General features: G+C 62.5%; 27 protein-coding genes, 2 long non-coding RNA genes and 1 other non-coding gene across 91 annotated transcripts in view; 16 read left to right on the forward strand and 14 right to left on the reverse strand.

The window, feature by feature from the left end:
* Window positions 1-2847: 2847 nt before the first annotated feature.
* Window positions 2848-15603, reverse strand: LDLR (low density lipoprotein receptor). Its single transcript, NM_001278865.1, is given in 18 exon segments — window positions 2848-3417; window positions 4096-4253; window positions 4449-4526; window positions 5696-5836; window positions 6449-6601; window positions 6685-6826; window positions 7296-7435; window positions 7626-7744; window positions 7831-8058; window positions 8150-8321; window positions 8612-8737; window positions 8941-9060; window positions 9301-9423; window positions 9757-9879; window positions 10354-10734; window positions 10822-10944; window positions 11183-11305; window positions 15455-15603. Coding segments are annotated over 18 exon segments (2544 nt in total). The 5' UTR covers window positions 15513-15603; the 3' UTR covers window positions 2848-3381.
* Window positions 15604-24365: 8762 nt separating this feature from the next.
* On the reverse strand, window positions 24366-134324 carry SMARCA4 (SWI/SNF related BAF chromatin remodeling complex subunit ATPase 4). Of its 13 annotated transcripts, none has more exons than XM_070059122.1 (35): window positions 134157-134324; window positions 97855-98104; window positions 96241-96373; window positions 95289-95693; window positions 95092-95190; window positions 94001-94259; window positions 92532-92658; window positions 90658-90831; window positions 90024-90197; window positions 89011-89178; window positions 88884-88934; window positions 81610-81740; window positions 81416-81473; window positions 67861-67982; window positions 66431-66581; window positions 65461-65624; window positions 56994-57060; window positions 56265-56375; window positions 52213-52455; window positions 50861-50974; window positions 50298-50405; window positions 49382-49468; window positions 48618-48664; window positions 46223-46389; window positions 43699-43862; window positions 41552-41779; window positions 41187-41285; window positions 40880-40957; window positions 40056-40274; window positions 31615-31877; window positions 25805-25913; window positions 25612-25713; window positions 25394-25526; window positions 25154-25296; window positions 24366-24636 (listed from the first exon to the last, which is right to left on the reverse strand). In XM_070059122.1, exons 1-35 carry the CDS (start codon window positions 134294-134296, stop codon window positions 24604-24606), a joined length of 5121 nt encoding a protein of 1706 aa, XP_069915223.1. In that variant the 5' UTR covers window positions 134297-134324; the 3' UTR covers window positions 24366-24603. The 13 variants fall into 13 exon arrangements, with proteins under 13 accessions (XP_069915223.1, XP_069915220.1, XP_069915216.1 ...); XM_070059119.1 differs by having other exon boundaries at window positions 97855-98107; XM_070059115.1 differs by lacking the exon at window positions 134157-134324 and adding an exon at window positions 112915-113066.
* Window positions 134325-134420: 96 nt separating this feature from the next.
* YIPF2 (Yip1 domain family member 2) lies at window positions 134421-137360 on the forward strand. Its single transcript, XM_002723273.5, has 9 exons — window positions 134421-134672; window positions 134995-135164; window positions 135240-135317; window positions 135740-135827; window positions 135948-136064; window positions 136154-136320; window positions 136402-136584; window positions 136670-136803; window positions 136891-137360. Exons 1-8 carry the CDS (start codon window positions 134642-134644, stop codon window positions 136784-136786), a joined length of 951 nt encoding a protein of 316 aa, XP_002723319.3. The 5' UTR covers window positions 134421-134641; the 3' UTR covers window positions 136787-136803; window positions 136891-137360.
* A 559-nt stretch (window positions 137361-137919) lies between these two features.
* On the reverse strand, window positions 137920-168915 carry CARM1 (coactivator associated arginine methyltransferase 1). 3 transcript variants are annotated; one of them, XM_070059129.1, is made up of 16 exons: window positions 168599-168915; window positions 152623-152748; window positions 152016-152122; window positions 151073-151177; window positions 146165-146275; window positions 145889-146066; window positions 144829-144919; window positions 144651-144732; window positions 140089-140174; window positions 139791-139880; window positions 139126-139263; window positions 138954-139043; window positions 138754-138866; window positions 138586-138663; window positions 138397-138465; window positions 137920-138238 (listed from the first exon to the last, which is right to left on the reverse strand). In XM_070059129.1, the coding sequence occupies exons 1-16, from the start codon at window positions 168816-168818 to the stop codon at window positions 138099-138101; spliced, it is 1824 nt and encodes a 607-aa protein (XP_069915230.1). In that variant the 5' UTR covers window positions 168819-168915; the 3' UTR covers window positions 137920-138098. The 3 variants fall into 3 exon arrangements, with proteins under 3 accessions (XP_069915230.1, XP_069915229.1, XP_069915231.1); XM_070059128.1 differs by having other exon boundaries at window positions 137949-138259; XM_070059130.1 differs by lacking the exon at window positions 138397-138465 and having other exon boundaries at window positions 137949-138238.
* Window positions 168916-169617: 702 nt separating this feature from the next.
* Window positions 169618-182231, reverse strand: C16H19orf38 (chromosome 16 C19orf38 homolog). Its single transcript, XM_070059131.1, has 7 exons — window positions 182004-182231; window positions 180640-180953; window positions 178259-178352; window positions 177336-177363; window positions 176697-176740; window positions 175652-175689; window positions 169618-170973 (listed from the first exon to the last, which is right to left on the reverse strand). Exons 1-7 carry the CDS (start codon window positions 182035-182037, stop codon window positions 170836-170838), a joined length of 690 nt encoding a protein of 229 aa, XP_069915232.1. The 5' UTR covers window positions 182038-182231; the 3' UTR covers window positions 169618-170835.
* Window positions 170143-173506, forward strand: LOC103346068 (uncharacterized). Its single transcript, XR_011382900.1, has 4 exons — window positions 170143-170271; window positions 171111-171287; window positions 171741-171882; window positions 172247-173506. It is a non-coding gene; the product is annotated as an uncharacterized lncRNA (long non-coding RNA).
* Window positions 182232-189641: 7410 nt separating the features above from the next.
* Window positions 189642-192363, forward strand: TMED1 (transmembrane p24 trafficking protein 1). Its single transcript, XM_002723274.5, has 4 exons — window positions 189642-189877; window positions 190374-190471; window positions 190578-190761; window positions 191572-192363. Exons 1-4 carry the CDS (start codon window positions 189695-189697, stop codon window positions 191788-191790), a joined length of 684 nt encoding a protein of 227 aa, XP_002723320.1. The 5' UTR covers window positions 189642-189694; the 3' UTR covers window positions 191791-192363.
* DNM2 (dynamin 2) lies at window positions 192166-259864 on the reverse strand. 10 transcript variants are annotated; one of them, XM_051838117.2, is made up of 21 exons: window positions 259541-259864; window positions 235932-236005; window positions 224759-224908; window positions 223842-224045; window positions 221871-221969; window positions 221231-221391; window positions 220123-220265; window positions 219128-219263; window positions 216541-216608; window positions 215963-216101; window positions 214143-214229; window positions 208308-208378; window positions 206751-206802; window positions 205868-205879; window positions 202665-202778; window positions 197754-197863; window positions 195850-195961; window positions 195494-195658; window positions 193742-193974; window positions 193400-193651; window positions 192166-192481 (listed from the first exon to the last, which is right to left on the reverse strand). In XM_051838117.2, the coding sequence occupies exons 1-21, from the start codon at window positions 259699-259701 to the stop codon at window positions 192442-192444; spliced, it is 2583 nt and encodes an 860-aa protein (XP_051694077.1). In that variant the 5' UTR covers window positions 259702-259864; the 3' UTR covers window positions 192166-192441. The 10 variants fall into 10 exon arrangements, with proteins under 10 accessions (XP_051694077.1, XP_051694080.1, XP_051694079.1 ...); XM_051838113.2 differs by lacking the exons at window positions 192166-192481; window positions 215963-216101 and adding exons at window positions 192686-193207; window positions 214903-215041; XM_051838110.2 differs by lacking the exons at window positions 192166-192481; window positions 215963-216101 and adding exons at window positions 192686-193210; window positions 214903-215041.
* Window positions 199504-202136, forward strand: LOC138845713 (uncharacterized). Its single transcript, XR_011382902.1, has 2 exons — window positions 199504-199739; window positions 201544-202136. It is a non-coding gene; the product is annotated as an uncharacterized lncRNA (long non-coding RNA).
* MIR199A-1 (microRNA mir-199a-1) lies at window positions 199627-199689 on the forward strand. The gene has a single exon (NR_162574.1). It is a non-coding gene; the product is annotated as a microRNA mir-199a-1 (primary transcript).
* Window positions 259865-262734: 2870 nt separating the features above from the next.
* Window positions 262735-270093, reverse strand: QTRT1 (queuine tRNA-ribosyltransferase catalytic subunit 1). Of its 3 annotated transcripts, XM_070059137.1 has the most exons (10): window positions 269810-270091; window positions 269602-269670; window positions 269377-269515; window positions 265801-265879; window positions 265610-265725; window positions 263667-263805; window positions 263455-263530; window positions 263234-263343; window positions 263070-263157; window positions 262735-262984 (listed from the first exon to the last, which is right to left on the reverse strand). In XM_070059137.1, exons 1-10 carry the CDS (start codon window positions 270050-270052, stop codon window positions 262832-262834), a joined length of 1212 nt encoding a protein of 403 aa, XP_069915238.1. In that variant the 5' UTR covers window positions 270053-270091; the 3' UTR covers window positions 262735-262831. The 3 variants fall into 3 exon arrangements, with proteins under 3 accessions (XP_069915238.1, XP_069915236.1, XP_069915237.1); XM_070059135.1 differs by lacking the exon at window positions 269602-269670 and having other exon boundaries at window positions 269810-270092; XM_070059136.1 differs by lacking the exons at window positions 265610-265725; window positions 265801-265879 and having other exon boundaries at window positions 269810-270093.
* A 5952-nt stretch (window positions 270094-276045) lies between these two features.
* On the reverse strand, window positions 276046-305356 carry ILF3 (interleukin enhancer binding factor 3). 7 transcript variants are annotated; one of them, XM_070059138.1, is made up of 20 exons: window positions 305112-305356; window positions 290069-290158; window positions 289207-289436; window positions 288896-289073; window positions 286827-286974; window positions 285585-285676; window positions 285119-285214; window positions 284501-284612; window positions 283979-284076; window positions 283310-283421; window positions 283109-283219; window positions 282453-282652; window positions 281990-282157; window positions 281485-281610; window positions 281220-281396; window positions 280971-281121; window positions 280821-280874; window positions 277629-277994; window positions 277047-277175; window positions 276046-276707 (listed from the first exon to the last, which is right to left on the reverse strand). In XM_070059138.1, the coding sequence occupies exons 2-20, from the start codon at window positions 290069-290071 to the stop codon at window positions 276571-276573; spliced, it is 2688 nt and encodes an 895-aa protein (XP_069915239.1). In that variant the 5' UTR covers window positions 290072-290158; window positions 305112-305356; the 3' UTR covers window positions 276046-276570. The 7 variants fall into 7 exon arrangements, with proteins under 7 accessions (XP_069915239.1, XP_002723321.2, XP_051694062.1 ...); XM_002723275.5 differs by having other exon boundaries at window positions 281485-281622; XM_051838102.2 differs by having other exon boundaries at window positions 281485-281607; window positions 289207-289451; window positions 305112-305325.
* A 5585-nt stretch (window positions 305357-310941) lies between these two features.
* Window positions 310942-333453, reverse strand: SLC44A2 (solute carrier family 44 member 2 (CTL2 blood group)). Of its 4 annotated transcripts, none has more exons than XM_070059140.1 (22): window positions 333313-333453; window positions 320696-320744; window positions 319132-319205; window positions 318919-319003; window positions 318257-318341; window positions 317839-317949; window positions 317691-317751; window positions 317465-317588; window positions 317279-317362; window positions 317076-317188; window positions 315486-315617; window positions 315305-315404; window positions 315132-315224; window positions 314867-314957; window positions 314369-314631; window positions 314206-314300; window positions 313582-313685; window positions 313429-313502; window positions 313151-313221; window positions 312927-313015; window positions 312252-312336; window positions 310942-311662 (listed from the first exon to the last, which is right to left on the reverse strand). In XM_070059140.1, the coding sequence occupies exons 1-22, from the start codon at window positions 333341-333343 to the stop codon at window positions 311556-311558; spliced, it is 2121 nt and encodes a 706-aa protein (XP_069915241.1). In that variant the 5' UTR covers window positions 333344-333453; the 3' UTR covers window positions 310942-311555. The 4 variants fall into 4 exon arrangements, with proteins under 4 accessions (XP_069915241.1, XP_051694061.2, XP_051694060.2 ...); XM_051838101.2 differs by lacking the exon at window positions 333313-333453 and adding an exon at window positions 321193-321336; XM_051838100.2 differs by lacking the exon at window positions 310942-311662 and adding an exon at window positions 311724-311981.
* Window positions 333454-342429: 8976 nt separating this feature from the next.
* On the forward strand, window positions 342430-350999 carry AP1M2 (adaptor related protein complex 1 subunit mu 2). Of its 2 annotated transcripts, none has more exons than XM_070059144.1 (11): window positions 342430-342588; window positions 344424-344580; window positions 344747-344814; window positions 346655-346785; window positions 346887-347161; window positions 347574-347722; window positions 347829-347900; window positions 348724-348882; window positions 349172-349297; window positions 349644-349719; window positions 350177-350999. In XM_070059144.1, the coding sequence occupies exons 1-11, from the start codon at window positions 342547-342549 to the stop codon at window positions 350197-350199; spliced, it is 1278 nt and encodes a 425-aa protein (XP_069915245.1). In that variant the 5' UTR covers window positions 342430-342546; the 3' UTR covers window positions 350200-350999. The 2 variants fall into 2 exon arrangements, with proteins under 2 accessions (XP_069915245.1, XP_069915247.1); XM_070059146.1 differs by having other exon boundaries at window positions 342431-342588; window positions 347580-347722.
* Window positions 351000-351496: 497 nt separating this feature from the next.
* CDKN2D (cyclin dependent kinase inhibitor 2D) lies at window positions 351497-354192 on the forward strand. Its single transcript, XM_070059147.1, has 3 exons — window positions 351497-351646; window positions 351898-352052; window positions 353299-354192. The coding sequence occupies exons 2-3, from the start codon at window positions 351912-351914 to the stop codon at window positions 353656-353658; spliced, it is 501 nt and encodes a 166-aa protein (XP_069915248.1). The 5' UTR covers window positions 351497-351646; window positions 351898-351911; the 3' UTR covers window positions 353659-354192.
* A 374-nt stretch (window positions 354193-354566) lies between these two features.
* On the forward strand, window positions 354567-363031 carry KRI1 (KRI1 homolog). Its single transcript, XM_070059141.1, has 19 exons — window positions 354567-354723; window positions 354826-354899; window positions 355244-355349; window positions 356434-356539; window positions 356730-356784; window positions 356866-356915; window positions 357052-357148; window positions 357254-357331; window positions 357528-357664; window positions 358381-358507; window positions 358595-358690; window positions 358785-358955; window positions 360185-360260; window positions 360346-360434; window positions 360514-360640; window positions 360723-360853; window positions 361854-361918; window positions 362017-362115; window positions 362327-363031. The coding sequence occupies exons 1-19, from the start codon at window positions 354630-354632 to the stop codon at window positions 362664-362666; spliced, it is 2118 nt and encodes a 705-aa protein (XP_069915242.1). The 5' UTR covers window positions 354567-354629; the 3' UTR covers window positions 362667-363031.
* ATG4D (autophagy related 4D cysteine peptidase) lies at window positions 362790-367345 on the reverse strand. 2 transcript variants are annotated; one of them, XM_070059142.1, is made up of 10 exons: window positions 366761-367344; window positions 366269-366352; window positions 365981-366154; window positions 365565-365835; window positions 365417-365481; window positions 365022-365152; window positions 364127-364205; window positions 363984-364060; window positions 363778-363897; window positions 362790-363233 (listed from the first exon to the last, which is right to left on the reverse strand). In XM_070059142.1, the coding sequence occupies exons 1-10, from the start codon at window positions 366990-366992 to the stop codon at window positions 363051-363053; spliced, it is 1416 nt and encodes a 471-aa protein (XP_069915243.1). In that variant the 5' UTR covers window positions 366993-367344; the 3' UTR covers window positions 362790-363050. The 2 variants fall into 2 exon arrangements, with proteins under 2 accessions (XP_069915243.1, XP_069915244.1); XM_070059143.1 differs by lacking the exon at window positions 366269-366352 and having other exon boundaries at window positions 366761-367345.
* A 6158-nt stretch (window positions 367346-373503) lies between these two features.
* Window positions 373504-384965, forward strand: S1PR5 (sphingosine-1-phosphate receptor 5). Of its 5 annotated transcripts, none has more exons than XM_070059150.1 (3): window positions 373504-373654; window positions 382540-382716; window positions 382903-384965. In XM_070059150.1, the coding sequence occupies exon 3, from the start codon at window positions 382973-382975 to the stop codon at window positions 384170-384172; it is 1200 nt and encodes a 399-aa protein (XP_069915251.1). In that variant the 5' UTR covers window positions 373504-373654; window positions 382540-382716; window positions 382903-382972; the 3' UTR covers window positions 384173-384965. The 5 variants fall into 5 exon arrangements, with proteins under 5 accessions (XP_069915251.1, XP_051694051.1, XP_069915250.1 ...); XM_051838091.2 differs by lacking the exon at window positions 373504-373654 and adding an exon at window positions 376760-378898; XM_070059149.1 differs by lacking the exon at window positions 373504-373654 and adding an exon at window positions 378910-379832.
* Window positions 384966-388670: 3705 nt separating this feature from the next.
* Window positions 388671-397970, forward strand: KEAP1 (kelch like ECH associated protein 1). Of its 5 annotated transcripts, none has more exons than XM_008251549.4 (6): window positions 388671-388911; window positions 390538-391223; window positions 394061-394746; window positions 396460-396665; window positions 396926-397102; window positions 397216-397970. In XM_008251549.4, exons 2-6 carry the CDS (start codon window positions 390585-390587, stop codon window positions 397380-397382), a joined length of 1875 nt encoding a protein of 624 aa, XP_008249771.1. In that variant the 5' UTR covers window positions 388671-388911; window positions 390538-390584; the 3' UTR covers window positions 397383-397970. The 5 variants fall into 5 exon arrangements, 4 of the variants coding, with proteins under 4 accessions (XP_008249771.1, XP_008249770.1, XP_008249772.1 ...); XM_008251548.4 differs by lacking the exon at window positions 388671-388911 and adding an exon at window positions 389090-389309; XR_001792646.3 differs by lacking the exon at window positions 388671-388911 and adding an exon at window positions 389093-389309 and having other exon boundaries at window positions 396460-396745.
* Window positions 397971-412154: 14184 nt separating this feature from the next.
* Window positions 412155-451496, reverse strand: PDE4A (phosphodiesterase 4A). Of its 9 annotated transcripts, none has more exons than XM_051838135.2 (17): window positions 451396-451496; window positions 444637-444744; window positions 443909-444114; window positions 424755-424946; window positions 424168-424204; window positions 423966-424036; window positions 423227-423276; window positions 422976-423088; window positions 419438-419531; window positions 417460-417671; window positions 416403-416501; window positions 416135-416299; window positions 415791-415890; window positions 414946-415100; window positions 414724-414846; window positions 414408-414590; window positions 412155-413701 (listed from the first exon to the last, which is right to left on the reverse strand). In XM_051838135.2, the coding sequence occupies exons 2-17, from the start codon at window positions 444682-444684 to the stop codon at window positions 413069-413071; spliced, it is 2481 nt and encodes an 826-aa protein (XP_051694095.1). In that variant the 5' UTR covers window positions 444685-444744; window positions 451396-451496; the 3' UTR covers window positions 412155-413068. The 9 variants fall into 9 exon arrangements, with proteins under 9 accessions (XP_051694095.1, XP_069915273.1, XP_069915272.1 ...); XM_070059172.1 differs by lacking the exon at window positions 451396-451496 and adding an exon at window positions 450245-450259; XM_070059171.1 differs by lacking the exon at window positions 451396-451496 and adding an exon at window positions 445719-445734.
* A 401-nt stretch (window positions 451497-451897) lies between these two features.
* Window positions 451898-459475, forward strand: CDC37 (cell division cycle 37, HSP90 cochaperone). Its single transcript, XM_051838140.2, has 8 exons — window positions 451898-452098; window positions 457066-457350; window positions 457609-457717; window positions 457823-457938; window positions 458040-458162; window positions 458514-458696; window positions 458806-458877; window positions 458972-459475. Exons 1-8 carry the CDS (start codon window positions 451997-451999, stop codon window positions 459125-459127), a joined length of 1146 nt encoding a protein of 381 aa, XP_051694100.2. The 5' UTR covers window positions 451898-451996; the 3' UTR covers window positions 459128-459475.
* Window positions 459476-465089: 5614 nt separating this feature from the next.
* On the forward strand, window positions 465090-484540 carry TYK2 (tyrosine kinase 2). Of its 3 annotated transcripts, none has more exons than XM_070059155.1 (26): window positions 465090-465222; window positions 465730-465889; window positions 466031-466289; window positions 466386-466592; window positions 471312-471435; window positions 471661-471808; window positions 472129-472292; window positions 472392-472758; window positions 472889-473083; window positions 473264-473421; window positions 475916-476024; window positions 476118-476307; window positions 476408-476511; window positions 476614-476784; window positions 476891-476978; window positions 477598-477725; window positions 479072-479207; window positions 479292-479446; window positions 479688-479838; window positions 480108-480205; window positions 480439-480631; window positions 481380-481498; window positions 481769-481941; window positions 482385-482502; window positions 483015-483125; window positions 483881-484540. In XM_070059155.1, the coding sequence occupies exons 3-26, from the start codon at window positions 466142-466144 to the stop codon at window positions 484415-484417; spliced, it is 4092 nt and encodes a 1363-aa protein (XP_069915256.1). In that variant the 5' UTR covers window positions 465090-465222; window positions 465730-465889; window positions 466031-466141; the 3' UTR covers window positions 484418-484540. The 3 variants fall into 3 exon arrangements, with proteins under 3 accessions (XP_069915256.1, XP_051694039.2, XP_051694040.2); XM_051838079.2 differs by lacking the exon at window positions 483881-484540 and adding an exon at window positions 483212-483774; XM_051838080.2 differs by lacking the exon at window positions 466031-466289 and having other exon boundaries at window positions 483881-484539.
* A 429-nt stretch (window positions 484541-484969) lies between these two features.
* ICAM3 (intercellular adhesion molecule 3) lies at window positions 484970-489778 on the forward strand. 2 transcript variants are annotated; one of them, XM_002722843.5, is made up of 7 exons: window positions 484970-485163; window positions 486015-486281; window positions 487744-488049; window positions 488310-488597; window positions 488836-489090; window positions 489179-489427; window positions 489511-489778. In XM_002722843.5, the coding sequence occupies exons 1-7, from the start codon at window positions 485106-485108 to the stop codon at window positions 489702-489704; spliced, it is 1617 nt and encodes a 538-aa protein (XP_002722889.2). In that variant the 5' UTR covers window positions 484970-485105; the 3' UTR covers window positions 489705-489778. The 2 variants fall into 2 exon arrangements, with proteins under 2 accessions (XP_002722889.2, XP_008248962.2); XM_008250740.4 differs by having other exon boundaries at window positions 489214-489427.
* A 203-nt stretch (window positions 489779-489981) lies between these two features.
* RAVER1 (ribonucleoprotein, PTB binding 1) lies at window positions 489982-504180 on the forward strand. Of its 3 annotated transcripts, none has more exons than XM_051838083.2 (13): window positions 489982-490261; window positions 491496-491562; window positions 494282-494751; window positions 498395-498586; window positions 498666-498795; window positions 498892-498986; window positions 499961-500033; window positions 500372-500430; window positions 500526-500816; window positions 502089-502265; window positions 502422-502562; window positions 502763-502846; window positions 502936-504180. In XM_051838083.2, the coding sequence occupies exons 1-13, from the start codon at window positions 489992-489994 to the stop codon at window positions 503080-503082; spliced, it is 2196 nt and encodes a 731-aa protein (XP_051694043.1). In that variant the 5' UTR covers window positions 489982-489991; the 3' UTR covers window positions 503083-504180. The 3 variants fall into 3 exon arrangements, with proteins under 3 accessions (XP_051694043.1, XP_051694042.1, XP_051694041.1); XM_051838082.2 differs by having other exon boundaries at window positions 502191-502265; window positions 502936-503323; XM_051838081.2 differs by lacking the exon at window positions 502763-502846 and having other exon boundaries at window positions 502936-503323.
* Window positions 504181-504321: 141 nt separating this feature from the next.
* FDX2 (ferredoxin 2) lies at window positions 504322-507572 on the forward strand. The gene is made up of 5 exons (XM_051838089.2): window positions 504322-504527; window positions 504606-504660; window positions 504830-504936; window positions 507007-507094; window positions 507174-507572. Exons 1-5 carry the CDS (start codon window positions 504389-504391, stop codon window positions 507328-507330), a joined length of 546 nt encoding a protein of 181 aa, XP_051694049.1. The 5' UTR covers window positions 504322-504388; the 3' UTR covers window positions 507331-507572.
* Window positions 507573-507826: 254 nt separating this feature from the next.
* Window positions 507827-511258, forward strand: ZGLP1 (zinc finger GATA like protein 1). Of its 2 annotated transcripts, none has more exons than XM_051838086.2 (5): window positions 507827-508098; window positions 508637-509014; window positions 510228-510325; window positions 510657-510750; window positions 510920-511258. In XM_051838086.2, the coding sequence occupies exons 1-5, from the start codon at window positions 507965-507967 to the stop codon at window positions 511047-511049; spliced, it is 834 nt and encodes a 277-aa protein (XP_051694046.1). In that variant the 5' UTR covers window positions 507827-507964; the 3' UTR covers window positions 511050-511258. The 2 variants fall into 2 exon arrangements, with proteins under 2 accessions (XP_051694046.1, XP_069915313.1); XM_070059212.1 differs by having other exon boundaries at window positions 510657-510743.
* Window positions 511259-513740: 2482 nt separating this feature from the next.
* ICAM5 (intercellular adhesion molecule 5) lies at window positions 513741-519977 on the reverse strand. Its single transcript, NM_001171150.1, is given in 15 exon segments — window positions 513741-514009; window positions 514748-515014; window positions 515644-515808; window positions 515810-515816; window positions 515819-515883; window positions 515978-516256; window positions 516373-516615; window positions 516868-517116; window positions 517252-517506; window positions 517738-518019; window positions 518207-518527; window positions 518734-518848; window positions 518850-518858; window positions 518861-519003; window positions 519896-519977. Coding segments are annotated over 15 exon segments (2751 nt in total).
* Window positions 519978-521464: 1487 nt separating this feature from the next.
* Window positions 521465-522813, reverse strand: ICAM4 (intercellular adhesion molecule 4 (Landsteiner-Wiener blood group)). 3 transcript variants are annotated; one of them, XM_051838088.2, is made up of 3 exons: window positions 522314-522808; window positions 521897-522202; window positions 521465-521729 (listed from the first exon to the last, which is right to left on the reverse strand). In XM_051838088.2, exons 1-3 carry the CDS (start codon window positions 522693-522695, stop codon window positions 521611-521613), a joined length of 807 nt encoding a protein of 268 aa, XP_051694048.1. In that variant the 5' UTR covers window positions 522696-522808; the 3' UTR covers window positions 521465-521610. The 3 variants fall into 3 exon arrangements, with proteins under 3 accessions (XP_051694048.1, XP_069915312.1, XP_051694047.1); XM_070059211.1 differs by having other exon boundaries at window positions 521897-522813; XM_051838087.2 differs by having other exon boundaries at window positions 521636-522202; window positions 522314-522813.
* Window positions 522814-523601: 788 nt separating this feature from the next.
* On the reverse strand, window positions 523602-531610 carry ICAM1 (intercellular adhesion molecule 1). Of its 2 annotated transcripts, none has more exons than XM_008250743.4 (7): window positions 531453-531610; window positions 529772-530029; window positions 526121-526426; window positions 525544-525834; window positions 525196-525450; window positions 524822-525073; window positions 523602-524153 (listed from the first exon to the last, which is right to left on the reverse strand). In XM_008250743.4, the coding sequence occupies exons 1-7, from the start codon at window positions 531517-531519 to the stop codon at window positions 523978-523980; spliced, it is 1605 nt and encodes a 534-aa protein (XP_008248965.4). In that variant the 5' UTR covers window positions 531520-531610; the 3' UTR covers window positions 523602-523977. The 2 variants fall into 2 exon arrangements, with proteins under 2 accessions (XP_008248965.4, XP_017194269.3); XM_017338780.3 differs by lacking the exon at window positions 523602-524153 and adding an exon at window positions 524179-524391.
* A 4916-nt stretch (window positions 531611-536526) lies between these two features.
* Window positions 536527-540458, reverse strand: part of MRPL4 (mitochondrial ribosomal protein L4) — a 4020-nt gene continuing 88 nt past the window's right edge. The window contains exons 1-9 of the mRNA XM_051838085.2: window positions 540253-540458; window positions 540101-540167; window positions 539861-540011; window positions 538611-538662; window positions 537876-537993; window positions 537433-537539; window positions 537211-537320; window positions 537021-537097; window positions 536527-536736 (exon numbers count right to left, since the gene is read on the reverse strand). The exon at window positions 540253-540458 is cut by the window's right edge and continues 88 nt beyond it. Coding sequence (XP_051694045.2) covers window positions 536591-536736; window positions 537021-537097; window positions 537211-537320; window positions 537433-537539; window positions 537876-537993; window positions 538611-538662; window positions 539861-540011; window positions 540101-540167; window positions 540253-540309 — 885 coding nt within the window. The 5' untranslated portion in view covers window positions 540310-540458 and the 3' untranslated portion in view covers window positions 536527-536590. The remainder of the gene's footprint in view (window positions 536737-537020; window positions 537098-537210; window positions 537321-537432; window positions 537540-537875; window positions 537994-538610; window positions 538663-539860; window positions 540012-540100; window positions 540168-540252) is intronic.

Raw genomic sequence — 540458 nt, forward strand, 5'->3', positions numbered from 1 at the left:
GCCGGCGGCACCGCGGGTGGGGGCTGAGCCTGCGGACTGAGGACCTCTGTCCCTGCCTTTTGAATGCATTTTTCAGCAAATTTAAAAACAGCCCAGGACTGGCCCTGCTGCGGCCTCGGCTAAGCCTGGCCAGGGCCAGGGCGAGGCGGGGCCTTGATGGGGCAGCTGCTCGTCCCCCCCCCCCAGCTGGGGCCGAGGTGTGGCCAGGCTGTCCCCGGCGGGGGGCTCCTCAGGGACCTGGGGGTGGAGGCACCTGTGCGAGGCTGGGTTTGAACCTGGGGCTGTCAGGTCATGGCCAATCCCTGCGGGGAAACTGAGGCACAGAGGGTCAGCATGCAGCTGGCCAGGGGGCCCCCGGGGACAGCAGGTGTGCGCCCACACACCTGGCCCGGGGTCTGGGTCACACGGAGCCACAGTCCACGCCGGGACCATCCCAAGAGTGACCCCGGCACGGGGGCCTGAGAAGAGAGCTGGACCCTGCCCGTGCCGAGGCCCCGGTCTAGGGGCGCCGCAGGGTCTTCCGCATCCACCCCAGGCACAGGGCCCTCACAGAGGCTGCCCCTCCCCCAGGGCAGGGAGCGGACAGACGGGGGAGACACAAGGGCGCACACAGGCTCGCCTGCCTGCCCCATGGGCGAGGTGACCCGGGACTCACGCCCGCCACCCTCCACCCCTTCATCATCGTGGAAAATCACTGCCCGCTGGGGGCGGGGCTGCTGACCCCTGGCGTTGGGGGTGCCCTGGCCAGCTGCAGGGCGCGGCGGCCGCCCCTCCCCTCCCCTCCCGGCCCCCGCCCCCTTCCCCCAGGCTCAGCCCCGCAGGCTCCAGGCTGACTCACCGCAGACAGCTGAGGTTTGGTGGGGGCAGCAGGGGACACCCGCGGGGCCTCCTCCCTCCCCGACGCCCAGCCTCGCCCTTGCCGTCCGTGAAACGGGCGCGCTCACCGCCCTCCAGCAGGGGACCGTCCAGGGGCCGGCACTGCCCCCTCCCCACCACGCAGGGGCTCCCGGACCTTGCGCCTCCCTCGCCCAGCCCAGCCCAGCCCAGCCCGCCTGGGGCCGCCTCCCGTATCATAGCCCGGGCCGTGCAGACCCGGTTCATCCTGTTTGCCACACGGTTGAACATCCATTTATTCAATCGAGCGATCATCGACTGCCCGCGCGCAGGCCCCGGGCCGCCCCCCACGTGGGCCGCGGCACTGGCCGCTCCCGGAGGCCTCCTGGATCCTTCCCAAAACCAGAGGCGGACGGAAGGGAGGAGGCGCCCCCCTGTGGACGCAGGGAGAACTGCGCCGCCCGTGCGCTCAGGCTCGGCGGGCAGGGACGGGCTGGGGTCCAGGGTCAGCCTGCAGAGCAGCCGCAGGCCGGGATCTGTGTTCCAGGCGCCCGTGCGGACTGTGGGTTCAGAAAGAGGGGCTCCTGGTGGGAGATGGGGTCATGGACAGCAGCCCCCAGAGTCGGCCGTCTCCCTCCGGGACAGGGCCCGCAGGCTCCCCACCGTCGGATAGGGGGCTTGGGGTCTCGCCCCTCTTGCTGGCTTCCCGACCGCCTCAGTGGCGCCCGCTGTGGCTTTCAGAAGTCGTTACACTCAGATGCGGCCCAGGACCCCTGCACCGCTCCGTCGTCCCGCTGAGACACCCATTCCCACTCCCATCTGCTCGCTCACTCCCCAAATGCCAGCAACAGCTGGGGCCGGGCCGGGCCGGACCGGACGGGAGCCAGGCGCTCCATCCGGGCCGCCCGCGTGGGCGGCAGGGGCCTGGCACTTGCAGCATCGGCTGCCTCCCGGGGTGGGCACGCGCAGGGAGGGGGTTCAGGACCCGGATTCTGGCTGGGCCCCTTAACCGGCGTCTTCACCACTCACAGCGCAGGGGTCCCGTAGCAGGTGTCAGAACCCCTTCCTCTAAGGGGAGAGGGCACATCCACCCGCCCGCCACCTGCTGTGGGTCACACGGCTGAGGACCTGGGCGTCCAGGTGCCTACTGGAGTGGGAGTGTGGGAGACCCGGCACCTGTCCGTCTGTCCGTCCAGGGGGAGGTGTGCCCCCGCCCCCACGCCCCTGTCCTCACTGGCCTCCTGGGGCTCCCACGCCACTGAGTGGGACGTGGGAGCGCTGTGGCATAGCAGGTAGCCCACCCCATAGGGGCGCGGGTTCAAGTCCCAGCTGCTCACTTCCGATCCAGCTCTCTGCTGTGGCCTGGGAAAGCAGGAGGAGATGGCCCAAGTGCTTGGGCCCCTGCACCTGCGTGGGAGACCCGGATGGAGCCCCTGGCTCCTGGCCCAGCCCTGGTCTCCCCCTCTCTGACTCTGATTTTCAAATAAATAAAAAAATAAATCTTTTTTTTTAAAAAGAATGTATAATTTGAAAATAAGAAAAAAAAAGAGAGACAGACAGACCTTGGTTCACTCCCCAAACTCCCACAATAGGGCTGGGCCAGGTTCCAGCCAGGAGCAGGGCGTGGAACTTCATCCGGGTCTCCCACGCACTGGGCCGTCCACGGCTCTCCCAGGCGCACTAGCAGGGAGCTGGACCGGAAGCAGAGCCGGGACTCCAGGCTCTCTGAAGGACGCCGGGGTTGGAGGCAGCAGCCTGGCCCGCTGTCCACCCGTGGGCAGCCAGGGGACCTGCATTCCTGGTGGACCGTCTGGCCATGTCGGATGGATGAGCAGAGCAGGGGACGGGCAAAGCCCAAGTCACAGACCCAAGCAAGAAGCCCCTGGCCAGGGCTGTGGGCCCCGCAGCCCGCCTGGTCCCGGCCAGGGCCCTCTCCCTGGGCCTGGGGCGGGGGGCGGTCTGTGTAGCCTCAGCTGACCCAGCCGGTGAGCAAGCAGCCGCTTCAGCCACATAACTCGTTAAAGAAGTTTAATCAACCACAGGGACCCCTTCAGGCTATAAAAACTCTCTATACAGTGGTTCAAAGGCGGCACGGAGCCCTCCCCCACCCCCCCACGGGCGGCCCCGCGCCGCTGCACACAGCAGCCAGCGTTAGCAAAAATAAATAATTTCTATACATGTGCTCAGCGTCTCCAGAAACGCACAAAGTGCAAATGTCGTCACAGACTCGCGCGGCTTGCGAGGTGCAAAGCTAAAACGCCATGCACGCCCGGGCCGCGCTCCGCCCAGCCCCCGCCCCACGCTGCCGGGGACCAGGGACCTGGCGTGGGCGGGCGCAGGCACTTCTCGGACAGTTAAGGGCAACCGGCGAGGTAAACACGGAGCTCCTGAGATGAGCGCGGGCGCAGTGCAGGGAGGCCCGGGCCCCCCTCTGTCCAGAGAGCAGCCGGCCCCATCCCGGGCGAATAAATATATAAAACACGGCCCGGGCAGGCGGCGGCGGCGGCGGCTCAGGCCCGCGGGTGGCGGCGAGATCCAGGCGGCGGCTCAGGCCACGTCGTCCTCCAGGCTGACCATCTGTCTCTGTGGGCAGGGGCAGCCACCGGGACAGGGCATCAGCTGGGCGGTGGGGCCCTGAGTGCCCGGCCCCGCGCTCCCCGAGGGGTAGGTGTAGACACCTGCGTTCCCCAGGGGCAGGTGTAGACGCCCCCCCCCACGCATGCTCCCCCAGGGGTAGGTGTAGACGCCGGGCACCTCCCCTGCACCCCCAGCCCCACATGCTCCCCCAGGGCTGGTGTTGCCGCCCCGTGTGTTCCCCGAGGGGCAGGGGCAGGTGTAGACGCCCCCCACCACGAGCGGGCTCCCCCAGGGCTGGTGTAGCCGCCCTGTGCGCTCACCAAGGGGCAGGTGTAGCCGCTCCCGGAGGAGTAGGTATAGACACCAGTGCTCCCCAGGGCTGGTGTAGCTGCCCGCGCTCACCGAGGGGCAGGTGTAGACGCCCCCCCCACGCGCGCTCCCCCAGGGGCAGGTGTAGACGCTCCCCCAGGGCTGGTGCAGCCGGCCGTGCTCCCCCAGGGCTGGTGTAGCCGCCCCGCGCATTCACCGAGAGGTAGGTGTAACCGCTCCCAGAGGGGTAGGTATAGACACCAGTGCTCCCCAGGGGCAGGTGTAGCCGCCCCCCCCACGCGCGCTCCCCCGGGGCAGGTGTAGCAGCCCCCCCACGCGCGCTCCCCCGGGGCTGGTGTAGCCGCCCGCGCTCACCGAGGGGTAGGTGTAGCCGTCCTGGCTCCTGCAGATGTGCACCTCGTCCTCCGTGGTCTTCTGGTAGACCGGGTTGTCGAAGTTGATGCTGTGGACGCTGCGGAGCCGCCAGTTCTTCCACAGGACCAGGGCGCCGAGGCAGAGCAGGCCCAGCAGCGCTGCGGGACGGCGGGAGGGAGGGGCGGTCAGGCGGGGTGAGAGAGGGGAAGGGCAAGCAGGCGGGGCCCTGGGGGGGGCGGGGCGGGGCAGGCAGGAGGGGCCCACGGGGGCGGGGGGAGGGGCGGTCCGGCGGGGCCCCCACAGGGAACCGGGCAACCGGGGCACGGGGGCGGCGATGCCACGCCGGCACTCACCGATGGGCAGGACGACGGACAGGGCCCCCACGCTCCTGGGCGTCCCCTCGCTGCCTCGGCCGTCGGCGTTGTGCAGGGCTGCGGGGGGGACAGGCGCTGGGATCTCAGGCAGGGCGGAGCTCGGGGCCCCGGGCTGTGGGAGGGGCCTGGCCCTTGGTGCCCGCAGAACCTCCCAGGAGACCAGAACGGGGCTCAGGGTCCCAGGCGCGGCACCCACACAACCCCCGTGGACTTGGCGTCTGACCAGAGTCCTTCGTTTATTTGAAAGACCGATGACGACAGCTCTTCCACCCACGGGCTCACCCCCAAATGTCCACCACAGCCGGGCTGAGCCCGCCGGGAGCCAGGAGCCCCATCCGGGTCCCCCACGCAGGTGCAGGGGCCGAGCACTTGGGCCATCCTCCTCTGCCCTCCCAGGCCACAGCAGGGAGCAGGGCTGGACGCTCCCGTGGGATGCTGGCGGGGTGGTGGCGGCCCATCCTGTCCATGGCACAGTGCATCACTGTCCCAGGAGACCTCGGAAAGCCCGTGGGAACTGGGATTGAAAGTTTGGAAGACTTCAAAGACAAAACCAAAACCCTTGGGCCAGCGCTGTGGCACAGGGGGTAAAGCTGCCACCTGTGGTACCAGCATCCCATATGGGCGCCGGTTCAAGTCCCGGCTGCTCCACTTCCGGTCCAGCTCTCTGCTGGGGCCCCTGCACCCATGTGGGAGACCCAGATGGAGCTCCTGGCTCCTGGCTTGGCCTGCCCAGCCCTAACTGCTGCTGGCAGTGGGTGGAAGACCTTTCTCTCTGTCTCTCCCTCTCCCTCTCTACCTCTCCAATAAATAAAAATCTTTAATAAAAAAAAAGTTGAGGGCAGCAGTGGGTCCTGGAAGGGTTTTCCCTGCCTGAGGCCCCGTCAGCTCCAAGAAGCCGGGGACCCAGGACGGGGTTGTCCGGGGCGTGGCTTTTCCAGAAGTTTCCGGGTCATCTTTTTTAAGGGTAAACAAAGGCTTCAGCTACCCTGTGGGGGACAGTAAGAGGTCCCGTGCTGCCTGTGCGGGGCGCGCCCTCTAGTGGACAAGTGGACGAAGCACAGGTGGATTCCCCACAAGCCAGACTGGGCGACCTCGGCCACAGTGCCACACAGGTGGCCGCTGGAGCCCCTAGCCCCTGGCACCCACCATGGTGGTCAGAGCTGACCTGCAAGGGAGCCCAGGCTGCACCCCGAAGGGGCCCTGCAGGGGAGCGGCCCAGGCCGTACCTTGCTGGGACGTGGTCGCCGTCTCCAAGGTGCTGAGCGTGGGCTCGGTCAGGGGCTCCTGTGTGGTACCGGCAGGGCTGCCCGTGAGCTGCGGCCGAGCGGCCGTCGACGCCCTCTGGGTGCTCAGGATCACATCGGCCTCTGAAAGGGACAGGAGGACACTTCCCCAGTGCTGCAGGCCCCAGGCCGGCGCCAGGAGGTCACGCGACAGACGCTGCGAAGGGGACACCTGCTAGTGCCTGCCCCGCGCGGCCGGCGCTGGGGGCGGGGAGGGCTGAGCTGGGGAGAACTCCCAGCATCCAACACCTCCAGCCCCGTCGCTGTCTGACCTTTGCAGCTGCCCTGAACTGCGGTACGGGGGGCCGGGGAGGAAGCAGCCAGGTCCAAGTCCCCGGCCAGGCACTCAGGAGTGCGCGTGGTGGCGCAGCGGGGGAAGCCGCTGCCTGGGCTGCCCGCACCCTGGCTGCTCTGCTTCCGATCCCGCTCCCTGCTGTGGCCAAGTCCCTGGGCCCCTGCCCCCGCGTGGGAGACCCGGATGGAGCTCCTGGCTCCTGGCTTTGGATCGGCCCAGCTCTGGCCGTTGCGGCCACGTGGGGGGTGAACCAGCGGATGGGGGACCTCTCTCCCTGCCTCCGCCTCTCTCGTCCCTAAATCTTAGTTACAGGCATTCCTGGTAACAGCCTCATGCTCCCGCTACACACACAGGCTAAGCGGGGCCCAGCGGTGCGGACCGAGCGAGGCCCGGGCCCTGACCTGTGCGGCAGCTTCGCATGTCCGCGGCCAGCAGCGTGCCGTCGGGGCAGGCGCAGGTGAACTTGGGCGAGTGGCTGTTGATCTGTGGGGCCGGCAGGCACAGGTACTGGCAGCCTCCGTTGGGGAGGGCCGTCTTCTCACACCAGTTCACCCCTGCGGAGGAAGAGCACATTCTAGAACATTCCAGGGCACCGGCAAGGGGGGGCGGGGGGGTGGTACGGCCGACCCGTCCTCACCTCTGGGCTGCGTGAGGTTGTGGAACAGGACTATGTCCTCCGGGGACAGCAGGTTCTCGGCCACCAGGTGGACGTCGGAGCCGGTGAGGCGGTTGGCACTGAAGATGGCTTCGTTGATGACGTCTGTCCAGAACACTTTGTCCTACACGGGCGCGAGGGGAGTGCAGTCCCGTGAGATGTGGCCCCAGGACACAGCTGCCACCTCCGGACGTCCACACTGGCTGCCCGCCTGGGCTCCGGCTCAAGCCCTGCCCGGCCCCCTGCTGACGCGCCTGGGACAGCAGTGGACGGTGGCCCGAGTGCGTGGCCCCCGCAGCCCCTGGGGGAGACCCGGATGGAGCTCCTGGCTCCTGGCTCTGGCCGGGCCCTGGCACTTGGCAGGACTGAACCAGTAGGAGAACCTCTCTCTGACGCTCTTACCCCCAGGGCGCGTCAGCAGGACAGGATGGGAGGCAGAGCGGCCGGGGCTGGAAGCGGGCACCCCGATGGGGGACGCCTGCCCCGGGACCCACCCAGCGGGTCGCTGTGCACCGTCTCTCTGGAAGCTGCGTGCGCCCAGCAGCGCCCCCTGGTGGTTCTGCCTGGGGCTGACAACCCCGCACCGGACTCACCTCAAAGATGGCCAGAGAGAAGGGGTGCGCCAGCCGCTGCTCGTCCTCCAGCACCGTCTTCCGGTTGCCCCCGTTGACGTCGATGCTGGAGATGGAGTGCAGCTTGGAGTCCACCCAGTAGAGGCGGCCGCTGGAAAGATCTAGAACACACAGGCGCACACGCAGTCACCCAGGGCTGCCAGAGGCCAGAGGCGCGAGCGAGCCAAGCCTCCTGCGAGAGAAGAGGGACCGGCAGAGAAGTTGCCAGAAAAGCTCCGCCCACCCTGCCTAGAGGAGCCGCAGGGGCGGGGCCCGGAGCTGCCCGGCCTCTGCCTGCTCCCGCACACGCACCCAGGGTGATGCCATTGGGCCACTGGATGTCCTCGGTCACCAGGGAGTAGACGTCCACGCCGTTCAGGCCCCCTTTCTCGATCTTGGCGGGGACGCCCCAGTCGGTCCAGTACATGAAGCTGGGGGGCAGAAGAGGCGGTGCCCGTGAGGCCTGCGCTCTGCCCCGGCCGCAGCGCGAACCCCGGCACGCCCCGGCGCCGCCTACCCGTGCGCGGGGTCCACCACGATGGCCCTGGGCTTGGAGCCTTCCTGCCGGAACAGTGTCTTCCTCCTGAACCCCCTGGTGTCGGCCACGGACACGGTGCCCAGCACGGAGTCTGTCCAGTAGATGTGGCCGTGGATCCAGTCCACAGCCAGCCCATCGGGGGCCTGCAGGTCGCTGCTGATGACAGTGTCGTAGGCGGGGAAGCCGTGCGCCCCGTCGATCTGTGCGCTGGGGAAGCAGGCACGGGGCTCAGGCCCAGGCCCCGGGGCGTCGTCCCCCCCCCCCGGGGTGGCCAGGAGGCGGCGGGGCGGGGCGTCACCTGTAGATCTTGCGCTGGGACAGGTCCGACCAGTAGATGCGGTTGCTGGCCACCTCCGCGTCCAGGGCCACCACGTTCTTGAGGTTGGCGATGAGGCTTGTGTACTCGCTACGGTCCAGGGTCATCTTGCGCACCTCGTGCCGGTTGGTGAAGAAGAGGTAGGCGATGGAGTCTGGGGGAGGGCGCGCAGAGGGTCAGGGAGGGCCCCGGCGGCCAGGCGCGCCCGAACCCCGGGGCACACGCCCCGCCGCATCAGCCTGGGCTGCACGCCGAGCCCCAGAGCCAGGGGCTCACTCGCTGGCCCGCAGGCACTGAGCCGACCTGGCCAGCCCGCGGCTTGCTTATGGCCCTGGCCCACAGGTTCTCCCAGCCCCGGCCTCCCCGCAGACCCCAGGGCTCACCCACGGCCACCCCGGCCTGCCCGAGCCCCGCGCTCACCCATGGCCCGAGCCCCGCGCTCACCCACGGCCTTGCAGGCCTGGCTGTGGGGGTCCAGCTGGAAGCCGGCCCGGCACTCGCACTTGTAGCTGCCCGCCAGGTTCACACACAGCTGGCTGCAGATGTCGGGGTCCTCACACTCATTGATATCTGTGTGCGCAGACAGAGGAAGAGGCTGGGGGAGGGGGGCTTCTGGGGCGGGGAGCTGGCAGGGACCCAGCCCAAACAGCCAAGGGCATCTGGCAACAGTGACCCTGGCTGTGCCCTTCCCCGCCCCTTGCAGCCACCGGGGCCGGTGCTCCGTGTGCCCCCCCCAACGCAAACAGCCGGGCAAGCTGGAGACTGGAAGTCACCTTCGCAGCGTCGCTGGTCCACCAGCCGGTAGCCTTTGGGACAATGACACTCGTGGCCGATTCTGAGGTCGAAGCAGGTGTGGGAGCAGCCTCCATTGCCCCGCATGCACTCGTTGGTCGCTGCACCGGGTGGGGGGGACACATAGCGGTCACTCCCTCCTGCCCCTCTGTGGTGCGGCGCGGTGGGCGGAGCCACTGCGTGGGACACCCACACCCCCCAGCACAGCGGCGGTTCCAGGCCCGCGGCTCTGCTACCGGTCCCAGGAGGCTGCACCCCCGTGCTCTGGCTTTGCGTGGGGTGGGAGTGGGGGGCTGGTGTCTCCGTCACGCCCCAGGCCCCGCCCGTGCTCTAGGGCTCACCACACTCTTTGATGGGCTCGTCCGACCAATCCTGGCAGTCCCTGGCGGAGTTGCACACTTTGTCCAGGGAGATGCACTCTCCGCTGTTGCACTTGAACTTGTCGGGCCCCTCGCACAGTGTCACTGCGGGAGACAGCGGGCAGGAGGGTGAGTGCTCCATTCACGCCAGGACGTACACCGGCACGTTCGCTGATAAAACACAGTAATTAAGGAACCCACACCCATCACCCGGAGCGGGGCCAGCCAATCGCGGCCCGCTGCTGGTGGGTTTCAATAAAGTTTTATTGGCACATGGCTGTGCCTCGCTGTCAACTCTGCCTTCCAAATAAATAATTTCTTTTTTTTTTTTAAACAAAAACTTTCCTACCCTCCGCCCCTACGCCACAGCGGGGGGCTGTTTCCGAAGCCCAGCCGGGTTTGCACCTGCAGCCCTGGTGGGGCCCGGGGTGCACTCACCGTTGACGCAGCCCACCTCGTCGCTCATGTCCCCGCAGTCCTGCTTCTGGTCACACTGCCGGCTGCCATGGATGCACGTCCCGTCCGAGCACTGGAACTCGTCCGGGCGGCACGTGGCCGCGGCTGGAGGCGACAAAGGGGTGGGTTAGCTCAGCTGGAGAGAGAGCGCCACAGCCCACCCCTGATCCTGGGGTCCGCTACCCACGGGCAGGGGCCCGCGACAGCTAGTGCAGGGCCGGGCCGGGCACCTACACCCGGGATCCAGGGTGGTCCCAAAGCCCGTAGCACCAGCCAGGTCCAAGGCCGTCTTCCAGGCCAGCCCGTCACCACCCAGTCCCACGCTGCCACGCGTTAAAAGTCAGAAAATTGTAAAACTGTCGCCCAGTAGCGCTGGTGAGGCTTCAAGCACCGAATGGCCACATGGGCCAGCGCCGGTGGACGGCACAGCCTGGGGACAGTCCCGCCACGGCAGGCCCTACTGGGTGGCGCTGGACTTGAACTTGAGCAGCCGGGCCCGGCGGCCAGGGTGGGGGTCGGGGGCCGGAGAGCGCCAGGACGGCCTGTGGGGGGCGGCCCGCTTCCTGGGAGCCCCCTTACCGCAGTCGCGCTCGTCCGAGCCGTCCCGGCAGTCGGCGTCGCCGTCGCAGCGCCAGCTCGCGTGCACGCACTCGCCGCTGCCACAGTGGAACTCGTGGCGGGAGCAGGGCCCGCGGCCGGGCTGCGGGCTGGGGCGGGCGCCGCAGCGCGCCGGCCACTCGTCGGAGCCATCGTCGCAGTCCGGCTCGCCGTCGCAGGCCCACAGCGCGGGGACGCAGGAGGAGCTGTTGCACCGGAAGTGGGCGGGGCCGCAGGTGGACGGCGCGCACGAGGCCTCGTCCGAGCCGTCGGGGCAGTCCGGCTCCCCGTCGCAGGCGAACAGCCGGGAGATGCACGCGCCCTCGGTGCAGCGGAACTCGTCCTGGGAGCACGTCTTGGGCGCTGTGGGGGCGGGCGAGGGGTCAGCGCGGGGCGGGCCGGGGTCACGGCCCCCCCCGGCCCCCCACGCGGGCGGCCCCGGGCGCTCACCACAGCCCAGCTCGTCGGAGCCGTCCTCGCAGTCCTGCTGGCCGTCGCATTTCCAGTGCCCGGGGATGCAGCGGTTCAGGCGGCCGCCGCAGCTAAAGTCGTCGGACTTGCAGGTGAGAGACACTGCGGGGGGGGGGGGTGCACAGGGCGCGGCTCAGCCCCCCAGGCAAGGGGGGGACCCCAGAACCTCCCAGGAGGAGGGGCCCAGTCCCGCCAGGGGCCCAGTGGGTCCGACGCCCGCATCCCGCAGCAGAGAGCCCGGGTTCGAGCCCCGGCTGCTCCACTTCTGGTCCCGCTCCCTGCTGTGGCCTGGGAGAGCGGCGGAGGACCAGTCCCTGCGCCCACGCGTGGGAGGACTCACTGCAGGTCTGCTCCCACTCGTCCGAGCCGTCCTGACACTCGGAGCTGCCGTCACACACCCACTTGTAGGAGATACACTTCCCGTTCCGGCATTGGAACTCATTCCGGCCACACTTGTCCCCTGCTGCGGGAGAGACGATGGGGAGGGAGGGGTTCAGCACCACGCATGTGCCCTGGGCACACAGGGGCCGGCGCCGCCCCCAGAGGGGCGCCGGTTCGAGTCCTGGCTGCTCCACTTCCCACCCAGTTCCCTGCTGTGGCCTGGGAAAGCAGTGGACGACGGCCCCAGTGCCTGGGCCCCTGCACCTGCGCGGGAGACCCGGATGGAGCTCCTGGCTTTTTCCCAGCCCAGCCCTGGCCGTTGTGGGCATTTGGGGAGGACCCTCGCCACTCTGCCTGTCGGATACATAAGTCTTGGAATGCTTATTCCTTTGGGACAGAGGAAGACACACCACCCCCCAACGCCCAATCTGCTGGTTCTCACGCCCCCCTAACAACCCGGGCTGGGCCAAGGCTAACGCCAGGGCTCAATCCAGGCCTCCCACGTGGGGGGCAGGGACCCCGACACCCCCGCGCCGACTTCCTGTCTCCCGCGGCTGCAGGTGCGGCCCTTAGAGGCTAAGAGGTTGTTAAGACGGCTGGGCGCGGGCCCTGGGAATGGTCAGAACCCGCGCCACACAGCGGGGCCGCCCGCCCGAGGCCTGCAGCCCGCCACGGCCCTGGCTCCGCGCGTCGGCACACGGCCGGGTCCGAGTTCAGCCCTCGGCACTGTGAGTTCAGTAAGCTTTGGGGGTCCCCACCGAACACCTCAGAGCCCGCGGCAGAGGGGAGGCGCATGCGCACACCCAACATCGGGGTCTGGCTGGGGGAGCCGGCGCCGGCCGGTGTGTCCCCGTGGTGTCGGCTCTGGGTGGGTGGGTGGGGGTCCCGGAGGGGTGGTCTTTGAGAGGGAACGCGGGGCCGGAGGGTTTCTGCGGTTCGCTTCTGGGTGTCGGAGTTTGAGAACCCAGCCTCTACCTTCGGCTCTCACGCCGCGGCTTGGGGCGCAGTCCCCGGATGATGGATGACGTCAGGGATGATGGATGACGTCAGGGAGAGGCCCAGGGTGCTCCGGGCCTGTCCCCGAGCCCTGGCCTTGGCCTTGAACCTGCGCTGAGCGCGCAGGGATCCTGTCTGAGAAGCACCCCTGCCTAGATCAGCCCCTACGTTAGACTTGATTAGCCGCCTCTGGTTTACTTCCTTAACTGTCGCCACCTGCAGCTGTCCCGCATGGCGCCTGATGGCCATTTGACGGATTTGCGCGTGCGTGGGCCAGGGAGCCCTGGGGGTGGCGTTTCTGGGAGAGGGGGCCGCTCCCGGGCCCATCTGTCCGCCGATGGTTCGTTCTCCTGGCACCTGGCCGGAGGCTCGGCCCAGGTGTGGTCGGCGGGTGACATGGCCAGCCCCGGGATTCCGCCACTAACCGGAGCACTTGGCAGGTGGCTAAATCCACGGGCGCCTCGGTTTGTAAAATGGAGAGCGGTTTGTAAAATGGAGAGCGTGGCGAACGTGGAAAGGAAATGGAGCCCCGCCCACGACCTAGGTCTCACAGCCAGACAGGTGGGCGCTGGCCACGCCCGGGACGCCCGGGTCCGAGCCTGGCTAACTTCCGGCCAGTGCAGACCCTGGGAGGCCCGAGTGCCTGGGCCCCTGCCGCCCCTGTGGGAGCGGGGGGGCTGTTGGAAGCATTTGGGGGAGTGAACCAGCAATGGCAAAGCTCTCGCCGGCTGATGCTCGGAGTAAATCTGCCTTAATTAAGCAAGAACACAGGACGGAAGAGAAGCGGGTTTCGAAGTGGCCTGCGGTCAGCCGCAGGGGCGGATGTGCTCCCCAGCTCCCACCTGGGGGCCCCGCCCCGCCCCCTCGGGGTGACTCACAGCTGCCCAGACCAGAGGAGGAAGCGGCTGGGGTTCCCGGGCTCCCCCCAGTAAACAGGGAAGTTCAAGCAAGGGGACATGGGCAGTAAATCCTGGGGTGTCCCCAGCCTTGGGGGGCCATGCACCCGCAGCTGACCCCACGGAGAAGCACACGTGTTACTGCCAAGAGGGGGTGAGAGAGCGAGAGCAAGAGTGAGAGAGAGAAAGGTCATTCTCTGGTTCACTCCCCAAGGTGCCCGCAACAGCCAGGGCTGGGCCAGACCAAAGCCAGGAGCCCGGAGCTCCATCCGGGTCTCCCCCGTGGGTGGCGGGGGCCCAGGCACCCGGATGTGAGAGGTGGGTGTCCCCGGGCAGTGTCCTAACGCCTGCGCCTGGGGAGAATTCTCAAGCATTGCCTTGGCAGTGATGGGGGGGGGGGGCAGCCGCTCAGCTTGCGAACGGTGAGACACAGGGGTGGGGTGGGAGTGGGGGACGCCCCCTGCTGCTGTGGGCTGCCCGCCTGTGGCTAGCCTTGATGTCCCGGGCGGCGTCCCACTGCGCTGTCGCGGCCTTTGAGGGCCGGCAGGTGCTGTCAATATTTCTGGGAGCAGGTGTTTCGCTTGGGCCCCTGCCACCCACGGGGAGACCCGGATGGAGGTTCCTTGGTTCGACCTGGCCCAGCTGGGGCAGGGGTGGGCATTTGGGGAGTGAACAGATAGTGGAAGATCTCTCTCCCTCTCCCCCTCCCCTTTGCAAGTTATTACAGTAAATAAACTCAAGAAAACTTGCGTAAGCACTGTGCCTCCTCCCTTTAAGAAAACAAAACCAACAAAATGAAAAAAAAAAAATGACCTCGGGGAAGCTGCGCCCTTGGGTCCCTGCGGCCATGCGTGAGTGCCCCCAACAAGGTCATCGAAACACAAGCGGAAGCCTCGCTTCTGCTTCCCCCCACCACACGCAAATGAGGTGGTGAGCGCTGTCCAAGTTCTCTCTCCCAGGCTGCCCAGGGGAAGCGAACCATTTCCTGGAATGTGGACCCCTCCTCGCTACAGAAAGGGGGATGGGGGTGGGGGTGGCCCCCTCTCCCTGGCCCCCTCGGGTCCCCTGCTCTTGGGGGCAGGGGATGGCCACCATCTTGAGCTCATTGGATGATGGGAGGGTCCCAGAGGAAGGAAGCTGAGCCCCCCCCCCCCCACAGGATGGGCTCAAGTCCTCATCCCCCAAAGGAAGAAGTGGAGCAGGCAGTGGAAGACAAGTGACTGCGGGGTCCCTGCAGCCATCTGACGGACCCCAGTGCGGTCCCCAGTGGCTCCAAGCCCGGCGTCCGAGCTGGCCTCTAAGTAGCGAAAGGGACCATTGCGCCTCTGTCTGTCCACCAAGGGCTGGCCGCTCATGGAAGTCCGCAAAAACAAGCAGCAACCGAGGCGCGTCCCTAACACCAGCGATCGCCAGGGAGCGGCCCAAGCCGGGCCGAGCCTCTGAAGGGCAAGGCCACCGCGGGGAGCTGGGCCCGGTCCCCGCCTCGCCACGGCAGACCAAGGACGCGCGGGGCTGTTCCCGAGGCAACCGTGCAGCCTCCCAGGGCCGGGGCGACCTTGGCTTGGGGCGCGGCCGCGTGCTCGCGGGGCCGTTCGCCCACGCTTGCGAAAGCGGCCCTGGGAGCCCAGGCCCCGGCGCCTCCTTTGTGACAGGAGCCCTGGCCGGACAAGAGGCCGCCCCGGATTAGGCGCGGCCCGGCTTCCCGCACGCCCCGCCTCCCTCGCGCCTCTGCTTTCGTATTGGTCGAGGGGAGTGGCTCGAGGCTCGCCTGTTCGGACGGAGGCCAATGGGATCCTGGGGGCGGGGCCGAGGGGCGGGGCGGGAGGCAGTGGCCTTGGGCATGGTTGCACGCGAGGGGCGCCCAGCCCCTGGGAGGTGTCGGTGTCCCCCGAGCGCACAAAGCCGCAGTGGCGCACAAAGCCGCAGTGGCCACGGTGGTAGCCCCTGCTTTTGGGGGGGAGGCCCCAGAGAAAGCCCGCGGGGACCTCCAAGCTGTGCATCGGGCCCTCGAGTCGCTTTTACTCCCATGATGACTGATGGTGGGGTTGGGGGGGAGTGGAGGTCCCCGCATCCCGCCCCAAGGGAGACCTGGAAGCCCGCACCCCGCGGGGTCCGGGAGGGCGAGCTGTCCCTGTTTGCTGTCAAGTCCGCAGACTCCGCCAAACCCTCGCACCCTTGGCCGCGCGCTCTGCAGCCCGTGGGGAAGGGCCTCCGGCCACCTTCCCCCGAGTGGTCCCCACCCACCCACAGAGAACTCAGCCCTCATCCCTCGCTGTCCGCGCCCCCATGAGTGACCAGGGCGGCTCCGGTGGGCCGGCAGAGCCCGGAGCAAGCCTTACCTGCAGCCCCGGCAGCGGCGGCCAGGAGCAGGCCGAGGACCCAGCGCGCCGTCCTCATCGTGGGAACCGCCTCCGTCAGTGCCGCTCCGGGACCCGCAGCCTAGCCGTAGCGTGCGTGCGTGCGGGCGGTCGGGCTTCGAGGAGTGCACGCGGGGCCGGAGGCATTGCCAGCCTTTCTAGGCGAGCCGGCTAGGGGCGGGGCTCGCGGTGGGGTGATGTTCAAAAACCTTCACCTCACTGCCCGGGGAGGAGCTTGGCAGTTTAACCCCTGCCGGCCCGGGGTCCAGCCCTGGAATTTGGATCCATTCCCAGCCCCAGTGAAACTCGCCCGGAATCCCACCCCCCCCAATGGACAGCTTTCCCCTAAGGGACTCCTGTCTATTTGACTTCCTAAGGTCTGTGTGTAGTTATTTTCCCCCTGCAGGCTTACTTGGATACAGTTTTTAAATCATTCTAAACCACCTTCAAAACAGTGGCGGGAGAGAGAATTGTGCACAGCCCCCACCCCGCCCCCCGATTATTTTGTTTTGTGCGACTCCAAGCAAAAACATTTCCAAAATCGATTCAGCCACTCCCCGAAGTCCGGCCAGACTGACCCCGCGAGGTCGGGAGCCGACAGAGGCTTGGCCAAGCCAAGTCAAAACAAAACAGGACTCCAGCAGGCGGCCAGGTGGTCGGGAGTCCCGGAGCCCATCCCCAGCCCGGAGTGGCTTTAGGGGGCCCACGGGGTGGCCAGGGGCCCCCCGTGTCAAAAAGACACGAGTGAGAAAGGCGCCTGCACCCCGGGAGGGGTCTGGCTGTCTCAGGGCAGGGGGGGGGGTCCCCAGGAGTGGACTGAAGCCCCCTGGGAGTTTGCAAACCCCCAGGGGCGGGGCGGGGGAGGAGTCCCCTGGGACCCTGGGAAGGGGGCGGCTCCTGACCTGCAGGAGGCTAATTGTCCATGAGGGGGCTACCAGGACCACCCAGGATGGGGAAGGTTCCCCAGCCTTGTCACTCAGGTGAGCTCCCGCCAGCTCCAGGGCCAGGGCCCACCGAGGCGATAGCAAGCGCCCGGCAAGGTTTGGTGTTCTTGTTCCTTTTAAAGATTGATTTAAGAGGTAGAGGGGAGAGACACAGTGCTCTGGTTCACTCCCCAGATGGACGCAATGGCCGGGGTGGGACCAGGTCGAAGCCAGGAGCCTGGAGCTCCATCCGGGTCTCCCGGGTGGGTGGCGGGGGCCCAGGCACTTGGGCGGTCACTGCCGCCTCCCAGCCGCATCAGCAGGGGGCTGGAGCAGGACAGCTGGGACTGCAACAGTCCAGGGCACCAGCAGCAGGCTGGAACTGGAGCCAGAGCCGGGACTCGAACCCAGGCCCTCTGGGAGGGGATACGGGTGTCGCAAGCCGCACCAGAGGCGCCGTGCCAGGTGTGCGCCCTCCACTGCTCGCCTCCCCCGCCCACCTGGCAACAGGGAGGGACCTGGCCTAGACTGTCCCCAGAGCTGGAGGCAGGGCAGGCGGCGACAAGGCCACAGTCAAAGCGGCTCTTGTCCCTACACCTGGGCAGGCGTGGCCACCAGGAGGGCAAGTCGCCAACTTCCTGGACCTGGGTGTGGGGGGGGGGGGAGAGAAGGAGAGAGAGAGATCGGTCTCTTGGTCTCCCATCTGCTGGTTCACTCCCCACCTGGCCTCAACAGCCGGAGCTGGGCCAAGCCAAAACCAGGAGCCAGGAGCTCCATCCGGGTCTCCCACACAGGTGCAGGGACTCAAGCACGTGGGCCATCCTCCACTGCTTTCCCAGGCCACAGCAGGGAGCTGGATGGGAAGTGGAGCAGCCGAACTGGTGTCCGTGGGATGCCGGCTTCACCTGCCACAGCGCCGGCCCCGCCTCCACCTCTGATCCAGCTCCCAGCTAAGGCCAGGGAAGCAGCAGAGGACAGTCTCCCCGCCCCCCACGCGGGAGCCCCCCAAGGAGCTCCCGGCTCCTGGCTTCCGCCCGGCCCAGCCCTGGCCATTGTGGCCATCTGGGGAGAGAACCAACAGCGGATGGATTTTTCTGAATGTCTCCCTCTTCCCTCAGGAACTCTGCCTTTCAAAGAAATGTCTTTAAAGAGTGTTTATTTTCCTTTGGTGCCACATGTTGAAACCCGTGCATAGGTTTTTTTTTTTTTTTTTTAAACATTTATTTATTTATTTGAAAGAGTTACAGAGAGAGAGTTCCCATCCCCGTGGCATGCCCTTTGTCCTGGCCCGGGGGCGGTTCTGAGGATTCGCTGTCACCACTCCCAGCCGCGCAGTCCTGGGGGGCTCCCTGGAAGCGTCCTGAACACCTCATCCGGCTTCGCCGGGGGCTTCCCTCCCGCCTGACCATCACAGCTTTTTTTCCCTCCTTTTTCTTTTTTAACTTTTTAATTTATTTATTTCAAAGAGTTACACAGAGAGAGGGGAGGCAGAGAGAAAGCGTTAGAGAATTAGAGAAAGAGAGGTCTTCCATCCGCTGGTTCAGTCCCCAGATGGCCTCAACGGCCGGAGCTGCGCCGATCCGAAGCCAGGAGCCAGGAGCTTCTTCTGGGTCTCTCACACTGGTGCAGGGCCCCAAGCACGTGGGCCATCCTCCACTGCTTTCCCAGGCCACAGCAGAGAGCTGGATGGGAAGTGGAGCAGGCGGGACTGCGCCCGCGTGGAATGCTGGCGCTGCAGGCGGCGGCCCTCTGAGGTCTTTATTTGAATAATGCACCTGGTGGGCGCCTCCCCCCCCCTCCTCCTCGCCTGCAGCTGCCTCCCTGCCTCACCAGACACGCTCACCTCAGAACCGGTCTGGCCCCCAGGAGCTTGGCTTTGGACAGAGGCCAGCGCGGCAGCTGGGGCCCGGCCTTTGGCCCTGGCGTCAGCGGCGGCGGGCAGGGAGATGCAGGGCTGCCAGGCCCTCCACGGGAGGGCGGGTGAGGACACGCTCTGAGCAAGGGCGGCCAGCGGCCGGGTGCGGGCAGCCCTCCTGGCTTGGATCTCCTGCACCGGCTGCGGTACAGCCTGCGAGGGGTTCATTAAGCGAAAGAGAAATGGGGCGGGGAGCGGGGGGACAGGCGTTAAGACGCCCAAGTCCAACATCAGAGAGCCCAAGTTTGCCGCCCGGCGCTGGCTCCTGACCCCAGCCTCTGGCCAACGCAGGCTCTGGGAGGCAGTGGGCCAAGGCCTTGGGTCCCTGTTACCCATGCGGAGACCCGGATGGAGCTCCCGGCTCCTGGCTTCAGCCCCGGCCACCCCCTGGCCACCGTGGGTACTGCAGGAAGCAGGGGTGGGCGTTCTCTCTCTACCTCACCAGTCAATGAATACATTTGTTAGAAAAAGTTCCTGGAAAGATGGAATGATTTTTTAAAGATCAGAGTTAGAGAGATTTTTTAAAGTCAGAGTTAGAGAGAGAGAGAGAGGTCGGTCTTCCATCCGCTGGTTCACTCCCCAAATGGCCGCAATGGCTGGAGCTGCACTGATCTGAAGCCAGGAGCCAGGAGCTCCATCCGGGTCTCCCATGCAGGTGCAGGGGCCCAAGGACTTGTGCCATCTTCTACTGCTTTCCCAGGCTACAGCCGAGAGCTGGATGGGAAGTGGAGCAGCCGGGACTCAAACCGGCGTCCCTGTAGGATGTCGGCCCTGCAGGCAGTGGCTTTACCTGCTTCACCACAGTGCCGGCCCCCTTCCTTTTATTTTTTTTAATATATGTAATTGTACATATGATAATATTTGACAAAGTAAAAATTAATGAAGGGGCTGATGCCATGGCATAGTGGGTAAAACCACCACCTTCAATGTTGCCATCCCATATGCGGAAATAATAAATTTAAAGAAAAAAACTTTGGGGAAATAAAAATTAGATGGGATCATAAAAAGACAAAGACTGGGGCCAGCGCCGTGGCTCACTTGGCTAATCCTCTGCCTGCGGCGCCAGCATCCCATAAGGGCACCAGTTCTAGTTCTGGCTGCTCCTTTTCCAGTCCAGCTCCCTGCTGGTGGCCCGGGAGGGCAGTGGAGGATGGCCCAGGTGCTTGGGCCCTGCACCCGCGTGGGGGACCCGGATGGAGCTCCTGGCTTCAACTTGGTTTAGCCCTGGGCAGGGAACCAGCAGATGGAAGACACCCCCACCCCCCGTAATGCTTTCAATAAATGAATGGATCTTTAAAGAGACAGCGGGCTGGGTCATGGCACTGACTGCTGAACTCTCGGGGCCGCGTATTTGGCTACGACGAGAAAGCGAGAAGGGAGGGCGTGGAAAAGTCGAGCCTGGGAGCCCCTCCCAGTCACCTGGTCGGCCTCGGCTCCTGCCGCTTGCCTGCGTCAGCAGTGACGAGGGCGCGAGCCCCAGGACCTCGGGGTCAGTGCCAAGGGCATCAGGGCCTTCCTCTCGCTGTCCAGCCGACCTCCCCTGGCTGCCAGGAACCCACAGGAATCCAAGGAGAAAGGCCCGTCAGAGGCCCCTGTGGGCGCCAGCCCTCTGCCGCTGCCCCCACACACAGCCCTGGCCTTGGCCTTGGTCTTGGCGGGGCTGTCCCGGCCACCTGCATGCATGCACTGGAGGTTTTCATCTTCTTGATTTAAAATCAAGATTAATGTTTATTTATTTGAAAGGCAGAGTTAGAGAGAGAGAGAGAGAGAGAGGTCTTGTGTCTGCTGGTTCACTCCCCAAGTGGCCACAGCAGCCAGGGCTGGGCCAGACCAAAGTCAGGAGCCAAGAGCTTCTTCCGGGTGTCGCCCATGAGTGGCAGGGGCCGGAGCAGTTGGGCCGTCTTCTGCTGCTTTCCCAGGCGCATCAGCAGGGAGCTGGATCGGAAGCGGAGCCGCCGAGGTCGGTAGGGGGCACCAGTGCCGCAGGAGGCAGCTTCACCCACTGTGTCCCTGCCCTTTGAAACATTTACGCATTTGAAAGACAGAGAGGGATCTCCCATCCGCGGGTGGGTCCACTCCCCAGATGCCCACAACAGCTGGAGCAGGGCCAGGCAGGGTGAAGCCAGGAGCCTGGCGCCCGGCCCGGGTCTCCCCGAAGGCGGTGGCAGGGGCCCGGGCGTGGCCTTCCCAGGGTGCGCGGGAGCAGAGCTGGGACTGGCCCGGTCTGCAGCAGCAGGGCTCCCGACTGGCTTCCCCGCCAGGCCCCGGGGGTCCGGGCCCTGGGGCGCAGGCGCACACCTGACTCCAGGCGCGCTGTCTGAGGAGTGGCCGCCAGGTCATGTGAGAATTCTCTGCTTCGTGTTTTTGAAGACCTGCACTATCTCCTGTTCTTGTTCTTTTTTTTCTTTTTTTTTTTTTAAATTACTTTATTTGAAAGCGTTAGAGAGGTAGAGAGACAGAGAGGTCTTCCATCTGCTGGTTCACTCCCCAAATGACCGCAATGGCTGGAGCTGGGCAGACCCGAAGCCAGGAGCCAGGAGCTCCATCCGGGTCTCCCACGCGGGTGCAGGGGCCCTGGGACTTGGGCTGTCCTCCACTGCTTTCCCAGGCCACAGCAGGGAGCTGGACTGGAGTGGAGCCCCCGGGGCTGGAAGCCTCACAGGTGTGTTGGCTGCGCCCCGGCAGGCCCTGGTCTTGTTTGTGGAATCCTGGGCTTCGTGGCCTTCTTTCCTGGAGCTGGCCCTCGGCCTGTGGTCTAGACGTCAAGGCAGCTGTGTCCCACGCCCGGCTCCCTGCCTACGCGCACCTGGGAGGCAGCAGGTGGTGGCTGGGTCGCTGGGCCCCTGGCACCCACCTGGGGGACCCAGCTGGAGCTCCCGGCTCGCTGCGCAGCCCTGGCCCTGGTGGCCCCTGGGGGATGGGCCATGGGTGGGAACACTGGCTCTCAAATAAATCTAGAATGTTCCCGGGCGCCCTGCTCACTTCTCAGCAATGAATCCTCGCAGGAGCCGTGCCGTGGGCCCCTGCGCTGGCTGAGGGCCCCACTCCAGGCGTGGCAAGGCGGCCTGCGTTTCTGGGGCCCCTGGGAGGCCAGGCGCTGCGTCCCAGCACCCAGGTCCTCTTCCTGTCACCTGCAGGCTGGGCCTCCCACTCCTGGGACCCCTCCTAGCCCCCAACCCGGGACTGGGACCAGGCCTCCCACCCTCTCTCCCTTCTGGCCAATCGCAAGGGGCTGGCCACATGACCCAGGACTGGCCCATTAGACTGGGCCACACCCAGTCTTTGTGATTGGTTCAGGGGTGGGCATGTGACTCAAGCCAGCCAATGAAATTGCGCGCTCTGCGGTTCGGGTAATGTAGTCCCAGGATGGAGAAGTCGTCCAGGGGGCTGTGAGCGGGTGCGTGGGAGCCCCCTGTGACCGCGCAGCACGCGGGTACAGCCCTGGGGGGCAGGGCCCGGGTCTCCTCCGCCTTGGCTTCCCCAGGGCTCAGTGACCCGCAGGTGAACGAGTGAATGAGTGAATGAATGAATGGCTTATGCAGCCCTTCCTTGAGTGAACCAAATAAACCTGAAAGTCGATAAAAATGCCAAAGCTGGGGCGGCAGGGGAGGCTCCGAGGCGCCGCCTCCCTGGGCGGCCGCCGCCTGGGCCACCGGCATCAGCATCGCGGAGCAGCAACCACTCCCGATGCAGCTCCCTGCTGTGGCCTGGGAGGGCAGTGGAGGATGCCCAAGTCCTTGGGCCCTGCACCCATGTGGGAGACCCGGATGGAGCTCCTGATTGGCGCAGCTCCGGCTGTTGCGGCCAATTGGGGCGTGAACCAGCGGATGGAAGTCTCTATGTCACTCTTTCAAATAAATAATCTTGAAAATTTTTTGACAGACAGAGCCAGCTCTCCCAGCTGCTGGTCACTCCCCAAATGGCTGGAGCAGCCTGGGCTGGACCTGGCACAGCCGGGAGCCGGGAGCTCCACCCAGGCCTCCTCTGTGTGACAGGAGCCCTAGCAGTCCTCCGCTGTCTCCAGACCACAGCAGGGAGCTGGGTTGGAAGTGGAGCAGCCAGGACTCGAACCAGCGACCCTATGGAATGCCGGTATGCAGGCGCAGGCCCCAGCAAACCTTTTGAGGGAGACCCGCGGTTGCCTCCAGGCTCAGCTTGTGGGGGCGGGGGCAGGGTGGAGCACGTGCCGTGGCCGGGCTTGTGGCTCCTTGAGCCGCAGTTTCCTGTGGGGTGTGGGAAGGCTGAGGTCCCTGCCCCGCCCTCCCACCGTGGGTGTCACGTGAGTGACGGGCCGAGCGGAGCTGCAGTGCCCAGGCGTGTGCGGGGCGGGGCTGGAGGCCGGGAGAGCCTGGGGGGGCCGGGGGTGACCGGTGACTTGTGCTGTGGGCCAGGGCCAGCTGTGGGGAGGACCCAGGGGTGCTCATCCTGTCGCTCTCGTGAGCTGGGCGGTGCCTTTCAGTGTGAATTCTCTGGACACTATCGGGGACATCAGAAGCCAGAAGCCAGCTCTTGCGGGGACAGGCACGGGTGCGGAGCGGGGAAGCGGCCCCTGGCCCCTCCCTGCCTGCTGGACCCTCTGCTGCAGTCGGGTGTGGTGTGCCTGGAGCACACGCTGCCGGAGCTCTCTCTAAACATCTGCCACGGGACGAGCTACAGAGCAGCTTCTGGACTCCCGTGCGCGCCGAAGCCCCCTTCTCGCTGGCTGGGTCAGGGCGGCCAGGGCTTCTGCCCACCTCGTGTTCTGAGGGGCTTCTCCCCTACTTGGGTCTTGGCTCTCGTGGTTTCCACAGCCAGAACACCGCGGGAGGGGCTTGGCTGGGTGCTCCTGGCGTGGGGTGGGTGTGGTGGGTGCCTGAGGCCCTCCCCGCTGTCCCCCCCCCGCACCCGGCACCCCTTCACTGGGGGCTCCGGGCCCTCCCCGCTGTCCCCCCCCCGCACCCGGCACCCCTGCACTGCGGGCTCCGTCTGCGGGCTCCGTCTGGGGGCTCTGGGCCCTCAGAAACGGCTGTGATCTTGGGGGGCTGCCCCCCAAGATGGCGGCCTCGAGTGAAGCTGTGGGCCAGCGCCACTGTCGCCTCTCCGCACTGTGTTCCTGGCGCGCCCAGCCCCGCCCAAACTCAGCGCCTTGACTTGGGGAGAAGGTTCTAGAAGACCACGTGGGCTGAGCGATGCAGGACCCGGTTCCAGTCTAAGCCGCCCTGCTGAGGCCCCACTGCCCCCACACTCGGCTCGGCTCCGTCTCTGGGCCCCCTTGTGACGCCTGTGAGACGGGAATGAGCCCCCCGCCCAGGCCCCAGGCCCGAGGGCTGGGCATCGGCAGCAGGGCAGCGAGCCAGGGGAAGTGGGACCCGGCCGCCCAGCCGGCCCGGCGCCGGAGCAAAGGCCGGGAGAGCAGCCGGCATCCACCCGAGAGCCCAGCTGCTGCTCCGGGCCCTGGGGTTAAGGTCAGTGCCCGAAGCCCGATCTCTGCCCCTGCCCGCGTGTCCCCGCGTCCCCGTGGACGCCCGTCGGACCGGGCATCCGCCTTAGCGGTCACGTGGGAAGAAAGGTGACGCTGCCCTCAGGCCACCCAGCCTCCAAGGGGCAGGGCAAGGCTGAGGCCCCGACAGCCAATGGGGCAGGGAGGCCTGCGCCACGCCCGTCCCCACAGTGGCGTGTGGCCAGTGGGTGAGGTGAGGCTAGGCTGGGCTGGGCCCTCCTCCCGCCTTGTCTCCTTGCCAACAGCTGGGAAGTGCACTGGACACAAGGGGCCACGGCAGCCATGTTGGCCCATGAGGCACAGGGGGATGGAGGTGTGGTGTGTGGTGCTGCTAGCCGAACCGGCGGCACCGGCTCCAGGCCTGAGAGGGGACAGAGCTGGCCCAGCGCCGGCATGGGCGCTGTACACGCCCGGAACCACGGGGCTGCCAGTCCCCGCTACGGCAGGGCAAACACGTCCTGAATGAAGGCCCGGCTCTGTGCACGGAGACCAGGGCCCGGCGCCGGGCGTGGGGCAGCCAGGGAGTCCCAGGCAGGGGCGGGCCCCCGAGGCCGGCGGGCGGACAGAGGCGGCGGCTGTGGTTGGTTTAATTTATTACCGTCTGACATCCAGTGACACCGACATGGCCCCCGGGCGGGCGAGAGTGACCTGTCCGTGAGTACAGTGCGAGGCGCGGGGCGGGCATGCATCCACGCCTGCGCAGGCGCCCCGCGGCGGCTCCGCGTGCACACGTCTACCAGGGCGGGGTCTACGTCTGCTGCTACCCGACTGCTAAGGGCTACTCCGGCTCGCTCGGCCGGCCTGGAATGTGGGCTCAGTCCTCCTCGCTGCCACTTCCCGAGCGGTCCTGCGGGAGAGCGCGGGGGAGGAGTCATGTGGGCCGGGTCCCCGCTGTCCCCCACCCCGGACCCGGCACCCCTGCACTGCGGGCTCCGTCTGGGGGCTCTGGGCCCTCCATGTAGTACCCTCCACACCCCTGCACTGGGGCTCTGGGCCCTCCTGTGGTGCCCCCACCCCTGCACTGGGGGCTCCGGGCCCTCCCTGTAGTACCCTCCACACCCCTGCACTGGGGCTCTGGGCCCTCCTGTGGTGTCCCCACCCCTGCACTGGGGGCTCCGTCTGGGGGCTCTGGGCCCTCCCTGTAGTACCCTCCACACCCCTGCACTGGGGCTCTGGGCCCTCCTGTGGTGTCCCCACCCCTGCACTGGGGGCTCCGTCTGGGGGCTCCTGGGGGAAGCGGTGCGGACCCCGCCCCCGGCCTGGCAGCGCTCCCCGAGCAGCCGCAAACCCCCGCCCCCAGGCAGCTGCCCCGCACCCCCAGGGCCCAGAGGGCGCCCCGGCGGAGGGCAGGTGGCCCCACTCACCTCCTCCTGCTCCTCCTCACTGTCGTCGTCGCTGACGACCGGCTTGGCCCGGGACCCGCGGCTGGGGCGCCGACGCCCCCCCTTCAGCCGGTCCTGCGCCTTCTCCTTGCGGCCGAGCTTGATCTTCACCTTGACCGAGCGGGCTGCGGGCGGCCGGAAACGGCGCTGAGCGTGGGCCCCCGCCCGCCCCACCCCGCCCGCGAGGCTGCGCGCAGGCCCCTCGACTCCCCGGGGACTCACACTCGGACTCGGAGCCTTCCTCCTCGCCCTCCTCCTCCTCCTCGCTCTCCTCGCCCTCACTGTCGTCTTCCTTCTCAATTTTCTGCCGCACGCTCGTGAAGACGGACTGCAGGACGATGGAGTCCTCGTAGATCTGGGGGCGGAGGGGGCGTCAGGGGGCGGGGCTTCCTGTGCAGCCCCCCCCCCCCCCCGCCCGGGGAGCAGGGCGGCCGCCTCACCAGGGAGCCCTCGAGGTTGAAGGTCTGCGCGTTCTGGCAGAGCAACAGCACGTCCTTCTCCAGGTCGCCCAGGCTGCGGTACTTGTGGCTGCGGATGCGCTCCTGCGGGAGGGGCGGGGCCGGGCGGCTCAGCAAGGCCCCGCCCCACCTGGTCCATGACCCCGCCCAGCCCCGCCCCCGCCGCCTGCGTTACCTTTATCTTCTTGAAGTCCACGGGCTTGCGGATGAGCTCATAGTACTCCGGCAGCTCCTTCCGGGAGGGCAGCTGGATGAAGACCTCGCTGAGCTGCCGTCCACTGCTACTGCAAGGCAAGGACACGGCCGTCACTCCCGGGCCCCGCCGGCCCAGGGGTCCAGTAGACCCGGCTTCCTTCTGGGAGCTTCCCGGGAGGGAACCGCGCAGGGCTCCCCGCACGGCTGAGGCCGGGGGCCGGCGGCACCGGGAGCCCGTGACCCCGCTTCAGGAACCAGGCGCCGGCTGCGGCCGCCCTCGCTGGGAGGCCGCCCTCGCCGGGAGGCCGCCCTCGCCGGGGCCCCGGGGGCCCCGGTTCCCTCTGCCGTCTCAAGGGACAGGCGCTCCCACTCCTCACGGCTCCACACGCCCTGGCTGTGGCTCCCCCGGTCGGGCCCCGGAGACGGCGGCTGCACACACCAGCCAGGCCGTGTCACCTGCACCTGCTTCCCTGTCTCTTCTAGAAGGTTCCAGAGGACAGACCCGCTGCAGGCCTGCGTGCCCCCGTTCTCACAGCCATCCTGGAGAACGCTGCGAGGACACAAGGGCGTCAGCCTGGCCCCGGGGCGCCGACATCGCGTCAGGAAGCAGCGATGCACCTGCCGGCCGTCTTGGCAGGACCCCAGGTGTTTCTGTAATTCCTGGAGACCTTGACCAAAGTCCTCCATGGGAGGGATCCTTGGCCTCCGCCACAGCGCCAGCGTCCTGCTGGGCCAGGTGCAACGTCGCTCCCCTGTGCACGTGGGACCGCGCCAGCCCACCAGGCCTCTCCAGCTATGGCTTTGGTCCCTGTGGGGGCCACCAGGCACAGGCAGGAGCAGACATGGGCTGTGGGGGACTCGACGCTCCTCTACCTGGGGACACCCCACCCGCAGCGCCGGGAGCCCATCGCGTGCTGCCCAAGCACGGACCCGTAGTCGTGCCCTGGTGCCACAGCTCCGTCCCACATGCCCTCACGGCTGTGTAGCCTGTCTTGTGCCTCCACTTCAGGCCGCCTCGGTGAACAGAGGCGCCCGCTGTGCTCTCAACGGCGTCCCGAGAAGCCCAGAGCAGGCCTGGCTCCAGACCCACGGCAGGAGCCCTCCCCCGGCGGCTGGCACACGCGTGTGTGGGTGTGCGGTAGAGAACACGCTGACTCTCACAGGAAGTGAATGGAAACTTCCCCAGGAACCTCGATGCCACCGCCAGCAGCCGTCACCGGCGCCCTGCAGCCTCCACACGCCTGGGACACACTACTGCAGCCGCCCCAGCCTAACACGCCCGCCTCACACCACGGCCCAAGACACAGTTCCCTGTCGCTGGTTCATCCCCAAGTGCCACAGCGGCTGGGGCCGAAGCCAGGAACTCAAAATGGAGTTCCTCTTTGAGTGCTGGGGACCCAACAACCAAGAGCCATCCCACAGCCTCCCAGGGTGCACACGGTCAGGAAGCTGGAGTCTGAGCGGGGAGGGGAACCCCGGCTCACCACCGTGGGGGGGCCTCACCTCCAGGCCCCGTGTCCGCCCCCACAGGGCTCACTGTGGGGTTTCATGAAGGCAAACCAGGAAGTGAGCGTGACGCTGTCACCAAAGGTTTAGGAAACCCGGTGCTGGCGCCGGCCTCCCCTCCCCACTGCTGTGGGACGTGGGATTTTTTTTTTTTTTTTTTTTTTTGACAGGCAGAGTGGACAGTGAGAGAGAGAGAGAGAGAGAGAGAGAAAGGTCTTCCTTTTGCCGTTGGTTCACCCTCCACTGGCTGCCGCGGCCGGCACGCTGCGGCCAGTGCACCGCGCTGATCCGAACAGGAGCCAGGTACTTCTCCTGGTCTCCCATGGGGTGCAGGGCCCAAGCACCTGGGCCATCCTCCACTGTACTCCCTGGCCACAGCAGAGAGCTGGCCTGGAAGAAAAGCAACCGGGACAGAATCCGGCGCCCCGACCGGGACTAGAACCCGGTGTGCCGGCGCTGCAAGGCGGAGGATTAGCCTAGTGAGCCGCAGCGCCGGCCGGGACGTGGGATTCTGAGCACAGGTCATGGCCGGGGTGTGGCAGTGGGGACAATGCCTGTCCACGATGGAGACCTGAGTATGTGACAAGGCCACGGCCGGTCTTCAGGGCCAGGGAGGGCCCAGACTTCAGGTGGCACGGCCGGGGCGGGGGCCCAGCAGCCTGCAGACTGCTTCCTGGGGGGAATGGGTCAGGCCGGGCCCTGCTGTCACCACCACAGCTCTCCCCTCCCCCCTCTCTGGCGAGGTGCGTCTACTCCATGTGGGCCCACCGAGGATCTGTGCCGTGTTGGAGCACAGGGTGGACAAGCTTCCCCGCAGCGGTGTGGCCATGTCCCCGGGGCGGTAACTGTACGCGGATCCTCCCCGGCTCTCCTGAGTCTTGCGGTGTGACTCCTGCTACCGCCTGACGCCGTCTGCCACCGCCAGGGACGTTTCTTTGCCGTCCCCTTGGCAGACAAATGCGTGGCCTCACCAGGGCGCTGGCCTCCCCCGGGGCCTGGAGGCAGAGTGCAAGGCGGGCAGTGAAGGCCACGCCCACGCTGTGCGGGGCCCACAGATGAGGGGCGCTGCGGCCAGGGACGGACGGAGTCCGTGTCACAGGGAGCGCAGCATCGGCCAGCCAGCCGCAGGGGGGCTCGGGCCCTCAGCCGCTGGACCAGGGCGGGCCCTTCCTGCTGCAGGCACAGCTCATGGCTGGGGCTCCAGGGGAGGTCCCGGGCCGGCTTCCAGGGCCTCCCGCCTGCCCCCTTCCCCGGGACCCGTCCCCTGGAGAGCGCTGCTGCTCACGTCTCAGCGGGGAGGCTGTGACGCCCCGCAAACACGCCTCTCCCCACGCAGGCTGCAGCCTGGGGCAGAGGCCCGCAGGCCCAGCTAACCCCGCTGGTTCTGAGGGGCAGCTCTGTCCCCTGGCTGCCAGCAGCCTGTTCCACACCCGGGCCCGGGCTGGGCCCGAGCACAGGGGCAGAGCGTCCCCGGGGCAGTCCCCCTGGCCGACGTCCACCCTGTCCCCCTGTCCCCTGTCCCTTCCGGCGGTCACGCTGCTCTTGCACCCTCCGGGACACACCGGGGACATGGTCCAGGACACGCAGGTGCTGCCTTGGCTTCTCGCGGCCCAGGGACCAAGAGGCCACCTGGCAGCACAGACAGCCCTGGCCCAGAGCCCGAGCTGACCTCTGACCTCTGGGAAAGGAGCCCCTCCTCCCAGCTCAACGCCCGGACGCCAAGCCCCCCCCCCCCCCCCGGCTGGCAGAACACTGAGCCAGCGCTGCCCGCGGTTCCGACGGCGGAGGAACCAGGCGCTGTCGCCATGACCTGGGTCACTCGGCCGTGACACTGGGGTGACTGGGGCAAGGTTGGGGGGGTCGTGGGGACAGGCTCCAGCACGGCCTCGTTTCCCTTCAGTCTCCAGTCAGCCGAGCTCCCAGGGCCCTCGCAGCCCTGCAGGAATGATCGGGTCCCCGCCGCAGCTTCCCGGCGTCACGGCGCACACACACACGGCAACAGTCGGACCTGCCCACCACTCTCCAGGCCAGGCCACATCCCACACTGGAGCGCCCGCCTGGGTCCGATTTCTGACTCCAGCCTCCACACTCTCCAGGCCAGGCCACATCCCACACTGGAGCCCCCGCCTGGGTCAGATTTCTGACTCCAGCCTCCACACTCTCCAGGCCAGGCCACATCCCACACTGGAGCGCCCGCCTGGGTCCAATTTCTGACTCCAGCCTCCACACTCTCCAGGCCAGGCCACATCCCACACTGGAGCGCCCGCCTGGGTCCGATTTCTGACTCCTGCTCCTGCTCGCGCGCCCTGGGAGGCAGCAGTGACGGCTCGGGTGCTGGGTCCCTGCCACCCACGGGGGAGACCCGGATGGAGCTCTGGGCTCCTGGCTTCGGCTGTTGCGGGTATCTGGAGGGCTGCCTGCCGCACTCGTGTGCAGCGTGCCTGGCGCGCCTGGTCTCGGCTCCCACGGCACAGGTGGGTCTGACTCTGAGGGTGCTTCTGCAGCCAGTCTCAGGATGATGGAGACAAGGGACAGATGGCGTGGCTCCCCCCGAGAATCCTGAGGGCCGCATGCAGTACTCCCAGGTGTCCCTGGTCAGGAAGCGCAGCGTGGCGTCACGCAGGCGCGCCTCAGGTCAGCACGCGGTGCCCTCGCTGGAGGGAACTGGAGCACACAGGAGGTGGGTGCGTGCCGGCAGCCGCCGCCTTTCGGATGTAAGGTCCGTCAGCTGTAGGAGTCCACTTCCACGGGGCTGAACGGCACAGAGAGGCCACCATGGACAGACGCTTCGGGTCATTACGGCCGGAGCCGCCGTGGAGGTGCTGGTGCGGGTCTTGTGCAGGGTGGGCGTGTTACACACTCGCTGGGGTGGACGAGAGGCCTCCAGAGATGTTCAAAGGAGGGGCCAGCAACGTGGCCTAGCGGGGTAATGGGCGCCGGCCGGAGTCCCGGCGGCTCCACTGCCAATCCGGCTCAGACCCGGATGGAGTTCTGGGCTCCTGGCTGTTGTGGCTGTCTGGGGAGGGGACCAGGGGAAGGAAGATCTGTCTCCCCACCTCTGACTCTCTCATCAAAAAGCACGAGAAGTTTATTCTGGCGCAAACACACGCTGACAGCGCTGCAGTTTTTGATAACACACGTTTTCCATGACGCTTTGGAAGATCTTCTGTAAGCTCGGATTTCACAACTTTTGCACCAAATAATCTTCTGATTTCGCTTTCTGCGAGCCCTTGTCTGTCTGGTCTTGGGGCACCGAGGAGCCGCTAGGAGGCCGGGCACCCCAACAAGCAGGTGGGGCCGCCTGCCCCCTGTCCCTGCAGCGCCTGCGCTGGCTTCAGCGGGCACTTCCTGGCGCTCCTCCCACACGGACTGGCCCTGCCTGGGCTGTGGCAGGAGCCGCCCACGAACAGGGCCCTGGTCTCTGGTGGACACACGTGACTACGTTGCCTCACCCACCCTTCACGAGTGGTCAGTGGCTTCCCTGTCCAGTTGAGGAGACTGCTGCTGCCAAGGCTGGGGGGGCTCGCGCCCACGCCCCTGCAGAAGCCGAGGCCGGGGAGGCTCGCGCCCACGCCCACGCCCCTGCACTCTGGCCGTCCATGTTTGCCAGCGGCGACTCCTGAGCTCCCGCACGCAGAGCTCACAGCCACACAGGCTCCCTGAAGGCCACCCTCACCCCTCCTCACCACAGTCATTTTTAAAATGTACTTATTTGAAAGGCAGGGAGAGAGAGAACTCTCCATTCTCTGGTTCACTCTCCAGATGCCCGCAACGGCAGGGCTGAGCCAGGCTGAGGCCAGGCCTCCATCCAGGTCTCCCGCAGGGTGCGGGCTATCTGCTGCCTCCCGGAGTGCGCATGCGCAGGGTGCAGGGCGGGCCCTCTGACCGTGCCGCGGCCCCCAGCGGGCACAGGCACCCCTCTCCTCAGCCGGTTAAGCCTGGGAGGGGGCTGTTTCCACTGCACACGCCCTGCACGTTTCAATCCTGCACTTATCTCCCAGCACAGGCACTGTCGCAACAGCCAGTGAGGCTGGGCGGAGGACGCCTGGGCGGTCAGGGCCGGGCCTCGCACGACCTGCCCGAGCACGGGCACACGAGGTGCACACTGGGCCGTGGCCACTGCACCCCAGCTCGTATCTGACCCTGTGGCTTAACGAGGCCCACAGCTGGGGAGCGGGGCCGCATTTCCCCCAGCGAACCTGACCCAGGCCCGCCAGGAGGGCCGGGAAGCCACCCGCCCTGCGCCGGCACAGGCCCTCCCCGGCGGGGTCCCCCTCGGCTTACCTGTCCTTGTACTTGATCACGGCGTCCACGATCTTCTTCATCTTCTTGGTGAGGTTGGGCGGGTTGGGGGACAGCTTCTCGGCCGGCGGCCGCCCGCGCTTCTTCTGCTTCTTGCTCTCGTCGTCCTTGTCGCGGCTGCGGGTGCTGGTGGTCGGCGTGGAGGAGCCGGCGTCGCCGTCCCGCTTGCGCTTGCGCGACGACTTCTTCTGCCGGACCTCCTCTTCGATCTCCTCCAGCGTGCCCTCCTCGATGGCCTTCAGGGTCAATAGTGGTAGAATAGGACAGCCAGCACCCGGGTCGACCAGCGGAGGCCGCCGCGCACAGCCGGGGGCCCGGCTGCCCCGGGAGGCTGGCTCGGGGCGCAGCGGCCAGCGCCCCGCGCGTGCCTGTCCTTCAGAGACGAGGGCGAAGCCTCCCTAACAAGACACGCAGGCCTGGCACCGGGCCACCCAGAGGTGACACCGAGGACGCTGCTGTTTTAGGTGGTCCCCACACATTGCAGAAAAGTCTGATAAATTACAAAATTCTGCCAATTTTTTAATGGCTTTAAAAAAAAAAAAAGATTTACTTATTTACTTGAAAGAGTTACAGAGAGGCAGAGAGAGAGAGGGAGGTCTCTCATTCACCGGTCCACTCCCCAGATGGCCACAATGACAGGACCTACGCCGATCCGAAGCCAGGAGCCAGGAGCAGCCTCCTCCAGGTCTCCCACGTGGGTGCAGGGGCCCAAGGACCCGAGCCATCTTCTGCTCTCGCAGGCCATAGCAGAGAGCTGGATCGGAAGTGGAGCAGCGAGGACTTGAACCAGCGCCCACATGGGATGCCGGCACTCAGTGGTAGCTTTTACCTGCTACACCACAGCGTCAGCGCCCTCCCCACCCCCGCCGCCAATTTTACATAAGAGGGCTTGGGACTGGCACTTCGGCATAGCAGGTACAGCCGACGCCTGCAGTGCTGGCATCACAAATGGGCGCCGGTTCGAGTCCCGGCTGCTGTAATTCCGGTCCAGTGCTCTGCTATGGCCTGGGAAAGCAGTAGAGGATGGCCCAAGGACTGCACCCGTGGGGGAAGAAGCTCCTGGCTTCAGATCGGCACAGCTCTGACTGTTGTGGCCGACAGGAGTGACCCAGCGGATGGAAGACATCTTTCTCTCTGCCTCTCCTTCCTTCCCTGCAACTCTGACTTTCAAAGAAAGACAAATTAAAAAAAAAAAAAAAAAAAAAAGGCCGGTGGCACGGCTCACTTGGCTAAATCCTCTACCTTGCGGCGCCAGCACACCGGGTTCTAGTCCCGGTCGGGGTGCCAGATTCTGTCCCTGTTGCCCCTCTTCCAGGCCAGCTCTCTGCTGTGGCCCGGGAGTGCAGTGGAGGATGGCCCAAGTGCTTGGGTCCTGCACCCCATGGGAGACCAGGAGAGGCACCTGGCTCCTGGCTTCGGATCGGCGCAGCGGTGTCAGCTGTAGTGGCCATTTTGGGGGTGAACCAACGGAAGGAAGACCTTTCTCTCTGTCTCTCTCTCACTGTCTAACCCTGCCTGTCAAAAAAAAAAAGGGGGTGGGGGGGCTTGGGGCTGGCGCTGTGGTACAGCAGGTTAACACCCTGGGCTGAAGCGCCAGAATCCCATATGGGCACTGGTTCGAGACCCAGCTGCTCCACTTCCCATCCAGCTCTCTGCTGTGGCCTGGGAAAGCAGTGAAAGATGGCCCAAGTCCTTGGGCCCCTGCACCCAGTGGGAGACTGGAAGAAGCTTCTGGCTCCAGATCGGCGCAGCTCCGGCTGCTGCGGCCAATTGGGGAGTGAACCGGTGGATGGAAGACCTCTCTCTCTCTCTGCCTCTCCTCTCTCTTTCAAGTTAAAAAATCTTAAAAAAAGGGCTTGAGAAAGTTCATGGAAAACCCATGTTCTCACTTCACGTGTCTGTGAGCTTACGCAGCACCCGCGGGGCTCAGGGAATCGGGTGCACTGGGTGCCGTGCATGCCTGCCAGCCAGGCCCCGTCAGGCACACGCACGGGCGTCACTCTTCTCCCTGTCGGGGGCTGGGCGGGGGCAGTGTCCCTTGCTCGGACATCTCCGGCCATGCTCTGCCCTGGGCACTGAGGGGCAGACAGGAACAGGGACAGCACGCATCCCTGCCGGGGAACAGGAACCTGCCTGTCTCACCCCTAAACCAAAAGGAAGCCAAACCAGCTCAGGTTGAGGGAATCTGCAGTCAGAAGAGGGAGGGGCCTGGATCCCAGGAACTGCCTGGTCTTTCTCATGTGAAAGGCCCACAGAGTGAGGCAGAGACAGAGAGGTCTTCCAAACACTGGTTCACTCACCAGACAGCCAAGACGGCCAGAGCTGAGCCGCTCGGCAGCCAGGAGCTTCCTCCAGGGCTCCCACGCAAGTGCAGGGCCCAAGCACTGAGGCCATCGTCTGCTGCTCTCCCAGGGGCACGAGCAGGGAGCTGGGTCGGAAGTGGAGCCGCCAGGACTCGAACTGGCGCCCGCATGGGATGCCGGCACTGCAGGCCGGAGCTTTAACCCACAGCACCAGCCCCTGGCTGGCCATTCGAGGGACAGCCCTGGTCAGGACAGTGACGCACGCAACAGGCCTTGCCACGGAGGCCAGGGCAGCAAACAGAGCCCGAGGGGCCCTCCCCCCCAGAAGGGAGTCTCTCGTCAGACATGACAGCCACGGCCGTGGTGGCCAGTGTCGGGCCAGCCCGGAGGGTTAGCGGGGCTCTGAGGACAGGGCAGGAAATGCGTCCTGTCAGGGATGGGGCTGAGCTTAGCCGAGAGCTGACGGGACGGCAGGGAGGACGCACGGCGGGCAAGAGGGAGGAGGGGACTTTCCCCTCCAGCAGCCTCGATGTGGCTTCTCTGGAAGCCGTCACACAGGGCTGGAGATGGGCGCCCAGCAAGTGTCCTCGTGAGAGACACAGGGAGGTGGGGCTGTGGGTGCCGGCGAGGTTCCAGGGACGTGCTCACAACCAACGGCTCCTGCAGCCAAAGATGTGGCTGTGGCTGTGCAGTGGCCATACCACCCAGGCCCTGCGGAGACCGCGCGCCGAGACTGCCGGCCATCTGTACACAGCTGGAGTGCTGCGGCGGCTCACGATGGCAGCCTAGACACAGCACACGGCAGTCCAGCGGGGCCCGCAGCAGCTCAGAGGCTTCTGGTGCACCTGACACCAGCGCGGCTGCCAGGCGGCGGCCCAAAGGGGGCACAGCCTGAGAGACAGCTGGGTATTTTTATTACGTGTAAAAGTGAGTGCTCAGTGCTCAACAAACGGTGCGGGGCCACTGGGCGCTCCCACAGAGTGGGGTCAGAACCCCCATATACAATACTTAACTCAAAGTGGTTTCCAGGGGCCTGCTCGGTGGCACAGTGGGCTAAGCTGTCACCTGCAGTGCCGGCATCCCATACAAGTGCTGGTTTGAGTCCCGGCTGCTACACTCCCATCCAGCTCCCTGCCAATGTGCCCGGGCAGCAGCAGAAGATGCCCAAGTGCTTGGGACGCTGCAACCCCGTGGGAGACCTGGATGGAGCTCCTGGCTCAGCCCTGGCCGTTGCAGCTGTTTGGGGAACGAATCAGCGGAGAGAAGATCTCTGTCTCTCTGCCAATAACTCTCATCTCCTACCTCCCTTTCAAATAAATAAGCCTTACTAAGCAGAATAAAACAAACACAGGGCTCCCAGACCTAAATGCAGTGCCCAAAGTATAAACCTCTTAGAGGAAAACCGAGGGTCGCGCTCCCGTGTGACACTGGGTTTGGCAAAGGTTCCTCACGTGACACCAAGGCACACGCAGAGAAGCAAACAGATCGCCTGCACGAGGGCCCGCCATGCTCCAGGGGACACCGTCCAAGGGAGAGGGGCCGGCGCACTGGTGCAGCAGGTACAGGTGCTGCCTCTGATGCCGGCATCCCATGTGGGCGCTGGTTCGAGTCTCTGCTGCTCCACCCCCCATCCAGCTCCCTGCTATGGCCTGGGAAAAGCAGCGGAAAATGGCCCAAGTGCTTGGGTCCCCGCGCCCAAGTGGGAGACCCAGATGAAGCTCCTGGCTTTGGCCTGGCCCAGCTCCAGCCGTTGTAGCCACCTGGGGGGTGAACCAGCAGATGGAAGATCTGGCTGCCTCTCACTCTCTAACTCTGCCTTTCAAGTAAATAAAAGAACCCTTAAATAAACTTTTTTTTTTTTTTTTTAGACATGCAGAGTGGACAGTGAGAGAGAGAGACAGAGAGAAAGGTCTTCCTTTGCCGTTGGTTCACCCTCCAATGGCCGCCACAGCCGGCGCACCGCACTGATCCGATGGCAGGAGCCAGGTGCTTCTCCTGGTCTCCCATGGGGTGCAGGGCCCAAGCACTTGGGCCATCCTCCACTGCACTCCCGGGCCACAGCAGAGAGCTGGCCTGGAAGAGGGGCAACCGGGACAAATCCGGAGCCCTGACCGGGACTAGAACCCAGTGTGCCGGCACCGCAAGGCGGAGGATTAGCCCAGTGAGCCGCGGCGCCGGCCCCTAAATAAACTATGTTAGCTGAGTGTTCTGGGGCAGCAGTGATGGCCCATGTGCTCGAGCCCCTGCTCCCCACACGGGAGACGCAGACACAGTCCTGGCTGCTGTGCCCACCTGGGGAGTGAACCAGTAGATGGAGCATCTCCCTCTCTCGGTCATTTTGCCTTTCAAATCAATCAATCAATCTTAGAAAAAGCAAGACACCATTGCACACCCCAAGGGCGGCTGGAGTCCAAAGGTGAGACCGCGAGTCGGGAGGATGTATGGAAAGGAGACCTTCGTGACCACTGGTGGGAACGAGACGTGGTGCAGCCACTCCCGAAAAGATTAGACACAAGATGACCCTTTGTTCTAGCAAGTTCCCGCGTAGGTATGCACCCAAGAGACGGCAGAACACAGCAGGCGTCCTCAGAAAGTCCATGCACAATGTACATTTAGGAAGATGTGCAGGAGTGAAGCCACCGCCTCCGCCGCGGGCCTCCCACACGAGCGCCACGCCAGTCCGCGCATCCCGGCTGCTCCACTTCCGATCCAGCCTGGGCCCCGCCACCCAAGGGCAGACCCAGATGAACCTCCTGGCTCCTGGCTGGAGGCCGTCGAGGAGTGAAACAGCACATAGACTTCTCCCTCTAACTGCCTTTCAAATACACAAATATATCTTTAAAAAAGTAAAAATTGAAAAAAGATGTGCAGAGCTCAACGTATTTTTGCACCAAAATAAACCTGAATTTTAATTTCATCTTGGATGAACTTTCTGAAGCCCTTCACGCCCACACGACAGCTGGATACAGCGTGCCCGCTCGCCCTGGACAGGTGCCAACGCCACGCTGCCAGGCGACTGCTCTGCCTCCCCGCGTCCACACAGGCAAGCCACAGAGACAGAGGGCGAGTGCCTCCCGGGCCAGGATGACGCACACACCAGGGCGGGGCTCCTTTCTGACCCAACATCGGCCTGCGGAGGCCGTGTGGGCTCCAAGTGCCTGAGTGTGACACCTGCCTGGACGCCTGATTCCAGGTCCCTGCGTGGGCAGCCTCTGGGCACAGCGGTGGCGCTCAAGCCCTCGGGTCCCTGAACCCACACGGAGGACCTGGCTGGAGTGCAGCCTCCCAGCGTCGGCCTGAGCCCTTGCTTTGCCGTTGTGGGTGTCAGACAATGAACCACAGGCTGCAGCTGGCTCTTCTCCCCCCCCTTTTTTTGACAGGCAGAGTTAGACAGTGAGAGAGAGACAGAGAGAAAGGTCTTCCTTCCGTTGGTTCACCCCCAAATGGCTGCTACAGCCAGTGCTGCACAGATCCGAAGCCAGGAGCCAGGTGCTTCCTCCTGGTCTCCCATGGGGTGCAGGGCCCAAGCACTTGGGCCATCCTCCACTGCACTCCCTGGCCACAGCAGAGAGCTGGCCTGGAAGAGGGGCAACCGGGACAGAATCCAGGACTAGAACCCGGTGTGCTGGCGCCGCAGGCGGAGGATTAGCCTAGTGAGCCGCGGCGCCAGCTAATAAATACATCTTTTTAAAAAATTATTTTAAAGAAGGCTGTTTTCAGCAAAGCTGTCTACATTGGTAGACAGAATCCGGCGCCCCGACTGGGACTAGAACCCGGGGTGCCGGCGCCTCAGGTGGAAGATTAGCCCAGTGAGCCGCGGCACCGGCCTCTGCCTTTTTTTTTAAGGTTGAATTTGTGAGCCAATAGGACCTGTGACTTCTGGTTGTTTTTTTTTTTTTTTTTTTTTTTAAAGATCTATCTATTTATGGGCCGGCGCTGTTGGGCAGCGGGTTAAAGCCCTGGCTCGCAGTGCCAGCATCCCATATGGGCGTCGGTTCTAGTCCTGGCTGCTCCACTTCTGATCCAGCTCCCTGCTATGGCCTGGGAAAGCAGTGGAAGATGGCCCAAGTCCTTGGGCCCCTGCACCCGTGTGGGAGACCTGGAAGAAGCTCCTGGCTCCTGGCTCCTGGCTTCAGATCAGCTGAGCTCTGGCTGTTGCAGCTATCTGGGAGTGAACCAGTGGATGGAAGACCACCCCCCCTTCTGTAACTCTTTCAAATAAATAAAATAAATCTTTTTTTTTTTTTTTTTTTAAGATTTATCTATTTATTTGAAAGGCAGAGTTAAAGAGAGGCAGAGGTAGAGAGAGGGAGAGTGTCTGTCTGTCATCTGCTGGCTCTAATGACTGGAGCTGTGCCGATCCGAAGCCAGGAGCCAGGAGCTTCTTCCAGGTCTCCCACACGGGTTCAGGGGCCCAAGCACTTGGGCCATCTTCCACTGCTTTCCCAGGCCACAGCAGAGAGCTGGATCGTTAGTGGAGCAGCCGGGACTGGAACTGGCCCCATATGGGATGGCGGCGCTGCCCCTTTCTCTGCCTCTCAGTGGAAGCTCCAGGCACTGGCGTTGTGGCGCAGAGCGTTAAGCTGCTGCCTGCAAGGCCAGCATCCCCTGTGGATGCCACTTCCCATGCAGCTCCCTGCTGATGTGCCTGGGAAGGCAGCGGACAGCAGCGGATGACGGTTCAAGTACTCAAGCCCCTGCCACACACGTAGGAGAAGAACATGGAGTTCCCAGCCCCGGCCATCGTGGCATTTGGGGAGTGAACACCAGCAGATGGAAAATCCGTTTCTAATTCTGCCTTTCAAATGAATAAATGAATCTTAATATAAAACTGACTGTGGTGCACAATTCTAAGCATACTAAAACCACTGAACTGTATACCTTAAACAGGAATTGCACGAAATGTAAGTCATACCCAACAAAACGGAGCACAAGACATCAGCGCATAGTCAGACAGCAAGTGGGAGAGGCACCCAGAGCCTCGAAACAGGGGGCTGTACACCCGAGAGCTGACGCCCTGTTGTCCTACAGCCCGGGACTGGTGAACACCGGAGAGCTGACGCCCTGCTGTGCTACAGGCCTGGGGCTGGGCTGACCCGAGAGCTGACGGCCCTGCTGTCCTACAGGCCTGGGACTGGTGAACACCGGAGAGCTGACACCCTGCTGTGCTACAGGCCTGGGGCTGGCCTCACTGGAGAGCTGACACCCTGCTGTCCTACAGGCCCGGGGCTGGGCTGACCCAAGAGCTGACGGCTCTGCTGTCCTACAGGCCTGGGCCTAGGCTCGTGCCCTTGTCTCAAAGGCTCCCTTCTTGGCCCTGGAGCATTCTGGGGGGCAGGGGAGAGGAGACGCTAGATGTGCACCCACGTCTCACTTGCGGCCCTGGCGCACAGCACGGCGGGCGAGCTCTGGTTGGGAGCCCCGAGCAGGGCTGTGTGGCTCCTTTTTATAGCCTTTCCGGCAGTGCTGTTCAGGGCCAGACAACGACTGCCAGGCAGGACTCTGCGGACAGCCCCCAAGGCGGGGAGGGGGCTGAGTGGTCGCTCAGTGCTGCTGCCTGGAAGGCCGAGTCAGGAGGGCCCACAGGCGCTGCCCACTGCCCAGCCACCTGCAGCTGCTGGGCCCAAGCTCGCAGGGCCGCTGGCTCGGGCCTGCAGGAGCCTACACCCTTCTTCAGCTCCCCGGCCAGGGAGGAGTCCCACTCGCAGAGTGGACTGCCCATATGGGGCTACAGGCCCCCTGCCGAGTTAGCACCCTCCTCCCCCGACCCTGAGGGCCCCGGATGCTGTGCCGCTTGTCATCACCTCTTGTGGACTGACAGGTGCCTGGCCAGCCCCTAGCTGAGGTGGGTAGTACACTCCTGAGCCCGGGAACAGGTGGACCCTGGCGCTGACTGCACCACACGTCCCCATAGCAGGGGTCTTCCCACATCAGCAGGGAGGTGGAGGACCCGAGCATCCCTGGCCCACACCAGAGGCCTCAAAGGCCATCACGCAGCACGGCCAAGATCGGCGGAAGGAACCTCTCAGGTCTGGGGCTGAGGCACGCACCTGGGCAGCCGGGCCCAGCTCTGTGCAGCCCGGCCGAGCGGCGCGGGCTGCAGCCCTCTCCAGCATGTACCTTGAGCCACTGCTTCTCGGTGAGAGAGTCGCTGTAGTCCACCTCCTTGCGGTGGCGGGAGCCGCGGCCGAACATCTTCTCCTCCTCCTCCTCGCAGGTCAGCCGCTCCACCTCGGCGTCGTCCTTGATGATCCAGGACGGCAGCTCGTCCTCCTCCATGAGCCGCGGCTTCCGCTTGGGGTTGCGGGCTTCCTCCCGCCTGCGGTCCAGGTCCATGCGCTGCAGAGCCGGGCGGCGGGGCAGACAGGGTGGCGTCAGCACGGGAGCCCTGGCCACATTCCAGGGTGCGCTCACTGGGCAGTGGGGGGCACTGGAGGCTCACGGGGGCCACTTCCCTGCCCTCAAGGCCACGGCTGCCATGGGCTAAGTTAAGCAGCAGCTCAGGTCTGGTGGTGGCTGGCCCGGCCTGATGGCTCTGACAGACCCTGGCTTGGGGCTCTGCCTTGGGCACAAAGACGCTGGAGAAGGTGGGAAGGCCGCAGGGGCGGGGCAGGACGGGTTGGGGACGGCACAAGCCGCGGGGGCCGAGAGGCCTGCTCCAGCTGCGAGCCGTCGCCAGGGCCGGGGTGGTTCTGAGCCCAGGTCCTGCAGCCCTGGACCGCGGGCGGTGCTAACCTAGAGCAGAGGCCCTGGGTGCTGCCAGCGGGTGGGCTCTGGGGGATGGGCACTTGGTGGAGCCAAGGGGCTCCATGAACACAGGAGAGCATGTGCCTCCCTGTCCCTGTGGCCTACGAGTCCAGGCACCAACGCGTGGGCCACCCCGCCAGAGGCCCCGTCACTAGGCCTGCAGGCTGCGCCTGTCACCAGCCCCGCGGGGCACTCACCATGAACAGGTCGAACTCCTCCTCGTGCCGGGCGATCATCTGGTTGACTGTCTCGTCGTCGGGCACCTCGTCTTCTTCCTACAAGACGGCAAACCTTTAGTCTGGGTGTGGAGGGGCCGGGCTGGGCGGCATCCGTGGGCGACGAGCTGGAGGTCCTAGAGTGGCTGCGGTGGATGGGGACCCACGCGGCAGCGAGAGGCACACACGCACACGCACACGCACGCTCCGTGGGGTCAGGGCCCTTGCTGGCCTCTCCGCCGGCGAGCCGAGGATTGAATGGGCGTGGAGACTGAACTACCCCTCTCACCTTTAGAGGTGGCTCCTCCAAGTCGGGGTTGACGCCCGCTGGCGGAGGGGCAGTGTGGGCGAAGCTGGCACTGCCGCTGCCCGTGCTGCAGTGTCTGCTCTGTGGATAAATAGAGGACTTCAGTCTCCAGGGCTGCCAGTCCGGCGTCTGTCACCAGCAGTTCAGAAAAAAAAACCACTTCAAAGAAAAAGCAAGTACTCATCCTCTTTCCGTTCAGCCCACACTCCCTTTACTCCAAAGGGATGCAAAAAAATAAAAAAATAAAAAAATAAAAAAAAAATAAAAAATGCAAAAAAGGTGGAAAAACGAAACTGCGAGCCGCTCACGCGTCCACACTCACGCGGGGAGGGGGGCGTGGGGCTCACCTCGTCCTGCTCCTCGTGCTCCAGGATGGCCTGCAGGAAGGCGCGGCGCTCGTGGCTCGAGGACTTCTGGTCAAACATGCCGGCCTGGATCACCTTCTGGTCCACGTTGAGCTTGTACTTGGCCGCGGCCAGGATCTTCTCCTCCACGCTGTTCACCGTGCAGAGGCGCAGCACGCGCACCTCGTTCTGCTGCCCGATGCGGTGCGCCCGGTCCTGCGCTTGCAGGTCCTGCGGGAGCGGGCGCCCATCAGTCGGATGCACAGCGGGGCCTTCGCGTTCCGGGGGCTGCCCCCGCCTGGCCCAAGCCCCACCCCTGAGCAGCGGCTGCGTGAGCTGGGGGCTCACAATGGAAGGCAGCCTGCCCGCCGTCCTGGGGGGCGAGAGGCCCGAGTTCTTCCACAACTGTCACGTTCACCCTTCCCGGCTGGTGCCATTCCAGGGGACACACCGAGTTGTGTCCTCAGGCACACAAGTCCTCAGCGTGGCCACGCACCAGGACAGGGCAGTGCCACACAGCACCCTAGTGGGGCCTGGCTTGGTGTGGGCCCTGCCGCCTCCTTACTGTGCAAGCCGGCTCCGAGCCCAGGCTTTCTTTTTTTGGACAGGCAGAGTTATAGACAGTGAGAGAGAGACAGAGAAAGGTCTTCCTTCTGCTGGTTCACCCCCTAAATGGCCACCATGGCCAGCGCTGCACCAAGCCGGGAGCCAGGTGCTTCTCCTGGTCTCCCATGCGGGTGCAGGGTCCAAGCACTTGGGCCATTCTCCACTGCACACAGCAGTGGCCACAGCAGAGAGCTGGACTGGAAGAGGGGGACTGGGACTAGAACCAGAGCCCATTTGGGATGCTGGCGCCACAGGTGGAGGATTAACCAGGTGAGCCGTGGCGCCAGCCCCGCCCAAGCTTTCTGAGACTCAGAACACAGTGCAGATGGAGGCCCCTCAGGCAGACACTGTGCCGGTGACCCGAGTGAAGGGGTTTCTGCCCAGCACAGTGGTTGGTGGGCCAGCCCCCGTGGAGGGGCAGCCGTGACGGAGACACGTCCATCACTATCTGAAGTTCAGTGAGCAGGCTCTCTCACAGTCCCGCCTCTGGGCCAGGCTATGGACCGGGGCAGCAGCTGGTGGGGACGGCCATGACCCTGGCCTGCGGGGGCCTCTGTGCCCGACAGTGGTGGCAGGCTCCACAGGGTCCACGCCTGCGGCAGGGAGGCACAGCCCAGTCCCCTGCTCGCAGGCATCCATCTGACCATGAGGCCGGGGCTGCCAGGCGACGGGTGGGAAGTGCACACTCTCGCCTGTCAGTGGGCGTGGCACAAACAACCAGGATGTGTAGACGATGCCGCAGGCACAGCAACGCCCTCCCTGGGCCTGGGCACTGAGTGCGCTGGGCTCCAGCGAGGGAGCCAGGCCTGGTGGTCACGCCGAGAAAGAGAACCAGAGCCAGGCAATTGGCGTGAGCGGAGCCGGCACTGACCAGCTGGGGACAGCCATCAACGGGCGTGAGCGGAGCCGGCACTGACCGGCTGGGGACAGCCATCAATGGGCGTGAGCGGAGCCGGCACTGACCGGCTGGGGACAGCCAGGCAATGGGCGTGAGGGGAGCCGGCACTGACCGGCTGGGAGAGCCCTGTGTGCTCCATCAGGGGCTGCCAGGGGCCAGGACGCGAGGCGCCGGGGTGGCGGGCGGCACCTCTGCGCGTGCAGTCAGGCACGGGCAGAGGCTCAGAGAGTGCAGGACGGCTGAGCAAGGCCAGCAGTGCCCTTCCCCTCGCGCTCCCATGTTGAGTAAAACGTGTTACAGTGGAATCCGGGGCAAGACGGCCCCTCCTTATAAACAGGCGGTGCTGGCTCTGCGGACCCAAGGCCAGGGACATGGTGAAGGAGACGAGCAGGCGGGGAGCACAGCTCGCGGGTGCACTCTCAGAGCGAGCCCACTTCTGTCTCAGTGACGCAGCCCCAGACATTTTTAGGATTACAAGGGCACACACCACTTGCCTCTTCGAGGCAAAAGGGGGCTCTAGAGGATAGCGGCCGCCTTCAGGAAGTGTGCGGCGGCTCTCACAGAGGACACCCTGGGCGCCAGGGCAGCCCACAGGTGGCGACGTGGACGTGGACGCTGTTCCCTGCCCCCGGCCCCGCGCCCGCACCTGGTGGGGGTTCCAGTCGCTGTCGAAGATGATCACAGTGTCCGCCGACTGCAGGTTGAGCCCCAGGCCCCCGGCGCGGGTGCTGAGCAGGAAGATGAAGTACTCGGAGCCGGGCTCATTGAAGGTCTTCAGCAGCATGCCCCGGTCCTCCGCCTTGGTGGTTCCTGCCGGCACAGGACCACAGCTCAGCAGGCAGGAGAGACACACAGCCCCGGCTACACCCGCTCTGTGTGGGCCACCAGCGAGTGCCCACCTCCTTCCCCCAGGGCAGGAGAGACACACAGCCCTGGCGACGCCCTCTCCGTGTGGCCACCAGCGGGTGCCCACCTCCTTACCCCAGGGCAGGGAGAGACACACAGCCCCGGCTATGCCCTTTCTGTGGGCCACCAGTGGGTGCCCCCCTCCTTCCCCCAGGGCAGGAGAGACACACAGCCCCGGCTACGCCCTCTCTGTGTGGGCCACCAGCAGGTGCCCACCTCCTTCCCCCAGGGCAGGAGAGACACACAGCCCCGGCTACGCCCTGTGGGCCACCAGTGGGTGCCCACCTCCTTCCCCCAGGGCAGGAGAGAGACACAGCCCCGGCTACGCCCTCTCTGTGGGCCACCAGTGGGTGCCCACCTCCTTCCCCCAGGGCAGGAGAGACACACAGCCCCAGCTACGCCCTCTCCATGTGGCCACCAGCGGGTGCCCACCTCCTTCCCCCAGGCCCTGGCTGACACCATGTAACACAGAGAACTAAAGGAAGGGCTGCAGCACAGGCCACGGCCGCCATCGGCCTGATACCTCCTGTGGCACCAGCTTAGGTGCCAACACCACTGTCCCCCAAGACACAGGAGGGCCCCTGGGGCGGGCAGACAGTGACAGAGGACTGCACTGCAGGCCAGGGGCTGGCAGATTCCACCACATCACGGAGAGAAGCCTTTTGAGCAGGACTGGGGAGCCATTTCAGTGCGAGGGCCATTTGCACACACATCACTCGCGGGCCACACAAAATGAGCAGCTGGAAAGTCAGCCTGCGTGAATGTGCTGAATTTCAAGTCCTGCCTGCGGTGGCCCTGGCAGGGCCAGACCGAACGATCTCACAGGCCGCAGAGCCAGGATCCCAGGAGCCTTACAGGGGACTCTCGTCCCAGGGCGAGGAGGGCAGCGCAGGCAGAGGAGCCAGTGAGGGCCCCTACGGGAGGGGCTGCAATGCTGAGAGGAAGAGCAATGCCATCCTGGCCTGCAGGCCCACCCCTCCCCAGCCCCTCCCACTCGCCCCACAATCACCGAGCTCCCCCCACCTCCCTGGCTCTTTGAACAGACCTTCAGTGCCTGTGGCCACGACCCCCAGGCACTCCAGGTGCAGGCTGAGCCCTCAGCCTCCCGGAGCGCGCGGGGAGAACACTGGGCCAGGAGGGGTGCCTTGGCTGAGGGGGTGTGGTTTCAGCTTAAGGAGCAGGAGCCCCAGGAGGACAGACACGTGCTCTGTGCAGGTGGCCCTGCAGCGAGTCCCAGGAAGGGCTGAGAGCTGGGCGCACACACGGGGCACACTCTTGGTGGGCGCCTGCGGAGGTGGGCGGCCTGGCCAGCCCAGCCCATGAAATAACGCCACTGCCCACACAAGACACAGCACAGCGAGCAGAGGGAGCCGGGAGGTCTGGGCTTCCTCGGCCTTGCTGGTCCCCGCAGGTCCCAAGCTCCGTCTCTGGGTCACCTCACTTAACCCCTCTGGCTGACACAGGGTGGGGAATGCACTCCATAGCCTTCCTGACCGGCGTGGTGCTGACCACATGGCCCAGGTGCCCACTGGGCCCCTCACCAGGCCTCCTACCCAAAGTCCCGTGTGCTCAGGCCATAGGGCCAGAAACACGCACTGATTTGTCCTGTGAAGGGACACGGCACATGGGGCTAGGCGACAGCAAGTGCAGGGCTGACTCCAGCTCCCGGGCTGGCCTGAGGCAGGGCCACGGCCCCCCCGGCTGCTGTAAAGACCACAGAGGTGGGCACACGGCTCAGAGCCCCAGACCACAGCAGGAAAGAGGGCAGGGCGGCCTCTGCTGCGCTCCCTGAGCAGGTGCGGGGGGCTGGGAAGGCAGCTGCAGGGTCAGGCCACGATGGAGGATTGTGGGCGCCTGCTGCAGGTCGAGCTGCACTTGGGACACCTGCCTCGCACACCACAGTGCCAGAGTTCAAGTCCCAGCTCGGCTCCTGGGCCGCTTCCCACTAACACACAACGGGGGAGAGCTGGACTCAGTTCCCAGCTTTGGCCTGGCCCAGACTCAGCTGTGATGGGCATCTGGAGAGCGAACCAGCGATGACAGCTCCTAGGCTGTGTCTGCCTCTCAAATAAAAAAGGGCGTGTGTGTGTGTGTGTGGGAAGCCCCTCCCACGTGACCTGCACCCCTGGGCACAGCTGTGCCGGAGCAAGTGCACCCCACCCCGGGGTCTCCGTCCTGAGTGTACCCATGCATCTGGGCCCATGGCGCCTGGCCTGCAGGCCTGCCTGCCGCTGCGCTCGGCCCCGCCCAGCCCCGGGCCGCACCGTCGAGCCTGAGGTACTTGAAGCCGCGGTAGGCGAAGTAGTCCTCCATGATGGTCATGAGGGACGTCATCTGGCAGAAGAGCAGCACCTTATGGCTGGTGGCGCGCAGCTTCGGGAGGATCCTGTCCAGCAGCTCGAACTTCCCCGAGGCGCGGTACAGGTCCAGCCTGGCACGCGGGGAAGACACGGTGAGCGACCGACGGCCCCAGCGCCCAGCAGCCTGTCTGCCCAAAGGGCACAGGGCAGCTTCCTCGGCCCAAGTAAACAAGGTCAGGCCACCAGGGGCCGAGGGCACACCGCCAGGGCGACCACACACGTGGCACCCGCCCTGACACCTCTAGGGACACCAGGGGAAGCAAGGCGGGACAGCAGCTGTCTACACCCCGGGAAGGCGGGCCCAGTCTGCCTTGTCCTCGGAGCAGCCCAGGCGCGAAGGTGCACACCTGGTGCGTGCCACAACTTGCCAGCCTGGGGGCCCGGGGCCCCCGGCCCCTCTCAGTCACTGCGGCCCAGCAGCCCTGGCTCACAGATCCGGAAGCTGAGGCGGGCAGAGGGGCCAGGACCGAGTGGGAAGTGGGGTCTTGTGATGCCCTGTGGTGCGGGGAACACATCCAGGGACAGCCCTGCCCCGTGTGAGGTGACGATGGCTTTAGGTAGGACGTTTCGAGGGGCAGGTATCTGGAGCCACACCCACATGGGAGTGCCTGAGTCCAAGCCCAGGCCCTACTCCCGATCCCAGCTCCCCACGCACCCCACCCTGGGAGGCAGCAGCGATGGCTCAAGAGGCCGGGTCCCTGCCGCCCACAAAGACCAGGATGGAGTTTCCGGTCTTTACCTGGCCAAGCCCCAGGTGTTGTGCGTGCTTGGAAAATAAACCAACAGATGGGAAATCTGGCTCTCTGGCTTTAAAAATAAATTTAAATAAAATGGCCGGCGCCGCAGCTCACTAGGCTAATCCTCCGCCTAGCGGCGCCGGCACACCAGGTTCTAGTCCCGGTCGGGGCGCCGGATTCTGTCCCGGTTGCCCCTCTTCCAGGCCAGCTCTCTGCTGTGGCCAGGGAGTGCAGTGGAGGATGGCCCAAGTGCTTGGGCCCTGCACCCCATGGGAGACCAGGAAAAGCACCTGGCTCCTGCCATAGGATCAGCGCGGTGCGCCGCCCGCAACGCGCTGGCCGCGGCGGCCATTGGAGGGTGAACCAACGGCAAAGGAAGACCTTTCTCTCTGTCTCTCTCACTGTCCACTCTGCCTGTCCAAAAAAAAAAAAAAAAAATTTAAATAAAATGTTTTGAGGCCAGTGTTGTGGCACAGAGGGTTAAGCCACCACCTGCCAGGCTGGCATCCCTGTTGGGGACTGGTCCAGCTCCCTGCTGTGGCCTGGGAAAGCAGGGAAGGTGGCTCAAGCGCCCGGGCCCCTGCCCCCGCGTGGGAGACCTGGGTGGAGCTCCTGGCTCCTGGCTTCAGCCTGGCTCTGCCCTGTCCTTTGTGGATATTTGAGGAGGAAACCAGTGGGTGGAAGACATTTCTCTCTCTGTTTAACTCTGCCATTCAAAGAAACACATCTTTTTTTTTTGGGGGGGGGGGGGGACAGAGTTAGATGGAGAGAGAGAGAGAGAGAGAGAGAGAAAGAAAGGTCTTCCTTCCATTGGTTCACCCCCCAAATGGCCGCTACGGCTGGCACACACTGCGCTGATCCGAAGCCAGGAACCAGGTGCTTCCTCCTGGTCTCCCATGGGGTGCAGGGTCCAAGCACTTGGGCCATCCTCCACTGCACTCCCACAGTGGGCCACAGCAGAGAGCTGGCCTGGAAGAGGAGCAACCGGGACAGAATCCAGGACTAGAACCCGGGGTGCCGGCGCCGCAGGCGGAGGATTAGCCTAGTGAGCCGTGGCGCCAGCCAATAAATACATCTTTTAAAAAATTATCTTAAAGAAGGCTGTTTTCAGCAAAGCTGTCTACATTGGTGAACTTGCAGAGACACGAGCCACATCCCATCCCCAGGGCTGACAGAAGGCTGGGCCGCACACCACCCAAGACGCTGAGAAAAACCCTGCCATGGGTGAATGGGTGCCTGTGCCAGCGCCAGCACCCAGGCTCAGAGCAGTGGAGAGGGCTGCCCAGGGTCACGGGGCTGGGAGGGGCAGAGCGGTGGAGCTGGCTGCCCAGGGTCACAGGGCTGGGAGGGGCGGAGCAGTGGAGCTGGCTGCCCAGGGTCACGGGGCTGGGAGGGGCAGAGGCAGGGACCCGCCTCCGGGGGCAGGCAGAGGGTCTCATTCCCTTCCATGGGTTCTTTAACTGAAGTCAGGCACAGGCAACAGCCGTGGAGCCACAGCAGCTGGAGGGAAGCCCCACCCCGGGGACACCTGCCCACGCCGCCCAGCGGGGGACGCCTCTCACCCTTGGACGATGCCGCCGGTAAACCCCAAGTGCTCAGAAAAGGATTCCTGCAACACGAGGAGAGACGGTCAGTGCCGGCAGGGCCCAGCCCTGGAGCCAGAACCCAGTGCCCTCACCCGCCCTCTCGGCTCCGCCGCGTGGCGCCGATGCCACGCACAGCCGCTCCGGCCCTCAACACCCTTCCTCACGCCCCTCCATGAAGGAGAGGAAGTCACACGCTCACCCTCGGCACCCAGGGGAGCACACGGGACAGGGCGCGCCCACAACCTCCACAGTGGGCAAAACAGAACCCCAGGGCGGGCAGCGGGGGTCTGGAACACCCCCAGGCGTGGCCGTGAAAGCGAGGCGTGTGCCTGCTTTTCAGAGACCAAGTCACTCTCAGGTTGTGCCGCCCACTCCTCACTACAGAGGGAGGCTGCTCTGAGCGCCCCACACGGCAAAGCCAGACCGCCAGGGCCAGGCCGGGGGCTCAGCTTCCACTGTGCACTTCCCCGCGCTCGTGGTGCCAGGCCGCTTGCCGGGCTCGCCCACGGGGCCGCTTGCCGGGCTCACCCACGGGGTCGCCCACGGGGCCGCCCACGGGGCTGCTTGCAGGGCTCGCCCACGGGGTCGCCCACGGGGCCGCTTGCCGGGCTCACCCACGGGGCCGCTTGCTGGGCTCGCCCACGGGGCCGCTTGCCGGGCTCGCCCACGGGGTCGCCCACGGGGCCGCTTGCCGGGCTCGCCCACGGGGTCGCCCACGGGGCCGCACGGGAAGCGCTCACCTCGATGTGCTGGAACATGTACGGGTGGTTGCAGATCTTCCTCAGCTGCATGATGGTGTTCATCAGGGTCTTGGTGCCGCCTTTGCCCTGGGGGCAGAGCACAGGGTCGCAAGTGGGGTCCTGCCCCGGGCAGACGAGGGTGGAGGTAGCACGGCCAGGGCAGGTGCAGGGCGGGAGAAGGGCCGTGGGGAAGCTCCCGGGGAGGGGCGGCTGTGGCATAGCCGTCAGAGCCAGGAAGGTCTGGGGAGCACACAGAGCCCCAGGGCCCCTGCAGGGTGGTGGGGGCTGGGGTGCCCGGGGACAGCAGTGCGACTGGAGAGGCACTGAGGTGGGTCACACACTCTGTGACGCCGGCTCTCCCCAGTCCCTGGTGGACTGCAGCCAGGTGAGCCGGATGCCCGAGAGGACGGCGGTGGGGGGACCCTGGGCAGCCCAGGACACTGGGTCACCTGCGGCTGCTGTGGCCCGGATAAGGGCCTGCGTGAAACCTCTGTGGGAGGGGGTGCTGAGGCAGGGCCGAGGCTGTGGCTCTGGGCACAGAACGGAGGGGACAGTGCAACCCCTGGGAGGGTAATTTCGGTCTGGATGAGGGCAACTGAGACGAGCAGAGCCTGAAACCCCAAAAGCAGGCCCAGAAGACAGCCCACCTAGGCCACGCCCCCTGCAGCCTACCGTCATTAGCGAGGGTGGGGCGGGGCTGTGAATGTTGGGGCAGCTCTTCCCTAGCTGGGAAGGTGGGCTCTCTAGCACATTCCAGCCCTGCTGGGTTGCAACAGGGCCCCACACCACTGACTGAAGAGCCCCTGAGACGGGCATTGCGCTGCTGTAACCATGGCTACCCGCGTGCCCTGGGGCCCAGGGCCAGGCTGCACCCACCCCTGAGGGCACCGGGAGGGGAGGGCGGCCTGGGGCCCACCTTCTTGTCCTTCTCGGAGCCGTCGGTCAGCAGCACGCCCTTGGCCTGCATGTGGCGGTAGAGGACCCGCTGCAGGGCAGACATGTCGCACTTGATGACGTACTCCACCTGCAGGGAAAGGTGCTGCTCAGGGGGGCGCCTGCAGTCCGGGCCCAGCCCCCCAGGGGACGGGCTCAGGTTGGCGCACACGGGGCTGGTGGCAAGGAGGGAACCACCAGGGACAAGGGGAGACTTGGGCCCCGGGAGAGGCTCAGAGGCAGAGATACATGGGGACGCTGGGCCAGAAAGCACGGGGCCCCCTTCCAGGGAAACAACGGGCAAGGATGACCACAGGCTGACTGTGCTAGGGGCCTGCGAGCCACCGGCCGCCGAGGGGACCAGGACGCCAGAATCTAACCCCAAGGCCACCGCAGCCACGGCCTCTGGCCCTGCTTCCAAGTGAGGCTGAGGGCCACTCCACACACACCTGCCTGGGGCCTCACAGGCCCAGCGGGGGTACCCCGCCCCCAGCTGGAGCCACCTGGCCAGGACCTGGCCGCGGGGAGCTCGGCTCCAGTCCTTACCTTCTCGGGCAGCTGGGCCTCCACCTCCTTCTTGAGCCGCCGCAGCAGGAAGGGCCGCAGCACCTTGTGCAGGCGGCGGATGATGAGGATGGTCTCCTCCTCGTTCAGGTCCACCTGGAGCCCCGAGACACAGAACCCAACGTCACCGCCACGGCGGGGAGACGGGCCCCAGCAGGGAGCAGCGACAGGGCGGCGGGGACCTGGTGCCCTCACGGCCCTAACCTCTCAGGGGCTTGCCAGGGCCTTGCTCCGGGAAACAGCAAGCACCTGAAGGGCCTGGTGTCCTCCGAGGAATTCCACGGACACGGAATGTAAGGGCGCGGCGCGCCTGCAGCACATGTCCCGGCTGAAGCCGCCGGCACGGCAGGGCCCCGAGCGCAAGCGGCTGCACTGTCTGCGGAGGCCCCCCACCTGCAGCACCAGGCCTGGCCGCCACTGAGTACAGGAAACCCTGCCGCGTGGCTCAGGGACTACTTTCTGAAGTTACATTTCGGGCCGGTGCCGGGGTGTAGCGCCACCTGTTGTGCCAGCCACCCGGCTGCTCCACTTCCGATCCAGCTCTCTGCCGTGGCCTAGGAAAGCAGCAGAAGGTGGCCCAAGTGCTTGGGCCCCTGCACCCGCATGGGAGACCCGGATGGAGCTCCTGGCGGCCATTTGGGGAGTGGGCCAGGGAATGGAAGATCATGGTCTCTCTGAAACTCTGCCTTTCAAATCAATCAATCAATCTTATGGCCACAACAGCTAAGGCTGGGTTAGGCTGACACCAGGAACTCCATCCGGGTCTCATAAGTGAGCCACCCCTGCTGCCTCCCAGGCCCATTAGCAGGGAGTGGGGTCAGAAGCAGAGCACCTGGCACTCTGCTATGGGTGCTGGTGTCGGGGAAAAGAAGCCAAAGCAGGCCCGGCCTGCCCCTTCGGCCCATGGCTCTGGAGACTGGGACCCTGGGGTAGGGAACCAAGGGCTCCTGACTGCCCTACCCCCGAGGGAGGGGCTCTGCCGCGGGTGCCGGGAGTGTGGCACCCGTGTCCTCAAGGTTTCCCTGTGCCGCGTCCATCTGGGGAGTGCTCACAGGGGGACAAAGCCCCCTCCGCAGCTCCGCCCACACCTGCACGGCAGCCCACGGCCTGACGGCACAAGGGGCTGCGGACACGGCGCTGGGTGGCTCGGGGAGGGTCATCAACAAGGAGACCCGGCCCAACAGCTGCTCCGACAGGACCCCCACGGCCACCTGGGCACTCTACGACAGACGCCGATCCTGAGGCTCCTTAGCTGAGACCCGGGGTGGGCCCACGGCACGCCGGAGCCTCCCCTGCCCGCACGGCACCCGCGGGGCCGCAGCCCGCCCGCCCACCTTCTCGCCCGTCATGGCGAAGGGCGCGTTGAACCACTGCTCGAAGGTGCTGCAGCTCTTGAAGATGGTGGGCAGCAGGAAGTTGAGCAGCGCCCAGAGCTCGGGCAGCTTGTTCTGCAGCGGCGTGCCCGTGAGCAGCAGCCGCCGCGGCGCCACGTAGTGCGTGTTCAGCACCTGCGTCAGCTTGCAGTGGTGGTTCTTCATGCGGTGGCCTTCGTCCACGATCATGTACTTCCAGCGGATCTGCGGGCCCAAGAGCAGCGGTCAGAGAGGGGCAGGCGCAGGGCCAGCATCGGCCAGGACAGCCCTGGGGACAAGGGCTCGTCGGGGAGAGCGCAGGCGCCTCGTCACCCTGCCCCGGCCGCCCCGGCCTGTACACAGCACACGGATGGCAGACAGGCCGGGGACGCGCCCCAGCGCACAGAGCGAGATGGAGAAGCACTCCAGTTTCCCAAAACACCAAGTGTGCTGGCACACAGCAGCAGCGGGGGCAGCGACGGGGCAACTGCTGAGCAGTGAGCGGCCGCACGTCTGAAGCCGGTGGACACGCTCCCGGGCAGGTTTCAGGGTGAACTCTGGGGGGTGGGGCTGCCCGCGAGAGCCTGCTGGGGGGCACTTAGCAGACACCCAGGGTGCCAGTCCACAGGGGAGCCTCGGTCTAAGTCTCCACATGACCGGCACAGGGACACCATGAAGCCTAATGGGGAAGCCAACAGCAGGCTCCAGGCACAGCAGGAGCAATGTGCCCATGAGCCGCAGCCGCCGCGGGCCACGCAGTGCGTGCTGAGCCCCTGCGTCAGCAGGCGGGCGCAGCAGCCGCCTCTCATGGGGCGGGGTGGGTGTCTGTGTTCACCGGAGCCACAAGACAACCTGGGGTTCTGGGAGTCTCGCTGTGGGGTTTGGGTCAGGCACGGCTTTGCACCAAATCAACATCAGGCTGGGGCAGAGCCCGCGCCCTGGCCACCCAGCTCCCTGGACCAGTTTCGTCCTCTGTCAGCTCTAAGACGCCCAGGCAGCCCCTGACGTCATCGCCGCTGCGTGCTGAGGGGCAGTGACGCACGCAGACCTCCCCAACACAAAGGCACTGGCCGTGCCCTCAACCTCTACACAAACAGGAAGGGAGGTGTTCTTTGGTTGTTAATTTGAGAGGCACAGAGAGAGAAACAGAGACTTTCCTTCCACTGGTTCACTCCCCAGATGCCTGCAACGGTGGGGGCTGTGCCAAGACACAGCCAGGATCCAGAAACTCAACCCAGGTCTCCCACGCGGCTGCAGGGACCCTGCTACTCGGGCCTCCCTGGCTGCCACCCACAGTGCCCATTAGCATGAAGCTGGTTCTCTTTGACCACCAGGCCAAACACTTGCTCCTGGAAAAGCAGCGTTGTGCAGGCACAGGGCCGTGAGATTTCTCTCTGCCAGCAGACACTGGAGAACGCTCCCTCCAGCGGCTCAGGGCCCCAGCCCTCAGCCGACCCCTGACGCCGAATGCCACCCTCTGCTCTGAGGCAGGGGAGGTACAGGCCTCGGGGAGGGAAGGCCGAGGCCACCAGGAATGAGGGAGCCGAGGCTGGCTCTGGCCCGGCACCCTGGGACGTCGCAGGCAGGCACGGTGGTGGCAGGGCTATGTGGCCAGAAGCCCCAATAAGGGAGACGGCAGAAACATCCGGCCTCTCCCACCGCTGGTGCCGGGACAACCGGGCATCCACACGCAGCAGAACAAACCCGACCGCCTCCCTACAGACAAGCATCGACTCGAAGTGCATCAGAGACTCCGACCTGAGACCCGAGACTCCCGAAGTCCTAGAAGCAAGCAGGGGAAAGCCTCAGGACCCGGGTCTGGCAAAGATTGCCCTGGAAACGGCCCCAGAAGCACAGGCGACAAAAGCTGAGGTTGACAAGTGGATCTCGTCCAGCTAGAAACAGCGGGGAGTGCACGGACGGCCGACACTCCGGGAGACGACACGCGAGAGCCGTTCTCCTCCCAGAAGGGCTCAGCTCCGGGACACGTGAGGAGCTCACACCGCAAATACAAAACACACACGGCGCGGAGGGGTAAGCGGCGGCCCGCAGCACTGGCATCCCATGTAGGTGACAGTTCAAGTCCCAGCTGCTCTACCTCTGATCCAGCTCCCTCTCGATGCGCCTGGGGAAGCAGAAGACGGCCCCAGTCCCTGGGCCCCTGCACCCACGTGGGAGACCCAGAAGGAGCTGCTGGTGTCAGCCTGGCACAGCCCTGGCCACTGCGGCTACTTGCAGAGTGACCCAGCAGATCTCTCTCTCTAAGTCTGCCTTTCAAATACATAAATCTTTAAAAAGACAATGCTCGCCACCACTCAACGGGAAAGCGCACGCCCCGAGACGGGTGGAGAAGGGCGGCAGGGCAGCGCGGAGGCTCCAGACAGTCAGAACAAGAGCGTGATGGCCCCAGCACGGCCGCGCTGGGCGACAGAGCAAAGGCCCCGGAGCCCGCGTTCACCACACAGACGGCCGCTCTCACGGCAGCCAGGCAGAACCGCTCGAGGCGTCCGTCACCAGCAGAGAACGCGGTACACCATCAGCACATACAGGGCATTCAGCCACGGGAGAGGGCATCCCGCCACCAGGCACAGCAAGACAGCAGCACACGGGCTCAGGTGTGTGCGGCAGCTGGAGCCGACCTCCAAGAACAGAGCACCATGGGGCGACAAGTGCCCGGAGAGGGTGCGGGCGGAGGGACAGAGCGCAGGGGCTCACGGGTGCTGGGATGCATGTGACCTCAGGACAACTGGGCGTCCTGCACCACAGCACGGTGCCGCGAAGGCAGGGCAGCCAGCGCCACGTTCCCGACACAGGAGCGCTCCATGTCTGGGTGATGGATTTGCCAGTGACCCTGACCTGACCATGAGACGTGGATGAGGGACCTTCAGAAACTTTCTGGGAAAAAAATGAATTAAAAGATTTCAATTTTAGAGCAAAAATAATTTTCTGAAGCCCAGACATGGATTTTTCACAGTATTTCTATGGGTTTTTTTCAAGATTTATTTGAAAGGCAGAGTTATGGGGGCAGGGGGAAGACAGATCTTCCACCTGCTGGTTTATTCTCCAAATGGCTGCAAAGACCAGGGCAGGGCCCGGTCAGAGCCAGGAGCCTCGCACTCCACTTGGCCACGCGAGTGGCAGGGCCCCACGCCCTTGGGTCACCTTCCGTCGCCCTCCCAGGGGTGAGCAGGGAGCTGGATGAGGAGCAGGGAAGCTTAGTCCACCGTGGCACGAGGCGCGCGTTCCTGAAGTCTGGGAAGACTGCTTGCATGTGTGGGTTTCACGTTATTTTTGCACCAGAATAGACTTATCTTTAATTCTACTTTTGATGAATTATCTAAAGAAATATGTTTACTTCAGAGGCACAGAGACAGAGACCTCCTGTCTACTGATGCAATCACCATGTGCCACCGGCAGCTCCAGCCAGGTCCCCCACGTGGGGGGCAGGGAGCCCAGCACCTGAGCCGCGCAGGGAGCTGGGCCTGGAACCCAGGTGCAGCGTCACGAACCCGTGTGCTGTCCACACCCATGTGCGCTGTCCACACCCGCGTGCGCTGTCCACACCCGCGTGCGCTGTCCACACCCGCGTGCACTGTCCACACCCGCGTGCACTGTCCACACCCGCGTGCGCTGCACCGCCCCCCGCGGGCCCTGTCCACACCCGCGTGCGCTGTCCACATCCACGTGCGCTGTCCACACCCGCGGGCACTGTCCACACCCGCGTGCGCTGTCCACACCCACGTGTGCTGTCCACACCCATGTGCGCTGTCCACACCCGTGTGCGCTGTCCACACCCGCGTGCACTGTCCACACCCGCGTGCGCTGTCCACACCCGCGTGCGCTGTCCACACCCGCGTGCGCTGTCCACACCCACAGCACCCGTGTGCGCTGTCCACACCCGCGTGCGCTGTCCACACCCGCGTGCGCTGCACCGCCCCCCGCGGGCCCTGTCCACACCCGCGTGCGCTGTCCACACCCGCGTGCGCTGTCCACACCCGCGTGCGCTGCACCGCCCCCCGCAGGCCCCGGGCTACCTTGGCGAGGATGTGCTTGTCCTTGATGATGTACTCATACGTCGTCAGCAGGACATTGAACTTGCCGCTTCGGAGCTGGGGGACGAAAGCTCGCCTCGCCGCCGGAGAGCCCTGCCGGGAACGGGACACACATGCCTCAGCCTGGGCCCCCGGGCGGCCAGGGGACAAAGGAGGGGCACACGGGGCTCATCGCCCCAGAGGTGACGGGACCGGGGCTGGGCAGGGCTGCATGGCCCGTCCTGAACCAGGATATCCACAGCACCAACTGCAGGGAGGAGGAAGGGCAGGGCCTGCAGCAGGGCCACCGCTGGCCACAGGCCTGGGGCGATCAGCTGCCCTGTTTCTCTATCTCAAAGCCCCAGACGGAGGCTGGGACCAACCCTCGATGCCCCACCAGGATCACTCTGGCCTCCTCCCCAATCCCCAGCAAACGTGACTGTGCCCTCTCCAGGCTCACGGGGCCCAAGGCAACACCTGCAGCCAGAGCCAGGGCACCCCACACCCACCCGGCGCTCCCCGCTCTCTGGGGCCCTCCTGCCTGACCCCAGAGGGGTGTGAGGAGCCTGCATGGGCCCCTGGCACGCTCAGGACCACCTCACACAGGAACAGGTCTGTAGCCAAGCCCAGGGTGGGACAGCGGACCCCCCCCCCACCGCGGGCCACAGCTGAGTGCGTGTTCAGCGTCTGGCGCCTCCTGCTAGTCCCCAAACCCGCCCAGCTGCGACCTACCTTGTAGGACACCTTCACCACGGAGGGAGCCCACTTGTCAAATTCGTACGCCCAGTTTGACAGAGTCCTGAGGGGACAGGAAAGGGACAGTCAGGTTCCAGTCTGCGCCTGGACAGCTCGCTGCTCAGAGCCGGGCTGTCAGGGGAGTGAGGTCGCATGGCCGCGGCCCCTAGACCTGGTGGGAAACAGGGCATGCCCGAATGCAGCTGCAAGAGGGAAGGGGGTGGGCGACTGAGGGAGGGGTGATTCGGTGCCAAGGGCACAAGGGGGCAGGTCCTGGGAGGAGGGCCCGGTGGCTGCAGGTCTAAGAGCCCGAGAGGCAGTGTCCACTCTTGGTTCTCCCAGCTCCTCGGAGTGTGATGCTGAGGCCCCCTTCAACTCAGCCAACCAGGTAAGCACAGTTCAGCGAACGAGACAGACGCTCCGATCGCTGGGGGCATCGCTGGGGAAGGCTCTTGAGGGCAGACTTGGCTGCCTTACATTACTGCTGCCCTTGAGAACCTGGATGAAATGACTGAGACGCTGCAGCCATCCTGCTACCACGAGGCAGGGAGGCTGTGGGCGGGTCATCTGCTAAGAAAGCAGAAAGCAGCCCAGGTCCCTGCTAGGCTGACCCAGCTGAGCTCTGCGCTGCCCCTCAAGGTCAGCGAGACGTGCCTGGGGCAGCGGCTGAGGCCCAGCTTCCACGAAGGAGCTGCTGGGGGATGGCCAGGACGCCGAGAGGCGCTGAGGAGTCCTGAGCTGCGGGGAGGACGCGGCGGGCGGGCTCGGGCACAGCAGTTGGGGTGCCACCGGGGACGCCGCACCACACCAGAGTGCCTGGCTGCGCTTCTCAGCTCGCAGCCACTGGGCACCCTGAGTGGCAGCAGGTGCCGGCCGTGTGGTGCCACCCACGCGGGAGCTTGGGTGTGGCCCAGCCCTGGCTGTTGTGGGCACCAGGAGAGTGAACCAGTGGGCGGACCATGTCTGCCTCTTTGTCTTTAAAATACTTTAATATACGGAGCCAGGACAAGCAGCTCAAAGTAGAAAGCATCAAGCCCCAGAGGGTAGGCCTGGACCGTGGGATGGCTGAACGCTGAAACCTTCCCCCGGGCACGGGGAGCCATGGCGCCCAGAGACAACACTGGACAAAGTGGGCGCCGCCTGCAGGGAGGCGGGGCGCGGGCTGCGGGCTGACCCGCGCACACACACCCTCACTTGGGGGGACAACCTGAGCCGAACACTGCACTCTAGCAAAGTCTGAAACAACCACCCACACACACTGGGGAAGGCCCTGCGCTGCGGGTGCCGAGAGGGAGCCCAGGCGCACGCTCACACAGCCCAGTCGTGACACACGCATGGCCTGCAAGAAATGACGTCCCTGCCGTCACGGGCGCCTGGGCTGAGGAGCCCCTGTCTACAATGCTTGGGACTCAGGGTCCCGGAGATGGGGCCATGGAGCACCTGCACACAGGCGACTTGCTGCGCTGGGGGCAGGACCCAGGGCTGCACGTGAACTTCATCGAGGACTTGTAGGCACCCCGCAGGGCAGCCGGGAGGCAGCTGTGTGCGGGATTCCGCACATCTGCTTGGACTTCCACCTGCGACCCCTCCAGGACAGGTGTGGAGTTTCCCACCGTGGCATCAGGTCGGTGCTCAGCAAGTTTGGAATCGTGTAGCATTTCAGGTTTTCGAATTAAGATCGTGAACCCTCTAAACGGCTCCCTCTCTAGTACGGGGTGCTGGGGCTCCCCGGACAAGCGGCTGATTCCAGGGCAGAGGCAGGACACAGCGGACAAAGCCGGAGCAGGCGTGCCCAGAACCCCCGGACTCTGAGGGCCCATGGAAGGCCCGGGGGGCGCAGCTCCGGCAGCTGTGGGGCTTGGAGCTGGCAGGACTGGGCAGCCAAACACACTGGTGCCCCCTGCGGGTGGAGCAGGGGCCTACGGCAGAAAGGCAGCTTCTGGGACAGGGGGGACCCTTCGGGGAGAACTGGAGACGAGCAGAGCCCTGCACCCGCTCTGGGCGCAGGGACTTCTAACTCCTGGCATAGGGGCGGCTTTGGCACGCAGGGTAAGACGCTGCCTGCGATGCCTGCCTCTCACGTTGAAGAGACGGGGTTCCAGTCTTGACCACTACCACGCATGACATGAGTGAGTTCCACGTTCCAGGCACTTGGAGACTGAACCAGGGCATGGAACACACCTCTGTGTCTTTCAAAGTACATGTGCTAATGAATTAAAAGGGGCAGGGGCAGCACTGTGGCGTAGCAGGTTGAGCTGCTGCCCGCGACACCGGCATCCCACATGGGCATCACTGCTGCATTTCTGATCCAGCTCCTCGCTAATGACCTGGGACAGCAATGGAAGATGGCCCAAGTGCTTCAGCCCCCACATCCGCATGGGCGACCCAGTGAAGCTCCTGGCTTCTGGCTTTGGCCTGCAGTGACTCAATGGACAGCAGATTTCCCTCTCTGGGGGGCAGCACTGTGCCACAGTGAGTAGAGCCACTGCCTGTGGTGCTGGCATTCCATACTGGCGCTGGTTTGAGTCCTGTATCTGACCCCTGCTGATGCACCTGGGAAAGCAGCAGAAGATGGCCTGAGTGCTTGGGCCCCTGCACCCCCGTGGGAGACCCAAAAGCTTCTGGCTCCCGGCTTCAATTGGCCCAGCTCTGGCTCTTGCAGCAACCTGGGGAGTGAACCAGTGGATGGAAGACCTCTCTCTCTGTATCTCCCTCTCTCTAACTCCACCTTTCAAATGAAAAATAAATCCTCAAAAATAAACAAAAAAACCTCAGTCACTATATCTTTCAAATAAATATATAAATCTTCCAGCGGGCGGGGGCGGGGGTGGCTTTGTGGCAGAGATTAAGCCTCCGCCCGCAGCTCAGCATCATTCGTGGGTGCTGCTTTGAATCCTGGCTCCTCCACTTCCAATCCAAATCCTGCTACTGTGCTTGGGGAAGCACAAGATGACCCAAGAGCCTGGGCCCCTGTCACCCATGTGGGAGACCTGGATGAAGCTCCTGGCTCCTGGCTACCGCAGCCACGTGCGGAGTGAACCAGGGGTGGACACCCGCTCTCTCCCTCCCTCCCTTTCTGTAACTCTGGCTTTCTGACAGATGTCTTTAAATAAAACATTAAATGAAACTGCAAGGCAAGGCGACGACAGGCGAGATGGGGGAGGGATCCACTGAAGGACCCCCAGGCCCAGGGTGCGACAGCTGGGGCAGCAAAGCGACGCTCCCGTCTGCGTGCGTGCCCACGCTGACATAAATAACCCAACAGACAAGCAAACAAGGCGGGTGGGGACAGCCCTCCCCAGCAGTGGAGTCCCAGGTAAGACGTGAGGACCACAGCCCAGGCAGGCGTGCACTTGGCTCCTCCCACGGAGCACACAATCCAGGCAAAACTAGGCTGAGAGACGCTGGAGTGACGGGAGAGCGGGGAAGGGGGAGGAGGAAGAGGAGACGGGGACTCCCCTGGTGACACGGGCCCCACAGCACACCAGCTACCTGCAGAGGGAGGTCCCTCAGGTGTGGCAGGGCGGGCCAGCACGCACCAGGCGGCTGCGAGCAGAGCTCCCCGCCCTGCTGAGCGCCCCCACCCCACCTCTCCCGCCTCCTGCTGCATGGCACCAAGGAGGGGAAGCTCCCGGGCAGCATACACAGTCCCAGACACGGACCGTCTGCAGATGCCCAGAGGAGCCTGCCAGACACGGCGGCCTGGGGCACTGTCAGGCCTGGCTGCCCAGGCAGTGCAGGAAATAGCCACTTGCGGGAAAATGGACAAGATCTGTAAAAGGTCGGCCAGCACTGCAGCTCACTGGGCTAATCCTCTGCCTGCGGCACCAGCACCCCAGGTTCTAGTCCTGGTCGGGGCGCCGGATTCTGTCCCAGTTGTTCCTCTTCCAGGCCAGCTCTCTGCTGTGGCCAGGGAAGGCAGTGGAGGATGGCCCAAGTGCTTGGGCCCTGCACCCGCTTGGGAGACCAGGAGGAAGCACCTGGCTCCTGGCTTTGGATTGGCGCAGCACCAGCTGTAGCGGCCATTTGGGGAGTGAACCAACGGAAGGAAGACCTTTCTCTCTGTCTCTCTCATTGTCTAACTCTGCCTGTCCAAAAAAAAAAAATTGTAAAAGGTCTCTGGCTTGTTAATGGTGTTAAATCACTTCTTGGTTTCTGTAACGCCATGGGTGATATAAGACAGGGGTAGCTGGGGGCTAGCGCAGTGGCAGAGTGGGCTAAGCTTCTGCCTGCGGCGCCAGTTTGAGTCCTGGATGCTCCTCTTCCAATCCAGCCCCCCGCTGATGGCCTGGAAAAGCAGCGGAAAATGGCCCAAGCGCTTGGGCTCCCGCACCCGTGTGGGAGACCTGCAAGAAGCTGTTGGCTTTACATTGGCCCAGCTCTGGCTACTGAGGCCATCTGGGGAGTGAACCAGTGGATAGAAGACCTCTCAGTCTCTCCCTCTCCCTGTAACTCTGCCTCTCCACTAAGTTAAAAATCTTAAAAAAAAAAAAAAAAAAAAAAAAAAAAAAAGACAGGGGAGTTGGAAGAGGGTACACGCAGCCCTCCAACACCTGGAGCATTTTTTGTCTAGAACCACCCAGAAACACAATAAGTAAATGGGAGCTGGCGCTGGCACAGCCGAGTCGCCTGGCCTGGCAGATGGTCAGCAGCCATCTACCCAGGAGCGTCAGCGGCGGCACCAGGGCCACCAGGGCCCGCAGGGCAGCCTCTACACGCGGAGCAGACTTGACACTCTGGAGGCCCGGGGGACGGAAGCGGCTGGGGCAGGCGGGGTGGGAAGGGAGCAGCAGCCGCGAGGGTCTGGTGAGAGGTGGCGAGGCTACAGGGGGCGCTGTGGCTCTCACGCTTGGACTCCAGGCAGCCTGTCCGCCTTCCCCTCCCCCTCCCACCATCAGGAAAGAAGGGGCCTGGGAGAAAGCGGCTTCTCCATGGCAAATTCAGCCGAGTTCAGGCCCGGCCACAGGATAGGCAGACGCCAGGGCTGCAGGCTCACGGGCTCCTGGCTGAGGTCTGACGGGGGCTGGGGACCGTGCTCCAGTGCTCCTCACAGGCCTGGCCAATGGGAGCCAACGCCAGGCCAGTCGTGAGTCTTGTGACATCGACATTCGGACTGAGCCAGGGCCACGTGAGCTGGACCACGGGCTTCTGGGAAAGCCTGTGGCAGGGAAATGTCTTTATGTCAGATGCTAAGCTAGGCCAGGAGAGCCAGGAGGCAGTGAGGATGCCTCCTCGGGACACTGAGGTTGTCACACCGCCATGCCTGGTGGACGGGCTGTGTGCCAAGCTGAGCCATGGCTGGCAAAACGCCAGGGCACTGGCAAGGTCCCATGCAGGAGGGCCTGGTACGAGCACCTGCCCAGGCAGCCGCAAACGCCTCCCCGTTCTTCCAGAGGGAGGCACTTGTCTCCGGCCAAGCCCACGGGCACAACTCCTCGGCTGTGGAGCTGAAGAGGCTGCCAAGGACACACCGCAAAGAGCTGCCCGGGGGAACGACGGACAAGCGCCCCGCCAGAGGCTGGAATGGGCTGAAGGTCCCCAGCAACCAGGAAGTGACCACTGAAACAAGGCCGGCAGGTCAGGCACTTGGCCGAGCGGTTCAGACGCCGTGTCCTGTGTCAGAGCGCTGGGCTGGGACTGGGTTCCAAGCCCAGCTGCTGACTCCACCCGCTCGCCGATGCTGCCCTGGGAGGTAACAGCAATGGCCCAACTGGTTTGGCTCCTGCCACCCACACAGGGGACCTGGATTGAGTCCCCAGCTCCAGGCTTTGGTCTGGCCTAGCTGTTGAGGGCATTTCTGGATTGAACCAGTGGACGGGAGATCAATCTCTGTCCATCTCTCTGCTTTTCAAAAAGCAAGGGGAGGGGGCGCCTGAGCTGTGGCGCGGCAGGTGAAGCTGCCTCCTTGTGATGTCCAGGTCCACCGGAACGCCACGCTCCCACTGCAGCTACGCCACTTCTGCCCCGGCTGCTTGCGACACGCCTGGGACGCCAGGGGAAGACGGCCAAGTACTTGGTCCTTGCCACCCACATGGGAGACCCAGAGGGAGCTCCTGGCTCTGGTCTGGCCCAGCCTTGGCTGTTGTAGGTATCTGGGAGTGAACCAGTGGATGTGGGAGATCTCTCTCTCTCTCTCTCTCTCTCTCTCTCTGTCAAGCAAATAGATGGATAAAAGATTTTGTCGGGGCCCGCGCTGTGGCGTATTAGGTTGATCCTCCCCCTGCCATACCAGCATCCCATATGGGTGCTGGTTTGAGTCCCAGCTGCTCTTCTTCCGATCCAGCTCTCTGGTGTGGACAGGAAAGCAGTGGAGGATGGCCCAAGGGCTTGACCCTACACCCATGTGGGAGACCTGGAAGAAGCTCCTGGCTCCTGGCTCCAGATCAGGCCAGCTCCAGCCCAGCTCCTGCCGTTGTGGCCATTTAGGGGAGTGAACCAGTATATGGAACACCCCATTCTCTCTCTGTGACTCTGCCCGCAAATAAATAATCTTTCAAAAAAAAGGTTTTGCCTTTCCCTCTCTGTCACTCTTTCAAATAAGCGCTGGCTGAGACGCGGCGTGTGAGGGTGAGGGTGAGAGTGAGGGCAAGGGTGAGGGTGAGGAGGGGCCTGCGCTGGGTGGTGAGGGTGAGAGTGAGGGTGAGGGCGAGGGCGAGGGTGAGGAGGGGCCTGCGCTGGCTGGTGAGGGTGAGAGTGAGGGTGAGGGCGAGGGCGAGGGCGAGGGCGAGGGTGAGGGTGAGGGTGAGGGTGAGGGCGAGGGCCAGGGCCAGGGCGAGGGTGAGGAGGGGCCTGCGCTGGCTGGTGAGGGTGAGGGTGAGGGCGAGGGCGAGGGTGAGGGTGAGGGCGAGGGCGAGGGCGAGGGCGAGGGCGAGGGCGAGGGCGAGGGTGAGGGTGAGGGTGAGGGCGAGGGCCAGGGCGAGGGCCAGGGCGAGGGTGAGGAGGGGCCTGCGCTGGCTGGCGAGGGTGAGGGCGAGGGCGAGGGCGAGGGCGAGGGTGAGGGTGAGGGCGAGGGCGAGGGCGAGGGCGAGGGTGAGGGTGAGGAGGGGCCTGCGCTGGCTGGTGAGGGTGAGAGTGAGGGTGAGGGCGAGGGTGAGGAGGGGCCTGCACTGGCTGGTGAGGGTGAGGGTGAGGGTGAGGGTGAGGAGGGGCCTGTGCTGGCTGGTGAGGGTGAGGGTGAGGGCGAGGGTGAGGGCGAGGGCGAGGGTGAGGAGGGGCCTGCGCTGGCTGGTGAGGGTGAGAGTGAGGGTGAGGGCGAGGGCGAGGGCGAGGGTGAGGGTGAGGGTGAGGGTGAGGGCGAGGGCGAGGGCCAGGGCGAGGGTGAGGAGGGGCCTGCGCTGGCTGGTGAGGGTGAGAGTGAGGGTGAGGGCGAGGGCGAGGGTGAGGGTGAGGGCGAGGGCGAGGGTGAGGGTGAGAGTGAGGGTGAGGGCGAGGGCGAGGGCGAGGGCGAGGAGGGGCCTGCGCTGGCTGGTGAGGGTGAGGGTGAGGGTGAGGGTGAGGAGGGGCCTGCGCTGGCTGGTGAGGGTAAGGGTGAGGGTGAGGGTGAGGGTGAGGGTGAGGAGGGGCCTGCGCTGGCTGGTGAGGGTGAGAGTGAGGGTGAGGGCGAGGGCGAGGGCGAGGGCGAGGGCGAGGGCGAGGGCGAGGGCGAGGCGAGGGCGAGGGCGAGGAGGGGCCTGCGCTGGCTGGTGAGGGTGAGGGTGAGGGTGAGGGTGAGGAGGGGCCTGCGCTGGCTGGTGAGGGTGAGGGTGAGGGTGAGAGTGAGGGTGAGGGCGAGGGCGAGGGCGAGGGCGAGGGCGAGGAGGGGCCTGTGCTGGCTGGTGAGGGTGAGGGTGAGGGTGAGAGTGAGGGTGAGGGTGAGGGCGAGGGCGAGGGTGAGGGTGAGGAGGGGCCTGCGCTGTCTGGTGAGGGTGAGGGTGAGGGTGAGGGTGAGGGTGAGAGTGAGGGTGAGGGTGAGGGCGAGGGCGAGGGCGAGGGTGAGGGTGAGGAGGGGCCTGCGCTGGCTGGTGAGGGTGAGGGTGAGGGTGAGAGTGAGGGTGAGGGTGAGGGTGAGGGCGAGGGCGAGGGTGAGGGTGAGGAGGGGCCTGTGCTGGCTGGTGAGGGTGAGGGCGAGGGCGAGGGCGAGGGCGAGGGCGAGGGCGAGGGCGAGGCCGAGGCCGAGGCCGAGGGCGAGGGCGAGGGCGAGGGCGAGGGCGAGGAGGGGCCTGCGCTGGCTGGTGAGGGTGAGGGTGAGGGTGAGGGTGAGGGTGAGGGCGAGGGCGAGGGCGAGGGTGAGGAGGGGCCTGCGCTGGCTGGTGAGGGTGAGGGCAAGGGTGAGGGCGAGGGCGAGGGTGAGGGCGAGGGCGAGGGCGAGGAGGGGCCTGCGCTGGCTGGTAAGGGTGAGAGTGAGAGTGAGGGTGAGGGCGAGGGCGAGGGCGAGGCGAGGGCGAGGAGGGGCCTGTGCTGGCTGGCGCCGCGCGGGGGCACTCACGAGAGAGGCACGATGATGAGGAAGGGCCCGTTGATGCGCTTGTGCTCCATGAGGTACGTGATGAGCGCGATGGTCTGGATGGTCTTGCCCAGCCCCATCTCGTCGGCCAGGATGCCGTTCAGGTTGTTGTTGTACAGCGACACCAGCCACTCCAGGCCCTTGATCTGCAACGACAGCGGCAGCTGGGGCACGGGGCCGCCTGTCCCTGCGTTCCCTCTCGGTGACCCCTCTCCGCCGAGGCCGGCCACAAGCACACCTGCAGATACCTGCCTGCCAGGAAGCGCCGGGGTTGCCGGAGCGGCCAGGAGCCACTGCATGGCGGCCCAGACAGCTCGTCAGGACTGCCCGGGGCCTGCAAGGCTGGGAGCCCCTGGACAAGCAGCCGGAGCAGGAGGCCGGGTGTGCTACCACCGTGTCCTGCCGGATGGCGGACGCAGGTGGGCCCAGTCTAACCGTATGGCTGAGCTGGCCCCTGCCACGTCCCCCTGCTCACTGCATTAGCCTCTGGAGGTGAAGCAAAGCTGGGGACGAGGCTCACGGCCGAACGGAAAACCGGGTGTGTTGCTCAGCTGGGGTTCCTCTTCCAGACCCGGGGATGAGGTGGGGGTGCAGGCCACGGAGAACGGCAGCAGTGGCTCTGCCCCCGAACGTGCCAGACCAGGCCTGCAGGTGTCAGAGCCGTCGCCTTCCCGCCCTCACAGGAGTCCCGCAGGGAGAGGCTGCAGACCAGGGCTGCCAGGTCCCCCCCCCACACCCAGCCCAGACGCGGGCTCCGGCCAGTGCCGTGCGGGACTCACAGGCAGGGCGCACACACTGCCCTGCCTGGCCCGTGTCGAGTCCCCGGCAGACGCCGAGTCACGGGCGCGTCCTTCCCCCCAGCACTCAACCTCAGGGATCCCAAATCTGCTGGCCAGGGAAACTGAGGCTCCAGGAGAGGAGCAAGCCGGCGCCCGCGGAGGCCGAGTCTCACCTGGTACTGCTTGAGGACGCCGTTGACCATGAGCGCCGACTGCTTGTCCACCCTCTCTGTGACAGCGTGGGCCACAGCATAGTAGGACTGCAGGCCGCGGGCGAGGGCCTGGGACACGCCGTACTCGTCGTCGACGTCCTGCTTGGCGTTCCTGGGAGCGAGACGGAAGCACCACATAAGGACAACGCTCCCCACTGCCACAAGGCACCCTGGCACAAGCCCTGTGGCCTTTTGGGTCCTAGTGACCTGGGCCTGTGCTGTAGACATGCGCAGGTGCAGCTGGGCGGTCTGTGGCCAGGCCCGGCAGTCAGTGCCAACCTGCGAGGCCTGACAACGGGGTCCTGGGGCTGTGGGTCCCCAGCCCAGCTGGAAGGACGGAGGCTGTCCCCTGTCAGGCTCAGACATGTGGCTGCCCAGCAGAGGCCCATCCCGAGGGACACTCACCCTCCCCACTCACAGTTCAGACGGACAGCAAACAGTTCACGCATAACCAGAATTATTTACAGTCCGACACTTTGGGGGCCTAACTGAATTCTTTAAGAAGTGACTCTGTGGGGCCGGCACTATGGTGCGGCGAGTAAAAGCCGCCATCTGCAGCGCCAGCACCCCATGTGGGCGCCGGTTCCAGTCCTAGCTACTTCACTTCCAATCCAGCTCAAGCACTGGAAGAGGGCCCAAGTCCTTGGCCCCCTGCCCCCGTGTGGGAGACCAGGAAGAGGCTCCTGGCTCCTGGCTGCGGACTGACGCAGCTCCTGCCACTGAGGCCAGCTGAGGAGTGAACCAGCAGATGGAGACCTCTCTCTGCCTCTCCTTCTCTCTCTGCATAACTCTTTCAAATAAATAAATCCTAAATAAATAAAAGTACGGGTAGAGTGGCCCTGGTCTGAAGTGCTTCACAGGCTGAGCATTCCGACACTGAAGACGCGCAGCGCTCTGACGCCCAGAGGGTTCCGAGCTCCCGGCATCGTGGACACTGCACTCTCAGATTAGGGACAGCTCGGCTGCGTCTCCTTCTGTTCGAGCGCTGCCTTTACGTCCGCCGTACTGGTGTCCTCCATCTTCTACACTCTCTAGTGGCCTCTGTTAACGCCACCCCAAGCAGAGGAAGGGAGCGTGGGCGCCGTGACGGCGCTTCCCACAGCAAACACGAGGGCGGCCTGCCACGGCCGCCCCGGCGCTCTGAGTGTGAAAGCAAACACACAGGTCTGCTTGGTAACGCAGCCGGAGCTCGGGAGAGGACCCCGGCACTGGACAGTCTCGCCGGGAGGCACAGGGTTCCGAGCTGTCCGTCCACGTGTGCCTCTTAAGCAGGCGTGGAACAAGGTGAATGAAAGCATCCCCCACGTTAAATCCCTAAAAAGGAAAGGCTCCGGGTATGGGTGGCCCCACGGCGGCCGCGGCAGCAGAGGGGAGTGGGTCGGGAGCCTTACTCGATGATGTGCCGGGCGTCCACCTCAGAGACGTCATCGCTGTCTGGGTCCGGAATCTTCTTCTTCTCCTCCACGGGCAGGGTGGGAGGCTGAGCCGGCTGCGGCTGCTCCTCCTCCTCCTCCTGCGAGAAACAAGGCCACGTGACCCCGGGTCCCCAGAGGTGGGCCCAGGGCGCCCCCGGTGAGACACTGCAGAGGGCGCTGCTGTCCCGAGACAAGGCCACGTGACCTCGGGTCCCCAGAGGTGGGCCCAGGGCGCCCCCGGTGAGACGCTGCTGTCCCGAGAGACAAGGCCACGTGACCTCGGGTCCCCAGAGGTGGGCCCAGGGTGCCCCCGTGAGCCGCTGCAGAGGGCGCTACTGTTGCGCAGACCCCCTTCCTGTCGGAATGTGTCAGCCTCTCCTGCATCCTTCTTTAACGGCTCCGTCTATGACGTTCAGTTTTCCCAGCACAAGCTCTGTGCACTTTTCTTAGGGTGTCCTGGGGGGAGGGTCCAGCACTGTGGCACAGCAGGTTAAGCATCTGCCTGCAGCACCAACATCCCGTATGGCTGCTGGTTCAAGTCCCAGCTGTTCTGATGCAGCTGATGGCCTGGGAAAGCACAAGATGGCCCAAGTACGTGGGCCCCTGCACTCACATGCGAGACCCAGAAGAAGCTTCTGGCTCCTGGCTTCAGCCTGGCCCAGTCCTGGCTGTTGCGGCCATTCGGGGAATGAACCAGTGGACAGAAGAGGTTTTTGTCTGTCTCTCCCTCTCCAACACCGCCTTTTAAATAAATAAAATAAACCTATTAATTTGATCCAGTTCTCTGCTATGGCCTAGGAAAGCAGAGGAAGATGGTCCAAGTGCTTGGGCCCCTATATCCACGTGCGAGACCTGGAAGAAGCTCCTGGTGTCGGATCGGCCCAGTGCCAGCTGTTGTGGCCATTTGGGGAGTGAACCAGCGGAGGGAAGGCCTCTCTGTCTCTCCTCTGTCTGTAACTATGCCTCTCAAGTAATAATTTTTTTTTCAAAAATGGGTATCTTGGGGGTACTCTGTGCTCTCTCATAGCTATCTGAAGTCGAGTCCCTGCCTGTCTGAGCCCGTTAGGTAATGGACTTACAGAATCCGTGCCTGACTACTGATGCCGTGGCACCATTTTTCACTTCATTCACTTGGATATTTAACACTTTGCAGCCAACTGTCAAAATTTACTACTCACAATTTAACATCCAGCTTCACGGACATGGCCCAACATGTGAAATGTACGTAACAGTGGAGACAACAGGACTTGTAAGTTACATACGAGCACTGTCACTCATCAGAAGACTTCCGAACTGACCGAGCACATGACACTAGCACTTCCCATGACAGGGTGATAAATTATACGTGAACGTGGGACGGCGCTGTGCAGCAGGTCAAGCCGCTGGCTACAACAGCACGCCATATGCGTTAAAGTCCCGGCTGCTCCACGTCCAACCCAGCTCCCTGCTATGGCCTGGGAAAGCAGCAGCAGATGGGCCACGTGCTTGGGCCCCTGCACCCCCACAGCAGACCCCCACGCCCAGCCCAGGATGCTACAGCCATTTAGGGGAAGAACCAGCAGACCCCCACGCCCAGCCCAGGATGCTACAGCCATTTAGGGGAAGAACCAGCAGACGGGAGATTTTTCCTCTCTCTCCCTCCTTCCTAACTCAGCCTTTCAAATAAATAAGTCTTTAAAAAATAGAATGAAATACGTATGAACACATTTCTCAATACCAAACCATTTTTGAATTCCTGTATAAAGCAGACAACAGCACACGGAATTATTTTTCTTGCTGATAAAGGAACTGCCACAAAGCCTAAAAGAAAATCTCTAATCAGTTAAGTAATTCCAATCAAATTCCAATGAGATTTCTCCTGAATCACCAACTGATTTTCTAGATCACCCGGAATAAACAAAAGATAATGATAACATTTCAGGCAGAAAAAAAGAAGTTACTAATACAAACTTCCAACTAAGAATAACACTATCTGCAATTGAAATAGGGGAGGCACTGTGAGGTCAGAGGTCAGCAAATGCTCTCCTCCCAAAGCGACATGGGGGTGGGGTGTCAGGCACAACGGTTAGGTGGCGACTCGGGACCTCTGCGTTCCCTATCAGAGCGCCTGGTTCAAGTCCCGGCCCCCCTTTTTTATTTATGTAAGGTAAACAAACGTCACGTATCTCATATATATAGATTCAGGAGCACAATGGCCCTCATGCCTACCCCCCAACCCCGCCGTCTCCTTCCTATTTAATCTTTATAATGACACACTCTCGGTTTATTTTATGATCGCAAACCTAACCCCTCACTAAGTAAAGAATGCCACAACTGGCAAGAAGAAAAATCTGCTGTTCCTCCACAGTACGGGCACGGGCTGTAAACAATAACCGAATCTCAGAACGTTAATTCTGCCCACATACACTGCATTTGCTGTACTGTTAGTTACCACAAATCAGGGAGAACACATGATAGCTGTCTTTGGTTATATTCTAACCTGAGCATTGTCCACACTCCAGAATGTTCCAGCAGGAGCCATGACCTTCTCTTCTGCAATTAACCAGTGACAGTCCCCACAACTTCAGAAGCAAAAATGTCCCTTTGTGCATAGATCTTTGTTTCTTTCCGTGTAAGAGTTGGCAGGGCTTGAAGGAACAGAAGGTTGCTGGATCCTCGAATCAATGACACTCCTTGATGGTCACTCACTCTCTACCTTGCCTGTGTCGGGCAAAGAGCTGCAGCCAGAGATGCAGCAATGAGCCACACAGTCGCTGTCTTCACAGGACTTTGCAGCAGATGCCGTAAAGCCCAGGTAAACGATTTCTGCCCGTGGAGTAGGGACTGAGCAACACGGAAGGAAAACGCTCAGTACACAATACTTGGAGCAAAGGCAACCTTCAGGTAACAGCTGTGACAACAACTACCATTACGATCTGTAGGATCAAGAACTTACTGATCTCCTACTTCCCAGCCCTGGCTGCTTCCATCAGCAGCTCCACACTTCCAGGGGAGTTTAAGTCTCAAATCCTGGCTCCACCTGGACCAGCGGGCCCATTTTAAGCAAGTAAGTGTATTTCACTCACTTGTGACATACGCTGAGGAGTTTCCATCTCATGTGATTTTGTGAAGATTAAATATGAAAACTACAAGGCCGGCGCCGCGGCTCACTAGGCTAATCCTCCGCCTAGCGGCGCCGGCACACCGGGTTCTAGTCCCGGTCGGGGCGCCGGATTCTGTCCCGGTTGCCGCTCTTCCAGGCCAGCCCTCTGCTGTGGCCAGGGAGTGCAGTGGAGGATGGCCCAAGTGCTTGGGCCCTGCACCCGCTTGGGAGACCAGGAAAAGCACCTGGCTCCTGGCTCCTGCCATCGGATCAGCGCGGTGCGCCGGCCGCAGCGCGCCGGCCGCGGCGGCCATTGGAGGGTGAACCAACGGCAAAGGAAGACCTTTCTCTCTGTCTCTCTCTCTCACTGTCCACTCTGCCTGTCAAAAAAAAAAAAAAAAAAAAAAGAAAACTACAATCAGCAGCACAGTGGTATCTACTAGTGCCTCGTAAGTATTAGTCACAAATCGGTGACTCTCAATTCTCATTGCCCAGGAGCCTGGGACTTGGTGGGGGGCACTGTTATAAAGCTCCATCAAACAGATGCACGACTTTGCCTGTTCTTCAGAAATGTGAGCTGCCCAGCTCTTCTGATCCAGGTTCCTGCTCACGCGCACCCTGGAAGGCAGCAAGTGACAGCTCAAATCCCCGCACCCTGCCACCAACAGGGAGACCTGGATGGAACTCCTGGCTTCTGGCTTCAGCCTGGCCTAATGTTGGCTGTTGTGGGCATTTAGGGAGTGAACCAACAGCTGGAAGATCTTTCAAATAACGGAAATAGTATCTTTGTAACAAAGCTGTCGCCCCTCAGAGTGCCTGGGTTCAATTCCCAGCTCTGCCCCTGACTCCAGCTCCCTGCTAATGCACACACAGGGAGGCAGCCGTGATGGCCCAGCACTTAGGCCCTGCCACTCACGTGGGAGATCCAGATGCAGCTCCCAGCTCCTGCCTCTGGCCTTGGCCCACAGGGCCCAGTGGGAGAGAGCTGCCTCTTTCTGTAAAAAAAAATTCTCTAAAAGTGACCTTAAGGCCAGCGCCACAACTCACTAGGCTAATCCTCCGCCTGCAGCGCCGGCACACCGGGTTCTAGTCCCGGTCGGGGCGCCGGATTCTGTCCCGGTTGCCCCTCTTCCAGGCCAGCTCTCTGCTGTGGCCCGGAAGAGCAGTGGAGGATGGCCCAAGTGCTTGGGCCCTGCACCCGCTTGGGAGACCAGGATAAGTACCTGGCTCCTGGCTTTAGATCGGCGCTGCGCCGGCTGTAGTGGCCATTTGGGGAGTGAACCAACAGAAGGAAGACCTTTCTCTCTATCACTGTCTAACTCTGCCTGTCAAAAATAAATAAATAAATAAATAAATGTGACCTTAAAACTGGTCAAGAGCCAGCATTGTGGCTTAGCGGGTAAAGCCACTGCTTACAATGCTGGCATCCCAGATGGGGCCTGGCAGGAGTCCTGGCTGCTTCACTTCCGATCCAGCTCTCTGCTGTGGCCTGGGGAAGCAGTGGAAGATGGCCCAAGTCCTTGGGCCCCTGCACCCACATGGGAGACATGGAGGAAGCTCCTGGCTCCTGGTTTCTGATTAGTGTAGCTCCAGCTGTTGTGGCCAGCTGGGGAGTGAACCAGGGGATAGAAGACCTCTGCCTCTCTATAACACTCCCTTTCAAATAAATAAATCTAAAAGAAGAACTGGTCCAAATTGGCAAACATGACCAGCTCAGAGCCCTGGGAGTCAACCGAAGGCGGCTACGGCGGGAGAAGCGTCAAATCCCGACGCCGGTCCAAGTGTAAATGAGACGAGGAGGAGGAGTCTGGGGCGTCTTTGCTGGGGCCCCCTCGGCTGCGGCTGCGGCTGCGGCTGCAGGGCAGGCCTTGCTGGAGGGCAGGGCGGGAAGCCAGGGCTCAGCTGTCTGACAGCACTGTAGGTGAGGCCCTCGGCACATGGTGCCTGCACACACTCAGCAGACGAGGCCCAGCACAAAGTGCTTACCGGGCAGATGTGAAAGTGGCACAGCGCGGAGTGGGAGCCCTGTGCGTGCCGGCCCGTCTGCGGGACAGGGAGGACTGACAGGCTCAGAGCCTTGGGCACAGCCTCAGCCCCATCACCAGGTGAACACCGAACTATGAAGAAACGCAGCCTGCTCCCAGAGAGACGAGATTTAAAAAAATTAACAGAGAACACAAAACAGCAACAACATTTGAGCTGTTGTTGAGACACAGAGGTGGCACACACTGAGGGAAACAGGTTTCCCAGCACCGACCCAGGAGTCCCTAACCAGACAAATACGCATCCCGTCCCTCCCCGCCCCGCCAGACTTCGGCCCCAGCATGGACGTCAGGTTCCAGAGAGGCTAGAACAGGTTTCAGCACGACATGGAAAGACCAGTCCAAAAACCAACCAACCAACCAACCCACCAATCCACCGGGCAGTGAGGGCCAGCACTATGACGGAGCAAGTTAAAGCCCCAGCCTGCCCCACCGGCATCCCATATGGGTATCGTTCAAGTCCCGGCTGCTCCACTTCCGACCCAGCTCCATGGTAGTGTGCCTGGGAGGGCAGTGGAGGATGGCCCAAGTCCTTGGGCTCCTGCACCCACGTAGGAGGCCTGGGGAAAGCTCCTGGCTCCTGGCACAGGATCGGCTCAGCTCCGGTCACTGCAGCCATCTGGGGAGTGAACCAACAGATGGAAGACCTCTCTGTCTCTGTCTACCTCTCTCTGTAGTTCTGTCTGTAGTTTCTGTCTTGACAAACTCATGAACAGAACCTGCCCCTGGCCCAGACGCCGGCGCTGGCACACAGAGCTCACACGTGTGTTCAAGGTGACCGTAAGTGCATTTGAAGCACTGAAGTCAGGCGTGAGGTAACAATCCAGAATCCCAAGAGAAGGCAGAAAATTGAAACTTGCCAAATCGGGGGGAAACACAGCCAAGGGAGAATAAATCCAGGGTGGGTGTTTGGCAAAGCAGCTAGACACCACTTGGGCTACCATGCCCCACGCTGGACGCCTGGTTCACGTCCTCACTCCGCTCCGACTCTGGCTTCCTGACAAACACATGAGAGACCAGAACTGAGGTCCTGGCTCCTGGCTGGCCCAGGCAGGGTGCTGGGAAAACCTGAGGGGTGAAGTGACGAGTGCGAGCTCTCTATCTCTCTGTGTCTGATTTTCAAACAAATAATACAAAGTATCTTCTCAAACCACAAGATAATTAAATTAGAAAGCAACAGCGAAACAAAAACCTGGGAAACATGTAAATATTTAAAATCGAGCAACACACTTCTAAATAACTCGCTGAGTCAAAAAATCAACCACAGGGGGCCAGCACTGTGGCACGGCAGGTTAAGCCGCTGCCAGCTAAGTCAGCAACCAAGCATCCCACAGAAGTACCGTTCACAGTACTAGATACTCCACTTCTTTTCTCTCTCTCTCTTCTTTTTTTTTTTTAAAGATTTTATTTATTTATTTGAAAGAGTTACAGAAAGATGTGTGTGTACGGGGGAGAAGTGTCTTCCATCTGCTGGTTCACTCCTCAAATGGCTGCAACAGCTAGAGCTTGGCTGGTCTGAAGCCAGGAGCCAGGAGCCTCTTCTGGGTCTCCCACGTGGGTGCAGGGGCCCAAGGACTTGGCCATCTTTCACTGCTTTCCCAGGCCACAGCAGAGAACTGGATCAGAAGTGGAGCAACCAGGACTCAAACTGGCGCCCATATGGGATGCTGGCGCTGCAGGCGGCGGCTTTACCCGCTAGGCCACAGGGCAGTCCCCTGCTCCATTTCTGAGCCACCTCCTCCCTAACGTGCCTGGGAAGGCAGCAGAAGATGGCCAAGCGCTTGGGGCACTGTCACCCACGTGGGAGACCTGGAAGGAGTCCAGGCTCCGAGATGCTGCAGTCATTTGGGAAGTGGACCAGCAGCTGGAAGATGTCTAACTCTACCTTTCAGATAAATAAATACATCTTTAAAGATAAAACGAAAATAAACCCAAGTGGAATTGGAAAATGTTTTGGGGGATGGCAATGTTACACAGCCGGTTAAGCCACTGCTGGCAACATCAGTCCATTAGAGAGCTGGTTCAAGTCCAGCAGCTCTGCTTCTAATCCAGCTCCCTGCAAATGTGCCAGGGAGGGCAGCAGGTGATGGTCCAAGAACCTGGGTCTCTGCCACCCATGTGGGAGACCCGGATGGTGTCCCTGGCTACTGGCTTAGGCCTGGTCCAGTCCTGGCTGTTGCAAGCATCTGGGGAGTAACCCAGTAGATGGAAGATCTCTGCCTCGTCCTACGTGGATCTGCCTTGCAAATACATAAATAAATCTTCCAAAAAAGGTTTAGGATCCCTTCATGAGCAAAAATTCTCAACCAACTAGAAGCAGATAACAATTTAACCTGATAAAGAGCAGCTATGAAAAAACCACCCATGACGTCAACGGAGACAGACTGGCCACCGCCCCTCAGACGGCAAACAAGGACACCGGCTCTCAGCGCCTTCGCTCAGCATCACCCAGCCAGAGCGACAGGGCTGACAGTAAACACACGGAGACGGGAAGATCAGCATCACCAGCCAGAGCGACAGGACTGACAGTAAACACACGGAGACGGGAAGATCAGCATCACCAGCCAGAGCGACAGGGCTGACAGTAAACACACGGAGACGGGAAGAAGGCAAACTCCTTACTCACACAAGGCAGGATTCTGAACGCAAAAATATTAAAGAATCCACAGAAAACCCTATCAGGGTTTATAGCTGGATCCCAGGATACAAGACAAAATATAAAACTCAGTTTCCTTACCAAGTAACAGCAAGAGACAACCCAGAAATGAAAGTAAGAGAAACAATTACATTCACACAGTGTGAGGAAGAGTAAACTACGGGCTGGCGTGGCACACTGGCCGAGCCTCTGTTACGAGCTGCCGGCACCGTACGAGTGCCAGTCAGCTCCAGCTGTTCCACTTGCAGTCCTGCCTGGGAGGCAGCAGAAGATGGTCCAGGTGCTTGGGCCCCTGCCACCCATGTGGAGACTCAGATGCAGCTTCAGGCTCCTGGCTTTGGACTGGCACAGCCCTGACTCTTGTGGGCATTTGGGGAGTGAACTATCTGATGTAAGATCTCTCTTTCTCGCTCCCAACTGTTAGTCTGTCTTTCAAATAAATAAAAAATAAATCTTCAAAGGGGCGGGGGCAGCACCAAGGTTCCGCTGCTGCCTGGGACAGTAGCATGCCATGTGGGCGCCAGCGCACGACCCACTGCTGCACTTCTCATCCAGTCCCCTGCTAACAAGCCTGGTAAAGCAGCCAGGGTGGCCTGAGTGTTTGGGCCCCTGCTACCCACGTGGGAGACACAGGTGAAGCTCTGTCACTCTGCCTTTCAAATAAACAAATGAACCTCTACAAATGAAAAAGACACGTGTGAAAAGCAGCAACAATGCTGGAGAGACAACACTCTCTGATTTCGAGACTTACTATGAAGCTGCAGGAATCAAGACAGTAAGGGGGGGGCGGGGACTAGTGATGTGGCGGGTTAAGTTGCTGCCTACAATGGTGGCAGCCCACGTGGGCGCCAGGTTATGACCCGGCTAGTCCACTTCTGATCCAGCTCCCTGCTAATGGGCCTTGGAAAGCAGCTGAAGATGCCAGTGAGAGACCTGGATGGAGTTTCTTGTTTCTGGCTTCGCTTGGTCCACCCCAGCCATTGAGACATCTGGAGGAGCAAACCAAAAGATGGACGATCTCTTTACCTCTGTCTGCCTCTCAAACAAGTAAAACAAAATCCTAAAAAAAGTTCAGATGAGTCTGGGAGTGGCCCAAAGACAAATCTAGACATCAGTGGAACAGAACTGAGAAATCAGAGATAAAATCTGACATTTGTAGCCAAGGGACTTTCAGCAAAAGTGTCCACACTAGTCCACGGGAAGAAAACAGCCATTTTATTAAATATGCTGAGTAAACTGATAACCATACCCGAAATATACACTTACAGACCTTTACCTCAGACCATACACAGAGATGGACCCAGAGATGGCCCTGAGTCTAGGAGCTTACTCTGTCAAGGAAAACTCCTGAACCAAAACACTGCAGAACACCTTTTGAGACTCTGGGTTAGGCAAACAATTCTTGAGATAAAACACCAAAGGCACAGGCATAAAAGAAAACAACAACAAGTTAGACTTCATGAAACTTAAACTGTAGCATTTCAAAATATAGTATTAAGAAAACAAAACCGTGGGGCCCGGGGTCCAGCACAGTGGCGTTGTCAGTAAAGCTACCACCTGCGATGCCAGGATCCCATATGGGTGCCAGTTCAAGACCCAGCTGCTCCTCTTCTGATCCAGCTCTCTGCCATGGCCTGGGAAAGCAGTGGAAGATGGCCCAAGTCCTTGGGCCCCTGGACCCGCATGGGAGACATGGAGAAGGCTCACGGCTTTGGATCAGCCCAGTTCCAGCCATTGCAGCTATTTGAGGAATGACCAGTGTATGGAAGATCTCTCTCTCTCTCTGTGTCTCTGCCTCTCTGTAACACGGCCTTCTAAATACATGAATCTTTTAAAAAAAAAAAAAAAAAAATTTGCAGGGGTCACCGCTGTGGCGTAGCGGGTAAAGATGCCGCCTGCAGTGCTGGCATCCAATATGGGAACCGGTTCAAGTCCCAGCTGCTACGTTTCTGATCCAGCTCTCTGCTGTGGCCTGGGAAAGCAGTGGAAGACGGCCCAAGTTCTTGGGTCCCTGTACCTGTGTGGGAGACCTGGAAGAAGCTCCTGGCTCCTGGCTTCAGATCGGCCCAGCTCCAGCCATTGCAGTCATTTGCAGAGTGAACCAGTGGATGAAGACTGACCTCCCTCCCTCCCTCCCTCTCTCTCTGCCTCTCTGTAACTCTCCATTTCAAATAATAAATAAATAAATCTTTATGTGTATCTTTGTCTCTACCTTCCAAAATAAAGTTTTTAAAAAAGACAAGTATCTAAACCATAGAGAACTCCTACAATGCAGTAAGAAATAACCCAATTAACATGGGCAAAACACTTGAACAATTTTAATCAAAGATCTAGGAATAGGGCCTATGTGTGTATGGAAAGATGATCATGGGGCCAGCACTGTAGCACAGGTTAACCCTCCGCCTGCTTGCTGGCATCCCATATGGGGGCCGGCTCCAGTCCCGGCTGCTCCACTTCCGATCCAGCTCTCTGCTATGGCCCGGGAAAGCAGTGGAGGATGGCCCAAGTCTTTGGGCCCCTGCACCCGCGTGGGAGACCAGGAGGAAGCACCTGGCTTTAGATCAGCTCTGCTCCAGCCGTTGCAGCCATTTTGCGACTGAACCAGCAGATGGAAGACCTTACTCTCTGCCTCTCCCTCGCACTGACTATAACTCTACCTCTCAAAGAAATAATAAATAAAATATTAAAAAAAAAAAAAAAGGCCAGCGCCGCGGCTCAATAGGCTAATCCTCCGCCTGCGGCGTCAGCACCCCGGGTTCTAGTCCCGGTTGCGGTGCTGGATTCTGTCCCGGTTGCCCCTCTTCCAGTCCAGCTCTCTGCTGTGGCCCGGGAAGGCAGTGGAGAATGGCCCAAGTGCTTGGGTCCTGCACCCACATGGGAGACCAGGAGAGGCACCTGGCTCATGGCTTTGGATCAGCACAACACCGGCCACAGCTGCCATAGGGGGGTGAACCAATGGCAAAAGGAAGACCTTTCTCTCTGTCTCTCTCACTGTCCACTCTGCCTGTCAAAAAAAAAAAAAAAAAAAAAAAAAAGAGAGATGGCCAGCACCTCCAATTACAGGAAAATGCAAATGGAGGCCACAGTGAGAGGGAGGCCACCCCACTAAAGGAGTGATGACGGGCTGGGGAGCACGGAAAAACTGGAGCCCGGGAAACAGTACAGCCCCCCGGAAAACAGCTGGGCGGTTTCGTAGAAAGACAAACGTACGACCCAGCCACTGCACTCCAGGCATCCCCCCGAGACAAATGAACACCTAAGTCCACACCTAGACACGCCTGCCAATGCTCACAGAAGCAGGACTCGCGACAGCACGAGACGGGGACACAAACGCATGAGCATCCGTCACCTGGAAGGGATCAAGAAAGCGGCTGCTCCCCAGCAGAGGGACAAATTCCTGACACGCAGCAACAGGGGTGACCTCAGACACAGGAGAAACACCAGACGTCTGATGTGACTCCACCTGTAGCAAACCCCACAACGTGGGGAAAGCTGTCGCCTGCAGTGCCCACATCCCATACGGGCGCCGGTTCGAGTCCCAGCTGCTCAACTTCCGATCTCTGCTGTGGCCAGGGAGCGCAGTGGATGATGGCGCAAGTGCTTGGGCCTCTGAACCCGCATGGGAGACCCGGAAGAAGCTCCTGGCTCCTGTCATCGGATCGGCTCAGCTCTGGCCACTGCAGCCATCTAGAGAGTGAACCAGTGGACAGAAGGCCTCTCTCTGCCTCTTCCTCTCTGTAACTCTGTTTTTCAAATAAGGAAACGAATCTTCTAAAGAAGCCCACAAACAGAAGCCCTACATAGACTAGTCACCAGCTATCAGGACAGCACACTCCCAGTAGTGTATTTCACAGCGTGCAAGTCAGGCTTCAATAAAGCTAGTGAAAACACATCACAACAGGGCAGGCGTTCGGCCTCGCGATCCCTGCGCCCTCTACTAGAATAAGACTCAAGTCCTGCCTCCACTCCTGTCTCCAGCTCCTGCTCATGCGGACCCTGGGAGGCAGCAGGTGACAGCTCAAGTCCTGGGCCCTGCCACCCATGTCGGAGACACAGACTGAGTTTCTGGCTCCCAGCATCAGCGTGGACCAGCCCAACCTTGACCACTGTGGCCATCTGTGGAGGGAACCAGTAGAATGGAGCTTTCTCTGACTCTCTAATACCAAAAAAAAAAAAAAAAAAAAAAAAAAGTGTTAGTGGTCTACAAATAAGTAGCAACTGAACAGTGGCCCTCAGTCAACTGCACTGGATGTGAAAATTGGACGCTGGAGCCAGCGCCGTGGCTCACTTGGTTAATCCTCCACCTGTGGCACCGGCATCCCATATGAGCACCAGGTTCCAGTCCTGGCTGCTCCTCTTCCAGTCCAGCTCTCTGCTATGGCCTGAGAGGGCAGTGGAGGATGGCCCAAGTGCTTGGGCCCCGCACCTGCATGGGAGACCAGGAAGAAGCTCCTGGCTTTGGATCGGCGCAGCGCCGGCCATGGCAGCCATTTGGGGGGTGAACCAACGGAAGGAAGACTTCTCTCTCTCTCTCTGTCTATAACTCTACTTGTCAAATAAAATTAAAAAACAAAAAACAAAACAAAACAAAAAAAACCAAACAAACAAACAAAAAAACTGGATGCTTTGATCAGTGTTATGGCCCAGTGGGTTAAACCCCGACCTGGGATGCCAGCACCCCATACCGGTGTGTCAGTTCGAGTCCTGGCTGCCGTTTCAGATTCCCACTCCCTGCTGTTGTGCCCGGGAAAGCAGCGGGAAGATGGTCCAACTACTTGGGCCCTGCCAGCCAGAAGAGAGACCTGGATGGAGTTCTAGGTTCCTGGCTTCAGCCTGGCCCAGCCCTGGCTGTTGTGGCCATTTGGGGAGTGGACCAGCAGATGGAAGATCTTTGTCTCCTCCTGTCTGTCAATCTGCATTTCAAATAGCATTTTAAAATGAAAGTAAATAAATGGAGTGTAGTTTCTTTTTTTTTTTTTTTTTTTTGACAGGCAGAGTGGACAGTGAGAGAGACAGAGAGAGAAAGGTCTTCCTTTTGCCGTTGGTTCACCCTCCAATGGCCGCCGCTGCAGCCGGCGCACCGCGCTGATCCGATGGCAGGAGCCAGGATCCAGGTGCTTCTCCTGGTCTCCCATGGGGTGCAGGGCCCAAGCACCTGGGCCATCCTCCACTGCACTCCCTGGCCATAGCAGAGAGCTGGCCTGGAAGAGGGGCAACCGGGACAGAATCCGGCGCCCCGACCGGGACTAGAACCCGGTGTGCCGGCGCCGCAAGGTGGAGGATTAGCCTATTGAGCCACGGCGCCGGCCATGGAGTGTAGTTTCTTAAGCAGCACACTAGCGAGTGCTATAGGAATTGGGGTGTCCCATCTGCCCCCATCAGAATCTCAGCACGGAGTACACGGATACGCCTGTACACTGCAGACGGCCAGAGAGGAAAACGCTGAAACCGCAGGAGCCCAGGGGACCCCCAAGGAAACCAAGACAGCTCCACGGCACAGCACGCTGCCATCAGACAGGCTCTCGCAGCTGACCAGAGGCATCAAGGCACTGACACTGGCGGGGAGCCCAGCCCTGAAATGTGGCTGACGGCCCAGGATGGCCCAGGATGCACACGTCCCGTCTCACTTCACTTGTGACAGACAGTCACACGCGAGAGGTGGCGTCTGGGACGGTCCCGCCCCCAGCCCCAGCCCCCAGCAGAGGGGTGAGAGCGACACAGTGACGGACACACACGGGGAGGGACCCTTACCTCCTCCTCCTCCTCCTCTGAGCTTTCCTCACTGTCAGACCTCGGAGCGACTTCGTACCTGGGGAAACATTCGCGATTTAGCAGAGAGCTCCTGGCGCCGGCCGGACGCCTCCCCCCAGCAATCAGCCTGACGTCCGAACGGCGGGGAAACCACAGCGGGGCACCCCGCACCCGACAACGCAGCAGACGCTCACCCTGGGTTCATCTCGAGCCAGGCTTCCAGCTGCCCGGCCTTGGGGGCGTCGGTGCCCGTGAGGATCTTCCCGCTCTCCACGTGGATCACCTTGACCGGGAGGTCGCTCATCTGGCTGGTCTCGTCCAGAGGCTGGAAAACAGTTACTCCAGTGAGGTGCCGTGCTGTCCTGTGGCCCCCACACCTCGGGCCCCCAGGAGACAGTCAGCAACGGGCAGGACACGTGGCTGGCGATGCCGAGTGCGGTGGAGCGCGGTCAGCCCGGGCCCTCCCTCCCCCCGCAAACCCAGCACTGCATCGGCAGCATCAGTCGCCTAGGGAGGCCATGTGCAGATGCCAGGCCCGATCCAGAAAAGGCTGCAGCACCCACAGTTGTGGGACCCATGCTCGCCGACACCGGCGGACTCTGGGTGTCAACAATTTGGTAAAACCACACGCCCACTTATCCGAGCCACAGACGCTGCTCTGGCCTGACAGGAGCAGTTTAACTTCCAAACAGGTGACACGCAGAGCATGAAGTGCGCCCCCCGCCCCCGCCCCCGAGCCGGAAGGCTGCTCTCTCCACAGGCGTGCCCGGGCACTCTCCCTGATCAACCACGCTAAGCGGCGAGGACTAAAGGCACCTGCGCTGCCTCCCTCGTTCCTGCACACGCGACCCACAGTTCACTCTGCCCCCAGCATTCCTCCTGGTGCCGTGCTTGGGGGCTTCACTGAGGGTCCTCATTCTCCCATAAGCAGCTCACAGAGACATCGCACACAAAACATGGTCTGCTGGGTGACCAGTACCGAATTCCTCGTAAGACCAACTGAGGACAGGCGTCTCCCTCTCATTTCCGGGACTGGGGAGGGCTTTTGACACAGTGGTTCTGACACAACAACGTGGGGCACAGGCAGTCCACAATGCAGAGCCTGAGGCCGAGTCCAGCTCTGCTTCAGTCCCACTTCCTGCTCACACACACCCTGGGAGGCAGCAGGCCATGGCTCAAGTGCGTGGTGCCTGCCACCCGCCAGGGGGATCCATTTTGGGTTCCCTATTATGGCTTCATTTGGCCTGGCCAGCGCCTGCTACTGCAAGCATCTGAGGCGCGAACCAGCAGATGGGAGCTGTCTCCATCTCTACCTTCCAGATATACAAAAACAAACACAGGGCGGCGCTGTGGCGTAGCAGGTAGAGCCGCCGCCTGCAGTGCCCACATCCCATATGGGTGTTGGTTCGAGACCCAGCTGCTCCACTTCCCATCCAGCTCTCTGCTGTGGCCTGGGAGAGCAATGGAAGATGGCCCAGGTCCTTGGGCCCCTGCACACTCGTGGGAGGACCTGGGGAGGCTCTTGGCTCCTGGCTTTGGATCTGTGCAGCTCCAGCCGTTGTGGCCAGTTGGGGCGTGAACCAGCGGATGGAAGACCTCTCTCTCTCTGCCTCTCCTTCTCTCTCTGTGTAGCTCTAACTTTCAAGTGAATGAATAAATCTTTGAAAAAAAAAAAAAATAAAAACACTAAGAAAATAAAATTTACTGGCGAAGACTTCTGGTTTAAGCCTTGGTGTCTGTGTGCTCCCCGTCAGCAGGGCTGGGAGCCGCGAGGTCGCCTCCACGCAGCCGACAGCTCACTGCAGTGCTGCCCACCTGCGGGCTGCTGCCGTCCCTGGCCCATCCATGGGCCCCTCAGCTTCCTCAGTCAGGGGCTTCCAGCAGCCCAGGATTCTGGGAACGGCTACAGAGTGAGGTTCAGGCATTGCCGATTCCAGAAAGCGCCCAAGGAGATTCGAAAGTAGAGCCAAGCCCAAGACAGCAGCAGGCGAGCGACGCGGCCGGCGCACACAGCTGCACCACCTCCTCCAGAGCCCTGAACGACGCTCCGGGAGTGGCCGGCCCCAGCTCTCCCAAGTGGCTTTGGAGTAGTTCCATGCCAGCCACAACCTTCCGCAAGGATTCAACGGAACATTTCCAATAAAATTTCTTGTCACGGGCCAGCATTGCGGCAAAGCAAGTAAAGCCACGTGCCAACATCCCACACGGGTGCCGGTTTGAGCCCCGGCTGCTCCTCTTCCGATCCATTGGTGCTAAGGCGCCTGGGAAGACAGCGGAGGATGGCCGAAGTGCTTGGGCCCCTGCATCCACGTGGAAGACCAAGAAGACTCTGGCTCCTGGCTTCGACCTGGTTGGTCCAGTCCTGGTTGTTGCGGCCATATGGGGAGCGAGCCAGCAGATGGAAGACCTCTGTCTCTCCCTCTCTCTTACTCTACCTTTCAGGTACATGAAACAAATGTTTTTAAAAAATTACTTGACGCAGACGGAACGAGGATGGCCACAGCAGGGCCATGCAGTCGGTTTAATGTTGGGCAGCACAGCGGCTCCACCATGGGTGACAACTCCCTGCACCCTTCACCGCACACGGCTGGGGTACAGTGCCCAGCATTCCCCCGACAGAGACGCCCCACGCCTGGGGTGATGGAAACGCACGTTCCCTGATCGGATCACCACGCCCGCACACGTGCACCTGAGCGCCACTGGCCCTCATAGAGGGGCACTCGCAAGGTTCCCTGATGGGGCCAGCGCTGTGCTGCAGCAGCTAAAGCCGCCGCCTGTGTGCAGTGGTTCGTGAGCCGGCTGCTCCACTTCCAGCTCAGCTCCCTGCTCATGTACCCAGGGAAGCAGCGGAGAATGACAAAAGTCCTTGGGCCCCTGCAACCATGTGGGAGACCCGGATGGAGCTCCTGGCTGCAGCCTGGCCCAGCCCTGGCTGTTGTGGCCATTTGGGGAGTGACCCAGCGGCTAGAAGACACCTCTCTGTCTCTCCCTCTCTCCTTCCCTCCCTCTCACTCTGCTTCTGCCTCTCCTTCTCTGTAAGTTCTTTCAAATCTTTTTTTAAAAAATTCTAGTATCCACATATAACAAGGATCTTTAAAGAGTTCACAAAAACTGCGCATTATGAAGAAACTATGCATGGAATTCGCGATTCTTCATGCCACAAAAAACTTACCTTCTCTGCATTTTCCCACGTGATTTCTGGAGCCCCCTCAGGTGTAAAATCGCTACATCAATGAAAAGGCTGCTGCAGATACAGATGTGTCCGGGTTACCTGGCCCAGCCATTCCCCCTGGGACTCTGGCCCCCCGGGAACCTGTGCATCTGCTACGGACCGAATTCTGCATCCCCAAATCTATACACTGAGGCCCTGACCTCCAACATGACGCCCCTCGGAGGGGCCCGACCACTAACAGGTTAGAGGCCCTGACCTCCAACGCGACGCCCTTAAGAGGGGCCCGACCACTAACAGGTTAGAGGCCCTGACCTCCAACGCGACGCCCCTCGGAGGGGCCCGGCCACTAACAGGTTAGAGGCCCTGACCTCCAACACGACGCCCCTCAGAGGGGCCCGACCACTAACAGGTTAGAGGCCCTGACCTCCAACACGAAGCCCCTCGCCCCTCGGAGGGGCCCGGCCAGTAACAGGTTAGAGGCCCTGACCTCCAACACGACGCCCCCCGGAGGGGCCCGGCCAGTAACAGGTTAGAGGCCCTGACCTCCAACACGAAGCCCCCCGGAGGGGCCCGGCCACTAACAGGTTAGAGGCCCTGACCTCCAACACGACGCCCCTCGGAGGGGTCAGAGGAGGGCCTGAGGGTGGGCTCCTCGTGATGACAACAGTGCTCCAGTGTGGAGGACGCCCCTGTTGCCAGGAACTGACCCTGCTGCCAGCTCCCTTGGGCCCCCGGACCCCAGGCCCCAGCAGGGCAGAAGGGAAGTCTGGGACACCCTGGGACACGGCAGCAGCAGAACGTGAGGTCCTCGGATGCTTCCCACAGCAGGTGCGCCAGCGGAGGACACCAGCTCCACGGCCACGGACGGAATGGCGCGCTCACTCCACGCCTGTCAGCATGCCACGGGAAGAGAGGACGCCCGGCCTGGCGGGGGAAGCACCCGGTGGGGGCCTCACTGGGTCAGGTGGGCCCGGACGGCTCCAGCAAACCAGGAGGTGAAGCCCAGCCAGGGACCTGTGCAGGCCACGAGGGAGCCGGTTTCATGGCTGGCGACGAAGCCTTCCTTCAGGATTATCACATTCAATACGCTAGCGGCAGCCACCCTACGGCAGCGATGTTACAAAACAGAGGGCACGGGGCAGGCGCAGGGGTGCAGTGGGCTAAAGCCGCCTGCAGCGCCAAGCATCCCACAGGGGCGCCGGTTCGAATCCCAGCTGCTCTTTTTCCAATCCAGCTCCTTGCTAATGGCCTAGGAAAGCAGCTGAAGATGGCCCAAGTACTTGGGAGATCTGGATGAAGCTCCTGGCTTCAGATCGGCCCAACTCCAGCTGTTGTGGCCATTTGGGGATTGAGCCAGCAGATAGATGGAAGACTTTCTCTCTGCCTCTGTAACTCTACAACTCAAATAAATAATCTTACAAAAAAAAAAAAAAAAAAAAAAAAGCAGGCCAAGGAGCTCAGGGGGACAGACCCTGCTGCCACCTCGCCTGGCCAGCACACGCGCGGGAGACACCTCCTCCTTCCACATCTCACACCTTCCCTCCCACAGGGGCGGGCAGGAACGATGGGGAAGACAGGCCGGCAGCACAGAGCCCCTCTCGGGTGGCCCACACTGCACAGTTCTGAGTTTTGGAACCAGGCTTGTGTCTCAATCTAAATCCGTGATGAGTGAATACATAAAACCCATCGGCATGGGGGTGGGGGTGGGGGGCCCGGGCTGCACCGAGCGGAGCACGGAGGCAGGTAGGAAGGGAGACCCCTTCCGGAGCCTCCTGAGCTCAGAACCAGGAGCACCCAGCCTCGGCGGGAGGAGCTATCAACCAACAGTGGCTGAGCTGTGCGGCCCCAAAGGCACTTCCTGTGTCCAGGACTAAGCGCACAAGCAAACCAATCCTGGACCCCGGCTGATGGTGCAGGCTCCTGATGTGAGAGACATGCAGAGGGAGACGAGAAATGACCCTGAGGAGACGGACTCTACTGTGAGAGCCGTGCGACCTCCAGATCTCTAACGCGGCCGCCACCACGCTGCCGGGTTCTACGTTCACAGACAAGCAACCGTACATCAGTCGATCTGAGAAACAGCCGCGTCCGCCCGCACACGCACGACCTGCATTCTGGCCAGCGGTCCCTCGACTGTGCAGCACGGCCAGTATTCCACGTAGCATTCACGCATTAGGCGTCATGAGCGACAGCTACGCAGACGGCCCCACATACTGGAGGATGTAGGTGGGTTCTCTGTGAATACCGCACAGGGTACCTGGGTGAGGGTGGGGCCGGCGCGGGCACAGGTCCTGGGGGACAGCGGCACACGTCACTGGCAACGCGGGCGCAAGGTGCCATAACCTACTTCCTAGACCCACTGGCTTGGAGCGCCTGGAAGCAGCGATGTCCCCCAGCCGTGGTCACACCCAGCCACATCTTGGTTTCTAAATGTTCTTCTCCAATAAAAGAAACCAGGACTCCCCGAGGCAATGGCGGCCCAGGGCTTGGGCAAGGAAAGCAGTGAGGAGCTGGAGAGGGAGGCAGTGCTCAAGGGCGGCCGAGGAGCTGGCACCCCCACCCTGGGAAGGGGCCAGAGGAGAAGTAGCATTCAATGCAAAAAGGAAGGGAGAGAGAGGGAAAGGGAGAGAGAGGGAGGGAGGGAATAGGGCTGACCTCACGGCAGCACAGCAGGTAAAGCCACCGCCGGGGAAGCTGGCACCCTGAGTGGGCACCGGCTCAAGTCCTGGCTGCTCCACTTCCGATCCAGCTCTCTGCTGAGGCATTTAGGAAAGCAGTGAAAGACGCCCCAAGTGCTTGGGGCCCTGCACCCACAGCGGGGACCCAGATGGAGCTCCAGGCTCCTGGCTTTGGCCTGGCCCAGCCCCAGCTGTTGCTGTCATCTGGGGAGTGAACCAGCAGATGGAAGATACCTCTCTCCCTCCTTCTCTGTAACTCTTTCAAAATAAATAAATCCTAAAATAAATAAATAAAATAAAGGAAGCAAGAACCCATTAGCTGGGTGTGCGCTCGGCCCAGCAGTTGAGGTGGAAGTGCAGATGCCGCACACCACGCTGGCCTGAGTGCGAGTTCCAGCTCCAGCTCCCGACTCCCAGCTTGGCGCTAACGTCGGTCTTGGGAGACAGACTGATGGCTCGCGGCTGGGCTCCTACCACCCACGCGGGAGACCTGCACTGAGTTCCAGGGTCCTGGCTTTGGCCACTCCCCTGCCCTCAGCCATCACAGGCACTGGGGGAGTGAATCGACGGACGGGAGTCCTCTGTGCCTCTGCTTCTCACAGAAATACACTCAGAGGGGCCAGCACGTGGCACAGTATCCCATACAAACTCCAGTTCGAGTCCCAGCTGCTCCACTTCCAGTCCACCTCCCTGCTAATGCGCCTGGAGAGCAGAAGACGGCCCCAGTTCCTGGGCCCCGCACCCACGAGGGAGACCAGGAAGGAGATCCTGGCTCCTGGCTCTTTGGTCTGGCCCAGCCCTGGCTGTTGTGACCATTTTGGGGAGTGAACCAATGGGTGGAAGACTTCTCTCTCTCTGCATCTGTCTCTCTAACTGCCTTTCAAATAAATAAATACATCTTGAAAAAAAAAAAAAAAAGGATTAGCAGCCTATGACCCCCGACCAATCGGGGAGAAGAGACAGCAAGAGGGAAGTGCAGAAGGCTGACGGGAGTGAGGGCCACCACTGCGCTCAGGACGGAGGCTGAGTGGGCAGGCGCATGAGGAGCCACCACGCGCGGGCCTCCAGCCCGGCCTGCAGGGCTCCTGACCACTGCAACAGGAAACGCCTTCGGCAGGCACTGAGGGCCAAGGACGCCATCAGCAGTGACCTCACGACCTGCATCATGCACCCCCCACGTGAAGGACACGGGGTCACTCTGAGGTCTCCTGCCCAAAAACGTGTGCACGAGGGAACGGTCAGACGCCTGCACATCCAAACGCCAAGGTCAACACGGACAAGAAAAAGCGAGGGGCCACTGGACCCACGCGGCCTGAGGGCCCCAGCAGCTGCAAGCCGGCTCTCTGCTGCAGTGGGGGAGTTGGGGGACACCTGGCAAAGCCTCAGCATGAGGTCTGCGCGTCACGGAACTGCATGGGCTCCACTCTGGGACACGGGTGCAGGTGACCGTGGGAACCTGGGCAAGGCCACACAGCAAGCCTCCAGGCTGCTCCCGACCTCCCGCCCAGGCCTGCGACCAAGCGCCGGCACCGCGAGGCAGCATGCGCACAGCAGCAGGTCTGCAGGGTGGCACAGACCTGATCGAGCAGCCGGGGGCCCACGGGACACCCCTCCTCACCTCGCCATCCGGACCAATGGCCGCCGTCTGCCCCTCTGCGTTCTCTGCCTTCTGCAAGTAGAAGCAGACAGTCAGGCCCTGTCCTGGCCTGCAGCGGGGGGCACCGCCCGCCCGGGTCCTGGCGTACCTTCTTCTTCTTCTTCTTCTTCTTCTCTTTGGCCACCTGGGCGGCCTTGTGCTGGCGCACCAGCTCTGTGAGGTTGGCCACGTACTCGTCCGTCTGCTGCAGGAGGTAGGCCAGGCGCTTGTCCTTTTTCTGGTCGATGAGCTTGCGGTACCCCTCCTCGTCCTCGGCCTGCGAGAGCGAGGCGGTGAGCAGTGGGCACGCGGCCCCCCCACCCCGGCAGGCACACCCAGAGCCAGAGCCCCTCCCGGGCTGTCCCGAGCCAGGGCTGGGCCGGGTGCACCGCTAGACTCGCCTCACGATCACCTCAATGCCAGCACCTGAGGGCCCTGCAAGGAGCCACCGCAAAGGCCCCAAGTCCCGCCTTCTCCGTCCATGAGACACACCCCCAAATCCAGCCCTTCCTCCAGCTGGTCCACACGACAGCACTGCCACACCTCGGCAGGGGCGCCCTCGGGCCCAGAGCCCTCCTGGCAGGCCGTGGGGATCCACCTGCCCCACACGAGGTGCTCGGACCTCCCATCTCGGGGGCCTGGGACCCGAGGCACTTGCTGGACGCCACATGCAGCATGCTGCCACCCTCCTGTCCCCAGACCGTGCACCCTGGGTCACGCCTGCCCTGCAGGCCTCTGGTGGTGAGGCCTCCTGTCCACCCCACGCCCTTGCCTGAGTCCTGCCCTTCCCTGCACTCATCTTCACATAAAACCCCCTCCTGTGTTTCACCCGGGCTATCTGAAGCCCAGGAGGGCAGGGGCCGAGTTCCGTCTCCTGCAGCGCCCTCTTCCCCCACGGCCCAACAGACTACTGGGGGGTCTCCACTGCTCCCCCTGTGCCCCCTGACCCAATGTGCAGGGCAGCCGACGGGCCTGGGTCCCGTGGCCCCTTCGTGGTCAGGTCTGAGGCAGGGGTCTCTGCCCCCAACCCACGCCTGTTTTCCCCTTTGCCCACCTCTCACCCAGCCCCTACTGGACCGGGCGCGAGCCAGCTGAGCGGGCCGGGCTGGGGCCGGGACGCACCATGAGCCTGCGCATGCGCTCCTTCTCGATCCGCTCGTTCTCCTTCTTCTGCTCCCGCTCCGTGTTGGCGTGGTACGTGGCCACCGCCTTGGTGAGCTTCTGGATCTTGCCCGTGACGGATCTGTGGTACTCCTTGAAGTCCTTGGCGTGCTGCAGGATGCTGTTGAGGTACTCCTGTGGGTGACGCCAAGGGGGCGCTGACCGCTCGGGGGACGCCACTGGCAAGGGCGCTCCCCCGAGGAGGACCACGCGCTCATCGAGACGTAAGCGCAGCGAGACTGTGCCGCTGCCTGCTAGGAGGCCCGGCCCCGTGTCCTGACAAAACCCAGTGCATATTGTAAGAATATGTCCAAGATCAGTCCAGAAAACCTGGAGGGCCAAGAACGCCTGTTCTAGCGGGATTTTTTTTTTTAAATTCTGAGAGCTGTAAAATATGCTATGTGTGCCCAAACAGGGGAACGGGGGACAGGCTGAGATGGAATACAAGGTTGACATCTGCCGTGTTTCAGCAGTACCTAAACACACACCAACGTGCGGTAATTTTTACCAACACAAAGCTAACTCGGCAGACAGGGGCGACCGTCACAGCCGAGACGAGGCCGCGCGCGGCGCGGGGGCGCCGGCCGGGACGCACCTGGTGCTTCTGGCGCCGCTTGCGCTCCTGCTCGATCTTCTGCTGCTTCTCCAGCTTCTCGGTGATGCGCGCCTCGCGCAGGGACTGGCGCTTGCTGCGCTTGTAGGCCTTGGCGTTCAGCGCCGTCTCCAGCGCTGTGTCCCTCCGCATGCACACCACCACCTCCTGGCGCAGCTTCGGGAGGAACAGGAGACGCTGGCACCGTGCACGCCACACCACGCCACGCCACGCCACGCCGGTGCTGCCGCCTCCGAGACCAACAGCCCCACCCCGCCGGCTCACTCCCAGAACGACGGCACCTGAGACCGGACTGTGAGTCCGTCACTGATGCCCCTCGGGGCCCGCATCAGCAGGACGTGGGAGAAGGAACCCCAGCACCCGACGTGGGAGGTGCTGGGCTCAACGCCCATTCCGGGTCATCTCTAAAAAGATGCTCAGGCACCGATCTGTATGCAGAGAGCGGATGGCAGGAGCCACCGGCAGGCGGCACGGAGCAATGACCATCTGGAGCCCAGCAGAGGGCCCTGGCGTGCCTCAAGCCTGCAGTGGGCCTCCCACAACACACAGAGGTCCTTACGGACCCCCAGAAGACAGCACCCCTTGGAGAGGGGCCGCTCGAGTCTCATCCCCCACCGGGCAACCGTGCCAGAGGGAAGCCCCCGCTTAGGGAAAGCCTCAAGGGCAACCCCTCCCACCACCCACTGGGCCGCAGGGCAGGCACAGGGGACCAACAGCGCCCTTGCGTGAGTGTGAGTGTGCGCACACGTGCGAATGGCCAGGGAGCAGCGCCCCAGCGCCCAGGGAGCAGCGCCCCAGCGCCCAGGGAGCAGCGGCCCAGCACTCAGGGAGCAGCCCCCAGCACTCAGGGAGCAGCCCCAGCACTCAGGGAGCAGCCCCAGCCCCCAGGGAGCAGCCCCAGCCCCCAGGGAGCAGCCCCCAGCCCCCAGGGAGCAGCCCCGGCCCCCAGGGAGCAGCCCCGGCCCCCAGGGAGCAGCACCCAGCACTCAGGGAGCAGCACCCCAGCACTCAGGGAGCAGCCCCAGCACTCAGGGAGCAGCACCCAGCACTCAGGGAGCAGCCCCCAGCCCCCAGGGAGCAGCACCCAGCACCCAGGGAGCAGCACCCAGCACTCAGGGAGCAGCACCCCAGCCCTCAGGGAGCAGCCCCAGCCCCCAGGGAGCAGCCCCAGCACTCAGGGAGCAGCCCCAGCGCTCAGGGAGCAGCACCCCAGCGCCCAGGGAGCAGCCCCAGCCCCCAGGGAGCAGCCCCAGCCCCCAGGGAGCAGCCCCAGCACTCAGGGAGCAGCCCCCCAGCACTCAGGGAGCAGCCCCGGCCCCCAGGGAGCAGCCCCAGCACTCAGGGAGCAGCCCCAGCGCTCAGGGAGCAGCACCCCAGCCCTCAGGGAGCAGCCCCCAGCCCCCAGGGAGCAGCCCCAGCCCCCAGGGAGCAGCCCCAGCGCTCAGGGAGCAGCCCCAGCCCCCAGGGAGCAGCCCCAGCCCCCAGGGAGCAGCCCCAGCGCTCAGGGAGCAGCACCCCAGCCCTCAGGGAGCAGCCCCCAGCCCCCAGGGAGCAGCCCCAGCCCCCAGGGAGCAGCCCCAGTGCTCAGGGAGCAGCCCCAGCCCCCAGGGAGCAGCCCCAGCCCCCAGGGAGCAGCACCCCAGCCCTCAGGGAGCAGCCCCAGCCCCCAGGGAGCAGCCCCAGCCCCCAGGGAGCAGCCCCAGTGCTCAGGGAGCAGCCCCAGCCCCCAGGGAGCAGCCCCCAGCACTCAGGGAGCAGCCCCAGCACTCAGGGAGCAGCCCCAGCCCCCAGGGAGCAGCCCCAGCACTCAGGGAGCAGCCCCAGCCCCCAGGGAGCAGCCCCAGCACTCAGCCCACCTGTCTCTGGAAGTTCAGCAGCCTGAGGGCCTTGAGCTCAATGGTCGCTTTGGTTCGCAGATCCCCGGCCAAGGACCCGGGGAGGTTTTCAAGTTCCTGGATTCGGTGTGCGATGCGAGCCTGCAGCCTGGGGCGGGGAGAGGCAGTGAGAAGGCGGCCCCTCTGCAGGGCCCTGCCTAGGAAGCCCTGGGCAGCCTCCCAAGGACGCATCCTAGGCCGCAGCCCTGAGCCCTGGAGTCTCAGCAGTGGGAGCCAACCTCCGGTCAGGAGGCCCGAGGCCCCGCCCCCGCAGGCCGGGAGGAGTGGCCGTGGGCCTCAGGGGCCCCATCTGTTCACCCCAGGCCCTGGGTGCCACCGTCCCGGGCTCACTGGAGGTCAACAGGGGGGTCCTCTTCCTCTGTCTCACCCTTGACTGAGCACCTACTGTGCACCAGCTACTGTTTCAGATGCGAAGCCTCATAGGACACTGGGCCCTAGAGGGGGCTGAAAATCCAAGCAGCCACCAAGCTGCAGGGCTGTGGGGAGAGGTCTCCAGGAGGTGAGCTCAGGTGTGGCCCAAGTGGCCACAAGGAGGGCCAGGGCTGCACTGGGCCAGGACCCTGGGGCAGGAAGGAGTCTGACAAGTTAATCAAATGCAAAGAGCAAGAGCGGGCTGGGCGAGGTCAGTGTTGGGCGAGGGCTAAAGAGAAAAAGCATTCCCAGAGCAGACAGGGCAGTCAGGCCTGTGGCTGCTGGCAGGGCTGCAGGGGCAGGTGGGGCGGTGGGGAGGTGGGCAGGTGAGCAGTGCTCCAGGGGCTGCCAGGTCTGGTGGGGGCAGGTGCAGGGGACAGGTCAGGCCCCGAAGGCGCGGGCAGACTCAACAAGCAGGGCTGGAGGTAAACAGTGAAGGAGGCCCAGGCCTACCCTGGGGAGCTCATGCTTCTACACCAGGGAGGAAGTGCACCATAAACACCCGGAACGAGACGGGGAGGTGGGGGACCCTCGGGGAGGGATCCAGGCCCCCGCGGTGCAGAGTGGGTATTTCCGACCTGCGTGTGCCAGTGCCGAGGGGGCTTGCTGTGGAAAGTTGAGAGGGGCCAGCGCACAGCTTGCCAGGCTACTGCTCGGAGGGCAGGTAACAGCACGGCTCCGCCCCTCCTACAGCAGGGCCCCCAGCACTCCAGGACTATCGGGGACTGACACTGACACGCATGTGCATGACACGCGACCTACGCAAGTGCCTATCATGACACTGACCTAACAGGAAGAGGAAGCCACCCTGTCCAGTCGGCCAGGGGCCCGGCCCCACAGATGGCGGCAGAGCCCGAGCCGGAACACTGCACATCCAGGACAAAGGACGGAGAGGGAGCGAGGCCGCAGGCCGGGGACGGTGGGCACAGCCCCCGCTGCACAGCCCGCACCTGCCCGCGGCAGACACAGCACACCCGGGGGACGCGGCGCCATGCCCATGGCCTTCAGCCGCACCTCACCTGTACTCCCGCTCCTGCAGGATCTCCACGGGGTCCAGGCCCCTGGGCTTCTGGATGGGGGTGATGCGGCTCTGCTTCTGGTGCAGCGGCACCATGGGGGCCGGCTGCGCCGGCTGCCCCGGCGACTGCGTCTGGGGCGGCATCACGGGCGAGGCGGCGGGCGGGACGGCGGGGGGCGCGGGTGAGGGGCGGCCCGTGGGCTGCGGGGGGATCAGCTTCTGAGGGGTGCTTGTGGGGGCAGCAGCATTCGCCATGGGTCCTGGGGAAGGCAGGTGTGGGCTCAGCGTCCGGTGCGGGGGAAACGCCAAGTCCACAGGGCACCGCACCGCCCGGGGGACAGAGACTCCTGCCTGTGCGCACACACGGGATGTCAGCTCCAGAGACACAGCAGCCCAGCTCTGACTGAGACAGCAGCCGGAGCAGCCCGGGCACGGCCGCCCCGTGCAGTGCGGGCAGGGGGCTGTGCTGCCCGTCCCTGTGGTCGCCTCGCCCTGGCCTCCTCTGCTTTCAGCTTCATGACAGGAGTGGGTGCGTGGGAAGAGGCTGTCCTAAGGGCTGTGGCACTACCCACAGCTCCCCAGATGCCCTGGGAGCAGGCCCCCCGCAGACCCACGCTGAGGCCCCGCACCCCAGTCCCAGGTGAGCCCCAGGTGAGCTCCAGCCGCGCGGCAGGCTCTCCATGCCCATTGATGAGCCTCAGGCTCCGAGACGGCAGGGACAAGTCCACACAGCCCCACCCCCAGTCTCAACCCTGAAATACGGCCCAGGTGCACCACACGGGGCTGGAGGGGGTAATCAGCAGAGGCCACAGTCACCCTGTCTGCCTCCCACAGGCAGGGCTTCGGGGGGGGGGGCTCCCCCACCGCGCACTCACTCTGCTCTTCTTACTGGTTTAAGACCCCAGGATATTCTGGAATCGTGGAGTGGACCCAAACCGCAGCCTCCGGGACTGACCAGGGACGGGTGAGCCAGAGGAGAGCAGAGGGCACGGGTCCCATTTGGGTTGACTATCCTGGGCCCTCCCCCCTCACCAGGCTCATGACAGGGAGGCAGAGCACAGACAGGGCACAGAGAGAGAGAAGCAGACTCACCTTCAGGCCAGGGCTTGGGGGGCCCTCCGGGGGGCTGCCCTGGCATCCCAGGAGGCACGCCTGAGGGGCCTGGGGGGGGCATGTTGGGCCCTCCCATACCTAACACAGAAAGAAACAAGCAAGAGTTAGACTACACCCACGGATGGCGCCCAGGGCCACCTCCCCACCCCCGAGCCTGGAGGGCAGGCCTTCTTTACCGTGGGGCCTGCTGTAATTTGGAGGTGCTGGTCCCGGGCCGGGGCCGGGGCCGGGGCCAGGGCCGGGCCCGGGGCCTGTGGCGGACACAGAGGGTGGAGGTAGTGTCGGCATCTGCTGCTGCATCCCGGGCATCGGCCGCTTCCCCTGCACAGCCATCTGCAGGTGGTCGGGGAGCGGCTGCCCCCTGGCCAGCATCTTGTAGGCCATGATCTGGGCCCGCAGTTGGTGCAGCTGGTTCTGGTTGAACGGAGTTGGGCCCCGGTTCTGCTGCCCCAAAGCCTGGGGGTCAGCACCATCCAGCGGGGCTCCTCCTGGTCCAGAGGACAGCTGGGGGCCTGAGGACGGGCCACTGGCTGGAACCGGGCTGGAGGCGTGCTCGGAGCCACCCAGAGGTGAGGGATAACCTGTGGGGAAAGGCCAGACCACGGTCACCTGGCGGCCCGCGTGCACAGTTGCATGGCTCGTACCCGGAGAAGGAAGTGGACCCAGGACCTCCTTCTCGTGAGACACGCAAGAGGCAGCCAGGGAGCACACGACCCCGTCACGGCCTCAGCCGGGCAGCCTGCAGGGCCGGCGTGGCTGGCTCAGGTTTCCATGGGCGTGAGGACAGTGCTGGGCCCGCAGCCGGGTGGGGCGCAGGTCTTCAGGTGGGCCAGACGCACAACCCTCACCTCGCCACGGTGGGCTCGGCACCCCTCACCTCTGCGGCCCACCTGCCCCATCGCTTCTCAGAGGGTCGGGAGCCTGCCTCTCCCCCCAGCCCCACCCTGCGGGTCGGCCCCCCAGAGCCCGTCCTCCTAGGGCTGCTCCAGGGTAGGAGGGCCAAGGTGAGCTGCAGGAGGGATCCTTGGAGGGACCCCTCTGGCCTTTCCCGAGTCCAGTGAGAAGCACCCCGATGAGGAAAACCAACTTGGGGCTCCAACCCAAGGCACGAAAGACGCCCAGAGGTACCTTGGGAGTGCTGGTCCATGGGGCTGGGCGGGGGCCCCATCCCTGCGTGGCCGCCCGACCGCATCCCCATTCCTTTCATCTGGTTGTAGCGCGGGTCGTCCGACATGCCCTTCTCGTGCATGGACTCCATCGGCTGTGAGAGGTGGCAACGAGACAGGATCAGCACGGAGGACAGGAAGAGGTGGCAAAGCTCCGCCCAGGCTAGTTCAACATCACCCAAACGCCCACCCACCGCCGGCAGTCAGCGTGAGCAGCGGCGTCACTCCAGGCTCATCTGAAACCTATTTAAGCATCGAGGCAGATGGGCAGAATGGACGCCAGTGGTGAGGCGGCCCCCTGGGAGACAGGCCTGAAGCATCCGGGCCAGGGAGACGAGTCGGCAGACGGGCAGAATGGCACGGACCACGGACACACGGTCAGTGGCAACAGGCCCTGGCCAGGGGGCAGCATCAGCCAGCAGAGCGGGCTCCCCACTCAACGTCCCGAGGAGGCTGCTCGCGCCTGGGGACCCAGGCCCTCCCACCCAGGACGACGACACTGCACTGGGGATCCTGACCTCCGTGGGACAGGGACGCACGCGCTGCCTCCAGTGCACAGTGGCAAGTACTGCCCCAGGGGAAGCCCTGGCCACAGGGACTGTGATGGAGACCCTTCTGCAGCTCCTGCTAGGCCCAGTTAATACAAGTGCCAGCAAGCGATCAAAGTCAAACCAGCTCAGTGTGTGCCCAGGACATGGGGGCAGGGAGGAGGCCGGGGGTGGGGGGCAGCTTCACGCAGGGCACGAGGTGGATCTGACCACGAGGCAAGGGCCTGCTCTGCCCATTCCCCAGAAGCCACAAGTACTGCCGGCCGGCTTTCCATCCAACAGGCTGGCACCCTGCACAGGAGGGGAGCGTTCTCGGGGGTGGGTGCTGGGCACACGGCAGGCTCTGACAGGCTCCGGCTGAAGGGGCATGGAGTGAGTGCGTGCCTGTCTGTCCCCCCCAGCAGGGAGAAGCAAGATGGGCAGAGGGAAGGTGGGGTCTGTGCTGGAGGAGGCGTGGCCTGCAAATCGGGAAGCAGCAGGTGCAGGCTGTCACCAGCAGCGTCCAGGAGTGAGGGCGCTGCTCGGGTACTGCGCCACAGTGGACCTGGGTCCGGGGACGGGGAGGGCAGGAAGGGGAACCCCTAGATGTTTGGAGCTCCGTGAGCAACACACACCTGGGCACAGGGAGACGGGGAGGGAGGGAGGGAGGGAGGGAGGGAGGGAGGGAGGGAGGGAGGGGCTCACTGAGACCCTGCTTGCTCACTGTGAACTGGGCAGGGAGGAGCTGGCAGGGTGTCTCTGGTCATCCAGGGGCCCCACTGGGAAGAGGATCTTTCACCTCACTGGCCACAGCACCCACTCCTGCAGTCTCGGGCAAGGTCAGGGGGTGGCGCTGGGTGTATAAAGGCGCCCGCGCCCCTGCTGCAGGAGCTGGCCTGACGCCCTCAGCCTTCTTTCAGGGAGCTGGACATTTTCCCCATTCATGAAGGAAACCTCAGAGTGGTGTACCCCAGCGTCCCACACAGCACGAGGGGTACGGGTGGGTGAGGCTGGGTGCAGAGACGGCCTGCCGCCCCAGGGGTCCCTACCTTGTGCATCTGATGCATGTTGTCCTGAGGGTACCCTCCAGGCCCCTGGGTCCCGATGGGGTGTCCAGCCGAAGGCGGCCCTGGGCTGGGCCCCATCATGCTGTGTGCGGAGCCTGGCGAGGGCCCTGGGCTAGGGCCCAGCATGGCTCCAGGCGAGGGCCCTGGGCCTGGGGAAGGGCCTGGCCTCGGAGTCCCACCCAGGGGTGGGTCTGGAGTGGACATCTTCCCGGAAGCTGCAGACGGCGACCTCCTGCTGGAAAGAAGCACCCGTGAGGCCTGGGGTGTGGGGGTGGCAGGGGCAGGCCACACCGGGGCCATGAGAATCCCAAGCACATCCCTCCCGAGACTCGCCACAGAGCAAGCGCCGTGGGGGCCAGGAGACGGAATTAAAGCTCCGGTTCCCTTTGCTGCGCTGGACTGAGCACCTGTGAGCTCTTCTTCACAACTCCGTTGTCGGGAACTTTCTGAAGACCCCTCACACGCACGGCCGTCATCTTTGCATGAAAATACAAGTGTGTTTGCACCCTGCATCTTCCACAAACATCGTGAAGGACCTGCACACCTCTCGGCACACAAATCAGCGGGACGCAGACAAGGCTCGGGCCCGCCCACTGCTCTGGCCCTGTCTGCCCCTGCGGCCCAGGGAGCGTCCGGGAGGGCAGCGGGCTCAGCTGCCCTGCCCACCACCCCAGGACTCCCCAGCTCCCCTATTTAACAGAGAGGAGAGCAAGACCCGGGCTCAAGCAGGCCTGACTGCGACCTCGCAATCCCAGCGAGCACGCTCCTGGCACGTGACGGTGGCTTCCACTGAGGGCAGAGGCCAAGCCCCTCGCAAAACAAACACAGGCCTGAAGCCTGAAAGCCAGCCCGCTGACAGGAACACACCACACACAGCGGCACCACGCAGTCGCCCACACTGCAAGAGGGATGTTCACACGCTGCTGACAACCGAAACCCAGCAGCGCTGGCGGAACACGCCAGCTCCAGCATTCACAGACATCCCCCGGGGCGAGGGGTCGCTGCTCGGGCAGCTCAGTCTGCCGCAGCTGCATGGCTGTGGCCCCGAATCCCTACTGGGACGCCGTCAGGAAGTGGGGCCTTGGGGAGGGCTCCGGCAGAGCTCAGGGACAAGGCCCGACCACGCAGACAGCGGCCCTGGAGAGGCAGCCCTGCCCCCGCGCGGAGCGCGCACTCGCCAGGCCTTGTCCCTGCGCTGCGCGGCCTCCAGAAGCGAGACGCGGGTTTCTGTGGTTTACACACCTCCGGGTCCAGGTACATCGTGAACAGCGGCCCTGGTGGACCAACGCGCAGCCTTGCACACACCTCTGGTTAGCTACCTCCCTCCTGCGGGGGGTGGGGGCACCCACTCCCATCGTGGGTGTCTGGGAACACAAAGAACAGAAACTCCAACCTACCAGGGCCCACTCTCGACAGAGTGCAAGATCTTGCTGCGCCTGCAGGGGGCAGCAAGAAGCCACCAAGGTCCCCTCGAGGAGCAGGGCCAGGACTCCACACCCTGGCTACACAGCATCCAGGTGGGCCTCCCAGGTGTCGCCACCAGGACCCATCTCCCTTTTAGGCTGTTCCACCACACTCACTGGGATTTCTCGGTCTGTCCTGGGCAAAGCTGCCCTCAGCTGATCTTCCCTTTGACCATTTTACTGTCTAACAGTCTTCAGAGCGCAAATTCCAACCTTGTCTGGAGGCATCCTGAGCTTTTAACAGCCCATCTCTATAACCAGGCGTGTCACAAACCTGGGTCTGGTTTCTGTTGCCCCCCTCCCCGTTTTTGTTTTACTTTGAAACACACACACACACACACACACCGGGAGAGATCTCCATCTGCTGGTTCACTCCCCAGACGCCTGCAACAGCTAAGGCTGGGCCAGTTTGAAACCAAGAGCCAGGAGCTCCATCTGGGTTTCCACGTGGGTAAGGGCACCTTCCCTTGGGCCAGCACCTGCTGCTTTCCCAGGGGCACTAGCCGGGACCTGCGGCAGTGCTCACATGGGATGGCAGCGTCACAGGACACTGGCCCCGGATGCAGGCTCGCCTCTGGGCCCTCCGTCCCCCAAGTCCCTCAGGTGGGAAAGGGACAACAGTCCTGCCAATGCTTCCCCAACCCTGCACCACGCGGCTGCTTTCTCACTGGAAGGTCTTTATCCTAATTCAGGAAAACCGAAGCCAACGGCCAGGACCATCAGGCCCTCCGGAGAAAACGTTTCTTCTAACGGTGCACGTGCCACGGGCAGGCACTGGAAGTGACCCCCAGGCTAAAGCTCTTCCAAAGGCAGCCTGCGCGTCGCGTCCCAACTTCTCCATCGTGTCGTGTGATGCCGTCGCAGCCCTAGCTTCAGCGCCACGCACAGGTGCACTGAGGACTGCCTCAGTACGGCGAAGCCCGCACAGGTTTAACGACAGGCGTGTGACACGACATCTGTCTCTGCAGTGCCACCGTCAGCACTCGCCTTCCTGGTCCGGAAGGCAGACGCCTCGTGAGACCGAGCGTCCCGAGCAGCACAACCGGCAGGGCTCGGCCGACCTGAGCGAGTGCTGGCACACGCAGCGTGGCAGTGGGGGCGGGGCCCCTCCTTGTACTGTCTTACCTTGCTGCCTGTTTGCACACACGAGGCGCCCTGCTCACAGGTGTGCAGCTGCAGGGATCGTGGGTGGATGAGGCCGGCCAACCCAGCCTCGGGGGAGGGGCTCTTTGGCAGCCACCGTGAGGAGTCCCGCCAGTCACCGGCTCCAGACAGGAAGCGAGGCAGGTGGCATCGGTGCACCTGTCGCCCTGCTGCTGGGCACGGGCTTTGCGAGCTGTCCACTCCCATCTTCACGACGCTGGCTGGCAGCGCGAGCAGAGCTGCTTCGGCCCGGGCGGCGGGCACGGCACTCCCTCCTGGGCGCCCGGGCAGCTCCCTCCTCTGCACTCTCTGTGCAGTCTGTTCATGAAGATTTCCAACGTGCGTGATGCTCGAGCAACCAGGTTGCTCCTGATGGTTAACGTCTTGGGGGTTGGGGTCCTATCCAGAACAACAGGTGGCTACCCCGAGATCAGGAGGACACAGGAGGGAAGGGGACACCCAGGGGCATGTGACAGAACTGCAGAGCTGGGGCCAGCCCTGTGGCGCAGCGGGTTGACGCCCTGGCCTGCAGCACCAGCATCCCAAATGGGCGCCGGTTCCGGTCCCGGCTGCTCCTCTTCCTATCCACCTCTCTGCTCGGCCTGGAAAAGCAGCAGAAGGTGGCCCAAGTCCTTGGGTCCCTGCGCTGCGTGGGAGACCCAGAGGAAGCTCCTGGCTTTGGATCAAGGCAGCTCTGGCCACTGCAGCCAACTGGGGAGTGACCCATCGGATGGAAGACCTCTCTCTCTCTCTCTGCCTCTCCTCTCTGTGTAACTCTGAGTTTCAAATAAATAAATAAATAAATAAATCTTAAAAAAAAAAAAAAAAAACTGCATATCTGTCCAAGTCCCAAAGAAATCACAGAGAAAGCAGACCTAGCTGAGGGGGCAGCGGGGCCTTGGGCCACTTGGTGGTGACAACCGAATTTGTTCACAAGCCCTCACTGCCACGCTCGTGCCAGGACCCTCAAGGGTTCCTGAGGCCCAGAGGCCACACTGGGGGTCAGCGGGAGGCCATGGAGCTGTCCAGGTGACAGACGCTGGGATTGGGCTGCTCTGCCACGACACTGTGTCCTAGGCCCTCAGCCAGCTCCTCCTGGCCAGCAGACCCTTCCTGAGGGGCTGGGTTGGGCCCCGTGCTGCTGAGAGCTGCAAAGCTACAAGCTACAGCTTCAGTGTGGCCCCAGGTTCACCTGCTGTGGCCCAGGAGGGGCCTGCGCCATGCGGGCTGGACGACATCATGCTTCTAAAGGCCCAGGCGTGCTTTACAGGAGCGAGGCCGCCCCGTGGGCCGAATCCTCTACACACACTTCTGCTTCCTCCGGGAGACCACACACCGTGACAGCCCTCGCCAGACCTGCTGCATTCCCCACCTCTAGTCCTGAGCCTCGTGAACTTCAGTCTGTGTGTTGCTACAGTGGCTCTGCAGGAGCTGCGGGGAGGTGGGGTCGGAGGGCCGGGAACACCCCTGCTCCTTCAGATTGAAGAACTCATGTCCTCAGCGAATGCCTGGATCGACAAGGTCCTCCCTAAGGCCGCTGCACGCGCTCCTGCCGCGAGTCCCCGTGTGACTGTCACTGGGAAGGGAACTGGGCTCGGCACCTAGGTGGACCGCACACCTGGGCGACCCACCCAGCGGGGGCAGAACGACCGCACCTGTGCACCTGTGTCTGGGAACCCATCCCGATACGCGTGGCCCGGGTACATCTGGGGCAGAGCCCCGGGCTTCGGGCAGGCAGCCAGGAGTGCGATCGGGCGTCAGAGCACTGGGGCAGGGATCCAGAAGGTGAACGCTAACGCATTCGGTCAAACGGTCAGGAGGCCGTGAGACCAAAAGAGGGTCCCAGGGAGCCAGCGCCGGAGGACCTAGAAGCTAACGGCCCCATCGTGCCACCTTGTCTGAGAAACACCTCCATTTCCTGGCACTCAGAACACAACCACAAACCGGGGTGCTGCCGCCTTGACACCATTAAAAAAGCACAGTGGGGGCCGGTGCTGCGGCACAGCAGGTTACGCTGCCATCTGCGATGCCAGCATCCCATGTGGGCGCCACTTCGCATCCTGGCTGCTCCACTTCCAATCCCACTCCCTGCTAACGCGCCTGGGAAAGCAGTGGAAGATGGACCAAGTGCCCCTGCACCTGCATGGGAGACCTGGCTCCTGAATTCAGTCTGGCCCAGCCCAGGCCAGAGGCCATTTAGAGAATGAACCAGCAGGCAGAAGATCTCTCCCCCTCTCTAACTCTTTCAAACAAATAAATAAATCTTTAAACAAAGGCCCCCATTCCGTATCAGACACCCAGATTGGAGTCAACTCCAGCTACCCGCTAGGCACACCATGGGGGCAGCAGTGACGGCACATGGAGGTGGGAGAACCAGACATCGTGGACATCTGGGGAGTGAACGAGCAGATGGGAGATCTCAATAAGCACACATTTTCCTCCTTCCTTTTTGTTTTTGTTAAAGCATGAGCCAGCCCTTGTGCACAGATGTGTGGAGGAGGAACCAGAAGGAACCCAGGTGGTGTAGTATACAGGGTCACGGCGCGCACACCCACACACGCACACACACCAGCCCCAGTCCAAGGAAACACACACTGAGGGCCACAAGCAGTGGTCAGTGGCTCGCAGAAGGCCGGGGAGGGGGGTCTTAACCTTTTCACATCACCCAAGTCTGCAGTTTCTGCTTCTGCTGTTCATGTTTCAGAACAAACATTAAACACATCTTTACACAGAATTTTAAAAAAATATTTAAGAAAGGCCGGCGCCGCGGCTCACTAGGCTAATCCTCTGCCTGTGGCGCCGGCACCCCTGGTTCTAGTCCCAGTTGGGGCACCGGTTCTGTCCCGGTTTCCCCTCTTCCAGTCCAGCTCTCTGCTGTGGCCCGGGAAGGCAGTAGAGGATGGCCCAAGTGCTTGGGCCCCTGCACCCACGTGGGAGACCTGGAGGAAGCTCCTGGCTCCTGGCTTGGGATCAACGCAGCTCAGGCCGTTGCTGTCATTTCGGGGAATAAACCAGCGGATGGAAGACCTCTGTCTTTCAAATAAATAAAATAATTCTTAAAAAAAAAAAAAAAAAAAAGGGAGTCATGCTAGTCACTGAGGAGGAAGGCGGGCGGGCTGCTGTCAGGCCCATGCAGCCAGAGAGCCAGCGCTGGACTTAAGTTTGGCCCGAGGGTATCTGTTTTAGAGAAATTTGTTCACATACACGCTTCATCAGCAGGTCCGAGGGCACTTTCAAATTCATGGGAAATAGAATGAAAACATAAGCTTGAGGCAGGCGCTTGGCGCACTGGCTGACACACTACTTGGGATGCCTGTAGCCCACGTAGGAGAGCACGGATTGAACACCAGCTCGGCTTCTGATCCAGCTCCCTGCTAATGCACGCCCTGGGAAGACAGCAGGTAACAGCTCAAGTCCTAGGGTCCCTGCCACCCACAGGAGAAACCAGACTGCGCCAGCTCCTGGCTCCTGGCTTTGGCCTGGCCCAACACTGGCTAAGCAGGCATTTGGAGAATGAAACAGCAGATTGAAGATCTTTGTTTCTCCAGAAAAGGAAAACAGAGAAAAGTAATTTAGGTGCCAAACAAACAAACAAACAAAAACTGAAGCCCCCTACATAGTTCTCTAAGTTCTTGAAGACCCTGTCTGGATAATCATGGGCTCCAAAATCTGCTGCACCAAAATAAACTAATTTTTTAATTCCACTCTCCATGAACTTTCAAGTTTTTAAATTTAATTACTTCTTTATTTAAGAAGCAGGGAGGGGTGTGGCCCACAGGTAAGACTGCCACCTGCAGTGCTGGCATCCCATATGGGCGCCAGCTCGAGTCCCGGCTGCTCCACTCTAATCCAGCTCTCTGCTATGGCCTGGAAAAGCAGCAGAGGATGGCCCAAGTCCTTGGGCCCCTGCACCCGCGTGGGAGACCCAGAAGAAGCTCCTGGCTCCTGGCTTTGGATCAGCACAGCTCTGGTCATTGAGGTCATTTGGGGAGTGAACCAGCACAATGGAAGACCTCTCTCTCCCTCTCTCTCTCCAACTCTTTCAAATAAATAAAATAATTCTTGGGGAAAAAAAAAAAAACCTGCCCTACATTTAGCTGAGAATACATGTCAGAAACCAAAAGATCATGTCACACTGACAAGCTACAGTGGCTTCTCAGTTCCACCTGTAAGGCAGTACCGAAGTGTCACCAAGCCGTACTTTTGCCACTGGCAATAATATATTTTATTCACTGGATTCTCTCCCCTTTTTCATTCACTTAAAAGCCACTTAAGAACACCTGTCCATTTACGTGTACCCAAGACAGCCAGGACCCTGTCTGCCAGTGGGAGTCCCCTGCGCCAGATCCTATTTATATACAAGACGTAAGTTTTCTAATCTCCTAACCACCTCCCAGCAATGAAACGTGACTCAGAGGCAGGTGTTGTGGTGCCACAGGTTAAACCGCCCCTGCGGTGTCCACAGTGCACTGCTACTGGCCACTCCACCTCCTGACCCAGCACCCTGGGAGGCAGCATGTGAAGGCCAAGTACTTGAGCACCTGCTACCCAGGAGGGAGATGTGCGTGGAGCTGCCCAGCCTGGGCTGCAGTGGGCATGTGTGGGGGAGTGAACCAGCGGTGACAAGTTCTCTTCCCCACACACCCCCCCCACCTCCCCCCACCCTGCTTTTCAAATCAATGTGTCTTTGTACAAAGACACACTGTTACAGGGTGGGAGTGCTGAAGAGAGGTGAGGCAGCAACCCCACAGCTAAGGGCTGCAGATGGGAGGCTGCCGGCGCTCTTTCAACCCCAGGGGCCTGGGAAATCCTCAGTAGCAGCCAGGGTCTGCACAGAGACCTAGTGAAGCGACACCGCCGGCAGGCAGATGGCCAGCACGGGCAGAGGCACGCTCCACAGCACAGCCAGCAGTGGGCCAGGGCACGCAGGCGTGAAGACACCCCGCACACCAACTCCCGCACCGCACCGTTCCCCTCCCATCCTCTCACAACACAAGACACTCCTGTGACCGGATCCGTGCGGTTTCCACACCAAACACTTCTCGACTTTCCCAGCACCAGCCGGGTATCCCACAGTTCAATTCCGACTCTGTCTGCCTGGAGCGAGCATCAGATCCCACAAGCTCACGGCTCAGCCCACCGGCCTGCGCTCTCTTCAGATGCCAGCCACATCCCAAACAGCTACAAACCAGGGTCCCCAGCAAGCTCTCCGCAGGTGCAATTCACTGGCTGCAGCATTCCCAGAACTGAGGCAGGCACCTTACTGACCCTACTGGCTCCATGTAAACGCTACAACTCAGGAACGAGCAGACGGAGACAGACACAGGCAGGGGCAGGGCACTGGGGTGGGCACCCCCCATGCCTTCCAACCACTGGGTCTTCCTGGTGCCCAGCCCCATTCTAGATTATCTAGAGGCCCCACCCCAAGCCTCTTCAGTAGCAGAAACTCAAGCATGATCAAAAATGGGCTCGTGAGGGGGTGGCACAATAGACTAAGCCTCCACCAGCAGCACAACCATCCCACATGTGGGCACTGGTTCGAGACCCGGCTGCTCCACTTCCCATCCAGCTCTCTGTTGTGGCTTGGGAAAGCAGTGGAGGATGGCCCAAGTCCTTGGGGCCATGCACCCGCGTGGGAGACCCGGAAGAAGCTCCTGGGGCCATTTGGGGGGTGAACCAGCAGAGGGAAGACTGCTCTTATCTTTCCCTCTGTAATTCTGCCTCTCACATAAATAAAAAAAAAAAAAAGAAGAAGAAGTGACAATGAGTAACAGGCCGCTCCTCTTGCTCCGAAAGCAGTGAACTGCACAAAGGTCAAATGCATTGCATATTGGGGGGGGGGGGGGGTCGTGTCGTGGCAGCAGAGGGGAGGTGGGGCCCGAGGGCCACAGTGTGGGGCAAGCACTCTGCTCTCCTAGTTGTACAGGACTTCCCTGGACGCTCTGATGGGATGGACAAGGGGAAGAGAGAGAGAGGAGATAAGGATGAAGGCGGTGACCAGCAGGGCCTCAAAAACATACCAGGAGCCCCTCCCTCCAGGCCACGCCACCTGGGGCTGAAGCCCCTGGGTTCTCCCATCGCCACAGGTGAGGCAGCAACTGTCACACAGCCACCTGCTTCCTGGCGCAGCCAGGCATGACCCCACTGGCAAAAGGAGAACTTCAAACAGCCCAAAGAGCCATTTTAAAATCCACTTAAAAAAATTAAAACGGGGCCCTGTAAAATTAAAATTAAAAAGTGGAAGAAAAACAGAAACAGAGACCAACACTTGCTGGTTGAAGTGAAGGCGGTGTGCGCTGAGCCGCAGTCCTCCACTTCTCACCTGCTGCCCTCTGTCTGGCAGAGCATCGACCCCTCCCTATTGACCAGGATTCACGTTATCTCAAAAACTAGAGAGAGAAAGAGGGGACGAGGGAGGAGAGTGGGAGAGGACCACAGTCCATTTATTCTTAGGTTTGCATCCATCAACTACGCTGATTCCGCTGTCTATTAATATCACATTAACATGAAAAAAACAAAGTATCAGACGGTTTAAAAAAAAAAAAAAGCAGGCCCTGGGGCCAGTGACCCGGCACAGTGGGTCAGGCGGGTCAGGCTGCGCGCTACACTGGCGCCCACGCGGGAGTGCAGGCTCCAGTCCCGACCACACCACTCCCCATCCAGCTTCCTGAGAATGCATCTGGGCAGGAGGAGACGGTCCGAGCACTTGGGTCCCTGGCACTGATGTGGGAAACCCAGATGGGGCTCCTGGCTCCTGGCTCTGGCCTGGTCCAGCCCTGGCTGCTGCAGCCACCTGGGGAGTGAGCCACTGAACGGAAGACAGTATCCAACTACCCATGATCTTGCTCTTGCCTCCTCCCTCCCCGTCACGCTGCCCTTCAAATACGTAAACAGACCTGAAACCAAACAGAGTCATCCTCCTGGGCACACACAGAACGCAGATGGCGCCTGAGGACCTCCTGCAGGAGGGGACCACCCAGGTCCCCAAGGGAAGCCCTGGAAACTCGCGCAGGGCTCAAAGGGCGAGGAGAGGACAGGGCTGGTTCCCGGCCCTGCCAACGTTTATGGCTTTTCAAAGGAAGCCCTTGGCCGGCGCCGCAGCTCACTAGGCTAACCCTCTGCCTTGCGGCGCCGGCACCCAGTGTTCTAGTCCCGGTTGGGGCGCGGGATTCTGTCCCGGTTGCCCCTCTTCCAGGCCAGCTCTCTGCTGTGGCCCAGGAGGGCAGTGGAGGATGGCCCAAGTGCTTGAGCCCTGCACCCGCATGGGAGACCAGGAGGAAGCACCTGGCTCCTGGCTTCAGATCGGCATAGCGCCGGCCGTGGCAGCCATCTGGGGGGTGAACCAACGGAAGGAAGACCTTTCTCTCTGTCTTTCTCTCTAACTGTGCCTGTAAAAAACAAAACAAAACAAAACAAAGGAAGCCCTGGCCTTATGGAACTGGAGGGAAATCAAGGCACCCCCCCCAACGCCCTGTGAAACTCAATCTCCCAAGGGACCCAGCTCCGCCTGGGGCTTCCCGCAGGCTCTCTGAGGAAACACCACCATCAGCCCCAGTCAGGACAGCTTCCACCAAGAAACCCCCAGGGCCCGCTGCGCCCGGAGCTCTCCCCGGTCCCCGGACGCACAGCCCAGTTCACCAGACACAGCCCCATGCTGCCTCCCCACAACAGGCCGGCCGTCGGTATTTCCCTTGTATAGGCAGGCACATCCCTGTAATTCTAATGTGAACTCTGTCTTCAGGGTTCCAATAATACCCGCTTGACAAAACACAGGAACTGAGCACGCGGCACTTTGTCAAGAGCCACAGCCAAGGCTGGCGTTGTGGTACGGTGCGGCCAAGTCCCCACCTGCGACACCGGCATCCCATACGAGTGCCGCTTCGACTCCTGGCGGCTCCACTTCTAATCCAGCTCTGGCAAAGCGGATGGTCCAACTGCCTGGGCCCTACCACCCACCTGGAGAGATGCGGATGCAGCTCCCGGCTCCTGGCTTTCTCTGCCTCTCAAAGGAATAAATAAATCTTTTCTTTAAAGGTTTATTTATTTTATTTGAAAGGCAGAGTTACAGAGCAAGAGGGAGAGACAGAGAGAGAGAGATCTTCCATCTGCTGGTTCTCAGGTGGCTGCAGGGGCCCAAGGACTTGGGCCATCTTCCACTGCTTTCCCAGGCCACAGCAGAGAGCCAGATCGGGAGAGGAGCAGCCAGAAATGGACTGGCGCCCATAGGGGATGCTAGCACTGCAACCTGCTATGCCACGGCACCAGTCCCAATAAATAAATATTTTTAACAAATAATAAGGTTGGGCCAGCACTGTGGCGCAGCGGGTTGACTCCCTGGCCTGAAGGGCCGGCATCCCATATGGGTGCTGGTTCTAGTCCCGGCTGCTCCTCTTCCAATCCAGCTCTCTGCTATGGCCGGGGAGAGCAGAAAAAGATGGCCCAAGTCCTTGGGTCCCTGCACCCACGTGGGAGACCCGGAGGAAGCTCCTGGCTCCAGATCAGAGCAGCTCCAGCCATTGTGGCCAATTGGGGAGTGAACCATCGGATGGAAGACCTCTCTCTCTGCCTCTCCTCTGTGTGCAATTCTGACTTTCAAATAAATAATTAAATCTTAAACATTTTCAGAAAAAAAAAAAATAAGGTGAAAGATGGCCCTAGTGCTTGGGCCTCTGCACTCAGGTGGGAGACCTGGAAGAAGCTCCTGGCTCCTGGCTTTGGTTGGACCCAGCTCTGGCTGACACTGCCACTAGGGGAGTGAACCAGCAGATCAAAGACCTCTCTCTCTCTCTCTCTCTCTGTCTCTCCCTTCTCTGTAACTCTTTCAAATAAATAAATCTTTAAAATAATAACAACAACTGCCGGCATTATGGCACAGCAGGTAAAGCCACACCTGCAATGCCAGCATCTCATATGGACACGAGTGCGTGTCCTGGCTGTTCTGTCTCCCATCTGACTCCCTGCTAATGGCCTGAGAACAGCAGCAGATGATCCAGGTGCTTGGGCCGCTGCCACCCACATGGGAGGCCCGGACGAAGCTCCTGGCTTCAGCCTGGCCCGGCACTGTCAGTTGCAGTCATCTGGGGAGTAAACCAGCAGATGGAAGACCTCTATCTCTACCTCTCTCACTCTTTCAAAATAAGTAAGTAAATCTTTAATAAATAAAAATAAAAAGCCACGGCCACTGTGGGTAGTCTTAACCCTAACCCAACACTCTGCTTTCCAAGGCCATGTCAAAATTACAAACATTTTTAAAAGTATGACATTCCTATATACTACGCACTTTACTTTTTTTCTTATTTTCTTTTTAAGATTTATTTACTTATTTGAGAAGCACAGTTAGAGAGAAGAGTCAGAAAGAAAGGTCTTCCATCTGCTGGTTCACTCCCCAGATGGCCTAACAGCCAGAGCTGGGCCGATCCGAAGCCAGGAGTGAGGAGCTTCCCCAGTCTCCCACGCAGGTGCAGGAGCCCAAGGACTGGGCCTTCCTCCACTGTCTTCCCAGGCCACAGCAGAGAGCTGGATCAGAAGACGAGCAGCCAGGACACAAACTAGCACCTATATGGGATTCTGGCGCCATAAGCAGAGGATTGGCCTACTACACCACAGCACTGGCTCTCAAATCCGGCGCTGTGGCACAGCAGGTAAACCTGCCACCTGTGGTGCTGGCATCCCACACGGGCGCTGGTTCGAGTCCCGGATGCTCCACTTCCAATCCAGCTCTCTGCTATGGCCTGGGAAAGCAGTGGGTTGCAAAGTGCTTGGGCCCCTGCACCTGTGTGGGAGACCAGGAAGAAGCACCTGGCTCCTGGCTTCAGACTGGCCCAGCTCCAGCCTTTACAGCTATTTGGGGAGCGAATCAGTGGATGGAAGACTTTCCTCTTTCTCTCTGCCTCTCTTTAACTCTTTCAAGTAAATAAATAAATCTTAAAAAATAAAAGGAGTTGATCTCTTTGTTCTCACTCTGAAAATACATGGGGGGGGGGGGCCGGCACTGTGCCGTAGCAAGTAAAGCTGCCGCCTGGAGCGCCGGCATCCCACATGGGCATCGATTTCAGTCCGGCTGCTCCACTTCCGATCCAGCTCTCTGCTGTGGCCTGGGGAAGCAGCAGAAAATGGCCCAAGTCCTTGGGCCCTGCACCCACGTGGGAGACCTGGAAGAAGCTCCTGGCTTCAGATTGGCCCAGCTCTGGCCAGTGCAGCTATCTGGGGGAGTGAACCAACAGATGGGAGACCTCTCCCTCCCTCTATCAAATACATAAATAAATCTTTTTTTTAAAGATTTATTTATGTATTTGAAAGTCAGAGTTACACAGAAAGAGGAGAGGCAGAGAGAGAGAGAGAGAGGTCTTCCATCCTCTGGTTCACTCCCCAATTGGCTGCAACAACCGGAGCTGCGCCGATCCGTAGCCAGGAGCCAGGAGCTCCATCCGGGTCTCCCATGTGGGTGCAGGGCCCAAGCACTTGGGCCATCCTCCACCTTTTTCCCAGGCCACAGCAGAGAGCTGGATGGGAAGTGGAGCAGCCAGGACTAGAACTGGCGCCCTTATGGGATGCCGGCACTGCAGGCCAGGGCGTCAACCCGCTGCACCACAGCACCGGCCCCAATAAACCTTTAAAAAAAAAGAAAAAGAAAAAGCCACCACCTGCACCGCCAGCATCCACAAGGGCGCTGGTTCGTGTCCCAGTCCCTGCTAACACCTGGGGAAGAGCAGAAGCTGGCCCACGTGCTTGGGCCCCTGCATTCACGCGAGAACCAACCTCAGGTTTTTGGAATACAGGAGGACTCTACATCCTGCCTTTAGGCTTGGAGAGAGTTAATTTGCAGAGAGATAAGGGAAACAACAGTAACTCTGGCAACAGGAGCACTGGAGCCAGGCAGGTGCTCCCACTCGCGGCCCACCCCAGGTGCACCTGTCTCACAGCCCAGGGCGCCGGGTGCTTTGCTGGAAGGCGAGCCCGGACTCCACATAGCGGGGGGGTGAGTCCGCAGGGTGAGGCCAGGACTTGCACCCCCTACTTCACGGGGGCACCGCTGAGGCTGGGGAACAATGCCTGCAAGGTCAAGCACCCCCAGCAGCAGCACTTCCGGCTGGCAGCCAGGCACTCCACACAGGCGTTCCCTCCTCGGTCCTCCCGGTCCTACTGTGCGCCAGGCGCAGGCAGCGGCACAGCAGCTGACACGGCTCCCCCGCCGCCCCCACGCCGGTGATGCTGGGGCTGACAACCGCGCACGGAAGGCCCGAGGTCCCGCGCAGGTGTGGCGAGGACCCATCCCGGGTGGTCAGACAAGAGTGGAAGCCTCGTCCTCCCCGAGGGCGCGCTCCCTCGGCTCCCCGGCACGGTGAGCACTCCACAGGACAGGGGGTCGCCTGCTCCGCACCCACCCCCAGGAGGGGACAACAAGGCTTCGCCCTCGCCAGGAGCCCCTTCCCCCGCGCCCTCTGCGACCTGGGCGCCTGACCACAAAGGAGGAAACTGAGGGGTCCAGAGAAATCTAGCGCCTGCCTAAGGTCACACAGCTGAGTCACCCAGGGCACCAGGAATCGAACCCCAAGAGCCCAGGCTGTAAGGACCGACGGAAAACTTGTATCAGATTCCTGGCGGCGGCTCCTGGCTACTCTCCCCCAAGGAGTCCCGCCAACGCGAGGCAGTGCCCCCGACACCGGCGTGGGACACTCGTCTGAAAAGCCGCACGTCCCACCGGGATAAACCAGCCACCCGGCGGGGCCGCGAAGGATGGAAAGAAAAAAATAATAATAAAACCACAATGCTCTCAACAGCGAGCGGTTCGCTCCACCCCCCGCCCCGGCCGCCGACCCCCCACTCATGTTGGGAGCAAACATTTCGAAGCCACGACCTGCAATGGATTGGGGGGGGGGGGGGCTGGTTTCCCTTCATGAAAAAAAAAAAACCGGGAATAACACATTAAAAAAAAAATACGATGTTAAGGCCGCTGACCCAAGTCGGGGGGAGGGGGGCGGTTAGGGTCGCGATCGGGCGACGCGGCGGGCACGTCTGCGGCTCCGGCGCCGAGCCCCCCAGGCAAAGGCAGCCTCGCCAGACGAGCGAGCTCCGCGCCGGAGAGAAAAGCCCCGACGACGCCGGGCCATTGTTGCAGCCGCCGCCGCGACCCCGGCGCGCCCGGGAGCTTTGTCCGGCGACCCCGGCGAGCGCGCGCGCACAGGGGCGCGCGGCCTCCACGCGGCGCGGCGCGGCCCGGCCCGGCGCCCACAGCCCGCAGGGCCGCGGAGACGCTGCGGGGGCCTCGCCCGCGCGCGCGGCGGCCGGCCGGGCTTCTTGACCCTTGGGCGCCGCCGTACCCCGGCCCCACTCCCCGCGCCGCCGGCCCCCTCCCCCCTCGGCGCCCCGGCTCCATTCAAACCGTACGCCGCGCCCCGAGCCGCGCCGCCCCCGCCGCCGGCCCCGCGTTCCTTACCGGGAGCCGCCGGCGCCGCCCCCACCCCTCCGCGCGGGGCCGGGGGCACAGGAGCCGTCTCGCTTCTCCTCACGAAACAAAGAAGCCGCCGCCGAACGAGGGGAAGCCTCGCGCGCGCGCCCGCCCGCCCCCCCACACGCCGCCCGCGCCCCCGCTGCGCGCGCACTGGCCGCCTCCCCTCCCCCCTCGGCACGGCGGCTCCAGCTTCCGCCGCCCCGGCCGGCCTCGTGCGCGCGCCCGCCCGCCCTTCCGCTCCCCCCCGCGCGCGTGCGCGCCCAGCCCTGGGCCGGGAGAGGTGGGCGGAACCCGGAGGGAGCACGCGCGCCCGACGCGCCGCGCGACTCCCAGCGAGGCGGCTCTGCGCCTGCGCGCGGGCGCCTGTTCTCGGCTCGCCGCGCGCCTGTCGCCGCCGAGCATGCGCGGAGCGGGAGCCACTGCGGCGGCGGCGGCGATGGATTGGGGGATGGGGCCCGGGGCTGGCCGTGGGGGCTACGGGGAAGGAACGAACGGCTCGGAGACCCTGAGGCTCGGATGGACGCTGGCGGGCCGTGGGTGAGGGCGGGAGGCTGGCAGGCCGCGTCGGGACTCCTCTGCGAAGTCCCAGGAACGAACTTAGCAAGTGTGCCCCGGTCCGGGCGACGCCGTGGGAGCTTGCTGCGGGAGCGCTGGGCGTCCGGCCCTGCTCTGTGCTCCCCGGCGGCCGGGCCGGGCCGCCCCCTCCCTCGGGCCCGCTCGGTCTGGTTTTTCAGGTCCCGGCTGACTCAGCGCCCGCCTCCCCCCCCCCTCGGCCCCGCCCCACATCGCCCGCACCTCCGATGAGAGGTGCAAGATGCTGCTCCTCCAGGCTGTGCTCCCGCACACGACGTCGGAGGCAGCTTATATGTCAATTAACTCCGCAGATAAGGCGCCCCCGCCTGCAGGCCGAGGTGCGCGGCGGGGACGGAACCTCCCTGGCCCTCCCAGGGCCAGGACGCAACCCAGGCGCTCCCACGAGCTCTGTGGGTCTCCCGGGCCCCGTCTCACCAGCTCTGCCAAAAGCCTACCTGCACGCTAGCATTTAAACCAAACTGCCCCAGCAGGTGGAACACCTCTCCCCGTCTCCCCGTCTCTGCGACTTCCCAGTGAACCAAATAAGTGAAGGAGAGGCGAGCGCACAGCGGGCTGTTTGGGGTTGAGTGTGCGGCCGCCAGGCTCGGTCCGCGCACAGCCGGGGTCTCGTGCCGAAACCTTTGGTGTGTGGGTGGTGCCAGCAACTTCACCGGACACCTCTCCACCTCGCGGTCAGGGTCTGTGGGATGTGACAGCCCGGCCCCCACCGTGCAGGCAGCGCACAGGAGGGAGGCAGAGCTGGCCGCCGGCGGCACCGGGGTTTCTGCAGTGCCAGAGCTGGACCGAGACGTCCTCATCCCCTGTGGGGGCCCTGGCTTCGAGTTCCGGTTCCTTCCTTTTTTTTTTTTTTTTTTTAATTATTCATTTGTAAGGTAGGGTGACAGAGGGAGACATACTCCATCCACTGATTCCCTGCCCAAATGCCTCCAGGAGCCAGGCTCTCTACCTGGGTGTCCCACGTGGGTGCAGGGGCCCAGGCACGTGGGCCACCCTGCACTGCCTTGGCTGGATGGGAAGTGGAGCAGCCGGGACTCAGCACAAAGTCCCACGGGCGATGTAGGCGTTGTGAGCCCAGCCACTGCTGCACCCCAACCCGGACCCCGGCTTCTGCCCAGCCTAGCCCAGCTCTTGAACAGCAGGCATGTGGGGAGGGAACCAGTGCAGAGAAGGACTCTCTCTCTCTCCCTCTCTCCACTCCAAATAAAGAGTGCCATAGCAGGCTAGGCTGCCGCCTGCAGCACCACCATCCCGTATGAGTACTGTCTGAGTCCTAGCTGCTCTGTGGCCAACCCCATTCCCTGCTAGTGTATCTGAGAAAGCAGCAGAAGGGCGCCCGAACCCCACCCCCACGTGCACAACCTGGGTGGTGCACCTGGCTCCTGGCTTCAGCCTGGCCCAGCCACTTGGGGAGTGGACCAGTAAGATGGAAAATCTCTTTCTCTCTCCACCTCTCCCTCTCTGTAACTGCCTTTCAAATTTTAAAAATGAATAAATAAAAAAAAACCTGACGGAGCCGGCACTGGTATAGCTGGTATAGCTCTCTGCTGTGGCCGGGAGTGCAGTGGAGGATGGCCCAAGTGCTTGGGCCCTGCACCCCATGGGAGACCAGGAGGAGCACCTGGCTCCTGCCTGCGGGAGGGCGCTGCACGGGGAGAGCGCGGGAATGTCTGAGTGGACTCTCATCCTCCTGTTCCACGCAACAGACTGAGCACAAGGGAATGACCTGCTGACACCGCAGCCTGGATGAATGGATCCCTGGGAAACCAGCCCCAGAGGGGTTAAGAAAAAAAGTCACAGAAAGGTTACACAGTATCTGAGGGCACTTCTGTAACATTTTTGAAGTGCAACATTTAGAGAGATGAGGGCTTGCAGACAGGCAGAGGGTGAGCCATGAGGGGGCAGCAGAGGGATCGCCTGGGGTTTGTGGCTTTGTTCTTTTCCAAGGATTGACTGAGTGTTGATTGATTGATTGGACAGGCAGAGTGACAGAGCGAACGCTAGCTCAGCGCACAAATGCTTGCGACAGCAGGGGCTGAGCCAAGCTAGAACCAGGGGCCTGGAGCTCCATCGGGGTCTCCCACGTGGGTGGCAGGGGCCCAAGCACGTGGGCCGTCACTGCCGCCTCCCAGGATTTCGCTGGCAGGAAGCTGGATCAGAAGCAGATCCCAGGCCTGCCCATAAGGAAGCGGAGCTTCCAGAGGAGAGCGGTGCCCGAATGCCCACCCCGACTGGCATCTGACTGATGACAGAGATGCAGGCCTACACAGGGGATACATTTGTCAGACCTTAATACGCACACCTGGTACCAGCAATGTGGCGTCGCAGCTGAAGTCACCACCCGCAAGGCCAGCATCCTGTCTGGGTGCCGGTTTGTGTTCCAGCTGCTCCACTTCCAATCCAGCTCCCTGCTGTGGCCTGGGGAAAGCCGCAAAGATGGCCCAAGTGTTTGGCCCCTGCCACCCATGTGGGAGACCCAGAGGAAGCTCCTGGCTGCTGGCTTCGGCTTGGCCGTTGTGACCATCTGAAAAGTGAACCAGCAGATAGAAGATCTCGGTCTTCCCGTTTCTAACTCTGACTTTCAAATGAATAAACCTTTACAATTAAAAAAAAAAAAGTCTACACATAGAATCATGAGTACAAGTAAAACTAAGAATATCTCAGTGAGATCAGTGGACTGTGTGGATGTCAGTACCCTGGGTACCTTTTTTAAAAAAATTGCAGACAGAGGGGTAGGGGGTGGAGAGAGAGGTCCTCCACCCACTGGTTCACTCCCCAGGTGGCCACAACAGCCAGGGCTGGGTCAGCCAAAGCCAGGAGCCAGGAGCTCCCGCATAGGTGGCAGAGGCCTAAACACTTAGCCATCTTGCACTGCTTTCCCAGGTGCATTAGCAGGGAGGCAGATTGGAACCAGAGTGGCCGTTCTCATATGACGACCACATGGGTGCCAGCGAGGCAGACAGCAGCTTGATGACGCCAACCCCGCTCCCCCGGTACATAGTCTATCACTGTTTTGGAGACGGTCACCACTGGGGACTCAGGCAGGTCTCTGCGCCCGCGTGCATGGCAGGGTTACTCGCGGTAGACAGCAAACCTAGTGTCCCCCCGCTGGCTGTGTGAACAAGAGGTGGTGCCTCCACGCGACAGAATGCTCTCCAGCCTCCAACGGGAGGTGCTCGGGGTGCACAGGGAGGCACCGCGGGCTCACCTGCCACATCCTGCAGCGGAGCGCCGGGTGTTGCCAGAGCACCGGCCTAAGTCCTGGCTAAGAGGTTTTCAACCCAGCTTCCAATCAAGGTGCTCTCACAGGCAGCAGAGGAGGGCCCAAGAGCTCGGGCCTGGACTGGCGCTGTGGCAAAGCGGGTTACAGCCCCAGTCTGCAGCGCCGGCATCCCATGTGGGCACCAGTTCAAGTCCTGGCTGCTCTGCTTCCGATCCAGCTCTCTGCTGTGGTCTGGGAAAGCAGTAGAAGATGGCCCAAGTCCTTGGGCCCCTGCACCCATGTGGGAGACCCAGAGGAATCTCCTGGCTTCGGATCAGCCCAGCTCTGGCCCATTGCAGCCACTGAGGAAGTCAACTAGTAGATGGAAGACCTCTCTCTCTGCCTCTGCCTTTCTGTAACTCTGCCTTTCAAATAAATAATAAATACATCTTAGAAATAAAAAAAAAATAAAAGAGAGCTTGGGCCTCTGCTACCTACGTGAGACCCACATGGAGTCCTGGGCACTTGGATTCAGCCTGGCCCATATCTGACTGTTGCAGGCATCTGGGGAGTGAAGCCGTTGATGGAGGATCTCTATCTCCCCCTCCTGTGCCTCCTTCCCTCTCTCCCTTCCTCTCTCAAGTCAACGAAAAAGTAAATTAAAAAAAAAAAAAAAAGAAGAAGAAAACTGTGACACACTTTACAACAAGGACCCAGAAGACATTATGCTGAATGAAATAAGCCAGTCACGGGGCCAGCGCTGTGGCTCACGTGGTTAACCCTACACCTGCGGTGCCCACATCCCATATGGGCGCCAGCAGTGGAGGATGGCCCAGGTCCTTGGGTCCAGCACCCGCATGGGAGACCAGGAGGAAGCGCCTGGCTCCTGGTTTCAGATCAGCGTAGCTCCAGCCATAGCGGCCATTTGTGGAGTGAACCAGCAGAAGGAAGACCTTTGTCTCTCTCTCTGTGTCAAATAAATAAAAAAGAAAAGAAAAGAAATAAGCCAGTCACAAGATGGCAAATCATCATGACTCCACTGACGGAGGGACCCGGAATCCGTAAATTAATAGAGACGAAGCAGGACAGCGCAGGGCTGGCTTTGCAGCACAGCAGGTGAAGCTGCCGCTTGGGACACCCGCATCCCACACTGCAGCGCTGGTTCAAGTCCTCCCACGTCCCATCCGATCCAGCTGGGGGAGCAGCAGCAGAGGGCCCTGCCCCCCACCTGGGAGACGCAGAGGAAGCTCCTGGCTCCCGGCTCCAGCCTGGCCCAGCCTTAGCTGTCCTGGGGAGTTTGGGGAGTGAACCAGTAGATGGCAGCTCTCCCTGTCTCTCAAACAATAAACAAAGACAAAGAACAACACTCAAGTATACAATGTATTCTTTAAAAAAAAAAAAAAAATTTATTTATTTAAAGAGTTACACAGAGAGAGGAGAGGCAGAGAGACAGAGAGGTCTTCCATCCACTGGCTCACCCCCCAGTTGGCCACAACAGCCAAAGCTGCGCTAATCCGAAGCCAGGAGTTTGCCTTCCGGGTCTCCCACACAGGTGCAGGGCCCCAAGCACTTGGGTCATCTTCTCCTGCTTTCCCAGGCCATAGCAGAGAGCTGGATCGGAAGTGGAGCAGCCGGGTCTTGAACCAGCGCCCACATGGGATGCCAGCACTTCAGGCCAGGGCGTTAACCCGCTGTGCCAAGCGCCGGCCCCTGCAATGTATTCTTATGTAGTCATCAAGATGCCGATAGGTCTTTCCGGCTGTCTGCTCCTGTCTAGCTGAGATTTCGCATCTTTTGGGCCACATCTCCCGTGACCCCGTGTCCCTGGTGACCACACCGCAGCGTCTGCATCTGCGTACGAGCAGGAGCCTGTGCACTTCCCGAAGGACAGGATCTCCCGCGCCCTCCCTGCGGTGTCGTGCACCGCGTCCATTGGCTCGTGGGTGGACACCTGGCCTGTCTCCGTGGGGAGGGCACGGCCGTGAGCGAGGACTGCAGGTGTCTCAGCACACTGACTTCATTTCCCTCACTTCCCACCAGAAATGACGCTGCTGGCCACAGAACCAACTTATTCTAAGTACCTGTAGACACGTGTGTGTGTGTGCACATAAGTGTGTGTGAATATCGCATATATGAGTGTATACACATTACATGAGTGCATGTATTACACGAGTGCATATACATCACACACATGAATATGTATGAGTCGTATACATCACATATGTGCATGCATTACATGAGTTTGCGCATGCATTACATACATGTGTGTATACACATGTAGCATATGCATTACAATTATGTGTATACATTATATATATGAATGTGTGTACACATTATATGTGTATTGCATATATGTGCATGTATACAAGTGTGTATAGACATTACAAATATCACTGTATTACATATATAAGTGTATACATTATATGTATTAGTGTATTATATATTAGTGCATTACAGAGTGTGTATATTACATACATGAGTGTGTATGTATGCACTGCATGTGTATAACTATGTGTGTAAATATTACATATATGCGAGCATATGCATTACATATATGTGTGCACATTACATATGTTGTGTATTGCATCTGAGTGTATTACATGGGTATGTATATATTACATATATGTATGAGTGTATGTATGCATTACATGTGTATACACTACATATGTGTAAATATTGCTATGTGTGTGCATTACATATGTGTGCACATTACATGTATTTGTGTGCTGCATCTGAGTGTGTTACATGAGAATGTATATATTACATATACATGTGAGTGTATGTATGCATTACATGAGCGTGTATAATTACATATTTACGACTTAATGTATTACATCTGTGAGTGTGCATATATACATTACATATATGTCAGTATGTGTGTGCTACATATATATGACGACGTAAAGTCATGGGAGGACAGTCCCAGAAAGAGACGCCACATGTTTTCCCTGACCCGGGGTAACTAACAGAGCACCTAAAACACAACGTATTGGCGTGAGGTGGACATCCGGAGATTCGATGAGGGGTCGCAGCCCTGGTCTCTTCTGTTGAGGAACAGTGGATTATTTTCTTCACGCTATCTGTTGAACTTTTTCCTTAGTGTAGGGGTAACCTTACCAACATCAAGTAAACTGCAAATAGCCCTTTGTGAAAATCGAGAGTGGCAATGTGAGAGCAAGGCGGGTGGGCGGGGTGAGGCTGCGGTGGGAAGCGTCACTGTCCCTAATCTGTATGTATGAAACTTGTACAAGTTAAATACAATTTAAAAACTAACAAGTCGGGGCGGGAGGTCGGCACGGCGGTGAAGCCACCGCTCGGGAAGCCCCGTCCCGGGTCGGAGCCTCTGGTTTGAGTCCCGGCTCCGCCCGACCCCAGCTCCCTGCGCATGCGCTCACGTCCTGGAGTGAAGTCCCGCCCTGTCAGGGCCGCTGTGGGTACTGGGGCGTGAACTAGCAGACAGGAGACCTCTGTCTGTCTGCCTTTTCTTTTTTATTATTTATTTATTTGAAGTTACAGAGAGGGAGAGGGGGAGAGAGGGAGGTTCCCATCCGCTGGTTCACTCCCCAGATGGCTGCCATGGCCGGCCGGAGCAGAGATCCGAAGCCAGGAGTCAGGAGCCTCTTCCAGGTCTCCCAGGCAGGTGCAGGGGTCTGCTGCCTTTTATTTTTTAAAAAATTATTTTTTAAAGATTTGTTTACATGAACAGCTGAATCAGAGAGAGAGAGATCTTCCACTCACTGTTTCACTCCTCCAACGGCCATGATGGCCAGAGGCAGGAGCTCTGTGCATGCTTCCACGCAGGTGCAGGGACCCAAGCACGTGGGCCGTCGGCGGCTGCTTTCCCAGGGGGGACTGGCAGAGCCAGAGGCAGAGCAGGGGGTCCTCCAACTGGCGCTCCTGCAGCCCACGCTGGAGCCGCAGGTGGCAGCTTAGCCTGCTGCACCACAACACTGGCCCCCTCTCTGTCTATTAAACAAGTGAAATAAAATATTTTAAAGCACAGAATGCCATAAAAAACACACACATACACACACACACACACAGGGACAAAGTCCCAGTGTAAAACGGCGCAGCACCTGCACAGAACCTACGCGTGTCCTCCGGGACACTTTCGGCCGTGTCTCGGGTGACTCACCTGGGACGGCGTCAGCTCTTAACAGATGTCTCTGACAGGCGTGGGGAGAGGCGTGCACATGGCCAGCACGGGGAGGCGCTGTCTTGGGGCACTTTCCACCTGGACGTGCAAGAACCTGCAGGTGTGCAGCCAGCAGACGGCGGCGCCAGGAATCAGGAGCCGTTTCTCCAGCCCGGAGCTCGGCTGCACCAGGGACTGAGGGGCAGGGAAGACCGGCCCAGAGCCTGACGTGCACCTGTCACTTTGGGACGCAACAGTGAAACTTCCTTCAGAAATGACTGTGCAGGGTGTAGGGGGTGGGTGTTAGGCACAGGGGCGACACCCCCTTCCTGCGTCTGCGAGCCTGGATTCCAGCCCCCTTCTCCACTCCTGGCCCCAGCTCTCCGATAACGTGCACCTAGGGAAAGCAGCAGCAGATGGCTCAGGACCTCGGGCCGCTGCCACCATGTGAGAGATCCATGAAGCTCCCGGCTCCTGGCTCAGGCCTGGCCCAACTCCGGCTGCTGTGGGCATTTGGGGAGTGAACCAGCGGACAGAAGACCTCTCTCTCTCTCTCTGCCTTTCAAATAGGAAGAACAAATGACCCCGTACCTGCCTGTGACACAGGCTACGAGTGCCCGGTGGGTACAGACGCCTGGCTCTGGGGAGACCTCCCTGTTCGCACAGTGATCATGCCAGCGAGACCTGAAGGAGGAACCGGTGCTAACGGAGAGGAAGGGGCTCGGCGGGGCCCGGGGGGAGAGTGCCACACGCCCAGCACAAACAGCCAAGCAGTGGCTGTGAAAACGAAGATGCGCTGCTTGCAAGACACCGTGACCCTCAGGGGCGTCCCATGGGCCGGCTGCCATCCCCACACAGCCCCTGTGCCACTTGGGTTCAAGGCTGAGCACAGGTGTGTGGCTCACCACGTGGCCGTGGGGGCGGGCCGGCTGCCACCCCCAGACAGCCCCAGTGCCACTCGGGTTCAAGAATGAGCACGGGTGTGTAGCACACCACGTGGCTGTGGGGGCGGGCCGGCTGCCACCCCCAGACAGCCCCTGTGCCACTCGGGTTCAAGGCTGACCACGGGTGTGTGGCACACCACGTGGCCGTGGGGGCGGGCCGGCTGCTCTCTGCATTCCCTGTTTGGATGGAAGGCATTAGCTTCAGTGACTGCAGACGGCCAAGAACTTGAGCCACCAGCGTCATCGCCTGAGGTTAACAGGTGGCCGGCTGGCTGTTGTACACTTTTGTGGGTTTTTCTTTTAAGATTTATTTATTTATTTATTTGAAAGGCAGAGTTACACAGAGGGGGTGGGGAGAGATCTTCCATCCACTGGTCACTCTCCAAATGGCCTTTATAAAGGCCAGGGCTAGGCCAGGCCAAAGCCAGGAGCCAGGAGCTTCTTCTGGGTCTCCCGCGTGGGTCGCAGGGGCCCAACCACTTGGGCCATCTTCCACTGCTTTTTCCAGGCCATTAGCAGGGAATTGGATCAGGAATGGAGCAGCCAGGGCTCCAACCAGCGCCCATATGGCATGCCAGTGTTGCAGATGGTGGCTTTATATGCTGTGCCACAATACTGGTTCCTACTGTGTAATTTTGGATATTTCTATGTATTTTTTTAAAGATTTACTTATTTACTTGAAAGTCAGAGTTACACAGAAAGAGGAGAGGCAGAGAGAGAGGTTCCCCCATCCATTGGTTCACTCCCCAGATGGCCGCAACAGCCAGAGCTGTGCCAATCCGAAGCCAGGAGCCAGGAGCTTCTTCCGGGTCTCCCACACGGGCACAGGGGCCCAAGGACTTGGGCCATCCTCTACTGCTTTCCTAGGCCATAGCAGAGAACTGGATCGGAAGTGGAGCAGCAGGGACTGGAACCAGTGCCCACATGGGATGCCAGCAGTGCAGGCGGCAGCTTTACCACTATGCCACAGCACCGGCCCCTCTGTGTATTTTTTAAACATATCTGCTTTTCTCTTTTTTAATTAAAAAATAATTATTAAAAATATATTGGGGCCGGCGCCGCGGCTCACTAGGCTAATCCTCCACCTAGCAGCTCCGGCACACCGGGTTCTAGTCCCGGTCGGGGCGCCGGATTCTGTCCCGGTTGCCCCTCTTCCAGGCCAGCTCTCTGCTGTGGCCAGGGAGTGCAGTGGAGGATGGCCCAGGTGCTTGGGCCCTGCACCCCATGGGAGACCAGGAAAAAGCACCTGGCTCCTGGCTCCTGGCTCCTGCCATCGGATCAGCGTGGTGCGCCGGCCGCAGCGCGCCGGCCGCGGCGGCCATTGGAGGGTGAACCAACGGCAAAGGAAGACCTTTCTCTCTGTCTCTCTCTCTCACTGTCCACTCTGCCTGTCAAAAAAAAAAAAAAAATATTGGATGGGGCTGGTGCTGGGCGTAGCAGGTGGAGCCGCTGCCTGCAGTGCCGCCATCCCGTACGGGTGCTGGTTTGAGTCCTGGCTGCTCCACTTCCCGTCCAGCTCCCCAGATGCCTGCAATGCCTAGGGCTGAGCCCAGAATCAGGAGCTCCATCCGGGCCTCCCACGTGGGCCACCCCCTGCTGCCTCCCAGGGTGGGCACGAGCAGGAAGGGGGCCCGGACAGGAACCCAGGCTCTGACACGGGGTGCAGGTGACCCAAGCCGTGTCTTAATCACTGTGCCAACACTACTGCTCCCCTCTTCTAATGTCGTCACCCGTGGGTCCCACCCTCAGGAGTTCATCTGATCAGAATCCCCTCCCAGGGCCGGCACTGTGGCGTAGCAGGGCTAAGCCTCCGCCTGTGGCACCGGCATCCCATATGGGACACAGGTTCAAGTCCCAGCTGCTTCACTTCCTACCCAGTTCCCTGCTCATGGGCTGGGATAGCAGTGGAAGATGGCTCAAGTCTTTGGGCCCCTGCACCCATGTGGGAGACCCCGATGGAGCGCCTGGCTGCTGGCTTCAGATCAGTGCAGCTCCAGCCCTCGTGGCCATCTGGTGAGTGAACCAGCAGATGGAAGACCTCTGTCTGTCTCTCCCTCTCCCTGTCTGTAACTCCGCCTCTCAAGTAAGTAAATAAATTCTGTGTGTGTGTGTGTGTGTGTGTGTGTGTGAGGTTTCTGATACTGAAATCTGGGGGACACAGACCACACCGTCCACGCTGGTTGGGGAAATGCAAGCTGAAACCACACTGAGCCCACTTCATACGTGTTAGCATGGCCCGTCCTACAGCTAAAGCAGGAAGCACCCAGGGCGGGTGAGGGTGTGCAGGCCGCGGCACACCGGAGCCGGGGGTACACTGGGGGCAGCCACGGTGGGAAACACAGGCAGACACGAGTGACCAGGTGCCAAGGGTGCACACACCCCAGCCTTCCCGTGCAGAGTGCTGGGGTCGGGAATATTCTCACTCGCTCGCAGCGTGGGCTGCCGGGGCACGTCCCGCGTCGGCTCGGGTCCAGACGATGACTCGCCCCAGCCTTCACCTGCCGGCAGCCCTAAGATCGCTACACTTCCAACAATTTCATCCCCCGGGTGTGTCTTTAAAGACGTGGTAAAGTACACGTAGCATGAAATCCGTCACCCTAAGTGCTGCTAAGTGCGAGTCGGAGGCATCTAGTGCACTCGTGTTGTTGTGCCACCTCCGCCATCCACCTGTGGAACTTTCGGCCTGGCCGGCGCCGTGGCACAGTGGGTGAGAGCCCTGGCCTGCAGCACCGCATCCCATTTCGACACCGGTGCAAGTCCCCGCTGCTGCACTTGCAATCCAGCTCCCTGCCTGTGTGCCTGGGAAGGCGATGGAGGGTGGCCCGAATGCTTGGGCCCCTGCAGCCGCGTGGGGGACCTGGAGGAAGCTCCCGGCTCCTGGCTTCGGATCGGTTCACCCCGGTAGCTGTGACCATTTGGTGAGTCACCCAGCAGACGGAATTGTAAATCTGTTTTTCAAATAAAAAATAACTTCCTTCCCTTCCCAAACTCAAACTGTCCCCATGAAGCCCTGGCTCCCTCTCCCCTCCCAGGCCCTGGCACACCCCCCCCCCACCATGCCCCGATCGACTTCCTGTGTATGAACGTGACGACTGCACGTCCTACCAGTAGAACCCTGCAGGACGTGTCTTTTTCTGAGAATAATGGCCTTAGTGGTCATCGTGCTGCAGCAAGTCCGAAAAGTCCCCTCCCTTCTGTGTGCTCTGTAAGATTTATATTTCTTTAAAAGGCAAAGTAACAGAGCGTGGGGGCAAGATGGGGAGTCAGACAAAGAGGTCTACCTCTACCATCCGCTGGCTTACTCCCCGAATGTCCACAACTGTCAGGGCTGGGTCAGGCTGAGGCCAGGAGCCTGGAGCTTCTTCCAGGTCTCCCACATGGGCGGCAGGAGCCCAGGCACTTGGGCCATCTTCTACTGCCTTCCCCGGTGCACCAGCAGGGAGCTGGATCAGAAGTGGAGCAGAAGGGACTGGAACGAGTGGTCTAACGTTGGGATGTCGGTATTGCAGGTGGAGGGCTTAACCTGCTGTGCCACAATCCCAGGCCCGAAAACAGGCATTTGCCATAAACCCCTGACAGTCCTTTGCATTTCAAAGCCTGCTCCAGGTATCCACCCGCTGCTTCCCTCCGTGAGGCTGCAGATCCCAAAGCCGGCCGGGAAGGGACAGAGCTGCTGCCCGGAGCTGCGCCCCCGTGCTCACGGGGCAGTCTCTGCAGGGGAGGGGGAGACGAGGAGGAAGAGGAGGACGGGGCTGGCCCAGGGTGAAGGCTGAGCACGGCCACACTGAGCAGCGCTCGGCTGCGAGCAAGATCCAAGCAGCAGCTCTGACCCCCAGGAGCGCCAGCACCAACAGCCCTCGGGAGCCGGGCTCTCACACAGAACCGACAGGATCAACTTCAATATTGCTCACCCGGGCTGGCGCCGCGGCACAGCAGGTGAACCTCCGTCTGCGGTGCCGGCATCCCATATGGGCACCAGCTGCTCCACTTCCAGTCCAGCTCTCTGCTGTGGCCCGGGAAAGCAGTGGAAGATGGCCCAAGTCCTTGGGCCCCTGTACCCGCGTGGGAGACCCGGATGGAGCTCCTGGCTGCGGATCAGCCCAGCTCCAGCTGTTGCGGCCATCTGGGGAGTGAGCCAGTGGAGGGAAGACCTCTCTGTGTTTCTTCCTCTGTCTGTAATTCTGCCTCTCAAATAAATAAATCATTGTAAAAAAAATGTTGTCCATATAACGACTTGCTGCAAAGTACTGAAGCCACCTGCAGAACTAGTGGGCGCCCGGCACCCACGGCGGCCCCACGGCAGCACCCACAGTGGACCCTCGGCAGACCCACGGCTGTGGGGCGGCCTCTGCCGTGCACAGGGGTATGGTCCCCGAGCCGCCCTTGGTGCCGAGGTGTGACAGCTGGCATGGTTGTGCTGTGCTGTGCTACAAGGACTGGCACTTACTGACGTCGCCAAGGGGAGAGGCCCACGGTGCAAAGTCCTTGGTTCCGGGCAGGGCGGCGACATAAGACCCAATCGCGCGGCTGCTGGGTCTCCAGTCTCCAAAGCCGTGAGGCGTTAGACCTTGCTTCTTCATTACTGTTCGGCTCGGTGTCTTCTTTCCTTTCCTCTTTCACCTTTCATTATTCTCACCTGACAGAGGAAGAAACCTTCCATCTGCCGGTCCACTCCCCGGTGCTCTCAAAGGCTGGAGCTGCGCCAGGATGAAGCCAGGAGACCAGAACGCCATCAGGGTCTCCCCCGTGGGTGGCAGGGGCCCAAGCCCTTGGATCATCTTCTGCTTGTCTCCCAGGCGCATGAGCAGGGAGCAGGATGGGAAGTGGAACAGCCAGGGCTCAAACTGGCACTCTGAGCCGCTGCACCATGACACCGGCCCCAGGCATTGCTTCCAAGCCACAGGAAGTGGACGGATGGACAGACGAAGCGAGCCTCCTTCCTGCTGGGCCCCCACGTCCTCATCAACCAAGCTCTCACCTGGGGGAAGGGGCCCCCGGCGTTGCCCTCCTCATAAACCACGTCTTAGGACGTGCTGGCCCCGCCACCAGGCGGGCTCAGCTCTGCAGCTGGGCAGACCAGCTGGGCCTTCGAGTTACCTTTGGGGACAAGAGAGCAACACACTTTTCTGGACAAAACTGCATAAATCTTGAAGAAAACTGTCAACTGCAAGAAAACATCTGGTCGTGAAACTCTTTTTTTTACTCCGAATGAAGCAGAGTCAGCCGAACGTTTCCCACAAACGCCTTCGAGATCGGCCCTGGCTCAGGTGCGCACGGACCGGATGACAGCAGGTGGAGAAATGGCTGCGGCCTAGGGGAGAGCGGCGGTGCTCTGCTGCCCCCTGGTGTTCACTGCACGCCCCGCCTCACCCAGCTGCGCCACCTGCTGAACCTGGCCAAGGGGCCTGGGGCGTAATCCTGAGGTCATTCAGCCAGGTGGACGGATAACAAGCTGCGACATCCAAACCACGGGACATATTCCAGGACAGAGAGAAATGAGCCATCGGGGACGGGCGTTGTGGCGCAGCAGGCTAAGGCGCAGGTTGGCACACCAGCACCTCACACTGGACACAGGCTCAAGTCCTGGCTGTCCAAGGCGTGGCCCACGCACATCCTGGGAAGCGGCAGCAATGGCTCAAGCGCGTGGACCCCTGCCACTCACATGGGCAACGGGCATCCCAGCGGCGGCCTGGCCCGGCCCAGCTCTTGCGGGCACCTGAGGAGTGAAGCAGCAGATCAGACCCCTCTCTCTCTCTCTCTCTCTGTGTGTGTGTGTGTGTCCCTGCTTTTCAAATAAATAAATAAAAACTTGTTAAAAATTTAAAATGCCATTGGCCATGTTAATTGGGCCCCAGCGGGAAATAATAAAGTTGGACTCATTCCTCACATGATGTATCAGGGTAACCAAAAAGAACAAAGATTTAAATAAAAGAAACCACAGGTACACAAACGCACAACAGGCAAATCGACACCATCAGGGAGATGCAAATCAAGAACCGAGGCCTGGGCCCAGCACTGCGGCCCAGCAGTAACCTGTGGCACCAGCATCCCGAATGGGGACCACTTCCAGTCCCCCCGCCAATGCACCTGGGAAAGCAGGAGATGGCCCGAGTGCTTGGGCCCCCACACCCGTGTGGGAGAGCCGGATGGAGTTCCTGTGCCTGGCTTAGATCAGCCCAGCTCCAGCTGCTGCGGCCCTCTGGGGAGTGAGCCAGCAGATGGAAGAGCGAGCCATCTCCCTCTCTCTCTCTGCCTTTCAGGCAGAGCGGACTCTGGGACTTTTCCTGGGCCACTGGGCCCAGAGGCGGCCTCCCCACGGGCATCAGTCACGATGCCATGAGTCATAATTCACAGCAGCTCTCCTGGTCTGCCGTGGGGTTGGAGAGGGGCGCAGCAGGGCGCTCCCTGGGAACACACGGCGGCCACCTCTCCGGGAGCAGCGAGTGCAGGACTCTCGCGGAGCCCTGGCTCTGGGGAGCTCCTGAGAGCCCCGTCTCACTGCCTCTCCCTCTGCTGTGTGACGGGTGGCACCGCGGGTTGAGCCACTGCTTTCGACACCGACATGCCTTCCGAGCAGCGGTTCAAGTCCAGCTCTCTGCTAATGCACCTGGGAAGGCCGTGGCTGATGGCCCAAGTCCTTGGGCTCCGTCACCCACACGGGAGACCTGGGCAGAGTCCCGGACTCCTGGCTTCAGGCTGGATCAGTCTGGCCATTGCTGTGACTGGGGAATGAACCAGAAGACCTCTGTCTCTCCCTATCATTCTGCCTTGTGAATAACTCAACTGAGGGAGAAAGGGAAGACGAGGAGGAGGAGGTAGAGGAAGGAGGAAGAAGCTGCCGAATCAGGTGCGGCCAAAGGGTGATCACCGCGGGTGTGCTCAACTGCTGGATGAGCGTACTGTGTGCGTTTCAAAGCTTTCAGAAGACAAAAAGCTTTACAATGTGGTTGGATGCCCTCGGATCTTTAAGTCCTGTCAGTCCTGCCTCCCCTCCCTCCCTCCCGTGAGGGCGGCTGTCCCTAGCAGCTCTGCCTCCCCTCTCCGCCCCCCCGCCCCCCCCCCGCCATGAACAAGGCTGTCCCTAGCAGCTCTGCCTCCCCCCCTCCCGTGCCCCCGCACGAGCACAGCTGTGCCCTGCAGATACCCAGCCCCACACGTGCTCCAGCTTCTCCTCTACGACAGCACAGCGCCGGGGCCAGCGTCGTGGCCACTGCCTGTGACATCGACATCCCACATGGGAGTGCCAGTTTGAGTCCGGGCTGCTCCACGCTAACACACCTGCTAATGCACCTGGAAAAAGTAGCAGGGGATGGCCCAAGTGCTTGGGGTTCTGCCACCTGTGTGGGAGACCTGGATGGAGCCTGGCCCAGCTCCGGCCACGGCAGCCATCTGGGGAGTGGACCACCACATCAAAGATGTCGATTTCTCTCTCGCTCACTCTCCCTCCCTCTCACTCTGTAACTGTTTTTCAAGTAAAAATAAATCTTAACAAAAGCATAGTGTTTGCATACAATATACATATATCCTTGTGTTGAGAGAGAGGGAGGGGGAGGGAGAGAGAAAGAGAGAGGTCTTTCATTCGCTGGTTCACTCCCCAGATGGCCACAACAGTCGGAGCCGGGCTGATCAGAAGCCAGGAGCGTCTTCCGGGTCTCCCACATGAGTGCAGGGGCCCAAGCACTTGGGCCATTTTCTGTTTTCCCAGGCCACGAGCAGAGAGCTGGGTCAGAAGAGGGGCAGCCGGGACTAGAACTGGTGCCTATGTGGGATGCCGGCACCACAGGTGGAGGCTTAGCGCACTATGCCACAGCGCCAGCCCCCGATTTCTCTAGATGACTTCTAACACCTAACACAATGTCTGTGCTATACAAACAGCTACCACACGCACAGAACAGGGGCCACTGTATTATCCTAGTATTTCTCACCCATGGTTAACTGGCTCTAAGGATGTAGACCCTGTGGGTACGGAGGGCTGGCCGTGCCTGCCACGTGACCTAGCCAGGAAGCGTGCGACTGGCTGAGTTACAAGTCTAGGGCGTCTGGTGCAGCAGTTAAGACACCACGTGGGACACCACATGGAGTTCACGGTCTCAGCCTGGCCACACTCCAGCTCTCGCACGCATTTGGATAGCGAACCAGGGGATGAAGGTCTTTGTCTCTGGCTGCCTTTAAAATAGAATTTTTTGACGTATCTGCTCATTACTACCGTATCTGAATGGCGGACTGACAGGGGACACAGGAAGGGAGATGACACACCCCCATCACTGCTTCACCCCCCAAATGACTGCAGTGGTCAGGGGAGCCAGGCCGAAGCCAGGAGATGTAACGTCCACTCGGGCTCCTACGGGGGTGGCAGGGCCACAAGCACTTGGGGCGTCACCTGCTGCCTCCCGGAATGTGTCAGCAGGAGCTGATGGGGCTGATCAGATGCAGACAAGGAGCGCTCTCAGCGGTGACATGGGCGTCCCGAGAGGCGGCTCAGGCTGCAGACAGAAGCCTGAGTGAGCTCTGGGAGGGCACACCCAGGCAGCTGCCCGCGGACGGCCTCGCTGTGCACAGGCAGAGGGCCGGGGGAGGCCGGGAGGACCCCAGGAACAGGGAGGCTGCCTCTGCACAACCCTGAGCAGCACCCCTTAGGCTGTGCCCGCTCCCCTCACTCGCCTCATCCCAGCCCTGCGTCTGCTGTCTCAGGGTCTAACACAGCTCTCAGAAAAGGAGGAAACCATCGGGCGCCCAGGGCCAACCAGGGAGCAGACCCTCGCAGGACTAGGGGCATGAGAAGGGGCACTGGCGGTCCCAACGGAGCCACGCCCAGCCCCCTCCAGTAAGGAAGCCAAGGCGCAGGCTCCAGGGACGGATGTGGCCTTGCCCTGGACACATGGCAACTGCCCCAGGTTCACCAGGCCAACGCAACCTGGGGCTGGCCACCGCCAGTGCAGCGAGGAGCCAATCTCTGGCGCCCTCTGCTGGCGTTTTTTTTTTAGTCATAACCGTGAGAACAGGTTAGAGACCACCTTGGAAAAGTGGATTAAAGCAGATCAAGAAAAATTGCTATTACAGGCAGGCGGCCCTGGCCCTGAGAGATAAGCCCGTGCAGGCTCTACCGCCTGCTGTTACCAAGCCGGCCCCACCGCACAGGGAGGGCACAGCATGGAAATCACCCAGCCTCTCCCCACAGTCGCACCAGGCTGGGAACGCCTGCCGCGTGCCAGGGGCTGCAGTGTGGCTTTCCTGGTGTTTTAAACGTGTGTATAACTGAAAAAAATCTTCATCTACTAGAAAAACAGAACGAGCCAGACAGACAGATCTTCCATCTACTGGTTCACTCCCTAAACGTGTCAGGGCTGGGCCAGGCTGAAGCCAGGAGCCAGGAACTCCATCCGGTCTCCCACGTGCGTGGCAGGTGCCCAAGCACAGGCACTTGTGGCATCATCTACTGGCTTCAGGCTGCACTGGCAGGGAGCTGGGTTGGATGTGGAGGTTCTCGGCCTTGAACTGCCGCTGCACTCTGGGCTGTGGGTGTCTCATGCAGTAGCCCAGTCCCTGGCTTACTTCTTAGGTTGCTTGCACTAGTGAACTGTGTGAAAGTGCCTGCGGGGTGTGGATCCACGTGGACCCCACACGGCTGATCCGGTTTCCTGCTCTCCCCTCCCCTCACTGGAGGATTTTAGAGCAGACACCGGGCGTAGGGTTTCAGGCACTGCTGTACCTGAGACACGCATCCCACAGATGGACGCCGTTGTCAGACCCAGCCACAGCGTGGTGCGCCCCTAGCGGCACTGCGCCGTGGTTCCTCTGGGCAGGGGCGTGCGTTGGCCTGTGCGTCGGGTCACTCTGTAAGTAGTCCTCATGGCAGCCTGGTCCTGCGGATCCTCTCGGGGCTCGTGGTCAGCACCATTTTTCTTTAAGATTCTGATGTGAGTTAGGGATTTTCCACCTGCAGGTTCATTCCCAAACGGCTGGGGCTGCGCCAGGAGCTTCATCTGGGTCTCGACAAGGGTGCAGGGGGCAAAGACTTGGGCCAGCCTCCGCTGCTTTTCCAGGTGCACTGGGAGGGAGCTGGATTGAAGTGGAGCAGCCGGGACACAAACCAGCACCCGTACGGAATGCTGGCCTCCCACGGTGCAGCACAAAACTGGCCCCAGCCAATCTTCTCTCCTAACAAAGGTGCGGTTTAACTATTTTTAAACTTTCCTGCATGGCCCACGGGGGGCAGGGGCCTCAGCTGTGGCCTTCCCAGCTGCACGCTGGCAGGAAGCGGGAGTCAGAAGCCGATCCAGGACCCTTACAGGCCCCGCGACACGGAATGTGTGTCTTGACCCATGTGCCACACGGCAGCCCCGGGAGGCAGGATGTCGGTGGTCGCTGACAAGTGACCACGTAGGATTAAATTCTGAATTCTCATTTGTGTTGTTTTGAAGGTTTATTTATTTCAAAAGGGAGAAGAGACAGAGAAAGAGGTCTTCCATCCACTGCTTCACTCCCCAGATGGCCACAAAAGCCAGGGCTGGGTCACATGGGTGGCAGGGAGCTGGACGGGAAGTGGAGCAGCCGGGACTTGACCCGGCGCCACGTGGGATGCTGGTGTCAGGTGGGGGCTCCACCCTCCGCGCCACAGCACTGGCAACGCGTCCTTCCAGTCCTCACACTGACTTCTGCACCCCAGATTCACTCGGAGCCCAGACAGCAGTAGTGAGTGATCTGGGCAAGAGGTAGGGTCAGAGACGACCACAGCGAGCACCCGACACCACGCTCCGGGCTGTGCAGCGCGGACGAGCCGCGGCGCTGGGCCTGGGAGGCGCAGACCTGAGCCCGGCTCGGCCTGAGGTGGAGCCGCCCACTGCGCAGGCGCTCCGCGCCCAGAACTCAGGCCAGAGGCCACCGCGTGCGCTCTGCACAGAACCACGCTGAGCCAGGCCGCTTCTCCTCCGGGTTTTATTGACCATCACGGCTCCATCGCTCTCCGCGATCCAGCTCTAAGCGCGGTTCCCGTACCCCTCGCGGTCCGGGTCCCGCGCCCTCGCCCACTCCCTTCCATAGAAGTCTTTCTGCGTTGCTGGTTCCCCACAAACCCGGAACCTGCGACTCCCTCGGGTTCCCACACAAAGAGCTTCTTCCTCCACGTCCTCGCCGGCCCCGCCCACACGGCCGGTCACAGCCGGCTGGCGCGGGATGCGGAGACATTCACAGAGAGGAGACAGACCCCTCCCACCCGCAGCTCACTCCCCAGACACCCGCAACAGCAGGAGCTCCATCTGGGCCTCGCACACGGGCGGCCGGGGGCCAGGTCCTGGGGCCCCCACCTGCCGGCCCTGCAGAGCGCGGTGCGCGGGGGGCAGAGCGGCGCCCGCCCCAGTGCGTCCGTTCCTGCGCACGGCTCCCCGTCGGGTCCTGGGGCGCCCACGCGCGCGGCCGATGGGGGGGGGTCGCCCGGGTCAAGAACGCACAGGACGCCTCCACAGTACTTTTCCAGCTTCTATTGCAAAGTAAACACAAGACACAAGCGGGGACGTCCGTCATGCAAACAGGAGGCCAGGTCCACGCACGGGACGAGTCCGACGTCTTCGGCTCGGGGGTCGCGCTCCCGGGCACGGCGCCGCGGGGCTTCACCGCGCGGCCTCCGCCTCGCTCGCGGCGAGCCGGTCTCTCCTCGCCCGCTGCAGCACCTGCTCCTCCCACAGCGCCTGGTCCACCTGCTCCGCGGTCAGCACCACGGGCAGGTACTTCTCGTCGAACAGCCGCTCGTTGGCCTCGGAGCGCAGCTGCTGCGGCCCGACCACGCGCAGGTGCGCGGGCAGGTGCGCGAACTCCTCGTCGTTGACGTCGCAGTCGCGCATCCGAGCGCCCAGCACCCACCAGCGGCCCACGAAACCCACGTCCAGGACCCGGCCCGGGAAGTCGGCCCAGCGGGGCTGCAGGTAGCGGCAGCGAGCCTGGTAGAGGCTGGCCTGGGGGTCGCAGGGCGCCTCGTACACCAGCGAGCAGAGCCCCAGGTTCACGTGGCGCAGGCGCCCGCGGCCCCGAAGCCACAGCAGCCGCTGCACGAAGCCCTCGGCAGGCCGGCTGCGCGTGGCCGGCGCCAGCAGCAGCAGAGTCCCCGACGCGTCGAGCAGCGCCTCCTCGAATGCCGCCTCGCTGGGCGCCAGCGAGCAGCAAGCCGCCGCGCCGCCCAGCAGCGCCGCCCACGCCGCCGCTCGCCCCGGCCGCGCCCGCGCCGCCGCCGCCGCGTCCCGGCAGGCTTCGGCGTAGTCCCTGAGCAGCGCGCGGGCCCAGGCGCCTGGGAGGAAACACGCGCCATCAGAACCGTCCGGGTACGCTGCGGACACCCCCACCGCCGCCTTCCGCCCCTACTTACCCAGCCGCGCCCACACGCCGGGCTTGGCAGCCGCCGCGTCTCCCGCTTCTCGGCGTCCTCGGGCCCAAAACCTCTTCAGAGCGGTCGCCGCCATCCTCTTCCGGTCTGAGGTCCGTTCTCCGGAAGGAAACACCCGGCATCCGAAATAAAAGCTCCGGGCAGTGCCTTCTGCGCACGCGCCCACGCTACCGGACGTGGCTTCCCGCCGGAAGAGTATAGAGAACAGACCGGCGCCGGATGTTGCTGTCCGGAGCGACCCGGCTCGCTTCGAGGGTGGGCGGGCCGCGCAGGCGCACTTAGTCGCAGCCACGCCGGCCGAGGCAGCAGCAGGTGGGCAGGGCGGGGTCCACCTGTAGGGGCCAGGACGGCGAGTGTCAGCGCCCGTGGGTGCCGTTAGCCACTACGCAGTGCTTGGAGCCGGGGCACAGGCCCCGGGAAGGGAGCTCCGTCCTCAGAGCGGGATGCAGTGAGGACGCCCGGCGACCATGGCAGCGGCCGACGAGCTGGCCTTCCACGGTGAGTGCGGCCCGCGCGTGCCCGGCGCCCCCACTGCGGCCCCTGGCCGGGCAGCTTCCGGCTCAGAGTTAACCAGAATCCCAGACGGTGGTAAACCCTGACCCCGGATCTGAAACCCGACCCCCGCGTGAGACCCACCTCCATCCACCTCCACTCGTGCCCCGGGCCCGTGACGTCCCAGGACCCATCCCAGGACGAACCCTACATTGCAGCCCCGGGTTCGCCTAAGGGGACAGCTCTCTTCCCCGTGCCCCCAGACTGGCTCGGGGAAGACCACCGAGGTGGCCGCGCGGTACACCTGCGTCCCATGCGCCCTCCCCAGAGTTCGAGGAAGCCACCAATCTCCTGGCCGAGACCCCCGATGCCGCCACCACGAGCAAGAGTGACCAAGTGACCCCCCAGGGGCACGTGGCAGTGGCCATGGGCTCGAGCGGCAGCTACGGCGCCGAGGAAGAGGAGGAGGCGGAGGAGGAGGGCGGCGACAAGGCAGCGGTGAGTGGCCCAAGCGTGGCCCAAGCGCTCGTGTCCCCCAGGCTGTCGGGCAGGGACTGACGGTGTCGGGTGCAGCTCCTGCAGGAGAAGCCTCAGCCCGGATTCTGGACCTTCGGCTACTACCAGAGCTTCTTCGACGTGGACACTTGGCAGGTGAGGCTGGGGCTTGTCGCGCGCGGGGCTCAGTCCCGAGCTCTCAGGGCAAGGCCTCGGGCCGGGGAAGGGGGTGCCGGGGCAGCAAGGAGGAGGGGAGGAGTGGGCCAGCCAGGAGGTGATGAGAAACCAAGGCTGCAGAGCTGGGACCTGTTCAGGACGGCAGAGCTGGACAGAGGCGCAAAGGCCTGGGGCGGGGCTCCGGGAGGGAGCGCATCCGGAAGGGCCCAGGGCCTGGGGTGGGGACGCACCTGCTGCGCACGGTGGCGCTGCCCTGGGCAGGTGACAGGACCAGCGCTGAGCCGAGAAAGGGTCTGCAGATAAGCCCGGCCGGAAACCCAGGGGGAGAGCTGAGCTCTGCCAGGCGGGGTGGGGCAGGAGGCTGGCAGCACCTCGCGTCCTGACACGGGACTTGCCCCCAGGTCCTAGACCGCATCAAGGGCTCCCTGCTGCCGCGGCCCGGCCACAACTTCGTCCGGCACCGGCTGCGAAACCGGCCGGATCTCTACGGTGAGTTCGGTGGGTTGTGCGTCCAGCCCGTGTGGGCGGGGCAGGGCCATCCCTCGGAGCTTCCCTTCAGGACGGCAGAGCTGGACAGAGGGGTCACCCACCCGCGGACGCCCCCCACAGGCCCCTTCTGGATCTGCGCCACCCTGGCCTTCGTCCTTGCTGTCACTGGCAACCTGACCCTGGTGCTGGCCCAGCGGAGGGACCCCTCCATCCACTACAGCCCCCAGTTCCACAAAGGTGAGCAGGCTGGCAGGCCCAGCACCCGCAGGGCTGGGGTGCCGTGGGGCGCCGGGCGCGTGACCGCCTCCTCCTCCCCTCCCCCACAGTGACCGTGGCAGGCATCACCATCTACTGCTACGCGTGGCTCGTGCCGCTGGCGCTGTGGGGCTTCCTGCGGTGGCGCAAGGCCGTCCGGGAGCGCGTGGGGCCATACACCTTCCTGGAGACTGTGTGTGTCTACGGCTACTCCCTCTTCGTCTTCATCCCCACGGTGGTGAGAGTGGCCCCCAGAGGGGGTGCCGGGGGGTCTGCGGGGACTGCCTGGCACGGCCGCCGGCTGCCATCTTGTCCCCAGGTCCTGTGGCTCATCCCCGTGCCTTGGCTGCAGTGGATGCTGGGGGCGCTGGCCCTGGCGCTGTCGGCCGCCGGGCTGGTGTTCACCCTCTGGCCCGTGGTCCGGGAGGACAGCAGGCTGGCGGCCGCGGCGCTGCTGTCCACGGTGGTGCTGTTGCACACCCTGCTGGCCATGGGCTGTAAGGTACAGTGGGGCTGACCCGGGCGGGGCCGCGGGGCTGGGAGCCGGCCCGCCAGCCGCGGGGCTAACCCCGGGGGTCTCGGGTCAGCTGTACTTCTTCCAGCCGCTGCCCCCACAGCACGTGGCCGTGCCTCCCCATGCCACAGCTCTGGGCGTGAACACGCTGCTGCCGGCCACACCAGCCCAGGCCACGGCAACCTCTTAGGACCCCCGAGCCCGCAGGTGAGGAGCTGCTCCCGGCCAAGGCGGTGGGGGCCGGCCCCTGCCCCAGGCGAGACGCACAGGGGCTTCCCGGGGCTTCTCTTTCAGGCCGCACCAGGGGCCCCCAGATAGCGACCCAGGCCTCGCGGGACGCCTTGAGGGCCCTCCGCCACGTCCAGACTTTTCTTACAAAGCAAACACTTTTATTTTCTATGCAAAGGTGATTCAGAGAATTTATATAAAGGCGGTAGGGAGGGACAGCCGAGCAGGGAGCTTCCAGCGCAGGGCCAGGGGGGGCCTCGCCCCCGCCCCCGCCGGCCCCGCCCTCCCCCTCCCTGCCTCCCGAGGCCTCGGGCCTGGCTGTGCTCGGGGCCTCGACACGGGGACAAGTACAAGAAAACTGCCTGTGCTGACATCCATGTCCTGCTTGGTTTATTTTTTTCTTTCTTTTCTGTGTCTGGAGGGAGAGGTCCCTTCCCAGGCTGGGAGGGGCCGAAATGCCATCATGGTATAGGGACTGGAACGGCAACACAGGCCTAGGGTTAGCTAGAGGAAGAGGACGGGACGCCCCCCCCAGCCCCGGGGCGCAGCGCCAGGTGTCCGTGCCTGTCCCGGGGCGCTGGGACCTACCCTCCAGGCCACCGGTCTAGCACGGGGCGCGGGGCGGGGCGGGATGGGAGCAGCAGGAGGCGGGGGCTGCGGACGGAGCCTCCAGGCAGCCAGGGTGGGTTGTACATTCAAGTGTGAGGTGAACCCTTGGGTGAGGAGGGGGTCCCAGGGCCTGGCCCCACCCGGCCCTGAGGACCCTGCAGGGCCGCCCCCCCGCCCCGGCACCCCCCCCCCGCGCCCCGCCACTGAGCCTCTGAGTCCGAGGGGGGGACGGGGGCTGCTGGCTGGGCCCGGCCGGCCGGGTTTCTCAGAGGATCTGTGGATTGACACTGGTTCTTTTCGTAAAAAAATAAAATTAAAAAAAGCAGCATGTCACGCCCGTGGTGACCAAGGCCTGGGAGCTGAAGGGGGCCCCGCCCAGCCGGGCCGGGCGGCAGCTGCGCCCGCCTCCCACCCCGACCGGGCGCAGCTGTGGGCCCCGCGGGCCGCGACAGATGTCAAGGCCAGGTCGGGGGGCTGGGAGAGGGGGACGAAGGCGCCCCTGACGGGATGGCAGCGGCGCGCGCTCGTGGGCAGGGGGGCGGCGGCAACACGGTGTAAAAAAGTGTCCAAGTTCCCATAGCAAAGAGGGCTGTGACGGGGTGTTCGGGCTGCTCCAGCAGGGGCGTCATTTGGTTTCCTGGTGCTGTCGCGGGCGGCCGCGGCGCCTAGCTCCCGTAGTGCATGGTGTTGGTCGGGAGAGACAGGGGCGAGGCCATGGAGATGGCAGGGCCGCCCATGGTGAACTGGCTGTTGACCGCATAGTGGGCGCTCGAGCCGCCGCCGCCGCCCTGGGCGCCCGAGGAGCCTGTGGGGCAGGGCGTGGGCACTGAGGGGCCGCCGTGGCCCCCCGGCCCGCCCGCCGGCCCCCCCAAGCCGAGAGAGAGAGCGCGTGCAGGCGGGCGGCGCACTGGCAGGCCGGCGCGGCCCCCCGCCCGCAGGCCCCGCGCCCGGCCCCCGCGTTACCTTGCACAATGCCTGTGCTCATTATGGAGCCCATCCGCGAGTGGGTGTGATTGACAATCCCCGTGTTGGCTGCGCAGCGAGGGAGGAAGGAAGGGAGGGAGACGGCGTCACCGCCCCCCGCCGGCCCGGCCCGCGGCGACAGAGCGAGGCGGAGAGAGAGCCCCCGGCCCGGCCCCGGCCCCCACTCACCTAGAGGAATCAGGTTGTTGTGGCCCACGCTGGAGCCGCCGGCGATAACACTGCTCAGGTCGTAGGCGGTCGGCATCCCTGCGCCCGGGGAGGGGGGGACGTGTCACCAGGGGCCGCCCGCTCCCCACTCCCCGCCCCGCCGCCCGCGGGGCCGGCCCGGCCACTCACCCGCCACGGCCATCCCGCTGCTGAGGTTGTAGGTGCTGCCCGTGTTCCACATGTTCTCGGAGGGCGACGTGTAGTGGGAGCCGGGCGGGGGCGAGGGCGTCGTGCCCGTGTATCTGCGGCAGAGGCGGGGCCGTGGGCGGGGCCCGGGCGGGCCACGCCCCCGCCCCACCCACCTCTAGGCAGCCCAGGGCCCCGCCTACCTGAAGAAAGGGTTTTTCAGGTCCAGGAGGTTACTGGACTTGGAGCCCGTCTGGTCCACCTGGGCCACAATACTGATGTCGTAGCTCTGTCTGCAGGGGCGGGCAGGGCAGGGCGGTCGGGAGCCTGCTGGGCCCAGGGGCCCGACCCCCGGCCCCGGGCGGCCACTCCCACCTCTTGTTGGCGATCAGCAGACAGGTCCCGGAGAGCGTGTCCCCCGCCTTGGCGAACAGCGGCGACTGGAACAGGCACCGGACCTGGTACCAGTGCGTCAGCGGCTCTGTCGGGGCCGTGGACAGCCACACGGTCATTCTGCAAGGAGGGACAGGCGTCAAGCTGCCGCCGGGACCTGGAGCTGGAGCCAGGCGCACGCAGGGCACGGCACGGCCGGGGCGCCGGCCCCCAGCACCCGTGTGCCAGGGCCCGGGAGGCCGGCCGGCAGACGGCGTCTGCTCGCAACAGGCTCTCACCGGCCCAAGTGCAGTGCCTGGGCTCAGGGTGCCAGGCCGTGGCGCGGCAGTGGGGTCAGGGTGCAGGGCCACGGGGCGGCGCTGGGGTCAGGGGGCGGGGCCCTGGGGCGGTGCTGGGGTCAGGGTGCTGGGATCGGTGCGGAACCTTGGGGCAGCACTGGGGTCAGGGGGCGGGGCTGTGGAGCGGCGCTGGGGTCAGGGTGCCGTGCCCGGGGACGGTGCTGGGGTCAGGGGGCGGCACCATGGGGCAGCACTGAGGTCAGGGTGCAGGGCTGTGGAGCGGCGCTGCGGTGAGGGTGCGGGCCCCGGGCGGGCGGCGCTGGAGTCGGGGGCAGGGCCGTGAGCAGCAGGGCCGCCCTGTGCACTCACATTGAGCCGATGAAAGCGACGTCAAACCAGAAGGCCAGCCCGTGGACCAGCCCCGAGTGCAGCATGTGGAACTTGAATGGGATCTCTATCCTGCAAGGGAAAGGCAGTGGCTGCTGTCTGGGGAGGCCGGGGCACGGCCCCCCGCCCCCTCCCCCCGCCTCCCTGTCCCCCTGCCCCCCTGTCCCCCGGCCCCCCCCCGCCCCCTGCCCCCCCGCCCCCTGCCCCGGGCCAGCAGGAGGCGCCCGAGACCTCGGCGCGAGCCCAGGTGCGAAGCGGGGGTGGGTGCAGGCGCTGGTACCTGTGCAAATCTCCCTCTTTGGCTTCTAAGAAATTCACGGTGTACTTGACAGACTTGGCCATCAGGATGCGGATGTCAAACGTGTCCTGGGAGAGACCACACAGGCGAGCTGGCTGGGGGCGGGGCCGGCCGGGGAGGAGAGCAGCCTGGCTGTCCCAGCCTGGCCGTGGCCTCCAGGCCCACCTGCCTGCTCAGTACACTGAGGGGCGGACGCAGCAGCTCGGCGCCGCTGTTCAGGGCCTGGAGCTGCCAGGTTCCGCCAGCCGTGGAGGGTCACGTCACCTCCACGTGAGTGTGCACACGCACAAACTCACGTGTGATGGGGTCAAGGTTGGCAGAGGGCCCCGCACAGGGGCACTGGCATCCCATATGGGCACCAGTTCAAGTCCCAGTTGCTCCTCTTCTGATCCAGCTCCCTGCTAATGTGCCTGGGAAAGCAGTGGAGGACGGCCCAAGTGTTTAAGTCCCTGCACCTGCGTGGGAGACCGGGGAAGAAGCTCCTGGCTTTGGATTGGCTCAGCTCTGGCTATTGCGGCCTTCTGGGGAGTGAACCAGTGGATGGAAGATCTTTCTCTTTGTCTCTCCCTCTGTCTGTAACTCTCTCAAATAAATAAATAAAATCTTAAAAAAAAAAAAAAAAAAGGTTGGTGGAAAGATGGAACTCAACAATGTTTCTTTTGGTACAGATAGATGGCGCAGGGAGTGAGCCCGCAGATGGAGGGTCTCTCCTGCCTTTCCCTCTCTCTAACTCTGCCTTTCAAATGAATAGAAAATAAATAAATAAAGATAAGCTGGGGCAGACAGTTGGCAGAGCAGTCCACACGGAGGGCCTGGGCTCTGCCCCAGTTCTGCACTCAGCTTCCTGCTCCACCGTGGGAGGCAGCAGTGGCGGCTCCAGTGCTTGCCCCCCCCCCACCCCCGACACGGGAGACCTGCACTGAGTTCCTGGCTCCTGGCGGCAGCCTGGCTGCTGTGGGCATTTGGGAAGTGACCCGGTAGTCGGAAGATCCGTTTCTGTCTCTCAACCTTTCAAATACATGAAGTTCCCGAAAGTGAATTTGGGTGCGCGTGGAGGAACTCGGGCATCCACGCGCAGGAGGCGTTCGGTCCTGGATTCCACCGCAGAGCACCCAGGTACCCAGCTCCAGCCTCCCGGGAGGCCGCGGTGAGGGTTCAAGTGGTTGGGTCCCTGCCACCCACGCGGCAGACCTGCCTCCCAGCTGCCGTCCCAGCCCAGCTGTGCCCTCTGCAGGCACTTTTGGGTTAGGCCACCGCCTGTGACGCCGCCACCCCATGTGGGGCCAGTTCCTTTGCCCGCTACTCCACTTCCGATCCAGCTCCCCGCTGATGGCCTGGGAAAAGCAGTAGAGGATGGCCTGGTGCTGGGTCACGGCCACCCACGCGGGAGACCTGGAAGCAGCTCTGGCTACATCCTGGCTGTTGCAGCCATCTGGGAAGTGAACCAGAAGACGGAAGCTCTCTGTCTCTCCCCCCCTTTCTACAACTCCACCTTTCAAATACATAAATAAATCCTTAAAAAAAAAAAAAAGGCAGACGTGTGGGCAGGCGCTGTGGCACAGTAAGTTAAGCCGAACTGGGATGCGTGTGTCCCGCTACCAGAGTGCCTGGGGTTGAGTCCCAGTTCTGCTTTTTTTTTTTTTTTTTTTTTTTTTTTTTTTTTTTTTAATTAGGCAGAGTTAGACAGTGAGAGAGAGACAGAAAGGTCTTCCTCCCATTGGTTCACCCCCAAAATGGCCACAACGGCCGGCACGCTGCGCTGATCCAAAGCCAGGAGCCAGGTGCTTCCTCCTGGTCTCCCATGCAGGTACAGGGCCCAAGCACTTGGGCCATCCTCCACTGCACTCCCGGGCCACAGCAGAGAGCTGTACTGCAAGAGGAGCAACTGGGACTCGAACCCGGCGCCCATATGGGATGCCAGCACCACAGGCGGAGGATTAACCACATGAGACATGGTGCCAGCCCCCAGTTCTGCTTCCGATCCAGCTTCCTGGAGATTCGGGACCCACACGGAAACCTGGATGGAGTCCCTGGCTCTGGGCTTTTCAGCTTGGCTCAGCCTTTGGTATTGAAGGAATCTGGGGAAGTGCACCAGCAGATGGAAGATGGATAGAGAGATTGATCTCTTCTCTCCCTCTGCCTTTCCAAAAAGTTAATAAATTTTTAAAAAGAATCATCATTTAAAAGGTAGAGTGACAGAGAGGCAGAGAGAGAAAGAGGAGCTTCTTTTGGATTTCCCGTGCGATGCAGGAGCCCAAGCACTTGGGCCATCCTCCACTGCACTCCGGGGCCACAGCAGAGAGCTGGCCTGGAAGAGGGGCAACCGGGACAGAATCCGGTGCCCCAACCGGGACTAGAACCCGGTGTGCCGGCGCCGCAGGCGGAGGATTAGCCCAGTGAGCCGCGGCGCCGGCCCCTCCCTCAACTTCTTTACAACAGAATAACAGGATAAATAGAAATGCTGTAAGATGACAAGTTTGTGTCCAATCAGACCTGGAGTTACATTAAATGCAGGTGATCTAAATATTGTAATAGACACGAGTTAAGAAAAAACAAACCCTAATTTACATGCGGCACAGAGCAAACAAGCCTTTTGAAGACAAAAACAGGTTGAAAGTGGAAGGATGGATAGAGATCTGTTAACCAAAGCCACAGAGCTGAACTGCTTTCAGGAAAAAAAAAATAAGACCTCGGGGCGGGCGCCGCGGCTCACTAGGCTAATCCTCCGCCTGCGGCGCTGGCACCCCGGGTTCTAGTCCCGGTCGTGGCGCCGCATTCTGTCCCTGTTGCCCCTCTTCCAGGCTGGCTCTCTTCTGTGGCCTGGGAGTGCAGTGGAGGATGGCCCGAGTGCTTGGGCCCTGCACCCGCATGGGACACTGGGAGGAAGCTCCTGGCTTCGGATCGGTGCAGTGCTGTGGTGGCCATTAGGGGAGTGAACCAATGGAAGGAAGACCTTTCTCTCTGTCTCTCTCTAACTCTGCCTGGCAAAAAAAAAAAAAAGACCTTGGGCCGGTGCTGTGGCATAGCGGGTAAAGCCACCCCCTGTAGTGCCCGCATCCCATATGGGCGCTGGTTCAAGTCCAGGCTGCTCCACTTCTGATTCAGCTCTCTGCTGTGGCCTGGGAAAGCAGTAGAAGATGGCCCCAGTCCTTGGCCCCTGCACCTGTGTGGGAGACCCAGATGGAGCTCCTGGCTTCAGTTCAGCACAGCTCTGGCCATTACAGCCAACTGGGGAGTAAACCAGCAGATCGAAGACACCTCTCTCTCTCTCTGCCTCTCCTTCTCTCTGTGTGTAACTCTGACTTTCAAATAAATAAATAAATCTTAAAAAAAAAAAAAGAAAAGAAAAAATAAGACCTCAAGGTGAGAAGTACTATTAGAGATACCTCACATTGTCGAAGGGAATCCAACAGGAAGCTTTAAAACCCTACGCCTGTATGCACCTAATAACACAGTGTCAAAATCAATAAAGCAAAAACTGTCATGTAATGAGACAGAAAAACAAGCCAGTAATTAATAACCTAGGGAAGGCAGAGGGGAGAATATGACCACCGTGATGAACAGAGACGTGTGACACTCATGTGACACTGCCCGTGGCAGGAGATGAGACACCTGCTTTGCAGTGCCACAGACCATGACCCAGGCAGACGACCAGCTGGACTCGGGGAATTCCCGGCAAACTCCACGGGACTGCCATCCTGCACGTCTCCCTGCCTGCCGAGGGACTCAGGCAGAACAGGATTCTGGCTATGGGTACAATGTCACATCCTGAGGCCTGCACAGCCGGCCGCAAGTCAGGTCAAGCTGCTGCCTGCATCGCCAGCATCCCATGTGGCGCCGGTTTTGAGCCCCGGCTGCTCCACTTGCAACCCAGCTACTGCTAGTGCTCCTGGGAATGCAGCAGAAGGTGGCCCAAGGGCTTCGGCCTCTGCACCCTCATGGGAGACCTGGATGGAGCTCCAGGCTCCAGGCTTCACCTGGCCCAGCCACAACTGTTGTGGCCACACGGGGAGTGAACCAGCAGATGGAAGAAATATGTATATCAGAGAGAGAGAGGGAGGGAGGGAGAGAGGGAAGGAGGGAGAGAGAATCCTAATATACACACATCGGTGGGAAACCTCTATAATGCTTTTAGGCAGGGGAACAGTGTCTGGATCGGGGTGGGGAGGCCTTCCCCTTTCACGCTCATCTGAGTTTTGAGCCTCGGGTCTGTATATTAATTTAAATATCCTGGGGACCGGCACTGTGGCATGGCAGGTAAAGCCACTACCCGCGGACAGCCAGCATCCCATATGGATGCCGGTTCGAGTCCCGGCTGCTCCACTTCCCATCCAGCTCCCTGCTAATGCACCCAGGAAAGCAGAGGAGGATGGACCCAGTGCTTGGGCCCCTGCACCCTCGTGGGAGACCCGGATGGAGCTCCTGGCTCCTGGCTTCAGCCTGGCCCTGCCCTGGCTGCTGTGGCCATCTGGGGAGTGCCTTGGGAGTGACCCAGTGGAGGAAGCCCCTGCCGTCCCCGCCAGAGGATAGGGCGCGCTACTCACCACCACGGGCTGCCGGAAGTACTCGTCCACCGCGGCGCCTCGGAGGGCCGACAGGTCCACTCCATGGAAGGATGGCTGGTACCTGCGAAGGCCCCCAGGCCGCAAGGTCACCCGCAGCAGGGAGGGGGCGGGCAGGGCGGCCCGGCCCCGCCCCCGCGCCCCCCTCCCGCGCCCTCACCAGAAGTTGGCCTTGGTGAACTGTTCCATGTAGAGCTGCTCATCCGTGAAGGGCGCCAGGTGGACGTCGCCGATGGTGGGGAACATGTTGCCTGCAGCGGGGCGGGGGGGGGGGGGGGGTGGGGGGCCGTCAGCACGGCCAAGGGGCCTGCCTGGCCGCTCAGTCACCTCTCTGCGCCCACCCGTGGCACCTGCGGCACCATGTGAGGTCGGGGCAGGGGGCTGTCCCATGTCCCGGGACTAGGGCTGGGGGCAGCCCCACAGGGGAGCACGCGGCTCCGGACAGGGCGAGCCCCGGGCTCCGCCGGTGCTGTCGGGGCTTCTGCTGAGAACACGGGCCGTGAGGTGTCAAGCCGTAGCCCCCCACCCCGCTCTGGAAGCAGGAGCGGGCCCCTCCCCCACCAGAGGCGCGCGGGCCAGCAGCGGCAAGAGCTGCGGTTCCAGAGGCACTGGCTGCTCGCGGGGAGCACCTGGCCTCCAGATGTGGGCCTCCCCCGCCCGTCCCTGCGCAGGAAGGAGGCCCAGGCGCCCGTGGTGGGGGGCAGGGGGCTCTCCCTTAGCTGCACACAGCAGGGCTGCACTGGACCGGAAATGCCTGGCCCGGGGCTCCCAGGCCACATGCAGGGCTTCCTGCCCTGCGGTAGGGGGCGCTGTGGGGGACCCCGTGGAAGAGCTGAGCTGGGCCGGACTCCCAGCCGACCTCAGTCCCACAAGGAGGGCAGCCCTAGCACCCATGCCGAGTGCAGCAGAGCCGGCTGGGACTCGGGACACAGCCGCCACCATGTTAGTCCCACCGGGTGGGTGCTGCCGGCACAGCCCGGCGTAGCTGCCAGTCCCCGACACCGGGGACTCCTGGGGCCACACAGACTGTGGTGACAGCTGCCCACCTACCCGGAGGCACAAAGACCCGGGCCAGGGGCGCAGACAGGAGGCGACACACGGGCTCGCGGGCAGCGGCCCCCTGCGGCGCACGCCGGCACGCCGGCCCACCCCCCGGGCCCAGGGCCCTGTCCCAGCCCGCGGCACAGGCCCGCGGTGCTCCCGGTGCGCAGGGCGCTCACCGCCCGGCCGCAGGTACTTCTTGGCGTGCAGGTAGCTCTCCAGCATGCGCTCGTTGAAGAGCATGTAGCCCATGGGCTCGGACACGATGATGTCCACCTGCTCGGGGAGTGAGACCTCCTCCACCTTGCCGGGGATGACCACGATGCGGTCGGTCAGGTTGTTGCTCTTCACCAACACCTGCGGGCGGGGCGGGCGGACACGGAGCTCAGGGCGCCCCTCTTCACCATGCTCCCCCCTCGCCCCCGTCCACCCAGCCAGGACCAGCGGGCACCGACCTCAGCGTGCTGGGCCATGGTGCTGGCCTCCACCGCATAGATCTTCCTGGCTCCCGCTTGGGCGGCAAAGAACGACAGGATCCCGGAGCCACAGCCGACGTCCAGTACAATCTGAGGGAGGAGGCCGGGCGGGCGTCAGACCTGAGCGTGGGAGCGCACCTGCCCCTGCTCGGAGGCGGGGGCTGGGCACGGGCGGCCCTGGGAGCTACACCCCAGCTGCCCCCGGCCCGTGCTGGACGCCTGCCTTTCACCCCACTCTGGGTCTAGGCGACGAGCGACCCTCTGGGGAGAAAGGGCCCGGGGGAGGGGCGAAAGGTGGGACACAGGGAGGCACCTCCAGGCTGTGTGCTGACCACGCCCTGAGAGGCGGGGCAGCTGGGACAGGTGAGGCTCCCAAGCTCTGTGGGGCACCTCCCAGGGCTGCCCGTGACCTTGACACTCTACATGCTGGATCTGTGCGATTGCTTCTGTCTGAGTAGAACGAGGACATTTCTGGGGGTGCCTGTGGGGGCTTCCATAGGCAGCTCTGGGCACGGCAGCTGGCAGCACCCAGAGCACCCAATGCAGGGAGCTGCTGGGGGGCGTCCTCGGGTGCCCCCAGAGCCCTGCACACACCGGGAAAGGGGTGTGTCTCCCGGAGAGCTGGGAGGGCCCCCGGCCCTGCTGCAGCGAGGCTGGGAGCGGCAGCCAGGAGGCAGTGCGGTGGCCCAGCCCGGCTCACAGCGGCTGCCCCAGGACCCCAGGCCCAAGCAACGCCAGGGGGCAGGCGCCAAGCGCAGACAAGGCACATCCACTTAGATGCACGAGCGGAGCCCCCACGTGAGCTTCCATCTGATGCAAGAGGGGAACCAGGGGTGGGCATTTAGCCTTGCAAAGGAAAACATCCAGGGGCCTGGGTTCAAGTCCCGGCTCCAGCTCCTGACCCCAGCTTCCCGATAAGGCGCGCCCTGGGAGGCAGTAGTGATGGCTCAAGGACTCAGGCCCCTGCCCCCCACCCGGGAGACTCTGTTCCCAGCCCTGGCTTCAGCACCCCGGCCAGTGCAGGCATCCAAGGAGTAAGCCAGTGGACGCAAACCGAGAGGGGACAGGTTAGGAGTCCGATGCCGGGAATGGGCGCGAAGGGAGCGCGTTCCCACGTGTAAATGTGCGTGCTCCGTGCTGCTCCTTTAATCACCTGGTATTTGGTGCTATTACAGAGCCTTTCAAAGGAGCTGGGAAACTGACCAGAATTACGGTACACGCAGCCTCTGTCCCCAGGGTCCCGCATCCACGGACTCGATCCAGCACGGATCAAAAATAAGAGGGGAAAAAAATCAATTGCAGGCTAAGTGGCTGCTCTCGACTCCAGCATCCCATCAGTGTGCTGGTTAGAGGTCCGGCTGCTCCGGTTCCGATCCAGCTCCCTGCTAAATGCCTCGAAAGGCCGCAGGAGATGGCCCCAGAGCCACACAAGAACACCAGGCGGAGCTCCCGGCTCCTGGCTTCGGCCTGGTTCAGCCCTGGCCGTGGCAGCCATCTGGGGAGTGAACCAGCGGATGGAAGCTCGCTCTCGCGCGCTCTCTGTCACTCTGCCTTTCAAAGAAATGAACAAATCTTTTAAAAACTGCGGGTGTACTGCACATGTCGGGAGTTCTTTTCTTTTTTCTCTTTTTTTAAGATTTATTTATTTTTACTTGAAAGTCATAGTTACACAGAGAGAGGAGGGGCAGAGAGAGAGAGAGAGAGGTCTTCCACCCGCTGGTTCACTCCCCAGATGCCCACAAAGGCTGGAGCTGCACTGATCCGGAGCCAGGAGCCAGGAGCTTCTTCCAGGTCTCCCACATGGGTGCAGGGGCCCAAGGCCTTGGGCCATCTTCCACTGCCTTCCCAGGCCACAGCAGAGAGCTGGATGGGAAGTGGAGCAGCTGAGTTTCAAACCAGCGCCCGTATGGGATGCCAGTACCGCAGGCAGCTGCTTTACCTGCTATGCCACAGCACCGGCCCCAGGAGTTCTTTTCTTGTCATTATTCCCGGGCCCAGCAATCCAGTGTGGCAACCACGGACCCAGCACTAACATCGGCTTAGATGCTGCACGCCACGCAGGGACGACTGGCAGTGTATGGCAGGGGCTGGCGCCGTGGTGCTCTGGGTTCAGCCCCTATCAGCAAGGCCAGCTTCCCATGCGTCTCCGCTGCTCTGCTTCTGAGACAGCTCACCGCGGGTGCACACGGGACAGCAGCCAAAGCCCCAGGCTCCTGGATGCAGCCTGGCCCAGCCCTGGCCACTGGGGCCACGTGGGAAGGAACCAGGCCATGGAAGATCTCCATCTCTCCCTCATCCTACCCGCCTCTCTCTCACCCTCCCTCCCTCTCTGCGACTCTGCCTTTCAAATATAAATAAATAAATTTTTAAAGTATATGGGAGACGGGGCCGGCGCTGTGGCGTAATGGGTAAAGCTGCCACCTTCAGTGCCAGCATCCCATATGGGAGCCCGTTTGAGTCCCGGCTGCTCCAGTTCCGATCCAGCTCTCTGCTGTGGCCTGGGAAAGCAGTAGATGGCCCAGGTGCTTGGGCCCCTGCACCCACGTGGGAGACCAGGAGGAAGCTCCTGGCTCCTGGCTTCGGATCGGCGCAGCTCCAGCCATTGAAGCCAATAGGGGAGTGAACCAGCGGATGGAAGACCTCTCTCTCTCTCTCTCTCCCTCTTTCTCTATGTAACTCTGACTTTCAAGTAAATAAATGAATCTTAAAAAAAAAATAAAGTATGTGGGAGAGAATGTACACAGGTTTCAAACAAATACTATTTCACCTTAACTTTTACTTATTTTATTTAAAAGGCAAGGACCAGAGATGTCCCCACACACTGCTGCACTCCCAAATGCCCACAACGGCTGGGACTGGGCCAGGACAAGGCCAGGAGCCAAGATCTCCACCCAGGTCTCCCAGGGGGGTGGCAGAGACCCAAGCACCTGGGCCCTCCCTGCTGTCTCCCAGGGTGCACGTGGGCAGGGTCTGGACTAGAAGCAGCAGTGACAAAAGAACGCAGGCCCCACGCGGCATCTCTCTGCGTCAAAGCGTGCACACCCCACTTCACTTTATGTAAGACACGCAACGAGGAAGTCCCTGGCTCCGGCTCTGCCCTGGTCCTTGCCCTGGGGGAGTGACCCAGTAAGTGGGAGATGGCTCTCGGTCACTCTGTCTTTCAAAGAAGTAAAAATGGACAAAACGTCATGTTGCGCACTTTAAAAACGCGGCCCCTTGAAATAGTTCGTGGGAAAGGGGAGGCGAAGCTCAGCTTATTTGGGTGCACAATGTTCTGAAACTCACGCATAGTTTGTTTCTAACAGGTGTCTGCCGGGGAGTGGAAGAGGAGGACCCCTCGGTCACGGTCACATAGGAGCCGACCGATGTCCCGAGGCACCGCCGGGAGAGAGCCTGGTGTTCTGGCACCCGGCTCACAGGCTCAGGGCCTAAATCCCAAAGCCCCTGCCGATGGCCACGTGCGGAAGTGACATCTGGCGGCTCGTGTCACCCGTGGAGCACACGGGGTGCAGCTGATACCCCTCAGACCACAGAAAGCTCGGGGACACGGAAATCACAGGAACACGAGGCGTGGGAGTCAGAATTTTTTTTTTGCACCAAATAAACTTGCTTTGTTAAAGATCTGATTATTTATTTGAAAGACAGAGTTGCAGAGAGAGACAGACAGATAGACAGACAAACAGAAAGAGAGGGGGCCGGCACTGTGGCATAGTGGGTAAAGCCGCTGCCTGTGGTGCTGGCATCCCATGGGGGAACCAGTTCGATTCCCGGCTGCTCCACTTCCCATCCAGCTCTCTGCTATGGAATGGGAAAGCAGTGGAAGATGGCCCAAGTCCTTGGGCTCCTGCTCGCTCTCTCTCTCTCTTTTTAATATTTATTTACTTATTTGAAAAAAAAAAAAAAACAGTTACAGAGAGAGAGAGAATCTTTCATCCCCTGGTTTACTCTCCAAATGGCTACCGAAAACCAGGAGCCGGGACCTCTATCAGGTCTTCCAGGCAGGTGCAGGGGCCCAAGCACCTGGACCATCTTTGCTGCTTTCCCAGGCCACAGCAGAGAGCTGGATCGGAAGCGGAGCAGCCGGGACTCAAACCGGCGCCAGTATGGGACGTCAGTGTCAAAAGCAGACTAACTCACTGCACAATGCTGGCCCCTGAACTTTTCTTTTAATTCCTTTACTCCACTAACATTAGGGAGCACCCGTTTATGTTCAGTCCTCTGCTTTTGCGATCCCCCCATACTTTAAGATAGAAATCAATGAGCAGGCACTGGTGTTTGGTGCAGCGGTTAAGAAGGGACTTGGGGGCCGGCGCTGTGGTGTAGCGGGTAAAGCCACTGCCTGCAGCGCCGGCATCCCATACAGGCGCACGTTCGAGTCCCAGCTTCTCCACTTCCCATCCAGCTCTCTGCTGTGGCCTGGGAAAGCAGTAGAAGATGGCCCAAGTCCTTGGGCCCCTGCACCTGTGTGGGAGACCCAGAAGGAGCTCCCGGCTTCAGATCGGTGCAGCTCTGGCCGTTGCAGCCAATTGGGGAGTGAACCAGTAGATGGAAGACCTCTCTCCTTTTCTTGTATACTCTTTCAAATAAATAAATAAATCTTAAAAAAAGGGAGGGGGTGGGGACTTGGGACAACTGCAGCCTGTACTGGAGTGCCTGGGGCCATGTCAGCTCTGCTTCCGATTCCAGCTCCCTGCCAACGCGCACCCACGTACTTGGGTCCCTGCCACCCACCTGGGAGACAGGGAAGAGTTCCGGGGTCCTGGCCTCGACTTGGCCCAGCCCTGACTCACTGCGGGCATCTGGGGGGTGGACCAGCATGTAGGACACCTCTGTCTTGGCCTCTCCGTCCCTACCCCCCACCCCCGCGCAGTGCCGGGCCCAGCTTGCCTTATCCTTGAAGTCGGCATGGTTCTGCAGGATGGCGCGCTGGTAGGTGCCCGTCCGCACGTAGTCCTGCATCATGTTCTGCTGCTGGGACAGGTAGCCGTAAAACTGGAACAGAGACGCGCCATGGCACAGGGCTCGCGCCGGCCCTGCCACCTCCCCTCGGAGGCCACGCCCCCGCCCCGAGCCGGCTCGAACCTGCTGGCTCCCTGCAGACAGGGAGCAGGATGGCCCCAGCTGGGTGCCGTGTGGACCCGGCAGCACCCCAGCCCCGCCCCCAGAGGAGAACTCGGGGTGTGCCCCAGGCGGGGCTCTGGCATGGGGGGCCACCTGCCCCACGCAGGGGCCCCAAGAGAAGAGCAGGAGCGGATGGAAGAGCGCCCCGGAGCTGAGGACGGCGTCTGTCTGCAAGACGCCGGGCAGTCGGGAGGCAGCGTGGCGCCGGAGCAGGGCCACAGGCTTTGGCCGCAGGCAGACCTGGCTTCCCAGCTTGGCTCTGTGGCACAATAGATGGGTGACTTGGAGCAAGTCACTTAACCTCTCTGAGCCTCAGCTTTCTCATCTGAAAAACGGGACAATGACAGCACTTACCTCCTAGACTTGTTGGGAGGCCCCAAGCGCTTCTGGGCACAGAAGGCGCTCAGACGGGTGCCAGGCGCGCAGCAAAGGCTCGGCACCTCGCCACTGCTCTACCATGACCAAAAACGCCCGGGCGCCTGCGCGGCACCTGCACTCAGATCCTCCCAGCAACTCCCTGGGGCCGGCACCCGCGGCTCCACTGCACAGATGAGGAAAACTGAGGCCCACCAGGCGGAGGAGGACACTTGCCCACGGCCACGAGCCAGCAGGGGCAGAGCCAGGATGGGAACCCAGGTGGGCCTGCCCTGTGCGGCACAGCCTCCCGGGCGAGCGGCGGCCCCGGGCCACAGGGCGGGCACCCACCCACCTGGAAATACTGAACGGCCGAGGACTCCTCCGTCCGCTCGCTGAACACAGACCGCTCCAGGGTGTGGCCCCGGCAGGTCTTCAGGATGTTGTAGAAGGAGCAGAAATCTGCAAGGGGGAGGGGCGGGGGTCACGGCGGGCCGCGCGCTTTGCACCAGCGTGACTGGAGATCGCTTTCACCCCAATCCGTATTCAGGTTTCAAATACAGGAAGGGTAGCCGTGCTGGGGTGACCCACATGCTGGGTGGGGACAGGTGTCCAGGGGCGCACCCAGGGGCACCACTGAGCCCGGGCTCAGACCCGTGGCACCCAGCGCCGTCCACCGAGCAGCTCTGTGCGTGGCAGGGGACACGAGAGCAGCCCTCAATGTCCAGCGCCAGGGGAGCAGGGAATCCCGGTGGACACAGAGGGGCACAGAGCCGGGGTCACATTGGGCTGGCGCTGTGGGGCGGCGGGTTGAGCTCCCTGTGGACGCGTCTAGCTGGGAGCCCCTCCTCTGCTCCCAGTCCCTGCTGGTGCAGCCCCGGCAGGGTGATGGCTCAGGTTCTTAGGTCCCTGCCACCCGCCCGGGGGACTCAGAGGGAGATGGGGGGGGCGGGGCCACCTACCGCTGGGAGTGGCGAACTGGATGAGGACACTGTTGCAGCCCAGGGTGATGATGAAAGACTGCTTGCCCACGCGGCTGCACTCCGTGTCCCGCGACACCGAGCACTTGAACACACACACGTCTTCATCTGTGGGAACAGGCTGCGTGAGCGGGGCCCCCCCGTCGGCCGCCCCACACCCCCCACCGCACTCCCCCTGCCCGTGTCCCTCCACATCCCGCTCAGCACACCCGAGTCTCCCTGGGCACCAGCACAAGCCGGAGGCAGGTCACGGAGCAGGCTTGGAGACACAGCGAGCCTCATCTCAACCCGGACGGTGGTGGGCGCTCCTCCAGGGCGGCCGACAGAGGCCACCCGGCCCACAGGCTAGGGACAGGCTGGGGACAGGCTGGGGAGACGAGTGGGGGCTGCGAGGGCTGGAGTCTCAGCCGCTTCAGTGATTTCAACGTGACCATGACACTGGGGTCTTTAGACCAATGCCCCCATCCTTAGAACACGCATGTGGGGGTGGTGTTGTAACATAGCAGGTAAAGCCACTGCCACCTATGCCCATAGGGCGTAGGTTTGAGTCCTGGCTGCTCCACTTCTGATCCAACTCCCTGCTAAAGCGCCTGGGAAAGCAGCAGAAACTGGCCCGAGTGCTTGGGCCCCTGCACCCACATGGGAGACCCAGAAGAAGCTCCTGGCTCCTGGCTTCAGAACAGCCCAGCTCCAGCCATTAGAGCCATCTGAGGAGTGAACCAGCAGATGAAAGATCTCCCTCCCTCCCTCCCTCCCTCCCTCTCTCTCATCATGCCTTTCAAATAAATAAATCGCTTAAAAAATAAAATAAAAATAAATTTAACAAAAAAAAAAGATGTTATGGGCAAAACCTGGTCCTACTCCAAATTTATGTTAAAAAAAAAAAAAAAAAGACACTGGTGGAGATGGTGAAAGTGACTTCCAGCAGCTGGCTCTAGAAACCGCAGCCCTGCCGGAGGCCAGCGCCTACAGAGCAGCAGTAACACTGTTTCCATGCTTCCAGCTGCCAGCACAGCCCAGGAGGGCCCAGCCGCCACCTGCCACAGCAGAATCCCCTAGGAGAGTGCGATTCCAGCCCCCCCGCTGCTCTGCCTCCCAGCCAGCTCCCTGCCAACGCCGCCGCCGCCGCCAACGCCGGAGCAAACAGCAGCAATGGACCGAGTACTTGGGCCCCTGACACACACCTGGGGACCCCCAGGGAGCGCCTGGCTTCAGCCCAGCCCTGCCCTGCTGCTGTGGGCATTTGGGCGATGAACCAGTAGATGGAAGAACGCGCTCTCTCTCTCTTTCTTCTTTTCAAATAAATTTGGTTTTTAAAATTTTTATTTATTTATTTATTTGAGAGGTAGAGTTACAGGCAGACACACGAAGAGACAGAAAGGTCTTCCATCCTCTGGTTCACTCCCCAGACGGCCACAATGGCCAGAGCTGGGCCAGAGCCAGGAGCCAGGAGCTCCATCCGGGTCTCCCACGTGGGTGCAGGGCCCTAAGCACTTGGGTCATCCTCTGCTGCTTTCCCAGGTTCATTAGCAGCGAGCTGGACTGCAAGAGGAGCAGCCGGGACACAAACTGGTATCCATATGGGGTGCTGGTAAGGTGGCAGTTTAGCCCACCACACCACAGCACCAGCCAATCAATTACACCTTCAAAAAAACAAAAACAAAAAACAGCAAGGCTGGAGGATTCATATTTCCCAATTTCAACATGAGCTATGCTGGTACAGTGGCCAGTGCATTAATAGTAAACCAAAACCCAAAGCGACTGATGGCCCAAACCGAACAGCTAAAACGTGAATGTTCTTAGGAGAAGAGCATGCAGGGTAAATGGGGGACCTGGGATTTTATAGTGGATCCCCAGACACAACGCCTAGGCACGCATCATGAAGGAAAAAGTCACAAACTGGACTTCATCAGATTTCAAACCTTTTGTGCCTCAAGAAGAAAAGACAGGACGAGGTGTGGCCCGGTGGCTGCCGGCTCCCTACTACTTTAATGCCCCGGGAGGCAGCAGGTGGGGGCCCCAGGGCTTGGGGATGGACCGGGATGGAGTTCCGGGCTGCGGGCCTCAGCCGGGCCCAGCCCCAGTTGTTAGCCCAAGGGGCATGAACCTGCAGGTAGAAGCTGAGTCTGTCTGTCTGTCTGTCTGTCCCTCCCTCACACGGTCACGCTGCCTTTTAAATAAATAAATAAGTAAAGCTAAAAAAGGAGCAAGGGGAGGAGGCACGCCCATCTCTGCCTGGGTGAAGGCAGGGTGGGGGCCCACGCGCCTATCCCCAGGGAGGTGCCGGTGCCCGCGGGGAGAGGGAGCCCCCCCCCACGCTGCCGTCACTGACAGGCGGCCAGGGCGTTCAAGTCCACGTCCACGAAACACTCAGAACTGGGAAACGCAGAGATGCACGGACACGGGCAGCAGCCGCTGAGCAGGCCCGGGGTGGCGGAAATGGTTAGCCAGGGGACCCAGAGGCCGGGTCCCCCCCCACGCTGGGAACGCCCGCCATGCTGCACAACAGTATCAGGTTACGTGAATAAAAATGTTGCCAATATCAGATTGAACCAATGGGGGGCACGGGTATTCCCCGGCCACAGGCCAGGAGCGAGGGCTGGGGGGTGGGGGTGGCCATGGCCCAGCCAAGGGGACCGGGGCCAGGTGCTCCCAGATCCAGCTACAAGCAGCTCAGGAAAGAGACTCGGAGCCTGGCCCGGGCACCCCCCCGGGGGGGGGCACAGAGACTCGGAGCCTGGCCCGGGCACCCCCCCGGGGGGGGGGGCACAGAGACTCGGAGCCTGGCCCGGGCACCCCCCCGGGGGGGCACAGAGACTCGGAGCCTGGCCCGGGCACCCCCCCGGGGGGGGCACAGAGACTCGGAGCCTGGCCCGGGCACCCCCCGGGGGGGGCACAGAGACTCGGAGCCTGGCCCGGGCACCCCCCCGGGGTGGGGGAGCACATTGCCCGGGCTGAGCTGCCCGCCGTGCCCGGGCAATGGCACGGGGACCAGGACGCCGGCGCCGGGCAGGCGACCGCGGCACCTGTGGCCGAGTGACCCCTGGCAGTGTCCGGCAGCCGGGGCCGGGGGCGAGCTGACCTGCAGGGCCAGCACTCCCCCACCATCCCAGCCAGACCCCCAGCCCGCCCTGGCGTCTCCGGGGACACCTGGGAAAGATCTGCCACGTCAAACACCCAGCGGGCTGGACCATCCTCCTTCTCACTTGCAAGATGCTTGGCCTGGCCCCTGAGGCCCTCCAGCCCGCGCCCCTGCCCCAGTCACACACATGAGCCCCCTGCCCCACCCCCACAGGCCACTCACCTATGTGACCCAATGCGTAAGTGCACACCTGGGGACCAGTCCCCGGCCTGGGGTCACCTGCGGCCACCCAGCCTCGTGGCTCCAGACTGAGGGTGGGGGGTACAGGTGCCAGGGGAGGGTGTCTCCTCCCTCCAGGAGGGGTGGTCACCCATCCCCTCCCCCCGACAGACCCTGTGCTGTGTATCTGTAAACCTCAGGTCGACCCCAAGCTGGCATCCGCCCTAGTGTCGAGCTCTGGAGGTGGCAGGAGAAAGCCCCACCCCACCCCGTGCAGGTCCCCAGAGCACAGTGACATGGGCAGTGACTCTGGGAAAACGCCCGGAGTGGGGGGACAGAAGAGGGGGAGCAGCTGAAGAGGGGGCTCCCTGGCCAGCAAGCTGTGCTGGGTTCTCGCTGACCCAGGGCGGCTGAGCCGACACAGGCCCCACCAGAGTACGCACACCACGGCCGTCCAGGCCCGCTCTCTTGCCTGCCCACTGCACCCCATCCTGCTGGAGCCTGGGCTTGGCTCAGGGACCCAAAGGCAGGGGCCAGCTCCACGGGGCAGAGCCCGACCCCCTTCACGTCACTCCTGGGACCGTCTGCACCCCTGGGCTCGCTCAGAGAGGTCAAGAAGTCTCTTGCTCGAGGTCACACAGCGAGAGCAACAGCACTGCTGGGCTCCAGGGTCCCTGCTCCTAACCAGCGCGCGCCCCAGGGCGGGGCCCGGCCGACTTTCTCGGCCACCCTTAAGGCTACAATGGCTCCATACTGCCTTGAAGCAGCGAGCTGGCGAGGACGTGTGCCAATAAAACTTTATTGACACATCCCTGCAAGGCCAGGCGTCCAGGTGTACAGGTGCAGAGGTGGGCACTGGCCACTTCCCACTCTGCTGGCCGCCGGGCAGGTGCTGGGGGCACCTGTGGCTCAAGGTCACAAAGCAAGCAAGGGTGCTGCTCGCCCTGTCCCTGCCACCCCACACACCACGCCCTGGGGCCTGGGAGGCTTATCCCAGGGGGCTCTGAGCTCCCAGGGGCTGTGCCTCAGCCCGTTAGCAGCCCAGCCTGTTATCTCGCGGGGCCCAGCTGCTGTGGTCTCACCTGCTCTGCCTGCCACGTCCCCAGAGCTCCCACACCGGCTGGCCCGGGCCGCTCCCTCAGCCCCAGACCAAGGGCCGCCGGCCTCCCTGCTCCCTCTCCTGACTCCGAACCACCGCCTCCGGGAGGTTCCCCAGCATTTGCTGGGCAAGTCCCGACGGCATGGAGGCTGCCGGCACGGCCCCGGCAGGTGCGAGCGCTCACAGGGACAGAGGCAGGCAGGGTGCAGGGTCCAGGAGCGTCGGAGGCCTCATGGATCCAGGGGACACACAGCAAGGCTCCCCAGTACTGCTGCTCCCCCACTCCCCACCGCAGGCTTCCAGAAAACATAGAAGCAGGATCCTTGGCCCCTCAGGCTAGACAGACCCGGAGTCACACCCCCTCCATCCCTGGGCCAAGAACAAGGAGCGGGGAGGGGCCGACCACAAAAGACCCCATCCCATGCCCTGGCCTCTGCAGTGGACAAAGCAATGATGCACGCAGGCGGAGAGGATAAATTTGATTAGGTTCCTGAGCTGGAGACCACACCCTCCGCCACGCCCCCTGTGAGCTCATGCCCCTACCTGACCACACCTGCACGCCCACCCGCCCATCAGGCTCTGGGACCACTCGACCACTCGTAATAGGCAAATCCCACCAACCTCTGCCTTAGTCTGCTCACCAGCTGGTGACTGGGACACACCCGAGGGGTGGGATGACAGAGCCCAGCCCCTGGAGCCCGGCCCCATACCTGCCTGCACTCCTCTAGGGCCCGGCTGCAAGGTGGGCGAGAGGAGGAGCCCCCTGCTGCGAGGTGGCGGGAGGCTTGGCAAGGGTGGCAGCCGGGAATCCTGGCGCGGCCTGGCCCCGCGCCCCGCAGTAACCCAAGCTGGTGCCTGCTGGGCGCAGCTGCTGTCACACTCTGCCCAGCCTGGGCTGTCTGAGGCCCCAGAGGTCACCCTGGGCTCCAGGCGACCCCGCCCCCAGGCCGCAGGGTGACACCAGCGCTGGGCGACCCTTCAGAGGCCCCGAGCCTCCAGCCCTACTGCCAGCGTCGGCGCAGACTCCCTCAGAATGAACACAGAGGCTGGCGCTGTGGCGTAGCAGGGAAAGCCACCGCCTGCAGTGCCAGCATCCCATAGGGACACTGGTTCAAGTCCCGGCTGCTCCGCTTCCGATCCAGCTCTCTGCTGTGCCTTGGGAGGGTGGTAGAGGATGGCCCAAGTCCTTGGGTCCCTGCACCCACGTGGGAGACCCGGAAGAAGCTCCTGGCTCCCGGCTTCAGACTGGCCCAGCTATGGCGTGGAGGTTATTTGGGGAGTGAACCAGCAGATGGAAGACCTCTCTCTCTGCCTCTGCCTCTCTGTAGCACTGCCTTTCAAATAAATAAATAAATCTTTAAAACAAATTTTGAATGCAAAGTGGCGAAAACCTAAACTCAGTGGAATGAGCGTGGGAATGAATGAATGAATGAATGAGGCAATGGCAGCCAAGGCTGAGCGGACCCGGCACCAGGAACAGGACTGGGAAGAGGCGCACAGGGGAGGGGGCGGGGCGTGCACAAGGAAAGAACTCAGGGCCGCCTCGGGGAGGGGAGCGCCCTCCACCCTCCGGCCCATTGTTTAACTGTGCATAGCTTCGAGCTGGAGATGCCCTTGTGCCTGGAAGAGCCCAGGTCACAGGCTGGGGGGGGGGGGACTCTGCAGGTCCCACCCTCCAGAGCACTGGGGATTTCCACCCAAGGCCCTCCCAGGCCCTCCAGGGAGTATACGGGCCTGACTCGACCCCCACCCTGGGACCGGGCAGGATGGGGGAAGGTAGCAGGGACTGCCCTGGGCCCCTGCTGGGCCGGAGCTGGAGGAGGGAGCCCAGCCCTGCACACACACACACACACACACACACACACACACCCGCCTGGGTGGGCGTGCCTGGGAAGGGGCAGCTGGCGGGCGGGGCAGGGCCAGGCTGCCTCTGGCCCCCAAGGCACCCGGGCCTGCACCCTGGCAGCCGTCACCCACAAAAACCCTGCTCTCCCTGCCAGGTACCAGTCATCACCGGAACCCTGGCCCGGGGTCCCAGGAAGAGGAGCGGGGAGTCCAGGAGAGAATGCTGGACCCGAGGCCACAGCTGGCTCAGTCCAGGCAGGGCGAGTTCCCGGTGACAGGCAGGGGTCAGCGCTGTCGGAAAGCCGCACAGCTTACGGGCCAGGTGTTCCGGCCCCTTTTTCTTAAAGTGGACAACAGGACAAGGAGCCACCAGGGCCCCGGGTCGGCAATTCACCAGCAAGTCGAAAGGCCGGAGCCTGCGAGCGACTGGGGGCAGGGCGTTGACGTGAACCTAGGGAAGGGGAAAGGCTAAGGAGTGGCTACCCAGGGATGAGGAGGGCCTGGGGGCCCTGGCCCCTCTGGGGCAGCCGCCTCTCTCCCGCGCCCACCCCCACAGACAGGCCCGCCTGCTCCACCTAGACTCCCAAGGGCGCCACCCGGCCAAGGGGGCACCCAGCGCGGGGGTGGGGGCTGGGCTCAGGGATCCGCGGCACCTGGGCAGGAGCCCTACTGCAGGGGTGTAGAATGGCGACCCCCAGACCAGGAGGAGGAGACAAAGAAAGGAAAGCGGGAGGGAGTGCGTCCATGCAAATGTCCCCATCCATGCTAATTAGGGCTTTGTGAGCCACAAAGGGGACAGCAGATGTGCGGGGGCCGGCCCTGGGGAGCTCAGAGCTTAGTGGAGGATCCTGAGAAGGGGTCGCCCCCTCGCTCCACACTCGCCGCCGGCGGCCGGGCCTCGGCAGCTCTGATTATGGGGCAGCAAGGCCGTGGGGGCCATGCTTGGGGCCTGGAGCTCCCCACTCCACTTGTGGGACGGCTGGTGGGTCACCGAGGGTCTGGCTGCTGGTGTCCCGCAGCGGGGGCTGAGGCAGGGAGCCGCCACCTGGGGGCTGAGGCCCAGGCCCGTCTGGCAGAAGAGGTTTTGCCCATCAGCTGGGACAAACAGGATGTCCCAGGGCCGCAGGAACGGCGTCCACGGGGCCCCAAAGGCCCCGTCGCGGCTGAGAAAACAGGATGTTTGAGTTAGCAGGGCAGCCTGGCCTCCAGATGCAGCTCATGCGAGGGGGGCGCGCGGCAGAGCCCAGGGAGCCCCTGGCAGCTCTGGGTGGGGGTGGGGGAGGAACCAGCCTCCCGGATACCTGGAGGCATGTGGGCTCCCGCGGGCCTCTGCCCCCATCAGCAGCTCCATTTCCTGGACAGACGTGATGGCCGGGACAGTGTGATCGTACAGCGCCTGGGACAGGGAGGGACATGGACAAGGCCCGCTTGGTGTGCGTGGGGCCATGAGAGGCACCGATTGGGAGGGGCGGGCAGCGGGCAGTAAGGGCCAGGTGCCCCACATCCCCAAACCAGCTCACCCGCAGGGCCACGCACAGACACGGGGAGGCTCCGCCTGCAGCCCCTCCAGCACTAGGAAGCCAGGCAACTTCTCCAGGATGGCCCAGCCCACTCTGATCATTTACTCGCGTGACAAGCGCCTGGGTCAGCCCTGGTCTTTCCCGGCCACGGCTGCGCGGTCCAGAGCCATCTCACTCCGACAAGTGTACGGCAGCCAGCGGAACATAGCTGGCAAGGGGCCTGCCAACCGCCTTAAAGACAGACAGCCCTGCCGGCATCCCGCCAAGGCCCCGGGGAAGGGATCACTCTAAAGGCACAGACAGAATGATGAAATAAAATAGGGGGTGGGGGCCGAGACAGAGCCCCCCAGACCAGACTGGATCTGTTTCCAACCCCACCCCCCAGAAAAAGCCAGAAACTATGGAGAGGGAGGAACAGGGCCCACCCTTGCTTTGGGTGACCAGAGCTGTCAAAGGCTGCCCATGGGTGGGCGGAGCCACGGCCTCTCCCTGACCCAAGCCACACCCCCAACAACGGGGAGCCCCTTCTCTCAGCTCCCCAAGACCCGCGAGGTTCCAGTCTGAGTCTTGCACGGGCTCGTGCCGAGGGTCCCAGGATGGTCCAGGCCCAGGCATCCGCCGGCACCTGCACTGACGGGGAAGCTGCGACTGGGCAGCTGGAGCCCAGCCCTCACCCCAGGGGGCTCCCCTCCCAGAGGGGTCTTCCCTGTGCTTGTGAGCCCTGCATGGTGAGGGGGGAGTCAGGACGCAGGCCAAGCAGAGCCCACCCTCTCCCTCCCTCCCAGCTGCTAAGAGCAGCTTTAACACCCCCTCCTGAACGGGGGGGGGGGGGCGCCCTGGCCAGCCTCCCGCACCAGCACCCACAGGCCTTGCAGCCCAGACCCCTGTGGGACCATGAGTTCTGGGCCCCCAGGCCCACAAACATAGAACTGGGTTTACCGTGGGCATTACCCGTCCCTGGCTCCTAACACAAGAGGGGCCCATGGCACGTGCTCAGTGGATTTCGGCTGCTCCTGTGACCACGGCCAGCCCCTGCACCCAGCCCTCCGGGGGCTTCCCCCCTGCTCCCGCCCCAGGCCCAACCTCTCCCACCCACCACCCCTCAGCCTGCGGCTGCCAGGCACAAACACTTCACTCCTGGCCAGTGCCACCTGACAGAAACCCGCCGGCCCTGGGGGTGCCCGCCTTGGGAGTGCCACTGTCGCCCCGCCCCGCAGCGAGGGAGGGGAAGGGACAGCCCGAGGCCCCTTGCAGGTCACTACCCGGTGACTCTTCTACCAACAGTCAAACTGTGATTGACCTCAGAATCCCAGCTCTGAGCAAGCCCGCACCCTCCTGGCCTGACACACAGGTGTCTCCCCAGGAAGGCGCTCACTCCTGCCCGGCTGCACCCTGCTCACACAGGGCCCACTAAGCTGGGCCGTCAGGATCACCCGTGGCACTCGGGCGAAGCGGAAGGAGGCTCGGTGCTCTCCCAAACGGCTGCCCTGGGCTGAGGCCTGCCAGGGCCTGGACTGAGCTGTCTGAGGGAGGGGCTGGGGGCCAAAGACGGAGAGGATGAGGCCAAGACGGGTTCCCACCGGTGCAAAGCTGGGTTCAACGAACTTCTCAACTTGGGGTTGGTACTTGGCACAGCAGGTTGAAGCCGCAGACTGCGAGCCCGGATCCTGCATGGTTTTTGGACTCCCTGCTAAGGCACCCAGGAGAGCAGTGGGGGAGGGCCTGAGCCCTTGGGCCCCTGCACCCACATGGGAGACCCAGATCCTGGCTCCTGGCTTCAGCCTGGCCCAGTCCTGGCCGATGTGGACATTTGTGAACCAGTAGATAGAAGATCTGCCTCTCCTCTCTCTGTAACTCTTTCTAATAAATAAATCTTTTCTTTTTAAATGTAACCTCAGAAATAGAAATTTTTAACAAATCTAAGGGGTTGGCACTGTGGCACAGTTGGCTAAAGCCCCAGCCTGCAGCACCAGCATCCCATATGGGCACCGGTTCGAGCCCCGGCTGCTCCACTTCTGATCCAGCTCTCTGCTGTGGCCTGGGAAAGCAGTGGAGGATGGCCCAAGTCCCTGGGCCCCTACGCCCACATGGGAGACCCGGAAGAAGCTCCTGGCTTCGGATCGGCACAGCTCCAGCCGTTGCTCCAGCTGTTGCAGTCAATTAGGGAGTGAACCAGCGAATGGAAGACCTCTCTCTCTCTGCCTCTCCTCTCTCTGTAACTTTTTCAAATAAATTAAAAAAAAACTTCAAAAATAGAAAATATAAAAATATTGGAGTGCGACCTGCATTGTGACACAGCAGGTGAAGCCTCTACCTGCGATGCCAGCAGGTTCAAGTCCCGTCTCTGAGACAGAGAAAAGTAAAGAAAAGAAAAAGAAAGATAGCGGAGGCTGCAGTTGCCCCAGGCATCCACAGGGCACTCCCAGACACCAAGACAAGAAAAGTGCGCTCAGGACAGACGCCCCTTCCCCGAGGTGGACACGGAGGCCGGCTGCACTCCACTGCGGGTCACTGACCACCCTGAGCAGGGCTCTGGTCCCCGCCGGCCTGGGGGGACACCTCGGCTCCGCCCCATCACGCGCCTTGGTCTGGAAGCTCCCTCGGGCTTCTGGTCTCTCTGCCTGGCTTTTGCTGCGGGAGCCACCTCTCCACAGGAGCGAGAGGCAGGCGCTGCGGCCGTGGGATTCAGACCGACCCTGCCTGCCCCTGGCTCTGCCATGCCTCAGAGGGGACTTCTGCCCCACGGGGGTGGCCGTGCCCACCCCAGGGCCTCTCTAGAACCCAGACCCAAGTGCGAGCCACTGCGGCCAAGGTGACTCCCGGGATTCCCCCCCCACACACACACACACAGCTGGAGTCGCGAGGGTAGCACCAGTCGACAGCCATGGTCCCCGTGCCTGGCCTGTGCTCTTTGTACCCTTTCTCCTTTATCTCTTCTATCTTACAATCTGGAGAGTGGGATGCAATGGTTGGATCCCAGCAACCACACTGAACCATGAAGACAAGATCGCGGCGTGGGAATGCGGCAGGGAGCCTGGAACAAGGACTCCACAGACGCCACGGCAGCCCCGGGGACCGGCACCTGCCAACCTCCACACTCCCACATGAGGACACAAAAAGTCAAAGCCCATCTTGTTTCAGCCAGGGCTACTTCGCCTCTCTGCTAGGCAAAGATAAAACAGATCCTGCTACCGTTCCTTCACTGAACCACTAAAACGCCCATCAGGTGGGCACCCGGCAGCCAGCCCTGCCACGTGACGGCCACGTCCCGTGGGCTGGTCAAGCCCTTTCACCTCTGTGGTCACAGGTGTGCTGTAGGGACCGGCGGGAACACACGGCGGCCCCCACTGCCCCCCAGCAGGCGTGATCCAGCCTGAGCCAGAGACAGGGGCAGAGACGGGGCTTCCGGTTCCTCTCCAGGTGGCCGGGGTCAGGCTTCCCACCTTCCTCCTCCTCCTGTCTCAATGCTCCCAGCATCCTCTGGCGAGAGCCAGCAGGCACAGCACTCACCGCCCAGCGACGGAGATCAGTCCCGAGCTGTGTGCGGGGTGGGGGGGGGTCTCGACCTCGTGGGAGCACCACGCGCAAACCCACACAAGCCAAGATGGCGCAGCTCAAACTTCCGCCGGCTCCTCCACGGCGCTGCACTTGGCACCAGGAGTCTCGGTGCATTTTTCCCCCCTGAGCAACCCTCCAAAAGGATCAGAGTCTCTCAGCCCCCACTGCTTAAATGCAGCCCACCACCCCAGCCGGCCCCACACCCAGCGCTGGAGTCGGCCAGCGCCAGTATACAGCAGGCGCTCAATAAATGACAGCTACCGCCGAGACACTGACACCCTCTCCAGACGGGGACAACACAGTCCCTGGCGAGGACTGGCGTGTGCTGAGCAACACAGCCCCCCGGGACTGCGCCGTCGCCAGCCTGGGCCACCCCGTGTTGGCCACAGCCCCCGGAAGCTGTCTCCGGTCCAGGAGCGGGCGGCCGGTGTCCAAGCACGGCAGCCATGCCAAAGCTTCCTTACAGCTCGGGAGCTTCCTTAGAGCCCTGCCCACTCTCCCAGACCAAGGCCAGGGTGGCCCCACAGGCAGGGAGGGGGTGGGGGTGACCTGCAGGGCAAGGGTGCAGACACAGGGCCTCCTGCCGCCGTCACCCTGCCCTCCTAAGTAAGGCAATGGGGCCCAGGGTTTCCACGCCCATCAACAGGGGTGCAGGGCAAGGGGTCGCCCCCAGGACAGCCGGCGCTTCCCTGTGCCGTGCCAATGATGTCGCCGGAAGAATACGCAGTTTCCCGAATGTGAGCTTCATACCAGATGCCCTGCCCCCCCGCCCCCGCATACTGTTCCCAGGGTCCCAAGTGGCACTGATCCACTGTCGGGGGTAGCGACTGGGCAGGGAATGGGCTCAGGGAGGTGGGACAGCTGAGCTGGACCCCAAGTGCAGGGCCCTCAGCCTGCACCCCAGGAAGCTCCTGGCCCACTGGCCCCGCGGGAGGCACCAGGTGCCCGCATCCCATATGGACGCCGGGTCGAGTCCCGGCTGCTCCACTTCCGATCCAGCTCTCTGCTGTGGCCTGGGAAAGCAGTGGAGGATGGCCCAAGTCCTTGGGTCCCTGCACCCACATGGGAGACCAGGAAGAAGCTGCTGGCTCCTGGTTTTGGATCGGCACAGCTCTGGCCATTGCAGCCATTTGGGAAGTGAACCAGTGGATGGAAGACCTCTCTTTTCTCTCTCTCTGCCTCTGTAGCAATGCCTTTCAAATAAATAAATAATCTTTAAAAAACTCATAAGGGTCTGGACGCACGGGAGGCAGCACCCTCCTCGGGCGGGCAGGGGTGTGCCAGGACTCTGGCCGTCTTCTTACTTGGCCACAGTGTTCCGTGGAAGGAGCCAGGGAGGGCAGGGAGAGGGAGCTGAAGCCAGGGGAGGGAGTTCACAGCGGGCGCACACCTAGAGCTCCCAGCAGGAGCCGGGGCAGCGGCTTAGCGGGCAAAGCTGCCCAGGGACACCGGCATCCCGGCTGAGCGCTGGTTCGAGTCCCAGCTGCTCCACTTCCAATCCAGTTCCCCGCTAAGGCACCTGGGCGAGCAGCGGATAACAGCCCCAGTGCTAGGGCCCCTGCTGCCCTGGTGGGAGACCTGGTCAGCTCCTAGCTCTGCCCTGGCCCAATCTAGGCTATGGTGGCTACTGGGGAACAAACCAGGGGCTGGACGCTCTCTGTCTCTCCCTCTCCCTCTGCAACTCTGCCTTTCAAATAAATATTTAAAACAAAACAGCACCCAGTGGGGCCTGGTCACCCCCAAGCATGACAGGCAGTTCCACCTTGGCCCGCCCAGCTGCCACGCCCCCACTAGGCGGACCATTCCGGACCTCTGTGGGGGGACTGTGAGATGGTGCCCCCCACTCGGCAGACCAGACCTGCTCAGACTGGGGTGTAGGCAGCCCCAGGCCTCACACTCACCGTCACACCTCAGGGCGAGTCCGTCTCTCCCCAGGCTCCAGCCTGGCTCCAGCCCTAGGGAGCAGGTGCAACCCCCCCAGGTGCTCACTCTGGGCCACAGTACCCTGACCGCAGCCTGGTCTAATGACCGAGAGGAAGCGAGGCACAAAGTCCCACAGAGAGCAACATGGCGAGGCACAAGACGGCCCACGCAGCGCGGCCCGGAGAGGCCCAACCCCTGGAGCCGGGACCGGCACCTCCTGTGGAAACGGGGTCACCCCGAGCTTCAGGGTGGATTCTAAAGCCAGCTGAGAGCCTCGGAGAGCCTCCTGCAACAGGGGACAGGGGTGGGGACCCTCTGGGCCACCCCCCCGCCCCGGGCTATTCAAGGTGAAACCCCTGGCTCCAGCCCTGCAAGGCAGCCTCCCAACAACCAACATAGCCTAACAGATAACTTTGTGTAGCCGGTGATGTGCCTGGCCCACCAATGACGTCATAAATATCCAGCCGGCCCTTGGCAGAGAAAAGGTTCCTCTCCAGGGCTCTCAGGATACGGGGTGGGGCCGGCGCTGTGGTGTGGCTGATAAAGCCGCAGCCCGCAGTGCCAGCATCGCTTATGGGCACCTGTTGAGTCCCGGCTGCTCCACTACTGACCCAGCTCCCTGCTGTGGCCTGGGAAAGCAGTGGAGGATGGCCCAGGTGCTTGGGCCCCTGCACCCACGTGGGAGACCCGGATGGAGCACCTGGCTCCTGGCTTCGGATCAGCTCAGCTCCGGCCGTTGTGGCCATCTGGAGAGTGAACCAGCGGATGGAAAACTGGAAGACATCTCTCTCTCTCTCTCTCTGTAACTCTGCTTCTCAAATCAATCAATCTTAATAGAAAAAAGCTACAATGTTGCAAGTTCAGGGTAGATGTCGGAGGGCAGGGGGTGAAGCCAGCACTTAGGGTGCAGTGTGCCACAATGAAGCGCTGGTTCAAGTCCTGGCTACTCTGCTTGCCACCCAGCCTCCAGCTAGAGCACGTGGGAGGCCGCAGACGATGGTCCAAGTGCTGGGGCCCTGCACCATGTGGAAGGCCGGGATGCAGTTCCTGGCTCCTGGCTTTGGCCGGACCTGGATGCTGTGGGCATTTGGGGAATGAACCAACACTCCCCTGCCCCTTCTCTCTGCCTTTCAAACAAAAAAACATTAAAAAAGACAAAAAGGGAGGAGAGCTGGCATGGTGTCATACCGCTATGCCAGGATCCCCGTGTGGGCGCCAGTTCGGGTCCTGGCTGCTCTACTTCGGATCCAGCTCCCTGCTGTGGCCTGGGAGGGCAGTGGAAGGCGACCCGAGGGCTTGGGCCCTGCACCCACGTGGGAAGAAGCTCCTGGCTTCAGCGTGGCCCAGCCCTGGCTGTTGCGACCCTGTGGGGAGTGCACAGTGGATGGAAGACCTCTTTCTCTCCCTCTCCCTTTCTGTGGGCTCTGCCTTTTAAATACATAAACAAATAAACCCATTAGGTTCCTAGGAATCTCTCCCCAGGCAGGCAAGGGGAAACGACTACACCTGGCCAGGGGCAGCTCCGGAATCCAAGCTCACACCGGCGGGGAGAAGTGTCTGGGATCGCCCAGCAGTTCCAAGGTTATCAACACAACAAAAAGACGAAAGTGGGTGGGCGCCCTCCGCCTCCACACAGCTCAGTCTGTTTTACAAAGAAAACCCAATCTCCCAGAACTCCTTGGAGAGGGAGCCCAGAGACCCTCCCTCCAAGAAGGGTGCAGGGACTCCCTGCCAGATGCAAGGACTTGTGGGCAACCTGGGCCCCCCCCCCCCGACGCCTGGGCCACCTCGTCGCCCGGGCCCAGCACCACCCCAGAGGGGCACCCCTCTTGGGCCACAGACCCCGCGCCTTTCTTTTTCTTTTTTTTTTTTTTTTTTCAAAGTCAAGATGCAGGCAGAGCCCTGGGAGAATGCCCCGCACGCCTCCTTCCCCGACACCCCGGGTCCCAAAGTGGCAAAAAAAAAAAAAAAAAAATCACAAGAGACCGAAGGCTGGAGAGGCCTCCACCCCCTCCCAGGAACCCACAAGAGAGACAAAGGCCGGTGCAACAGAATAGCAAGAAAACGTGACCAAGGAAGAAACAGTAGCGAGAGAAAGCCCAAGCGTGAATTACAAAGCCCGAGCCGGGGAGGGGAGCGGCGGCCCGGACGCGGACACGTGCGGCTCCCCTCTCCACCCCCACCCCCCCACGGCCGGAGATGTCAATTCCGAAAGCAGCTTCCGAAAAAATACATAAATAAAAAATAAACCGAACCGGCGGCGGGGAGCGGCGTGGCCCGGGGCCGGAGGCCGAGCCCCCCGCCACGCTCGCGGGGGGCCCCCGAAGTTTCCCGCCCAGGGAGACGGGGGGTCCCCCCACGGCCCAGCCCTCCACGGGGTGGGGTGGGGGGCCACACACCAGGCCCACCCCGCAGGCTGGGAGCCCCTGTGCAAGTGTCCACGGCAGCACGAGGGTCCCCGGAGACCGCACAGGCCGCCCACGCCCCCGCGGCCCCCCAATTCCACCTTCCCGGCCCGGTCCCCCACTTCCTGCCCACCCAGCGGCCCCCAAATCTCAGGCCCCGCACTCGGGGGCTAACCCCCGGCCCCTGACACCGGCGGGCCCGGCTGCATCCTGGGGCCACCCCCGGCCCCCCGGAACCCCGGCTCCAGGGCCCCCCGGCCCCCCGGCCGGCCTCGTGCGCGCGGCCCCCGCCTCGCCCGGCACTCACGGCTGTAGAGGGCGATGCCCGCCGCGTCCGGGCCGGCGCGCACCTCGAGGCGCAGCGCCTGCTGCTCCGCGTGCCGCTGGATCTCGCCGTTCGCGTCGCCGATGGTGAGCAGGCGGGCGCCGGGGAACACGGACACGGCCGCGCAGGGCCCCGCGCCGCCCGGGCCCGCCGCCCCCGCGCCGCTCGCGCCCGGCCCCGCCGCCGCCGCCGCCGCTGCCATCTTAGATCCCGCTCCAGGCCCCGCCGCCGCCGCCGCCGCGCCCGGGCCCAGGCCGCCGCCGCCGCCGCCGCCGCCGCCGCCGCCGCCGCCGCCGCCGCCGCGCAGGCCGAGGCCGAGGCCGAGCCGGGCAGCGCCGCCTGCCGGCCACGCGCCGCCTCACTACCGCCGCCGCCGCCGCGGCACGGCCCCGTGGCGGAGCGCCCTCTGCCGGCGGCCGCGGGCAGCCCCGCTACAGCGCCGCGGGGCGGGGCCGGCTCCGCCCAGCGCGAACGGTCTCCGCTTTGTGAGGTGGCTCCGCGGCCCAGGGGAGGCGGGGACGCGAGCGTGCGTCCGGGGGGCGGGGCCCCGGCCCCACGCGGAAACGCCCCCTAGGCTGCCTGGGCCCCGCCCCCGGCCCGGCGACGCGAGCGCGGGGACGGGCGCGCTTTGGAAGGCGGGGCTACGGCGGGGGCGGGAGCGTGCGTCAGGGGGCGGTGCCCGGCCCGCGCGGACACGCCCTACCTCGCTTTGTGAGGCCGTTCCCCCTGCCTGGGACAGCAGGGGCACGCCCCCGAGGCCCGTCCCCGCCCCCTGGCCCCACCCGGTATTGTGACGTGACAGGAGGGGCGTGGCCTTGTGGGCCCCGCCCCTACACCTGCCCTGCTCCTCCGCGGCGAGTGGGGCTTTCTAAGAGCGGCTCCGCGGGAGGACGGGTGAGAGGCGTGGCCAGGCCTAGGGACACGCACCTGCCCTTGGGTGGAAAGGCGGTTTGAGGTGCGCCAGGCACCTGCCCGTCTCCTGAACCCCGTACATCAACGGCTTTTTAATTGTTTTAAAAATTTATTTACTTGAGAGGCAGAGTTGCAGGGAGAGAGCGGGTGAGACAGAGAGAGAGGTCTTCTGTCCGCTGGTTCACTCTCCAAATGGCCACAACGGCCGGAGCCAGGGTCTCCCACGTGGGTGCAGGGGCTCAAGGACCGGGGGCCATCTCCCACTGCTTTCCCAGGCCACAGCAGAGAGCTGGATCCGAAGTAGAGCAGCCAGGACTCGAACCGGCACCTCTGTGGGATGCCGGCACCGCAGGTGGACGCTTTACCCACTATGCCACAGCACCTGCCTTGGCTTTTAAACTTTTAAAAGATGTATTGATTGATTTGAAAGAGTTACAGAGAGAGGGAGAGAGAGCGAGAGAGGTCTTCCATGTGCTGGGTCACTCCCCAGGAGGCTACAACAGTCTGGGCTCAGGCTGAAGCCAGGAGCCAGGGGCTTCAACTGGGCCTCCCGCGGGGGTGGGCAGGGGCCGGTGCACCGGGGCCATCTTCTGCCGTGTCTTCCGGGCCATTCGCAGGGAGCTGGATCGGAAGTGGAGCAGCCGGGGCCGGAACCAGTGCCCATGTGAGCTTTACCTGCTGTGCCACAGCCGGGGCCGTCAGCTGCCCTGGCCCCTCTGCCTCCCCCCAGTGGAGGCTGCAGAGTGAGCCCAGCATCTCCCCCCTCCTCTATTCGCGGGTCTCCTCCATTTTGGGGGCTCCTGGTCCCTTCTTTCCTTTCCGGCACCCCCTTATTCTCCTCGGGGTCCCTCTGTCCCCCCGGTCCCTGTCATCCCATCTCCTACGCCCCCCTATGCAAGGACCTCAGATCTGACTTTGAGGTGTGCACCTCCCTGCCCGCCGCGGAGGGGTTCTGGCGTCCCCGCCCCAGCCCCAGAGGCCCCAACACCTGTTCCAATGAATAACCTGGGCCGCCAAAGACGCACACCTGTGACGCCTGTTCGGACACCCAGCAGCCAAGCCTCAGGCGCGGAGAGGGGGCGGGTGGCGGGAGGGGAGCTGGAGTGTGCGCAGTGCAGAGGTGATCCCCCCTCCAGGCTGCGGGGGTGCAAGAAGCCATCCTGACAGCGCCCCCTGGCGGGGACGAGAATCCCACAGGCGCCGCCCCCCCCCCCCCCCCTGGAAGAGTCCCAAGGCCAAGGTTCGCCTTCAAGACTTCCAGTTCTGGTCGGTTCCCTGAGAAAGCAGGCGCCGGGGCCGCCGCAGCCTCACTGGCCTGCCCGGAAGGTGCTGAAGTCGGGGGTCGGGGGCTCGGGCGAGGACGACGTGGAGGTGGGCCTCTTCCGGGGCCCTGAGTTGTCGGGGCTGGCGTCCAGGGCCCCCACGTCTTCCTCGGAGGTCATTTTCTTTGTCCGTAAAAGACAAGAGAGACAGAGAGGGGGAGACACGGGGTCATTCGGGGTTTGGGGAGCTGGGGACCCCCAGGGTCTGTGCCTCAGGCCTCAGCCCCCATCCTCCTGCCTCCCTCTCTGCCCGGGTCCAGCTCCCAGCTCCGTCACTGCCTGGCACTGAGACCCCAGCTGCATGACTTCGCCTCTTGCTGCCTCAGTTTGTCCTCTGTGAAATGGGGAGAATGCCAGGCCCCCCTCGGAGCCAGGGCTGCAGAGGGGGCGAAAGACAGCTGGTGACTGTGCTGGAAGACTACCCCTCCCGCTCCTTGGCAAGTCACCCCCCTCCTCCACCTGGGGGGCTCCTGGCCCGCCTGCGAGTCCAGGGGGGAACTCGGCAGAGCCCCAGGCAAGCAGTGAGAGCAGGCTGGGCCCCCCCACACACACACACACAGCCACCCCACTAAGGCCCTTGCCTCTGGGTTGTGTGTGTGGAAAGAAATGGCTTAGTGGTTAACCCACTGGGGACACCCACGTCCCATATCACAGAGCCTGGGCTCAAATCCCAACCCCACTCCCGACTCCAGCTCCCTGCTCCTGCACACACACACATCCTGAGAGGCAGCAGGGGTGGCCCAAGGACTTGGGTCCCTGCTGCCCATGTGGGAGGCCTGGATTAAAATTCTGGCTTGCAGGCATAGGGGAGTGAACCAGCAGATGGAAGACAGCCTCTCTCTCTCTCTCTCTCTCTCTCTCTCTCTCTCTCTCTCTCTCTCTCTCAAAAGAAAACAGCCAAACCCAGGTCCCAGGGAGCTGTGAATTTAAGATCAAGGTCATGGTGAAAGCCGGAGCCCTTGTCGGCTGCTTGCTTATCTCAGCCAACAGCACAGCTTCAGAAAGAAACTGGAATCGAAAGCAGGAACTCAGGCAAGCTGTTTGCGGGTCCCGAGTTTGTGGCGCCCAGGGCGGGGTCGACAAATGAAGCATGCCCATTTCCCGGACGGTGATGCGCCCTTAGAGGGGAAGGAAACTCTAGCACCTGCTAGCAGGCAGACGGGCCGCGCGGGGGAAATAAACCGGTCACAAAAGGGCGCATTGTGCGGAACGCTGTGTACAGAAAATATCCAGGACTGTGGACCCAGAGAGACAGAACACAGCATGGCAGGTGCCAGGGCCTGGGCAGAAGCTGGTGGCCTTGATTTGATTGATTTGAAAGGGACAGTGAGAGTGAGAGTGAGAGAGAGAGAGAGAGAGAGATCGATCTTCCATCTGCTGGTTCACTTCCCAAAAGCTTGCAACAGCCAGGACTGGACCAGGCCATAGCCAGGAGCCAGGAGCTTCTTCCGGGTCGCCCACGTGGGTGCAGGGGCCCAAGGACTTGGGCCATCTTCCACTGCCTTCCCAGTCCACAGCAGAGAGCTACATCGGAGGTGGAGAAGCCGGGACTCGAACCCATGCTCTGACAATAGGATGCCGACACTCTGTGCCAGTGTGGCGGCTTAACCTGCAGAGCCACAACACAGGAGCCGACATTTTAATTACACCAAAATAAATATAGACTTGAATTCCACTTTATGTGATCTTTGTGAAGTTGCCTCACGTGACTGTGACTTGAGGATTTATTTGTGGCACAGTGGGTCAGGCCGCCGTTTGCGATGCCGGCATCCCATATCAGAGACGGGTTCAGGTTCCTACTGCCCTGCATCCGATCCAGCTCCCTGCCGTGGCCCGAGTGCTTGGGCCCCTGCCAACTACCTGGGAAACTGGATGGAGTTCTTGGCTCCTGGCTTCGGCCTGGCCCAGCCCCAGCCTTTGTAGCCATCTGGGGAGTGAACCAGCGGATGGAAGACCTCTCTCACTCCCTCTACCATCCCACTTTTCAAATAAGTAAAACAAATGCTTTTTAAAAAACAATTTTTTTTTTGACAGGCAGAGTGGATAGTGAGAGAGACAGAGAGAAAGGTCTTCCTTTTGCCGTTGGTTCACCCTCCAATGGCCGCTGCAGCCGGCACACCACACTGATCCGATGGCAGGAGCCAGGTGCTTCTCCTGGTCTCCCACGGGGTGCAGGGCCCAAGCACCTGGGCCATCCTCCACTGCACTCCCAGGCCACAGCAGAGAGCTGGCCTGGAAGAGGGGCAACCGGGACAGAATCCGGCGCCCCAACCGGGACTAGAACCCGGTGTGCCGGCGCCGCAAGGCGGAGGATTAGCCTACTGAGCGCGGCGCCGGCCTGAAAAAATATTTTAAAAAGATTATTTATTTATTTGAAAGGCAGAGTTACAGAGAGAGAAGTCTTCCATCCATTGATTCACTCCCCAAATGGCTGCTATGGCTGGGGCTGTGCCAAACCAAAGCCAGGAGCCAGGAGCTCCATCCGGGTCTCCCAAGTGGGTGTAGGGACCAAGGACTTGGGCCATCTTCCACTGCTTTCCCAGGCTACAGCAGAGAGCTGGATGGGAAGTGGAGCAGCCGGGACTCGAACCGGCGTCCACGTGGATGCCGGCACTGCCGGTGGTGGCTTTACCTGTTGTGCTATGGCACCGGCCCCAACATAAACATTTCTGAATGTAAAATATTTTTTTGTAAAACTCACCAGGACTGAAATACTGGGAAATGTTATTTTTTCTCCCTGCTTTTTTTTTTTTTGGTCTAGTTTTCTGTTGTTTCTTTTAAAATGCTTTACAAACAACAGCCTGCCTGCCAAGTGTTTGGGTTTTTTTGCTTGTTTGCTTGGAGGGATTTATTTGAAAGTCAGAGTTACAAACAGAGAAGTGGAGACAGAGAGAGAGGTCTTCCACCTGCTGGTTCATTCCTCAGATGGCTGCAATGGCCAGGGCTGGGCCAGGCCAAAGCCAGGAGCTTCCTCCAGGTCTCCCACGTGGGTGCAGGGGCCCAAGCACTTGGGCCATCTTCCGCTGCCTTCCCAGGCCATTAGCAGTGAGCTGGACTGGAAGTAGAGTGGCCGGGACACAAACTGGGGTCCACATGGGACGTCCACGCTGCAGGCGGAATCCTTCCCCGCTGGGCTACTGCACCGGTCCCCGCCACGTTCTTCTCCCTGGCTGAGTAGGCTGGAGCCGAGCCCCTCCCTCCCCGGCCATGTATCCTGGGAGGCCTGATTTACCTCCACAAATGCCTCTCGCCCCACGGGGTAAGCCACCGCCTGCAACCCCAGCACCAATGCAAGTCCCGGCTGCTCCCCTTCCGATCCAGCTCCCTGCTAGAGCGCCTGGGAAAGCAGCGGAGGGTGGCCCAAGCGCTCGGGTCCCTGCAGCCACGTGGGAGACGCGGACAGCGGCAGGCTGGCCCAGCACCACTCACTGCGGCCACTGGGGGGAGCTAGAGAACCAGCAGTATGGAAAATCTGTCTCTCCTTTTTCTAACTCTGCCTTTCAAATAAGTAACTAATAATAATAATAATAATAATAATAATAATGAGGCCGGCACCGCGGCTCACTAGGCTAATCCTCCGCCTAGCGGCGCCGGCACCCCGGGTTCTAGTCCCGGTCGGGGCGCCGGATTCTGTCCCGGTTGCCCCTCTTCCAGGCCAGCCCTCTGCTGTGGCCAGGGAGTGCAGTGGAGGATGGCCCAGGTGCTTGGGCCCTGCACCCCATGGGAGACCAGGAGGAGTACCTGGCTCCTGCCATCGGATCAGCGCGGTGCGCCGGCCATAGCACACTGGCCGCGGCGGCCATTGGAGGGTGAACCAACGGCAAAAGGAAGACCTTTCTCTCTGTCTCTCTCTCTCACTGTCCACTCTGCCTGTCAAAATAATAATAATAATAATAATAATAATAATAATAATAATGGCCTCTCTTCCCAACTCCAGGCTCATGAAGGGCCCAGTGTTTGTGTTCTTGTCCCTCCCAGCCTGCCCCTGGCCCAGGTCTCCTGTTCGCAGCACCTGGGTCCACCCTGACCTGAACCTGTTCACTTCTCCCCGCCGCTGCTGCCAAAGCACCCAGGGGCCTAGCCAAGCCCCGACGCCTCCATGCTGGTCCCCAGGCAACCGATGCTGCCCCACGCCGTGCTACCCACAGCGGCCACCAGATGGCGCCTGTGACCACCTGATCCTGGCCGGTCCCTTCCCTGTGTCATTTGGGGAGCGAACCTCTCTCTTCCATTCTCTGTCACTCTGCCTTTCAAATAAATAAATCTTAAAAACTTAATACACAAGCACCCAGGTCACCTCGAGGTCAGTGGTTCAAGGAGGGCCACAGACCCGGGTGGAAGTCCCAGCCCCGGGGCGGAACCGTGCCCTGGAAATCGGGCAGGACATCTTTGAGACATCCAGGGACATTTGAGCTGAAGTCCCTGAAATGACCCCAGCGCGCTCTCTTCCTTCCTCCACGAGGGGCTGAGCGGGCGTCACGCGGCCAGAGACTCCGCGAGCCACCCCAAAGAGACCACTGCCTGGCCCAGCAGTCCCCATCGCCCCACGCAGGGGTGGCCCCCAACCGCGTCCCAGGGCAGCACTGCCTGCGGCGCCAGCCGCCCCCTGCCCCGGGCACCTGGAGGCCGGCCTTGCTGCCTTCGTCCGTCTTTCACACCAACTCTGAGCTCCCGAACAAAGCCCTGCTCAGGGCCGGCCGCTGGGAGGCGGCAGGTGCACCCAGGCGCACCCGGCCCACGGGGGCCTCTGCCTCCCCAGCTCCCTGAACTTAGGACCCTCCCAAGAGCAGGCCCCACTCACCGTGGAGATGGCGAACAGGGAGTTATCAAAGGCCATGTCTGAAACAGAGAGGGAGCGACGGGGTTGGAGATCCCTTTTTCTGTGTCGGTTTTTAACATTTAGTTATTTGATCAGAGACAGAGAGATGGGTCATCTGCTGGTTCACTCCCCAAGTGGCCACAATGGCCGGAGCTGCGCCGATCCGAAGCCAGGAGCCAGGAGCTCCATCCGGGTCTCCCACGTGGGTACAGGGGCCCAAGGACTTGGGCCATCTTCCACTGCTTTCCCAGGTGCATCAGCAGAGAGCTGGATCAGAAGTGGAGCAGCCGGGACTCGAACCAGCGCCCGCTGGTGGCATTGCACGTGGTGGTTTAACAGGTTGAGCCACGACGCTAACGGGCTCCAGTTCCGATCCAGCTCTCTGCTGTGGCCTGGGAAAGCAGTGGAAGATGGCCCAAGTGCTTGGGCCCCTGCAGCCACATAAGAGATCTGGAAGAAGCTCCTGGCTCCTGGCTTCGGATCAGCTCCGCTCTGGCTGCTGCGGCCATCTGGGGAGCGAACCAGCGGATGGAAAACCTCCCCTCCCTCCGCCTCGCAACTGCCTTTCAAATAAATAAAATAAATCTTTAAAAAGGCAACGCAAGCTGACGGTGAACGGACTTTCTGTGCGGAGGAGCGGCGCGCCCCCTAGCGGACGCCTGCAGAACCACACTGTCTGGAAGGCAGGCGGAGCTCGGGTCAGCGCCAGGCCCCGCAGGTGCTGCCCGTGAGGGGCGGACCGCTCGGCAGTGGGAGCACCCGGGGGTTCTCAAGCGGGCTTCTTCAGAGGGCGAGAACGACACGTGCTCGGGGCCCGTCAGCAACAAGAGGGTGGGGGCCCTGTCTGGGGAGTTTAGGAGGGCTTCCTGGAGGAGGTGAGCTTTAGGCTGAGGGAGGCAGTAGAAGGGTCTAGGCAGTGGGGCTTTGGTAAGGGGGAGTGGATCCTGAGGGGACGAGGCAGCCACAGATGAGGCTCTGGTGGGGTCGGGGTCGGGGTCGGGGTCGGGGTCGGGGAGGAGGCACAGACCTGACGTGCTGAAGTTGATCTGGGCCCAGCAGGACTCTCGCTCTCTGAAAAGACATTCCGGAAAAAGCAGCAGCATGTCAGGTGCCCCCCGAGAGGGGAGCTCGCTCTAGGCAGCCCCCGAACCAGGCCCTTCTCCCGGACCCACTCACACACGCCCCCCACACACACACACAACGCCCTGACACGCTGTGCGTCAGCCCTTGGCCCATACTAAGTGAGAGCTGTAAGTTCCCTCCCCATGCCCCAAATCCGGGTGAAGCTGGCCCCTGGTTCCCCGTGGGTCTCCTTTCTCAGGGGGGAGAAATGGAGGCTGGGGCAGCCGGGACACCCTGGAGCCCAGGAGCTGGGGGCTGCGTCCTGCAGGGGGCAGGCCGGGCGCTAAGTAGGTCCCCTGGGATCCACAGAAACACTGTGCTGATGTAGCGCGGCCGTGCCCGGGAGGAGGCTGGCCGGCTGTGCGGCCGAGCCTCCGTCTCCCGCTCCGTGAAATGGGTCTGTTCACAGAGCGCCCAGCTCCACGGCTGCTCTGAGCAGAAGGTGACCTCCGGCTTCAAGGGGATCCCAGCTCAGCAGGTGCCAGACAGGGCCACCGGTTCCACGCCCACACCGCCTCCAGAGGGTCTCCAGGGAGGGGCTCACCTTTTTTTTTGCAAGTTTTTCACCTTGACTGGAACAGAAAACCAACAAGCGTCTGTGAGATGCTGGCGTGGACTGCAAACCCCAAAGCCACCCCACCACGGCCACTCTAACACGGGGTGGGGGCTTCAAAGACGGCGCTGGGGTGCAGTGGCTTCCAAGACCCCACCCCAAGTCCCCCCTGCTGCTCGGCTTCCCGTCCCGCCCCCTGCCTGCGCGGCTGGGAAAGGAGGGGACGGGCCTGGGCCCCCGCTCAGCCGCTCTGCCTGTCGCCTGTGCCCTTTGCGACGGGCGACGCCATCACCTGTGGGGAGCAATTCGGACTATACTGTTACTGGAATTAAGACTTATTCTATGCATCTGCTCTCCCATAATATGGCGCTGGGAGAGGAGTAAACAGCTTCTACCCAGCTGCCTCTCACCAACTTGACAAGCTGCAGGAGCTGCTCCTGATTGGAGGAGAGCGGCGTGCTCGGCGTGTGGGCAGCCGAGTTGGGATTGGCAGAGGAGGACTATAAAGGAGGAGAGAGACGGCATGCACCAGGAACATCTAAGGGGAACACCTGTGCAGCCCCCGAGAAGAGCCGGCCGGCGGTGTGCCGCTCCCCTGCGGAAGTGGGGAGTGTGGCCAGGGGGAACTGCCCTTCCACGGAGGTGGAAGGGATAGTAGCCAACCCGGGAAGAACCAGCAGCAAACCCGGGGAGGGCCGAGCAGACGAAAGAACAGCGCAGGGTCCTGTGTCGTTCCTCCACGAAGAGGGGGAGCGACAATCACCCGTGGATGTTGCCATCTCGTCCGTCTCCCATGGACACCAGGGACCGCCTATCAGCTCCTCCCACATCGTCCTAATTCGGGGCGGGGGCAGGGGGTCTCAGCTTCGGAGCGAGCCGGGTCGGCCCTGGGCTTCCCCCACGCCGGCTCTCACCTTTCCTCACCACCAGGGTGAGCACCACCAGGCCCGCCAGGAGCAGCAGGACGCCGGCCAGGCTCAGGGACAGCGCCAGGATCCAGGGTGGGCACTAGAGGGGGGAGGGGGAAGGAGGCGGCGGGCAGCGAGGGGCCAGGACCACCCGCAGCCCACCGGTTCCCCCCCCAGGGGGGGCCCCCAGCCGCGTGGGGTCTTAGCAGAACGCACAGCTGGCCCATTAGCATAGCCCCTCCCTCCGCTCATTGTGATTGGCTCGGGGATGGGCGTGTGGCCTGAGCTGAGCCAATGAAAGTGACTTCTGGGACTTTGGGCAGACACCGGGGCTCGGTTTTACCACCGCGGGAGAGAAAGGCCGGCCGAAAACCAGGCACTGGGAGGTGGCAAACATTGCCCGACCTCTCTCTCTCTCTTTCCCCTTTTCTTTTTTTTTTTTTTTTTTTGACAGGCAGAGTGGACAGTGAGAGAGAGAGACAGAGAGAAAGGTCTTCCTTTTGCCGTTGGTTCACCCTCCAATGGCCGCCGCGGCCGGCGCGCTGCGGCCGGCGCACCGCGCTGATCCGATGGCAGGAGCCAGGAGCCAGGTGCTTTTCCTGGTCTCCCATGGGGTGCAGGGCCCAAGCACCTGGGCCATCCTCCACTGCACTCCCTGGCCACAGCAGAGAGCTGGACTGGAAGAGGGGCAACCGGGACAGAATCCGGCGCCCCGACCGGGACTAGAACCCGGTGTGCCGGCGCCGCTAGGCGGAGGATTAGCCTAGTGAGCCGCGGCGCCGGCCTACCCCTTTTCGATTTTTATTTGAAAGGGAGAGAGAGAGAGAGAGAGAGGGAGAGAGGGAGAGAGGGAGAGAGAGAGAGAGAGAGAGAGAGAGAGAGAGAGAGAGAGAGGGAGAGAGGGAGAGAGGGAGAGAGGGGAGAGAGGGAGAGAGGGAGGAGAGGGGAGAGAGGGAGAGAGGGAGAGAGGGAGAGAGGGAGAGAGGGAGAGAGGGGAGAGAGGGAGAGAGGGAGAGAGGGAGAGAGGGAGAGAGAGGAGAGAGGGAGAGAGGAGAGAGGGAGAGAGGGAGAGAGGGAGAGAGGAGAGAGGAGAGAGGGAGAGAGGGAGAGAGGGAGAGAGGAGAGAGAGAATTGATTTCCCTTTGCGGGCTCATTCCCCCAGGGCATACAGGTACTTGGGGCTGAAGCCGGAGTCTGGAACTCAACCCAGGATCCCACATGGAGAGGCAGGGACCAAGGGGCGTGACCATCCCCTCCTGCCTCAACGGGACGCCCCTCAGCAGGCAGCCGAAGCCAGAAACCGAGCAGAGGCGTCCTGACCCCCGGAAACGAGGGCAACTGGCGAGGCGGCTTTAACCGCTGTGCCGGACACGCCCCCGGGAGTCTGAGATCTTTGCAAGCCTGGGTCCCCGCCCACACCTGAAGTTGTGCTGTGAAGCGACTTCGGGTTCAGCGAGCCAACAGATCCCCCTTTTGTGGCTGAAGGCAGTGGGAGCCAGGCTTTCTGTTCCTGGCCGTCAGCCTGGGGGATTGGACCCGCCGCGGCGGCTGCAGAGAGGGAGGTGTCCTGGCCCCCAGAGGTGGCCAGGAGGGCGGAGGACAAGGTGCAGCTTGCGTGTGCCACAGGGACAGGCCTTGTCCATTCAGTCCGGGGGGGGAGGGGCGCCCTCACCTCCCTGCTCCCAGACCACAAGGCCAAGGTGAGACAAGGCAGCCCTTTGACAGTCTGGGAGCAGGGAGGACACAGAGGCCCCTCTGTCACCACGGCCACCGCGGGGCTCCTCCCTCCCGCCCTCCCTCCCAGGCTGGAACCCACAGCCAGGCAACCGGCCCTCCCGCGGGCCCCCCTGACTCAGAGGCGAACCCGAGCCCCCACTGCCACCCACAGGGCCCCGAACGCTCCTCTTCCTCAGGCCCCTGCCCTCGTCTGCCCCCAGTTTCCTCCCGTGGTCACTACCGTGCTGGCCTCCCGTGTGCTCCTCCAAGGCAGCGAGCAGGCTCCAGCCTCAGGGCCTTTGCACAGCCTGTCTACGCTTCCTACAATACCCCTGCCCCCGGTTCTCGGGGACAACTCCTGCGGGTCAGCCAGCTTTTGTTCAAACGCCTCCTGTCCAGAGAAGCCTCCCCTGTTCGCTCTACTTTCTGCTTAAAACGATGCTCTCGGGGCAGGTGCACTGGTTAGGACACAGCTATAATGCCGGCAACCCATATGGGCGCCGGTTCGAGTCCCGGCTGCTCCACTTCCGATCCAGCCTCCCTGCTGTGGCCTGGGAGAGCAGTGGAGGATGGCCCAGGTCCTTGGGCCCCTGCACCTGTGTGGGAGACCCGGATGCAGCTCCTGGCAGGGACAGGGTTGCATTCATTCACCGTTGCATTCATTCATCCGCCCCACCTGGGAAGGAGATGTGCACCGGCTCGCTGAGGTCCGAGAGCTGGGGCTGGCTGTGCTCGCCCAGCACGCCGTACTGGCAGTGGAAGGTGCCGCCGCCGCCCGCCCTGCCGCCGCCGCTCAAGTTAAAGGTGACGCTAAGCTGCTCCGCCGGGGCCTGCAGGAGCTGCACCACCTGGCCCCCTCGGTACAGCGTGAAATTCGCCCCGGGGAAGCCGCCAGGGGCCACGCACGAGATGTGGATGGGGTCCTCCTGGCTGCTCGGGTGTGGGGGCACCAGCAAGATGGACGGGGCCGGGATCGCCACGGAGCCTGCGGGGCAGAGGGGGAGGCCGTGCTGGCTGTGCGACCGCATGCAGGCAGAGCACCCTCTCTGGGCTGTTTTTTTTTTTTTCTTTTTCTGTGCATCAGGAGGCTGGAGACCCCTACCCGCACACCAGGAGGAAGGCGGGGGGATGGGACCCTGGCTCCAGTCCTTTTGTAGTAAAAGCTATGGTTACTCTGTTGCAACACAGAGTTGCCTTGGAGTGACCCTGGGGGGCTTCCTGGAGGAGGTGCTGCTATGCTCCAGTGTTGCAATTTGATCCCCATGGTGAGGTATTCAGGGGGTGGAAGTGGGTGGAGCTTTGGGATGGGGGTTAGATTAGGTCATCAGGGTGGGTCTCCCTCCCCCCACCCACACCAAGATGGAATGCTGGTGTTTCTACATGGAGGGAGAGACCGGGACACGTGTTCGTGTGTGATGCTAGGCCACCCTCAGATGGAGCCCCTTGGACCTCGAACCCGAACCCATGAGGGAAAACAAATGGCTACAATCCCCCAGCTTCAGGCACTTCGTGATGGCAACAAAAACACCGACTGCAGGCGCCTGGCATTGGGTGTGAGAAGCCACAGGGAACAGCATGGGTGGAGGCTGGGAAGGGAAGGGGCGTGGGGGGCGTCCCAGGAGGGCGACTGGGAGGGAGGAGGGGGAGGAGGGGGCAAGGGGGTCCTCTGGACTTCTCCAGGGTGCAGGGCGGAAAACAGGCTGTGGGGTAGGGCTTCCTGGAGGCGGAGGGCTCTCCTGGCTGCCAGCATCAGGCAGGGGTGGGGAGAGGGGATGCACCCACCCGTCTCCCCCTCTACTGAATCCCCCCCACACACCCAGGCTGGGTCCCAGGGCACAGGCATGGCTTCCCCTAATGACTGCCATCTCTCTAAGCCCTGACTTGGGGTGACAGGAGCTGATGGGGCAAAGCCCCCCTGCCCTGGGGTGGGGGGTGGGGGTCGCCGGAGGAGGCAGCTCCCACACAGTGGCTTCTGCCCCAGAGGAGCCCGAGGGGCAGGGGCGCAGGGCAGGGCAGGGCAGGGCAGGGCACTCACCGGTGGCTGCGAGAAGCAGGGTGATCCAAGGCATCGCTCCCGCTGCCTGCGGCCGGCCGGGGACTGTGGCGGAGGCCGGAGGGGCCCAGGGCTCCCCGCCAGCTCCTCCTGTGGGGCCGGAACAGGGAAAGGAGAAGCTGCCTCAGGGTTCCCTCACTCGCAGGAAGTTGCACACACACACACACGCACACGCACACGCACGGGCCCAGGCAGGGCCAGGGGCGCTGCCCTCTGCTCTCGCTCCCCCCTCCCGCCACTGCACGCCGCCCCATGCCCCCTCCCTGCACCAGTCTCGGTGTTGATTTTTCCCTCTCTCCCACTAGGAACGGACCAGGGCTTTGAGTGCAACGACCCTGGGCTGTTTGGGAGACTCCCGCCCCGCGTAGGGCCACAGCCCAGGCAGCTGGTGTGGGAGGGAAACAGAAGTGAGATGCAGAGTAGCGGGGCTTGGCCTTTGTGACCTCGGGCAGAGCTGGACTTGTCTGAGGCCTCGGTTTGCTGCCCTGCAGAATGGGCTGAGCGCCGAGGGAGGAAGCGGCCTGGGCCCAGTCCCGGCTGCTCCACTTCTGATCCAGCTTCCTGGGAAGGTGGTGGAGGGTGGGCCAAGTGTGTGCTTATTTGAAAGCCAGAGAGAGAGACAGAGAGACAGAGAGACAGAGAGCAAGTGAGCGAGAGGGCTTCCATCTGCTGGTTCACTCCCCAGAGGGCTGAAACAGCCGGGGCTGGGCTATACCCAAGCCAGGAGCCTGGAATTGCAATCCGGGGCTCCCACATGCATGCGGGGACCCAAGTACTGGGGCCGTCACCCACTGCCTTCCTAGGCGCACGGGCAGGACACTGCACAGAAGTGGAGCAGCCAGCACCCACGTGGGAGACTAGGAAGAGGCTCCTGGCTCCTGGCTCCGGATTGGCCCAGCTCCAGCCTTTGTGGCCATTTGGGGAGTGAACCAGCGGATGGAAGACCTCTCTCTCTCTCTCTCTCTCTCTCTCTCTCTCTCTCTCTAACTACTCTGCCTTTCAAATATATAAGTGAATCTTAAAAAACAAACAAAGAGTCCGGCGCCGCGGCTCACTAGGCTAATCCTCTGCCTGCAGTGCCGGCACCCCGGGTTCTAGTCCCGGTTGCTCCTCTCCCAGACCAGCTCTCTGCTGTGGCCCGGGAGTGCAGTGGAGGATGGCCCAAGTGCTTGGGCCCTGCACCCCAAGGGAGACCAGGAGAAGCACCTGGCTCCTGGCTTCACAGTGGCCATTGGAGGGTGAACCAATGGCAAAAAGGAAGACCTTTCTCTCTGTCTCTCTCATTGTCTACTCTGCCTGTCAAAAAGAACACACACACACACACACAAAAAAAAAGGAAAAAAAAAAAAAAGAAAAAACCACAGGGGGTGGGGGGAGCAGCCTGGACTTGAACGGGCACTCAGAAGGGATGCTGGTGTCACAGGGAGCGGCTTAGCCTGCTGCACCACAACACTGGCCCCACATCATTTTTTTTTTTTTTAATTTTACAGGTAGAGCACAGCAGAGAGCTGGACTGGAAGAGGAGCAACCGGGACTAGAACCCGGTGTCCATATGGGATGCCGGCGCCGCAGGCGTAGGATTAACCAAGTGAGCCACGGCGCCGGCCCCCAGCGCCCACATCATTGTTTTTAAGCATTTTTTTTGCTTTACTCTCTTTTTTTTAGGGGGACGGGGGGTGTACTGGTCCAGGCTGAAGCCAGGAGCCTGGAGCTCCATCTGGGTCTCCCACGTGGATGCAGGGGCCCAAGGACTTGGGCCATCTTCCACTGCTTTCCCAGGCCACAGCAGAGAGCTGGATCGGAAGAGGAGCAGCAGGGACTTGAGCCGGCGCCCATTTGGGATGGGCTTTCTCCGCTCCGCCACAGCGCTGGCCCCTAGAGATACTGTCTTGAGGCAGGTGTTTGGCCACTCAGACACTGATGTAATAACCGCCTTCCGCTCTTGAGCCCTGCCCGAGCTGCTACCGACACCGACACCGACACCGGGAGGCAGCGGTGCTGGTTCAGGGATTGGGTTACAGCCACCGCCCGGGCAAACCGGGATGATGTTCCTGGCTTGTCTTTGGACCCAGCCTGGGCCATCGTGGGCATCTGGGGAGTGAGACAGTCATGGGAGATCTCTCTCTGTCTCCCAGAGAATTTCCTCTGTGAATCTCCATCCAGAGATGATCTGGGAGCCTGCTACTTAATTTCTATATATTTGGGGGCCGGCACTGTGGCACAGTGGGTTAACGCCCTGGCCTGAAGCGCAGGCATCCCATATGGGCACCGGTTCAAGACCTGGCTGCTCCACTTCCAATCCAGCTCTCTGCTATGGCCTGGGAAAGCAGTAAAAGATGGCCCAAGTCCTTGGGCCCCTGCACCCACGTGGGAGACCCGGAAGAAGCTCCTGGCTCCTGGCTTCGGATCGGCACAGCTCCAGCCATTGTGGACATCTGGGGAGTGAACCATCGGATGGAAGACCTCTCTCTCTCTGTGTAACTCTGACTTTCAAATAAATAAATAAATCTTTAAAAAAATTTCTATATATTTGGGCTTTCGATAGCTTGATGATTATTAAAAATAAAGACTTCACTTATTTTTATTTATTTGAAAAGATGAACATGGGGCCGGCACTCTGGCTCAGCAGGTAAAGCCGCCAGGTGCAGCACCAGTTCCAGTCCCGGCTGCTCCACATCCAACCCAGCTCCCAGCTAATGCGCCTGGGAAAGCAGTGGGAGATGGCCTAGGTCCTTGGGAGAGTTCGATCTTCCATCCACTGGTTCACTCCCCAAAGGGCCACCATAGCCTGAACCAGCAGTCAGGAGCTCCATCCGGGTCTCCCACGTGGGTGCAAGGGCCCCAGGACTCAGGCCACCTCCCACTGCTTTCCCAGGCCATAGCAGAGAGCTGGACTGGAAGTGGAGCATCCAGGACTCGAACTGGTGCTCTGACATGGAGCAGGCATTGCAGATGGCGGCTTAGCCCTCTGCGCCACAACGCCCGCCCCCAGCAACACCTGTGCCTGAATTCTTCACCAGCACAGCCAAGGGGGCAGGACAGCCCCGCGTCAAAGCGTGTGTCAGGGCTAACACGTCCGTCTGGCGCTACAGAAGCTGGACTTGGTGCTGGCCTTTGTCTCGCTCACGAGACATCTGTCGAAACCATGAAGGCAAAGGAAGGGGCCATAGGCACCTTGGGCAGGAGATTGCGATGAGAAAAACAGACACCAAGACCCGGGGCAGCAAAGGTGGGGTGCAAGCTGCTCTGGGTAAAAAGCGACCCTGAAAGCACCCGTATTGGGGTGCAGGAGGGGGCACAGCTGCTCACCCACCTCCCACTTGGGAGCGGCAGTTCCAGTCCCGGCTGCTCCACTTCCCACCCAGCTCCCTGCTCATGTACACGCTGGGAGGCAGCAGTGAGGGCCCAAGTCCCTGGACCCTAACGCCCATGTGGGAGGCCCAGATGGAGCTCCTGGCTCCTGGCTTCAGCCTGGCCCTGTTGTGAGTATTTGGGGAGTGAACTGGATAGACGAGCTCTCTTTTTCTTTCTGCCTTTCAAATAAATAAATAAGTCTTTTTAAAAACACACACAAACATGCTGAGGAATTCGGAGAGCAGGACGCAGGCACAGAACAGACCCAAGAAGACCCTAAGTTGTGACCTCTCCCAGCGCAGCAGGAAGCGAGAGCTAAGGCAGAGCTGCACAGCCTGGGCGAGGCTGGATACGTCCTCTTCATCTTTCTCTTCTCTTTTTTCCCCCCTTCTGCCAAACAAAGAATTCAAGCATTGCAACAACAAAAAGACCAAAAAAAAAAAAAAAACAGCAAGCAAATGAGAAGACACTGGGGGAGAGAGAGCTGTTCCTAGAGTTATATCCACGAGCTGCTTGAATCTGTTGTCCCTGTATCAGCATCGTTGCACAAGGACCTTCCTGTTCACACCCACTGGGAGGACTTAGAGTAAAAGCAAAACAGAAAAGGACAAAGGCTGTGAGGATGGGAGGAGGCAGAGACCACACACGTGGGTGACCACAGCCACAGGGAAAGGCCATGGTAGTTCCTCTGAGAGTTACACAGCGAATGGCCACGTGATGTGGCAACTCCACTGCAGGCCCACGCCCTGAACCAGCCACAGGCAGAGCCGCAGCGGAGGGAGGGCGACTGGGCTCTGCTCCTGGCTCTGGCTCCCTGCTGATGCGCACCCTGGGAGGCGGCAGTGAGGGCCTGGGACCCTGCCACCCGCCTGGGGGACCTGGATGGACTCCTGGCTCCTGGCTTTGGCCTGACCCAGCATGGACCACTGAGAGCATCTCTCTCTCTCTCTCTGTCTCTCTCTCCATTTTTAAAAGATTTATTTGAAAGAATTACAGATGAGAGGCAGAGGGAGAGAGGGAATGGGAGAGGGGGAGAGGGAGAGGGAAGGGGAAGGGGGAGAGGGGGAGGAAGAGGAGGGAGGGAGGAGGGGGGGAGGAAGAGGGGGAGGGAGGGGAGAGGGGGAGGGGGAGAGGGGGGAGGAAGAGAGGGAGAAGGGGGAGGGAGGGGGATGGGGGAGATTGTCCATCTGTTCAATCCCCAAATGGCTACAACGGCCAGGGCTGGTCTCCCACGAGGGGGCAGGGGCCATCTTCTGCTGCCTTCCCACGCCGCGGCAGAGCTGGGTCAGAGGTGGAGCAGCCAGGACTCCATCTTGCACCCATAAGGGATGCCGGCACCACAGGTGGCGGCTTTACCTGCTACGCCACAACATTTGTCCCAAGATCTCTCTCACTACCTTTCAAATAAATAAATGAAAAAAAAATTAAAGGAAGCAGATACTGACACAGACACACAGAGACACACATGTTCATTGTGGCATTAGAATCAGCAGGAGGTGCAAACAACCCAACTGTCCATCGGGTGATGCACAAACACGCTGTAGCACACAGATCCAAGGGAATAGTACGCAGCCAGGAAAAGGAGTTACAGTGACCAGTTACACAGGGATGAAACACGGAAGCCAGACACCGCACCACTCTACTGATACAGGGTCCGGAGAGAGGGAACGCAGGGCACTGCTGGTTCCCAGAGCCTGGGGCGGCTGAGGGGGGCCTGGGGAGGAGGAGGGCCTGCTGGGTGAGTGAGCTCGCCACTGAGATGTCTGCTTTAGAACGGCTAGTCTCTTTTTTAATTTTGGGGCTGGTGCCACAGCTTAGCAGGTAAACCTCTGCCTGAAGCGCTAGCATCCCAAGTGGGCGCTGGTTCGAGTCCCAGCTGCTCCACTGCTAATGCCCCTGGGAAAGCACTGGGAGACGGCCGAGTGCTCGGGCCCCTGCACCCACGTGGGAGACCCCGATGGAGCTCCTGGCTCCTGATTGGCTCAGCTCTGACCGCCATTTGGGGAGTGAACCAGCGGATGGAAAACTTCTGTGTCTCTCCGTGTCTCTGTAACTCTCCCTCCCAAATAAATAAATCTTTAAAAAAATGTCTCCGCCCTGCATCAGAGCAGCTGGGTTTGAGCCCCCGCTCCGGCCAGTGCAGACGCTGGGGTGCAGCTCAGGTAAGGGGTCCCTGGGGCCTGCGGCTGTGCCTGCAGTGCCTGCAGCCCGCCAGAGGGCGGGGACCACCAGGGCGGCTCCGGCTAAGGCCTGGGAAGGCAGCAGAGGGCGCCAGCACTGGGCTGGGCCTCCCACCGGAGCCTGCGAGGAGTCCCTGAGTCCCTGAGCCCGACCCAGCTCTGCGGTGCGGACCTGTAGGGAGTGAGGAGCACACAGGCCTCTCTGCCTGGATCTGCCTTCCTAAGGGATACATGGAAAACACACAGACACACACACACACACACACACAGAGACACAGACGCACACAGACACGGAGACACAGACACACACAGACATACACACACAGACACGGAGACACACACACAGAGACACAGACGCACACAGACACGGAGACACAGACACACACAGACATACACACACAGACACGGAGACACACACACAGACACACACGCACACAGACATGGAGACACAGACACACACACAGATGCACACCGACACAGAGACACAGACACACACAGAAACACACACGCACACACACACAGATGCAGACATACACACACAGACACACACAGACAGAGACGCACACACAGCAGCTGGGCCCTGCACCCACGTGGAGACCTGGATGGAAACTCCCCACTTCTGACCCAGCCCTGGCCGTGGTGGGCGTTTGAAGAACAAACCAGCAAACTGAAGCCCTCCCCCTCCCCTCCCCCTCCCTCCCTCTCCCCTTCCCCCCCACCCCCTCCCTCTGTCGCTCTCCGCCCTCCCACCCCCTCCCTTCCTCTCCTCCCTCCCTCCCTCCCTCTCCCTTTCAAATAAGGCTGTTTATTTTTTTTTTAACGAAACACTATCACCTCCCCAGTGTTAATGGAGAAGGTAAGCTTGTGAGTCCTGAGTTTCATGGCATTTAATGCCCTCTAGGGAGCCGCCGCCTGCGGTGCCGGCATCTCATGTGGACGCCGCCGGTTCGAGTCCCGGCTGCTCCACTTCCGGTCCAGCTCTCTGCTGTGGCCCGGGAGTGCAGTGGAGGATGCCCAGGTCCTGGGGCCCCGCACCCGCGTGGGAGACCCGGATGGGTCTTTAAACCCGTTAAAAGGGGAGTGGGGCATCACCCCCCCCTGCTCCTCGGCCCTGTGCCCTGTGACGCCCGCAGCCCCAGCCCCAGCCCCCTGCCCGGGTGGCCCCCGGCCCCGCCCCGGGGAGTGACCAGTGGACAGAGCGCTGTCGCTCAGGTCACCCAGGAGAGGTCCCCGGGCCACTCAGGGAGGTGGCCCTCGGGCCGGCCAGGGCAGGTGGACGCGTGACTGACAGGCGATTCTTCCCGCGGGGTCCGCGCCCAGCGCAGAGCTCCCCCCGCAGCCCCAGGCCCCCCCCCCCATTTCGCAGATGGGGAAACTGAGGCTCGACGGACCCGGGCAGGGGGCGGGCTGGACCTGGCTTTGCACCTCAACTTCTCGCCTGACTACAGCACTCGAGACCCAGGAGATGGAGCTGCGGCCCCGGTCCTCCAGGTCCCGACCCCCGTGTGGGCCTTGCTTCGCCCCGCTCCCACGGCTGCCTGACGGCGTGGCTGTGCCATCGGCTCCAACCACATCCGGGGCTACCGAGAAACGGGCCAGCTCCCAGGGCCCCAAGGGAGTGAAATTTGGCCTTCGAGGGCGGGACCCCAAAAACTCGAGGGAAACCGGAAGCTTCTTAGACCAAAGGGTTTCCATCGCGCCGCAGCTGAACCATTTTAAATTCCCGCCCTAAGGGTCGCACGCAGGGCCACGCCCAGACGCTATTTTGGGTTCGCTCCCGCCGGAGAAGATGGCGCCAGGGTCTTGGCGCGCGGTGTCCTCTGGGAAAGACACGGGAGGGGGGCCGTAAAAGGACCCGGCCGCCTCCACTTTAGTTGTCTTAACTTTTGCCTGAGAAAGATTCTCTCTCAGGCCTTCGCCCCACTGCCCCCGAGAGGAACCCTAGAACCGGAGGTCTTTCAGAAAATGGCCGGCGGACGGCTTGCGTTTCCCGGTCCATCAGGCATTCACTCGGGCAGCTCGTCCCCCCCCGGGGATCCTTCCCTCCTGGCTGCCAATGAGCTCCGCCGACTTAGCAAAGGGGGCAGGGCTAGTCCTTAAAGGAGCCGCGACCCATTAGCAGACCAGAGGGTGACCCGAATGATGGCGGCCGGCGCGGTCCTAGCCTTAGCCCTGTGGCTACTACTGCCGCCAGTGGGAGTGGGAGGGGCGGGACCCCCACCGATCCAGGACGGCGAGTTCACGTTCCTACTGCCCGCGGGGAGGAAGCAGTGCTTCTATCAGTCGGCACCGGCCAATGCAAGCCTCGAGACCGAGTACCAGGTAAGAGGGGTCCCCAGCCCTGGGATAGCGGGGCCAGGGACTGGGGGCGTGGCCAAGAGGACTGCAAGGGGTGCATTCCAGGGGAAAGGGGGAGGAGCCTGCGCGTGGGCGTGGGGGCGGGGAGCTGGAGAGGCCCGCCCCGGGGGCGTGGCTACGGCGAGACAGACAGCCGGAGGGGCGGGGTTGGCGCGCAGCCGCGAGGCTGCGATTTCCCGAGTGGGCGTGTCCGGGGTGGGCGGTGCTGCAGAAAGGGGCTTGGCCTCTCGTAAATCAATCAACCGCGTGGGGGCGTGGCCAGAGGAGAGACTCCGCAGCCTGCAGCCGTCCTGTCCCTCGGAGTGGAGGGAAGGTGGGGGCCGCGGACAGCGGGGCCGCTGTGGACGGGGTCGCGGGTGGTGCGCGCGGGTCCGAGCGCGCTGGTCTCGCTCGCTGTTCCTGCGGCAGGCGCCCTTGGCCCGGCGCGGCCCCTCCATTGGCTCTTACCTGCCCCCCGCAGGTGATCGGCGGTGCTGGGCTGGACGTGGATTTCACGCTGGAGAGCCCTCAGGGCGTGCTGTTGGTCAGCGAGGCCCGCAAGGCCGACGGCGTGCACACGTGAGTGCGGTCCTGCCACCTGCGCTGGCTTCGGTTACAGCCCCGCCCCTCCCCCGGCGGCCTCGGGTTACCGGCCGGCCACGAAGGGTCGTGTCTGTGTGCCCAGGGTGGAGCCCACGGAGGCGGGCGACTACCGGCTGTGCTTCGACAACTCGTTCAGCACCATCTCCGAGAAACTCGTGTTCTTCGAGCTGCTCTTCGACAGCTGGCAGGATGACGAGGAGGCCGAGGGCTGGGCCGAGGCCGTGGAGCCGGAGGAGATGCTGGACGTGAAGATGGAGGACATCAAGGTGCGTCCAGGCCGGGGGCGGGGGGCAGCGGTGCACCGGCCGCCCCTGCTCATAACGCGGGCAGGAGCAGCTTGGGCAAAATAACAGTCCCTGTGCAGGGCTGCTTTTTTAAAATATTTTATTTATTTGAAAGGCAGAGTTACAGAGAGGCAGAGGCAGAGAGAGAGAGGTCCCTCCCCAAATGGCTGCAACAGCTGGGGCTGGGCCAGGTGGAAGCCAGGAGCTTCCTCCCGGTCTCCCCCGTGGGTGCAGGGGCCCAAGGCCTTGGGGCCATCTTCCGCTGCTTTCCCAGGCACCTTAGCAGGGAGCTGGATCGGAAGTGGAGCAGCCGGGACTCGAACCAGCGCCCGTACCGGGTACGGGATGCCTGCACAACGCGGGTTCCCCCCATGTAGGTTTTAACGGCTTAGGTAACACGTATCAAAAATAGCTCATACATTTGCATAACTGCGCCATGGTCCTGTGCCCCCTTGTCCATCACAGCCGGAAACACTGGCACCTCTGGCTTAGGTAACCCACCCAGAGCCACACGGCTACCACCGGGCAGAGACGGTAACTGCAGCCACCCAGCCTGGCTTTGTCGTCACGAGGCTAACGTCCGGTTACTTAGGCATTCGATTTCCACAGCCACTGTGAGGTGTACAGAGGAGGAAGGTGCCGCAGGTCCAGAGAGGTTGTTCCCTGGCGCATGGACGCACAGCCTGCGGCAGGGTCCGTGCTTAGCCGGCCGTCCCGGCCTGCCCCAGGCCATTGGGCTGTGCCTCGCCCCCCAGGCCCGTGGCCTGACCCCGCGCCCTCCGTGCCTCGCAGGAGTCCATGGAGACCATGCGGACGCGGCTGGAGCGCAGTATCCAAATGCTGACCCTGCTGCGGGCCTTCGAGGCGCGCGACCGCAACCTGCAGGAGGACAACCTGGGGCGCGTCAACTTCTGGTCGGCGGTCAGCGTGGCCGTGCTGCTGCTGGTGGCCGCGCTGCAGGTCTGCACGCTCAAGCGCTTCTTCCAGGACAAGCGCCCCGTGCCCACGTAGCCCTGAGCCGGGAACGGGCTTGTGTGCATGCGCCGCGGGGGTCCCTCCCCCCCAACCACAGTCGGGGCCTGGGGCTGGCCTGGCAGGACGGACCGCGGCTGGCTTGCCGGCCTGGGCCCCCCGGAAAGGGCCGCTGCTCCTGGACCGTGCGTTCTGGCCTTGGCCTCATTCGTGGTGGCGCTGGGACCGTGGCGGCCGCCCTCGGATCTCTGGCCCCTCGCTGTCCGCTGTGCCTTAGTCCACGTCTTCCAGCCCGCATCGGCGCTGCCCAGGAAGCCGGCCTGCCCTCACCCCCTTTGCCGGCTGGGGTGGGGACCCCGCGCCCGCCTTTCTCCCCGAGGCTGGGGAGGACTGGAAGGAGACACGCCCGCAGAGTCGCTGTCAGAGGGTCACTTTATTCCACAGGAAGGGGGTGGGCGGAGCCAGCGCACTGGGCCTTGCACGCCCACCCCACTGCCCTCGTCCTGCGGGGGCCCCAGTCGGGGCTGAGGGGCAGCTCGGCCGGAGCCCACACAGGAGCCTCCCGCGCGCGCGGGCCCGGGCAGCAGAGTCAATAAATTATGGTCAGAAAACGCCAGAGCCTGGTGACGGGCTCGGCGACACGGGCCGGGACAGGCCTGCCCCTGGGAGGCAGCCGGGCTCCCACGACGCTCAGAAGAAAGGGCGGGCGGGAGCCGATGGAGGTGGTCGCCTGGGCACAAGAAAAAACCAGAGAGCAGAGTTGAACGGCGCTGGCCACCTGGCTGCGGCGCGTGCCCGCGCTCTGGCCCCACCCCTTGATGGGGGGCCGGGTGGCCCTCCTGGAAGGAGCCACCCTGCCCAGAGCAGAGCGCCCAGCGAGTGAGAGGCGGGCGTCCCCGCAGCCGGAGCGCACACACGAGGCCCACACAGCCGCCAGAATGTTCTTCCCTTTATTAAGTTTATTCATAGGTACAGACTGCAGGCACTTTCAGTGGCCACCCCAGGCCGGCGGGGCTGACCCCCCACAGCCTCCCTGACCCCCAGGGTCCCGAGCCTCAGGCACCCTGGGGACCCGGGGGGAGCAGGGGGCCGGTGCGCGCTGAGGTTCCGGCCCGGCAAAGGCACCGCTGGCGGCCGAGGCGGGGCAGGCGCTTAAGGAGGCCCTGGAAGGAGTGGGCGGCGCCGGCCGGAGGCGGACATATGCTGGGACGGCCGGGGGCCCCCCTTCTCAATGGCGCCCTGCGGCCCCTGTCCCCAAAGTGCAACCGCCCCGGGGCCCGAACAGCCCGGGAGGGGGCGGAGTTCAGGAGGAGGCAGGGGCTGGCTTAGGGGCGCAGGGGGGCCCAGGCCATTGGAGCTCCTGAACCCCGAAAACGCGCCCCCCACAGCCTAGTCGAGCAGGGACGGCTCGGCCGGGCGGATAATGGTGGGCCGGTTGGGCGCCGCGGGGGGTCTTCTGCTGCAAAGAGAATAAAGACAGACGGGGAGGGGAGGGGGCGGCGTGAGGCATGGCAGGGACGGGACCCCGCCCCCCCGCTCCGGGTGCCCGGCTGCACCCCCCGCCGACCCCTGTGCTGTGTGTGACGCGGGTGCGTTCCCTGGGGAGCCTGCGCGATGGGGGGCTGGGGCTGGGGGCTGCGGGCCTCACCTGGGCACGCCGGGGGGGATCCCGGGGGGGATCCGCGCTGGCCGAGATGGGATCTGAGGCGGGGCCGAGAAGGGGTCGTTGTTGGCGAAGACGCTCTGGGGGCCGGGCCGGGACGGGATGGGGGGCGCGGAGAAGGCGGCTGCCGCCCCCACGGGCACGGGAATCAGGGGCGGCCCCGGCGTGGGGCCCCTCACGGCGGGGGGCCGGCCTGGCGGGTGCACGCTGGACACGGGCCGGCGCTGTGGGGTGGGGCTGCGGGCGAGAAGGCGGACAGGCCGTGAGCTGGGGGCTCCTCCCTCCGCCCCGCCCCGCCCCGCCCCGCCCCCAGCCGCCGGGCCGCACCTGTGACTGCTGGCAGTCTGCAGCCAGGTGTCGTCGACGGGCGGGGGCACGGGCGTGGACACGGTGCTGGTGCTGATGTCCCCGATGATGTTGAGGGCCTCCTTCAGCGCGTGGTACATGCGCAGCATGTCGTCGCGCCGCTGCGCCTGGTCGGCCGACTCCTCCATCAGGCTGCCCTGGTCGGCCGCCGAGTACAGGTAGGCCAGCAGCTCGTGGTGGATGAAGGCCTTGGTCTGCGGGGCGGGGGCGGGGTCAGGCCGCGGGGGCAGGGCCAGGCCGCTGGAGGGGCGGGGCCAGGCTGCTGGAGGTGGGCCGGGCCAGGGTGTAGGGGCGGGGCCAGGCCGCGGGGCGGGGCCAGGCGAGCCCCTCTGTCTTACAGTGTGTCCTAGGGGCACCAAGTTTCAAGTTTCCGGACTATGGAATGAAAGGCATGAGTTTATTTTGGCAAAAAGCCTTTTGAAATCCCCACCGTTTTCCTGTTCCAAAATGAACTCAGACCTTTAATTCGGTCTTTCCGTGCACTTTTTGGTGCGTATTTTATTTTCATCTTCGTGACAGGCAGAGTGACAGAGACAGAAGAGAGAGGTCTTCCATCCCCGCCTCTCTCCCCAAATAGAGGGCCAGGCCAGGCCAGGCCAGGCCAGAGCCAGGACCAGGAGCCGGGTCAGAAGTGGGGCGGCCGGGGCTCGAACCGATCCCGTGGGGGATGCAGGTGGCACAGGCAGAGGCTTCGCCCGCTCCGCGGCCGCCTTACACATGTGCACAGCCCCTTTCTTACACTGATGGTGTCCCTGTGAATCCCTGCCTCGGGTGAACACATCTTCTCAAACAATGCACTGGCAGGTGGGGACTGCCTGCAGGACGCCCGTGTGTAAGCACGCGCCTCCCTCTGCAGGGCCCGCGTGCGTGCGTGCGTGCGTGCGTGTGTGGGTGAGAAGCGCTGGGGAGAACGAGGCGAGGCCCCTGTGTGCACTGCCGCTGCACAGTCGCAGAGGGGCCTCAGGGTGCCGTGGATAAACGTGGCTTATTTGGGTGCCAAAATAAATAACTCTTTCCAAACAGGGTCTTCAAAAGGCTCGAGGGGCATGCGCGTTAAGGGAGCGGTGCGCCTGCTCAGCCCTCACCAGGAGCAGCCCCGGTGCTCGGGGTCCCTGGGGACAGCCGGGAAGGGGGGGCTTCAGCTGCCCAACCTAAGGGCAGGGGCGGACACGGGCTCAGCCTGGGTGGAAAACCCCACTTCTAGGTATAGCTGCCACCTGCAGTGCCAGCATCCCATATGGGCGCCGGTTCGAGTCCCGGCTGCTCCACTTCCCATCGAGCTCTCTGCTGTGGCCTGAGATAGCATTGGAGGATGGCCCAGGTCCTTGGGCCCCTGCATCCTCGTGGGAGACCCGGAGGAAGCTCCTGGCTTTGGGTTGGCCTAGCTCCAGCCATTGCAGCCATCTGGGGCATGAACCAGCGGATGGAGGGTCTCTCTCTCTCTCTCTCTCTTTCTTTCTTTCTCTCTCTCTCTGCCTCTCAGTAACTCTGCCTTTCAAATCAATCAGTCAGTCTCGGGGGAGGTTCCTTGACCTGTCTGGGCTCGACTTTCTGGCTGTGGCCTGGGCCGCTCTTCTCTCTCTCTTTGGCTCTCTGTCTCTCTGATTGATTTATTTGAAAGGCAGAGTTACAATCTCGGGGAGGTTCCTTGACCTGTCCGGGCTCGACTTCCTGGCTGGCCTGGCCGCTGAGGCCGCTGGCCGGGGCACTCACGCTGTTGATCATGAGGTGCATGATGGTCTTTGGCATGAGGTCGCGGATGGACTTGTTGATGATGGCCACGTACGAGTCCACCAGGTTGCGGATGGTCTCCACCTGCCGCTCCAGCTGCGGGTCCATGGAGAAGGTGTTCTCCTGGGCCCCGTCCTCGTTCTCCGCCTGCAGGTGGGGGAGCGGCAGTGAGGGCCGAGCGCCCCGGGCCAGACCCTCCCGGCTCCTGGGAACGCCAACAGGTTCATTTGGGGACGTGGCCTCAAGGACAGGGAGACAGCATCCCCTTCTGTGTGCATCCCGGGCTTGCCTTCAGTTCTAGAACGTTCTGCGCCGCCGCCCCTGAGCGGGCCCCGTACCTGGTCCTTCTCGGGGTAGACGCCGGCGCGCAGGAACGAGGCCTTCCAGCTGTCCACGTCCTCCTGGGAGTCACAGGCCAGCTCGATCTGCCGCAGGTCCTTGTAGACGTTCCTGGGGCGGCAAGGAGGCGCGTGACCGCGAGGGCTGGGCTCTGGGCTCTGCTGGTCTGGGCTCACATCCAAGCTGGGGCCGGCGCTGGCGCACGGCTGGTTAAGCCGCTGCCTGCCATGCCAGCATCTCACATGGGCGCAGGCTCAAGAAGTGGCTGCTCGACTTCCGATCCAGCGCCCTGCTAGTGCACTTGGGAAGGCAGTAGAAGATGGCCCGAGTGCTTGGCCCTGCACCCCCGTGGGAGACCCGGATGGAGCTCCTGGCCATTGTGGCCATGGCGGAGTAAACCAGCGGCTGGGAGCTCTCTCCCCTTGCCCCGTCACTCTGCCTTTCAAATAAATCCATCACTCTCAAAAACAAAACAGCTGGGTCCTGTGAATGGGCCTGCACCTGCTCCTGTTCCTGCTACGCTGTCAAGGGCCAGGCCCAAGTTCAAGAGTCGAATTTGTGGCTTTCCGCTCATGCTGGCCCAGCCGACGCCTCTCCTTCCCTGGGATCCACCTGCCCCCCCGCCCGTGTGCCTCGGTGGGGGCCAAGGTCATTGCCAAGCCTCCCGAGGTGGGCACATGCCCCACAACACCCTGGCCCAGCGGGGAGCTGCCACTGAGGTGTTTTTCAGGAAGCCCAGAGCAGCGCTGTCCACCCGAACTTATGATGGAGGGAGTGAGCTTTTTGTCTCACTTCAGTGGCACGGCCCACGGGGGCGAGGGATGGGCCCGGCCTCTGGACAGGTTTTGCACAGCTGTGGGTTGGTGACAGGGGGAAAGGGAAGAAAATTAACAAGTACAGAGAAAGAGGAAGGCAACTTTGTAACTGAAGCTGTGTCCTGGAAGACTGTGCACCCCCCAGTACTCAGCCAATGGGGACCTGGGGGGGGGGCTGCGTGCCTGCTCATCAGTACTCAGCCAATGGGGACCTAGGGGCGGGGCCTTCGTGCCTGCTCTCATCAGTACTCAGCCAGTGGGGACCAGGGGCGGGGCCTGCGTGCCTGCTCATCAGACACCTGATCTCCCGGCTCGGGCACTGCCCAGAGCAGACAGGTGGGGGCATTCCCGCACACAAGCAGATGGCTACTTTGTTTCTGGGTTTCCTGAACTCCTGAATGACACATCAGGTCATGGCCTGTCCTGCTGAGGGGGGCACCGGGCTCAGGGCGGAGGGGTCAGCTGTCGGGAATGCTGGGACCAGCCGTGCACTGTGGCCACTCACACGGACCCAGCGGCCTCTGCTGACCGCTGAGCTCTGTGGCCCGTAGGCCTTGGTTCCTGATGAGGGCCCCGCCCGCTCGCCTGACCTCCAGACTGAATGCTGTGGAGGCAGTGACTCCTCCCGGGCCCCACCCCTGCCCAGATGCCCACAGCCTCCTCCCCCCAACCCCTGTGACCTCTCCCCCACGCATGGCCCCAAACCTGCTGCCGACTGCCCAATGACCCTGCCTCATTTTTCCCATCTCTGCCGATGGCGGCTACAGGCCCAAATCCCCAAGGTCACTGTCCATGTCTCCTTTCTCTCTGGCACCCAGAATCCATCCTGTCTTCCCCACGTCCTCGGACCAGCCCAGTTTCCACTGCCCTGTGATCCCCGCCACAGCCATCAGAGGGCGCCGGTGAGCATCCGAGCCAGGCCCTGTCCCTGCTCTGCCCAGAACCCTCGGTGGCTCCCCAGGCCCTGGCGGTCTCCCTGCACCCCCGTCTCAGCGCAGAGAGGCGTCAGCGGCACCTGCAGTGTCTTCCTGCTCCTCGCCGACTCCCTCTGTAGAACGCGAGAGCCCGGGGCGGGCCGCGGGCCTCACCTCTGCTCCGTGTTGAAGATGGCGAACACGTGCTTGTTGGACATGAAGCCCTTCTCCACGTCGCGGATTTTGAGGTTGTCCAGAGGCAGCATGTACTTCTTCTCCTTTTCCTGAGGATGCAAGCGAGGAGTCACCCGGGGCCCTGACGTGACCCCAGGGCGTCCTGTGCCGCCGCCAGCACAGCCACGCACCTGCTCCAGGGCCTCTGCCTGGGACGCTGCCCCACATCCGGGCACAGGGGACCTTCCTGGACTCCTCCCCACGCACCGCTCACAGAACCCCACCCACCACGGACCTTGTCTTATGCACGGACAGGTGTCCCCCACCTGGACTGGAGGGCGGGGGCTCCCATCCCTGTTTCAACCCTGGCAACCCTCACACAGGGAGTTCTCACATTCTAAGCTGTCACTCGACGGAGGGGACGGACAGCGACCTAGGCTGTTTCCACGACAAGCATCATGCACCCATTTCACGGTGGGGTAGACTGAGGCACAGAGGGGGACAGGGCTGTGGCTTCGTGGGTGACCCCAGAGCTGGAAAAAGCCCCATTCAGGAAGGGCCACCCACGTGCCAGGCCTGGAAGCCCCCACTGCTGAGGCGGGCAACCCCTCCAGTGCCACGGCCACTGCTCCTTGGAGCAGTTACATGGAGAGGGCGGGAGACCACACGTAACCCGCAGCCGCAGCCGCAGCCGCCCCCAGTGCCCAGTGCCAGGCTCTGCCCGCATCAGCTCAGAGAGGCAGGTGGGTGCTGGCCAGGAGTCTCGGGCAGGCTGGGCCCCAGGCTCAGAGAGGGACGCTGGCTGCCCAGGGCCACACAGCAGGTGGCCAGGCCCGTCTGACACAAAGCCAAGTTCTCTGTCCACGCCGCACCCCCAGGGCCTTTCTCCACCACGTGGGCTTCCAGACTCGTCACGTGCCTCCCCCCTGCTGCTGCAAGGGCCCAGAAAGAAATCCAACACAGCCGCAGTGGGGTGGGGGGCGCCCGGCGGGGGCTCCTTGGCAGGTGGGTGCTGGCTCGAGGCTCGGGCATCTGTATGGGGCGTGGGGCAGGCTGGGCCCAGCTCCGTGACCTCAGGAGCCCTGCCTGGCGGTGGTCAAAGTCGGCTTTCCCTCTCTCTGCCTCCCGGGTCTTCAGTCAGAGGTGGGAGGTGCAGGCTGGGGGCGGGACAGGGTAGAGCGGCCATGGCAGTACAGGCACTCTTGCCCCCATGCAGGCTGGGGGCCAAGGGGTGGGTGGTGGCTCAGAAAGCACCAGGGGTCCCAGGCAAGGCCCGGGGATGCAGGGCCTGGGTCTCCCCAGCCTCTCAGGGAACAGCTTGTGGGGGCTTTGGCAGTGGCCAGGGCGGGGGCCTGTGCAGGCGCGTTTGTCCCTTGCCTGGAAGTTTCCAGAAGGGCCTCTGCGGCCCCCACCCTCGCGTGTCAAGAGGCAGGAAGCTTCCAGCCGGCCAGGCCAAGTCACTGAGTCACGGGCCATCGGGCCCAGCGCGAGACGCCACATCTGGAACTGTTTAGAGCCAGATCCTGCCCGGGACCAGGGCGGCTGCCTTGCTCAAGCCGACAGCACACACCACGCACACGCGAGCACGCGTGCACACGCGCAGAGGCATGCGTGCGCCCCTGCTCCCCGCCCCGGGGCCCCCAAAGACAGCTGCTCGGGTGCACAGAGGCCACCGACCCAAACCCTCCGTCCCGCCCCCGCCCCTCCCCCCGCCGTAGGATTTCCTGAAAACCCACAGCTCTCTCCAGATGCGCAGCGGCCCCAGCCCTGCCACGTCACAAGGAACCGAGGAGCGGCCGCACGGCGCGCGCACATGGCTGCAGCGCAGCGGGGGCCCCGCGGCCTGGGGCCCCGAGACAGCCGGCCCCGCCCGCCCAGTGTTCAGACTACCTGTTCAGGGGACTCCAGATGTGTACAGTAGTCTGCACATTGGTTAGGCTGGGCCCGGGCCAGCGGCACGACGGACGGCCCCCACCCCCGCCCCAGGTGAGTGTCACCTGCCACCAGCCTGCTTCCCGCTGCGGAGGGGACGAGACAGAAGGTCTGGAGCAGAGGAGGGGCGTGCGGGGTGGGGGGGGCTTGGGGAGAGCTGGGGGGTCCCGGGCCAAGCCCCTTCCCCACGGCAGGGAGCGTCCTTTGTTTGCTGAGAGCTCGCCACCCCCAGGCTGCTGCAGCGAGGTGGCAGGGGGCCCCGTGGGGGGGTCGCTCACTCGTGCGCCTGCCCCCCCGCCAGCTTTGTGTCGGGCACACACAGGCTGGGCCCTGCCGGGTGGTCACTTGTGCGCCTGCCCCCCCTCCCCCGCTTTGTGTGTGGGGCACACACAGGCCGCTTCCACAAGGCTGCTGGTTCTCATTCCCCGGGCGCCCGCCCCTCGGGCCCATACTCCCCCTGCCGCCGGTCTGGGGCCCTGAGGGAGGGCGGGGGCTCCCGCTTTGGCTCTCTGGATGCAGGGAGACTGAAGGGGCCCCTGCGCAGGTGAAATCCAAGGGGCCCTGAACCCCGGGCTTCTGAGGCCACCACACGGGGCACCGCCGGGCTGGGGTGGCCCAGGAGCCCAGCCCCCACTGCCCCGGGGAGCTCGGAAGACCCCCACAGCCCTGAGAGCAGCCCCCGCGCACCCGGCAGCTGCTGCGTCCAAGGCAGGCGCGTTCCCGACGGTGGGGGCAGGATGGGGGTGGGGGAAGGACCAAGGGTCACCCCGACCCCCCAGCCCGGCTATTTTGAGGAACCACTCTGATTCAGACTAGTGGGTTCCTCAAGGGGCTTGGGGCAGGGACAAGGCTGTGCCTGGTCTCGGTTCTAGAATGTTCCATGGGGACTCCAGACATGCACAGAGCACCTCAGACGGGGCCCCGCAGGTGGGGCTGGGGTTCCAGAAACTTCCTAGAGATGAGTGCAGCCCCACATGGGGGGGATTCCACATTTCACCCCAAACCTTACTGTGCTGGGGCTGGGCGGAGCACAGTGACTGATACGCAAGGGTGGGGCGTCCCTCGGGTCCACAGGCGGCACACCCGCACGCAGAGCCCTCCCTGGCTGTGACACAGGACAAGCCACTGCTCAGATCCTCGTTCCCTCACCTGACACACGGGGTGAGGACAGCCTCCCCCGGGGCATGAAGACTTCCGGAGAGGGGGCGGCCTTCCCAGAGCTGGGGCTGCTGGGAGGCCCCAGTGCCGGGCACAGCCAGAGCACCCCCAAACCATCTGGAGCAGGACAGCTGGGGGAGAACCTGACACGGCAAGTGACGCCACCGCCAGGGAGGCTGCATCCATCCCAGAATGCTGGGTTCAAGGCCCAGTCAGTCCACATTTCCGATCCAGCCCCCTGCTAATGCGCCTGGGAGGCGGCAGGTGGTGGCCCAACAGCTTGGGCCCCTGCACCCACATGGGAGACCCGGATGGAGCCCCTGGCTCCTGGCTTTGGCCTGGCCCAGCCCCGGCGGCTGTGGGCATTTGGGGAGTGAACCAGCAGATGGAAGATGTCTCTCTCTCTTTCTCTGTCCCCACCCCTCCTTCAAAGAAATACATTTGTAATAAACTACAAGGAGGCGAGCTGGGGGGAGGGGGTGCTTCGGGGGAAGCAGAGCCGCCTGGCCTTGCCCCTTAGGGTGCTGGGCCGTGGCAGGGGCTGTGCCATCGGGGGGGGGGGACCAGGGGAACTGCACCGCCCCTGTACTGGACAAGCAGGAAAGCCGCTGTGTGGCGAGGGCTCAAGGCCCGGGAAGGAGCTGGCCCTGGGCGCACAGCGAGATCTCCGGCAAAACCACTGTCGCCCTGAGCCCAACAGGGGGCGGCCGGGAGACTCAACGGAAGCCATCACCAGGGCAGCCACGCCGGCCTTCTGGGAGCTGGGGCGCACGCCGGCCACCAGGTTGCGAGACACGAGCAAGACACACCCATCCTGCCGGGAGCGCCTTCTCCGGGGCCTCTGTTCCAGACCCAAACCAGCAGCCGGGCTCACCGAGCCGAGGCCGGCTGAGAGCGGCACAGTGGCCCCAGTGTCACCCACGCTCCACTTCCAGGCCATTACAAAGACTGGGCAAGAACTGGGCTGGGCCCTGCGGCATGGCGCGGCGGGTTAAGGGGCTACCCGTAACACTGGCACCCTACACCTTAGCGCCGGCTTGAGTCCCGGCTGCTCCACTTCTGATCCAGCTCCCTGCTGTGGCCTGGGGAGGCAGCAGAAGATGGCCCACGTGCTTGGATCCCTGCACCCACGTGGGACACCCGGATGGAGCTCCTGGCTCCTGGCTTCAGCCTTGCTCAGAAATGGCCGTTGCAGCCATTTGGGGAGTGAACCAGCAGATGGAAGACCTTCTATCCCTGTCTCTCTAACTCTGCCTTTCAAATAAAGAGAATAAATCTTTTTTAAACTTAAAAGAGATGGTCCCATCAGGCGGGGAGGCTGGGCTGGTGCTGAGGAGGAGGGGCGGGGGCACTGCTCAGGCCCCGCCCACGGGCTACTGCAGCAGCCTACCCTGCGGGGCCCAGTCACTGTCACCCACCAGGACGCACACAGGTGGAATGTTCTAGAGGTTCCACACAGAAGGCAGGCACCACTCCACCCCACTTCACAGATAGGAAAACTGAGGCCCGAGAGGTTAAGGGCCTGGCTGCTTCCGTAGGGGACAGAACCCAGGACCCTGCAGCTTGGCCACAAACCTGAGGCCCCGTCCTTTGGCTGTGGCCCCCTCACTGCTGACCCTCCCACCCTGGCGCTCTGTCTCTCCGGGAGCCATCACGCCCGACCCCAGGGACCAGGAGGGACCCGGAGCCAGGCTCAGTGCAAGATGCTGGCTCCTGGTGGCAGCCCTCCTGTCCCGGCCCTTGAACCTGAGGCACAGTGGTGCCCAGAGGCCCTGGCAAATGCAAGAAGGGTGCCACGGAGAGGGGGCAGGTGCCACTCACCTCCTCGTCCTTGTACCAGGACAGCGACTCCGCCGTGAGCACGAACCAGTACTCCTTGGAGCCGCCCTTCATCAGGCTGATGTTGTTGATGGTCAGCCAGCCTCTGCGGATGACCTGGGGGGAGGCCGTGGGTCAGCAGGGCCGGCGCCGCGCCGCGCCCGCCCCCCAGCACGGCGTGCAGCGCCCTCGCTCCACAGCAGGCGCCAAGCCAGGGACCACCAGTGGCAGAGACACCTCGAGCCCGAAGCCAAGAAGCCCAACTCTGCCTACCCCGAGCCCTTGCCGCTGGAAACCGAGGCAGGGTGCCAGGGCGCGAGGGCCTGGACTGGTGGGGGACCAGGAATGTGAGATTATCATTGGGGGGGGTGTCAAACGTTGCCCGCTGGGCGTCGGGGCCAGGACTCGAACCTTGGCTTGTGTTGGGGGCCAGGGATGCCCTCAGCGCCAGACCCTCGGGCCCCTGCAAGGCGCTTCTCCCGGCCCACCCTGCTCAGGACCCGCCAGGGCTGGCACATAGGGCCCCACGCGGGCCCCACGCCCAGCATCAGCCTTCTGCTCTGGCAACACCCCAGGAGTCTGCGCTGGGGACCCCGCAGCCCTGGGACCCCTGCCCAGGGCCTCACCTGACGCTCACACACACCCCGCAGGCCAGAGGCTGCCCCCCTCCACCTGGACTGGGCTCCCCCGGGGGGCGGCGGGAAGCACACGGAGCCTGGGGCAGGGCCGCCTAGAGCCGAGGCAGCGACAGACAGGGCCAAGCAGTGGCGGGTGGGCTGCGCGTGGCCACAGACAGCTGGGGAGGGCCAGCGTGGGCCCCCAGGGCAGAGAGCGGTCGGGGCCGCTAGGGGTGGGTCTGGCTACAGTGCGCCTGAGGACTGAGGTGCCAGATGCCACCTGGTGACCCCAAGGCCAAGGGCATGGACTTCTCTGTCCCGGCTCTCGGGACTCCTGCAGCCAGCTGGGAGGCCGGCTCTTCCCAGTGCGTGCATGAAGGCGCTCTGTGGCCATCTCCCTGCCCAGGGACAGGAGGAGGAAGCCCCTGACTGTGGCCATACCACCAGCCAGTATCTGCAGGGCTACGAGGGCCACATTTGCTCTGCCAGTCAGTCAGGAGCCAAGGCAGGGAGCGTGAAGCGGGGAGGCGTGGCCTGCCCCGAGTCTGCCCAGACCTGGGCACATAGCAAATGCTCACTGGACCCTGGTGTAGGCACTGAGTGACAACAAGGGAAGGGCGACCCAGGGGACAGGCTGTCGGGGCTGTCCCCGAGGCAAGTCCTCTGCCGTCCCAGGCCCCGCTGGTTCCCAAGGGCACAGGCACACCCCAGCACCCCTCAGAGGCCAGCCCACGTACCGCCACCTGGGATGGGGGCCACCCAGGGACCCACATACCCGAGCCACGAGAGCACGTGCCCCCAGGCGCCCTGCCCAGGCCACCCAGAAAGCTATCTGTGCAGGACCCCCCACCGAAGGCTGAGACAAGAGCCCAGGCCGGGAAGCTGCAAGCCGAGAGCGGCCGCCACAGGTGCCAGGCAGACACAAGGGGGGTGGATCCTCCCCCAACTGCCCGACAGTGCCCAGGGGTCCACTCCCAAGGGACCGACATCGCAGGACTTAGGGGTGGCGAAGGCAACAGAGGAGGCAGGCAGCAGCGCTCCCCCACGTGGTCCAGGGCGCACAGTGACAGGCGGGCAGGGGCGGCAGGCCAGAAGCGGCACAGCTGGGGTGGAAGGCGGGCTGGGCTGGCCTCGTCCCCACGCAAGGGTCCCGGCCAGAGCCGGGCACACTGGGGTGGAAACTACGGCTGGAGACAGAGGCCAAGGCCACGCTCACAGCAGAGCTGGGCTCCGTGTTCTGGGCCGAGGAGAAAGCACTGAACGCCTTGCGGGTGGAGACGCAGGTGCGTGGCCTGGTCTGTCTGGGGCAGGAAGCCGTTCAAGTTCAAAACAGGCCGGGTTTGGACGGGAGTGGAGAGGGCAGGAACGGCGGACCCGAGGCCTATTTGTTCCTCCCGCACCGCCCCTGACCGGGCCAGGCTTGCTCCCGGGCCCTAACTGCCTCTTTCAGGCCGCAGGCACAGCTCAGGCTACTGAAGTTCCCATGCTGACCAGAAGGTGGCGCTGTGGCCCACCCGGGCCTAGGTGGCCGGCAGCCGGGAACCAGCCACAGCTGGGGCAGAGGCCGGCTGTCTGGAGGTGAGCACCTTGAAATGGGCTGCACCAGGCCTCACACCCACCCGTGCCCACACTGAGCCCAGCCGGCTCCACACGAGGGGAGAAGGCGTTTCCTACGGCAGGGATGGCAAATACGGGTCTCCTTGGGGGTCCACGCCAATTGACTGGTTGGGGGCTGCCTGTGGCACTGCCAAGAGAACTCTGGGTGTGGCAGACAAGTGTACTGGGATCGACTGGTGATGTCTGTCATGGACAATGGATAGGGAAGCGGGGGCGAATAGAACAGGCTCATCAACGGTCCTGACTGCCATGGAGGCAGCTGGACAGAGCAGCATTCAGGAAAGAGCCCCCAGTCTGTGGGTCATGTCTGCTGTGGGAACAGGCAGGGACACTACTGGGGGAATACTGTGACTGTTTAGTCACGTGGGCCACAGGACTGGGGCTGTGGCTTATCAGTGAAGAATGCCAGCACTAACGAGCAGTACCTGCCACGGGCATGTGATGGGAAAGGCAGCTGGATCGATTAGCCATGTCTGACATGGGCATGTGATGGGAAAGGGTGCTAGATCGATTAGCCATGTCTGCCACGGGCATGTGATGGGAAAGGGTGCTAGATTGATTAGCCATGTCTGCCACGGGCATGTGATGGGAAAGAGTGCTGGATCAATTAGCCATGTCTGCCATGGGCAGAAGAGCCAAAGATTTCTGCATGTGGAAAAAGCATGCTGTCACCAGGGAGTGACATCAGCAAGGGCAAAAGCTTCCCACAGCCAGAGGCCTGGTATTTGCCATCCCTGACCCATAGGACACTACATGGGCCTGCCAGGAGGCCGCTAGGGGGCAGGCCTGGGGCTGGGGTGGTCAGTTAGTGTCTGCGTGCGGGCAACGGACAGGGAGTGAGCCACGGTGCAGGGCTCCCGGGTTAGTGTGGATTTTAGTGCTCTGGTGTCGTTATTCTGGGGGGAAGGGGTGTTAGGGTCTCCGTCGCTACGAGGCTCTATGACATTGGCTACCACGCTAAGAGGTACTTACCAAGATCTCCCCCTTTGAAAATGCAAGGTTAGGGTTGTGGGTCAATCAGGGAGGAGCGGGCGGAGGAAAGGAGACGGAGGGGACATGAGGGATGGAGGAAAAAGCAAGAGAAGCACAAAAATGGGGAAGAGGAGAGCAGGAGGGGGAGCAGAAGGAAAAAAAATTACATGCTATTAATTAAACTCATGGTGTTAATATTTAATTCATTATCATTTCCCGAAACAAACAAAAGGAACATACATATTACCTAGGGCAAGCGCAAAAAAACAAACCAAAAAAACCAAACCAAAAACCAAAAAAACCAAAACTGAAACTACAAAAGGGGTCATGCAGGGGTTATGTCCTTCCCCCAGCTCGGTCAACAGCACAGCCCCGCCCCGCCCCACCCCGAGCAGGACAGGGGGGGATATTGGCAGCAATTTGGCAAACAGGATGTGTCCTGGTAAAAACCGGTCGATCCACACCAAGACACCAGATTCTGGCGTTCATAGAGCTGTTCACAGGTCCAGGCCTCCAGCTGGGGCAGGACAAACCCTGTTCCTGGGCCTCCAGGCTCTGGGGGCTGGGGGGGTTGGGGGCACCTCCCCCCCAACAATGTGGCTTCCACGGGCGCCACCTACAGGCCGCCCAGTCTGCGGGGCTGCTAGGACCTCAGGGGATTCGAACCCTGGCCTCAGACGTCAGGCAGGGCCTTCTGGGTGGGGGATACGTGTCCCCAGACCCTGCCAACACGCCAGCGTTCTCCGACCACTTGGGGCTGGGAGTGGGTGGCCGGCTGCTGGGGTGCCCACCTCTGGCAGAGCAGGCCCAGGGCTCAGTCGCCCCTCAGCCCCCTCCCGCATGCCCTCCCCCCCGGCAGCGGCAGGTGTGGGGGGTGGGCTACCTGGTTGGGGATGGCTCGCTTCTTGTTCAGCTGTGTGCTCCTCTGCTGGGCACTGAAACCAAAGCAGAGAGAGAGGGCTCATGTGGGGGAGACGCGGAGACGGCGGGGCGGCGAGAGGCCCTGGCCAGGCCCGGCCGGGGTGGGGGGGCAATGCCCCCTGCATGCAAAGAGCTGCCCGAGGCACAGCGGTCCCAGGCCCTGGTCCCAGCAGCCCGGGGTGCTTCCGGAAGCCAGTCAGGGGCCCGTGATGATGCCACAGCCCCGGAGCTGTCTGCTCGCGTGTGCATCCCACAGCCTGGCCGGCGCGCACATGGACAAGGGCCACGGGGCGTCCAGCGGGCCCCTGCCAGCTCCCTGTGGGTTTCCCGTAGGTTTGTTTTGTTTTTCAGCCCTGACAATCACAAGCAATGCCTCCTCCTGCGGCTTATCCGGCCAACTTCCTTGTCTCGTCTATGGCTCTGGCTGGGACTTTGGATGTCGCCTCTCAGTCTTCCTTCCCTGTCTCCCACCCCTGGCTGCCTTGACCTCCAGGGGACGGGGAGGGTCTCGCCCTCCCATGGCCCTGCGCCCGCCCGCCGTCCCTGCCCCCGGCTCCCTGGGAGTCTGTCCCCAGCCTGCGGCCGACTCGCTCACGGTCCTTCTCCCGGGGCCTCTGACCAGTGCTCTGTCCCCCCCACAGCCAGGCGGCCCCAGTCACACAGCAGGGAAAGGCACACAGCAGGCAATACCCACCCGGTGACCAGCTGCTCAGTATAGTAACAGCTGGGGGAAGTGGGGAGGCCCAGGAATCCAGAGCAAAGAGTGGAGTGGTGAGAGGAAAAACAGGAGAGATGGTGAGAAGGAACTGTGGACGACGTGTGAGAGGAGAGAAGTCAGGGAGCACACGCCGCCGCAGGGCAGCGCTGAGCCCGCGCGGCCGCCAGGGGGCGCCCAGGGGCTGAGGACCACGGGTGGGGCGGGGCCCCGCACAGCTCACTTCTCGGCCACGCGCTCCACCCAGCCGGCCTCCTCCAGGCAGGGCCCTGGGCTGCATCCTGCCGCCTGGCGCGCAAGCCTGACCCTGGCCCTGGGCCTCCCCTCGAGGGGGACCTGGGGCGTGTTTGCTCCCTGACCCATCGCGCTCCCTGGCTCGGGAAGGCAGCCCTGCGGCGTCCGTCGGGCACTGGCTCCACCTCGGGCCAGGATCCCTTCACCGGCTGCCGGAGCGATCCGAGGGCGGGGGCGGGCACCTATACGACCACGCCCTGCCGGCTCCGGGCCCACGACGAGGGGCCAGGGCAGGACCCGCTTCTAAAGCTGGAGTGGACGGCTAGAGGCCGGAGAGACCCCTCCAGAGATTTGATGGGGAAAGGGTCAAGTTTGGGGGACGCTGGACATGGGCCCAGGAAAGACCCTGAGGCCGCAGGGACCACGAGACAGGGGCCGCTCTCAGCTCTCGAAGGCCTCCAGGTCGTGTTGAATGGCCCTGGGACTCCTGACCTCTCCCGCCTCGCCGGGGCCTGGCTCTAAGGACAGGAACAGCTCGCCCCACCAGCCACCGTCCCCAGAAGCACATACTTGGCAAATCCAATGAAGTCCTCGTGGTTCGTGTTGATGTAGGACTGCTCGATGTCGATGAGGAGGAGAATCTAGGGGGACAGGGGTCACTGAGTATGGAGGCGGTCAGAGCGCTTCCCACGCCCACCAGCAGGGGGAGCCCGGAAACCACGCGGCTCCCGGGGCAGGACCCCAGAGCACAGCCCCCAGCCTCAACCACACACACACGCCAGGGTCGACCTGCAGGGCAGAGGGGGTCATGGCTACTTCCAGAGGTCAAGGCCTCACAAGCGAGTACACCAGGCAGAGGCTCCGCCTCCTGGGCTGGGTGGAATGGAGGAATGCATTGGGTGACAGCATAGGAAGTGTTGCATTAGAACTGCAATGCAACCGAGACCTGGTAACTGTTTCAGCAAACAGACACGTTTACCCTGACAATGTACACACAGATCAAAAGGTGTATACACCCTGTGGTGGTGCTGTCCCATAGTGGGCTAAGCCTCTCCCTGCGGTGCCAGCATAGGCACCAGTTCATGTCCCCGCTGCTCCTCTTCCCATCCAGCTCTCTGCTGTGGCCTGGGAAAGCAGCGGAGGATGGCTCACGTCCTTGGGCCCCTGCACCTGCGTGGGAGACCCGTAAGAAGCTCCTGGCTCCTGGCTTTGGATCGGTGCAGCTCCGGCCGTTGTGGCCATCTGGGGAGTGAACCAGTGGATAGAAGACCTCTCTCTCACTGCCTTGGCCTCTCTATAACTCTGCCTTTCAAATAAAATGGTAAATCTATTTTTAAGAAATGTACACACACTGCACACACGTATTGAAACATCAACTATACAGGCACAGTTTTATACTTCAACGAAAAAGAGAAATTGAAGAATCCATGGTCCATGACAGCTTCCATTTTTATTTATTGATTTTTAATTTCAAAGGCAGAGAGACAGAGATTGTCCATCTGTTGGTTTACTCCCCAAATGCCTGCCACAGCCAGGGCAGGGCCAGGCCCCCAGGACCCAGTTCGGGTCTCCCATGTGGGTGACGGGACCGCTCCCTTGAGCCTCACTGCTGGCTCCAGTCCGTTGTAGCAGGAAGCTGGAGTCAGGGCAGGTCTGGTTATCGGACCCGGATACCCAGACAGGGCACGTGAGTGTCTCATCCACTAGGCCCAACGCCAGCCCTCCCGTAAACTCGGAACCATCCCACACGGCGTGTGTGTCAAGCCATGATTTCTTGTATACCATTTTATTTTTCAAAGATTTCTTCTTTTTTATTTATTTGAAAGTCAGTTACAGAGAGAAGGAAGGAGAGAAAGAAGGAGATCTTTCATCTGCTGGTTCACTCCCCAGATGGCCCTAACGGCTGCAGCTGGGCCAGGCCAGAGCCAGGCGCCAGGAGCCCCCATCCGGGTCTCCCATGTGGGTGCAGGGACCCAGCACTTGCACCATCCTCTGCTGCTTTCCCAGGCGCATGAGCAGAGAGCTGGTTTGTAAGTGGAGCAGCTGGGATTCGAACCGACACCCGCAGCGTCGCAGCTGGAGGCTTTACTGGCTCCATGACAATGCCGGCCCCTATCTTATTTTTCTAAGATTTGTCTTATTTGAAAGGCACGGTGACAGGGAGAGAGAGGGAGAGGTCTTCCATATGCTAAATGGCTGCAGGAGCACGGAGCTCCATCCGGGTCTCTCACGTAGGCGCAGCGGCCCAAGGACCTGGGCCACCTTCCGGTGCCTTCCCCGGTGCGTTAGCAGGGAGCTGGATCAGAAGTGGAGCAGCCGGGACTTGAACCAGTGTTCCAATACAGGATGCCGGTGGGGAAGAGGCGGCTTACCCAGCGCTCTGCGCCACAGCGCCTGCCCCAAGGGCACTGACTTGAAAGCACCCACCACAGGGGCTTGAGAACGGCCGTGGGTAACAAGGTAGCCGCTGATTCCGAGCAAGGGGCACACAGAGCTCCGGGCTATTTTTGCTACTTCCTCTCTGATGCGGAAACTATTTCCAAATCAAAGGACAAGAAAAACTGCGAAGCTAGCTGGGCCGAGCGAGAAGTCAAACAGAACACCCTTGCACGTGTGCTCACAGGGGCACACACACACACACACACGTGCACACACACATGTACACGGACACACACGCACGCGCACATGGGTACACATCTACATGCACACAGATACACACAGCGTGCATGCCCACACTTACACAGCTACACACAGATGCACACATATGAGCACAGGGGTACACACCTACATGCACACATATACACACACACATGTGTACAGGGGTTAACACACGTGCACACAGGCCTTAAGGCCCAGGCCCCCACATGGCCCAGGCTCCTCCTTGCCCTTTGCTGCCCAGGGAGATGCTGAACTGTGGGAACCCCGGTCCAGGCGGCTGGGGAGAGGCTCCCTCCCTGGCTGTACGCCAACCCCGCCCTCCAGCCGAGCCTGCGAGTCCTCAGGCAGAAAGTGGGGCCACGCCTAGGGCCCCGCGGGGTCCTTGGGAGATGCGGGCGGCTCCGTCCATCTGTGAGGGCCGGCCATGTCACTGACTTCAAGGACTAATGAGTGGCCCCTCCCCATGGCTGTGGTCTGCGCAGGGACCTTTAAGAGGCGGGGCCTGGGGGAGGGCCTGCGGATGCCGGGGGTTCTGCCACAGGAGTGTGGATGGTAAGAGAGCAAGCCTGGGGCCTCTGATGTGGCACAGCGGGGGAGGCCCCTGCCTGCAACACTGGCATCCCACAGAGGTGCCAGTTCAAGTCCTGGCTGCTCCACTTCCGATCAAGATCCCTGTTAACACTGCTAACGCCCCTGGGACAGCATGGGAGGACGGCCCAGGTGCTTGGCCCCTTGATGCAGGGGAGAGACCGGGATGAAGCCCCTGGCTCCTGGCTTCAGCCTGGGCAATCTGTGGCTGTTGTGGCCTTTTGGGGAATGAACCAGCGGATGGAAGAAAAATTAATAATTAATAAGGTAAATTCCTGGGCCCCGGCCTCTGCCTGGCCACAGCCTTTCCCTCCCGTTCATTCATCCTTGAGAGCGTCACCTGAGGCGGGACGCAGGGGGCCACCTGACCTTGCGGTTTCAGACTCTAAATCCATGAGCTAGCCGGCGCCGCGGCTCACTAGGCTAATCCTCCGCCTAGCGGCGCCGGCACACCAGGTTCTAGTCCCGGTCGGGGCGCCGGATTCTGTCCCGGTTCCCCTCTTCCAGGCCAGCCCTCTGCTGTGGCCAGGGAGTGCAGTGGAGGATGGCCCAGGTGCTTGGGCCCTGCACCCCATGGGAGACCAGGAGAAGCACCTGGCTCCTGGCTCCTGCCATCGGATCAGCGCGGTGCGCCGGCCGCAGCGCACCGGCCGCGGCGGCCATTGGAGGGTGAACCAACGGCAAAGGAAGACCTTTCTCTCTGTCTCTCTCTCTCACTGTCCACTCTGCCTGTCTAAATAAATAAATAAATCCATGAGCTAAGTGAGCCTCATTTCTTTATAACATATATCGTTTGAGCCATAGAAACGCACTGTGGTGCCAGCGCTGTGACGTAGTAGGTGGAGCCGTCGCCTGCAGTGTGGGCATCCCATGTGGGCGCCAGTTCGAGTCCCGGCTGCTCCACTTCCCATCCAGCTCTCTGCTGTGGCCTGGGAAAGCAGTAGTAGATGGCCCAAGTCCTTGGGGCCCTGCACCCACGTGAGAGACCTGGAGGAAGTTCCTGGCTCCTGATTGGCGCAGCTCTGGCTGATGAGGCCATTTGGGGACTGAACCAGCAGACGGAAGACCTCTCTCTCTCTCTCTGTGTAACTCTTTCAAATAAATAATAAAATAAATCATATTTTTCAAAAATGAAAAAGAAAACGCACTGACAGGCCCACTGCTGGCGAGGGCACAGGAACTGTTTCCTCCAAATGCAGGAGGCACAGCGCAAGCACCCACACAGGCCCGCGCCGGCTCTGCTTTGAGCAAACCGTGGCAAAGAGGCCAAAGAAGGCAACCAGAGTCCCGGCGGCTCCGTTTCCCATCCAGCTCCCTGCTAAGGCAGTGGAGGATGGCCCAAGGGCTTGAGTCCCTGTCACCCACGTGCGGGGCCCAGATGAAACTCCTGGCTTCGAATGGGCCCAGCCCTGGCTGCTGTAGGCATTTGGGAAATGAACCATTGAACAGACTCTCTCTCTCTCTCCAACTCTGCCTTCCAAAAAAATTTTTTTAAACAGTTCACAGAGAAAGGAATTAAAAACGTAAGTTCAAGGGGCCAGCACCTGGGTCGGTTCCCAGCTCCTAGCCCCAGCTCTTTCCCATGGACACCCGGGAGGCCCTGATGACGGCTCCAAGAGCTGGGACCCTGACATCCGTGTGGGAGACCTGGACGGAGCTCCTGGCTCCCAGCTTGGATCCCAGGCCAGCAAGGCCTGGTCAGTGACACCCCTTGGCACTTGGGGAGTAACCCGTAATGGTGGGGGAGTAACCTGTAACGGTGGGGTCATTTTGCTGCAGGACATTCTGAAAGCCATGCATAATTCTTTCACAGTGTCCATTTTCCCATGAGCGCTTCCTCCTGTGCCCCACTTGCTGCCTTAGTGAGTGTGCATGCGTGGATCTCTTTGCAATGAAGCGTGAAAACCTAGAGGCACCACAAATGTCACACACCAGGAGACGCAACTCTGCGGTTAAAAGCAACCAACCGGGGCCAGCGCTGTGGCGTGATGGGTAAAGCCGCTGCTAAGACACCAGCACACCACATGGGTGGTGTTGGTTTGATTACTGGTTGCTTCATTTAAAAAAAAAAAAAAAGATTTATTTATTCGAAAGTTAGGGAGAGAGAGGGAGAGGGAGAGAGAGATCTTCCATCCACTGATTCACTCCCCAGATGGCCACAACTGCTGAAGTTGGGCCACACCGAAGCTGGGAGCCAGAAGCTTCCTCTGGGTGGCAGGGTTTTGGGCCATCTTCTCTGCTGTTTTCCCAGGCCATTAGCAGAGAGCTAGATCAGAAGTGGAGCCGCCGGGACTTGGAACTGGCGTCCACATGAGACGTAGGCACTGCAGGCGCGGCTCTGTCCACTATGCCACAACACCACAATGCCAGCCACGTTGGCTGCTTCACTTCTGATCCAGCTCCCTGCAAAAGATCTGGGAAAAGCAGCAGAAGATGCCCCAAGTCCCCCAGCCACGGGGGAGACCCAGATGAAGCTCCTGGCTACCGGCTTCTTTTTTTTTTTTTTGACAGGCAGAGTGGACAGTGAGAGAGAGAGACACAGAGAAAGGTCTTCCTTTGCCGTTGGTTCACCCTCCAATGGCTGCCGCAGCCGGCGCGCTGTGGCAGGCACACTGCGCTGATCCAATGGCAGGAGCCAGGTGCTTCTCCTGGTCTCCCATGGGGTGCAGGGCCCAAGCACTTGGGCCATCCTCCACTGCACTCCCGGGCCACAGCAGAGAGCTGGCCTGGAAGGGGGGCAACCGGGACAGAATCCGGCGCCCCGACCGGGACTAGAACCCGGTGTGCCGGCGCCGCAAAGCGGAGGATTAGCCTAGTGAGCCGCGGCGCCGGCGGGCTACCGGCTTTGGCTTGGCTCAGCCCTGGCCACAGCAGCCATTTCGGGAGTGAACCTGTACATGGAGGATCCCTACATCTCTCCCCCTCTCTAACTCTGACTTTCAAAACACAAGCAGTAGGCCCGCCCCAGGGATGAGCCCAGCTTTAAGCCTAAATGGGCAGGGAAGGGGCCTTGGAGACTGGGGTGGGGGCGGCAGCCAGGGGCCCGGGCGACGCCTGTGGTCTGACACAGCTCAGCAGCCAGCGAGGCGGGGCCGGTTGCCTTGTTGCACACAAGAGCTGCGCACTGGAGTGGGCCTGGGAAAGGAGACGGGGCCGTACCTGGTCCTTGGTTCTGCCCTCGCGCTCACGGATGTAGGTGGTGACGATGCGCTCCGTCTCCTCTCGCAGCCGGGGGTAGGAGCTGAGCTGGGGAGACAAGCGGAGTGGCCGCGTTGGCGGGGTTCCGGTGGCCCAGGCAGCAACGTGAATCACGCAAGCAGAAGATGCGGGGAAGGGGGGTGCAAGGAGCGATGTGGCGGGAGCAGGATGGTGGGGTGGAAGGTGGGAAGTGGCAGAGAAAAGTGGGTGCACGTCTGCCCCCGGAGGCTGCAGGCACCCCCGCCCACCCAGCCCTCGGGGAGGATGGGTTCGCCGAGGGCCCTCGCCCAGCTCACGAGCAGTGCAGAGCGCCTGTTCTGGGATGGGGGGTGGGGGGCATCTGGGCCATCAACCTCCAGGGGACCCCCTGGTGGAGGAGCAGTTCCCAGACCCTCTTAAAGGGCCCGTCACGTCAGACCACGCAGGCGGCTCTGGGCGTGGCTGGGAGTCTCCTCTCTCCAAGGGTCCCCAGGGTGCACAGGGCACAGGAAACGCAACGTCTCGGCCAAGGCCAAGGGCAGCCGGTCCCCTGGGACGCGGTGCGATGAGCCCCTGTGCGCGTCATCTGATGCTACGGAGCTGAGATGTCGGGTGTGACAAGGGGTCCACGGAGGGGGTCCCACGGAGGCAGAACTTTCCAGACGCCCCGGGGGCTGAGTCGCCGGATGGAAGGGAGGGGGCGGGCTGCGCATGTGCAGACGGTAAGAAGGAAACCTGTTACCTTCTCGGCACACTTTTTAATGACCGTGGCCAGCTCTGAGACCACGAGGTCCACACACTTCAAACTCGGCTCTTTGAGCTTTACAATCTGTTTTTTCACAATGGCTTCAAAGGCCATGTCAGGGGTGAACAGCCCCGTCCTGGTCATGCGGAGGAGGGCGGGACGAGGCAGAGGGACAGCCAGGGACAGTGCAGGCCACACACGCAGGACGGGAGACAGAGGGGGGAGAGAGAGAGAGAGAGAGAGAGACGAGTCAGCCAGTTAGTGCGTGCACCCAGGAGCCTGGCCCTCATTTGCCCCGGAAGCTGCTTCGGATCCAGGAGGCCTGGGGTGGGCGGGGCCCGGGGCTTCCTTTGGTGACGTCCTAGGACGGCCCAGGTGCGCAGAGGCTGAGTCTCCCCGTGGGCTGGGGGAGGACCCTGGCTAACCCCTCCGCGGCGTCGCTTCCCCTTCCCCTTCCCAATCCAAGAAGCTTAAGAAGCAAATGTGGGTTTTTCCAGAACAGAGGCCCAAGCAGAAAGCCCTGCCAACCCGTGCTGGGGACAGCGTGCCTGCCAAGCACAGCGGCCGTGGGGGAGTGCCTCAGCTGCGGCCGACACCGGGCAGGAGCCGGCCCTCCGGGGAGCCCACCAAGAGTGGCACAAAGCACTCACGCCCTCGTGCGTGCGGGGCCGGCCTGGGGGCAGGGCAGCACCCGTGACCTCACCATGGTGCTGGCATTCAAGGCCCTTGCCAACGCCACACAGAAGGGGCTGGGGCCGGGGAGGCCCAGGGCGCTCGGCCTCCAGCAGCTGACGCGGCCCCCTCTCCGCCTCCAGAATTCAGCAAAGCAACAGCCCAACGAAAGCCGCAATCCCATCAGACACATGCTAGGCTTGGTATCAGGGTCCCAGGGAGCGCGGCCCACCCCTCTGGCCAGTTGGCGAGGCCTGGGGCCCACCAGGGCGGCCCGGGCGCCAACACTCCCGCCCGAGCCTCGGGGAGAGGCCATGTTCTCCGGCACGGAGGCGGCGCTCGGGGAGCCTGATACCAAACCCCCGTGGGCGCGCGGGTCCGATACCTTACTGGTACACTGCCTAACGGTATTGATTAGCTCCTGGATAACCAGGTCGACACATTTCAGACAGGGCTCTTTCAGCTTCACCACCTGCTTTTTCACAATGGCCTCGAACGCCAAGTCCGGGGTGAAAAGCCCAGTCCTGAAGGCCGCCCGCGCCCGGGGACAGCGGGAGTGCGTCGGAGAGAAACAAGGCACGGTCAGTGACGCCCCTCGGCCCTGGCCCCAGGCCGCGCGGCTCGCGGCAGGCCTGGCTTCAAGCTCGATTTGGTGATGGTGAGCGAGGGGCCCCTTGGTGGCGCAGGCGGGGACCTGGGCGGGGACCAACACTGCCTTCTTGGGACCCTGGCTCAGCTCCGGGCCCGCTTGCCTCAGGCCCCCAGCGGGGCAGGAGTCCAGGGCCGTCCACCCTCGGGTGCCCTCGTCACTGCCCGGGGAGAGACTTCCAGCTAGGGGATGGCACCCCAGGGCTCCCGGGAGGCCTCATGGGGCGGGGGTGGGGGGCACCCGTGCTGGTGGGCAGGCGGCGCCGTGGAGGGGAGAGACCGCGGCGGCTCGGGCCGGTGCACGGGGGCACTTGCCTGACTCCGTGGATGTTCTTGATGGCGTAGCTGATCTCCCGGCGTAGGTCCTTCTCGTCGAACTCCATCTGAGGAGACACGAGGCAGACACATGCACGGGTGCGCCGGGGCTCCGGCAGCTGCGCGTCTGGGGGTCGTCGTCCCCTAAGTGCGGCCGCAGTCGCCAGGGCGCAATAATCAGCTGGTCAGAAATTCAAAACCAGAAACCAAGAAAGTCGGACTGAAAACTTGGCTTCAGTATGGACGCTATAAAACCAGCGGCGCTGTGGCACGGCAGGGTGAGCCGCCGCCTGCAGTGCCGGCATCCCGTATGGGCGCCGGTTCCAGTCCCGGCTGCTCCACTTCCAATCCAGTTCTCTGCTGTGGCCTGGGAAAGCAGTAGAAGATGGCTCAAGTGCTTGGGCCCCTGCACCCACGTGGGAGACCCAGAAGAAGCTCCTGGCTCCTGCCTTCAGACCAGCGCAGCTCCAGCTGTCAGCCATCTGGGGAGTGAACCAGTGGATGGAAGACCTCTCTCTCTCTCTCTCTTTGCCTCTGCCTCTCTGTTACTCTGCCTTTCAAATAAATAAAATCTTGTAAAAAAAAAAAAAAAAAAAAAAAAAACAAGGGTAACCCACGGGTGGGAGACCAGCGCAGGGCGGGACGCCCAGCGAACAGCCCACTAGATGCACATGACCAGTTTGCAGAGCAGGGGACGTGCACAGCGGTGCGTTCTTGCCGGGTGACACCGGCCCCCCGCGGTCACCGTCTTCTTTCAGGCGCAGGGCGCACTCTATGCTGTCTACACATTGGAGCGACTGTTGACACACTGTGTCTCTCGGAGCAGTCCCTGCTGCACGTACACTCTGTCTTCCTGCAGCCCCGGAGAGCAGCGGCTGACGGCTCAAGTACCTGCTCGTCGCCATGCGCAGGGGTGACCAGGAGGGAGGCACCAGCTCCTCCCGGCTCTGACCTGGCTGAGGTCTGGCTGTGGCAGGTATTTGGGGAGATGGAAGATCTTTCTCTCTCTCTCTTTTTAAAAGATTTTATTTATTTATTTGAGAGAGTTACAGATAGAGAGAGGGAGAGACAAAGGGCTTCCATCTGTTGGTTCACTCCCCAAATGGTTGCAATGGCCACAGCTGTGCCAATCCTGAAGCCAGGAGCCTCTTCCAGGTCTCCCACGCAGGTGCAGGGGCCCAAGGACCTGGGCATCCTCCACTGCCTTCCCGGGCCACAGCAGAGAGCTGGATTGGAAGTGGAGCAGCCGGACTCGAACCCGTGCCCATATGGGATGCCGGCCCTGCAGGTGGAAGATCTCTTTCTGTGTCTTATTTGACTTCCAAATAAAATGAAAATAAATTTTAAAAAATTTAAAAAGGACTTTTTTTTTTTTGGGGGGGGGGGGACTGTTATGTGCTCAAGGCAAAATGTCCAGCAAATCACAGAAAAAGAAATAACAGAACAAACAGAAAGTTCCTGGCCGCAGCGCTGCACCTGCTGCCTCGGTGACCCTGTCCCCTCCATCGACACCGTGCTGGGGGCGTTCCCACGGGAGCTCTCCTGCGTGTTCTCAGCACGAGACCTCCCGAGGGGACCGATCACTGCAGGCATTAAGACACCTGCGACCCACATCGCGGCACCTGGGTTTGAGTCCCGCCTCTGGCTCCAGACTGCAGCTCCCTGCTACCGCGCACCAGGGAGGCCCTGCTGGTGGCTCAGGTACTCGGGTCCCTGCCCCTCTGCGGGAGACCTGGATGGAGCTCCTGGCACCCAGCTCTGTGCCCACAGCCAATGCAGGCATTACGGGGGGAGGCAACACCAGCCAGAGTTCTCTAACTCTCTCTGCCTTCCCAACTGAAAAAATCTTTTAAAAAATGACCTGGTACTGCATGCAACCTTGAACTCATCATTAGGGAACTTCCAGTGCCCGATACAAGGTCATTAATGCATACACAGAGCTTTTCAGTACGGTGCAGGGCATAAGGACACGGAAAAACAAAGTCTGTGGGGCAGCGGGTTAAGCCACTGCCCGGGACCCTGTATCCCATATGAGGGCTGGTTTGAGTCCCGGCTGCTCCACCTGCAGTCCAGCCCCCTGCGACTGCGCCTGGGAAAACAGCAGGCGACGGCCCAGCTTCTTGAACCCCTGCCACCCACGTGGGAGGCCTGGGTGCAGTTCCAGGCTCCTGGCTTCCGCCTGGCCCAGCCCCAGACATGGTGGCCATTTGGGGAGGGAACCAGCAGATGGACGAACTCTCTGTCTCTCCCTTTCTCTCTGTTCTTCTTTCAAATAAATAACTCTTTAGAAAAAAGAAAAAGCAGTCCGTTCAAGGTCAGTACCGCTGCGACTGAGCCTTGTGTTTTGCAAGGATTTTCGCTCCCGAGGCGGGTTCGCTCTGCGGATGAACAGCCGCGGGCACACAGCCCTCACTGTTTGCAGAAAACCGCGTCCTGGTCTTGGACAGAGAAATAAAACACGGCACTTCCCTCCGGTTCTGCCCCAACCCCGCCGGCGGCCTGCGGCAGGGGAAAGCCCTCGGGGACAGCCGCTCAGGCCGGGCGGCGCCCACAGCAGGCTCCGGCCAGGGGCCGCGCGGGCCGCTACCTTGACCAGCTCGAAGGGAAAGCGTTCGTGGAAGATGCGGTTGATGCGGGCGCCCCCCGACAGCTCCAGCGTGTCCACCTGGTCTCCCGAGCCCTCGATCCTCTTCTCGAAGTCCACCCCGAACTGCTGCACCATCCTGGGAGGCAAGCAGGCGCGACGTCAGGCGCGGTGCCCGCGCGCTCCCGGAATCGTGTTCCCACTCCAGGCCCCGGCGGGCTTCCTGTCGGCCGAGGGTCCCCAAGCTCGCACCAGGCGCCAGCCTAGCACCCACTGCACAGGGCCCTGCCCTGCCGCTGGGCACCAAGGCCACACAAGGGCCTCAGCCCTGTGGCCGACACAGGCGGCGCCGCTGCTGTCCTCACTCTAGGGTTGCAGAAAGCCAGGCTTGGTCAGCTGCTCTCTTGGTCGCCCCCAGGCTGGGACCCTAGCCGCACACACTCTTTGTCGCCCAGAGACGAGACCTCCCCTGGACGTGGGCAGAGGGCCAGCATGGGCCCGGCAGGGAGCTCTCTGGGGACAGCAGAGGCCGCCTGAGCACAACTCGCCCCCAGAGCCCACCCCCACCCCCTGCTGTGCCAGGGACGGGGACGGCGTCAGGTCCATGACGACCACAGGGCTGTGTCTCTCCGCCTCACCCCTGCTGCTGCAGCCACTGGGCCCCCTCAACATGCCAAGGACAGCCCTGCCCCAGGGCCTTTGCACTGGCCAGGCTTCATCCCTTGGCCTTCCTGGAGTCCTGACCTTCTCAGGGACGCATTCTCTGACCACGCCTTCCCCACTCCCACAGTTCAGCACTGAACACACGGGTTCCTATTCACCCATGGCCTGGCCTGTTCCCTCCATGCCCCTACTCTCCGAGCCCCCAGGGGCCGGGCTGGGCCTGGGCACCCACTCTCGGGGAGACGCTGGTGTCAGCAGAACGCTGAGCACGAGTCTGAGTGGACAGCGGCCCTCGCGGGCGGGCCGCGGGGGGCGGGCCGGGGCGGGGCACGTACTGCAGCAGGGCCTTGGTCTTGCGCGTGGGGTCGTCGGGCCGGAAGTTCTTGTACTCCTCCACCTCCTTCTCCAGCGACAGCAGCTGGCTCTGCAGCTTGCTGCGAAGAGCCGGCAGCGACTCCCGGATGTGGTTGGTCAGTTGCTGCCGGAGAGAGGTCAGAGGTCAGAGAGGGCGGCCTGGGCAGGAGGCTGCAATGGGGCAGGCTCCCCTGAGGGCGACAGAGGCCACTTGGCGCTGCCCCCAGCCCACACGGCCCACGCAGAGCACTGAGCAGACGGGTTAGAGAGGCCACGGCGTGGCGGGTGCAGAGAACCCGGGCAGCAAGGTGGGGACGCTGGCCTGCGCGACCCCCCACGCGCACCTTTCCCTGAAAGGCCAGGAACCCTGTGGGCCCGCGAACTGAAGCAGGCGACTGCCATCCGGTGCAGGGACCCAGGCCCAGGGCACAAGACACGCGGTGGGGATGGTGCCCTGCCCCCCACAAAAGGACAGGGAGAGGCAGGGCTGCTTTCCGGAGAAGAGTCCAGAGACACAGAGGTGGGAGACGCTCCCCCCACCCCGTACCCCCCAGGCTCCACATTCTGCTTCTGAGTGTGGTGCGCGTGTTAAGGGTTGAACCAGGAGGGGGCGCGACGCTCAGGGCCAGGCTCAGGGCCATGCCTGAGGCCCTGCCGCTGTCGGGGAAGCCACAGGCGAGCAGTGACGTACGTACCTGTGGCTGGCGCGGCCTGTTTCACACAGCACACGCGCCACTGGCCCTAACAACCAGCTCTCGGGGGTTCCTCCCCCGCCCCAGGGGACACAGGACCACTGCTGTTTGATGGGTGAGGGTAGGGAGGCTGGGCTGGCCTTGGGCCCTCAAGGCCGAGTTACTGAGCGTTTCCACTTAGGCTGTGCTACCAGCCCCCAGCCTTGTTCACACCTAGGGATTTTAACCCAGGTGGCCAGTCGCCCAACTGTCCAGTGCACCAACTCACTGAACGCCTGGTTCATCACCAGGCCGCCCCAAAGGACCCCCGCCCTGAACTGAGCGCCATTCTCCGTCCAGGACAGTGCGAGTGGGGGCACAGCCACTGTGCAGCGCGCGCACAGGCCGCACGCGGTACCTGATTCAGCGTCTTCTGCAGGTGCGGGGTGCCCATGCGGTCGGCCATGTGCCGGTAGGCCGGGTGGGACAGGAAGAACTTGCGCTCGGCCGCCAGCGCGGCTCGGATGTCCTTCTTGCCCTCGATGTCCTTCTGGCTGCGGTTCACGACGCCGATGTAGCCTGCGGGGAGGCAGCGCCGGGCGGGCCACGTCAGGCAGGCCGAGGCGCCGGCCCCCCGCCGAGCACTCGGTAGGGGCTGGGCCGGGTTTGGCTGTGGCAACGGCTCCTGCCTCAGTCACGCACAGACTGGGGCCTGCAGGTGGCCCACCCTGGGGCTGGCACTGTGGCGGAGCAGGGGAAGCCAGTGCTCTGGACACCGGCATCCCATCATTGGAGTGCCACTTTGAGGCCCAGCTGCTCTGCTTCCGGTTCAGCTCCTTACTCGTGTGCCTGGGAAGGCGACAGGGGGGCAGACCAAGTCCTTGCGCCCCTGCTAACCACACGGGAGCCCCAGAGGGAGCGCCTGGCTCCAGGCATTGGCCTGGCCCAGCTCTGGCTGTTGCGGCCATTGGGGAGTGAACCAGTGGATGGAAGCGCTCTCTCTCTCTGTCACTCTTTCAATAAAGGAATAAATTCTAAAGCGGGGGGGGGGCCTGCACCTCGTCTCAAGGGCAGCAGCTTGTTCTCCAGGACGTCCCTGGCGTCGGTGCCCTCGTCCATCAGGTCCAGCTTGGTGATGACGCCGATGGTCCGCAGACCTGAAACAGCCCAGAGGTCAGAGGGCACAGTGCGGGGGGGGGGGGGGGTCCAGGCCACCTGGGGGCCATTCAGCCCCACCAGCGCCAGGACATGTGGTCTCAGGCCATGTGCCACCTGCCTGGGTCTCAGTCTCCACCCGGCTGAACCCGGCTCGCCCGCCACCGACCTTGCTTCTGTCACCAAGGACAGACGGGCAGCTGCAGGGCTTGGGGACCCAACAGAGCTCCAACTCCGGCTCAGGGCTTCCCTGCCGACCTGGGAGCTAAAATCCCACTCGGGAAGCCAGCCTGGCGAATTCCTCCCTCTCCACGCCACCCAGGGCCAAGGGTGTCCTCATAGCAAAAGGTCATCTTTCTAGGTCAAAAGCCCTCGCCAGGGGCCGGCGCTGTGGTATAGCAGGTAAAGCCGCCACCTACAGTGCCGGCATCCCATATGGGCACCGGTTCGAGTCCCGGCTGCTCCACTTCCCATCCAGCTCTCTGCTGTGGCCTGGGAAAGCAGTGGAAGATGGCCCAAGTGCTTGGGCCCCTGCACCTGCATGGGAGACCTGGATGGAGCTCCTGGCTTCGGATCAGCGCAGCTCTGGCCGTTGCGGCCATCTGGGGAATGACCCAGTGATGGAAGACCTCTCTCTCTCTCTCTCTCTCTGCCTCTCTGTAACTCTGCCTTTCGAATAAATAAATGTCTTTAAAAAAAAAAAAAAAAAAAAAAAGCCCTCGCCAGGGCCTGTGTGTGCACCGCATGTGTCATGTGCATGTGGCCGTGAGCCCATGTGGGAGGACCACAGGTGCCAGCAGGCCCGCCGGAGCATCCCCTGGGGGAGAGCAAGGGGCCGCCTCTGCACACACGCACAAGGCCCAGGGCTGGCGTGAGGAGAGGCAGAGCGGCTCGCGAAGCCCCAAGTCCAGGACGAGGGAATGCACATGGCAAGGGTGCCCGTGCGGCGGAGAAAGAGGAGACACGGGCCAGAGTTGGGGAAGGACCAGGCCACTGTGTGTGTTTCCGAAGGAAGCCCTGGCGGGGGAGCCTGACCCAGCGCGGCCGTCAGCAACCCAGTGGGGGACCCTGACCCAGCGCGGCCGTCACCACCCCAGGGCAGGGGGGGGGGACCCTGACCCAGTGTGGCCATCAGACCCAGGCAGGGGGCCCTGACCCAGTGTGATCATCACCACCCTTGGGCGGGGGGGGACATTGACCCAGTGTGGCCATCAGACCCCAGCAGGGGGCCCTGACCCAGTGTGGCCGCCAGACCCCAGCAGGGGGGCCCTGACCCAGCGCGGCCGTCAGCACATTTACTGGACGGAACAGTGAAGACGGCCACGCGCCCCAGAGCGCAGAGGCGTCCACAGCAGACAGTGCATGTAACAGCGGGGCCCTGGGACTGCGTCCCCTGGTGTCGCCACGCACGCCTGATGCCGGCACCAGACCGGAGGACCTGGGACACCCGCCGCAGCACGCATCCCACGACGTGACGGCACTTTCACGGGGCGTAAGCTCACGTTCCGCTTTCTGCCCGGCTCTCAGGGCCTGGCGGCCCCTCCCTCGGGGACCTCCCGGGCGTCCGAGGCCGCACCAGCTCCCCGGTACCTGCGATCTGTCACCTGCCGCCCCCCACCCCACATACACCGAGAGCTTCAGTAACTCCTCACTCCTTCCCGTTCCCGCCCCGCCCCGAGGGGTCCATGGAGGCGACCTCCAGGGCTCTCGACTGTGGCCTTGCATCCAGGCCCAGGAGGGCTGGCCTCCCCCCAGTCCCCTAAATGAACTTCATGCCTGGCGAGGTGGGCACCTCCTCCACCAAGGAGAGGAAGTGCAATGGGTGCACGGCGCCTCCAGGGGGCGCCCGCCAGCCGCCACGGCTCAGGCCTTACCCTGGGGGTCCACCTCCTTGGCCAGCTTGAGGGCGTCCGAGTTGGCCAGGTCCATGTTGGCCGGCGTGACGGCCAGGATGAGGCTGCTCTCCCGGCTGATGAACTGCAGGATCATGTCTTTGATCTGGTACTCGATGTCCGGCGGCTGGTCCCCCACAGGCACCTTGGTGATCCCAGGGAGGTCGATGAGGGTCAGGTTTAGCACTGGGGGTGGCAACCACAGGCGGAGGAGGTCAGAGCCTGAGGCAGAGCCGGCGCGGCAGAGACCCAGCTCACGGCCCCACGGCCCGGGTCTCCCCTTCCAACATCCCGCCCGTGTGCCCAGCGGGGAGGAACCAGGAGACACCGCGGGGCCACCGGGAGGCCCTGTGAGAGCTGTGCACACGAGAAGCAGGCGCCAGGGACTTGGGGGGTGCGCGATGCTGAGTTAAGGCAGGGATGGCCGCACGCACGGGACCCCCGAGCGCGGACACCGTGGGAAGAGCAGGGCGCCCATCTGCCATCCTGGGGGCGGCGTGGGCGTCTTTGTATTCTGAGATGTGTGCACACATCGCAAACTCACAGATAACTGGATGTTAGGGGCCGGTGTTGTGGCACAGCGGGTCAAGCCGCCTACAATGCCGGCATCCTGTATGGGAGCACCGGTTCGAGTCCTGGCTGCTCCGTTTCGGATGCAGCTGTCTGCTGTGGCCTGGGAAGGCAGCAGGTGACGGCCCGAGTCCTTGGTCCCCACCACCCACGTGGGAGACCCGGATGCAGCTCTGGGCTCCTGGACTGGGTCTAGATCAGTCCTGGCTGTTTTGGTCATTTGGGGAGTGAGAAAAAGGGGGAAGACGCAAACGAAAGGGCCGTCGACGGGCGTGTGCAGAAACACGGCCGCAGGGCGGAGCCAGCCCGGCCCCACGGGCGCTGCCTACCGTGCGGTGAGTAGACCCGCAGGTTGATGGGCACCGGGGAGATGCCTTTGTTGGTGCCCGTGACCCTGTCGGTCTCCGCCTCGATCTCCTGCCGGACCTCATCAAAGTCTGTAAACTTTTTGGACTTGCAGTGCAAAAACTCGGCATACTCTGCAAAGGAAGGGGAGAGGTGTGGAATGAGCGGGAGAGGGCTCCGCGCGACCGTCGCACCCACTCCATGCACGAGTGGGGAGCCTTTCTCTATGCCCAGGGGCCTGTGGATGCCAGGCCAAGTGATCACCTTCAAGATGAGCCTGCTGGGGGCACAGTGCACTGTGTGTGAGTCCCGCCTGCGGTGGCCATGGCGGGGCCAGTGTTCCCCACCCTGGCCAGGAATTCAGGGAGCAAGGGATGGTAGGTCCTGGGGATTTGACGAGAATAAGACAGGCCGAGGAGCCGTCTCCGAAATACCTGGGGCCAGAGACATGTCAGACTCCCAATGTTTTCCGGGTCTGAGATATCTACAGGCACAAGCAGGCTACAAGAACGCTCAAAGCAACGGAATGAAGATAAGTCAACTTCTGTGCAAAAAAACACGAAGTCCACGCCTATGACGGCCCCTCAGAGAGCTCGTAGGAAGGGCCGGGCATCTCATGAAACAATCCTGCACGGACCTTGAAATAGTTTTCTACCAAAATGCACTTGTCTGTTAATACCCCTTTCCGAGCGTTTCTGACGGCCCCACGCACATGATGAGCTGTTCTGGGCACGGGACCCGAGCCGAAGCGCAACACCCATTCACGCTGCATATAAGCCTTAGCCACAAAGCCCGCAGGCCAGCTGCTGCGACATGTGCAGCGTGCCTCGGCGTTGGCTGTGGCTTGTCGAGGAAGGTCAGGTGTGGAGTGAAAAAGGTTGCAGACTCTGGCGGCCGACGTGGGTGGCACAGCAGGCTACGCGGCCATGTGGGACAGCAGTGTCCCATCGGGAGCCCTGGTTACAGTCCCAGTGCTCTGCTTCGGATCCCGCTCCCTGCTGATGTGCCTGGGAAGGCAGGGGAAGATGGCTCAGGCACTCAGAACCCTGCTGCCCACCTGAGAGACCCGGATGGAGTTCACTCCACAAATGCCCCAGAGGCCGAGGGCAAAGCCAGGAGGTCAGGAACTCCATCCGGGTCTCTCATGTGGGGGGCGGGGCGGGGGAGCACCTGGAGCCGAGAACCGACCCCAGGCACCTCATGTGCAGCAAGGACACGTCACGACACAGAACACGTAAGAAACAACACGACTCGACGGGAGGCTGAACAGGAAACAGCAGGGCAGTCCGTGGGGAAAGGAGGTGAGCGCATTCCAGAATGTTCTCTGCTGTTGGCTGCAAGGGCGCTTCACCAAGCTCATGGAAAACGGAATGAAAAGATAAGCTGATTTGGGTGCCAAAAGCTCTTTAAATCCAGGCCGCTTTCTCACAGGATGCATTTCTCAGGAGTTTTTCCCCTGATGCGTGGATTTCAGAAGATTTTGCACAAAACCAACTTATCTTTTCATTGCATTTTCCCAGGAACATTTTGAAGGACCCCTGGGCATGAGACAGGGGCCGGGGTCGCCGTGCAGAGTGTCCTCCACTGTGGTCTCGGCCACCGTTCCAACGGGGTCACCAGGCTCCAGTGCCTTCCACCTCTGCGAGGTCTCGGGGACCACAGCGAAGACGCCCACGGCCCACCGCAGCGCCCGCGTCCCCCACAGTGAGGACGCCCATGGCCCACCGCAGCGCCTGCATCTCCCACAGTGAGGACGCCCACGGCCCACCGCAGCGCCCGCGTCCCCCACAGTGAGGACGCCCACGGCCCACTGGCAGCACCCGCGTTCCCCTATCAGAGCTCTGGTTCCAGGCCCAGCGGCTCCACTTCCGATCCAGCTGCCTGCTAACGTGCCTGGGAAAGCAGCAGAAGACGACCCAAGTGCTTGGGCCCCTGGCACCCGTGTGGGAGACCTGGCTGGAGCTCCAGGCTCCCAAACTGGTGTGGCCCAGCCCTGGCTGTTGTGGCTTATTTGGGGAGTGAACCAGTTACTGGAAGATCTCTCTGTATCGCTGCCTTTTTTGGAAGTAAATAAATCTTTTAAAATAAATAAATAAAAAGTAATTAACAAGGCGGTGCAGGTCCTGCCAGCCCGCTGGCCAAATCCAGGGTCACAGCAGAGCCGGGGTCGGGCCTGTGTGCAGAACACGCAGGTGCTGAGCTCACGGCGCCCCTGCACAGCTCCTCCCAATCAGACGTCAGCATCCGCAGGGCAACGTGGAGGAGGGGCCCCTCAAGGCTCAGGGAACCCGGTTCCTGCAGTGGCACCAACAGGGAGCTACAGGAAGTGGCCAGCGAAGTCACCCACGCCAGGAATGCTCACAAGGCCATGGTCAAGGCTGGAAACAGCCTCCATGTCCACCAGGAGGAGACCTGGCCACACAAACCGCCCAGCCAGGCTGGGGAGGGACCCGGAGCCGCAGAGGCCCGGGGAGGCTTGCCTGCCTGTCACCGTAGCCGAACGGGTAATGGCCAACGTTCAGCCGTGTGCACTGTGGCCAGGCCCTAGGGGGACCCTGTGTGGGAAGGCTGCTCTGGGACCCCGCGAGGTCAGCGGCAGGGCTGGAGTCTAGCACACAGCTACCCTGTCCACGGGGCGGCCTTTCATCCAGGTGACCGAGAGGTCACGGGAATGCCGTTGCCTCTCCGGCCTCCTGCTGCAGGTCGAGGGGACTCAGCGGGTTCCGATCAGAGCCATGCTGTGAGCAGAGGGTCCCCCCTCCAGTACCCACCCCCGCCCCAGCTATCAGCTGACCCAGTTCCCAAGGACAGCCACCCTCCTGTCCTGCACGGGGACGAGAGGAAACACTTGGCTGCTCTTCCGGCAGTGGCCACTAAAAATGGAACAGTCTCCCAACCCCCGCGGAACTTCGGTTCCCTCCCGGCCCTCTGATCCAGAGGCCACGCAGCACCAGGATGTGTGGCATCTGGGCCTCCTCCCGCATCTCAGTGAGGTCACTCTGGTTGTGCCTGTGGGGCCAGGGCTCCAAAGCCCAGCATTTGCCAGCTCCATGCTGGGCACTTATAGGCTCAGTCTTCCGGATCCATAAAATGGGCATCACAACAGGGCCTGTGCAGCAGGCAACACCCGCACCGCTGCTGCGTGAGGTGCGGGCCGGGGGAGGGAGCCCAGAGAAGACAAGCCGGTCACCTCCACCTCCTGCACGTCCTGACACAGACACTGCTCCCCCAGGGCCCCTGCTCCGCCTGCCCGACTCTCCCCTACAGCGGCCATCATGCTGACGTCATGAAGCGAGCATTCTACAGCCGCTGCCTGGGGACAGGTCAGCATCACCAAGGCCAGCGGCCCGGCTGCCGGGTCACACAGGCTGGGGCGCTCGGGATCCCCAGCCACGCGCCGCCCCAGGGTCAACACCACCAGCCTCTGAGGCCCAGGGATGCTCCCGCCAAAGACGAGGAAGCGAGGCCTGGAGAGGCCCCCGTGCTCAGGCCGAGGCCGCCCAGCTGGCCAGGGAGGGCACAAGCGGGCGTCAGGAGCAGGCGGCCGGATCGCAGGCTGGGCTGGGGAGCCTGCACTCTCCCCAGGCATCCCACACAGGCCAGGGCGAGGCAGGGAGAGGGCGAGCCTTTCCCTTCTGTTTTTACTTTCAAAGATTTTTATTTATTTGAAAGGCAGAGTTATGGGGGTGGGGGTGGGGGTGGGGGTGGGGAAGAGTATCTCCCATCTGCTGGTTCACTCCCCAAATGGCCGCAAAGGCTAGGGCTAGGCCAGGCCGAAGCCAGGAGCTTCTTTCTGGTCTCCTATGTGGGTGCAGGGGCCCAAGCACTTGGGCCATCTTCCGCCGCTCTCCCAGGTGCACCAGCAGGGAGTGGAGGAGCCGGGACTTGAACCAGCACCCAAATGGTTTGTGGGCATGGCAGGCTGCGGCTTTACCTGCTGCACCACAACGCCGGCCAACAGCCCTCTCCTGTAGCCCTCCCTCATAAGTCCCCCTCCTGCTGGCGGAGGTGGGGGTGTGGTCCTGGAAGCCCCAGCCTTTTCCCTTGTGGGTCAGAAGCACCCCGCCCAGCTCCCCGGGAGAGGCTGGAGGCCGACGAGGCCCAGAGCTCACTCCCTGCCTCTTCCTGGGCTACTTGGCTCACGGTTAGCATGGGCTGGACTCCGGGGTCAAGGTTAAAAGCTTCAGGGAGCAGGCAGGGGCAGGCGCTGTGCTGCGGCGGGTTAAGCTGCGGCCTGCAACACCAGCACCCCATATCAAAGCACCTGGCTGCTCCGTTTTGCAACAAGCTCCCTGTCAAAGCGCCTGGAAAAGCAGCAGAAAGCTAGTCCAAGCGCTTCGGTCCCGTCACCCACGTGGGAGACCCAGACGGAGTTCCAAGGCTCCTGCCTTCAGCCTGGCCCAGCCTCCGCTGCTGTGGCCATTTGGGGAGGGAAGCAGCAGATAGAAGCTCTCTCTGCCCCTCCTCTCTCCATCACTCTGCCTTTCAAACAAATAAAATCAATCTTAAACAAAATGACTGACGCGCCACTGAGCGACGGCCCTGGAAGGGGAGCACGGCCCTGCTGTTGTCTGCGACGCTGGAGGGGCCGGCCAGGATCTCCCACTGCCCACTCCTCACTTCCTGCCCAAGCGCATGGCGGGGAGGCAGGCCTTGCCCTGAGCAGGGTCCCTGGTGTGGCAGGGAAGACGGACGCTGCCCAAGTGTGCTCACGGCTGGTGCCATACCTGCCTTAAACAGACCTAATCCACAGGAACCAGGGAGGGCTTCCTGGGGGAGGCTCCAGTCCACCCCAAGATGACGGTGGCAGGCCAAGGGGCTGGGTGGGGAGCCAGTGGCCAGGCCACCTCTGAAGCAATGACTTCTGCCCGTGACCCGAGGACGCCTGGTCCCAGGGGACCCGTGAGTAGAGCGTGGTGTTTGCCCACTGGCCAGGTTCCCCCTCTGTGCCTCAGTTTCTGAAAGAGAAAACTAGACGGCAGGGCGAGGCGTACAAATGAGGAAGCACGCAGACACTCACGTGTCACCTGGAATTTTTTTTTTTTTATAGGCAGTTAGACAGTGAGAGAGAGACAGAGAGAAAGGTCTTCCTTGTCCGTTGGTTCACCCCCCAAATGGCCTCTACGGCTGGCGCACTGCACTGATCCGAAGCCAGGAGCCAGGTGCTTCCTCCTGGTCTCCCACGTGGGTGCAGGGCCCAAGCACTTGAGCCATCCTCCACTGCACTCCCGGGCCACAGCAGAGAGCTGGACAGGAAGAGGGGCAACCGGAACTAGAATCTGGCGCCCAGATGGGATGTTGGCGCCGTAGGAGGAGGATTAACCAAGTGAGCCACGGTGCCAGCCCCCAGTCACCTGGAATTTTCAAAAAATGATTCACTGGGGCCGGCACTGTGGCATAGCAGGTAAAGCCTCCACCCATGACACCGGCAACCCATATGGGTACCAGTTCGAGTCCTGGCTGCTCCACCTCAATCCAGCTCCCTGTTGATGAACCTGGGAAAGCATCGGAGGATGGCCCAAGTGCCAAGTGCTTGTCCCCTGCACCCATGTGCAGGGATGGAGTTCCTGGCTCTTAGCTTCGGCCTGGTCCAGCCCCAACCACCAGAGCTGTTTGGGGAGTGAAGAAACGGATGGATGATCTCCTTCTTTGTGTCTCTGCCTCTGTCTCACTGCCTGCCTTTCTTTCTTTCTTTTTCTTTCTTCCTTCCTTCCTTCTTTCCTTCCTTCCTTCCTTCCTTCCTTCCTTCCTTCCTTCCTTCCTTCCTTCCTTCCTTCCTTCCTTTCTTTTTTGGACAGGCAGAGTGGACAGTGAGAGAAAGAGACAGAGAGAAAGGTCTTCCTTTGCCATCGGTTCACCCTCCAATGGCTGCTGTGGCCGGCGCACCGCGCTGATCCAATGGCAGGAGCCAGGTGCTTCTCCAGGTCTCCCATGGGGTGCAGGGCCCAAGCACCTGGGCCATCCTCCACTGCACTCCCTGGCCACAGCAGAGAGCTGGTCTGGAAGAGGGGCAACAGGACAGAATCCGGCGCCCCAACCGGGACTAGAATCCAGTGTGCTGGCGCCGCTAGGCGGAGGATTAGCCTAGTGAGGCACGGCGCCGGCTCTCACTGCCTTTCAAATAATGTAGTAGGTTAAACCTCTGCCTGTGGCGCCGGCATCCCATATGGGTGCACCACTTCCCATCCAGCTCTCTGCCATGGCCCAAGTGCGTGGGCCCAGCACCCACGTGACAGACCTGTAAGAAGCTCCTGGCTCCTGATCGGCCCAGCTCCGGCCACTGCGGCCATCTGGGGAGTGAACCAGTGGATGGAAGACCTCTCTCTCTCTGTCTATAACTCTGCCTCTCAAATTCATAATGTATAGAACACAACAAAAAGACCCATTGGCTCAAAGAACCAAGTTAGAGGGCTTAGGGCTGAGCTCCCTCGAGGCCCCAGCCACCAAGCCGCTGCCGGCTGGGCCCGTCCTGGCTCGCCGCTGAGCCACCCCAACCCCGGCCCTGCGACAACACAAGGAACAGGACGAGGGAAGCGGCCCTGGAGCCAGGCAGGCGGGGACTGGCTCAGCGTGAACTTCCGTCCACCTGCAAGGTGACCTGATGGCCAGAGGCCCTGAGGGCGTCCACTGCGCTTGCTGGGCACCCGCCCTGCGTATCTGCCGCGGTCAGCGGGCTCCTCCTTCCCCCCACGGGACAGGGACCCAGAGAGAGCAGGGGAACGCAACAGAACCTAAGCTTCCCGTGGTGCAAGGACAAGTCGAGACCCACGCCCATGTCCCCATTTCAGTTGCTTTCCACGAGCTTCTGGAAGACCTCCCACTTGCCCAGCATCTCCCAAAATGCAGTTCCTGAGGCCCTGAGTAAAGTCCTTTTAGCACGGCGGCCCCTGAGAGCGCCTGGGTCCACATGGGCACAGCGTTTCCAAGTAACAGGGCCCGTTCCTCTGGACCGGCCCACCCCCGAGGGCAGCAGGGTCTCCCCTGCCCCCGCATTCCCCAGAAACTCTCAGCCAGCTCTGGGGCCCATCCCGGGGCCCGGTGCACGGGGGGAATACAGGAAGAGCCTGGGCCCTCGTCCAGCGTTGCTGCCAACCCCTGTGAGCCAGCACCCCCCCCCCCCCCCGCCATGCACAGCAGGGCTCCCCAACCGCGTCCTTGACAGTGAGCTCAAAATGGTTTTTTTCTAGAGAGAGTTTCTGCCCCCTCCAGCCCCACTCCCTGCCAGAGACTGGGTGTGGGACAGGCTCTTCCCACTGCCTGACACACAGTGGCTGCCTGACAACACTGGATGCGACAGCCGATCACAGCAGCAGGGCTCCAGCCTCCAAGCGGCCCCACTGTGCTGACCAGCCAGTCCCTGCCTTGGCCCTTGGGGCGTCCTCAGACGAGATGCGCCCGCTAAGGAGTCAGGCTGCCCAGGTCTTGAGCCAGCAGCCTCTTTTTCTTTTCTTTCTTTCTTTCTTTCTTTTTTTTTTTTTTTTTTGACAGGCAGAGCGGACAGTGAGAGAAAGAGACAGAGAGAAAGGTCTTCCTTTACCGTTGGTTCACCCTTCCAATGGCCGCCGCGGCTGGTGCACCACGCTGAACCGATGGCAGGAGCCAGGTGCTTCTCCTGGTCTCCCATGGGGTGCAGGGCCCAAGCACTTGGGCCATCCTCCACTGCACTCCCTGGCCACAGCAGAGAGCTGGCCTGGAAGAGGGGCAACTGGGACAGAATCCGGCGCCCCGACCAGGACTAGAACCTGGTGTGCCGGCACCGCAGGCGGAGGATTAGCCTAGTGAGCCGCGGTGCCGGCCAAGCCAGCAGCCTTTTGATGGAGACCACCGACCCCTTAGGCTCCGCCTGCCACAGGGCCCCTATGCAGGCCCTTCCGTTTCTAATACAGGCTCTCAGAAGGCCGGCACTGTGGTGTAGAGGGTAAAGCCGCTGTTTGCGCCGCCAGCATCCCACATGGGCACCAGTTCGATTCCTGGCTGCTTTACTTCCAATGCAGCTCCCTGCTAATGCACTTGGGAAAGCAGCAGAGGATGGCCTACGTCCTTGGGCCCCTGCACCCATGTGGGAGACCCATGACCCTGGCGGACACTGGGGGAACGAAACATCGGAGAGAAGATCTCTACCTCTTCCCCCTCCCCCTCCCCCATAGCTGTCTTTCAAATTAATTAATAAATCTGTATCCCACATCCAATATCCAGCCCTGCTCCTGACTCCCGCCTCCTGCTAATGACCCTCCTCAGAGCAGCGGGGGAGGGTGCAAGCATTGGGTCCCCAGCACGCACCTGGCTGCTGGCTTCAGACTGGCCCGTCCCTGCCTGTTGAAGGCATTAAGGGAGTAAATCAGGAGATGGAATCTCTCTCTGTGTCTCTACCTTTCCCCCTCTCTGCCTCCTCTCAAAAAAAAAAAAAAAAAAAAGTGGGGGCTGCCATGGCCAGGTTCCCCAGAAGAGGCCGAACTAACCAATGTTGGCAGCCCCGTCCTCCTGCCGCCTCCCCCCGGCCCCCCCAGGCAGCTGTTGGCACAGCCTCTGCAGACAGAGCACGTGCCGGGGCCAGGTGCTGCCAGAGCGCACCAGGCTCATCCCGGCCCTGCCTCGGGTGCTGCTGTTCACTGGGGAGAGGGCCAGTAGGACAGCACAGGGACGCGACTGCGGCGGCCAGTGGTGGGCAGCGGCAGGGGAGGAGGAGGGACACGGGGCTGCGGTGTCCATGCAGGGACTCGGGGAGCACAAAGGCCCCAGGCCCAGGGGTCAGCAGGGAAACTGGCTGCAGCCCTGGAAGACGAGGAGGGGGAGACTTCCCAGAGGCCAGCAAGGCCGCAGAGCCTGGGAGCCAAGGTCACAGCCGAGGCTGGGGGCGGGGGCTCAGTGGGCCGTGTCACACACATTCCAGGCAAGGTTTATGAGGCTCCGGGCGGCGCCCAACAGGAGCAGAGGGCATTGGGGGCCCGCACGCTTCCCGGTGGCCGTTGGCTTAGGGAACTTTTCAATGGAGCCAGCTCAACGCAGCGGTTCACCAAGGGCAGCGGGAAGGAGAGGGGGCGTCAAAGGGGCCCAGCCTCAGGGTGGTCTCGGCCCCCAGCTGCAAATGAGGAAACCGAGGCAGGCAGGTAAGGAGGCCGCTCGGCCCTGGAATTTGGCCCCCGGGCGTCGCCTTGATGAACAGTCTCCAGAAGCAGTCCCGGCCCACCCACTCGCAGCACCGACCCCTCCTCCTGCTCCCAGACTCCGGCCTTGGTGGTGCGCCTTGGAGTTCCTTCTCCACGGCAACCACAGCGAAGCAAGCGAGGCCTCGAGCTGGGTTTTAAAGATGTCCCTGCTGGGTGCCCACAGCCACAGAAACACTCACCAGGCACCGGGCCAAGGTCCCTGCCCACGGTACTGCCAGCCCACCAAGGCCCATCGTGCTTCTCTGGGTCAAAAGAATTTCAGTTCCGGGGCCGGCGCTGTGGCGCAGAGGGTTAATGCCCTGGCCTGCACTGCCGGCACCCCATATGGGCGCTAGTTCAAGTCCCGGCTGCCCCGCTTCCGATCCAGCTCTCTGCCCAGGAAAGCAGTGGAGGATGGCCCAGGTCCTTGGGCCCCTGAACCCGCGTGGGAGCCCTGGAAGGAGCTCCTGGCTCCTGGCTTTGGCTTGGCCAAATTCCAGTTGTTGCAGCCATTCGGAGTGACCCAGTGGAAGGAAGACCTCTCTCTCTGCCTCTCCCTCTGTCTGTAGGTCTGCCTCTCAAATTAAAAAAAAAAAAAATTTTCACTTCCTCCAAGAGGGCTGCTCTGGGCATGAATGCCTGAGCGCACGCGCGCGCACACACACACACACACACACACACACACACACACACACACACGGCTCTGCCCAGGAGACTTCCGGCTCCCTCAGCGCCCCCTAGCGCACCTGTCAGCCCCACCGGCCCCTCCTCGGAGAAGCCCCGCCCCCGCAGTCAGCGTGTCCGGCCTTCCCGTGGGTACTCAGTCGGTGCTCAGGGACGCTCCCGGGTGACAGCCACTGGAGGTGAGGGGGAACCGCGCTCCGTCCCCAGGCGCCCGTCGGGGGCGGCACCTCCCCAGGGGCTGCTGTTCCACATGTGTGGACGCGGCACCTTCTTCGAGCGCTCAACAAGGCGCTACTGTTATCTGCACTGTCCAGAGAGGAAGGCGGGCTTGGAGCCGCGGTGCCTCCCCTGGAGCCGGGCGATCTTGGCCCAGCTCCTCCCACCACGGAGGACTTTTAGTGTGGCGGGGGACCAGCCGCATCGCCCAGAAACTCGGGAAAAACACTCACCCCTGCCCTCATAATCTAACAAACCTACCTGTGGCCCAGCCCTAACTTCTAGAACCTGACTGCTGCTCCTCCCAACACAGCTGATTGCCCACCTCAACCCAGAGGAAGCAGCCTATTGGCTGGTGGGTGTCGGGCCAACCTGCTCCCGGCTCTCACTGAGGATGGGCGGGGCCAGAGGATGAAGGCAAGGCCAGGGCTCAGGCGGGAACCAGTCCCTCGCAGGGGAGGCACCTGGGTCTGCGGAAACCTGGTTCCGCCTCGGCATCCAGGGTGCACTGGGCCTGGGGCACCGTGCAGGAAGGATTCTGCTGTTCGGGCGTGGCTGTGGCTACAGAGAAAGCCACCCTTCTGCATCTCAGGGTGACTGTCACGTGTGCAAAGGGGCTGGCGCGAGTCTGTGGTGCTCCACTTCCAGTCCAGCCCCTGCTAATGCGCCTGGGAAAGCAGTGGAAGATGGCCCGAGGGCTTGGGCCCCTGCACCCACGTGGGAGACCCAGATGGAGCTCCTGGCTCCTGGCTCCTGGCTTTGTCTGGGCCCAGCCCTGGCCTTGTGGCCACCTGGGTTGTGAACTAGCAGATGGAAGATTCTTCTCTCTTCCTCTTTTTCTGTAACTCTGCCTTTCAAATAAATAAATATTAAAAAAAAAGGGGGGGTGGAGCTAAGCAAAAACATGTCACCTGCCACTCTGACATGTGGTGGCTTGGTCACGGTTGAGGACCCCGGGGCTGGCTGTGGGGGTGTTCACTGAGCGGTCTCCACTTCCTATGAACTTGTGGATTCCAACTCAGGCGACAGCTCCCCAGTGCCCGGCCACCAGCCCCCACATCCATCAGGACCACAGTCATTTCCCGACGCAGCTGGGAGCCGCCCACCGTACCTGTTTTTGAGAAGATGAGCTGCAGGATGAGCGGCCGCCGGGTGACGATTCCTGAGCCACGGGGAAGGAAGTCCCTGTGAGGGGAAAGGGGACAGAGGTTACTCACGCCTGGCACGAGGGGCAGGAAGTGTGGCCACACAGGGCGGAGGAGGCTGTCTCGCCATTTGGATGAGCTCAGCAAAGACACCCAGCCCAGCCGGGCCCGGGCAGCACGCTTGCCTTGGGGGTGCTGAGGCCCAGGGCTGAAGGTCCCACGGACAGAATCCCGGACGAGTATATGGAGGACCTCCCCCATACCCAGAACAGAGCGAGGCTGTGAGTTAACAGGACACCACATTGCACGACGTAAAGGCGGGAGACAAGACAGAAGTTGGTGACAACTGTGGTAGGCTGTACGGCCCGAAATCCGTGGAGTTTGATGAGCGGCTGCCTGGGCTCAGCACAGGGAGGGAGGAGCCCTCTGGGGTGACCTGGACTGCGGCAGAGTCTCTACAACGCACTGTCAATGTGCTTCTGCGAGCCACTGATTGCCGGACGAGCCAACGTCACGGCGCACTCAGCCCTCCGTATCCAGGGGCTCCGCACGCTCCGATTCGACCAACGAGGATCAAAGACAGCATCCGAACAGCCCCACTGCGCTAACCATGCACGGACCGCTCGCTTGGCCTCTGGCCCCTGACCAACAGCACTCCCACCGTTTACACCATATCCACCTGGCACTAGGTACTGCTGGTCACCCAGGCACGATGTGGCGTCGGCATGCGGTGTGCCAGGTGCTGTGCAGACCCTACACCACTCTGTAGAAAGGACCGGGCATCCTCGGACGCTGGCATCAGAGCGGGTCCCGGAACCCATACCCCTAGATTCAAGATTATCCCTTGACTAAGTGGTTTAAGGAACACCGTATCCAGTACGTAGGCTACCTACACACTACGTTACATATTTTGCTTGGAGGATCCCCATGAGCGTCCCTGTGCACATAAAGGCATGGCCGCATCCACCTGGATTCCAGCCAGGCCACAGACGCTCTGTACCTTCGAGAAAGGAAAGTCCAGGGGCTGGTGTGGTGGGGCGGTGGGGTAAGTCACCACCTGCAATACTGAGACCCCATATCACAGCGCCAATGTGAGTCCCGGCTGCTCTGCTTCCGATCCTGCTCCCTGCCAATGCACCCGGGAGAGGCAACAGGTGGTGGGTGGCTCAAGGACTTGGGTCCCTGCCACCCAAGGGGGAGACCTGGATGGAGCTCCTGGCTCCTGGCTTCAGCCAGGTCCAGCCTTGGCTGTTGCAGCTATTTGGGGAGTGAACCAGTAGATGGAAGATCTCTCTCTCTCTCTCTCTCTGCAGCTGGGGCTCAGGGCCATCAGCGACCCCAGCACCCTCTACAGTGCTGGTGCACCAGGTCAGCGCTCCCCAGGCGGCCAGGCTCCCACAGCCCCCAGGAGAGGGCTGGGGCGGGGGGGGACAGGCCCAACGGGAGTGGAGCTGCGAGTGGTGCTGGGGTCCCGAGGAAGGGGCTGTCATTCTCACAGCCAGGCTGCCTGATGGGACCTGGAGACAGCACCTGGGACAGGTGCAAGCTCTCCAACGCCCCCTGACGGCAGCAGGTTCCGGGTGTTCACCGGGGCAGGGTGAGGGTGTGGCTGGCACTGGAGGGCAGCAGGCCGACCCTGGACAGGCCAAGGCGTCTTAGGAGGTGGACACGGCCCAGGGGGATGTGTGCGAGCCCTGCGGGGTGAGCCCTGGCCTCTCATCCTGTCTCGGCACCCCTCAGAGGACACTACGTGTCCTGGCTCCATGGGTGCTACGGTGACAAAGAGCCTGACTGTCCCGCGCACCTCGTGTGGCCTCCCTGAGCCATCCGTTCCTCCGTCTGTCTCCCATTTGGCCGGGCAGCAAACTGAGGCACGCGCTTGATCTGCGCCTGGGCCAAGGTCATGCACTCACCTCCTACCAAGCACCTTGGAGGTGCTGGGGACGCTGGCGCTGACGCGTGACACGCCAATAGGTGGGAGGGTCGGGGACCGTCAGGGGAAGGTGTCTGAGGAGGAGGATGGTGGAGGAAGGCACAGGAAGCCAGGCGGCAGAGTGGGCAGGGCTGAGGAGACAGCAAGGCCACGTGCAGGCCACCGATGTCCAAAGTCAGCTCCTCACCGCAGCCCGTGCCCAAGAACACCAGGTTCTCCCGGGGATGCGGCAGGCTGCTGGGGGCGCTCGACCCTGGCCCTGCCCCTCCCCGAGCCCCAGGCCATCTGGCTCCCAGGCATCAGCGGAGAGGCAGGGACAGAGGGACCTTGGCACAGGGCAGACATGGTGCCTGTATTTCCAGCGTGTAAGTAGCACGCGCGGATGATACGAGAGGAGCGTGGAAGTGTGATTCCCACATCCTGGCGCTGCAGAGCCTCCACACCCACCGGTGGGCGTGTCTCAAGTTCAAGTTCATTCCCTTTCACGGCTGAAATCGAGCTCTGTGGCTTGGATGGACCACACGTGTGTTCACCCACTCACCGGGGGTGGAGACGGACTTCCCCAGTTCAGGGCTGAAATGAACACAGCAGCTCTGACCCTTCCCCTGCGTGGGCCTTGTGGAGACGGATGCCCTGGTTTCTCTGGCTGAGTCACAGGGTGGACTTGAACTAGAGCAGGCAAAACCCGTCGCCAGCGATAGGAATCAGAGCAGAGGCTGCCTTTCGGGGAACGTGACCTCAAGGCTCAGGAAGGAACGCCCTAGATCCTGATGTGTCCAGTAGCCAACAGCGTACGTGCATTTATTAAAAAATAAAAAACAAAAACACATAAGCAACACCCACGCTCAACATGTGCATGATTTAACATATCTAAGGGAAATCTCTGGGAAGGGTCTCACAAGGAAGACGGGGCGGGTACGCCCATGTTGATGCAGATACAAACGCACAGCGGGTGGGCCCCGCGTCAGGCCTGGCAAATTAAAACAGCCGCGCCCCCCATCCTCGGAGTCCTGGGGCTCCAGCTTCCTGCCAATGCAGACCCCGGGAGGCTGCAGCGGGGACGGCTCAAGGCACTGAGTTCCTGCCACCCATGTGGAGACCTGGGTCGAGCTGCAGGCATTTGAAGGGGGGGACGGGCAGATGGGAGCTCTCTGTGCGTGACTCTCAAATGGTTAAGAAAAAGTACAGCAGGAACACGGCATTGAATTTGGCCCAAGGCGGTGCAGCTGGTCTGGTTAGATCAATCACAGCCCGGCCAGGTCACAGGGCGGCCACACACGCCACACGGAAAGGGGCTTCCACCTCCCTGCGTGGGACTTCCTTCTGCGTGCACAGAGGCAGAAAACAAACAGGTGCACAGAATGTCAGTGCTTTGTGACTGAAGGAAACCAAACCAAAGCACACAGCGCCCCGGGAGGCCACGCCCTGGCCCCCTGCCTCTCCGCCCCGTCTTTGAATTTGGCATTGCACCCTGCACACAGGCGGCACCAGGTGCCAACAAAATATTTTTGGTATGCAGGAGCTTTGAGTGTGTATGTGGGAAAAACTGGAATTCACTAAGTCTGGGGGCCAAAAGATGGGGAGAGCCACGTTCAGCTCCTTTTTCCCAGCACCCATTTTCCATGAGCTTTTTGAAGACCCCGTGGATGCGTGCATCTCATTTTTTTCCCCCACTGAGGTAGATTTATCTTCAAATCCCGGTTTCCCGTGGCCTTTTGGAAGCACGCCAGTCATTAAGCCGTGGAATGTTGAACGAGCTCCTGCAGGGAGCTGAGACTCCCTGGACCACACCTCTCCACGGTGAAGATTCAGTGGCGGGGCCGGCGCTGTGCGTAGCAGGTTAATCCTCCACCTGCGGTGCCGGCATGCCATACGGACGTCAGTTCGAGTCCCGGCTGCTCCACTTCCAATCCAGTGCTCTGTTATGGCCAGGGAAAGCAGTGGGAGACGGCCCATGTCCTTGGGCCCCTGCACCTGTATGGGAGACCCGGATGGAGCTCCTGGCTCCTGGCTTCGAATTGGCGTAGCTCCAGCCATTGCAGCCAACTGAGCAGTGAACCAGCAAATGGAAGGCCCCTCTCTCTCTCTCTCTGCCTCTCCTCTCTTTGTGTAACTCTGACTTTCAAATAAATACATAAATCTTAAAAAAAAAAAAAAATTCAGTGGCACAAATGTGTTGGTTCCACTCTACGGAAGCGCCAGCGGCGCTGGGGTGGCCTCCTGCCCAAGGTCACGCGGCAGGGCAGAGGGAGTGGCTGAGCTCTCCGACCAGCAGGCCACCTGGCGGCTCAGCCCCCACGTCCGACACAGGGGCGGCCAGCAGGACAGCGCTGTAAGCCACTGGTGTTGGCGGGCGCTGTCCTGTGACTGTGCCCTCGGGCGCGGCTGAGGCGCCAGGCACCGGGAAGACAATGGGGACGCCCCAGCCACCACCAGCGTCAAGCGCAGACAAGGGACAGTCACAGCTCAGAAGAACACAGGGCAAGTGTGATGCCAGACGGGAGCCAGCGAGCTCCGGGCACGCGCGGGAGAGGGCGGCTTTCTGGGGCAGGAAGGATGCGGGGAGGGTCGGCACCATGGAGCGGGCAGGCAGCGGGGCCTGGCGCGCAGAACCAGGAGAGCGCCCCCCAGAGCCCCAGGAATCTCTTGGGCCCAGCATAGATCAGAAGTGCTCACACGGCCTCCGGGAAACCGCCTCCCAGGCAGCCCTGTTGAGAACCCTGACTGTCCCCTTAGCGGGAAGCCACGGTCAAGCCTCAGCCATCTGCTTCCTCTTCCTGATCCCACTCACACTCCCTGAGTTACCAAGTCCCTCATGGTGGCTAAAAGCCACCTAGCCCCTGCCCTCTCTCCTCTGTGGCTACCACAGTGCCTGTGTGTTCTGGCCCCCGCTCGCCCGTCTCCATGCTGTGTGACCTCGGGCACCTTCCCTGCTTCTCTGGTCTGGGTTTGTGAGCCCAAACGACTCTTGCTGAGAGAGACGTCCTGCACTCCTGGACACCTCCCACCCCCGTGCCCCATTTTCTCTGCCCATGAACAGGCTCTGAGGGTCACCAGGGGCGAGCGCTGGGCCCAATGCTTACGGCGCCCGGATCCCACATCCAAGTGCCTGCGTTGGACACTCAGCTCCGCGGCTGCTGCAACTTCACCCTAAGGTGCACCCTCGGGAGGCAGTGGTGACGACCAGGTGACTGCCACCCATGTGGGAGCCCTGGATGGAGCTCCTGCTTCTTGGCACCTGGCCACTCACTGTCATTTGGTTGCTGGCGTGGCTCACACGGCCCCCTGTGCCAGCTGCCAGGGGCTGGCACACAGCAGACGCCAAATTCGGCGTGAGCTCTCGTTGCCGCGCCATACCTGGCTTCCCAGCTGTGGCCCTCCACTGTCTTCCTAAAACCAAGACCCTGCCTCCAAGCCTCTGACACAGTCCCAGCTCGGACAGTCCGGGCGCGACGCCAGCGCTGCCCAGAGCCCCAGCCCCCCTCCTCACCCTCAGCCCCGGGATCTCTCTGGCACTTCTGGCCTCCGAGCTCTGTAAGGAGCCGCTCACTTCTCCCTGGAAGAAGAGAGCCCCTGGGAGGGCAGCCAAGGGCAGGGTGTGACAGGGTGTGACTGTGACCTTGACCCTGGGCAGATCAGAAGCCCTGCTTGTTTATTTGCTGTCTTTTGAACAAAAGCCCCCCCACCAGGAGTCCTTGACTTCCAGCCCCCCCAGGAGGGTGGGGAAGGCTGTGTGCAGGAACAACAAGGCTGAAACCCCAGGCCTTTCCCAGCGAGGACAATAAACAGATAAGCCAGCGTGAGTCAGGTGACAGGTGCCCAGCCCAGGATCCCTTCCTCATCCCCGTATACTCGCAGGGTGCTTCTCACAGTGTCTCCAGGCCTCAGAGTGCCGAGAGGAGACACAGAATGCCGCAGCCAGGCCTCGGCACTGTGCAGGCTGCAGGAAGAGCCACTCAGCAGGTGCCGGGGTGGGGGTGGGGCCCACTCTGCCTGGCCCCTCCCTTATCAGAGTCCCACAGGGAGCGCTGGCCGCCTGCCAGGCTGGCTCTGCCCCCAGGTCAAACAAAACCCTCTGCAAACCCACAGGAGTGAACCCCCTTGCACAGACGGGGCGGTCAAGGCTGGGAGTGCCCAAGCCACTTGGCCAGGAAGGCGTGGGGCTGGGACAGGAGCACAGGGAGGGCCACTGTGACGCAGGTCCCCGGCCACCACGACCCACCCAGGGGCCTTCTTTGTCCTGCCAGGACAGAAATGGAGCCCCGCGCTCAGCTACCTGGCTCCCAACACCCAGCCAGGCCGCCCATGCGTCCACCACAGTGCCCCTTTCTGTTTCTTCCACCATAACCAGCACTCCCAGGCGTGCAGGCCTGAGCCCTAGCCACACTAGCGGCCCAGGGCACACCCAGCAACCCCAGATAGGTGTCACCACACCCTTGTCATCACCCCAAAAGGCTCCAGCTCGGCCCCCTGCTCACTCTGCTGTGGCTACACTGGTTTCCTCCCGGTTCCCCCAACCGAACCCTTGTGGTCCTGCCCCAGGGCCCTTGCCCGGCTGCTTTCTTGGCCGGAGGTGATGGCTCAAGTGTTTGGGTTCCTGCCACTCCTGTGGGAGGCGCGGATTGAGGTGCAGGCTCCCGGCTTTGGCCCAGCCCAGCCTGGGCTGTAGCGGGCACTGGGGCATTGAAGTCATGGACGGGACATCTCTGCCTCGGTCTCCCTGTCTTGCAAATTAAAACAAAGAGGGGCAGAAAGCACCGGGGGAGGCCGGCACCTCCAGGCCTTCCAAGTGCCCTCCTGGCTCTGTTTCACCACCCCCAGCCCAGCCGGGCCGCCCCTCCCTGCTCAGGAATCCTGCAGCTCCCCGGGGCCAGCCCCGCCCCTGGCACCTTGCTCTACAGGGCCAGGCCAAGCAGGCAACAGAAGCAGGAAGTGTGGGGCTGGCCAGACCCCGGCTCAAGTCCGGGTACTGCCTGCTCCTTTCTGTTCAACCTGAGCAGGTGTCCCTCTGTCTCCTCGTTTGTGGAGTGGAGATGCCACCACCGGCCTCGGTTTGCCAGCTTCTCAACTACGGTGCTCCTCCCGCCACAGAGCTGAAACTCCACACCACACAGAATCTGACCCTTCTCCAGGGTTCCCGAGTGCTCCCCACAGCCTGCCGAGCTCTGAGCAACAGCTGTCACCTGTGTGCCCTCACCCCTACCTCTCTCACACATCTTCTCCAGCTACATGGGTGATCAAGGAGCAAGAAGGAAACCACACACATTTCTGCCCCAGGGCCTTTGCACGGCTAATCATCTGCCAGGAATGTCCGTTTCCTCCCTCCATGCGTTCTGAGTCACCTCCTCAGGGAGCCCTGCTGGTCTCCCATTCCCCGGCACGGGGCCGGTTTTGTCCCCCACTCAGCACTGTCACTCGCTGGGACACTGCTGGTCGATTTGCTTATTTATCAGTGGACGCACCCTGAGAGGTGGGAGGTTAAGGTCCTGTCTTCCTCGGGGACCCCGGACTCCAGGCACACACCCCGGCGTGTGAGAAATGCCCCACGGCTGGACGTGGAGTAGCGGGTCAGTGTGCGAGGACAGCCGACTCCCTGCACCTCTGCTTCAGGGTGGGGGAGCCAGCCAGACCCATCTGGGGACCGCAGCAGCGACAGCACAGGGCCATGCATGCACCACACCCAGCTCTCCTGTCTGTCCACCCTTCCTGCCTGCAGAGGGGCAGAGTGGGGATGGGAACCCTGGGAAACCTGCCGCTTTATGGTCTCCAACGTGACTTGGATCTCCCTGCTCTGTGACCTTTTGTAAGAAAATAACCTTTTATGCTTTTACAACAGGCAAATGTCTACATTGTAACTTCTCGGCTGTACTTGATGGAAAGCCTCAGAGCCACCGCACAGCCTAGCAGTTTTCAAAGGTGATGGGGACGCCGCTCCAATCTGGGGACGCGGGGCTCTCTGCCCTTGGGGGGTCTCCTCGGTGCCACCCTGGCAGCGGGCAGTGGGCAGCCTGCATCCCACTGCCATGCCTGGCTGCGAGTCTCTCCCCAGCTGGGCCAGGTGTCCTGCTCTGGAACACAGGGCGTGGTGGGGACACAGGTGCCAGGTGAGGGCCAGAGCTGGCAGCGTCCCAACAGCCCCGGCACGGTGGACGGCCACGTGCCATTTCCCAGCTCTGCACGGATCCCCTCCCTGAGGGCGCAACTGAGACCGCGAGGCAAGATTCTGGGAAAAAAGACGCGTGGCAGACCCAGTCCCCGGCACCGCCCCGGGCAGGCAGGCCGCACCACCACCTGACGATCTCTGTGGATCCATGGGCATTGTCTGCCGCACGCACAGAACACACGCCCTGCTCTGCTGCCGGCTCCCGAGGTCCCAAGGCCAAGTTCTGTGGGTGCCCGTGGGGGCACTCCTGGCCCCAGACCCAGAGAGCTTTGTGAAGTTCCAGCCAGACCACACTGCGCATGTGCGTTGACCTGCGGCTTCTGAAGCACCCAGGACAACACTGTGACCCCTGCCTGTGACCCACAAGGCCCAGCGTAACTGCCCGTGATGACCCGGCTTGCTCCCCTGGCTCCTCGCTGTGACCCTGACAAGTGGGCACTGGCCCAGGGCTCTGTGCTGGCCCCCCTGGTTGGCTCTGCCACCAGACACCGCAGGGGCTGTGGTCACTCGCGTCAGCTGCTGGCTCCAAGGCACACTTCCTCCTGCGTGAACAGCCTCCTTCCTGTCCTCCGTTGCCTGTGCTAGGCTGTCAACCCCACAGGGACAGGGGCCCTTGTCTGTCCTGGTTCAGCACCCAGCGTGCTGCCCAGCACACAGCAGGTGCACAATAATTGCTTGCTGCCACGTGACTTGCAGAGAGACTGGCCTCTTGGGGACATCCACGACAGGCAGGAGCTGCCTTGAGCTCCAGGCACGGGGCCCTCGCCAACCCTGCTTTGCACATGGGGAAACTGAGGCAGGGGAGAGTTAGGCAGCCCAGATGAAAGCCACACAGCTCAGAGCGGCCTCCTCATCAATGAGGCACCGAGGCCCTGCCGCCGGGAAGCACTTCTGGATGCAGATGGACAGGAAGCCAACTGGGAAGGTGACAGGCGAGCCAGCCTGGCTACCTCGTGCAGAATGACTTAGTCAACTGCCTGCTGGCTGGCCCCCAGCCTCACTGTGTGGCAAGGGCCATCGCCCCTGGGTCTCAGTCTGAGAAATGGGTGCGATCGCACTCGTCCCATGGCGTCAGCAGGACTAGAAGAGTCCCACGGAGGCCAGCACCAGGCACCCGTCGGGCCCCAGGCTTAGTGACGAGTTCCCAAGGCCGATGGAGGGAGGGGGCGGGGTCGAGCCCAGGAACCCACTACATGGGGAGGGCTTACACCCACTGCCTCCCCAGCCTGGCACGCGCCCAGGACCGGGCTCCGCACTGCTGAGAACCCAGTGCCAGACTGGGGGAGTCACCGAGGGAAGACGCGTATGCTGGGTCACGGCTCTGGCCTGAGACAGCCCGCAGCGGCTGCAGAGGTGGGAGGTGGCGCAGGTGGCACGTGGCCAGAGGCGGGGCGCGCTTGAGAGACCTGGCCGAACCAGCTTGGACAGCAGATGTGATCTCCACAAAAGCCCGTAGCTGCACGGAGGGATGAGGGCACAGCGCTGAGCACCGGAGAGCTCCCGGCCCGCAACGTCGCAGCCACGAGGGCATTTCAACACGCCTGGGCACAGACACACCGCGTCCCAGCCACGGCCAGGGATCCGCCCTGAGGCCAGCACACACCGGAGCCCGGCGGCCCCCCCAGGCTCCGTCTGGAGGGGGAAAACAAGAAACCGAGGAGTCCACATGGTGGGACCAGGATGTGCAGGAAGACTACACAGCCATGTAAAAGCATGGGGCGGGCTGGGCGTACGGCACAGCGGCTCAGTCGCTACCTGGGAGACCTACATTGTGAACCAGAGTCCTGAGTTCGAATCCCAGCTCCGCTTCCAAATCAGCTCCTGCTAATATACACCATGGGAGGCGGCAGCGATAGATAACTCAAGTACTAGGACCCCTGTAGCCCTCAGCAGAGACTCGGACGGAGCCCCAGGCTCCTAGGACCCCTGTCACCCACACTGCAGACCTGGACGGAGCCCCAGGCTCCTAGGACCCCTGTCACCCACACTGTAGACCCGGACAGAGCTCTGGCATCTTAGGGCACCTGTCGCCCACACTGGAGACCTGGACGGAGCTCTGGGCTCTTAGGACCCGTCGCCCACACTGGAGACCCGGATGGAGCCCCAGGCTCCTGGCTTTAGCCTGGCCCAGCCCTGGCTGCCGCGTGCATCTGGGGAGTGAACCAGTGCATGAGCGATCCCTGCCTCTCACTGACTTTCAAATGAAAATAAGTAGGTCACACATTTAGAAAGGAGAAAGAGAGAAACACTGGATATGGGAAATTGAGGCAGCTCAATAACAGTAATGGCTGGAGACGTCAATGCGTCACTGTTGATAATGGACAGGACAACCAAATGGAAAATCAACAAGGACACAGAAAACAGGATCAACACCAGGGGCCAATGAGAGCTGACAGACAGGAGAGCACACCCCACACAGCCACAGGCAAACACACACACACACACACACACACACACACACACACACACACAGAGTCATCAAGTGCACGGGGCGCCAGCTCCAGGACAGACTGGAATGGATCTGATGTTGAGCCATAAAGAATGACTTAAAAGACTACAACCAGGGACTGGCGCTGTGGCGCAGCACATTAACGCCCTGGCCTGATCGCTGGCATCCAATATGGACGCCGGTTCTAGTCCCGGCTGCTCCACTTCCAATCCAGCTCTCTGGGAAAAACAGAAGATGGCCCAAGTGCTTTGGCCCCTGCACCCACGTAGGAGACCCGGAAGAAGCTCCCGGCTTCAGATCAGCCCAGCTCTGGCCGTTGTGGCCATTTAGGGAGTGAACCAGAGGATGGAGGAGGACCTCTCTCTCTCTCTCTCTCTCTGTAGCTCTCCCTCAGTCTGTCTGTAACTCTACCTCTCAAAAAAAAATTAAAAAAAAATTTTTAAAAGACAAATCAGCAAAAAAGAGAGACCACGTAATTTTAAAATGGAGAAAGGATTTGAACAGTCATTTCCCTGAGTAAGATGCACACGGAGTGAGTAAGCACACAGAGAGCTCACAGTCACTGAGGGAAGGCAAAACCCCCACAGTGAGATCAATACCACCCGCCCCCGCCAGGAGGCTACACTGAGGGGCAGACAGCAACAGGTGCTGGCAGGGTGCGGAGCGCCGGGAACGCCACCCACTGAAGGCGGACGTCAGGACGGCACGGGCCGGCGGCAAAGCATTCCGGCGTCTCTCTACAGGCCCGACGTGTTTCCCAGCCCCGCGATACCAGTCCTCGCTGGAGCCACGCAAGGGAGAGGAAAACACCGCATCCACGCCTCACAGCAGCACGACCCAAAAGCACAGACATGGAGCACAGAAGTGGCTGTGGCCAGGGGCCAGGGTGGGCGGGGGCGGCTCACTGGTATGAGGGCTGGAGAGAGGAGAACGTTCTGGAATCAGATCCCAGGGATGGTCTTGAGATTCTGTAACTACACTAAAGACCACGCTTTAGGGCTACTACTGTGGATGGCGAATTGCATCTCAACCAAGATGTTTAAGAGGAAAAACCAGAAAAAGCCTCAGGCGCGCCCCACGCATCCACAAGGAAATGGGTCCATCTTGAAGGTCAAATGGCGGAGCCACCCCCACACACTCACACCGCACCCTCCGGTCTCGGCCCTCTGGTCCCCTCAGAGACTCTGATCAGCCACAGCGAGATTTTTAAAATTTATTTATTTGACAGACACAGATGGAACTCCTATCCACTGATTCTTCTGTAAAAGGCCTACAACGGCCAGGGCTGGAGGCAGAGTTCCATCCTGGCTCCTGGCTGGGTGGCCGGGACCAGCCACTTCAGCTGGGGGTCACTGCCGCCCCCCAGGGTCTGTGTTAGCAGGAGCCAGGGCCACTGACACCAACGTGCGGCACAGGCATGTCAAGCACTGGGCTAACCAAGTGTAGCTGCTCTTCCTTTGTGGTACATCTCGCTCAGGTGTGCCTCGCCCACTGGCCGTGCCGTGACAACTGGGTCAGCCGGGCCCCAGCCAGGTGCAGCCCAGGACAGAGCTGGGCAGCGAGAAGGCCCAGAGTAGGGTGAGCGCTGCTGGGCGCTGGCAGCACAGGCCAACGATCACTGACCACACGCCAGGCAGATCAGCAGGCCCACACTGCGCCTCCCGGGACACTGGAGCACAGCGTGGCAGCGTGGAGACGACTTCAGCAGCGTGGCCAGGGAGGAGCCGCTGCAGCAGATGACAGGAGCCACAGGACTGACAGAGAGGGCAGGGGCAAAGGCCCTGGGGTGGGACAGGGCCTCACTCAACTAAGGAACTAGGAGGAGCCCAGGAGGCTGGCGCAGGCTGAATGAGAGAGGTGGTGGGGGGAGGGATGGGAGGGCATGGCGGTGAGTAGACAGGGTCACACAGGGCCTCACAGGGCCTCACTGAGGACCTGGGCTCCCCAGCTCCCTCTGCCCGCTCAAGGGACAGAGGCTGGGGCAGGAGGGACAGGAGGGGAGGTGGTACTGGTCTACACGGGCAGTACCAGGAAGTGGATCACACACCAACACGCACAGCGACAGTGAGGGTGGGTGCTGTGGCACCGAGTGTCAGCGGCCACTTGTGCCACCTGAATCCCTATCAGAGCGCCGGTTCAAACCCCGGCTGCTCCACTTCTGATCCAGCTTCTCCCTAAAGCGCCCGGGAAGGCAGCAGCTGACGGACAAGGACTCAGGCCCCTGCCACCCATGTGGAAGCCCCAGATGGAGCTCCGGAGACCAGCTGTTGTGGGCATTTGGGGTGTGAACTAGGAGATAGGAGATATCTTTCTGTCCCCCCCAACACCCCATCACTCCACCTTTCAGATAAGTAAGTAATCTTACGAACAAAGCAGTCCACGGTCCGAGAGACCCCACAGGTCTCTTCTGCGGCTGCAGCCGATTCTGAAATGTGGACTTCAGGGCAGGAATGCAGTCAGCCACAACAATGCAGGCAGACAAGGCTGAGTCACCCGGGACGCAGCTCCCGGGACGCAGGCACAGCACAGCTGCACAGGGCTCGCAACGGGAACACAGCGTCCAGGGTCACCCACGCCAGCCCGGGCCACTGATTCCTGACCTCAGCCACTCAATGGAGAAAAGATGGTCTTCCGAATACACAGTACCGCGAAAAAAAAAAAAAACAACCCAACACTGGACAGGCACACGGAAAACCAAACTGGATAAAGGAATGCACGGCTGGTCTGGCAGTGGAGATGCTGGGAGACTCTCGGGTCCTACGGCCGAGCGAGCGCCTGGGTACGCTCCCACCTCTGGCTCCTGCTTCCTGCTGCTGCGCGCGCTGGGAGGCAGCAGGTGCTGGCTCGAGGACGGGGGTCCCTGCCACCCCCCTGGGAGGCCTGGACTGAGTTCCTGGCTTCAGCCTCAGCCCAACTGAGACTGCTGTGGGCATCTGGGAGCAGACAGGAGCGCGCTCTCTCTCGCTCTCTCTCGCTCTCTCTCGCTCTCTCTTCCCCTCTCTCGCCCTCTTTCTCCCTTTTCAATAAATCAAGTCAAATAAAAATAACTGTTTACAAATGGATCCTATTTATGAAACACACAGAAACTTGCACATTAGTGTTTCACATCAGCATCATTTAGTTACCAAAAACCCGTGACAGTGTCCTTCCACGGGAAAACGGTTGAACAAACCAAGAAAAACCAGGCGCTTCCGAAAGTTCATGGAAAACAGAACTGATAGGTACGTTTTGCTTTTTTTTTTTTTTTTTTTTTTTTAAGATTTATTTTATTTATTTGAAAGGCAGAGACAGAGAAGAAAGAGAGGTCTTCCATCCCCTGGTTCACTCCCCAAATGGCCACAACCATCAGAGCTGGGCTGATCCGAAGCCAGGAGCCAGGAGCTTCTCCCAGGTCTCCCAGGAAGATGCAGGGGCCCAAGGACTTGGGTCATCTTCTATTGCTATCCCAGGCCATAGCAGAGAGCTGGATTGGAAGTGGAGCAGCCGGGACTCGAACCCATGCCCCTATGGGATGCTGGCACTGCAGGTGGCAGTTTTATCCGCTACGCCACAGTGCTGGGCCCTATTTGTAAACTTCTTAACGACCTCCCCCATATACATGAATTCCAAATGTTTTTGCACCAAATTCAATGTATGTGCTAACTCCATTTTCCATGATATTTCTGAACCTCCCGTGTCCTCTGCGTTTAAAAGGAGCAAATGAGGAGCCAGTGCTGGGAACAGCCGCGACGATCTGTTTGGCCACCCACAGTCCCTCCCGCAGTGTCAAGGTTCGAGTCCCCACCTATTTTCCACCCAGCTTCCTGCCAAGGTGCACCCTGGGAGGCAGCAGGTGATGGCTCAGGGACTTGGTCCTTGTCACCCACGTGGGAAACCTGGCTGGAGTTCTGGGCCACTGGCTTCCGTCTGCGCTAGCCCACTTTGGTGGGCTTGCTCGCTCCCACCCTGTCTCTCTCCCACACACACTCCCTCTCGACTGTTTCTGGCTCACGGTCACTCTGCTTTTTAATTTTTTAAAACGTCAAATAATAAAGAAATGCAAGCACGTGCACACTCACACCGGTCTCCGGTGCGCGGCGCGGAGTGAAACCTGCCAGACACAAAGGCGGGGCGGCTCCGATCTGGTGACGCCGGCGGGGGGCGGCTGCCAGGTGCAGGGGGCGTGGGCGTGCGGGTGATGCATTGTGTCCTGTGTCCCGATTGCAGTGGTAGTGACAGAACCCTCAGCTTCTGTCAAAACTCATGCAACCGTACACCAGAGAGGGATAATTACAGCCCCGAGGGCGCGCACGGCACCAGGAGGGCGGGCGAGCTCTGGGCCTACAGAGATCCCAAGATCGGGCCGCGAGGGCCCGCACGGCACCAGGAGGGCCCGCGGGCGGGGGCTGCCTGCGGGGGCATCCGTGGCCATCGCTCCTATTTTAACTTGATGTCACATGCAAGTATTGTCCCTTCTAACCACATTAACATTGTGTCGGGCTTTGTTTTTATTTTATTTTATTTATTTATTTATTAATTGACTTGAATGTCAGAGTTAGAGAGAGACACAGAGAAAGGCCTTCCATCCACTGGTTCACTCCCCAAGTAGCTCCAAGAGCCAGGGCAAAGCCAGGCGGAAGCCAGGAGCTTCTTCCGGGTCTCCCACATGGGTGCCCAAGTGCTCCGGCCGTCTTCTGCTGCTCTCCCAGGAGCATCGGCAGGGAGCTGGACAGGAACTGAAGCAGCTGGGACACAAACTGGTACCCATATGGACTGTAACTTTGACTTCCGAATAAATAAATAAATAAATCTTTAAAAAAATAAAAAAGCCACGAAGGACCGGGGCTACTCGCAAAGAGAGAGCGTGAGAAGGTCAGCCTCGCCAGCGCCGTCCGGCTGGGGCCGGGCACCCTTGGCAGGACCGGGAGCCAAGGAGGGCACCGGACAACGTGGTCTCCGTCTCCAAAACTCACGCAAGAAGACCCAAGGAGTCCACGCAGAGAACATTCCACAAGATACCAAGGTCACGAGAAAAGAGCAAAGTCCAAGCCGTCACAGGCCTGAGCTGGCAGGTGGGGAGGGGGACCTAAACGGGGTCCTGGGGCAGACCAGGGAGAGTGGGAACAACTGGGGAGATCGGAATGGGGTGCGGCTTCCCTCTGAATCAGCTCAGCACCGGCTCGGGGCATTTCAGAATGTTTTTATTTTCTGTAAGTCAAAAATCACTCCAGGGGCTGGCGTCGTGGCGCAGTGGGTCCCAGCTCCCTGCTCACATGCCTGGGGAAGCAGCAGCAGATGGCCAGGCGCCTGGGCTCCAGTATGCACGTGGGAGACCTGGATGGAGCTCCAGGCTCCTGGCTTCAGCCTGCCTCAGCCCCAGCGGTTGCAGCCATTCGGGGAGTGACCAGTGGATGGAAGATCCCTCTCTCTAACTCTGCATTTCAAATTAAAAAAATTTTTAAAAACTCGCTAGGACCAGCTTGCCCTGGGTAGACACTGGGTGCAGCTGCGCTCGGGACACCCACTTCCCCCATGGGAGTGCCTGGGTCCATGTCCCAGCTCTGCTTCTGGCTAAGGCGCCCCGAGGAGGCAGCAGGTGCCGGCCACCCACGTGGGTGACCAGCTTTGCGTTCTGGCCTCCCGGCTTTGGCCTGGGAAGCCCCCGCTCATGCAGACACGGGGGGAAGAACCAGCAAACTGGAGCTCCCTGCCTCTGTCTGGGCCTCTCTCTCTAAACAACAACAACCACCTCAAACATACAGCAGCAGCCTGCCCTGGCTCCCGGCGACCTGTGCCGGGCAGCACCGCCAGGCAACACCAGCAAGACAGGTGCTGTGAAGCCAGTGCTGCCCGACAAGACGCCCCGAGCCAGACCACAGCAAGGGTCCTCACACGGGGCCGGCGGCTGGGGGCCTCCAGTCGCAGCCCCCTCAGCCGGATTCGTAGATCCAGGGCACATCACTGCCGCACCGGCTGGAGAGGAACAAGGCCCCGAGGGCAGCTGCTGTGGCGCAGCAGGCCGAGCCCCCACCTGTGACACCTGCTCCCCACACGAGCGCCGGTTCGAGTCCCCGCTGCTCCGCTGCTGATCCAGCCTGTTGCAATGGGCCAAGCGGAGTGCCGGCTGTTGCAGGCGTCTGGGGAGATGAGCTGGAGGATGGAAGAGATCTCTCCCTACCACTCTGCCTTCCAAACCAGTCAGTCTTTAAAAGAACAACTTTGAAGGCCCCGTCCTCGGAGCTGGCGGGTTCCCGGCTGCAAGGCCGGCGGGAGGCCTCCGTCCACCAGCACAAAAGACAGACGTCTCAAGGCCACGACAGAGGGGGCTGTGTCCCTGATCCGCTACGGGGGCTTCCTCCATCCCCGGCCTGGCCGTGCCAGGGCGTGTCACCCAGCAGGACTGTTCCTGCCTGCTCGGCTCGCCCGACAGCCTGGCACCCCTGGGAGACTCTTATCACTGGGAAAATGTGTCACGGGGCAGAGTCTCCAGGGTGCCTCCTCCCTCCTCCAGGGCCCTGGACAGCTCTGCTGGCTTCCGGGCCACAGCTGGCAGGTCCAAGGTCGGAGCAAGTTCAGGTGGATCCCGGGTAGTTCCCCGTGACAAAGAGCATCAGTGGCACCCAGGCAGGAAGCAGGGGGGCCCTTGCTCACCCGGACAGCCCAGGAAGGGGACCCTACTCAAGTCCCACCTTACAGGCAAGCCAAGTCAGGCCAAAGACACCCCCAGGCTGCCTGACCTGGGGTCCCAGCCCGCTTCCTGTCATCAAAGCCACACGGCTCAGCCCTCCCCAAGGGCTGTGCCACCCCGAGGGCGCGTGCGGGGCTGGCCTCCAGCCCCCTCGCTCGGTGACTGTAACATTCCTTCTGTTCCGGTCTCACTCGTCCAATAAACACGAGAGCACTTCACACAGGTCCCGGAAAGTGGCATTCAAAGGTAAGCGTGGGGGGCGGGCGTCTGGCCTGGCCACGAACACGCCTGGGTTTGATGTCCGTCCAGCCCTGGCTCCAGGCTCCAGCTTCCCGGTGGCACCCAGGGCCTGGCACACAGCAGGTGTATCAAAGGCAAGAATGCCAGCACCAGGCATACGGGGAGGTTGAAAACCCGACCCGGCCGGGGCGAAGGTGCCGGGCCAGGCAGCGGTCAGCAGGTGTGGAAGGGAGGCCACCCCGAAGGCGGAGGCCGAGGCCGGGGCTGAAAAGGCAGGCAGCCTTGGGACAGCCTCAGTGCCTCAGCTTCCTCGCCTGTGCCATGGTCCCCAACGGAGCGCCCAGCTCAAGTCCCACCGACCCCGCTGCCGACCCGGCTCCCTGCTAATGCACACCCTGGGAGGCAGCAGGTCATGGCCCAAGTGCTTGGGTCCCTGCACCCACACGGGAGACCTGGATGGTGCAGTTCAAGAACCTGGGCCCCTGCGCCCACGTGGGAGACCCAGCCTGGCCCGGCCCTGCTGCAGCAGACACGGGGGGAGTGCACCAGAGGATGCAGGCGCTCTCTCGCCCTCTCTCTGGGCGTGTGTGTTTCAAACGTGGGCAGCCAGAGAGGGAGGGAGGGAAGAAGGAAGAAAACAAGCCGTGACCCGTGCGCGCTGCGTGGAACTCAGCTACAAGAGAGCCCGGCTGACACCGGCGTTCCCGCGTGGAGCTGCGGAGGGGCCGGCGGGTGCTGGCTTCCCCTTTTACAAGAAATGCTGTCCTCACCACCCCCTTGCGCAATTACAATTCAGACCAAGCAGGCATCTGGGGGGTGGCTTCCTGCGCCTCACGTGCCCAGCTTCTCCCTGTGGGCAGCCCTGCACCTGCCGCCACAGCGCGGCGCCCACCTCGACTGCCCCATCAGAAGCCGCCACGCTCTCCCTGGACCATTCGTGCTCCGTGTCTGGTGCCTAGAATGTCTTTCCCTCCCCTGCAACTGTTCACCTGTTTTCTGTCTACCCTGGTGGCCGCTGGGTCCCCAGCACGTGGCACAAAGCCGGTGCCCGTCGAAGGATCCCAAACGCCGCAAGTCACCTTGTCCGAGGGACAGCAACCTTGTCCTCAGGGCCAGGTGCCACGGTCCCCACCATCCCCCCTGACGTCCAGCAGGCTGCCCACACCTTCCCGTCCCCAGTCCCCATGCCCAGTGCTGCAGGACCCAGACTCCTGGACTCCCGGGCTTCAGGCCCCCCCCCCCCCCGCCAGCCTCAGTTTCCCCATCTGTAAGGCAGGGACGCAGAGAGCAGCAGGGCCTGATGTCACGACCATGGAGTTGCAGACGGAGCCCAGAGGCCGTCCAGCCCCAGACTCAAGTTCAGGGTGACTCCGGGGGGAAATCCCCCAGCACCCAGTGGGGGCCGGTTGCCGGCACTAACAGGAGCGCACAGCCTCACGGCGAGCAGGAGCCCTCGCTTTCCGGTGGCATTTGCTGGGGAGGCAGGGCGACTTCTCCCGTGTACTCCGGTTGCAGCTCATGCCCGCTAAACATCTCATTCCTGCCTCGCGTTTTTCCACTGCTCTAACACAATAAGGGCCTAATTACAGCGCACAGTTGGCGTCTTCCCAGCAAATGCGGGTTTAGCTGATGTTCCCATTTTCCCAACACTCGGACAGCCTATAATTTCAGCCTTTTCATTCAAATGGGGCAAGAGCTTGGCAGACGTGGCTGCGAGCCAGGGCCCGCCGCAGATGCCGGGACGGAGACGCGGGGCCGGGCGGCCCGGGCCAGCCCCTTCGGCCCGGGTCTCTCTGGAAACTCTGAGTTGTTTTGCACCCCTCTCAACTTGTTTTCAGCTCGTCGGAAGGCAGAGAAACAGAGAGAAACGGAGACAGAGAGAGCGCTTCCATCTGCTGTTTCACTCCCCACGTGCCTCTAGCAACCAGGGCCGGGCCAGGCTGACGCCAGGAGCCAGCCGCTCCATCTGGGTCTCCCTCGTGGGTGCAGGGCCCCAGACACTTGAGCCCCCACTGCTGCCCCGCAAGGTGACAGGTTGCGAGCAGCGGAGTCCGAGTCGAGCCCCCCCCACCTCCCGCCCAGGACTGTGAAGTGGGTCCCGGGCATCCTTGAGCCTAAAACGTCTCCCTCTGCAGCTCCCGCCAAAGCCGCCCAGAGGCCAGCGCTGTGTCCCCCGGTGAGAGCCAGGATGCCCGGGACCCATGCCACAGCCAGCTCCATGCCCAGCTGCTCCCCTTCCCTCTCGGCACCCGGGGGGCAGGGGTGGGGGCAGCGGTCACGGCCCAAGTCCTTGCGACCCTGCCACCAGCATGGAGCTCACAGCCCTGGCTTCAGACTCCCCAGGGGCCGGAAGATCGTCTCTCCTTTCTTCTCTCTTTGCCCCCAGCCTCCCAGTACTGCAAGCGGAACGGGTGAAAAATCACCAAGTATTTGTCTGCAGCCACGACCGCACCTTAGGACGGGACCGGGACCAGCCAGGGCGGCGTTTCAGGAACTGGGGAACGGGGCAGCCAGCCAGCCAGCCAGGCGTGCGTGCGTGTGCGTCCAGGCCCTGGCCGCGTCCCCAGCCAGAACTCCGCCTACACTGGCAGGCACCTGTTGAACGAGGTACAGCTCCTTTCCTGGTTTTTAAGGGAACGTGAAATGAACAGCGACCATGGGGTCCAGGCTGAAGGCACGCGAGACGCAAAAGGCACCCCACCCCCAATTTCCAGATGAGGAAGCCGAGGCCCCGCCCAGGCCACCAGGCTCCGCCCCTGCCCCTGCCCCAGGAGCTGCAGGCCACCTGGGCGGGCCTTGTGTGGCCTTTGCAAGCCACAAGCTGGTGCTGTCCAAGGGGCTCTCAATGCCCCATATCCGGAGAGGGACAACCCAGCCCAAGTGGGAGGTCACGTGTCCCTTAGTCTCCAGGGACCTGAGCCACGAGCTGGGACCACCAAGGCACAGGCAGGTGCAACAGGACCCCCGTCTTCAGTCCCATGGGGACCCATGGACAGCTGCTCCTTGTCAGAACAGTACAGGGCCGGCGCTGTGGTGTAGCGGGTGAGACCGCCCCCTGCAGTGCCGGCATCCCACATGGGCGCCGGTTCGTGTCCCGGCTGCTCCACTTCCGATGACCATCACGACACCTCCTTGTCCTCCCCTTTCACTTTCCTCCTCAGACACAGCTCAGAGGCCCCAGGGCCTTTGCACTGGCTGCATCCCTCCCCACTAAACTCTCGACTTGATCCTGCCCTTTACCCTTTGCCCCTTCCTTGCCCAGGGCAAGGTGTGGCTCGCTCTCACTTCTGTCCCAGGCTCAAAGGCAAGGACCGACCTGACGTTTTGAGCCCTTTCTCCCTGCTCGTCCCAAGCACTCTAAATCCTATTTCAGCCCCACTCCATCCCCAACAAAGCGGCACGTGGTGCAGCGGCTAAGGCCCCAGCTTGTGCCCCGGCGTACCCGAGTGCCCGTTTTGGTTTCACTCATGCGCACTGTGCTGGAGGGGACCAGGTGTCGGCTCAAGCACTTGGCTCCCTGCCACCCACGTGGGAGACCCGGATGGAGCTGCTGGAGCCTGGCTTCGGCCTGGCCCAGCCCAGGGGGGCGTGAGCCAGCGGGTGGAAGACCTCTGTCTCTGACTTGCAAATCAAATGGGAATAAATCGATAAAAATTATATGCACGATGCCCATATTGAAGAGAAAAGGTGGAGGCGGGCGCTGTGGTATAACTGGTGAAGCTGCCGCCTGCAGCGCCGGCACCCACAGGGGCGTGGATTCTGTCCCGGCGGCTCCACTTCCCATCCAGCTCCCCGCTAATGCGCCTGGGAGAGCAGAGGAAGATGGCCCAAGTGCTTGGGCCCCTGCACCCGTGTGGGAGACCCGGATGGGGCTCCTGGCTCCTGACTGGCCGTGATCTGGCCATTGCAGCCATTTGGGGAGTGAACCAGGGGATGGAAGACACCCCCCCATAACTCTGACTCTCAAATAAATAAATACTTACAAAAAAAAAAAAAAAAAAAGGAAGGGCAGAAGAGCCCCTGGCCAGAGGTCTCACAGCAATGACAACGACAGGGACCCTGACCTGGAGGTGACACACACCCGGCGTGGCCTGGCAGCGGTCCCATTTCCTAGCTGAGCAAACTGAGGCTGAAGGCAGCAAGCACACAGGCCAGAGCCCCTGCTGAGCCACCCTCCCTCTCCCCCTCCCTCCTGCCAGCCCCAGAGGCTGAGCGCCCGGGGCCAAGAGGGAGCCACGCCCCATCCTCCTCAGGGCCACAGATATACCTGCTGGGGCAGGGGCTGGGCGAGCGCTAGGGAGGAGTGGGGACAGCGGCAGCCGCTGATCGGAGACCCACGGTCACTGCCAGGGCTGTGAGGACGCCGACGGCAGCCACGGGTCCAGGACCCACACACTCTCATCCAGGTGCAGGCGAGGTCCGGTTATCACGCCCACATCACAGAGAACACCCTGGAGACCCAGAAAGCCAAATCCGTCCCCAGCGGAACACCAGGCAGTGGGCCAGGGCCTAAGCACCACCCCAAGACCTGCTGGCCCGGAGCGGGTGCTGCCCCCATGCCATATCCGAATGCCAGGGAGGAGCCGCCTCCACTTCTGCTCCAGCCTCCTGGGAGAGCTCCAGCGCTCGGCCCCTGCCTCCCCCAACAGCGCGCGGTGCCTCCCCCAACAGCCAGGAGCGAGGCTGCTCCGGGCCTCAGTGTCCCGCTCTGTAAAATGGGGCCACAGCAGCCGCACTCCCTGACGGCGGACCGTGCAGGGAGTTTGTTTCAAAGCGCTTTGACGGTGGCTCACGCTCACGGTCGGCACAAAGCCGCCCCATCCAGGCAGACCCGTGTGCCGGACAACGCACCAAGCCAGCACCTCCAGTGCAACTCCCCGGGCGCCTGGGGGGGCCGTCACCCCATTTGTAGCACAGAAAACTGAGGCTTACGGAAGCCAAATGACCGTGCCAGGGCCCCAGGCAAAGGAAGCAGACGGAGCGGGAAGCCAGGGCAGGCAGGAAGCCGGCCTGAGGCTTGGGCCAAGTCTGCACCTGCCCACCACAGAGGAGGACGCAGGGCCACGGAGGAAAGTCTCGCTGCGGAGCTGGGGGAGGCGGGGCCCGGGCGCCCTCCTGTGCCCCTCGTGGGACCCTCACTCGGGCTGGGGCCCTTTCCCTTCACCACTGCAAGGGGCGACAGTCATGCCAATGGCCAGAACGACCAGGATGTCACCAGTCGGCAGCCAAGCCGGCACACAGTGGAGCACTTCCTGGAATGGAGGTGGGGGCAGGGAGGCGCCGGGAGGGCTCCATTCATTAGCGTCAGCGAGTGGAATCTGCCCACTGGGCACTGCGGCCAACGCCGGCTTCCCAGCCTGAGCCACCGAGACCAAACCAAGCACAAAGACCCTTCCCACGCCCCACGGTGGGGGCGCCCCCTGACCCGGCTCAGGAACAAACCCAGGGGGAAGGTGCCTCCACCAAGTCCTACTTCCAGCTCAGGCACGCAGGGAAGGGGCTCCACTCCCCACCACTCTCCCCGCACCGGGAGCCCGAGGGGCGGGGCCAGACACCTGCTGGGGCAGGAGAAGGACAGACACCAGGACAGCCAGCCAGAGCAGCCGCTTGGCAGAGAGGAGCCGGCGTTCACCAGGCACCACGCTGAAGAATCAGACGGCACGACAGGGTGCCCTAGGGCACAGCCAATCAGACGGCGGAGGCCAGCGAGGGGCTGGCAACACAGCAGCTTCCGAGGGTTCCAGTCTGTGAGCGCCCCGGATGGGCGGCGGAGGGCACCCTGGCCAGGCGGGGCCGGACAGATGGACAGCCGCATGGTGGTGGTAGGGAGGCTTGTCCGCGGCCGGCCAGACGGGCAAACTGACCGCAGGGGTCGCCCCCTAGGCTGGTCTCGCCGAGACAAGACGGCCAAGCGGGGATCCGCGCCTGGCCCCCACCGCCGGCCACCACTGGGCGGGGAGCGGAGCCCGGAAGGGACCCCGTGCACGGCTGCAGCGAGCCCTCCGCCCAGGGCGTCCGCAGGGCCCGCCTCTCCGTCCCCGTCCCCGCCGCGGGCACGCAAGCGCCGCACTCACGCCATTCCCGGGCCGCCCGCCCGCCCGCCCGCCCCGCGGCCCCGCTCACCGGCCCACGAAGTTCTCGAGCACCGAGCTCTTGCCGGCGCTCTGGCCGCCCACCACGGCGATCTGCGGCAGGTCCAGGTGGCAGCTCTGGCCGATGGAGCTGAAGGCGTCCTGCAACTTGTTGACCAGCGGGATCAGCTCCTCCATCCCGCGGTTGCCCATGGCGCCGGCCCGAGCGCCCCGCGCTCCACGCCCGTCCCCCCCGCCCCGGCCCTCAACGACCCCCCGGCCCCGCGGCGTCTGCGGCCGTTGCTCCCCGCCCGCCCGGGCCTCGGCGCGACGCCCGCTCCCGGCTCGGCCTCACGGTCGCCGCCTCATCCGGTTCTCAGGCGACACCCGACCCGAGCGACCTCCCGCCCCGGCCCCGGGGGCTGCGCCCAAAGCCCTCGCGCCGCTGCCTATTGGACTTGAGCGCAGCCACTCGTGCACGACAGCCAATGAAATTGAGGCACGGGCCCCTGGGTTGATAGGCCTTCCCCATGAGTACTATCTCGCGGGCTCATTGGGCTCCAGAACTGTCACTGCTGTGCGAGAGCCAATAGCGTCGGAAAGCGAGTTGTCAGGGCTGGGAGGCGGTGTTTCAGGGGGGGAGTATGTTGGCCCGCCCACTGGGGGAGCACCGCTGTCTTATTGGTGGAAAGAAGCGCCGGTCGAAAAAGCTGCCCAATGATGTCAAGGATCAATTCTTAAGACACCGGTTTGTCACTTGACTCTACTTAGTTCCCTAAAAATTTCCCATTGGCTTGTATAAATATCATTTCGTTTGCTCAGCCAACAAGGTAAAAGAGGGCAGGCTTTAACGACGGAGTCTTGGTTCTGATTGAGAACGGCATCTGTCAATCAACGCAGCTCCCGTTCTCCCCGGTGTTTGTTGCTCGTCCTGCTCTTGGGAAGTTGAGGACCGAAGGGCGACGCCTTGTGGCGGGACTCGGTGGTCGTCACTCGGGAGTTTCCGGGAACGGCAGAAAACTACAAGTCCCAGAATGCATCTCGGAGGCCAGTGGGCAGACTTGCCCCGGGAGCCTGGTACCGAGGCGCTGGTGCACCCCAGGGACAGGCGGCTACGCGTGCAGCCGCGCCCCCGGGCCTTTGCGCCTGCAACTCTGGCACCCTGTGAGCACCCCCCACAAGACTCAACCAATCTTCCCCGCAGTGTAGACGGGCGGCTTTGCAGGCAGCAGGTGGGGCGTCCGGGCACTGGAACCCTGGCCCTCTTGGACGAGAGGGAAGATTTTAAGGGATTCGGTCCCTGTGGTACGAATGGGCCAGCGTGCAGGCAACCCCTTGAGAACACAGGAGCAATATAGAGTGAGTTCGAGCAGCTGTTAGGGGCAGCTTGGGACGCCTCGGAGTGCCTGGGGTGCAGCAGGTGATGGCTCCTAGCGGGTCCCCGAAACCCACGTGGGAGGCTGAGACAGATGGAGTTCCTGGCTCCTGGGTCTGGCCCGGGCCGGCGCTGACTGCTGTCCAGCACCAGACGTGGAAGATCTCTCACTGTCTCTGCCTTTCAAATAAATAAATCTTTAAAAATAAATCAATTAGGAAACTTCGTGTACTGGCGCAGGAGCAAGCAATTGGATGTGTACTGGCGGGGGGAGGGGGAGGCAAGCAGCGTGCGGAACCACACGGAACGTACATTGAGGAAAAACCCGGCAAGGTTCCCTGGCTGCCGTGCTACCGGAGGTGTAGACCCTGCACAGGCACCGCGTCTCTCAAAAGCCCCATCTTCTGAGTCTGAGCTGTGGTTGCTCTTATCTGTGGTCCATCCCGGGTGACTGCTGTGGCCTGAGGGTTTGTGAGACCCCAAAATTCAACGAAACACTACCCTGCTTGTGATGGCTTTGGGGGCGTTAGGATTAGTGCGGGGACAAACCAGACCCCAGGGGCTCCCGGCTCCTTCCACGCTGAGCGCATGCCGAGACAGCTGGCGCCTTGGCCTCACGCCTCCCAGCCCCCTGGGAGAGACAAGCTCCCGTGGTTTGGAATCATCCAGCTTATGGTGCTTAGAGACAGACAGACAGACAGAGACTCAGAGAGAGAGGGATCTCTTCCATCCGCTGGTTCACTCCCCGCATAGCCATAACAGCCTGGTGCCGGGCCGGTCAGAAGCCAGGAGTCAGGAGCTTCTTCCCGGTCTCCCACGTGGGTGCAGGGGCCCAAGCACTTGGGCCGTCTCCCGCTGCTTCCCCAGACACATTAGCAAGGAGCTGGATTAGAAGTGGAGCAGCCGGGACTTGAACTGGCGCCCAAATGGGATGCCGGCGTCACAGGCAGCGGCTTTACCCAGCATGCCACACTGCAGACCCCTAGTGGGAATCTGATGACGACAAGCTGACTAAGCAAAGACAGGCAACAACCAAGCTAAGCGTTTCCTTCCTCCAAACCTAAGCACTCGGGTCCCACGGTTACAACTGCTCAATGCAAGGGTGCTGCAGAGAGTTCACGGCAAATGGAATGAAGACTTCGGTTTATTTGGGCACAAGACATTTAGAAAGGTACATGTTTTTCAAAATTCACTTTAAAAAATATTTTAATCTATTTTAAAGCCAGTTGGGAGAGACAGCCGGAGAGGTCTTCCATCCACGGAGTCACTTGCCCACAGCAGCCACACCTGGGCCAGCCCCGCGCGGGGAGCTCGGAACTCAACCCCCGAGGCCATGTGGGTGGCATGGGTGGCCCCAAGCGCTTGCGCCTCACCACGGCTCCCAGCGTGCAAAGCCGGGACTGCAACCGGGGACAACAGCTCGGGGTGCGGGCATCTGGACCCCACCCCCACCCCAGGCCTTCCCCACGAACCTCTGGAAGGTCCCCGCCGACACCCGGGAGGCAGCACGGTGCCGCGCGGGGCGGAAGCACCCGTGGGCAGCCCTGCCTGGCCACGAGGAGCCACACTGCCCTCAGGGTCAAGGCCGAGGGCCTAGGCCCCCAAGTGGAGCTGCCACTTCCTGGACGGTGACCTTGGCCAAGCCACTTCCCCCTGGGCCGGTTCCTCCCTCGTCAAAGATGGGCGCACAGCGCCCCCTCCAGGGTGTTCGGAGAACAACCGAAGAGGTCCCAACCTGGGCTGGGCCAAGGGGTCTCCAGTTCTTTGAGCTGCTGCTGGGGGCCACTTCTCGGAAGTTGGGGACACCCAGGGGTGGTGACGCCCGCATCAGGTAGGGGACCCACCGCCCCAGGAAGAGGAAGCCACGGACGCACGGTTAGCATTGTAATTAAAAAACAGTAATAAAAACTACCCACAACATCCCCGAGTCCTCTGTCCGGCCCAGCGCCCTTGGCCGGCGCGGCCGGGTCAGCCCAAGGTGATTCCCACGGAGGCCAGGGCTTCGGTGGCCCAGGGCGGGCAGAGGGTGCGGTCCCCGTACATGGTGCCCATGAAGTCGCGCACGAACTCGGGGAAGCGCTGCTCCACGATGCTGGCGCGCACCGCGCTCATCAGCCGCAGCTGCGCACACGAGGGCGGGCGGCCGTCAGCCCCCGGGCGCCCCCGCCGCCCCGCCCGCCCCCCGGGCGCCCCCGGGCTGGCCCACCTGGTAGGCGACGTTGTGGACCGTGAGGTGGTGCAGCGCGGCCGTGTTGTCGCTGTGCAGCAGCGCGTGCAGGAAGGCCCGGCTGTGCCTGCAGGCCGGCGGCCGTGAGCCCGGGGCCCGCACCCGCACCCGGCCCGCCACGCCCGCCCGCGGGCAGCGCTGACCTCTGGCACGTGGGGCAGGTGCAGTCGGGGTCGATGGGGCCGAAGTCCTTCTGGTACTGCTTCTTCTTCAACTGCACGTTCCCCGTGGGCACCAGGGCGGAGCCGAACCGCTGGGCGCAGAGAAGGGCGGGGCGGGGCGGGTCACGTCACTGGGTGGGGGGCGCCCAGGGGCCTTCTCCCCGCCCCCTAAGCCACGCCCCCGCCCCTGCCCCAGGCCTCACCGCCGTCCGGGTCGGGTAGACGCAGTCGAACATGTCACATCCAAGAGCCACGCAGACCACGAGATCCGTGGCATAGCTGGGGGAGGGGGAGAGGCAGCCTGGGAGGGGGAGTTTCCCGCCTGGGGGGTGCGTGCGTGCATGCCGGGCCCCGCCCCTCCCTGGCCCCGCCCCCACCCGCCCGTCCTCCAGGCGCTCGCCCTCTGCCCACCTACCCGACGCCCATCAGGTAGCGGGGTTTGTCCTTGGGCAGCCGCGAGGTGCTGAGCTCCACCATGCGCCAGAACTGCTCCTTGCTCTCGCCGCCGCTCAGGCCTCCGATGGCGAAGCCGGGGACGTCCCTCTTGGTCATCTCTGCGGCACAGGGGCGAGTGAGGGGCTGCCCCGGCCAAGGGCCAGCGCCTCGTCCGCGTCCCCGGCCCCGGCCCAGACCCGGCCCAGACCCGGCCCAGAACCCCACAGCCCTGCGGGGAGAGAGAGAGGGAGCCAGGGTCTGCCTGCCCCAGGGGCCTGCCAGAAGGCTCAGAGACCATTTGAAAAACAAAAATGTATTTATTTAAAAGGCAGCGCGGCAGAGGGAATAAAAGAGAAAGATTTTCCATCTACTGGTCCCAATCCAAATGCCCCGAACAGCCCGGACTCAGCCAGGCGAAGCTAAGAAACTGGAGCTCCATCCGGGTCCCCACGCGGGGGCGGGGCCCCAGCACTTGGCCCATCCTCTGCTGCTCTCCCAGGCCACAGCAGGGAGCTGGACCGGAAGTGGAGCAGCGGGACTCGAACCAGTGCCCCAAGGGATGCCGGTGCTGCAGGCGGTGGCTTCACCCGCTGCGCCCTGACACCGGCTCCAGCATGACGACTTCTGACAAGAGGTAAACAGTGACAGAGGAGCAGGCATCGCGGTGCAGAGGATCGGCCGCCCCCTTGGGCTGCCTCCATCCAAGTCAGGCTGTGGTCCTGGCTACACAGCGTTTCCAATCCAGCGCCTCACTGATGCACGCGAAGGCAGCAGGTCACGGCCCAGGACGCGGGCCCTGCCAGCCTGGGGCCTGATGGAGCTCCTGGCTATGGCTCCGACTTTGGCTTTGCCCACCGCTGGCGGCTGCACCCATTCAGGGAGTAAGCCAGTAGATGGGACACCTTTCTCTCTCTCTCTCTGTCACTCTCTCTCTCCCTGTCACCTCGTCGCACAGATGAGGAAGCCAAGGAGCACAGAGGGAAACCGCGGGCCCCAGGTGGCGCATGCGCTAAGCCTGGATTTGAACTTGGGCCCCAGCTGCCAAGGTCAACCAAGCTTTGGTTGTCTGGGGATGGCCTCTGGGTTAAATTATTTACTTGAGAAGAAAAACGAGACAGAGAGAGGGCTGCAACTGGACTAGGCCAAAGCTGGAGGGCAGGCAGAGTCCGCCCACCCCTAGGCCCCCGGGGTCGGCAGGGACCGAATCCCTGGGCCACCCCATCCCGCCTCCCAGGGTCTGCCAGAGCAGGAAGCCACAGTTACGAGCCACGGCTGGAAAATGAACGCAGGTGTTTCCACATGGGGCGCGGGCACCGTAACCGCGAGATCAAAGCCCGTACCCCCTGATAGGCACTGAAGCCGACGGAAACAGCACTGACCGGATCGTGGAGCACGGGCTAACCCGCCACCCGCCACAGCGGATCCCATGCTGGAGCGCTGGCTTGAGTCCTGCTCGCTCCACTGCCGATCCAGCTGCCTGCTAATGTGCCAGGTAAGGCAGCGGCAGATGGTCAAGTGCCTGGGCCCCTGCACCCACGTGGGAGACCCAGATGGAGCTCCCGCTCCTGCTTTGGCTTTGGCCCTCTGCTGGCTGTGGGGCACCTGGGGAGTGGACCAGTGGATGGAAGAGCTCTCTCTGTCAGTTTGCCTAAGGAACATTCAGAACCCAGCTCGGCCTCATCCAAGCTGTGGGACCTGGGCTAAGGGAGGAGACAGTCCCGTGCCTCAGTTTCCCCAGCTGTGACCTTGTCCACCCAGCCCACAGGAAGTGGACAGTGCCCAGGGGTGGCCCCAGAACCACTCGTCCTGGGGGCCACTACTGCTCCTGGACCTTTACTTCAGCGCGCCTCCCACCGGAGCGCCCATTCACCCGGGGACAGCCACTGCCCTGCACTGTCGCGGGCCACGCCCACACGGCTCTACCTTCAAGGCAGGTGGCCCGGAGCTTTGCGTCCAGGCCGCCCTGGATGATGGCGAAGAGGTTCTGCTTGTCCGGCCGCCGATGGGCTGCGATGCACCGGTCCAGCCAGCGGACTGACCTGCAAGAGGGCCCCCGTCATAGGCGCTCCGGGCCTGGCGGGGGGCAGGGGGGAGGGAGGTGTGCAGGCCCACACCTGTGCATGGCCTCCTCCACGCGTGGGCCCGTCACGGTGCTGCTGACCACGTCGTCCAGCTGCATGATGATGTCGGAGCCTGGGGCGGGGTGGGGGAGGGGAGGACAAGGACGCCGTCACTGGGAAGGCCCCCGGCTCTTGTTGGGGCCACGCTGGGCCCTCCAAGTCCCTCCCAGCAGTGGCCGCTCAGTCTGTTTCAACAGCAGCCAAGGGAGCTTTTCAAACAGTGCCTCTGACCCTGCGGCCCCCAGAGTAAAATCGCCTGTGTGCGGCAGGCGTCTGGCACGGCGGTTAAGGTGCCACCTGCATCCCCTATCAGAGGCATGGGTCCACTCCCAGTTCCAGCCCCTGGGAGGCAGCAGGCGGTGGCCCATGTGCTGGGGCCCCTGCCGCCCACATGGGAGACCCGGATGCAGCTCCTGGCTCCTACTTCACCCAGTCCTGGCCATCTGGGGCGTGAAAAAGCGGATGGAGACTTGGCTTTCTCAGCATACTCTGTTTTTCTAATAAATAATCTTTTTTTTTTTTTAATTTATTTATTTGACAGAGTTAGACAGTGAGAGAGAGAGAAAGGTCTTCCTTCCATTGGTTCACCCCCCAAAATGGCTGCTACGGCCAGTGCGCTGCGCCAATCCAAAGCCAGGAGCCAGGTGCTTCCTCTTGGTCTCCCATGGGGTGCAGGGCCCAAGCACTTGGGCCATCCTCCACTGCACTCCCGGGCCACAGCAGAGAGCTGGCCTGGAAGAGGAGCAACCGGGACAGAATCCAGCACCCATATGGGATGCTGGCGACGCAGGTGGAAGATTAACCAAGTGAACCATGGTGCCAGCCCAATAAATATATCTTTAAAAGCTACGATCAAAGGCTTTTGGCAAAGCTAAGGACATAGTCCTCATTCACTTGTCCAACCCACAGAGCAGGCCAATGCTGTGGCGCCATAGGTTAATCCTAGGCCTGGGCACCAGCATCTCACATGGGCGCTGGTTCGAGTCCTGGCCGCTCCACTTCCCATGCAGCTCTCTGCTCAACTTCCGATCTCTGCTGTGGCCTGGGAAGGCAGTGGAAGATGGCCCAAGTCCTTGGGCCCCTGCACCTGCGGGGGAGACCCGGAAGAAGCTTCTAGGTCCTGACTTCGGGTCAGCTCAACTCTAGCCATTGCGGTCATCTGGGCAGTGAACCAGTAGTTGGAATACCTCTCTCTCTCTCTCTCTCTCTCTCTACCTCTACCTCTACCTGTCTCCGTAACTCTGCCTTTCAAATAAATAAAAATAAATCTTCATAAAAAAAAAGTTAAAGAACTGGGCACACACATTGGAGCACCATCACAGGGACCCAATCAGAGGCCAGAACACCCCCTGCAGCAGCGGCCAGTCAAGGGCAGAGCCGTCACGGTGGAGCGGGCCACAGGACACGCCCCTGTACACTGATGGGAAGGGAACGCTTAGGACTCGACTCAGCCTGGTAAGCATTGCCGGAGGCCTGGGGCCGGCGCGGCGGCGCAGCGGGTTAAGCCAGGGCTTGCGACGCCCCCGGCAGCATCCCATAGGAGCGCCAGTTTTGAGTCCCGGCTGCTCCGCTTCCCAGCCAGCTCCCTGCGAGGGTGCCTGGGAAAGCTGCAGAAGACGGCGCAGGTGCTTGGGCCGCTTGACCGACCTGGCAGACCCGGGTGGGGCTCAGCCTGGGCCGCCGCTGGCTGTTACGGGTATTTGGGGAGTGAACCAGCAGGTGGAAGACCTCTCTCTGCCTTTCCATTAAATAAAACGAGAGAGAGAGACAGAGACAGAGAGAGAGAGAGATACAGAGACAGAGAGAGAGATATAGAGACAGAGAGACAGAGACAGAGAGAGACAGAAAATCCTTATTTCAAAAGGAAAACCTGGAACTGCTCCCCCAATTTTTCTTTTTAGAATAAAACAAATTAAGACCTAGAACAACAAAACTACAATGGTGGGTCCACACCCTCAACTGTTTTTTTTTTTTTTTAAATTTTATTTATTTATTTGTGAGGCAGAGTTAGAGAGAGAGAGAGAGAGAGAGAGAGGTCTTCATCCGCTGGTTCACTCCCCAGATGGCCGCAATGGCCAGAGCTGAGCTGATCCGAAGCCAGGAGCCAGGAGCTCCATCCGGGTCTCCCACGTGGGTGCAGGAGCCCTAGGACTTGGGCCACCTTCTACTCCTTTCCCAGGCCACAGCAGAGAGCTGGATCAGAAGTGGAGCAGTCGGGACCTGAACCGGCGCCCATATGGGATGCTGGTGCCGCAGGTGGAGACTTAGCCCACTACACCACAGCACCGACCCCCTCGTCTGTTTATTGCCCCCATGATGCACTCAGTGGATGTGCGGTGACACTGAGTGACAGGCACTTCATCAACGGTGACAGGTGCACCACCTTGACAGGGATGTGCTCTGCTGTGGGGGGTGGGGGATGGGAAGGCAGCAGTGGCTTATGGGAACTCCCTACACTTTCCATTCAATTTCATTTTGAATCTCAAAGTCTATCTTTTTTAAGACTTATTATTTTATTTACTCAAAAGGCAGAGTTACAGAGGAAAAAGGAGAGACAGAGATCTTTCACTCGCTGGTTCACTCTCCAGATAGCCACAATGGCCAGCGCTGGGTCAGGCTGAAGCCAGGAGCCAGGAGCTTCTTCCTGGTCTCCCATGCAGGTGCAGGGGCCCAAGCACTTAGGCCATCTTCTACTGCTTTCCCAGGCCACAGCAGAGAGCTGGACTGGAAGTGGAGCAGTCAGGACTCGAACCGGTGCCCATATGGGATGCCGGCTATGAAGATGGCAGCTTAGCTTTACCGGCTAAGCCACAGCACTGGCCCCTTAATTCATGATTTAGAGAAATGACAGCAACAGTGATCATAAATAACAGCCTCGGCAGGCCAGCACTGCGCTGAGCGAGTTCGGAACACTCCCCCGCTCGCTCTTGTCGTTCTTCAAGACTTACACACTTATTTACTCAAATGGTGGAATGGCAGAGAGGGAGAGACAGCAGGAGAGAAAGATCTTCCACCAGCGCTGGTCACTCCCCAAAAGCGAGGGCTGGGCCAGGCTGACGCCAGGAGCTCCATCCGGGTCTCCCACGTGGGCCGTCCCCTGCTGCCTCACCGGGCGGATCTGCAGGGCGCCGGCGCCGGCGTGCCACCGCGGGGACACGAACAAGCCCTCTGATGTGGGACGGGATGGGGGATTTGCAAGCTGCTCCACGTTCATTCTTGTCAACAACCCTAAAGGGGGGCGGGGGGAGGGGTGCTGTGCCACAGCCTGCAACACCAGCAGCCCACACGCGGGCTCCGGTTCGCGTCCCAGCCGCTCCACTTCGGATCCAGCTCCCTGCAAATGCACCTGGGCAAAGCGGCAGAAGATGGCCCCCCAGTATCTGGGCCCCTGCCACCCACACAAGAGACCCGGATGAAGCTCCTCGCCCCTGCTTCCTTCTGGATCTAGAGAGTGATGCAGCGGATGGAAGACACCCCCCACTGCACCCATCCCGGAGGAGGAAGGCGGGCCTGGACTCCCCCCTGCCCCACAGAGGGAGGGAAGGAGCGGCTCCCCGGGGGTCGCCTCACCCAGCGCGTTCTGGATCTCCACGGACCTCTCGGGACTCAGAAGGGTCTCATCGCCGTCGTAGGGCGAGCGGAAGCGGACGCCCTCCTCCGTCACCTCGGACAGGGACACCAGGGACACCATCTGGAAGCCGCCGCTGTCCTGGGGGAGCCCGCGCAGGGCTGTCAGACGGAGCGGGGGGCGGAGGGGGCTCTTCTCCCCAGCCCAGCGCCCCTGCGCCCCCTCACCGTCAGCAGGTTGTGGGGCCAATTCATGAAGCCGTGGAGGCCGTGGGCTTTCTGGATCAGCTCGGGGCCCTGGGGTGGACAGTGTGGCAGGTGCGGGGTGAGCGGGGTGACCGCCCTCGGGAGGCGAGCCCGGGACTGGGGTCCACCCGAGGGATCCCCCCACCCCACCGCGTCCCGCCGCCACCCCGCTGGGGCCGAGCGCACCCACCGGCCGCAGACCCAGATGGTAGGTGTTGCCCAGGCAGATCCGGCAGCCCAAGGCGTCCAGCTGCTCCGTGGTGATGCCTTTCATAGTGGCCTGCGTGCCCACCGGCATGAACACGGGAGTGGCCACCGTCCCGTGCGGCAGCCGCAGCTCGCCCGCCCGCGCCCTGGAGCGGCTGCACTCGGCCACCAGCCGCATGATCCGCGGAGCCGACTCCAGGGACGCCGGGCTGGCCGCGGCCGCCATGTTGCCTGGCCGGAAACACGTGAGCGTTGCGATGCTGTAGGCGGCGCCATCTTGGTCCGGGTCACGTGACGAGAGACGCACGCCGACGGCCCGGAAGAGCGCCCGGGGACCATGGCAACGGACGCCTACGCGCGGGGGCGCCGCGGGGGGCCCGCGCGTCGCTTCCTCCCGCCGCCCGCCAAGGCGTGGCCTCGGAATCCTCTGCCTGCTCTGCCATCAAAGCCGTCATTTTCTCCCGTGGACGTGGGGCGACTGCCAGCTCTGGCAGCGTCAGGGCGTTGTCAGGACAACAGGAGAAGCGGGGAGGATGCGTGGATTTCTACGCGGGCTTTTGTCTTCCCGAGGGGTCGGAACGAGCATGGAAGTGCCCACGAAACACGTGTCTTCCGTGGAAGACGCACTCCCAGACGCGGGCCCGGCCCCCGCGCACGCGTGCGCGTCCGTCCGTGCGGTGCCCGCCGTTGGGCACCTGCCCGCCAACCCTGGGACGACGCCATGTGGAGCTTGGGCTGTGTTCCGCTGAGAGTCTGTGATGCAGAATCGGTGCGTTTGTTTTGCTTTGACGTGGGGCTGGTATCTGTCGAGGCCAGCAGAGAGCGCCATTGTCCCAGAGCACTGCCTCTGGGAACCTCGGGCCCTGGGCGCGTTCCGCAGGGAGCCCCACCGCGCGGCCTGTGCACTTGCTGGTGGATCTGTGGGCAACTCAGCCTTGCTGAATTCCTCCTAGAGGGCCATCTTTCTCACAGGCGGCCCCACTTCCAAAGATTCAGACCCCCAACCAACCCCGCACAGGAAGATCCCACCCTCTGTCGCTCTGTCATATCACTTGTGATTGATGTTATATAATTTCAAAACCCTCTATATAACAGCAGTTTCAAAAAGTTTTTAAAAAATATTTGAGAGGCAGAGAGAATGGTCCCGTCCACTCGTTCACTCCACAGATGCCTGAAATGCGTTGGACCAGACCAGGATAAAGCTGGGAGCCAATAACCCACTTCAGATCTCTCGTGTGGGTGGCTGGGACCCTAGCATTGGATACTGCCTCCCAAGGTGGGCGTGGGCAAGGCAGCTGGAGCCAGGAGCCCGAGATAGGAATCAAACCCACGTCTTCTGTGGCGACAACCACTCGACTAAATGCCTGCTCTCCCCCAAAGTTTTATCCTGCTCCCTGCTTTGAAAAGACTAGAGGGGCTGGCGCTGTGGTGTAGCAGGTTAAGCTGCCACCCACAGTGCCAGCATTGCATATGGGTGTCGGTTCAAGTCTCAGCTGCTCCTCTTCCCATCCAGCTCTCTGCTGTGGCCTGGGAAAGCAGTGTGGGATGGCCCAAGTCCCTGCACCCGTGTGGGAGAGCCGGAAGAAGCTCCTGTTTCCTGGCTTCGGATCGGCACAGCTCCGGCTGTTGCAGCCATCTGAGAGGCGAACCAGTGGATGGAAGCCCTCTCTCTCTACCTCTGTCTCTGTGCAACTCTGACTTTCAAATAAATAAAAAAGAGACAGACAGACAGACAGACTAGAGGTGGATTGCACTCAAGGATGGGAGGCCTGGAAGTCCAAGTCTCCCAGCCAGGCCCCAGGGCGTCAGGGGCTGCACACAGAGCCCAGCACCGTGCCTTGGGCTCCTGAGCTCCCACAGATGCCTCTTCGACACCCCCCACACACACACCGGCCCTGAGAAAGCGTGCATGTCCGGGTGGAGCCCCTGATGGCACCTCGGCCTGCCCAGCCCTCTCCATCTCCTTCACGGTAACACCATGCACTCCTCGCGGCTCAGACTGAAGTCAGGGCTGTCTCTGACCTCCCCGGTCACTCCCACCCTCCTCTGACTTGTCAGCAAACCCTAGCAGCTCTGCTGTCAAAACCCATCCCAGCTTAGACCACTTCTGGGTGCTCCACAGCCCTCACCATGCTCCAGACTCCAGCGTTTCTTTATTTTTTAAAGATAATTAATTGTAGGTATTAAAATAAACTGATTTACTTATTTATCTGAAAGGTAGAGCATTGTGTGTGGGGGGAGACAGAGGGAAAGACAGATGATAGTCTTCCATCCACTGGTTCACTCCCCAAATGGCCTCAAGGGCCAGGGCTGGGCCAAGCCAAAGCCAGGAGCCCGCAATGCCACCTGGGTCTCCCACATGTGTGCAGGGGTCCCAGCACTGAGGCCATCACGCATGAGATCGGGGGTCGGACGTGCAGCAATGGAGGGGTGGGGGCAGCGCTGTGGTGTAGCGGGGAGAGCCGTTGCCTGCGGGGCTGGCATCCCATGTGGGCACCAGTCCCCGTCCCGGCTGCTCTGTATCTGATCCAGCTCCCTGCTAATGGCCTGTGGAAAGCAGTGGAGGATGGCGCGAATGCTGGGGGGCCCGGCACCCATGTGGGAGATTGGTATGAAGCTCCTGGCTCCAGCTGCTCCCGTGGCATTATTATCACGTTACACAACCCACGCGTTATGGACATATCCGCCCACGCAGCAGCGTCTCTGCCTGGGTCTCTCCGGGCTTGTGCTTCAGGTCAGCTCCCATTTCTCCAAGATATCTATCTCTCTGAATCTCCTTTCAGTAATAACCCTATACTGATACACACTGTGTGGTTTTGTTTGCGTGAAAATAAATTGACTTTGCTCTTCTGTCTGAATGATAGCTTCACTGGGTACAGAATCTAAAGAGAACCATGATGTTTCCTCATCACGTCGAACACCTATCGCATTTGTGCCACCCATCCTCTCTGGCAGGAAGCAGTGTCCCAGGGCAGGGGAGGCGGCTGGGGGTGAAGACGCCGCTACAGCCCCTCTGACCAGACCCAGCATCCTGCTAACGTGTCTGGGAAAGCAGTGCCACTCTCCTGGAAGACCCAGATGGACCTCCTGGCTCCTGGCTTTGGCTTGGGGTGGGGAGGGGTGTGTGGAGGCATCTGTGGGAGCTCAGGAACCCAAGGCATGGTGCTGGGCTCCTGGCTTTGGCCTGACCGGAAACCATGGCTGTTGCAGCCTTTTGGGGAGTAAATCAGTCAACAGAAGCTCTCTCTTTGAAAGTCAGAGTTACAGAGAGAGGGAGGGAGAGAGGAACAGAGACCTTGTATCCACTGGTTCGCTCCCCCCATGGCCACAATGGTCAGCACGGGGACAGTTGGACGCCAGGAGTCCTTGTGCGATGTTGGGAGAGGTCAGGATGGCCGGAAAGACGCGGGCCGGGGAACGACAGCATGAGAGGATCTGGCTGGGGTCGCTGGGCTGTCTGCGGCATTTGGAGGGAAGGAACTCGGCCTGTCACCTCCAGGACAGCCGGTGGGCGGGGAGGGCGCAGCAGGGCTTCAGCCCACTCACTGCAGGGTGTTGGCGTCACTCAGCTGGAAGGGCTCAGGGGCGCCCCGCGGCCGCCCCTGGGAGCAAGGATTCAGCACAGCGGACAGCGCCGCTGACGCTGCGTGGACATGGGGAAGAGGCCAGCCTGGCCAGGGGCTGGAGCAGGACAGCGCGCCCTACGACGGGCAGCGCGCTCTGTGTGCCCAATGTGGGCAGGGCTTCAGAGCGCGTCCAATTAGAGACGTCGGGGTACCTGTAGGGCCACCCAGCCGGGGCGGAGCCAGCCCAATTAGAAAAGGCCCAGACTTCGCAGAGGCGGGGGAGCCACCCACAGGGGTGGGGCCTGCAGAGGAGCTGAGGCGTCCCCGCCACGCCCTCTGGGGGAGCAGCCCAGAGTGTCCTATTAAAAGCAGTGGCGCCTTCCCTGGAGGGTCCTCCCACAGGGGGCGGGGCCTGAGAACATGGCAGGTGGAACGCCCTCAGTCCAAAATCCGAAAAGCTAGGGGTTCTGACCCACTCCTGGACCTACACACCTCCCACAGGGCCAAGCGGGAAACTGCAGCGGGAGGCCACAGTGCATGGCGTCGGGATACACTACCGAAAGGGCTGACCGTGGCCCTGGGCATGGACCGGGCGCGGTGGGTGCGGGCAGGGCTTTGGTCCCGGGGGCTCTCAGATTCCCCGCACACGCTGTGGCGGCCCAGAGGGTGCGCCACACCAAGGACCGCAGGGTTGGCCTGCGGGAGCAGGTGTTGAGGCTGGGCACCCAGGACAGGGAGAGGTGGGACCCCTGGGGAAGCGCTGGAGGCTCGTTCCTCGGGCTCATCCCGCTGGGAGTGAGGGACGTCTCGCTGCCATTCTCACCCAGCAGGCTGTGCGGATTCAGGTGGAAGCCTGTGGGGCCTGACCTTGCCACCGTCGTGGCCGTGGCCTAGGAAGTTCTGGAAAGAACCTAGGGGCTGCCAAGGCGTCCCTCTCTGGGACCTTTCCTGCAGCACCCTGCACTTCCCCTGCCCAACAGCCGAAATTGCTTGGGCCCTGGCCACCCACGCGACAGACCTGAATGGAGTTCCCGGCTCCTGGCCTTGTCCAGGCCCGGCCCCAGGGCCACTATGGCTGTTTGAGCAGTGAACGAGAGGCTGGCTACCTAAGAGCCCTTCAGATGAACCAAGAACCCCACACCCTTCCCGCCCTCTGCATCCCGAACTTCTCCGCGGCCCACCTCCACCCCCAGCTGCCTCCACTCCCCGGTCGGTCTTGCTGGGCAGGACCTTCTGGGTGACTGGAAGCCAGCCCTTGGGTCCCAAGCTCAGTCTGTCCCCAGCGCCCAGCACCTCCTGACAGTCGCGCGGTGTCTCTGTGGATTCCCACACACGTGCACATCTGACCCAGTGACTGGCTGCCCTGTGCTGGGCTTGGCCGGCGTGGGGTCACCGGGGCAGAACACTCGGGCCAGTCTGGACCCCAGCTCAAGACTGACAGGGCTGCTGAATCCTGGCAGGAGGCAGGCCAGGCTCTGCGCCCACAGCTGTCCCCTCACCAGTCCCAGTCCCTGCAAGCCCTCCTGTCCAGCCACGTGCTGGTTTCTTCCTTCCCTGCACAGCACCCAAGCCCCACAGCAGGGAGGCGGGGAAGGTGCCCAGGCCCCCGGCACTGACCCCCACGGTCTACCCGCAGATTCCCTCCTGAACAACTGGCTGAGGCTCTGCCGACTGAACACCACCAGCCGGGAAATGGTGTCTGGGGCCAGCTGCTGCCAGCGGTTTGGAAGACCTCCTCCAGGCTGGCTTGCTGGCTTCCCGGCTTGGAGGGCCAGTGTGTCAGCGCTCCGCGTGTGCTGCTCCACGAGCAGCTCCCTGGTGCGGCAGGGTCCGAGGGTGGCAGGCTGCCTTCAGCGTCGCTCCTCACGTCGCCACCCCAGCTCAGCCTCGCCTGGGGTGGAGCCCTGGCCGCCGGGAGCCTCCCCTGTTCCAGCACAGAGCAGGCTGCAGCCAGCGCGTTGCGGGCACCAACCTTCCTGCTGCCTGCATCACGGGGAGCAAATGCCGGTCACAGATGGCGCTGCCTCCTCCTGACAGCCAGTGGTCCCCCCTTGGCCTTGGCTGGGCTTCTCCTGGGCCCACACTGTGGACACGGCGCTCCCCAGGGACTGCACTGTGCCTTGCTCACTGCATCCATGGCTTCTACCAGGAGATGCCGTGGGCTGCGCCTGCCTTTTTCAAATATTTGAAAGAGTTACAGAGAGAAACAGAGAAGAGGTATTCCACCTGCTGGTTCATGAAATGGCTGCAACTGCGGTGGCCGGGCCAGGATGAAGTCAGGAGCTCCTTCCAGGTCTCCCACGCAGGCGCAGGGACCCAAGCACCGGGGCCATCTCCCACTGCTCTCCCACAGGCAGGGGCTGCATGGGAAGTGGAGCGGCCGTACGGGATGGGATGCTGCCCCCAGCGAGGCCACGTTGTCCCATGACAGCACACCCCCAAGCAGCACGCGGTGTGCCCCAGCTCTGCCCCAGCCCTCGGAGCAGCCAGGGCCACGGCACACTGCCTGCCGCGCCCCTGCGGCCAGGGCCCAGGTGACCAGCCGACGCAGGCCTGGAACAGCCCGTCTCTGCCGTGCCCACCCGCTCTCCCTGGGGCCCAGGAACCTGCCCCTCGCGACCTGCGGGGTCAGACAGCCAGGCCTGTGACGGGCGCGGTTTTCTTCGTCTTTATTTGTCTACATTCAGCTTAATTCAGATGTCCTGCCTGAAGGATCCAGACATACAAAAACCCCACTCTTTCCCACTGGTTCTTAAAATAAAATCTTCACTTATAAAACTGAAACACTAAAGCATTAAAATACAGAAAGCTCATGAACTCACTTCACAAAAGCATGAACAGAGGCCGCATCCCTTCCGTAACTATGTAACGACAAACCGAGTTAACACGAACACCAATCGTCAATAGACAGAGGGACACTAAACTGCAGGAACTCAAAAACTCTACCGGACGAGACTGTAATGGCAACTAACGAACCACTGAAGACGCGCAGTCCCAAACACGGCTAAACACGGCTCACGGCGCGGGTCTCGGGGGACCTGCAGCACCGCACAGCACGGCAACGTGGACGGGTGGGGCGGGGCCAGGAGGGGCCGGCTGACATGTTAACTGTGATGCATAAAACTCAATCTTCCAATGGGGAGGAAGTGCAGAAGGCAGGGCTCTGCGGCCCGGGGCTTTATCTGTACTGGTAGTTCATGCTGTGGTCGGCGTTCCGGCCGTAGGCGCCCTGTGAGGACTGGTAGGAGCTGGGGGGGCCGCTGTAGTTCTGGCCGGACCCGGGGGAGTTGTAGTTGGACTGTGACGAGTATCCGCCTGAGAGAGAGAGAAGGGCGTGAGGCCCGGGCCTCGCAGCTGCCGGCCCCAGGAGGGACGCCCGTGTGCCATCTTGGGAAGCTCCCGCTGCCTTCGCTAAGGACCTTCCAGGCAACACGGGGCTCCGTGGAGTCACCCACGCCCGAGAAGCGGCCGCCCGAGCCCTCTGTCCCCACTGCAGGTCACCCGTTACCCTGTCCTGCAGAGGGTGCCACAGGTTTAGAGCCGCCGACTCCTGCTCTCGGCCTCTCCCAAAGAGCCCAGCGGCGGCCCCGCCCCCAAGCTCTCTGCTCCTGCTCCTCGGAGCACCTGCAGGGCCCCCTGCTGTCCCAGGCCCACCTTGTTTGCCTTGGTAGGAGGAGCCTCCCCCAGAACCTCCGCCGTAGCCCCCATGTGAGCCTGGGTTGTAGGACGACCCGCCTGAGCCGTAGCTGTTCCCGCCGCTTCGGCCTCCGCTCCCACTGTAGTCTGGGGAGAGAGGAATGCGCCGTGAGTTAGGGCCGGCCCCGGCCTCCACGTCTCCCGTCTGCTTCACTCCGGCACACGGCAGCGCTGCCCTCCTACCTACGCTCCACCCGAGCCCTACACGGCCAGCTGCACCCACTGTGGCCTCCTCTTCCGCTCTGCCCTCCGTGCAGCCTCCTGACCCCTGCGGGTTACTCCATGGAGAACGCCCACCTGTTCCGCCCCGCCAGGCTGGGACGGAGGCCGACAGGGAAGCAGCTTAGGCCTTCGTAGCCACTATGGTGGCTCTGGCGCTGGCCCCAAGGGTGAGCCTGCAGCCTCAGAAGAGACCTCAGCTACACCTGGCCTCGGGGAGCTGGGACCAAGGGCATCTGCCTAGCGCCACGCGCAGTGGGCCCTCCCACTCGTCCCCAGCCAGGGCTCGTGCAGAGCTAAGGGGCATGGGCGCCAACTCACTGAATTTGCTCTCGTAGTTGTAGTCGGAGCCGCCCCCGCCCCCGGGCGAGCTGTAGGAGTTGGAGTACGAGGGGTAGTTGCCTTGGCCGTGGCTGTAGCCTTTCTGCTTGCCCTGCGGGGGCCCGTAGTTGCCATACTGGCTCTGGTTGTAGGACTGCTGCTGGCCCTGGTGGGGCTGGTAGCCGGAGCCGTAGGAGGGCTTTTGCTGGCCACCGTGCGGCGGCTTCTTCCCAGGGTGTTTGGGGGGCACTGGTGAGTTGTAGTTGTCACCTTGGTAGTAGGAGCCGTAGCCGGAGGAGCCACCACCACCCCCGCCGCCGCTACCACCGGCGTTCCCAGAATGCCCTCCGTTGCTGTAGAATTGACCTAAACAGGGAGGCAGTGGGTCAGGTGGAGGACAAGGCAGGACAGGGGGGAGGGACGGGAGGGAAGGCCGTGGACGTGGGCCCTGAAGGCCACTCTGCAGCGCGCTGGCCAGAGGCAGAGACGAGGAGCAGAGCGGAGCAGCAGCTCCGCTGGTGCCACAGCCTGGCCCGGCCGGCCCAGCCTCGGCTCCACTCACCCATCAGCTGATGACAATGATCTGTGCCAAGCAGCGGCCGACAGCAGCTTTTGCAGCAGATGTCAACATTACAATGAGATGGGCTCCGAGCAGATGACACGGACGACCGATGGCTACCCAGATGTCCCCAGAGGTGACAGGAAAAGCAAAGCCCCTGAGAAGCAGCAGCGCCCCTCCCCCACTGTGCTGGGAACAGGTTTGGCAGGCACAAGCCTGGAGGCCTCCGAAACCTTCGGCTGCCCTGGGGCAGACAAAGGATAAGCAGTCCCGGTGCTATCTGTGCAAACAGCCTCGGGAGCAGACTGGCTCGGGCGGGGCTGGGCTAGGCAGGTGAGCCCCTGGAGCCCCTTCCCGTTCCCAGCATAGCTGCTGGGCACAGGGGGGACTAAGCAGGCCCCAGGAGCAGAGAATGTCCCGGCAGGCCCCGCTCTGGGTCACCGGCTGCACCCGAGCTGCCCTGCCAGAGCCTCAGGTGGATCGGGCGAAGGCTGCACACCCACCGTCACACCAGCGGGGGCAGCAGTGAGGCGGGAGGCTGGGGGCACTCTCTGGCAGAGCTGGGCAGACAGGCCCAGGCGCCCCACACAGGTGCCCGCTAGGTCCAGGGTGGGTGGGAGATCGGGAAGGCTCCCACACAGCCTGCCCTTTGGCCCCACGCTGGGCAACAGATCCCATGGGTCAGCTCCAGCTGGTTTTCTTCACGCAGCTCCCTTCCCTCCCCCACCCCCACCCCCAGACCCAGGCCCAGGCCAATCACCAAGGAGAGACATGGCCCCCAAGGCAAGAAAGCAAACATGCGGTGGCTCAGTGAGGAGACTGGGAGGATGGGGTCTTCACGCCCCTCCCACCCAGGACGCCCCGCCCTGCACAGCATCCTGCACTGAGCAGCCCACCGCCCCGCCCCTGAGGCCAGGAATGAATGAAGACGCAAGTACCCAGGCTTGTTACTTTAACATGTATTGATTAAAAAAAAATAAAGGGGAGGGAAGTTTTCAACGTCATTCAGGATAACTATTTCCTGGTATAAAAAGACATTATTCTCAAACAATAACTTTCTAAAAAAAAATACATCATGCAATCCAAGTTTTAAAAAGTTTCACTGAATGTTTCAAACCTCTGGGAACAGATCGTGTAGTAACCATGTTGCCCGGTTTTTGCCTGAATAAACGCTCAATCTTGCAAGTCCGACACAGAGGCGGGATTTGTGGCACAGACATCTGCTGGTCAGAGACAAAGCCACCGTGTCCAAGGAGGGTTCCCACGAGAAAACACGGGGCTCCACGGAGCCAGAATCACTCCAGGTGCCTCTGCACTCGGGGAAGCAGGTGGCAGCCGCGCACCCGGCACAGGGCCCTGCGGGGGGCCAGCTCCCTCGCAGAACTCAGCAGGCTCTGTGCTGGCATTTTAAAGCCTCGCTTAAAAAAAAAAAAAAAAAAAGAGAGAGAGAGACATCTAGAATTCCATGCATTTGCAGCTGTGAGTAGGACTTGCAACATCTGACGTTGTCTACCCTTTGGAGCCTGTTTCTTGCACTAGTAATGGAAGCACAGATGTGAGAGCTTTGAGAGTTCACTCTAGCTGACCAGCCACGAGTGTCCCATCCCCAGACAAGAACCCACCAGAGCATTTACAAAAGGCGGGGGACTCAGCACACAGTACAGTCCCCCACGCGTCCCCAACATGGTACATGCTCATCACAACAAAAGGAACGCCGGCTGCTGGGACTCAGACGTGGTGAATCGCTCGCATCACTGTCAAAGGCATCAACCAGGTTTGGGGATTTGTTAAAAGGTTAAAAATTCATACAAAACCTGCTGTAAATTAAGACAAAGGTAGATTAAAATGTGTCATTGTCTGTCTCTTTAAATAAAGTAATGCTTTCCATAAAAAGCAAAGGTGGGCTTTTGCCTTGATGCTGAACAACGCTGGCTCTAGAATTCTGTGCAATTCTGCACAAAAAATACATTCTCTGAGAAAACTGTTTTCCACTTATTGTGAACTTCAATATGACCAAGTTCAAAGGCAAATCACGATAAGAACTGCCATTGTCTTAAGTTCTGCAGGTAAGAGTCTCAGACAAGCTGCGGTGGAAAGCACGGTTGAGAAACCCAGTGAAGCACAGGGACACGGCACGGACACTGTGGGTTTGGAGTTGGAGGAAATTGGAGTAAAAAGTTGATTTTGTGTGCAATACTTTTAGACGCTCTAGGAAGACCCAAAATCATGATAGCCGTAGCAGTCTGTGAAAAAGTCACCTACAAAAGGGGGAGACAGAGCAGAGAGAAGAAATTAGAATTCTTTTGAAAAATGGCACAGAGCGCCACATCTGAAATGCATGTTTTAGATTTCTCTGCTCCTGTAACCCCCCAATGAAGGCTCCTTCTCAAGACAAGAGCTGTGCACTGCAGGGAAAGCGCATTCGCAGGCTGGTGCTTCCATGGCTCAAAGCAGAGAAATGTAAAATCCTGGCTCTCACGGGACCTCGTCACGCGAGCTGGGCTAACGCTCTCACACCTCATCACCGCCACAGGGGCGGGCCGCTGCGCAGCCCCCTGCGGCCACCCACTCTACCTCCGTCCCATGAGCTAGGCATAGCTGCTTCCCAAGGTGAGACAGAAACACACACTTACTGTAGCCTGCTGTCGCCGAGTTGCCTCCGTACCCATAGCTGCCGTACCCGGCGCCTGCAGAACAAGACGACAGGGTCACAGGGCGTTGCCACACGCGCCCCAGCACGCATGCAGCTGGGCACAGGCGACCGCCCAGGGGAGGGTCCTCACCAGCGTTCATGTAGCCTCCGTGGTTGGCGCCAAAGCCTCTGCCTCGCCCTCGCCCGCGGATGTTCCCTCCTCGGCCCCGGCCTCGAAGGTTGGGGGGCGGGGGCACCTCGTTGTGCATGGGGCCTCCCATGCCGAAGCCAGGGTTATGCGGCTAGACAGGAGAGAGCACAGCCGGGCTGCCGTCACCCCACCACCCCACGCGCGCCAGCCACCCGCTCCGCCGCCCAGGGCTCCAGGGCGCCGGCTCACCTTGGCAGCAAACTTTGGCCCGCCTCTGACAGGGACCGGGGCTCGCTTCTTCTTGTTGGCTTCCAGGGCGAGAGGGGCATCGGGGAAAAGCTTCTCCAGGGCTGCCAGGGCAGCGTAGGCCTTTGCCACCTTTTTGTTGGAGCCAGCACCTTGAAACTTCTGTCCGTCCACCTCCACCTGGGCAGGACACACGGCGCGTGGGGCGGTGCCTCCCCTCACTGGGCGCCCAGGCCTCCCTGGGAGTCAGCCTGTCCCTGTCACTCACCTCCATGACGAAGCGCTTGTCGTGGCTGCCCCCGGTCTCGGAGATGAGCTCGTACTTGAGGCCACGCCTCTTCTCGTTCAGCTCCATGACTGGGTTCTTGCCATGCTTAGTCAGGATCGGCCCCTGCTGTTTTACGTTCTCAGGGAAAACACAAAAGGAAACCAACAAACTCAGCTGTGGGCCCTCCAGCCCTGCTGGGCGCAGAGGCACACAAGGCCCAGGACGCCTACTGCGTGCCCCCAGCGCCCCCATCACCCGGTCTCTGCGCGCCGGCAGGACGGCCTGCAGTGCCACCCGCGCAGCCCCCGCCTCCTCTGCTGAGCGCAGGTTCTCAGACCCCACCTGGCTCTGGACAACCCCCAGCTCTAAGGCCTTCTCTGAGGCGCCCGAAAACTCCCCTGGCCTGAAGATTTACTTTGTGTGGAAAACAATGGAGGCCCCGCAGCTGCCTTGGCTCCCAGGCTGCGGGGCCACTGCCTGTACCCAGCCGTAACCAAGCCCTCACCTCGGCCGTGGCATCCGTGGGGAAGGCAGCGCTGGGGGTGGACACGGCTTCGACCACAGGGGGCGGGGCCACCACCGCAGGCTTCGACTCGGTCTCCTCGGCCGAGTCCTCCCCCTTGCTGGAGTCCCTGCCCTCAGTGCCCGTGGGCAAGCCCATGTCCTGCAACACCTGTGGACGCAGAGGAGCCGGGGTGCCCGTGAGTGAGGGCTCGCCGTGCTGGTCTCCACGACAGCCCCCGTGCCAGACCCTCCCCCAGGACGACTCAGAGGCTCCCATGTGGAGCCCAGACCTCTGAGGAGAGCTTTCCTGTGGGTTCCGCAGGCGGCCCCGGTCTCCAGCCACACGTGGGGCCCTCTCTAGGCAGTCCAGCCTCGTGTGCCGTGCCAAAGGCTGAGACCCAAAAGTCTCGGGGCTTGTGCGATTCACCCCTTCCCAAGGGGAGACCGTGATGCCAGGCACTCACCTTGACGGCCACGTGCAGCTTGGCAGTCTTCTTGGACGGCCCCGAGGCCTCAAAGGAATTGCCATCCACCTCCACGGACATGGTGAAGATGGGCGCGTGCACGGGGCCGGTCTGCGAGACCAGCTTGTACTGCAGCCCCGGCTTCAGCTGGTTCAGCCGCATCAGTGCGTTCATGGCCTGCGGTGGCTCGGCCTTCTCCTCTGGAGGGTGAGCACCAAGAGGGCTCCGGGTTAGCGTTCTTCGGCGACACGGCCCCGCCAAGGCACACTGGGTGCACCAGCCGCCTTCAGGTCTAGCCTGGCTGTCTGGGGCACACACCCCACTGAAAGGCTTTAAATCTGCAGCCAATGCGCGTCAGAGAAAAACAGGCATCTCCCAGCCTGAGGTCGAACCCTAACTCGTGCCAGGCGGATGGCCACAGAAGGTGGACAGCCGCAGAAGCCGCGCGGCTGCCAGGGCCTGCACCCTCCCGAGCGCTCCTGCGCTGCCTAGCCGCCCAGCGCCCTGCGCTCAGCCCAAGGCCCCTGGCGGGCTGTCTGAAGGCTCCAGCAGGGAGCACAGCACCGTCCGCCTCGACATCCGGCAGTGAGGGGAAAGGTCCACCCTGGCCCCGAGTGGGCCACGGACCCCGCAGCCTGAGCCGGCCCCACCCGTACCTTTCTTCTGAATCTTCTTCTTCTTTTTGCTGGGCGACTTCTCCTCCCCGTCCTCTTCCATTGGGCGCTTCATGGGGGTGATGGCATAGGTGGTGCTGGGGGGGATTTGAACTGAAACGAGATCGGGACAGAAGCCGCTGAGACACGCGGGCGACCGCAGGGCCCCGAGCCCCGGCCTCCTGGCACCTGCCGCACGCTTACCGGTGTAGTCCACGGGGTTTTCGTTCTTTGGTTTCTTGGGCAATTTGGAAGGCAGGGGGTCCATGCCCAGGACTTTATGGAGCTGGCCAAACGCTGCAAGCCGCAGTGCATGCTGGAGAAGGGGAAGAGGAGTCTGACCCAGCTGCCCTGCGCCCACGGCTAAGCTGTGTGTGCTCACTAATGCCTTCTGAGAAGGGGAGGGAGCTCTGGGTGCTGCTAATGGTCTCCCCCACAACAGCAAGGGGTCCCCCAACAGCCAGGGGCGGGCCTGACTGCTCGGGTCCAGCCTTGCTGTGGGGGCAGGCCAGCCTGTGACCACCCCCCTCGAGAGGAATACAGGAGACCCCAACCTGGGGACTGGTTGCCACACGGAGCCAGGTGGTGGGCCTGCCAGGGAAGGAGCCCTGGGCCAGTCGCAAAAACATCGCCCCGTCGTGCTCGGGTCTGAAAACAGCACGTGAGCAGGCTGAGGGGCAGACGGCGACCACACGTGGCGCCAAGGGACAGAAGCCAGGTTGGGGCTCCCTGTATCAGACACGATCCCTTCGCCTCCAGTCCCCGGCTGAGCCTACGAGCCCAGGGGCTACCCTGAGAACAGCCAGACAGGAGCTGGCAGCCAGTGAGTGCAGACTGGGCAAGGGCTCACGGCGGCAGTGGCGACGACTATACCTGCGCACTCTGTGTGATATCTTCCCGTTGCTGTCTGTCTAGATGCCCAATAGCATCAGTGGCTTCTTTTTCACAAGGGTCATAAATGCCAGAACCATCTGAAGGCAGGAAACAAGGAAGATATGCAGAGGATTATCTGTTAGCATCTCGGAAGAGTTGTGCTGGCTGAGGGAACCAGGTGCGTGCGTCCCCCCGCGCCCCATCCACACCCAGCTCTGGAAAACACACCGAGCTCGGTGACCCACTCGGCGTCCAGCCCTTGACAGAAATAATCCACATGTGTCTCAGAGCAACAAAGTCACGTGGGAGTGGGTCACCACTGCCCCCGGATCCGCCCTCCGAATCTCGGCTGCGGACCCGGCACAGGGCTGGATATGATGGTGCAGAGGGTGGTCACGTGCTTCGGCCCTAGGGGTGACGGGAGCTGCTGCTGCCCTAACCCAGTCAGTGGACCAGCGAGGGGCGGCCTCAGGGCCTCAGTCCCTGTCTCTCCCTGTAACCTGCAAAGCACAAGGCCCCAACCTGGCATCACGATGCCTGACGCCAGGCACTCCAGCACCCTCCGCAGGGCCTCGCCGGCACCCATGGGTCTGTTGGCTGTGCCGATGGACTTCTCGCACAGGAGCTCCAGAGGCTGCAAGGCAAAGAGGGACAGTGAGGTGCCGCGGGCGCGCGGGGGTGGGGGTGGGGGAGCAATGACAAGTCAGTCTGTGTGCTGGGGGCAGAGGCACTGGTCACTGGGTGCCCAGTCACGTCCAAGCCCAAGCCCTGGGACGAGGCTGAAGCCAGGACACCCAAGGAGGTGACAGGCAGGGCCAGACACAAGATCTTTCAGGCCCACAGGCCACGTTGAGGTCACAACAGAGGTACTTATGTTTGACATGTAGCCATGTTAATCCACACTAACCGCTCCTAAAGCTGTCTGGGTGAGAACAGGAGGGCTGACCCCAGGCCTTGCTTTGCTGCCTGCCCCTACCCTCACCCCTCACAGGGTCCTTGTCTCACTGCTGGCCCAACCCACAGCATGGACCACAAGCTGCCCAACCAGGGTGCACACAGGACACAGCTAGCGGGGCCAAGTTTCCTGGTTTGGGACTGGAGGTCTCTGCATCCCCTCCCCAGAGGCCACAGCTGCCTTACCCATCCTCTGAGAGGACCCCAGGTGGGCACTCGGGTGCACAGGTCCCTCAGGACCCGGATGACAATGACACAGGACTTCAGCCCGTTGGCTCTGGCCTGAAGGGAGGAAGCACAGACGGCTTTACACCAAGGCACCGCCCGAGATCCACAGCAAAGGTGACAAACACATCTCTCAGGGCTGCTTTGCCAAGGGTAAGTGGCCAGCTCTCGTGACCACCAAGTGTGTGGTTGCAGTGACAAGCCACCGCCGCACGCGGGAGAACAGTGTTACTCTTAAGGCAAAGCAGCAGCAGCCCACCTGCTCGGGCACAAGCCTGCTGGGGGCGGGGGGGGTCACATCTGCTCAGGCGCTGAGCGCCGGCACGGCCACCGTCCATGTTAAAGGAACGTTAAGGTAACAACAGGGAGCAGAGTTAAAACTGAGGAGTGCTCTATGGAAAGACAAAGAGAAGAACAAAATGCAAACCTGGAACCACTTGGCGTGGCGCAGGGACGCCAAGGCAGCAAGGCATTTCTGCCTGTCCAGAACGTCCGGGGGGTCGTTGACTGATAGCGTTTCTATTCGTGGGCGGAATAAGAAGACAAGGCACAGTTTGACCAAGGGGTTTCTGTCAGGTGGAAAGGGGGTATGGCAGCTGACTGTCCCCCACTCTGAATTCATCTCCACCCCGACCAGGGACAGACACACCAGCGTGTGTTCAACTCTGCCCTGAGGGGAAAGCATAAAAATCGGAGGCCCCTCCACAAGCAGAAACAAACCCCGGAACAAAGGTGGGGGCTGTGCTGAAAGGAGGGAGCTCCCGGGGAGGGAACGCCAGGTGGAGCCTGGCTTCTAGCAGACTGTTCCTCGCTTCCTCCCCAGCATTAGCTATGCTAACATTTTCAACAGGAAAAAAAAAACAAAACGTACGTAGAGGGGAGTGGAAATGAACTCCCTCTGTTTCCCACGGCAGCCGAGCCAAGGTGTCTGCGGCAAAAGGGACCACCTCCGCCCACCACGTGGGCCTGCCCTAGCCCCAGCCCTTGACAGAGAGAGTCCTGTTGGTCAAAGGTCCAGCGTCCCTAACTGGTCAAGTAGGAGGGCTTCAGCAGTTGGAATCGGGCCTGAGAATCGCCGGCCATCAAACAAACGAGGGCACGAGGTCGGCCTATGCTGCGGCACAACCGAGCACTTCGACTCCCTGCGCAGGCCTGGGAAGCCACACCAGGGGATGCGACCGAGGTGCAGAGATCCGATGAAAAACAGGACACCTGCTTGCGACTCTACCCAGGAGTCCGGGCTCCGCGTTCCAGCTCGCACCGGAAGAAGCGCCCAGGGAGAGGACAGAGGAGGCCGCCCTCGGTTCTGCCGCAGCACAGCCGCTTGCGTGGCTCCTGTAGCTCACGCAGATGTTGTCGGGTTGTCTCCAGCCATGGAAAAACCCCAGCGTCGCAAAGGACACACTGCATCAAGGCTAGAAAATGGCTCAACAGAGAACTACGTTCAAGTGCAATGCTCGAGAACATTCAAGATTAAGGCATCAAGAATGGTGCGCACCCTGGCAAAGTGCTACTTACTCCCAGGGCTCAAGGCCAGGGAGACGCGACCTGACAACCAGGTGGTGAAACCTCTTCAGCTGGTAAGCAAAGCGCTCTAACACTGAACCGCACATCCAAAGCGAGGAAACACCAAGTTTCCAACGTCCTGCCGGCCTGCCTCGGCCCCTACCTCCAGCTAATACTTTCTCCATCTCTTCTCTGACCACGGGGGAAGTCAGGTGGATAGTCAAGGACAATGGAGGCTCTTTTGTGTTTTTTATCACAATTGCAGCATCGTCCACAGACTGCAGGATCTCATACTTGTCTTCTGTCACGGCCTGGAAAGGAAAAGGCAACTTCAGCACCCCCCTCTGCACGGCTCCGCCAGCCCCCGGGGCAGGCAAGCACCTCGGGGGTGTGCGCCCCACTAGGGAGGGCGCCCACCTAGCCAGCCAAGTCTGCCTCTGGATACTCTAACGCAAAATGATTTCCAAGGAAAGCTCTGTAATGCTACAGGGAAGTCTGTGACTGGGGACTGGAGCGGAGGACTTCTTCCACCCTCTGGACCAATCAATTTCAGGAAGCTTGAAGGAGGCAGGCACTGTGCTAGAGGTTAAGACACCAGTGTCCACAGAGGGCCCGGCTAAGCTTCCTGCTAGTGAGGGCGTGGAGGCAGTGAGAAGGACTCCAGTGGCCTGGATTCCTGGCACTCACGGACATCGGGACTCGATGCCCAGCTCCCAGCTGCAGGCCCTGCTGGGCTGCTGCAGGCGTCTGGGACGTGACCCGACGGATGAGTTGCTCTCTCTCCAACAGAAAAACAAATGCACATATAAAAGCCAGTTCAAGCTTGGTAATTTGTAAAATGCACTTAATGGGTGCGAGAGTGGCCGGAGCGTGCACCAGACGCCATGAAGGCAGCACAGCACTCACCAGAGCGGGTGTCCAGCCCCCACCAATTCCCCGCTGGTCTGAGCGCCCACCAGACAGCGCGGAACACGCACCATGCATGGCAAAGTCTGTCCGCCTGGTGCAAGGCAGAGCACGTGCTTGCTACAAACACGTCTACAGGCGGCCATGGCAGTCTGCCTTCTGTGTTCTTCGTACCCGTTGATGACTTGAAAAAGGAAACCAAAGCTTTGCTTATTTTTTGTTGGCAGACACAAACTAAATGTCACACTGTGGAGCAGTCGATCAAAAGGAAAACCTGTACCAGGATTTCCAACCTCTGCGTGGCCGGCTCGGGCTGGGTAATTTGTGGGTGAGAGTCCCTGTTTTGGGCGTCCAAGGCACCGAGCAGCACGCGTGCCCCGCCAGGCGCTGGCAGCACGGCACTCCCGCTGGTCTCCGGATACAGTCATGTCCCATCGGGGGAGTGACTCTGACAAAATTGCTAATCTAAACTGATACCAATATTCTTTCTTTAAAGAAATGTCTCTTTATACAAGTTTTTTTCCTTAACAATATTCATACCCACTTACTTTACTTTTTTATACATAAAAGAACTATCATCAGAAAGGAAAACGCGAGGGCTTCCGCAGAAACACTCAATATCACTCTCTCTCTGCACATTTCAATTCTCTGTCCTGAACCCTACATTCACAACTCGCCAAGTCCCATGTGACAGAACGGACTTCCGGACGTGGCCGTGCACTGTTTCCTGTCTAGGAGTGAGACCTGCGTGTCCTCCTCCTTTGCCTATCCTGGACCCGGGGTGACCACATCCTGAGGACACAGCAGCCCAGCTGGGAGGCAGAGGTTCTGCTGCCTCTGAGTCTTCAGGCGGGGGTGCAGGGGCACCAACGCAGCTGGCCTGCTCTCAGCGCCACGGTCCCTAACACCCAAAGGCCAGACAGTACATGCGCCAACTCCCCGGGCCTAGCGTCTGCTGCAGCGAACACTCAGCACGTGCCAGAGGCCACCACTTACACAGCACTTCATAACGAAACGACTGATGGGTTTTCCTACATTTCTCTGTCTGTGCATGTCTGGCTCAGGGAAGAACATCTAACCACCCAACAGAGCGAGGCTTTTCTGTCCACTGGTCCACACCAACTGGTGGCACATCTGGGTGCCACTGAGGCAGCTTCCCACGGAACCTCAGGGGCCTTGGCACCCTGCCAGTCACCAGTGGAGTGACACACGCACAGCACGTGCAAGAGCAGCCTGCTTCCTGGTGCACAGCACCGACAGGGCCTCTGGGCCTCCTCCCCACATCCTGACAAGCAGCCCTGCCCCGCCCACGCCGCCGACACTCACAGCGAGCTGGATGGCCAGGTTGTCAGCCACCTTGTCCAAGAGGGCCGCCGTGGGCTTCTCCTTACAGAGCAGCACCAGCTCCAGATCCAGGTCCCCCTTGAGCAGGAGACCCTTGGCTACAAGGCCGACCCGCATGACGCCCCGCAGGGTTCTGGTCATGTGCTCCGTCTTCTGCTCCCTGTGGGGTGGGGCAAAGCACAGCTCCGTGAGGGGTCAGCTAGACCACAAGCCGGAGCCCCAGGACGAAGAGGCCGCTCTCTAGGGAGCTCTGGTCCCCAGAGAGAAGACATCCTGCTCCCACTCGGACCTACCCAGCCCCTTCTTTGTTCTCGTCCTCAGCCGGCACGTCCACGTTGTCGGCTTCAGCCTGGTCGCCGCTGCCTTTCTCCTGCTCGTCGATCCAGTCAGACACGGCTTTGAGGGCCCGCTCGGCGTGGGACACCATGTTCTGCACAGCCTCCAGCTCCTCTTGTGTCGGATAAACTGAAGAGTGCTTCGCCATCACGTGGCGATCATCGTTCACAAAAATTCGCATTGGGCGCTGGAAATGTGAAAACTAAGCTAAAAATGATGGAAAAGAGACCAGGCAGCCACCCACCATGTATCTTTTAAGCTAGAAATTGGAAGTTGTACTCTACATCCGTGTAACAGTGAGATGACCTGAACACGGCCGAGACCGGGGCCGCCCGCTCTGCGGCTCTAGACCACAGCAGACCCATGGGAGGGACCTGCCACTGCGCACAGGGCCCACTGCACATGTTTTCCTCTACACACACATGCATGATAAATTGGGCACAGTAAGCGATTAACTGCAGCTGAAAATCCATTAGAGGAACCGTAGGGAGGCAGTGCAGTGGAGCTTAGACGCATGTCTCCAGTGAGACAGAGCTGAAAGGCGTCAGGCCGTGCTGTGTGGAATGCATGAATGCTTTATCCGCGGAGTCTTCCTGTGGCGTTCGTGGATCCCGGTTGTGACGGGTGAATGACACTACAGAAAGCCACAGTGTGGATAAGCAGAACTACTGTGACTGCGCTGTTCTCATGCATATTACTGTCTAGTCTGAATAGCCTAACGAAAACCAACATAACCAAATGCTTTGGGTAAATGCTACCAGCACAAGGAAGGAAGAAAGAAAATACCATCTGTGATTTAAGAAAATAACAACTTCTTACCATTTTCACTTCTTTTCCTGTAGTGTCTGGAAATCAAGCTTTGCTTTTCAGATTGTAACAGTCCCCTGGCGTTACCAACACTTCAACTATCTACAAGACCAGAAAATCCTTTTAGTTTCACGTATTTCGTAGACGCGATGACTTTGCACTAGATACTCCGCGGGAACCGTGACCCGGCGCTGCCTGCAGAAGGGCTGTGAGCACATCAGGACTATCTCCAAGGGAGCACTGCTGGGCCAACACCCCTGAGCCGGTAACTGTGAAATTCCTTTAAAATGAACACGGTTGGTCCAAGAAGCCAGGCCCACACTCAGACAGTTTCACCTTCTACCTTTCATTTCTTCATATAAAGTGTATCAAGTTTTACACAGATCAAAAACCTAAGAAAGCAGCCAAACACTGCTACAGGTAGTCATGTCCATAAACCCTGGAGCCTGGCACAGGGGTTGAGCCACTGCTCAGAATGCCGGCAACCAACACTAGCGTGCTAGTCTGAGTCCCAGCCACTCCACTGGCAAGCCGGCTTCCCGCTAGTGCACAGTCTGGGGGGCAGCTGGTGATGGTGCCCACATGGGAGACCCGGATGGAGCTCCCAGCCCTGCTGCTGCAGGCGTCTGAGGAGTGAGGGAATCCGAGAACGGAGGCTAGCTATCATTCAAATAAATAAAAGCACTTGCAGACAATGCCCAAACTCCGCCGAGCAGAAGGTAAGAGCCTTCTGCGAAGCTAGCACCTGAAACGCCAGGCAGACACACAGCCGCAGCCGACATTCCCTGTGGCCCACCCCTGGCGAGCAGGAGACAACTCAAGTGAGTGACAAGACAGGACCAAAGTGACTGTAACTGCAATTCTGGTCTCTAAATAACATGCTGACTACAGCCCACTTGATTCCCACTCTGCACAAGCACTCTGGTCCATACTGAAACCTTCCACACAGCCAAACAGCACAATTCATCAGCCTATCATGAAACAGGCTACCCCACCCCCACTGCCCACAGCTGGCTCAAACCCCGGAAAGGCACAGGCTGCAAGGACTACCTGACGTGACTGGCCAAAACTGGAAGTTCCCACGGGCCTCAGGTTAGCCAACAACTGTAACTATGCACGGTAAAGATCCAAGGTTCGCCCTTAAGTCCTACAGATCGGGGCTGGCATACCATATGGGAGCTGGTTCAAGTCCCAGCTGCTCCACTTCCGATCCCCATCTCTGCTGTGGCCTGGGAAAGCAGCAGAAGATGGCCCAAGTGCTTGGGTCTCTGCACCAGCATGGGAAGACCCGGAGGAAGCTCCTACTCCTGGCTCAGGATCCGCACAGCTCCCGCCACTGAGGCCAACTGGGGAGCGAACCAGCAGGTGGATGTTATCCATGGAGCACCTGCAACTTGGAGGCATCACAGCTACCCTCCACGGGGAACTCTGAAAATTAAACTAGTCCCGAGGAGAGCATGTGGCATAAATCCACAGACCCTTAAAAATGTAAACCTTGGGGCCAGAACTGTGGCCCAGTGGAGTAAGCCACCGCCTTCAAGGCTAGCATCCCATATAAGCACCAGTTTTGAGTCTCGGCTGCTCCACTTCTAATCCAAGTCCCTGCTATTGCACCTGGGAAAGTGGCAGAGGATGGCCCAAGGCCATCCTGGTGGGAGACCAGTGGAGTTCCTGGCTCAGGGCCTTGGCCCTTTGGGGAATGAACCAGCAGACAGAAAATCTCCAACCTTTTCAAATAAATTAAAATCTTAAAAAAAAAAAAATTGGTGCTGACCACAAGCCCCAAGAGGATCCGCAGGACCAGGCTGCCATGAGGACTACTTACAGAGTGACCTGACGCACAGGCCAACGCACGCCCCTGCCCAGAGGAACCACGGTGCAGTGCCGCTAGGGGCGCACCACGCTGTGGCTGGGTCTGACAACGGCGTCCATCTGTGGGATGCGTGTCTCGGGTACAGCAGTGCCTGAAACCCTACGCCCGGTGTCTGCTCTAAAATCCTCCAGTGAGGGGAGGGGGAGAGCAGGAAACCGGATCAGCCATGTGGGGTCCACGTGGATCCACACCCCGCAGGCACTTTCACAAAGTTCACTAGTGCAAGCAACCTAAGAAGTAAGCCAGGGACTGGGCTACTGCATGAGACACCCACAGCCCAGAGTGCAGCGGCAGTTCAAGGCCGAGAACCTCCACATCCAACCCAGCTCCCTGCCAGTGCAGCCTGAAGCCAGTAGATGATGCCACAAGTGCCTGTGCTTGGGCACCTGCCACCCACGTGGGAGACCGGATGGAGTTCCTGGCTCCTGGCTTCAGCCTGGCCCAGCCCTGGCTGCTGTGAGCATCTTGAGAGCAAACCAGAAGATGCCTTTCAAGTAGATGAAAATAAACATTTAAAAATAAATAGGGGCCGGTGCTGTGGCGCATTAGGATAATCCTCCACCTGTGGTGCCGGCATCCTGTATGGGTGCTGATTCTAGTTCCAGCTGTTCCTCTTCCAATCTAGCTCTCTGCTTTGACCTGGGGAAGAAGTAGAAGATGGCCCTACACCCATGTGGGAGACCCGGAAGAAGCTCCTGGCTCCTGGATTTGGATCAGCACAGTTCTGGCCATTGCACAGCCATCTGCGGAGTGAATCAGTGGATAGAAGACCTCCCTTTCTCTCTCTCTGCCGCTCCTTCTCTCTCTGTATAACTGACTTTCAAATAAATAAATAAACCGTGGGGCTGGCACTCTGTAGCACAGTGGGTTAAGCTGCCAGATGCAGTGCCAGCATTCCATATGGAAGCCAGCTCGGGTCTCAGCTGCTCCACTTCTGATCCAGCTCTCTGCTATGGCATGTGAAAGCAGTGGAAGATGGCCCAAGTCCTTGGTCCCCTGCACCTGCATGGGAGACCAGGAGGAAGCTCTTGGCTCCTGGCTTCAGAGTGGCCCAGCTCTGGCTGCTACAGTCATTTGGAGAATAAACCAGTGGATGGAAGGACCTCCCCACCCCCACTGCGCGTGCCTTCTGCCTCTGCAGAACATGTCCCAGAAGAGCCAGAGTCACAGGCCAAGTCAGGAGGAGAAGGCAGGCTTGTCCCCAGGACACGGAAGTTGACCCGTGAGGGCTTCCCTGGGACACCTGGGAGTACAGAATCACAATGAGCAACTCCTCACTGATACGGAGTTTCAGAGCAGGCAAAATCAATCCCCGGAAGGAAAAACAGTGGTGGCCGCCGGGGTGATGATCAGGCTACCTCCCGACAGGCCTGGGTACCGTTATGGACAACACCACTGACCGGCACACTCAAGCTTTGCGTACTACTTGAAAAGGAAAAGATCTGTAATGAGCACTGAGCTCAGGGTACTACGCAGAGGTGAGACTACCTCTTTCTGCTACTCAACTTGAAACGCATCAGAACAGTGAAGTGAAAGAACAAGATCAGAGATGGGTTGACTCATGCATGAAACAGTCACAGCTGCACTGTCAATGCCACAGCCTGGGCTGTGTATGCAGGCTGGCACTTGCTGTAAAATAAATCCTGTGTATTGGAACGTTCACCACAGATGTTAGGAAAATCCATCTACAACTGATCCGGCGTACGTTCGGGGGAGGCGGGCAGGCATTTGGCACAGCAGTAAAGATGCTGCATGGGACGCCAGCAGCGCATGTCAGAGTGTCTGGGCCACAGCCTGGCCCTGCTCCAGACTCCAGCGGACGTGCACCTTGGGAGGCAGGTGGCGGTGGCTCAAGTAGCTAGGTGTCTGCCACCCACATAGAAGATCTTGATTAAGTTCCTTATTTCAGGGATTTGGGCAGCAAACCAGTGGGCAAAAGCTTTCTCTGACTCACAAATGTATTTTTTTGACAGAGTTAGACAGTGAGTGAGACAGAGACAGAAAGGTCTTCCTTCCATTGGTCCCCCCCCCCCCCCAAATAGCATCTACGGCCGGCGCTGCGCCGAACCGAAGCCAGGAGCCAGGTGCTTCTTCCTGGTGTCCCATGCAGGTACAGGGGCCCAAGCACTTGGGCCATCCTCCACTGCACTCCCGGGCCACAGCAGAGAGCTGGAAGGGGGCAACCAGGACTAGAACCCAGAGCCCATATGGGATGGCAGTGCCACAGGCGGAGAATTAACCAAGTGAGCCATGGCGCCAGTGCCTGTATTTTTTTATTAAAGATTTACTTATTTATTTGAAAGGCAGAGGTGGGGGGGGTATCTCCCACCAGCTGGTTCACCACCCAAATGACTGCAATGGCCAATCTGAAGCCAGGAGCTTCTTCCAGGGTTTCCACACGGGTGCAGGGGCCCAAGGACTTGGGCCATCTTCTACTGCTTTCACAGGCTATAACAGAGACCTGGTTTGGAAGTGGAGCAGCTGGAACTCGAACAGGCGCCCATATGGGATGCCGGCACTGCATGCGGTGGCTTTAACTGCTACACCACAGTGCAGGCCCCATAAATCTTTAAAAAAAAAAAAAAAAAAAAAGTTCATTTGCCTCTCTGGTCAGAGAGAGGGAAGGAGACAGAGTGCAAGGTCTTCCATCCTGGTGGTCACTCCTCAAACGGCCACAACAGCAGGAGCTGGGCCAATCTGAAACCAGGAGCCAGGAGCTGGTTCTGGGTCTCCTGTGTGGGTGCAGGGGCCCGCAGGCTCAGGCCATTCTGCTGCTTTCCCAGGCCATCAGCAGAGCTGGATTGAAGGGAAGCAGCCAGGACTCGAACCAGCACCCACATGGGGTGCTTACATGATTTTCCACCTTCCAGAGTCGAGATCTCAACCTCACACTCTGGACAGTACTGATGCAGGCCTGGCGCTCACACCCGGCTGCTACAGGATTCTGGCAGGCAGAGAGCGAGTAGTAACCCACCGTGCCACACATCCATCTGGACAGCAACGCCCTGCCTGGGGGTCTCCACCTGCTGTGTGCGCTCACTGAGCCCAGGACCGGAGACTGCCTCATTTCATCCTCCTGCACACGGTCCGTGAACAGAGGCACTGGGTCCCTGCTGACTCCGCCCAGCTCACTTGGTCTGTCTGCCCTCCTGCATCCTGGTGCCCTGGGCCCTCAGATCCAGAGGTTCTGAGGTGAGGGTCATGCCTCCTGCTCCAGGTGGAGAAAGCAAGGGAGAGTATCCATGACGCGAGCTAAACACAGCTGGCAAACACGAGCTACTGCTTCTCCGCAGGGCAGCACAGCCAGGCCGGCCGGTGTTTCTGAGAGGCCGGCCAGCGACTCACGCCAGCCTCTCGGAAGCCAGCTGCTCTGCTCTGGAATACCAGGGACTCCACCTCGGTGACCACTCCGCGGCTCTCCCAAGGAAGAGGCGAGCTCTGCTTTCCCAGGGGAATCTGGGTGAGAACACTGCCAGCGGCGAGTGCACAGCCTCCCCTACGTGCACCTCCCACGGCTCCGCCGGTGTAACCTCACAAAATCTGCACGGCTGAACAAAGCTCCCCCACAGCCGCAGCTATGATTCAGACCCGGCCACCAGTGCAGACGGCCAAGGCAGGGGGCAGGGGGCGGGGGGCGGGACGTCACACAGGGCCTCTGCAGGGCTGGGATGTTCCTGACACCAGCCCACCGGCAGCTGGCACTTTCGGAAGCTTAGACCACAGGGGCTGCCCGGTGGTGCAGGGACCATCTCTCCCCTCCTCACTGATGATACTCAGCCCAGGCACGTGCGGCTGGGAAAGCACGGCCAGGTGAGCACGGTGGCTCTGTCTGCAGAATGAACGGACAGAACAGGGGTAGGGCGGCACCCGTTACCTCCTAAAAGTCTCAGGGCCCCGAGCCAATGCTATGCACGGCAGGCTAAGCCTCGGTTTGCGGCGCTGGCATTCCGAATGGGCACTGATTCGTGCTCCAGCTGCTCCACTTCTGATCCAGCTCTCTGCTGTGGCCTGGGAAGGCAGTGGAGGATGGCCCAGGTGCTTGGGCCCTGCACCCCATGGGAGACGCGGAGGAAGCTCCTGGCTCCTGGGTTCAGGTCGGCCCCGCTCTAGCAGTTGCACCCATTTGGGGAGTGACCCAGCAAATGGAAAACCTTTCTCTCTGTCCCTAGCCCTACACCTCAAATTTAAACAAAACAAAACAAACTCACACACTCCAGGCCTTCTGGTCAGCTGTGGGGAACGGTCCTGAACCATTCATCTAGAAAGACTGCAGTAGGCACCCACTTTCATAAGGACTCAAGCCAGCAACAGGCTTCCCTGACCTCTGGAGCCGCCTCTCCTGGGCTATGAAATGAAAAAACAAACGAGCCAGTTTTGTAGCGACCCACTAAACTCTGACAGATTCACATCAGCAAGGACATCAAGAAAAAATAATCTGATGAGGCCAGCGCTGTGGTGTCGTGGGTAGAGCTGCAACATGCAGTCTGGGCACCCCTTATGGGCACCGGTTCCAGCCCTGGCTGCTCCACTTCCGATCCAGCTCCCTGCTAATGCACCTGGAAAAGCAGTGGAGGACGGCCCAAATGCTTGGGCCCCTGTCCCCACGGGGATGACCAGCAGGAAGCTCCTGGCTCCTGGCTTCGGATCAGCACAGCTCTGGCCGTTGCAGCCATCTGGGGAGTGAACTGGCGGATGGAAGACCTCTCTGTCTCTACCTCTCTCTGTAACTCTTTGAAATAAATAAATCTTAAAAAAAAAAAAAATCAAGTCTAGAGGCAGGTATTTGGCTTGGCAGTGACACTTAACGACACTCACATCCAAATAGAGCATCTGGAGTCCACACTCAGCTACACTGCCGACTATGCTTGCTCCAAGTGCAGACCCTGGGACACAGCTCTACTGGCTACTGTCCCCTCTGTGGGAGACCTGGACTGAGTTCCTAGTTCCTGGATTAGGCTCCAACCAAGGATCACCGGGGGCATTTGGAGAGGGAACCAGCAAATGAGAGCTCACTCTTTCCTGCCTGCCCCTCAAATACATTTCTAAGAAATCTAAAGCCTAACACTGTAGTTTTCAGTTCTGTTTCGACATTTTCACTGATCCAGAGGAAGACATCAAAGAATACAGGCAGGTGCTGTGTTGTACCAGCTTAAGCTGCTGCCTGCAATGCGGGCATCCTGTAAGAGCACCAATTCTAGCGCTGGCTGCTCCACTTCCTAACCAGCTCCCTGCTAATGCCCTGGGAAAGCAGTAGAAGATGGCCCAAGTGCTTAGGCCCCTGCAGGAAAATGGGACGAAGTTCCAGGCTTCTGGCTTTGACCTGGCCCAATCCTGGCCATTTTAGGCATTTGAAGAGTGAGCCAGTGGATAGAAGATCTGTCTGTCTCTCCCTGTAACTCCTTCAAATAAATAAATCCAAAACAACAACTTAGGAATACAGATTTTTAACAAATATTTTCAACTTAAAGATCTGTCTTAATTTCTTCCTATATTAGAGTTCTATAAAAAAAAAAAGGGGGGGGGGGTGGCCAGTGCTGTGATGCAGGTTAATCCTCTGCCTGCAGCACCAGCATCCCATATGGGCACCAGCTCTAGTCCCAGCTGCTCCACTTCTGATCCAGCTCTCTGCTATGGCCTGGGAAGGCAATAAAAGATGGCCCAAGTCCTTGGGCCCCTGCACCCACTTGGGAGATCCAGAAGAAGTTCCCAACTCCTGTCTTCAAATCGGCCCAGCTCTGGCCGTTGTGGCCACTTGCGGAGTGAACCAGTGGATGGAAGATCTCTGTAACTCTGACTTTGAAATAAAATAAAATAAAAAGAAAACAAAACGTTTGGGGAGGCAGAGCTATCTTCCGTTTGCTGGTTTACTTCCCAAATGCCAGGGAGCTCCTAGGGCTGCATTGACAGGTAGCTGGGGTCAGGAGCCAGAGCTGGCACTCAAAGCTTCTGCTACAAAGTGCACACATGCCAGGCAAACGTCCCATCTGCTGTCCCACACGCCCAGCCCTCGTGCCGGGTTCTTGATGGAAAGACGGAGATGATGCACAACATGGCATCCAGTAACCAGAGTATCTGAGTTCAATTCCCAATTCCAACTTCCTGCTAATGCTCAACCTGGGAAACAGCAGGTGACGGCTCAAGTCCTTTAAGTCCCTGGCACCCAGGAGACTCAGACTAAGTTCCAGGCTCCATCTCTGGTCCAGCCCAGGCCTTGCCATTGCAGGGATCTGGGTCATCACCCAGTGGGTGAAGATTTTTGTCTCTGCCTTTCAAATGGAAAAAAAATACATAAGGGACATTTATAAAATAAAGCTGGGGAGTTGGCATATACAGGTTGTTCCCCAAAACATCTCCTGAGGCCTAGGACAAGGCCACTGGTTCAGAGCCTGAGCCTTGCCTTGGCTCTCAAACCGGCAGCGCGAGGCCTCCAGCAAACCACGAACACACCTCCTACACCCCAGAGCTGCTGACGGGAAGGACGGGGATGCTTTGTGAACTGCAGTACTCCCAGGTGCAGAGCAGTGAAGGGATGCATTCCACTGGCCCTGGACAGACACAGAACCGCTTTAGAACCTGCCAGACAGCGTCAGGAAAGTCCGCCACGACTCCAAAGGGGACGCAGCGAACCCTCCAGCACGCACTGGAGGAGGCAAGCAGGTGACGGGACCAGGCTGCACAACTTCCCTCACTGGGCGGGGCCAGGTGTCCTCCCAGTGAGTGCCCATGGCGCGGCCCCGGATTCTTGATAACTCAGTGTCCAATTTAAGGTGTTTACCTCTCCCAAAAGCGCTTTTCTACTATAGAGGGGGAAAAAAGACCATCTCAAGAGATCTGAAACAGGCAAATGTGAATTATTTCACTAATAACGTGTACCTTTTTCCCAAAAAGGCACAGATCTCCCATTCACTGGTTCACTCCCCAGATACCTGCACCGGCCCATACTGGGGCCAAAGTCAGGAACCCAGAACCCAATCCAGGTCACCCATGGGTGGCAGGGAGCCGAGGACTGCAGCCAATCACTGCTGCCTCCCAAGCTGTGCACTGGCAGGGAGCTGGAGCTGGAAGCAGAGTCAGGACTTGAACCTGGGCACTCTGATACTGAACACAGTGTCTCAACTATGCCGCAGCCACACACATACCTTTTGTAAGTCAAACTCTTTACTTTGAAATACTTGCAGGGGCCGGCACCGTGGCATAGCAGGTAAAGCCGCTGCCTGCAGTGCCAGCAACACATATAGGCGCCCGTTCGAGTCCCAGCTGCTCCACTTCCAATCCAGCTCTCTGCTATGTCCTGGGTAAGCAGCAAAAGATGGCCCAAGCCTTAGGCCCCTGCACCCACATGGGAGACCCGCAAGAAGCTCCTGGCTCCTGGCTTCCTATTGGCACAGCTCCGGCCGTTGCAGCCATCTAGGGAGTGAACCAGCGGATGGAAGACCTCTCTCTGACTCTCCTTCTAACTTTCAAATGAATAAATAAATAAATCTTTAAAAAAAAAAAAAGAGAGATACTTGCAGCCTTGACTTGCAGCTGTTAAGAAAGAACAGGGTGCCCCAGTGTACTCTGTACTCAGCTTCCCCCAATGTAACATCCTGCAAAACTACAGCACAGTGCTGTAACCACAGTCCAGACCACAGCCTTGGACCCACACCACCTCCTGCTGCCCTTGTCCGACCTACCAACCTTCCCCCATACCTAGTCCACTCACCATTTCTATCATTCTGACATTTCAGCAATGTCACAGTAAGAATTATGGAGGGCCGGCGCTGTGGCGCAACAGGTTAAAACCATGGCCTGAAGCACCAGCATCCCATATGGGTGCCGGTTCGAACCCCGGATGCTCCACTTCCAATCCAGCTCTCTGCTATAGCCTGGGAAATCAACAGAAGATGGCCCAAGTCCTTGGGCCACTGTATCCACATGGGACACCCGGAAGAAGCGCCTGGTTCCTGACTTTGGATCGGCTTAGCTCCAGCCACTGCAGCCATTTGGGGAGTGAACCAGCAGATGGAAGACCTCCCTCCCTCTCTCTCTCTCTACCTCTCTAACTCTTTCAAATAAATAAAATAAATATTTAAAAATAAGCTGCTACCTGCAGTGCCGGCATCCCATATGGGTGATGGTTTGAGTTCCAGCTGCTCTACTTCTGAGCCAGCTCCCTGCCAATGTGCCTGGGAAAGCAGTGGACAATGGCCCAAGTGCTTGGGCCCCTGCACCCACATGAGAGACCCAGAAGCAGCTCCTGGTCCCAGCATGGCTCAGCCCTGGCTGTTGCAGCCATTTTCTGCCTCTCAAATAAACCTGTAAAAAGTTGTCTTCGGAAAAGGAAAAAGAGTGACAGTGTATGTACCCTTTCAGGTTTACTGTTGCACTGCACACTGCCTCGAAGTTCCCTCAACAACTCACTCTGGAGCAGCGCCTGGCTCCCCAGCTAACCCCACTAGGGATGCCCGCGTACCACATCGGAAAGCCTGGCTCTGGAACCCAGCTCTGCTGCCGGCTCCCGCTTCCTGACACGAGCCGTGAGAGGCGGGGGAACGGCCAAGCACTGGGGTCCCTGCAACATGAGGGAGACCTGGAATTAGGTCCAGGCCCTGGCTTCAGACTGGGCCTGCCCTGGCCGCTACGGGCTTGGGGAGTGAACCAGCATATGGGGGACCTATGTGTCTCTCTGCCTTTCAGATAAAAATAAATCAATCAAGATTTCACAGCGCACTCTCTTTACTGCTAAGTAGTACTCCATGGAATCCACGGAGCAGTTAACTGTCGCCCGGCTGAAAGGTACCTGGGGTTGTTTCTGGTCCCTGGGTCTATCAGAGACAGCTGCAAAGAACCCTGCTGTGTGAGCTGTGAGCAGAAGCTGCCACTTCCTCACAACACACACCAGGAGCCGGCTCACACGGCAGCTGCTGCTACGTGAGAAACCAATGGGGCGGACCCTGCTTGGCACGCCTGCATTCCAGAGGGCCTGCTGGCCACGGCTGCTCTGCTTCTGACCCAGCTTCCTGCCAGTGCAGCCCGAAAGCCGGGCAGCATGCCTCAAGTACACGAGTTCCCGGGACCCAGATGGAAGAACCGGATGGTGTTCTAGGCTCGTGGCTTCAGCCTGGCCACACCCCGGCTGCTGCGGTCATCTGGGGAGTGAACCACAGGATGGAAAAATCCCCATCTCTCTCTATCAAATAAAGATTACAAAAAAAAAAAAAAAAAAAGAGAGAGAGAGAGAGAAATAAACTGCCACAAATTGTTTGCCAGAGTTGAAGCCTCAGATTTTTTTTAAAAAGAGTTTATTTATTTGATTGATGGCTCTGTGGCATAGCGGGTAAAGCTGCCACCTGCTCCACTTCTGGTCCAGCTCTCTGCTATGGCCTGGGAAAGCAGTGGAGGATGGCCCAGGTTCTTGGGGCCCTGCAGCCACAAGGAAAGCCCTGGAGGAAGCTCCTGGCTTCAAATCAGTACAGCTCCGGCCACTGCAGCCAAACGGGGAATGAAGCAGCGGATAGAAGACCAACCCCCCTCTCTCTCAGTGTAAACTCTTTCAAATAAATAAATCTTAAAAAAAGAAGTTTATTTATTTAAAAGAGGGAGAAGGGAGATCTTCCACCTAATGGTTTACTACTCAAATGGCCACCAAGGCCAGGGCTGGGCCAGAAGAAAGTCAGGAGTCTAAAACTCCATCTGTGTCCCCGCTGTGTGTACCAGGAGCCCGTGCACTCGGGCTATTGTCTGCAGCTTCGGCGCACTAGCAGGGAACTGGACTGGAAACGGAGCTGCCGGGGCTCACGTGGGATGCCGGCATCGCAGGCAGCAGCTTAGCAAGCTACGCCACTAGGCCAGTAGCAAAGCCTTACGTCTTGCAGTGGTCCCTTCACCATTGTCTTCGGTCCATCCATTCGGCTTTGCTCCCCTGGGCTCATGAGAAGCACCCAGGAGGGGACTGTAGACCTCCCAGCCACTGCTATCCCCTGAGAACTTTGCTCAAGACCGACACTTTCACCGAGTGTCCCCAGCAGCCGTGGGGCTGCTGATTTCCATACTGTTGACGTCTGGACGTTTTTAAAATTATGAATACATAGCAAAGAATAACCTGCCAAAAATCTAAACTTACCAATGCAAAGCAAACATAACTTGCAACATTTTAAACACACACATTCAGACAACAACAGGTAGTCTGCAAGGAAGCAGCAGAAGTGGTCCCGAAGGTGAGTGACTCCCCAAGAAAGACCTTACCGCTGGGCTTGACCCCGGCCTGAGGACGCTCCGAAAGCATCGCTCGGGAGGATCAGTCTGCCATGTCCGAAAGAGTCACCACGGACCCAAACTGCCAAGGGAACCACTTCTCGCCCTTCCCCCGAGACCACCAACAGAACCTGGAGCAGATGCACACAAATAGGACACCCAGGCTACACTGTGACTACGTGGCCCTTCAGGGATCCCTCCGTCCTCAGAAGCGCGCTCTGAGACTATCCCATTTGTGTTCTGAACCCTAATAGCTACATTTCCAGCCTTTTCCTTGTACCGCCATTTAACGACAGGAGGAGCAGATCTCAACTAGGTAACACTTTCACAGGAGAGCTGGAATCGGACCTTAAAAGGATATGGTTTTCCAACTGCTCTGCAGTGGGATCACCTGTGCTGCTGTTTGTAAATCAGCACACTGCTGTGGCTCCTTCGCACACACCACCCAGCCCCCTTAGACTTACTTCAGCACTGACTTCCGCCCAACAGTGAAGGTAAGAGGTAACCTACCTGGGCTAGGTAAGAGCCACTCACCTCAGGGGGCCCTGACTCTGTGGGCTAACCTGCCAGGTGGCCTGCAGTCCCAAACCCCTTCCTATCTCCCAGGGCTTTGTTAAAATACAAAACCTTCAGTGGACAGCTCCCAGGATAATCCTAATTCCTGTAAAGACACAATCAAAGCATGGTTCAAATGAAAGGCCAGGGCCTCGCGGGCCTCACTGGTGACAATCAGTTCCCTGAGTGCCGGGGCTACCTGGCTCACAGGCAAGCCCGAGGAGTGAGGCCCACATTCCCAGGAAGCCATTCCACTCCCGGTGGGGCAAAGAGCAACAGGAAACTGGGAAGACGGTCAAGAAGGGAAACAAAAGGTGTGCTTCAGCCCCCCAAAAGCTTTTCTGAGGACACATCTCACTAAAGACAAACAGGACAGTGTCCACTGCTTAATCCAAAGAGGTTTCTAGAAAGCTCCACCCGTCCAGAGAGCATGAGAGGACCCCCGTTTTATCTCTAGGATCAGAATCCCATCAACGTGGTTTGTGACAGGAAAAATTTAAGAAAAGAAAAACACAGGGGACCGGCGCTGTTGAGTAGCTGGTAAAGCCGCCGCCTGCAGTGCTGGCATCCCATAGGGGCACTGGTTCGAGTCCCGGCTGCTCCACTTCCGATGCAGCTCTCTGCTGTGGCCTGGGAAAGCAGTGCAAGATGGCCCCCAAGTCCGTGGGCCCCTGCACCCACGTGAGAGACCTGGAAGCTCCCGGCTTCCGATCGGCGCAGCTCCGGCCGTTGTGACCATCTGGGGAGTGAACCAGCGGATGGAAGACCTCTCTCTCTCTCTCTGCCTCTCCTTTCTCTGTGTAGCGCTGACTTTCCCGCTCTCAGAACCAAGGACCTCTGGAGAGTGTGAGAAGCCACAGGAGTTTCAGCCCCACCAACACGGCGAGCCCGGGATCAGGCCTGGTGCAGGCAGGGCCGCGCCTGGCAGCCACCGCGTCTCCAATCCCCAGTCCCGACTGAGGGCGACCCCAGACCACGCACAGGCTCCATTCACAAATCCGGAGGACCAGGAGCCGCCCACGTGGCCGCCACACAGCGCGAGCCCAGAGACCCGGCGCTGCGGGTCAGGCGTGCTGGGGCTTAATCCCACCCTTTTCCAGCCGTGAACGAGGCTCGGTCTCCCCACGCGTCGTTCAGCCCGCACTCCTGGAGCTGCCCCAGGGGACCACGCGCGAAGCCCAGCGGCGGCTTCCGTGGGCAGCTCCGGGATCCCCAGCCGCCGGCATCGGGAGCCTGAGGGCTTCAGTCCCGCTGGCCAACGCGAACTCCCCGTGGCACCTCTCGTGCTGCGTGCACCCCAGGTGCGCCAAAACCCCACCCACGCTGAAGAGCAGGGGATCTCCCCCCAAAAAAATGTAGATTGAAAAGCAACGGAACCCTCGAGTCCGCTTCCCTGCCCGTGCGGCCCGCCCCCGGAGGAGACAGCGAGAGGCGGCTCACTCTCCCAGCCTGTGCACATGGAACCGGGGAGAGCGTGCACGGCACAGCACACCCCCCAGGAATGCACGAGCCGGGGCGACACCTCCCGAGTAAGCCACCGACGCCCCCTCCTCCCAGTCACGGCGCACGCGCGGGAGCAGGTTCCAAGCAACGTGCACCACGATCAGCATCAGCGCCAACACCTGAACCGAGGGAAGGCTGAACCCCCACTCCCCCCACCCCGGCCCGAGAGGAGCCCCTTAACCCGGAGGGAGGCCTCGGACCCCGAAGATCAGGAGACCCCCACGAGCCCACAAACGCGCTCGCCACCCGCAGAGCCCGGGGGCTCCCAGGGAAAGGGGTCCGCCTCGCCGCCGCCCGGCGAGGACAAAGGAGGCGACGTTTCCCGCCTCGGGGACCTGCGGCCGTCCCGGCAGCCGGCGCGGGATCGGGACAAAGGAGGAGGAGGCGGCGCGCGCCGCGGGGCTGGGGGGGTCGCGCCCGCCGGGATGCTCGGGGCCCGAGGGGGGTGTGTGCTCCAGGCACGTGCGCGCGTGCGCGGGGCCCCCGCCACAGACAAAGCCCGGCCCCGGGGAGGCGGCGGCCGGGGGCCGGGGGCCCGGTGCGCGCGCAGCCCCCCGCGCGTGGCGCCGCCGCGGGCCGAGGGGCCGCCGCGGGCGTGGGGGGGGAGCGGATGCGCGCGCACCGGGCCCTCGCCGCCGCCGCCGCCGCCATTTTGTTTCCTCGGCACAATGGGGGAGAGTAACGGCCGAGCGCGGGAGCGAGGCCGGCGGGGCAGCAAGGAGCCGGGCGCCCGGGCGAGGGGGCCGAGCGGGGGCGGGGGGCCGCGGGGCGCCGCCAGCCTCGCCGCCGCGACCCCTCCGCCGGGACCGGGCCGGGAGAGGCGACGCGCGGCGGGGGGAGGGGCAGAGGCGGGAGCGGGCCCCGGCCGGCCGCCACATTGCCGCTTACCTTCTCGGCGTCCGCTTCCCCGACCGCAGCCGCCGCCGCCGCCGCCGCCCTCCTGCCACAGCCCGCTGGGGTCTCCCCCCGAAAAAGCCACGCGGTGCGCACCGGGCTGCGGAGTCCAACTGCAATGGCGAGAAGAGGAGGAGGAGGAGCCGGGGCCGGGGGCGAGCGGGCGGGCGGGCGCGCGCCGGGGAGGTGCGGGGACACGTGACCGGCCGGAGCCCCGCCCCCTCGGCGTCGCGTTGCCGCTCGACGCAGGCCCAGCCCGGCTGCGAGGGAGGGGCGAAAGGCGGCGAGGGGGCGGGGCCGCGTCACGTGATGGGGACGTCGGCCGTGCGTGGCTGGTCACGTGGCGCCGGTACTTTTTTTTTTTTCCCTCTTCCGACTTCTCTGCTTTGTCAGGTGATAGGGGCGAACGCGGCGCCGCCTTCGCCACGTGACAAGGACTTGGGCGGCATTGGTGGGCCTCGCTCACGTGACGAAGCGGGCGCTCTTTTCTTTTCAATGGCGGTTTTCGAGCGGCCATTACCGCGTGAGGCCCGGCGAGGGGCGGAGCCTCCAGGCGGCCGCGCGCTTCCACGCCTGCGCGGCCGCCATCTTAACGCCCGTCTCCATGAGGACGTTGGCGGAAACGGCTCAGAGCGCTCGGCACGTGAGCGTTATTTCGGTGGCGGGAGCGCAGCGGCAGCGGTGCCGGGTCCCGCCGAGGCGGACAGGACCGAGATGTGTGTGCGGGGAACGGACGGGCCGAGCTGCTCGTCCCTGGCCCCTGAGCTCCGGGCCGGCGCCGCTGTGCGCCCCGAAAACTTCGATCGGTGTGTCCGAGAGAGCTGGCCGGGGTTCCCCACGCCGTCTTGAGGCCCAGACGAGGGGAAGACCTGTCCTGGGGCCCCCTAGCCCGCTGGGGGAAGGCGGCGGTGACCCGGGCCGCGCGGCTTCGCAGGCACCTGCTGGGGTCCCGACGCCGCGCCTGCGGCCGGAGTCGGGGCCAGGATGTCGCTCCTGAAGTCGGCCTTGCCAAAAATAATAAACCAGCGGGACAGCGCAGTCCAGTGCCTGCCCCTCCCACCCAGTGCGAGCCGCCCCTCTGCCAGGCAGGGGTGGGGGGAGAAGCCGCCCCCTGGCTCGCCCCGCAGTTGGCCGCAGCGGCCGGAGCGGATCCGGAGCCGGGAGCTTCCGGGTCTCCCACGCGGGTGCAGGGGCCCAGGCGCGTGGCCGCCTCCCACTGCCCGCGGGATGCTGGTGCACGTGCCCTAAGCGCTGGCCTGCACCCGGCCGCTCTCCTGGGTGGGTTTTCCCCAGGTTGATTCTGGGGCCAGCGCCAGGGCCTGACCTTAGCGACCATCTAGGGAGTGAACCAGAGAACGGAAGCGCGCTCTCTGTTTCTCTAACTGCCTACTAGATACATAAAATCTCACTGCTCTTATAGGCCATTAGGGAGCTGGATTGGAAGTGGGGCAGCTGGGACCCGAACCAGCACCCACGTGGGATGCCGGATCATAGGCAGCAGCTTAATCTGCCGCACCCCTGTGCCGACCCCATAAATAAAACCATAAAAAAAAAAAAAGTATGTGAGGATCAGTCACTGTTAGATAACGGGTCCCCTCGCCCTCGCCATCTGTGGTCAGGACGCAGCGTCGGGACGTCTGTCTACAGAGTCGCGGCGTCGGGACGTCTGTATACGTCTTGCTGTTCGCAGCGGGAGTGGGAACCTGGGGCTGCACTGGGCAGGCCTCCGAGGTGTGTGCACGCGGGGTGCAGCCGGCGGGGGCTCTGCGGGGTCACTGTGGCGCCTGCACGGCCTGCACTGCGTTGTTAGCCAGCGGCCCCTCTCACACACAGGAGGGCCCGGCTCAGGGGTGACTTGTCTGAGCTAACAGCGCAGCCAAGTGGCGGGACGGGCCGCCTCCTGGTGTTCCAGCCTTTCTGAAGAACTTGGCCTTGACGATCCCATCCCCTCAGGCAGCGCCAGGGGTGGCAGGCTCCGGACCAGAGCCACCCTGCTGCCAAGGGCCGAGTGCCTGAGACGCACCCGGATGGGAGCGCAGGGCGTCACCTCTCCCATGGTGCCCCCACCAGCCTGCACTGCCGTGGAAGGTTCCAGAACTGCAGGCCTGCCCTGTGTGGCCGCACCCCCTCCACCGCCCCCCCCCAGCCTCTCATGGGCTCCTTCCTCTCCCTGCCCCTCCCCCCTGGGTACCTGCCGTCCCCTGAGGCGGCTCCCACCGCCACCCTCGCCCACCAGTCCCGCCGCCGCCCGCCCACGGACACTACCCCCTCTGCATCCTGGCTTAGGAGTGCAACTCCAACACCCTCAGCCCAAGTCCCTCCACCTGCCCGGCTCCTGCCCGCCCTCCAGGCAGTACTGGCCGTGTGCACAGCCTCCCTGGTCATCCGCTTCCTCACCCTCATAGACTGCTTTTTTTAAAAAAAGATTGATTTTTGGGCTGTGCCTTGGCTCAGTAGGTAAAGCTGCCGCCTGCAGTGCCGGCATCCCATGTGGCTGCTGGTTCGAGTCCTGGCGGCTCCACTTCCAACCCAGCCCGATGCTGTACATTTTTCATGAACTTATGGAAGACCCCTCGTATGCATGGACGTCAAAGGTTTATTTTTGCACTAATAACCTCATCTTTTAATTCAATTTTCCCCTGATATAATCGTAATTATGACTCGATTCCTCCTTGGCCTTCTGTCCCCTGCTCATATGTGTCCCCGGAAGTGCTGGTTCTAAATTCCTCTAGCACCCCAAAACACCCCTGCTGCTTCATGTCCTCTTGCAACAATGAGGCTGACACATAAAGCTGTATGGTTTACAGTGGGGGAGATGTCTCCATCCATAATGTGCAACTTTGGGGGTGGTGCGACAAACCCCTGGACGTTCATCACTGGGCAGGGGTGCGGGGTGCGCAGCTGCTTGCAGCCCCCGCGTCCTGTCTCAGGGTGATGACTTCAGTCCCAGCTGCTCCACTTCCGATCCAGCTCCCTGCGAACGCTCCTCAGGGGCATCAGAGGACGGCCCGGGTGCTGGGGCCCCTGCACCCATGTGGGAGACCCAGATGGAGCTCCTGGCCCCCGGCTTCCACCTGGCACAGCACCAGCCGCTGGCAGCCATCTGGGGAGTGAACCAGTGGATGGAAAACCTCTCTCTCTGGAATTCTGCCTTTCAAATAAACAAATCTTTAAAAAAGAAAAGAAACAAAGTCCCGGGGGAGGAATTTGGTGCCATGGCGAGGAGGCCACTAGGGTCGCCTGCACCTGCTCCGGGCTCCAGCTTCCTCCGACGTGCACCTGGGGAGGCAGCAGGTGACACAAGCAGTTGGGTGCCCGGCACCCACGTGGGGCATGCTCCGAGGACTTCAGTCCCTGTGGGTGATCTGTCCATCCCACACCTATGCTGTTCCTTAGCCTCGCCTCCCACAAGCTCCGCCCACCTCTGTCCCACACTGGGATCAGCAGCCAGAGCTAGGCTGGAACCCAGGAGCTCGGGTGGAGGAGGGTGTCTTAACCAGTTGGCTGAATGCCTCTTCCGATTGTTCATTTAAAATATTTTGTATTCATTTATTTTAGAGAGAAAGTGACAGGGAAAGAAAGACCTTCTATCTGTTGGTTCACTCCCCCAATGGCCACAACAGCCATGGCCGAAGCCATCCAGGTCACCCACGCGGGTGGCAGGAGCCCACTCCCTCAGGCCATCATCCACTGCCTTCCCAGGCGCACTAGCAGGGAGCTGGATGGAAGTGGAGCAGCCGGGACTAGAACTCTGATATGGAAAGCCACAGTCACAAGTGGCAGCTTGAACCACGGCACCACAATGCCAGCCCCAGATAATTAATTTCTAATTTTGGCTTATTCCAAAGAGAGGGAGGGAGAGGACTCTCTATGCACTGGTTCACTCCTCAAATGTCTACAGCAACCAGGGCGAGGTCAGGTCGGGGACGGGAGCTGGACACACCACCAGGGTCTCCCGTGTGGCAGGGACCATCAGCTGCTGCCCCCGAGGGCATGCGTCAGGAGGTGCAGGGAATAGCGGGATGCTGGTGCTGGGACACAGTGGGTAAAGCCGCCACTGGTCGTGCCGGCCTCCCACTGTTCCACTTCCGATCCAGCTCCTGCTAACGTGCCTGGGAAAGCAATGGAATATTGCACAAGTGCTTGGACCCCTGCTACCCACGTGGGAGGCCAGGATGGAGCTCCTGGGTTCCGCCTGGCCCAGCCCTGAGTTTTGTGGCCGTTTGGGGAGTGAACCAGAGGATGGAAGCTCGCTCTTTTGCTCTGCCTTTCAAATAAGTAAAAAAGTTTTAAGAATAGATAGACATTTTGCGGGGCGCCGGATTCTGTCCCGGTTGCCCCCCTTCCAGGCCAGCTCTCTGCTGTGGCCAGGGAGTGCAGTGGAGGATGGTCCAAGTGCTTGGGCCCTGCACCCCATGGGAGACCAGGAAAAAGCACCTGGCTCCTGCCATCGGATCAGTGCGGTGCGCCGGCCGCGGCGGCCATTGGAGGGTGAACCAACGGCAAAGGAAGACCTTTCTCTCTGTCTCTCTCTCTCACTGTCCACTCTGCCTGTCAAAAATAAAAAATAGACATTTTGCATTTATTTGAAAGGCACAGAGCTCTGGTCTGCTGGTTCACTTCCCAAATGCCTGCAACCATGGGACGTGGGGAGGGGTGGAGAAGAGCCAGGAATTCATTCCTGGTCTCCCACGTGGGTGGCAGGGAAACCACGGACTTGAGCCACGGCTGCTGCCTCCCAGGGTGCACTAGGGGAATGCCGGGAGTCAGGAACCAGAGGCGCCATTCAAATCCAGCCACTCCTGTGTGGGCCCTGGCGTCTTAACGCAGTCACATTGAGCGCAACCCGGGAAACCTACCTGGAGCGGGCAAGAAGCAGCCGGGACCCCCTCAGATCCTTTTGGTTTCTTTGCACCCTGGCCTGGGCCCGTTGAGCTTTTGCTGCCAACAGCCCACCCCTCAAGCCTGCACACTCAGGGCACCAGAATTGCCTGGAGGTTCGAACTGCAGGTGCCAGACCACATCGCGGGATCAGCCCACGGCGCCCCCTGCTGTCTGTCGCCAGGAACTGCGTCCTCGCCTGGCTTCCCGCTCCCAGCGGAGCCTCTAATACTTATTCATTCAGTCCGTCATTGATTTCTCTCTGACAAGTAGACAGAGAGACGGACAGGGAGAGCTCCCCAAACACTGGTTCATTTCCAAAACGCTCACGCCGCCTGCAGCTGGGCCAGGTCTCCCTCCCAGGCGAGCAGCAGAGATGGAAGGGCTGGAGCCCTGTCCCCTGCGGGCCCGACTGCTCCACGGCTGGTGCTCACGGGCCTGGGACAGCAGCGGAAGACGGCCCGAGGGCGTGCCTGCCCCCCTGCCACCTGCGAGGGAGGCCTGCGTGCAGATCCAGGCTTCCGGCTTCGACCGGACCCAGCCCTGGTTTCGGGCATTTGAGGGGGGAACCAGCAGGTGGAAGATCTCTCTGTCATTCAAATAAATCATTTAGAATCCTAAAAAAAAAAAAAAAAAAAAAAAAAAAAAGACGACTCCTCTAGGAGAGGGAGCGGCGGCGATGATGACGGCCGCCGGCAGCAGGGGGCAGCAGCGAGCTATGGGCAGCGAAGCCGATCCCAAGCTCTGGGTCCTTGGGTGCATAGCCGGCGGGCGGGCGGGCAGGTGTCCGAGGCTGGGCAGGCCGCTGCCGCCGCCATGGGCCTCCAGGGCCCAGAGTCGAACAAGCACCGGCTGGGGGAAGCCGAGCCGGCCTCTGCTGGAGACCACGGGCCAACAGACAGACGGTGGGCTTCCCGTGCCCCCTGCAAACACGCCAGGCCCCGACCTGTACAATAGGCACTTTATTACCGCGTGGGGGTGGGGCGCGGGAGGGTGCGGACGCGGGCCGGGACATGGGAGATTCTCCCTCTGCAGGGTCCTGGGGCTGTAGGCGTGACCGTGAAATCGGGGGGCCGGGAGGGGGAGGGCGCGAGATGTGGCCGGCAGAAGGGGAGCAAGGCAGCTCCCCTAAGGTCAACAAGTTTGGCCAACAGACTCCTCCCCCCCGAAGAGCCACAGCGCCTGGTCAGCCCGGGGCACCTGCCCACCCCCGGGTCCTCTCCACTGGCACTGGGCCCAAAGCCTCCGGCCAGGAGACCCAGGGGGCGCGCCCTCCCAGCCCGGCGCAGGGGACGCATGAAGGCACTCCTCGGCGGCCCCTCCCGCTGTCCAGACGGACGGAGTAGAACCTAACACCTGGACGGCCATGTCCATCGCCACCATCGCCATCACCATCGTCATCGTCGGACTTCCGGCCGCCCAGCCCCGGGGAGGGTGCCCGGCCGGGGGGAGTCCTGGCTGCTCCCGGCCCCCAGTGTCCAGTCCCTGTCCCTCCGCGCGGTGGTGATGCGGGGCCGCGGGGCCGGGCCGGGGGCCGCGGGCTGCAGGCGGGCGCCTCTAGGACTCGGCCGGCTTCTTGTTGGTCTTGTTCAAGAGCTTCTTGAGGGTGGAAGACATGAAGTACGGCCTTTCCGCCGAGCCGTCATTGCGCTCCAGGTCCTCCACTGCGGAGACAGTGGCGGCGTGAGGCGCGGCCGTGGGCGCGGGGCCGTGGGCCGCCCCTCGGGAGCTGTGGGGCGCGGCCGTGGGGCGCGGGGCCGCCCATCGGGGGGCCGGGGTGAAGGAAGCCGGGCCAGGCGGGCTCGGCAGCGCCCCCGCGGGACCCCCACGCGCGCGCCCGGCATGCACTCCGCGCGCGCTACTCCGCGTCCGCGCGCGCGCGCCCGCCCTCCTCGGCACTCCCCTGCCACAGGACGTCTCTGAGCTCGGGCGACATGAAGTAGGGTCGCTCCTGCGAGCCGTCATTCCTCTCAAGGTCCTCACCTGGGCCCCCCAGGCACGGGCGGGGGCGGAGACGGTGATGGGGGGCGGGGCGGGTGATGGGGGGGTGCGGGGGGGGGGAGCCGGCGGGCGTGGGAGAGAGGCGGAGAGGAGACACACACGGACAGACGGAGAGACCAGAGTTAGTGGCAGCCCCTGCCCAAGCCGAGGACAAGAACGCAGGACCGGGGTCTGGGGTCAGGGGTGGGGGGAGCAGAAGGAGAAGCCGCGTGGGGGGGGGCAGTCGGGGGCCCGGGCCGAGGGGTCACTCACAGAAGCAGAGGAACAGCGTGTCCACACACATGCCGTAGACGCTGAAGAAGCCGTGGGCGATCAGGTAGGAGCCGACAATGACCGTCTGTGCGTGCGCCGGGTGCAGGTGCAGGTGCAGGTGCAGGGGGCGGGGCCGGGGAGAGAGAGGGGCAAGGCGGTTTCTGCCCCAGCTCCGGCCACATCGCCCCACCCCGGCTGGCATCTGGCCACTCCTCTCTGATAAACGCCCCTCCCCGCCAGCTCCACCCTGGCTCCTGCCTGTCGCTGGCTGGCCGGGCTGCATCTGTACAACCCCAGGCTCTTTGCATGGGCCTTATAGACTGTTGACTCCAGCTAGTGAGCCATGGAGAGATTAAACACGTCCAGAGTCACTCATCAGGGAACCAGCAAACAGAGGAACAGAGATAAGACCCGGGCACTCAGGCCTGCGCTCAGATCCGCGGCCGATGCCTGCCTCCTGCCAGGCTCCTGCCCCAGGGCCTTTGCACGTGCTGGTCCCTGGGGCCTGAACACTGCCTTCCTTGCCAGGGGCCATGGTGAAGCTACCTGGAGGCCCAGCCAGGTTCTCCATCACTCCTGATTAACGTGCTCTAAGGGGGCGGCCCACTCCCACTCTCCAGTGCAGCCCCTCCCCCTCCCTCCCCAGACCCCTCATCCAGCACCGCTGGTCCTCACCAGGATGGGGACCCAGTAGTAGTTGAGAGGGGGTGCCGTGTCCTGCACGATCCGGATGCGGTGGGTGAAGAAGAAGAAAGCCAGGATTCCTGTAGGGGAGACGGGAGGGGAGAGTGAGGGTCCCGGCGGGGGAGAGCTACTCTGGCAGAGATGGACGGGGAGAGGGGGGTGGGGGTCCCTGCAGGCGCTGGCCAGCCCCGCCCAGCCGGGTGGGCGCTACTCACCCACGCTGCCCACGATCAGGAGTTTGCCCAGCAGGAAGAGGAAGTCGGTGACTTTGTCCAGGACGGCCACTCTGTGGGGGCAGCGGGGGCAGCATGAGCTGGTGCGCGGGGCTGGGGGGCCCGGGGGTCCTGGGAGCGGGGCTGAGGGTCCTGGGGGGCGGGGGGCCCCTGCGGGTCCGGGGGGCAGGGCTGGCGGTCCTGTGGGGGATGGGGGCCCCTGGTCCCGGGGTCCTAGTCCTCGGGGGTCTGGGGGCCCCTGGGGGCGGGGTCTCCCTCACCGGATGATGTTCCGCATGAGGAGGAAGAAGGCGTTCCGGGCCGACGTGCAGAAGTTGGTGCCGTAGATGGCGATCTGGGGGGAGCGGGCGGGGAGTGGGATGAGGCTCCCCCCACCCCGCAGGGCTCCCGGGCCGGGCCCCGCGCCCACTCACCATGATGTAGGCGTTCCTGTTGAGGAACTTGATGAATTTCTCCAGGCACCAGAAGCAGCACTTGAGACAAGTCATGAGGAACTTGGCAAACTTGTTCTGTGCGGCTGCGAAGGAAAGTGGAGGCAGTGACGGGTCAGCGGGGTCCGGCCTCCCTGTGCGCACGCGCGGGACCTCCCCCCACCAACAGGGAGCCAATCAGTGAAGCCGTTCAGCCCGGCCACCAAGACAGGAACCAATCAAAAGCCACACTGCTGCCCCGGTCAGCCCTCCCAAACAGAGGCCAATCCTGGTGCCTCATTGGCCCCTCCCCCAAAGTACAACCAATCCCAGCCCCGGAGATCTTTAGTAGCCCCGCTCTCATCCAGTATAAACATCCCAGCCCACCTGGCTCTTCTGGGAACCAATGGTAAACCAGGCGGTAAGAATTCCACCCAATGGGCTCTCAGCCCCGCCGCCATCACAGGAACCAATCACATAAACAGCTCAGTTCCCCTCCCCCCCGCAAAAACCAATCACGCTTCCACTCCTTTGGCCCCACCCACCCTGTTAGCAAGAACCAATCGCAGCCTGCCATTGAGCCCCGCCCTTACGGCAGGAGCCAATGCCAGCGTGCGCGGGCCGCACCTTTTAGACGCTGATCCAAGTACTCGAGGATCACTCGGATGATCTGCACGACGGCCAGGATGAGGGCGCCGAAGGCCAGGGAGCCAGTGTGGTACCTGCAGGGCACAGAGCGGTCAGCGCTCCGGCCGGGCCGCCGCCATCCCGCCCCTGCACCCCGACCCACCTGAGCGCCCGGCCGAAGGCAGAGAAGAGGGGGAAGGCGGGCAGGTCATCCGGCTTGCGCAGGGCCCAGTAGTAGGAGGCGAAGGCCCCGGCCAGGGTGACCTGGCCCAGCGCCAGCACGAAGTTGGCCAGCCAGAAAAACATGAAGGCGTTGAAGATCTGCAGGCCCAGCAGCGCCCGGTGGTAGCCGGACTCGCCCCCGTAGAAGGCGAACTGGCAGCGGGCGTTGGGGCACAGGCGGGACTCATTGGAGGAAGGGAAGATCTGCGGGCGGGGCGGGGCGCAGGGCAGAGTCAAGGCTGGGAGCTCAGGGCCGGCGCTGGGCCTCGGGGCAGGTGGGTCATGACCCTGCTGATGGGGACTCTTCCCTCCCAGCCCCTCCCACAGCCAGCACGGGGCATACAGCAGGCGCCCAATGGTTGTTGAATGAGGTTTCACGTGGTGCTGGGGACTGCCCGGGGCAAAAGCTACCGTGTCGCTCCCCAGGTGCCCCACCCACCTCAGGGTTACAGGTTCTCCCCACGAGCGGGCAGGCGACGTTGTCCTCATCGAAAACCTTATAGATGGCTTCGTTGGAAGTGGACAGGAAGCTGGAAGGTGGTTAAGGAGCCCAGGGCCTGGGGTTGGGGGCCACAGGGACTTATGGGAGAGGATCTATTCGCCCGCCCCTCATACACCCCTCCCCAAGCTGCAGGTCCCTGCCAGGCAGGTTTGACCTTGGACCTTTCCTCAGAGGTCAAGTTCAGGCATCTGGAAGTGGATACACCGCAGTGCTGGCCCAGTAGGCGATGCAAAGACAGAGCAGGAAGAAGGTGACCAGCGGGTACAGCAAGGAGCACATGACGGATCCCACAGCCCTGCGGGGGACCCGACGTGGGCATCAGGGCCTGAGCGGCCACAGGGCTGGCCCCGCCGGCCCTGGCGGCCCCGGCCCCACCTGCTGGCTTCTTTGATGAGCGCGATGGCGATGAGGATCCTCTTCCGGAGAAAGATGAGCAGGAGGATGATAATTACTTCCAGGATGCTGAGGATAATCACTGCGGGGGGCAGAGAGAGGCTGAGCCGACGGCCGGCAAGGCCCGCGGGGTGCGGGGTGCGAGGCGCGGGGCGCGACTCACTGAAAGCCATCCAGGTCTGCCGCAGGTGCAGGTACACGCGGAGGTCCGTCTGGAAGCCGAGGTCCACCAGGGAGATGTCAGAGCCGGCCTCGCCGCGCAGCCGCGAGTACTCCATGTAGCAGTGGAATATGCCTGCCCAGGGAGGAGTGTGGAGGCCACACCTCCGCTCAGCCTCTCCCTGGGCCTTGCACAGCAAGTGCGACTCCCAGCTGCCCGGGGGACGGAGGCAACACCTGTGCTTTGCGCCTGTCCCAGGGCCTTCGCACCTGCTGTACTCCATGCAAGGAACAGTCTCTCCCTCTGGCTCATCCCTTTCACTTGCCAAAGCCCACTGGGGTCCGGGTCTCCATCTGGGTGTCCCACGTGGGTGGCAGGGACCCCAGGTATTTGAGAAATCACCTGCTGCCTCCCGACGTGTGCATTAGCAAGAAGCTGGCATCAGAAGCGGAGCCGCGACTCAAAGCCACGCGACACGGGCTGGCCTGCGCCAAGCGCCTGTGCCCCACACTCTGACATCTCGTCCCCACCCTCGCTCTGATATCTGTTTCCGGCTCCGCTTCCCCATACCTCCACGAGGGCGAGGATTTGTCCTGGCTCGCTCACTGCGTTCAACCCAGAGCATAAAGAATTTCCCAGGGCGCTGGCTGCACAGGTGAATGAGTGAGGGAGCAGGTGCCAAGGCCTCCGCCAGGTGGTGCTGTCTGGGCTGGGACAGCGCCTCCCAACCGGCAGGTGCCCCGGGCGTTACCCCTGCAGCGGCTCTGGACTACAGACTTCTGCCGCTTTGTGTAAAATAAGACCACAGACTACCGATAAAGGACAAAAATCAAGTCACTTAAAATACCGAAACCCGGACAGGCGCTGGGCGCGGAGGTGAAGTTGCCGCTTGGGACCCTTGCATCACATGTTGGAGGGCCTGGGTTCGAGTCCCAGCTCTGCTTCCTATAAAGCCCCCTGCGCGTGCGCATCCTGAGGTCCCTGCTGGGGTCCCTGCCGTCCATGCGGGAGACCCAGATGGAGCATCTGGCTCCTGGCTTTGGCCTGGCCCAGCCCTGGCTGTTGTGGGTATTTGGGGAGTGAACCAGTAGGTGGAAGCTCACTCGCTCACTCTCCACGCCCCCTCCTTTTCAAACAAAATGAAAATCAGTAAACACTGAAGTTCCACCACCCATAACCCCATGGACACTTTGTGTCCATAGATCAGTTGGAGGCGTTACTTTTCTCTCTGGGAAGTTCAAATGCACAATCCGAGTATGCAGAACTGGCTCCCAGGCATCCTCTCAGGGGCCCACGGAGCCGAGCTAAGCAGGCCCTGCGCAATCCCACCCTCCCACGATCTCCTTCGCATTAACTAGCAAACACTCATTCTACCCATTTTGCAGAGGAGGGAACTGAGGTGCACGGTGCAGCTTAGTCGCTTGCCCGAGAGCACAGGGCTAGGAACTGGCAGGATTTGAGCCCCAACACTGAGACGACATCCCCACAAAGGCGCCGAGACCACGCAATCGCCCAGGGTGCGGACCTCCCCAGGCACTGCCTGGCCCAAGGGCTGAGGGCATTGGGGGCGGGGACAGGGAGCAGGCAACCTACCGTAGCCTAGCACCAAAATCACCATGACGACCATCACCCAGACCATAATGCCAGCCAGGAAGCGCAGCAGGGTGATGAACAGGAGGCTGAGCACCATGGCGATGACCAGGCCTCTGTGGGCGGGGGGGACAGGGAACCGAGGCATGGGTGGGCCGCCGGGCAGCCAGGGGAGCCCCCCCACCCCCACCGGCGCCATTGCTCACATGACAATCCAGTACCACGACACGGTGTAATCCTCAAAAATCCGCATGGCCAGCTGCCGCGCCTCTAGCACCCCGTTGGCTTTCCTGGGGGACCGTAGGCGGGACTCAGGAAAGACCCCCAGCCCCCACCACCCTGGGGGATGCTCTGTCCCACCCCAGAAAGCAGCCACCGGCCCCCAGCCTCACTTGGCGCCTTCCACCAGCTCCGTGATGTTTTTCCGCGCGCCGCTTCCATCCTCGTAGGTCGTCTGGTTGCCCACCATGAGGACCCCCTTCTGGGCGTGGATGGCTGGGAAGCACCTCCGGGCCACTGCAGGGAGCAGAGGGGTGGGGACCCATCAGGCTCCACCCACCAGCAGGTGCACCCCCCTGCATACCGCCCCGCCCCCTTGCCACAGGGTGATGGACTCACAGGGCTTGCTGGGGAAGAGCACCGCGGGACAGTCGCCATCACGGAGCACCTCGGCCACACCCTGGGGACACAGCGGCTTGAGTACCCCCCCACCCAGGCGGGCAGCCCTCCTCAGCCCTCTGCTGGCCCCAGGGCAGCTCCCACTCACCTTATTGCCTTGGAAGCCAGGCACACAGAACTGCTTGTAGTACTCGAAGTCGCGGGAGTTCTGGGCGTTGAGGTAGGTGAGGTAGCGGTCTGGGCACTTTTCCACGCAGATCTAGGAGGGAGGAGAGGCGGGGCGGGGGCGGGGTCAGGACAGAAGCCCGGCCCCCACGGGCACCAAGGGGCGGGAGGGAGCAGGTGCAGAAACCGGAGAGGCGGGGCGGGGGCAGGGCAGGGGCGGGGGCAGGACAGAAGCCCCGCCCCCACGGGTACCAAGGGGCTGGAGCCAGCGCGTGCAGACACCCGGAGAGGCGGGGCGGGGGCAGGACAGGGGCGGGGTCAGGACAGAAGCCCCGCCCCCACAGGCACCTGTGGGCGCGAGGGACAGGGTGCAGACCCCGGGAGAGGCGGGGACCAGTCACCTGGGGGGTGGGACACTGGAATTCCAACAGGACCAGGGGGCTGGCACACTTCACAATGTTGAAATAAAACAGGAAGGGTTTGTTCCTGTGGTTGGAGAAGGGAAAATGGAAGCTGTCGCCACTTTCTAAGCCCCTACAGAGAACTTCTTAGCTACAGTGACAACCCGGGCGGCCACGCCACTTCCAAGCCAGCGCCCTGCTCATGCGCCCGGCAAGGCAGCGGAAGACGGACTGAACGCCTGGGTCCCTGCCACCCCCACCGGACACCTGGATGGAGGTCCCGACTCCTGGCCCAGCCGCGGCCATCTGGGGAGTGAACCAGCGGATGGAAGACCTCTCTTTGTCTGTCTCTCTGCAAACACTTTTTTGCCACTATTCTCCAAATATTTAGCGGCACAAGTAACCGCTAGTGGCACTGACATCGCATCAGCCATTATAGACCTAGAGATGAGTGGGTGTGCGCCGGCTCCCAGCAGCCACCACGCCGGGCCACAGAAGAGACTGGAGCCTCCGAGGATTCTGGGACCCACAAGAGCCGTGGATACTGAAGACACCCATACTTGGTGGTAGCTGGAGGTGGGACAGCCCAGAACCTTCTCCCCGGGCCTGCGACGCCCTCTGCCCACTGCGCCCCCGCCCCCACCCCAAGGAGTTGCACTCACGCGTTTCTTGTGCCCTTCTGCCCGCAGAATTGGCCGCGGCTGTCGGTGGGGTAGACCACCTTGCGGGGGTCGCCGTGGGTCCAAGCTGTGGAGGGATCCCAGGGTGTGGAAACGCTGCCCCAGAGGCTACGGCGGCCACCTCCCACCCCAGTCCCCACCCCCAACCCCACAGCCAGCTCTGGAGCCCAGGTCCCGCCCCCAGCCACTCCTCACCTATGATGCCCACTGCCACGTAGCCCACAATGGCCAGGAGGAGAGCCACACAGCAGATGACATCCGTGCAGCCCCTGGTGGGCAGGGAGGCAGCATTGGGACAGCGTCAGCGACCCAGGGCCCCCTCGCCCTCCGTCTACACAGTGCGTTTTTACTGGACACATTTTCCTGAGTAGTTTGAGCATTGTGCCAAAGGACACACACATTTTTAAATGTTCACATTAAATGCGGCATCCCACAAGGGCGCCGGTTCGAGTCCCCACTGCTCCACTTCCGATCCAGCTCCCTGCTCATGCGTCTGGGAAGGCAACAGAGCATGGCCCGAGTGCTTGGGCCCCTGCACCCATGTGGGAGACCTGGAAGAAGCTCCTGGCTCCCGAATGTTGGCTGCCATTTGTATAGTGAACAGCAGGTGGAAGACCTTTTTCTCTCTCTCTCTGTAACTCTACCTTTCTTTTTCTTTTTTTATTTGACAGGTAGAGTTATTGACACACAGAGAGAGAGAGAGAGAGACAGAGAGAAAGGTCTTCCTTCCCTTGGTTCACTCCCCAAATGGCCACTAAGGCAGGCGCTGCGCCGATCCGAAGCCAGGAGCCAGGTGCTCCATCCGGGTCTCCCATGCGGGTGCAGGGCCCAAGCACTTGGGCCATCCTCCACTGCCCTCCGGGGCCACAGCAGAGAGCTGGACTGGAAGAGGAGCAACCGGGACTAGAACCAGTGCCCATATGGGATGCTGGTGCCGCAGGCGGAGGATTAACCAAGTGAGCCATGGCGCCAGCCCCTACCTTTCAAATAAACAAATAAATCTTGCAAATGAAAAAGAACCTGATGAAGGGGGCCCTGTCCCGGAGCAGACTCCGACGGAGCTCAGTTCTCCACGTCGTTACCAGCGATAGCTTTCAGGGTTCTTGTGGAAACCGGCTTTATGAGAATTTGATGGAATAGGGGCGTGCCAAAAGCTAAAACCACACAGGAGCGGAGACCCCCCCCCCCCCGCCCAGCTCTGCGACACGCTCGGTTCCGATGCTCGGCCAGGCAGGTCGCCCGCATTTGCCACTTGAAAATAAAGCAGGCCTTGTGCATGTTTGTCCGTGTGTACAAGGTTTCGTGGCGAAGTCCTCTCCCCCGAATGAAGACTTTTGGCAACAAAGAGCCGTACACACCGAGAGAAAATTTCCTATTCCCAAACTCCCTCCCCAAATGACCGCACCAACGCCTGGCCAAGCAGAACCACCTCCGGCTGTTAAAAATCTTTGCTAATGGGGAAATTCGTCCTGGAGCTGGGGGAGGCTTCCAGCAAGCCTCCTCTGTTTTTTTTCTAGAGCTCTGAGCACTTTCTGTTAAATCGGCATTGCTGGCTCCATAACGGATCTGCTGCGGCTCCGTGCTTAGGTTCCCAATCCAGGTGGAAGGAACTTTTTTTTTTTTTTTTTTTGGGTATCTTAAGGAAGCGAATCCTTTTATCAAGTGGCGAAAATTTGTCACCAGCTTGTTGTTGGCCACCTGACGGGGAGGGACAAGTGGCCGCGGAACCCCGCCCCCTGCCGGGTCCCCAGGCTCTTACCTGTTGTAGATGGGCCCCTTGAAGGTGGGGTCGTACTTCTGAGGGGTCCCTGAAAGACAGGACGGTGAAGCCAATGAGGCTGAAGGGAGCAAGGGCCTGAAGACCCTTGGCCGAGATGCCCCCAGGGGTGTCAGCCCTAGCAGGAGTGAAATCCGGAAACCTTGTTCAATCCTCCCACACCCAAGCCCCCAGGCAGGGCAGACCCTGGGCACAGAGGGGCCCACGGCCAGGGCCGGCAGACTCCCTGGAAGAGGCGGCACCAGGAGCCTCGGTGGACAGGGACGAGCCGCCCCCCTGACCCCGGCAGGAGTGCTGGGGAGGGGGCTCCAGGCCCAGATCGCTCGGGCGAGCCCGTCTTCGGGGAGAGCTGGGCGGCGGGGGGCTTGGGCAGGAGACGGATGAGGAGGGGGCTGCAGGCGCCCCGCAGTTCCGATGCCCGCTTCCGCACCGCGGGCCTCCCGCCGCCCGCTCGGCCCCGGGCGGGGGGCGCTGCCTACCGTGCTTCCCGTAGTAATGCAGCCGCTCGCCCCCCATCCCTGCGCGCCGGGCCCCGACGGCGCCCGCCTGCCCCGCGCCCTTCGCTGCCCGCGGCTCGGGACGCGCAGGCGGCGCGAGCGAGGCACGGACTGAGCCTTTGCAGACGGCTCCGCCCAGCCCGGAGCCGGGCGGGGCGGCCCAGACCGGTCAGACCGGCCCGCGCCCGGGGGGAGCCGGAGGGAGGGGCGGCGGGGCCGGAGCGAGGGGCCGGGCGGGCCGGCAGCTGCTCCCGCCACTCTCCGGCCGCCCGATTTAGCCCGCCCCGCCCCGCCTGCGCCTGCCCAGCCCCCACCGGGAGCTCTGGGGCTGCACCCGGGGGTCCCAGGCCCGCCCCCCCTCCCCGCCCTGGAAGGGCCCCCTTCCTGCCCATCCTCCGGGCAGGAAGACTGAGGCCCGCCGGGCACCTGTGCGGGGGATTGCGGGCAAAGCACGATTTGAGAGAGAGAGAGACCGCGCGAGCGAGCTGCCTTCCGCCGGTCCACTTCCCCGATGGCCAGGGCTGGGCCAGGCGGAAGCCAGGAGCCAGGAGCGCAGCCCAAGTCTCCCCCGTGGGAGGCAGGGACCAGATCCTGCAGCCATCGCTGCTGCCCCCCAGGGCTTGCTAGGAGCCCCCCTGGAATCAGTACTGGAGCTGGGGCTCGAACCCCGGGCCCTCCCTTGGGCCACACACGAATCCACCACGTTTTGAAAAACAAATAAATTCCTGACTGTTACACCTGGGAAGAGTCCACCAAAAAAAAAAAAAAAATTCCGAGTCTCAAATTTCTCTTGAATACAAGCAAAAGGAGTCCAGCCTGGCTGGAATTGTCCCCTGCGGGGGACACAGACCAGAACACTCCGCCGTCCTGAATCCTGAGGTCACTGTTTACCGGCACAATCTCACATTGAGCTCCTTACTGGACGCAGGACCAGGGCTGGCCCCCAGGGAGCTGGAATCCCGCAGGGGGTGGGGGTGGGGGCCGCCCTGGGTTCTGTTCCTCCTTTTGCTGGCTGAATGGGAGGACCCCTGCCAGTGCTGTGCTTTCCTGAGACCGGTTTCTCACCTGTGAAATGGAGATGAGGACCAAAAAAAAACCCAGAACCCACGTTGTGGCACAGCGGGTTAAGCCACTGCCTGGGATGCCGGCATCCCATAGGAGCACAGGTTCGAATCCCGGCTGCTCCACTTCCAACCCGGCTCCTTGCTAATGCGCCTGGGAAAGCCACAGCAGACGGGCCAAGGACTCCGGTCCCCTGCATCCACGGGAGAAACAGGGTGAAGCTCCTGGCTCCCAGCTTCTGCCAGGCCCAGGGCTAGGCATTGCGGCCATCTGGGGAGTGAACCAGCGGATGGAAGACCTCTCTCCCTCTCTCTCTCTCCCTCTCTCTGTTCCTCCCTCTCTGTATCTCTGTCTTTCCAATAAATAAATAAATCTTAAAAAAAAAAAAAAAAGAAGATAGAAAGCCCCACTTAGTCTTAAAGGCAAGGCACAGGAGGCCAGGGGACATACAGCGGCATAGAGGGGTCTTGGCAAAGCTGGTGGAAAGAAACTTTGCATGGATTTCAAAACGCTTTTGCATCCAAATGGACTGATTTAATTCCATTTCCAGAAGCAGTTTGAAGTCCCCTTTGATTCATACGCATGGGGGTGCCCAGTAGGTGCGGGAGGGTGGGAGGGTGCCCAGTAGGCACGGGGGTGCCCAGCTGGTCCCAGGCACAGTCATCAGCGATGTATACCATCGGCTGTGTGTGCACTGCCAGCTGCACACCCGCCAGCCACCCGTGCACCGCCTGTATACTCCCCGGAATCCCTTGTCTGTGTCTTGCCCGCAGCCCTCAGCGGCCAGCTGTATACCTCAGGCCACAGCTGACTTTTCTCTGAGGCTCCTTTGGGAAGCTTGCGGGAAAGGAGTTGATTCATGGCGGCCACATACAGTCGGTGTCTAATCATTCTAACTGCTGTCTCAGAGTCGGCACTGCTGGGCGGGACTCTGGTCACCAACTGGTCCCTACAGAAGTTGTCCCAGCTTGGGAGGCCCTGCCTGACCCCGCCTGAACCCCTCCTCCTCCCCTGGCCGTGGACTTGAGCAAACAGGCGAGTCGCAAGGCTCCCGGCCATGGGCCATGGCCTTGGGTGACCAGAACTCCCAACAAACCCTGTGGGTTGGGGCTGGCGGGGCCAGCTAGTCCTGCCCCACCTGGGCCCAGCGGTGCACGGGGTGGGGGGTGGGGGAACGACCTGGTCCCAAGCCACAAGCCTCGTCTGTCCCCAGCTCTACTCGGGCCCTTGGAGAGGCGCAGGGACAGAGAGAAGACAGCAGGCACTGGGCACAGGGGTTAAGATGCTGCCTGGGGCATCCACACCCGCATCAGAGCGCCTGGTTCAAGTCCCCCATCTGCTTCCGAGCCAGCTCCCTGCGCATGCGCACCTTGCGGGCTCAGTACTTGGGTCCCTGGTGCCCACGTGGGAGACGCAGATGGAGCTCCTGGCTCCTGACTTTGGCCTGGCCCAGCCCTAGCTGGAAATCTCTCTCCATTTCTCTCTCTCTCTCCCCACCCCCTCACTCTCTGCCTTTCAGATAAAACGAAAAATAAATAGTGAGGCCGGTGCTGTGGCACAGTGGGTTAAGCCACCGCCTGCAGCACCGCCATCCCATATATGGGTGTCGGTTCCAGTCCCGGCTGCTCCACTTCCGATCCAGCTTCCTGCTAATGCGCCTGGGAAAGCAGCGGAAGATGGGCCAAGTGCTCGGGCCCCTGCACCTGCGTGGGAGACCCGCATGGAGCTCCTGGCTCCTGGCTCTGTCACTCTGCCTTTCAAATAGATATTTAAGAAAAAAAAAAAAAAAGACAGCATTTGTTGAATGAATAACCACACCACGTACAGAGAGCTGACCCTGAGCACCAACACACACCTTGGAGTTCCCACGTGCTCACGCTCCAAAACTTCATTTGCAAAGCTCTGGCTCAGAATCCTGGAAAGCGCCCAGAGGTCAGGGCGCAGAGGAGAACGAACTTCACCCTCCCCCCCCGCCAACCCACAGCAAAACAAATTCCCCGTGGCTTAATCACGCGAGTCTCTCAAACCCCTAAACTATGACAAGTATGAGCGAGGAGACAGGACTCCAATCAGCCACCTGATAGGAGGAGAGATGGAGAGCCGGAAGTCTCCGGTGCCAGCCAGCGGGGGTGGGGTGGGGGTGGGGTGGATGGGGAGCGCTCACTCCCTTCCAGATCCTTCTCATCATCCGCCCACTCGACACTGAGACCCAGGGGCAGGAAGCCGTGGGCCCGTCACCCTGGTGACAGGTCGCCACGGCAGGTGTCACGGGTACATGGGAACCATCGAGGGTGCTAGACGGGGGTGGGGGGGGTGGGGGGTAGGGTGGGGTGGGGCCAGGCTGGGAACCGGAAGTCCTGAGGGGAATCTCAGCTCTCAGATTGCTGAAACCGTGGGTGTGCCGGCTGGGCCGGGATGAACCCTCGCGACCGCGGCCTAAGACAGAGCTAAAATGCAAAGGGGGCGCCCGCGCCGGGCTTGGCTGGTGGCCCGGCCTGGCAGGCTCGCATCCTCTGAGCGCTCACATTAGCTCCCATTAAGCTGAGCAGGGTGCGGCCGAGCCCCAACCAGCGCTAATGGTTTCTGATCACGGAGTGTGGTCCAAACCCCGCGGGAACCGGCAGCAAGGCTGCAGAGAGGATGGGAGCTCCGGGCCCAGGCGGCCTCCCCAAGCGGAGCACGGCGGCCTTCCCGGAGGAGGCACATCCAGTGGTCACCCCACTTCCCAGCTGCAGCAGCTGAGGTCCGGGCAGGCGTCGAACACCCACAGCCCCCCGTGACTGGCAGTGGTGGAGTCGGCCGTCTCGCTCCCGAGCCAGCATCTGTATCCGTTTCCTGTGACTCCTATAACAAAAGGCCGGCGGCGTGGTGGCTTCCAAGAACACAAATCTACTATGGGGGTCAGAGGTCCCACGTGGGGGCCGGCGCGGGGACGCAGCAGATGAAGCCGCCGCCTGTGATGCCGGCATTCTGCATGGGCACCGGGTTCGAGTCCTGGCAGCTCCACTTCCAATCCACTCCCTGCGGATGCGCCTGGGAGAGCGGTGGAAGATGGCCCATGTGCTGGGGCCCCTGCACCTGTGTGGGAGACCCGGATGGAGCTCCTGGCTTCAGGCTGACCCAGCCCTGGCCATTGTGGCCATCTGGGGAGTGAACCAGTGCATGGAAGATTCTCTCTCTCTCTCTCTCTAACTGTATCAAATAAATAAATTAATTAATCTTAGGAAAAAAAAAAAAAGTCCCACCTGCATCTCGCTGGGCTACAACCAAGATGCTGGCAAGAGTCTCCGAGGCTCTTTTCTAGAACCTTCTGAAATTCCAGGGGGGAACAGAGCCCTGCAGCCGCCTCCCCCACCTTGAAAGCCAGCTGTCGCACGAAGCCTGTCTCTCCCTGAGTCCCCTGCCCCCCTCTGGTGCTGGCAGGGTCCCCGGGGCTGCTGGCCCGCCTGGATCACAAAGATTCATCTCCTGTCTCACAGTGGAACCAGATTCTGGAAGTCATCATGCGGCCATCTTTGTGGGTGCCCTGTCTCTGCCCTAAACACCTGGGCCAGGGGGCTACAAACCCCCCGCCCTCCTGCCCGCGGGGCCTCCCTGGCCCACCAGCTGTCTGCAGATGACTCAGAGCGACCTTCATGTTCTGTTATTATTTGAGAGAGTGAGCGAGAGCGCTCCCAGGAGTTGGTTCACTCCCCCAGATGCCTGCTCCGGCCAGGACCAGGCTGGATGCCAAGAACCCAATCCCAGGCTCCCACGCTGCGTGGCTGTGTGGCCTAGAGCCAGCAGGGAGCTGGAATCAGCAGCTGGAGCTGCGGCGCCAGCCCAGGCCCTCTGGCGTGGGATGTGCGGGTCGTAAGTGCTTGTGGCTTAGGGGGTTTGCCCCCGGCTGCTCCACTTCCGATCCGGCTCCCTGCAGACGACCTGGGAAAGCAGCGGAAGATGACCTAAGCCCTTGGGCCCCTGGACCCATGTGGGAGACCCGGAAGAAGCACCTGGCTCCTGGCTTCGGATTGGGCCAGCTCCAGCCATTGTGGCCATCTGGGGAGCGAACCAGCAGATGGAAGACCTCTCTCTCTCTCTCTCACTCTCACTCTGACTTTCCAATACATAAATAAATCTTTTAACAAATGGTTTGTCCCCAGTCTTTACATTTTTTTTTTTTTTGACAGGCAGAGTGGACAGTGAGAGAGAGACAGAGAGAAAGGTCTTCCCTTGCCGTTGGTTCACCCTCCAATGGCCGCCGCAGCTGGCGCGCTGCGGCCGGCGCACCGCGCTGATCCGATGGCAGGAGCCAGGAGCCAGGTGCTTCTCCTGGTCTCCCATGGGGTGCAGGGCCCAAGCACCTGGGCCATCCTCCGCTGCACTCCCTGGCCACAGCAGAGAGCTGGCCTGGAAGAGGGGCAACCGGGACAGAATCCGGCACCCCGACCGGGACTAGAACCTGGTGTGCCGGCGCCGCAAGGCGGAGGATTAGCCTAGTGAGCCGCGGCGCCGGCCGATTTATTAATTTTTTTAAGATTTCTTAATGAGGCTGGCACTGTGGCATCATAGGCTAAGCCGCTACCTGCGGCGCTGGCACTCCCTGTGGGCACCACTTCGAATCCCAGCTGCTCCACTTCCAATTCGGCTCCCAGCTAATGCACCTGGGAAAGCAGCAGCAGGTGACCCCAAGTGCTTGGGCCCCTGCACCCACGCGGGAGACCCGGATGCAACTCCTGGCTCCCGGCGTCCACCTGATCCAGCCCCTGGCTCTTGTTATGGTCATTCGGGGAGTGAACAAGTGGATGAAAGATCTCTCTGTCTCTCCTTCTCTCTCTGTAACTCTGCCTTGGAAATAAATAATAAATGTACTTATTTATTCGAAAGGCAGACATAGAGAGAGCGAGGGAGAGGGAGAGGTCTTCCTCCCGCTGTTCACTTTCCAAATGCCTGCAACAGCCAGGGGGCTGGGCGAGGCCGAAGCCAGGAGCCAGGAGCTGCACCCAGGGATACGCAGGCGGCAGGCTGTGGCTTAACCTCTGTGCCCCAATGCCCCCGGGGGTTCACAGCTGCCCGAGGGGCCGGGCAGAGCTCCTGAGCTTCTAGGATGCTGTCCCAGGCACCTGTTCCCTCTCTCCTGTCCCTCGGAGATGGAACCTGACACCCGTCATCTCTCAGGGGCTGCTGTGGGTGTTGAGTGAGCCCAGGGCTCCTGGGTCCAAACTGAGTCTGCGCGGGGAGAACCAAAGAGAATGGAAATCGCCCCCCACCCCCACCCCCGCCGCCCCGGGCTGTGCAGAGGCGGGGCCTGGAGGGGGTGGGGGCCTGAGAGGGAGCCAGGCAGGGAGCGGGCAGAGGGCGCAGGTGCACCAGGACCACCTGGGGTCCTGCCAGCGAGAAGCCTCCACCTGCGACGCCTGCATCCCACCTGGGCGCTGGTTCCAGTCCCGCCTGCTCCACTTCCGGCCCAGCTCCCTGCTCATGCGCACCCTGGGAGGCAGTGGACCATGGCCCAAGTGCTGGGGCCCCTGCAGTCTTGTGGGAGGCCAGGCCCGGACGGAGCTCCAGGCTCCTGGCTTCGGCCTGACCCAGCCCTGTTTGTTGGGGCCATTTGGGGAGTGGACCAGTCGTGGAAGAGTCAGTCAGTCTCTCTCTCTCTCTCTCTCTCTGCCTTTCAAATAATTAAGTAGCTCTTAGGAGAGAGAGAAAAAAAAGGCCATTGCCACTTGCAGGCCCTTGACCTTGGACCTGAGCCGTGAACCAAAACAAAACTGCTCTCCTCCATAGTCCCCAGTCTGTGCATTGTGCTATTGGCTACAGAAGACCGAGCCACGGGGACAGGCGGTGCCGGCGGCTGGCGACTGGGGGCCCTTGGACCAGGGCAGGAAGGCCAGCCCGCCCGCCCCCGCCCCGCTGGGTGCTGGGCGTGCAGATAAGGACCGGACACAGGCTGCCCAGTCACAATGCTGGGGCCAGGACAGCAAGTGCCACCCAGCCCGCGCAGCTTCCGGCCGGGAGCCAAGTCCCCAAGGACTGCAGCCACCCGCTCCGGCCCCGCCCAGCACACAGCCAGCTGCTGTCCTGCTGTTCCCAGCTGAGAAAGAGGGAGGACTGGCGGGGGGTGGGGGGAGAGATTGATTGCTCAGCCTCTGGCTCATCCCCTAAATGCCCACAGCAGCCAGGGCTGGGTCAGACCCGAGCCAGGAGCCGGGGTCTCCATCCCCGTCCCCGAGTGGGCGGCAGTGGCCACCACCTGCCGTGTCCCAGGTGCGCCTCAGCAGGGAGCTGGGTGAGAACCACGGGGCAGCCGGGACTCGAACCGGGCCCTCCAGGGTGGGATGTGATGTCCCCCGCCAGGAGTGGCTCCACCCGCTCTGAGCGCGGATGGCACAATAAAGAAACTGGGACACAGCTACGCTTTGTGACTTGCCTGAGGTCACGGGGCCCCGTGGGAACTGAAACTGAACCCGGGTAACCCCCAGGAACTGGGCGCTGGCCACGGGCCTCGCACTCTACCAAGCACTGAGTCCCCACAGTGGCCCCAAGCGGGAGCCTGGGGCCCACGCTCGCTGCATTTTATTTATTTATTTATCTTGCCACAACAGTCCCATGTGAGCGCCGGTTCAAGTCCCGGCTGCTCCACTTCCAATCCAGCTCCCTGCTGATGCGCCTGGGAAAGCAGCGGAGGATGGCGCAAGTGCTGGAGCCCCTGCAGCCTCGTGGGAGACCAGGGCGGAGTTCTTGGCTGCTGGCTTTGGTCTGGCCCAGCCCTAATTATTGTGGGCACTTGCAGAGGGAACCAGCCCGTGGTTGACCTCTCACTCTCTCTGCCTTTCAAGTAAATGAAAATAAATAAGCAAAGATTTAAAAAATAGGAAGGATATCTGTTTAGTAGGAGGGAAGGGTTAGGCTGAGCAAGGCTGGGGGGCCTCTCACCAGCTTCACTCTTCCGCCCTTCCAGACACAGCGACAGTACAAGGGGACTTGGAGAAGTTCCTGGGACGTGGGAGACCCGATGGAGTGCCTGGCTCCTGGCTTCGGATCCGCTCAGTTCCGGCTGTTGTGGCCATTTGGGGAGTGAACCAGCGGATGGAAGACCCCTCCCTCTCTCTCTCCCTTTCAAATAAATCAATCTTTTAAAAAACTGAATCGGAGAGACAGAGACACAGAGAGACAGAGCGAGATCTGTCCTCCACAAGCTTCGATCCCAGAAGCCCACAATGGCCAGGGCTTGGCCAGGAGCCAGGAGCTCCATCCAGGTCTCCCATGTGGGTGCAGGGGCCCAAGGACTTGGGCCATCCCCCACTGCTTTCCCAGGCGCATCAGCAGAGAGCTGGATCGGAAGTGGAGCAGCCGGGACTCGAACCAGCGCCCATATGGGACGCCACCGCTGCAGGCAGCAGCTTAGCCTACTCTCAACGGCCCCTAAACTTGTCTTTTGATTCCTTTGTGCGTGACTTTTTTTTTTTAAGTCTGCAGGGCACAGACCCAGGCTTCACCTCCTCCATGCGTCTGGGTCTCCCTGCTCTGGGACGGGTCCTTCTTTCCCCGCTGTGCTGTGTCACAGAGTGGCCCGGTGGCACCCGGTGACCCGCCAGCAGGGACACTCAGCCTCCCACCGCCGTGGGAACCACACCGTACAAACTTCCCCTTCCAGTAAGCCCCGCCCCGCCGAGGAGAGCTTTAAAAAGCTACAAATACCACACAGCAACGGGGCAATAGAGGGGAGGGGCTGGAAACAGACTTCTTGGCCGGATTAACCTCTGGGTAAGGACAGCCAGGCAAGGGCTTCTAGAAGGTTCTTTCACATGGAAGACTAAACTTCTCTGTGTAGTAGAAGGCTTATTTTTAGTTTTTAGCTTCCCTACTCCAACCGAGAGAATATATGAATGTTGTTATATAAGGGTTTCAAGGCGTATGTATTATTTTTAACTTTGCAGCGGAGAGGTTCTATTGACACAGACTCACAGAACACAAGGTGGGTTCAGTGTGGCTTCTGGGCGCCTGTGTGAGGGCTGAGTGCAGTGGCACAGCGGGTTAAGCCTCCGCCCATGGCGCTGGCATTCCTCATGGGCGCCGGTTCGAGTCCCGACCGCTCAGCATCCAATCCAGCTCCCCGCTAATGTGCTTGGGAAAGCGGCGGAAGATGGCCCAAGTGCCTGGGCCCCTGCACCCACGTGGGAGACCCGGATGGAGCTCCTGGCTCCTGGCTTTAGCCTGGCCCAGCTCTGGCTGTTGCAGCCATTTGGGGAGTGAACCAGCAGATGGAAGACCTCTGTCTCTGTCTCTCTCTGTGTCTCTGCCTTCCAAATAAACAAAAGCAAATAATTCTGTCTGTGGTCACCGGGGAAGGGACACAGGAGAAGTCTCTGGAAATCTCCTACCAAGCCTCTGAACATCCGGGTTAAAGGTGAGTGGTGGTGCCGTCCCCGGATGTCTGTTATCATCCGGGAGCGATTCTCAGCCAACGGCCGGGCACGACGGTGGGCGCAGCAGTGACACAGAGCGCGCCTCCTCCCGGGCACCAGCGGCTCTTAGTCACATATGTCTTTAAACATTTATTTATGCATTTATTTGCAAGGCAGAGAGAGCTAGAGAAACAGCTATCTTCCATCTGCTGGGTCACTACCCAAATGCCAGCAACAGCCATGGCTGGGCCAGGCCAAAGCCAGGAGCCCGGAGCTCCACCCGGGTCTCCCACGTCAACACTGGCTCCTTCTGAGAGGCCCGCCTTGGGTTGGTCCCATTGTGTGACTGTCCCAGAGTGTGGCTGGCTATGACATCACCAGGGGGGTCGCTCTCTTCCGGGATCTTCTTTGTCTCTCACTGTGCAGCGCACAGACAGCCACAGTCAGGTATAACCCCGGTGAAAAACCCGCCACCACCTAGCGAGGTCATAACCACGGCACGGGGCGGCCGTGACGTCACCGCCCTGATGACATCACAGCCGTGGTGACGTCACACCACACCACCTGGCTCACACGCCCGCGGTCATGTGAGCGTGCAGCGTGCCCAGGGGCCCGGCTGTTCCGCTTCCGGTTCAGCTCCCTGCAATGCGCCTGGGAAGGCAGAGGGCAATAGCCCAAGTCCTTGGGCCCCTGGCGGCCACACGGGAGACCTGGAGGCAGCTCCAGGCTCCTGGTTCAGTCCTGGCCATTGCAGCCATTTGGAGAGTGAGTCAGTGGATGGAGGATCTCTCTGTGTCTCTGTCTATCTCTCCCTCCCCCTCTCTCTGTCACTCTTTCAACTAAATAAGATACATCTTTATTTTAAGAAAATCCACAATGCAAGCAGTCAATCCAGGTGGTCCCTCTGGAGGAGGTGAGGGTCTGGCTGCAGGACACGAGAGAGAAGTGTCCACCTCACACTGACCCAGGGGCTCAGAGAGAGAAATAATGAAGCAATTGTGTGGTTTGTTTGCTGTCCCTCCAGCTCAGAACACGCTTCCCTCAGACCTCACCCTCCAGCCCTTACTCACCTAAATTAACCCCTCAGGCTTCTCCTACCAATGTCCTATTTTTCTGCTCTACAGCCTCAAGCAAACCTACAATCACTGGTTTTATTTGCTTGTCGACTCCCCCACTCCCCCTGGGCAATTTTTCTGCCTTGTTCACAGCCAACTTCCCAGGGTCTGGGCCTCTGCCTGGACAGGGGGCCCAGCACGCCCCCCACCCCCGCCCAGGTCTTGGGGCTCAGGCCGGACCTGGGAGGGTGTGCACGGTGCCATTCAGGCCAGGGCGCGCTGGATCGGGGTCCACTCTCCCCGCCACCCCCACCCCAGGCAGACCTCATGGGCGACCAAAGAGCTGGCAGAGGCTGCCCCCTCGGCAGCAGGGCTTGGCCGGGCCCTCAGGCTGAGATGCCCACAGCACCTTCTGCCGGCCACACCCAAGGGACCCAGGGCTGAAGCCAGAACCAACAGGCAGGGAGCCTCTCCGGGAGCTCCGGGCTGGCATTTCTAGGGGGTGGCCATGCCAGGCGCCTTGGCCGGCCTCAGCCTTGGCCGGCCTGGGGACGGCAGACCCCAGGGGCCTCCCCCATCTGTCTCTCTCAGCAGCGCCCCTAGGCCCCGTCCCTTGGTGGGGGAAGGAGCCAGGCTGCTCCCCTACTTGTTTGTCTGATTCTGTGACCAATTTCCGGCCCCTTCCCCAAGGCCAGGAAGTGGCTGATCTCACAAGCAGAGGAGCAGCTGAGACCCTGCCACCATCCCCCCAAGGCAGTTTGGGGGCTGGAGCTCCGTTGGCCCCCTGTGGACCCAAAATGCAGAACAGAAACTGAGACTGGCACCCCCCATCCCCTGCAGCTGCTGGCGCCCCACCAACCCTGGGCTGGGGAGGGGGCCACAGCCCAGGCAGGCTCCCCTCCGGCTCTCAGAGGTGCACAGCAGGGCGTGCCAGTTAAGGGGCCCCCTGGAAATGGGGGGTGGGCACCCCCAACCCCTGGCAAGGAGGAGGGAAAGTTTCTCAATTGTTTCCGGCTTCCTTCCTCCCCTGGCGCCTGGTTTCCTACCTTACGGGGCTGCAGGCCAGACCTGGCGGGAGGGGGCTCCCACCTTGGTCTGTCCGGTCCTGCCTCGGTTTCCCCATCTGGCTCAAAGCCCTACACGGTTACTTCTGGGGCATGGGGGCAGGGGTGGGGTGGGGGGAGACATCTGGGTAAGAGAAAGCAGTGGACAAAGGGGAGTCCCGAAGACGAGGGGGACTTGGGGAGGCCGGAGCTCTGTCGCCGCCCTGCACCTAAATCGCCAGGCCTCCCCTCCCCCGCGCGTGCCATCTGAGCTGCCCAGATAACGGGACCTCCCCGGGCGGAGCATGCGCCGTGCGCCCCGGCTCCAAAGCCCAAGGGGTTTGAGCCAGGGCTCCCAGGAGGCGACGCGGGGCGACCGGGCTGGAGCACGGGACCGGGGCTGGGCGCCGCGCGGGATGGAGCGGCCGGAGGGCGGAGAGGGCCTGCGGCTGCGCGCGGCGAGGGTGTCGGAGGTCTCCCAGGTCCCCCCTCGCCCTCCGACGCCACCCCCTAACTTGGCAGAGGCGACCCCCGCGGTCGCATGCAGCTTCCTACCGTAGGCTCCGTCCTTCCGCTCGTCCTCCATGGCCGCGGCGGGCGGGGTGGGGAGTCCGGGCCAGCGAGACCCCAGCCCGGGCGGGCGGGAGGCTCCGCGGGCTGCAGCGCGCCCCGCCCCGGGCCCGGGCTCGCCCCGCCCGCGCGCCCCGCCCCGCGCGCCTCCGACCAACGGCGGCCCCGAGCGGGCGGGGGGCGGGGCCGGGGGCGGGGCCTGCCCGGGAGGGGTGGGGCCTCCACCTTTGTTTCCCACCTCCGGGCTCTGGGGACCCTCCGGGTGGGAGGTCGCCCTGTTCTCCACCCCACCCCACCCACCCACCCACCCACCCCCGGGCACGGGAGTGCCCGCTGCATGGCTGCGGCCAGCCAGAGATGCGAGCGCTCTCCACGGGGTGGACAAGAATTTGGCTTCACCGCGGGCAGGCGTTTGGTGCCACGGTGAAGACGCCCACATCCCCGATCGGGCGTGCTGGGGTTCGAGTCCCAGCTATGCTCCCAATCCTCCCAGCTCCCTGTGCGTGCACACCCTGGGAGGCGGCAGGTGATGGCTCAAGTACTGGGGGTCCCTGCCCCCCAAGTAGGTGACCTGGCCTGGCCTGGCCTAGATAGGCTGTTGCGGGCATTTGGAGAGTGAACCAGCACATGGAAGATCTGCATCTGTCTGTATTTCCGTCTGTGTCTCTCAGCCTTTCAAATACAATAAAAACTGTAAAAGATGCTAAAGTTTAGGGCTGGTGCTGTGGCACAGTAGGTTAACCCACCGCTGGTGATGCCATATCCCATAGCAGAGTGCTGGTTCAAGTCCCAGCGGCTCGCTCCCAATCCAGGTCCCTACTAATGTGCTTGGGAAGCCAGTGGATAATGGCTCACGTACTAGGGCCCCTGCCACCCATGTGGGAGACCTGGATGGAGTTCCAGGCTCCTGGCTTTTTCCTGCCCCAGATATGGCTGTTGCAGTCATTTAAATGAATCTTTAAAAATGATAAACATTTTTAAGATTTATTTATTTGAAAGGCAGAGTTACAAAGGGAAGGAGGGAGAGAGAGAGATCTTCTACCCACTGGTTCACTCCCCAAATGGCCACAATGGCCAGGGCTGGGCCAGGCTGAAGCCAGAAGCCAGGAGCTTCATCCGGGGCTCCCACATGGGTGGCAGGGGCCCAAGCACTGTGGCCATCTTTTGCTGCTTTCCCAAGTGCATTAGCAGAGAGCTGGATCAGAAGTAGAGCAGCCAGGACTCGAACCAGCGCCCATGTGGGATGCCAGCACTGCATTGGTTTAACCCGCTAGGCCAACGACGCTGACCCCATTAATAATAAAGTTGAACATGAGGGTGTGGTCGCCAGAGAGAATACCATGCAACCAATGAAAAGAATGAATTCATCCTGGAGACCGAAATTAAAGCCTCATCGGGGTACCACTGCGCTGGGCCAAATTGCAAAAGACTGACTGTGGCAAGTGTTGGCAAGGATGTGGAGCAATCAAGACGCTCCAGGGCTGGCGGCGGGAAGCGACAGTAGCTCAGTGGCTCGGAAAGGGGTCTGGCACCTCCAGCCCAGCACGTGGGCATCCTACTTACCCTCCAAAGAAAAAGAGTGGCGGGCATTTGGCCTTGTGGTTAAGACACCCGTGTCCCAGAGGGAAGTGCCCGAGTCTGGTTCCCCACTGTCTCTCTCCTGGGGCCAGAGGTGTGGTACAGCAGGGTCGGCCATGGCTCCACCTGCCTGAGCGCCGGATCAGAGCCCCTGTGCTCCACTCTGCTCGAGCTTCCTGCGGAAGCACCAGTGATGGCCCAAGTGCTCGGACCCAGGCCACCCTTGTGGGCCACCTGGATGGAGTCCCCGATTCCTGGCTTTGGCCTGGTCCAGCCCTGGCTGTTGCAGCCATCTGGGGAGTGAATCAGCAGATGGAGGATCTCTCTCTCTCTCTCTCTCTCTCTGTCTCTCTCTCTTCTCTCTGCCTGTGAAGTAAATAAAACAAATCTTTAAGGGAAAAAAAAATTCCCAGGCTCTCAATACCAGCTTCCAGCTCCTGGGCACCCTGGGAGGCAGCTATGATGGCTCCAACAATTGGGTTCCGGCCACCCATGTGGGAGACCCGGATGGAGTTTTCAGCTCTCAGTGTTCTCCCTGGCCATGGCTGTTGCTGTGGATTCGTTCTGAGAGGAGGAGCACGGTGGTGGCAAGAGGTGCAGAGTCATCACACAGACCCCAGGAGTCGGGTGAAAGCAGACCAGAGGGGAGCAGCCTGCAGACTCGTTTATTTCAGTTGGTGCAGCAGCCTATTAGCCAAGGCAGCCAATCCAGTCAAGGGGCGGTTTATACCCTAACCAATCACAGCCTGTTGTCAGGCAGTTTCTGAAGCCATCCAATCACAGCCTGCTGCCAGGCAGGCTCTATTGCCAGCGGCCATCTTGGCATGACCTTTTCATTCCACCACACATGGCTACTACTTGGGGAGTGACCCAGTAGATGCAAATTCTCTGTCTCTCCCTCTCTCTCTGATTCTCAAAGAAAATAAGAAAAATTTACAAATAAAAATAAAGAAACCACACAAACATTTGTAAAAACTAAGAGATGAATGGCTAAACAAACTCCAGTTCCTCCATAGCTTGTCAGTACCCAGTACTGGAGTGCTGAAGGTTGTGTGTGTGTGTTTGTTTTTTTTTTTTTTTTAATTCTTTCACACTAATGTCCAGACATTTCTTCTTTAAAAATTATTGATGTTGAAGGGCCGGCGCTGTGGCGTAATGGGTAAAGCTGCCTGCGGTGCCAGCATCCCATAAGGACGCCAGTTTGAGTCCCGGCTGCTCCACTTCAGATCCAGCTCTCTGCTGTGGCCTGGGAGAGCAGTGGAAGGAAGATGGCCCAAGTCCTTGGGCCCATGTGAGTGTCAGGGACCCAAGTTCCAAGTCCTGCTGTCTCCAGCTACCTCAGGAGGGCACTGGATCGGCACGGAGGAGCTGGGACTCAGACCAGGCCCTCTGACAGGGGTACAGGTAGTCCAAGCCATGTTACAGAACCGCTACGGCCGAGGCCTGCCCCAGGAATGAACCATCGAGATAACGCAACCATGTGGATGAATCCTGCAGACTCAGAAAACATTAAGCTAGCCGGCGCCGCGGCTCACTAGGCTAATCCTCCGCCTAGCGGTGCCAGCACACCGGGTTCTAGTCCCGGTCGGGGTGCCAGGTTCTGTCCCAGTTGCCCCTCTTCCAGGCCAGCTCTCTGCTGTGGCCAGGGAGTGCGGTGGAGGATGGCCCAAGTGCTTGGGCCCTGCACCCCATGGGAGACCAGGATAAGTACCTGGCTCCTGCCTTCGGATCAGCGCAGTGCACCGGCCGCAGTGCACCAGCCACAGCGGCCATTGGAGGGTGAACCAACGACAAAGGAAGACCTTTCTCTCTGTCTCTCTCTCTCACTGTCCACTCTGCCTGTAAAAAAAAAAAAAAAAAAAAAAAAAAAAAAAAAACTGAGCTGAGTGAAAGGCCAGGCGTTTCTTACAGTTCCAGAACAGGCATAGCTAATCAAGCCACACCGATAGAACATGGATCGACCGTGGCCCCTTGGGGCAGCAGTGATGGGGGGGGCACACAGAGGTGGCGTCCAGGGACTGGAAGCAGGAGTGTGCGTGCATAGATGGGGTCGGCTTGCCAACACCTGCCATCTGAATATCCGTTCCCCTTACCGGGTCAGCACTGTGGCACAGCAGGTTCAGCCGCTGTCTGCAATGCTGGCACCCCGTGTCGGAGTGCTGATTTGAGTGCCAGCCACTCTGCTCTCAATCCAGCTCCCGGCTGGTGGACCCAGCAAAACAGAGGAAGATGGCCCATGTACTAAGGCCCCTGCCACCCACGTGGGAGACGCGAATGGAGTTCTGGGGCCTGGCTTTGGCCCGGACCAACCATTTGGGGAGTGAACTGGTGGATGGAAGATCTCTCTCTCTCTCTCTTTCTCTCTCACCTTGCCTTTCAAATAAACCAGCAAATAAATAAATAATTAATTTTTTAAACATTTATGTATTTATTTGAAAGGCAGAATGACAGAGAGAGAAAAAGAGAGAGAGAGAGAAAGAGAGAGAGAGAGAGAGAGATCTCCCATCCACCGGTTCACTCCCCAAATGGCTGCAACAACCAGGACTGGGCCAAGCCAGGAGCTGCATCTGGGTCTCTCACATGGGCGCAGGAGCCCAAACACTTGGGCCATCTTCCACTGCTTTCTCAGGCGCATTACAGGGAGCTGGATCGGAAGTGGACCAGCCAGGACTCGAACAGGCACCCACATGGGATGCCGGCATTGCAGGCCACAACTTTTTTTTTTTTTTTTGACAGGCAGAGTAGACAGTGAGAAAGAGAAACAGAGAGACAGAGAAAGATCTTCCATTTCCGTTGGTCCACCCCCCAATGGCCGCTGCGGACTAGTACCCAGGGTGCCAGTGTCGCAGGCGGAGGATTAGCCTATTGAGCCAGCCGCGGCGCCGGCCAGGCCACAACGCCGGCCAGGCCACAACTTTTTAACCTGGTGAGCCACAGCGTTGGCACTTAAATAATTTTTTAAAAAAAGCTTAATGTTAATATCCATCACACTCAATAACGGAAAATTTCAACACTGTTTAAGAGGACAGGAGCCGGCCCAGCAGGTTCAGACAGGAAGGGATGTGTACGGAGCGCTTACTCAGGGTCAGGCGCCATGCTGGGCCCTTTACCATAAATCTTTACAACCACTTTCTGGGGGAGAAGGAGACACAGAGACCTTGCGCAACTCACCTGCAGTCACACGGTACAAGGATCTGAACCCTTGAAGTCAGACGTCAGCCCCCGCCCCCACTCCCTACCTCACAGCCTTATATCCCCTCTGGCGGCGCCCAGCCAGGCTGCCAGGTGGTGTTGTTGATTCAAAACAATCATACTCCGAGGTTTCGCGGTTTCGTCTCTTAGGGGCAAAAAGGCAGAGTGCTCCCTGCCGCTGGCTCACTCCCCAAAGGCCTGGCTTCCCAGGCTGTGCTAAAAGAAGCCCAGTTTGAAGGAGACAGGAAGTAGCGCTGGGGGGAGGGTGCGCCAAGGTCTTGGGTGGGGGGATGTTTCATGAAGACAGAGTCCCGGATGGGTGGCAGCGACGGTTGCACAACAGCTTGGATGTGCTTGATGCTACTTAAGAATGGGCAAAGCAGGAAATTTCATGCTGCATGTATTTTACCACAAAAGAAAAACTGTAATGGGGGGGGGGTGTTGTGGTGCTACAGGGTAAGCCACTGCTAGCGACACCCGCATCCCACGAGGGAGCGCCGGTCCAATCCCAGCTGCTTTACTTCCGATCCAGCTCCCTACTAACGCTCCTGGGAGAGCAGTGGATGATGGTCCGGGTGACGGGGCCCCAGGCACCCACGTGGGAGACGTTGAGAGAGCTCCTGGCTCCTGGCTTTGGCCCATCCCAGCCCTGGCTGTTGAGGCCATTTGGGGAGCGAACCAGCAGATGGAAGATCTCTTTCTCTCTCTGTCTCCCTCTCTCTGCCTTTCGAATAAAGAAGTGCACAAATGTTTTGTAATGGATTTTTGGGAAGAGCGTTGCAGCCAGCCGTGATGGGGAGCGTCGGGTGCTGGGAAAAACGGGAGGTAGGCTGCCCCAAGAGGAGTCTGGGTGGAGGGGGAAGAGGCAGGGCGCGGTTTCCGCTCGGAGGGGTCAGAGGAGCCAGCCAGAGGGCCAGGCACTGAAATCCGGAAGCCGGAGTTCAAGGCGTCTGGGGCAGGAGCCGGACAGAGCCTGGTGCGGCCGCTTGAGGGCGCTCGGGAGCCATGGGGGATGTGAGTGAGAGGACAGCGCCCAGACGCACGCAGTTCCCGGGGGAGGCTGCAGGCGCCGGGGAGAAGTGGGCCAAGGCCATGGCCTCTGCCGGACGGGGGAGGTGGCAGCTGGGGCGGGGCTGGCTGGGCACACAGAGCAGCTCTGTTCTCTGACGCCGGTGAAACTTCTGGGTTCATGCATTTTTCAGCCAAAAAGGCCTTGAGTTTCAGACTCCAGGGTGCTGGGCCCAGGCATTCGGGTTCTGTTTCCTGCCTGCGAACATCTCAGGGCCCCAAGAACTGGGTCTTTTAAAGGTTTGGGGCAGCCGGCGCCGTGGCTCACTAGGCTAATCCTCCACCTTGCAGCGCCGGCACACAGGGTTCTAGTCCCGGTTGGGGCGCTGGATTCTGTCCCGGTTGCCCCTCTTCCAGGCCAGCTCTCTGCTGTGGCCCAGGAGTGCAGTGGAGGATGGCCCAGCACCATGGGAGACCAGGATAAGTACCTGGTTCCTGCCATCGGATCGGCGCAGCGTGCCAGCCACAGCAGCCATTGGAGGGTGAACCAATGGCAAAGGAAGACCTTTCTCTCTGTCTCTCTCTCTCTCACTGTCCACTCTGCCTGACAAAAAAAAAAAAAAAAAAAAAAAAAAAAAAAAAAGGTTGGGGGCCTAGGAGGTGAGGGCCTGTCCCCACCCGCATTGCCTTGGGGCACTTTTTTTTTTTTTGTAAATTATTTATTTGAAAGGCAGAGAGTCAGAGACAGACAGAGAGATCCTCCCTCTGCTGGTTCTCTCCCCCAAATGGCCACAACAGCCAGGGCTGGGCCAAGCTGAAGCCAGGAGCCAGGAGCTCCATCCGGGTCTCCCACGTGGGTGGCAGGGGCCCAGAGACTCGAGCCATCACCTGCTGGTTTCCCAGGCGCATCAGCCGGAAGCTGAGCCGGGATTGCCACCCAGGCCCGCTGCTGTGGGATGCAGGGGGTCGCAGGCCGCGTCTTCATGCTGCCCCAACACCCGCGCAGGAGTGAGGAATTCAATTGGCTGCCTCTCACCTGACTCTGTCAGCGCCCCCCCCCCCCCAGAGCTGATGAAGGTCTGGGGCTGAGTTTGGGGACAGGGAGATGTGGCTGGGCAGCAGGGGGTCACCCCTGGGGGCCTGCAGGCCCTCCTCCTCCATCAGTGGAGCCAGGGGAGTTTGGGCCAAGCTGAGATTTGCCCCCTCCCCAAACGGCCCTTCAGTTGAAACCACAGGAAGCCGTGGGGCTAAGCCATTGGTGTCATGGTGGCTGGAGTACCAGAGCGTGCCTGGAGCCGAGGCCCTGTGCCAGGCAGTCTGAGCAGGGAGCACATGGCGGTTGTACCCATTAAACAGAAAGAGAGACTGAGGCACAGGAAGTCCAGTCACCAGCCCATGCCTCGCAGCCAATGTACGGTGCAGTAAGGACTCGAAGATGCCTGCGTCCTGCACCGGAGGGCCTGCGTTTCAGTCCCATCTCCCGCCCCTGACCCCAGCTCCCAGCACATGCGCACCCCAGGAGGCAGCAGGTGACAGCGGCTCAAGTACCTGAGCCCCTGCTGTCCACATGGGAGACCTGGAGTGAGTTCTTAGCTTCTAACTCTGCCCCAGTCTAGTTCTGGTGCATGAGGGCCTGTGGGGAGAGGACCTGTGGATGGGAGTGTGCGCTCTCTCTCTCTCTCTCTCTCTTTTTTTTTTTGATAGGCAGAGTTAGACAGTGAGAGAGAGACAGAGAGAAAGGTCTTCCTTCCATTGGTTCACCCCCCAAATGGCTGCTACGGCCGGCGCTGCGCCTACCTGAAGCCAGGAGCCAAGAGCTCCATCCAGGTCTCCCACATGGGCGGCAGGAACCCAAGCGCTTGGGCCATCTTCCGCTGCCTTCCCAAGGGCATTAGCAGGGAGCTGGGTTGGAAGTGGAGCAGCCGGGGACTTGAACTGGAGCTCATCCGGGATGCCGGCGTCACAGTGGGTGGCTCAAACCACTGCACCGCAATGCCAGCCCCTCTCTGTCTGCGCCTCTTGAACACATCAATTAATGACAACTCAGATTGACTCGTGATCGCTGGTGTACGGGGCCCCTGTGACCCTCCCAGGGCGCCTGGGATGTGCGAGATTAGAGTCCTCGGTGTTCGCTTTTGGTTTTTCCGTTGCACCTCTCATCTCCCCTGGAGCAAGGGTGCCGGCTTTCTCTGCCCCGCCACGCACAGCACCGAGTAATTCACCAAGTCCCTAACAAAACAGCCGCCGTGTGGCCAGTTTAGCAAACAGCAGTTGCTCAATAATGAATCCTATTGTATAATACAGTCATCGTCATAAAGGACGTGCATGGGTCTCTTAAAGATCTACTTATTTATTTGAAAGGGAGAGAGAGAGAGAGAGAGAGAGAGAGAGAGAGAGAGAGAGAGAGGTCTTCCATCCACTGCTTCACTCCCCAAATGGCTGCAATGGCCGGAGCTGGGCCGATCCAAAGCCAGGAGCCAGGAGCTTCTTCCGATCTCCGGGAGGTGGCTTAACCCCCTGGGCCATAGGGCCGGCCCCAGACTTTGTCAATATCTAGCAATACCTATTTTTGTCAATAACAAATCCGGGTAACCTGGCTGGGCAGTGTGGTGGTGCTGGGTGTGGAGCTGCCTCCTGTAACATCGGCACCCCGGATCGGAGTGCCAGCTCGGGTCTCAGCTGCTCTGCGGCTTCCAGACTGGCTCCCCGCCAGTGGCCCACGCACCTGGGCCCCTGACACCCGGCTGGGACACCCGGGTGGAGTTCCTGGCTCCTGGTGTTGGCCTGGGCCAGCGCTGACCGTGGTGACCATTTGGAGAGTGAGTCAGTGGATGGAAGATCTCTCTCTCTCTGTCACTTTCTCTTTCAAGTAAGTAAATAAATAAACACATCTTTTTAGGAAAGAGCAACATTAGTAGCCAAACACCCTAAAGCATCTACATTTGACGTTTGCCCTTTGGCGAGCGCGGCCAGGTTCTGGCACTGAGTGGAAAACTCGCAGGGATAACATTTGCCGTCTGGACGAGGGAATTGGAGAAACGTGACGACCACACAGGGCACCTGGGCCACAAACATCACCAGGACCCTGGGCTGGCGTGGGACGCACGGCGCCTGAATGGATGGGTGAACGACTGGCGGGCTGCGCAGGTGGATATGGGGCGGGGTCCGGCCCTATAGGACCCCCGCCCGCCTGCATCGGGGTAAAGCGACCCAGGGCGGCTGTTCCTGGCGAAGCCGCCCCGCCCGCGGCCCCTCCCCGCCGTCGCCGCCTTTTGCGTCGGCCGACCGCGCCGCTCACCTGGGGGCCTCCCCTTTAAGGCGCGCTCACCTGGGCGCTCACCTGGGCGCGGGCGCTTCCGCAGGAAGGAGGAAGCCGCGCCGCCGTCGCCTCCCGGCGCTCGCTCCCCGCCTGCTGGCTCGGCCGCCCGCCCGCCCGCCACCATGTCCGCCTCGGCCGTGTTCATTCTCGACGTGAAGGGCAAGGTGAGGCCGGGCGCTCGGGCGGGCGACGGGCAGGGGCGGCCGCGGAGCGCGGCGTGGGAACTCCTCCGGCCCCCTCTCCGGCCCTGCAGCGCCTAGGGGTCGGGGGCCGCATCCCACCTCCGCCATGGGGTCCTCGCGCCCCCTCCACCCGGCCCTGCAGTCCCTGGGGGTCGGGGCTGCATCCCACCTCTGCCACGGGGTCCTCGCGCCCCCCTCCCTGGCCCTGCAGCCCCTGGGGGTCGGGGGTCACCACATCCCACCTCTGCGACGGGGTCCTCGCGCCCCCCCTCCCTGGCACTGCAGTCCCTAAGGGTCGGGGTCCCATCCCACCTCCGCCACGGGGTCCTCCTGCCCCCCCCACGCCCTGCAGTCCCTAGGGGTCGGGGGTCACATCCCACCTCCGGCACAGGGCCCTCTCGCCCCCCTCCCTGGCCCTGTAGCCCCTAGGGGTAGGGGGTCGCCGCATCCCACCTCTGCGAGGGGGTCCTCGCGCCCCCCTCCCCGGGCCCTGCAGTCCCTGGGGGTCGGGGTCGCATCCCACCTCCGCCACGGGGTCCTCCTGCCCCCCTCCCCGGGCCCTGCAGTCCCTGGGGGTCGGGGGTCGCATCCCACCTCTGCGACGGGGTCCTCCTGCCCCCCCACGCCCTGCAGTCCCTAGGGGTCGGGGGTCACATCCCACCTCCGGCACAGGGCCCTCTCGCCCCCCTCCCTGGCCCTGTAGCCCCTGGGGGTCGGGGGTCACCACATCCCACCTCTGCGACGGGCCCTCTTGCCCCCCTCCCCGGCCCTGCAGTCCCTAGGGGTCGGGGTCCCATCCCACCTCCACCACGGGGTCCTCCTGCCCCCCTCCACCCGGCCCTGCAGCCCCTAGGGGTCGGGGTCCCATCCCACCTCCACCACGGGGTCCTCGCGCCCCCTCCACCCGGCCCTGCAGCCCCTGGGGGTCGGGGTCCCATCCCACCTCCACCACGGGGTCCTCGCACCCCCCCTCCCCGGCCCTGCAGCCCCTGGGGGTCGGGGGCCGCATCCCACCTCCGCCATGGGTTAGCCCAGGCCCTGGCTTCTCCGAACCTCAGTTTCCCCGTGTGGAAAAGTGGGGACAAGAAACCCGCGGCCCAGGAGAATTGCACAAATGGGCGCATGGCAGCCGCTTGGCCCAGTAGCCCAAAGCCAGCCGCAGGCTCAGTTCAACCAGAGCCGAGTACCATCGTCCCCTCCGGGAGCGCGCGCCAGTTACTGGAAAACCGCATTCCAAGACGAGTTTGGTTTTGGTGCACTTAAAAAAAAAAAAAAAAATCCATGCATCGCTTTTTCCATAATACACATCTCCCGTGGACTCTCTGAAGGCTCCTGGTACTATGATTGATTACTGTTTGCTCCCTCCCAGGCAGAGCTGTAATGGCTCAAAGAAACACATAGGTATAGCTTTTCTTTCCTCTTTTTTTTTTTTTCCCCCTTACATAGTCCCAAACTCCCTGCTTTGGTGTAGGAAGCCCCGGGACCCCAGGCAGGGATTCTGCACCCAGGTGCACCGGTCGCAGCTCCCTTGCTTCACGTCCTTTGGATCTGGGGCTCTGGCCTCAACTTCCCCATCTACAAAATGGAGATGCTGACACCTGTCTTGCAGGATGGTGGCGGGAGTGGAATGCGTCGGCCAGCAGCCGGTCGCTGGTGGAGGGAAGGCTGGGGCTGGGCTGGGGCTGGGCTGGGCTGGGGGGGGGGGGTCTCCAGCCACCTGAGCAGCTGTTACCACGCACCCATGACGCCGAGAAGGCGGCAGAAGCTGAGACAGGCCCCACCGCTGGCCGTGACCGGTCCCCTCTGCCCGCCCGCAGCCCCTGATCAGCCGCAACTACAAGGGCGACGTGGCCATGAGCGAGATCGACCACTTCATGCCCCTGCTCATGCAGCAGGAGGAGGAGGGGTCCCTGGCCCCGCTGCTGAGCCACGGCCGGGTCCACTTCCTGTGGATCAAACACAGCAACCTCTACTGTATCCCACCCAGGCGGGGGTCCCTGGAGCCCAGGTGCTGGCTGCTCCGGCCCAGAGAGGGTGAGCAGAGGGTGGAAGTTGCACAGCATGGGTCAGGTGCGTGGGGGAGGTGGGGTCCGTTCCCGCCCTCAAAGGGTACCTTTTCCTTGACCCTTGCTGCCCCCAGTGGTGGCCACCACGTTGAAGAACGCCAACGCTTCCCTGGTATACTCCTTCCTTTATAAGACAGTGGAGGTAGGTACTGGTGTCTCATAGGCTGGCCGCCCTGTCCGTCATTTATTTTGCCCGCCCCTTTCAGGGGCCATCTCTCTCAGGAAGGCTTCCATAGGCTGGGGTATCAAAACCCCAGCCCAGCTGTGTCTCATTTGCTTGTGGGAGCAGGCACCAGGGAGGCCCCTGTGGGTGTGGGCAACTGAGCCAGAGAGCTTGGGGTCTGGTGCCAGCTGCCCTACTTCCTGGCTGTGTGACCTTGGGCGAGTCACTGCTCCTCTCTGTGCCCCTAAGCTGGGGGGGGGGGGTTATGACAAGTCTAACACCCCGCAGAGAGGGGCGGGCTCTTGGCACAGCTGTTGAGATGCCGCCGGGGCACCCACACATCAGAGTGCTGGGGTTTGAGTCCCCGCTCTGCTTCCAGTCCAGCCCTGTGCTGGTGCACACCCTGGGAGGCAGGGTGGCAGATGGGGAAGGTTCTCCTGTTGTGCACTGAGGAGAGGGCTACCCATGGCTCCTTGGTCAGCAGAGGGCCTTACCCATGGGCAGTGCGGGGCTCCAGGACTGCGGCTGCAGGGCGGGACCTGGAGGGAGCCTGAGATGGGCAAGAGTGCACTCATGGCTGCTTCTGTGTCCTGCAGCTACAACCTGTCCTGCCTACTCCCCAAGGCCCTGAGTTAGCCACCTCCCAGGCTGTGCATTCGCAGGGAGCTGGAGTTGGGGCAGAGTTGCTGGGATAAGAGGGGTCTTACCTGCTGTGCCAAATGCCCCCTCCCACTGGGGGCTCTTAACCAGTGGGCCCCAGGCCCGCAAGGGCTCGTGGGTAGGATTCTGCACAGCCATGAACTTGGGTGTTGCTGTAAAGCACAGTCCCTTTTCCATCTCCATGTGTGCATGTGTGTGAGGTGCTATTTATTTATTTGAAAGGCAGAGTGATCGATCGAGATCGATCTTCCATTGCTGGTTCCCTCCCCCAAATGGCTGCAGCAGCCAGGGCAGGGCCAGGCCAGAGCCAGGAGCCCAAAATTCCACCCAGGGCCCAAGCGCTCGGGCCGTCGTCCGCTGCTTTCCCAGGTGCATAGGCAGGGAGCTAGATAGGAAGTGGAGCAGCCCGGCTCCAGGGGTACCTGTATAGGACGCAGCCAGCACACACCCCCCCCCCCCCCCCCGTCCCTCGCCCTGTGCATTTTACGAGTCTGACCTGGGTCTCTAAGCTTCACTAGGTACACACGTTATCCATGGCCCCCAGATAATAATTAATAGTAATCAATGAGTGATTGATGGGTACAAATTCTGAGGGTGAGGCCGGCGCCGCGGCTCACTAGGCTAATCCTCCACCTTGCGGTGCCGGCACACCGGGTTCTAGTCCCGGTCGGGGCGCCGGATTCTGTCCCGGTTGCCCCTCTTCCAGGCCAGCTCTCTGCTGTGGCCAGGGAGTGCAGTGGAGGATGGCCCAGGTGCTTGGGCCCTGCACCCCATGGGAGACCAGGAGAAGCACCTGGCTCCTGCCATCGGATCAGCACGGTGCGCCAGCCACAGCGCGCCAGCCGCGGCGGCCATTGGAGGGTGAACCAATGGCAAAGGAAGACCTTTCTCTCTGTCTCTCTTACTGTCCACTCTGCCTGTCAAAAAAAAAAAAAAAAAAAAAATTCTGAGGGTGAGCCTGAACCATTCTCCCTTCCTGAACTGTTTCCAGACCTCTGTGCCTCCCGGGGCTGCTTAGGTCGCCATGGTGAGCACGGGTCCGCTAGTGACCCGTCCACTTCCGCCAGGGAACGTTTCCCTGTCACCATGGCCAGCGCAGGCATCCAGCAGGCGCCCAATGGCTGCTGGCTGGCTGGCTGTGAGGAGCCCCCTCCCGCAGGTGTTCTGCGAGTACTTCAAGGAGCTGGAGGAGGAGAGCATCCGGGACAACTTCGTCATCGTCTACGAGCTGCTGGATGAGCTCATGGACTTCGGCTTCCCCCAGACCACCGACAGCAAGATCCTGCAGGAGTGAGTGGGTGGGGGCACGGGGACCAGGGCCAGGGGCCAGGGCGGCCCGCGGGCGGGCGCCGTGTCCACGCCCCGCACCCCACCCGCGCCCTTCCGCCCAGGTACATCACGCAGCAGGGCAACAAGCTGGAGACGGGCAAGTCGCGGGTGCCGCCCACCGTCACGAACGCCGTGTCCTGGCGCTCCGAGGGCATCAAGTACAAGAAGAACGAAGTCTTCATCGACGTCGTGGAGTCGGTCAACCTGCTGGTCAACGCCAACGGCAGCGTGCTGCTCAGCGAGATCGTGGGCACCATCAAGCTCAAGGTGTTCCTGTCGGGCATGCCGGAGCTGCGGCTCGGCCTCAACGACCGCGTGCTCTTCGAGCTCACTGGCCGTAAGCACCCGCGGGGACCCCCGGGGACCGGGGTCCGCGCCCACCTGCAGCGCGATGGCAAGGCAGCACTCGCGCGCCCCCTGCCGGCCGGAGCCAGGACTGCGGCTGCTGCTTCGTGGTACCCAAATCTTTGCACGACAGAACAGCGCAGGGAACTGAAGATACATCTTTGCCCTCTGCAGCGGTGACAGACGCCGCTTGCGACATCGCATCCCCTATCAGAGTTCCTGGCTCCTGGCTTTGGCCTGGCCCAGCCCTGGCTGTTGCAGGCATTTAGAGAGTGAGCCAGCAAATGGGAGATCTCGTCTCTGTCTCCCTGCTAGCTCTGGGCCCCCATCTGGTCCTTTGTGGGAGGGGGGCTTGAGCGGGGGCGGGCGGGCCCCCAGGGTCACTGTGCATGCTTCCCTCTGAGTCTCAGGCAGCAAGAGCAAGTCGGTGGAGCTGGAGGACGTGAAGTTCCACCAGTGCGTGCGGCTTTCGCGCTTCGACAACGACCGCACCATCTCCTTCATCCCGCCCGACGGTGACTTCGAGCTCATGTCCTACCGGCTCAACACCCAGGTGAGGCCACAGGAGGACAGGGGCCGGGGGGCCGGGGGCCGGGGGGCCGGGAGCCCAGGCTCCGCGCCTGCCAAACCAACAGCCTCGCTGCCGCCGCGGTCTGCAGGTCAAGCCTCTCATCTGGATTGAGTCCGTCATCGAGAAGTTTTCCCACAGCCGGGTGGAGATCATGGTGAAGGTGGGCCCCTCCCCCTCGCTCCCGCTGTGTCCATGGCGTCCCTCTGCCTGCCCCAGTCTCTGCCTCTTTTGAGCCCTTAGCTCATGCATTTCACAGAGAGGTTTCCCACCCATTGGTTCACTCCCCAGATGCCCACAAAGTCTTTTTTTTTTTTTGGACAGGCAGAGTGGACAGTGAGAGAGAGAGACAGAGAGAAAGGTCTTCCTTTGCTGTTGGTTCACCCTCCAATGGCCGCCACGGCAGGCGTGCTGCGGCCGGTGCCCCGCGCTGATCCGATGGCAGGAGCCAGGTGCTTCTCCTGGTCTCTCATGGGGTGCAGGGCCCAAGCACCTGGGCCATCCTCCACTGCACTCCCTGGCCACAGCAGAGAGCTGGCCTGGAAGAGGGGCAACCGGGACAGAATCCAGCGCCCCGACCGGGACTAGAACCCAGTGTGCCGGCACCGCAAGGCGGAGGATTAGCCTAGTGAGCCGCGGCGCCAGCCCGCCCACAAAGTCTTAAAAACTATTTTTAAACATTTATTTGAAAGACAGAGACAGAGAGAGGGGTCTTCCAGCCACTGGTTCACTCCCAAAATGCTTGTAACAGCCAGAGCTGGGCCAGACCAATACCAGGAGCCTGGAGTGCCATCCGGGTCCTGCACGTGGGTGGCAGGGGCCCAAGCGCTTGGACCATCACCTCACAGGGCAGGCATCAGGAGGGAGCTGGAACCCAGGCTCCGCCATGATACAGGGCGTGGGCACCCCAAGCAGGACCCTGAGCACCGTGCCCCACGCCCGCCCCGCGAGGGGTCTGTTCATGCCCCACGTCTCTCGCCGGGCAGGCCAAGGGCCAGTTCAAGAAGCAGTCGGTGGCCAACGGCGTGGAGATTTCGGTGCCTGTGCCCAGCGACGCCGACTCCCCCCGCTTCAAGACGAGCGTGGGCAGCGCCAAGTACGTGCCCGAGAAGAACGTGGTCATCTGGAGCATCAAGTCCTTCCCGGTGAGCCCGGGGCGGGCGGGCGGGGACACTGAGGCTGCCGAAGGGGTGTGGGTTCACCTCCCGCCCTGGGGTCAGAGTCCTCCCCCACCCCTTTACAAATATTGTGTTCACCTGAAAGGCAGCGAGAGAGAGAATCTTCCACCCCCCCCCCCCCCGTTCACTCCCCAAATGGTCAGGGCTGGGCCAGCTCGAGGCCAGGAGCCAGGAGCTCCATCCGGGTCTCCCATGTTGGTGGGGTGGGGTGCGGAGGGGCCCCCTTGGGGTGTCTGATGCCCCCGTGTACCCGCAGGGGGGCAAGGAGTACCTCATGCGCGCCCACTTCGGCCTCCCCAGTGTGGAGAAGGAGGAGGTGGAGGGCCGGCCCCCCATCGGGGTCAAGTTTGAGATCCCGTACTTCACCGTCTCCGGGATCCAGGTGAGGGCAGTGGGCAGGGAGGGGCTCTCCTGGGCCCCGGGCTGCCCCCCACTTCCCTGTCCTTAGCTCAGGTCCCTGCAGTTCTCCCATCCCCCCGCCCCCCCATCCTTCCTGCCTTCTCCCCTTCTGCTCCCATCCTGCCTGCTCCCCCCCCACCAGGGCCACCCCAGCCTGCCTGCTTCCCCATGTGGGAGCCACCCCAGCCTGCCTGCTCCCCTGTGCGGGGCCACCCCTGCCTGCACCCTTTTGCTTCCTGCCAGGTTGGGCCACCATTGCTGCTTTCTCCGGCCCCGGCTGCTCCGCTCCCCCAAGCCCAGACCCCTCGCTTTGTCCCCTCCCCTACCAGGTCCGGTACATGAAGATCATTGAGAAGAGTGGGTACCAGGCCCTGCCCTGGGTCCGCTACATCACACAGAGCGGCGGTGAGCAAGCCGGGCCCCCCAGGGCTGCGGGGCGAGGGGATGGGACGCGGTGGGGACGCGCGCTTGGCCCTCGCTCTGGCTCTAACAGCTCCCAGCCTAACAGGGCAGCCCTTTCTGGCCGCGCTGTCCTGGGCACAGTGACAGAGAGAGTTCTTCCATCTGCTGGTTCTCTCCGCAAACGCTCAGGGTGGCCGGGGCTGGGCCAGACTGCAGCCAGAAACCGGGAAGTGAGCCCGGGTCTCCCACGTGGGTGGCAGCCGGGGGCCCACGTGCTGGGGCCACTGCCGCCTCCTGGGGGTGTGTGTGAGCGGGAACCGGGTCTCCTAGATGCAGGCACTCTGACGTAGTAGCCCCTTGCTTGGCTGGGCTGGTCACGCTGGCTGGGGCCTGCTGGGGTGGGCTGGGCTGGGGGTGGGGCTGCCCCCTCCCCCATCCTCAGCTTCTCATTCCTCTGCAGATTATCAGCTCCGTACCAGCTAGGAGCGAGAGGACGCTGCTCTTCAAGTGTGGGGCCGCCGTCTCCCCAGGCCCTGACTACAGATACGCAGGGAGAGCGTGTGTGTGCGTGTGCACATGTGTGTGACCAGTGTCCAGCTCCCAGCACCCTCCTTTCCCAGCATGGGCTGGGGGTGGGGGGTGGGGAGGTGGTCCCCCTGCCTCTCTTGCTCCTGGGACTGCCCTACCCCACCCCCGATTTTACATGAAGAAACCGGAGAGGCCTGAAGCCCCCCCCACAAGTGCCTTTGCAATGACCTGCCTTAGGGGGGTACTGGGGACCCTTCTCCTCCATAGCTGCTGTTCCATTTTAGGGTGTCGTTAAAACAGCGCACCTAGCCGTGTGGTTCTTGGCTGGGGACTGGGGGTGCGGTGTGGTGCCAGGGACACCCCTGAACCCTTGGAATGGGAGTGACTATTCCACGCAGGGAGCAGAACCCCCCACCGCCGCCAGAGGGCGCCGGTGAGCCGGGAGGCCCACCGCGACCCTTCCCCAGGCGGAGCCCCCCCGGGTCCACTGCGCACCTGCGCCCACCCCTGAGGGCGACCCCTCCCCTGAGGGCGACCCCTCCCCAGTCGGAGCCCCCCTGCGCCCGCCCCTGAGGGCCCCTGCCCCTCCGCAGCCCCGGCTCCCTGCGTCCTCTTTGGGTGCACGGTCACCTCTCCCACGGGGCCGTCCCTGGAACCCAAGTCGGCGGCCCGCCTTTCCCCGCGACCCCCTCACTGGGCCCGTTTGGTCGGATCCGTAGCCCTGACTACTCTGAAAAATTAAAAAATAAAAACAGCTGCTTCTCCTCGCGCCGTTCTTCGGCCGGGCGCGCTCCTCAGGGGGGCGCCTCAGGCAGGTGCCAAGTCCTCGGTCCCCACGTGGTGGACACCCCCCATCCGCGGGGCCGGCGCGGGGTGACTGAGAAAGGCGCCAGCTCCCTCAGCCACACCCGCGTCCGCGTTTTATTTCAAACGTCGCTCGGCGGTGCGCTCGCTGAGCGCGCGGCGAGGGCCCGGCCCTTCTCTCCCTTCCACCCTGAAGGCGCTGAGAGCCCGGAGCAGCCCGCGCCCGCCATTCCGCTCCTGACCTTTCTCCCCCCGGGTCAGTTACTCTGGCTCGCTTTCCCGCCCGCCTGGCGGGTTTGAAATCCAAAAACCCCGCCATGACCGGCGCCCCGCCCATCTCCGCGCTCTGGCCAATCACGAGCGGCACCGCCCCCTCCGGCTAGCGAAACCTCCCCGGAGACGCGCGCTGATTGGCTGGCGCGGGCCACGCGGGTGGGGCGCCGCAGGGTCGCGCGGCCGGACTACAACGTAGCGAGTTCGTAAGAAAACAACTCGGGGGCGGGGCCGCGGGCGCGCTGGCTCCGCCCCCCAGCGACCGACTCGGCGGCGGCGGCCGCGCAGGCTCAGAGCAGACTCCGCCCGTCGAGGAGGAGGGAGGGTGAGTTGGGGGGAGACCCGGCCCCCAAGGGGCGGGCGCCGGGCCGGGCCCCCGCGGGCGGCGGAGGACTGGGCCGGGCTCCCAGCCCCTCACCTCCAGCCGGCTGACAGGGGGAGGAGCCGGCCGGGAAGCCGAGGGTCGCGGCGGCGAGCAGGGCCGGGGAGTGTGGCGCAGGCCGAGCCCCGGGAGGGCGGTGGAGGCCCCGCGCTGCTCCGCACTGACCCTCCGAGGTGGGGCGGGGGGCTTCGCAGGCCGCCGTTTCAACATGCTCCTGGAGGAGGTCCGCGCCGGCGACCGGCTGAGTGGGGCCGCGGCCCGGGGCGACGTGCAGGAGGTGCGCCGGCTTTTGCACCGCGAGCTGGTGCACCCCGACGCCCTGAACCGCTTCGGCAAGACGGCGCTGCAGGTGACGGGCCGGGGGTGGGGTGGGCAGCGGGGCCCCGGGCCTCCTTCCCGCTCGCCTCCGGGCCGGGCCGGGGGTGGGGGTGGGCAGCGGGACCCCAGGCCTCCTCCTTCCCGCTCGCCTCCGGGCCGGGCCGGGGGTGGGGGTGGGCAGCGGGACCCCAGGCCTCCTCCTTCCCGCTCGCCTCCTGGCCGGGCCGGGGGTGGGGGTGGGCAGCGGGACCCCAGGCCTCCTCCTTCCCGCTCGCCTCCGGGCCGGGCGGGGGTGGGGGTGGAGGGGTGGGCAGCGGGACCCCCCTCTTCCTGCTCGCCTCCTGGCCGGGCCGGGCCGGGGGTGGGGTGGGCAGAGGGACCTCAGGCCCCCCCTTCCCGCTTGCCTCCTGGCCAGGCCGGGGGTGGGGATGGAGGGGTGGGCAGCGGGACTCCCCCTCTTCCCTCCTTGCTCTAAGGGGTGACCCCGCCTAGGGCCCGGTCCAGCTTCTGCGGGCGGGTGCGGCTCCCCGAGGTCCCCCTTTCGCAGGTGGGTGGGGGGGAGGGGAGGGCTTCGCGTTTCTCTGGAGGGCCCGTTGTTCTCGGCGTGCGGAGGAATTCGCCCTCCCCGGGGAGGTTCTTATTCCGTGGGAGGGGGTTCGGCTGCCTCGGATCCCTGCTCCCCGGGGAGGGCTCGAGTTTCCTAGGGCTTTTAGAGGGGGAGGAGGGCGTGTGTGTGTGTGTGTGTGTGTGTGTGTGTGTGTGTGTGTGTTGGGGGTGGATTCTCTGGGAGGTGCCTGGTTACCCGCGGTGGGGGCTGGGGTCCTCCTCCGGGGGCATGATGGGGATCTCGCTGGAGTGGCAGTGTCGGATGGCACGCAGGGCACTTTGGGGGCTCAGGCGCATCCCCGGGAGGGGGGCCGCTCCCGGTGGGTACCCTGGACAGGACTCGCAAGCTGATGGGGGCGGGCCCGTTTCCGGAAGGGGTCTCGCAATTCCTGGTGATTTCCCGCATCTGGGCGGGGCGGGGGGCGTCTCTCGTGGGGAGGGTCTTAAGCTCCTTGAGAGTTTCCACAGGGGGCTTTTTTTCTGGGTTGGGATCTCATCCTTAAGGGCGACGGGGGGTGGGGGTGGGGTGGGAGGTGTCCCTGTTCCCAAGAGAACTTACTCCCTGGGATGCCGAGGGTCTCCAGGGACGGGTCCCGTCCTCTGCCCCCTAACGCCCTTTCCGCGGCCCCTTGGGGGGGCCTCCTGACCCTCTGCCCCGCCCCCCCCCACAGGTGATGATGTTCGGCAGCCCCAGCATTGCGCTGGAGCTGTTGAAGCAGGGCGCTAGCCCCAACGTCCAGGACGCCTCTGGCACGGCCCCGGCCCACGACGCGGCGCGCACCGGGTTCCTGGACACCCTCAAGGTCCTCGTGGATCATGGAGCCGACGTCAACGTGCCGGACGGCGCCGGGGCGCTCCCCATCCACCTGGCCGTGCGGGAGGGCCACGCGGCCGTGGTCAGCTTCTTGGCCGCCGAGTCGGATCTGCAGCACAGGGACGCCCGGGGGCTCACGCCCCTGGAGCTGGCGCGGCAGAGAGGGGCTCGGGACCTCTTGGACATCCTGCAGAGGCACGCGGGGGCCCCGCTGTGACCCAGGGCCAGCGGCTCCAGCCAGAGAAACCCCGCTGGGTCATTTGTCAGAAGAGGAGGGGGAGGCACACACACACACACACACACCCCACTTTCTCTTCTGGCTGCGTGCGTGGGCGGAGGCGCACGGTGTGTGGCTTCTGGGTGTTGATTGCTGGGTGTGCGCGCGCGTTTGGGGAACGTTTCCCGTTTGTTTTTCTCACCCCTCCTGGTGCGTTGGACAGAGGAGGGCTCCTGCCGTCACAGCCTAAACGGTTCGGTTGCCTGTGCGCCCCAGGCTGCAGAAGCCCCGGGCCCTGCGCGGGGGTCGCGGCTCCCAGGGAGGCCTGCTGGGGGCACGGGAGGGGAGGGGAGGTAGCATGAGTTTATCTTTTTTTGTTGTTGTTGTTGTTGGAAACTTGTTTTCCAGTCTCTCTGTACAGCGTTCGGGGAAAAAAAAAACCCACATAGATTCTATTTATTAAGCTTTATGGAAGAAATTGTTGCGTGTGATAATTTAATGTTTTTACTCATTAAATTAAGACTTGGTGCATGATCGCAGCGCAGATGGCCTCTTTGATGGGTGGGTCGGGGATGGTGGGGGTCGCCGCTGGTGCTGGGGGGTGGGGGGAGACGGCGGTCATTCCCAGGGCGCCGGGGCGGGTCAGCTGGGTGGGGCAGCGCTCGGCGCCGTCGCAGCGGAAGGGAGGCCGGAAACCGCGATGGAGAAAGGGCCCCCCAGATGTCAGCTGGCGGCCCGGAGCCCCGCGGGCGGGGAGGGTGGGCGGCGGCCGCGGCCTTCCCCGCAGGGGCGTGGGCTGCGGTCGCCGGGCGAACTGGGTCCCGGAAAGGAAGAGGGCGGGGCGGGGCGCGGCTTCGGAGACCACGCCCCTTTAAAAAGCTCACGGTGGGCGGTGCGCAGTTGGGCCACGCCCCCAGCCAGAGGGGAGGTGGCTGGCCCTCGGCGCGTGCGCAGTGGTTCGCAGGGCCGCCATGCCGGAACCGCGCGGGGCTTCGCCGCTTCGGGTGAACGCGGCGTTCGCCGCTCGGTACAGCCGCTACCGGGAGCGCGAGGAGCTGCAGCGGCGTGAGTGCGGGCCCGGGAGCGCGCGCGCGGGGCCGCGTCGGGGAGCGCGGTTGGATCTGTGGGGCTGATTTGTGGTGGGGGGGATCCGCCCGTGCCCCGCAGTCAAGGATCGCTACGGGGACCGCGACAGCGCCGACGACTCCAGCTCCGACTCGGACTCCGGCGACGAGCGCGTGGTGCGCCCCCACCCCCGGCCCTCACCCCGCTGCGCGCGTCCCGCCCCGCCCCGCCCCCGAGTCCCATCGTCCCCAGGGTAACCCACTCTCCCCCCCCCCACGGGTCCACCTGCGCGCCCTAGGGTGCTGGCCGACCCCTCCGGCCCGAGGGGCTCGCCCCGTGTTCCGGTCCCCACGGTGCAGCCGGCCCCTCGCCCGTGCGCTCCGATGTCAAGCCCTTGGCTTCCCCAGGGAGTCCCTTCCCCCTGGACCCTGCCTCGGTCTGCTCACTGCCTGGCGCCCACCCGCGGCCGGGCCCACCCGCTTCCCTCCCACTCAGGCCAGGCCGCCCTTCCCTGCTCTAGGAGTTTGACCCCCAGCAGGACCGCGACTTCTACCGGACGCTGTCCCTGCTGAAGCAGAAAGACCCTCGGATTTACCAGAAAGATGCCACCTTCTATCAGAGAGCAGGTCCGGGCCTGGGCTCCCTGCTGCCCTGGGGTCAGGGCGCTTCGCAGAGTGGGCTGGGTTAGGCGGCGGCTGCGGGGGTGGGAGTATAGAATGGGAAGGGGCGCGCATGCATACCGAGGGGTCTTCCAGAAGGTCGCTGGGAATGCACGTGAGTGCAGTTCGCTGGAACTTATTTTTTAGTTCTATGTCCTTAACATTACTTTGCCTGTGGTTTTTGAAACCTTACTTAAATTTATTTGGGAGGCAGAGAGAGAGAGAGGAGCTCACCTCTGCTGGTTTACTGGATGGAAACTGCCCCCAGTGCCTGCAGAAGCCCCCCAGGCAGGGCCCCTACGGCCAGGGGCCAGGGACTCGGGCCAGGGACTCGGGCACGGGCCTTGGCAGGGAGCTGGGAGGGAGCCCAGGCGTCTGGAGCGGTGTCGACACCACTGTGCCATTGCCCTCTTTAATCCCGTTTCCCCCCAGCATCTTGAAGAACCCTGACATCCCCCAGTGGTGCTAATGAAATTAGGAGAGTGACGTTCGAGTTAGGAGGCAAAGATGTCCCAGTAAGCCCGACATACGTTGAAAATGTTCTCACTGAAGAATATATATGCCGCTGGCCTTGAGCGCCGGTTCGAGTCCCGGCTGCTCCACTTCCGATCCAGCTCTCTGCTGTGGCCTGGGAAAGCAGTGGAAGATGGCCCCAGTGCTCAGGCCCCTGCACCTGCATGGGAGACCCGGATGGAGCTCCTGGCTCCTGCCTTCTGCCTGGTCCATTGGGGCCGTTTGGGACGTGAACCAGCGAATCGGAGCTCTCTCTCTCTAACTCTGCCTTTCAAATAAATAAGTCTTTTTTAAATAAAGAATGCACTTAATATGCTATGAATCCACAGATAAAGTTGGGAAGTCGTAAGTCGGGCCATCATAAATCAGCCGCCATCCGTGTGTGCCTGGCTCTGTTCAGGGTCCGTTATAGAACAAAAGAGCCCACCCTGCCCAGGTAGCAGGAGGGCCAGCCACTGGCCAGCCTTCCTGACCCTGGCCCCACCCTGCGGGGTTCCGGGCAGGGGCTGACGTCAGGGCTCTCCCCGCGGGCCCACAGCTTCGTCCTCGGAGGAAGAAGAGCCGGCGGCCCCAGAGGAGCAGAAGAGGCCACAGCCCATGTACCTGAAAGACTACGAGAGGGCGGTCATCTTGGAGAAAGGAGGGTAAGCAGGCCCGCTGCCCGCCCCTCGGCCCCGGCCTGCCCAGCACTGGGGGTGGGGGGCTTCAGGGCAGAAGCTGATAAAGCAGAGAATAGAGCAGGAGCCTCGGCCCCCCCCATGCACCTGTGAGACCCCCCACCCTCTGGGGACAGGGGGCCATGGCCGTTGTTCTGAAGCCCCCCACCCCCCGCAGCAAATATGTGGATGAGGAGGACTCAGACGGGGAGACGGCGGCCCAGAGGCTCCAGGTGGGTGCGGTGGCGGCTGGGGGGCAGCAGGGGCTGAGGCGCGGGGCTGGCCCCAGGCCCACGTCACTGTCCCCCGTGCAGCAAACCTCGTCGAGAAGTTACGTGGACGAACAGAAACAGCTCAAAGAGAGGTGAGGCTCGGGCGGGACCCCAGGAGCGAAGGGAACGGCCCTTGTTTCTCTGCGTGCCTCAGTCTCCTCATCTGGGAAATGGGGTTCGTGGGCAGGGCAGCCTGCCCCCCTGACTCGTGTTTCCCGGTGTGGGCAGCTTCCGGGCGCTCGTGGAGGACAGTGAGGACGAGGACAGTGCCGGGGAAGGGGGCTCCGGGCTGTTGCGGAAGCGAGCCAAGAGCAGGGAGGAGAAGGTGGGTGTGAGCCCCGCTGGCCTGCTGGGGGCGGCGCGCGGGCCGGCGGGCGGGCTTCCCCGGCCCGCAGACCCTCAGTGCCCGCCTGCCCCGCCCCCGCCGCAGGCCCAGGAGGAGGCGGACTACGTGGAGTGGCTGAAGGGACAGAAGGAGACTCGGAACCCGGACTCCATGAAGGAGCTGGTGCGTTCACGCGTGCGGTCGCTGGGGGCCAGGCGAGGCGCGCCCCTCTCTGGGCCTCGGTTTTTCCATCTATAAAATGGGGATACGCACTGACTTGGTAGGCTGGCTGTGAAGTTTCGGTTCCCTAAGTCCGCTCGCTCGGGCCCACGGCCCCCCTCCCTCCCCATCCTCCAGTCCGTGACCCCCCACCCCCCAGACCCACCTCAAGGAATACTGGAACAACCCAGAGCTGGACGAAGGGGAGCGGTTCCTGCGGGACTACATCCTCAACAAGCGCTACGAGGAGGAGGAGGAGGAGGAGGAGGAAGAAGAGGAGGAGGAGGAGGGCGGCGGGTGAGTCAGCAGTTCCCAGGCGGGCAGCCTTTTGTTGTTTGTTGGAAAGGCAGAGCGACAGAGAGAGAGAGAGAGATGTGGCATCTGCTGGCCCACTCCGCATAGGCCTGCGACAGCCGGAGCTGGGCCCGGCCAGGCGCTCCATCTGGGGGCAGGCACCCAGTCCTTGGACCATCACCTGCCTCGCAGGTGCACGAGCAGGATGCCGGGTCCAAAGCGGGGCAGCCGGGCCTGGAGCTGGAGCTGGCGATAGAGCCGGCGTGGCAGGTGGTGGCTCTACCTGTCTGCTACGTGATGGAAGGAGAGGTGTGGCCTGGGGGCTGATGGGTGGGTTCCCAGCCCAGCTCCCGTGTGCCGGGCACCTGGTGGTCCTCTTGGGAGGATTAAAGATGTCTGGGTGTTTGCGTTTGCGTTTCCCTGCACCGCACACCCCAGTGCCTGGGGTGCAGTCCCCCCTCTGCTGCTGAGGCCAGCCCCCAGGGCACGCACGCCTGGGAAGCAGCAGATGACGGCTCAAAGCCGTGTGGGAGACCTGGCCCAGCCCCAGCCACCGTGGGTTATCTGGGGAGTGAACCAGCGGGTGGGCGGTCTCTCTCTGTGTCTATCACAATACATACACTTAAAATAATAAAAGTATGCGTTCAGGCGGCCGCCGTCCCCAGGTGCGCGGGAGCAGGCGCCCGACTTAGCACCCCCCCCGCCCCCCCCGTCCCCAGGGTCCCCGGCCCCCGAGTGCAGCTGGCCGTAGATGACTCCTCGGACGAGGGCGAGCTCTTCCTGAAGAAGCAGGCGGATTTTGAGCACAAGTACAACTTCCGCTTCGAGGAGCCAGACTCAGCCTCCGTGCGTGGGTGGTGCGTGGGCGGGGCGGGCGCCGCCCCCAGCATGCAGCCCCGGGGAGCCCCCAGGTCACTCCCCGGCTGCCTGCAGGTCAAGACCTACCCGCGGACCATCGCGTCCTCAGTCCGCCGCAAGGACGAGCGCAGGAAGGAGAAGAGGGAGGAGACCCGGGAGCGCAAGAAGAGGGTGAGTGGGGGGCGTGGCTGGCTGGGCAGGGACCCCGGGGGCGGGGGCGGGGGCGGGTGAGCGGCCTGGCCCACACCCACCGCCCCGCCCGCAGGAGAAGGCCAAGAAGCAGGAGGAGCTGAAGCAGCTAAAAAACCTGAAGCGGAAGGAGATCTTGGCCAAGCTGGAGAAGCTGCGGCAGGTCACGGGCAACCAGACGCTGGGCTTGGAGGAGCAGGACCTCGAGGGCGACTTCGACCCTGCACAGCACGACCAGCTCATGCAGGTGCGTCCGCCCGCCCGCCGGCCCCGTGTGGCCCGAGACGCGAGCTGACCGCCCGGAGCCTCTCCCTGTCTCTGAAGCGGCTCGAACCCCAGCCTCGGGCTCAGGGCTGTTGAGGGACAGATGGGGTGGAACATTCTAGAAAGCTCAGTTGGAAAGTCGGCTCTCTGTCCAGAGCCTGCGCCTCGATTTATCATGGGGTTACATCCCAGTAAACCCCGCACAAGTGCAAAATGCCTTGTCTTAGTGGCCGTCACAGCCGCCGAGCGACGCGGTGCACCGCGGTAAGGCTTTGGCTGTGTCCGCTGGTGACCGCGGGGCCGCCTGGGAGCTGTGGCTGCTGTCGCTGCCCATCGGACCACGGAGCGCAAACCCGGGCCGGCTTCAGGGTTAACAGAGAGAGGGAGAGAGATGGAGCGAGAGAGATTCTCCCTCCATCTGCTGGTTCACTCCCCAGAGGGCCACAGTGGCCAGGCTGGGCCAGGCCAAAGCCAGAAGCTTCGTCCTGGTCCCCCACGCGGGTGCAGGGGCCCAACACTTAGTGTGGTGTCTGGGGGCTCGCAGCACCCGCTGTGGACACAGGTGGCGAGGGTTCCCCCAGGGAAGCAGGCACGGGGGCCCCAGACACGCCTGGGCGGCGAGGGAAGGAGACAGGGGCGCAAGGTGGGCCAGGTGGAACCCTGTCGGTCACCCCGGGCCTCGGTTTCTCCACAGAAGGGAGCTAATGCCCTCTCTCAGTGGCTTGGGCATACAGTAGGTGCTTAATAAATGACACGGGTCACCACATCTGGCTGCTGGGTTTCCAGCACGGGTGTAACAGTATCACCCTTCCTGAAGCTCACTGAGCGGAGTGGCAGGCACCATGCTGACACTCATTAAGCACCTACTGTATACCAACCACCAGGCAACAGTCTGTGAAGTTACGGCCCACAGGGCTCAGGGTGAGGGGCGGGGTCTCAGGAGCCCACGACTGCCAAGTGCAGCCCTGAGGCCTGAGTGGAAACCGTGGAGAAGGGGGCGGGCACTGCAGGGGCAGCATCCGGTAGGGGGGGGCAAGAACTGCGCGTCTAATCACATGGAGCCGCTACGGCAGAGGGCGGGGGTGCCTGGCCCTGCAGGGTCCCCCTGCTTCAGGAGCGGGCTCCCGAGAGTCCCTAGGGAGCCACGCGGGGGGGGGGGGGAGCCGCCAAGAGGGGGCCGCGCTCACTGCTGACCCGGGGCCGACCCTGCAGAAGTGCTTCGGGGACGAGTACTACGGTGCCGCCGAGGAGGAGAAGCCGCAGTTCGAGGACGAGGAAGGACTCGAAGGTGCCGGGGTGCCCGGCTGGGGGCGGGGAGGGCTGCCGGCCCACAGCCCCGGCTCCCGCCCTCACCGCCGGTGTTCTGGAGCCAGATGACTGGAACTGGGACCGGTGGGACGGGCAGGAGCAGGATGGAGCCTGGAGCCAGCAGGAGCCCCACTGCGAGGACCCTGACTTCAATGTGAGCAGCGGGGCAGGGCGGGAGGGCTTTGTGGGGGCCTCAGAGGGCTGCCTGCATCTGACCCGCCCGTCCCCGGCAGATGGACGCCGACTACGACCCCAGCCAGCAGCGGAAGCAGCGGCACAAGCCCCCCGTGACGGGCAAGAAGAAGCGCAAGTCGCCCTTCGCCGCGGCCGTGGGGCAGGAGAAGCCGGCGTTCGAGCCTGGTGAGGCCGGCGGGCGGCTGCGCGGGGCTGGCGGCTCTGCAGGGCCCTGGACCCCCCGGCAGCCTGGCTCTGTCCCCGGCAGGGGACCAGACATTCGAGGAGTACCTGGACGAGTACTACCGGCTGGACTACGAGGACATCATCGACGACCTGCCCTGTCGCTTCAAGTACCGCAGCGTGGTGCCCTGCGACTTCGGGCTCAGCACCGAGGAGGTGGGGCCCGGGGCTCCGGGAGCGGGCCGGGGCGCGAGGGCGCGTCCTGAGCCTGAAGACCACAGCCAGTGCCGGTACTGACGGCATCGTTGCCTGGCTTAGATCCTTACCTTCATATGTAAGAGACAGAGAGAAAGACATCTCCCATCTGCTGGTCCCCCCCCCCCCCCACAACATGTCAAGGACATAGGGCTTAGCCAGGCCAAAGCCAGGAGCCAGGAACTCCATCCTGGTCTCCCACGTGGGTGGCAGGGACCCAAGGCCGTCAGGCACATCAGCAGGAAGCTGGATCTGAAGTGGAGCAGCCAGGACCTGAACCAGAGGGCCGAGACGGGAGGCCCGTGTCGCAGAGGGGCGCATAACCCTCTGGGCCACCATGCTGGCCTCTGTGGATTCTGTTCCTGTCTCTGAGCAGCAGGGGGCAGCCAGGAGCTGGGGGGCCCGGGTTTAAGACCTGGCTTCTTAGACAAGCGAGTCACCCCGTGCCTCAGTCTCCCCACCTGTGACACAAGACTAAGGCCAGCCGCTGAAGCAAGGTCAAACCTGTGTGGCTGTTGGATGGCGCCCGCTGGCCCTTGGCCTGGCTGTGGGTGTCACCGGTATAGACGGCTGCGGTTTATCCAACCTTAAACGTGGGCGTGGGCTCTTCCCAAAGCTCTCATTCCTTAGTGCCGGTTCCCTGGAAGCCCCCACCCCGTACCACCCACACTTGCTCCTTTAAACCTCCCGATGCCCGCGGCACAAATGGGCAAACTGAGGCCCGGGCCTCATCTGCAGTGAGCGAGGCTAGGGGCCGAGGCGGATCTGGAAGTAGCCGCTATGGGACCTGGGACAGGCTCCCCGCCCCCCCGGGCCTCAGTTTCCCCACAGGAGACATGGGCCATGAGCAGGGCCTGGCTTTCTCCTGTCAGCGTCAGGAGGACGCTTTGCCCTGTCTGACCCATGGGGCTCGGAGACAGGTCTCCCTGGGCGTCACACAGTGCCCCCCCCCCCCCCGCAGATCCTCGCTGCAGATGACAAGGAGCTGAACCGGTGGTGCTCCCTGAAGAAGACCTGCATGTACAGGTGCCGGAGCAGGGCTGGGTGGGCCGGGGGGGGGGGTGCCCGCGAGCATAGGCCCCTCCCGGAGCACCCGGTGAGGGCGCGATCCCCGGCACCCGCAGGTCAGAGCAGGAGGAGCTGCAGGACAAGCGCGCGTACAGCCAGAAGGCCCAGAACACGTGGAAAAAGAGGCAGATCTTCAAGTCACTCTGCTCGGAGGAGTAAGCGCTGGGCCGGAGCCCGCGGGCCTGGGTCTGCTGTGTGAGCGTGGGAACGGGGCTTCCCCTGAGACCCGGGTTCTGATCCCGGCTGGGCCATCGCTGTGCGGCCCCGGGCAGCTCCCTGCCGCTCTCTGGGCCTGTAAGATGGGGCCCTCATGCTGGGGGCTGGGCCTGGCGGTGACCAGCCTCAGCCCTGACTTTCCTCCCTCAGGACGGAGGTGCCCACGGAAGCCGCCAGGAAGCCGCAGGGAGACAAAGCCGGTTCCCGCGGGCAGCTGCCGGCGCCTGATGGGGCCCAGGGGAAGCGGCCCCGGCCCGAGAGCCCCCCGACTCAGGAAGGGGAGGCCCCCGTGGCCCCCACCAAGAAGCCAGCCGCGCAGAGGCGGAGGAGGGGCAAGACAAACCGGCTGCTGGGCCCCACGGTCACGCTGGGCGGCCGCGAGTTCAGCCGGCAGCGACTCCAAGCTTTTGGCCTGAACCCCAAGCGGCTGCACTTCCGCCAGCTGGGCCGGCAGCGGAAGAAACAGCGGGCGGCCGAGGGCCTCCCCTGAGCTCGGGCAGGGGCCCGGGGCTCCTCCCCGCTCTTCTCCCAGTGCGCGCCCATCTTCCAGACATGGACGCCGAGGCCAGCTTAGCCAACTTCCGGCGCAGAAAGCTCCCGGGAGACACCGCTCTGCTGTCCAAGTACCAGCAGCTTTACTCGCCCCTGGAACAGCAGGGGGCACGGCCAGTCCAGTGCGAACTACAGTCCTGAGTCGGGCCCTGAGCGGGTGCCCTGCGAAGAGGGCCGGGCTGGCGGGAGGGGGCCCAGGCTGGGCTCAGCTGGGCTCGGGGAGCGGGTGAGGGGGGAAGTCCCGTCCCTGCCGGAGTGCAAGTTCCCACACCCAACTTGACATAAATAAAAAAATAAATAGCATCGCTCTGCCCCTCCCCCCCTATAAAAACACGAAGTCCTCGGCGCTGGGGCGTTTGGCCTTGAGGCGCCCGGCGCGCGGGAGCGGCGGCGCCGGCGGGGAGGACGGCTGCGAGCACAGGTCGTCCACGCTGTGGTCCTGAGCGTGGCCCTCGGCCAGGGTGAACATGGGGTAGCGCTCGGTGGCGGAGGAGGAGCCGAGGACCTGGCGGGGCGGGAGAGCGGCGCTCAGCCCCTGGCACGGAGGCTGCACCCACAAGCCCTACGTCCCTAAGCCGACGCGGTCCCAGCGGGACACAAGCGGGCGACCCCGCGCCACACAACGCGGGAAACACGGTCAGTGCCTCCAGCCTCCGCAGTGTTCCCGGACCCTGAACACCGAGAAGCTGACTCCAAAGCCCCATGCCAGCCAATCAGCACCTTCCACCCCTGGCCTCTGGCCCTGATTGGCTCTGTGGGGAGCACGTGACCAGACCCAACCAGTGAGTGGCAGCCCTGGGAACTTTGCTACCGCTTCTGCAAAAGGGGTATTCCCGCGCCCGGGACCAGGAGGGCGGGGACCCACGGGGCTGGCGGCTGTCCCCACGGTAGCAGGGCCCCGGGCTGAAGCTCCCAGGCGACATAACCCAGCCCAGCCCACGTCTCCGAGGTGGCCGTGGTCACTCCCAGGAGGCAGGCAGCACCCCACCGCGGCTGCACGCAAGGCTCCCGGCCCTGCCCCCGCCGCCCAGGCCCCACTCCTGGCTCACCCTGGTCAGCTCTGAGCAGAGGGTCTCAAACTCCTTCCTGCCTCCAGCGTAGAAGCCCACGGTACAGCTCGGGTCCATCTTGGCGAAGGCCATCTTGCGAGGTGAGGTGCAATGGAAAGACTGGGGCAGACAGACGCGGGAGGCTCAGGGGGTCCCCTGCCCGTGCCCCCGGCCCTGCCCGGGGAGACGGAGGGAGGGCAGCTCACCTCCAGGGGGAAGTCAGTCTGGCTGACGTCCACAGTGGGCTGGCAGTAGTGGGGGTCCAGGTAGAGCAGGAAGTCATCTGTGGGGGGGGCAGCCGTGAGCAGGGTGGGGAGTGGGGAAGGGGCGGGGCGGGGGCGGGGCCTACCCTGGTAGCCGATGAAGTACAGTGAGTGGCGCGGCTTGCCCCCCATGATGCCCAGGCACAGCTCCAGGCGCAGGAGCTCCTGCAAGGAGGAGAGTGGGCGGGGTTGAGCTGGGTGCTGTCAGGCAGCCCCTGCACAGACACTTAGTAGACACCGACTGTGTGCAGAGCCAGCCCCGTGCCGGCGCCTGCAGGGCGGCCGTGACGAGCCTGGGCACAGAGCAGAGGTTCTGGTGTGGGAGATGGACGAGGGGCGGGGGAGTAAATGGTCTCGAGTGTGGGAGGCGGGGACGCCACCCCCACCCCGCGTGCCTGCTTCAGCCCTGGCGGCTCCTGCTCCCCATCCAGCTCCCTGCTGGGACACCTGCGAGGGGCGGGGCACGGCCCGAGGATTGGGTTGCCACCACCCGCATGGGAGACCCGGATGGCACCCTGGTCCCTGGCCCCTGACTCGGGGCCGGCCCAGTCCTGGCTGTTGGAGGCATTTGGAGAGTGAACGAACAGGCGGAAGATCTCTTCCTATCTCTCTTTCCCCTTCTCTGCCTTTCAAATAGGTAAATCTTAAAAAAAAAAAAAAAAAAAAAAAGAGAGAGAGAGAGAAAAAAGAGGGAAAAGGGGCTTCAAAAAGTCCACAGAAACGCACGCAATGACAACTGCCCGGGGCCCGAAGCTGTGAAGAGCAAAACAAGCCCATTTTTTATTTCCATTTTCCCGAGAACTTTCTGAAGCTCCCCCCAGGGCTGTCAGAAAAGAGAGGTGACGGCCTGACATTTCAGCCCACGCCCGGGGGACCGTGCGCTCGTGGGGGAAGGGCGCCCCCAGCGGCAGGAGCAGCAGGTGCAGGAGGGGCAGGGAGGGGCTCCAGGGAGCGCGGGCCCGCGGGGGCTGCCGGACCTACCTTCACGCAGGGCACGTACACAGGGTTGAGCGTCTCGCCACCCAGCCGCACGGGCACCAGGATGACCACAGACTTCCACTCGGCTGTGGGGTCCGGCCTGGCCACCAGGCGAGCCACGTCGGCCTTGTACACTGCAGGGACAGAGCCGCGGGAGGTCACTCTGGGGCCGCCCCCGCCAAGTCCTGGCAGGTGACTTCTGCCTTCAGGGGCCCAGCCTCACCCGCGCAAACTGTCGCCAGGCACGAACACCCACCCAGCGGGCCCCAAACATCCCCAGGCAGTGCCGAGACCCCCCCGCAGGTGCGGCCATCCCCACTTTACAGAAAGCACAACCCAGGCCGTGGGATCTAGACCAAGAGCACTGGGCAAGGGAGCGGCGGCTCCCGGCCCCGCACCTGTGCAGTCCTGAGACACGTACACCACCAGGCGCGTGACCTCCGAGCAGCTCTCCACGGCCTTCCTGCGGACAGGGGGGAGGCCTGAGTTCCCGCGGGTGGGGGCGGGGGGCCCAGCGGCTCCCGCGTGCCCAGCCGTGGCCCTCACCTGAGGATGTGTGCCACCAGCGATGGCCCGTACCAGTCTCCCGCCTTCTTGCCTGAGCTCTGCCCCAGCTCCACCAGGCGGTGCAGGCCGAAGGGGGCCCCGGGGTGGTCGGCGAACCAGGACACGATCTGCCGGTGCCGGCGTTCCTGCTCCAGCTCTGGGGCGCCCTGGGCCCAGCGTGGGGGCATCCAGCGGGCAGGCCCCCGGTACCGGCGGGGAGAGGCCGACCCCACCGGTTCAGCAGAGCCCAGGCCCTCGGCCCACGTCCAGTCTGGTGGGAACGGAATGGCACAGTGCTGGTGTCTATGTGTGTGCACGGCGCCCGCTGGTTCACCCACAAACCCACATTGACCTCTCACCGCTGCCCCCACCCACAGCTGCTGGGGGGCGTGGCCGCGTGTGCGCGCCCCACTCACCCCTGGGCAGGAAGTGCAGCAGCAGGCTCTGGGCCAGCATCATCTGGCCACTCCGTAACATGCACCCCCAGCCGCAGTCTGAAGTGAGGCAGCCCCCCGCCAGGGGCGGGAAATCTCGGCGGTAGGTGAGCCACAGGCGGGACACAAAGTCCCGCTGGAAGCGTTGAATGTCACCTGCGAGGATGTCACCTGTCAGCCGCCACCGAGGACCCGGGGCCAGCGCGGACGCGGGGCGCGGGGTGCGGGGTGGGGGGCCTCCCTCAACCCTGGTGCCGGCCCCCAGCTCACCCTCGCCCTCGAAACGGTAGCGCCGGCCGCACACATGGACACTGGAGATCTTGCTAAAGCTGGTCCGGCTTTTGACAGCCCAACCTGGGGAGACGCCAGGCAGCGCCCAGCGGGATAAAGCAACAGCGCTTCCGTGCCCTCATCTGTGAAATGGGCACGCTCCTAGTTCCTGTCTCAGGGGTGACTCTGGAAGACCCCCGCCCCCCCAACTCGAGTGTCCACCTGATTAAAGGCGCTTGACGACTGCACCCATTTTAGGGCCGGAGGTTGCAACCGAGCCGCCTTTGGAAGCAAAGGAACTTGTCCAAGGTCACCCGGGAGAACGGGAGGGGCCTGGACACGTTCCGGGCTGGACCTGCCCCAGGTCCACCCTTAGCTAGGCCGGGAGCAGGATCCCAGGTGACTCACCGGAGGGGGCCAGGCTGTGGACGTCCCCGGCGCGTTCCCACCCCCCCCACGCCCCCCCCCGTCACCTCTAAGCCCCCTCCTCACCGTACTTGACGTTGTTCCAGGCCGTGAGGAACTTGGCCTTAAACTTGTCCACTTCGTCCGGCTCCCCTGCAGCGGCCCCCGGAGAGGCACGGGCGGGGCCGCCGGCCCCGGGGGGTCCCAGGCCGTTAGGGTCTGGGGCTCGGGGTCCCCGCGGCCTGCGGGCCTCAGGCCGGCGCGCGTGCTCCGGGCTCCCGCTCCGGTACTGCGCGGCGGCCGGCGACACGGAGTTCATGGGCACGCCGGGAGGGCGGCCCGACGGCCCGGGCAGGGGCTGCGGCCGCCGCGCCCCGGGGGCGCCCCGCGGCCAGCACGCGGGGTCGGCGGGGCGCGCTACTCGGCCCCCGCCCCCCTGCTCCCGGGGCCGGCGCGCGCCGCCGCCGCCATCTTTGCGGCCCAAGCCCCCGGATGGAGGCGGGCGTGACCCCGTCGGACGCCCCGCCCCGGCCCCCCGCCGGGTCCCCTGCCCCAGGCTTTTGGGGTCGCCGCGCGGGGGGCCCTAAAAGCCCGGCGCGTCCCTGAAGCCCTCCACGCCCACCCTATCGCAGCGCCCAGGCGCGCGCGAGCCCCTGCAGGTCCTTATCGGAGGTGCCGGGACCAGGAAGCCCCGCCCATTGCCCCGCCCCCAGGGAGGCCCGGCCACGCCCCGGCGCAGTCCTGGCCACGCCCCCTGCGTGAGTCTGCACCTGCTAGCGGCGCTCGCCGCTCCGCCGGCTACCGACCCCGAGACCCACCTTTTGGGGGCCGGATCTGATGGTGACCCCCCCCATCCCACGAACCACGCCTGTCTGTGCCTCCGTGTTTTCCCTGTGCAAAATGGGGCTCGAATTCCCTCGTGAGGATTCTGCCCAGGGAGGGATGCTCCCCCAAAAAAGTACCTACGCTACGGAGCTCCTTCTGGGAAACTAGAGGACACACAGCGTCATCTAGAGGAGGGGTTCGTGGAAAGTGAAATGATGATAAGACTCGAGGCGAGCGCTGTGGCACAGCGGGTTAAGCCCGCCGCCTGCGTGGCTGGCCTCCCGTGTGCATGAGCGCCGGTTCGAGTCCTGGCTGTTCCAGTTCCGATCCAGAAGTGGAGTTACAGAGAGAAAGAGAGACTGATGTAGTCCTGTTTGGTGTCTGGCTTAACCCTTACGCCTCCAGGAGCCCGTACTGGAGCGCCCGGGTTGGACTCCCAGCTCCGATCCCAAGGCCAGCTTCCTGCACATGCGCACCCTGGGGGGCAGCGCGCGATGGCTCCAGTTATCAGATGCCTGCCGCCCACGGGGGAGGCCCGGATGGAGTCCTGACTCCCTGGAAGAACCCGGCTCAGCCCCAGCTTCTGCAGACATTTGGAGAGTGAATCAGGAGATGGAAGACACCTCTCTCTCTCTCTCTCTCTCTCTCTCTCTCAAATAAATTGATAATTTGGAAAACCTGAAGCAAATGCACCCCTAACTCTAGCGAGTGGCAGCAGACGGTGGTGGCCTGGGTTGGGGGAGGAGGGGCAGGGAGGGACTAACAAGGGCCCATGGGGGCTTTTGGGGGTGGCGGTTGCCCCAGTCACCGACCTGTTCGTTTGAGGTGCGTGCGGTTTGTGACATGTCAGTTACACCCCAATAAAGCAGTGCCTACGTTTTAAAGGCATCTAATCACGGCAGTGTGGAGAGGGGAGGTGAGTTCCTCCATGTAAGGAAAGTGCTTAGTGTGGCCAGTGCGGGACAGCTCGGGCTCAGCCACGAGGAGCGGACCACGCGATGGCAGCGTGGTGAGCCTGCGTGTCACAGGCCAGGTGGGCACGGGTGGCTCTGTCCTCAGCCAGATGAGGACCTGGATGAGGGCGCAGACTTTAAAGAGAAAGCGCAAAGGGACTGTCGCCTGGCTGGCTGGCTTTCACTCTCTCTGGATTCCTTTCTTAAGATGAACAGGCACGCCAGTCCTGCCTCAGGCCCTTTGCACTGGCTAAGACAGCTGCCTGGACCACTCCTCCCCTTCCCCTCCTTCAGATCGTGTTATTTCCAGCGTCCACACTAGGGGCAGGCATTTGGCTCAGCAGTTAAGCCGGGATCTCATACTGGAGAGCCTAGGTTCGAATCCTGGCTCCAGCTTCCTGCTTCCTGCCCATGCACACCATGGGAGGCAGCAGTTGGTGGCTGATGTACTTCGGTCCCCGCCATCCATGTGGGAGGCAAAGACGGAGCTCCTGGCTCCTGCCTTCAGCCTGGCCCAGCCCTGGCTGTTATGCCCAGCCCCCTACTCTCCTGTCTTTAATTACTTGAAATTATTTAATCCTCAGCATAGCCCTAGATGGCAGGTGCTACCATTATCCACTTTTTTTTTTTTTTTTTTAAGAAAGGTTGATTTGGGCCGGCGCCGCGGCTCACTAGGCTAATCCTCCGCCTGCAGCGCCGGCACACCAGGTTCTAGTCCTGGTAGGGGCACCGGATTCTGTCCTGGTTGCCCCTCTTCCAGGCCAGCTCTCTGCTGTGGCCCGGGAGTGCAGTGGAGGATGGCCCAAGTGCTTGGGCCCTGCACCCCATGGGAGACCAGGAGAAGCACCTGGCTCCTGCCATTGGATCAGCGCAGTGCGCCGGCCGCGGAGGCCATTGGAGGGGTGAACCAATGGAAAAGGAAGACCTTTCTCTCTGTCTCTCTCTCTCACTGTCCACTCTGCCTGTCAAGTAAAAAAAAAAAAAAAGTTGATTTATTTGAAAGGGATGTGAGTTTTTTTTTAAAGATTTATTTATTTACTTGAAAGGCAAAGTTATAGAGAGGCAGAGGAAGGGAGAGAGAGACAGAGAAAGAGAGAGGTCTTCCATCACTGGTTCACTCCCCAGATGGCCAGAGCAGTGGGAGCTGCACCAATCCAAAGCCAGGAGCCAGGAGCTTCTTCCAGGTCTCCCACGTGGGTGCAAGGACCCAAGGACTTGGGCCACCTTTCACTGCTTTCCCAGGCCACAGCAGAGAGTTGGATTGGATGTGGAGCAGCTGGGACTCAAACCGGCGCCCATATGGGATGCCGGCACTGCAGGCGGAGGCTTAGCCAAAAGCGCCGGCACTGCAGCTGATGCATTTTTAGTATATGTTCTGCCGAAGTGCGCACAGGTCAATGCATTTTAAAAAATTTATTTTCTTGAAAGACAGTTAAGAAGAGAGAAAGTCACCTAGCGGCGCCGGCACACCGGGTTCTAAGTCCCGGTCGGGACACCGGATTCTGTCCCGGTTGCCCCTCTTCCAGGCCAGCCCTCTGCTGTGGCCAGGGAGTGCAGTGGAGGATGGCCCAAGTGCTTGGGCCCTGCACCCCATGGGAGACCAGGAGAAGCACCTGGCTCCTGGCTCCTGCCATCGGATCAGCGTGGTGCGCCGGCCGCAGCGGCCATTGGAGGGTGAACCAATGGCAAAAGGAAGACCTTTCTCTCTGTCTCTCTCTCTCATTGTCCACTCTGCATGTCAAAAAAAAAAAGAAAAAAGAAAAAAGAAAAAAAGAAAAAAGAAAAAGAAAGAGAAAGTTTTGGTTTACTCCCCCAAATGGCCTTAACAACTGGGGCTGGGCCAATTGGAAGCCACAAGCGTAGAACTCCATCCGGGTCTCCCACATGAGTGCAGGGGCCCAAGCACTTGGGCCATCTTCTACTGCTTTCCCAGAGAGTGGGATTCGAAGTGGAGCAGCCAGGACTCGAACCTGCACCCATATGGGATGCTGGTGTCGCAGGCAGAGGCTTAAGTCACTGTACCACAACTGGCCCCAAATACATTTTTATAAATGATTTCTTTATTAATTTGAAAGGCAAAATGACAGAGACAGAGAAGAGAATCCATCCACTGGGCCATTCCTCAAATGCGTGCAACAGCTGGGGTTAGACCAAGCCAAAGCCAGGAGCCAGGGACTCCACCATGGTCTCCCATGGGGGTCACTGGGACCCAAGCATATGGGCCATCACCTGCTCCGTCCAAGGTGCTTTAGCAGGGAGATGGCTCAGAAGCCCGGAGTGTCTGGGGCTGGAACCAGGCACTCCAATGTGGGGTATGGATGTCCCAGGTGGTGGCCTAACCCACTGCAGCATGAGGCCCGCTTCTCAATGCATTTTCCACTTACGATGTTGTCAGCAGGGTAGGGGGATCAGGTTGCCACACTGTAAACCAGGAGCCTCTGTAACGTAATAGTCAGATACCACGAGAGCAGCCACAGTTCAAAAGGCTGACCAGGACAGGCACCTGGCCCAGGAGTTAAGACACTGATTAAGAGACGCATCCCACGGGGCTGGAGCTGTGGCATAGCGGGTTAAAGCCCCAGCCTACAGTGCCGGCATCCCATGTGGAGCCGGTTGGAGTCCTGCTGCTCCACTTCCCATCCAGCTCCCTGCTAATGCACCTGGGAAAGCTGTAGAAGATGGCCCAAGTGCTTGGGCTCCTGCACCCACATGGGAGACCTGGAAGAAGCTCCTGGCTTGTGGCCATTTGGGGAGTGAACCAGCATATGGAAGACCCCCCCCCACCCTCTGGCTCTATCTCTCTCTGTAATTCTGCCTTTCAAATAAGTAAATAAAATAAATATTTTAGAGAGAGAGATTCATCTCACTTGGGAGAACCTGAGTTCAAGTCCTGGCTCTACCCTAATCCAAGCTTCCTGCTCATGCACACCCTGGGAGGCAGCAGGTGATGCCTCAGCTACTCCCCACGTGGGAGACCCGGATTGAGGTCCGGGCTTCTGGCTTTGGCTTGGCCAACCCCGGCTGTGGTGGGCATTTGGAGAGTGTGTCAGCAAATGGGAGTTCTGGGTCTCTGCCTTTCTCTATGTCTCATATAAATAAATATTTTTTAAAAAGAGACAGAAGTGGGACGTTATAAATATATGCAGCTTCTTGTATGTTGATTACACCTCAATAAAGCTGAAAAATTGACATGGGGGGCCAGCGCTGTGGCACAGAGGGTTAACGCCCTGGCCTGCAGTGCCGGCATCCCATATGGGCACCGGTTCTAGTCCTGGCTGCTCCACTTCCGATCCAGCTCTCTGCTGTGGCCTGGGAAGCAGTAGAAGATGGCCCAAGTGCTTGGGGCCCTGCACCCGCGTGGGAGACCCGGATGGAGCTCCTGGCTCCTGGCTTCGGATTGGTGTAGCTCCGGCCATTGCAGCCATCTGGGGAGTGAACCATCGTATGGAAGACCTCTCTCTCTCTCTCTGCCTCTCCTTCTCTCTGTGTGTAACTCTGACTTTCAAATAAGTAAATAAATCTTAAAAAAAAAAAAAGAAAAAAGAAAGAAAAATCGACATCGTTCTGGTGAACGAAGGCACCAAAGCAAAATGGCCCCGGAGCAGAATTCAAGAATCTCCTAGTGACTGACTGCCGTGTGCCTGGGCCTCCCAGCGATTCCAAAAATGTTTCCGTGTGTCTCCACCCCGTTCCCACGTCCCCCAGCGACATAAATCACAGCCCCGAAGTCTCTCCCAGGCTGAGCGCTTGTGGAATAAATGACACACTCCTGAAGCAAACATAAACACGTGGGGAGAGGCTTTCTCACGACCCGGCACTTTCCTCCTCGCACTTCCCCCGCGCGCTCCGAGCCGCCCTTCCCTGCCTCCCCGGCAGCCGCTGGACCACGCGTCCGTGATAGAATGTTCTAGAAGTGAGCTCGGCTCATTGTTTCTGTTTTGGCTGAAATTTTACAAAACTCCTCTTTCGTTGGCCTAGAGGTGAACACATCCATTAGGACTCTCTTTTTTGGGTGCCGGTTCGAGTCCCGGCTGCTCCACTTCTGATCCAGCTCCCTGCTAACGGGCCTGGGAAAGCAGTGGAAGATGGCCCAAGTCCATGAGCCCCTGCACTCACGTGGGAGATCCAGAAGAAGCTCTTGGCTTTAGATTGGCCCAGCCCTGGCCATTGTGGCCATTTGGGGAGTGAACCAGCAGATGGGAGATCTCTCTCTCTCTGCCTTTCCCTCTCTCTGTCTATAACTCTGCCTCTCAAAATAAATAAATCAATCCTTCAAAAAAAATAGAGCTTACTTAAAAAACAAAAAGACTGCCTTGTCCTACGTCGGAGTACCTGGGTTCGATTCCTGGCACTGGCTCCTGGCTCCAGCTTCCTGGTGATGCAGACACCTGGGAGGGGGCAGGAGCCTCCCACGTGGGAGACCCGGATTGTGTGCTGAGCTCACGCTCTTTCCCACGTGTGACTTCGGCACACGGATCCTGAGCACCTGCTGTGTGCACCTGCTAAGTGCAGGGTGACAGGAAAACACGCAGCAGGTGCTGTCGGCTTCGCCCAGGGGTCTTGGAGGTGGGGTGAAGGTGATGGACGAGGAGGTCTTTGAAAAGCCCACGGAAAATGGGGCTGGGGCCAGTGTTGCGGTACAGCGGGTTAAGCTTCTGCATCCCACGTCAGAGTGCGGGTTCAAGTCCTGGCTGCCCCACTTCTGACCCAGCTCCCTGCTGACGCACCTGGGAAAGCAGCGGACCATGGCTCAAGTCCTTGGGCCCCTGCACCCACGGGGGAGATGTGGATGGAGTTCCTGGCTTTAGTCTGGCCCAGCCCTTGTTCTTGCAGGCATTTGGGGAGTGAACCAGTGATGGAAGACCTCTCTGTCTGTCTGTCTGTCTGTCTGTCTCACTGTCGCTCTGTCTCTCTCCCTCTGCCTTTCAAATAAATGCACAAATAATCTTTACATCAACGACAACAATGTAAGACACCCAGCCGGTGACTCATGGACACCACGTGAGGGCTGGGAGTCGTGGCCAACCCAGCCAACCCCAAACTGAACTCCTGACCTCTCTGTTGCCCCGTGCCGCTCCTGTCTCGGCTGCTGGAAGTTCATCTAGAGACCGCTTAAGGGTCACAGGAAGCTGTTCCGACCAACGCTGGGAAGACCACGTCCACATGGTCCAGGCCGATCAGATAAGTCTGTCCCCCAGGCGAGGTGATTGGTTGGTTACAACATCAGATCGGAGCTGAGCCAATGAGACTTGATCCTGGGCCCCCTGGTGGACCCCTGGGTTGATTGGAGGCTGCGTGGGCACAGGGGGTCCACAGGGCTGAACCTTTGCCACCTGGAGGGAGGTGGGTGAAGTGAAAGTTGGTCAAGCTCAGAGAGTGACACCAGTGCTGCTTCCTTATTTATTTGCAAGACTGTGTGACATAGAGCTAGAGAGAGAGAGGAAGGGGGGGAAAGAGAGGGAGAGAGGAAGAGAGAGAGAGAGAGACAGAGGGAGAGAGGAAGAGAGAAAGAGAGGAAGAGAGAGAGGGGGAGAGAGAGAGAGGAAGAGAGAGAGGGGGAGAGAGAGAGAGGAAGAGAGAGAGGGAGAGAGAGGAAGAGAGAGGGAGAGAGAGAGAGGGGGAGAGAGGAAGAGAGAGAGAGAGGAAGAGAGAGAGAGGGGAAGAGAGAGAGAGGGAGAGAGAGAGAGGAAGAGAGAGAGGGAGAGAGAGGAAGAGAGAGGAAGAGAGAGAGAGGGGAAGAGAGAGAGAGGAAGAGAGAGAGAGGGAGAGAGAGAGGAAGAGAGAGAGAGGGAGAGAGAGAGAGGGAGAGAGGAAGAGAGAGAGGGAGAGAGAGAGAGGAAGAGAGGGAGAGAGAAAGAGGAAGATAGAGAGGAAGAGAGAGAGAGAGGAAAGAGAGAGAAGAAGAGAGAGAGGAAGAGAGAGGGAGAGAGGGAGAGAGAGAGAGAGGGAGAGAGAGAGAGGAAGACAGAGAGAGGAAGAGAGAGAGAGAGGAAGAGAGATCTTCCATCTGCAGGGTCACATACCAAACGGCCACTATGGCCAGGGTTGGGTCAGGCTGAAACTAGGAACCTGGCGCTCCATCCAGGTCTCCTACGTGGTGGCGGGGGCCCAAGTACGTGGACATTTTCCATTGCTTTTCCAGGCACGTTAGCCGGGAGCTGGATCGGAAGTGGAGCAGCCAGGATTCGAACTGGCGCTCCTATGAGGTGCTGGCATTGCAGGCACGGGCTTAACTCGCTGCACCACAACACCAGCCACTCCCCCCGCCAAGTGGCATCTTAGCTGGCGCACCAAATGCCAGCCCCAAATTGCATACTTCAAATAGATGAACGCTAAGGCATGGGGATTGTATCTCAGTACAACCATCTAAAAATCAGCAATACTGGGGGCAGGTGGGTAGCCTGCAAGGGAAGACGGTTTGGAATACCTGGCTGGATTCCCCTGACCCCAGCTCCCTGTGCGTGCGCACCCTGGGAGGCAGCAGTGGTGGCCCAAGTCCTTGGGTCCCTGCCACCCACGTGGGAGACCGGTAGAGTTCTTGGTTCCCACCCATGGCCCCAGCCCGTCCCCAGTCACTGCATTCAGAGTGAACCTGGGGACAGGAGCACTCTCCTCCCCACCCTAAAATAATATAATAACTGTATCTGGGGCCGGCGCTGTGGCGCAGTGGGTAAAACCCCAGCCTGCAGTGCCGGCATCCCATATGGGCGCTGGTTCAAGTCCTGGCTGCTCCACTTCTGAACCAGCTCTCTGCTGTGGCCTGGGAAAGCAGTGGAAGATGGCCCAAGTCCTTGGGTCCCTGCACCTGCGTGGGAAACCCGGAAGAAGCTCCTGGCTCCTGGCTCCTGGCTTCAGATCAGCGCAGCTCCGGCCATTGTGGCCATTTGGGGAGTGAACCAGCGGATAGAAGACCTCTTTGCTCTCTCTCTCTCTGTAACTCTACCTCTCAAACAAATAAATACACTTTTTTAAAAAATCGTACTTGATGGCCGGTGCCGCGGCTCACTAGGCTAATCCTCCGCCTTGCAGTGCCGGCACACTGGGTTCTAGTTCTGGTCGGGGTGCCGGATTCTGTCCCGGTTGCTCCTCTTCCAGGCCAGCTCTCTGCTGTGGCCAGGGAGTGCAGTGGAGGATGGCCCAAGTGCTTGGGCCCTGCACCCTATGGGAGACCAGGATAAGTACCTGGTTCCTGCCATCGGATCGGCGCGGTGCGCTGGCCGCAACACACCGGCCGCGGCGGCCATTGGAGGGTGAACCAACGGCAAAAAGGAAGACGTTTCTCTCTGTCTCTCTCACTGTCCACTCTGCCTGTCAAAAAAATAAATTAAAAAAATCGTACTTGATGACATGTAGCAAGCAACATGCTAAAACTTTTTTCAAATAAAAAAAATTTTTTTTACCAATGACCACATTTCTGCACACAAAATCACTGTAAGAAAGAGACTTTTGTCTCCATTTTACAGGTGGGGAAGTTTAGCCCAGAGAGGTTAAGCAAGCTGTCTGCAGTCACACAGCAAGGAGGTGTCCAGACCCGAGAACTGCATTTGAAGCCACTCAGACCTGATTTTGGGGGGGGGGGGAACAGGCAGAGTTAACAGTGAGAGACAGAGAGAAAGGTCTTCCTTCCGTTGGTTCACCCCCCAAATGGCCGCTATGGCCAGCGCTGCGCCAATCCAAAGCCAGGAGCCAGGTGCTTCTCCTGGTCTCCCATGGGGTGCAGGGCCCAAGCACTTGGGCCATCCTCCACTGCACTCCCTGGCCACAGCAGAGAACTGGCCTGGAAGAGGGGCAACCGGGACAGAATCCGGAGCCCGACCGGGACTAGAACCCTGGGTGCCGGCGCCGCAGGCAGAGGATTAGCCTAGTGAGCCGTGGTGCCGGCCTAGACCTGATTTTTGCCCTACTCCCAGTCTCACCTCCCCTCAGCCTCACCTCCCTCTCTACTCCTTGCTCACCCTGAAGCAAGCAAGCTCATGCCCGACTGAACTGATCTCAATTTCTTGAACACACAGCGGCCTCCCAGCCTCCCTCCCGCCTAGCCTGTGAAGTGAATGTCTAAGTGTGAGGGGACAAGAAGGGGGGGGATGCTGACTCAGGGCCTGGGAGAGGAGAGGCGTGGGGGGGCACCTGGCGGGGCTGCCTGGGGGGGGCTCCTCCTCTGCCCCCGCAGGGCGTGGCCCCAGACACACCTGCACAGGGCTCAGAGCCATCTCCCTTCTTTGGCCTGCGTTTAACCTGTGCTGTAATTGAAGCCACTCGTGGGAGGGTGAAGTCACCGGGCGGGGGGGGGGGGGCGATGACAGGAGGGCGGCGCGGCCGTGCCGGAGCCCTGCCCAGTCCCAGTCCCTGACATAGTTCCTTTCCTCCCCTCCGCCGTCACACAGCCTCGCAGAGTCTAATAAAATGCACGGTGTTGCAACCGAGTGCTTTTTAGCCCCAAAGAGAGAAGCAGCGTGGATGTCCATGGCAGTGTGGACAAACCGCACAAAGCTGAGCCGAGCCGGGGAAGCCCACCGCCCAGGGTCGCGTGGTTTTTGCCTCCAGTGGTAGGAAACTCAGGAAAGGCGGCTGGGGCCAGGTGAGGGGGTGGGGGACCCACTCCGCATTGCTAACATCCCATCATACGGGCGCTGGTTCGAGTCCCGGCTGCTCCACTTCCCATCCGTCTCCCTGCTAATGCGCCTGGGAAAGCTGTGAGATGCACCAAGTCCTTGGACCCCTGCACCCATGTGGGAGACCCATGTGGGAGTTCCTGGCTCCTGGCTTCATCCTGGTCCAACCTGAATCATTGCAACCACTTGGGGGAGTGAACCAGCAGGTGGAAGAGCACTTTCTCTCTCTCTCTCTCTCTCTCTCTCTCTCTCTCTAGTTTTACCTTCAAAGAAATTAAACAATTATCTTTCAAATATTTTATTGACTTATTTGAGAGAGTGAGGGGCGGGGGCCGTCCTCCTCTGGTTCAGTCCCCAAACGCCCGCAATGGCCAGGACTGGATCCGGGCTGAAGCCAGGAGGCAGGGAGACAACACAGGTCTCCCACGTGGGTGGCAGAAACCCAAAGACTTGAGCCATCGTCTGCTACTTCCAGGGTGCGCCTCCACAGGGAGCTGGGGTCAGGGACGGAGCCTGGACTCGCTGGAACCCAGACACCCCGGTACGGGATGCAGGCGTCTAATCACTGCGGGGTGCCTACCTACCCCTACGCTCTTGTTGGCAGAGACTTGAGGTGGCGCAGGAGACAGGGAGCGCGGGAGAGACCCGACGAACTTGCCTTCATAGCAGACCCACTCTGGAGATGACCTTGAACGCCTTAATCCATTCATCACACGAATCCATGAATCCATTCAGGACAGAGCCTAACCGTCTGTTCCCCTGCTCTTGTCTCACCACGGGGAGTTAATCCCAACATAGGGTTTTGCAGGAGAGGCGCCATATTCGGAGTGTGTGTGTGTGTGTGTGTGTGGACTAACCCATGTTGACACTCGTATCTGATTTATTTTCTTATCTATTCAAAGAAACATGAGTTTGTACTGATAACATTAGAGGAATTAACTAGCGGGTTAATACGTATGGCACACAGACGGCTTTTCAGCCCTAGAGTGTCTTTCAATAATTATTTGCAATTTTTCTTTATTTACTTATGTGAGAGACTGAGGCGGGGAGAGAAGAAGAGAGAGAGAGGGAGAGAGAGAAAGCAAGCGCTCCCTTCACTGGTTCACTCCCCCAAATGCCTGCAATGGCCAGGGGGCTGGGCAGACAGAGTTGGGAGCCAGGAGCTCCATCCAGGGGTCCTATGCATGGTCAGTGGCAGGAACTCAATGACTGGAGCCGTCTCCCGCTGCCTCCCAGGGTCTGCATGAGCAGGAAGCTGGAATCGGGAGCCCAGAGCCTGGTATCAAACCCAGGCGCTCTGCTGTGGGATGCAGGTGTCTCAGCCCCTTAAGCTAAATGCCTGCCCGTGATTTTCTGCCTCGTTTATCTATACCCCAATGAGAAACAAATGTACCTATGTGTCAGTGTGTCTGCCCAGCGTAGAGATCTGTGTAAGGGCGATATCTCACTGAGCCAGACACGCGGACCCTGTGGCCATGAGCTGGTGCTGGCCCTCAGGCCTCCAATCTGAGCCACCCTGGAGCTCCAGGGCTCCAGTCTGTGTCCATGGGGATGCGGTCCGTGCACAGCAGCCAAATTCAAGTCCCGGTGCTGTGCGGGGCGGGGGGGGGGGGAGCGCGGCTGAGGAGGCACAGGGATCTGCGGCAGCCTTGGGACGCATTTTTTTCCTTCTGCAAGACACAGATGTCACTCAGCCTGAGTGGGTGCAGACCGGGTGGGGCGGCCCCTGTGGGCGAGGGCCCTGGCAGCAGAACCAGCCCAGCAGGTGTGCTAGCCCAGGCACGCTCCAGGCTGGGAGCTGCCACAAGACAGCGAGATCCTAAAGGCCATCGGTGGTGAGAGGTGGCGGGGGCAGGGTGGCGGTTGTGTCTGAGCTGCGAGACCCCTTCTAATCCCCTGGCAGGAATACAGTGGCGACCAATGGTTATCGGGGCTAACATTGAAAGAGCTCCCACTGTATGCCCCAGCTTTGTTCCCCATTTCCCCTTTTTTAATTTATTGATTTGAAAGGCAGAGTTAAAGAGAGAGAGAGATCTGGTTCATTTCTCAAATGGCCACAACAGCTGTGGCTGGATCAGGCCAAAGCTGGGAGCCTGGAGCTCCATCCAGGTCTCCCACGCGGGTGCAGGGGCCCAAGCACCTGGGCCATCCTCAGCTGCTTTCCCAGGCCATTAGCAGGGAGCTGGATTGGAAGCGGAGCAGCCGGGACTCAAACCAGCACTCATCTGGTTTGCTGGCATTGCAGGCAGCGGGTTAACCTGCTACACTACAAGGCTGGGCGCCCCACCCACCCCCGTCCATTTTTTCTTTCATCTTCAACAACCACCCTGGGACTGGATACTGTGGGTGCTGTGATTACTGGCTCCAAGATAAGGCTCCTGGGGTTCAGAAGGGGCCGCCCTGGCCCCGGGTCCAGGGTGTCTGAGCCTGGCTCCAGACTTAGAACCCTTAACCTTTTAAACGTCTGGGCTCACAGGAGCACCCAATAGACCAGCTGAGGAAATGCAAGAGCATGGGGATTGCAGGGTGCCATTGACCTTGGGGAGAACAGGGCCAGGGCCAGGAAGGGGTCTGACCAGCTGGGATGGTTTTGGGGGAGAGGCGCTGGTCCCCAAGCTCAAGGGTCCGGAGCCTCCAGCGCCCTGGGGAATCCCTGTGTCTCAGGGGTTGCAATTCATGGGAAAGTGGCCAGAGCTGGGGTGCTGGGCCAGCTGCGGAAGCCCAGCCCAGCCGGAAGAGCGCCGCTCTGCCCCCCAGGGCTGGTGAGAGGTGAGAGGGCCGCCTGGGAGGTGTGAAGCAGCTGCCTCCCTCCCCTGGGGTGTGGCTTCCCCTTTGCACAAGGAGGTCACTGGGTGCCTGCTGGCTACCAGGCCCTGTGGGCTGCTGCTGCCGCCGCCGCCAGGGCTGTAACAGGGGCACCAGCACTGAAGGGTTAATGGCCCGCCCCCATGCGCCGCATTGGCTGATTGCCCCCCCGACCCCCACCCCGTGCGTGAGTTTCATTGGTCAGAGCTCCCAGAAGCGGGTTCTGCCCGCTTGGGAAACTGCGGGGGTGGGAGCCACAGGGATCCCCAAGGGACTAGTTGGGGGCGCGACCTGTGTGGATCCCCGAGGGGCTACACCCTTAGTGGTTCCTCCCAGAAGCGCCCCCCTCCCCCCATTCACCCTCAGCCTCAGGCTCCTGGAGCCCTCCCAGGCTTCCCCCCACCGGCAGGGCCTGGGGTGGCGGGAGCAAAGGGCGCTGTCCCTGCCGAGGTCGCGACTGACCGCAGCTCCCACCCCCACCCTATCCCAGGCTGTGGTCGCCAGGCTGGGGGAGGGGCGCTGGGCCTGGCCAGGAAGCTCCGGGAAATTGGGTGGGTGGGGGAATCGTGCGGGGCCAGCAGCTGCCTGGGAGAGGCGTGGGAAAGATAGAGAGAAGCAGAGACAGACACCCCCAGAGGAAGCGAGACCCTCATTCCTCTAGCTCGCTCAGCGGACGTGTTTGGAGTACCGGCTCTGTCTCTGCAGTGCCCACGACAGACTCATCCCTGTCCCCCTGACGCTGACTGTCCGGTGAGGGCGAGGGGCAGGACACAGCCCAGACACACAATACATGGGTGAATCGCATAGTTAGGAGACATCGGAGGGGGAGGGGGGGCGCGGGAGCCCGGGCGCCAGACCAGCCAGGCCCTCCTTATTTGGGGACAGGAAAGTTCCCACCCGAATCCCGCCTGCACCTGCCCCTCCTCCACTCTCCCCAGGCCGGGGGTGGGAACGGGGGAAACGGGGAGGGGCCCGTGTGTGCGGAGCCGCCCAGCCTTCTCTGCTGGGGGCAGGGTGCGGGGAGGAGGGCCAGGACGCAAGACCCTCCTCTCCCCTCTGCCTAAGACCCTTCCTAATCTGAGCCGCCTCGGGGTCCCTCGGCGGGCCGATTGGGCGTCCTTCGGGGCAGCCTAAGGGATCCTACTGGGAGACGGCGGAGAACCGGGGAGGAGCCCGCGCCTGGGCGCTGGAGGACGGACGGGACCCCTCTGCCGGCGTGGGAAGCGGCTCCGGCTGCGACCGCCCCTACGGAAGGACCCACCCGCTCGCTCGTCCCCGGGGTCTCCCACCGCGACGGAGCGCCCCTAGGAGGGCAGCCCAGGCTCGGACGGGGGAACTGAGGGCGCGCCGGTGCCAGTCGCCGCCGGGGCGATCTCCGGTGCCGCGGCGGGTGGCACCGGCTGGCAGCCACGGGCTCAGTGCCCGGGCCCCAAAGGGAGGGGGCGACTGCCTGCGACCGCCGGCTCGGCGCGTCGCGGACCCGCCCCCCGGCCTCCCCGCTGCAGCCCCGCCCCCCGGAGCCGTGTCCGCTCACTCGGCTCCAGGCGCGCGACTGCGGGGCGCGCACGACCAGGGCGCAGGGTGAGTGTGCAGCCCTGGGTCCTTGGGGGCGCGGGGCTCGGCTCGGCCCGGAGAGGCTCCCTTGGCCACTTTTCTGGGTCTGGAAAGGCGCAACTTCCCTTACCGGAGTTCCCGATTCCTTCCTGGAGGCCATAGGGTGGGGAAAGCCGGTTAGCTCCGGCGGGACTGGAATCCCCCAGTCTCGTCTCCTCCTGGCCCGGCCACTGCAAGTTTCGCTGCCTCAATTCTTCCAGGCAAGCTGCGGCAAGGGGGTTGGTGCAGACGCCGAGCTGTGCCCGCAACAGAGAACGCAGAACCCGTGTGTCTGCGCATCCATTCCCCGCGGCTCCTCCTTGTCTGTCTTTATTTGTTCAGGGTCCCTCCCTTGTGTGTGTGTGTGTGTCTGTCTGTCTGTCTGTCTGGGGGCTCGCGGTGGCTGGGGCAGCATTTCTGCCTGGCTGTGTCTTGTGTGGGAGCCTGAAGACCTACGTCTGCTTCTATACAAAATTTTCCTTTTGAATCTCAGTTTCTTCATCTGTACATTGGGGCTACGACAAGAGTTGTGGAGAGGATTACAGGGTGCAGTACCAGGATGGGAAGTGTCATTATATTGTAATGGCATGTGTGGCCCTCGGGGAGCGCCCGTCTGTGCCTCTGGGCAGATACATCAGTCTTCTGGTGTTTTGTGTGTGTGTGAGCGGGGTGGGGGTGGGGATTGGGGGGTGGGTGGGAGGTGGCACGTTTGCATGCAAGAAGGGGTCTGCGCAGGAGGAGGCCTGGGGTGTGTGTGAGGCTCTGAGCCCCAGGCTGAATGTGGGCAGCGGCTGTGAAATTGTGGTCTGTGCCACTGCGTGTGAAGCCGTGTCTCTGTGTGTCTTTGCCCGTGTCACCGTGTCCATGTATGAACGTATTTTTGTATTTCTGTGATGGTGTCTGACTGTGTTTTTCCTCTTGTATATGGGCCCGGGTCTGGGTGTCACTATTTATATACAGAGAGAGATTTTCTATCGTTAATTCACTTCCCAAATGGCCAGCAGCCAGGAGCTTCTTCCGGGTCTCCCACATGGGTGCAGGGCCCAAGCACTCGGGCCATCTTCTTCTGCTTTCCCAGGTTCATCAGAAGGGAGCTGGATCGGAAGTGGAGCAGCCGGGACTCGAACTGGCGCCCAGATGGGATGCGGCCACGGCTTTATCGGCTGCGCCACAGCGCCGGGACAAGTTCTAACCACAGGCTAGCCGCTCACACACTTGTCTGGTGGTGAACGTGTCTCAGGGTAACCTTGCTTGGGTGTGTTCCAAGTGTCCCTTTTTGGCGGGATCGGGTGTCACCCTGCTCCCTCACCCCCACGAGATTGTGTGGTCCATGGACGCCCCCTTTAGGCCCCCGTGTGCGTGAGGGACGTGCGGGGTGGTGGGCGGGGGTTAAGGCTCCAATCTCAAGAGCTCCCGGCCCATTCGCTTCCTGCCTCCGCAGGCCTCCGCAGGTGCGCGCCGCGGGGGAAGACGGCGGCTCGATCTCTCCGCAGCCTTGGGGCGGGTGGCCCATGGAGCCCGGCCTGCTGCGACCCGCACCGGTGAGCGAGGTCATCGTCCTGCATTACAACTACACCGGAAAGCTCCGGGGCGCGCGCTACCAGCCCGGCGCGGGGCTGCGCGCCGACGCCGCCGTGTGCCTGGCCGTGTGCGCGCTCATCGTGCTGGAGAACTTGGCCGTGCTCCTCGTGCTCGCGCGCCACCCGCGCTTCCACGCGCCCATGTTCCTTCTCCTGGGGAGCCTCACGCTGTCTGACCTGCTGGCCGGCGCCGCCTACGCCACCAACATCCTGCTGTCGGGGCCGCTCACGCTGCGACTGTCGCCTGCGCTCTGGTTCGCGCGTGAGGGCGGCGTCTTCGTGGCGCTCGCCGCGTCGGTGCTGAGCCTCCTGGCCATCGCCCTGGAGCGCCACCTCACCATGGCGCGCCGGGGCCCCGCGCCCGCCGCCAGTCGGGGTCGCACGCTGGCTCTGGCGGCGGCCGCCTGGGGCGTGTCGCTGCTCCTGGGGCTGCTGCCCGCGCTGGGCTGGAACTGCCTGGGTCGCCTGGACGCCTGCTCCACGGTCCTGCCCCTCTACGCCAAGGCCTACGTGCTTTTCTGCGTGCTGGCCTTTGTGGGCATCTTGGCCACCATCTGTGCGCTCTACGCGCGCATCTACTGCCAGGTGCGTGCCAACGCCAGACGCCTGCGGGCGCGACCCAGGGCTGGCCGGGGCGCGTCGAGCCGCGCACGGCGAACGCCTCGCTCCCTGGCGCTACTGCGCACGCTCAGCGTGGTGCTCCTGGCCTTCGTGGCCTGCTGGGGTCCTCTCTTCCTGCTGCTTTTGCTGGACGTGGCGTGCCCGGCGCGTGCTTGTCCTGTGCTCCTGCAGGCGGATCCCTTCCTGGGCCTGGCCATGGCCAACTCGCTTCTAAACCCCATCATCTACACACTCACCAACCGCGACCTGCGCCACGCGCTCTTGAGGCTCCTCTGCTGTGGCCGCCGTCCCTGTGGCCGAAGCCAGAGCGGCTCCCAGCAGTCCCCGAGCGTGGCCGGGGCTTCGCGTGGCCTGAGCCGCTGCCTGCCCCCGGGCCTGGACGTCAGCTCCAGCCGTTCGGAGCGCTCCTCACCCCAGCAGGATGCACTGGACACCAGCGGTTCCGCCGGCAGCCCCGGTGCGCCCATGGCCGCCAGGACCCTGGCACTGGAGCTAGCCGCACACTCGTGACCTCGGCCCGCCACTGCCACCCGGAGAGCTGTTCTACAGATTTTCTTTCTTTTTGGAAAGGCGGAGAGACAGAGAGAGGGAGCGCGGCACAGAGACTGCCCGGCCACGGCTTCACTCCCCAGGGGCTGGGCTGGGGCTGCAGCCGGGGCACCCAGCCTCCCAGGGTCAGCAGCAGCAGGAAGCCGGAATGCAAGAATTTGCAGAAAACACAGTGGTGGAGGGAGAAAAAAGACGCAGAGGGGGCGTGCGTTTATTGCCGCCAACCCCAACAACAGTGAACAGACCAAAATCCTTGCCCTGTGGAATTAGCATTTTGGCGCGGGAGACACAGACAACGACAGAGTGGCCACATAATGGAGATGATCCCAGTGACCTAGAAGGATGCCGCGGTGGCCTGGGGGAGGCCACTCTGCCGAGGTGACGTGAGCTGTCCTGGGAACACCCGAGGGAACGGAGTCTCAGGAGGCGGGAACCACATGTGCAAAGGACCTGAGGCTGCAGGGATCCAGGAGGAACGAGAGACAGCCCCGGGAGGTGAGGCAGAAGATTGTGCAAGGCCTTGCGGGCTGCAGGCAGGACTTGGCTTTTGCTGTGCGTGGACTGGAAGTCATGGAAGGACTTGCCCCGTGCAGGTGCTCACGAGCGCCCTCTGCGGGAGGCACACAATAGGGCCGGAATTGGGTGTGAGGACATTGCCCCAGCGCCTCAGCCAAAACCTGACAATAGCACTGCTCTGTGTGCCGGTGTCGGCTTGTTGATAAAATATACAAATAAAATAATAAGAGCGATACAAGTTCCCGGTGCTAGCCCAGGGCTCAGCTTCGGTCCCCCTTTGCCAGGGTAGGTTTCCTTGTCCCCATCTGACAGCGGGATTCCTCTCCCAGTGTCCCTGCCCTGGCTGTCAGGCTTCAGGCCGCTGGGCTTGGTATCCCCAGGCTCTCCCCACAAGGATCCCACGAGGCGTTCTTGCCTGGGGGCGATACCAGGCCCCCTGCCCCCGTCGGTGCCCATAAAAGGCTGGCCAGGGCCCCCAGGCGCATTCCTGACCTCTGAATGGCCGAGTTGGCCCAGGGGGCCCGGGTAAGGGGCATCTGGCTTCGGGCTCAGCCCGCGGTGCGCCGCCTTCCGGTAGGACTTGGAACTGCAGGCCGTCGGGAAGAGGTCGGCCGCCTGGGGGACTGGAACTGCCCTTGGCGGCCACACTCAGCGGGCACTGACCTGATTTCCGGAACACCCACGCTGTCAGCCTGGGACCGCGATCCCAGGTCGCTCTCAGGACTGGCCCACATCCCCTCCTTTGCCTGGCACTCCTGCCCGCATCAAGGGTTCTCAAATCTTCCCGGGAGACCCCCGAGGCCACCCCAGTCAGTGGTGTGGTTATTTGGTGGTGGGAGATGTTTAGATTTTTTTTTTCATGAAAAACAAAAAGCGCACAGAGGGGCGGGTGTTAAGACAACACGTGGGACCCCCGCGTGACATAGCTGCCCACGGCCTGGGTTTGAATACTGTGCTGCCTCTGATGGCAGCTTCCCGGGAACCCACACCCTGGGGGGCAGCAGGTGAGGGCCCCGATACTTGGGTCCCTGCCAGCCACCCATGTGGGAGCCTTGGATGGAGCCCCTGGTTCCTGGCTTCCGCCTGGCCCAGCTCTGGCTGTTGCAGCCATCCGGGGAGTGAACCAGTGGATGGAAGACCTCTCTCTCTCCACTCCAGAGCCTGCAAAGCCAGCATCTCCTATCAGAGCGCTGGCTCAAGTCCTGGTTGTTCCAGCCCCCTGCTAATGTGCCTGGGGAAGCAGCAGAGGACGGCCCAAGTGCTTGGCCACCTGCCACTCATGTGGGAGACCCGGATGGAGTTCCAGGCTCCTCGTTTTGGCCTGGCCCAGTCACGGCTGTTGTGGGCACTGGGAGAATGAACCAACAGGTGGAAGATCTCTCTTTCTCTCTGTCTCTCCATCTGTCACTCTGCCTTTCCAATAAATAAAAATAAATCTAAACATACAATTAAAAAGCACCCAGTTCCCCTTTTGAATGGACATCAGTGTTGGGGTTCCCAGAGAAACTTCCAGAACTGTTCTGTGGCTGAATCTGCCGAGATGTAAATGCACCTGCTGTCTTCTTCACCCGCGCCCTCCGCTTTGCTCACTCCTCTTCAGCGTCTCTCGGGGGACTGTCCCCCAGCCACACGTCTGCACTGTGTTCCCGCCCTGGTCGGCTTGGTTTGCCAAGACAGATGTCATACCTGGGTGGCTTGACCACAGAGATGTATTCCTCTCGGATCTGGGAGCCGGATGGGCCCGGATCAGGGTGCCGGCATGGCTGTGTTCCGGTCAGGGCCCTCTGCTTGGCTGGCTGGCGTCTGCCTTCCTACTGCGCCCTCACGAGGCGGAGCGAGCTCTCTGGTGTCTGTCGCGATGCCACTTTGTGTATTTTAAAATGTTTATCTGTTTGTTTGAGAGGCAGAGAGAGGATGGGAGAGAGAGAGGATGGGAGAGAGAGGGAGAGAGAGAGAGAGGGAGAGAGAGGGAGAGAGACCGTCCATGCTCTGGTTCACTCCCCAAGTGCCCACAACGGCTGGGACCCGGCCATGCCGAAGCTGGAAGCCGGGAGGAACTCAGTTCCTGTCTCCCAAGGTCCACACTGGCAGGAAGCTGGGGTCAAAGATGGAGCCACGGGGCCGGCGTTGTGGGGTAGGGGGCAGAGCCAACGCTGGCATCCCCTGTGGCACCGGTTCAAGTCCCAGCTGCTCCACTTCCACTCCAGCTCCCTGCTGATGGCCTGGGAGGCAGCAGATGACAGCCCAGGTACTTGGGCCCCTGCCACCCACATGGGAGACCTGGATGAAGCTCCTGGCTTTGACCTGGCTCGACCCTGGCCGTTGGCGCCATCTGGGGAATGAACCAGCAGATGAAAGATCTCTACTTCTGTCTCTCTGTTACTCTGGCTTTCAAATAAATAAATCAATCTTTTCAATCTTTTTTTTTTTTTTTTTTTTTTTGACAGGCAGAGTGGACAGTGAGAGAGAGAGAGAGAGACAGAGAGAAAGGTCTTCCTTTGCCGTTGGTTCACCCTCCAATGGCTGCTGCGGCCGGCGCTGTGCTGATCTGAAGCCAGGAGCCAGGTGCTTCTCCTGGTCTCCCATGGGGTACAGGGCCCAAGCACTTGGGCCATCCTCCACTGCACTCCCGGGCCACAGCAGAGAGCTGGCCTGGAAGAGGAGCAACCGGGACAGAATCCGGCGCCCCGACCGGGACTAGAACCCCGTGTGCCGGCGCCGCAAGGCGGAGGATTAGCCTAGTGAGCCGCGGCACCAGCCGTCAAATAAATAAATAAATCTTAAGAAGAAGAGGAGGAGGACGAGGAAGAGGAGGGGGAGCCACGTGCAGCAGTGTGGACACGGGCATCTTAATGTGGGTCACTCTCCAGACGCAACATCCACGCTGGGCCAGGCTGAAGCCAGGAGTCAGGAACTCCATCCTTGTCTCTCCCGTGGGTGGCAGGGGCTCCAGTCCTTGGGCCACGCCTGCAGCCTTCCCACACTGGTCGCAGGAAGGTGGGTTGGAAGCGCAGGCACTCTGATATGGGTTGCCGATGTGCCAGATGGCGCTTACTTCCACGTGCCCCAACACCAGCCCCTGCCACTTCGTACCAAGCCCACGGAGCATCACGCAGGTTGCTACAATTCTTTGCCACAACAGACCTCATATTGCAGTAAGACTGTGCACATAACACTTTTTTGCACGCTTGTGAATGTCTCTTGGGTACATCTCTACAGGCAGCACGGCTGGCCCACGGGGCCTGCAGGTTTGGTTTGGAGAGATGTCAGAGGCTGTGGGTTACAGTCACGGCTGGAGCGCCCCCCTCGGGAGCTTCCCGGAACTGCAGCTTCACACAGCCCAGTGTGGGGAGCGCTCCACCCCAGCCCGGTTCAACCCCAGACCCAGAGCCCGAACATCAAAAGCCCCCAGATTTCACGTCGGAGACTCCAGCAACCCTGTTCTTAGACAAACATCTCCTCGGCCTGTCCACTTTTCAAACTTGAAATGCGTCTGTTGAAAAGTTAACTTCATGTCATCAAGAGCAACCGTGCCGAGAAAAATTAGCAATAGCGCTTTTGTCCTCGCCATCACGGAACGTGGAAGAAACTAAGGTTCTGTGGGCGCAGAGTTAGCAGCAGGCGGGTCGGGGGTTCGAATCCCCGCAGGTGGGTTCCATGCATAACTGAAAAATAAAGACAACAGGAACCCAGCTAGGCAGGTGGCTCCAGCGGGCATGCACTGTGTGGATAAGAAGAACAGGTGTCGCGCACAGCAGCCCCAGGGACGAAACCTGCCCAGATGGAAGGGACGGTGCGAGAGGGGTGCGAGACCTGCCCGCCCCGCCGGCCTTGCACCCTTGCGGGACGCCGGGTCCCTCGCGAAGGCACCTGCGGGGAAAGAGGCGGGGAATCGCAGCTCCTTCCCCGCCGCGCCCTCCGCGCCTTCTCCCCGCCTCCTTCCCGGGAGTCCGGAGGCCACCCCCCACCCGACGTCTGCGACCCCGCTGGCCACGCCGCCCCGGAGCCGAGGCCCCCCCATAGGCGGCGGGGGCGCCCTCGGGTCCCCAGTAGCAAAGTTAGGGCCGAAGCCACCCCGCGCAGAGCCGCGGCTCCCCACCCACCACCCCGCCTCGGGCTTCCCGGAAGCGTGGCGCGCGGGTGGCACCATCGTGCCCCGTGCCTCCCCACCCCGTGGGACGGAGGTGAGTGAACCCCGGCAGGGGTGGCGGCGAATCCCGGGGCGCGGAACGGGGCCTCGAACTCGGGGCTCCGACGCCCCACGCGGCCGAACGGAGCCGCGATCCCCCGCCCCGCCGTGGCTGGCGCTGTGGTCGCTGCTGCGCCGGGGCTGCGCAACCCGGCGACCGCGGGCGGGGGTTGGGGGCGCGGCCTGGGGCCTGTCCACGCCGCCCGGGGCCAGGAGCCGCGGCGCACCGAGCGTGGGGTGGGGGGGTGGCGGACTTTTATTCTGACATGGCCGGCGCCGCGCTCTGCTTAGTCATGGTGACCTACGCGCGCTCCGCGCCTCCCCCCGGCGCGCAGCGATGGAGGCGCCCGGGCTCCGGCGGCGGAGGCGGAGCCGCAGCGCGACCATGGCGGGGTGAGTGAGGCGGCCTGTGCCCAGGCTGCGGGCGCCGCGGGCCTCGGGCGCCCCGGCGACCATGGCCGGGGGCCGCGGGAATGGGAGCGCGGGGCCCTGGGGCCGCCTCCGAGTTCCCGGAGGCCCCGGGAGGGCGCGGCCGGGGTCCGATCGTTTTGTTGGACGGCGCCACTGCCGGGGCGGCCGGAGAGGCACGGAAGCCGGGAGTGAGACGCAGGGGGGGAGCGCACGCAGACGAAAGCCCGGGGATCCCGGGGCGTTGGCGACGGCTGGGTGCGCGCTGCGGCCTTGGCTGCCAAGAGGCCGCGGCGGGGTCACTTCCTCGCTTCTCCAAGGCCTTGGTGGCGGCTCAGGCGGGGCATGCGCAGTCCCCCACTTGTCGCTTCGCGGCGGGGGGGAAGTGCTTGGTGCCCAGGGGCACCGTTGACCGATTGGCCAAAGATCCAGAGGCCAGCCCGGGGCCTCGCATGGGGAGAGGGGGCCGAGCGGCGCGCCGGGCAGGGTGGAGGAGGGCGGCTCTGGCAGGCACCGTGGCGTGGGCAGCCGGCCAGCCACTGGCTCCTGCGCAGTGCCAGGCCGCGGGCGGGACGCGGGGACACACAGGAGAGGGTGGCCCCAGCGCTGGCCTGCAGGGGGCTCCCTGCCCCCTTGAAGCTCCGCGGTGGAGTTTGGGGGGGGGGCGAGAACGAGGCGACGTTGGGCTGAGCCCCAGAGCTTGGGAGCGCCTTGCAGGTGCCGCGGATTTCAAAACGTGACTCAAGCCCTGGCCCTCAGCCTCTGTGAGTCTCTCAGCTCCTGACCGGACCTTGCTGCTCCCTGCGCCCCAGCGCCAACCTCACCTTCCCAGAGGGGTGTGGGCCAGGACACCACAGTGCCTGGGACACAGCAGGCGCTCAATAGATGTTGCAGGGCTGAGCGAAAGAATGAACTTGACATGACTGGGGAAGGGAGGAGGTAGCTGGATGGCTGGATGGAGTGAGCTGGAGAGAAGTGGGTGGACAAGAGCTGACTATCCTGCCAGCTGTTGAGGGGTCCTGTGTGGTTTTGGGGGTGGGGGCAGGATCTGGGTGGACCCCTGGGTGGGCACGGCCAGGAGAAGGTGGGGAGCTCCACCGGACCCCACCTCACCAGGTTTGCTTTGGGAATGGCTCTGTCTTACGAAAGAGGGCCTGGCAGGTGCTGGCCTGACCCCTGCCCTGCCCCCAGCCCTGTGCTCTCCCTCCTCCAGGCCCCTGAGTGTCCGTGGCGGCGTGATCCCTTGTCACTTGGAACCTCATGCAGCCGGAAGCCGAGCCTAGCGGGGCGGAGGCCTGCAGCCGATTCCTGCCCCAGCAGTCACAGCGCCCCGAGGGGGCGGGGGACGCCATGATGTTCGCCTCCACCGAGTGCAAGGCCGAGGTGACGCCCTCCCAGCATGGCAACCGCACCTTCAGCTACACGCTGGAGGACCACACCAAGCAGGCCTTCGGGATCATGAATGAGCTGCGGCTCAGCCAGCAGCTGTGTGACGTCACGCTGCAGGTCAAGTACGAGGACACGCCGGCCGCCCAGTTCATGGCCCACAAGGTGGTGCTGGCCTCGTCCAGCCCGGTCTTCAAGGCCATGTTCACCAACGGGCTGCGGGAGCAGGGCATGGAGGTGGTGTCCATCGAGGGCATCCACCCCCAGGTCATGGAGCGGCTCATTGAGTTCGCCTACACGGCGTCCATCTCCATGGGCGAGAAGTGCGTGCTGCACGTCATGAACGGTGCCGTCATGTACCAGATCGACAGCGTCGTCCGCGCCTGCAGCGACTTCCTGGTGCAGCAGCTGGACCCCAGCAACGCCATCGGCATCGCCAACTTCGCCGAGCAGATCGGCTGCGCCGAGCTGCACCAGCGCGCCCGCGAGTACATCTACATGCACTTCGGGGAGGTGAGCCGGGAGGCGGGAGGGCTTGGCACGGAGGGGCGCGCCCCAGGGCGTGATCCCCGTGAGACGCCAAGGGGGAGCCGGGGAGGATCGAGGGCCCTGGCCACACATCTGACCACCAGGACAGTGACCCTGGTTTCCCTGGGGTCAAAGGTAGGGGCAGAAGGCAGTGACCGTGACCACGGCCAAGCGCTGGTCAGCAGTTCCTTCCAGGACAGCGAAGACAGGCTGCTGGCTGCCCTGACCCTGGTCCTTGTTCTCTTTAGTGCCCACAACCTTGTTATCGTGCAGGGTTTGGTTTCGTTTTTGTTTCTCCGTGGAGGAAGTTGTCAAAGAGAAAATAACTCAAGGGTTTTGTTATTATTATTTTTTTTTCCAAAAGGCACTGTCCTAAGCCCTAGTTCTGAGGTTGCATCTCTTGGATGCCAGGCGCAGCCGGAATGTCCATGATCTGACTTTCCAGATTCAAAACACTCCAGAATCCGAAACTTTTCCGAGCAGTGACGCGATGCCACCAGTGGGAAGTTCCGCTAAAAACCATGCATGAAGTCACCTTCAGGGCCTGTGTGTACCCAGGAGTCTCCCAGAACGTCACAGGGATACGTGTTAGGGAAAAACCGGGCATGGATTTCAAAATATTTTTTTTTTATTTGACAGGTAGAGTTAGTGAGAGAGAGAGACAGAGAGAAAGGTCTTCCTTCCGTTGGTTCACCCCCAAATGGTCACTATGCGCCAGGAGCGCTGCGCCGATCCGAAGCCAGGAGCCAAGTGCAGGGCCCAAGCACTTGGGCCATCCTCCATTGCCCTCCCAGGCCACAGCAGAGAGCTGGACTGGAAGAGGGGCAACCAGGACTACAACCCGGCACCCATATGGGATGCTGGCGCCGCAGGCAGAGGATTAACCAAGTGAGCCACGGCACCGGCCCCGATTTCAAAATATTTTTGCACCAAAATAAGCTTATCTTTTAAACCCAGCCCCCCCCCCAAACTTTTGGAAGAACACCTGTATAAGCGAATTTGGTGTTCACACGCGGGTCCCATCCCTAAGTTTCCTTGCTGTGTACACGCAGATATCCCAAAACCCACAAAAGAATCCAAATCTCAAACACTTAAAAATTTTACATTATTTACTTGAAATGGAGAGTTACAGAGAGAAGAGAGAGAGAGAGAGGAGAGTGATCTTTTGTCCACTGCTTCACTCCCCAAATGGCCCCAACGGCCAGGGCTGGACCAGGCCAAAGCCAGGAACCAGGAGCTCCATCCGGGTCTCCCACGTGGGTACAGGGGCCCAACACTTGGCCCATCCCCTGCTGCTTTCCCAGGCGCATTTGCAGGGAGCCAGATGGGACCTGCTTGTCTGGGACGCCTGCGTTAACCTGCTGGGTCCCAGTGCTGTGCCCTCCCGGCCAGCACTTCTCTTCCTAAGCACTTGGGGTGAGGTGCTCAGCGCATGGTCTGCGTGACTGCCCCGCTGTGGCTCACTGACTCAGCCCAGCCGTCCTGGGAGGAAGTGTGGCGCGTGGCTGCGCAAGCAGGGCTGTGTCCCTGGCCCCAGGTCTGAGGGAGTCCCCGGCCTTGGAGAATGCATCCCAGACATTCTCTACGTCTTCTTCTGGCGCCTGGGACTGGTTGGGGGGCCTCTACCCTGGTCTTGTTTTCTCTCCTGCACTCCGTTACACGCGGGGTTGGCCAGATAACCCCAAGGAGAATTAGCTCTGGGGTTCTTGGCGTCCACAGGGTGGGCCAGTAAGCAGGTGCCTCCCATTCAACTGTACTGTGTTTCTTCCTTGGGACTGCGTGAGCCTGGGTTACCAGAAACAAAAGTGTTCATAAAAACAGGTGCCCTGATTTGTCTGGGCCCTGACTTGGCTACTCATGCAATCCCCATTTCACAGAGGAGAACAAATAAGGCCTGAGGGCGTTTCAGAAGTTTTCCCAAGGTCACCGCTAAAAAGTCATGGGACCAGGCTGGCGCCGCTGCTCACTAGGCTAATCCTCCACCTTGTGGCGCTGGCACACCGGGTTCTAGTCCCGGTCGAGGTGCCGGATTCTGTCCCGGTTGCCCCTCTTCCAGGCCAGCTCTCTGCTGTGTCCAGGGAGTGCAGTGGAGGATGGCCCAGGTGCTTGGGCCCTGCACTCCATGGGAGACCAGGAGAAGCACCTGGCTCCTGGCTTTGGATCGGTGCAGTGCACTGGCTGTAGTGGCCATTTGGGGGGTGAGCCAATGGAAGGAAGACCTTTCTCTCTGTCTCTCTCTCTCTCACTGTCCATTCTGCCTGTCAAAAAAAAAAAAAAAAAAAAAGTCATGGGACCAACATTTTGACTTTTTTATTTTAAAGGTTTATTTATTTACTTAGTTGAAAGGCAGTTAGAGATCGTCTGTTCACTTCCCACATGGCTGCAACCCAGGCCAAAGCGGGGAGCAGCCAGGAGCCAGGAGCTCCATCTGAATCCCCGACGTGGGTGGCAGGGCCCCAAGGACTCGGGCCATCTTCCTCTGACTTCCCAGGCGCATCAGCAGGGAGCTGGATCAGAAGTGGAGCAGCCGGGACTCGAACTGGGGCTCCTATGGCATGCTTGGCATGGCAGGAAGCGGCTTCACCCGCTGTGCCACACACCAGCCCCTTTCTTTCTCTCTCTGCTTTTCAAATAAATAAAAGATAAGCCCCCACCCCCACCCCCCAAAAAAGGTTCATACTTTTCAAACCCGCCTTTTATAGATGAGGCATCTGAGGCTGTCAGATGCGCATTAAGTAACTTGACCTTGGCTGGGGGGGGGGGCAGGGGGAGCCGCGCAGGCGTCAGCCCCGCCCCCACCCGCCCCCTGACGCCCTCTGCAGGTGGCCAAGCAGGAGGAGTTCTTCAACCTGTCCCACTGCCAGCTGGTGACCCTCATCAGCCGCGACGACCTGAACGTGCGCTGCGAGTCCGAGGTCTTCCACGCCTGCATCAACTGGGTCAAGTACGACTGCGAGCAGCGGCGCTTCTACGTGCAGGCGCTGCTGCGCGCCGTGCGCTGCCACTCGCTCACGCCGCACTTCCTGCAGATGCAGCTGCAGAAGTGCGAGATCCTGCAGTCGGACTCCCGCTGCAAGGACTACCTGGTGAAGATCTTCCAGGAGCTCACCCTGCACAAGCCCACGCAGGTGATGCCCTGCCGCGCGCCCAAGGTGGGCCGGCTCATCTACACGGCCGGCGGCTACTTCCGCCAGTCCCTCAGCTACCTGGAGGCCTACAACCCGAGCGACGGCACCTGGCTGCGGCTGGCGGACTTGCAGGTGCCGCGGAGCGGCCTGGCGGGCTGCGTGGTGGGCGGGCTGCTCTACGCCGTGGGCGGCCGGAACAACTCCCCCGACGGCAACACCGACTCCAGCGCCCTGGACTGCTACAACCCCATGACCAACCAGTGGTCGCCCTGCGCCTCCATGAGCGTGCCCCGCAACCGCATCGGGGTCGGGGTCATTGACGGGCACATCTACGCGGTGGGTGGCTCCCACGGCTGCCTCCACCACAACAGCGTGGAGAGGTGAGCGGCGCGGACCTCCCGGGGGTCCCCACCCCCCGCCCCCCCTGCCCACGTCCAGTGCCCGGCTCCGCCGCCTCCCTCCAGGGGGCTGGGAGCTGCTTATGGGAGCTCAGCTCCCCGGCTGCGGATTTGTTTGTCCAAAGTTCTATGGGTTGAGCGCCCCTTATCTGAAATGCTGGGGACCCGGATGTGCTTGGGACTTTTTTTTTTTTTTTTTGTGGATTGGAAACCTGAGGTTCATTTCTATTTCATGCATACCTTACACACAAAGCTCAAAGGCAATCCATCGTGTAGGGTAGTGTTAGCGCGCCCATGCCTGTTAACCCGAGGTCAGGTGTGGAATACTCCATTTGCGACATCCAGTTAGTTGGTCACACTCGGAAAGTTTTGGTGTCTTTGGAATTTTTTTCTGGCATTTTTTTTTTTTTTTTTTTTTGACAGGCAGAGTGGACAGTGAGAGAGAGAGACAGAGAGAAAGGTCTTCCTTTGCCGTTGGTTCACCCTCCAATGGCTGCTGTGGCCAGCACGCTGTGGCCTGTGCATCGCGCTGATCCGAAGGCAGGAGCCAGGTGCTTCTCCTGGTCTCCCATGGGGTGCAGGGCCCAAGCACTTGGGCCATCCTCCACTGCACTCCCTGGCCACAGCAGAGAGCTGGCCTGGAAGAGGGGCAACCGGGACAGAATCCGGTGCCCCGACTGGGACTAGAACCTGGTGTGCCGGCGCTGCAAGGCAGAGGATTAGCCTAGTGAGCCACGGCGCCGGCCAGCATTTTTTGGATTGGGGATGCTCAACCCGCAATAAGCTGATTACGTCACCCCCTTAACACCTCATCGCCATCCGCCCCCCCCCCCCCACATTGTCCTAAACAGCGGATGTGTGATGTCTTGGTTCCCTCCACTGTGCACAGAGACCCTGTCCTTGAGAGATTGGCCATTGTGGGGTTTCAAACCCCCTGCCCTGCTTTCTCCCCCCCCCAAAGTGTGGTCTCTGGCTACGGCTCTCCCCCGGAGAGCTTGTTGTAACACAAGGCAGAGCCCCAGCCGGCTGCTCTGGGCAGGCTCGGAAGCCTGGAGTCGGGTTTTGGAGCTGGAGAGCGGGAATTTTAAACCAGCGCCCTAGAGGCTTCTAATGTGTGTGGTCTGTGACTAGGATGGTGGGATGGTCATCAGTCTCAGCCACTTTGGAGAAGGAAAGGGACACTATAAATTACTCCAGGAGCACAGGTATGGACTCCACGAGGGCCCGGGCCGCCCGGGACCTGTGGCGACCCCATCTTTGATCGTCACACCTTTGAGAAAAAGCATCCCGGGCGGTAGCCTCGTCGCTGTCCGGGGCGGGGGGGCCCGGAGCCAGATCCCAGCTGCCCAAGCTCCTTTGCTGTCATACGAAGCAGGGGACAGCGGTGGGGACCACCTGCCCCCTCCCTGAGGCGGGGCGGGTGGAGAGCTCTGACAAAGTCACCCACTTAGCACTCAAGTGCGGGGCCCGGGAGAGGCGTATGGGGGTCCGTCCGCTGGGGTCCAAGAGACAAGGGTGTGGCCTTGAACAATGGATGGCCGTGAGCCTCTGTGTTCCCATCTGGGAAATGGAGCCGCTGATGGCTCCCAGGGGAGTAATTGTGAGTTGGAGAAGGTGGGGCGTGGGGGCTCCTGGGACGTTCCGCCAGGGTCTGCGGCGAGGCTGGGCTCAGCACCGTTCCTCTGCCCACTGCAGGTACGAGCCGGAGCGGGACGAGTGGCACCTGGTGTCCCCGATGCTGACCCGAAGGATCGGGGTGGGCGTGGCCGTCCTCAACCGCCTGCTCTATGCCGTCGGGGGCTTTGACGGGACGAACCGCCTTAACTCGGTCGAGTGCTACTACCCGGAGAGGAACGAGTGGCGGATGATCACCCCCATGAACACCATCCGAAGCGGGGCAGGTGGGCGGGGGCCGCGGGGAGTGGGGCGTCCAGGAAGACCCCGCCTCCATCCACCAGGGGGGACACTCGGCCAGGCCTGGGTGAGACCTCCCTCCTCAGCCCTCAGCCCCGTGGCTCGCTCCCTCTCCCTCTCCCTCTCTCCTGGTGTCGTTTCCGAAGGCGTCCCTCGGGGGGACGGGAGAGGAGAGAGAGGGGAAGTGGCGGCTGGGGTCCCCGAGCCCGCGGCCCCAGAGTGACCCTCCGTGCGTGCTGCGGTTTAGGGGTCTGCGTGCTGCACAGCTGCATCTACGCAGCGGGGGGCTACGATGGGCAGGACCAGCTCAACAGCGTGGAGCGCTACGACGTGGAGACGGAAACCTGGAGCTTCGTAGCCCCCATGAAGCATCGGCGGAGCGCGCTGGGGGTCACTGTGCACCAGGGAAAAATCTACGTCCTCGGTGAGACCCCGGCGGCCGCGCAGCCCCCCGCGCGCGGTCACCTCCTCTGCCTTCTGTCCCCGGGGACGCCAAGGCCCGGTGACCACCCTGCCCCCGCCCCGTTCTCCCCGCAGGAGGCTACGACGGGCACACGTTCCTGGACAGCGTGGAGTGCTACGACCCAGACACTGACACCTGGAGCGAGGTGACCCGCATGACGTCCGGCCGGAGCGGCGTGGGCGTCGCCGTCACCATGGAACCCTGCCGGAAGCAGATCGACCAACAGAACTGCACCTGTTGACGTGTTCCTTAGGCAGGGATAAAAAAAAAAAAGAGCAAAGCACAGTCCCACGGAGAGTATTGTTGTTCTTAACACAAAGACAAGGGCAAGGGCAAAGGCGGCCGGGAAGACGCGCACCTCCGGGGAGGGCAGGCCCCGATGCCTCCGTGCCCGGATGAGGATGTCGGGGAAGCAAGGCCAGAGCCGGCGCCGGGAGCCCCTCGGCGTCCTCCCGGAACGTCCCAGACGGCCTGCCTGGAAGGTGGCAGGGGACTGGTGGGCTCCCAGGAGCCAGGCCCCCACCCGCACTAGCTAGAGACTGAGCCTGGGTGTCCCCACCCCCAGCCGCCACCTGATCCGCGCTGAAAGCCGGTGCCGAGGCCAGGCCGGGCTCTGTGCCCCGTGTCTTGGCTGTTGAACCTGGGAAGGGGCCAAGGGAAGCCTCGGAGGTGGAGGACCCGCCCCTGGAAGCCTGGTTCCCGTGGACACCCCCCCCACAACACACAGAGAGAGAAGCCACTGGATTTCTCTGCCCTGGACAGTTCACTCTGTTGATAAGTAACCTTGTAACTTTCCGAGGAAAATAAACAAGCTAACTAGTGTCTTCCACCCTGGCTCTCGGCTGGAGGTCTGGGGGTCTCCGCTGGAGAGGCGCTCATGAGGCAGGGCTCTTGGGAAAGGTTATCAAGAGGTTTGTGGAAAATTGGACTACAAGAAGGAGTTTATGTTGGTGGGGGGAAAATCAAAATTTGCATTGTTTTTCATAATACATATTTTTCTTGGAGAATCCTTGTATGCCTGGATTTCAAATATTTTTTTGCACCAAAATGAACTTTTTTTTTTTTTTTTTTTTTTTTTTAATGATCTTACTTGAAAGGCAGAGAGACAGAAATCATCCATCTGCTCGTTCACTCGCCAAACGCTCACCAACAGCCAGGGCTGGGCCAGGCCGGAGCCAGGAAGCCAGGAGCTCCGTCCAGGTCTCCCCTGTGAGTGACAGGCATCCGTGGACTCGAGCCTCCCGGGGTGCACATAGCAGGGAACTAGGGTCGGACGTGGCGCCAGAGGGCCTGCGTTGTGGCACAGTGAGCTGAGCTGCCACCCGCCACGCCAGCAGCCCCTTTTGGAGCAGCAGTTCGAGTCCCAGCTGCTCCACTTCCAATCCAGCTCCCTTCTAATGCTCCTTGGGAAGCAGTAGAAGATGGTGCTTGGGCCCCTGCCACCCACGTGGGCGACCTGGATGGAGTTCTAGGCTTGTGCTTGGCCCAGCCCCAGCCATTGTGGCCATGTGGGGAGGCAGCCAGCAGATGAAAGATCTCTTACCCCCCCATCACTCTGCCTTTCAAATAAAAACATCTTTAAAAAAGGGGTGGGGTGGGGTGGGGTGGGGTGGGTGGGCGAGACCCAAACCCAGGCACCTGCTACAGGGTGCAGGCGTCCTCAGTGGCCTCTTGACCACCAAATGTCCTTCCTAAACTTACTTTTCAATCCCGCCCTCTACAAGCTTCCTGAAGCACCCTTGTGTTTGTGCTGCTGATAGAACGGGGGGATCGGAGGTTCTGCCAAGCAGCTCAGAGAGGAGACGTCGGAGTCCCAGGGGGAAACGTGGGCACCTCCCACCTCTGCAGCCTCTCTCACTCCATCCTAAGTGGGTTCTGCGGAACAGGAAGATAAACCTCCGTGGGCTGCACTGACTGGGCACCGGGAGGCACACACAGGATCCGGACAGCCGTTTGTGTGTGTAAGCCATGTCCTATGTGATCTGGCCCTCACAGTAAGCACTGTGGCCTAGCGAGACCGGCCACAACTTTTTGTTTTAAAAAGATTATTTATTTAAAGATGTATGTATTTGATTTGAAAGGCGGGGTTACAGAGGTAGGGGGAGAGAGATCTTCCATCCGCTGGTTCACTCCCCAGATGGGTGCAGTACCCAAGGCTGGGCCAGGCTGAAGCCAGGAGCCAAGAACTTCATCTTGGGCTCGCGTGGGTGCAGGGGCCCAAGCACTTGGGCCATCTCCCGCTGCTTTCCCAGATGCATTAGCAGGGAGCTGGATCGGAAGTGGAGCAGCCGGGTCTCGAACCGGTGCCCTAATGGGATGCAGGCATCACAGGCAGTGGCTCAACTCGTTACGCCACAACGTGGGCCCCTAGCTTGTTCTTAGCCACAGTGCTTTGTGTGGTTGCATCCACGAAGGGGGGCAGTGAAGATGTCTCGGGGCGTTGGTGTGGACCACACGGAAAGTTCTAGAAACAGCAACACAGAGCATGGTTGTCAGAAGCCACAGAGCCTGTCCTGGGGTGGGGTTTCCCCGGCTCCTGGGAGGGTCTATATGGTTCAGGAAAGAGGTTTGCGTATCAGTCATCAAGCGCACAATCACTTTTCTGCAGGAATGGGTCTGGGGGTGTGGTTGTTTGGCACAGAGGTTGAGACACTGTGTGGGACGCCCGGGTCCCAGAGCAGAGTGCCCGGGTTCAAACCCCATCTCTGCTTCCAATTTCAGCTCCCTGCTTGTGTGCACCCTGCCAAGCGGCAGGTACTTGGGCTCCTGCCACCCACGCGGGAGACCTGTTTCTTTCTTTCTTTTTTTTTTTTTTTTTTTTGACAGGCAGAGCGGACAGTGAGAGAGAGAGAGACAGAGAGAAAGGTCTTCTTTTGCCGTTGGTTCACCCTCCAATGGCCGCCGCGGCCAGCGCGCTGCGGCTGGCGCACCGCGCTAATCCGATGGCAGGAGCCAGGAGCCAGGTGCTTTTCCTGGTCTCCCATGGGGTGCAGGGCCCAAGCACCTGGGCCATCCTCCACTGCACTCCCTGGCCACAGCAGAGAGCTGGCCTGGAAGAGGGGCAACCGGGACAGAATCCGGCACCCCAACCGGGACTAGAACCCAGTGTGCCGGCGCCGCTAGGCGGAGGATTAGCCTAGTGAGCCGCGGCGCCAGCCGGGAGACCTGTTTCAAGCGCCTGGCTCTCGGCTTCTGCCTGGCCCAGCTCTGACTGTTGTGGTTATCTGGGGCAATGAACTAGAGGGTGAGAGATCTCTCATTCTGCCTCTCTACCTTTCAAATAAGTAAAAGCCATCATTAAAATGGGAGCTGGATACTTCCCAGGCCCTCTGAGCTCACGAAAACACGTTTCCTCCACTCCGTACCCTGCTGAGCACTGACCCCACGCCAGGGAACAAGGCCAGCGTGGCCTTTGCCCACGTGCAAACTACAGCCCAGCAGGAGAGGGAGCCGGGCTGCCTGGGCTCCTCCCGGGGTGGACGCCAGAGGCCCAGGCAGCCCAGGAACCCCTCCTTCCCAGGTGAACCAGAACCGCTGCTCTCAGCGCAGGTGAGCCGGAGGCTGAAGCAGGAACTGGAATCCAGCGACGCGGGGGTCATGGTCAGGTTCCCAGCCCCGGCAGCTGGTTAGAAGTGGCTTGGCTAGGGACAGAGTAGACGGGAAGGCTGGAGGAAGCACCTCCAGTGCAGGGGTACTAAGTGGGTGGCCGTGGCCCTGACGTAAATCAAACCCACAGGTGGAGGAAGGGCCAGAGAGGGGAGCAAGGTGCCGTCCTGGGTTTCAGGCTGGAACAGCCACTCGGCGGGAACCCCGGAGGAGGCTGCAGGTGCAAGGGAAGTGAGGATGAGTTCAATTTATTTGGAAGTCAGGATTTCAGAGAGAGAGAGAGAGCGAGAGAGAGAGAGAGCTTCCATCTGCTGGTTCACTTCGCAAATGGCCACAACTGCTGGAGCTGGGCCAATCAGGAGCCAGGAGCTTCCTCCAGGTCTCCAACATGGGTGCAGGAGCCTAAGCACTTGAGCCATCTTCTGCTTTCCCAGGCCATAGCGGAGAGCTGGATCGGAAGTGGAGCAGCCGGGACTGGAACTAGCGCCCATATGGGATGCCGGCACTGCAGCCGACGGCTCTACCCATGGCGGCTTTACCTGCTAGGCCACAGCGCCGGTCCCATTCCTGCTATTCTTTATGAGTTCTTTACAAATCAGACAGAATCAGAGAAGTGGCAGAGAGGTTCTCACTGGTTCATGCCCCATATGCACAAGATAGCTAGGGCTGGGCTCGGGCCAAAGCCAGGAGCCAGGCACTCCATCGGAATCTTCCACGTGGGTGTTGTAGCCCAAGTCCATGGCCTGCCCTGGGCATTAGGGTGCTGGATCAGGAGCAGAGTGGCAGGGACTTGAACCAGGAATCCAATATGGGACACAGGCACCACAGGCGGCAGCCGGACCCACTGCACCGCGACACAGGCCCCTGAGTGTCATTTTCAAGAAAGGCTTTTGGTACTCGCCATTTCCCTCAGCTTTTTATCCATATATTAAATTTCTGTCCCCTGCCCATGAATTGGTCCCCTTTCTCCCAGTTAGTTAGGCACAGAGGGTTCTGTTGGTTCTGTTAGGACCAAGAATCCTGACTAGTGGAGCCATCACGAAAGTTTTTTTAAAAATATATTTTCTTCAATTATGCCTAGATTTTTTTGCATTTTTATTGTTTTTAAATATTTATTTTTTAAGGATTTATTTATTTATTTGAAAGTCAGAGTTACACAGAGAGAGGAGAGGCAGAGAGAGAGAGAGAGAGAGAGAGAGAGAGAGAGAGAGGTCTTCCATCTACTGGTTCACTCCCCAATTGGCCGCAATGGCCAGAGTTGTGCTAATCCGAAGTCAGGAGCCAGGAGCTTCCTCCGGGTCTCCCATGCAGGTGCAGGAGCCCAACGACCTGGGCCATCTTCCACTGCTTTCCCAGGCTATAGCAGAGAGCTGGATCGGAGGTGGAGCAGCCGAGTCTTGAACCGGCGCCCACATGGGATGCCGGCACTTTAGGCCAGGGCATTAACTCGCTGTGCCACAGCGCCAGCCCCTAAATATTTGTTTTCTTTATTTGAAAGGTAGAGCAACAGTGAGAGAGGGAGAGATGAGAGAGATGTTCCAGCCGCTGGTTCACTCCCCAAAGGTCTGTAACAGCCAGAGCTGGGCAGGGCTAAAGCCAGGAGCTCCAAGCAAGAGCTCATATGTGAGTGGCAGGGACCACTCCAGCCATCCCTGCTGCCCCCCAGGGTCTGCCTTAGCAGGAAGCTGCCCTCAAGGGCAGAGCTGGGAATGCTGATGTGGGATGGGGACATGGGCGTCTTAACCGCCAGGGTATTACTGTGGACAGGAACAAGGTCAAGTCCTGGAAACCTGAGACGGCAACGTGAGGCGGAGTCATCAACGATCCTGATAACGCGTAATGAGCGGCACAGCAGGGCCTGCTCCGCCTGGCAGGACACATTGCCATGGCGTGTGAGAGCGGAGGACGAGTCCCGGCGTTCGGACAGACGCCAAAGACGGAGCTGAGAGAGGAGGGGCTCAGGGTGCTGGGGTCCAGGCCAATACCCTCCTGGCGAACCGGGTGGCGCGTAAGGCACCTTTCAGCTCGTCCAGGGCACCTGGGTGCTAGCGGGCTCCACAGGATGCCAATGCAACGTGGCTGCAATTCAGCGAATATCTAGTGGCTTTTAAACTAAGTCCCAGCGGAAAATTATATTGCTGGAGACAGAATTAAAGAAAGTTTTTTTGTTTGTTTGTTTTTTAGAGATTTATTTATTTATTTGAAAGTAAGAGTTACACAGAGAGAGGAGAGGCAGAGGGGGGTCTTCCGTCCGCTGGTTCACTCCCCAGTTGACTGCAATGGCTGGAGCTGCGCTGATCCGAAGCCAGGAGCCAGGAGCTTCTTCCGGGTCTCCCACGCAGGTGCAGGGGCCCAAGCACTTGGGCCGTCTTCTACTGCTTTCCCAGGCCACAGCAGAGAGCTGGACCGGAAGTGGAGCAGCTGGGACTTGACCCAGTGCCCATATGGGATGCTGGCACTGCAGGCGGCGGCTTTACCCACTACGCCACAGCCCAGCCTCTTGTTTGTTTTTTAAAGGAGACCTTTGGGTCGGTCAACAGTCAAATGGTTAAGAGCTCAGGACTGAGATCCAACTCTGGCACGTCTCAGGTGGTGCCCGCAAAGCCCCTCTGTGCCTCAGTTTCCTTCTCTGTAAAGTGGGAGCCCCTAGCAGAACCGCGCGCCTGGCAGATAGTAAGTGTATTGGTCAGTTTTTGTTTATTTGTGTGTTGCTGCAATGAAATAGCTGAGATGACTAAATGTACCAGGAGAAAAGGGCATATTACCTCATTTCATTTTGACAAAAGATTTATTTCACTGACAGCTCAGGAGGTTCAAGTCCAAGACGGGGTGGGTGCACTGCGCTGACCCTGGGCGAGGGCACTGAGTGGGTGCGGCCGGGCCAGTGGAGCCAGGTGCAGAGCCGCAGGTTGGACCCAACCCAGCCCAGCCTCCCGTGGGAGAACTCCCTTGGGAGGCCACCCCGCAGTGACCTATGGACCTCCCACTGGGCCCCGCCTCCTTGAGGTCTTGCCACCTCGCAGTGGCACAGCCCTGGGGCCAAGCCTTTCGCAGGCAGACCTGGGGGAGGGGGACACCCACACTAATATCCACAAAACACATACAAGAATACACAGACGGGCAGGCATTGTGGCGCAGTGGGGTACCCAGCAGCCCACATGGGTACTCTTTTGAGCCCCAGCTGCTCCACTTCCCATCCAGCTCCCTGCCAATGCGCCTGGGAAGGCAGCAGAGGATGGCCCAGGCACCTGGGTCCCCGCACGTACTTGGGAGGCCCAGATGGAGCTCCTGGCTCCTGGCTTCAACTGGCCCGGCCTTGGCCATTGTGGCCATTTGGGGAGTGAACCAGGCTATTGAAGATTCTGTGTCTCTCCCTCTCTTTCTCTCTGTAACTCTGCCTTTCAAATAAGACATCTTTTTTAAAAAGACCAAGAATGGGGTATGGGCTAGGAACAAGGTGAGTTCTGGAGACCTGAGATGCTAGCACTGGACAGAAATGCCGACGTTGTTAAAGCTAGGTACCCCGGGTTCTAGTCCCAGTCGGGGCGCCGGATTCTGTCCCGGTTGCTCCTCTTCCAGGCCAGCTCTCTGCTGTGGCCCGGGAAGGCAGTGGAGGATGGCCCAGGTGCTTGGGCCCTGCACCTGCATGGGAGACCAGGAGAAGTACCTGGCTCCTGGCTTTGGATTGGCGCAGCACCAGCCGTAGCGGCCATTTGGGGAGTGAACCAGAGGATGGAAGACCTCTCTCTCTCTCTCTCTCTCTGTGTCTCTCCCTCTCCCTCTCCCTCTCTCTCTGTAGCTCTTTCAAATAAATAATTTTTTTTTTTAATTTATCACTGCTCTGATTACCTGGGAAACGTCAGATCTTCCACCAGCCCACCTGTCTTTCTTTTCTGAACCTGTAACTCAGTGCTAAACAGGAAGTTCAAGCCAAAGGGAGTACAGCGCCCCTTGGTGGTAAGAAGAGGAACTGTTCCAGAGAAGGAAAGCTGACGACCAAACGGGACCGGTGGGTTCGAGGGTGAGGAATACCCCACCCACCTCTTTGTCGTGTTTAAAATTAGCATCCTGCAAAACTTCAGGGCAAATGATATTTCTTAGAAATAGAATAAAACTCCAAAGCCATTCTGGAAGCTTGCTATTTAAAGAATCTTCCTTAACAGCAGACGTGTGGCACAGCAGTTAAAGCTGCCCCTTGGGCCGGCGCCGTGGCTCACTAGGCTGATCCTCCGCCTGCGGCGCCAGCACACGGGGTTCTAGTCCCGGTCGGGGCGCTGGATTCTGTCCCGGTTGCCCCTCTTCCAGGCCAGCTCTCTGCTGTGGCCCGGGAGTGCAGTAGAGGATGGCCCAGGTGCTTGGGCCCTGCACCTGCCTAGGAGACCAGAAACACCTGGCTCCTGGCTTCGGATCAGCGTCGTGCGCAGGCCGCAGTGGCCTTTGGGGGTGAACCAACAGAAGGAAGACCTTTCTCTCTGTCTCTCTCTCTCACTGTCCACTCTGCCTGTCAAAAAAATAAATAAATAAATAAAGGACTCACCCTTCGGGAGTCCCAGCGCCCCACCCACCCACACTCAGGGTTGTAACCCCGACTTTGTAACGCCAGGCACCCTCCAGACGACAGACGGCCAGAACCCCCTAGACGACTTGGGCGGCAACGTGGGAACGCATCCGCCCGAGGCTGACTTTGGCCGCCTCGTGGCCTCCGCAGCATCAGGGTCAGAGCTGGGTCACAGGACCCCAGAAGCTGGCGTTTGCTCCCTAAAGACCCTGCGATCCCGGAGGGGGCGGGGAGCCCCTTTCATGTCTGGCCTACGTCTTCCCTGGCCATCTCCCAGGTCCCTGGCGTTGTAGCACCGTGAACTAAGCTGCTGCCTGTGGTCCCTTGTATTGGAGTGTGGATTTGAGTCCACATTCATGTGCCTGGGCCCCGGCCGCCCACGTGGGAGACCAGGATGGAGCTCGGGGCTCCTGGCTTCAGCCCCAGCTGTTGTAGGCATTTGAGGAGTGAACCGGCAAATGCTGGCCCACGTGGGAGAAGTGGAGGAGTTTCCAGCTCTGGGCTTTGGCCCTGGCCTGACCCTGGCCGATGTAGGCATTTGGCGGAGTGAACCAGCAGGTGTCTCTCTGGTTAACTGTATACATACAAACATAGAGTCATTTGACACATCATTAGAAATAGGAGTTTGTTTATTTATTTTTTTATTTTTTTATTTTTTTTTGAAAGGCAGAGTGACACAGAGACCGAGGGCGAGAAAAAGAGAAAGATCTTGTCTCTGGCTCACTCCTCAAAGGGCTGCCCCGGCAGGCTTGGAGCGGGCTGAAGCCGGGAGCCAGGGGCCCCACCCCGGTCTCCCACATGGCCCCCGAGCGCTTCCCTCAGCGTGGGTTTTGGCGTCAACACGCAGGGCCTGGGTGCCCCTCTCCCCACCCGCAGCGCCACCCATCACGCCTGTCTCCCGTCCTGGTGATTGCCAAGGGGACCGGGCCGTGTTTGAGGTTAGCCCTCAAGACACTTCAGTTTCCACCTGCACTTTCTGAACGCTTCTCCCAACCATGGAAAGGAGTGGGGTCAGGCCATCCAGAGAGCGAGCCCCCCCCAGGCCCCCCACCCCCCACCCATGGGGCTACGGACACGCGATTGAGCCCAGCCAACACCACGCGGAGAACAAGATGAACCATCCCACACAATCACAAGCAAACCAATCTTAATTGCTTTAAGCCACTGAAAAAGAAAAGAAAAAAGAAAAATATATACACCGTCAGCCGTCCGTGTCTGTGCGTTCCACATGGGTGCGTTCAATCAAGTGCGGAGAGAAGATGTGTCTTTAAAAAGCCGTGTCTGTACTGAACACGCGCAGACTTTCCCCCTTGTCATTGTTCCCTAAACAATGCAGAACCACAAGCATTTGCATATTTTCTAGAGATGAGTTCAGGTCTAAGAAACGGGCCGGCGTTGTGGCGCGGCGGGGTTGGCGGCCCCTACGACACCTGCGTCCCACACTGCAGCGCCGGTTCGGGTCCCGGCCGCTGTGCTTCTGATCCAGCTCCCCGCTCATGCGTCTGGGAAGGCGACCGATGATGGCCCGCGTGCGTGGGGCCCTGCCACCCACGGGGGAGACCCGGACGGAGTTTGGCTCTGATTTCAGCCTGGCCCAGTCCTGGCTGCTGTAGCCATTTGGGGAGTGAACCAGCGGATGGGAGAGAGAGAGAGAAAGGAGAGAGCTCTTCCATGCACGGGTTCTCTTCCCCAAATGACGGCAACAGCTACGGCCTGCGCCGGGAGCCAGGAGCTCCACCCAGATCTCCCAGGTGGGTGCAGGGGCCCAAACACCTGGGCCAGCATCCACTGCCTTCCCCGGGCACCTTAGCAGGGAGCTGGACCGGAAGTGGAGCAGCCGGGCCTGGAGCAGGTGCCCATATGGGCGCCCACCTGCCAACTACACGATTTTTCAAAGGGGGCTTGGGCACTGGGGGCCTTGGCGCCTATAACCAATCCCCTTTAGCTACCGAGCGATGACTGTACACCGGGAGGATCCTATACGTATAGTCCTTGTGAAACGGTCAGAATTCAGCGTATCAGTCTGATTTCGGCTCCGCAGAGGACCGCCCCCCGGCTGACACCCGGTCACCCAGGAGCTGCCAGCAGCTCTGGCCACGCGTCTCCGAGGCAGCCCCAGCTCCTTCGGACAGTCCCCGTCCTGCTCTGGCCCGCGACTCCCCTCCTCCTGCGGGGCTGGGGAGGGGGCTGTGAGCCTCATCACGTCTACCGGGACCACCGAAGCCCCAGCTGGAAAGGAGGAAGTGGGCGGAGGAACGACCGTGGAGCCCCCGGGGAAGGGATGAAGGACATGGGGGACCCCCAACAAGAGGGGGAAACGCCCGAGTCTTCCGCTGGCGTCATCTTGGAGGGATGACGTCATCACGAGGGGGATGACGTCATGTGCCCTCCAAGGACCGATTAGGGGGTCCACCTCAGACGCCGGGGTATTCTCAGGGAAGAACGATGCTGGTGTCACTCAGGGAGGAAGGGACGCCAGGGTCTCCTCACCCGCCTTCGGGCTCCGCGGCGCCGCCGCACTCTCGGCCTTCGGTTTCGAAGAGCGAAGCGCCCGGGCCTCTCATTGGCTGCTTTCTCGGCCAACGACAACCACGCCGGCCAATCGCAGCGCGGAGGAAAACCCTTCCCGCGCGACCTTGCCACGCCTCCCACCGGTGGTGCGCGTGCGCCGTTTCTTGGTCCTGCGGTAGCTTCCCCAGCCCCACGCTAGGGGGCGCACGAGGGCCCAGCTCCAGCTCCTTCCCCGACCTGTGCCCGTGACCTATTTATATTCTATATTAGTAGTCGCACTTGCTAGGGCTGTTCTGAGAAGTACGTGCAGTACCTGGCAGGCAGGAAGCGCCCGGTAAAGCTACTGTTACTTGCGTTTTACACAGAAGGAAGCCGAGCCACGTAGCAGCAGGTGCATACCCAGCTCAGATGAACCTCGCCGTTAACTTGGTAGTCACAACCAGAATCCAGGCGAGCTGAATCCAGTTCCGTGCTTATCAAACTCGCTTTTGTGCCTTCCAGATAACAAATCCCGGATGTTTTATAAATAACTTCCTTCTGAATATAAAAGCAATATATAGGCTATTTGCAAAAAAATTTTTTTCAGAAAATATCAAAGACTAAGGAATGGAAAACGCAGATCTCTCTAATCCTACCACGGGAGACACTATTAATATTTTGATAGACAAACTGCCTTTTCTATGCATATATTTTGTAAGCGTTTATTTTATTCATTTGAAAAGCAGAGTGAGAGGGAAGGGACAGAGAGAGGGATCTCTGTCCACTGGTTCACCACTCAAATGCCTGCAAGAGACAGAGTTGGGCCAAGCTGTAGCCAGGAGCCAGGAAACCCATCCGGGTCTCCCACGTGGGTGGCAGAGACCTAAGTACTCCAGCCACCACCTGCTGCCTCCCAGGGTGCCCAGGAGCAGGGAGCTGGATTGGAAGTGGGGAAGCCGGGACTTGAACCATCACGGGATGTGGGTGTTCTAGGCAGTGGCTTAACTCTCTGAGCCACAACGCCAGGCCTGGTTGTTAAGTTTCTCATAAACGTTGTGAGATCTTTGCAGGGAAGCCACGCGTGCCAGCCTTGAGCTGTGAATGTGTTTTGTTTACTCCAAAGATGGTTTAGGTTTTCATCATTTTCCGTCAGACGAAAACAGAGTATCTTATTTTAATTTGCACTTCCTGGTATCTTAAGGTTTTGTGCACATTTAGTATAAAAGCAGCGGGGCGGGTATGCTTTTTGAACAGGTGAAGAGAGATGGCCGCTTTGTTTCCGTGAAACAGCGCGATCCAACAGCGTGCAGAGCCCTCCGAGGGCCGAGGCACACAGCCTGCAAGTAGCTGGGGTCAAGGTCAGAGATCCCTGCCGACGGGGAGGACGGGGCCAGCCGTGCGGTGCACTGTGGTAAGCTGCGGTCTGCGACGCCCGCATCCCCTAGGAGCGCCAGTTCAAGTCCCACCTGCTCCACTTCCGACCCAGCTCCCTACTAACAGGACGGCAGCGGAAGATGGCCCAAGTGCCTGGGCCCTTCCACCCACGTGGGAGACCTGGATGGAGCTCCAGGCTCCTGGCTTTGGCCTGGCTGTTGTGGCCATTTGTGGGGTGAACCAGCAGATGACAGACTTCTCTCTCTGTCACTCTGCCTTTCAAATAAATAAATCTTTTTTTTTTTTTTTTGACAGGCAGAGTGGACAGTGAGAGAGACAGAGACAGAGATAAAGGTCTTCCTTTTGCCGTTGGTTCACCCTCCAATGGCCGCCGCACCGCGCTGATCCGATGGCAGGAGCCAGGTGCTTCTCCTGGTCTCCCATGGGGTGCAGGGCCCAAGCACTTGGGCCATCCTCCACTGCACTCCTTGGCCACAGCAGAGAGCTGGCCTGGAAGAGGGGCAACCGGGACAGAATCCAGTGCCCCAACCGGGACTAGAACCCGGTGTGCCGGCGCCGCAGGCGGAGGATTAGCCTAGTGAGCCGCGGCGCCAGCTCAAATAAATAACTCTTTAAAAAAAAAGTTCAGGCTCCACCCCTTCCCAGGTCTCCTTGCTTGCCCTAGGTCACCTTTGCCTGAGCTAAGACAACCCTCCTCCCCCACCCCCGCCAGGGAATCTTACAGGAGCCAGCAAATGGTCGCATGCCACCCTCGCCCCTCTGACCCCCATGCCCCGTGTGCGACTGTGTCCTGACACACAGAGGCGTTTGGGACACCCCACCTGCCCTCGCGCACTGGCAGGGGGACAGGGTGTGCGCCCCCCTGCAGGCTGGGGTCCGCCTTGCGGCCCTGACCCCCAGCCCAGTGCCCTTTCCCCCACCCTGCCTCCCTCGGCAACTCCCCGGGGGGGAGGGGGGGGGAGAACCGCTGTGTCTTCTCTTTGCTCCTTGCACAAAGTTCAGATTCCCTGGAAACTTCTACCTAGTTTTCCAGTCTGGCTTCTCCGCCCCGGGGCCTCCTGTAACCACTGTGAATCGGGCAGCCCCAGTCAGGCGGGCAAACCTCTCCGCACAACATTGCTAATAACTCCCTGGCTGAAGACCGCCAACAGCATGGTCTGGTGCAGTAGCCATTGGACACGTGCGCCAGAGGAAGACCTAAATTCTGGTGCCTGGGGCCCACGGTGGTGGAGCAGGTGCAGCCGCGGCCTGTGATGCCGGCATCTCCCATACCGGGGCTCCAATTCTGGCTGCTCTGCTTCCCACCCAGCTGCCTGCTAAAGCACTTGGGAGGCAGCAGGTGGCAGCCCAAGGACTTGGGTCCTCTGCCCACCCATGTGGGAGACCTGGGATCGAGTTCTAGGCTCTTGGTTTCAGCCAGGCCCTGCCCTGGCTATTGCAACTATTTCAGGAGTGAACCAGCTGCCTTTCAAAGAAATGAAAATAAATCCTAAAATAAATAAGCAAATTCTAATGCCTTGGAGGCAGGCCTTCGGCACAGCATTTAAGTCACTAGAATCCTGGCCAGCGTTGTGGCGTGGAAGGTTAATTCTCCGCCTGCGGCACCAGCATCCCATGTGGGCACTGGTTCAAGTCCAGGCAGCTCCACTTTCAATCCAGCTAATGGCCTGGGAAAAGCAGTGGAAGATGGCCCAAGTGCTTGGGCCCCTGCACCTGCGTGGGAGACCCGGATGGAGCTCCTGGCTCCTGGCTTCAGTTGGCCCAGTTCCAGCAGTTGAGGCCATTTGGGGAGTGAACCAGCGGATGGAAGACCTCTCTCTCTGAGAACTCTGCCTTGTAAGTAAACATTAAGAAACAGAATTACTTGTATGGTCTGAACTTCCACCTTGAACTCACATCCCAGGACCCGACCCAGGCTCGGGGGCTGCCTCTGCCTTCACTCTATCTAAATCCGCAACGCCTTCCACTCCCAAGTTTTCCACCTGCTTGGGGCAGGGTAGGGACAGAAACCCCCTCCCTCCACCCCGGCAGGAAGGCGCCCCATAGGCACAGCGGGGAATGAAGCCACACCAGCCAGAAACATCGGTGAAAGCCTCGGTTTAATTGGAGACAAGATCGAGGGATTGATTATCGATCAACGGACCGAGTGATCGTCAAAGTGGACGACACGCAAGCCACCCGCAGGTCCTGCTCCCACCCGGGGGAGAGGGCCCCCCGTCTGGGGGTGAGGACCCATCTCACCAGGAACCCCCGGCTCCAGCAAGGGGCAGGGGCAGGCTCTGACAACTTCCCGTCCCACCACCTCCGTGCGCCCGTGTCCCCAGGGCCACGCACAGTTTGTATAATACAGCAGGAGCGGGGGGGCTCTCCCTGCCAGAGACCCCCTCTCCCCCTTCCCGACGACATCCGCCAGGCAAGGGCAAGCTCATTTTCCCTTTTGTCCTCTGTAGAATAATTTACAAACCAACCTTACAGTATGTACAAAAAAAAAAAAAAAAAAAAAAAAAAAACACAAGAAAATCGAACCAACAAAATAAAAAGGCCCACACTGGGACCGCAACTACTTCTGCTACAAAATGAACCTTGTAGAGCATCATGGGAGGGTGGGGGGGTGGACGGACGGACAGACAGACAGAAGGCTGGGGCAGGGGGAACTGGGGGCTACAGTACCGTGTGCTCAGAAATGGAGGTGGGGGGCAAGCAATGCATTGGATGGGCCTTGTGCTCCCAACCACAGAACCAGGCTGAGGGGCGTGGGGGAGGGGCGGGGGGGTCTTTCCTTCCACATGGTCCCCCATGGCTTGGAGAAAAATGGCCTTGCACCTGTCTGTCCTGCTGCTCAGGGTTTGGCTTGGTAGGGACACAGGAGGGGGAGGGGCTGCCCAGGAGGGGTATGTGGGTCAACACCGTTATTGCTTCGTCCTAGGGCAAAGGGTGGGCGGGCTGGGGGCAGAGTTGGGAGGATGCTGGGAGGGGGCTCCGGGCCGGCCCCGCCCTCCGCGAGGTGCAGGTGGGAGCCACCGCCACCCTTCCCCGGTGGCCGTGGGAATCGTTAAGGCAGATACACGAGGAGAAGCAGCTCGAGGGGCGGGGGCGTGCCTGTGTGCCGTCAGGGCTCCCCCCTCCCCAAAACGGAGGAAATCCAGCGTGAACCCAAGGTGGACGGGAAGGGGGTGGCGAGCGGAGGGGGCTGCGGTCCTGCGGGCGGGACGGCTGGCCCACCTGGACCCTGACCGCCCCTCCCCCAGGTCGGCACGGCTGGGGCTGCGCAAAATGAGGCGGAAGACTTTTGTTTGGGGGGGGGGGCGGGACAGAGAGGGCGACCCCTCTGCCGGCCCCGCCCCAAATGGCTATGCCTGGCTGGGTTCTAGAACCCTCCAAACTCAGAAGGAGGTCCCCACGCCTGCACCTGGACCCAAGAGGCGGGAAGACGCAGCCTTGAACTTGGGGCGTGGGCGCGGGGGTGGGGGAGGTGGGACAGGGTGACTCGGAGGGTGGCGAACAGGGGGACCCAGGAAGAGGAGGAGTGTCTACAGTTTCTGTGTTTTTTTCTTTCTTTCCTTTTTTTTTTTTTTTTTGCCTTTTTCTAAAAATGTTACAATTAAAATTCAAAAAATAAAATCCCTTCTGGGACACATCAGCCCCTCATTCCCCAGCCCCCACTTTGAAAAAAAAAAAAAAGAAAGAAACGGCTGTATGGGTAGGGGCAGGGAGAATGGGGGGGAAAAAGGAAAAAAAAAAAAAAAAAAAAAAAAGCCCACTTTTCTGTTCTTTTTTCTCATGGGGGCCACGGGGTCTTTGAGGCGGCGGCCGAGGAGTTCGGGGCAGGATACTGGGGGAGGGGGTTGCGGGTGGAGACAGGGTGAGCGTGTTGAGGCTCAGGGGGGGTCTCCGGGGGACCCCCGCCCGCGCGTGGGAGGGTCTTCTGCAGCTGTCTCTTTGGCAGCCTGATGCTGTCTTCGGGCCCCCACCTCGGCTGCCGTGGAGGGGAGGCCCTGGGAGCCCGGGGCCTCCTCTGGAATGGGGAGGGTCCTCAAAGCAGGCGGCAGGGGGCTCCCCACAGCCAGGGCAGGGGGGCGGCTTACGGCATCCACAGATTCCACCTGGGCCACTGAGTCCGCCCAAGCCGCTCCATGCACCTGCACCTCTGGAGATTCGTCCAGGTCCTGGGCCTCGTCGGCCAGTTCCCCGGATGGATCGGGGGCCGTGGTCTCAGCCGCAGGCGTGGGTGCTTCCTGTGCGTCCTGGGCCAAGAATGGGATCTGGGTCGTGCACGCCTCCTCCTCTTCTTCCTCCTCCAGCGTCAGCTCGAATTGGAACTTATCAGGCGGGCCCGGGTGGCCTGGTCCCCCGGGCTCATCCTCGGGCGGCGGCGGCGGGCTCTGCCGGATGGCGCTGTAGTACCAGCCCCGGTTGTCTTCCAGCGTGTCCAGGATCTCTTGGGCATCTGGGTGCACGAGGTCTGCCCAGGTCTCCCACAGCGGGTGCACGATGTAGTCGATGAAGCCCACCTTGGGGGGGAGGGGAGGACGGGATGGAGAGGCGGCCTGGCTGCGGCCCCGCGGGCTGAGCCGCCCCTGCGATGCTGGCATCCCCTATGGGTGCAGTCCCGGCCGCTCCGCTTCCGACCCAGCTCCCTGCTGGTGCACTGGAAGGCAGCAGAAGGTGGCCCAGGGGATCGGGCCCCTGCTGCTCCCATGGGAGACCCAGACGACATTCTAGGCTCCTGGCTTTGGCCCAGCTCAGCCCTGACTTGACAGCCACTTGGGGAGTGGAACCAGCCAAGGGAAGCGCCTTTTCTGTCTCTCATCACTCTGCCAATCAATCAATCAATCAATCAATAAGCCTTAAAGCAATTAAACAGGTGGCCTAGCGGGTGGGTGGCACTGTCCTATTATAGGATGTAATAAAACAAAAAAAAAGTGCTTTTATTCCATGATCCAGAAATTCTGCTTTTCCAGACGTACCTTGGGAAAATTCTGGGACCACAAGAAAAAAAAAAAATAACAACTCACATACAAGACAAAAACACACGAACTGCCAACAGCTTCACTTGTGCCTCAGGTAGGCTCAGTGACAAGGCACGTGCCTCAGGGACAACCTATGGCAGTTTTGGCAACAGGAAGCGAGTAGAAATGACATCACATCACAGCGGACGGCCCCCTAGCATTGCCTTTCCTCCCTGCTTAGTCGCACACGCCGCCGCCAACCCCGTACCTGGGACTTCTCCACGGAGGCTGTGTGCTTGTCGCACATCGGGCTGATCTCCATGCCCCGCTCGCGCTCCCGGTCGCCCTGCTGGAAGAACTCGGCCATGATGCGGTCGGTCCACTGCCTGTACAGCTCCAGCGGCTTGGTGGGGTTGCTCAGGTCTGCACAGTGCACCATGTTCCTCAGCACCTGCACGGGGGGCGGGGCGGGGGCCTTCAGGGGCGGGGCCCAGTCTCGGGCCCGCCTTTCTCCTCCTTGAGGTGGAGAGAGTGGGCAGAAGGGGGCGGGGGCGGGGAGGGTCCCAGCGTCGCGGAAGGGGCACCTGGATGCGGTCAGAGTAGTTGTCCAGCAAGAGGACCCCCGAGCTGGTCACTTTCTTCGTTTCCACCATGGTCTTCAGGTCAGCCAGCAGGGTCATGTGCTTGGACATGTCCGTGGCCAGCACCTGTGGGCACGGGGGTGTCACGGGGTGGGGGGCTGCCCGCCGGGGGCTCCCCTGGAGCCCGGGTTCCCAGGCCTCGCTCTGCTGCCCGCCCCCACCCACCATGTCGATGACCATCTTGCGCAGACTCTGCCGCTGGCGCTTGGTGAGGTTCTGGAAGATGTCGCAGTTGTCCTCTTGCAACAGTTTGAAGCCCACAGCCAGGTGGTGATTCTCCAGCACCGACTCGTCATTGTACATGAGTGCCAGTTCCGAATCTGCAGCCCGGGGCAGGGGGGTGGGGGGAGGAGGTCAGGCCCCGCCCCAAGACAGCCAGCTCCGCCTCCAAACCAATCAACTCTGCCTCTACGCTGCCGGCCCCGCCCCCAAGACAGCCAGCCCCGCCTCCAAACCAATCAACTCTGCCTCTATGCTGCTGGCCCCGCCCCCAAGACAGCCAGCCCCGCCTCCAAACCAATCAACTCTGCCTCTACGCTGCTGGCCCCGCCCCCAAGACAGCCAGCCCCGCCTCCAAACCAATCAACTCTGCCTCTACGCTGCCGGCCCCGCCCCCAAGACAGCCAGCTCCGCCTCCAAACCAATCAACTCTGCCTCTACGCTGCCGGCCCCGCCTCCAAGACAGCCAGCCCCGCCTCCAAACCAATCAACTCTGCCTCTATGCTGCCAGCCCTGCCCCCAAGCCGGCCAGCCCCGCCTCCAAACCAATCTGCCTTTACGCTGCTGGCCCCGCCCCCAAGCCAGCCAGCTCTGCCTCCAAACCAATCAACTCTGCCTTTACGCTACCGGCCCCGCCCCCAAGCCGGTCAGTCCCGCCTCTGAGCCAATCACTCAGCCTCAAAGCCACCGGCTTCACCCCACCAAGATGGCAACCTTGCCTCTAAACCAATCGCGCCTCCTCCAAGCTGCTGGCCCCGCCTCCAGCCCCGCCCCCGGGAAATGCCGCTCACTAGTGTTGATGAGGAACTGGTTGGAGACCCCAGGGTGGTCGACATCGTGGATGGCAGCGGCGAAGAGGGCAGCGAGAATCTCCAGGTCCGTGAATACGGCCTGGGGGCAGAGAGAAGGGGTGGGAGAGAAAGAGAGGCTAGAATGATGGCGATGAGAGAGGCAGGGTCGGGGAGGGTGGAGGGGGACCGGGTGGGCAGGGCATCATGGAAGATGAGGGTCAGGGGAGAAAGATGATTTCAGAGAGGAACGGGGGCAGAGGGAGACAGAAGTCAGAGACACAGGGTTAGAGAAACACAGAAGGCAGGGCTGGGGGGCACCCGGGGGGCCGGCGGCAGGCACTCACATCCAGCGCGGGCGTGGCCAGCAGCACGTGGGTGGACTGCAGGACGTCGGCCGCGTGGAGGCTGTTGTGGTAGGCCACGTCCGCGTGGTAGTGGTCCTCCAGGGTCAACATGTACGTCACCATGGTGTCCACGGGGATGCGGAACTTCTTCAGCAGGTCCCGCTCCTGAGGGCCAGCGAGGGGACAGGGTGGTGATCGCCGCCCCCCAACGCCGGCCACACCCTGCACCTGTCACGGCCCACGGCCCGCTCTCCGAGGCCCCCATCACCTGGAATATGGTGTACATGATGCAGCTGAGGGAGCGGCCCCCGGCGTAGTCTGACACGCAGAAGATGTTCAGGCCCCACTTGCTCAAGTTCTCCAGTTCCTGGGGGAGAGGGAGGTCAGAGGTCGTGAGTCCGTAAGGCCCAGGGCCTCCGGGACCACTTCCTTGAGGTCTGGTCTGAAAGACGCACCATGACTGTCCACCCAGTTGTGAAATAACAAAATGGGCAAGGGAGAGGAGGTGGTCGCAGTTCCTGCCACCACATCCTCATCTCCCTGGGCAGGCAAGGACACAGAGGCTCAGGGGAGCTAGGGGACTTCTCCAGGATCGTGTGGCTCCCGAGTGACCAGGCTAGGATGGGAACCCAGCCGGCCGGACACCAAGCACAGCTCGGCCTCTGGGCTACGCTACCCTGCTCATGCGCACCCAGGGCGGCAGCAGGGATGCCTCAAGTACCAGGGCCCCTGCCACCCACGTGGGAGACCCGGGTGGAGCTCCTGGCTCCTGGCTCCGGCCTGACCCAGCCCTGGCTGTCGCAGCCATGTGGGGAGTGAGCCAGTAGATCTCTCACTCTATCATTCTGCTTTTTCAAATAAGACAACCTTTATAAATAAAAAAAGAAACCAGGGCCGGCACCGTGGCTCACTAGGCTGATCCTCCACCTAGCGGTGCCGGCACACCGGGTTCTAGTCCCGGTCGGGGCGCCAGATTCTGTCCCGGTTGACCCTCTTCCAGGCCAACTCTCTGCTGTGGCCCGGGAGTGCAGTGGAGGATGGCCCAAGTGCTTGGGCCCTGCACCCGCATTGGAGACCAGGAGAAGCACCTGGCTCCTGCCATCGGATCAGTGTGGTACGCCGGCCGTGGTGGCCATTGGAGGGTGAACCAACGGCAAAGGAAGACCTTTCTCTCTCTCTCTCTCTCTCTCTCTCTCACTATCCACTCTGCCTGTTAAAATAAAAAAAACAAAACAAAAAAAAAAACCAGAGGAGACCCGATGCCCAGTGCTTCTCTGGGCCCCAGCAGGACCCCCAGCCCCCTTTCCCGCCCAGCCCATACCCACCTGTGCCAGGAGCTCCTCCTGGTCGGTCTTCACGCCAAAGCGGGGGATGCCAGAGTCGCCGAGGCTGTGTGTGGGCCTTTTCACCCCTGTGATCTGAGCCATGGGCTGGAACGGGGGGACCGGGGCTGGGGGCTGCGGGGAGGGTTTCTGCCGTGGCGTCTGCTCTCGTTCCTTCGACGTGGGTGAGGGGATCTCCACTTCATTCTGTTTGTCTGAAGGGGTGGGGGGTGGGGAGACAAGCATGATCACCCCTCCCGGAGGCTCCCGCGTCTCTCTGCCACCCCGCCCCCTCCCCCCACCATATCCGGGGATGTTCACCGGAAGGGGTCGACCCCTTCTTGATGTCCAACTGATGACCTCTCAGAAGCCGGAAACTAGAAAGGGCCAAGGCGGCCTTCTGGGAGGTGGTGGGCTGCAGTGGGGGCCCCGGGGCCAGCCCAGGGCTGTGGGGCGGCCCTAGTCCGATCATCACGTTTGGCCGGAAGGTGGGGTGGGAAGTCAGGAAGCGGGGCGGGGAGGTGAGGGAGAGAAGCTGCTTGCCCTGGATACCCAGGGAAGATTCTAGGGTAGGGAAGACACTCCTGTGTGGGCCAAGAGGGCTGGTGGGGGGGGCCACTGCTGGGAGGAGGGAGGGCAGAGGGGTTTCTGGCTCCATGGCCCCCCCCCCCAGCACCAGCCTGCCCAGGGGCCAGCCCCAGGAGCCTTTTCCTAAGCCTTCAAGGGTGTCCAGCGCCCATCCAGGACCACCCATTGTGACCTGGGCTGCCAGTCAATGACAGGGCCTAAAGTGGGGTCATTTGCATACCGTGCTCCCATTGGCTGGATCCTCAGAACTCTGAGATATACCCCATCCTCATGGGCGGGAGCATTGGACTTTGCTGAACCTGCACGCGCGTGTGTGTGTGTGTGTGTGTGTGTGTGTGTGTATGTGTGTGTGTGTGGAGTGTCTCCTAGATTTTGGGGGACTTTGGGATTTTGGGATATTGTAAGGGTATATTTGGGGAATACCCTTAGTTGAAGGCTACTGAATTCACAGGTTAAAATGAGTTTGAGTTCCTCATGAGTTTAAGAATTACAAAGAATTTGGGTATTCTGTTTTATTAGGGGTTCCACAGTGTTAGGAAATCCTCCCAACTTTGGGGAATCTCTTATTGGTTGTTAAGCTTGGGAATCCCACTGAGTGTGGGGATCTAAAGTTTGGGGCCTCTACTGAATTTGGGGGCAGTCATACCAAGTTTAGGGGTTCTACTGTAGTTGGAGGGCTTTATAGCTTGAAGGCTCTTTAAAATTTGGGAGGCTTTTGTGGGTTCTTTTTTTAAGAAAATATTTCATTTGAAAGGCAGAGAGGGACCCCCAACAGCCAGGATTAGGCCAGGCTGAAGCCAGGAGCCAGGAGCTCCATCCAGGTCTCCCAGGTGGGTGGCAGGGACCCAACCACTTGGGCCATCATCCCCTGCTGCCTCCCAGGGTGTGCCTGAGCGGGAAGCTGGACTTCACCCTGGGCACTCCAGGACGGGACGTAGGTACCTTGACCCCTGTCCCCTTGTGGGATTTTAGGCCCACCAGGACTCTCTTCAGCTGGAGAACTTCCTGAGTTTCAGTGTCTGTCTGAGTGTGGAGGCATCGTCTACAGCTGGGGGGCCGCTCCCACTACACTTTCGGTTCTGCTGGGTTCAGGAAGCTTTCTGACCTGGAGGGATTCATCCCCTTTGGCTCTGGGGGTCTCTCGGCATCCTGTGTCAGAGTCCCGTTGAGTTCTGGAAGGGGTTTTCCCCTTGGGGGTATTCTTACATGTGTGTTGCTTAGGATTTGGGGTCCCGCTGACTTTGGGGGCGTCACGCATGGGAGCGCTCCTGTGTGATGCCTTTGACCTTTGGGGAGTCGAGAGGCAGGGTCAACGGGCCTGGAACTGGAGCGCAGCCCCCTTCGGCACGGCGCCCCCCGCCCGCCGGCGCCACCTGCTGCGGCCTCCACTCACCCAGGAACGTGGTGGAGATGTACTCTGACACTTGGTTTCCTGATCTGCTCATTTCTGACAGGTGCGTGAGCTCCCGGTTCAGCATCCTCTTGAACTAAGGGGAAGGCGGGAAGAGGGAAGGGGTGACGGGGTGGGGGGCGACATGGCACCCCCCAGCCCTTCCCAAGAAACTCCTGAAGGCCCAGTGACTCATTTTGGCTTTTTCCTTCTGCCAACAGAACCCCTACCAGGCAGCTGGAGGGGAAGACTCCAGTCCTTCCTGTCCCCACAGACCTGGAAGGGAATCCCCAGGCTGGGGTGGGGGGTGGGGAATGTTGGAGTCAGCAAAGCCCTCCCCGAGGTTAAAAAGGGCTCCCCCCCCTCAACCCCCCCCCAGGAGGAGCCAGAGGAGCACCTGTGGAAGGGAGGGGCTCTTGCCTAAGAGGGAGCCAATGGGGTATCAGGAGACTCCCGTCGCCATGGTGATGGGAGTCTCCTTAGCAACTCCCCCTCCAACCAGCTGCTGAGCTGGGGGAAAGGGGGGCAAGCCAGAGGCCCCTTAACCCTTGCCTTCCCAGAGCCACCCTGGCCCAGGTCTTCCCAAAACATGGACCTCAATTCCTGGGGGTCCCCACACCCAGCCCAGGTTAGGAGAAGGGCAGGCAGTTTCCAAGCTCTAGGGGAAGAGAATTTTTGGCCAGGACAGAAAGGTGAGTGAGTGGAGGAAGCCACAGTTCGGTCACCCAGGGGAAGGGGAGGGGGCTCCCATCGTAGCCCCCTTTCTCCCAACCTCAGGGAGGTAGACAGAGGCACAGATGCATGGGGTGTGCCTCAGACGCGGCTTGGGGGCCCCTCCTGGCCCCCTCATGCCACTTGACACAGGCCTCTGCTGTGACATTGTGCAGGGAGGAGGAAGGGCATCGGCTCCCCACCCCCAAGCTCTGCCAAGGCACCCCCAAAGCAGAGACAGACTCTGCCCAGCGAGGCAGGGGGCCACCAGGCTGCAAGGGTCACTCACTGCTCCCCAGGCTGCCCAGAGGCCCAAATGCACTGAGACACAGACACACACACACACACAAGATGGACCCACACAATCCCACACGGCCACACGGCGACCCAGCCCCACAAATCAAGGGGCACACATACAGAAAGGCAGTCATAGCCGGGGGGGGGGGGGTCGAAAGGCTCAGAAGGACCAGAGACAGCAATGGGAACACAAACATGGCCCAACACTGAAACAGGGCCATGCCGTGACCCAGGTCGACAGGCAGACATGGTCAGGCAGACAGACACGGATCCAGACGCTGACACGGTCACGCCCAGCAGGAGACAACCCCTCACCCTGCCATCCCGTGGGAGTCACACGCCCCCAGCCGCCCACCATCCACGCCCAGCCCTGGGTCACACACACACACATACACAGAGGCACAGGTCTCCCAGGCCACACTTGTGCACAGCTGCACACAAGACCCCCCTGGGGGCTGGAGGGTCCCAGGGGGAGGGTCTCTTGCCCTTCCTCCACCCCACCTTCCCCTACCTGGTCCCACCAGCCCACCAGCCACGGCTTGGAGCACGTCTCGCAGAAGAAATCCACCAAGGGCATCTTGGAGTCTTAGCCCCGCTCGGGGCTGCCGCACACAGAGGCTGGGCTTGGGGAGTCCCAGGGTTCACAGCCCCTGGGGGTGGGGCAGGGGTGGGGTGCTGGGCAGGTGGGGGCAGCGGAAGGGGGAGCCGCGGAGGGGCCTGGGCCGGCCCAGCAAGGCTGGGGGCTCCCTTCCCCTCCGCGCTCCCGGACGCAGCCCTGGTTACATCGTCCGCCGGCCCCTGGCCCAGATGGGCCCCCCGGCGGCGGAGGCTGGAGGCGGCGGCGCGTCCTTGCCCATGGAGGGGCAGGGGGAGGGTCCCAGACGGAGGCTGCGGAGGCTCGGGGCTCCGTCCGAGTGTGCACCCGTGTGTGCGCGTCGCGCGCTCACTGCAGCACTGGCAGGCTGCATGCAAAGTCACGTGGTGCTGGGGGTGGGGGGGCGTTAAAGGGGCATCGGAGACCACAGGCCTCAGCCAGGACCCAGCGGGGCGGCTGGGGGTCAGGGAGGAAAGGCCACGCCTTCCTCCCCACCATGAAGACAGCTCCTCTCCAGGGACACACCCAGAGACACACACACCCTGTGACACACACACAGGTACCCGAATGCCTCCAGCCCCACACTTACAACCCACACGTGCAGGTGCACACGCACACACAAGCAACCGCAGTCACAACCTGCTACAGGCAGACAACCAGGCACACAGGTGCGCTCAGACACGCCCCTTCCGAGAACCAAGCCGCACACCCAACATACCCCTAGGGACGGACACCCAGACACCAGACACACTTCCAAACACACACACACACACACACACACGACAAATCCTCCCAAGAATACTCACACTCACAGATGTACAAATGTGGACATACTCTGGCACCAACACAGAAACACCCACCAGGGACACAGTCACATTCTCAGACGCCTGACCCACCCTCGGGGACACCATTGCCTTCAGACTCACACGTTCCCAGACAAGCCTCCACCCCCAGACGTGCACACCCCGCCCCAACAACGACACCCCCACCCACACATCCATTTCCTAACAGGCATCCGCCCACAAGGGCTGCACAACTCCAGGAAGCCTCATTCACAGCACCTGCTGTCTCAATGACACACATACCCCCTTCCGGCATAGCCTGCACACTTACACACCTGCAGCCCCGCACAGCCACCTGTGCACACCCTCCACAGGTGCACCCCGACACACCAGTGCGGCAAACAGGCAGCCCACAAACCGGCGGCGACACAGCCCCATAGCCATAGACTCACACCTAGAGATCGTACAAGCAACCAAGCCCCCCAAGAGAAAGTCACTTAGGGACGGATGTACAACCATACGCGCCCCCCAACACACACACGTGCGCACGCACACCAGCCCTGCGAAAAGTCATGTCATAGGAGTTACAAATCTTAAAGCTGCCGCTCAAGCGCTGGCCGCACCCACATCAGCCATTGGTTGGCCGGTGCCCACAGGCCCCACCCAACGGGCCCCACCCAGGCATTGGCTCCACTCCATAGGCCCCGCTAAGGGATTGGCCACGCCCCATCAGCACCACCCCAGTGGTTGGTCCCGCCCAGCGATTGGCCGCGCCCTCATCCGCTGCACCCAGTGGTTGGCCGTGCCCACAGACCCCACCCAGTTATTGGCGTCACTCCAGAGGTCCCGCTAAGGGATTGGCCAAGCCCCATCTGCACCTCCCAGTGGTTGGCCATGCCCACAGGCCCCACCCAACGGGCCCCACTCAGGCATTGGCTCCACTCCATAGGCCCCGCCCAATGGTTGGCCGCGCCCTCATTCGCTGCATCCAGTGGTTGGCCGTGCCCACAGGCCCCACCCAGTTATTGGCGGCACGCCATGGCCCCGCTAGGTGATTGGCTGCGCCCCATCGGCACCGCCCAATGGTCGGCCCCACCCACCAACCCTGCCAGTATCTGGCTCCACCCCCGGGCTCCGTCCAGGGATCCCTACACACCTTGTGCGAGGCCATCTCGCTCACAGAGCGATAGGTCTGCATGGACTCCAGCTGCTCCAGACACCAGTCCAGCTCCTCCAGGGTCTCCCGGGCCAACTGCTGACACGTCTCCTCTGGGGAAGGGGCGGCGGGCCGGTGACTGACAGGGCCCGGAAGCCCCAGCCGGCGGTGATGGGTGTCGGCCAGGGGAGCGGGGTGGGGGGGCAGGGAAGGGGTGGTGCTTCCCCACCCCGCCCCCCAGGCTTAGCTACCTGACAGCGTGGCCTTGCAGACTGGGGTCGGGCCTCCCAGGGGTGAGCGCCTGCAAAGGAAAGGCGCTCCAAGATCGGCCTGGCCCCCGCCCCAGCCCCCTGCGTCCCAGGCACACGGCCCTGTCCAGTGCGGCTTGCGGACGCTCCGTGAGCCCATTCTACAGCTGAGCACACCGAGGCGCAAGGAGAAGTTAGCGGCTTCCCCCAAGCCCACAGGCCTGCCAATGGGCGGCAGGTCAGGTCTTGCTTCCCCAAGTCTCTTCTCCCTTGTCTGCCCCTCCCCACAAGCCCTCCAACCCCCTGAAGACAGCTCTGCCCCCACCCCCACCCCAGAGGGACTGGCAGCTCTCAGCCACACCCCCTGCCCTAAAATCCTAAGAGCCACTGCTAGTTAGCGAGCACTTACTACGCGCAGGGCAATGCTCTAGAACTTTCTACACACCACCTCCTGGATTCCACAGCAGCTGTCAAACAGAGGCACGATTTGACGTCCCAGTTGACAGGAGGGAAACGAAGTCACCACAGGACAGCCACTGACCCAGCCAGGAGGCACCAGGGCCCGGAGCGGGCCTCACCCCCGCGCATGCACCCCGAGGCCCTCACTTGCAACCACCTCTGTGGTCTGGGGCCCTCCAACTGCCATGGCCCAGGGGCAGCTGCCGCCTGGACCGAGGTCCAGAGAGGTCAGCACAGAGCAGGACGGGAGGGTTAAAGCCAGCTCTCCCCAGCCTCGACTTACTTGTTGCCGGGAATGGGCACATTGGTCAGCAGGGAGAAGTTGCTGCGCACGCTCCGGAGACTGGCCAGCACCTGGGAGGGGGGCAGCAGTGAGGCCAGGAGCTGTCTGCCCAGCGGAGCAGCCAGGGCCAGCCTCCTCGCCCCGGATGGAGGGGCTGGCCGGAGCCCCTTGCGTCTGTAGCCCCGTGGGGAGGGGTCCTCACCTGGGCAAACGGGGTTACGATGAGGTCCTCGGCGTGCCTGCGATTTAGGGAGAGTGGCAGGTCAGGGCGCCCAGCGAAGGAGTGGGCACAGACCCCGTGGGGGCTGGCCCTGGGAGCGGCGGGAGGGCAGGGTGGGTGTGGCCTGGGCCCGGAGGCTGGGGGGCTGGGCTTCCCGGGAGCAGTGGCTGAGAAGGGGGCTTGGTGGGGTAGGCAGAGCTAAGGGGGCGGAGCTGGGCAGCTGGGTCTAAAGGAGCAAGGAGGCGGGTGAGCAGGTCTGGTGATGGGAGGGGCTCGCAGGAGGCTGAAGGGCTCTGGTACCAGAGAGACCCAAGCAGCCAAGAGGTAGGAACGGGCTTGGGCAGGGTCCAGTGGGCGGGCCGGGGTGCTGTCAGGGGCTGACCCTGAGCGAGGGGCTCTGAGTGGCTGTAGGGGACAGCACGGGCAGGGTGGGGCAGCTTTCTGGGGGCAAAGGGGCTGCTGACCCTTCACTGGGGAGGACAGGTGTGTCTGGCAGGGGTGGGGGGTGAGTCAGGTGGAGGTGGGTGTCCCCGCTCCTTGTTGGGGGGGTTTGGGGGAGGGGTGCTCACGCCTCGCTGGTGACCGATGAGTTCCGGGACATGGTCTTGGGCGACATGTCGTAGTCGCTGTCGGAGCGGTACAGGAAGGACTCCCGGCGCTGGCTGGCGGCCGCCCCGGCATGCAGCACAAGCCCTGGGCTCGCCTGCGAATCCAGGGGGCTGCGGCCGGGCGACGGTGTCGGTCCATTCTCCGCCTCGAAGCTGCAGGGGAAGAGGGGCCGGGGAGACTTAGAGGGTGCCGGGTCGTTCCTGGCACGCGATGGGGTGGCAGGTGGAGGGTGTCACAGCGAGACAGACGTCCCAGAGCGCGTGGGAGAGAGAGATCTTCCATCCACTGGTTCACTTCCTGAATGGCCACAATGGCCAGGGCTGGGATAGGCTGAAGCCAGGAGCCAGGAGCTTCTTCCAGGTCTCCCAGGTGGGTGGCAGGGGCAGCAGCAGAGGCTGGCCCAAGTCCCACACACGTGGGAGACCTGGATGGAGCACCTGGCTCCTGGCTTTAGCCTGGCCATTGCAGCCATTGGGGAGTGAACCAGGGAATGGAATCTCTCTCTCTCTCTCCCTCTTTGTCACTATTCCTTTCAAATAAATAAATAAGTCTTTAAAAAAAATCACCGTGAAACTTCCACTCTGCAAGAAGACACTGTCGAGAGGATAACAAGACAAGCTATAGACTGGGAGAAGAATAAGTGACACCGGACCTCACCAGGAACGCACACAGGGTTCGAGTGTTGGAAGCTGGCTGCCCAGCGTGGCGAGGTTAGGAGGTGGTGGACCCGTAAGAGGCGGGCCCTAGGGGCAGGCACTGGCAAGCAGTGAAATCGCTGCTCGGGTGCCTGTATTCTGTATCACAGAGCCTGGTTCAAGTCTCGCGACTCTGTTTCCCACCCAGCTCCCTGCTATGGCCCGGGAGGCAGCAGGGGCTGGCCCAAGCGCTCGGGCCCCTGCACCCACGAGGGAGACCCGGATGGAGCTCTGAGGCTCCGGGCTTGGCCCGGCTTAGCATGGGCTGTCACAAGAGTGTTTGGGGAATGGACCAGAAGATGGAAAAATCTCAGTCTCTCTCTCTGCCTTTCACATAAAATGAAAATGAACAGAGAAATAAAATAGAGAAATAAAATAGATAGATAAAAAATGTTCAAGCAACTCATGGGGCCGGCGTTGTGAAGCAGCGGGTTAAGCCACCACCTATGACACAGGCATCCCATAGGAGCAGGTGTTTGAGCCCCGGCTGCTCCACTTCCCATCCGGCTGCCTGCTAATGTCCCTGGGAAAGCAGCGGAGGATGGCCCGAGAGCCTGGGTCTCTGCACCCGTGTGGGAGCCCCGGAGGAAGCTCCTGGCTTCACATTGGCCCAGCTCTGGCCATTGTGGTCATTTAGGGAGTGAACCAGCAGATGGAAGACCTCTCTCTCTCTCTCTCTCTCTCCCTCTCAAATAAATAATAAATAAAATTTAAAAAAAATAGACATCCTCCTGGAAAGATGCCCAGCACCATTAGCTGTTAGGGAAACGCAAATCAAACAGCAATGAGATGCCACAGCCCCCGCCCCCGCCACAGGACGGCTCCTGTAGGACGTCCTGCCCCTGAAGATCTTGGGGACCCCCCCACCCCCTGCATACAGTGCTGACAAAAGCCGGTGACTCCGGGGACAGCTGGGTCCCGGGCCACTGTCTCTCCAGGATGCTCTTCAGTGTCGTGTTTTATTTGAATTTGTTTTTGTGCGAGACAGAGTGTTCACATTCCGCGCTTACTCCACAATGGCTGGGGCTGAAGCCAGGAGCCAGGAGCTCCATCCGGGACTCCCTCATGGGTGGCGGGGGCCTAAGCGCTTAGCCCTCACTGCTACTTTCCCAGAAACAGCAGAGAGCGGGATCGGAAGCGGAGTTCGCTGAGACACTAGGACCAGGCATCTGAGAACGGATCTGGGTGTCCCAAGTCACAACTCCAGCTCCCAGGATGGTATCTGTCATTGGCTTTAAAAAACAAAAAAGATTTATTTATTTATTTATTTATTCAAAAGGCAGAGTTACAGAGAGGAGAGAGAGAGAGAGAGGAGTCCTCCATCCACTGGTTCACTCCCCAGATGGCCGCAATGGCTGGAGCTGCACAGATTAGGAGCCAGGAGCTTCCTCCAGGTTTCCCACATGGGTGCAGGGGCCCAAGGACTCGAGCCATCTCCCACTGCTTTCCCAGGCCACAGCAGAGAGCTGGATCGGAAGTGGAGCAGCCGGGACTCGAACCGGCGCCCATATGGGATGCGGGCACTGCAAAGGGTGACTTTACCCGCTACGCCACAGCACCAGCCCCTGCTATTGGCCCCTGTTGCTGTCCTGCTTCTGCCTCCAGGCAGGATATCTCTCTTCCCTCCAAGAGGAAGCTCTGGGGGGCTAGGTGGGTACCTGCAGCGCCACCTGCCCCACCTCTCGGCCTGTGGCACCTCCAGGGCCTCTGCTCCGAGCTCCACAGAAGGACCTCGCCCACGCTCCACGTCCCCGAGGCCACCAAACCTCTCCCACCTGGAGGAACCCCCAGACACCCCTCCAGGTCTCTCCTCTGCTTCTCTGCCCCTACTCCCTGCAAACGACCCACCCCGCCACCCTGCGTGGACAGAGCAACTAAAACCCAAGTCCAAAGCGTTGGGAGGGGCTGACGATGTGGTGCGGTGGGTGAAGCCGACGCTTGCAACACCAGTATCCCGTATCTGAGCACTGCTTCGACTTCCGGGTTCTCTGCTCCCAATTCCGCTCCCTGCTAATGCGCCTGCGAGAGCAGCAGAGGACGGCTCAAGTGCTTGGGTTTCTGCCACCCCCGTGGGAGACCTGGGTGGAGCTCCAGGCTCCCGGCTCTGGCCTGGCTGAGCCTGGGCTGTGACGGCCATTTGGAGAGTGAAGCGGCAATAGAGCAATACGTAATTTTTGACAGGCAGAGTGGACAGTGAGAGAGAGAGACAGAGAGAAAGGTCTTCCTTTGGCGTTGGTTCACCCTCCAATGGCCGCCGCAGCCGGTGCACTGCGGCCGGCGCATCGCGCTGATCCGAAGCCAGGATCCAGGTGCTTCTCCTGGTCTCCCATGGGGTGCAGGGCCCAAGCACTTGGGCCATCCTCCACTATACTCCCGGGCCACAGCAGAGAGCTGGCCTGGAAGAGGGGCAACCAGGACAGAATCCGGCGCCCCGACCGGGACTAGACCCTGGTGTGCCGGCGCCGCAAGGCGGAGGATTAGCCTAGTGAGCCGCGGCGCCGGCATGCAATACGTAATTTTTTAAAAGTGCTCATAAAGAATACTCACATTTGATAAGGGATTAATATCCAGATGATAAACAGTTGATATAACTCAGCCACAAATGAAAAACAAACCGCCCAGTTCAGATACGACCACAAGATTTCAACACACTTCCCCAGAAGACAGAGCCGAAGGAGCACATGGCTACCCAAGTCAGAAGCAGGAATCGGGACCGCAGGGCGTTCCCACGGCCCAGGCGACAGGACGCCTAGCGCTTTCCGAAAACGCGAATTGGGGCAGACCCCGTGGTACGCCGGTTGAGACGCGACGTGGCACAGCCACATCCCGTATCTCAGAGCCTGGGTTTGAACCCCAGCTCCACTTCCTGCTCATGCCCACCCTCGGAGGCAGCAGGTGATGGCCCAAGTGCTTGGGTCCCTGCACCCCCATGGGAGACCTGGATGGCGCTCCTGGCTTCGGCCTGGCCCAGAGAGTGAATTGGAAGTAGAGATTCACAGGGATGCGTGCACACCTGTGTTTGTCCCAATGGGACTCAAGAGAGCCCAGAGCAGGAAACAGTCCACGCATCCACTGACAGATGAGTGGCTCAACACAGGAGCTCCACCCAGACAGATGCTTAAACATTTACTCACTGCCATCTTTAAAATGCACTTTCATTCTATTTGAAAGGCAGAGTGACACAGAAAAACAGAGATCTCCCCTCTGCTGGTTCACTCTCCAAATGCCCCTATAGCAGCCAGGACTGGGCCAGGCTGAAGTCAAGAACCGGGGACGTCACCCGGATCCCCTCCGAGAGGGGCAGGGGCCCAGCATCGGAACTGCTCAGCATGAAGCCGCATAGCCGGGACTGGAGCTCAGATACGGGCTGCAGGTGCCAAACACCCACATGAGAGAGCGCACTGGGTTCTGGGCTCCTGGCCCTGGTCTGGCTCTGGTAGGCATGTGGGGAGTGAAGTAGCAGGTGGGCGATCTCTCTCCTCTCTCTCTCTCTCTCTCTCTCTCTCTCTGTTTCAGATTACAGAAGCTCAACCTGTATATCAAGACCCTTATGAGGGGCTGGCGCCGCGGCTCACTAGGCTAATCCTCTGCCTTGCGGTGTTGGCACACCGGGTTCTAGTCCCGCTCGGGGCGCCGGATTCTGTCCCGGTTGCCCCTCTTCCAGGCCAGCTCTCTGCTGTGGCCAGGGAGTGCAGTGGAGGATGGCCCAGGTGCTTGGGCCCTGCACCCCATGGGAGACCAGGAAAAGCACCTGGCTCCTGCCATCGGATCAGCGCGGTGCACCGGCTGCAGCGCGCCGGCCGCGGCGGCCATTGGAGGGTGAACCAACGGCAAAAGGAAGACCTTTCTCTCTGTCTCTCTCTCACTGTCCACTCTGCCTGTAAAAAATTAAAAAAAAAAAAAAAACCCTTATGGGGTTCTTGCTGTGCACCTGGGGCTGTCCAAATGCCTTATACACATCAACCCATGTACAGCCACCCACTCCATTCACACACCTGTTGGACGAGACGCAGGCACAGTGCGCCAATGAGGGGTTGGTGGCCACGCAGCCTTGAGAACCACGTCCTGTCTCCCAGGGCCCAGCCTGGTTTTGGATGGTCCGATCGGTGCCACCGGGGATCGCACTCCACGCAGAAGACCTCCCCGTGCCACCCCCACCCCCACCCCACCCCACCCCTTGCCTGGGAGCCAGAGCTACAAGTTAGGGAACGGGAGACACAGCCCCGGAGAGCACGCCCAGCCAACGCTGCTGGCAGATACACAAGCCCTTGGAGACGCGCTCACGTCAGCAGGAGCCCAGCGGCCTGGGGAGAGAGAGGACACTCCCCAGGGCTTTCCCTGGTGCTTAGGGCGCAGGAGCAGATGTCTCCCAGGCTGCTGTGGGGTGGGGGGTGGGGGCGCGGATTGGAGCCACTGAGCTGCGGCCTGGGAGACACTCAGCTGCCCACCACCTCCCAAACCAAACCTTGGGGCCAGCGCTGTGCCCACGGGACCTGAAAGGCCACAAACCACACTCAGGGACAGCTGTCCTCCCAGCCACACGCCCCAGGCACTCCCTCTGGGCCGGGCTCATCGCCTGGTGGCATACTCAAATGAAGTCCGCTTCCACCTCCGTGAGCCACTTAGGTCTGCCCACCTGGGCTCACCCCCGGGCATCAGACGGGGCCGCTGGGGGGCCGGGGGAGTCCAGGGACAGATCCAGACCCCAGGGATTCCTGGGGCAGAGCTGGATGGGAAACAAACAAGCTTGGAGGGGGGATGGGCAGTGAAAGGGAACGCATAGCCTGTAACACTGTTACTGCTATGCCTGGGCGCACACTGCCGACCCATTTCCCAGACAGAGCAACCGAGGCACAGAAAGGATGATTAGCTCAGCGGAAGAACGTGGACTGGAACTTGGCCGCGGGACCACCAAAGCTGCAGGCCGACTCGCTGGGCGGAGGCAGAGCCAGGCCTGGTGTCTCCGGGGGTTCCCTGCCCCCTCTCCACCGGACTCCCTCCCAGGAGGTGGCAAGCAGCCTTCATGGAAAGGCCTGGCATTTGCTCTGTGAAGGTCACACACGGAGGCTGAGGGCAAGCTGACGGGTGTCAGGCTGGCCGTGTCTGCCAGGCGGGCGCGTGGTGCCAGGTGACACGGCTGTTTGTGGAGCTGGGTGTGCAAGGAGAGGGGATGGATGCATGGGGGGGAGGGGAGGCCCGTGTGCGGCTGTGGGTCAGCGTGCAGCCGTACCTCTGTGTGTGTGCCAGGGACAGGATGTCTGTGGGTGCCTGGGGGCCTCTGGCGGCTCTGAGTGTGTGTGACGGCCCCCGACCCTCGTGGGTATGGGGTGTTCCTGTCTGTGTCGCGGTGCAGGTGAGAGTCTGGTCCCGGGAATATATGTGGGGCCAGGTTTGTGTCACCCCCCCCACCAAGCCAGGCGGCCACACTCGGTATAGCAAACACCAGGTGACCCATTGCCCTGTGTGTAGGCATCTACAAGCTGAGTCCAGGTATCTCACCGACTGCCACCCTCAATGCCCCAACAACCACAAGGCCACTTCCCCGGCCCAGTCTGGCCAGCTGATTCCGAATGGCCTCCGGGTGGCCAAGAACCTCTCCCCACCCCACCCCCGACTCAGCCTGACTGCCAGCCCCACCCAGGAGGGCTAAGGTTGGAGGCTCCGAGCAGCAGAGCAGGGCTCTGGGGAGCTGGCTCCAGGCCAGTGGTCTGGGAGTCAAGCCCAGGTGACGCGGGACACCCAGAGTCCAAGCCAGGGTGAGGGCCACAAGCCCGCGTTTAGGAGCCCAAGGAGGGTGCAGGGAGCTGGACAAGCAGGAAGGGAGTAGGACTTAGCACCCACTTTGGGATCTGCCTCCTCCAGGAAGCCCTCAGCAGCACCCAGACCTTTAGTAAAGGCAGGGAACGGGGTGGGGCCCCAGCCAGCTCCTGTGTCCCAGGACTCCCCCAAGGCAGACTGGGGAGGCGCCTACGCCGCCCACGCAGCCAGGACCCTCCAGCAGCAAAGGAGGGGACTGACCGGGAGCCACCCACCTGACAGATCGGCGCAGCGAGTGCCGACGCGTGTCCTCATCGCTGAACGAGAAGTGGGTCAGAGAGTCAGGGGCCGAGGGGGGCAGGGCCAGGGCGGGGGGCCGGGGCCGGGCCCGGGGCGCTGCACCGGAGCGCATGGGAGCCAAGCGCCGTCGAGGAGTGCATGGGGACGGCTGCAAGGTGCTGCGGCGGGCACTGCTCTCCAGACCCGAGGTATCAGCAGCAGCAATGACGGGCTGCGGCGGCTGCTAGCACCGCCCCTATGCCCGCCCCCCCTCCCGGTGACCCCCCCCTTCCCCGGGGATGGCCCCTGTTCCGGGGGGAGGGGGTGAGCTCTGGGCCCGCCTCCCCCTGCAGGGGCCCTGCGGAACTGGGCACTCGCTTTCGGCCTGCGCCCTCCCTCCCTGGCCCTGGGGGGTGCCCGGGGCTCAGGTTTCCCGGGCTCCAGGCCCATCCCCCAGACACACACCCCTCCTCCTCCGCCACCTCCTCTGGCCCCGCCTTTCCCCCCTCCCCGCCCTGACGTCCAGCCGGGCCGCTCCAGGTCTCAGCTCACTGCGCGCGCCCTCGGGGGAATGAGACCAGCTCTCGCAGGCAGAGGGCAGGGACCGGTGACAAAAAGCCCAAGGGGAGAGATGTGGACCTTGGCGAGGGGGACGGGGAGGAGAGGCAGAAACAGAGCCCACGGAGTTCTCCCCAACACGTCCTGGACCCCCAGCGGGGCTCCCACAGGTGCACTCCTTGCCCCCACTCCTTCCCAGGGCCTGCCTCCCGGTGCCTCCCTTGGGAGAAGCCTACAGGGCCCACCTCCCTCTCCAGAACTAAGGGACCCTGCACAGCTGGACTGGACTTGGCCTCCATGCCATCCATCCCCAGCTCCTGGCCTCTGCAGCCCGCCCACGGTCAGGCCAGGACGAAAACCCCTGCGGAACCCCCCCCCCAACACGTGGTCACACCGCTGAGCCTCCCAGCCCCCGGGGGGCCCTGCTGGCCCCACAGTCCCCAGGTAACCCTGGAGGTATCCGGCCTCTCTGCCCCCAAAGCCAGACCACAGCCTGAGGTTTGCACAGGAAGTGAGAAGACCGCAGCAGCGCTTATTGAGCGCCTACTGCATGCATTTGCAGATGTCTGCCCAGCAACCCCAGCAGGCAGGGGGTGATTTCTATCGGGGCCATGTGACCGAAGAGGAAAAGTGGAGGGCAAGTCACAGGGCCCCAGATCTGGACGCGCGCCAGGTGGCCAAGACGGGGGGCCTGGAACCCACGGCTCCCCGGACGCACTCACCAGGCCAACGCGTGGCGGCCGAAGTCCTGGGCGCTGCGGAGCAGCCTAAGGCGCCTGCGGAAAGTTGGGGACGGGCTGGCGAAGAAGACGGGCGAGGAGGGCGGCGACCGTGGACGGCGGGCAGCGCGCGGGGCCGACGGCTCGGGCAGGAACGCCTCGTCCTCGGCTGCCGCCGCCGCCGCCGCCGCCGGGAAGGCCGCCGGCCGCAGCTCGGGGATGCGGCCCAGGCCGCGCGGCCGCGCCATGGCCGCGGGGGCGCGGGGCGGGCCCGCCTCGGAGGGCGCCGGGGAGCTGCGCCGCCCGCCCCGCGCGCGCCCCACGCAGGCCTGGCCGCCCAGCCCCGGGGCCCGCGGGCCGCACCCCGCCCCGCGGCGGCCTCGGCCCTTCCGGCTTCGCGCCGCCGGGGCCGCCTCCAGGGCAGGGCAGGGCGGGGAGGGGCGGGCCTGGGGCGCCCACACAGGCCGCGGCGGGGACTCCCCCGCAGACCCCAGGAACGGCCTGTAGTCCCTCTAGCGTCCCCACAACCCCCGGAAGTGCCCTCCGGGGCTTTCTGGGGTGACCCACAAATGCCCCAGTGGTGTTGGGGCCACACAGCCCCTCACACAGCTCCACAATGCCCGCAGCACCCTCACAGTACCCGAAACCTCCCCCCTCAGAACCCAAGGGCACCCCCAAATTCCTGGGATCCCGCACAAAACCCACAAGTGCTCTGAGAGAGGCCCCCACAGGCACAGGTGCACTGCGGTAGCTCTCCAGATCTCCCCACAAATCTAGCAGTGTGCTCACTGCTCTGGAGCCCCTCCTACAAACCCCAGGGGCACCCCAAGAATCCCAGGATGCTCCTGCAGACCCCAGTAGCGCTCCAAGCGCCCAGGAGAAAGTCCTTCCCATTCCAGGACCCCTGGCATCCCAGAGGCCCCCTAGGGTACCCCATCATCCCCCCAGGACCACAGAGCCATTCCCCAGATCACAGATGAACCCCCCAAATCCCTGAGGTCCCCACAGTCCCTGCGAAGTCCCTTCATCCCTGGGATAAGACCCCAACACAACCTCAGGAGTGCTACAGACTCGGGACCCCCTGTCACCACGTAGGTGGCACCAAAATCCTGGGGTGCCCCATGAACCCCTAGGGCGCAAACTAGATTCCTCCACAACTCCCAAGACCGTGTCAGACATCAAGCCAGACTCCAAGGTGCACCCACAATCCTTGGGGACAGGTCCAAGACATTCCTGATGGCGTAGGTTAAGCCGATCGGGATACCAGCATCCCGTACTGGATCACCTGGATTCGAATCCCAGCTCCGGTCCCACCCAATCCCCGCTTCCTGTTAATGCGCGCTGTGGGAGGCAGCGGGCGATGACTCCGGTACTTGGGTCCTTGTCACCCCCGTGGGAGACCTGGATGGAACTCCAGCTCCTGGCTGGAACCTGGCCCAACCCTGGCTGCTGCAGGCATTTGAGGAGTGAACCCACGGATGGTGGGGTGGGGGGGTGTCTCCGTCTTTCTCTCTGCCTTTCAAAAAAAAAATAAATAAAGACCCTTGCACAGGAAGCAAAGTTTAACTTTAAAAAGGGGGGTGAATCTATTTTTTAAACATTTATTCATTTATTTCAAAGAGTGAGAAGGAGAAGCAGAGAGAGAGAGAGATCTTCCATCCACTGGTTCACTCCCCAAATGGCCACAATGGCCGGAGCTGTGCCAATCAGAAGCCAGGAGCCAGGAGCTTCTTCCGGTCTCCCACACGGGTGCAGGGGTCCAAGGACTTGGGCCATCTTCTATTGCTTTCCCAGGCCACAGCAGAGAGCTGGATCGGAAGTGGAGCAGCCGGGACTTGAACCTGCACCCACATGGGCTGCTGGCACTGCAGGCAGTGGCTTTACCCGCTATGCCACAGTGCCCGCCCCTAGGATGAATCTATTTTAGTTACGGTGCCACCACTCTGAAATTCCTCCCCGCTTTGGCACCTGTCGGCTCTCACACCACTGGGCGCAGGGTCAGGTAGCCTAAGCTTGAAACTGACCTCTGGCATTTCTTAGCCATTCGATGGTGGGCAAATCACTTCACTGACCCTCAGTCTTCCCAGCTGTAAAATGGAAGTAATAATCATATCCACCTCCTGCATGCACAGGGTAAGGATCTGGACATAGTAAGTGCTCACTAAATGACAGTAATTATGTTAACAAATTTATTTTTAAACTGTATTTATTTGAAGTTATTAAAGCAGGGAGACAGAGAGAGGAGAGAGAGAGAAATCTTCGATCTGCTGGCTCACTCCCCAAATACCCATAATAGCAAGGACGGGGCAAAGCCAGGAGCTGGGAGCTCCATCCAGGTCTCTCATGTGGGTGGCAGGGACCCAAACACTTGAGCCATCACCTGCTGCCTCCCAGGGTGCACCTCGGCAGGAAGCTGAAGCTAGGAGCCGGGGCCAGAACTGGGAATTGAATCCAGGATCTCCCAATACAGGATGTGGGTGTCCTTTTTTTTTTTCTTAAGATTTATTTAGTTATTTGAAAAGCAGAGTTAGAGAGAGAGAGAGAAAAGTCTTCCATCTGCTGGTTCACTCCCCAGATGGCTGCAATGGCTGGAGCTGCGCCGATCCGAAGCCAGGAGCCAGGAGCTTCTTCCAGGTCTCCCATGTGAGTGCAGGGGCCCAAGGACTTGGGCCATCTTCCACTGCTTTCCCAGGCCACAGCAGAGAGCTGGATGGGAAGTGGAGCAGCAGGGACTCGAACCGGCACCCATATGGGATGCCGGCACTGCAAGCAGCAGCTTTACCCACTATGCCACAGCTCTGGGCCCCTGTGTGTCTTAACACTTTAACTGCTGCACCAAACTCCCACCCCTGAGAAGACATTTACCCAAAGCTAATTTGCAAGGCACTGTACTAACCCGAGGAGACAAAGAGCAAAGACAAGGACCATGATGATGAAGACCATGATGAGGATGATGATGATGGCAGCTAACCTTGAAAGGGTTTCCTGGGCAGTCTGAACCGCTAGCTAGTATCTCATTTAATCCTCCCCAAACACCCACGGGGTGCTACTATGGTCTCCATTTTATAGACGGGAAAACTGAGCCTTGGAGAGAAAAAAAAAAAGTCAAGGTTGCTTCAAGGTCACACACACGCAGCCATTGGTTGGGCCAGGTGCTAGGTCTGTCTGCACATTTTACTTCATTATTGCCTCTGGGGTTGACTCGGGAGGCATTTTTCCCCTAAAAAGATGCCACGCCCACCAACTGTTTACATCCTGTGTGTACAGTCGCCTCTCTCTCTGTGGCTTCTGCATTCTGATCCAACCAATCTCAGATGGCAAACCATTCAGGAAAACTTTCCGTCTGGGGGCTGGCGCTGTGTGGTACAGCAGGTTAAGCCTGCACCTGTGATGTCGGCATCCCATAGGAGCACCGGTTCAAGTCCCAGCTGCCCCACTTCCCACCCAGCTCCCCGCTAATGTGCCTGCGAGGGCAGCGGAAGATGGCCCAAGTGCTTGGGCTCCTGCACCCACATGGGAGACCCAGATAGAGTTCCAGGCTCCTGGCTTTGGCCTGGCCCAGCCCTGGTCATTGAGGCCATTTGAGGAGTGAACCAGCAGATGGAAGATCTCTCTCTCTAACTCTGCCTTTCAAAGAAAATAAGCCTTTAAATTTTTTTCTTGTCATTATTCCCTAAGCAATACAGCCTAGAAACTACTTAGGCAGCATTTATCTTGTAGGATGTATTGCAAGCCAGCCAGAGAGGACCCAAAGTATACAGGAAGGGGCAAAGAATTTCTATGCAAACGCTGTGCCATTTTATACACGGGACTTGGGGACACCTGTATACATGCCCTTAACGGGAGGTTTTTATCACCGCTCCTGTGCCCAGCAAGAACCAATTATCACCCGTGGAGGTGACAGCGCCTGGTTCAGAGCCTGAGGTTTCTCAGCCTCGGCGCTACAGACATGGGGTGTTGGGGGGGGGGGTGCGGGGAGACTGCTGGGCGGCCACTTAGAGCAGGTGCAGCGCACGCAGCCTTTAGCCGCTAGGGGTCAGTAACGCCCCTTGGCTTAGGTGGACTAAAATGTCGGCGGCTGTGCTACAGGACCGCGGGTCAGAACGCCGGCCCCAGGCCCAGGAAGATCCAGGGCCCCCACAGAGGAGGCACAGATGGGGAGCAAGGGCGGGCGGGCATCCTTGCTCGGCCACTCAGCTGTCCCTGCGCTGTTCTGCCTGCTCATTCCCCGACGAACCCTTGAGAGCGGGTTCTTGTCCCCAGAGACGGGAAGTGGCCTGGCCAGTCACCCATCCCGCCAGGAGCAGAACTAGATTAGGGACCCCGAGTGGTCTGGCTCCAGAGACTGCGAATTTAGCTACTAGGCTACACTGGCCTTTCCAACGGTCAGTTTCTCTCCATCGGTGGAGAAAAAAGCTGCCCCACACCTCCCTGCCTCACCTCCTCCCATTCACCGCCCCCCCCCACTCTGCCCCAGTACCTTTGCACAGCCTGTTCCTGCCGGCTGGCACCCTCTCGCATCAGACTCACAGCACCCTCCCGGGGTTTATTTAGGTCTCTGCTCAAATGTCATCCTCTTGGAAAGGCCTTCCCTGACCTCAGGGCCCGTCTTTTCTCCATCCCCCCCACGTGTCACCGTCTAAAATTATCTTCTGGCTCCAGTTGCTATTTTGCATCACGCTCTGGCCTGAGAGCCGCACACAGCAGCGTCTGGATGGTCCCCCAGCCCGGCTGAGCCAGGGCCCCTGCAGGTGCATCGGGCAAAGAAACTGGCGCACACCTGGGGAAACCTGAACTTGAACTCTTTGCGTCTCACGAGGAAAAACCGTGCGCGCAAACTCCGTGCTCCCTCGGGTCCAAAGCCCCAGTTTCCTGCAGGGGATCCGTTACCAGCGCCAGATGGGCTGGGTTTGCCGTCTGGGGGACGCCCCCTTTCTCTCTGCTGACGTCATCTGAGGAAGTGTTTGCTCCAAACAGCAGCTCCGGGCTGCCCGGCCCCGCCGCAGCCCGGGACGAGGGGGCGGGGACCAGTTCCCATTTCTCAGCCCAGCTTTGGGGACGCACTAGCGCTGCGCCCAGGCCACACTGTGCGTCAGCGGGCGGGCCAGTCGTCTCGTCTCGGTTTCCTTGGTAGGAGGAAGCACAGCTCCCGGGTCCTGGGAGGCCCCTGGCGTCCGCACCGGGGCCAAGCGCGCGGACACGGGACGGGAACTCGGTGTCCGCAACTTTCCCGCCCAGGTCGCCGCTGCGCTGGGCTAGGGGTGCGTGGTGGATGGGAGCCGGGGACCGGTCCCAAGCCCACCCCGCAGCCTGCGGTCGGCCGTCCTGGCGCCTGCTCCCCGCAAAGCGCTCAATATGCATGAAATAATAATCCGGGGCGCGGCGGCAGGGGCCGCGGCGGTGGCGGCTTGGCTTCGCTCGGGGACTCGCGTCCCGGAGGCGGCCCCCGGCGCGGAGCGCACACCCAAGACTGCGCTTTTCTCGTCGCCCAGCAGAGGGCGCGCGGAGGGGACCCCCCCCCCAACCCTGCTCCCAACACAGAGACAGGGACCGGGCGCCAAGGCACCAAGGCAGGCGCGGGCTAAGAGAAGTCAGAGATCACCGACCAGCCCGAGGCCTGCACCCGGTTGCCTCCACCCTCGCCTGGGACCACGCAGCGCAACTCGCTTCCATGGGGGCAGAGTTTAGGGTCCCAAGGAGGAGGGCAGATCGGTGCATTGGCCCAGCCCCCAAATCAGGCACCCACACCCCCCCCAACAAGTCCTCCTCTTCCTCCCGCTCCATCTGCCTCTTGACAGATCGTGGCGGTGCGTGACTCAGCCCCGCGGGGCGCCAGCAGCGCAGTCTCATGCATCCCCAGGTCTGGAGGGGCCGCGGGTGTGGGTGCCACCTTGCATGGGGGGGGAGCAGTGCCCTCTCTCTCTCTCTCTCTCTCTCTGGGGATGGCTGTGACTCAAGTTGGGGGGGGGAGCTCACTGGATGAACTCCAACGTGGGGTGCCAGAACCTGCACCCACCCCTCTGTGCACTGGCAGCGCCCCTCCCTGGAGAAACACCAGCCAGTGCTCAACTGACAGGGCCCCCTCCCCTGCTCCCCCTCCAGCGAGTGGGGGGAGGTTGCTGGCACCAATGGCCTCCCTCAGCCCACAGCACAGAGACCCAGAGAGAAACAGACACCTGAGCCCATGCCGGGGAGGGGGGGATGTGGTGTTGTTTTTTTTTTTTTTTTTTTTTTGGTTGCCCCTCCCTGTGTTGGCTCTGCCCCCACCCCCAGGACCGTTTCCTGGGCAGTCACTCGGAGCCCGGAGCTCAGCGAGGGCCAGACACTTACACAAAGACACACAGGCTGGGGCAGACCTGGGTGTGTACACAGACCCGCGGGAACTTTCTTCCTGCTCTGTGGGCCTCCCTGTCCTACAGGGATGTGGCACAGGTGGGCGGTGTGTGTGTGTGTGTGAGGGGGGTTCCTTAGAAGGAACAGGACCCACTCCAACACACACACACACACACACACACACACACCCCAGCCCCTCCTTCCCTCCCCGCCTCTGGTCTTGGCATTTCCTGTTGATTCCAGCTTTGTTTTCCTTCAACTTCTTTCCAGCTCCTTTTGGGGAAAATCAGGCTGTCCCCCCACCCACCCCCGCCTCGGGACAGACACTGGCCTCGTGGCCGGAGCAAGGGTGATGGGGCCGGGGGGGGGGGGCTGTGCATTGAAGGTGGGGATGACCTGGGCAGTTCTGCGGAGGGTCTCCGGAGAGCACCTACAAAGAACAGGGGTTCAGCCTCCTTCGGGAACTCCATATCCATGAGAAGCCTGACCCTCACGATCCCCAAGAGTCAGGCCCAGCACACGGCCTGAGCCGTCAATCAGTACCACCCAAGCAGGCAGAATCCTTAAGGACACCAGGTGATTCCAGCCCACGAAATACGGGCCCCAAACCCCAGCACCGGCTCTCAGACAAGACCACCTGCAAGGTGTCCCAGGGACAGCCCCACGGTCCCTGGCGTAATCCCAGCATGCCCCTGGGGCACAGACCCCGTCTCCCAGCCACTGTCCCCTGGGGAGCAGACACTGTGTCACCATCCCTGGGTCACCCTGTCACAGAGTCACAGCATCCCAGAGGCACACACTGTCACACACTGTCCATGTCACGACCACGCCGCCCTGGGGGCAGACACAGCCACTGTGTCACCATCACCATGTCCCATGGGGACGCTGAGTCGTGGAGTCACAGCACCCCCATGGCAGGCACAGTCATACTGTCACCACACTGTCCCAGAAGCACACAGTGACTGACCTCGGAGTACCAGGTCCCCACCACCAGGTCCTGGAGACACCGGACGACAGCGTCACCATCACGGATGGACCCCAGACGCCTAGGCTGAGCACCCAGCCAGGCACCCGCCGCTGGTCCCGCCGCAGCCAGAGATCATCAGACACCCCCTCAACACGCTGCACCCCAACTCTCCAGCCCCATGGGGGCTCCAACTCAACACACAGGGCCCCCTGAAACACTGCTCCCCCAGAAGACCTCTGGATCCCTGCCTGCCAGCTGCTACAGAGGAGTCTACAAATGCCCCCCAGAAAGTGTGGTCCCCCAAGCGGCCCCCCAACAAAGTGCCCCCAGGATACCCCATACACAGAGCATCTAGCTCCCAGCCCCTTGACCCCAGGAAAGTCCCCCCAAGACATACCCCCCTTTAGCCACTGTCTTGCCAGCGACTAAACAGACTGAAGCTGTGGCCCCTTCCCTAACCCAGACGCGGTTAAGGCCACACGTAGCATCGTGTGTTGGCATCGACCCATGGCCAAGCTCAGGTAGGAAGCCTCCTGTGCCACGCACGAGCAGGGGCCCGGGGCCAGAACGCCCCCCGCAGAGGACTGCCCCCCGCCGCCCCCGCCAGCCACACTGACCCCCGCCGCGCACAGCGCCCCCTGCGGTCGGCGGGACGAGCGGCGTCCTCGCTGCGCGCCTATCCGCCTATCCGACCCCGAGTCTTACCGCCTGCAGCTGCCTCCGCCCGCGCCGCCGCCGCCCGTGCCCGTGCCGTGGAAGGACGAGGGCCAGGACATGCGAGTGGAGCGCAGGCCGGGCCGGTCGCCGGTGTCCACGGCATCGGCGCGCTCGATGGGCCGGTGCGGCGTCCGCTCCGGCTCGGCGCGCTCCGCGCTGTCCGAGTAGCCGCGTTGCTGGATTCGGATGGGGGTCCGCGGCTGCCTCCACAGGTGCTGCGGAGGCGGCTTCAGGGTGGCCTGGCCCTCCCGGGGCCCGGGCAGAGACAGAGACAGGCTCCTCTCCGAGGGGGCGGCCGGGGGCTCCATGGCGCCGGCCCCCACCTGAGCCCCGCGTTGGGGTGGGGGGGGCGGCCCGGCCTTTTCCGAGCTGCACCCCGCTCAGCTGCGCGTGAGTCCACCCGCCCCGGGTCCGGCCGGTGCGCCCGGCCTCAGTGGGGCCATGGCGCCCCGGGGACAGACCCGGGGGCGCTGCGGGCCGATCGCCCGCGGGCCGGGCGCCGCAGCTTCCTGTCGGCTCCTGGCGCTCGGCTCCGAGCCCGGCTGCGCTCTCCGCGCTCGGCGCCCCGCTCGGCGCCAGCCCCGGCTCCCCCGCCCCGTCCCGCCCCTCCCTGCCCCCCGCCCGCCGCGGCTGTCAGCGCCGCCCCCCTCCTCCTCCGTCCGGGCCAGTGGGGGGCAGCCACCCGAGGAGGGGGCCCTTCCCGCCCACGCACAGCCCCGCTCCCGGCGGGGAGGGGGCGCCGGAACTCGGCTCTCTCCGGAGCGCTCTGCCTAGCAGCGGCGCGCACGGACGCTAAGGAGTTAAACGGTTAATCCGATCGGAAAGAAGACACCCGACTGGTTGCCGGTGTGTCACTCAGTCCGTCCATCACGGCGGGGGCGGAGCCCGGCGCTGGCGTGTCCTCGCCGCTACCCCGGGTCGGTGGGAGGTTTTGGGGAGTGGTCCGGGTGCCAGGGGCGCGGTGCGTGCAGCGGGCAGCAGCGGCGTGCGGGGGACACCTCCTGCCTGTGGGCCGGGGCGTGGGGATGGCGCGCGCCTGGGGCGCTGTGTGCGGGCACGTGGTCCCTTCCGAGGGTTGTCTGTGTTTTCAGTGTCGGCTGGAAGTGTGTGTGCGCACGTGGTTGGCTGCTGCCGCCTGCCTGTTCCTCTGGATCTCGCTGTGGATCCGTGTGTGTCTGTGGGTGAGGGATGCGTGCGCACGTGGGCCGCCTGTTTGGAGGGTGTGCGCCTCTCCGGGGTCCGTCCCGGTGGCCTGGGCGCTGTGTCTGTATTTCCCACTTGTGTGTTGTGGTCAGCGCGCGCTCGCCGAGTTGCGCGCGCGATTTGGCCTCCGTCGTCGGATAGGTGCTGGGGGGCGTCTCTGTGTGTTGGGGTGTGTGGTGTAGCCTGAGGCCTCTTTGGGGTGTTTCTGGGGTGTGTCCATTTGGTTGCCTTGAGTGTGTGTGGCTCCAAGAGGACACCCTGTGGCTGCCGACACCCCCAGGAGCCCGCCCACTCCTCTAGGTATCGCTGCCTCTCCCAAAGCTCTTCTGCGGGAGGTAAACTGAGGCAGGACCCCCCCCACCCCCCGTGCCCTTTTCAGGCGAGTAAACAGCCGAGCCTCCTCCCCACAGCCCCCGCCGCTAGAGCCCCCCTTCGGGCACCTAAATTGGGAGTCGGCGTGACTCACGCTCCCGCCTCCCCCAGCGCCGCGCCGAGCAAGCGAGCAAAAGAGCGAGCGGGATCGAGAGCGCGCGCCCCCTGCCTCCCCGCGCTCCGGCCGAGCCCCGGCGGCGGCTGCGGGGCTGGTGGGGGAGCGCACCGGAGCCAGTGTGCCACTCCCCAAGCGCATCCGTGCTCGGAAGCCAAGCGGTTTCCGTGCCCATTCTGACGACCGCTCCCCCCACCCCGCGCTGCGTGCGTCCCCTCTCTTGGGCTCCCTCCCCACCCCCCGTCTGCCACCGCCCTCCCCCTCCGCGCTCTTCTGTATTTTTAAAAATAATATGTGCCACTCTCCAATCCTCACGGCCCTTTTCTCCCCGCCAGAGGGGGCTCCAGGCGTGGGCGAACGCTGAGCTAGAGCCAGACCCCCGCCGGCAGCCAAAGGGCATCCCACAGGCCAGACCTCCCGTCCCCTACGTCGCTCAGGAACTCCCCTCCCCCACCAAGTTCACACTCAAAAGCGGCTTCTAGGAAATCTGCTAGGGCTACGGGTCCTCCTTGGATCATTTAAGGGTCCTGGGCTGAGCCCAGTTCCTGCAAAGTGGGGGTTGTAGCTTTGGCCAGTGCACCTGCCCCGGGGTGGGGGGGCCTGGGTTCCCCAGGTCCAGTGTCAGGCCAATGCCAGGGCTGCTAGTTGGGGCTATGGCTGAAGCCCCCAGCACCCGAACCAAAGCGGAGGCCTGCGGGTGCACCTTGGGAGAGAAATGACAGTCACTTCCTCTCTCTGGAAATGAGCTACTGCATCGTGACGACCCAAGCAGAAATCCTGGAGCCCTCCAGTTGAGTGGACTGGGAGGGGCTGCCGAGAGAGAGAGAGAGAGAGAGAGAGAGAGAGAGAGAGAGAGATGGCAGCCAGCAGCCAGGGCCAGCTCAGCTGTCTAGCTTTCCAATCATCCTTGCGCCAAGACGTGTGTTGGGGTGCCCTGGGAGGACCCTAGATGAGAAACACCAAGGAAGTGCAGGGTGTAGCTGGGTAAATCTTAGATCTCCGCGGGAGATGAGAAAAAAAAAAAAAAAAAGCCAGTGCCCGCCAGGATCCCACCGTGCCCACGAACGCCTGCGAGCAGCCCAACCCTCCCAGTAGGGGAAGCGGAAGCAGGTGAGGTCAGACACTGGCTCCGCAGCCTGCCCCAGCTCCGAGAATTCGCAGGGCAAAGGGAGGGTTAGGCTGAAACCCTGCCCAGCCCCCTGCTCAGCGGGCAGAGTTGTGGCTGCCCGGCCGGCCAGGCTCCAGCAACAGTTCCAGGGACTTCTGCAAACACACAGGCAACCTGGAGCTCCGGAGGGGCTGGCTGGCCCTCTGCCCAGGCCACCTCCCAGCCTGCACCCCCCGAAGTCCACTCCCCCATCACCCCCCTACCACCACCCCCCCCCCCCCGCCAGCCTACCTGCTGACCTCCGCCCTGGTGATGTAGATCCGCGGCGGGATGAGCAGCGGCAGCGTGGTGGGCCGTGGCGGCAGAGGGACCCCAGGGTCCGAGGGCTCAGGCTGCGTCCAGCCCAGGCCGGGACCGGACGAGAGGCGGCGGCGAGGGCGGCGGAGGTCGGCCCCCAGCATGTTGGCACGGCCAGGCTCGGGGGTCTCCCGGGGCCTCTGAGGAGCGACAGGGACGGGGATGGGGGCGTGGCCTGGTCGGAGCGCTCTAAGCCCCTCCCCCCAGAACCACCTACCCGCCCCTCCCGTCCGAGCCACTCGCTGGACCCTCCCCTGCTGAGGGTGCCTTTTCGCCCCCATAACCGTGGCAGGGCCCCCCTCTCGTCTCAACCCGGGGCCCTCCGCCCTTCCGTGAGACCCCTTCCAGACATCAACCAACTCAGGGTCTCTTCCCACCCTCCACGCTTTGAGAGCCCCCCTCTTGGCTTAAATGTCAGGGGTCCCCACCGCCCCCTCCCCACACATCCGAGACCCTTTGCAAAGCCTCACCCCCAGAGCCCCGCTACCTCTTCACCAAAATCCTCTGGGCACTTGAGAAATCCCATGGGAGACCCCGCCTCCTGCCCCTGGGGCGCAGTGGACTCAGCCAAGTCAAGAAACTGAGGCACGGGGCCGGGGCCGGACACGGCCGCGGACGCCAGGGGGCGCCCGTGCCCCTCCCCGGAGCCCCGACCCTCGCACCTCATTCCCGCTCGCGGCCACCGCCAGGGAGCTGCGGCTCCTCTTCATCGCTCCGGCCTAGCGCGCCGTGGCGGCTGCGGAGCCCATGCCGGCCCGGGACAGGGCCTCCTGCAGGACCAAGCGAAGGCACCCGCCATTAGCGCCCCGGGGCGCCCCCTGCCGGCCGCGCCTGGAACCCGCCCCTCGCCTATTGCCTCTCCCGGGGCATGACGTCAGCGGCCGGCTGACGCACTGCCCGCGGATGACGTCCCCCACCGGTTGCCAAGACGACAGCTGACGCACGGCAGAGCTGCAGACCGCGTCCATGCTCGGGATGGCCGCTGGGGGGGGGCCGGGGTCTCCCTAGAGCCCCCCCACTCGCCTCTTCCCGCGGAGGGGGGGGGGTTTCCCTGGCTTGGGAATCCCACGGCAGAGAAGCGCGCGCGGCGTGCGGTCCGAGCCGGGGGCCGGAGGAAGCGTCTCCTCCCGGCTGCCAGGCTGTTATGCCTGAGCCCGAAATAGCCGCGCTGTGCGGGGGCCGGGCGTGGAGAGACGGCGGCGGCTGGGGCGCAGATGGGGGGCGCGCAGACAGACAGCGCCGTGTGGAAGCTGGAGCAGACGCGGCTGGCGGCGAGGGGTGCGCTCGGCGGCCGCCTCCGAGCCCGGTGCGCGCGCCGCGGCCTCGCCGGGACCCTCCGGCGGCGCGCGCGACCCCCGCGCGTGGCCGTGAGTCAGGGTCCTGTTCTCTCTGAGCCTCCGCCGCCGCGTCTCTGGGGGCGGTGGGAATGGTACGGGGGAGGGGGCTGTCCAGGTGACAATGACATGAGCTTGCACCATGCGTCGGGGGCGCTCCGTGAGCGCTCTGGAAATGCGCCCGCGGGAGCCTCTGAGAACCCAGGACGGGTCTCCTCCTTGCTCTGCCCTCACATGGCTCGCAGGAAAAGCCAGCCCTCAAACGCGGCCCTGCAGAGCCCGCCCAGGCACCTCCCCGCCCTCAGCCCCAGCTGCACTGGACACGTGCAGCGTGCTGCAGCCCCAGGGCCTTTACACATGCTGCGCCCGCCACCTGGAGGTCTTTGCCCAAACATCCACAGGTCTCTCACCTCCTTCGGGTCTCCGCATCTATCTCACCTTTTGGGGCATGCGTGGCTTCTCCCCGCAGTAGATTATCACCTGCGGGAGTGCATGAATGTTTTGGCTTTCGTTCCACGTCCTAATGTCAGTGCCCGGAATGCAGCCTGGAACGTGCCTCCCAGATTCTTAATAAATATTTGTTCAATGTCTGCGAGTGATTTATAATCTATAAATCTATAAGCGTATCTATAATGTTCCTTAGCAGAACTAGCTTTGCCCCCTACTTTGCCACTTCTTTCTTTAAAAAAAAAAAAAAAATGTTTGTGCTGGCGCCGCGGCTCACTAGGCTAATCCTCCGCCTGCAGCGCCGGCACACTGGGTTCTAGTCCCGGTTGGGGCGCCGGATTCTGTCCCGGTTGCCCCTCTTCCAGGCCAGCTCTCTGCTGTGGCCCGGGAGTGCAGTGGAGGATGGCCCAGGTGCTTGGGCCCTGCACCCCATGGGAGACCAGGAGAAGCACCTGGCTTCTGGCTTCGGATCGGCACAGCGCGCCAGCCACAGTGGCAATTGGGGGGGTGAACCAACGGAAGACCTTTCTCCCTGTCTCTCTCTCACACTGTCCACTCTGCCTGTCAAAAAAATTTTTTTTTAATTTAAAAAAATGTTTGTTTAGGGGCCAGCGCTGTGGCATAGCAGGTAAAGCAGTGCCTGCAGTGCTGGCATTCCCTATGGGCGCCGGTTTGAGTCCTGGCTGCTCCTCTTCCAATCCAGCTCTCTGCTATGGTCTGGGAAAGCAGGGAAGATGGCCCAAGTCCTTGGGCCCCTGCACCCACGTGGGAGACCCGGAAGGAGCTCCTGGCTCCTGGCTTCAGATTGGTCAGCTCCGGCTGTTGTGACCATTTGGGGGAGTGAACCAGAGGATGGAAGACCTCTCTCTCTCTCTCTCTCTCTCTCTCTCTCTCTTTCTCTCTCTGTCTGCCTTCTTTGGCCATGCCCAACCCAGGAGCCAGGAGCTCCATCTGGGTCCCCCACGTGGGTGTCAGGGACCCAAGCACTTGGGCCAGCTTTGGCTGCTTTCCCAGGTGCAATAGCAGGGAGCTGGACGGGAAGTGGAGCAGCCGGGACTCGAACCAGAGCCCACATAGGGTGCAGACGCACCCACCATGCCAGGGCACGGCCCCTTGTTGAAGGTGTTTGAGCGGGGATTTTTCACTTACATTCCCTTACAGACCCTGTAAGTCCTGTATCGGGTCCTGGTGATATCCCAAGTGCCCAGAACATCCCATGGGAGGTACTCTAGATGTATGGGATGAAATGAGGGAGGGCGTGGACATGAGAGGGGCCTCCCGGGGCGGGGAGGGGGAGGCGGAGACTCCCGCCACCACCCCCCTCACTGTCTGGAGAAACGTGCAACTTTGCAGAAGTCAACCTTGGCAAAGACTCAGGCGGGGGGTGGGGGGGCAGGAAGTGGGAAGGGGTGCCTCTAAGCCGACTGGGGAGGCCGCTCCGGGTGTCCAGATGGCACCAGGCTCCGGCTGGGAGAGATGCCTCATCTGTTACTCCGCCGGCCAGGGCCCTCAGCCACCAGCTCAGCCTGGAGTCCCTGGTGCTGCTCTATGCGGACGGGGAGCAAACCAGAGACAGGGGGAGGTGGCTCAGTGGCTGAAGCAGAGCAGGGAGAAAATTCTGAGGGGTTCCAGGCACACGGCACACACCGGCACACGCATGCGGGAGCCCTCACACATGGCCGTGCACGTGCGACTGGCAGGTGGAACTTTCTAGAAGTCTGGCCATGGTGGGGTTGAGACCAGGCCCTACGTGCAGGAGCGAAAGACAGGGAAGTGGCAGCCGCAGACGTCTGTGGGACAGGAGGAGGTCTGGGCCTTGGTGAGACTGCGTGTGCCAGCAGCAGGAAGCCATCCTTCTCAGGGGGGATGCGTGCAGGTTCCCCGGGCAGGGAAGGTGGGTAAGACCACACGTCGGTCCTGGCTCCAGCTCCCAAATCCAGCATCCCCCTAGGGGGCCCTGGTTCCCCAGGGACACTGTGCAGCTTCCACCATCGTGGGCCTTTGGGGAGTGAGCCAGTGGGTGGGACTTCTGTCTCTGATCATAGAGGGGAAAGGAAAAGGGGGGAGGGGTGCAGGGTGAGCACAAATCTTGGCTGTCCGTGTGGCCTTTAGGCTGTTGCGTCTAGCCGCAAGATTTGCCTGTGTGGGACTGAGGGTGTGCATATTCCAGGAATAATTCAATTCCACTGGGACATCTCTGTGCACCCAGCCTAAAGTTGACTCCTCTCCTGCCGTTCCCTCTCTCGTCATAAGACCTCCACGCCCCTTACAGTGCTACTGACAATTTGTTGTTATAATTTGTTTGCCTATACTATTTCTTTGCTGTTTTCCCCAGTACATATTAGCTCCATGGAGCAAGGATTTTTTGCACCTAGAATATTGTAGACACAAAATAAATACCAGGGGTCTTTAAAGAAATTCATGAAACACGCATATTATATATATAAAAATTTGTGCATTGGCCGGCATGGCAGCTCACTAGGCTAATCCTCCTCCTGCAGCGCCAGCACACCAGGTTCTAGTCCCGGTCGGGACGCCGGTTCTGTCCCGGTTGCTCCTCTTCTAGTCCAGCTCTCTGTCGTGGACCGGTAGGGCAGTGGAGGATGGCCCAAGTGCTTGGGCCCTGCACCTGCATGGGAGACCAGGGAAAGCGCCTGGCTCCTGGCTTCAGATTGGCACAGTGCGCTGGCCGTGGCGGCCATTTGGGGGGTGAACCAATGGAAGGAAGACCTTTCTCTCTGTCTCTCTCTCTCACTGTCTAACTCTGCCTGTCAAATAAAAAAAATTGTGCATGGATTTAAAACACTTTTGAGAGACAGAGCCAGTTTCCATCTGCTGGCTCCTCCCTCCCCCAAAACCCATAACAGCCTGGGCAGGACCAAGCCCTAGGGAACTCAATCCAGGTCCCCCAAGTAGGTGGCAGGAGCCCCATCACTTGAGCTGTCACTGCTGCCTCCCAGGGTCTGCTTTATTAGGAAGCAGAGCCAGACACAGAACCCAGGCTCTCCTCTGCAAGCTGGGGGCCCCTCAGAGGCCCAGCCAGAGGCTCATCTGGGAATCTAATTTCACCTGAACTTTTGGAAGTCCCGCCTACTTGTTGAGTGGGTGCATGGAAGTCCCGCCTACTTGTTGAGTGGGTGCATGGAGAGCCGGTGAGCCTGGTGCATGGTGGTGTGCGTGTGTGTGCGTGTGTGGGTGGGTGTGTGGGTGTGCACTGGCCGAAGTCCAGAGCTCCTGGAAGGCCCTATGCCTGTTCCCATCTCTGTCCTTTCCTTTCTCAGCTATTTCCAGCCATACCTGCGGCCACACTGGCTTTATAGGGGCGATGACATGGGGGGAGGGCCGGAGGCGGTCGCGGGCACTCCCCTGCCTCCGGTGGAAAATGCGAGGGGGTTGGATGGGTTCCTGCTAAGCCTCCTCTGAAATCCTGAGAATCCAGTCCTTACTTAATCCCATGGGACGCCTTCACCATTCAGGGACCACCTACCGCGTGCCCCGCACTGTTCTAGACCTGACCCTGCAGGGGTCAGCGAAGGAAGCAGGCAGACAGGAGGCAGAAATGGCATTTAATCCCCCTCTCTCATCGTCAGGGAATTTGTGCTTTTCCCCGGGACCTCACAGCCTCGCCAGCCGGGAGCAGCGCCCCCTACTGGTCAGCGCCACGGCCCGGCACACAGTAGGCAGCTAATCAGCATGCAATGACCTGGGAAATGCAATGCGGGCGCACGGGCAGCCAGGTAGCAGGTAGCGCGCGGCCAGACCCCCAAGGTGTGCCAGTCCCCACCTTGCAGGTTAGGAGACTAAGGCTCGGGAGGCAAAGGGCTGGGTGAGGGGGTGAGTGTGGGGTGCGGCGGCGGCAGCAAGGGTAGCCCCGGAAAGCACCCCAGTCCTCCCTGCTCCCAGCACACGGGAATGAGAGGGCAGTGCTGATGGGGGTGCGGGGGACTGGGGGGTCCCGGGGGGCTGGGAGGGCAGCGCTGACGGGGGGGGTGCTGGGGGGCTGGGAGGGAAGCGCTGATGGGGGTGCGGGGGGCTGGGGGGTCCCGGGGGGCTGGGAGGGCAGCGCTGACGGGGGGGATGCTGGGGGGCTGGGAGGGAAGCGCTGATGGGGGTGCGGGGGGCTGGGGGGTGTCGGGGGCTGGGAGGGCAGCGCTGATTGGGGGTTGCTGGGGGGATGGGAGGGAAGTGCTGATGGGGGTGCGGGGGGCTGGGGGTGTCGGGGGACTGGGAGGGAAATGCTGATGGGGGTGCCAGGGAGCTGGGAGGGAAACGCTGATGGGGGTGCCGGGGGCTGGGAGGCCCACGGACGCTGGAAAGCACCTCGGGTCTCTCTCTGGTTCTCAGTCCCCGAGGCTGGAGATGATGCCACATTAGGAAATGTTTGGCGCGGCAAGGGGACCTTCCGGCGCCGGGTCCCCGGTTCTGGGAGCTGGGGCTCCTGGCACCCCGTTCCGCTGGGGCTGGGCAGAGAGAGACCCCTTGAGCCTACCTGGGAATCCCGGGCATCGGGGGTCCTTCCTCACATATCCCCGGAGTCTGACGGCAGGGCTTCGGGGAAGGGGGTGGTCTTCCTGGGGGCTCCAGGGAGGTCCCCCTCACCGTTCTAGACTCCTCCCGGGCGCCGGACCCACCCCCTGCCCACCGCAGCTTGCAGCCCAGAGCTTACCTTGGAAGGGGGCTGGGGAAGGGACGCCCCGCCCTCTCCGGCGGGGGGAGGGGGCGGGAAGGGACTGGGGTGCCCAGACCCTTTGTTTGCTGGTGTGTGAGTGTGAGTGTGAGTGTGTGCGCGCGGCGGTGAGACCCGCCGGGGTGTGAGTCCGTGCGCGCGCGTGCTCGGGCCGTGACGGCCACGGAGGAGCTGGACTGGCGGCTGGAGGGGGGGAGGGGGAAGCGACGGGGACTCCCCCGCCCCCGCCCGCCCACTCGCGGGTTTGAATGAAAAGCGAGGGGGAGGGGCGGCGGAGGGAGGGCGCTTTTGGTCCCGATGGCCACTCCCCCTCCCCAACGGGCCGGGGAATCCCTCCCCACCCCCACCCCCATGGAGCGATTTTTATTCTCTCCAGGGACCCCCCACTATCTACAGAGGCTCTGCGAGGAACTGGGGAGAGGCGTCCCAGACACAGGTGGCCGGAGCTCCTCCAACTCCACTTGACCCTCGCGGAGCACCCCTTAATCTGAGATAATCCTGGCCCGAGGCTGCAACACGGCCTTTTATCCCTGCATCCGAGAGTGGGTGGAGCCGTGGAGCAGCGCGCGGCCCAGCTGCCCCGAGCTCGGGGCAGTGGCATCCTGAAGCCGTTCTGGCCGAGGGGAGGGGTCCCAGCCGAACGGGGAGGGGCGACGAGCAGCCCCAGACCCGGACGACGAGGAAAGCCCCCTACCGCCCCTCCCCAGTCCCCTACTGGGCCGGAGGCCAGCAGCACTGGCCACTAGCTGGACATTTGGCGACACCCAGCGGCCGTGCGTGGGGACGCCACGCAGGGCGCCCGAAAACCTTTTGGGTGATTCCAGAGGGGGGGTGTGCGCGCAAGTCGTCTCTCACGAGTGGCGGGCACCGGGGGCTGTGTGTGGTCCCAGCGCGGGAAACCCTGCCCTACCGTCGACCCCCTCCCCTCCCCGCCACGTAGGACAGGATCTTACCGCCGCTCGCTTAGACCCCTCCACCACGGCAGGGTCTCGACCCCCCCTACTCGAACTGGGGAGTCCCCTCGGGTCTCGTGCCCCTCCCTAGCCCGGAATCCAGTCCCCCACCTTCAGGGGAGCTGGGTGGGGGTGGGGGTGGGTCTTCGAGTCGAGGCCCCGCCCCTGCGGTGGCCTCGGGCTGATGTCACTGCGGCTTGGCCAACGGGACAATCCAGCCCCTCAGTCTCGTCAACTGCCCCAGCGCAAACGCCCCCCGGGGAGGGGGCGGCAGGAGATGAGAGGCGCTCCTGGCTGCCGCGCTGCCCTGTAGGCCCCCCAGGAGGTGCCGGGCAGAGTCTCCCTGCCCAACGAGGCGGGGTCTCGGCGGGAACTCCCTGGCCCCTAACACGTGCGCAGGTCCCTTTAAGGCGGGCTTGGTCGCCAGGGCCGCCGCCGCCGTTACCAGGGATGTGACGTCACGCGCGGGCGGGGGCTGCGCGCGCGGGCGGAAGCGGAAGGGGCGGGGCTCCGCGGGCCGAGTGTCCAGCGCTGCCGCCGCCGCCGCCGCCGCCGCCGCCGCCGCCGCTCGAGCGGGCGCGGGCTGGGCCGTGGAGGCAAGATGGTGGACTACAGCGTGTGGGACCACATCGAAGTGTCCGACGATGAGGACGAGACGCACCCCAACATCGACACGGCCAGCCTCTTCCGCTGGAGGCACCAGGTAGAGCGCGCGTGCCCGGCCCCTGCCCCCTTTCCCGGGACCGCTCCAGAGTTCTGACCGCGGGTACTGCCCAGGGGACCCCGCGGTTGTTGACGCCCGGGATTCCAACCTCACGGTTTGGAGTTTCCCGCCCCTCGATTCCACGCCGGGGCTCGGGGAGCGCTGGGACCCCCACCCCCACCCACCCCCAGTCCCTGCGCGCGACCCCTGGGGCCGCCTTCGGATTCTGCACGGGTCTCTATTAACCCTTGAGACGCCCTCGGTCTGTGTATTCCCAGGGCCACCGGGGGGGGGGGTCCCTCGCCTGTAGGAACCTCTGCCGGCATCTGAGGACACCCCACCCCGCCTCACCCCTGCCCCCAGCCTCATCAACCCTGGGACGGGCAGGTGGTCCCTGCTGGCAACTCAGGGACCCCATGGTCACCACCCCCTCTTTGACGTATTTGCCCACGACAGAGCCCCCAGAGCCAGACCCCAGAATCCTAGCCGTGAGCAGCCCGTGGCTTCCCACCCATCCTCCCGCCCGGAGGTGCTCACCCCGCAGCTCGCACGGAGCGCGCACCTCCCAGAAGCTTCCAGTAGGAATTCCCGTCCCGGGCCTCCCTTCTGGCAGACCTGTATCCAGAAAGCCCTAGAAGGGCCCTGCCCCATCCTTCCGGGATGTGGCCTGGGGCCTGCTTCTGCCTCCCGGGCCCACCCCCAAACCTTTCCTTAAAGCGGCCGTCTCCTGGGGCGTGCACCTGCTGTGCGGGAGTGTGGGAAGAAAGTTCCAGCCCTTCTAGTTCTATTTATTATGAAATATTTAAGACCTCCGCAAGGCTCCCCAGACTATTTCTGTCGCGTAAAGAGGTTAATCTTTACTCTGGCGTGGAGAGCGGGGTGGGGGCCGCCCCATTTCCTGGCCGGCTGCTGTGGAGGAGGGGCGGGGTGCCCGCCCAGCCCCCAGCCCCCTCTCCAGTTTGCGAGGTGGGGGGAGGTTTGTGATCTCTCTGAGCGCTGCAAAGCTGAGCTAACGCGGCGCCCGCTTCTGGAAAGATCCTGGTGCAGAGACTGGGATGGAAAAGTTAGAGGTGGCCTGGTGGCTGCCACTCTGGGTTCCCGGAGAGGTGGGCGTTTGCCCGCCGCCCTGGGCTCTGCACCCACTGCCGGCTCCGGTTCCCACTGCCCTTCCCACTGCCCCGGGAGGCAGCAGGGACGCCTCAGGGCCCTGGGCCCCCGCCACCCACGTGGCGGACTTGCTTTGAGTTCCTGGCTCCCGGCTTCAGCCTGGCCCAGCCCCAGCCCTTGTGGGCATTTGACGTGATGATGGACTAGCAGCTGGGAACTCTGTCTCTGCCTCTGAACTTTAAAAGATGGAGGCCGGCGCCGCGGCTCACTAGGCTAATCATCCGCTTGCTGCGCCGGTACCCCAGGTTCTAGTCCCGGTCGTGGCGCCGGATTTTGTCCCGGTTGCCCCTCTTCCAGGCCAGCTCTCTGCTGTGGCCCGGGAGTGCAGTGGAGGATGGCCCAAGTGCTTGGGCCCTGCACCCACATGGGAGACCAAGAGAAGCACCTGGCTCCTGGTTTCGGATCAGCGCGGTGCGCTGGCCGCAGTGGCCATTGGGGGATGAACCAACGGCAAAGGAAGACCTTTCTCTCTGTCTCTCTCTCACTGTCCACTCTGCCTGTCAAAAAAAAAAAAAAAAGAAAAAGAAAAGTGATATTGCTTATTTTGTTGCCAAAAATTTGTAACCAGGAATAGTCCTTTCGAGGCACTGGTTTTCTGTGAACTTTTTGAATCCAACTTATATGCCTGAATTTCAGACTTTTTGCACCCCGCTAAAGTTGCCTTTTGAAAGATTTATTTACTTTGCTGAGCCAATTTTTTGGTGAAGACTTATTTAATTTTAAAGATTATCCATTTCTTCTTTTAAGTTTTTTAATTTAAGATTTAGTTTATTTGAAAGGCAGAGTTACAGAAGGAAAAGGAGAGATGGAGCCGGTTTGCTCCACAAATGGCTGCAAGAGCCAGGGCTGGGCTGATCTGAAGCCAGGAGCCAGGAGCTTCCTCCAGGTCTCCCACGCGGGTGCAGGGGCCCAAGGGCTTGGGCCATCTTGCACTGCTCTCCCAGGCCACAGCAGAGAGCTGGATCAGAGTGGAGCAGCCGGGACTCGAACTGGTACCCATAAAGGTGCTGGCGCTTCAGGCCAGGGCTTTAACCACAGCACCAGCCCCAAAAGTTATCTTTTATAATGTCATTTCTCCATGAAATTTTTTTTAAAGATTTTATTTATTTATTTGACAGGTAGAGTTACAGACAGTAAGACAGAGAGAAAGGTCTTCCATCCGTTGGTTCAACCGCCAAACGGCCACAATGGCCGGAGCTGCACCGATCCGAAGCCAGGAGCCATGTGCCCCCTCCTGGTCTCCCGTGCGGGTGCAGGACCCAAGCACTTGGGCCATCCTCCATGAATTTTTGAAGCAGCATTCCAGGCGTGGCCAGTTGGGTTGGATTCAGCTCCTGGATTATTGGCACGCCAGCCAGCCGCTCGCTAGCTCTGGATCCAAGCGTATGCCCGGGACCCAACCCGTGGGGGTCGATGCCAGGGTTTCCTGATTTATGGATTTTTAAAGACGTGTTTATTGGAAAGGCAGAGTTGACAGAGGAGGAGAGAGTCCATGTGCTGGTTCCTTCCCTAAATGGCTGTGACAGCAGGGCTGCTCCAGCTCTGCCCTCTGGCTTTCCTGATGCGCGGCCAGAGCTCAGATCCTCGGGCTCTCGCCTGCTGCTTTCCCAGGTGAATTAGCAGGGAGACGGATCAGGAGCGGAACGACTGGGAGTTTTTATTTGAAAGAGTTACAGTGAGAGAGAGAAAGAGGAGAAAGATCTTCCATTCGCTGATTCACTCTCCAAATGGCCGCAACAGCCGGGGCTGGGCCAGGCCAGAGCCAGGAGTTTCTTCCTGGTCTCTAAGAATTTGGGCCGTGTTCCGCTGCTTTCCCAGGCACATCCGCGGGGAGCTGGATGGGAAGTGGAGCAGCCGGGACTCGAACCCGCGCTCCACTATGGGATGCCGGCACTGCAGGCAGTAGCTTTACCTGCCGCCCCACAACGCCAGCCCCCACCGTATTGAGTCTCTCGTGTCTGTGTATTTGTTTAGATTGTAATTTATACAGTCCATAATGCTCTGGGCAGGAGTGACTGTCTGCATCGTCACATAGGTAGTTCTTGCTGTGGTCAGAAAAGACGGCATGGATTTCGGGAGGGGACGAGTGCCCCGCTCCCTGACCCCCTTGCCCAGAGAGAGCTGCCGTCAGTGGCGCCTTCCAGGGCTTGCACGCCACCGAGCGCCCACGAGCCTCGGTGGCCCCATCTGCAGGGCACAGGGGCAGGGACACGAGCGCACCCCTCTGGCCGCCCTGGCTTCCGAGCAGGGGGCCCGTCACAGCCCCTCCCGGCTGAGAGGCGCAAAGCCCAGGCCGGGCCGGCCGCCGCCCCCACCCTCACCGCCTCCTGAAAGCCATTTTTAGCCTCCGCCTCCCTGGCGGCCACTCAGAGGGCACACAGAAGCCGGGAGGAGACAGGCTCCTGTTGCCACCCAGAGCCAGCCGGAGTCCCTGGGAGGTGGCAGGACGGCACCCGGGCCCGGGGCGGGGGAAGAGGGGCAGAGGCCAGCAGCTTTCTCGAGACACCTGTGGTGTGGGCCGTCTTGACCCCTGACCCCTGGAGGTTCGCCGAGCCATCTGGTTGGGCATCAGAATAGGGTGCAGGCCTCTGGGTCCTCCCTGACAAGTGCCCGCCCTCTGCTGGAAGTGGGGGTGGGGGACACAGGCCAGCAGTGAGTCAGCCACTCATTCTGGTGGACAGAGACAGCCGTGGTAACAATGGGACGGGGCCTTGTTGGCCGAGTGCCCCGCCCTCCGGGCTCTCAGTGGCCCCGCAGTGTCCCGTTTCTCAGAGGGGAAGACCAAGGCCTGGGGTCGAGGGGCCCGGCCAAAGTCGCCCCGCCACGTGGCAGGGGTGGAGCTGGGTGCTGTGGTGATGCGGCAGCAGGCACCCCCAGTCTCCGGTGGAAACCCAGTTGCACACTCGGGGGGGGGGTCACTTCTGTAAGCCCCAGAGAGCGAGCTGGTCCCCGTGCACTCCAGGAGGGATGCCCAGGAGTGGCAGTGTCCTGGGCCTGTTTGAGGTGGGCGGGGTGGGCAGGCGTGGGCCGCAGTAGTGACCTGCAGCCCATGGCGGAGGGCCTGGGCCCAGGAGGCAGCAGCTGGTGGCCCCAGTACTCAGGTGCCTGCCAGCCACGTGGGAGACCTGGACGGAGCCCTGGGCTCCCCGCTTAGGCCTGGCCCGCCCTGGCTGCTGCAAGCATCTGGGGAGTGACCCAGCAAACACACAGATCTCTCTCTCTCAAATAAATAGTTTTTGTTTTGTTTTGAAGATAGGCAAGGCTAAGCCATGCTGTTTGGCTGGCCAGGTGTGTCAAGTGCATTTTTTTAAAATGGGGTCATTGGAAAGGCAGAGAGAGCTTGCTTGCACATCCGCTGGTTCGCTCCCCGAATGCCCATGGTAGCCTGCTGGGCCCCGAGGCGCCAGGGGCCGCATGCGGAGCGACCTGGGGGCGCCTAGGGGAACCACGGAGAGGTGGGGCCCAGCGAGGGGCTCAGGGGTCCACCTGAACCCAGACTTTCCAAGATGGCGCGGCAGAGGGGGCCGTGGGCAGAGTACGGCAACCTCTGAGCCTGGATTGGCCGGGGCCGGTGACCGAAGGAGGCGCATTAGCAGCTCTGGGTGGAGCGGTACCGCCGAGCCCCGGTGGGGAGCCCCGGTGGGGAGCGGAGAGGGCTGGAGGGGAGGGGGTGGGCCAGGCGGGGCCGTGCCCTCAGTAGGTGAGCCTGGAAGCTGGGAGACCAGGGCGCGCGCAGAGGCCGCGCGGACCCTTCGCGGGGCGCTGGGGGGCCGGGACGAGCCGCTGCTGTGTGCCCGCAGGCCCGGGTGGAGCGCATGGAGCAGTTCCAGAAGGAGAAGGAGGAGCTGGACCGTGGCTGCCGCGAGTGCAAGCGCAAGGTGGCCGAGTGCCAGCGCAAGCTGAAGCAGCTGGAGGTGGCCGAGGGCGGCCAGGCCGGCCAGGCCGAGCTGGAGCGGCTGCAGGCCGAGGCGCAGCAGCTGCGCAAGGAGGAGCGCAGCTGGGAGCAGAAGCTGGAGGAGATGCGCAAGAAGGAGAAGAGCCTGCCCTGGAACGTGGACACGCTCAGCAAGGACGGCTTCAGCAAGGTGCGCGTGCGCGGGCCGCGGGGCTGGGGGCGGCCGCCGGGGGGCGGGGGGCGGGGCGCGTGTGGAGCCTGCCTGGGGGGCCCGGCGGAGGACGCACCCCACCGGCGCCCCCCTCTGATCTGCCCGAAGGCCCCCGCGCACGCTCCCGCCTCCTTGCTGCTCATGGCGCCGTCGACGTGGACGGGCTGGGCGCGGCGGCCCCGGCCTCCGCGCTCGGCTGGGCGCCCCCAGCCCACTCCCCTTCTCACCCACCCGCAGAGCATGGTGAACACCAAGCCCGAGAAGGCGGAGGAGGACTCGGAGGAGGTGAAGGAGCAGAAACACAAAACCTTTGTGGAGAAGTACGAGAAGCAGATAAAGCACTTCGGTGAGTGGGGGGTTGGGGGGTGGGCGCGTGGGGGCGGGCCCCCCGGGGCGGGCAGGGCGCGGCGCCCCCAAGGCCTCACCAGCACCCACGACCGCCTCCCCGCAGGCATGCTCCGGCGCTGGGACGACAGCCAGAAGTACCTGGCGGACAACGTGCACCTGGTGTGCGAGGAGACCGCCAACTACCTGGTCATCTGGTGCATCGACCTGGAAGTGGAGGAGGTGCGCGGGCGGGGCCGCCAGGCCGGGGCCAGGGCAGGGCGGGGGCGCGCCGGGCCCGCGAGCGCCCCCTGGTGACGCGCCGCGCCGGTCCTCCTCCGCAGAAATGCGCGCTCATGGAGCAGGTGGCCCACCAGACCATCGTCATGCAGTTCATCCTGGAGCTCGCCAAGAGCCTCAAGGTGGACCCCCGGGCCTGCTTCCGGCAGTTCTTCACCAAGATCAAGGTGGGGGCCCGGGTGGAGGCCAGGAGCTGGCCGCGGGGGCGGGACTGGAGGGAGAGCGCCCTGGGCGGGGTGGCCCCGGGTGGAGACCAGGAGCTGGGCTCTGTCGGGGTGGGGGCGGGGGCCGAGGGACGGAACTGGAGGGAGGGTGCTCTGGGCGGGGTGGCCCCGGGGGTGGAGACCAGGAGCTGGGCTGGAGGGGAGCGGGGGCGGAGGGGCGGGACTGGAGGGAGGGCGCCCTGGGGATGGAGACCAGGAGCTGGGCTCGGGGGCGGGGCCGAGGGACTGAGGGACAGGACTGGAGGGAGGGCGCCCTGGGGGGATGGCCCGCGGTCACGGCCCGCTGGCTCCTAGACGGCCGACCGGCAGTACATGGAGGGCTTCAACGACGAGCTGGAGGCCTTCAAGGAGCGCGTGCGGGGCCGCGCCAAGCTGCGCATCGAGAAAGCCATGAAGGAGTACGAGGAGGAGGAGCGCAGGAAGCGCCTGGGCCCCGGCGGCCTGGACCCCGTGGAGGTCTACGAGTCCCTGCCTGAGGTGAGTCCCTGCCTGAGGTGCGCGGCGGGGCGCGGCTCCAGGGGGGGACGGGGCGGGGGGACCCTGACCCTGACCCCGCCCCGGCCCTGACCCGGCCCTGCGCCCCCAGGAGCTGCAGAAGTGCTTCGACGTGAAAGATGTACAGATGCTGCAGGATGCCATCAGCAAGATGGACCCCGCCGTGAGTGCCCGGGCTCCCTCGGGTCTCCCAGGCGGGCGCGGGTGGGGGGCCGGGCCGGGACAGCGCCGCCTCACGGCCGCCCTCCTCCCCGCAGGACGCCAAGTACCACATGCAGCGCTGCATCGACTCCGGCCTCTGGGTCCCCAACTCCAAGTCCAGCGAGACCAAGGAGGGGGCGGGGGTGGGCCCCGGGGACCCGCTGCTGGACGCCGCCCCCAAGGCCGGCGCGGAGGAGGACACCAGCGCCTGACCCGCCGCCGCCGCCGCCCGGAAAACACAATAGATGCCCTCTTCCCAGCTCCCGCTTCTGTGTCCGCTGCTGCCCCCAGCCCCGGGGGGCCGCCCTCCCCTCCCCCGCGCCCCCCCACCGCTCGTCCCACTCTGCTTCCACCCAAGGGGCTTCCCCGGCTGCCCCCTCCCCGTCAGCGCTATGCCAAAGGCCCCGGGGTCCGGGGAGGGGCAGGGGTCGCCACACTGGTCCGCTGGGCGGGGGGAGGGTCCCCAGCCCAGGGGCCGCGGGCTCTGTTTTCTCTGTTGGCTGTCGAATCTTCTGTTTGGAAAACAGCAGTGATCTTCCAATAAAGGATTTCAGACGCTCGCCGGGGCCACAGATGGGGCCGTGGGCAGAGCCCTGTGCTGGGGTGGGGGAGAGGCCTGGGTGCCTGTTGGCGGCCCTGCGGGAGACGCCCAGGGTTTTGTTTGCCCGCTGATTGGAACCCCTGCATCTCAGAGCCAGAATCCTCTGCCCTCCGTTCTCTCCCGCCCCTGGCCTCTCTGGGGCCGCTCACCCCACAGCCCGCATTCGGCAGCACCGCCCCTGAGGGCACTAAATCCTACAGCTGTCCCGGCCTCCTGCAGGGCCCCCACGGGCCGCCAGAGGGCGCCTGTGAGCCGACGCGTGGCGCAGGTGCGTCTGCTCACAGCCCTTCCCCGTGGCACTTGACCTTTGTCAGGGTGGCCCCGAGGAGGGTCGGTCAGTGCCTTCCTCAGGCCACAGTGACCAGAGACGATTGGGTGAGGTGCCGCCTGACAGGGGCAGCCCCCGGCGCTTCTCCTGGGACACCCTTTCCTCTAAGGGTTGGGGGACCCTTCAGAAGTCGGGGCGTGTCCCCAGGTACTAAAAAAAGGGCCACGAGATGAGTGGGAGTAAGAAGATGCATTTCCTGGCTAAAGCCGCCATCTGCAGTGCCGGCTTCCCATATGGGCGCCAGTTCGAGTCCCAGCTGCTCCAGTTCGATCCAGCTCTCTGCTATGACCTGGGAAGACATTGGGAGATGGCCCAAGTGCTTGGGCCCCTGCACCCATGTGGGAGACCCAGAAGAAGCTCCAGGCTCCTGGCTTTGGATTGGCGCGGCTCCAGCTGTTGCAGCCAGTGGGGGAATGAACCAATGATGGAAGACTCCTCTCTCTCTCTGCCTCTTCTCTCTCTCTGTAGTCCTGACTTTCAAGTAAATAAATAAATCTTTAAAAAAAATAAAAACATCTCCCAAGCAGCGCTGGCCCAGCAGAGTAAGCTGCTGCTGTGTAGCCCACATCCCACGTGGGCACCGTTTGCAGTCCCAGCTGCTCCACTTCTGATCCGGCTCCTGCTAATGCACCTGGGAACTCAGTGGAAGATGGCCCAAGTCCTTGGACCCCTGCCACCCACGTGGGAGATTCCTGGCTCCTGGCTTCAGCCTGGCCCAGCCCTGGCTGTTGGGACCATTGAGTGACCTCTCTCTTTCCCTCTATCTAACATGCTTTTCAAATAAAAAGTCAATCAATGGCCAGCGCCGCGGCTCACTAGGCTAATCCTCCGCCTTGTGGTGCTGGCACACCAGGTTCTGTCCCGGTTGCCCCTCTTCCAGGCCAGCTCTCTGCTGTGGCCAGGGAGTGCAGTGGAGGATGGCCCAGGTGCTTGGGCCCTGCACCCCATGGGAGACCAGGAGAAGCACCTGGCTCCTGCCATTGGATCAGCGTAGTGCGCTGGCCGCGGTGGCCATTGGAGGGTGAACCAACGGCAAAGGAAGACCTTTCTCTCTGTCTCTCTCTCTCACTGTCCACTCTGCCTGTCAAAAATAAAAATAAAATATAAAAAATCAATCATAATACATTTTCCCTTGTTGAAGGAGTTCTTGATTTAATTGAGTGTGGTTGGGCTCACTCAAAGTGGCCACAACAGCCAGCGTCGGGCCAGGCTGAAGCCAGGAGCTCCGTCTGGGTCTCACGTCACGGCGGGGCTGCAAGCCCTTGGGCCGTCCTCACTGCTTTCCCAGGTGTGGAGCAGCTGGGACTCAAACCAGTGTCCTGCTAGGGGATGCGTAACCTGCTGTGCCATGGTGCTGCCCCGCCCCTACCGTGAGTGTGTTGAAGACACACCCACACTGCCACCACCCATTTCCAATCTAGTAGAGCCCTCTGCCAAGGCGGCACCAAGTACCCTGCTTGTCCAGCCTCTTCAGGGTGGGGACCACCAGGGCATTTGCCAAAGCCTTGGACGAATGGGCCCTGGGTGGGTGTTGTACCGGGGCGGTAGCCACCAGGGGGCGGTGGTGAGCCGCAAACCGAGTGTCCCTGGAGCTGTGCAGACGGCTGGGACTGGCAGGTGCCGGCAGCCCCTGAACTCTAAGAAAACCTCGCCTAACAACCAGGGCGCTGCTTCCTCTCCGTCCTCTGCTGTGAAAACCCGAAGGTCGCGGGCTTCTTCGTCTGCTCTGAGCGTGAATTTCCACCCTGGGTTCCTCGGGGATGACTTTTGCCTTGCTGTCCGCCTTGCAAGACCGCGTTAAACCCTGTATCCTGCAGGCTGAGTTTGCGGCTGCCCTTGTCTGTGCCTGGCCCCAGGGCTCAGGGCATCAGGTGGCGCAGCGGGTTAAGCCACAGCCCGCCGCACCCGCATCCCCTGTCGGCGCGCCTGTTCGAGTCCCGGCTGCTCCACTTCTGACCCAGTTCCCTGGTAATGCGCCTGGGAGGATGGCCCAAGTGCTTGGACCGCTGCCGCCCACGTGGGAGACCCGGGTGGAGCTCCTGGGAGTTCCTGTTGTAGGGTCCTTACTGTGTGAACTCATTTGATGTCCCTTGACAGGCCTCGAGCTGGGGACTGCTGGCTGCGGGCTGTGGGTTTCCTGGGGAACGCAGCTTCCCACGTGGGCCCCGCAAGGTCTGGAATTCTTGGACAGCGCCTCCAGGAACGCACCTGGCTGAGCCGCTGGGGGTGGGAGCTGACCGTTCCCTGAACTCTCGTGGACAAGAGCGCCGTGGGATTTTCGCCTTCTATTCCTCAACGCGTGGCTTTTCCCAGCCCGGCGAGGGGATAGCGCTGGGCAGGCCCCTCCTCCAGGCCTCCCTGGGGGGCCCCAGGGGTTCCCCCCATTCTCAGTGGGGCAGAGCAGCCACGTGTCCCAGACGTCCCAGGACTGTCCCTGTTTTCGCGTGGAAAGTCCCTCGTCGGGGAACCCCCTCTGCGCTGGGCAAACCCAGCCTGGTGGTCACTCTTGGGGCCTGGAGACTCCCGGCTGCCCCTGCGACATGGAATTTCCATCAGGAAGGGCTGGGGTGGGGGTGGAGCGCCTTCCTGGGCTCTTCTCCTCTATCCCCACATGGGGGCGCTGCTGCCGCTTTATCAAGAGCATGGGTGCGGCCGGCCGGTGTTGACACCGGTATCCCCGATTGGACCTGGGATCTCGCTCTCAGTCTACGGGGACATCACTGAGGAGGGACGAAGGCAGTGGTGTCATTATAGAGTCCTAGAATTTCACCTACAAACTATATATATGTATATATATACACATATATATGTATATACGTATGTATATATTATATATATGTATATATATTTTTTGACAGGCTGAGTTAGACAATGAGAGAGAGAGAGACAGAAAGGTCTTCCTTCCATTGGTTCACCCCCCCCCCCCCAATGGCCGCTATGGCCGGCGCTGCGCCGATCCGAAGCCAGGAGCCAGGTGCTTCTCCTGGTCTCCCATGGAGTGCAGGGCCCAAGCACCTGGGCCATCCTCCACTGCACTCCCGGGCCACAGCAGAGAGCTGGCCTGGAAGAGGGGCAACCAGGACAGAATCCGGCGCCCCAATCGGGACTAGAACCCGGTGTGCCGGCACCGCAGGTGGAGGATTAGCCTAATGAGCCGCGGCGCCAGCCTCTATGAACTATATTAAATCTGTTAAAACTAAAAAATTTTAAAAAGGGGCCGGCGCTGTGGCGTAGCGGGTAAAGCTGCCACCTGCAGTGCCGGCATCCAAATGGGGGCCGGTTCGAGTCCCGGCTGCTCCACTTCCCATCCAGCTCTCTGCTATGGCCTGGGAAAGCAGTGGAAGATGGCCCAAGTGCTTGGGCCCCTGCGCCCGCGTGGGAGTCCTGGATGGAGCCATTGCGGCCATCTGGGGAGTGAACCAGTGGATGGAAGACCTCTCTCTCTCTCCTTCTCTCTGTGTGTAGCTGTGACTTCCAAATAAATAAATAAAAATTTAAAATAATTTTTTTAAAAAGACACCACTGATTTCTTTCAAAAAAAAAAAATTACCCGGGGAAGGCCCAGGGAAAACCGAGCTCACAGCCCTCGGCCCGGCCTGCAGGCTGGGGAAATACACACCGTTGTAATTTATTATTATTGCTGGGTCTATGACCATCATTGTTAGTGCTACACTTCCTGCGGAGGGACCTCCGCGGCAGCTGGGCGGTGGAGGCTCCGGGCCGCGCCCTTGCGAGCCGGTCTGGAAGAATCTGGCGTCCTCCGCTTCCTGCTTCTGCTCTGGCCACGGTGGCAGAGGGGAAGTTCGGGGTGGGAGGCCGCGGCCAGCCCTTCCGCAGCCCGGGAACTCGGCCTGGGACCCACGGCTCCAGGGCCACGCCCCCCACCCCCCCCCCCGCTGGTTTCTTTTCCTTTTTTTTTTTTTTTAAAGATGTATTTATTTATTTAAAAGACAGAGCCAGAGAGAGAGAGAGAGAGAGGGAGACAGTCCACCTGTTGAATTTGCTACCCAAATGCCCACAGCAGCCAGGGCTGGGCCAGGCAAAAGCCAGGGGCCAGGAGCTCCATATGGCACTGGGGCCATCTCCTGGCTCGGGGCACCTGCGCCCAGCGCTGTCTCTGGCTTCCGCTTGCTGCCAACGCAGATGTGGGAGGCAGCCGTGACGGCTCGAGATCCCTGCTGCCCACGAGGGAGACCGGGACCTTCTCTGTTCTCGCTCTCATGAAATGTATTTGAAAGGCAGAGTGACAGTGGAAGAAAGCGACTTCCATGCCCTGGTCCACTCCCCAGCTGGCCAGGGCGGTGGGGGCTGGGGCCAGGCCAAGGTCAGGTCTGTCTCCCAGGCCCTCGGCCATCGTCCACTGCTTTCCCAGGCGCATCAGCCGGGAGCTGGGTGCTGAGGTATGGGATGCGGGAGTCGCAGGCAGCGGCTTGACCCGCTGCACCGCGGCGCCGGGCCCCTGTCCACATCTACCTGCGTTCCCCGTGGGGGTGTCCTGACCGGATCTTCGCAGGTGCCCCTAACCATGGCAGTGACACGGCCTCCGGGACCCAGGATTACGGCCACCGGGGAGAGAGAACCTAGGACAGCGGAGGGTGGCGAGCAGGGTGGGCTGGAGCGTGGGGTCTTGCTGAAACCAGGCCAGGGCCAAGGCTGAGGCCCGCTCTGGGCCTCGCCGCGAAGAGGCCTTGGTCAAGAGGCCGCTCCGGGCCTCAGTTTCTTGCTCTGGGAAATGGGGACAAGAGCCCATCTCCAGGGCTGCCGCCCGGACCGGATGAGAAGCGCCCGCAGCACGTAGTCTGCTCCGCAAAGGAGACCGGAACTCAGATGTGGAGGGACGGTCAAGCGGCCACCCCGACGGCATGGGGGCCTCGCAGGGCAGGGCTGCACGCAGGTGACCCGGAGGGGAAGGAGGCTTGGCGCGGAGGGGGCCGGGGAAGGGGTACGGAAGGAATCCATTGTGGAGCTCCGCGGCTCGGGGCTGCTGGAGGCCTGACTGACGGCCCTGGCCGCCTCGGAGCCTGCACTCCACGCCGGACTTGCGCGGCCTCCAAAACACACTCTTCCGCCCGCCCTTGCCACCGCCTTCTTCCGCCCACTCCGGGTCAGCCAATCGCAGATGGTACAGCGCATGTGGGGGCAGACCCAGCCAATCGGGACAGAGCCTCGAGCGAGGCCGAGGACCAATCGGAGCGTCTCTGTCATTGGGTTCCTCCCGAAGTCTACGTGCGACGGGGAAAAAAAACCGATACAGTGGCCAATAGGAATGCGTGTTTCAGGCGGCCAATGGGAGACGGCGTCTTGGCGGCGTACTGGTAGCAGCTCCTCCGCGGGGGCCGGGCGGGGTCCCGGGTTCGAGCCGGAGTCCCGGGAGAAGGGTGCGTCTTGGGGGGCGTGGGAGGGGGCGCGCCCGAGAGGGTCTCAGGGAGGAAGCGCGGGGGCAGGCTGCGCTTGGTTGGAGGTGGACCAGACGTGTCGCCAGTGGGTGCCCGTCGTGGCTCCTGACCCTGCCTGCTGGGTTCCTGGGCGGGTGGTTTGAGGACCTGCCCCGGTGGAGACCTCACCCCGACCCACTCCATCCGGGCCCCCAACGTGGGCGGCAGGGACCCAGGCACTGCTGCCTCCCAGGGTGCGCGTGTGCAGGGAGCTGGACCCAGGCCTTCCAGGACGGGTCACGGGCAGACCTAAGATGTGACAAGCACCTGTCGCTCAGCTCCGATCCTGGAGACCTGGGGGGGGAGGGGCGGGTGGTCCGAGCTGGACTCGGGGGGGCGTCCGCGGGGGCTGGGGTCTCTGACCCCGGGCGTCACGGCTGAGAGACAGCAGCAGCCCTGCCTCTGTCCTCACCTGGGTCCTATCTGTGCCCCTCTCTTGCCCGAGACAAGGCCCGCGGGGTCAGTGACATGCAGAACCTCGAGGACACGCCGCAGCCCTCACTGTCGCCAGCGCCATTCTCCAGATGGGCAGACTGAGCCCGCGAGCGGCCGAGCTGACGCGGGGGAGAGCAGGACTCCCTCCCCCTCCCCCACCCGCACCCCCACCCAGGTCTGTTTAACTCCTCTGCCCTGCCTGTCTGGGTATCTCGGGGGTGGGGGGTGGGTTCACAGTTAATTTTTTTTTAGTGACTTATTTCTTTGAGAGGCAGAGTGACAGAGAAACCTCCCATCCTCTGATTCCCTCTGCCAGTGGCCACAACAGCCAGGGTTGGGCTGGGCCAAAGCCAAAAGCGCCGGTTCGAGTCCCGGCTGCTCCACTTCTGATCCAGCTCTCTGCTGTAGCCTGGGAAAGCAGTAGAAGATGGCCCAAGTCCTCGGGCCCCTGCACCCGTGTGGGAGACCCGGATGGAGCTCCTGGCTCCTGGCTTCGGATCTGCCCAGCTCTGGCTATTGCTGCCATTTAGGGAGTGAACCAGCGGATGGAAGACCTCTTTCTCTCCTCTCTCTGTGTAACTCTGCTTCCCAAATAAATAAGTCTTTTAAAAAAGGGGGGGACGCAAGGGCCTCCAGGCAACCCCTGGGGCTGACAACGTCTCCCTCGCCAGCTGTGAGGACCATGTTTCTGTGCCAGAGAAGAGCCGGCTCCAGGGGCAGCCTGCCGGGCGCGGCTGCCGCTCAGCCCCTGGCTGCGGGGGGAGGCCTGCGGGTGCTCCTGCACTGGGCCGGCCCCGGCGGCGGCGAGCCCTGGGTCACGTTTGGGGAGGTTTCGCTGACTGCTGAGGAGGTCTGTGTCCACATCGCACACAGGATCGGTGAGTCTGGGGCGCTGGGTGTGGGTGCGGGGCTGGGGCTGGGTGGGGCTGCCCCTCCCTGCCTCCCTCCGTCTGTCCGTCTGCCGGCCCCAAACCACGGCCGCTGGTAGGCTGATGTTCAAGTGGGAAGACTGCCAGAAACGCAGGCAATGAGGAGAGCTGTGGAGGGCTGGTGGTGGGGAGAAATGGGTTTGGACAACGCAGGAGCTACGGGGAGATGGGAGGGAGGGTGGTTCCAGCAGGTGCCGGGGCCCAGAGGTCGGACCTTGGTGGGAGCCAGGTGTGGCCGGAGCAGAGCAAGCAAAGGAGAGGAGGACAAGGAGGCGACAAGGCTGACCCTGAAGGCCCTTGCTGGCTCTATTGACAAGGGCTTTGGAATTCACTGAGATGGGGAGCCCTGGCTGGGCTGTGAGCAGAGGAGGGACTGGCGCTGCACGGCGCCCTCTGGTGGCCGTGTGTGGAATAGACCGTGGAGGGGCAAAGGCAGGGGACCAGAACAGGGCCCGGATCTCACAGCATCCTGTATGCAGGAGGGTGGTGCTTATTTTGTGCACGCTTTATTTTAGATTTTTATTGATTTATTTGGAAGGCAGAGAGAGAGGAGACAGCCAGCGAGAGATCTCCAATCTGCCGGTTCGCTCCCCAAATGGCTTTCACAGCCGGGGCTGAGCCAGGCTGGAGCCAGGGCTGGAGACTCCATGTCAGCCCCTTATGTGGGTGCAGGGACCCGTTGGCTTGAGCGTCGCCTGCTGCTTCCCGGGGTCTGCATTAGCAGGGAGCCGGAGTTGGGCGTGGAGCCAGGACTCAAACCCAGGGTGCTCTGAGATGGGAGGCAGACATCCCAAGCAGGGTCTTTTTTTTTTTTTTTTTTTTTTTTTTTAATCTGAAAGGCAGAGTTAAGGAGGGGGAGAGAGGTCTTCCGGATGCTGGTTCACTCCTCAAATAGCCACAACAGCTGGGGCTGGGCCAGGCTGAACCCAGCAGCCTGGAACTCCATCTGGGCCTCCCACGTGTGTGGCAGGGGCCCAAGCACTCGGGCCATCCTCCACTGCCTTTGTGGGTGCACCAAGTGCTCACCCCAAGGATGAGCTTAGAGCTTCAACTTTGTCTGCCCCAAATTCAGCCCCAGTTCTCACTTCTTCTTCTTTTTTTAAAAGATTTATTTATTTATTTGAAAGGCAGTTTCAGAGAGAGAGAGAGGCAGAGAGAGAGAAAGAGAGGTCTTCCGTCCGCTGGTTCACTCCCCAAATGACCACAATGGCCGGAGCTGTGCTGATCCGAACCCAAGAGCCAGGAACTTCTTCCAGGTCTCCCAGGCAGATGCAGGGGCCCAAGGACTTGGGCCATCTTCCACTGCTTTCCCAGGCCACAGCAGAGAGCTGGATCAGAAGAGGAGCAGCTGGGACTCAAACCAGCGCCCATATGGGATGCCAGTCTCGCTTCTTCTTAAAAGCTACTAGTAGGGGCTGGCGCTGTGGCGTAGCAGGTAAAGCCACTGCCTGTGATGCCGGCATTCCATATGGACACCGGTTCCAGTCCCGGCTGCTCCACTTCCGACCCAGCTCCCTGCTAACGCACCTGGGAAAGCAGCGGACGATGGCCCCAGTGCTTGGACCCCTGCACCCACGTGGGAGACACGGGTGGAGCTCCTGGCTCCCGGCTTCAGCCTGGGCCAGCTTCACCTGCTGTGGACATTTGGAGAATGAACCACCAAATGAACCACCCCCGTGACCCCACCTGAGCTCAGCGTCCCAGTGCATCCCAGTGTGGGGAGTGAGTGCCCACTGGGGGTGTGGGCGGGGTCTGGCTGCTCATTGGCTGCCAGGCCTGGTGTGGCTGCTCTGATTGGCTGGGCGGCTGCGGCTTGGTTCCCCCCTGCTCCCTGTGGCTCCGCCGTTGTCTGAGTAGCTGCGCCCCCTCCCAGCTTCTGCAAACGGGCTGTAGCCACCCCATGGGCGCCCTGGACCCTGCCCGGTGGCGGAAGGAGCCGCAGGTGGGGCTGCGGGCTGGCTGGGGTGTCAACTTGCAGAGTGTGAAAGGGGAAGTGAGGAGGAGCCAGGGCCGGCAGGCAGCAGCCCAGGCCGGGGCACAGGGAGCTGGGTTTTCTCGGGGGGCCAGTGGGAGCCACGGAAGCCTGAAGCCTGAGGGGGAGGCAGTGTGACCGGCTCCCTCCTTGGGACAGTCCAGTCCGCGGCACTGACCTTGGGGAGCCACGTGACATCCTCTACCACAGCTGCTTTTTATTTTATTTTATTTTTTAAATTACTTTATTTATTTGAAAGGCAGTTACAGAGAGGCAGAGAGAGAGAGAGAGAGGGTCTTCCATCCGCTGGTTCACTTCCCATATGGCTGCAATGTCTGGAGCTGTGCCAATCCGAAGCCAGGAGCCAGGAGCTTCCTCCAGGTCTCCCACGCGGGGGCAGGGGCCCAAGGGCTTGGACCCTCTTCTACTGCTTTCCCAGGCCACAGCAGAGAGCTGGATGGGAAGTGGAGCAGCCAGACTTTGAACCAGCGCCCATATGGGATGCCGGCACCACCGGCGGAGGCTTAGCCTAGGACGCCACAGGGCCAGCCCTGTTTCACTCTGACCCAGCTTCCTGCCAGGGCACATGGAAGGGCAGCCTGCGCCCACAGGGGAGCCCTGGAGGGAGCTCCTGGCTCCTGACCGCAGCCTGGTCCAGCCCAGGCCATTGCAGCCGTTTGTGGAGTGAGCCAGAGGATGGACGATCTCTGTCTCTCCCTCACTCCCTCTAACTCTGCTTTTCAAAGAAATAACTCTAAGTGAAGCCAACCAGGAGCTGGGAAGTTAATCCAGGTCACCCATAAGGGGGCAGGACTTAATTATATGACCCCTCACTGCTGCTTCCAGGGTCTGCGTTAGGGGGAGGCTGCGCTCAGGAGTTAGAGCTCAGTGTTAAACTGTTGCTCACTGGGGCCGGCGCTGTGGCGTGGTGGGCTAAGCCCCCACCTGTGGCACTGACATCACATATGGGTGCTGGTTTGAGTCCCAGATGCTCCACTTCTTCTTCTTCTTCTTCTTCTTTTTTAAGATTTATTTATTTTACTTGAAAGTCAGAGTTACATAGAGAGAAGGAGAGGCAGAGAGAGGGAGAGAGAGAGATCTTCTATCCACTGGTTCACTCCCCAACTGGCCGCAATGGCCGGAGCTGTACAAAGCAGGGGGGCGTGGGGGGGGGGTCCCTGGGGCCTGGCTGGAGGCAGGGCAAGGACTGGACTTTGGGTCTAAAGGGGGCGGGCTCGTCCCACGAAGCTGAGGACGTAGGAAGGGCGGGGGCCAGAGTGAGGGGGTGGGAGAAGTCACAGTGCAGGACCAAGTTTTTGGCTTAAAGAACTGGGCAGGGGCCGGCGCTGTGGTATGGCGGGTAAAGCCGCCGCCTGCAGTACCGGCATCCCACCAGTTCGAGACCCAGCTGCTCCACTTCTGATCCAGCTCTCTGCTGTGGCCTGGGAAAGCAGTAGAAGATGTCCCAAGTCCTTGGGCCGCTGCACCTGCGTGGGAGACCCGGAGGAAGCTCTTGGCTTCAGCCTGGCCCAGCCCTGCCTGATGTGGCCATCCCAGGAGTGAACCAGTGGATGGAAGATTTCTCTCTCTCTCTCTCTCTCTGTGTGTGTGTGTGTGTGTGTCTTTCCCTCTCTCTGAGTTTCATTTAAATAAATAAGTCTTAACGCACACACACACACATTTTATGTATTTGAAAGGCAGAGAGAGCTTCCATCCACTGGTTCACTCACAAATGTTTGTTTGCAACAGCCGAGGGTGGGCCAGGCTGGAGCCAGGAGCTCAGAATTCCATCCAGGGCTCCCACATGGATGGCAGGGAGCTAGGACATCACTCACACGTTAGCAGGAAGCTGGGATCAGAGGCAGAGAGGATCTGAAGCCAGGCAGTCCAATGTGGGATGCTGATCTCCCTTTTTCTTTCTTTCTCTCTCTCTCTCTCTCTCTCTCTCTCTCTTTCATGATTTATTTTATTTATTTGAAAGCCTGAGTTACAGAGAGGCAGAGGCAGAGAGAGAGATCTTCCATCTGCTGTTCCACCCCCAGGTGGCTGCAGTGGAGAGGGGCAGAGTTGATCCAAAGCCAGGAGCCAGGAGCTCCATCCGGGTCTCCCACGCGGGTGCAGGCGCCCAAGCACTTGAGCCATCTTCCACTGCTTTAGCGGAGACCTGGATCAGAAGTGAAGCAGCCAGGACTTGAACCAGCACCCATATGGGATGCTGGCACTGCAGGTGGCAGCTTTACCCACTATGCCACTGTGCTGACCCCCTGAACTGTTTTTTAACTGCTGAGCCCAACACCCACCCGCTGACCCCAGCAGTTTGTAGAGCTGTGAGTCTAGGGTGGGTTTTGCTGTAGTGACAAGGAACCCCCTTGAACCCTCCTGGTCTGTGGAAAAGTGAATGCAGGTCAGATGGTTCATCTTTGGCACAGAAAGCCCCCAGCATCCCATTGCTAGAAACTGGTCCGGTGGCAGCTTCCTAGCCACAAGGGATGCTGGGAAATGTAGTCCTCTCGGGTGGCCACAGCCTGGTCAACATCTTGCATTATCTTCTGCACATGATCAGCCTGAGCCTGAAGCTGCAGGCAGGGAGGAGGCGCTCCAGGGAGGGTGTGTGCAGGGGGCTGGGCGGTCTGCAGGCCCTGGGGACTGATGGCTGCAGACCCCGTGACCCCTGACCCATTGTGCACCTGTTCCAGGCATCACTCCACCCTGCTTCAACCTCTTTGCCCTCTTCGATGTCCAGGCCCAAGTCTGGCTGCCCCCAAACCATGTCCTGGAGGTGTCCAGGGACGAGACCCTGACCCTGTATTTCCGCATGAGGTGGGTGAAGTGAGCCGAGTGCTGGGCCAGGCTGAATCCAGGGGCCAGGAGCTCCATCCGGGTCTCCCAGGGGGGCGGCAGGGTCCCCAGCACTGGAGCTGTCACTGCTGCTCCCAGGGTGCACGTGCGCAGGGAGCCGGGGCTTGATCCCGGGCGCTCTGACACGGATGTGGCATCTCGGGCGGCAGCTCACCGGGTGCACCAGGCTCCCTCCTCTGCCTGCAGGTTTTACTTCCGGAACTGGCACGGCATGAATCCCCAGGAGCCGGCTGTGTACCGCTGCGGGCCCCCTGGGACCGAGGCTCCCTCAGAACGGCCAGAGCAGGGAGTCCAACTCCTAGACCCGGCCTCGTTTGAGTACCTTTTTGAGCAGGTTTGTGGGTGCCTGAGGGCTGTTTGGGGGGAGCTAAGAGGCAGCTACAGAGCCCCCACTTCCCTCCCCAATACAGTATGGGTAACGGGTGTCAACTCATGCTGTCTGGGATCTTTTGGTTGACTGGGAAAGAGTGCTGAGATTGATTAGCGATGTCTGCCACAGGCCCACGCAGGGGCACAGGAGGCGTGTTTGCTGTACATTTGGCTTTTCCAGAAAATGGTGATGGCTTCCTTCCCCGAGGTGGCTAGACCTAGGGGACTCCAGGGCTCCCTCTGCCTGGAGCACACACTCCCATGCCTCCCGTCCTGCACCCCCAGGGCAAACACGAGTTTGTGAATGACGTGGCCTCACTGTGGGAGCTGTCCAGTGAGGAGGAGACCCACCACTTTAAGAACGAGAGCCTGGGCATGGCCTTCCTGCACCTCTGCCACCTGGCTCTGTGCCGCGGCGTCCCGCTGGAGGAGGTGGCCAGGAAGACCAGGTGCCGGGGAAGGGGGTGGAGGAGGCGCCCGGCCGCGTGTTCTCTGGTCCAGGCGGCCCCTGACCCGCCCCTCCGTGTCCCCCCACCGCCGCCCCGCAGCTTCAAGGACTGCATCCCGCGCTCCTTCCGCCAGCAGATCCACCAGCACAACGCGCTGACCCGTCTGCGCCTGCGCAACGTCTTCCGCAGGTTCCTGCGTGCCTTCCAGCCCGGCCGCCTCTCGCAGCAGGCGGTCATGGTGAAGTACCTGGCCACGCTGGAGCGCCTGGCGCCCCGCTTCGGCTCGGAGCGCACGCCCGTGTGCTGCCTGCGGCTGCTGGCCCAGGCCGACGGGGAGCCCTGCTACATCCGGGACCACAGGCCGGCCCCCGCAGACCCCGGCCCCGAGGCCGCGCCGGGACCCCCCACCCACGAGGTGCTGGTGACAGGCACCGGTGGCATCCAGTGGCGGCCGGTCCTGGCCGAGGTGAGGGCGGGGCGCCTTTTCCTCCTTGGCCTGGACCCTGCTGCAGCAGGTGCCTCCCCAGGGGGGAGGGGCCCGCAGGCCTTGGCTGCGCCACGCCCCTGCCCATCTCCCCCTCCTGCTGGGTTTCCAGAGTCCGGGTGGCAGCAGAGGCGGCGGCCGGGCCAAGCTGTCGAGGAAGAAAGGCGAGGCCCATGCGGTGGGCGACCCGGCAGGGGACAGGCCACGCGAGCCGCCCTGGTCCTACTTCTGCGACTTCCAGGACATTACCCACATGGTGCTGACCGAGCGCAACGTCCGCATCCACCGGCAGGACAACCAGTGCCTGGTGGGGGCCGGGCCGGGGGCGGGGCCGGGAGGTGGGGGCCAGGTCTGTAGGTGGGGGCGGGGCCAGGCCGAGTGGGGGCTGGCCTGGAGGTGGGGACGGGGCCTGCAGGTGGGGGCGGGGCTGGGGGCTGGAGGGCAGCTTTGGCCCCTGACGCCTGCGTGCCGCCCTCTTGGCTTGCAGGAGCTGAGCCTGCCTTCCCGGGCCTCCGCCCTGTCCTTCGTGGCGCTGGTGGATGGCTACTTCCGCCTGACGGCCGACTCCAGCCACTACCTGTGCCACGAGGTGGCTCCCCCTCGGCTGGTGATGAGCATCCAGGATGGGATCCACGGACCCCTGCTGTGAGTGCCCACGTGGGGCGGGTGGGTGGGACAGACGGCCGCGGCCACGGCCGCTGGGGAGACTGTGGGCTCTGTGGCCAGGGGCGTGGTTATGGGTGTGTGTGCCCGTGTCTCGCTGTGTAGATGGGTGTGTGTCTCAGCGTGTGAGCACGGTGTGCATGCGAGTGCCCACCCCTGTGTGTGTACTCCAACGGTGATGGGACGAGAGAGGGAGCCTGGGAGGGTGTGGGCAGCGTGTCATCTTGGGACTGGCCCTGTGTGGGCCGGGAGATGTCACGAGCTGTTGGTCCTGCGATTGTGTCGCTGTTCCAGTGACAGCATTTAGCGTTGTCGCCGTGGGGTGGACTGCTTAGGATGCCTGCATCCCCTGTGCGGGCGCCTGGCTCCACCACCCACATCCCTGCTCCTGGGCACGCCGGGAGGCAGCGGTGGTGACTCAAGCGTTTGGGTCCCTGCCACCCACGGGGGTGACCCGGGTGGAGATCCTGGCTCCCGGCTTTGGCCTGGCCCAGCTGTTGTGGGCATTTGGGGAGTGAACCAGTGCACCAAGGATTGTCTCTGTCTCTCCTTCGCTGTCATTGTCTTTCCTATAAATAAATAAATCCTTTGAAGAAATCTTTCAAAGAAAAAGGTTTCCATCACACAGAACTGGTGAATTTCCTGGGGTTCTGTGTTGGTTTGGGGCATGTTGGGGGAACTGCTTTGTGGGCCATAAGGATTCTGTGACATGCAGGCACCAGGTACAGGTGCACGTGTGACTGTCTGATTCTCTGCCGGGTTGTGGGTCTGTGGTTGTCGGCTGTCGCTTGTCTCACCTGTGACGCTGGGAGCCAGCGCCTGACGGAGGTCAGACTCTCTGAGCTTGGTCTGATGGCCCGCGGAGCATGGATTGGCCGCACCTGCTGCCCCAGCCGAGTGTGGGCGCCTGCAGCAGGACCGGAATCTGTCAGCCGTTGTGTGGGTGGCTGTGACACCTCACAGGGACGCTTTGCATCTGTGGGTCTGGGACGTCGGCCTCTGTGTGGGTCTCGTTTTTCATTATTGGAACAAAGGATTCAAGTCTGGGTTCTTGTGAAGACAAGAGGTTTAGTGTGGCCCACCGTTCTGGTCAAAGAGCAAGGACAAGGCCGGCGCTATGGCTCACTAGGCTAATCCTCCGCCTTGCGGCGCTGGCACACCAGGTTCTAGTCCTGGTCGGGGCGCCAGATTCTGTCCTGGTTGCCCCTCTTCCAGGCCAGCTCTCTGCTGTGGCCCGGGAGTGCAGTGGAGGATGGCCCAAGTGCTTGGGCCCTGCACCCCATGGGAGACCAGGATAATTACCTGGCTCCTGCCTTCGGATCAGCGCGATGCGCTGGCCGCAGCGTGCCGGCCGCGGTGGCCATTGGAGGGTGAACCAACGGCAAAAGGAAGACCTTTCTCTCTGTCTCTCTCTGTCTCTCTCACTGTCCACTCTACCTGTCAAAAAAAAAAAAAAAAAAAAAAAAGAGCAAGGACAGTATCTAGGCATGGCCTTTTAAAATGTTTATTTCCTTATCTTTTTTTTTTTGACAGGCAGAGTGGACAGTGAGAGAGAGAGACAGAGAGAAAGGTCTTCCTTTGCCGTTGGTTCACCCTCCAATGGCCGCCGCGGCCGGCGTGCTGCGGCCGGCGCACCGCGCTGATCCGATGGCAGGAGCCAGGAGCCAGGTGCTTTTCCTGGTCTCCCATGGGGTGCAAGGGCCCAAGCACTTGGGCCATCCTCCACTGCACTCCCTGGCCACAGCAGAGGGCTGGCCTGGAAGAGGGGCAACCGGGACAGAATCCGGCGCCCCGACCGGGACTAGAACCCGGTGTGCCAGCGCCGCAAGGCGGAGGATTAGCCTAGTGAGCCGCGGCGCCGGCCTTTTTTTTTTTTTTTGACAGGCAGAGTGGACAGTGAGAGAGAGAGACAGAGAGAAAGGTCTTCTTTTTTCCTTTGGTTCACTCCGCAATGGCCGCTGCGGCCGATGCACCGCGCTGATCTGAAGCCAGGAGCCAGATGCTTCTCCTGGTCTCCTGTGCAGGTGCAGGGGCCCAGTATTTATTTCCTTATCTTTAAAGATTTATTTTATTATTTATTTGAAAGAATTAGAGAAAGAGGACACACAGAGAAATCTTCCATCTGCTGGTTCACTACCCAGATGGCTACAACAGCCGGGGCTGGACCAGGTCGAAGCCAGGAGCTCCCTCCGGGTCTCCCATGGGGACGGCAGGGGCCCAAGTGTCTGAGCCACCATCTGCTGCCTCCCTGGCTCATTAGTAGGGAGCTGCATCAGAAGCGGAGTAGCCGGGGCTCGAACCCAGGCTCTCCAACATACGATGCAGGCGTCCCAACAGCTGTGCCAAAGGCACGCCCTCCCCCGCCCCCACTGCCGCCTCTGATGTTATGCACGAGTGTGGCATCACGTGTGTGTGTGTCCAGGCCGCATCCGGAGTGGCCCCGGGCGGCCTGATGCTGCCCCCTTGTCCCCTCCAGGGAGCCATTCGTGCAGGCCAAGCTGCGGCCCGCGGACGGCCTCTACCTCGTCCAGTGGAGCACCAGCCACTTCCACCGCCTCATCCTCACCGTGGCCCAGCGCGACCCGGTGGGCAGGGCTGAGGGCTCGCGGGCTGGGGCTGGCTCTGCTGCCTGCCTGGACCCCTGCTCACCGCCCCGGTGCCCACCGCTCTCACCCCAGGGCCCCGGCCTGCAGACCCTGCGTCTGCGCAAGTTTCCCATTGAGCTCCGGGACGGGGCCTTCGTGCTGGAGGGCTGGGCTCGCTCCTTCACCAGTGTGCGCGAGCTGCGGGCCGCCCTGCAGGGCTGCTCGCTGCGGGCGGGGGACGACTGCTTCCTGCTGCGCCGCTGCTGCCTGCCGCAGCCTGGAGGTACGTCCAGTTGTCCAGTCGTCCGTCCGTGCCCGGTGGGGGCCGCCGCGGGAGGGCTGGGCGGCACCATGCCTGGTGCTCATCCCCTCCCAACCCCCAGAAATCTCGAACCTCATTGTGACGCGGGGGCCCCGGGCCAGCTCCAGGCCGCCCAACCTCAGCCAGCTCAGCTTCCACCGAGTCCGGCAGGACGACCTCCGGCAGGTGGGTGTGCGGGTGCAGGGGCAGCGGGCAGGGGTCCTGGGGAGGCCAGAGGCCAGAGGCCAGCTGGCGGCAACCTGCGGCGTCCCGTTACTGTTTCCACAGCTGTCGCACTTGGGCCAGGGCACAAGGACCAATGTGTATGAGGGCCTGCTGCAAGTGGGGGGCCCTGAGGAGGCTCAGGTAGACGGTGGGGAGCCCCTGGCCCCCAGCGGGGGCCAGGAGCTTCGAGTGGTGCTTAAGGTACTGGACGCCAGTCACCACGACGTCGCCCTGGTGAGTGGGCCGGGCCGGCCCGGGGAGTCTGCGGGGGGTCGGGAGGGGGGTAGGGGATGTTGGAGGGGCAGGTTTGTAGGCACCTGACCTGCCCCGGTCCCCACAGGCCTTCTACGAGACCGCCAGCCTCATGAGCCAGGTGTCCCACGTGCACCTGGCTTTTGTGCACGGCGTGTGTGTGCGCGGCTCGGAGAGTGAGTGGACCCCACCCCGGGCTTCTGAACCCCGCTCCCCCCTTCTTCATCACTTCTCACCTGTACCCTGGCCCTGACCCTGGGCCTTACCTTGACCTTCGACCTCAGCCCTGCCCCCTGGCTGTCCTAACCTTCAACCCCTGAGTCCACTTGGACCCTCACCTGCGCCCTGACTGCTCCCTGCATCCTGATTCCTCGCTCCCCAGTTCCCAGCCCCAGCGCCCGGCCGCCCTCTGACCTCATGGGCAACCCCCCATCCTCCTCCGGGGGCTCCCATGCCTCCGCCCACCTCTGCCCCTCTTTGTGGGCCTCCAGGCTCCTTGCCCAGGGCAGCCCCAGACCTCCCAGTGTCACAGCCTCTCCTCCCAGCTTGGAGCCCTGCCCACTCGTATCTCAGTGTCCCCTGCACGCGGCCATCCTTCCCTGCCCACCCCAGACCTGGTGCCCCCGTCCACCCCTGCCTCAGCCTGTACTTCTGGTGTCCCCCACTTCACTCCCAAACCAGGCCCAACCTCTCTGCTCCCATGCCAGCCCCAGCCTCAGCCCCCTGGCCTCAGGGAGGTGGACAGGGCAGGGGGGAGGGGCCGGGTGGCCCCTGAGTGTGGCTGGGTCCTTGCAGACATCATGGTGACCGAGTACGTGGAGCACGGGCCCCTGGATGTGTGGCTGCGGCGGGAGAGGGGCCGGGTGCCCATGGCCTGGAAGGTGGCGGCAGCCCAGCAGCTGGCCAGCGCCCTCAGCTACCTGGTGCGTAGGCTGTGGGTGCAGCCTGGGTGTTGGGGTGGGGGGTGGCCCACAGTCCCCATGCAGGCCTTGGGGGGCTCATTCTGGGACCTCGCCTGCCCCCATGCTGCCATCTGACATCACCCTGCACCCCTCCTGGTCGGGGTACCCCAGTTTCTCGGGCTCCCCTTGACCCCTGCCTGTGGGGTGTGCTAAACCTCCTCTTTGGACTGGGCTGTGTCTTAGACCCCTCCCCTAGGACACAGCAGAGGACGAAACAGGCAAATCCCTGAACGCACGCCCTCCGGGAGAGTCTAATTTTCATTTGAGAGAGAGGGAGGGGCATGGGGGCCAGCATGTGGCACAGCTGGTGAAGCCGCCACCTGTGGAACTGGCAGATTTATTTATTTATTTATTTGAAAGGCAGAGTTTACAGAGAGACAGAGGGAGAGACGTAATGAGAGAGGCCTTCCATCCGCTGGTTCACTCGCCAAATGGTTGCAGTGGCCAGAGCTGGACAGATCCGAAGCCAGGAGCCAGGAGCTTCTTCCAGGTCTCCCACATGGGTGCCGGGGCCCAAAGACTTGGGCCATCTTCCACCCACTGCTTTTCCAGGCCATGGCAGAGAGCTGGATCAGAAATGGAGCAGCCAGGTCTCGAACCAGCATCCATATGGGATGCCGGCGCTTCAGGCAGAGGCTTAACCTGCTAGCCACAGTGCCGGCCCCATAACTGTATTTTTTAAGGTGTATTTTTCATTTATTTCAAAGGCAGACAGAGAGAGAGATCTCCCATGCACTGGTTCATGCCTGAAACATGGCTGGGCCAGGCCACAGCCAGAGGCCTAGAACTCAGTCTGGCTCTCGCATTGAGTGGCAGGGACCCAGTAGTTGAGCCATCACTCCTGCCTCCCAGGGTGCATGAGCAGGAAAAGTGGAGTTGAAGTGGAGCTGGGCTCACAGCCAGGTGCTCCAGCGTGGGATGCAGGTGTCCCGAGTGGCAGCACCTTACCCACCACACAGATGCGAAGGGCTCACGGTGATGAAGTCTGTGACATAATGTGCTAGCAAGAAGTAGCAACTATGGTGGTGGTGGTGGGGGAGCCAGTGCAAAGGCCCTGGGGTAGGAGTGCGCCTGGCATTCGTTTGAGGACAGCCTTGGAGTCCTCTGGCCTTCTGTCCCTGGCCGAGAGGCTTGGCCACCAGCTCAGGGAGGAGCAAGCAGGCCCCTGAGGGCCCGCAGTGCTGCCTGGTCCCAGTGACGAGGTGCGGGCATCGCATTGATGACCACATGCGCCAGCCCCATAGGGTGGGGACGGGGTCCGTGCCCCTCTCCAGGGCCTCACCCCCTCCCCTCGTCTCCCTCCCCAGGAGGACAAGAACCTGGCCCACGGTAACGTGTGCGGCCGGAACATCCTGCTGGCCCGGCTGGGGCTGGCCGAGGGCGCCACTCCCTTCATCAAACTCAGCGACCCCGGCGTGGGCCTGGCCGTCCTGTCCAGGGAAGGTGAGGCCCTGAGTGGGGCTGCACACGGCGGGAGGCTTCCCCTCGCTCCCTCCACCCTCGGTGACCTCCAACCCTTGCCCCCAGAGCGGGTGGAGCGGATCCCCTGGACGGCCCCCGAGTGCCTGCCGGCCGGGAACAGCAACCTGAGCCCTGCGGCCGACAAGTGGGGCTTCGGCGCCACACTGCTGGAGATCTGCTTTGACGGCGAGGCCCCGCTGCAGGGCCACAGCCCCTCCGAGGTTCGTCCAAGGGGGCTCATTCCTTCATCGGGCTTCCCGGGGGAGGCTTTATCTATCACAGTTGTTGGGGTGGCGGGGGCAGGAAGCTCTGAGTGGGAGCTTGGCCAGGTCAGCAGGCTCAGCTGTGCGTGGCTCTGGGTCCTGGTGTAGCTACCCCGGGAGGGTGTGGCCTTGCCTGGAGGAGGGGAGGGGGAGGTGGGAGGGAGGTGCTGACTCCCGCCCGGTGCCCCGGCCCCCGCAGAAAGAGCGCTTCTACCAGAGGCAGCACAGGCTGCCCGAGCCCTCGTGCCCCGAGCTGGCCACGCTCACCAGCCAGTGCCTCAACTACGAGCCAGCCCAGCGCCCCTCCTTCCGCACCGTCCTGCGCGACCTCACCCGGCTGCAGCCCCAGGGTGAGCCCCGCCGCCGCGGGGGGAGGGCGCCACGCCAGTGCTGCGCACGCCGCCGGTCTCTGTGCACGGGCCCGGGGCTGGTTCTCCTGACGCCCTCTGTCGCGTGCCCGCCGTGCTGCAGGCGACTCTGCTGCATTTTGGACAGGGCGGGGGCGTCCTCCAGCTGTGGCCAAAACGCAATCCCCACCCACCCTTTTACCTCTGGGATTGGGCCTGCTGGGGAACAGCACGGGGTCGGGGGTGCGCCTCACCCACCGTGGCCCTTGCAGATCTGGTGGACGTGGTGGCTGTGAGCCCAGACTCGCCGGCGTCTGACCCCACGGTTTTCCACAAGCGCTACTTGAAAAAGATCCGGGATCTGGGCGAGGTGAGGGCGGCTCTTGGGGCCGCGGCTCCAGCTGCAGGAAAACCCATCGGGTGGGGAGTGCTAGGGCGACTGGGCGGGAGGAGCCTCAGCTCGGAGGAAGACCCTGGGGCCCTGCCAAGGTGCCCAGGCCTCAGGGAGCCCCTCCAACACCGAGCTGGGGGCGCGGAAGTGTGGCCTGGGAGCCCCCGGGAAGCGGGGTGGGGCTGATTGTCCTGCGCTACTGCTGTGGCCAGGGTCACTTCGGCAAGGTCAGCTTGTACTGCTACGACCCGAACAACGACGGCACCGGCGAGATGGTGGCCGTGAAGGCCCTCAAGGCCGGCTGCGGCCCTCAGCTGCGCTCGGGCTGGAGGCGGGAGATTGACATCCTGCGCACGCTCTACCACGAGCACATCGTCAAGTACAAGGGCTGCTGCGAGGACCAAGGTGGGCGGAGCTACCGCGGGGGCGGGGCTGGGGCGGGGCCAGAGCGTGGGGCCTGTAGGAGCGTGAGGGGCGGAGTTAGGAGGTGGGGCCAGAGCAAGGGGCCTGTAGGAGCGTGAGGGGCGGGGTTAGGAGGTGGGGCCAGAGCAAGGGGCCTGTAGGAGCGTGAGGGGCGGGGTTAGGAGGTGGGGCCAGAGCAAGGGGCCTTAAAGAGCGCGAGGGGCGTTGGGGGCGGGGCTGGAACGTGGGGCGGGGCTGGAGTGAGGGAAGGGGTTGGGGCGGGACCGGAGCAAGGGACCTTTAGGAGAGCGAGAGGTGGGTTTGGGGGCGGGGCTGGAGTGAGGGGCGGAGCCAGAGTGGGACCTTAAGCGCAGGCAGAGTTGGGGGTGGGGCCGGAACAAGGGACCTTTAGGAGCGCGAGGGGCGGGACTGGGAGGCGGGGCCGGAGCAAGGGGCCTTTAAGAACGTGAGGGGCGGGGCTGGTGTGAGGGGCGGGGTCTCGAATGGGCGGGACCGGCCGGGGCTAGCCAATTGGAGCCTCAGCCGCGGGGTAGAAGCGGATCATAGGCGCCAGGAGGCGCTGTCTGCCGGGACCAGGATGGGTGAGAGCCGCCCCAGCTCTCCAGTGTGGGTCATCGGGTAAAGACTGGCGCTGTCCCACGAGAGCCCCTGTTCTGCACTGGGGGCTCGGGGTGGGGGGGAGGCCCTGCCCCGCTTCTGCCCCCACTCAGTGCATCCCGCCCCTCTGCAGGTGAGAAGTCGGTGCAGCTCGTCATGGAGTACGTGCCCCTGGGCAGCCTTCGGGACTACCTGCCCCGGCACAGCGTCGGGCTGGCCCAGCTGCTGCTCTTCGCCCAGCAGATCTGCGAGGTGGGCCAGCCCCGCCCCCCTGCTGTGCCCCGGCACTGACCACACCCCGGGGCCCCGCCCCCGCCCGCTGACCCCCGCCCCGCCCCTCCGCCGAGTTCATGTCCTCCCCGGCACTGACCACTCCTCGTGGTCCCGCCCCTCCTCGTGTCCCGGCACTGACCACTCCCCGGGCTCCCGCCCCCGCCACTGACCCCTGCCCCGCCCCTCCGCCGTGTCCATTCCCTCCCCGGCACTGATCACACCCGGGGCCGGCCCCTGCCCCGCCCCCAGGGCATGGCCTACCTGCACGGGCAGCACTACATCCACCGGGACCTGGCTGCACGCAACGTGCTCCTGGACCACGACAGGCTGGTCAAGATCGGCGACTTTGGCCTTGCCAAGGCCGTGCCCGAGGGCCGCGAGTACTACTGCGTGCGGGAGGATGGGGACAGCCCCGTGTTCTGGTGACCAGGCGGGGGCGCGCGCGAGGGCGGGGCAGGGTCAGGAGGAGGTGGGTGAACTGGGCGGCCCTGCGGGCTGGGCGGAGGAGGTGGGTGGACGCTAGGCCTTCGGTACAAGGTCAGTGCTCGGGGGTGGTGGGCGAGGGCTAGAGAGCGGCGCGGGGGCGTGGCCTAGGGATGTGAGGGGCGGGCCAGAGCACAGCGTGGTGGGCGGGGCTTCACTACGCGAGGGGCGGGTTTGCGGCGCAGCGTGGTGGGTGGGGCCTTACCGTGCGAGGGGCGGGACTAGAGCGTTGCGTGATGGGCGGGGCTAGAGCGCAGCACGGTGGGCGGGACCATCACGGCTAGGCCAATCGGAGCTCGCCCCTGGCGGGCCGCGCTCCTGAGGGCAGGGTCAGCGCCCGCGCTGGGCCGTGCCCGGTGTTGTGAGGACCCCTTGCCTCCAGGTACGCCCCCGAGTGCCTCAAGGACTCCAAGTTTTACTACGCGTCCGACGTCTGGTCCTTCGGCGTCACGCTCTATGAACTGCTGACGCACTGTGACGCCAGCCAGAGCCCCCCCTCGGTGAGCGCCAGCCCGGAGCCCCGCCCCGAGCCGCGGGGCCCCTCCCAGGGCGGGGCGTGGGGGCTTGATTGACAGGGCTTAATCCGAGCCCTCTCTCCGCGTGGCCTGCCTCCACTGGTGTCTGTGGGGGCATCTCGTGGGCAGGACCCCCCTCTGTCGTGGGGACCGCGCCCCCGGCCCAGGGAGGCGCGCGCTGAGGAAAGAGAGCCTGCTGTGCCTTCAAAATTCTCAGAGCTTCCTCCGATTGGCCCAGCTCGGGTCACGTGGCCACGCCGTAGCCACTGTGATTGGCTTGGGCTGGGGGGAGGAACCAAGGGTGTGAGCCAGTTAGCTTCGTCGAACGTCGGAGTGACTTGCCTGCTGGCTAATGACAGCAAAGCCCTGATGGAGACCGTGAACTCCCGGGGTCCGGAGGATGCTAGGTCCAAAGCCGCACAGCTGCGCAAGCGCAGAGCGGTGAGAACCGGGCGCGGGGCTCACCGCCCCGGTGGCCTGTCTCGGTTGCCCCCTAGAAATTCCTTGAGCTCATCGGCCTCATCCAGGGCCAGATGGCGGTGCTGAGGCTGACGGAGCTGCTGGACCGCGGGGAGAGGCTGCCGCGGCCGGACAGGTGCCCCGGCGAGGTGAGACGCGCAGCCGGCTGCCCCGCCGCGCCCTCCCCGCCGCCCCCGGCCCGCGGCGCGGCCTCAGCCCCGTGCTCCTTCCGCAGATCTACCTTCTCATGAAGAACTGCTGGGAGGCGGAGGCCTCGTTCCGCCCCAGCTTCCAGAACCTCGTCCCCGTCCTCAAGGCCCTGCACGAGCAGTACCGGGGCCAGGCGCCCTCGGTGTTCAGCGTGTGCTGATGCCGCCCGCGCCCCGCTCTCCCTCCGTGCCTGACCCCCGCTTCGGCCCTCCACGGCCCGCGCCTGGCCGGACCCGCGGCCCTGGCTGCCCAGCAAAGCGGGTCGGCCGGGGTCTGCGCGCCTGGGGCCTGGGGCCCGCGCTGGAACCGCCCAGTAAGCCTTGGCTCAGCCCTGGACCCGTGCCGGGTACACCGAGGGCGCTCGCTAACTGCTTGCTGCGGGTGCAGTTTCCAGTGGGCCAGGTAGACTGGACTCTGCCGGTTGCCCCCCTCTGGTCCTGTGCGGCTGCATACCACGGCTTAGCCTCTCTGGCCTCAGTTCTGGTTGCTACCTCTTGGAGGCGCTCGTGAGGCGTTGTGTACAAAGTGCCTAGCGGGCGGACGCACCGCCGCCGCCAAGTGCTTAGTAAACATTTGATATTATTGGTATGCTGGTGTTCGCCTTTTTCTTTAGAATAAAAGGGTTTATTTTACTTATTTGAAAGGCAGAGTTACAGAGAGAGAGAGATCGTCCATTTGCTGGTTCACTCCCCAGGTGGCTACAACGGCCATGGGCGAAGCCAGGAGCTCCATCCGGGTCTCCCACGTGGGTGCAGGGGCCCAAGGACTTGAGCCATCCTCCACTGCTTTCCCAGGCGCATCAGAGGGAGCTGGATCGGAAGTGGAGCAGCTGGGACTCATTAGGGATGCTGGCACCTCAGGAGGTGGCATAACCACAGACAGAGCTTCCATCAGCTGGCTCACTCCCCAAATACTGGCATGGCTGGGCCAGGCTGAAGCCAGGATCCAGGAGCTTCATCCGGGTCTCCCACATGGGTGGCAGGAACCTGGTGTAGCCAGGACTAGTGACTGGCGCTCGGATATGGGATGTGGGCACACCAAGGGGCAACTTAACCCCCCGAGCCAGGGTGCTCACCCTCCCTGTCGCTATCCTGGTTTTATTAAATGTATCTGCTATGACTCCCTGCCCACCAGCAGCCCACCTCGTGTCTTTACTACAATCAGGTCATGGGAAGCACCTTCAAGTGCACGGGGCGGGGGCACTGGCGTTGAGGGCTTGGCACAGCGGTGAGGACGCTGCTTGGGGTGCCCGGCTCCCGTCCCGAGTGCCCGGGACGCTCAGCTCCACTTACGACCCAGCCTCCCGCTGACGCAGGCCATCGGAGGCTGGATCGCCCACGTGGGAGACCCAGACGGAGTTCCAGCCTCCTGGCTTCAGCCTGGTCCAGCCCTGGGAGGGCCCCTGGGGAGTGAGCCAGCAGATAGAAGCAGATCTCTCCGTCTCTGTGTGTCTGTCTCTCTCTGCCTTTCAAACAAAATAAATAAAGTTGCTTTGAAGGCGCACCTTGAAGCCTCCCGCCTTCATCTCTGGGGGAAAGGAGGCTGGCCCTGCACCTGCATTGACCCGGAAGACGGCACCTCTTCCTCCCCACCCCCCCGCCACTCCCCCAGGGCTTCCCAGTGGTGAGCGCACAGGAAGTGGCTGCTCGAATTTTCTGTGGGCTCCTTCAGGGGAGCCCTGCCCCGCCCTTGTTGGAGACCGCCCAGTGCACCCCCAGCCCGCCTTGCTGGGTCCCACAGCAGGGGTGTGGGGGGGTCAGCCACTTTAGACCCGCCCCCTCCAGTCCCCACCCCCACCCCACCAAGCCTGGGTCAGGTGCAACACCCGGGCTTCTGCAATCCTAACCGCTGGCTTCCGCCCCCTTCCTCCGTGTGGCGGGCACATCCTGAGCGCGCACCCCTCCCTCAGCCTGGCCCCCATGGCGCCCTCCGGGGCCTGCTGGATTCTGCTACTGTGTGGCTGCCTGCTGCCCCCAGGTGAGGCGGGTTTCGGTCAAGCTGGCGGAGGCTTGGGTGGGGTAGGGGTTGCGTGGACCAGAGGATGCCAAGATCCCCCACATCCTGCCTGCTTGCCGCCCTGGCCCCAGCGCACCCAGCTTCTCAAAGCCGACAGGGGCTCCCCAGAGTCCTCGCGAGAACGTATTGGCTCCTTGACACAGCTTTTTTTTTTTTTTTTTAAGATTTGTTTGTTTGAGAGGGAGAGACAGACAGATCAATCTTCCATCCACTGGTTCACTCCCCAAACACCTGCAACAGCCAGGACTGGGCCAGGCCAAAGCCAGGAGTCTGGAGCTCCATCCGGGTCTCCCACACACTAGCAGGGAGCTGGATCGGAAGTGGAATGGCCTGAACTCGAACCAGCGCCCGTATGGGATGCCGGGGCATCGCGGGAGGCGGCTTTACCTGCTATTCCACAACGCTGGCGCCCCAGAATCACCCTTCTTTTTCACTTGTCCAATTCCCACAGAGACTTCAAAGCTGGCTGTTGTTGCCCCTCCTCCTGGAAGCCTTCCCTGACTCCCCGCCTCCTAGAAGCTTAATCAGAGCCTCCCCTGAGCACCATCTAGATCCCCAACATTGCCTCTGTTCCTTCTACCAGGATCACTCTTTTTCCCGTGGCTGATTCCTACTTGATCTTTAAAACCCCCACCTTCCTCCAGGAAGCCTTCCGCGATTCACTTTCTCCTATACTTGGAATCAGAGCTCCCCTCGCCTCTCCCTAGTGATCCTTTGTCCCCCCCCCACTGGATGGGGGCCCCCCGAGGGCAGGGTGGGGCTGCTGATGGGTGAGTTGGGGGGAATAACAAGCAGGGCCCGTGTTCCCCCAGGCGTCCAGGGGCAGGAGTTCCCGCTGCGGGTGGAGCCCCGGGACCCGGTGCTGCGTGCCGGAGCGTCCCTGCTGGTCAACTGCAGCACCGACTGCCCCGACTCGGACCTCATCACGCTGGAGACCCTGCTCTCCAAGGAGCTGGTGGGCCAGGGCCAGGGCTGGGTGGCCTTCCTGCTCAGTGGGGCGTCGGACGACAGCCAGGTCCTGTGCTCCGGCTACTGCAATGGCTCCCAGATGACCAGCACCTCTCACATCACCGTGTACGGTGAGTGGACGCGGCCGGCGGTGGGACTGGCCCCGGGCGGTGCCGCACACGAGTGCGAAACCGGCCAAGGTTCCGCCCTGGGGCTGGGACTTGGCTACGGGAGACAGACAGACAGACAGACAAACAGACAGAGCAGTCTACCAGGGCAGCAGGTGTGAAGCCGATTTTGTAAGATTATTTTTATAGATTTATTTATTCATTTGAAAGGCAGAGTTACAGGGAGGGAGGGAGGGAGGGAAAGAGAGAGAGAGGTCTTCCATCTACCAGTTCATTCTTCAAATGGCTACAATGGCTGGGGCTGGCCCAGGCAGAAGCCAGGAGTCAGGAGCTCCATCTGGGTCGCCTGAGTCAGGGGCAGGGGCCAGAGCACTGTGGCCATCGTCTTCTGCCTTCCCAGGCGCATCAGCAGGGAGCTGGATCGGAAGTGGAGCAGCCAGGACTCGAACCGGCGCCCATATGGGATGCCGGGGTTTTATCCCGCTGAGCCACAGCGCCAGCCCCTGGATTTTATTTCGATGCTGGGTGCAAGGGTGAGGAAAACTCCCTCCACCCTCTGGAGGTTCGCTGGAAGGAATTGACAAAGATTTAAAGGGGAAAAGGCAGAGAGATTCTATTTAATGAGCACCTGGAGAAATATAACAGCTGGAGGGGAAACCTCACAGGAGTGTCAGCCCCCACCCCCACCCCAAAATGACTCCTCTGTAGGGCGGACCCGCCATGGGGGGTGCGGGTCACTTTAAGAGAGGACTTGGCTCCTGTGTCGTGGCTCAGCGGGTTAAGCCGCAGCCTGTCAAGTTCAAGTCCTGGCTGCTCCACTTCCCATCCAGCTCCCCGCCGATGCGCCTGGGAGAGCCCCAGAGGATGGGGCCCCTGCACCCTTGCGGGAGACCCGGATGGACTTCCCGGCTCCTGGTTTCGGCCTGTCCAGCTGTGGCCATTGTGGCCATTTGGGAAGTGAACCAGCAGATGGAAGACCTCTCTCTGTCTCTGTCACCTGCCTTTCAAGTCAATACATCTTTAGGGGGGGGGGACTCTGCGGGTTTGGATCATGTCCTGCTTTTGAGATGTTTTGGGAGGAAGTCTCCGTGGGCCTGGAATCGGGGTGTGGGCAAAATTTGTGGGGGCGTCACCACCGCCAGTCTTGGGCAGCAGGAGTCGGGGTAAGGAAGGCTCTGTGGAGGGGGCAGCCTGTGTTAGCTGGAGGCCAAGGGCGGCTCGCAGGACCCTGATGGTGACTTCAGGCCGCTGTGCACCTGCTCCGGCCTGTCTCTGGGCTCGGGGTTTCTGAGCCCCCACACTGGCAAGGCCAGTAGCACCCACCTAGACTGCCCCCCCACCCCGCGCCTTCCGCGCTGATGAACTCCACATGGGGCAGGAGGGAGCTGCCCCGCCCCTTCCCAATCTCTGAGCTGGGGCTCTCCGCGCCCGCTGACCAGGGCCGTCCCCTCCCCTCCTCCCCCAGAGTTCCCGGACAGCGTGGAGCTGGCGCCCCTGCCCCCCTGGCAGCCCGTCGGGGAGGACCTCACCCTGCGCTGCCGGGTGGTGGGCGGGCAGCCCCGGGCCCGGCTCTCGGTGCTGCTGCTCCGCGGGGAGGAGGAGCTGAGCCGGCAGCCGGCGCTGGGGGAGCCCGTGGAGGTCACGGCCACGGTGCAGGCCGACAGAAGCGACCACGGCGCCAATTTCTCCTGCGTCACGGAGCTGGACCTGCGGCCCCTGGGCTTGGAGTTGTTCAAGAACGTCTCGGCCCCCAGGCAGCTGCGAACGTTCGGTGAGGGGAGGGGCTGCAGGTGGTGGGTGCAGAGCTGAGCCAGAACAGGGGGCGCCCTGGACGTGGGGATCCTGAGAGTAGGGGTTCTGGTACGCCACGCCCTGGGCCACTGGGTAGGGGGATCCCAAGAGGGAGGCCCGAGCCGTGGCGAGCCAGGCGGCAGGGGGACAGGGCGTGGGGGGTGTCTTGGACACACAGCGTCCGCAGGGGGTGTGTGGGAGGCCTCCTGTTGACGCCCACTCCCCCCGCCCCCACCCCAGTCCTGCCCCTGACTCCTCCGAGCCTCGCCGTCTTCCCGCTCTTGGAGGTGGGAACTTCGTGGCCGGTGGTCTGCCACCTGTCCGGCCTGTTCCCGGCCTTCGCGGCCCAGGTCCGGCTGGCGCTGGGAGACCAGATGCTGAATCCCCAAGTCACGAGGGACGGGGACGCGCTCAACGCGACGGCCATAGTCACAGAGCGGTCAGGCCACGAGGGAGCGCGCGAGGTGGTCTGCAGCGTGACCCTGGCCGGCCGGAGTCGCGAGGCCCGGAAGAACGTGACCGTCTATAGTAAGGGGCGGGGCCAAGGCAGCCCGGGGCGGGACTGGAGAGCATGCGGAGGGGCGGGGCTTCAGCGGCTCCAATAAGGACGGCGAGGTGGGCAGGGCTTGGACGGCCGGGAGGCGTGGCCCGGCCTCCCGGAGACGGGGGGTGGGGGTGGGGGGCTGTGGCAGGGGGCGCGGCGGCGTGAAACCCCGCCCTGGGCCGCGATGGTCTGTAAGCGCTAGGGCCACGCCCCGCCTCTTAGGCTTCCTAGGGCCATTTCTGAACCTGAGCGAGCCCATCGCCACCGAGGGGTCCAGCGTGACTGTGACTTGCACGGCCGGGGCCCGGGTCCAGCTCGTGCTGGACGGGGTTCGGGCCGCGGCTCCGGGGCAGCCCGTCCACTTGCAGCTAAATGCCACCGAGCGCGACGACGGGCGCAGCTTCTCGTGCGGCGCCACCCTCCAGGTGGACGGCCACGTTGTGCACCGCAACAGGAGCGCCCGCCTGCGTGTCCTGTGTGAGTCGGTCACTGGGCTCTCCAACCCTCAGCCTCCCCCACCCCACCCCCGAGTGTCGCGTGTCTGATCCCACGACGGTCCCCACAGACGGCCCCAGGATTGACCGGGCCACGTGTCCCCAGCACGTGGCGTGGAGAGAAAGGACGACCCACGTCCTGCATTGCGAGGCTCGCGGCAACCCGGCCCCCCAGCTGAGGTGTTTGCAAGAGGGCTCCAGGCGCGAGGTGCCGGTCGGCGTCCCGTTCCTCGTCCAGTTAAACTACAGTGGCACGTATCGCTGCCAGGCGGCCAGCCCGCGGGGCACGGACACCCTGGTCGTGGTGATGGACGTTCAAGGTGACCACCGCGGGTGGGATGGGGGGTGCCCGCAGGGTCCGGACGGGCGAGCCCAGGTCTTCACCCGGCGCCTCCCCGCGCAGGTATGAACTCCTCGACCGTCAGCATCGTCCTAGGAGTGCTGGTCACCCTGGGCCTGGTGGCCGTTGCAGCGGCCTCCCTGTACATCTTCGGGGTGCAGAAACGGAGCGGAAGCTACCCGGTGAAGCAGCCAGGCCCCTCGCTGCCCCTCCAGTCCATGCAGCCCGAGGAAGGGGATGGCGGACAGCCGTCCTGAGCCGCGGGCAGAAGTCGGCGGGGCCTTCGGCAGTCTACCCCCGGGTTCCGTACCAATAAAGCTTCTAAACCCCATGGTCCGTGGCTTCAGAGTTCGGACATCGCTCTGCGCATGCCCTGACGGGCCTCGCGGGGAGGGAGGGGGGAAAAGGGGCGGAGCTGGTGGAACCCAGACGCTGCTTGAACGCACAGGGGGCGGGTTGGGCCCTTAGCCAATGGGCTGAGGGACTCGGGAGGGAGGCGGGGCTTCCATCAGCCAATCGGCGGGTGCGCCCCCGTTGCCGCTCTATGCCGCTCCGCCCCGGCTCGCTGGTCCCAGAAGGCGCCGGGTTTCCCAAGATGGCGGCCGACGTGTCCGTTACTCACCGGCCCCCGCTGAGCCCGGAGGCTGGGGCCGAGGTGGAAGTCGGCGATGCCGCGGAGCGCCGGGCACCCGAAGAAGAGTTGCCGCCCCTGGATCCCGAGGAGATCCGGAGACGTCTGGAACACACCGAGCGCCAGTTCCGTAACCGCCGCAAGATACTGATCCGGGGCCTCCCTGGGGACGTGACCAACCAGGTATGGGGGGGTTTGGTGTGGGAGCGTGGCGGGAAATACCACCGTGCGCGTGCGCCGGGGGGGCAACCGGGAGACTCCACCGCCAGCGTGCGTGGGGGGCGTCGGCAGGGCCGTGGGATCCACGCGGGGTCGGGAGAGACCAAGAACGGGATGTTGGGGGGGACCGTGATGAAGGGAGAAACCAACTTTGGCTCGAGGGAGGGCGTTGCTAGGGGCGACCACAGGCTTGGGCGAGTCCAAGTGCTCGAAGGGGGCGGGGAGCTGTGGGCTCGTTGGAATTGTGTTCGGGACGTGTGGACACAGGGACACCAGCTGTCCCCGGCTTCAACTGTGCTTTTTTCCCCCACCCCCTCTACCGCGGGGAAGGTGGGTGGGGCGGGACCCCATGTCCAGAAGTTTCAGGGTTGGTTAGACCAGCTCCTGCCCTATCACGCATTTATTCCATCTTGGAGAGAGACGGAAGTTGTACGGGTCGTGGTTCCCCGGGAGACCCAGGATTACTTTGGAAGAGTGAGGTCTCCCACCCGCATCCCACAGACCTGTAGGAAATCGGGGCGGGGGGGGTGGAGGGGTGGGTAGAGGCGCCGTTGCCCGGAGCCCCCCCCACCCCCGCCGCCCGTGGCTGGTCGTCCTGCCAGGCGTGCCCTTCTCTCAGGGCCTGGTTGGGGCACAGCTTCCCGGTGCTCTTTGGACCCAGGAAAACAGCGTCTACACCGCCCTGCCCTGCAGCAGCCGGGATCGGTCCTGCCTCGCAGCCACCTTGCCCACCAGTGCACCTGCCACTGACCGGCCCTGCCCACCGATGGGCACATAGGGAGTAGGGGGCGCCCCAGGAGTGATGCGGGGGACAGCCAGGGGCAGGGGCTGGCAGGCAGGCACTGGTTTCTGGAGGCTGCTGGTGCCTGGGTTCTCTCTCAGCCGGGCGTGCTGGCCCTGGTGCACAGCGTGCAGTGTGTGTGGCACGGGCACGCTCCAGCGCCTCGCCTCCCACGCTGGCTTGCAGGAGGCCGCATGCTGGGGGCCTGTGAAGTGCGTGAGCTGGACAGTCTGAGCGCGCCCGGCTGACCGGCAGGTGTCGCTCCGTGGGTAGGCCGCAAGTGCCAGCTCTGGGGCCAGTCACCACTCTGAGCTTTGCTTTGCACCTGTGCGCAGGGGTGGGGACAGCTGGCAGGGGGCCGCGCGCTGGCCCCTGCCGTCCGTGGTGACCGCTCTCTCTCCGCTTCCGTCTCTACAGGAAGTGCATGACCTTCTCAGTGACTACGAACTCAAGTACTGTTTTGTGGACAAATACAAAGGGACAGGTTTGTGGGGCCGCGGGGCGGGCCGGGGCAGCTGGAAGGCTGGGTGTCAGGCCGAGACCACGGCCCACGCCAGGGCTGCAGGTGCCCCAGGCTGTCGGCTGTCCCTTGTCGCCAGTGCCCGTCTTGGGGCATGCTGGGTGTCCCTTCCAGGCCTACTGGCACGACCCGTGCCCGGCTGTTCCCGGGCTTCCGCCTGGTCCGCGTCCTCTCCATCTCCCCCCAAAGGCCGCCTCCCTCCAGGCTCTCTCCCCCCGGGATTTCCCCTTGCCGTTCGCCGACCTGCATGAAGCCAGCGCCTGTTCCATGGCAAACGTGATCCTCAGCCTCAGCCTCCTGGGCTCTTCCTCCTACCACTGGCCTCAGCCGTCGCTGCTCCATGCATACTGTTCCCTAGAGGGGGCGTGCAGGTCCTCGTCCCAGCCCCGGCGCTGCGGGCTGTCATTGCTGGTTCCCGGCTGCCCAGCCCCTAATGCCCAGCTCCGTGCGCCTGGGGACAGATCGGTGGGTGTCTCTGCCCGCCAGGCACGTGCCAGCTGCTAGACCTTCCAGGGCCTTCGGTTGCTCTCTGTACCCTGGACGGGAAGGAGCTGAGGCCACGTGTCCCTTGGAGACCAGCCTGGTGGGCCAGGTCAGTGAGTGGACCTGGAGACAGCAGGCCTGGAGTTCAGACCCTGCTTCCTCCCCGTGGCTGCAGGCTCGGTTTTCTTCCCCGGGAATTGAATGTGACCCGCACAGTCACTGGCCCTGCTTGTGTTGGCCGTAGAACCCCAAACATGAACGTGCTTGCGAGGCTGTGAGCGCCGAGCACGCACTAGGTGTGTACCAGACGGTGGCAGGGTCCACAGGTCAGCTGGCTCCTGAGTACTGAGTACATTTGCCCTCGCATCTGAGGGGCGTTGGTTCCAGAAACACACCCACCACCCCAAAGATCTCAAAGTCCCCTCCCTAACCGGTGCGATCTGTGTGTGTCTTCCATGTTTTACATCATCTCTAGATGATGGTAGTATTGCATACGAATGTCCGTATGGTGCATTGCTTAGGGGATAGTACGCATGCGGTACCTTTTAAGAGGATTTATTTTGGCTGGCGCCGTGGCTCACTAGGCTAATTCTCTGCCTGCGGCACCGGCACACCGGGTTCTAGTCCCGGTTGGGGCGCTAGATTCTGTCCCGGTTGCCCCTCTTCCAGGCCAGCTCTCTGCTGTGGCCAGGGAGTGCAGTGGAGGATGGCCCAAGTGCTTGGGCCCTGCACCCCATGGGAGACCAGGAGAAGCACCTGGCTCCTGCCTTCGGATCAGTGCAGTGCGCTGGCTGCAGGCGGCCACTGGGGGGTGAACCAACAGCAAAGGAAGACCTTTGTCTCTCTCACTGTCCACTCTGCCTGTCAAAAAAAAAAAAAAGATTTATTTGATGGGGCCGGCGCCACTGCCTGCACTGCCGGCATCCCGAATGGGTGCCGGGTGGAGTCCAGGCTGCTCCTCTTCCAGTCCGATTCCCTGCTAATGCGCCCAGGAGAGCAGCAGCAGAGGATCCAAGCGCTTGGGCCTGCGTACGCACATGGGAGACCTGGATGGGGTTCCATGCTCCTGGCTTTGGCCTGGCCCGGCCCTAGTTGTTGTGGCCGTTGGAGAATGAACCAGTGGATAGAAGATCTCTCTTTGTCTGTAACTCTTTCAAATAAATAAATCTTGAAATTCTTTTTTTGAGAAGCAGATCGAAAGCTCCCATCTGCCATTTCATTTCCCAAATGTTTGCGATGGCCTGGGCCGGAGGCCAAAGCCAGGAGCCGGGATTTCAAGCCCGGTCTCCCAGGAACCTGGTTACTTGAGCTGTCACTTGGTGCCTCCCAGGGCCTTCATTAGCAGGAAGCTGGGATTGGAAGCGGAGCCCACACTCAAACCCAGGTGCTCTGATAGGTGACACACGTGCCCAACTTGGTGTCTTGACCACCAGGCCAAGCACACAGCCATCCGTAAGGATTCTTCTGTCTGGTTGGTTGAATCCATGGATTCAGAACCTGCGACCGTGGAGGGCCCTGTATGTGCCTCGGGCCGGGGATCCAGGTGCTGAGTGACACTTGTTCACACAGATCTGTCAGGTGCTGGGTGCCAGGACCACACGTGTGACCCACACGGCTGGGCCAGGCTGGGGAGGAGGGTGTTAGTCCTGCGGTTCCAAACATGGAGGTGAAGTGGCCTTGGGCTGGCACCGTGGGGGCAGAGGGCTGGGATCTGAGCAGGACTGCAGGCTTCCTGGGCAGCGTGAGGGTGGGAGTTGCCCAGATGCAGGGGGAGGGCTCAGCGGCCCACGCTCGGGGGGCCAGCGCTGCAAAGGCCGAGTGTGCCTGGTGTCCAGGAAGCGGCCGGCAGAGATGGAGAGGAGGTGAGGGAGGCCACGAGGCCCGGCCCTGCGTGGAGAAGCCGCCGGTGTGGCGTTGTCCGATGGCCCTTTGGGACAAAGCTTGCTGCACCTGCTGGGGGGCCGTGAGGGCCGAGGGACGTGGGTGGCCCGGACAGGCCGTGAGGCAGAGGAGCAGCCGAGGCCCAAGCCCACCGAGGGTCCGGGCGTCAGCGCCCTCGGCTTGGCCACTGGCCTCGGGTGACCGTGCCCGCCTGGACCTGGGGGCTGTGCCTCTGGGGATCCCCCTAGGTTGATGGGGTGGTGGGCTGGGCGGCCGCGGGGTAAGGGGACTGACCCGGTGTCGCCTCCTGCCCCCACAGCCTTCGTGACCTTGCTGAATGGGGAGCAGGCAGAAGCAGCCATCACCGCCTTCCACCACAGCCGCCTGCGGGAGCGCGAGCTGTCGGTGCAGCTGCAGCCCACCGACGCCCTGCTGTGTGTGGCCAACCTGCCCCCCAGCCTCACGCAGGCGCAGTTCGAGGAGCTGGTGCGGCCCTTCGGGAGCCTGGAGCGCTGCTTCCTGGTCTACAGCAAGTGCAGCGGCCACTCCAAGGGCTACGGCTTTGCCGAGTACATGAAGAAGGACTCGGCCGCGCGCGCCAAGTCGGACCTGCTGGGCAAGCCGCTGGGCTCGCGCACCCTCTACGTGCACTGGACAGACGCCGGGCACCTGACACCGGCGCTGCTGCACTCCCGCTGCCTCTGCGTGGACCGCCTGCCCCCCGGCTTCAGCGACGTGGACGCCCTGCGCCAGGCGCTGTCGGCCGTGCACACGCCCACCTTCTGCCAGGTGAGCTCTGTGCCGGGGCTGTCTGGGCTCCGACGTGACTCGGAGTGCGTCTGGAGGGGGCCCCCGGGCCGTGGGAGGCGGGAGCCCGTGGGGGCCAGCCTGAATCCAGTGCGACCACAGGCTTCGGCGTGGCTCGGGTACTCCAGGCCGGAGCCGCGAGGTCTGCTCACCCCGTCGTCGCCGGCGCGCTCGGGAGGGCTGTGTGGGAGAAGTTGCAGGGTCCGCACCCTGGAGCAGGCCTGGGGGAGGCTGCCTCGGGGAGCCTCCGTCTGTTTCAGCCCTGGCTGAGGGAAGTGGGGCTCGGCCAGACCCGGCCCTGCTGTGTGCTGGGCGGGCAGCGCAGCGAGCCACCCGCTCTGAACCTCACGCTCGCTTCGCGGCAGCCAGGCCCGTGTTCACTGGAGGCGCCCGTGCCAGGCACGCCTGTGGGTGCTCTCATCCTGCGTCCAGCAGCCCCCGCGAGCGCCGGGGCCCCAGGCACTTGGGCCTTTTCCCAGGCCATAGCAGAGAGCTGGGGCAGAGCGCAGCAGCTGGGACACCGCAGGTGGCAGCGTGGCCTCTCTCTGCCGGAGCGCCGCCCCTCCCCTGCCCCCAGCGTTTTCTTCTTTTTTATAAATTTTATTTATTTGAGAGAGAGTTACAGACAGTGAGAGGGAGAGACAGAGAGAGAAAGGTCTTCCATCCCCTGGCTCACTCCCCAATCGGCTGCAACAGCTGGAGCTGCACCGATCCAAAGCCAGGAGCCAGGAGCCTCTTCCGGGTCTCCCACGCAGGTGCAGGGGACCAAGGACTTGGGCCATCTTCTACTGCCTTCCCCGGGCCACAGCAGAGAGCTGGATGGGAAGTGGAGCAGCCAGGTCCTGAACTGGTGCCCATATGGGATGTGGGTGCCATAGGCAGCGGCTTTACCCGCTACAGCGCACGCTGGCCCCCGCCCCAAGCATCTTAATCCTCACAACAACCCCATGTGGTGGGCCCAGTGCCGGCCTCATTGCACTGTGAGGAAATAGGGTCGGAGTTCTTGTGCAGCCATGGCCATGACTGGCAGGCGAGATGCAGGCTGGGGTTCAAGGTCGGGCAGCTGACCTTGGGAGCCATGCTCCTAATTGGGTGCTCCCTGCCCACCTATGACACCAGCTGCTAGACAAAGCAGGCCTCCCGCGACCTCGCATGCTCCAGTCCGTGCTGTGTGTGGCCAGCGCAGATCAATTCACGTCCGCAAGCAGTCCGTGATAAAGGCCCCCGCCTGGCCCCTAGCGCCTCCTGGGCCGCCCCGCCCGCCCAGTTGGTACCTCCTTCCCTTGGGATTGTACTGGTCCAGCATCCCTCATCCAAAACCCGAAACCCCAAGTCCTAGAAACCTGACGCTTTCTGAGTACAGACGCGATGTGGGAAAAGTCCTGGGTTTTGGAGCCTTTGAGATTCTGGGTTTGGGATTAGAACTGCTCAGCCTGTAGCACACAGTTCAGTATTTGTGCGAGGCTGCTACAGAACGTCCATGGGAAAGTGAAATGGAAAGGTGGTTTAGGGGCCGGCGCTGTGGCGTAGCAGGATGCAGTGCCAGCATCCCATATAGGCACCAGTTCTAGTCCCGGCTGCTCCACTTCTGATCCAGCTCTCTGCTGTGGCCTGGGAAAGCAGGAGAAGATGACCCAAGTGCTTGGGCCCCTGCACCCATGTGGGAGACCCGGAAGAAGCTCCTGGCTCTGGATCAGCCCAGCTCCGGCCTTTGTGGCCGTTTGGGGAGTGAACCAGTGGATGGAAGACCTTTCTCTCCCGCTGTCTGTAACTGCCTCTCAAATAAATAAATAAATCCTTAAAACAAACAAAAAGCTTGGTTTATTTTGTTGCTAAAAAAGTTTGAGTGCCATGCATAGTGTCTTCATAACGCTCTTCCTTCACAGACTGTTTGAAGACTCCCTATATGTATGGATTTCAAAACAGTTTTTGAAAGATTTCTGCATTGAAAGGCAGAATAGCAGAGAGAGAGAGAGAGAGAGAGAGTGAGAGAGATTCCATCTGCTAGTCCACTCCCCAGATGGCTGCAGTAGCCAAAGCCGGGAGCCTGGAGCTCCATCCGGGTCTCGCACGAGGGTGCCGGGGCCCAAGGACTCGGGCCATCCTCCCCTGCTTCCTGGGTGCATCACCAGGCGGGGAGCTGGATAAGTGGGGGCTGGGAGTGGGACAGTCCTCCACGCAGGACGCTGGCATCTCAAACAGTGGATTAAGCTGCTGGGCCCCAATACCCGCCCCCAGGTTTGGCAACAAAATAAACTGAATTCCTTTTTCCATGAATTTTTTTTAATTACATATTTTTTTTTTAATGTATTTTTGGATTTGAAGGTCAGTTAGAGATAGAAGAGAGGGAGTGACAGAGACTGAGACGGATCTTCCATCCATTGGTTCACTTTCCAAATGGCTGTAATGGCTGGCCCTGGGCCAGGTTGAAGCCAGGAGCCAGGAGCCTCATCTAGAGGGGCCCGAGCACTCGGGCCATCCCCTGCTGCTTTCCCAGGCGCATGAGCAGGGAGCTGGCTGGGAAGTGGAGCAGCTGGGACCCGAACCTCAAACTAGAGCTCTTGTGGGCTGCTGACCCCTGTGTGACAGCCCTGGCCCCAACGTGAACTTTCTCAAGTGTCCTCATAGATATCGCCACTTCCTGTTTCCACGGCCTTGGCCTTGCTGGGCCTGGCTGGGTTGTGTTTTTCCACCGGCTCTGCAGTGTCTGTGTTGGGCTCCGAGCTCTTCCCTCTGTGGGGAAGGACCTTGCATTGTCCCAGACCACAACCCAGCCATCGGTACATCTCTTAGGACCTGGAGGGGCAGCTTCGTTTGAGACAGCTGCTGCCACCCTGAGGGGGCAGGTCCCATCAGGGGGACAGCCTGCTCTGTGACCTGGACGAGGGACTGCCCGTCTCTGAGCAGAGGGCGTGGGGGCTGCGGACGGGGCCGTGCCTCTCATGGCACCCGGCCCGTGGGCGTGCAGGGCCGTCCCTTGAGGCCAGGCAGGGACCCAGCACCTGCTCCCCGTGGGACGGCCCCCGCCCACAGTTGCAGCCCCCAGAATGCCCTGGGAAGCAGCAGGCTCGTTCCCCAGCTGGTGGCCCGCCCACTTGGCGCCAGAGGCGGACCTGTCCGGAATGCGACGTTTGGGGCTGTTTCTGTGTGTCTTGCTGCCGAGCGATCTGTGGGCGACACACAGCAGGTGCGGCTTCTTCCCTTCTCGTCTCCCACAATCCTCAGTCCTGGCACACGTCTGGCCCCGGGTTCCTGAAAGAGCTGTGGCTCTGAAGACTTCGCTGACCCGGCCATGACCGGACCTCCGCGCTGGCTGTTCACGGCCTCCCACCAGCCTGCCTTGAACCCCAGCTGGGAGGCCGCTCGCCCCGCGCACAGGCTGCTCCCTTCCCAGCCCCGCTGCAGTGATCCAGAGCCACCTTGTGCATCCCAGGCTAAGCCCCTTCTCTGTGGCCTCGCCGTCAGCTGTGGTCAGGGCTGGGCTGACCTCTCAGAGCCTCAGCTGCTGCTTCTGGAAAATGGGTCCAGTGTGGCCTCTTGGGGCCACAGGGCAGACCCTGGTGCAGGAACGGGTGGGTCGCCGTCGCCCAGCGCCGCTGTCACTCACGGCCGCCTCCCCCCACAGCTGGCGTGCGGCCAGGACGGGCAGCTGAAGGGCTTTGCGGTGCTGGAGTACGAGACGGCCGAGATGGCGGAGGAGGCGCAGCAGCGGGCCGACGGGCTGGCCCTGGGGGGCAGCCACCTGCGCGTGTCCTTCTGCGCCCCGGGGCCCCCCGGCCGCAGCATGCTGGCCGCGCTCATCGCCGCCCAGGCCACGGTGAGTGTGCGCGGGCCGGGGGCGTCCGGGACCTGGGAGGCCGCGCAGCGCCCTGAGCCGCCCTCGTCCCTCCGCGCAGGCCCTCCACCGGGGCAAGGGGCTCCTGCCCGAGCCCAACCTCCTGCAGCTGCTCAACAACCTGGGCCCGTCTGCCTCCCTGCAGCTGCTGCTCAACCCGCTGCTGCAGGGCCACACCAGCGGCAAGCAGGGTAAGGGGCGGGGCAGGGGCGGGGCTGCTCCGGGCTGTTGGATGGGGGCGGGGCGCCTCTAACCAGGCCCCGGCCCACCTCCCCGTCTCTTCCCAGGCCTCCTGGGCGCCCCTCCCGCCATGCCGCTGCTCAATGGGCCTGCCCTGTCCACGGCGCTGCTGCAGCTCGCCCTGCAGAACCAGGGCCAGAAGGTAAGGGCTGCCCCCCTGCCGGCTGCCAGGCCCCCCCGCCGCGCCCTTCCCTTCCAGACCCTGTCGGGCTGTGAGCGGTTCACTGGCCAGGGTGCAGGGTGCCCCTCAGGGCAGTCTGCAGAGAGCACCTGGCGTCAGCCACACGGGGGTCAGAGGACTGGGACACGCCCATTACAGCCAGAGGCCGGGTGTGGCCCGGGAGAGCCGCTGCCCGGGAGCAGTTTGTGGACGGAGGCTGCCCCGCAACTCCTGGGGAGTCCAGGCCCCACCCTCTACACACACACACACACACACACACACACAGCATGCCAGCTTCTTCCAGGTCCCCCATGTGGTGCAGGGGCCCAAGGACCTGGGCCATCTTCCACTGCTTTCCCAGGCCATAGCAGAGAGCTGGACCAGAAGTGGAGCAGCCGGGTCCTGAACCGGCTCCCCTACGGGATGCTGGCACTGCACACGGTGGCTTAACCTGCTGCGCCTCAGCGCCGGCCCCATCCCAGCTCTGCTTTCAGTCCAGCTTCCTGCTAGCGCGCACGTTGGAAGGCAGCGGCTGATGGCTCAGGACTGTTACTCTGTTGGGGGGACCTGGATGGAGTCCTGGGCTCCTGGCTGTAGCCTGGCCCAGCCCTGGCTCTCGTAGCCATCTGGGGAATGAACCGGCGGGTGGAAGCACGTGCTGTGTCGGTCTATTCCATTGTTCGTGAACTTCCTGGAGCGCTGTTACAGTCACCTGTGTGCTGCCTGCGTGGCCCTGGGCAGGGATGTGGGTGTGTCCCCTCACGGTTCCACCCCGTGGCCAGGGGGCTGAGCGTAGGACATGCGCAGTGACAGCCCTGAGTGTGCCCCGTGCTGCCGCAGGGCGCTCAGTGGAGGCGCTCCATCACCCCCTGCCATCCAGATGGGGTCACACGGGGCCGGAGTGTGGGAGTGGGGCCACCCTGGCCTCCCCTCACCTGGCTCTGCTCTGTCCTTAGAAGCCTGGAATCCTGGGAGACTCGCCCCTCGGGGCACAGCCAGCCAACCCCCTCCTCGGGGAGGTGTCTACAGGTAACACAGGCCCGCCTCCCCTCCCCAGCCCTCTCCCCTGGGAGCAGTCAGTCTCCAGCTGGGTGGCCTCTGGGGCTCAGTGTCCTGGCCTGTGGTGCTCAGCCCGCCGGAGCGGCCCGGAGCATGCTGGAAGTGGATGCCGTAGCTGGCAATGTGCAGTGGCCACTCCAGGGCCGCCAGGAAGAAGGGTCTTGTGGGGCTGGGCCTGACGCTCCTCTCTCTAGGAGGGGCCCTGCCCCCAGAGATGCCACCCCTGCTGGGTCCCTCGGGGGGTGGCCGGGAGGCCATGGGCCTGGGGCCCCCGGCAGCCCCGCTCACGCCACCGCCTGCCCCTGCAGGGCTCCGCAGCAGCAACCTCAGAGGCCTGCAGAAAGACGGGGGGCCACCGAATACTGGGGTAAGGCCCCACCCAGCGCCCGGCCCCGGCCCAGCCTCCTGCCTGGCGAGGCCCCTCTGCCCAAGACCCTCGCCAACACTGCCCTCCTGCCGCAGGTCTCGCTGCTGGGGGAGCCCCCGAAAGACTACCGGATCCCCCTGAACCCCTACCTGAATCTGCACAGCGTGCTCCCAGCCAGCAGCCTGGCGGGTAAGGAGGCCCGCGGCTGGGGAGGCGCCGGGAGAGGCCGCCATCCAGCCGAGGGCCCCCCGCCTAACCCCCCGGCCCCCAGAGGCGGGGGCGGCAAAGCCTTCCAGCTCAAGTCCCGCCTGCTCAGCCCCCTCGCCAGCGCCCGCCTGCCCCCCGAACCGGGACTGCCTGACAGCTACGGCTTTGACTACCCCTCGGTGAGTAGCCCTGAGGGCCAGCGCCCCTCCCTCCCGGGACGGGCTGAGCTCCCCAACCCCGAATCTGACTCCCGAGGGCGCCAGAGTCCCGCCCCTGGGGGCACATGCAGGGGCACTACCAGCGCTGTGGGCCATGGCCTCCGGCCATGGGCGGCGGGCTTCCTGTTGAGAATGGGCCCCCATCCCGCCACGCGCACCCCGCGTCACTCTGCCCCCAAGTGTCGGATAAGGGCTCCCTCCCCTGTGGCTCCCCAGGACTGGCCCTGTGGGGCCCGGAAGTCCCCTGTTTGCACATCAGACCTGCTCCTGTCTGTCCATTCCCTGCACCTGGTCCCCCTACCCCTGCATCTGTCAGTCTCTCTCCTGGGAGGCCCGGCTTCCTGTCCATCAGTCTGTCTGTCTCTCCTGGGATGCTCAGCTTCCTGTCCATCTGTCTGTCTCCTGGGAGGCCTGGCTTCGTGTCTGTCTGTCTCCCTCCATCTCCTGGGAGGCTCAGCTTCCTGTCTGTCTCTCCTGGGAGGCTTAGCTTCCTGTCCGTTGGTCTGTCTGTCTCTCCTGGGAGGCCCAGCTTTCTCTCATCTGTCTGTCTGTCTCTCCTGGGAGGCCCGGCTTCCTGTCTGTCTGTCTGTCTCTCTCTCTCTCCTGGGAGGCCCATCTTCCTCTCATCTGTCTGTCTGTCTCTCCTGGGAGGCTCGGCTTCCTCTCCGTCTGTCTGTCTCTCCTGGGAGGCTCGGCTTCCTGTCCGTCTGTCTGTCTGTCTCTCCTGGGAGGCCCAGCTTCCTGTCTGTCTGTCTCTCCTGGGAGGCTTGGCTTCCTGTCTGTCTGTCTGTCTCTCCTGGGAGGCCCAGCTTCCTCTCATCTGTCTGTCTCTCCTGGGAGGCCCGGCTTCCTCTCCATCTGTCTGTCTCTCCTGGGAGGCTCGGCTTCCTGTCTGTCTGTCTGTCTCTCCTGGGAGGCCCGGCTTCCTCTCATCTGTCTGTCTGTCTCTCCTGGGAGGCTCGGCTTCCTCTCCGTCTGTCTGTCTGTCTCTCCTGGGAGGCCCGGCTTCCTGTCTGTCCCTGTCTTGTCCTTGGGCTCTGTCTCTGCCTGGAGATCTGGTCCCTGGGGAGCCCTGGGTCAGATGTGACCCCCACTGGGCTAGTCAGTGAGCGCCCCCCAGCGTCCCGGCAGTGCCACGCCCGGCCTCACCGGGCTCCCTCCCACCCAGCGGCTGTCACAGGGCCCGGCTGCGTCGCAGTCTCACTCCAGCTGCCCCCCGCCCTGTGGGCGCAGGTGGAGGGCCCGGACTCCTGGAGGCCAGCGCGGCGGTGGAGTTCAGCCCAGGGCAGTTTGGCGCGGACCCCACCCCGACGTGCTTCTCCCGCTTTGATTCAGGACGGGGGGCCTCGGCGGCTCTTCGGCCACCCACGAGAACCAGGCTTCGGCCACCACAGACCCAGCCGCCACAAGGTGAGCGCTGCCCGTGCCTCGCGGGGAAGCCGTTGGCTCCCCGGCCAGGGGCGCTGAGAGCGGCCCGCGTGGTGCCCTTCCACGTGGGGCCTCGTGGGTAGGGGACGCTGCCCCCCCCCCCCCCCCGGGCCTCACTCAGCTGCCCCCTCTCTGCAGATGTCGCCCCCGCCCGGGGGCTTCAGCGAGCGGAGCGGCGGGGGCGGCGGGGGGCCCCTGTCTCACTTCTACTCCGGGTCACCCACGTCCTACTTCACCAGCGGCCTGCAGGCCGGCCTCAAGCAGAGCCACCTGAGCAAGGTGAGGAGGGCGGGGCCGGGGGCGGGGGGGCGGGGAGGTCCCGCGTCGCCCCCCACACTTCCCACTGGCCCCCCATGAGGCATCTGGCCCTCCAGCCAGAGCTGTGTGCCCAGGTCCCCGGTGCTAGCGAGGGCCAGGGCCAGGCCGCAGCTGGAAGCCCCCGGGGACTGACCCGTGCCCCTCTCTCCCACTCCTCCCAGGCGGTCGGCTCCTCCCCACTGGGCTCCAGTGAGGGGCTCCTGGGCCTCGGCCCTGGGCCCAATGGTCACAGCCACCTGCTGAAGGTACGGGCGGGGGGTGGGGGCCCTCGGGGCTGGGGAGCCCCGGCGCTGGGGCGGCCCCTGACCCGGCTCCCCCTGCCCTCTGTCTCCAGACCCCACTGGGCGGCCAGAAACGCAGCTTTGCCCACCTGCTGCCCTCGCCCGAGCCCAGCCCGGAGGGGAGCTACGTGGGCCAGCACTCCCAGGGCCTCGGCGGCCACTACGCGGACTCCTACCTGAAGCGGAAGCGGATTTTCTAGGGGGCTGGTGCCGGACGAGCCGCAGGGCCCGCACCAAATCACTTTTGGGTTTTCTGGTGTTTCGTTTTGTGTTTTTTTTTTTTTTCTTTTGAATTTTCTTTCTTTCGGTAATAGAGAAATCTCAGAAAGACTGCTGAGCAGCTGGCCGGAGCCCGGGGGGCATGGGGGCGCCCGGGGCCTGCTCCCCGCGCTGAAACCCCGCAGCCTTAAGAGAGAGGGGCCCCCCGCCCGCCCTCCCCCCTGATCGGGCCTTTCCAGTGCCTTGGAGGTCCCGGCCTCCCGTGAGGAGCAGACTGTCCCCTCACCCCCCTTTTTAACTCCGACAATTGACTTCGGTTTCCTTTTCTGATTTTTATTATTTTTTAAACCATCCAGGGCGCCCCCACCCCACCCCACCCCACCCCCCAGCTCTGGTCCTTCAAGGTCCCGCCCTCCTGGGCCTCCATTCCACACGTTGCAGTTTGAAACCGCTCGGCCCTGCCCTCTTCCCCACGTCCACTGCGGGCACGGCTGTCTCCTGGCCCTTGCCTGCCCGCTCTGGCCTGTGCCCCCCTCCCGTCCCCGTCCGCGCCACAAGTCCCCGCGCCTTCTGATGCCTTAACGCTGGGCCGCAGGCCGGCGGGCCAGAGCCTCTTGACTCAGGACCAAACAGCTCTGGCCTGGGGATGGCCCCCTGGACTCGCGGGCTCCACCCTGGGGACAGGAGAAGGCCAAAGCTGTGGTCTTGGCAAAGCACCCCACCTCCCCTCCCACCCAGGCCCGGGTGCAGTCCCCTGCTGTGTGTGGAAGCTCCCCCCACCCTGCCCGCCTCACTGAGCCGCCGCCATCCCCCCTCGTGGAAGACAAGCCCCATCTGCATCCCCAGGCTGGAGCCCGGAGCTGGCCTCCTTTTGGCCCAGTGCCGGAAGCCAACGAACGCCGCGCCGACGGGCCCTGCACCTGCGCACCAGCAGGACCTGTCCCACCTGAGTGTGCCCCGGCCTGCTGGGCCGCCAGCTTTCCTCTGGGGGACCCCACCCCCCAACGACATCCTCTCCCCTACCTTCCCACACAGACCTTTGCTGAATTAAAGTTTGTAAGTAAACGGTTTTAAAGAAATCAGAGCTGGCTGGTTCTTGGGGTCAAGCAGTGGGCCCGGGTGAGGACTCTCGGATGGCCACGCAGAGCCGCGCGCCCCATCCTGCCTCGCCTGCAACCGGGGTGGGCCGCCCTGAAGCGCGGTGGCGCTTGTATTGGGAGGATTACGGGCCGCGGTTCGCGGGTGCGGCCTGCGCATGCTCGGTTGCCGAGTCACGTGGTGCCTGTCATGGCCGCCTCCGTGGCCCGGGGCGGCGTGAATGCTAGGGGCCTGCTGCGGGCGGCGAGGACCTCCTGGCGGAGCAGACCCGGGAGCTGTTCAGGGTCCGGCGAGGCGCCGGCGGCGATCAGGAAGTTCTGGGCGACAGGTACCGGGCGCGGGCAGCGTTAACCCGTCGCATGCCAGCGGGGCCGGGCTCGGCCGCTCACCCAACCGTGTTTTCCAGGCGCGCGGCCGGCGGGAGAGGAGGAGAACGGCGGCCCCGAGCGGCCCGGGGACGTGTGAGTGCTGGGGCCTCGCCCCTCTTCCTCAGCCCTCGCCGTGGCCCGCGGCCGCCTCCGGGCCTTTGTTCGCCTCGCCCCCCTCAGCCCCTGCCGGTTCCCTAAACCTGGGTTCTGCGGGGCGGGGGGCGGGGGCGATCCCGGCGTCCACGCCCCCCTTTGTCCCCAGAGTCAACGTGGTGTTCGTAGACCGGTCCGGCCAGCGGATCCCAGTGAGCGGCAGAGTCGGGGACAATGTGCTGCACCTGGCCCAGCGCCATGGGTTGGACCTGGAAGGTAGTGGGCCCGGCCCGGCAATCTGGGGAGGCCTTTATCCGCTCTCCCAGAAAAGCCCCACCCGTCAGAAGTGGCTCTCCCCAAGGGCTCCCCCACCACGGAGGGGCTGCAGCCCCAGGACCTTTGCACCTGCTGCTCCCGCCGTCGGATGCACCTTCCCAGGCTGCTCTGGCTCCCTCTCGTCCCACCTGTTAGCTCTGGGCAGCCCCGTCTCCCTCATCCCAGCGGAAGTCCCCACGGCCCTGTCACTGTCCTACCAGTGCGTTTGTCTCCCTGTTCTGTCTTTGTCATCTGTCCCCACTGAGAGCAGAGCCCCTGTGGGCCTCATTCTTACCCACCCGCTGCCCATCTCAGCCCTTAAATGTAGCAGGTGTTAGGTCAGCATCTTAAAGACAAAAAGAGCAGAAATTACCTAACACCGGGGCCGGCGCTGTGGCGTCGAAGGCTAAGCCTCCGCCTGCAGTGCCGGCATCCCACGTGGGCGCCAGTTCAAGTCCCGGCTGCTCCACTTCTGGTCCTGCTCTGGAGGACGGCCCACGTGCCCGGGCCCCTGCCGCTGGCGTGGGAGCCCAGGAAGAAGCTCCTGGCTCCCACCAGCCCAGCCCTGGCTGTGGCAGCCACTCAGGGAGTGAATCAGCTGATGGAAGATTCTCTCTCTCCTCTCTGTGTCTCTGCCTTTCAAATAAATAAAGAAAAAGGAAAGAAATTAAGTATGTTAACATATGAACTGATTGGCTTTTAAAAGTTATTAATTTGAAAGGCAGAGTTACAGAGAGAGAGAGGGAGAGGGAGATTTTCCATCTGCTGGCTCACTCCCCAAATACCCACAGCAGCCAGGGCTGGGCCAGGCCAAAGCCAGGAGCCAGGAGCTCCATCCGGGTCTCTCCTGTGGATGGCAGGGGCGCAAACCCTTGGGCCATCCTGCGCTGCTTTCCCAGGCGCATTAGCAGGGAGCAGGATCGGAAGTCGGGCAGCCGTGGCTCGAACCTGTGCTCCTGTGGGGCCCTGGTGTGGCAGGTGCCAGCCCCTGCCTGCATTTCCATGGCAACTGTACACACTGGAGGAGACCAGACCCGCTGCATTTTCTAGATGAGGAACCAGCCCCAGGCTAAACAGGCCTGGGCCACTCAGGAAAGTGGGGCAGAGGGGGCACTCAGGGTCGGCACCAGCTCCCGCCTCCTGGGAAGCCCCAGGTGGCCGCCGCAATAGCTGGCTCCCTGCTGCCCACTAGGGGAGAGACTGGCGGGGTTCCTGGTTCCCAGGCATCTCGTAGAGGGCAGCAGGGGGGCGGGGCCCGTATGTCTGTCCTCCGCCTGTAGAGAGTGGAGGGAGGAGGGACAGGTAAACACAGAGGTTAACGCCCTCACTTTGGTTGGCAAACACTCTTCAGAATTACAGTGGGGGAAGGTGATCAAGGGGGAGAAAGACAAGAAATAGGACGTGGGGACTCGAGGGACCACTGGAGTTGAACCCCCAAAGACAAGGAGGAGCCAGTGATGAGAAGAGCATCCCCGGTCATGCATGAGTGTAGCAGGTGCAAAGGCCCTGTGGTAGGATGAGCATGCTGTGTTCGCATTGCATTGAGGGTAATGGGAGGCGGGGGGGGGGGGGGGGACTCCAGGCCTGGGTGGGTAAGTTCTGGATTTTGTTCAGGGTGTGAAACCCTGTGGCAGGTTTTAGGTGACGAGGGACACTCCCCAAGCACAGACTGTTCCGTCAGAGGGTTCCGGGAGCATGCCCAGGGGCAGGTGGTCAGCAGGAAACCCCCGCTTCTGCCTATTTCGGTCCTCATGGGGGGTGGGGGCCCCTCCCAATGCGGCCGGGCACGGAGCGAGCTGGCCCCTCCCCCAGGAGCAGCGGGAGGGAGTTGGGACCAGAGACCCCGCGTGGCCTCTCCTCGCGCTGGTTGACGCGCGGTTCTCCCCCGGCCACCAGAGCTAGCAGAGTACAGGGTGGGGTGGTGGGGCACCCCGCGGGCGCGCAGGCCCTGGAGGGAAAGCAGGGGCCCCTCCCCGCCGCCCTCGGCCAAGCGGCACCTGCTCACCCGCGCCCTGTGCTTCCCGCCCGCAGGGGCCTGCGAAGCCTCGCTGGCCTGCTCCACCTGCCACGTGTACGTGAGTGAGGCCCACCTGGACCTGCTGCCTGCCCCGGAGGAGAGGTGAGTGGGGCGCTCGGAGCGCCGCGCGTGGGCCCCCGCCGCCGCCGCCGGCCCGCTAACGCCGCCCCCGCCGCCCCAGGGAGGACGACCTGCTGGACATGGCGCCGCTGCTGCAGGAGAACTCGCGGCTGGGCTGCCAGCTCGTGCTCACCCCGGAGCTGGAGGGCGCCGAGTTCACGCTGCCCAGGGTCACCAGGAACTTCTACGTGGACGGCCACGTGCCCAAGCCGCACTGAGGCGCGCGGCCGCAGCACGCAGGACCGCGCCGGGCCGCCGTGGCCGCGGGGCCGGCACTGAGGCCCAGCCCCGAGCACGGACAGGCCCGAGAGAGAGGGAGAGCGAGCGAGCGAGCGAGCGAGAGAGAGGCGGCGCTCCTGGGCCAGCCCGGGCGCAGGCCGCCCCGGAACCGCGCCCCTCCCGGCGCGATCGCCCCGAACCCGAGAATGGGACTGGAGCTGTAATAAAATGTCAACGCGGACCGTGGCAGCTGCGTGTCCTTGGGGGGGAGGGGCAGCGTGGGCCCCAGCTCCCCGCCCCCCAGCAGCAGCGATGGGGGCCCCCTCTTCCTGGGGGCGGAGGCCGGCATGGCCAGGCCCCGCCCCCGCGGCCGCGGAGGGATTTGGAGGGGTCGGGTCGCCCTTGGTCCCGAGCCGTGCCGGCGAAGGGAGCTGCGAGGAGGCAGAGCCGGGGGCGAGGGGCGCCCCATGCCGCCCCGCTCAGCCCCGAGCCGGGTGAGGCTTCCCGCTAGGAGCGGGCCCCGCTGCGCCCCGCGCTCCCAGGTGCGGCCCATCCTCCTGGAGCCGGCCCGGGGGCGGGGCGGGGCGCGGCGCCGTCGAGGAGGGGGGCTGGGCTGAGCGGGGCTGGGGCGCCATGGAGGCCAAGCCAGCCACGGGCTTCGTGCTGCGGGAGCTGCTGGCGCCGGGCTGTCTGGACCCCAAGCCCACCCCGGGACCCCCCGCGGGGCACGAGCCGATGACGCCCGCATGCCTCGGACCCAGGAGCAGGTACTTAAGGCGCACGCCCTCCCGCCTCTCCCGGGCCGCGCCGGGCCGCGGGGATCCAGGGGTCTTGACCCCCTAGCCCCTGGGGTTACCCAGGGGTCACCGTGGGGGTTGCTGAGACTGACCAGGGGGCGGTTCGGGGTCCCCCCGCGCACTCGGAGCCGCGCAGGGTGCGATTTTGACCCCAGCGATTACACGAGGTCAGCGGGGCCAGCCTGGTAATCGGCAAAATCGCAGCCGGCGGAGCCCGCGCCACGGCCCTGGCCCCCGAGGGTGGTCCCTGCCCCGGGTGAGCCAGCGACTCCCGGGTGGGGACAGTGGGGGCTGCCTGTGGCAGCGGCTGTGTGTGCGATTACTTTGTAACTTTTACACCCGGCTCAGGCTCGGACTCCGGAGCGCTTTGGAGCCCCAGGCTGGGGGTGGGGTGGGGACATGTGGCCTGCCCAAGGGAAGGGAGCTAGCGGGCGCAGGCCCTGGTGGGGATCCCCAAGCCCGGAGTCAGCCAGGCAGGGGGTGACCGCGCTCGGCTGCTTGTCCCCAGGTTACACTTCTGGCGCGTTTGCAAAGACCCGGTCAGCGCCCTGCGCGTCTTCCGCGAGAGACCACCGAGGCTCCCCCGGCCCCCTGGCGGGCACGCGCAGGCCCTGGGGCCCGGCTGGGAGCCAATGGCCCTGGGGACAGAGGACCCCCTGCCTCTGGCCAGGGCAGCCGAGGCAATCCAGGGCAGCGCATCTGCCTGCAGGCAGAAGTGCCTCAGCCTGGAGCCCCCGAGGGCGCCCCCCGCCCCGCCCCAGAGGCGGCCCCGGAAGCAGCCAGAGCCACGGAGGGGCATGGAGAAAGCGGACCCTCAGTTCCAAGGGGTGACCTTGAACTTTGCGATAAAGCCAGATGCCAGCCTGCAGATCACGCCCAGCTACAGGTAGGGACGGGGCTGGCCGGGCGGGGGGGCGCCTCCCGCAGTCACCCCTCGGCGGCCCGCGGGTGTGGATCGAGGCCCCTCTGTGAAGTGGGTGCTTACCAGGCAGCTCCAGGGAGTGCCGGACTTACCTTCCCCAAGGCCGCGTGTGTGTATGTGTGTGTGTGTCTGTCCCCGTATGTCCGTCCATCCGTCCACCTCCTCATTCACTCCCTAAATGGCCGCAATGGCCAGAACTGAGGCAGGCAGAAGCCAGCTCCATCCGGGTCTCCCACATGGGTGGCAGGGGCCCAGGCACGTGTGCTTTCCCAGGGAGCGGGATGGGAAGTGGAGCAGCCAGGACTCCCATGGGATGAGGTGTCACGGGGGAGACTCCTGCACCCGCTGCGCCACCATGCCAGCCCCAGTACCCTGTTCTCCCTCTGAGGTTGGGCGGCTCTGCGGGTACAGGACCTGCGCATACAGGTTCTCGCCTGGCCGTGGGCCGGGTCCATGATGGAGGCCTGGGGCTGGAGGCCGAGCCGGCCCCTCCCCAGCAGAGAGCCGGCCTGCCCCTCCCAGGGGTAGCTGCTGTTTTCCCCGACGCGGATTGCAGCCACACCGGCGGTACTGTGGGCAGTGAGCGGCGGCGGACAGCCCCGGGGGCCTGTGGCTCACGGACGCTCTGGGCAAAGCCCATTTTACAGATGGGGACATGAGCTGCCTTGTCCAAGGCCACACAGCGAGGACAGAGTAGGATAACTGGGACTTGAGCCTGGAGGGCTGTCCTGTTAGATAATACTGATTTTAGGGGCGGGCGTTTGGGGCAGTGGCTAACACACCACCTGAGTGCCCTCCATCCCACATCACGGGGCCTGCATCCCTTAAGGGCGCCGGTTCGAGTCCCGGCTGCTCCACTTCCCATCCAGCTCTCTGCTATGGCCTGGGAAAGCAGCGGAAGATGGCCCCAGTGCTTGGGCCCCTGCACCTGCGTGGGAGACCGGGAGGAAGCTTTGCACTGCTTTCTCAGGCACAACCCAGGGAGCCAGACCGGGAGTGGAGCAGGCACACGTGGGATGGCGGTGCCGCAGGCCAGGGCGCCGGCCGCAGAGCCGGGGCTGTCGGATGTCGGCGGCCCCTTCAGGGGTTGCCTGATACCTTGATCGTGAGCCTGCGTTTGGGGGGCTGTGGCAACAGGCTCACTTGTCCCCAGTGCTGACGCCTCGTCTCCCTCCAGCCCGGCCCATGGCAGCAGCCGCCGCCGCACCCAGGAGCCCCCACCAGGCCCCGCCGGGGGTCCTGAAGCCAACCCCCCGGGAGGCAGCGAGATGCTGGGTGAGTGCTGAGCGCTCAGTACCTGGGGGGCCTGTGTCCTGCACTCGCTCGCTCGTCATCTCTCTCCCCGCCCTGCCTTCCGCTTCCCCATTTAGAGCAGCCTAGGGGAGTGGCAGCACCCCTCCCCGCCGGCTGAGTCACCCCCACCCCCGGCTTCCTCCCCTGGGAGCTGCGCCATCTGTCTCCCATCTGGTAGTGCGCGCGCGCAGGCCGGGCCCGGAGCCAGGTGGGGCCTTCCGAGACCCCCCCACACACACACGTGTCACACGGATGGGCTCCTGAGCTCAGCGGCTGGGCCTCTGACCCCTGCCCCTTGACCTCTGACCCTCAGGGCCGCGGCGCTGCGCTTCCTGTCGGACCCAGAGGACCCCGCTCTGGAGAGATGCGGAGGACGGCACCCCACTCTGCAATGCCTGTGGTATCAGGTCCTCAGCCCGGTCGGGAGGGCGTGGGGTGAGGGCCCCCAGACCTGGCCTGCGAGCTGAGCCAGGGTAGGGCCTGCAGGAGGGGGGACGTCCCCCTCTGGGGGAAAACGGTGGTGTCTGGGCTCCCCTGCTACATCCTGAATGGCGGTTTCTCGTACCCCCACCCCAGGTACAAGAAATACGGCACCCGCTGCTCCCGCTGCTGGCTGGTGCCCAGGAAAAGCGTGCAGCCCAGAAGGCTGTGTGGCAGGTGTGGGGTGTCCCAGGGGTCCCGCCAGGGCCCTGCTCAGGACGCATAGGCCAGCCCTCCCCCCACGGAGCCTCTGGTGGGGCGAGTGAGGAGAGCACCCGCCCGCCTCGTGCCTGGCAGGTCCCCTTCAGGGGTCCCGGGTGGGTGCTGCGGGCCCCTCGTCGCGGCCGGCTCGTCCGAGCCCCTCAGGAGCCGCCGTGGGCCACGGCGCTCGTGTTGTACTGAGCAGCGACAATAAAGCAGACAGAGCCATTCCCAGGGCAGAGCCGTGTGCTGCGGGGGCCGCGCCCGTGCAGGAGGGGCAGCCGTGACTCATGGATGTGGGGGGCCACGCTCGGGGCGCACTGAGGGGCTTCGTCAGGTGCGCGCAGGGCGGGCATTGGGCCGAGCAGCTGACGCCTGCGCCCCACACGCGAGAGCAGGGCCCCACGCCGGCCGCCAGCTCCCCACTCACTTGCTGCCTGGCAGGCGGCAGTGCCGGCTCACGGGCCTGGCTTGGGCCTGGCTGGGCTCCGGCGACTCAGGGCATTCGGGGGGGTGAATTGATTTATTTATTGGAAAGGCAGAGTTGGAGGGAGGGAGAGGTAGGTCTTCCATCTGCTGGTTCACTCCCCAGATGGCCACAGTGGCTGGGCCGGGCCAGGATGAAGCCAGGAGCTCCATCCGGGTCTCTCCCGAGGCAGCAGGGACCCGAGCACTTGGGGCACCCGCTGCTGCTTTCCCAGGTACCTTAGCAGGGAGCTGGGCCGGAAGTGGAGCAGCCGGGACTGAAACTGGCGCCCACATTGGGTACCGGTGTCGCTGGCAGCAACTGTCTCCCTGCACCACAACGCCAGCACCAACTTAACATTTCTGAAAAAATTTTAAAGGGATAGTGCTGTGGTGTAGTGGGCTAAGCCTCCGTTTGTGGCACCAGAATCTCTTATGGGCGCTGGTTGGAGTCCCTGCTGTTCCACTTCCGATCCAGCTCTCTGCTGTGGCCTGGGAAAGCAGTGGAGGATGGCCCAAGTGCTTGGGCCCCTGCACCCACGTGGGAGACCCAAATGGGGCTCCTGGCTCCTGGCTCCTGGCTCCTGGCTTCGGATCGGCGCAGCTCTGGCCGGTGCGGCCATCTGGGGAGTGAACCAGCGGATGGGAGACCTCTCTCTCTGTAACTCTTGTCTTTCAAATTAATAAATCTTTTATTTTAAAAAGTCCTCTTTAGAGGCAAAGAAACTGAGGTCCCATCCACTCATTCTGTCCCCAGATGCCAGCATTGGCTCCTGCAGGAATAGCCGGGCTGGGGTCTCAACGGGTCTCCGTGGAGTGGCAGGAACGCAGTCATTCGGGCTCATTCCCAGGCCCTGGGATAGGATAGGGCCCGCCGGCTGACTGCTGTCAGCCACATACACACACACACACACACACACACACACACGTTTATTGAGCAAGTACTGAGTACCAGTAGGGTGAAGCGAACAAAATAGTGCTGTAGAGAGAAATCTGTATGGTTCTAGAATGTTCTAGAATGACAAGACCTATCCAGTTAACTGTCTGATAGTGGGTGAGCGTTTGGCTGCGTGTTGAAGACGCTGCTCGGGACGCCTGCATCCCACATCTGAGTGCCTGGGTTCGAGTCATGGCTCCACTCCTGGTTCCGGCTTCCTGCTAATGCGCTCCTTGGGGAGCGAACAGGCAGGGGCCTGAAGGCCGCAGTAGTTGGTCCCGCCTACTCCCTGCTTGACCCCAGGCAGGGGCCACTGTGGGCATTTGGGCAGTGAACGTGTAATCGAATAAGTAGAGAGTTGGCCTTGGAAGAAAAACTAAAGCAACAAAGGTGTCGGGGGTGGGTGCCTTAGCCACGGGGCCCACATGGACCAGGAGCCCGCCGTGGGTCTGAGATGAGGGACGGCCTGGCAAGGCCCTGGGGCGGGCAGGATTCGCCATGAGATGGGGGGTCGCAGGGGCTGCGCCTGGCTGTCCCCGGCACCCAGCACCCAGCACCCTTCTCCCTTCTGTCCTGTTTCCTGAGCTCATCTTTGCTCATGAATCACGTGGAGCAGCCAGGGCTTCCTGCGCGGGGGCGGGGGCGGCCGGGAAGGAGGCCCAGCTGTTCTCCTCCTGCCGGGCTGGGCTGCAGGATTCCGTGCACTGGGGGGTGCAGCTGACACCTCGTGTGTGTGTCTGTATCAGAGTGGGCCTACGGGTAAACTGAGGCACAGCACTGGGTAGGGGAGTCCAGTGCAATAGGTGGGACCTCCCCAAGGGCTGACCCCACCATAGCCGCCACTGTGACTCCTCCCCTCCCAAAGGGGGTTCCGCCCATCCCGGCAGAGGGGCCTGACCGTGCCAGTAAGCAGGCTTGGGGACAGCACCGCGGGCCACCTCCCCAGATGGGGTCAGAGGGCAGCACTGGGCGGAAGAGATAAGGCAGGGGGGAGGGGGAGGAGGAGGAAGGAGCAGGGGCCGCGCCCAAGCTCCCTGGCACTCCTGGAAAAAAAGACTTGGAGGGGGTCTGCCCTAGTAGGCTGTGCCCGCCAAAACACTTCTGCCCACAAGACTGATTCGAACTCTGGACCTGAGTCCCATCGCAGAGAGCAGTCGGGGCTGAGTCGTTTTTTATAAACTTTACTGGGGAAAGTGGGTAGAAAATGGGGGTGGCGCCCCTTGAGCTGAATAAATAATAAATAGAACGGCAAAGAAGCCCCCCTCGTGTGCATCTGGGGGGCGACCCCCGGCCCGCGGGGAGAGGGGAGCAGGCTCAGGCTGACGTCAGCTGGATGGCGAAGACCTCGCCCCCCGCGGGCGACTCGGCAGAGTCCTCCGCCTCCGGGCCGCCCTCCGCGCCCGAGCCGGCGCCGCCGCCCGCGCCGTTGAGACACACGGCCTCGCCCGAGCTCTCGGCTTCCTGCACGTTGTATTCGCCCTTCTTGCACGCCGTCGATTGCACGTAGAAGGCCAGGCCGGCGCCCGCGGCCAGCAGCACCGCGCCCCCCACAGCACCGCCCACGGCGATCCACAGCCACGGACCTGTGCGGGTTGGGGAGACCCTCACGGAGAATGGGCAGGCTCGGGGCTCCCCCAACCCCGAACTACCCCTGTCGCCTCCCCAGGAGCAGGAGGTCCGTCCTGTGCCGGGCAGGCGGCCCCCCACCCCGTGTGCTAGTGCGACCCCAGACCCAGCTTACAAGCTCCTCCAGCCCATGGCGATGGAGGCTCATTTTGTGCCCAAGCCCCTCCCCGATCAGTCAGCTCCCCCCATCCCCCAACAGGTCGGATGTGGCCTCCAGCCCAGGAAGACCCCAGCCCCAGGAACTGCACAAAGTGGGGGAGGGGACCTAGCTGAGCCTCCGGGTCTTTTGTTCCTGATCCCCGTCCAATCCCCTTTCCCCACAGTGACACAGCAGAGAGTGAATTGGATCCCCTCCCCGACGCAGGAACCCACCCCAAGTTAATGGGGGGGGGGGGGTCCTGTACAAAGTTAATAGGCAATGCCTCCTTAGGAAAACCTGCGTATGGAGTTCAAGTTTTGCACCAAAATCAGGTCATCTTTTCAATGCGTTTTTCCACGAACTTTTTGAATTACCTTCTAGTCCCAGCGTGCCCTGTCCCGCTGCGCCTCCCGTCCCTAACCGGCCATCTGCTGGCGGCCCCTGATTCCCGTTCAGGTGCACCCAGCTCTCGTCCGTGGGGACCCAAAGGGAGGCAGAGAAGCAGCCGGGCCACCAGGGCCCAGGGCCCGCCCCCAAGTCCGTCCCCGCCGCTCACCTGCCACGCGCACCGTGATGCGCCGCGCGTGGCGGCCGTGCGCGTTGGTGGCCTCGCACTCGTACTCGCCGCCGTGGCTGCCCATGGCGCCGGCCACGCTGAGCGTGCTGTTGTTGCTCGACAGGCCGATGTTGGGGGCCCCGGGGGGCGCGCGCCAGCTGATCTGAGCTGGGGGCCATGCCTCCGCGCGGCAAGTCAGCGTGAAGTTCCCGCCCGGGCGCACGCCTCCCGAGGGTGAGGCCGCCAGCTCGGCCACTACGGGCCGGTCTGCAGGGGGACACGGGAGCGAGGGGAGCGCTGAGCGCAGGCCCCGCCGCTGAGCGGGTCCCCCCGACTCCCGTTCAGCCACCCCCTCGTGGGCGGGGCAGGCGAGGCTCCTCCCTCGGATCAGCGCCCTGGACCCTCAGAGCAGGGCTGTTTGGAGAGCTCACATCCCTAACTGGAGTGCCCGGTTCGCGTCCTGGCTGCTCCACCTCCCATCCAGCTTCCTGCTGAGAACGTGCGCCCTGGGAGGCAGCCGGTGATGGCACAAGTACTTGGGCCCCTGCCACCCACGTGGGGGACCTGGATGGAGCTCTAGGTCCCTGGGCTTTAGGCCTGGCCCATCGCCAGCTTTTTCGGGCATTTGGGGGTAGGGGGTGAACCAGTGAGTGGAAGATCTCTCTCTCTTTGCCTTTCAAATAAAATGAAAAGTAAAAACTATATAGGGCTGCGGGTAGGGACTAAAATTCGGCACCCTGCTTCAGTGAGTGGGGGGGGGGGTCCTTCTGACCCAGAACTTGGAAGGGGCTGTGCCCCCCCCCCAGGATTTTCGTACCCTCCAGTTTGGCCTAGGAGTCCCCCTCCCAGACAATGGAACTGGCGTGGAGTCCCCTCCGCCTCGACCGCCCACTCACATTCCACACCCACAGTGACGGTCCGGGAGTCCGAGCCGTGCGCGTTGGTGGCCACACAGAGATAAGTGCCCGCATCCTCCCGCGACACGCGCGGTCGCGCAGGTCGGGGCGCGCCCTCCCGGGAGCAGCGCACTCGTGGCGAGGGCCGGCCCCGGGCGGCGCAGGCCAGGGCCGCAGCTTCGGCCCCTTCCAGCCACGTCTGGTCGCTCGGACACGTGGAGTCGTCCATCTGCGGCGGCGCTGCCGTGGGGGTGGGGGAGGGAGGGGCGCGTCAGGGCGGGGCCGGGGCCTCGGGGGCTCCGCCTGCTTCCCCGCCCGCCCGGGCCCCGCTCACACTCCGCGCTCACGACGACTGTTTTGACCGCCGAGCCGTGCGGGTTGGTGGCGTTGCAGACGTAGATCCCGGGTGCCAGGTCTCTAGGGACGCTGGGGTCGCTGGGACTAGGGTTTAGGGGCGCCAGCGGCAGCAGCAGCCCCTCGCTGGCGCCCTCGGAGCCCACGCACTGCACGCTTGGCTGCGGCTTCCCTTCCACCTCGCAGGAAAACAGCTGTTCCGATCCTTCCACCCACGTCCAGTTGCTGGGGCAGCTCCGCTCCTCAAAACTGGGACCATCTGGGGGTGGGGGGCAGAGGTGCAGCGGGGCCGGGGTTCACACAGCGGGCACGAGGTCCAGCCGGAGCCGTCCCGACAGCCCCCGCCCGGCCGCCCACTCGCTGCCCAGGACTCACACTCCACCGTGACGGCCACGTTTTTGGCCGCAGAGCCCCGAGCATTGATGGCCTCGCAGCGGTAAGTGCCCGCGTGCTCCCGGGCCACCAGCAGCAGCCCCTCGATGACGTCGGCTTGCCCGGAGCGCACGCAGCTCACGCTGGGCGGCGGGACCCCGTGTGCCACACAACTCAGCGACGCTTCTGTTCCTTCCAGCCACGTCACGCGTTCCGGGCAGCCCACGCTGTCCAGCGCCGGTGCGTCTGCACAGGGGCGCGTGCGTGGCTCAGCCTATCGGCCCTACACCCCTCCCTCCCAAACCCCTCCCCCCCAAACCAGGGCAGCTTGAAAAACTTCAGCCTGCCTCGACCGCCCCCCTGGGCAAAGCTCCACCCAGAGCCACGCCCCTCCAGCCCTCTCCAACACCTGTGCGCGCTCTCGCTCGCCAGCCTGGCCCAGGGCGCACTTTCAGACCCCACAGGTGTCAGAGCTGCGCCCTGCGCACCCCGACTCACACTCTACGGTCAGCGTCACGTCCTTGACCGCTTCGCCCTGGACGTTGGCCGCGGTGCAGCGGTAAGTGCCGGCGAGCGCGCGAGTGACCGGGCCCAGCAGGCCCAGCGCCAGCACCGCACCGCCGTCGGACCGCGCGCAGTGCACCGCGGGCGTTGGGTTTCCGCGAGCCTCGCAGCGCAGCGTCTGCTCTGGGCCCTCTGGCCACGTCCAGCTCCTGGGACAGTCCGCATCGTCCAGCCGGGGGGCGTCTGTGGGCAAGGGCGCGGGACACACAGCCTGGACGTGCATCCACAGCAATGGCCGTGCCGTGGGACCGGGCCGGTCCTCGGGCGTCGCCCGGACGTGGGGGAGGGGGGAGCGGGGAGGGGCGGCTAACAACTCACATAAGACACGAAGCTCTGCGCTCCCGTTCTTGCTCAGGGTCTCCCCGTCCAACTCCAGAGTGGCGTCGCAAAAAAAGCTGCGTCCGTCGTCGCTCTCGGAAGCATTAAACTGGAGCTGGGCGGGCTGCCCCGGGGCTGCAGCGGGAACTCCCTCTAAGGTGACCAGGGCTCGGGCCCCGGCTGTGCAGGTTACTGTCACCAACTTCCCCTCGGGGGCGCTGGGTTCGCTCAGGGTCAAGAGGGGCGCCGGGAAACCTGGGGGCGGAATGTCCGTCCGAGTCCGCCTCCCACCCACCCGTCAAGGCCCGCCCCCCTATATGCAGGAACCCACCTGCTGCGGGGTCCCGCCTCTTCAACCCCCATCCGCCCCCGCCCTGTCGGGGAATCAGGCCCCGCCTGTTCCGGTCCCGAGGCCCGGCCCACCCGTCGCCCCGCCCTCGCGTCCCTCCGGCCGCGCCCTCGAGGTCCCGGCTGGTTCCCTCTTACTATAGACGGTCACGTTCTCGCGGCTTTCCCGCCGCTCGCCCCCCAGGGTCACAGCGCAGACCAACTGCTTGATGCCCTCTTCCTCTGCCGTGGCGGTGGCGGTGGCCACGATTGCGTCCCCCTCGAGGGTGACCTCTGGATTCAGCCTCTTGTCGCCCAGCGCGAGGTGGACCCCAGCCTCCGAGGCCGGGAATAGTCCGTCCAGGGTGCAGCTCACGAGGCTTTGCGAGTCCACTTCCAGGACCCGGGGAGCCAGGAGACGCGGCGAGTCCAGGGGCAGGGCTGGGGGTGGGGGTGGGGAAGTGGTGGTCAAAGACCAGAGCTGGACTTCAGATACAGACGGAGTGCAGTGAGCGCTCAGGATGTACTAAGCACTTAGCCCGCAGTGCCATCTCACAGGCACAGCGGGAACCGGTGTCCAAGTCGGCATTTTGGCCGGGTCCCCTTCTTCTCCGCACCCCCCACTTACCGTACGTCCAGAGCTGTCTAGGAGCCGAGCTGTTTTCAAACAGCGCCAGGCCCTGCGGCCGCAGGTCCAGCTCGGCGCGGCAGGAGAAATTGGCTCCATGGTCTTCCCTCCGCGCCAGCACCGTGGCCGTGAGCACCGCGCCCCGCGCTCGGGCCGGTTCTCCCGCAAAACTGCGGCGGATCAGCTCCTGGGCGCCCCGAAGCAGGGTCAATGTGAGGCTCCCACGGGGCCCGGCGCCCGGGACCCTACAGCTCAGGGTGAAGTTCTCGCCCACCGGCTGCCAGGGAGGCAGCGGCACCAGCTCTACGCGATCCGGCCGCTCTGCAAGGTGGGGGGAACCGCGGCTCTTGCAAACGCCTGGGCTTCCAGGGGCTTGGTGTGGAGCCCAGGGGGATCCGGGGCCGAGAAGGGCAGGGCGCGGGGACCCAGAGGGCGGGGTCTGAAGGGGGCGGCCCCCGAGACCCAGGGGGCGGGGCCTGGGAGGGAGCGAAAGTAGTGGAGTAGGAGCGTGGCCACCCAGAACTCACGGAAAGTGCGAATGAGCCCACGCGCCTGTAGCGTGCGCCGCGCGCAGCGGAAGAAGCAGACGGGCTGGGTCTCCGGCTCGCGGATGTCCACCAGCTGCCGCGCCAGCCAGCGCAGCCCCCTCTGGGTCCCGTTCCGGCGCAGCGAGGTCTCCAGGCCGCCGCGCTCCGGCCGAGGGCAGTTGGTACTGCAATTCAGCCACAGCGAGCCCCCGCGCTCCACAAGCGCCACGCGGGGCTGCAGGTCCGCCCAGAAGGGCTCCTGCGCGACCGCTGCCCGGGGAAACGCGAGCTCAGCCTGCGGCGCCAACGCCCTGAGATCTTAGTGCCCCTACACCGAGTCAAGGGGTCCTGGGGGTCAAGCAGAGACCACATCCAGGAATGAACCCGGGAGTGCCGCGCCCTGCCCAGGCCTCGGGGGTGCAGGTGCGCTCCTGGAGGGACTCTCTGAAATATGGCGGAGGAGACCCCTGGTCTCCCAGACGCCCATGCAGCCGTGGGAAAGCAAGACGAGGTGGGGTGGGGGGAGGCGAGAGGAAAGATGGGCTCCTTCATGCACACAGCGACGCTGGAAGGGACCCCGGGCGAGGGACTGGGGAGTCCACCAGTTCTCGGGGTCTTGGCCGACTTCCAAGAGAGAGGGAGTCTGAAGCTGGGGGCGAAGGCAAGTCCCCTATGAGGCTGGGTTCGAAATAAAGGAAGACCCCAGACCTGGGTGAGGAACGCGGGAAGAGGGCGCGCGGCCAGGCTCGCGGGAGGAACGGAGGAACGCGGTTGCCAGGGCTCCGGGTGGAGGGAGAACAGCGCTTCTGAGTCACGAAGGTTGGGGAGCTGGGGGTCTTTGCGGATCGCGAGTGGGGGAGATGCCAGTCGGTGGACCACGGTGTGCAGCCAAGCGGGAGGAGGCACCCGGGGCGGAGGGAACCGCAGAGACCCTGGGGTCTCCGGGGCGCAGGGTTGGGTACAGATGAGCACCCCGGAGCTCGAAGGAGGGGTTCGGGTGGAGACTCGGGTGAGCGCGGAGTAGGGGGGGAAGGGGAGAGGCGAGGAGATCGGGGCTCAGGGCAGAGGGCGGGAGCGTGGGAGCAAGGCGAGGGCGGAGCCGGGAGGGGTCTGGGAACTCCGCCCCCGGCCCTGTCCACCCCGAGCCGGGGCGGGTTCTTACCTGACAGGCGGAGGATCCCCAGGCCCAAGGCTACCCAGAAGCCGAGTAGCGCCCGGCGCAGCCCTGGCGAAGGCCCTGGCATCGCCGCCGCGGGGGAAGCGCAGAAGGCGAGGGGAGCCCGAGTGGCGAGTTGAGCCAGAGGACGGCGCGGCGCGGCGCGGCGCGGCGGGCGCAGTGTGGGGGAGGCAGAGTTGCGCTCGGGGATTGGTTTAACGTTGGTAACTTGGTTTCCAAGGAGGGGGCGGCGGCAGAGGCGGCGGGGGGCGGGCGGCGAGCGTGCGCGGGGCTCCGGGCCTTGGAGCAGGCGAGCTGGCGGGAGCGAGCGACCCCCGGGGGTCTGCTTGCAGGCCCGCCCGGTAGCCGGGAGCCGTGTGGGGGCGACGGCGCTCTCCCGCGTCATCGCGGGCGGCGGCGCGGAGGTCGGGGAGGAGGCGGGGGCGGGGAGGGGGATGCTGGATTGCCTTTCCCAAACCCCTGCCTTGGATGCTCGGATAACCAACCGGACTCTCGGCTCCGCCTCTATACTTAGCTCCACCCACCCGCGCCCCCTTAGGGCGCGCGGATGGATTTGGGGGCTTGGAGAGGTTTGGGGAGCGCCGCCTCGGAAAAGGGCAGTTCTAGGCGGGGGGAGGGAGAGGGTGCTGGGTTGCCTCCCGCCCCGAGCCGTCTCCCTGCTCCCACGGCGAGCTCGGGGTTACAGCCACACCCCTAATCCCCCCTCCCGCTCGGCTCCGGCACGCGACGGAGGGGGCGGGGACCAAAGTGCCAGCGAGTCGCAGACACGTGTGCGTGCGCGCAGCCTTCGCGGACGTCTAAATGAGAGTCGGCTCGGCTCCGGGGCTGTATTTACCCAGCGTGCAGCGGGCATGTGTCTGCTCGGCTGCCGAGAGCGCGAGCCGCCGTGGAGCGCCCACCCTCGGAGCGGCGGGCGGGGCCCCGGACCCCGGCATCGGCGAGCGCGCGCGCGCGACAGACCCTCGGAGATGCTTTTGACCTTGCCACATCCGGGCCCAGGCGTTGACACCTCCGACCCAACCCCTGCCATGCGCCCGCCTGGCCTGCCGGCCACCACTTGGACGTTGCCAAGGCATCTCACGTGGCTCCTCTTCATGAGCCCTTCCCGCTGTCACTACCGGGGTACCTCGTCTGCCCACCCGTGGCCCCCCCATATGCCCATGCCACCCCGCCCATCTGCGGGCTCAGCCCGGGCGCTCGTGACGCGCGGTGGGGAGCGAGTCCTCGCTCCACCGTGGGCCTCGGCGAGGGCGCACGGTCCGGGGGTGGGAAAGGAAACTTAACATCCAATCAGAGCCGCTGCGTGAGAAAGGCGGAGCCAATCAGCACGAGCCGTGCCACGGCGCGCCCCGCCCCGCCCCCCGCCCAGGGCCCTCCCAGGGCCCCCGGTTTCGCAAGCGTCTGCAGCACTTCGATAAAGCCAGCCAGAAGAGGGGGTTTGCTTATTTCTTTATTATTTTAACTACACCGGCTGGGAAGGTGGAGGCAGGTGAGACCCCGAGCGAGAAAAACCTCAGATGCCGCCCTCGGGGGTGGGGGGAGATGAGGGACGTGGAGAAGGCAGTTTGCAGCTGGAGACCCTCGCCTTGGAGGGGCTACACGAACGAGGCTGGCTGAGGCTTTATGGATCCGGCCCGGGTTCCCCAGACTGTTCCAGATTCCCTTTGTCTTCCCGCTCGGCCGCCGTCCAGCAGCCCCTTCTACACCTGGGCTTTCAGCGCCAGGCACCTGCGCAGGTAGGCACCTGCTACGACGAGCAGGATCCCCAGCAGGGCCGCGATGGAGGCGGAGGCCAGCGCCTTGGACTCGGAGCTCCAAGCTGGGAGCAGGAGCGAGGGGAGAATTAGAAGCGAGGGCCACGGAAGTCTGCCCACCCGCGTGCAGCTTGGGCTCGGCCTGTGCGCCCTCCTCCTGGGCTCCTAACCCTTGACCCCATCCATCCCAACCCCCTCCCCCACGGTGCCCAAGGCGACCCGGGCGCCTCACCGAGAGCTTCGAGCATTACGGGCGCCGAGCTGCTGCGGACCACCAGGCCGCCGAGGTGGAGGCGCGCGTGGCAGGTCACGGGCTGCCAGAAGTCCCGCGGCCCAGCGCGCAGCTGGTAGGTCAGCGTCACGTTGGCCAGATCGGGGCGGGTGAAGTGCGCCAGGCTCTCGGAGTAGATCACCCGGCCTCCTCGCCTCAGGGTCACAACCATGAAGCCCACCGGGAACGCGTGCGTCACGTGGCAGCGCAGCGTGTACTTGCTGCCCACCAAGACCGGAGGGTCCAGGACCACGCTGCGCGGCTGTTCTATGGCGAGAGAGAGGGGATCCCCGGCCCCAGCCCCCCGAGTCAGCCCGGCGTGCGCCCCCCTTCCTCGGCCTCCCTCCCCTCGCCGCCCCAGCCGCACCCGAGCCTCACTGTAGGCGGTGATCCTGGCCGTGGCCTCGCGCGTCTCCCCGGCGCAGGTGACCAAGCAGGTCACGCTGGAGTTCCAGGCTCTCACGTCCAGCAGCTGCTGAGACGCCCACCCCGGGCCGCTGCGCGTCAGGCCGCGCCGCAGCTGGGTGCGCAGGCGGGGAACCCCCGCCAGGGGGCAGCTCGTGCTGCAGTTGAGCCACAGGGAGCGCCCGGGCGGCACAGCAGCAAACTCGGGGCTGATCCGCACCCAGAAAGGCGCCGCGGTGCCCGAGGGTGCAGGGGAGCCGCCCCGGGGGCCTGGCGCCCGCTCCGTCGCGTTCCCGCCTCCCCGGCCGACGGCCCCCAGCACGAGCGGCAGCGACAGGAGACAGAGAGACCCCATGGCCGACTAAGGGCGCTCAGGGCGGCTGGCTCGGGAGATAAGGAGGCTCACGGCTCCGCCCTGGGGGCCCCCCGGAATTCCAAACTCCAAGAAGTCATTGCGGGTTTTATTTTTATTTATTTTCCTGCAGAAGGGTCCATAGAGTCACTAGAATTCCCGAAAGTCATGAACAGAGCCCAGCTTTGGCTGCGAGCCCCCCCCCCGGGGGGGCGGGGGTGAGGGGAGGGGTGGGGGTGAGGGGGGGGGGCCTCAAAGCCGCACACCGAGGGCTTGCAGCTGGAGTTGAGAAACATCAGGCCCGGGCACTGGGGCAGGGTGTCCCGAGCCGGCGGTCCTGCCCCTGCCCCTGCAAGGTGCCCGTGAAGGAACAGGTAGGAGGTGGTGGGGGCACATGGGCAGGGGGCACAGTCTCTTGGGACTCCATGGTATAGCTGCTGGGGAGTGGGCACCCATGTTGAGGCCTGGCCACCTCGTGTCACGGGGAACATTGGCAGAGTTGCATGTGGGTTAGAAGTGGGTAACCAACAGCACCAGTACTGGGGGTGTGGGGTGGACCTCCGGGGGAGGCCCTTGAGCTTGTAACCATGGCTAGTCCATACAACGTCTTCGTGCAAGACAGCAAAAGCACCCCCCTTGCTTTTTGAGGGGAAAAGCAGCTTGGCCGGCCAATGGTATGAGAAATTCCGGCCATGCTTGATTTAATTTTTGCCAGGTGCGTTTGTGCAGTGCACAGCCAGCACAACTGTACCTGGCCACCCTGAATGAGATGAGACCAAGAGCTCCACGGGGCAGGGGGGGGGGGGGGGGCAGGAACCTACTCTACTTGCCCTGTCCACCACTCCATTCTGCATCAAAGGCAAATTATCAATAAATAGCTGGCAAAATAAATGAATAAATACATCCAAGTCAAGAGTTAAAAGAGCAGCTGTGTTTCCACGCTCCAAGTGTCTGTGCGGGCTGTCACGTCTTCCTTAGTGCCGTGGGGTCTCCGCCTGCTGCGAGAGTGCGTGCCCGTTCCCACGGCCGGGTCGTGTGTCCACTCTCTCACTCTCTGGCCAGGCCAGGCTCCTGGATCAGTTCCCTCCTCCTGGTCCAGTTCTTTGGCTACGGGTCAGGCCCGAGGCCTGGGGCAGTCCCGGCTGTGCAGGTACCATGACCCCAAAATGCTGTCTGTGTCCTGCCACCCCCTCCCCCCACCGTGGCCGGAGGAGGACGTGGCTGCAGCTCCGTGGCCCGGGTCCACCGCTCTGCTCAGCGTGGCCGGCGCGTGGGGGGCAGGGGCTCAGGACGGCGAGGCTTGCGGCGTGTTCAGCTTCACGGTGGCCGCCTCCTGTGCCTTCTGCAGCTTGTACTTTTTGATCTTCCTCTGACGGTTGTAGACGTAGGCAGCGGTGCCCCAGGTGCCCAGGAGGACCACGGCCGCCACCACGATGATGATCACCACGTTACTGTGCTTGTCTGCGGGGGGAAACACGGCCCAGGATTGAGTTATTTAAGATTTACTTTTATTTATTTGAAAGACAGAGTTGTAGAGAGAGGCAGAGACAGAGAGAGAGGTCTTCCATTAGCTGGTTCACTCCCCAGTTGGTCGCAATGGCTGGAGCTGCGCTGATCCAAAGCCAGGAGCCCCTTCTGGGTCTCTCATGCGGGTGCAGGGGCCCAGGGACTTGGGCCATCTTCTACTGCTTTCCCAGGCCTATCGGAAGAGGAGCAGCTGGGACTCGAACCAGTGCCCATAGGGGATGCCAGTGCTTCAAGCCAGGGCTTTAACCCGTGCGCCACAGCACCGGTCCCGGCCCATTATTTATTTCAAGGGCAGAGAGAGAAGGAGACACATCTTCCATCCACTGGTCACCCCCCAAATGCCTGGAACAGCCAGGGCTGCACCAGGCTGAAGCCAGGAGCCCGGAGCTCCATCCGGGTCTCCCACGGGGGCGCCAGGGCCCCAGTTAACTTAAGCCATCACTGCTGCCTCCCAGGGAGTGCATAGGCAGGAAGCCGGAGCCAGGCGCTCCAATACGGGCTGCAGGCGCCCAGGGCAGTGTCTCAGCCTCCGCCCTGGATGGCAAGGACTGAGCCGGCTCCCTGGCCCCGCCCCGGCCCGCCCGGCCCAAGGGCGCACTCACAGGGCAGCACGTGGATGAAGACCTCGCGGGTGACCTCCCCGCGAGAGCTCACGGCCCGGCAGAGGTAGGTCCCCGCGAACTGGCGCTGGACGGGCCTAAGCTCGCCGATGGGCAGCGGAGCCCCGGTTCCCTCGCGGCGGCAGCTGAGCTCCGGGCGCGGGTTCCCCCAGGCCTCGCATCTCAGAGTCTGCTGGCTGCCCTCCTGCCAAGTCCAGTTTCCCAGGCAGTCCCTCTCGTCCAGTCTCGGGCCATCTGGACAAACACAGCAAGGGGGAGGCGTGCAAGGGGCGGAGCTTGGGGACCAGGGGGATGGGGGAGCCCCCCTAGCGGTGGGACCTGGGATGGGCGGTCACGGGCCAAGCCACGCCACTCACACAACACACGCAGCTCCCGGGTCTGGTTTTTGCGTAGCACCTGCCCGGCCACGTCCAGGGCGGCAGAGCAGGAGAAGCGGCGCCCGTTGTCCTCGGCGCTGGCGTTCAGCCGCAGCTGGGCCCGCGCGGACACCGGCCAGGCTGGGGTACCGTCCAGCGTCACCCTGGTTCCGTCGTGGCCCTCACACTGCACAACCACCTCGGTGCCTTCGGAGACCTCTGGCTCGCTCAAGGTCAGGTTGGGAGCTGGGAAGCCTGGGAGGCGGGGCATACAGTGAGCCACGCCCCCTCTGCGTCCTGCCACGCCCCCTCCGGGGAAAGCCCGCCTCCGCTGTGGCCCCCGCTTACTGTACACAGTCACTTCGGCCGTCGCCTCCACCCGCCGGTTCCCCAGCAGCACCGCACACACCACCTGCTGGGCACCTTCCTCCTCCGCTGTCCCCCGCACGGAGGCCACGGCCCTGACCGTGTCCTTGCTGTGACTGACGGTGGCGTCCAGCTTCCGGCCCCCCAGTTCCAGCTGGACCCGCGCCTCCGGGGCAGGGAAGAGCCCATCCAGGGAGCAGGACACGTGGCACTGAGCGCCCACCTCCACGACCGCGGGGATGGTGGCCAGCTGCGGCCCAGTCACCGGCAGCTCTGGGGGTGGGGGAGGGGGACGGGGCAGGTGTGAGCAGAATGGGGGATGGGATGCCCCGAAGTCCTTTTCCTGGGGATACTGTCATTCCTCATCCTGTCTCCTTGCACCCCTCGGCCGGGGTCAGGGGAGCCCCTGCCCGCACCCCATCCCAGATCACCGGCCACCCTCCTGGAACCCATGCAGTCTGGTACCCCGAGGGCTAGGGGCCCTGGCCATCCCAGGAACCCCCACACCTTGCATGGGAAGGCAGCTGTTTGCCCGCCCCCGCCCCTCCAAAAGCCTCACCGAACGTTTGCAGCTGCCTGGGGGCCGAGATGTTCTTGAACAGCCCCAAGCCCAGGGGCCGCAGGTCCAGTTCGGTGACGCAGGAGAAATTGGCGCCGTGGTCGCTTCTGTCGGCCCGCACCGTGGCCGTGACCTCCGCGGGCTCCCCCAGCGCCGGCTGCCGGCTCAGCTCCTCCTCCCCGCGGAGCAGCAGCACCGAGAGCCGGGCCCGGGGCTGCCCGCCCACCACCCGGCAGCGCAGGGTGAGGTCCTCCCCGACGGGCTGCCAGGGGGGCAGGGGCGCCAGCTCCACGCTGTCCGGGGGCGCTGCGGGGGCACAAGGAGGAAAGTCCCTTGAGCTGGCCGCCGCACCCGTCCTGGCAGCCACACTCCACCAGCCGCGCCAGCTCAGCAGCCAGGAACGCAGAGAGCTTTGGAGACAAGTCCCCGAGTGTTTGGGAAAGCGGTCAGAAATTCTTGAGTGGTTAGGTGAGCCCTGGGAGGGACCAGCAGGTGTAGGTAGTACCACGGGGCCTGCTCCCCTCAGCACCAGGGGCTGCAAGAAGTGCATGCGGGGAAAAAAAGAGCAGAAAGTTACGTGTGTTTTGAAGCAAATATTTTTGGAGACTGGGTACCGTGGCACAGCGGGTAAAGCCGCCACTGCCAGCATCCCACATGGCCGCCGGTTCGAGTCCAGCTGCTCCACTTCCGAGCCAGCTCCCTGCTAATGCGCCTGGGAAAGCAGTGGAAGATGGCCCAAGTGCTTGAGCCCCTGCACCCGTGTGGAGACCCGGATGGAGCTCCTGGCTCCTGGCTTCAGATCGGCACAGCTCTGGCCGTTGCAGCCATTTGGGGAGTGAACCAGTGGATGGAAGACCTCTCTCGCTGTCTGTAACTCTGCCTTTCAAATATTCTTTATTTTTTTTAAGAAAGTACTCATGGATGCCCAAAATGAATATTCCTTGCATACACACAGCACACACGCTGGGACTCTAGGCCGTGGATCACATCTGGCCCAAGGGACAGACCAGACCTGACGGGGAGTGGCTTAGAACAGATCTCCCTCCCCTGCACCCAGCGTCCCCCGGAGGGTCTCAGCGTCTGCGCCTCCCCAGCCCCTGCTCCCGGGGCCTGGACATGGGCACAGCGGTGCCACTGAGCGACCGGGAGCCAGCAAGGCCTCGGTTCCACTCCCAGCCTGGCTGCGGCTTTGCCTCAGCTTCCCGAGCTGTAGAACGGGGCTGTTGGAGACGGGCGTTCGGCTAGCCCATGGAAGAGGGTGACAGAGTGAGCCGGTTTCCTTTTCAGGGGGGGATGCAAGTGCCGTGCAAACGAAGATGTGGTGACGGTCGCACGAGGCTATTAATATACCAAGAATGCACGTGGTGGATTGTGTGCTGTGTAAATTCTCCCTCAAAAAAGCCGTGAAAAAAAAAAAACAGTAAAATAAAGGTCAAGAGAGACCTCAGGGGCCAGGCTCTGGTCTCCAGCCACCTCCTCCTGCAGCCTGCTGCATCTGAAGCTTCCTCCCCCAACCCCGAAACCTCAGCCCCACCTACCCCCCAAGGAGCCCAGCCATCCTCGGCCAGGCCCGGCCCGGCTCCGGGAGCAAGTCTGCCCTGCCCGGACCTCCCCTTGACCTCGAACTTGAACTTCAGGGCCTCTCCACCTCAGCCTGCCTCATTCTTCAAATATTTGTCTGGCCTTTCCCTCTTGGGCACTGCCAGGGCCCAGACCACGGGGAGAACAGGCAAAGCCCACGGCCAGGCTGCCCCTGTTTCCTGTTTGAGTCCAGCCCTCTGCTCACTCACCCCCCACGGCTCCCCAACACCCCGCTGACAAGAGGCGTCCAGACTACCCTCACCTGCCGCCTCATTAACCGATCGGTCAGCAACTTCTCCTGCCTGACATCGGGACGCTCCCCGTTCCACACTTCTGTCTAGGCGCTTCCTGTTTCAACAAACTCCTACACATCCCTCAAAGCCCACCGCCTAGGAATTCCATGTCTAACCTTTGTGGAGAAGGGATGTCACCCACACCGGTGGGGGGTGGGGTGGGGAGAAGGCCAGGCTCGAGTCTCCCCTCCCCTTGAAATGGAGTGTTCCATTTCACAGATGTGGAAGCTAAGGCAGCACAGCACCCGAAGGCCCAGCAAGGCAGATGGATCTCAAGAGCCAGGCAGGAAGGCACCAGGTCCCTCGCACAGTTTCGGGGGGGGGGGTTTCCGGGGCTACTGGGAATGTCTAGGGCTTTCCCTATCCCGGGGGCGGGGCCACACTTGCTCAGTCAGCAGAGATAAGGCCGCCGAGGGCCCAGGGCGTTCAGGCTGTGGCTGTGCCAGGAGCAGTCTGTGCTCACGGGCTGCAACCCCAAGGTCGCCCACCAAGGTCCCTGGCCTATAAGAGCCACGCTGGGGCTGGGGCCCGAGATAAGCAATTCCAAAGCCATTCCCTGGGGCCGGCGCGGCATCCCATACTGGTGCCAGTTCGAGTCCCAGCTGCTCCACTTCCGGTCCAAGCTCCCTGCTGGTGGTCTGGGAAAGCAGTGGAGGATGGCCCAAGTGCTTGGGCCCCTGCACCCACATGGGAGACCCGGATGGAGCTCCGGATCGGCCCAGCTCCGGCCGCTGTGGCCATCTGGACAGTGAGCCAGCAGATGGAAGACCTCTCTCTGTCTCCCCCACCCCCCTCTCTCCAACTGTGCCTTTCAGAGAAATAATTTCTTTTTTTTTTTTAAATCCGCTTCTCTGTTTTTCTTCCTTGTTTTGATTCGCTTTGACTCACACGCGCACACACACACACATTGTGCGTGTGCATTCTTGCTTTGGTGACCCATTCTCCCAGCTCAGAATCCCTGAGGGCACGCAGACACACAAAGAAAACAACCCCTCCCAACCAGCGCCAGCACCCTCTCCAAGAGCCGCTCTGCCCAAGGCCAACGGTGCTCCTGGGGGGTGCACAGCACACAGGCTCCACCCCGCCAGCGGGGGGGGGGGGGCGGGGGCCAGGCCCTTTCAATCTCACAGCGCACCCCCGGGGTGCCTTCCTTCGTGTCCAAGGAGCCACCTCTTTCTTTTACACGGCTGCATACTATTCCACTGCACGCCCAAACCACTTCTTGCCTTCGCAGGCCTCTGCGTTCCTCTGCCCTTCGAGCACAGCTCTGGCAAATGCCCCCGGGCCCCTGGCAGGCCCCCTGCCGGGGCTGGTGCCCAGGACTGCCACCCAATTCCCCGCCGCCAGGCCGTGCAGCCCCGCCCGCACAATCCTCCTACGGCGGCCACTGTGCCAAAACCGGGCCTCGTCTGGGTGCTCATTGGCAGGGAGCCGGCACTGGAAGCGGAGTTGGGATTGAACCCAGGCGCCCAGCGCGAGTTCCAAGCAGGGTTTAACCCGCCCCAGTCTGTGTATTTTGCTTTATTTATTTATTGGAAAGGCAGAGCGACAGAAAGAGAAAGAGACAGACAGACAGGTCTTCCCTCTGCTGGTTCGCTCCCTAAATGCCCACAACAGCCGGCACCGGGCCAGGCTGAAGCCAGGAGCTCCCTCCGGGTCTCCCACGCAGGCGACGGGGACCCAAGCCCTTGGGCCACCGCCCGCTGCCTTCCCAGGCACATTAGCAGGGGCCGTCCCATGCGCCCCGGGGGAGCCCCTCCCCGGCCCGGCCACTCACCGTACACCGTGAGCCTGGCAGAGGCCATGGACTGGCTCTCACAGTCGGAAAAGCAGATGAGGGTACTGTCTTCCTGCACGTCACTCAGCTCGAACACCTTCCAGTTGTCCCCGTGGGCCACTTCCTCCTTGCTCAGCTGCGTCTCCAGGCCGAGCTTCGACGGCTCGGCGCAGGCGGCGCTGCAGTTGACCCGCGTGGAGCCGCCACGGGGCAGCGTGACTTCCGAGGGGAACACCGACGTCTGCGCGTCCCCGGGGCCTGGGGCGGGGCGGGGCGGAGGAGCGCGCATGACCAACCCCGCGTGGGCGCGCACGTGCACGCGTACGCGCCGCCGGGCACAAGCCAGGGCTCCCTGTGGGAGCCCCAGGAGGGCTCATGAGCAAACAACAGATAACTAGGAACCGATGTTCCGAAATCAGAGCTTGGAGAACAAACAGAGACCGTGTGGGCCCCCCGAGAAAAGGGAAAGCGATTTCAGGCCGCAGGAACCGGCAGGTGCAGGTGCAGGGCGGTCGGGGGCCCAGTGAACCATGGCGACAATGGTGGGGGGCTCCAGAGGCCTCCGCGCTGAAGTCGTGTCCTTCCACCCAGGGCGGCTGGAGGCAGAGGCTGACTTTAAGGCCAGTTGCCTCTCCCCCCCCACCACCACCACCAGGAGGCCAGCTCCCCCCAGTCAGGCTCCTCACCCCTCGGGACAAGTCGTTCCCCCTGTCCGGGCCTCGATTTTCCCATCTGTAATGCGGGTGCATTGGAGTCACCCCACCCAAGCCAGGCCAGCAGCGTAGCCAGTGGCTACCTCGAAGGGTAAGTAGCAAAGGGCCGTTTTCCAAGCCACTCCTTAAACTGTGCCCCCAAAACAGAAAAAATAAAAATCCCATGGAAGCCGCCCCTTCCCACCCACCCCCCCCAGGGGCCCAAAGATTCCTGTTCTGCTTTGCTTTATCTGGGCTGGATGGGACGGGATGGGGGGCGGGGGTGGGGTGGGGGAGGCTGGGAGAATCGCAGCGGCAAAGGATCTCCCAGAGAGGGAAGCGGACTCGCTCCCATTGCTCGGAGGGCAAGGTAGAGGCCCGGAGAGAGGAGAGGTTCCCGAGCTACACACGGGTGCCAGGGAGCTCTCCGGCTCCCGCTTCCCGCTGTGGGGGGCGGGGTCACCCTGCAGCCCCTGGGCCGGTCCCCCCCCCACGCTGGGGCCGGGGTTTCCAGGGGGCGGGGGGCGCGCGCTGCGGCGTCCCACTGCTCAGCTCCTGACCCCGAGAGAAGCGCGCCCTGGAATTCCCCCGAGCCTTGGACTTCCCCAGGGGGTTAGAAGAGGAGGAACAGAATGTGTCTTGGGCAGGGGGGGGAGAGGGGTCCCCAAGATTAATGAGTTTGGCGCGGGGCCAAACTCGCCTTCCAGCGCGTGACCAGGCTGTCCCGGGGCCAGGGGCCAGGCGCCGGGCGGAGCGGGGCGGGGCGGCCACGCGAATCCCGCAAGGGCAGCGGCGCCACGACCCTCCCCCACTCCCGAGAAACTGAGTCAGGGAGGCGCCAGCCCGGTGGCCCCCGCGGGATGTGGCTTCGAGCCCACGGCTGCCGACTCCGCAGCGGCCCCGCTCGGGAGACCGAGGGGGCGGAGGATGGTCTCGATCCTTCCACACCTGCGCCCAGGGCGCGCGGCCGTGTGCGACCCGGGACTCACCTGGCAGCAGAGCCGCGAGCAGGGCCAGGAGCGCGGGCAGCGCGCGCCGGACGCGGTCGGGAGCCATAGCGGGCAGGACGCGGGCGGAGCAGCGCGGAGCCGGGGCGCAGGGTGCGCACTGGGGCGGCGCGCGGCGCGCGGGTCCTCTTATAGCCGCCGGCCACGGGGGGCCTGGGGGGGGGGGCGGTGCTTTCCCGGAAACCTTGAGCCTTCCCCTCCGGAACAAGGGCTCAGGCATTTCCGGGCTGAGACGGTGCCCGGCCCGAGAAGGGGGGTCCTCCCTCGCTGGCGGCTCCCGCGCCGGAGTTTCCAAACTGAAGCAAGGAGGGCGCGGCGGCGGCGACCCCGGGGCGGCGGGGCGGCGGGGCTGCGGACCGCCCCGCCGGTCCCCTCCCCATCCCGGGCCGGGCTAACCTGGATTCCCTGTTTGCACTGCGTTAGGCGCTTTAGTGACTCCTACCGGCTTCCCTGGGGGGATTGTGCCCATTTCACAGAGGGGGTAAACTGACTCCCCAGCGCGCACAGCGCTCCTTAACCGAGCAGACCGCCCCCCTTGCTAGGGTGGGCTTGCTGGGAGTCCAGGACTCCTCCCGGGGCGCACCCGCGGGCCCCGGAACCTCAGGGTGCGCGCGTGAACCTCGGGTGCTTCCACCCCCGCGGCCTCGCTTCCCCTTTTGGCCTGGGCCGCGGGGGCGGCTCTCGCAGCTCCCAGAATCAGGAAGGAAGCCTTGTGGTCCTGACGCCGCCAGCGCCCCCGCTGCTTTCTCAGGCTCCGCGGGGTAAACTGAGGCAGCGGGGAGCAGGGGAGCCGGGGAGCCGGGGCGCGTGCGCTGAGCAGGCGCGGCTGGAGCCAGCATCCAGGCTGGAGACCCCAAGGACCCGGGCACTGGCCTGGCCGCCTTAAGCTTCCTGTTGTTGGACGCGCTTGGGGTCGCCATGGAGACCTGCAAGGGGCCAGGGAGGTCGCGCAAAAGGGGAAGGGAGGGGTCCCTCCCCGCGCCCCGGCTGTTTCTAAGGAATTTCCACGGGGATCTTTGTTTTCTTGGGGAAGGGGGTGGCTCGGGGGTCTTGAATCCCCGCCCCGGGGCGGCCTGGGCAGAATCAGAGAGTGGGACCGAGGGCGTGTGTGTGCCTTTGAGGGTCTGGGAAAATCCAACCGGATTTTTCTGGGGCGCGCACGGCCCCCTTGCCAACAGGTGCGCGGGCGGCGCGCGCCCCCTAGCGGCGCAGAGTCCGCCTGCAGCGCGCTCGGGTGGTTTAGCCGTCTCAGCTTGTGGTGTGGGGGTTTATTAAGCACCTACTATGCGTCAGGTGTTTGTTGCTACCGGGGGGGGGGGCAGGGCCTGGGGAGGGAATATGAAATGTTAGGGTTGCAGATAAGAGCAAGAGCACCCATCTGTTGGTTCATTCTCCAAAATTCTCCCAAAGGGAATGACTGCCCCCAGGCCAACGCCAGGAGCCAGGAGCTCCATCCGGGTCTCCTACACGGGTGCAGGGGCCCAAGCACTTGGGCCATCTTCTGCTGCTTTCCCAGGTGTGTTAGCAGGGAGCTGGATCGGAAGTGGAGCAGCTGGGACTTGAACCAGCGCCCACATGGGATGCGGTTTAACCCGCTACACCCCAACTGCCAGCCCCAGCTGATCAGCTTGAAGCAGAGTATTTTGGGAAAGACCTAGGAGGTGACATTTGAACAAAGCCCAGGAAGGCACCAGGGGACAAGGGGGACATGCAAAGGGCCTCAGGTCATCACCGCGGGAGGACTTTGCTCTTACGCGTAGTGACTGGTGGGGCGGTGGCTGCTCTGGCCCAGGGGAGCCAGGCTGGGGCTGGGGCGTGAGGGGCACAGGTGGGGTCACGGTGGGCAGGGGGCCCAGGGGCTCGCGCCTCCTGGTCCTGGGCCCCCTCGGCGCCGGTTCCCTGCAAAGAGAAGCAGCCGTTGCCAGCGCTTTGTCGCCATTTGCGGGAAGGGCACGGCTTCCTGCTGGCTGCCAGGCGGGCTCAGGCCGGCCAGGGAGCGTGCCTGGGGCCAACAGGGGCTTTGGACACAGAGCTGGGGCGGCCGAGGCCTGGCCCCAGCGTGGGCATCGCCGCTCCCGCTCTGAGCGCCTGTGGGGCCGCCCTGCAGTTCCCTTAGCCCTGATGTCCCTCCCGGCATCCCCAGCGTGGCCGACTCCTCCCTACCTTCTCGTGGCCTGAAAGTTTTCCCGAGTGTTCTGGGCTCTGTCCCCGGCTCTGCCTGGGGCCGCACCCTCTTCCTCGCTCTCAGTCTCTCTCTCTCTCTCTTTTTTTAAGATGTATTTATTTATTTGCAAGTCACTCCCCAAATGACTGCAACAGCCAGCACTGGGTCAGGCTGAAGCCAGGAGCCAGGAGCTCCCCCTGGGTCCCCTCCACGGGTAGCACCTGGGCCACGTGCATGGCCCGGAAGCTGAATTCCAAGTGGAGCAGCCGGGACTCGAACTAGCGCTCTGTCCGACACAGACGCTGATGTTCCAAGTGGTGGCTTAACGGGCTGTGCCGTAACACTGGCCCCGAGGCAGGATTTCTTAGGAGAGAAAACACCCGTGAGCAGGGTCCCTGTGGCTGCTCCCTGATGGCCTGCGCCTCTAGCTCAGGCCAGGCTGGGAGCCGGCTCCACCTTCCTCCCCCCACCCCCAGCACTAATGAGAGGCGCAGCTGATAGGCGGGTAACAGCTTAACCCAGCAAACCCAGGTCCGGGTTACAGCATCTCCTAGCCACACTCAACAACCGCCACCCCACCCCCTCCCGTTGGTTCACTCCCCAGATGGCTGCAACAGCCAGGGCTGGGTCAGGCAGGATCCAGGAACCTGGAGCTGCATCCGGGTCTCTGGCAGGGACTCAGGTGCTAGGGCCACCCCCCCCCGCCCCGCCTTCCCAGGCGCATCAGCAGGGGTTTCGGTCAGAAGTGGAGCATCTGGGACATGCACCTGTGCTGGCACTGCCAGCGGTGGACCCGTGCACCCCAGCCCCAGCCCCGGGGGTCCTTTTATTAAAAGCCAGCTCCAAGGGGGAGGGTGTTTGGTGCAGCATCCCACACCAGAGAGCCGGTTCAATACTCCGACTCCTCCCATAGAGCTCCCTGGGAGGTGGGTGGCAGGTGACTGATGGCTTTAGTGCTTGGGCCGCTGCCACCCACGTGGGAGACCCGGATGGAGCTCCTGGCTCCTGGCTGCGGCCTGGCCCAGCTCCGGCTGTTGTGTCCGAGGGAGTGACCCAGCGGGTGGGAGAATATCCTACAATCGGGGATAGGCACCCACACCCCGCGGACTCGGCAGCTTTGGCTGTGCAGGGAGTACAGACGCAATCCCCAGAGAGACATTCCAGAAATGTTTTCAGTGGCAGGGCGGCCCAGCTGAGAGGGCCCCCCCGCCCCCCGCCGGGCCGCCCACGCAGGGGGGCAGGGGGCGGAGCTGGCGCCGTTAAGTAAACCACCCGCGTTGTTTTCCCTTCTGGCAGGGGTCAGGTCAGCGTGGCGCGGACACACCAGCAGCCTGCACGCTGGCTCGGGCTTTATCTGCTCATTGATGGCACGGCCGTCTGCTTTTAATTGTTTTATTTTTAAACCTTTCTTGATTTGAGAGGCAGAGAGGCAGAACTCTCTCACCTGCTGGTTCACGCCCCAAACGCCCGCCACAGCTGGGCCCACACAGCCCCTCCCCCCCCCAGCTGGAACTCCCTCCATCCCGGTCCCCCACGTGGGCGGTGGGGCCCAGGCACCCGAGCCATCACAGCTGCCTCCCGGGCGGGCGCGCGTGCGCAGGGAGGAGGCCTTGGGAACGGGGCGGGGACCCGACCCAGGCACTCCAATAGGGACACAGTGCCCCAGGCTGGGTCTTTTTTTTTTTTCAAGATTAGTTTAAGTGGCCGGCGCTGTGGCGTAGTGGGTTAAGCTGCCCTCTGCAGTGCCGGCATCCCATATGGGTGCTGATTCGAGTCCTGGCTGCTCCACTTCCGGTCCAGCTCTCTGTTCTGGCCTGGGAAAGCAGTGGAGGATGGCCCAAGTCCCTGGGCCCCTGCACCCGCGTGGGAGACCTGGAAGAAGCTCCTGGCTTCGGATCAGCACAGCTCCGGCCGTTGCGGCCAATTGGGGAGTGAATCGGCGGATGGAAGACCTCTCTCTCTCTCTCTAACTCTGTCTTTTTTTTTTTTTTTTTTTTTGACAGGCAGAGTGGACAGTGAGAGAGAGAGACAGAGAGAAAGGTCTTCCTTTGCCGTTGGTTCACCCTCCAATGGCCGCCGCGGCCGGCACACCGCGCTGATCCGATGGCAGGAGCCAGGAGCCAGGTGCTTTTCCTGGTCTCCCATGGGGTGCAGGGCCCAAGCACCTGGGCCATCCTCCACTGCACTCCCTGGCCACAGCAGAGAGCTGGCCTGTAAGAGGGGCAACTGGGACAGAATCCGGCGCCCCAACCGGGACTAGAACCCGGTGTGCCGGCGCCGCTAGGCGGAGGATTAGCCTAGTGAGCCGCGGCGCCGGCCAACTCTGTCTTTATTTGAGAGGCACAGTTAAGAGAATCTTCCATCCGCCAGTTCACTCCCCAAACAGCCATAACAATAACAGCTGGGGCTGGGCCAGGCTGAAGCCAGGAGCTTCTTCCGGGTCTCCCACGCGGGTGCAGGCGCCCAGGGACTTGGGCCATCCTCCACTGCTTTCCCAGGCCATAGCAGAGAGCTGCATCGGAAGCCGGCACTTGAGCAAGTGCCCAGAAGGGATTCGGGAATCGCAGTGGGCAGCTTCACCCGGCCTTGCTGGGCCACGGGCGCGCCCCTGCCCCTGCGTGGGCATAGTGGACACTGGTCTGAGGGACGCCCAGATCTGCACAGGGTGCCCGCCAGGCCCAGGGACCGGAGGCCCTGCTGATCGCCCGCCACGGCAGGCAGACACCCTCGGGGACGGGCGCCGCGACAGTGCCCGGGGCGGGCCGCCCTCAGCCAGCTCGGGGCTGAGTCACCGGGGACAAGTCCCTTCTGGCAATTTCCGTAAGCCACACGCCCGGCACGCCCCGCAGAGTTGTTCCAACCCGCAGCGGCTGAGCTGTCCTGCTTACTCTCTCGGGGTAAAAAATAAACTTTATTATTTATTTAGAAAAAGAGAGGTGACACGGAGCCCCGGGGCTCAGGGGAAGTCGCGGTAGGGCAGGCGGAAGGGGTGCAGGGGCGCGTAGCGCGAGTCCTGCCACAGCAGCTTCTCCTCCAGGAAGGCGACGGCGGGCAGCGTGAGCACCAGGCTCTGGTGCTTCAGCAGGCTGTGCACGTTCAGGCCTGGCGAGGGGCGGGACAGGCGGGGACGCTCGGGCGGGGCCGCCGCGCCCCCTCCCCTACCGCGCGTACACGGTCCCGCGGGGGAAGGAGCGCGCCCGGCGCGGGAGGCGCGGGACTCGGGCTCACAGGCGCCCTCTGCCGGCCGCGGCCGCGCAGCACGCTTTGGGGGAAAGCCGAGGTCGGGACCGGGTGGCAGGTGCAGGACTTGGGCGGGGGAGAGGACCTAGCAGCCTAGCAGCCGGGTGCCCTGGGGGCTTGGGGAGCGGACGGGGCCCTCGGCTCACCGACAGCTGGCAGCAGGTTGAATGTCTTGAGCCCCGCCGTGGCCTCCACGACGTTCTGGGGCATCCCTTCGTGTGTCCTGCAACGCGGGCCCGGAGGTGAGTGTGGGAGGTGAGCGCTGCAGAGGCCGAGGCCGGAGTGCGGGTCCCCACCCCCGCCCCTGCCCGCGCCCGCGCCGCCCTGCGCCCTCACAAGTCCACGAGGAGCACCGAGGGTCCCCAGTGGCGGTAGCGGGCCAGCTCGGTCAGGTACTGGGGGTCCGCGGTGGGCAGCTCCAGGGAGTCCACGATGTGCAGGTCATCCTGGCGGGGAGAAAGGCGGTGCTGGGCCCCGCGCCGCGAGCCCACTCCGGCCCCCAGGGTCCCGCGCGGCGCGCCGTGGCGTGGCATGGTGAGGGTGGGGTGGGGGGCGTACCTGGGCCAACTTGACGCTCAGCGCCACCTTCAAGCCCAGCGCGCGCACCTTCATGGGCAGCATGTAGTAGTAACTCGTGGGGCCGCGCGGGCCGTGCGCGATGCCTCCTGCGGGGACACAGGCCTGTGAGGGCAGAGACCGGCCCCGGGCCGATGCAGCGGGCGCCCGGAAGCGGAGTCACCCCGCGCCTGTTTCCAGGCGATGCCGGGGGGGGGGGGGGGGGGGGATCAGGACAGCACAGGGGGCTATGGGGGCCGGGAGGGAGGGGCCGCGTTGAGGGAGGGGCTCTCTGCCCCCTGTGGTCCCCGCAGGGGGGGTTAGGGTCTGCAGGGGCTGAGTCCCTGAGTCCCAGCGTCGCCGCCCACATGAGGCAGTGAGGTGAGCCCGGGACACCTGCTGGGGTCAAGTCCGGCCCCGCCCCGCCCCGCCTCCACCGCACTCACCTCCGCGCCAGATCGGGGAGCGGATGCTGCCGTGCCGAGCCCGCCCGCTGCCCTTCTGCTGCCAGGGCTTCCGGCCGCCGCCCCGCACCTCCGCCCTCGTCTTGGTCTTGGCATAGCTCTGTGGGTGCGAGGGGAGCAGGGCTCGGGTCCCCGCAGCCCCGGGGGACGGCGAGCTGGGAGGCCACCACCCAGGGGGCGCAGGGACCAGGGCGCAGCGCGCTGGGGGCAGGGCGGGGAGGACGATGGTGTTCACAGAGGCGGGTGCTCAGGAACCTCTGGCCGGGGGTCCTGAGGGCCGTGGGCACCAGGCTGGGCCTTTACTCTGAGGGCATTGGGGGGCCGGGAGGTAGGGAGCAGGGGGAGAAGCTGGGCGGCCCAAGGCAGGCGGGGCAGAGGCAGAGGCTCTGACTGGACTGATCCCACGTCCTCATCAGGGCTCCTCGCGGTGCCTGCCACGGGGCCTTTGCACACCCTGCTCCTGTCGTCCCCACCCTCGCTCCAGGGCGCCCTGGATCTGGTTAATGTCCACGGCAGACCTGACGTCAGGTGTCCCTTTCTCTAGGATGACTGCCCACGGCCACAAATGGACAGGTGCCACTGCCCGTTCATCTCTCCCCAGGGGCGGTGGGCTCTGGCCTAGCTCCAGGCCCACGGGTATGCCCATGGGGGTGGGCTTTAGGAGAGAGAGTGAGGCCCTCCTTCCCCCAACCTCGCTCCACCCGAGGGGGCACTCACGATTCTCTTGAAGTTCTTCTGCCAGACAGCTACCTGGTGCAGGACGTCCAGCCTGTGGGGGAGGGGGCAGACCTGAGACCTCCTCCTCCCGCTAAGGCAAGACCCCCGGGTCCTCCCTTTGACCTCCCCGGCCCTCTCTGACTGCATCTCTCACCGGCAGCCGCCGAGTGGCCACTCTGCGAGGCGCAGGCCGGTCCCAGGGCCTTTGCACCTGCTGTCCCCGCTGCCTGGAATACTCTCCCGGGCTGTTTCCTTTCCAGCCTGCGGGGGTCAGCTCCAGCAGTCAGAGACAGGAGCTCACCTGTCTCTGCCACCCCCTGTATGGCCGGGGGTCCCACGCCACAGACGCTGGTCACACGTGGCCTCTGTACACGTGACATGTGGCCAGTGCCACGTGCAGAAATGACAGCTGGCCATACAAGGCTTTTCCATGTTGCTGTGTGATGGGGACCAGCTGTGAGAAGTGCATCGCTGGGCGGAGTCATCACCGTGCGAGCCACAGAGGGCTTTTTAATAAAAAGATTTATTTTTTATTTATTTGAAAGGCAGAGTTACAGAGAGGAGGAGGAAAGAGAGAGAGAGAGGTCTTCCATCCGCTGGTTCACTCCCCAGATGGCCACATGCTCAGGCTGAAGCCAGAAGCTCCATCTGGCTCTCCCACGTGGGTGCAGGCCGTCTTCCGCTGCTCTCCCAGGCCCATCAGCAGGGACCCGGATCAGAAGCAGAGCAGCTGGGGTTTGAACCGGTTGCTCAGATATGGGAAGCTGGTGTCTCCGGTGACAGCTTCACCTGCTGTGCCACTGAGCCGGCCCCCATCTAACGTCTTTATAATGGTAATTATGGGCTGATACTGAGGCCTAGGGGGTGAAGCCGCTGCCGCCTGTGGCACTGGCATCCCCTACGGGCGCCGGTTCGAGTCCCGGCTGCTCCACTTCCGATCCAGCTCCCTGCCCATGCGCCTGGGAGAGCAGCGGAGGAGGGCCCAAGTGCCCGGGCCCAGCTGCAGCCACTTGGGGGGAGGCATTCAGTCACCCAGCAACCTCCCGAGGTCTGGCACAATGGGGAGACTGAGGCACACCAGGGGAAGGCAGGGTTGGAATCCAGTCGAGCTCCACAGTGTTCTGTCACCTCTCAGCCCTGACCTTGGCCCAAACCAGCAGCAGGGACAACCAGCATCCCTCGTTGACAGGCGGGGTAGCTGGGGCTCTCAGCCCCGCCCCCTCACGGCCCCCCACCCCCACGCCGCTCACCTGGGCGCCGTGGCGAAAACGTCGGGGTGCAGCTCGGCCAGGCCCACGCGCTCCTGTTCGTAGCCTCGCAGGGACTCGACCCAGGCCTGCACCGGCCGCCGGGGCGCGGACACCGGGAGCTCGCATTTGCGCAGCACGGGCTCATAGAGACCTAGGGCGATCGGGGGCCATCAAGAGGTCAGGATCAAGGGTCAGGGGCCCCCGTCGCCAGCCCCGCGCCGGGCGACCCCTGGCGCTCACCTGGGCTCGCCGCCGGCTGCGGCTTCTCCGCGGTCAGCGCTGTCTCTCCTGCCAGCGAGTCCAGGCCCTGCAAGCGGTGGGCGAGAGTAAGCGACGACCCCCGGGCCCCCCAGCCTTGGTCCTCTGTGCCTGTCCCCACTCTCCGGCCTCACCCGGCAGCCGGCGGGCCGAAGCCAGGCCCGTGCTCCGGCCAGCACCAACCGCAGCATCGCGGCGCCGGTCCCCACGCCACGGGGAGGTCAAGGCTCCCGCGGGACGGGCGCGACGCCTCCTGATGACGTCACGTGCGCGACGGCGCTGGAAGGTGGAGTGGGTGGAGCAGAGCGCGGACCCCACCCCCGACTTCCGCGTCAGGACT

This window comes from Oryctolagus cuniculus, chromosome 16 (assembly GCF_964237555.1).
Source record: "Oryctolagus cuniculus chromosome 16, mOryCun1.1, whole genome shotgun sequence".
Taxonomy (NCBI): Eukaryota; Metazoa; Chordata; class Mammalia; order Lagomorpha; family Leporidae; genus Oryctolagus; species Oryctolagus cuniculus.

Coding starts and splice junctions, on each gene's coding strand:
- SMARCA4 (XM_070059119.1), bottom strand. CDS start 134,296: ATGCCGGGTGTTTCCTTCCGGAGAACGGACCTCAGACCGGAAGAGGAT. Junction 96,374..97,854: donor ACATGCATCAGATGCACAAG/GTAGGGACCCCT, acceptor CACCTCTCACAG/CCGATGGAGTCCATGCACGA. Junction 43,863..46,222: donor CAAGTACCTCAGGCTCGACG/GTGCGGCCCGGG, acceptor CTGTGCCGGCAG/GAACCACCAAGGCGGAGGAC.
- YIPF2 (XM_002723273.5), top strand. CDS start 134,642: ATGGCAGCGGCCGACGAGCTGGCCTTCCACG. Junction 134,673..134,994: donor CGACGAGCTGGCCTTCCACG/GTGAGTGCGGCC, acceptor CGCCCTCCCCAG/AGTTCGAGGAAGCCACCAAT. Junction 135,828..135,947: donor AAACCGGCCGGATCTCTACG/GTGAGTTCGGTG, acceptor CGCCCCCCACAG/GCCCCTTCTGGATCTGCGCC.
- CARM1 (XM_070059128.1), bottom strand. CDS start 168,818: ATGGCAGCGGCGGCGGCGGCGGCGGGGCCGGGCGCGAGCGGCGCGGGG. Junction 139,044..139,125: donor CTGCTGATCGCCAACAAGAG/GTGGGAGTGGCC, acceptor CCGCCCCTGCAG/ACAGAGCTACGACATCAGTA. Junction 138,466..138,585: donor CAACAACCTGATTCCTCTAG/GTGAGTGGGGGC, acceptor CTCGCTGCGCAG/CCAACACGGGGATTGTCAAT.
- C16H19orf38 (XM_070059131.1), bottom strand. CDS start 182,037: ATGCCTTGGATCACCCTGCTTCTCGCAGCCACCG. Junction 177,364..178,258: donor CACCCTGGTGGTGAGGAAAG/GTGAGAGCCGGC, acceptor TTTCTGTTCCAG/TCAAGGTGAAAAACTTGCAA. Junction 176,741..177,335: donor AAAAACTTGCAAAAAAAAAG/GTGAGCCCCTCC, acceptor ATGTCTTTTCAG/AGAGCGAGAGTCCTGCTGGG.
- TMED1 (XM_002723274.5), top strand. CDS start 189,695: ATGATGGCGGCCGGCGCGGTCCTAGCCTTAGCCCTGTGGCTACTACTG. Junction 190,472..190,577: donor AAGGCCGACGGCGTGCACAC/GTGAGTGCGGTC, acceptor CTGTGTGCCCAG/GGTGGAGCCCACGGAGGCGG. Junction 190,762..191,571: donor TGAAGATGGAGGACATCAAG/GTGCGTCCAGGC, acceptor CGTGCCTCGCAG/GAGTCCATGGAGACCATGCG.
- DNM2 (XM_051838110.2), bottom strand. CDS start 259,701: ATGGGCAACCGCGGGATGGAGGAGCTGATCCCGCTGGTCAACAAGTTG. Junction 236,006..259,540: donor CTCGAGAACTTCGTGGGCCG/GTGAGCGGGGCC, acceptor TTCCCCTCACAG/GGACTTCCTTCCCCGTGGCT. Junction 193,975..195,493: donor TGCACCTCATGATCAACAGC/GTGAGTGCCCCG, acceptor CCCGCCCCGCAG/ACCAAGGCCTTCATCCACCA.
- QTRT1 (XM_070059137.1), bottom strand. CDS start 270,052: ATGGCGGCCGCGGCCAGCCCGGCGTCCCTGGAGTCGGCTCCGCGGATC. Junction 263,344..263,454: donor TCTACCCGACCCGGACGGCG/GTGAGGCCTGGG, acceptor CTCTGCGCCCAG/CGGTTCGGCTCCGCCCTGGT. Junction 262,985..263,069: donor TCCACAACGTCGCCTACCAG/GTGGGCCAGCCC, acceptor TCGTGTGCGCAG/CTGCGGCTGATGAGCGCGGT.
- ILF3 (XM_008251537.4), bottom strand. Junction 284,077..284,500: donor GTCAGGCATCGTGATGCCAG/GTTGGGGCCTTG, acceptor TCCTGCCTTCAG/ATGGTTCTGGCATTTATGAC. Junction 280,875..280,970: donor CGGAGGCTACATGAACGCTG/GTGAGGACCCTC, acceptor CTTGTTCTGCAG/GCGCCGGGTACGGCAGCTAT.
- SLC44A2 (XM_051838098.2), bottom strand. CDS start 321,229: ATGGGGGGCGAGCGGCTGCATTACTACGGGAAGCACG. Junction 314,958..315,131: donor TACTGGGCCAGCACTGCGGT/GTATCCACTTCC, acceptor ACCACCTTCCAG/CTTCCTGTCCACTTCCAACG. Junction 314,301..314,368: donor GCCTTCGGCCGGGCGCTCAG/GTGGGTCGGGGT, acceptor TGTGCCCTGCAG/GTACCACACTGGCTCCCTGG.
- AP1M2 (XM_070059144.1), top strand. CDS start 342,547: ATGTCCGCCTCGGCCGTGTTCATTCTCGACGTGAAGGGCAAG. Junction 347,723..347,828: donor CCTACCGGCTCAACACCCAG/GTGAGGCCACAG, acceptor CGCGGTCTGCAG/GTCAAGCCTCTCATCTGGAT. Junction 349,720..350,176: donor CTACATCACACAGAGCGGCG/GTGAGCAAGCCG, acceptor ATTCCTCTGCAG/ATTATCAGCTCCGTACCAGC.
- CDKN2D (XM_070059147.1), top strand. CDS start 351,912: ATGCTCCTGGAGGAGGTCCGCGCCGGCGACCGGCTGAGTGGGGCCGCG. Junction 352,053..353,298: donor TCGGCAAGACGGCGCTGCAG/GTGACGGGCCGG, acceptor CCCCCCCCACAG/GTGATGATGTTCGGCAGCCC.
- KRI1 (XM_070059141.1), top strand. CDS start 354,630: ATGCCGGAACCGCGCGGGGCTTCGCCGCTTCGGGTGAACGCGGCGTTC. Junction 355,350..356,433: donor CACCTTCTATCAGAGAGCAG/GTCCGGGCCTGG, acceptor GCGGGCCCACAG/CTTCGTCCTCGGAGGAAGAA. Junction 360,854..361,853: donor TCGGGCTCAGCACCGAGGAG/GTGGGGCCCGGG, acceptor CCCCCCCCGCAG/ATCCTCGCTGCAGATGACAA.
- ATG4D (XM_070059142.1), bottom strand. CDS start 366,992: ATGAACTCCGTGTCGCCGGCCGCCGCGCAGTACCGGAGCGGGAGCCCG. Junction 363,898..363,983: donor AGACTGACTTCCCCCTGGAG/GTGAGCTGCCCT, acceptor TGTCTGCCCCAG/TCTTTCCATTGCACCTCACC. Junction 363,234..363,777: donor TCTGCTCAGAGCTGACCAGG/GTGAGCCAGGAG, acceptor CCGCCCCGCCAG/GTCCTCGGCTCCTCCTCCGC.
- S1PR5 (XM_070059150.1), top strand. CDS start 382,973: ATGGAGCCCGGCCTGCTGCGACCCGCACCGGTGAGCGAGGTCATCGTC.
- KEAP1 (XM_008251549.4), top strand. CDS start 390,585: ATGCAGCCGGAAGCCGAGCCTAGCGGGGCGGAGGCCTGCAGCCGATTC. Junction 391,224..394,060: donor TCTACATGCACTTCGGGGAG/GTGAGCCGGGAG, acceptor CGCCCTCTGCAG/GTGGCCAAGCAGGAGGAGTT. Junction 397,103..397,215: donor GGGAAAAATCTACGTCCTCG/GTGAGACCCCGG, acceptor TTCTCCCCGCAG/GAGGCTACGACGGGCACACG.
- PDE4A (XM_051838134.2), bottom strand. CDS start 441,127: ATGGAGCCCCCGGCCGCCCCCTCGGAGAGGAGCCTGTCTCTGTCTCTG. Junction 415,891..416,134: donor TGGCCACGCCCGCGCTGGAT/GTGAGTGCCTGC, acceptor CTCTGCCCCCAG/GCCGTATTCACGGACCTGGA. Junction 414,591..414,723: donor ACTACTCTGACCGCATCCAG/GTGCCCCTTCCG, acceptor CCCCCCGTGCAG/GTGCTGAGGAACATGGTGCA.
- CDC37 (XM_051838140.2), top strand. CDS start 451,997: ATGGTGGACTACAGCGTGTGGGACCACATCGAAGTGTCCGACGATGAG. Junction 457,718..457,822: donor GAAGCAGATAAAGCACTTCG/GTGAGTGGGGGG, acceptor GCCTCCCCGCAG/GCATGCTCCGGCGCTGGGAC. Junction 458,878..458,971: donor TCAGCAAGATGGACCCCGCC/GTGAGTGCCCGG, acceptor TCCTCCCCGCAG/GACGCCAAGTACCACATGCA.
- TYK2 (XM_070059155.1), top strand. CDS start 466,142: ATGGCCCAAGTCCTCGGGCCCCTGCACCCGTGTGGGAGACCCGGATGG. Junction 471,436..471,660: donor ACCCTGTATTTCCGCATGAG/GTGGGTGAAGTG, acceptor CTCTGCCTGCAG/GTTTTACTTCCGGAACTGGC. Junction 482,503..483,014: donor CCAGCCAGAGCCCCCCCTCG/GTGAGCGCCAGC, acceptor GTTGCCCCCTAG/AAATTCCTTGAGCTCATCGG.
- ICAM3 (XM_008250740.4), top strand. CDS start 485,106: ATGGCGCCCTCCGGGGCCTGCTGGATTCTGCTACTGTGTGGCTGCCTG. Junction 489,091..489,213: donor CGCCCGCCTGCGTGTCCTGT/GTGAGTCGGTCA, acceptor ACGTGTCCCCAG/CACGTGGCGTGGAGAGAAAG. Junction 489,428..489,510: donor CGTGGTGATGGACGTTCAAG/GTGACCACCGCG, acceptor CTCCCCGCGCAG/GTATGAACTCCTCGACCGTC.
- RAVER1 (XM_051838083.2), top strand. CDS start 489,992: ATGCCGCTCCGCCCCGGCTCGCTGGTCCCAGAAGGCGCCGGGTTTCCC. Junction 498,587..498,665: donor TCATCGCCGCCCAGGCCACG/GTGAGTGTGCGC, acceptor CCCTCCGCGCAG/GCCCTCCACCGGGGCAAGGG. Junction 500,431..500,525: donor GGGGGCCACCGAATACTGGG/GTAAGGCCCCAC, acceptor CTCCTGCCGCAG/GTCTCGCTGCTGGGGGAGCC.
- FDX2 (XM_051838089.2), top strand. CDS start 504,389: ATGGCCGCCTCCGTGGCCCGGGGCGGCGTGAATGCTAGGGGCCTGCTG. Junction 504,528..504,605: donor CAGGAAGTTCTGGGCGACAG/GTACCGGGCGCG, acceptor CGTGTTTTCCAG/GCGCGCGGCCGGCGGGAGAG. Junction 507,095..507,173: donor CTGCCTGCCCCGGAGGAGAG/GTGAGTGGGGCG, acceptor CCGCCGCCCCAG/GGAGGACGACCTGCTGGACA.
- ZGLP1 (XM_070059212.1), top strand. CDS start 507,965: ATGGAGGCCAAGCCAGCCACGGGCTTCGTGCTGCGGGAGCTGCTGGCG. Junction 508,099..508,636: donor TGCCTCGGACCCAGGAGCAG/GTACTTAAGGCG, acceptor GCTTGTCCCCAG/GTTACACTTCTGGCGCGTTT. Junction 510,744..510,919: donor CCCACTCTGCAATGCCTGTG/GTATCAGGTCCT, acceptor CCCCCACCCCAG/GTACAAGAAATACGGCACCC.
- ICAM4 (XM_070059211.1), bottom strand. CDS start 522,695: ATGGGGTCTCTCTGTCTCCTGTCGCTGCCGCTCGTGCTGGGGGCCGTC. Junction 521,730..521,896: donor CGTAATGCTCGAAGCTCTCG/GTGAGGCGCCCG, acceptor TCCTGCTCCCAG/CTTGGAGCTCCGAGTCCAAG.
- ICAM1 (XM_008250743.4), bottom strand. CDS start 531,519: ATGGCTCCCGACCGCGTCCGGCGCGCGCTGCCCGCGCTCCTGGCCCTG. Junction 526,427..529,771: donor TGCCAGGCTCACGGTGTACG/GTGAGTGGCCGG, acceptor GTGCCCCCGCAG/CGCCCCCGGACAGCGTGGAG. Junction 525,835..526,120: donor CAGGCAGCTGCAAACGTTCG/GTGAGGCTTTTG, acceptor CCCCACCCCCAG/AGCTGCCGGTGACTGGGCCG.